Genomic DNA, 576,716 nt, shown 5'->3' with positions numbered 1-576,716 from the left:
CGCTTAAGGCAGATACCGGGATGGTTTCTTCGAGAAGAACACCGTCGATTTTCCTCCCAATCATAGCTTATGCTCCGTTTTTTATGACCTCGTTGCCGACGAGCCCTTAAATCCCAATCTTCCTTCTTCAAATAATAAAATTCTGTTCGCCGAGTAGTCGTCAGCTTCACACACGCCGATCTCAGTGCCAGTCTACCTCGCCAGTTCAAAAATCTAATGTACATGACCAAAAGTGGTGTCGTTTTCACCAGTATAACCAACATCATACATTGGTTATTGTATTGTGGCTTCTTGTGAGAAGCATGGTAACTTAAAGTCCTGTCGCCTCTTAGCGACTGCAGTAGTTCACAAGAATAGCTGGCGACCGACTAGAAAAGAGCTCTTTAGAAGTCACAGATCTAACAGTGCGCTGGTGGAGCTTAATGCCTGCCTTACGTTTTTAGTTTCCTCTTGCATGGCCGACAGCTAACTGTTGCCAAGTCTGCAACAGATTGCCCGAACCTGTAGGGCCCTATTTTAGTGCCTGCTTCTAGCTCATAGAACAGCCTATGTCGATTCATTCTGACATAAAATAGTGTATGATACTGATACAGCCGGCCGCTGTGGCCGAGCGGTTCTAGGCACTTCAGTCCGGAACCGCGCTGCTGCTACGGTCGCAGGTTCGAATCCTGCCTCGGGCATGGATGTGTGTGATGTCCTTAGGTTAGTTAGGTTTAAGTAGTTCTAAGTCTAGGGGACTGATGACGTCAGATGTTAAGTCCCAAGGTGCTTAGAGCCATTTGAACCATTTGATACTGACACATTTGTCTCTAGTTGTACTTGATGCGTTCGGTTTCATAGCCTCATGTCACACACAGAGATTTCAGTGAGTTACCTGAAGACGTTGGGCTATGCATTTAATAGTCATTTCTTAAATATAGTAGAAAGCATAGGGACAAACAGTACAGGAACAAAATCGCAACAGTATGTTGAAAATGTAAGTTTCACAAAATTTAGTCACATGAATCGATCACCAACTTCTCCTTCTGAAATTTAGAATATTATACAGTCTCTCAAAAATAAAAGCTCACCGGGTTTTGATCGTTTTTCCAATGGAGTACTATAAATTTGTTCCCATGTAATAAGCCCAGTCTTTTGTGTAATATGTAACGCGTCGTTAACTCAAGACTTTTTCCAGGGAAAATGAAATACGCCGTTGTTAAACTCCCCTTTAAGAAAGGTAACAAGAGAGATGTCAATAACTATCGACCAGTTTCACTGCTATCATTCTCAAAAATTTTCGAGAAGATGATGTAGTCTAGAATAGATTCTCATCTTAGCAGCTATAGTATCCTTAGCGAATCACCGTTTGGGTTTCACTAGGGTTGCTCCGGTGAGAATGCAATTTACACGGCCACTCTTCAGATTTTGCAAGCATTAAATAATAAAACAGCAGTGGCTGGTGTTTTCTGCGACCTCTCCAAGGTATTTGACTATGTGACTCTCAGTTTTAGCTGCACTTACTAATTCCAGAAATATAATCTGGGGACGAAGTTCTGACTGGGGAGAAATGGCGTTCCCAAGGTTCAATCTTAGGTCCACAACTGTTCCTCATATACATGGTGTTACAAAAAGGTACGGCCAAACTTTCAGGAAACATTCCTCACACACAAATAAAGAAAAGATGTTATGTGGACATGTGTCCGGAAACGCTTAATTTCCATGTTCGAGCTCATTTTAGTTTCGTCAGTATGTACTGTACTTTCTCGATTCACCGCCAGTTGGCCCAATTGACGAAGGTAATGTTGACTTCGGTGCTTGTGTTGACATGCGACTCATTGCTCTACAGTACTAGCATCAAGCACATCAGTACGTACCATCAACAGGTTAGTGTTCATCACGAACGTGGTTTTGCAGTCAGTGCAATGTTTACAAATGCGGAGTTGGCAGATGCCCATTTGATGTATGGATTAGCACGGGGCAATAGCCGTGGCGCGGTACGTTTGTATCGAGACAGATTTCCAGAACGAAGGTGTCCCGACAGAAAGACGTTCGAAGCAATTGATCGGCGTCATAGGGAGCACGGAACATTCCATCCTATGGCTCGCGACTGGGGAAGACCTAGAACGACGAGGACACCTGCAATGGACGAGGCAATTCTTCGTGCAGTTGACGATAACCCTAATGTCAGCTTCAGAGAAGTTGCTGCTGTACAAGGTAACGTTGACCACGTCACTGTATGGAGAGTGCTACGGGAGAACCAGTTGTTTCCGTACCATGTACAGCGTGTGCAGGCACTATCAGCAGATGATTGGCCTTCTGCGAATGGTTCATCCAACAATGTGTCAATCGTCACTTCAGTGCAAATGTTCTCTTTACGGATGAGGCTTCATTCCAACGTGATCAAATTGTAAATTTTCACAATCAGCATGTGTGGGATGACGAGAATCCGCACACAATTGTGCAATCACGTCATCAACACAGATTTTCTGTGAACGTTTGGGCAGGCATTGTTGGTGATGTCTTGATTGGGCCCCATGTTCTTCCACCTACGCTCAATGATTTCATACGGGATAGTCTACCTGTGCTGCTAGAACATGTGCCTTTACAAGTACGACACAACATGTGGTTCATGCACGATGGAGCTCCTGCACATTTCAGTCGAAGTGTTCGTACGCTTCTCAACAACAGATTCGTTGACCGATGGATTGGTAGAGGCGGACCAATTCCATGGCCTCCACGCTCTCCTGACCTCAACCCTCTTGCCTTTCATTTATGGGGGCATTTGAAAGCTCTTGTCTACGCAACCCCGGTACCAAATGTAGACTCTTCGTGCTCGTATTGTGGACGGCTGTGATACAATACGCCATTCTCCAGGGCTGCATCAGCGCATCAGGGATTCCATGCGACGGAGGGTGGATGCATGTATCCTCGCTAACGGAGGACATTTTGAACATTTCCTGTAACAAAGTGTTTGAAGTCACGCTGGTACGTTCTGTTGCTGTGTGTTTCCATTCCATGATTAATGTGATTTGAAGAGAAGTAATAAAATGAGCTCTAACATGGAAAGTAAGCGTTTCCGGACACATGTCCACATAAGATATTTTCTTTCTTTGTGTGTGAGGAATGTTTCCTGAAAGTTTGGCCGTACCTTTTTGTAACACCCTGTATGTAAACGATTCTCCGTCTAGTATACAACAAGCAGAATTAGTTCTTTTTGCAGATGACACCAGTATTGTAATCAGCCCAAGCATATGTACAGAAGCAGAAGAAATGGTAAACAAAGTTCTTAAAAGTATCATTGACTTGTTTCCTACAAATGGTCCCTCCCCCAATTTTAAAAAGGCATCACATATTCAGTTCTGCACATCTATATCTACTACACCAATGCTAAATGTAACACTTGGTGAGGAAATAACAAATAGGGCGGAAACTTTAAAATTCTTAGGGGATCATATACATGAGAATTTAAATTGGAAAAATATTTTGCAACTCCAAAAACAACTTAGTGCGACCACATTTGCGCTTGGAATCATTGAAAATCTTCGGGACAGACAAAGCAGTAAGTTGACATATTTTGCATATTTCCATTCAATAATGTCATATGGAATAATGGTCTGGGGTAACTCATCTTCAAGAAAGTCTTCATTGCGCAAAAAGGTGCTGTAAGAATAATATGTGGTGCTCACCCACGATCATCTTATAGGCATCTCTTAAAGGAGTTTGGCATTGTGACTAGTGCTTCACAATATATTTATTCCCTCATGGAGTTTGTTGTATATAATCCTCTACAGTTCAAAAGGAACAATGAAGTACATAATTACAATACCAGAAAAAAATGCCAATCATTACTCAACATTAAGGGTGTCTTTAGCACAAAAAGGACTGCATATCGCTGCAAAAAAATTTTTGGTCACTTACCCAGTGATGTAAAATGTCTGACAGACAGCAAAGTAAAATTTGATAACAAAATAAGTCTAACATTCTGCGTGGTGCCTATTGTTCTAAGTCGTGTCTCCCTACCACTTTCGCGCAACGACGCTCTGAGCGTGTTTTCTAGGGAATTGACTAGTTTGAACCTGGGACCTGTTGCTGGTAAGGAGACGCCAGACCACACATGACATGTAGAGTTCAGAAGAGTTCAGTGAGACTAGCGATGATATAACCAAATACTTAATGATTTCAAAGTCAGCTCCACTGCACTCCCTGTAAAAGAATCTTAATACTAACTAAATTTAGTGGAAGGAGTTCAAGGCTTTCCTATTTTTAGTTAGCTGGTAAAATAATGCCGAAAAAGCAGTTAAGTTTACCATTGGAAATTTTATTCTACTCACAAAACATTGTTTATAAATTGCACTATTGATAAAAGGAAATTTTTTAATACAGGATGGTAAAAACCAACTGCGTTCAACAAAAATGTGAACGAATATTCCCTGAATGGGAATAATCATCGCGTTTCAGATTTTTACTTGAAGTGGCAAATGTGAACACCATGAGCTTTAATTGATGATCGACACTAGTATTACGCAAAAAGGGGGTGTAACAGATGAGACTTCTGCAGTTCTGAGTGAAGCTTTATGCGCTGTTATACGGCACCGCGTGCGTTCATTACCCTGTCGGTGTTCGTCAGGGGGCGGCGAGAAGCACAGCTCCACTCACCTCGCCGTCTCGGAAGCAACTCTCTCCTAACTTCTCCTTACTACAATTTACCGAAGTTGGTTTAAAAAAAACTATCTGGCTGTGTTTTCATCTGACCAATCAGGGTCTCAATGTTAACCTTAAGCTCCGCCTACAAAAATTCTGTCTATCCAATGAGAAACGTTATACTTTTCGTGGTGGGGCAATGTTTTTAAAGTTTGCAACGTAACAGAGACACCAAAAAGTCTCACGCTAAAACTTGCAGCTGGTGTGGTCCTTTTAGTGTTATCGTAAGATCTATACTGTTCTTCTGGAGGGCTCTATCTTTTAACATGGACTGGGGGTGGTCCTAGCGGTTAGCTGGCGACGTGGGTGTCCGTCCCTTACCGTAGGGCCTTCCAGCTTAACACGGTTTTGCTCTTGGCTTCTGTTCTCGTTTCTCCCCTCGGAACTGCGTCTGTCTCACGGTGGGAAGGTATGACATGCATTTAGGCATTCTTGTGTTAGTCTGTGGTATTCCATTTGTTCACTCGTTACTCGTATTACTTTGGTTAATTTAATGTCACGATGTATTCGGAGCTATGTGACATACTACTGGATTTGCTTATCATGTCAGGGTTTTCATGGAAGGTGTTGGATTTGCCTGACACCTTACATATCACCACCCTTCGAACTTAATTTTTGCACTGAAGTTAGGCAATGTGTCTAAGCCAGTCAAAAATTATTCCATTATCTAAATTTTGTTGCCTAGTGTTCAACCACGCTATTCTGTTCTATGCTAGTTTGCATTACTAATTTATATTTTTATATTCTTCCACATTATTATCAAAAATATGTTTATATTGACAAGGGAAGAATATTTTTATTGTATTATAATTATAATTTTTTAATTATTTTCTTTCTTTATTTAACTGTGAAGTTTGTTTTTTAAGAAGTTTGTTATCGAAAGTGAGGAGTCTTTCACGTCGATTTTCTTAGAAATATTGTTTTTATAAATGTAGTAATTAAGTAAAATCTATTTCTGACACATTTTCTAAATATCATGCACAAGTAAAATGCTTTTGTTTCTAGACACTCATTTCAACATTGTTACACTAACAAATAAGAATTATTTCCAAGAATTGCTTTGACAAAGAAATATACATAGACAAGTATTGAGATATTATCCTAACAAATGGTACAAATGTTAAAAAAAAGGGAAAACATCCAACAAGATAATATTTTATTCTTTGTTTTTATAAGGAGAAAATAAGTAAAATATAGTTATTCTTTTATTTTTATGAGGAGAAAATAAGTGGCATATAGTTTTAGTGTTTATTATGCCTTACTTTTGTTCTTTATATACTGTCCATTTCAGAACTAATGACTTATTTTTATCGATAGTCTATTTTTTACTTAAGTCCATAGTCAGTGACTGTTATTTTGTAGTTTATTAGCTGTCTTGTGTGGTTAACTTATTTAGTTTTTCACACCTTTCTTTTGCACAATTCCTACATTACATAATTTGATTTCACACATTCACACAATCCTATGAATGTTTAAGCATGAGGTCGGTGAATATTTTTGCATGAAGGTGATGGACTTGAGCGAGATGTATGTGGGCAAGTATTTGATGTACAGCTTCGTTCGTTGTTCCTTGTTGGCTTTGCAAGTGTGTGTTACTGTTGTTAAGGTCCCATAATGGAATGGAGCTGTTAGTGCAGAATCTCGTCGTTTACTGGCTTTGTATGCGTGAAAGTCATCGTTATGTGTCGCTGAAAGCGGTCGTTTTTCGTTGTAATACTTCGCAGACGACTAGTTTACAGTAGGATAGGGATTTGGGAAGGTATGTCGTCTATTCTTCACCCATCTTCTTTCTTGGTCTCAATCTTGCGAATCTTCAACTTCTGTTCTTCCTGCTTTTTCTCTGCTTCTTACTTGCTTCTTGGTTCTTCTCTGGGTAGGATATGGAAATATTTACTGATAACTAGTCGCTTTGAAGTTCTTCTCTTAGTAACAGTTTGATAAATTGTTTGGGTGTGTCATTTTTACTTTGTGGAAATTTTCTTCAGTTTCGTGCGTCAGTGTGCTGTTTAATAGCAGTAGTGTGACTTTTACACTTTTTTTCTTTTTTTTATGCCAGTGGTGGCTTGCCCAAGCCGTCTTCTCGTCAGGCCGTTTTTTGCTCGCTCTACTGAGTCGGGGCGTTCCGGGGTTTATGAGCGGTGAAAGTCCGGTGTTTGCTTGTCAGTCCCTGCACTGGTCCCTTCTGGCGTTCGGTGTTCTGTCGTGTCTCTGCAGGATTCCGCCACTGTGTGGTTCTGTGTTCTGTCCCAGCAGGGTTCCGCTTAGCGGGCAGATTTACGGCCCACTTCCGATACAAGGACCTTCTGTTGGTCTCGCTGTCCTTTCCTTTCTCTCGACGCTTCTGCCTTGTAGGAATCGTGTCTTGCTAATTACGTCCTTTTCTTTCTTGATACTTCTCGCATTGCAACTTGTGGGTCGTTGCATTTTGTCCTTGCTGGAGTTTTTACAATGGTTCTTACAAAAAGTTTTACTTATAATCATCTAACATATGTCTAGTACCTACATTGTTTTACGCCTTTTTAAAAAGCTTTACAAATTTCGGTGTCCTTACCATGTTACACTTCTAAGATATTTTGAGTCTTAACTTCAAGAATCCTCAAATTCGTTTTTTATTTTTGTGTAGTGTTGTGGTGTATAGCATTTTAGTATTTCATGCTGTTAGACTATCTACGCTTTATCCATTCACCTTAATCTATGGTACTATTGGTGTTATTTTTGTTTTTGTTTTTATTGAAACTACTTTCTTTTTCCCACCTTCCTCTCTCTTCATTCTTCTTTTTCTTGACGATCTTATCTGCAACATAATCTTGAAATATTGTGCTGATTATTTACCAGTAATAAAATTAATCTTCAAACTTGTACTGAAAGTGTTTAATACTGCCAGTCTTAGGTAAAAATACCTCTGCTTTATCTCGTAAAATACCCTCTAATTCTCTTTTACTGTGTTCTGAAATACATTGAACTTCTTGCAATTTTTCGTCGATTTCTTTATGGACTTCTAACATGAGTTGAGGCGATTCCCCCTTTTGTGCATACCATTCTAATTCTTCATCCTCTTTATCTCGCATTATTCTAAATTGTTTGTTTATAACTGGTATTTCTTCTAATTTTAGCTTTTGCTCAAAGAGAAGTGTGACATTCCCAAATGTTAGGCTACCTTTCCCCATATCTATTATCGCTCGTCTCTCATTTAAAATGTCTGCACCTATAATCAATTCTACAATTAGTTTAGGTATAATCACGAAGTTGGCTTCGATCTTTTGACCTTGACACGAAAGAGTTAACCTTGTTTGTCTCGTAACTTCCGCAGCATTCTTTCTAATAGGACCTCTTACTTTAATCTTATGTGTTTTCAGAACTGGCAATTCCTCATTGGCATTATGTATGAATAAATTTTCTGAGATCGCAGTCAGTTCACTTCTGCTATCAATTACAATATTGACTGGGATATGCTTTACCATGGCCTTCACAATTGGTTGAATTTGAAAGGGTTGGTTCTGTTCTTCTTCTTCTTGCATCAACGAATCCTCCACTGAATCATACAAGTCTTTTTAGGAACTTCCCTTGTGAATTCGAACTTTCTGTAGGATAAGCTTCGACTGCTACTTCTCTCTCTTTTATTTCCTCTCCTCTATTTCTTCCTTCATTTACGCTTTCTTCAACATCCTCTACTTTTTTCTCATCCTCGTCTATCTTCTCCTTCTTCGTCGCTACTTCCACATAATCGCATCTAAATGCTCTAATTATTGCTTCATAGCTGCCTTCATTATATACGTTGGGTTGCGTGCCCACTCGTAACTTATTTTCAACTTCTGTCGACTGCGCATTATCCTCATTGAATTCGCTTTCCCTGGTTTCCATCTCAAATAGCTCTGCAATACTCATTACTTCGTCCTTTCCTCCTACATTCGTTGTGCATGCCTCTGGTAATTCATCTTCCTCGTCAGTATTCTCCCAATTAATTTCGTCCTAACACGATACTGTTATTTTCTTGTCTTCGTTTTCATCTGGTCCCTGCGGATTTGTTTCTTCCTTCTTCTCTTCCCGTGATAAGATTTTTACTTCTCTGTTCAAGGTGCTGCAATTGTCCTGGGTCAGTGCGTCATTCCCTTTGGCATGGGCGCTTAGCTGTAAATTCGAACGTTTATCGGGGTTTGGTGGTCTTACCTCCACCTCTTCTATCTGTATTCTCTTTTCTTGTTCAGCTTGTTGATAGTGGTTTCTTTGTTGATAATTTGTCGGTCTATTGGTTCTCCAGTACCCGTTCCGGTTGTCGTTATTCCCTCTGTAGTAGTTGTTGCCGTTCCTGGTTGAATTATAGTTATTGCCATATTCTCTTCTTAATCCATAACCGGTTCTTTGTTGAAATCTATTGTCGTTTCTTGGTGCGAAGTTATCACATGGTTCGTAATTATTGTTTCTTCGTACTGTGTCTTGTGGATTCCACTGCTTTTTGGTTTCGTTTTCACGTGCGCTTCGTCTTTTTCTTGCGTCATCTTCCGAAAATATGAACTCTAGTTCCCTTAGAATACCTTTAAATGCTTCGACGTCATTGCCTCCGCGACCTACTAATGATTGCTGGTATTTCAATGGTAGTTTCATCGCGCATAATTTAATTAACTCTCCGTCACTGTATGGTACATCTAAGCATTGATTTTTCTTTGCCATTAATTCGAAAAATTTCACGGGACTCTTCTCTCCTGAATTTTCAAAATATGGGTTCTGTAATAATTTGTACTTCACTCTGTTCTGTGCTTCGCTGAACCAATATCGTGAGAGAAACTTCTCTCTGAAATCTTCGTACGATCGGCATGTCGCTGCAACATTCTGCATGGTTTCTGCGACTGTTCCTGACATGTGTGCACATATAAAGTCTAATTTGTGTGCTAGCGTCCAGTGTTCTGGTAATCCTACTCGGAATTGATCAATAACAGTTCGTGGATGTAATGAGTTTCCTTCTCGAGAGTGTTGAAATTTTCTGACTCTGAGGAAATGATCGTTGTCGTACTTCGTCATAGTTCCATATGAAATTCGCGATTCTTCGCCACTTTTGTTTCTGATCATTTCTCCCGTCGTTCTTTCCGGTTGTGGTAGATCCATTGGATATTGTCCACTGTCACTTTCGCGTACCCTCGCGTAGTATCGTTGGAGTGGTACGCAATAATTTTCTTCCATCGGTTGTGAACGTGTAGCTGAATGCATTGCACTGTACTCTTCGCGACCTGGCTTTCCATTGTCACGTATTGGTTGGGTATCTTGTCTGGCTAACCTTGCTGCTTCATTGCACGATCCAAACTGTCTTGAAACATACATTTGTGGTTCCTCATGTGTTTGTGATGACGTTTGTTCATCAAGAATTTCGAAACGTGTTTGTTGCTGTGCAGACTGTCTGATTTCACGTATGTTACTTTCCGCCTGTGATTGGAATCGCAAATGCGTAATATCTTCGTTAATTGCTTCTTTTTCCGGTGCTGTTATAGATACGGATATGGTTGCAGACTCTGTGCTTGTTCGATCCTGTTCACTACGCTCTTCAATGGTTTGCAACAACTCTGTTCGCAATTTCTGAAATTGTCGCTTCGTTTGCGCTTCTATGTTGACTATGCGGTTATCATATCTTTTCAGCGCTGCTTTTGTGATACGTTTGTGTAACACACTGTTTTCAACAATTTCACGCGCTGTACCTGCTGCTTGTCTAGTAATTTCGTTTATCTGTTTCTCTAGTTTCTTGACTTCTCCCTGGGAGTTGTTACGTAATGTTTTGATCTCGTCCTGAATGTCATTATGCAATGTTTGTACGTCCGCTTGTACCTTGTCAGTGTCTGTTCTCAATTGATTGTGACCTGTTATTAAGTTTCCTATCACTTCTCGAGATTCTTTTGCCTCGTCTTCAATATGACTTAGGTGTAAATGAATTTTTTTGTTTTGTTCTTTAGTCTCACTCATTTGTCTCGTGGTTTCTGCATTCTGAATTTGAATTTGGTTCGCTATGTCTTTATTTTGCCTTGTCATGGTTTCCGTAATTTGTTGTAATAATTCTGCCAGATTGGTGGGTCCTATTGCGTTTTCTTCCGACGTCCTACGCTCTGTGTTTTCGCCCAAGTGTTGGTTCGCAACCGATTGCATTGAAATGTGCTGTGACACGTTTCTGCTCGCATTCCTTGTACTCTGTGGTGAGGGAGCTCTGATTACTTGTACTATGGGTTCTACGTATTCAAGACGCAAGTTAGAATCCTCATCGACTGTCTCTCTACTTTCCTGCTCCTCTGTCGTATGCTGACTTATGTTTTCTATGCCTTGGCGTACATTATCCTCGTTATGGTGCGTTATATGTCCTATTTCTCGCGATGCTGCATCGTCTGTTGTACTGTCCTCTATTCTCTGTCCATTTTCATGCTGGGTCTCTACCTCAATTCGGTCAAGGTCTCGATCTGCCATTGCTAATCTTTCCGAATCCCTTATTTTCTGTTTTAAAAGCAATTCACGCGCCCTACTTCGAATCAACATGCGCTCATACGATCTCACGCGTTTCATAAACTTTTTGCACACACGACTTCACAATCCATTCACTAACTTGTTGGGTCAGAACCAACTTGTCAACGATGTATCCGCCACCTGTGCGCTTGCATTGGAGAGAAAACTTAATTCTAACAATTTTTAAAATTCATAACTTAATTATGCTGTTGTCTCTGCTAGAATGTCTCACTATCTATCGCTGCAGCTACTGTTTTCAACTATTTATGCCTTTCAAAAAAAATTTTGATATTACGAAAAATTTTTAACAGGATATATTTCTGACCTAGTTAGGCATGTGATCACCCTTAAATCATGGTATTTTACCATCCTGTCAGGGTCGCCATCTGCGTGGTGTCTGTTTGTTCTATATCGTGTCTCCCTACCACTTTCGCGCAACGACGCTCTGAGCGTGTTTTTTAGGGAATTGACTAGTTTGAACCTGGGACCTGTTGCTGTTAAGGAGACGCCAGACCACACGTGACATGTAGAGTTCAGAAGAGTTCAGTGAGACTAGCGATGATATAACCAAATACTTAATGATTTCAAAGTCAGCTCCACTGCACTCCCTGTAAAGGAATCTTAATACTAACTAAATTTAGTGGAAGGGGTTCAAGGCTTTCCTATTTTTGGTTAGCTGGTAAAATAACGCCGAAAAAGCAGTTAAGTTTACCATTGGAAATTTTATTCTACTCACAAAACATTGTTTATAAATTGCACTATTGATAAAAGGAAATTTTTTAATACAGGATGGTAAAAACCAACTGCGTTCAACAAAAATGTGAACGAATATTCCCTGAATGGGTTTCCAAGTTCTACAATGGATCGAAGGATGACCTACGCCACATCACATCTATAATCCAGGTTTAAATTAAGTTTCACAAAAGAGAAAACTATCAAAATGGTCTACAGTGACCCTCAATTATCTTTAATTACTTATCTAACTTGTCGTAAATTACAGTGGCTGATGTGTCTTCTCAATAACTATATAACAGAATAATCATCGCGTTTCAGATTTTTACTTCAAGTGGCAAATGTGAACACCATGAGCTTTAATTGACGATCGACACTTGTATTACGCAAAAAGGGGGTGTAACAGATGTGACTTCTGCTGTTCTGAGTGAAGCTTTATGCGCTGTTATACGGCACCGCGTGCGTTCATTATCTTGTCGGTGTTCGTCAGGGGGCGGCGAGAAGCACAGCTCCACTCACCTCGCCGTCTCGGAAGCAACTCTCTCCTAACTTCTCCTTACTACAATTTACCGAAGTTGGTTTAAAAAAAACTATCTGGCTGTGTTTTCATCTGACCAATCAGGGTCTCAATGTTAACCTTAAGCTCCGCCTACAAAAATTCTGTCTATCCAATGAGAAACGTTATACTTTTCGTGGTGGGGCAATGTTTTTAAAGTTTGCAACGTAACAGAGACACCAAAAAGTCTCACGCTAAAACTTGCAGCTGGTGTGGTCCTTTTAGTGTTATCGTAAGATCTATACTGTTCTTCTGGAGGGCTCTATCTTTTAACATGGACTGGGGGTGGTCCTAGCGGTTAGCTGGCGACGTGGGTGTCCGTCCCTTACCGTAGGGCCTTCCAGCTTAACACGGTTTTGCTCTTGGCTTCTGTTCTCGTTTCTCCCCTCGGAACTGCGTCTGTCTCACGGTGGGAAGGTATGACATGCATTTAGGCATTCTTGTGTTAGTCTGTGGTATTCCATTTGTTCACTCGTTACTCGTATTACTTTGGTTAATTTAATGTCACGATGTATTCGGAGCTATGTGACATACTACTGGATTTGCTTATCATGTCAGGGTTTTCATGGAAGGTGTTGGATTTGCCTGACACCTTACATAAGAAAGGAGAAAGTTTTTTATTTGACAGCTCCTTCTATTCCGTAAAAGAATTTCTATTACTATAATGTGCAAAAGGCAGGCGGTGGATAGGGATTACTAACTCACATCTGTATATATTTTTCACTTTTTGAAAAAAAAAACCTTAAATATTGATTGTAACCATATTAACAAATTAATTTGCGACGTGGATGTAAAATGAGTAGTTCCACATCATCACGATCTATCGTACAAAATTATCCGTAGAAGATGTAACTAACTTCGATGTACAGGATAATGTACTGGAATACACAGTTACGGGTTTCCTGTAGGACTTGATTACATGAATAGCTACAGGACGAAATAACTCTTTCACTGAATGAAGTATCTCTGGAACAAGAGGGAAAAATATAATTACTGCCCATAATAGAATACATGCGCTACAAGAACGCCTAACATTGCTTCGTATTTCGGTGGCACATGTTCAGTTGCGTTATTAATCAATTACGGATTGACATTTCTCCACAACTCAAGAACCCCAACTTGTGGAAGAGTCGTAGGAGATGCTGGCTTGTCTGTAATTCTGCAATTCGCCTTTCAAGCGAATTCAAGAGAATTAATGTGCGAGGAGCGTTTGCTCGTTGCATTTTACAGAACGACGGAAAAAAACTGATATCGCACACCACAGAGGAGTTGTATGCATATACGGATGTGTGCGTGTGTGTGTGTGTGTGTGTGTGTGTGTGTGTGTGTGTGTATGTGTTTTGTCGATTTAAACATACATTCATACCGATCTAAATACAAATAATATCAGCGGTTTAAAGGGTCTGGATGTAGCCACATAAATACGAAATACATTTATTGACTGGGTAAGTTATTTGATGCTTTCCACATCGTTCTGAAATACAGTAAACAATGTGCATGTAATGCGCAAACGACAAAGTAACTAACTGTCGCCAACCAGGTCAGCTCTATGGAGTCGAGCGCTAATGTCCACAAGAAAATAGCATTTTCAGTGTAAGCATAACTGCAGCAAGGAGAAATGAAGGAAGATCTTGCTCCTATTCCTTCAGGCCATCAAAAAATTTGTTTTCGTTAACGTAGAGAGCCACGTCTCTGTTGGCTTCTGCCTATACTGGTAGTCTATTACATTAATACTAGCATATTTCGCTCATATATTCTGTCTAATTTCGAGGTCCACACTCTTCAGTTTTTAAAGTCATCAGTTATCAGACTCGAAATAAATCGTGACCGTAAGGTAGATGACTCCAGTCACTGTAATTCCCTCCCTTCATCTTTAACATCACCATCACCTCCGCCATACCCACTCCAAGAAATTGTTCTGCCTAATGGCTTCGGACAGTACGGTGTCGTGGCGTTGAAAGCGACAAAAGCAATACCCCTGCATTAGAGGCCACATACGTTAAGATGTTTGCGAGAAACTGGGCTGCTCCCTCCTGCGCAAGCTTCTTCATCTCCAAGTAACTACTGCAACCTACATCGTTCTGAATCTGCTTAGTATATTCATCTCTTGGTCCCCCTCTACGGTTTTTACCCTCCACGCTGCCCTCCAATACTAAATTTGTGATCCCTTGGTGCCTCAGAACATGTCCTACCAACCAATCCCATCTTCTAGTCAAGTTGTGCCACAAATTCATCTTCTCCCCAATTCTATTCAGTACCTCCTCATTAGTTATGTGATCTACCCATTTAATCTTCAGCATTCTTCTGTAGTACCACATTTCGAAAGCTTCTATTCTCTTCTTGTCCAAACTATTTATCGCCCATGTTCCACTTCCATAAATGGCTACACTCCGTACAAATACTTTCAGAAACGACTTCCAGACACTTTAATCTATACTCGATGTTAAAAAATTTAACGCTCTCCTTGCCACTGCCAGTCTATATTTTATATCCTCTCTACTTCCATCATTATCAATTATTCTGCTGCCCTAATAGCAAACTGATCTACTACTTTAAATGTCTCATTTCCTAGTCTAATACCCGCAGCATCACCTGATTTCATTCGACTACATTCCATTATCCTCGTTTTGCATTTGTTGATGTTCATCTTATATCCTCCTTTCAAGACACTGTCCATTCCGTTCAACTGCTCTTCCAAGTCCTTTGCTGTCTCTGACAGAATTACAATGTCATCGGCGAACCTCAAAGTTTTTATTTCTTCTCCATGTATTTTAATACCTACTCCGAACTTTTCTTTTGTTCCCTTTACTGCTTGCTCAATATACAGATTGAATAGCATCGGGGACAGGCTACAAGCCTGTCTCACTCCCTTCCCAACCACTGCTTCCCATTCATGTCCCTCGACTCTTATAACTGCCATCTGCTTTCTGTACAAATTGTAAATAGCCTTTCGCTTCCTGTATTTTACTCCTGCCACCTTCAGAATTTGAAAGAGAGTATTCCAATCAACATTGTCAAAAGCTTTCTCTAAGTCTACAAATGCTAGAAACGCAGGTTTGCCTTTCCTTAATCTTTCTTCTAAGGTAAGTCGTAGGGTCAGTATTGCCTCACATGTTCCAACATTTCTACGGAATCCAAACTGATCTTCCCCGAGGTCGGCCTCTACCAGTTTTTCCATACGTCTGTAAAGAATTCGCGTTAGTATTTTGCAGCTGTGACTTATTAAACTGATAGTTCGGTAATTTTGACATCTGTCAACACCTGCTTTCTTTGGGATTGGAATTATTATAATCTTCTTGAAGTTGAGCGCATTTCGCGTGTCTCATACATCTTGCTCACCAAATGGTAGAGTTTTGTCAGGACTGGCTCTCCCAAGGCTGTCAGTAGTTGTAATGGAATGTTGTCTACTCCCGGGGCCTTTTTTCGACTTAGGTTTTCAGTGCTCTGTCAAACTCTTCACGCAGTATCATAACTCCCATGTCATCTTCATCTACCTCCTCTTCCATTTCCATAATATTGTCCTCAAGAACATCGCCGCTGTATAGACCCTCTATATACTCCTTCCACCTTTCTGCTTTCCCTTCTTTGCTTAGAATTGGGTTTCCATCTGAGCTCTTGATATTCATGCAATTGGTTCTCTTTTCTCCAAAGGTCTCTTTAATTTTCCTGTAGGCAGTATCTATCTTACCCCTAGTGATATATGCCTCTACATCCTTACGTTTGTCCTCTAGCCACCCCTACTTAGCCATTTTGCACTTCCTGTCAATCTCATTTTTGAAACGTTTGCATGCCTTTTTGCCTACTTCATTTATTGAATTTATATATTTTCTCCTTTCATCACTTAAGTTCAATATTTCTTCTGTTACCCAAGGATTTCTACTAGCCCCCGTCTTTTTACCTACTTGATCCTCTGCTGCCTTTACCATTGCATTTCTCAAAGCTACCAATTTTTCTTCTACTGTATTTCTTCCCCCGTTCTTGTCAATCGTTCCCTAATGCTCTCTCTGAAACTCTCTACAACGTCTGATTCTTTCTATTTATCCACATCCCATCTCCTTAATTTCCCATGTTTTCGAAGTTTCTTCAGTTTTAATCTACAGTTCATAACCAATAGATTGTGGTCCGAATCCACATCTGCCCCTGAAAATGTATTATATAATCTGTAACACCCCACCTGTCACTTATCTGGTTTTGGTGTGTGTTCACCCCAGTGAATTGACTAACAGTTCAACAGAGAGTGCAAAACTGCCACAATGTCGGATAACGCAAAGAAAATAATAAGGCCCTGTGACTCCTGATTGAACTGCGGTGGCAGTGTTGACATTAATTGATTCAGAACTGATCCCTTTTAATTAAAAGGGGTCACATTGATGTTATATTCAGCTATTGAACACTACATGCAAATGTTGAACATAAAATTAATTAAGAAAGTGACTTGGGATTTCAACTACTTGATTGAAAACAGATTCAGTCGATTAGCACAGATTTATTTTAACTCACGACCTTCAATCATCACACTACATGACTCTCCTAACAGGCAGTGGTAATAAATTGCGTTTGCCTGGAGTAAAGCTCGATAAATAAAAAGTAATTCCTATCGACTGACCCAGGCATAATGCGAAGTGCAAGAAGAATTCTACAATACATGGCCCATGAAACCCTCGTGGAAACTTTACCGACGTGATCCAACAAACTAATCAGTGGCCGGAGCTGGCGCAATATCACCGAATTCAGCATGGCGGAGCGGTGTCGTTGTGCAGACGTCGACCGACCTTGTGCTGCTGCAAGGCTGCGCTCGTGTATTCACTCCTAGCTATCTTGCTCAGTATATAGCTGAACCAAAACTACCTATGTCCAAGCTCAATCATTCCATTTGCTAAGTCCTAAACTGCAGAGATGGTCAGTCTTTCTCAGGCAAGCTGAGTAAAGAACGCCACGTCCGCACTCTAGGCAAGCTTGGAACGGAAGACTTCTACAGAGACTTCTGCCAGTCCGCTCTTCACCTCGGTTTCCCCTCCAGCAAAATCACTTACGACAATTGCAGCGCAAGTCGCGTTAATTATGCGTTGCTTCCCAGCACCGACCAATGCCTGCTCTGGGAAGTGAACAAATTCCCACAAAATTTCCCTTCATCTCAACTTCTGCTATTTAGCTTCTCCCAGACCACCCATCAAGATTAGCATCTGCACAAAACACCAATTTTTCCGGAATTCTGACTCCCAGGAGAGTACTTCAAATTCCTTGGTCCTACATTCCCATCGGAGGCCGGCGTATTTCATTCTGTCGGTCTTCACCTGATTTACTTCAGACTCTGCGGACCGTGAATTCAGTGTGAAGTTGCTATAGTCACGAACACCTCTGTTTACCGCTCCACTGAAAACGTCACGACGGACATTTATCAACAGGTGTACAAGTTCTCCGTCTGGTTCCCGGTACACCAGCGTGTGATCAACCACCCACTCACTGTCACTCATCTTAAGGCAGCTGGAGGCAGCGCCCCGTTACCGCTTTCTCAGAGCTTGAGCCGCCCTAAGCTGCCTATTGTCGCTTCCCTTCGCCGCTCCCCTGCCGGCCACGGTGGTCAACTCAAATACTTCCCTCGGATAAACTAGCCTCCAGTAAATCGACGCGTTTCCACAAAGTTTTTTTGTCGTGTGAATTACTTTAAAACCATCACCTGACATTAATTATTCCAATGCGTCCATACTATACCCTCTACAAGATGCATTGTGATTTGTCAGACATTTTTGTTCAGCCCTACTGTTCGCTCAACGTGAGTTAGGTGATCTTTAATGGCTTCATGTAAGGGGCATAGTTCTTGCCATCTTACATAGCCCCTCTCTTCAAATCAATTTTGTAGTACAGGTGATGACTCCTATGGTGTTACCATCTGTGGTACAAAATTAATATCTCCATAACTGGTATTTTTAATCTGTTTGCGTGATTAGTTATGGGCGATTGATTACCACTGCCTCCTCTCTGATGCAAACTCCCACTCATTCCTAGGGTACCTGCCTTCAAAGACTGGATTTACTGGTAAAGACGTGGTCATTATTTAGTCTTAATTTTACTTTAATCTCTGCCGATTCCTGAGACAGTTATTGGTCAGAGTACTCAAAAGAAAACTACAATTATATTACAAGGATACACGTCGCAAAGGGCAAATACACGTGTTTAAGCACCTCTGTGCTTGTCATTTGAATGGCAAGACCCGCAGTTATAACTTAAGTTCCATTCACTCTCAGTTATCCATTCCTACTCGACTTAAATTACTAAAAACATACATGAACAATATTCGTGTAACATTTTGTGAAGTTGATAGTGGTTGCTCTCATTCAATTATATGTGAACGCCCGTTTGACATTTTATAAATAAAGGTTTTTTTTGTGTCTCACTGTCTCTGGACGTTTATATTGTGCATGGTGTGTCATCTTTACACAATTCAACAAGGTCTGGCCCAGTCCAGTGTCTGGGATTGTGTACACACATGTACCTTTTTTTATATATACATATCTATAAAACATAACCAAAATAACAAGAATCATTGCGTAGTGAGCAACCAATGTTGTGTATTTGTAACAAGGCATAAGTATGAAATCTTATTCTAACACAAAGAGACGTGGCATGACAAATATATGACGTTTTAACAAATGGCACATTTATAAAATCATAACCTTCTTATAACATAATTCATAAACAGAACAAATGAGTACTTTACGTTCGTTGAGGTGCATGTTATTCATTTGAATCCACACTGACACACTCACACACACGTCACAAGTTTCTTGGAGGAACGGAAGTGACATTAGTTCTGACTAGCAAGTTGAGGGATGACTAACGGCTGAGAAGAGAGCAATGTCGATTACCGAGATGGCGCCACAGGCACCCGCATCTTCTTGAGGCAGGATGGCTCTCACCTAAGAGCTCGTTGTTGACATCTTGTCCGACAGGCACAAGACCCCATCGGTGCATCTATGATCGGTGACCTCTCGCGCAAGTTGGTGTCATTAGGCACAAAAGGTCAGCTGGGCTGTCGCTCCACCTGACGTGGCGAGCAACAAATATAGAAACCTTCTTGGACCTCTTCATTGCTGCCCCGGTCCATGCCGTGTACAGAGACCAGGACAGACCTCTTTGTCGTACACAGAGGTGCTGGATGTCACCTCTCCTTGGCTGCTGAGTTGACCACCGTCCCCGTGGATTCATGGCGTGGTCTGCATGCCATCACCGTCGTCAGCTGTGTGCTCTCCTCATTGGTGTCGTCCTCGTTCCTTGTCAGCTCGTGTGTGGTGTGCCAGGTGTCGTAGCTTCAACTCCCTCTTGCTCAGTTACGCCACCTTAACACACTAACACAACTAATTTTGGTACATGGAAAGTGCTCATGTTTAACCATCAGTTCCATACATTATTTTTAGACAGTGAACTTGTTTCATTACAAAAGGAATAATTTTACTTGTTTGTACGAGGGCAGTTCAATAAGTAATGCAACACATTTTTTTTCTGAAACAGGGGTTGTTTTATTCAGCATTGAAATACACCAGGTTATTCCCCAATCTTTTAGCTACACAACACTATTTTCAACGTAGTCTCCATTCAATGCTACGGCCTTACGCCACCTTGAAATGAGGGCCTGTATGCCTGCACGGTACCATTCCACTGGTCGATGTCGGAGCCAACGTCGTACTGCATCAATAACTTCTTCATCATCCGCGTAGTGCGTCCCACGGATTGCGTCCTTCATTGGGCCAAACATATGGAAATCCGACGGTGCGAGATCGGGGCTGTAGGGTGCATGAGGAAGAACAGTCCACTGAAGTTTTGTGAGCTCCTCTCGGGTGCGAAGACTTGTGTGAGGTCTTGCGTTGTCATGAAGAAGGAGAAGTTCGTTCTGATTTTTGTGCCTACGAACACGCTGAAGTCGTTTCTTCAATTTCTGAAGAGTAGCACAATACACTTCAGAGTTGATCGTTTGACCATGGGGAAGGACATCGAACAGAATAACCCCTTCAGCGTCCCAGAAGACTGTAACCATGACTTTACCAGCTGAGGGTATGGCTTTAAACTTTTTCTTGGTAGGGGAGTGGGTGTGGCGCCACTCCATTGATTGCCGTTTTGTTTCAGGTTCGAAGTGATGAACCCATGTTTCATCGCCTGTAACAATCTTTGACAAGAAATTGTCACCTTCAGCCACATGACGAGCAAGCAATTCCGCACAGATGGTTCTCCTTTGCTCTTTATGGTGTTCGGTTAGACAACGAGGGACCCAGTGGGAACAAACCTTTGAATATCCCAACTGGTGAACAATTGTGACAGCACTACCAACAGAGATGTCAAGTTGAGCACTGAGTTGTTTGATGGTGATCCGTCGATCATCTAGAACGAGTGTGTTCGCACGCTCCGCCATTGCAGGAGTCACAGCTGTGCATGGCCGGCCCGCACGCGGGAGATCAGACAGTCTTGCTTGACCTTGCGGCGATGATGACACACGCTTTGCCCAACGACTCACCGTGCTTTTGTCCACTGCCAGATCACCGTAGACATTCTGCAAGCGCCTATGAATATCTGAGATGCCCTGGTTTTCCGCCAAAAGAAACTCGATCACTGCCCGTTGTTTGCAACGCACATCCGTTACAGACGTCATTTTAACAGCTCCGTACAGCGCTGCCACCTGTCGGAAGTCAATGAAACTATACGAGACGAAGCGGGAATGTTTGAAAATATTCCACAAGAAATTTCCGGTTTTTTCAACCAAAATTGGCCGAGAAAAAAAATGTGTTGCATTACTTATTGAAGTGCCGTCGTAAATCAACTTCAGGATCAATTAAAATAGAAATGTAACAGAACTTTTTTATACGTAAACATAAAAATGTACAAGACAACTTCCTTCACAGTCGTTCACACACACACACACACACAATCAAGGGATACGGAATCAAGATTATCTGGACAGGATCCCATCACCATTTCTAACTACCAATTCCTACGACTAACACGGTGTTGGCCAACCCGACTACATATCTACTATTTACTACATTTTTAGTCTCTATTCTTGATTTTTCTTCTGAATTCCCTATGTGGCAGACGTCCCTCTTATTGTGCCTGCGAACATGTATAAAACACAACAAACTTAGACATGTGTCAGTCTTACCAAGATTTTTGTTGGAAGTTTGGATAGCGTCCTTTATCGTGTTCTATTGCGACACTTCTTCTCTCCTCTATTTTCTTCCCGTTTTCTCCTTTTGTCACGAATGGTTTTATAAGGCCTGTGAACGTGTTTCGGATTAGCAATGTCACAATGGCACAATACAAATATAGCTCACTGCTCACACTCGCGTTTGTTACACTATCTTGGTATCAACAAGTATTTCTGGCGTATTAATGCTGCTGTTTGCTCTGTAGATGATTACATCCGGTTCTTTTTTTAACATGCACTGGGTGCGCTAATTCACACAACTGCGCATAGCTGTCCACCTCTTACGTATTCAGGGGCATACGAGATGCGTATGTGCGTCCTCGTAACGACCTACGGGACTGTCCAGCTTAAATATGTTCTCCAATGACGGAGATACAATTACGGTGAACCTTCCTGTAACTTACAGAGTCTCTAATCTATCTTTTTCTAGGGTACGCCTAGAAATACTTGTTTTCCATTCTTTAATCATGTGTTTTTACAAAATAATCTAGTGCACTTCATTTTCTCAACATCTAGAGGCGAGATATCATTATTAACAATAAAAACACAAAATATAGGCACATATAAACGAGACATTCTACCACTAAGATCAGTACATATACAAACAAACAAGACACTTTAGCAAAACTCCTTATTCTAAGCCTATATTTACTACGTCTGCGCTCTGGTCTAGTCATTCGTAATCCTGCCTGTTAAGGTGGGATGGACCAGGCTTCGGAGGGCGGACTTCGACCTCTTCCTCGTTGTTATTTTGGTAACCATTATTCCTGTTCCTTCCTGATTGCTGATTACCGCCCCAAGTCCTTTGTAGTTTATTATGTTGCACCGGAGAGTGTCGCCCTTCTTCCGTGTACCTTCTTTTCGAGTTTCCATTACTCTTATCTTGATTGTGGCCGTTGTAGTTCGGCACTGGCCTACTATCCCACTGAGGTCCACTATTGCGACGGTTGTTATTTTGTTCACGCTGTCGGCGTTTCTCCCGCGCCTGTTCCTCTTGAAATGCGAATTCCAGTTCGCGCAAAATGCCCTTAAATACCTCAGTATCGCTACCACAACGACCGGAAAGTGATTGTTGATACGAGATGGGAAGTTTGATGTAGCATAATCTGATGATTTCCGCACCGCTACATGGGTTGTCTAGGTACAGGTTCCATTTTGTCATATTTTCAAAAAATTTGACCGGACTCCGGTACCCTGCCCCTTCCATATCTCTAGACATCATAATTTCTTGTTTGATCCTTTCTTAGGTTTCTTTAGACCAATACTTGCCAAAGAAGGCATTTTTGAATTCTTCGAACGAGACGCTCGTCTTCGCTACATTTCTCATGTACTCAGCGGTCGCGCCCTCCATACGGGAGCACACAAAATCCAGCTGGTACATCAATGGCCAGTGTTGGAGCAAAGATAACTCGAATTGTCCCATAAAAGTTTTTAGATGCAAGCTATGACCTTCGTCCTTGTAGTGATGGAACTCTCGGACTGATACAAAATGCTTGTAGTCAAACCGGTCATCATTCCAGTTATCATTTCGCCCGTTCTTACGATTCGTATGAACTTCGGGGCGTGGACTAATTCGTTCCGACACGCTATCGTCATCTCTCCCCTTCTGTATGTTCGACAGTTGTTCGGTACATCTAATCAGCCGACAGCAATTGTGCTCACTGGACAGCTGTGCGCTGTCCGTATTTACCTCGGTCGTTGCCTCAGAGCTGTGAATCAAGGCGTGGCTCCCGTTGCTTATGGTGTCAACTTTGTCACACCGTGAAGCGGTTATCTGTGTTCCGGCAAGTGACGGTTCAGTCGACGCAGTAATTACACCCTTCTTCTTTCCTAATGTCTCTTTAATGAGACGTTTTACCTCGTCCTCTAAATTTCTTTTTAATATCGCCACCTCCTCTTTCAACATCTCGTTAGGCCCTATGTCCGGTTGCTCTTGTTGCTTTTCTTCGACACGTTTTATCCGGCTTTGTAGCCTTGATAACATGACCCTTACTTCTTTTGCCGTGCTTTGCGTGGAGTCCCGAGTTTCTCTCGGTATTTTCCTTGCACCTTTCGCAATTAATTTGGCTTCAATTGCCGTTCGTTTGAGGATGGCAATCTCTTTCTCTATTTTGACGCCAAGATTCTTTACCTCCTCTTTTACTTGCTCTTTCAACTCCGAATTCGCCTTTTTAATTTCGGCATTAAGGTTGGCGCTCTGCTCTTTCAGCTCCGAATTGGCCATTTTAATTTCGGCATTAAGGTTGGCGCTCTGCTCTAAGTTCACCGTTTGCATCTGTTTGCAACATGTCCGTAATATTTTTGAGAGTAGCCGCATTTTGATCCTCGTCTTTTTGTGGTTGAAAATGCGACTCTTCTCCTCTGTTCTGAGGAACCCTTCGATATCGTGACAAGTACCGTCTCCGCGCCCCCGTCGGATCACTTGTGAATGAATTGTTTGATAATGGTCGGACACCGTTTTGTCCCAACACACTCTGGCTTCTTAGGCTGGATCTTCCATACTTATGGATTAATCCTGTACTCCCTGCGTCCCCCGAGCCCTAAGTATCACTGCCTGAATCAACGTCCTTGCTATTCAGCGGACTAAACTAGTCATGAGACGTAGTTTCAGAAAGTTGCAATTCGCGTTCGTCATGCTCATCGGTAGAGCTTTCCCTACTATCACCCATGTTCTCCCGAGTAACAGTCTGATTATATTCTGCCGTTGTCTTGGCTTTTCCCCTCGTTATCATTTGCACTTTTATGTTACACGAAAACTCAAAACCCAAGTACCCCTTACACTCAATAATTAGATAATGCAAAACATATATCAGGACACAAATTGATACACTGGGTGTGAGCAGTGACCCGACAAATAGTTCATGAAGCATTCCCCCAAAAGGGCTAGTACCAATGATTCTGTTCTGTGTGCTCAGCATCGGTTGATTACAACACTGCACATCATAAGTACTACAACAAATCACAAATATAATGCACAGGCACCTATAAATGTCAATTTGAAAGGACAGCACATGAAGAAGACAATGTAACTTATTGTAACTAATGCTACCCGTTTTTCAATTAACAATGGCTAACCAATGGATCACGTGGAAAAATTTCCTTTTTCAAGACTACTTCCTAGCAAATCCCGAAGTAGCGTATCCTGGCAGGGTCGGCATATGTAACACCCCACCTGTCACTTCTCTGGTTTTGGTGTGTGTTCACCCCAGGTAATTGACTAACAGATCAACCGAAAGAGCAAAACTGCCGCAATGTCGGATAACGCAAAGAAAGTAATAAGGCCCTGTGACTCCCGATTGAACTGCGGTGGCAGTGTTGACACTAATTGATTCAGAATTGACCAATTTTAATTAAAAGGGGTGCACATTGGTGTTATATTCAGCTATTGAATACCAGAAGCAAATGTTGAACATAAAATTAATTAAGAAAGTGACTTGAAATTTCAACTACTTGATTGAAAGCAGATGCAGTCGATTAGCACAGATTTATTTTAACTCACGACCTTCAATCATCACATTATATGACTCTACTAACAGGCAGTGGTAACAAATTGCGTTTGCGTGGAGTAAAGCACGATAAATCAAAAGTAATTCCTATCGACTGACCCAGGTGTAATGCGAAGTGCGAGAAGAATTCTACAATACATGGCCCATGAAACCCTCGTGGAAACTTTACTGACGTAATCCAACAAATTAATCAGTGGCCGGAGCAGGCGCAATATCAACGAATACAGCGTGGCGGAGCGGTGTCGTTGTGCGGATGTTGGCCGACCTCGTGATGCTGCAAGGCTGCGCTTGTCTATTCACTCCTAGCTATCCTGCTCAGTACATAGCTGAACCAAAACTACCTATCTACACGCTCAATCGTTCCATTTGCTAAGTCCTAAACTGCGGAGATGCTCAGTCTTTCTCGGGCAAGCTGAGTAAAGAATGTCACATCCACACTCTAGGCAAGCTTGGAATGGAAGACTTCTACGGAGACTTCTGCCAGTCCGCTCTTCACCTCGGTTTCCCCTCCAGCAAAATCACTTACGCCAATTGCAGCACAAGTTGCGTTAATTATGCGATGCTTCCTAGCACTGACCAATGCCTGCTCTGGGAAGTGAACAAATTCCCACAAAATTTCCCTTCCTCTCAACTTCTGCTATTTAGCTCCTCCCAGGCCACCCATCAAGGTTAGCGTCTGCACAAAACACCAATTTTTCCGGAATTCTGACTCCCAGGAGAGTACTTCAAATTCCTTGGTCCTACGTTCCCATCGGAGGCCAGCGTATTTCATTCTGTCAGTCTTCACCTGATTTACTTCAGACTCTGCGGACCGTGAATTCAGTGTGAAGTTGCTATAGTCACGAACACCTCTGTTGACCGCCCCACTGAAAACGGGACGATGAACATTTATCAACAGGTGTACACGTTCTCCATCTGCTTCCCGGTACACCAGCCTGTGGTCAACCACCCACTCACTGTCACTCATCTTAAGGCAGCTGGAGGCTGCACCCCATTACCGCTTTCTCAGAGCTTGAGCCGCCATAAGCTGCCTATTGTCGCTTCCCTTCGCCACTCCCCCGCCGGCCACGGTGGTCAACTCAAATACTTCCCTGGGATAAACTAGCCTCCAGTAAATCGACACGTTTCCACAAAGTTTTCATTTTGTGTGAATTACTTTAAAAGCATCACCCGACATTAATTATTCCAATACGTCCATACTATACCCTCTACAAGATGCATTGTGCCTTGTCAGTCATTTTTGTTCAGCCCTACTGTTCGCTCAACGTGAGTTAGGTGATCTTTAATGACTTCATGTAAGGGGCATAGTTCTTGCCATGTTACAAATCTATCTGAAACATTCCTGTGTCTCGAGGCCTCTTCCACGTATACAGCCTTCTTTCATGATTTTTAAACCAAGTGTTAGCTATGGTTAAGTTATTCTCTGTGCAAAATTCTACCAGGTGGCTCCCTCTTTCATTCTTTACCCCCATTCCTTATTCACCTACAACTTTTCCTTCTCTTCCTTTTCCTACTGTCGAATTCCAGTTCCCCATGACTATAAAATCTTCGTCTCCCTTCACTATCTGAATAATTTCATTTATCTCATCATACATTTCTTCAATATCTTAGTCGTCTGCGGAGCTAGTTGGCACATAAACTTTTACTACTGTGGTAGGCGTGGGCTTCATGTCTGTCTTGGCTGCATTAATGCGTTCACAATGCCGTTCGTAGTAGCTTACCCACGCTCTTACTTCTTTATTCATTACTAAACCTACTTCTGCATTACCCCTACTTGATTTTGTATTTGTAATCCTGTATTCACATGACCAGAACATAGGTTCCTCCTGCCACCAAACTTTACTAATTCCCACTATATCTAACTTTAACTATCCATTTCCCTTTTTAAATTTTCTAACCTATCTACCCGATTAAGGGATCTGACATTCCACACTCTGATCCATAGAACGTCAGTTTTCTTTCTCCTGTAACGACGTCCTCCTGAGTAGTCCACGCCCGGAGATCCGAATGCAGGACTATTTTACCCAAAAAGATGCCATCAGAATTTAACCGTACAGTAAAGCTATGTGCCCTCAGGAAAAATTACGGCTGTAGTTTCCACTTGCTTTCAGCCATACGCAGTACGAGCACGGTAAGGCCGTTTTGGTTAATGTTGCAAGGCCAGATCAGTCAACCATCCTGACTGTTGCCCCTGTAACTACTGAAAAGTCTGCTGCCCCTCTTCAGGAATCACACATTTGTCTGGCCTCTCAACAGATACTGCTCCGTTGTTGTTGCACCTTGGGTGAGGCTATCTGTATCGCTGAGGCACGCAAGCCTCCCCAGCAGGGGCAAGGTCCATGCTTCATGGGGGAGACTGGTGCCTTTATACTCTTAGATACGTCAGATTCAAAACACCTATGCCCAAGGGAGGACTCGAACCTCTGGTGGGAGGGGCCGTGCAGTCCATGACATGACGCCTCAAACTGCACGGCCACTCCACGTAGCTTACCTCAGATTGTCTGACATCAAATCTACAGATGTGAAATTACACTTAGGACATTTCAAATCTCTATGACTAACCAACTTCTCTCCTGTTATTGTTGGCCATGCCACAGATATGGGGGAACCAAACTCCCGAGACACTGTAACATGTATTGCTATCAGCTTACAGTCAGTCACCAAACACACACGAATCCTGTTGTTTACATAATTGTAGAGTATCCTAATTTTTACTTCTACATACTTTAAGAAAAAAAAAAAGACTCACCACGAAGGAATTATCTGAATGGGATGGAAATCGGTAGATGTGATGTACACGTATGGGCAAATAAATAATTACAATTCAGAAAAATTGGTTGATTTATTTAAGAGAAAGGGTTTCAAGTTGGTCCACCTCTTGTACTTGTGCAAGCAGTTATTTGGCATGGCATTGATTGACAGAGCTTTTGGATATCCTCCTGAGAGATATCGTGCCAAATTCTATCAGATTGGCCCAATATCCCAAGATGTTTGGATGGCCTGGCCCTTAATACTCCAAACGTTATCTGTTTGGGAGAGATCCAGTGACCTTGCTGGCCAAGGTAGGGTTTGGCAAACGGAAACACAAACAATAAAAATTCTCGCCTTTTGCGGGCGGCCATTATCTTGCTATACTGTAAGCCCAGGATGGCTTCAATGAAAGGCAACAAAACGGCGCGTGGAATATCGTCGATGTAGCGCTGTACTATCACGGTGCCACGGATGACAACAAAAAGGGTTCTGCTGTGAAAATAAATGGCACCTCAAACAATCACTCCTGGTTGTCGGGCCGCATGGCGGGCGACAGACAGGCTGGTATCCCACCACTGCTGTCTGGGGCATCTCCAGACTCGTCTTAGGCCTGAAACCTCATTGTCTTCAGTGATGAGTCCCGTTCAGAACTGAGCCCCGATGACCAAAGAAGACATGGTCTTTTTGGCTCTGAGCACTATGGGACTCAACATCTTAGGTCATAAGTCCCCTAGAACTTAGAACTACTTAAACCTAACTAACCTAAGGACATCACACACACCCATGCCCGAGGCAGGATTCGAACCTGCGACCGCAGCAGTCCCGCGGTTCCGGACTGCAGCGCCAGAAAAGAAGACATGTCTGGAGATCTCCCAGACTGCGGTGGGATACCAACCTTACACCCACAATATGGCCCGACAACCAGGAGTGATGGTCTAGGTTGCCTGGGCTGCTATTTCGTTACATAACAGGACCCCTTCGGTTTTCATCCCCGGCACCTGTACAGCTGAGCGACACGTGACGATATTCTACTCTCCGTTTTGTTGTCCTTCATGGCATGCCATCGTAGACTTACATTTCTACATCTACATCTACATTTATACTCCGCAAGCCACCCAACGGTGTTTGGCGGAGGGCACTTTACGTGCCACTGTCATTTCCTCCCTTTCCTGTTCCAGTCGCGAATGGTTCGCGGGAAGAACGATTGCCGGAAACCTTCCGTGCGCGCTCGAGTCTCTCTAATTTTACATTCGTGATCTCCTCCGTAGGTATAAGTAGGGGGAAGCAATATATTCGATACCTCATCCAGAAACGCACCCTCTCGAAACCTGGCGAGCAAGCTACACCGCGATGCAGAGCGCCTCTCTTGCAGAGTCTGCCACTTGAGTTTGTTAAACATCTCCGTAACGCTATCACGGTTACCAAATAACCCTGTGACGAAACGCTCCGCTCTTCTTTGGATCTTCTCTATCTCCTCCGTCAACCCGACCTGGTACGGATCCCACACTGATGAGCAATACTCAAGTATAGGTCGAACGAGTGTTTTGTAAGCCACCTCCTTTATTGATGGACTACATTTTCTAAGGACTCTCCCAATGAATCTCAACCTGGCACCCGCCTTACGAATAATTAATTTTATATGATCATTCCACTTCAAATCGTTCCGCACGCATACTCCCAGATATTTTACAGAAGTAACTGCTACCAGTGTTTATTCCGCTATCATATAATCATACAATAAAGGATCCTTCTTTCTATGTATTCGCAATACATTACATTTGTCTATGTTAAGGATCAGTTGCCACTCCCTGCACCAAGTGCCTATCCGCTGCAGATCTTCCTGCATTTCGCTGCAATCCTTTAATGCTGCAACTTCTCTGTACACTACAGCATCATCCGCGAAAAGCCGCATGGAACTTCCGACACTATCTACTAGGTCATTTATATATATTGTGAAAAGCAATGGTCCCATAACACTCCACTGTGGCACGCCAGACGTTACAGCAAAATAATGCCCGCCCACATACGGCGAGGGTTTCTGCCACTTGTCTTCGTGTTGTCGAACCGTAACTTGGCCAGCAAGGTCACCAGATCTCTCGACATTTGAGAACGTTTGAAGCATACAGTCAGGACCCTCCAACCAGCTACGGATTTTGACGATCTAACGCGCCAGTTACACAGAATCCGGCACGATATCCCTCAAGAGGACATGCAACAACTCTATCACTCAACGTCAAGCCGAATAAGTGCATAAGGGCCAGAGGCGGACCAAAGCATTATTTACTCAATTTTTGAAGCTCTTCTCTTGAATTGATCATACTATTTTTCTGAAATTTTTATCATTTGTTTGACTGCACATGTGCATCCATATGCCTATTTCCGTCCCATTTGGATAATTCCTTCATAGTGCGTCTTTTTTTTGTCTTAGAGTGTATTTAGTAGACATGTCTACAAAAGCCGTAGATTGCTGTTGGCTGTCTTAGCTGTCACGCCGTTTAAGGCATGACTTTTTTTCTTCTAATACGGACCGACTTTAATGTCAGTGAGAGGAATTGTTTAGTCTGTATGGTTCCTATGAAAAGGACCCGTTTGGTTTCGTTCCTCATCATTCCTCAATTTCAACTTGCACTCCGTCTCTAATCACGGTTTCATTGCCTTGCCCTAGTGGTAAAATGGCGGACCACATTGCTTCTATACCTTCAAAACATCAGAGAATCAGTTCCTTTAAAGTGGAGAGCCTTCCTAGCTGCTTTCATAGAACATGTTTGCGGCTTAGCTGTTAACCATAATCAAGCCTACAACACTGTCTGTCTATTATATAAGTGCCTAGTGACTTGAGCAGAAAAAAAAAAAAAAAAAAAACACCTCCTCTTGTACACAAAGAGCCTCTGTACGCTCCCAGCTTTGTGTGTTATGTCGCACATTCTTTACCATTCATAGTCAATGAAACTGTTTTTGTGGTGGTGTGACTAGGGTCTCCCGTCGGATAGACCGTTCGCCGAGTGCAAGTCTTTCGATTTGACGCCACTTCGGCGGCTTGCGCGGCGATGGGGATGAAAGATGACGATTAGGACAACACAACACCCAGTCCCTGACCAGAGAAAATCTCCGACCCAGCCGGTAATCGAACCCGGGCCCTTAGAATTGTCACTGTCGCGCTGACCACTCAGCTATCGGGGCACTGATAACAACGCTTTAGTGACTGCTGTTATCTTATGCGTGGTTTCTAATTTGCCACACATTTTCCTTCAACCACTTTACAATATTTATTCATCTTGCTTTCATATCAATAGAAATTCCGCCACTTATATTGTTTTGTATGCTGCTGCGAGACTCAGCAACACACGGCGTTACGTCCGTAGTAATTTCACTGTCACTGTCATGAGTGTTAATCTATGTGCCCATATACTTGCTCCATTACCACTTCTGATAAGAAGGTACTTAAAAACACTGGCAGTTTAGACTTGCCCCATTACCACTTCTGATAAGAAGTACTTAAGTATACTGGCAGTTAGAACCTGTTTATCAGTATACGTGTTATCTTTTTCTTCGAACCGAAAATCAAATGTGTGTGAATTGCTAAGGGACCAAACTGCTAAGGTCATCGGTCCCCAGACTTACACACTACTTAAATTAACTTATTGTAAGAACAACACACACACCCATGCCCAAGAGAGGACTCGAACCCCCGGCGGGTGGGGCCGTGCAATCCGTGACGTGGCGCCTTAAACCGCTTGGTCACGCCGCGCGACCTTCGCTCCGAATACCTTCTTGCTGATGTGCTGTTTTCCGACACTGTTGTTTCTTTTCTCATCGGGAAGTATACCCAATGATCTTGCGATCTCGATCCACACCATCATGTCATTAACTATATGAATGCTGGGCTTTCTTATACAATTTAAAAACGTTTCGAGACAGCGAAAGTTAATTCTTTTGTCTTTATTGTTACTGGGCTGGCAACGGTATATTGTTGGTGTTTATCCGAGTGCATTAATGAAAAATACACACATACGTTATAAACAAATAAAAAATGTGAAATATGCACATGTTGAAGATTTTCAGTAAAATGTTGTGTTCTTAAAATACAGTTAATAGATGATAATCTTTATAAAAAACGGAACGTTTAGGTTAACTGGAGTTAAAGGAAACGAGATTCAGACGAGAGGGTAGTTGGAGAGTGAATATTTTCGAAAGAATGCGGGTTAGAAGATTTTATGAAGACCACGGAAGGAAGGATGGAAGATTAGGGTTTAATGTCCCGTCGACATCGAAGTCACTAGGGACAGAGCACACCCTCGGAGTGTTTCAAGGATGGGGAAGGAAATCGGCCATGTCCTTTCAAAGGAACCATCCCGGAATTTTCATGGAGCGATTTAGGGAAATCGCGGAAAATCTAAATCAAGATGGTCGGGCGCGGATACTAACCGCCGTCATCCCAAATGTGAATCCAGTGTGCTAATTACTGCGTGGAGAGGACTCCGAACCGAGCATTTGGGAGAGGGAAGGAAGGAACTGGTGAGGAGAAGGAATATCGAGGGTAAAAGGGGGGGGGGGGGGCGCAGAGGAACCCTGACCCCTGACATCGAAAGAAGATGAGCATAAATCTGAAAGAATGGGTACATCTCCGGGTGGATTTCGTAGTCATGTAAGTAGAGGAAAGCGGTTAAAATTTCGTTGGGATAGGACGTTAAGAGTATGTAGGTGTAAGGTTGTAGGGATGAGCTGGTGCAAGCGCGACAGAGTACGAAGGGCTAATAATTAGTGATGAAACGACAAGGAGGTTGGTGACAAGTTTGCATGAAGTGAAGGAAATCCGATGGTGTTTGGAGAGGAAGAGGAAAGAGGAGAAATCCGTAACTTCGCATAGGATCTTAGTCGAGGATCGTGGACGGATACGGGAGGTGGGGAAGAGAGTATGGCGTTTGAAGATTTGGAGGGACTGATAAAGTTTTGTGGAGCTGAAATTCAGACGATATTGGCATATTAGCTGTCTGGTCAGCTGAAAGCTGTGTAGGTTTGGAGCATCGTGGAGGGACGCATTTCATGTGTTTGGTCGGTTAGCAGCTTTGTAGCTTTGATCTACTGTGGACTTCTTGTTGAATAGTTAGTAGTGCGGTATTAGAATCTGCATGACAGACTAAAGGAAAACAGCGAATAAAGAATAAATACAACTGCGCGGTCTTCTGACAGCACGAGACGGGTTTTGTGGGATAATGTGTGGTAGTCAGTGGGTATAAATACGAACATTACCAGAAGCCTGTGATGATGGCAACGTCTGTGCATTGGAGGAATAGCGATGTATGTAGCTGGAGCCGCTGGCGATGGCGTTGGTATAATGATCGTTCGAGTAATGGGGTTTCATGACCGATAATGACCGTTTGGAAATGATCTCTACTGCACATGTGCAGTGTCCTGATTTTCATTATGTTGTGTCTAGACAAGACAGCCTAGACACAATGAGAGGAAGCCGAAAGGCACGCGCTTAAACTCACGCAGGCCGGCGTGAGGTCTGAAACAGGATACGTAATGAATGCTATAAAGAAAAGTACGTAGCTTCTCGAATACATTTGTAGAACATCGCTCTTGATGATACATTAATAGAATCTCAATATCAATTGAATACGGCGCCTTGCTAGGTCGTAGCAAATGTAGCTGAAGGCTATGCTAACTATCGTCTCGGCAAATGAGAGCGTATTTGTCAGTAATCCATCTCAGGCAAAGTCGGCTGTACAACTGGGGCGAGTGCCAGGACGTCTCTCTAGACCTGCCGTGAGGTGGCGCTCGGTCTGCAATTACTGACAGTGGCGATACGTGGGTCCGACGTATACTACTGGACAGCGGTCGATTTAAAGGCTACCACCTAGCAAGTGTGGTGTCTGGCGGTGACACCACACATTACACATACGATTTCTTTGCGTTACACTAACGCATATCTTGTGTGTTTCGTTGTTTGGTCACCTGTAGCGCTAGCTGACAACGCAATGCAAAACTTTCTCGAACGCCATGTCGGATTTCATCGTTTTCGTAGCAAAGGTATCGCATTTGATAGTTAACGTATTATAATTTGCATAATAAGAAAATACTACGCTTAGTTGGACTGACATATAAAAGGTATATCAAAATCACGTCGTTTCTGGTGCAGCATAATGTAATAAAATTCGGAAAATGCCGCATCGATGTACAGGGCCCGCCAAAAAGACGTCCTGTATTTGGAGAGGCTGCAGTGCGAGTCATGGTTGGGTTGCTAATGTCGAGGACGTATTGGTCGATAGCAATGTACCTGCCATTTTCAGTAGGCGCAATGGCTTGGCTAAGTGAGCATCGTGCGTTTGTTGTGAAGGAGTATGTTCGTAATGGTGGGTCTGTAATTATTGCTCGGCGAGCATTTTGCATCCGGTTCGAACTCGATTTTGTTGCTAATAGAATTATTCGAGCTTGGGTATCAAACCTTAGAGCATCAGATTCTGTACTGGAAAGAAAATCAACTGGCCGGCCTCGGACTGTAACATCACCGACGAAAGTCGCGAGTGTGAGAGCATCCGTCCAGCAATCTTCTAACAAGGGAACCTCCCCATCGCACCCCCCTCAGATTTAGTTATAAGTTGGCACAGGGATAGGCCTTGAAAAACTGAACACAGATCAATCGAGAAAACAGGAAGAACTTGTGTGGAACTATGAAAAAAATAAGCAAAATATACAAACTGAGTAGTCCATGCGCAAGGTAGGCAACATCGAGGAGGGTGTTAGCTTACGAGCGCCGTGGTCCCGCGGCTAGCGTGAGCAGCTGTGGGACGACAGGATCTTCTCTCGGGTGAAAATTTTAATTTTTTATTTTCAGATAATTATCAAAGTTCAGGCACTCACACATAATCAACTTCGCTCTCCAAAATTCCAGGACATGTTCAGATTTGCTTGGACATATACAGAATTTGACGGTCTACGCACGGAAACATTTGAAAACGTAAAAAACATATGTTTTGACAGAGCACAGGGAAAACTGTGCGACTCTGAAACTGTTGCATTCATTTGATGCAGTTTATGTGACAAACTCTTATGTTTTCATCACTTTTGTTGGAGTGATTATCACATCCACAAGAAAACCTAAATGGGGCAAGGTAGAAGAATCTTTTTACCCATTCGCCAAGTGTGCAAGTTAGGTGGGTCGACAACATATTCCTGTCATGTGACGCACATGCCGACACCAGTGTCGTAAAGAATATATCAGACGTGTTTTCCTGTGGAGGAATCGGTTGACCTATGACCTTGCGATCAAATGTTTTCTGTTCCTATTGGAGAGGCTACTAATCGCACAGTTTTGCGGTGCGGTCGGAAAACACAGACATTAAACTTATTACAGTGAACAGAGACGTCAATGAATGAACAGACAGATCGTAACTTTGCGAAAATAAAGAAAGTAAAATTCCCACTCGAGGGAGGACTCGAACCAAGGACCTTTCTTTCTGCAGTTGCTCACTCTAACCACGAGACCACGGCGCTCAGCAGCTATCATTGTCCTTTATGTTGCCTATCTTGCACATGGACTACTCAGTTTGTACATTTTGCTTATTTTTTCATAGTTCCACACAACTTCTTCCTGTTTTCTCGATTGATCTGTGTTCAGTTTTTCAAGGCCTATCCATTGTGTCAATTTATAACTAAATCTGAGGGGGGTGCGATGGGGAGGTTCCCTTGTAAGCGTCCAACACTTAAACGTGCAGCGGCTGTGGGCTTGTCTGATAGGAGTGTAAGAAGAATCCTGCACAGAGATCTTCACATGCACCACTACAAAATGATGGCTATCCAAGACTTAAGGGAGAAAGATTCTGAAAGTCGCAGAGCTGTATGTGTGAGGAGTTATTTGGAACATTCCCCCTGGCGCTGTTTTGATTTCCTCTGATAAGGATAACTTCCACTGTAAATAAACAAAATTTCCGCTGTTGGGCAGCAGGAAACCCTCAGGAGCATAGCCAACAGCTACTTGACAGTCATCGTGTCAAATTGCTTCTGTCACATGATAGAGACATACATTAAACCAATTTGTTGAGGACTATGAAGAAGGAGAAGTCCGATACCAACAATACGGTGCCACAGCTCACACTATTCGGCGTTTTCTAGAAATTTTGAGAGAATTGTTTCCTGAACGTTTTCTCTCTTCGTGAGGAGTCGCCGCCTAGCCCGTAAGGTCACCCGATTTATCACCTCGTTACTTTTTCTTTCTTTGGGGACACTTAAGGCTCAACTGTACAAACATCGCCCCACGCGAGGAGGCAATCATCCAGGAACTGGCTACTATTATACCGGAAATGACACAAGGAACTATCAAAACCGATACAGGGATTAGTGAACACAGGGTTGGCATAGCGAGACTGAATATTGTAATCCCCAAATCCTCCAAAAATAAGCGAAAAATATACCTATTCAAAAAAAGCAGATAAAAATTCACTTGACGCCTTCTTGAGAGACAATCTCCACTCATTCCAAATTAATAATACACTCCTGGAAATTGAAATAAGAACACCGTGAATTCATTGTCCCAGGAAGGGGAAACTTTATTGACACATTCCTGGGGTCAGATACATCACATGATCACACTGACAGAACCACAGGCACATAGACACAGGCAACAGAGCATGCACGATGTCGGCACTAGTACAGTGTATATCCACCTTTCGCAGCAATGCAGGCTGCTATTCTCCCATGGAGACGATCGTAGAGATGCTGGATGTAGTCCTGTGGAACGGCTTGCCATGCCATTTCCACCTGGCGCCTCAGTTGGACCAGCGTTCGTGCTGGACGTGCAGACCGCGTGAGACGACGCTTCATCCAGTCCCAAACATGCTCAATGGGGGACAGATCCGGAGATCTTGCTGGCCAGGGTAGTTGACTTACACCTTCTAGAGCACGTTGGGTGGCACGGGATACATGCGGACGTGCATTGTCCTGTTGGAACAGCAAGTTCCCTTGCCGGTCTAGGAATGGTAGAACGATGGGTTCGATGACGGTTTGGATGTACCGTGCACTATTCAGTGTCCCCTCGACGATCACCAGTGGTGTACGGCCAGTGTAGGAGATCGCTCCCCACACCATGATGCCGGGTGTTGGCCCTGTGTGCCTCGGTCGTATGCAGTCCTGATTGTGGCGCTCACCTGCACGGCGCCAAACACGCATACGACCATCATTGGCACCAAGGCAGAAGCGACTCTCATCGCTGAAGACGACACGTCTCCATTCGTCCCTCCATTCACGCCTGTCGCGACACCACTGGAGGCGGGCTGCACGATGTTGGGGCGTGAGCGGAAGACGGCCTAACGGTGTGCGGGACCGTAGCCCAGCTTCATGGAGGCGGTTGCGAATGGTCCTCGCCGATACCCCAGGAGCAACAGTGTCCCTAATTTGCTGGGAAGTGGCGGTGCGGTCCCTTCGGCACTGCGTAGGATCCTACGGTCTTGGCGTGCATCCGTGCGTCGCTGCGGTCCGGTCCCAGGTCGACGGGCACGTGCACCTTCCGCCGACCACTGGCGACAACATCGATGTACTGTGGAGACCTCACGCCCCACGTGTTGAGCAATTCGGCGGTACGTCCACCCGGCCTCCCGCATGCCCACTATACGCCCTCGCTCAAAGTCCGTCAGCTGCACATACGGTTCACGTCCACGCTGTCGCGGCATGCTACCAGTGTTAAAGACTGCGATGGAGCTCCGTATGCCACGGCAAACTGGCTGACACTGACGGCGGCGGTGCACAAATGCTGCGCAGCTAGCGCCATTCGACGGCCAACACCGCGGTTCCTGGTGTGTCCCCTGTGCCGTGCGTGTGATCATTGCTTGTACAGCCCTCTCGCAGTGTCCGGAGCAAGTATGGTGGGTATGACACACCGGTGTCAATGTGTTCTTTTTTCCATTTCCAGGAGTGTATAAGTGTAGACCAGGTGTGGCTTGAATTCAAAGAAATAGTATCGGCAGCAATTCAGAGGTTTATACCAAATAAATTTAAAAACGACTCATCTGATCCTCCTTGGTACACAAAATGGTTTATAATACTGTTGCAGAAACAACGAAAGAAACATGCCAAATTTAAACAGACGAAAAATCCCCAAGATTGGAGATCTTTTAAAGAAGACGGAAATTTAGAGTGGACTTCAATGCGAGATGCTTATAACAGTTTCCACAACGAAACTTAGTCTCGAAACCTGACAGAAAATCCAAAGAGATTCTGGTCGTATGTGAAGTATGTTAGCGGCAAGAAACAATCAATGCCTTCTCTCAGCGATAGCAATGGAGATGCTATCGAAGACAGTGCTGCCAAAGCAGAGTTACTAAACACAGCCTTCTGAAAAACCTTCACAAAAGAAGACGAAGTAAATATTCCAGAATTCGAATCGAGAACAGCTGCCGACATGAAAAAAATGTTCAAATGTGTGTGAAATCTTAGGGGACTTAACTGCGAAGGTCATCAGTCCCTAAGCTTACACACTACCTGACCTAAATTATCCTAAGGACAAACACACACACCCATGCCCGAGGGAGGACTCAAAACTCCGCCGGGACCAGCCGCACAGTCCATGACTGCAGCGCCTAAGACCGCTCGGCTAATCCCGCGCGGTTGCCAACATGAGTAGCGTAGAAGTAAATATCCTCGGAGTAGTGTATACCAATTAGATTCCTTTCGGAGTATGCTGATGCATTAGCACCATACTTAACAATCATATACAACCGTTCGCTCGACGAAAGATCCGTACCCAAAGTCTGGAAAGCTGCACAGGTCACACCAATATTCAAGAAAGGTAGTAGGAGTAATCCACTAAATTACAGGCCCATGTCTTTGACGTCGGTATGCAGCAGGATTTTGGACATATATCGTGTTCAAACATTATGAATTACCTCCAAGAAAACTGTCTATTGACACTTAGTCAACATGGGTTTAGAAAACATCGTTCCTGTGAAACACAACTAGCTCTTTATTCACATGAAGTGTTGAGTACTATTGACGAGAGATTTCAGATCAATACCGTATTCCTGGATTTCCGGAAGGCTTTTGACACTGTGCCACACAAGCGGCTTGTAGTGAAATTGCATGCTTATGGAATATCGTCTCAGTTTTGTGACTGGGTTTGTGGTTTCCTGTCAGAGAGATCACAGTTGGTAGTAATTGACGGAAATTCATCGAGTAAAACAGAAGTGATTCCTGGCGTTCTCCAAGATAGTGTTATAGATTCTTTGCTCTTCCTTATCTATATAAACGATTTGGGAGACAATCTGAGCAGCCGTCTTAGGTTGTTTGCAGATGACGCTGTCGTTTATCGACTAATAAAGCCATCAGAAGATCAAAACAAATTGCAAAACGATTTAGGAAAGATATCTGAATGGTGCGAAAATCGGCAGTTGATCCTAAATAACGAAAAGTGCGAGGTCATCCACATGAGTGCTAAAAGGAATTCGTTAAACTTCGGTTACACGATAAATCAGTCCATCTAAAAGCTATAAATTCAACTAAATACTTAGGTATTACAGTTACGAACAACTTAAACTGGAAGTAACACATAGAAAAAGTTGTAGAGAAAGCTAACCAAAGACTGCGTTATATTGGCAGAACACTTAGAAAATGTAACAGATCTACTAAGGAGACTGCCTACACTACACTTGTCCGTCCTCTTTTAGAACACTGCTGCACGGTGTGGGGTCCTTACTAGATAGGACTGACGGAGTACATCGAAAAAGTTCAAAGAAGGTCAGCACGTTTTGTATTATCTCGAAATATGGGAGAGAGTGTCATAGAAATGATACAGGATTTGGGCTGGACATCATAAAAAGAAAGGCGTTTTTCGTTGCGACGGAATCTTGTCACGAAATTGCAATCACTAACTTTCTCCTCCGAATGCAAAAATACATTGTTGAAACCGACCTACATAGGGAAAAACGATCACCACTATAAAATAAGGGAAATCAGAGCTCGTACGGAAAGATACAGGTGTTCGTTCTTTCCGCGCGCTATACGAGATTGTAATAATAGAGAATTGTGAAGGTGGTTCGATGAACCCTCTGCCAGGCACTTAAATGTGATTTGCAGAGGATCCATGTAGATGTAAATGTAGATGTAGACAACTTCCAGAAAAGGCTTCATCAGTGTGTTAACAATGGAGGATGCCATTTGTCTGACATTTTTAAAGCCAACTAAAGTAAAACGGTATAGTTTTTGTTGTTCACAAACAAAATTATTGTCTATCATTCTCTGTTTGTTTGTAACTACATTTTCAAATACGAGTGGTCTTTTTGCCGGACCTTGTACAAACGTGTTACCGTCAATCTGTCTCTGTTTACAGGTCCAAGTTAAGCTATTTTTTAGGTTGTAAGGCACAAATCCGATGTTTGACGTATGTAATACCCGTAAAATAGCTACAGAAAGTAAGAACAACTACATTTTTAACTGGGCGGAAGAATGTTCAGATCACATGTTCCATGTGTTGTTATTTCTCTTTTGGTTCTCCCAATCATTTTCCGAAAAGATGTGCAGAGTAATGACCTCGTTGTCGACGGGACATTAGATACTAACCCGACAAAGGTATGTAGTTCTTGATGTACACAACTTGTGCATTAATATATGGCACATTGCATGGTAGATGGCAATGACTTGATGCTGGATAATAAATTCACATATACAGGGTATAGATAATATTTGACATATTGCGCAGAAGAGTTATAGATTGCACACATAAAAAACATTCAGTCACAAAACTATCTTACTTCGTTTATTCTTGGATTTGCTAATGACATATATACTCCTGGAAATTGAAATAAGAACACCGTGAATTCATTGTCCCAGGAAGGGGAAACTTTATTGACACATTCTTGGGGTCAGATACATCACATGATCACACTGACAGAACCACAGGCACATAGACACAGGCAACAGAGCATGCACAATGTCGGCACTAGTACAGTGTATATCCACCTTTCGCAGCAATGCAGGCTGCTATTCTCACATGGAGACGATCGTAGAGATGCTGGATGTAGTCCTGTGGAACGGCTTGCCATGCCATTTCCACCTGGCGCCTCAGTTGGACCAGCGTTCGTGCTGGACGTGCAGACCGCGTGAGACGACGCTTCATCCAGTCCCAAACATGCTCAATGGGGGACAGATCCGGAGATCTTGCTGGCCAGGGTAGTTGACTTACACCTTCTAGAGCACGTTGGGTGGCACGGGATACATGCGGATGTGCATTGTCCTGTTGGAACAGCAAGTTCCCTTGCCGGTCTAGGAATGGTAGAACGATGGGTTCGATGACGGTTTGGATGTACCGTGCACTATTCAGTGTCCCCTCGACGATCACCAGTGGTGTACGGCCAGTGTAGGAGATCGCTCCCCACACCATGATGCCGGGTGTTGGCCCTGTGTGCCTCAGTCGTATGCAGTCCTGATTGTGGCGCTCACCTGCACGGCGCCAAACACGCATACGACCATCATTGGCACCAAGGCAGAAGCGACTCTCATCGCTGAAGACGACACGTCTCCATTCGTCCCTCCATTCACGCCTGTCGCGACACCACTGGAGGCGGGCTGCACGATGTTGGGGCGTGAGCGGAAGACGGCCTAACGGTGTGCGGGACCGTAGCCCAGCTTCATGGAGACGGTAGCGAATGGTCCTCGCCGATCCCCCAGGAGCAACAGTGTCCCTAATTTGCTGGGAAGTGTAGGTGCGGTCCCCTACGGCACTGCGTAGGATCCTACGGTCTTGGCGTGCATCCGTGCGTCGCTGCGGTCCGGTCCCAGGTCGACGGGCACGTGCACCTTCCGCCGACCACTGGCGACAACATCGATGTACTGTGGAGACCTCACGCCCCACGTGTTGAGCAATTCGGCGGTACGTCCACCCGGCCTCCCGCCTGCCCACTATACGCCCTCGCTCAAAGTCCGTCAACTGCACATACGGTTCACGTCCACGCTGTCGCGGCATGCTACCAGTGTTAAAGACTGCGATGGAGCTCCGTATGCCACGGCAAACTGGCTGACACTGACGGCGGCGGTGCACAAATGCTGCGCAGCTAGCGCCATTCGACGGCCAACACCGCGGGTCCTGGTGTGTCCCCTGTGCCGTGCGTGTGATCATTGCTTGTACAGCCCTCTCGCAGTGTCCGGAGCAAGTATGGTGGGTATGACACACCGGTGTCAATGTGTTCTTTTTTCCATTTCCAGGAGTGTAGCTTTCATTTTATATCCAAATGAAGATACGTTTTAAAAACAATTACCCAGCAAAAAGGTTTTAAGATTACCACCAAAAAAGGAAAAGACAATACATTTTATTTATGTTCACAGCTTGTATTTCTGAATTTGCTGTTAAAAATGTCTATTTTTAAGGTAAATGTTTCTGTTGTATAAACATAAAGATTTATTTAATTTTTTTTTTTTTACTGTACCATGGACATTCAGTCTATTGCTATTACGTCAACAGATTTAGACTTTCATAATGTGTAGACACTGCCAAGATGTGAAATACGTGAATATTGGAAGAGAGGCCTTCTATATACGTCTCTTGGCTTCTTACTGATCATTCCTCCCGTGGTGCTTTCCTCGGCGTGGTGCTGATTTTGATGACGAAACACTGTATGTTGCCAATCCATAATTTGCCAAAGAATGACATTTTGTAAATTTAAGACATAAACTCTGTAATTAAGCAGTAACGTGTTGTCTGGAGAAGGCAACACACAGATGTCGAAATATGGCTTTTGTTATCCGTGCCAAAAGTGGACGTATTGGTTATTATGTGGACGTCATAATGTTCTGGTTGATCAGTGCACGTGTAACACTATTGCAAACATGTTGCTGCCTACGCCACCTCCTCTCTAAAGTGAACCAATTTAATGTATGTATGTCATTTATAGCAATGGGTATTGCATGTGACCCACTATTGTCAACCCTTGAATAGAAAAGAAAAAAATTACTCATTTCGAAAGTGAAGTTAACAGAGGAGAGTGAGATACTTTTGCTTTCCATACATCACGATAAATATACACAACACATTTCTGCTACAAATCCCGTAAGGAAATAAAATTACACCAGTATGTATTAAATTCTCGTGAGGATAGGTTGTACCTTCCCTTTAAAAGGCTAGCAGGAACATAGTAGTTGTTTTCTTCGATGAGAAGGCTACAAGACAGAACACAGAAAGCTATGTGCAGACGTGGGCTTATCTGTTTGGAGGAATGTTATTAAACGCTTTGGAATCGCCAAAAGAAAATCGTGTGACCAGTCATGACCATACATTGACCAGTACTCGAACAGCTTTGGGCCTGTCGTGACCCACTGGAACTGGGAGGCTGTCTCGACCGAACGCATTCACGTGGTCGTGATTGCTTCTGATCGTTACTCGAATGAATATGGTACACATGCTCTCGGTGGTGTTGGAGAGAGCGTTACTATGGTGGTGATAATGTTGGATGTCCATATGATGGTGAAAAAGGTGAATATGCACAATAATGCGAGATTTTAATGAGTGAGACGATGCAGGGGAAAACCAAAAGAGAAACGAGGATCAGGATCATAAACTAGCTGTGGCAGCAGGAGATGATGGTGTTATAATGGTGGTTGTTTTGGGTTTTACTCCACCACGAAGTCTGAGCCCACAGTTGGTGCTACCTGCCTTGGGTTGTGCCGTCAGCAACACAGGTAGCGGAGTCAGTGACAGTAAGCAAAAAGTCGGTCTTCTCCGGTGATGACAGTGATAAGTTCTCGTACTCTCAGTCCGACAGTGGTGGTAGATGGCGGTGTCACTGATAGTGGTCTCAACGGTGACTAGAGCAGTGAAGCTGACATCTTCGATGAAGATGCAGAAAAGAGAACATCCCAGACGAATTTACGCATGCCTCAATACACTTTAACTATGGTGGCTAACGAATACACCATCAGTGAAGATCGAGCCATTGGCCTGTAGCTCACCATGATATGTTTCTTAATTTCTTCATCCACTACCTACGAAGTGACTGGCTCCGTCACTGCATTCAGTTATTAATTGCTAATGCTATGAGATTGTAAGGTCGAGCATCAGATGAGGATACTGTGTCTCGAAACTTCTGGAAAAAATAGATACAATTCTTAAGCAAATACGTGCTGATGCAATATCAAACACCCACCCACCAAGTGCAATGTGATTGTGTAGAACGACAACAGTACATTTCTGAACTGCATTAGGTAAAATATGTGCAGGATGAATCTGCTTCTTATTCCTCTGAATTCCCTTACTGGAAAGGTAATAATGTTGTATTATTTATTTTGTAGAAGTGTATGTGTTGTGTACCAAGCAAGAGGTACACAACAAATACCACAGGAGACAGCCATCACACAGGCACCAGCAGTTGCCTGGTAACCCCTCCATTATATGCAGTAGCTTCCAGATAGTGCTCACAATACCAGACTTCTTCCTGCTTTTGCACCACTTCCTCGAGTCTGTCATATGCGTCCGCCAATAGTGTGGACATCCGCCACAGGGAGCGCTGTCTACCTCGAACTTCATTTATTCTACCTCTAACTGGCAGACGTGGAAAGTCTTCTCCTGACAGGTACCAATACATGACACGTCACAGACTTTCACAGAGTTACGAACTATCAGCTGAGTTCAGTGCCTGCATCCCACCCAGTTCAGTATCCTGAGGACTATCTTCCAACTTAGCACTCACAAGGGAACCTCCCCATCGCACCCCCCTCAGATTTAGTTATAAGTTGGCACAGGGATAGGCCTTGAAAAACTGAACACAGATCAATCGAGAAAACAGGAAGAAGTTGTGTGGAACTATGAAAAAAATAAGCAAAATATACAAACTGAGTAGTCCATGCGCAAGGTAGGCACCATCAAGGAAAGTGTTGGCTTACGAGCGCCGTGGTCCCGTGGTTAGCGTGAGCAGCTGTGAAACGACAGGTCCTTGGTTCAAATCTTCTCTCGGGTGAAAATTTTAATTTTTTATTTTCAGATAATTATCAAAGTTCAGGCACTCACACATAATCAACTTCGCTCTCCAAAATTCCAGGACATGTTCAGATTTGCTTGGATATATACAGAATTTGACGGTCTACGCACGGAAACATTTGAAAACGTAAAAAACATATGTTTTGACAGAGCACAGTGAAAACTGTGCGACTCTGAAACTTTTGCATTCATTTGATGCAGTTTATGTGACAAACTCTTATGTTTTCATCACTTTTTTTGGAGTGATTATCACATCCACAAGAAAACCTAAATGGGGCAAGGTAGAAGAATCTTTTTACCCATTCGCCAAGTGTGCAAGTTAGGTGGGTCGACAACATATTCCTGTCATGTGACGCACATGCCGTCACCAGTGTCGTAAAGAATATATCAGACGTGTTTTCCTGTGGAGGAATCGGTTGACCTATGACCTTGCGATCAAATGTTTTCGGTTCCTGTGGTGTCACTGCCAGACACCACACTTGCTAGGTGGTAGCTTAAATCGGCCGCGGTCCATTAGTACATGTCGGACCCGCGTGTCGCCAGTGTGTGATCGCAGACCGAGCGCCACCACACGGCAAGTCTCGAGAGACGTACGAGAACTCGCCCCAGTTGTACGACGACGTTGCTAGCGGCTATACTGACGAAGCCTTTGCTCTCATTTGCCGAGAGACAGTTAGAATAGCCTTCAGCGAAGTTAATGGCTACGACTTAGCAAGGCGCCAATTGTATCAGTGCATGTATCTTACGAGTCTCATTTGTATAGTCAAGAGAGATGTACCAAAGGAAGCATTAAAAGTTAAGTATATTCCAAAGCTACGTATTTTCTTTATAGCAGTCATAACTTATCCTGTTCCAGACTTGACGCCAGTCGGCGTGTGTGTACGCGTGCCTTTCGGCTTCCTCCTCAGTGTGGCGTGACTATCTTGTTACGCCACAACAGTTCCTATTGGAGAGGCACGTCCTTTCGTCTACTAATAGCACGGTTTTGCGGTGCGGTCGCAAAACACAGACACTAAACTTATTACAGTGAACAGAGACGTCAATGAATGAACGGACAGATCGTAACTTTGCGAAAATAAAGAAAGTAAAATTTTCACTTGAGGGAAAACTCGAACCAAGGACCTTTCGTTCCGCTGTTGCTCACTCTAACCACGAGACCATGGCGCTCATCAGCTACCATTCTCCTTTATGTTGCCTATCTTGCACATGGACTACTCAGTTTGTATATTATGCTTATTTTTTCATAGTTCCACACAACTTCTTCCTGTTTTCTCGATTGATCTGTGTTCAGTTTTTCAAGGCCTATCCATTGAGTCAATTTATAACTAAATCTGAGAGGGGTGCGATGGGGAGGTTCCCTTGTCAGTATTTATGGAGAACTAGGACCAGTAACAGAGTGTCTGCGTAATTACTATCAGTTGTAGGATTGTTAAGCGACAGCAAAGCTATTTAAACATCATGGTATTAGGTTAGGACATCAAGTATCAAAGTTAAGTACCATACTCATAATAAATGTTATTTCTTACTACGTTGCCACATTTCTGTTATAGCGTGCCTTGTCATATAAGTGTAGTTATCAAGTGTCCAATTGATAACCATTGAGGAAATACGAGGTGCATTCAAGTTCTAAGGCCTCCGATTTTTTTTTTCTAATTAACTACTCACCCAAAATCGATGAAACTGGCGTTACTTCTTGAAGTAATAGCCCTGCAGACGAACACATTTTTCACAACGCTGACGCCATGATTCCATGGCAGCGGCGAAGGCTTCTTTAGGAGTCTGTTTTGACCACTGGAAAATCGCTGAGGCAATAGCAGCACGGCTGGTGAATGTGCGGCCACGGAGAGTGTCTTTCATTGTTGGAAAAAGCCAAAAGTCACTAGGAGCCAGGTCAGGTGAGTAGGGAGCATGAGGAATCACTTCAAAGTTGTTATCACGAAGAAACTGTTGCGTAACGTTAGCTCGATGTGCGGGTGCGTTGTCTCGGTGAAACAGCACACGCGCAGCCCTTCTCGGACGTTTTTGTTGCAGTGCAGGAAGGATTTTGTTCTTCAAAACATTTTCGTAGGATGCACCTGTTACCGTAGTGCCCTTTGGAACGCAATTGGTAAGGATTACGCCCTCGCTGTCCCAGAACATGGACACCATCATTTTTTCAGCACTGGCGGTTACCCGAAATTTTTTTGGTGGCGGTGAATCTGTGTGCTTCCATTGAGCTGACTGGCGCTTTGTTTCTGGATTGAAAAATGGCATCCACATCTCATCCATTGTCACAACCGACGAAAAGAAAGTCCCATTCATGCTGTCGTTGCGCGTCAACATTGCTTGGCAACATGCCACACGGACAGCCATATGGTCGTCTGTCAGCATTCGTGGCACCCACCTGGATGACACTTTTCGCATTTTCAGGTCGTCATGCAGGATTGTGTGCACAGAACCCACAAAAATGCCAACTCTGGAGGCGATCTGTTCGACAGTCATTCGGCGATCCCCCAAAACAATTCTCTCCACTTTCTCGATCATGTCGTCAGACCGGCTTGTGCGAGCCCAAGGTTGTTTCGGTTTGTTGTCATACGATGTTCTGCCTTCATTAAGCTGTCGCACCCACGAACGCACTTTCGACACATCCATAACTCCATCACCACATGTCTCCTTCAACTGTCGATGAATTTCAATTGGTTTCACACCACGCAAATTCAGAAAACGAATGATTGCACACTGTTCAAGTAAGGAAAACGTCGCCATTTTAAGTATTTAAAACAGTTCTCATTCTCGCCGCTGGCGGTAAAATTCCATCTGCCGTACGGTGCTGCCATCTCTGGGACGTATTGACAATGAACGCGGCCTCATTTTAATACAATGCGAATGTTTCTATCTCTTTTCAGACCGGAGAAAAAAAATCGGAGGCCTTAGAACTTGAATGCACCTCGAACATCCACTGTGGACGTTTCACACGATGGCAAGGTCGTCACACCTCCTCTTATCCATCGGTTAACAACAGGACGACATTCTTGACAATCTTCGACATTGCTGATACCCACCAGATGATGCAACCCTGCTCTAAGAACATCGTTAGCCAGCAACCCCACTGAAGGTGATCGCAGCCCTTTGGAGTGCAGTGTGACCTCGGGTGTATAGGGTGGAACTATTAGGGACCACTCAAAACCATTCCATAAAATTTGAACGCAATCTGAAGCACTAAAGGATGCTTTTGCTTTTTCAGCTCCTCTGTTTTGTGCCTTCATGTGGCTTGATCATAGGGGGTGCGGCACTGACACATACGTCAATAAAACAGCAAAGGGATCCCCATTCGGCAACATACTTTAAAAGTGTACCTGTACAGTGACAAATTGTGACAGGATGATAATTAAATCAAGACCTTAAGCTGTCGACAGGCGTTGATATACCGGGAGAGCAAAAAGTCAGTATAAATTTGAAAACTGAATAAATCACGGAATAATGTAGATAGAGAGCTGCAAATTGACACACATGCTTGGAATGACATGGGGTTTTATTAGAACCAAAAAATACAAAAATTCACGAATTGTCCGACGGATGACACTTCATCTGATCAGAATAGTAATAACTTAAAAGCAACAAAGTAAGACAAAGCAAAGATGATGTTCTTTACAGGAAATGCTCAATATGTCCACATCATTCCTCAACAATAGCTGTAGTCGAGGAATAATGTTGCGAACAGCACTGTAAAGCATGTCCAGAGTTATGGTGAGGCATTGGCGTCGGATGTTGTCTTTCAGCATCCCTAGAGATGTCGGTCGATCACGATACACTTGCGACTTCGGGTAACCCCAAAGCCAATAATCGCACGGACTGAGGTCTGTGGACCTGGGAGGCCAAACATGACGAAAGTGGCGGTTGAGCACGCCATCATCACCAAACGACGCGCGCATGAGATCTTTCACGCGTCTAGCAATACTTTTTTTTGGTTCTAATAAAACCCCATATCATTCCAAACATGTGTGTCAATTTTTACCTCTCTATCTACATTATTCCGTGGTTATTAAGTATTCAAATTTATACTGACTTTTTGATCACCCAGTACATCAACGAGGACAGTTGAAAATGTGTAGCCCTACCGCGACTCGAACCTGGGACCTCCTGCTTGCATGGCAGACGCTCTATCCATCTGAGCCACTGACGGCACAGAGGACAGAGCGACTGCAGGGATTTATCCTTTGCACGCTCCCAGTGAGACCCACATTCCCAGATTAATGTCCACACACTACATTCGTAGTGCCCCTGCCCATTACACTCATTATTCGCGGCAGACAATCTTACCGAGTCCTGTAAGAGTTCGGGCAATGCGTGTGCATCTGCACAGAAGAAGGAGGTCAATGGCCGGTTAGCCTTAACTACACTCCTGGAAATTGAAATAAGAACACCGTGAATTCATTGTCCCAGGAAGGGGAAACATTATTGACACATTCCTGGGGTCAGATACATCACATGATCACACTGACAGAACCACAGGCACATAGACACAGGCAACAGAGCATACACAATGTCGGCACTAGTACAGTGTATATCCACCTTTCGCAGCAATGCAGGCTGCTATTGTCCCATGGAGACGATCGTAGAGATGCTGGATGTAGTCCTGTGGAACGGCTTGCCATGCCATTGCCACCTGGCGCCTCAGTTGGACCAGCGTTCGTGCTGGACGTGCAGACCGCGTGAGACGACGCTTCATCCAGTCCCAAACATGCTCAATGGGGGACAGATCCGGAGATCTTGCTGGCCAGGGTAGTTGACTTACACCTTCTAGAGCACGTTGGGTGGCACGGGATACATGCGGACGTGCATTGTCCTGTTGGAACAGCAAGTTCCCTTGCCGGTCTAGGAATGGTAGAACGATGGGTTCGATGACGGTTTGGATGTACCGTGCACTATTCAGTGTCCCCTCGACGATCACCAGTGGTGTACGGCCAGTGTAGGAGATCGCTCCCCACACCATGATGCCGGGTGTTGGCCCTGTGTGCCTCGGTCGTATGCAGTCCTGATTGTAGCGCTCACCTGCACGGCGCCAAACACGCATACGACCATCATTGGCACCAAGGCAGAAGCGACTCTCATCGCTGAAGACGGCACGTCTCCATTCGTCCCTCCATTCACGCCTGTCGCGACACCACTGGAAGCGGGCTGCACGATGTTGGGGCGTGAGCGGAAGACGGCCTAACGGTGTGCGGGACCGTAGCCCAGCTTCATGGAGACGGTTGCGAATGGTCCTCGCCGATACCCCAGGAGCAACAGTGTCCCTAATTTGCTGGGAAGTGGCGGTGCGGTCCCCTACGGCACTGCGTAGGATCAAATGGCTCTGAGCACTATGGGACTCAACTGCTGAGGTCATTAGTCCCTTAGAACTTAGAACTAGTTAAACCTAACTAACCTAAGGACATCACAAACATCCATGCCCGAGGCAGGATTCGAACCTGCGACCGTAGCGGTCTTGCGGTTCCAGACTGCAGCGCCTTTAACCGCACGGCCACTTCGGCCGGCGCTGCGTAGGATCCTACGGTCTTGGCGTGCATCCGTGCGTCGCTGCGGTCCGGTCCCAGGGCGACGGGCACGTGCTCCTTCCGCCGACCACTGGCGACAACATCGATGTACTGTGGAGACCTCACGCCCCACGTGTTGAGCAATTCGGCGGTACGTCCACCCGGCCTCCCGCATGCCCACTATACGCCCTCGCTCAAAGTCCGTCAACTGCACATACGGTTCACGTCCACGCTGTCGCGGCATGCTACCAGTGTTAAAGACTGCGATGGAGCTCCGTATGCCACGGCAAACTGGCTGACACTGACGGCGGCGGTGCACAAATGCTGCGCAGCTAGCGCCATTCGACGGCCAACACCGCGGTTCCTGGTGTGTCCGCTGTGCCGTGCGTGTGATCATTGCTTGTACAGCCCTCTCGCAGTGTCCGGAGCAAGTATGGTGGGTCTGACACACCGGTGTCAATGTGTTCTATTTTCCATTTCCAGGAGTGTATATTCATATAATTGTGACAGGAGTCCTAGACGCCTGCCGGCAGACTACACTGCTGCTCTTGCACCTGCTAGCAGGCTTGCAGAACCGCAGAGGTTTCAAGGGATTGCCTGCCTACAGGTACCAAGGACTCTCATCGCTGTTGGTCTCTGTAGAGGTACATTTTTAAAGTGCTCAACAAAGGTGGGCAGGCGGCACCAAGGGCATTGCTGAAATGGTACGTCTTAGAGGGACCCTTTTCCATTTAATTCAGACATATGTCAGTGTCGTAACCTCCAAGATTACGTCACAGGAAGGAGCAAAACAGGAGGTCTGAAAAAGCATAAGCAACATTTTCTGCTTCATATCACATTCAAATTTCGTCGAATGGTTTTGAACGTTCCCTAGTGGTTCAATCCTGTACACCAGAGCAAAATCGATGATTGCACTCCACTCCAAAGGGATGCAATCACATGCAGTGGGATAGCTAGCCCACGATGTCCTTAGAGAGCAGATGCATCATCTGGGGTGTGTCAACTGTTGTCGAGAACTGTGAACAGTAAAAAAAAAAATTGCTCTGAGCACTATGGGACTAAACTCAGGTCATCAGTCCCATAGAAAATTAGACCTACTTAAACCTAACTAACCTGAGGACATCACACACATCCATGCCCCAGGCAGGATTCGAACCTGCGACCGTAGCGATCGCCCTGTTCCAGACTGTAGCGCCTAGAACCGCTCGGCTACTCCGGCTGGGTGAACAGTCATTTTCGACCGCGAAATATGTGGCAATCAACACCGCACGGGAAAAGGGTGGGTTTATTGACGTCATTTATGCTATTCCATAAAGGCCTTTTCGCATCTGTTGTCAGATGCAGTGTGTGAAAAATGTTTTCCTCGGCCAGCCATAAGAAATCCACGTGACTTCAACGCTGGGCGTTGCGGTTTTGACCACCATCGAGGCGAGAAAAGAAGGGGTGAAATTTGGGTAACAAGAGATGTTATGATCTTCCCACCGTGTGACAAGGCCACAGTAGCGTTGGCCAGAATTGTGGTGAAATCTGGTGCTGATGAGGCATCTTTAACCCACCTTACACCTTACCTAAACATCTGAGCTGTGGCCCTTTTTTCGGATGTGTCGACACCTTGCTGTTTGAAGCGTTCTCGAGGCGTAGGGTGGCGTCGCAGGGCACCAAGCTTTTGCACCAGTACAGAGGAAGTTTGTAGGCACCTTTGTGCAACATTTCAATGGAAGACAATTACGGACTTTCTAGCAAATGATCCTTTAATTTTGTTGCGCAGTGTAGAACAGCCTTTCCCATTAGAGGCTGGTAACTTCCAAAAGGAAAGTGTCGGTTAGACCGTCAGTGAGAGAGCACTTCGATTTCCTGCTGCTAATAAGGCGAGTACACCGTTCGCTTGTTACACATTTTTACGAGCTTCAAACAGGTACAACTTATTTTCAGTTATCTGGGTAGTTACTATTTTATTTTTGTAATTTCTTGCGTGTTTGAGTGCCTACTAGACACAACCTTTTATTTTAATAACAGTGTAGTGTACAGTATCGCCGTTGCTATCGACCCTCGTATCGTACAGGCTTTTGTTTGTTTGGTTAGAACAGCTCAGTGTCGGTTAGACCGTCGGTGAGAGAGCACTTCGATTTCCTGCTGCTAATAAGGCGAGTACACCGTTCGCTTGTAGGGTAAACATAGTCATGTGCAGGGACTGTGGTTGTTGTGAGCGGACGCAAGGAGAATTGGCCACTCTTCGGGGGCAGGTGGAGGCTTTGTCTGTTAGGCTCATCGAGCTCGAGGCGCAGGCGTCGGCTCGTAGTGGCGTTGGGGCAACTGTGGTGAGACCTATGCCTACTTCGGTGGCCTTGGAATCGCATGGAACCCCTGATGTCGCTGCGTCTTCCGGCAGTGAGCATCTTACCGGTCAGCCATCACTCCAGGGTGAATGGCGGACAGTGGTGGGCTCGCGCGTGCCTGGCCGAAAGGCGAAGGTGGGATCTGGCCGCGTGGCAGCTGCCTTACCCCTTTCCAACAGGTACGGGGTACTTCCTAGTGGTGATGACATCGTTTCCGAGCCACCACAGGATGCCTCGCCTGTTGGGCCAGTGGCCGATTCTCCGGCAAGGTCCCGACAGTCACAGAGGGCGGGCCTATTAGTTATAGGGAGCTCCAACGTTAGGCGGGTTATGGAGCCCCTTAGGAAAATAGCGGGTAGGTCGGGGAAGAATGCCAGTGTGCACTCGGTGTGCTTGCCGGGGGGTCTCGTCCGTAATGTGGAGGAGGCCCTTCCGGCAGCTATTGAACGCACTGGGTGTGACCGGCTGCAGATAGTAGCACATGTCGGAACGAATGACGCCTGCCGCTTGGGTTCTGAGGCCATCCTTGGTTCCTTCCGGCGACTGGCTGATTTGGTGAAGACAACCAGCATCGCACGCGGAGTGCAAGCTGAGCTTAATATCTGCAGCATAGTGCCCAGAGTCGATCGCGGTCCTCTGGTTTGGAGCCGTGTGGAGGGTCTAAACCAGAGGCTCAGACGACTCTGCGACTATAATGGTTGCAAATTCATCGACCTCCGTTATTGGGTGGAGAACTTTAGGGCCCCCCTAGACAGGTCAGGCGTGCACTACACACCGGAAGCAGCTACTAGGGTAGCAGAGTACGTGTGGCGTGCACACGGGGGTTTTTTAGGTTAGAGGGACCCCCCCTTGGGCGAAACGATAAAATACCTGACGGCTTACCAGAGAGGACATTATCATCGTTGATAAAGAACGTCCGTCCTCAGAGACCAAAAACAGGAAAAGTCAACGTAATATTGGTAAACTGCAGGAGTATCCAGGGCAAGGTTCCTGAATTAGTATCTCTTATTGAAGGAAATAGTGCGCATATAGTATTAGGAACGGAAAGTTGGTTAAAACCGGAAGTGAACAGTAACGAAATCCTAGACACAGAATGGAATATATACCGCAAGGATAGGATAAACGCCAATGGTGGAGGAGTATTTATAGCAGTAAAGAATTCAATAATATCCAGTGAAGTTATTAGCGAATGCGAATGTGAAATAATCTGGGTTAAGTTAAGTATCAAAGGTGGGTCAGATATGATAGTCGGATGCTTCTATAGACCACCTGCATCAGCAACCGTAGTAGTTGAGCGCCTCAGAGAGAACCTGCAGAACGTCGTGAAGAAGTTTCGTGATCATACTATTGTAATAGGGGGAGACTTCAATCTACCAGGTATAGAATGGGATAGTCACACAATCAGAACTGGAGCCAGGGACAGAGACTCTTGTGACATTATCCTGACTGCCTTGTCCGAGAATTACTTCGAGCAGATAGTTAGAGAACCAACTCGTGAAGCTAACGTTTTAGACCTCATAGCAACAAATAGACCGGAACTTTTCGACTCCGTGAATGTAGAAGAGGGTATCAGTGATCATAAGTCAGTGGTTGCATCAATGACTACAAGTGTAATAAGAAATGCCAAGAAAGGAAGGAAAATATATTTGCTTAACAAGAGTGATAGGGCACAAATCGCAGAATATCTGAGTGACCACCATCAAACGTTCATTTCTGAGGAAGAGGATGTGGAACAAAAATGGAAAAAATTCAGAAACATCGTCCAGTACGCCTTAGATAAGTTCGTACCGACTAAGGTCCAAAGCGAGGGGAAAGATCCACCGTGGTATAACAATCATGTACGAAAGGTACTACGGAAACAAAGAAAGCTTCATCATAGGTTTAAGAGTAGTCGAATCATAGCTGATAAGGAAAAGCTGAACGAAGCGAAAAAGAGCGTAAAGAGAGCAATGAGAGAAGCATTCAACGAATTCGAACATAAAACATTGGCAAACAATCTAAACAAGAACCCTAAAAAGTTTTGGTCATATGTAAAATCGGTAAGCGGATCTAAATCCCCTATTCAGTCACTCGTTGACCACGATGGCACCGAAACAGAGGACGACCGAAGAAAGGCAGAAATACTGAATTCAGTGTTCCGAAACTGTTTCACTGCGGAAAATCGTAACACGGTCCCTGACTTCAGCCGTCGCACGGACGCCAAAATGGAAAATATTGAAATAAACGATATCGGAATTGAAAAACAACTGCTATCACTTAGTAGCGGAAAAGCATCCGGACCAGACGAGATACCCTTAAGATTCTACAGTGATTATGCTAAAGAACTTGCCCCCTTTCTATCAGCAATTTATCGTAGATCGCTGGAAGAACGTAAAGTACCTAGCGACTGGAAGAAAGCGCAGGTCGTTCCCATTTTCAAGAGGGGTCATAAATCAGATGCGAATAATTATAGGCCTATTTCGCTTACGTCAATCTGTTGTAGAATAATGGAACATGTTTTGTGTTCTCGTATTATGACGTTCTTAGATAATACAAATCTCCTTCATCATAACCAACATGGATTCCGCAAACAGAGATCATGTGAAACTCAGCTCGCCCTATTTGCCCAAGAAATTCACAGTGCCGTAGACACTGGCGAGCAGATTGATGCCGTATTCCTGGACTTCAGGAAGGCATTTGATACGGTTCCGCACTTACGTTTAGTGAAAAAAATACGAGCTTACGGAATATCGGACCAGGTTTGTGATTGGATTCAGGATTTCCTAGAAGAAAGAACACAACATGTCATTCTTAACGGTTCAAAATCTGCAGATGTAGAGGTAATTTCGGGAGTACCGCAGGGAAGCGTGATAGGACCTTTATTGTTTACAATTTACATAAATGACTTAGTTGACAACATCGGTAGCTCCGTGAGGCTATTTGCAGATGACACGGTTGTCTACAAGAAAGTAGCAACATCAGAAGACTCGTACGTACTCCAGGAGGACCTGCAGAGGATTAATGCATGGTGCGACAGCTGGCAGCTTTCCCTAAACGTAGATAAATGTAATATAATGCGCATACATAGGGGCAGAAATCCATTCCAGTACGATTATGCCATAGGTGGTAAATCATTGGAAGCGGTAACGACCGTAAAATACTTAGGAGTTACTATCCGGAGCGATCTGAAGTGGAATGATCACATAAAACAAATAGTGGGAAAAGCAGGCGCCAGGTTGAGATTCATAGGAAGAATTCTAAGAAAATGTGACTCATCGACGAAAGAAGTAGCTTACAAAACACTTGTTCGTCCGATTCTTGAGTATTGCTCATCAGTATGGGACCCTTACCAGGTTGGATTAATAGAAGAGATAGACATGATCCAGCGAAAAGCAGCGCGATTCGTCATGGGGACATTTAGTCAGCGCGAGAGCGTTACGGAGATGCTGAACAAGCTCCAGTGGCGGACACTTCAAGAAAGGCGTTACGCAATACGGAGAGGTTTATTATCGAAATTACGAGAGAGCACATTCCGGGAAGAGATGGGCAACATATTACTACCGCCCACATATATCTCGCGTAATGATCACAACGAAAAGATCCGAGAAATTAGAGCAAATACGGAGACTTACAAGCAGTCGTTCTTCCCACGCACAATTCGTGAATGGAACAGGGAAGGGGGGATCAGATAGTGGTACAATAAGTACCCTCCGCCACACACCGTAAGGTGGCTCGCGGAGTATAGATGTAGATGTAGATGTAGAACCGGATTTCTTCCTCAAGTGTTTAGAAGAACAGCATGATTACATAGTAACGGTTACTACATAATCGTAGTGTCCTTCGTAGAGAGAAAATGGTTCTTATCTGAATCGAAATCTGACGTGTAAAGCCTATGCCATGTTTCTGTACACAACGTTGTTTCATCTCATAATACTGGAGACATCATCAATGGCTATTAAGACCAAACATATCGACATGATGAGTTTGAAACTACTATCTGACTCTTTATAGCTTCTGATAATTTCTGCAGCATAGGAGACGGAACAACGTTGGGCACAAAAACGCGTCATAGAGCTTCAAACACTGCCTAACACGTACACTGCTGGCCACCGTAAATGCAACACCAAGAAAGACAAGAGGTAGCACAACAAAATTTATTTTGTAGATAACATGTTGACCAAGTATCAAATAATTACGTTTACAGACGTCTGTGACATGTGGTTCCTGCCAGAATCAGTAGCCAGAGTAGCCGCCATTGTTGGAGATCACCGCTGCCACACGTCTCGGCATTGAGTCAAAGAGACGTTGGATGTGTTCCTGGGGTACAGCAGCCCAAGCAGCTTCCACACGTTGCCAAAGATCATCTGGTGTGGCAGCTGGGAATGTAATCTGGGTCACTCGTTGAGCAACCATGGACCACATGTTTTCTATCGGCGAAAGATCCGGAGAGCGAGCCGGCCAGGGAAGCAATTCAATCTGGTTATTGACGAAGAACCTTTGGACAATGCGTGCCACGTGTGGTCGCGCATTATCCTGTTGAAATATGGCTGTGGCCGAGCCCTGAAGGTAAGGAAGGACAACTGGCTCCAGCACCTCGGATATGTAGCGCCGGCTATTTTAAGTACCGGCAATGCGTACTAGAGGCGTGCGAGAGTAATATCCAATACCGCCCCATACCATAACACCCGGTGCAAGACCAGTGTGGCGGTGCATAATGCAGCTGTCCAGCATCCTCTCTCCACGGTGTCTCCACACTCGAATCCGACCATTGTGGTGCTGCAGACAGAAGCGTGCCTCGTCAGTAAAGACAACGTCATTCCATTCTGCCGTCCACATCCGTCTGTCATCACACCATTGGCGACGGAGACGTCTGTGGTTCTGCGTCAATGGTAGACGAAGCAATGGACGTCTTGCGGACAGACCACTCTGCTGTAAACGGCGTCGAATGGTACGCGCAGACACTGGATGATGCGTTACAGACGCAATGTGCTGTGCTATGGTTCGGGATGTCACTGAGCGATCCGTCACTGCCATGCGCACAATTTGCCTATCAGCACGTGCAGTGGTGCACCGAGGTGAATGCGATCGACCACGTCGGTCCGTCGTACCCTCCTGCATCCAACGGTCACATATCAGCATTACAGTTGTTTGGTTTCGTCCAACACGACTAGCGATTTTTCTGTATGATAATCCACAATCTCGGTAAGCCACTATCCTTCCTCTGTCGAACTCGGATACTTGATCAAACGATATTCGCTGTTGTCTACGAGGCATAACTGATCGTCTTGTGAAACAACCACAAGGTAAACAAACACACGTGCCGAACGTACACTCGTCGAAATCGCCAAGCCTTAAATGGCGCTATGAGGTGGCGCCACAGGCGCGCGTGAAGTGCGTTTGCGCTGAAATTCTAATCAGTTGCATATCTCATCGCTGCAAACCCATGGTGTAAATTTCACTTGATTCGGATACTTCCTTCAGGGTGTTGCATTTACGGTGGCCAGCAGTGTATATAACAATACCCATCAGGGATTGTATCACCAAATAAATTACAGTTAAATCAGCAGTTGGAGCGTTTGTATTTCGAAAAAGAACCTGGTACGTCCTTTTCAACGGGAAGACGTCGTCAGAAAAGAAAGTGTTAATTGAATGAGTCTCATAGGCGTGTGACTGGATCTTACTGTCCACTTCTTACAGCCATAAATGACTTAATACAGAAAAACAATACCGTCTGAGCAGGACTACAAACCTTGAAGGCCCAGCGGTATCGACTAGCCGCCGTGTCATCCTCAGCCCTAAGACGTCGCCGGCCGCTGTGGCCGAGCGGTTCTAGGCGCTTCAGTCCGGAACCACGCGGCTGCTACGGTCGCAGTTTCGCATCCTGCCTCGGGCACGGATGTATATAATGTCCTTAGGTTAGTTGGGTTTACGTAGTACTAAGTCTAGGGGACTGATGACCTCAGATAATTAAATCCCATAGTGCTTAGAGCCATTTGACCGTAAGACGTCACCGGATGCGGATATGCGGGAGCATGTGGTCAGCACACCGCTCTCCCGGCCGATGTCAGTTTTAGTGACCGCTGTCGCTACTTCTCAGTCAAGCAGCTCCTCAGATGGTCTCACAAGAGCTGAGTGCACTCGGCAGACCCAGACGGTGACCCATCCAATTGCTACCCAAGCCCGACAGCGCTTATCTCCGGTGATCTGAGAGGAACTGGTGTTACCACTAAGGCAAGGCCGTAGGCGGTATTGGAAAAAATAATATAAAAATCTTGCCAGAAATTAAAACTTTGGAATTTGTTTAAATATTTAAAGATTGGGATGAGAAGTATGGTGTAGATCTATTCAGTTCTGCAGATGACATTGCGACAATGACAGAAGATTTTGAAACAGTGACCAAACAAATTCATCTACATCTACATGGATAATCTGAAAATCATGTTTAAGTGCCTGGCAGAGGGTTCATCGAACCACCTTCACAATTCTCCATTATTCCAATCTCGTATAGCGCACGGAAAGAACGAACACCTATATCTTTCCGTACGAGCTCTGATTTCCCTTATTTTATCGAGGTGATCGTTCCTCCCTATGTAGGTCGGTGTCAACAAAATATTTTCGCATTCGGAAGAGAAAGTTGGTGACTGGAATTTCGTGAGAAGATACCGTCGCAACAAAAAACGCCATTCCTTTAATGATGTTCAGCCCAAATCCTGTGTAATTTCAGTGACAGACTCTCCCATATTTCGGGATAATACAAAACGTGCTGCCCTTCTTTGAATTTTTTTCGATGTACTCCGTCAGTCCTATTTGTTAAGGATCCCACACCGCGCAGCAGTATTCTAAAAGAGAACGGACAAGCGTAGTGTAGGCAGTCTCCTTAGCAGATCTGTTACATTTTCTAAGTGTCCTGCCAATAAAACGCAGTATTTGGTTAGCCTTCGCCACAACATTTTCTATGTGTTCCTTCCAATTTAAGTTGTTCGTAATTGTAATACCTAGGTATTTAGTTGAATTTACGACTTTTAGATTAGACTGATTTATCGTGTAATGAAGTTAAACGAATTCCTTTTAGCACTCATTTGGATGACCTCACACTTTTCGTTATTTAGGGTCAACTGCCAATTTTCGCACCATTCAGATATCTTTTCTAAATCGTTTTGCAATTTGCTTTGATCTTCTGATGAGGTTAGGAGGATAGGTTAGGATAGTGGTGTTTAACGTCCCGTTGACAACGAGGTCATTAGAGACGGAGCACAAGCTCGGGTTAGGGAAGGATCGGGAAGGAAATCGGCCGTGCCCTTTCAAAGGAACCATCCCGGCATTTGCCTGAAACGATTTAGGGAAATCACGGAAAACCTAAATCAGGATGGCTGGAGACGGGATTGAACCGTCGTCCTCCCGAATGCGAGTCCAGTGTGCTGACCACTGCGCCACCTCGCTCGGTCGATCTTCTGATGACTTGATTAGTTGATAAACGACAGCGTCATCTGTAAACAACCTAAGATGGCTGCTCAGATTGTTTTCCAAATCGTTTATATAATTAAGGAACAGCAAAGGGCCTATAACACTACCTTGGGGAACGCCAGAAATCACTTCTGTTTTACTCGATAACTTTCCGTCAATTGCTACGAACTGTGACCAGCAGAAATCAGCAGAACAAACTGGCTTACAAATATACTTTCGAAACAAAAAACGAGAGAAACAGACGTAATTTCAAATATCACAGACATTACAACTCAGTTAAACATCAGATGTGGAACAATAAAACCCGTGAATAACTTTAAATACCTTCGCGAATGGTTTAAAGCCAATGGACTAGATAAAGGAAGCTTGAAAGCAAGAGCCACAAAAATGGAAATAGCTTCTCAAACCTCACAAAACATTTACAAAGTAAGTGCTTTTCCATAAATGCCAAAATTCATCATAACAACACAGTCGTACACTAAAGTGACAAAAAAACTGGTATAGGCATGCGTGTTCAAATACAGAAATACTGTATGTAAACAGGAAGCGTACAGCGCTGCGGTCGGCAACGCCTACATAAGACAAGAAGTGTCTGGCGCAGTGGTTAGATCGATTACTGCTACTATAATGGCAGCTTATCACGATTTAAATGAGTTTAACTTGGTGTTATATTCGGCGCACGAGCGATCGGTCACAGCATCTACGAGTTAGTGATAAAGCGGGCATTTTCCCGTGCGACCGTTTGACGAGCGTACCGTCAATATCAGGAATCCAGTAAAACACCAAATCTGCGACATCGCTGCGGCCGGAGAAAGATCCTGCAAGAACGGAACCAACGACGACTGAAGAGAATCGTTCAACGTGACAGAAGTGCAACTCTTCCGCAAATTGCTGCAGATTTCAGTGCCGGGCCATCAACAAGTATCAGCGTGCGAACAATTCAATGAAACATCATCGATATGGGCTTTCGAAGCCGAAAGCCCACTCGTGTACCCTCGATGACTGCACGAAACAAAACTTTACGCCTCGCCTGGGCCCGTCAACACCGACATTGGACTGTTGATGACTGGAAACATGTTGTCTGGTCGGACGAGTCTCGATTCAAATTGTATCGAACGGATAGACGTGTACGGGTATGGAGACAACCTCATGAATTCATGGACCCTGCGTGTCAGCAGGGGAATGTTCAAGCTGGTGGAGGCTCTGTAATAGTGTGGGGCGTGTGCAGTTGGAGTGATACGTCTAGATACGACTCTGACAAGTGACACGTACGTAAGCATCCTGACTGATCGCCTCCATCCATTCATGTCCATTGTGCATTCCGCCGGACTTGCACAATTCCAGCAGGAAAATTCGATACCGCACACGTCCCGAATTGCTACAGAGTGGCTCCAGGAACACTCTTCTGAGTTAAACACTTCCGCTGGCCACCAAACTCTCCAGACGTGAACATTATTGAGCATATCTGGGATGCATTGCAACGTGCTGTTCAGAAGAGATCTCCACCCCCTCGCACTCTTACGGATTTATGGACAGCCTTGCAGGATTCATGGTGTCAGTTCCCTCCAGCACTACTTCAGACATTAGACGAGTCCATGCCACGTCGTACTGCGGCACTTCTGCGTGCTCGCGGGGGCCCTACACGATATTAGGCGGGTGTACCAGTTTCTTTGGCTCTTCAGTTTAAAACTATTGTTTCTATACGGAGTGTAACAGAACGACGATTTCCATAATTTGGGAGATTGTAGATGATGAAATTCGGAACATCTTGATATCAGGAACCTATAGCCTGAAGCGTGAAATAAAGTTTCTAAACCCAAAGTTTCTAAACCCACCTCTGGGCTGTTGAAAACCTGAGCACCACCTTTCGAGGAGTTACCAGGTGAGATTATCAGTGAATTTTTGGGCTAGAATTCTTGGATATCGCGTTATTGGACCATACATCTCACCATATCGTTTAAATGGTGTGTGGTATTTGAACTTTCTGGAGAATTCCATGCCTGAACTTCTGGAGGACGTTCCCTTGCAAGTCCACGCTAGTTTGTGGCTTCAGAACGACGGTGTCCCACCGGACTTTGATCGTAGAACCAGGGCATGTCTCACAGACAACTTCAGACAGAGTGTACCGGTAACTGGAGGGATGCCTTGCCCCTTAGCTTGCTCACTCCTCTGACATGACCCCTCTTCAATTTGTCCTCTTGGGTTACGTAAAGTCCCTTATGTACTCAACGTCAGGACGAACAGTACCTGAGCTTACTGACCACATTTTTAGCATTTGATGTCACCACCGGGGAGTGTGGACATTTACAGAGAATCAGACAAAAAATTTATGTCAACAAGTGTTCGAAATGCCCACCGTCTACAGCATAATATATGTCTGCAGTCACGGTTGCAAGGATTTCTGGACAGATCGGAGAGATTCCTCCGACATCACTGCATATGCTGCAACAATGCGATGTTTTAATTCCTCGTGGATCGTCGAAACTTGTGCTAAGACTTCATCTTTGAGTTTACCCCAGAGAAAAAGTCCAGTGCTGTCAAATCAGGCGAACGTTCAGGCCGACTGATAACATCTTCACTTCCTATCCACCAGCTGGAAAAGAGCAGCCGGCCGCGGTGGTCTAGCGGTTCAGGCGCTCAGTCCGGAACCGCGCGACTGCTACGGTCGCAGGTTCGAATCCTGCCTCGGGCATGGATGTGTGTGATGTCCTTAGGATAGTTAGGTTTAAGTAGTTCTAAGTTCTAGGGGACTGATGACCACAGATGTTAAGTCCCATAGTGCTCAGAGCCATTTGAACCATTTGGAAAAGAGCTGGGTGAGCGAGTAGTGAGCCGGGCACCCATCGTGCTGGTACCAGACACATCTACGTACAGTATTTCAGTTGGTACTTTCCGTAAGAGAGCCGGTAACACTTCGGTAAGAAACTGTATCTTTTGCCCGTTACGGTTTCTTTAGTGAAGTAAAGACCAATCACGTAGTCTCCAATCATCCCGCACAATATGTTTCCACACCACTGCCTCTGACCTTCAACCTGCCTCAAGCAGTCCGGATTCTCAGTGGTCCTATGACTCACTTTTTTTTTTACCCCTAGATTTCTGTGATTTGTAATGGTGGCATTATCGCTAAAGAGAATTCATGGAAGGAAGAACGTATTGTCCTGTAGCCGCATCAGAACGGTGCGAGAGAATTTCATGATTCTTCTTCATTCCCGTTGCTTAATCTGCCGTTGAAGTGACACCTGGTACTGATTTACACTGTTTGCCCGCGAAATGCGAAGAACACTGGGCTGACTTACTCCAGAGACACTTGCAGTTTCTCTGTAGCTAACACGTAGATTTTGAACAATAGATGCCAGAAATTCTATTTAGTTCGAGAAACTCGTTGCAGTTTTGCGCCTTACCCTCTGCATACTATTCCAGTGTCATTCTAATAACAATTTTGTGTACATTCTCTGAACTGTTATTCTTGTTGGACATTGTCTGCTGGGTTCGCTTTGTGTGTACAGCTCGGCTGTTCTTCACGCGTTCCTTCTGCATTCTTCGTAAAGAAGTAGCATATCTAGCTTGTCTTGGTTTTCGAAAGACATTTACTTTTTCAAACTAAATAACACTCGATCCACCTGAACGAGACGGACACAATGAAACTTCTTTACATCTGTGTCCCTTTTATACCGGCATCGCGAGAGTGCAAAACACTGTTTTCTCCTTATTCAGTGTGACTTATTTCCTTCTTCGGGTATTTAATCATGAAACTCCGCATAAGACAGCAATCGTTTTCATGTTCAGAATAGATAAATCCTTAGTTCTATGCACAGGTTTAGCCAAAAAAAAAAAAAAAAATGGTTCAAATGGCTCTGAGCACTATGGGACTTAACTTCTGAGGTCATCAGTACCCTAGAACTTAGAACTACTTAAACCTAACTAACCTAAGGACATCACATACATCCATGCCCGAGGCAGGATTCGAACCTGCGGCCGTAGTGGTTGCGCGGTTCCAGACTGAAGCGGCTAGAACCGCTCGGCCACTCCGGCCGGCAGGCGTAGCCAAGATTTGATTTCGGGAGTGTTCTCATCAAATGAACTTCATAATAAAGTGGTCTTGTAATAGAACACAAAACATACACAGGGTGTCCCACTTAACTTGCTAACCCAAAATAACTTTTTTCTGATGTGTTAAATGAAAACTTGTTATAACCAGTGTTTTTTAACATCATTGGGTCGTTCTTGCTTAGGTTATACGTTTTATGTATCCCCACAGATGTAGGAGATACGGGGTAGAGGTTAAATTTTTTAAATGGAACTATGCACATTTTATTCAAGAATACACTCAGCCTCCCCAAGAGCTGTTCAAAAATGATTCACACTGTACCATTTTGTCCACGAAAATAGTAGCTATGGAAATGATAAATAATATACACTATGTGATCAAAAGTATCCGGACACCTGGCTGAAAATGACTTAAAAGTTCGTGGCACCCTCCATCGGTAATGCTGGAATTCAATATGGTGTTGGCCCACCCTTAGCATTGATGACGGCTTCCTGTCTCGCAGGCATACGTTCAATCAGGTGCTGGAAGGTTTCTTGGAGAATGGCAGACCATTCTTAACGGAGTGCTACACTGAGGAGAGGTATCGATGTCGGTCGGTGAGGCCTGGCACGAAGTCGGCGTTCCAAAACATCCCAAAGGTGTTCTATAGGATTCAGGTCAGGACTCTGTGCAGGCCAGTCCATTACGGGGATGTTATTGTCGTGTAACCACCCCCACCAAAGGCGGTGCATTATGAACAGGTGCTCGATCGTGTTGAAAGATGCAATCGCCATCCCCGAATTGCTCTTTAACAGTGAGAAGCAAGAAGGTGCTTAAAAGAGCAATGTAGTCCTGTGCTATGATAGTGCCACGCAAAACAACAATTGGTGCAAGCCCTCTCCATGAAAAACACGACCACACCATAACACTACATACTCCGAAATTTACTGTTGGTATTCCAAACGCTGGCAGATGACGTTCACCGAGCATTTGCCATACCAAAACCCTACCATTGGATCACCACATTGTGTACCGTGATTCGTCACTGCACACAACGTTTTTCCACTGTTCAATCGTCCAATGTTTACGCTCCTTACACCAAGCGAGGCGTCGTTTGGCATTTACCAGCGTGCTGTGTGGCTTATGAGCAGCCGCTCGACCATTAAGTCCAAGTTTTCTCACCTCCCGTCCAACAGTTTTGAATTCCTGTGTGATGGTCTGGATAGATGTCTGCCTATTACACATTACGACCCTCTTCAACTGTCGGCGGTCTCTGTCAGTCAACTTTTGTGATGTACGTGTTCCTTCACATTTCCACTTCAGTATCATATCGGAAATAGGGGACCCAGGGATGTTTAGGAGTGTGGAAATCTCTCGTACACGCGTATGACACAAGTGACACCCAGTCACCTGACGACGTTCGAAGTCCGTGAGTTCAGCGGAGCGTCCAATTCTGCTCTCTCACGTAGTCTAATGACTAACTGAGGTCGCTGATATGGAGTACCTGGCGGTAGGTGGCAGCGCAATGCACCTAATATGAAAATCGTATGTTTTTGTGGGTGTCCGGATACTTTTGATCACAAAGTGTCTAACATCTCTCATTTAAATATCACTTCAGCGCATTTCATTAACTAAATCATTTAAACTGTTCAACGCGCGTTTGAACATTTTACAAATTACCAATAAACATTGAGTGCAACAGTACTGCACTGTAAAGTAATTGTATCTTGTTAGTGTACAGTACCGTATTACAGTACTTATGACAATGAGGAAGTAACATGTTTCTTTCTAGTAACTTTTAACGTGATACTACCCCTACATGAAAAACAGAGCGTTTACATCACATGCTCAAACTGGTGATTATTGGCATTCATACATAGGGTCACTCTGTGGATGAAGGACGCCCTACGTCGTGGTAGTATTTCCTCTGTGATGGCTGTGCAAGCATCAATAACGCGTTGCTGCATGTCCTCTAGTTTTATCGGAACATTTTGGTAGACAGCGTGCTTGGCTGCTCCCCACAGAAAAAAAGTCTAGTGGTGTAAGGTCCGGAGATCGGGCATGTCAACTAACTGGTCTACCACGTCCAATCCACCTACCAGGGTTTTTACGGTCCAAAATTCGTCGTGCTCGTAAGGTGTTATGTGCAGGTCATCCATCATGCTGAAACCACATGATCATCCTCTGATTCAGAGGTACAGCGTCCAAAATCGGGAGTATTGTCTGCCAGTTTGGTCGCCATTTACAAAGAAAGGTCCGATTATGGAATCGTCAATAATTCCGCACCAAACATTAACATTCCATGGACGCTGATGCTCTATCTGTCGGATTCATCGTGGATTGTCGATGGATCAAGGATGCATATTTCTCATATTGACGCCTCGTCGGTAAAAAGAACATCGGAGAAATAAGTCGTTGCTGAGCCCACTGACAAAATTGAACCAAATTGCTGAAGTCATATCCATGAAGTTCTTGGTGTAAATGAACATGGTAAGGATAGAATTTATGACATTGCAGAATGCGATGTGCACTTGTTTTCGAGACATCAACTTCATGTTGAATTCGTCGTTTACTGATCTGAAAATTCGCGACTACGGCAGCGAGCACAGCGCCCTCTGCAGCTTCGTGTGTTCGTGTTCTACAACGATTTCGAGATCTTGCATTTAAACTTCCCATTTCACGTAGACGAGAAATGAAACGAGCAAACATCCAGCGAAAAGGCGATGTGCAATAGTTGTGCCTGAACAGAATTTCGCGCGCCTACAGCAAATTACAATACAGCTATGTACAGTAGAATACAAGATAGACATAATAATACTTCTAATGTTCTTAAAGAGTACTGAACGTAAAATGTAAGTTACTAAATTATTTCCTGTCAGCGCACTTTCTCCGTAGATCAGCAGCATTCCTACGTCATCGTCATGCAGGTACATATGCACCTTTACACAACAAAAATTGTATTCACAATGTGTACTGCGCAATGCAGTTGCTAAGTTACTCTGATGTGCGACTACATTGGTATGCAGTGTATTGTACGCTAAAGCAACGACAAATGATGTGAGCCGGAAGGGGGAGGGGGGGGCGGGCGTGGCTGTGATTGCATGAATCGTCGAAAATCATAAACAAAACCCACACATCTACAGCAGCACTACATTGGGTACGTATAAGTTATGTGAGTAATTTAGATAGTAACATTCATCGTCAAGCATAAATTAGTTGGTGAAATTCTCCTATCCCTAATGTCCCCATGGAGATGCGTTTTTGTGTATCAGTAAATGTTGTAGAGATATGGCAGTGAACATTTGCCCATACATTGTGGTATAGTTTCAAACAACAATGAGTTACTGAGCGAGGGTAGCAGCGCAGTGATCGTCATGAACAGAGGAGGAGCACATAGAAAAGAATTTCAATCTTTCTCAAAGCTGACAACACATACACGTTTTCCCCTTCGTAGGTCAAGAGAGAAGTAACGAAGTAAGTTCAGTGTTTTATGTCCCGTCGACTGCTAAGGTCATTAGAGACTGAGTTTTGCTCGGATTTTTTGTGATTGGAGGGGAAGGAAGCAGCCTGGCCTTTTCAAGGAACCATCTCGACATTCGCCTTGAGTTAACTGGCAAACCACGGACCACGGTAAACCCAAATCTTGAAGTCTAACTCTGAGGTTGAAACCGGATCTCCCTAATGTGAGTCACTATACACTACGCCAGCCCTCTCAATGCTGTGGTAGAAATGACAGACGAAAATTACAAAGTTTCGTGAAACTGCAGAACAGTAACATTTAGGTTCAAATGTGGCAATTTTAGATCGCTAAGATTCACAATGGCCGACTACTGCACGAAATTAACCCATTTTTGCCGACACATAGGAATACTAATTTCAGCTATAGCTTGTAAAAGTTTTCTTGTCAGTCCTTCCACCCCCAGCCCCCTCCAACCCCTCGCTTTTCTGAGCGGTACTCGTCGAAAGAAGTCGCTGTGGCGTTTGTGTTCTGCTTGATGCCCTGCCAACGTTAGCAATTAGTTGAATAATTGTGTTAGAACAGAGCCGGCCGGTGTGGCCGTGCGGTTCTAGGCGCTTCAGTCTGGAGCCGCGTGACCGCTACGGTCGCAGGTTCGAATCCTACCTCGGGCATGGATGTGTGTGATGTCCTTAGGTTAGTTAGGTTTAAGTAGTTCTAAGTTCTAGGGGGCTGATGACCACAGATGTTAAGTCCCATAGTGCTCAGAGCCATTTGAACCATTTTTTGTTAGAACAGAATTAATTTAATTTCATCTCCGTTACTACAAATACGCACCACATTTGAATGGGTACGTATTTATAATGCGCTTACGCATAATACTGTTACTTCCTCGTCTTCCACTCTCCTTATTTCGTCGCCACAAAATGTGCAATATCTAGAATTGGTTAATTTGTCGAAAGCAATTGTGGGAGAAAATTTGTGGAGCATTAAAATGCGTTTTCAAAAAGTCAAAGAAAGTGTCAAAAAACCAAATTGGTTAGTGAATATCATCGTTTATCAGTTTTACGGAAATCGCGTGTTTAATGACCGTCAACTTTTTACTTTGCATTCACTGTTATTTTCCAACATTCGCGTTCTTGCTCCGCTGTCGAAAACGTGTGCTTTCTGCCGGGTCTGTTGTTGAGCACTGCCAAACCTGGAACTGAAGGAGGCATCAGTAGTCAACTAACTACTGTGCAGTTACGTTTGCCAGTGGAAGTCATTGTGACATCTGAATACTTTATTTGTGGTGAAAGTGTCATGGACGGGGTAGATCTCACACACTGAAGGAAGTAGACTTACAAATGTTTGTTGAGAGGATTAAGACGAGAATGGACGGTGAACGTGTTGTTTTGGTGAACTGTACCGCTGTTTTTGTACAGGAAAAGTGCAGGAAATCTTACTGGAAAAGTCATTATGCTAGAACGGCTACAGTGGAAAACGAGTTGCACATATATCGATCATTTGCTCAAAATTTACTTTAAAACATTGTTTATTTTGTGGGGAAGACATCAGAGCATTAATTGAAAAACTAAGTGAAGTAACCGATAAATAAAAATCTTTGTTCCTGACATTACAAAGACGTTTTCACAATCGATAATAGGTGTGGTGACAAAACGAAATAAGGACTGGCGCACGCAAGTAAAATTTCGAATAGCACACATCGAGGATCTTTTTGTTGCTGAAGGTAGATATCATAGTAATTGTGCAAAAAGATTTTTCAAATCTGATTTAGCAATTCATTGCAGCGTTGGGCGATCAAAAGATGATGAGGAATCTGCTTGGTTGAATTTCACTTGTTAGCATTTGGAAGCAAATGAAGATGAATGACAAGTCGCAGTCTAAGACATTCTGAAGAATTATAATTGATACCACCCAAAAATCGATACGATACTGAAACAGCTCTTCTAAGAGTTCTTTGAAGATATATTATTCATCGGAAAAATAAATCAGCACAAGAAAACCACTATATGCTTTCCAGTTTACTTTACATGGAGTATGAGGCCTGACGCAAAAACCACCTGAAGCAACTCTTGTGAATTGTTGAAACTGCTGCTGTAATCCTGGAGAACATTAAATCACGAGTTTATGAAGTGGAAACGTATCTTCCTTCGAAAACGTTCTTGAATAAGCGGAATCGCTGAAGTTACTGCTTAGAATATTCATTTGTCCAAAAATGAAAGAAATCGTTGAAAGCTAAAGACGATAATCAAGTGCCTTTCACGTTCTGTTATTTCACCTACAAGACCGGGATCGTTGGTATCTAATACACAACTAGGCTTTCAGAAAATAGAATATAAAAAACGTGGATCAAGAGGTTTTGCAGATGTGCTATTAGCTTTATTATTAACCTTATAATGATATGAGACAGTTTGAAGTATCTAGATGCCAAAAGCGGTAGAAATCTCAAAAGAAAATTCCTTTATCCAGTTTGTGTTCAACAAAATTATCCGTTTCCAAGGACTTTGAGGTCAGTCGTGCATTCAACATTATGCCTACACGCACCATTACAACTTATCATGAACCCTCTCTGATGCAAAGTTATTTCCAAAAAGACACCGTAACGGTGTGGCTAATTGATGTAAAGTAATTTGCAGAGATGATCATGATATCACTTATCTTGATGCTGCTAAATATGCATTGTATATGTGGCTTCGTTACCTAGGAGATGTTTTATCCTTTGTTGCTCTGGATTAAAAAGGTGCGGGTTTTGACTATTACCAGACTACCGAAATCATGAAGCAGGATTCCACGATTTTTTGTTTAGAAAAAACACATAATTATTGCCAGAACATTGAACTCGAAAGTAATTTAGTAAATTGCACAATCTCAAATCACAAAAGTAAAGTACCATGTGCATTGTGGATACCACACTTTTATCAAGAAACACACATAAAAACAAGTCTTGACCGCGGCCAAAACGCAAGTGGCCGAAATCACGTTGCTGACCAAAGTCACATCGACAAAGAACTTACGATTTCTGTGTCGCTTATTGATACTTCCTTTTTAAAGTTACATGAAATACCAAATAGCATAAAGGATAATTCAGTGACAATAATAATATGAGTGACAAAATTGTACATATAAATAGTGCAAGTCAAACTTTTAGAAATAATAAAAGTCGTAATTTAAATATAAATCCTTTCAAATTTGCATTGATCGCAACACCTACCCTGACATCATACTAAGCGAATGCTTTTTCGAAAATAATTTTCATTTGTGTGTAGTATAACAAAATGGACTGTATTGGCCAGTTCCATTACAAACTGGACCACCAAAACGATTATGTTAGATAATGTTCCTGGGTCTAGAATAAGATTTTCACTCTGCAGCGGAGTGTGCGCTGACTTCCTGGCAGACTAAAACTGTGTGCCGGACCGAGACTCGAACTCGCGACCTTTGCCGAAAGGCAAGTGCTCTACCATTTTAGCACGACTCAGACTGCCTCCTCACAGCTTTACTTCTGCCAGTACCTCGTCTCCTATCTTCCAAACTTCACAGACGCTCTCCTGCGAACCTTGTAGAACTAGCACTCCTGAAAGAAAGGATATTGCGGAGACATAGCTTAGCCACAGCCTGGGGGATGTTTCCAGGACGAGATTTCCACTCTGCAGCGGAGTGTGTCTCCACAATTTCCTTTCTTTCAAGAGTGCTAGTTCTGCAAGTTTCGCAGGAGAGCTTCTGTAAAGTTTGGAAGGTAGGAGACGAGGTACTGGCGGAAGTAAAGCTGTGAGGGCGGGCCGTGAGTCGTGCTTTGGTAGCTCAGATGGTAGAGCACTTGCCGGCGAAAGGCAAAAGTCCCGAGTTCGAGTCTCGGTCCGGCACACAGTTTTAATCTGCCAGGAAGTTTCAATGTTCCTGGGTGTATTACGTGTTCCCACCTCTCGCTGCATAAGGTTACCTCCAGCATTGCCGAACATGATCGTGTTGCTGGTCCCGATGTTCTGGTGTGGGGAGCCATAGAGTTGAATTGGCGTACTTAACCCCAAATCTTCGAAATCATCTGTCAATATTATTGTGACATTGTACTTCTTTCCCATGTGTGTCTTTTCAGGCGTGCATTGGGCCCTAATTTCATTTTTATGGATGACAATAGGACTGCATCGAACAGCACAGGTGGAGCTCTTTGAACTAGAGAATATTCAGTGAATGGGATGGCCTGGCCATTCCTCTGATTTAAATCCCGTCGAGCATGTACGGAATGCATTGGGGAGACGTATCACAGCACGTTCACATGCACCGACGACTAACCAGCAAACGTCAACCTCTCTGGTGGAGGAATGGAATACGCTACCACAAGAAATGATTTAGCGATCATGTGGCCAACACGAGAGCACGTTGCACAGACTGCATTGACGTCCGTGGTTATCACACACCGTATTAGGAACCATGTTCCGCCTTTTGCAATGTCCCGTGGACCATAATGAAAACAAAAGACGGCTAGAGATAACCATGAATGCCTGTGTGCGTTACACCTGCAACATTCGCCGATATGATCATGTTAGTGCTTCATACTCCGAGCTAGGGTGGCTGCGGCCGGACAAATTGCGTGACTACCACACTCTACGTCTACTTCACCGACTCCTCGTCGCGCAAGCACCCCAGTACCTTGCTTCAGAGATTAAAAACCTGTCATGTCATCATAATCGAAACACGAGGTCATTCTTATTTGGTATCCTAACTGTGCCCACTCACAAAACAAAAACTTTTGCAAACTCCTTCTCAGTTGCCGCTGTCCGCCTCTGGAACAAACTACCCCTTACCTTGCGCAAAATTCAATCTCCTGCTGCTTTTAAGAAGAAGTTGAAGCATTTCCTACTATCATCCTCATAAAGTTCTCCACAAAATTAATGTACAAGGGCAATCCCCTCATCTGTCAAATAGCAAAGCTAGCGTCTCCTATATTGCTCCTGAGATGCCTTCATCTATCTCTATTAGCCACGCAATCTTCTTTTCCTTTATATTTCCTTAATTATGTTTCATCATGTCTCTCTATTATTCTCCTCCCTTCACCATGAGTCTCCCTCATACTCCCTGCTGCCAGCACTCCTATCTAAAATCTGTCTCTTCAATAATGTCTAATTATAACAGTACTTATGATCTAAGAATATAAACTCTATATGTATGTATTTTTCCAGGTGTACCTTTCTAATTGTTTATTTCACTTTTTGTACTAGATGTAGTTTAACATGCCTATTAAAACATATGAATGTAAAATAAGTAGAATGCCTGGTTAGATGTAAGAGAGGGCCTGATGGCCCTAATCTTGCCAGGTTAAATAAATCAATAAATAAATAAAATAAATAAATAAATAATGAATCGCGGGTCACTTCGGTGTAATTATTGCGTTTGAATAAAATGGTTTAAATGGCTCTAAGCACTATGGGACTTAACAACTGAGGTCATCAGACCCCGAGACGAAGAACTACTTAAATCTAACTAATCTAAGGACACCACACACATCCATGCCCGAGGCAGGATTCGAACCTGCGACCGTAGCAGCGGCGTGGTTCCGGACTGACGTGCCTAGAACCGCTCGATCACACCTGCCGGCTGCGTTTAAATAAAACGTGTCATTTATGTTCGCCTTATTGTGTATTTCTTTCAGTTACCTTCTGTACTATACTGTAACAGTTCTTTTCATGTGTGATCCAAGTTTCATCTAGTTGTGTTACCTGGCAGTCACGCATCATGCTATAGCTACATTCGTCCTTAAGTTTTGCACATCGGTGTATTATCTTGATGCACGCGAATTCTATTAAACTGGTAATTGGCGATATTCAGTTACAAACTAGTTTCCAATCACTTCCTTACACATTTTGAAAACCCACACTGATTCTCTACAAGTTTCCTCGTATACAGTTTTGCGTGAAATTGGTCAGTTCTCAGATATTGCACATACACTATGTGATCAAAAGTATCCGGACACCCCCAAAAACATACTTTTTCATATTAGGTGCATTGTGCTGCCACCTACCGAACGATACTCCATATCAGCGACCTCAGTAATCATTAGACATCGTGAGTGAGCGGAATAGGACGCTCGGCGGAACTCACGGACGTCGAACGTGGTCAGGTGATTGGGTGTCACTTGAGTCACACGTCTGTACGCGAGATTTCCACACTCCTAAACATCCCTAGGTCCACTGTTTCCGATGTGATAGTGAAGTGGAAACGTGAAGGACACGTACAGCACAAAGCTTACAGGCTGACCTCGCCACTTGATTTACAGAGACCGCCGAGAGTTGAAGAGGACCGTAATGTGTAATAGGGAGACATCTATTCAGACCATCACACAGGAATTCCAAACTGCATCAGGTTCCACTATAAGTACTATGACAGCTAGGTAGGAAGTGGGAAAACTCGGATTTCATGGTCGAGCGGCTGCTCATAAGCCACACATCACACCAGTAAATGCCAAACGACGCCTCGCTTGATGTAAGGAGCGTAAACATTGGACGATTGAATAATGGAAAAACGTTGTGTGGAGTGACGAATCACAGTATACAATGTGGTGATCCGATGGCAGGTTGTAGGTATGACGAATGCCCGGAGAACGTCATCTGCCAACGTGTGCAGTGCCAACAGTAAAATTCGGAGGCGGTGGTGCTACGGTGTGGTTGAGTTTTTCGTGGAGGGGATTGCATCCCTTGTTGTTTTGCGTGGCACTATCACAACACAGGCCTACATTGATGTTTTAAGCACCTTTTTGCTCCCCACTATTGAAGAGCAATTCGGGGATGTCGATTGCATCTTTCAACACGATCGAGCACCTGCTCATAATGCACGTCCTGTGGCGGAGTGGTTACACGACAATAACATCCCTGTAATGGACTGGCCTGCACAGAGTCCTGACCTGAATCCTACAGAACACCTTTTGGATGTTTTGGAACGCGGACTTCGTGCCAGTCGTCACCGACTGACATCGATACCTCTCCTCAGTGCAGCACTCCGTGAAGAATGGATAGCCATTCCCCAAGAGGCTTTCCAGCACCTGATTGAACGTATGCCTGCGAGAGTGGAAGCTGTCGCCAAGGCCAAGGGTGGGCCAACACCATATTGAACTCCAGGATTACCGATGGAGGGCGCCACTAACTTGTAAGTCACTTTCGGCCAGGTGTCTGGGTACTTTTGATCACATAGTGTATCATATAAATGCAGGAAATTAGACCCAAAAAACAGAGATTATCACATAAATACTTACGCCTAAAGTATTTACATTCTATCAGGACTGTCTTGCTGTAATTATACCGCCTAGAGATACGCAGTGCACATTAACCGCTTCTCTCTCCTCCATGGCACTACTTAAAACAAACATTTAAAGAAATTACACGATATTAACAACAATTTTGTCAGTGCCCAGGAAGCACGACGACGGCGGTAGTTTTAAGCTGCTGCCATGTGAAAGAATGTCGTCTCCCTGCGTCCAGTTTCAGTAACTGCTGCAATTAGGGTAGCCCTTACGCAGGGATAGCGTTACCTGGACTTTCCAGGACTCCAGTCAAACCAGATTCCTTTGAAGCTCAGTCCACACATTGGTGTCAATGTTGTGGCCAACATTAGCTCGTCGCTGCTGTATTCCTCTCGCGCAATACACAATGTTGGTAATAGCCGCAGTTTGAAAATTCGGCACTTTTGAAATATACCGGGTGATCAAAGAGTCAGTATAAATTTGAAAACTTAATAAACCACGGAATAATGTAGATAGAGAGGTAAAAATTGACACACATGCTTGGAATGACATGAGGTTTTATTAGAACAAAAAAAAGTTCACAAAATGTCCGACAGATGCGCGTCGTTTGGTGATGATCGTGTGCTCAGCCTCCATTTTCGTCATGCTTGGCCTCCCAGGTCCCCAGACCTCAGTCCGTGCGATTATTGGCTTTGGGGTTACCTCAAGTCGCAAGTGTATCGTGATCGACCGACATCTCTAGGGATGCTGAAAGACAACATCCGACGCCAATGCCTCACCATAACTCTGGACATGGTTTACAGTGCTGTTCGCAACATTATTCCTCGACTACAGCTATTGTTGAGGAATGATGTGGACATATTGAGCATTTCCTGTAAAGAACATCATCTTTGCTTTGTCTTACTTTGTTATGCTAATTATTGCTATTCTGATCAGATGAAGCGCCATCTGTCGAACATTTTGTGAACTTTTGTATTTTTTGGTTCTAATAAAACCCCATGTCATTCCAAGCATGTGTGTAAATTTGTAACTCTCTATCTACATTATTACGTGATTTATTCAGTTTTCAAATTTATACTGACTTTTTGATCACCCGGTAGATTACATTACAATCAATGTCAACATTTCGGAGGGGGGCGGGGAGTTTCTACAGCCAAATCCCCCCTTTGTCTTCGTCTATAGTTCTACACATTGTAATTTCTCCGAAATTTTGTACGGTGGAACACCATTGCAATACTACCAGCAGAAATTACTCTAGTTCCATTTGAAAAAAAGGGAAGTTGTTTCTGATATCTCTGTAGTAAATCTACACACATCAAAAAAAAGTTTTGCACCACCCGGTTCCCACAACTCCTGAAGATACACGTTGACTATGGATATTGTATCACAGACACACTCCGTTTGATAGTTCAGAAATGTCACTAAACCCGCCAAAAGATGTAAACAACCATGCACGAGCAGCGCCTATTTGACGGAGGGGGTCCGACAGCCGAACAGTTCCACTCATTCCACCAGGAAGGAGGTACACGGTTCGTGTTGTCTGTAGTTCAGCTATGCCTAGACGGTCAATATTGCGCTTCGATCGCGTCCGCATTGTTACTTTGTACCAGGAAGGGCTCTCAACAAGGGAAGTGTCCAGGTGTCTCGGAGTGAACTAAAGCGATGTTTTTCGGACATGGGGGAGATACAGAGAGACAGAAACTGTCGATGACATGCCCAGCTCAGGCCGCCCAAGGGATACTACTGCAATGGATGACCGCTACCTACGGATTATGGCTCGGAGGAATCCTGACAGCAACGCCACCATGTTGAATAATGCTTCTCGTGCAGCCATAGGATATCGTGTTACGTTCAAACTGTGCGAAATAGGATGCATGACGCGCAACTTCACTCCAGACAGCCATGGCGAGGTCCATCTTTGCAACCACGACACCATGCAGCGCGGCACAGGTGGGCCCAACAACACGCCGAATGGACCGCTCAGGATTGGCATCACGTTCTCTTCAGCGATGAGTGTCGCATATGCTTCCAACCACACAATCGTCGGAAACGTGTTTGGAGGCAACGCAGCCAGGCTGAACGCCTTAAGCCGTCGGTACACGGACCGTGCTGTCGAACGTTAACGTTGAGTGCGCCAAGTTCAACGTGCTGCTGAACGTTCAGGAACGAAGCGACTTGTGCACACGGTACGTGGGCCCCAACGTGGTATACGCGATCGCAACGCATCCCAACGGCAGTTTGAGGGATGTTTCTAGTTCGTAAATCACACTGTTTACTCAAAAGGCGCGCGTAAAATTCCTACGTTAGCTCTATTAAAACACACATTTGCTCCATCGTCCACGAAAAGGAAAGTACCATGTCCAATCAATAAGGACACAGGCTTACAAAAGTTCCATTACAAACAGTGCGGTACAAATTTGGAATAATTGTCGGCATAAGATAAACATTATTTCATCATTCCCACATTTTAGCAAAACCCCAAGGTCAGTCTTACTTGATCACTGTTCCTACCCAGTAGCAGAATCTTTGCAACATGTGAATTACGAAGCGTAAAAGAAAAAGGAGCAAAATATCTTTATATAAGTAGCGCAAGCTGTCCTGTAATTAAGCCAATCGAACAGTCACCCCTCAAAAAAAGGTGAACTTATATTTACATAACATCAAATATTATAGCATATACTTATATTAAACTAATAATAAAGTATCAGAACTAAATAAGAACGCGAATGTTAGGAAAAAAACTTGGTTTTTTTTTTTTAAATCTCATTTTGCTCGATTTCGTTCGTTGTATCTGTTCGGGGCGGACGTCGGAAGACACCCGTTAAAGTTCGTCGTTGCTCCAAAACTCAGTTTTTTTTATTACAGAGGGCAGCTAACCCTCTGACCGAACACGCTGAGTTACCGTGCCGGCTGTGTTGGGACGCGAACCACCGCCCCATCAAGTACTCATCACCGGACAGATACGCTACTTATCACGCCAAACCAACAACAGGTCGATTTATAAAAATATTGTGTTACCCATTGCTAAAAACGGTAATCGTAGATAATTATGTTCTTAATTGAAATTTAATTATAAGCAATTGTACGAAGAACAAAGCGTTTTGGGTGGATCTTGAGTGTGTCGCTGCTTTCAAATAGCCTACTCTCATAATAGCTCGTTACAATAATTCTTTTGCCATGAATATGGTGTTTCTCGTTATTTTATTGGAACGAATCATACAACTAACAACGGGTTTTCCAGTGATTCTCAATTTTCTGGTGCTCAGAAACGGCATATATACATATAGGTTTGAAATGAATTCCAATATGGCGCCACACAACTCTGTACTGAAGGGAGACGGCGTGCGTGTGACGTAGGTGGCGTTGTGCCATCTCATTGGTCAACGCTCAGACGCACGCTCAGAATATCTGACATGCCAGATATTGCTCTGCACTTTCGGAAAGACTCCCGAACGTGCTATTCCATGCTATGACGTCAGAAACCCGGCACGCTCAACGCTCAACGTTCGGATGCACGGTCCGTGTGCCGACGGCTTTAGACACACTGTCCAGCGAGTGCAGCAAGGTGGAGGTTCCCTGATGTTATGGGATGGCATTATGTGGACTCGACAGTACCTCGTCTCCTACCTTCCAAGCTTCACAGAAGCTCTCCTGCGAACCTTGCAGAACTAGAGCGAAAATTTCATTCTAGAAACAACCCCCAGGCTGTGGCTAAGCCATGTCTCCGCAATATCCTTTCTTCCAGGAGTGCTAGTTCTGCAAGGTTCGCAGGAGAGCTTCTGTGAAGTTTGTAAGGTAGGAGACGAGGTACTGGCGGAATTAAAACTGTGAGGACGGGGCGTGAGTCGTGCTTGGATAGCTCAGATGGTAGAGCACTTGCCCGCGAAAGGCAAAGGTCCCGAGTTCGAGTCTCGGTCCGGCACACAGTTTTAATCTGACAGGAAGTTTCAAATCAGTAACAGTTTGCACTGTACGTGCTTGAGCATTGTCCTGCAAAATGATGGTCAGGTCCTGCAGAAAGTGTCATCACTTCTGTCTCTAAGCTGGTCGTAGGTTGTGTTCCAAAAAATGAAAAGTTTCAAAAACAAAAAAGTTGTATTTAAGATTTAGCAGCTTATGGGTAGAATACTATTACGGAATCTAAATATATAATGGCAATAACAAGGCTCGAGATCAGAGAAAGGGGCACGAGTAGATGGACAGAAAAGTGGGGAGGAAATGGGAAGAGAGAGAGGGAGAAGGATGATATCGACAGAGACAGGCAGAAGAGAAGATGGACAGAGAGAGAGGGAAGAATATGATGGACAGAGTGAGGGGGGAGGATGAGGAGATGGACAAAGAGAAGGGGAGGAGGAGACTGAAAGAAAGAGGGGGAGGGGGGAGAAGGAGATTGGGACATATATCCAGTTCCCGTTTATAGGGTGTTTCGCAATTCATGTTACACTCTTCTAGAGACTGTAGAGGGGACTTAGTAGATCAAGTTTTACATAGGAACCTATGTCCGTAAACGTCATCCAAAGACGTTTAAGTTATAGGCGCCGGTGCCTGTAAATTTATGTACGCACAGGGTGATTCCGTGATGATGTTACAAACTTTCTAGGACGCTGGAGAAGGAGCATAAGAGCTACGAGCACTTTTTCAATAGACAGGATGTGTTTCACAGTACCGAAGATGAACAAGTGCTCATAGCTTCTCAGGTGTGCATTTTAGAGCCCATGTTTACTGGTTTTTTTCCTTGTTTTCGTCCATTCCTCTCTAAAACTTGTCTAGTCTACATTCTTAGAAGTAACAGTACCAGGACCTGTACTCGACCATCAGAGGTATCAGAACGGTTTTGGTTTATAACTTTCGACTCGTTCGTTTCCGGTGCAGGACCGTTACCTCAAATTCATATGTTTATCCTTCTCCATAGTCCTAGAAAGCTTGTAACATCATCAAAGAATCAGCCGTTACATATGCGAAGATTTACAGGCGCCGGCTCTTATAGTTTTGACGCTCTGTAGTGTTGTTGGCTGACTTTTCCATACACGAGTGAGTACCTAAAACATGACCCAAATCCCGTCTGCAAACTGTATAAGTGTGCAGTGTGAATTGTGAAAGAACCTGTATAGTTAACAACTGTGGCGCATTGTCGCGTTCGCTATCATAGCTGTTAAAAGTGACTATACGTCGTTTAGTTTGACCTTCCTAATAATTCACCTGATTTAAAACAATATTACGACATTTCTAAAGATTCAGGACATATCTGAGGTGAAAATCTTAGTTAACCACCTTCAATACTCCGCAATTTCCTGTATAGTATGTAGCGGAAGGTACATCACACTAATATTATTGATTCCTTTCCCATACCATTCAGCACTGAGCGAGAGAAAAATAATTTTCCATGTGTTTCTGTCAGTGGCCTAATCTTTCTTATCTTATTATCATCCCTACGCGAGATATACTATGATGACAGCACAATGGTCACATACATACTCTATACGCCGCCGTACGGTGCGTGGCGAAGGGTACCCTGTACTACCACCACCACTACCACTGCTGCTACTACTACTACTACTACTACTACTACTACTACTAATTTCCTTTCCTGTTCCACTTGCATACAGAGCGAAAGAAAAACAACTGTCTAGATGCCTCCGTATGAACCGTAATATCACGTATCTTGTCTTCGTGGTCCTTACGCGAAATATACATTGGCGGCAGTAGAATCGTTCTGCAGTCAGCTTCTAATGCCGGTTCTCTTAATTTTTATTCCTCGAAACGAACGTCACTTGACCTCTGGGGATTCCCATTTGAGTTCCTGAAGCATCTCCGTAATACTTGCGTGTTGTTCGAAACCACCTGTAACAACTCTAACAGGATCGTCTCTGAATTGCTTCGATTTCTTCCCTTAATCCGACTTAGTGCAGATCGCAAACGCTCGAGCAGTACTCACACTAGTGTCCTATATGCGATCTCCTTTATACACTCCTGGAAATTGAAATAAGAACACCGTGAATTCATTGTCCCGGGAAGGGGAAACTTTATTGACACATTCCTGGGGTCAGATACATCACATGATCACACTGACAGAACCACAGGCACATAGACACAGGCAACAGAGCATGCACAATGTCGGCACTAGTACAGTGTATATCCACCTTTCGCAGCAATGCAGGCTGCTATTCTCCCATGGAGACGATCGTAGAGATGCTGGATGTAGTCCTGTGGAACGGCTTGCCATGCCATTTCCACCTGGCGCCTCAGTTGGACCAGCGTTCGTGCCGGACGTGCAGACCGCGTGAGACGACGCTTCATCCAGTCCCAAACATGCTCAATGGGTGACAGATCCGGAGATCTTGCTGGCCAGGGTAGTTGACTTACACCTTCTAGAGCACGTTGGGTGGCACGGGATACATGCGGACGTGCGTTGTCTGTTGGAACAGCAAGTTCCCTTGCCGGTCTAGGAATGGTAGAACGATGGGTTCGTGACGGTTTGGATGTACCGTGCACTATTCAGTGTCCCCTCGACGATCACCAGTGGTGTACGGCCAGTGTAGGAGATCGCTCCCCACACCATGATGCCGGGTGTTGGCCCTGTGTGCCTCGGTCGTATGCAGTCCTGATTGTGGCGCTCACCTGCACGGCGCCAAACACGCATACGACCATCATTGGCACCAAGGCAGAAGTGACTCTCATCGCTGAAGACGACACGTCCCCATTCGTCCCTCCATTCACGCCTGTCGCGACACCACTGGAGGCGGGCTGCACGATGTTGGGGCGTGAGCGGAAGACGGCCTAACGGTGTGCGGGACCGTAGCCCAGCTTCATGGAGACGGTTGCGAATGGTCCTCGCCGATACCCCAGGAGCAACAGTGTCCTAATTTGCTGGGAAGTGGCGGTGCGGTCCCCTACGGCACTGCGTAGGATCCTACGATCTTGGCGTGCACCCGTGCGTCGCTGCGGTCTGGTCCCTGGTCGACGGGCACGTGCACCTTCCGCCGACCACTGGCGACAACATCGATGTACTGTGGAGACCTCACGCCCCACGTGTTGAGCAATTCGGCGGTACGTCCACCCGGCCTCCCGCATGCCCACTATACGCCCTCGCTCAAAGTCCGTCAACTGCACATACGGTTCACGTCCACGCTGTCGCGGCATGCTACCAGTGTTAAAGACTGCGATGGAGCTCCGTATGCCACGGCAAACTGGCTGACACTGACGGCGGCGGTGCACAAATGCTGCGCAGCTAGCGCCATTCGACGGCCAACACCGCGGTTCATGGTGTGTCCGCTGTGCCGTGCGTGTGATCATTGCTTGTACAGCCCTCTCGCAGTGTCCGGAGCAAGTATGGTGGGTCTGACACACCGGTGTCAATGTGTTCTTTTTTCCATTTCCAGGAGTGTAGATGAACCACATTTTCCAAAAATTCTCCCAACAAATGGAAGTGGACCATTCGCCTTCCCGACTACAGTCCCTACATATTCGTTCCATTTCATGTCGCTTTGCAACGTTACGCCTAGATATTTAATCGGGCTGACTGTGTCAAGCAGCACACTGCCAATGCTATATTCGATCATTACGGGTTTGTTTTTCATAATTATCTACATTAACTTACATTTTTCTACATTTGGAGCTAGCTGCTATTCACTGCACTAACTAGAAATTTTGTCTAAGTCCTGTATCCTCCTACAGTCACTCAATGACGACACCTTCCCGTACACCACAGCACGATCAGCAAACAGCCGTAGATTGCTACTCACCCTGTCCAAAACTCTTAACTCCTTCCGAACAGGTCATGAAGGCCCAACGGTACCGACCGGCCGCCGTGTCATCCTCAGACCACAGGCGTCACTGGATGCGGATATGGTGGGGCATGTGGTCAGCACACCGCTCTCCCTGCCGTATGTCAATTTCCGAAACCGGAGCCGCTACTTCTCAATCAAGTAGCTCCTCAGTTTGCCTCACAAGGGCTGAGTGCACCCCGTTTTCAACAGCGCTCAGCAGACCGGATGGTCACCCATCCAAGTGCTAGCCCAGCTCGACAGCGCTTAACTTCGGTGATCTGACGGGAACCGGTGATACCATTGTGGCAATGCCGTTGGCAGACCTGTCCACCACACCATAAAAATAACGTTGGTCCTATCACACTTTCCTGGGACACTCCTGAAGATACCCTTGTCTCTGATGAACACTGGCTGTCGTGGACAATGTACTATTACTTAAGAAGTCTTCGAGCCACTCATACATCTGGGAACTTATTCCGTATGCTCGTACCTGCGGTAATAGTTTGCAGTGGGGCACCCTGTCATATGATTTTCGGCAGTCCAGGAATAAGGAATCTACCTGTTGCTCTCCACCCATAGTTCGCAGTATTTCATGTGAGACAAGGGCAAGATGAGTTTCGCACGAGCGACGGTTTATAAACCCGTGCTGTTTCGTGGACAGAAGCTTTTCCTTCTCATGAAAATTTATTACGTTCGAAGTGAGAATATTTTCAAGAATTCTGCAGCAAAGCGATATTAAGGATACTGTAGGTTTGTTTATTAATAAACAAAACTTCTGCTATCAGTCAGATGTTTCGATAATATACTTAAATAAAAATAGTAAAATAGTAAAACACAATAGTAAAGCACAATTGTAAAATAAATATAAGTAATTTATGAGCCAAATTGTTAAGATAAATAACCTCTGTACAAAAACATATAATCTGTGGAAGACCTATAATGTTATCTCTGTGGACTACCTGTAAGAAGATCTTTGTAATTGTTTTCTTTGCATAAGATATTTTCTATGTGTAAAGTGTACACCAAGTTGTGTGTGATGTTTAGTGTGTGTGAGACTCTGCACAAATAGACCATTAGAAAACTGTAAGTACAAATTCTTCTAAATTTCGCCACTAACTTCACACAAAAAGAATTGATACCCAACTAAAAATTCGCGTATTTCTTATTTATTGCAGTAAAAGTCGACGAAATGAAGCAGACTCACACACACTGACAACGCACTTGAAAATGGGAATTATTTCTCGAAACGTGTCGTGCGAAAAGTAAAATAAAGAAAAATCGTGACTGGTAGCAGAAGATTTATTTATTAAAAAACAAACCTATTGTTTCTACAGTTGCAGGCTTTCAAAAACCACTTATAATGGATCAAATCACATTAAGGATACTGGTCTGTAATTTTGGGTGTACGTTCTTTTACCATTCTTATATACAGGAGTCACCTACGCTTTTTTCGAGTCCCTGAGGATTTTGCACTGGGCGAGAGATTCGCGATAAATGCAAGCTACATAAAGCACCAGTGTTGTAGAGTACTGTCTGTAAAACCGAACTGAAATTCAATCCGACCCAGTCGACATATTTGTTTTTAAGTCTTTCAGTTGTTTCTCTATTACTATGCACTCCACACAGGAGTCTGTGCTACAGTGAATGGACGGTATTTTTCGAATGCATGTTATGTAAACTCACGCAACCGGTTTTCGCAATAACTACGTCGCCTTTCTTTCAAGGTTTCCCCATTTAAGTTGCCCAAGCATTTCTGTTACACTTTAATATCTGCTGTATGGACCTATTACGATCCTAGCCACTTGTCTCTGTACGTGCTCGCCGTCTGTTCAAAAGAAATGTGTGTGAATTGCTAAGGGACCAAACTGCTAAGGTCATCGGTCCCTAGACTTACACACTACTTAAACTAACTTATGCTAAGAACAACACACACACCCATGCTCGAGGGAGGACTCGAACTTCCGACGGGAGATCGCCGTCTGTTGTCATACCTACTTGATAAGGACTGCAAGCACTGAAACAATAATCTAGAATTGTCACACAAGCGACCTGTAAGTGATTTCTGTGGTGTCACCGCCAGACACCACACTTGCTAGGTGGTAGCCTTTAAATCGGCCGCGGTCCGTTAGTATACGTCGGACCCGCGTGTCGCCACTATCAGTGATTTCAGACCAAGCGCCACCACACGGCGGGTCTAGAGAGACTCCCTAGCACTCGCCCCAGTTGTACAGCCGACTTTGCTAGCGATGGTTCACTGACGACATACCCTCTCATTTGCACAGACGACAGTTTAGCATAGCCTTCAGCTACGCCATTTGCTTTTTTTTATTTTATTTATTTATTTATTTATTGTTCCGTGGGACCACATTTAGGAGAAGTCTCCATGGTCATGGATCGAGTCAATACATGAAATTATGACACGATTGTACAAGCAGATGATATGAAATATAAGAAACATATTCAGGCGACAAGCGGTTAGTTTAAATAAAGAAAATCAAGAATGTAACACTGGAATTTGCTTAATTTTTTAGCTCTTCCAGGAGCTCCTCGACAGAATAGAAGGAGTGAGCCATGAGGAAACTCTTCAGTTTAGACTTAAAAGTGTTTGGGCTACTGCTAAGGTTTTTGAGTTCTTGTGGTAGCTTATTGAAAATGGATGCAGCAGAATACTGCACTCCTTTCTGCACAAGAGTCAAGGAAGTGCATTCCGCATGCAGATTTGATTTCTGCCTAGTATTAACTGAGTGAAAGCTGCTAACTCTTGGGAATAAGCTAATATTGCTAACAACAAACGACATTAAAGAAAATACATACTGTGAGGGCAATGTCAAAATTCCCAGACTATTGAATAGGGGTCGACAAGAGGTTTTCGAACTTACACCATACATAGTTCGAACAGCCCGTTTTTGAGCCAAAAATACCCTTTTTGAATCAGAAGAATTACCCCAAAAAATAATACCATATGACATAAGCGTATGAAAATATGCGAAGTATACTACTTTTCGTGTTGAAATGTCACTTATTTCAGATACTGTTCTAATGGTAAATAAAGCGGCATTTAGTTTCTGAACAAGATCCTGAACATGGGCTTTCCACAACAGCTTACTATCTATCCATACGCCTAGGAACTTGAACTGTTCCGTCTCGCTTATAACATGCCCATTCTGTCTGATTAAAATGTCAGTTCTTGTTGAATTGTGAGTTAGAAACTGTAAAAACTGTCTTAATGTGATTTAGCATCAAATTATTTTCCACAAGCCACGAACTTATATCATGAACTACATTATTTGATAATGTTTCAATATTACACACAAGATCCTTCACTACCAAGTTGGTGTCATCAGCAAACAAATATTTTTGAATCACCTGTAATACTAGAAGGCATATCATTTATATAAATAAGAAACAGCAGTGGCCCCAGCACCGACCCTTGGAGAACGCCCCATTTAACAGTGCCCCATTGGGACTGAACATCATTACCACTCTCAATATTGCGGAGGATTACCTTCTGCTTTCTGTTCTTAAAGTAGGAGGCGAACCAATTGTAAGCTACTCCCCTTACTCCATAATGTTCCAACTTCTGCAGTAATATTTTGTGGTCAACACAGTCAAAAGCCTTCGTTAAATCAAAGAAAACACCTAACGTTCGCAACCTTTTATTTAATCCGTCCAAAACCTCACAGAGAAAAGAGACTATAGCATTTTCAGTTGTTAAGCCATTTCTAAAACCAAACTGTACATTTGACAGCAAATTATGTGAATTTAAATGCTGCAGTAACCTTGTATATACAACCCTCTCGATAACTTTAGCAAACACCGATGGCATAGAAATAGGTCTATAATTGTCAACATTATCCCTGTCTCCCTTTTTATAAAGTGGCTTCACTACCGAGTACTTTAATCGGTCAGGAAACCGACCACTCCTAAAGGAAAAGTTACAGATATGGCTAAGTACTGAGCTAACATACGTGGAACAATACTTCAGTATTCTGCTAGATACCCCGTCATATCCATGAGAGTTCTTGGTCTTTAGTGATTTAATTATTAACTCAATCTCCCTCTTGTCAGTATCATGGAGGAGCATTTCAGGTAACAGTCTCGGAACACTTTTTTCTAAGAGCGCTATATGATTCCCTGTTGGGACTAGGTTTCTATTTAGTTCACCTGCTATATTCAGAAAGTGATTATTAAGTACTGTACATATATGCCACTTATCAGTAACACGGACATCCCCACTACGCACTGATTCTATATTCTCGATCTGTCTCTGCAGACCAGCCACTTCCTTTACGACTGACCATATGGTTTTAATTTTATCCTGAGACTTAGCTATTCTATCTGCATACCACATACTTTTTGCCTTCCTAATAACTTTTTTAAGCACCTTACAATACTGTTTGTAATGGGCTGCTGCATTTAGATTGTGACTGTTTCTAACGTTTTGATATAATTGCCACTTTGTTCTACAAGATATTCTTATCCCTTTAGTCAGCCACCCAGGCTGCCTGTTTGTGCTAGTACCCTGTTTTGAACGTTCTAACGGAAAGCAACTTTCAAAGAGCACGAGAAAGTCTTGAGGAAAGCATTATATTTATCGTCTACTGTATCAGCACTATAAACATCTTGCCACTCTTGTTCCTTGATAAGGTTTACAAAAGTCTGTACAGCAACTGGATCAGCTTTCCTAAAAAGTTGGTAACTTGCTACGACCTAGCAAGGCGCCATATTCTTCAAGAATGTATTCTGAACAGATAATGTTGTGAATCATGTACCGTCAAGAGTGACCTTCATCATTAATGGATTAAAGTTAAGTATCAAACTAATTACGTCCGCTTTCTGAATTCTAATTCCTTGTCATGTTCCAGACCTCACGTCAGTATAGTTCTTCCCTCATTACACCAGCCTGCGTGAACTAAAACGCGTGCATTTCGACCTCCATTAGTAACACGGTGTTGGTTCTTCAGCCAACATAATTTCCTTTGCAGTTACCCCTGTCACCTACTTCCTGCGCTGAAGTGAAACGCACGCAGCTGAGGACGAGGATTTATTTTCGAAGCGCATTGTGCTGAGGCGTCAAAACAGATTTGCCACAGATTTGGTACATGCCGGAGGCGTTGGGAAGAGCAAAGCAGGCCACAGCACTCAGCCGCGGCGGCTGATGACCTCTGGGGCGTCGCACACGGGTTTCCCGGCGGATACGCGCACAGCCTCTACTTCCACACAAACCGGTTCTCGTACGCCATCTCAAATTGTCCGACCGTAGGATTCCACTGTCGTCGATACGAAGTAACATCCTCTGTAGCCTACACTACACACAAACGCCAGTATTTTCGACCTTATTAACTCTGCTCTATTTCAGTTTTGTCCGTCCAACGTTGTATTATGCCTAATACTACCAACACGGCAAACTATAGCTTCAGACAGAGTGACTGTCGATCCGTCCGTTAAAGCGAGTGGCAGAGATAGCGCTACGCAACAAAATAATTATTTTTTTTCCTGCTTCTAGGTTGAAAATACGTTCCTTATAGCAGTTCATGGAAACAAGTTTTCTTCTTTTGGGTTTATTGTCTTCATCTTCTCCTGAGCTGTCAGTGATCTGTTCATCGAAGGTTATCTCTTTGGAGAGTTGTGAGGACCCACTGACAAAAAAATGGTTCAAATGGCTCTGAGCACTATGGGACTCAACTGCTGTGGTCATAAGTCCCCTAGAACTTAGAACTACTTAAATCTAACTAACCTAAGGACAGCACACAACACCCAGCCATCACGAGGCAGAGAAAATCCCTGACCCCGCCGGGAATCGAACCCGGGAACCCGGGCGTGTGAAGCGAGAACGCTACCGCACGACCACGAGATGCGGGCGACCCACTGACATGAGAACCCTTTATCAGTATATTGGCCACATTCAGTCTGAAGTTTATTAGGGACAGTCTGTTACACTTTGGTACTTCTTCTTTTGCACAGGTTCTTTTGTACATAATCCAGCAATTAATGATAGCTAAATCAATAAAATGGTTAAATAGTCTGATTGTCCATTTTCTTGTTCTGGTATTTGACCTGTAGTAGGCCATGAATCTGTCACATAGGTCAATACCACCCATGTTACAATTGTAACTCTTCACAATAGCTGGTTGTGGTACATCAATACCTCTGTTCTGTGCCTTTGAGCATCGCTTGCAAGTAACATGCGGCTGACTCCCAACACAAGATGATACCAAAATGACAGCCTTGTTATCTTTCCATTTAAGTGCACACACCTAATTGTAATTCCTAGGTATTTAGTTGAGTTAACGGGCTTTAGATTCGACTGATTTATCGTGTAACGAAGTTTAACGAATTCCTTTTAGCACTCATGTGGATGACCTCATACTTTTCGTTATTTTGGGTCAACTGCCAATTTTCGCATCATTCAGATATCTTTTCTAAATCGTTTTGCAATTTGTTTTGATCTTCTCATGACTTTATTAGTCGATAAACGACAGCGTCATCTGCAAACAACCAAAGATGGCTGCTCAGATTGTCTCCCGAATCGTTTATGTAGATAAGGAACAGCAAAGAATCTATAACACTACCTTGGAGAACGCCAGAAATCACTTCTGTTTTACTCGGTGAATTTCCGTCAATTACTACCAACTGTGATCTCTCTGACAGGAAACCACAAACCCAGTCACATAACTGAGACGATATTCCACAAGCATGCAATTTCACTACAAGCCGCATGTGTGGCACAGTGTCAAAAGCCTTCCGGAAATCCAGGAATACGGTATTGATCTGAAATCCCTCGTCAATAGTACTCAACACTTCATGTGAATAAAGAGCTAGTTGTGTTTCACAGGAACGATGTTTTCTAAACCCATGTTGACTAAGTGTCAATAGACAGTTTTCTTGGAGGTAGTTCATAATGTTTGAACACAATATATGTCCAAAATCCTGCTGCATATCGACGTCAAAGACATGGGCCTGTAATTTAGTGGATTTAGGAAATCGCCGGCCGGAGTGGCCGTGCGGTTCTAGGCGCTACAGTCTGGAACCGAGCGACCGCTACGGTCGCAGGTTCGAATCCTGCCTCGGGCATGGATGTGTGTGATGTCCTTAGGTTAGTTAAGGCCCGCATCTCGTGGTCGTGCGGTAGCGTTCTCGCTTCCCACGCCCGGGTTCCCGGGTTCGATTCCCGACGGGGTCAGGGATTTTCTCTGCCTCGTGATGGCTGGGTGTTGTGTGCTGTCCTTAGGTTAGTTAGGTTTAAGTAGTTCTAAGTTCTAGGGGACTTATGACCACAGCAGTTGAGTCCCATAGTGCTCAGAGCCATTTGGTTAGTTAGGTTTAATTAGTTCTAAGTTCTAGGCGACTGATGACCTCAGAAGTTAAGTCGCATAGTGCTCAGAGCCATTTGAACCATTTGACAGGGAATCACAAATCCAGTCACAGAACTGAGACGATATTCCAGAAGCACGCAATTTCACTACAATCCGCTTGTGTGGTACAGTGTCAAAATCCTTCCGGAAATCCAGAAATACGGAATCGATCTGAAATCCCTTGTCAATAGCACTCAACACCTCATGCGAATAAAGAGCTAGTTGTGTTTCACAAGAACGATGTTTTCTAAACCTATGTTGACTGTGTGTCAATAGACCGTTTTCTTCGACGTAATCCATAATGTTTGAACACAATATATGTTCCAAAATCCTGCTGCATATCAACGTTAACGATACGGGCCTGTAATTATGTGGATTATTCTTACTGCCTTTCTTGAATAGGTGTGAGCTGTGGAACTTTCCAGTCTTTCGGTACGGATATTTCGTCGAGAGAAAGATTGTATATGGTTGTTGGAGCTAATGGATCAGCATAATCTGAAAGGAACCTAATTAGTATACAGTCTTGACCAGAGGACTTGCTTTTATTAAGTTATTTAAGTTGCTTCACTACTCCGAGGATATTAGCTTCTACGTTGCTCATGTCGGTAGCTGTTCTTGATTCTAATTCTGGAATATTTACTTCGTCTTCTTTTGTGAAGTCATTTCGGAAGGTTGTGTTTAGTAACTCTGCTTTGGCAGCACTGTCTTCGATAGTATCTCCATTGCTATCGCGCAGAGAAGGCATAGATTGTTTCTTGCTGCTAACATACTTCACATACGACCAGAATCTCTTTGGATTTTCTGCCAGGTTTCGAGACAAAGTTTCGTTGTGGAAATTGTTATAAGCATCGTTTCGTAGGTTTCCTTCATTCCCACGGCATGATCAATAGTAATTGATAGTTTGTGGTTTCCACTGTGTAGTAGTACAGCTTTTAGACTGCTTGAGATAGAGCCAATAAAATGTCTCCACTCTTCTGAAATGTATTTGTTAGCTAGTTCCTTTATGAGCCCTGTCATGACAGAAGCAAACTCCGAGTTAAACATTATAGTATGCTATGAATTTCATGTGGCGATCTCGAAAATGCGGAACTGTAGCACCTCTCTCGAGTAAGTTCCACTCCTTCAATTTGGAACCCAACAGTTCAGATCTTTCTTTCGACAGGGACAAATCGCGAACCAGGTCGTCCAGTTCGGTTTGGCTGATCAAACTTGGCTTTTTAATGTCATTGTCGGGATCACTCGTCTAATCCATAGCTCCAGCGTCACTGTCATTACGTTCAGTATTACATTCTTCTTTGTTTATTGCATCGGATGAAGGAGGAATTGGTGCTGGGTAATCTGTACCATGCACCACAGGCTTTAGAATAGACTGACAATCCGGATACACGATTTTTGACTTGCTCTTCTTGCTGTATTCGGATATGTTGGTCAAGGAGAAATAGCAATCCGAATCTTGATCCTTCCGCTCCCGCCCAATCATGGGAACAGTAAAAGGGATTCGATTTCTCTTACCGTTTAACCACTGGGTTAGGCCGGCGTAACAGACGGTGCAACAGAGATGAGAAGCCCAGAATTTTGTTTCAACTTCGATTTCACAGCCGAAGTAATGTTTGTAAGCTATACGTAACTTTATCGTCACGTTCTTGAGCTGGTCGGACGTTGTATACAAGCCAAAAATGTAGCAAAAGCAGTCCGGACATTTCACACAGCTGTGTCTATTCATCTTTCGTTTACTGAATCACCATATACCGAATTACCAAATCGTCTTATACGAAATCACTTAGCTGCACGTTACTGCGACTGTTCATTGATAAAACACAGAACCACACTAGCACGAGGTAGTCTCTAGTCACCTCCGAATGAGACTGATGAACGAACAGGAGAAATTGCACGGGAACTAATTTTATAAAACATGTTGAAACTTACCTGCATGCTGTAGCTCGCGGACAAGTTAGAACTTGTCACAGACTAATTAGAACTATCCAAGTTTTTACTACTGCACACTTATCTTTCCACAGACGCAAAAGCCGAGTAACCTTGAAGACAAACACTCATACACACATACTCACACAATCGTACATGAAACACGATTCGTTGGTGCAGCTATAGGCTTTTAATATAATATGACTATTATGACCATTAATATAGTATGACTTTTAACATATGATGACTTTCAGCTATAACTTTAAATCCAGACGTCCTACAACATTTCTGATTGCAAAATCGGAATCAGTGCACCTTATTACATAACACTCGCGTTATTTTCACCCAGTATAAAATTAATTGTTGCGTAGTGTAGTAGTTGAGTACACTCTGACGTTTTTACAAGTGCAAAGCTATCAAACCCTGTAACGTCTAACAAAATTAAGAGTTAGTTAGTGCGTTTGTTCTACTGGCACACTGTGATTTTAATAACAGTTATTAACAGTCTGAAACACATAAATCCATGGTTCAAAATGGTTCAAATGGCTCTGAGCACTATGGGACTTAACATCGGAGGTCATCAGTCCCCTAGATTTAGAACTACTTAAACCTAACTATCCTATGGACATCACACACATCCATGCTCGAGGCAGGATTCGAACCTGCGACCGTAGCAGCCACGTGGTTCCGGACTGAAGCGCCTAGAACCGCACGGCCACAGCTGCCGACCCATAAATCCATGTTTCGCACACACTACAAATGTACTGCCCCTTTCCCATTATCCTCATTAATCGCAGCGTTTTGCCGATTCCCGTAAGAGCTCGAGCCTGGTGTACATTTGCACTGAAGAGACCATTGGCCATGTACCCATAATTATACACTGTGTGATGAAAAGTATCCGGACACCTGGCTGAAAATCACAAGTTCGTGGCGCCCTCCATCGCCAGTGCTGGAATTCGATATGGTGATGGCGCACCCTAAGCCTTGATGGCAGCTTGCATTCTCGCAGTCATACGTTCAACCAGGTGCTCTAAGGTTTCTTCGGGAATGGCAGCCCATTCTTCACGGAGTGCTGCACTGAGGAGAGGTATCGATGTCGTTCGGTGAGGCCTGGCACTAAGTCGGCGTTCCAAAACATCCCTAAGGTGTTCTATAGGATTCAGGTCAGGACTCCGCGCAGGCCAGTCCATTACAGGGATGTTATTGTCGTGTAACCACTCGGTCACAGGCCGTGCATTATGAACAGGTGCTCGGTCGTGTTGAAAGATGCAATCGCCATCTCCGAATTGGCCTTCAATAGTGGGAAGCAAGAAGGTGCTTAAAACATCAATGTCGGCCTGTGTTGTGATAGTACCACGCAAAACAACAAGGGATGCAAGCCCCCTCCATGAAAAACACGACCACACCATAACACCACCGCATCCGAATTTTACTGTTGGCACTACACACGCTGGCAGATGACGATCACCGGACATTCGCCATACCCACACCCTGCCATTGGATCGCCATATTGTGTACCGTGATTCGTCACTCCGCAGAACATTTTTCCACTATTCAATCGTCCAATGTTTACGCTCCTTACATCAAGCGAGGCGTCGTTTGGCATTTACCGGCGTGATGTGTGGCTTTAGAGCTGCCGCTCGGCAATGAAATCCAAGTTTTCTCACCTCCCGCCTAACTTCCATAGTACTTGCAGTGGATCCTGATGCAGTTTTGAATTCCTGTGTGATGGTCTGGATAGATGTCTGCCTATTGCACATTACGATCCTCTTCAACTGTCAGCGGTCTTTGTCAGTCAACAGACGAGGTCGGCCTGTACGCTTTTGTGCTAATACGTGTCCCTTCACGTTTCCACTTGACTATCACATCGAAAACAGGGGACCTATGGATGTTTAGGAGTGTGTAAATCTCGCGTACAGACGTATGACTCAAGTGACACCCAATCACCTGACCACGTTCGAAGTCTGTGAGTTCTGTGGAGTGCCCCGTGCCCCATTCTGTTCTCTCACGATGTCTAAAGACTACTGAGGCCGCTGATATGGAGTACCTGTCAGTAGATGGCAGCACACTGCACCTAATATGAAAATCGTATGATTTTGGGGGTGTCCGGATACTTTTGATCACATAGTGTATATATATGGTATCTGTTCTTCCAGACATGACTGAAAAAGAACAGACACCACACACACACACACACACACACACACACACACACACACACACACACACATATATATATATATATATATATATATATATATATATATATATATATATATATATATGTATATATATATGGTGAGTCACCTAACATTACCGCTGGATATATTTCGCAAACCACATCAAATACTGACGAATCGATTCCACAGACCGAACATGAGGAGAGGGGCTAGCGTAACTGGTTGATACAAACCATAAAAAAATGCACGGAAGTATGTTTTTTAACACAAACCTACGTTTTTTTAAATGGAACCCCGTTAGTTTTCTTAGAATGTCTGAACATATAAACAAATACGTAATCAGTGCCGTTTGTTGCATTGTAAAATGTTAATTACATCCGGAGATATTGGAACCTAAAGATGACGCTTGAGTACCACTCCTCCGCTGTTCGATCGTATGTATCGGAGAGCACCGAATTACGTGGGGATCCAAAGGGCGTTTCATAGGACGTGGAGGACGCATAAATTGGCCAGCCCATTCTCCTGATCTTACACCTCTGGACTTCTTTCTGTGGGGTACGTTAAAGGAGAATGTGTACCGTGATGTGCCTACAACCCCAGAGGATATGAAACAACGTGTTGTGGCAGCCTGCGGCGATATTACACCAGATGTACTGTGGCGTGTACGACATTAATTACGCCAGAGATTGCAATGGTGTGCAGCAAATGATGGCCACCACATTGAACATCTATTGGCCTGACATGTCGGGACACACAATATTCCACTCCGTAATTGAAAACGGAAACCACGTGTGTACGTGTACCTCACCCCTCATGGTAATGTACATGTGCGTCAGTGAAAAAGACCAATAAAAAGGTATTAGCATGTGGACGTAATGTGCTGTTCCAGTCTCTTCTGTACCTAAGGTCCATCACCGTTCCCTTTGAATCCCTTCGTAATTCGGTGCTCTCCGATACACACGATTGAACAGCGGAGGATTGGTACTCAAGCGTCAACTTTAGGTTCCAATATCTCCGGATGTAATTAACATTTTACAATGCAACAAGCGGCACTGATTACGTATTTGTTTATATGTTCAGATGTGCTAACAAAACTAACGGGGTTCCATTTAAAAAAACGTAGGTTTGTGTTAAAAAACATACTTCCGTGCATTTTTTTATGGTTTGTATTAACCAGTTACACTAGCCCCTCTCCTCACGTTCGGTCTGTGGAATCGATTCGTCAGTATTTGATGTGGTTTGCGAAATACATCCAGCGGTAACGTTAGGTGACTCACCCTGTATATATATTTATATATATAATTAGGATGCAGGATGCTATAGCAAACAAGCAATGGGCCCAATATGGGTACTACAGCGTCGATACGTTGTCTCTATGGCAGTATCAAGTGGACAGATAAGATCTTTTCCCCCTCTGCAGTAGGATCCAGGATGCATAGGTCCTTTGAGTTAGTTTGGTGTCTCCCCTGTTGATCGAAATGTGGCTCACTTATATCATAATTACTTCCTTATGAGCCGCAGATAAATGTGATATTTTATTAGGTTAACAAGATTACCGCATCTACTTGTCTTCGCCGATTTCAACTGAATTTATAGTATATGCTGAGCTTGGCCAGAAGTGAGAGCGACGGGAGTGGGAGCATCAGATGATCAAGCATTTGACTCCCACCTGTTTGATATCTAAGTGGTTCCTACCCCACAGCGATTCTTTCCGGGCAGTTAAGTGATACGAGGGTGAGTCAAATGAAAACCTTATCCTGTAAGATGGTAAGCGAGCTGAAAACAGTGTGCAGAATGGCCTGTAGGTGACAGCATAGTGCAGATGCACACATACTGTCGCAGTATCAGTATAGAGATGGCCGCCCCACTTGCGACTTGCACCAGGGAAGAACAGTGTTCTGGTATTCGGTTTTTGCGAAGTGAAGGTGTGAAACCTATTGAAATTCATCGACGAATGAAGGTTCAGTACGGTGACGCATGTTTGTCACAGCAGCAAGTCTACGAATGGAGTAGGAAGTTCGCAAATGGTGTGACTTCAGTGGAAGATGCTCCTCATCCAGGTCAGCCACAACGAGTTGTGACTCCACAGAACATTGCAGCAGTTGAAGCCATAGTGAAGGTAAACCACCGAGTGACACTGAATGACACTGCAGCATGTTTACAGATTAGTCATGGGTCAGCACACCACATTGTGCATGATGTGCTCCAGTTTCACAAAGTGTCTGCAAGGTGGGTGCCACGGCAGCTGACTCCTGGAATGAGAGAACGACGCGTCGATGCTTGTGAAGAACTTCTTCGGGGCTTTTGAACGGGAAGGTGATGGCTTCCTTGCAATAATCGTTATTGGGGACGAAACCTGGGTTCACTTCCACCAACCGGAAACGAAGAGAGCGAGCAAGGAATGGCGCCGTTCCTCATCACCAAAACCAAAGAAGTTTCATACAGAACCATCAGCAGGGAAGGTTATGCTGACTCTCTTTTGGGACGAAAAAGGCGTCATTTTGGAGCATTACATGCCTAGAGGGACTACTGTTACCAGTGCATCATACACAGATCTCCTAAAAAATTATCTGCGACCTGCAATCAAATCAAAGTGACGTGGGTTGTTGTCAGCAGGTGTCCTTTTGCAACATAACAATGCAACGCCCCACACTGCCCGTACAACAGTTGCAACAATCACAGACCTTCATTTTGAGTGTCTTCCTCATCCACTATACTCACCAGACCTTGCCCCAAGTGATTTCCATATGTTTGGACCATTCAAGGACGTAATGGCAGGAAAGAAGTTTCGTTCTGATGAAGAGGTATGCCACGCAGCGCATGAGTGTTTGCGCGGAGTACCAAAAGAATTTTTTTCTAAAGGAATTAATGCACTTTTTAAGCGCTGGAGGACTTGCATTGAGCGTGGTGGATATTATGTTGAAAAGTGATACAGCTTTGTACCACTTCTGCATAGTAAATTATATTTAAAAAAATATTTAAGGTTTTCATTTTACTCACCCTTGTACTTGTACCAAGTTTGGTTCAACTCGGTCCAGTGGTTTAGGTGGTGTGGAACATACAGACTTAGGCACATCCATTTTCGTAATATGTATGTTTATCTTTTAATTGTATTAACTTAGAACCTTACATTTTCTACACCACCATGGAACGGTAGAACTCAGTATTTGACATAAATTTCAACGAGATATTTCTACCCATTCCTGAAAAAAGGGGGCTTAACAGACGGACAGACAGACAGGCGGACAACAAATGGCATAAAAATATATTTTGTATATGATATAATTGCAAATTAACCATTTTTCCTTTACGTACTTTTACTGTGAAATTTGGCTTCTTGTCAAATTTCGCGATTCTAAGCCAACGGGAAGTGTCCTGTATGTTTTGATGAGTGGGTTCGCGTGTATTGAAATACGTGACATAAATAGCCGTATCTTTTGATTTCATTGATTTAGAAGCTTAACTTTTTACACCGTCAAGGGACCGGTGACCTTAGTATGTGACATAAATATCAACTTGATAGTCTACCAATTCCTGAGAAAAACGGTTCTTATCAGTCTGACAGACAGGCTGAAAGACAACAAAGTGATCCCATAAGGGTTACGTTTTTACCGACTGAAGTACGGAATCCTAAAAATAGCATTTTTGGCGCAGATTGGGCGAGGCATGTGCCATTTATGTGAGCTGTTGGCGCAGCAGAAAAACTAAAAACCGTAATGGAATGGTTATGGGGTCGAGTCCCTATGTGGAAACATGTTTCTATTTCTCAGTTTTTACGTTATTTACACTGCATGTAAACTGAAATAATACACAATGTATTTTATTTGTTAATATAAAAGGCATGAAAAGAAAAACAAAGGAAAATTTTGGACTGCAAATAACTTTCCAAGAAGGAATTGCAATTCAAGAGTAAATGACTTCGCTATGCATGCTTTGCTTCCAAACTGCCCAATGAAAGAGAATCCTTTATAAATCTTTTAATACCCTTGGGAGTAGTTGTGTCACTGTTTTATTCAACAGGCAACCACGATTCTGGGATTCGTGTCATCCATCCTCTTGACAGATGAGGCCACTTTTACGTGGAGTGGTATCTTTAACTTTCGTAACAGTCATCTGTGGGGTAGTATGCAGAACCCCCATGGGATGGTGACAGCGAATCATTAACATCAGTGCGGCCGGGATTTGTGGGCCAGGATAATTGGCGACCATATTTTGGGACCAGGCTTCCTATCATGTCGCCAAACAGGTCAGAGCTTTCGGCGTTCCTTGCAGGTGTATTTTCTTCCTGTACTGGAAAAAGTGTCATTGATGATTCGAAGGGTTATGTGACTACTAATGATGGTGTTCCAGCCCACTTCGCCGGTAACGTCCGGACCTATCTCAATCGTGTCTTCCATGGTTGATGGATTGGACGAGGGGGTCCAGTTGCGTGGCCTGCTCATTCACCGGATCTCAACCAGTGCGATATCTGATTATGGGGGCATCTCAAAAGTACTGTGTAGGCAGACCCTATTCCTGATGTGGAGACACTGGAGCAGCATATTCATGCTACCTTTGACACTGTTCAGATGCAACATGGATGATGTGAATGTGTGAGACAGAACATGGTATGGCGTGTACACGTATACGTTGAGGCACATGGAAAACATTTTCAACACATACTATAACTGTGGCTGCATGGTACAGTATGTATACATTGTAGTCTCTGTAACAATGTATAACTGAATAAATTTTCTCTAGCATGCAAACCGTGCATTTCCCGACATAAATTCATTAGACCTTTTTTGTTCTTTTTCCTCTCATCGATCAGTCCCTAGAGTTTGTACATGGTGGAAAAAATCCCCCTGCATATGATTCACGAGTATTCCGGTGTCATGGAGATTTATGCAGATATTGTGCTTCCTAATCATACACATTGGGTATGTATGTATGTACGTATTAAACTGGGGACCTAGAAACGATGGAGAGGCTTTATCCTGCTGTAGCCCTCAATGGTTCACAGCCCCACAACAGGCCACAGCAGTCCACCCACCCCACAGCTGCCCCACACCAAACCCAGGGTTATTGTGCGGTTCGGCCCCAAGTGGGCCCCCCAGGAAAGTCTCATACCAGACAAGTGTAATCCCAAATGTTTGCGTGGTAGAATAATTATGGTATACGCGTACGTGGAAATGGTGTTTTCGCAGCATTCGCCGACACAGTGTAACTGAGGCGGAATAAGGGGAACCAGCCCGCATTCGCCGAGGTATATGGAAAACCGCCTGAAAAACCATCCACAGGCTGGCCGGCACGCCGGACCTCGACACTAATACGCCGGATAGATTCGTGTCGGGGACCGGCACGCCATCCCGCTCGGGAAGCAGCGCGTTAGACCGCGTGGCTAGCAGGTTGGGCTTACACATTGGGTAGTCCACAGTTTTGTGAAACAAGAAGGCTGCAGTATATGTAAATTGATGCTGGAGGGGAGAAAGGAAAGAGACTATTGATGTCAGCCCCATCGGGACTCTACGCGGAATCAGCGTCGACGACTGAAAACGTGAGTCGAACCCGTGATCTCATGCCTAATAGACAGTTGCGTTAACCACTGCACTACCCGAACACAGCGTTTAGCGCAACGGCTGGTACTATCTCGGGTCGCCTCTCGGTCGACTGTATTACCGCAACCCCTTGGGACCCTGTGTCCTATACCAATCTCATCTCCATTCTCTCACAGAGGACATATTATAATATTAGTAAATTACACTCATTTAAACTGTTGTTTTACCTTGTTTACATTTGGCCTCACCAGTTTATAGAATGAAGGAAACATTAGATTAAAAACTAATGTACCGTCATAATATCCACACAATACAAATTTCAGGAACATGGTAGGAATGATTTTGCTATTGTAATTATGAAGTAATTAATAATTGAAGTTCCGATATTTCCAAGTCATAGAGAGACAGCAATTTTTATGTTTTGAAACCAGAGATTGTTTGGAACCCTCATAAAACATGACACGATTACTATTCAACGATAATCAGGCATACTCATGTTTTAAATTGGTGTTAGTTAATAGAAATGTAATTACGACCATACAGAAATGTACAATTTCACTCGCACAAAAGTTAATTCGTTGCAACTAGGCCTTTCATTCAATAAAAATAACCACTCTGTTTACCAGAAAATGATAGCATGACTTTTCTTTAAGTCAGTTAAATTAACGAAATATAGTGTTGCTGTGAAAAAAAACAAGGAATTTATATAATTTATAGTCTTAATAGAAACAGATTCTTTCCTGTCTTTGTATGAAATTACTCACTTTTATTCCGTGTTAATTTCTATGTAATTTGGGTTGATGTATATAAAAACTCTAAATGTATAAATGCAAAATTCAATATGTGCTAATGACAGTAATTGTTTAAAAACCATATAAAAAGAGGCGATTGGTACGCAACCATTCTTCAGTCTTAGACCGAATTTTGTATCAGCAGTATGTAGCCAGACTTTATAAGTTCTACGATGTATGTTCGCCGCTGAACATCTAGGGTGCGAAATAAAATCTTTTGTAAACTAGAAGCACTAAAATTTATTTAAACTATTTCATGATTCCTACATGACGATGCAGTAACATCAAAATGAACCTACGGCAGCATCAAGAAGCAGCACCCCAGATTACACAAGATACATATAAAAGTGATGGAGGATTTTTTTATGCTGGTAATATGTTGTAAAACGTGGCATACAGAACATTGTTTTTCTTGTGTTAAACTAAGATACTCATTCTAAACTGCACCCACAAAAACATTGTCGCCACGTTTTATTACAACGTGATGGAGGAGCTGAGATGTGTATAATACTGCATCGTATGCTAATGGTTATTAAGTTTCAGCTGAAATAATTCTTTACAATATACTGTGTCATACACCACTACTGGGACGTGAATAGAAACAAGGACCTGTATGGAAAAAAGTGGATGTGTGAATCAATGGACCAACACCACCAGCCAGCAGCATGGATTGTCAGACGAGTACCAAAATGTTATTTACGTAAGTAACGGAGTAGTAAAACAGTCAACTGATAGGAAGTGAAATTGCGTGCTAAAGTCAATCAAATAATTGCGTGTGACATGCTTTAGAAATATTATAGGACAGATGGTTTTTGGAAGTGTTTTTTTTTTTTATCATCTCGCCAAGTTATACAAAATTAGTTACAATGAGTAGAAGCAATACAAATGCCAGAATCACAAGATCGGGTCGGCAGCTACATGCATCGACGCCGAATCTAAACATTCAAAGCCACGAGAATTCATTAAGTAGTATAATTTCACCTTTCCATAGATTTCAACAACCGGAAAACTTATTGGATCAATTATCCAAATTACTAGATAGTGAACTTTCGGAGCAAAATAAAAAAAATAGAGACAACGCTGAAAACAATTTGCGAAAAGCTGACAATATTCTCGAAAAAGTGGCCAGGAGCTAGAAGCAATTAGGGAAGATGTTAATAAGGCAAATAGACAAATTGACAGTGTAAATGAAAGAGTAGACATTGTAGAATCTGAAGTGGACTGTTCGAAAAACTTTGCTGTTACTGGATTACAGCTAATTAACAAACGTGTTGTCGTAGTCGACGAACGAGTAAAAAGAACATAAAAGATTGTCATTCACGAACTCGACAGAAGAAAATCAGAGTTACATAACATACAGACTTGTATTGAAACCGAAAATAATTTCATTGACGCGAAACTAAAATTAATTTCTGTACTTGGTTCAGAATAAATTTCTTCAGTAAACAGCAAAGTGAATAAAGTAACAAATAGACTTCACTCAACTCTCAAGTAGTAAAACTAGAGACTAATATGTTCCGTAGAATATATAGTAGTAATAACATGTTTCAAAACAATTGCAGTAACGTTATTATGAATTTTTTTCCAGATGATTTTAAACTACACCCTGTCGATTACTTGTACCAGTGCAAGGACAGATTTGCACCGAGCAAGCCAGAACGTATGAAAGTGAAATTTGCTAAACGATTTTTAGATGGAGAAGCTTTATCCTGGGCTAACCAGCATGTTAACCTAGAAATGACATTTGCGGAGTTTGAAAAATTATTTTTAAGCAAATTTTGGTCATAAAGTAAGCAGGCGCGAATAAAATCAGAATTTAGAATGGAAATAGATTTCGCGAAGGAGATATGAGAATGTGAGAATTTTGTGGGAAGCAGCTTAGGACTTTAGCACATTTAGTTAAACTACTTGATAAATTAATCCAAATTGACACGCTGAAGCGGTGTTTAGCTGGCCCTGTTCCGTGGAGTCTTGTTTACGGACTAGACGACACTACTGAGGAATTTCTGAAATATGTAGATAAATTAGATCATGCTTGGGAGAACAATTTTCTGAATAGGGGGGGGGTCATCTCAACACCACCTGAACAACAACAAGAGAAATGATGGGAATAGAAGTAATAATAATTTTGGTAACAACTATCAGAATCAGAGTAATAATAATAAGAAGAAGAATGAGCAAGACAGAGGAAATCAGAGGAAAAATAGTATCAGATCCTATGAAAATAACAATCAGGAAAACAGATAAGCACCTCATTGCGAGCCTGTCAGTTTGAGGTGAAGAACAGTTACAGAAATCAAGCCTGAGGCAGGACAGGAAGGCGGAATTCATGACAGAGACACCACAATAGACACAATAATTACCAGATAAACAGAGTTGATTATGGTAAAGCATTTAGGGATTTCATGCTGATGGAAATGAGTGAAGATACTACTAAAGTAGAAAATAAGTTTAATCTTAGTACAGATGATTTGACTAACTTATTGGATGAGAGTTGTGTGTTTAGTAATAGTAACATTTGTGATGATGCTGATGAGTACAGGTTAGTTAGCTTATTTTGTGATGATGAATTTTCAAATTGTCTGAAAAAGCTGTGAGGGAAAGTAAGTATCATATACCTAAGTTAAATATGTTTATGTGCCTGCTGGCACCAGTTCTAGTACTTTTGATAATGAATGTGATGTGGAGACATGTGTAACTGAAGTTGAGGTTCATGTAGGTGCAGATGACGTTGCTAATGAGTATTTTGATAGTATTGAAGCTAATTCTGTTCTTCTATTTTATGATGGTATGGTTTATGTGAAAGTACTAGACAATGATATGAGTAATAGAATGGTAGGATATGATGATTTGGAATTAGAGAAAGAGGCACATGAAAATCAGTTGATACCTATTGAGGTCAGTGAGATATTACATAGTTGTTACAGTAAGGAAGATCAAGATAAGGTAATTAGTGATAAGACACTGAATGTATTGGAAGAGAATGAGGAGTCTGTAGGAAAGGGTGATTACTGTGATAGTATTAAACACACACACTCTTGTAAGCTACCTTTAAGTACTTTACAACCTAAGTTAGGAAATGAGGTTCAAGTAAATACTGATTTAAATAGGGATATTGAAGATGATTTATTGGCTGAAGAGGATGCAATTAAGAAGTGTGAAATACTCAGTAGTCCATATATTGAAATACATATATAGGCAACTGGACAGGAGTTTGTCTATCGGACACTTGTAGCCCAGTAAGTGGTGTGTCTGGTAAATTAAGAGATAGATTAAAGAACACTGAATAGTATACTGAATTTCCAATTACCAGTGTTAAAATAAAAGGAGCCAATGGGTAACTCAGTAAATTAATCACTAGGCTAGCATTAATTTCATTTACTGTCAATAATGTTGTTTTGAGCAAGGATGCCTGGTAATAACTGACTTGAATGAGCACATGTTGTTAGGGATGAAATGGATACTGAACGTTAATGCTAGGTTTGATTGGTTAAATATGAAGCTAAACTTTATTCATCCAAAATCTGATGTTCATGGATAAACTAAATTATACATGATTGATGAGAATTGTACCAATAATTTAAAAGGAGCAGAAGTACTTGATGACAGAAATTATTTAGGTGAAGATAATGGGTATTCTAATAACCAGGTGGTTAGTGAAGATTTTTCTCAATTAGAATTGGATAAAGTAAACTCAGCACACAATTTAAGTAGCAATGAAAAGAGTGACTTGGAGAGATTCCTATGAGAATATAATAGCATTTTCAATGACAAGCCAGGTAGCGTAATGGATTACAGGTGTAAGTTAAAACAGAGGCCACATGAACCATTTTTCATTAAGGCTTATGGGGTACCTACTTGTAAGAGGAAAGTTGTTGAGAAGGAGCTGGAGAAATTGCAGAGTTGAGGGATAGCAGAAAGGGGTAGCAGTCAGTACAACACTCCTATAGTTGTAGTAGGTAAGAAAGATGTTGAGGTTAGAATAGTATTTGATTCTCAACATTTAAATAAATTTCTGGAAAAGGAAACTGACCATCCAGAATCAATGGGGGAATTATAAATTTCATCAAGCCAATTATTTTGCAAGTTTGGATTTGAAATCAGGATTTCATCAGTTTACTTTACAACCCAATTCTAGGCAATATAATCCTTTTTTGTATAATGGGAAAAGTTTCCAGTACTGTGTAGTTACTGTATTTATCAGGGCTTTGGATTTTGTTTTGGAAAATTAGTTACTTTCAAATTTGGTCATCTATGACATTCTGGTAGTCAATAAAACTTGGGATGAACATATGGAAATTCTGAAAGCAGTTGCAATAAAATTTGGGCAGGGGGGACATTAAAATTAGAAAAATGTAAATTTGGAGTAAGTGAAGTGAAGTTTCTTGGGCACACTATTAATAACCTAGCAATTCTCCATGATAAAGACAAATTGTTGTCCGTTGCAGATTTCCCCAAATCAAGATCAAAGAAGAAACTTAGATCATCCTATGGTTTATGCAGTTTCTATAGGGAATATATAAGAAAAGAAGCTTTAAATGCGCCATATCTTCTTATGCTTTTGGAAAAGAACAGTATTTGGGAATGGACTGACGAATGTCAAGCAGCTTTAGGTGAAATTAAAAGACAGCTTGTCAATAGTGAAATCTTACATAGACCAGACTAATCTTTACCATTTTGTGTGATGGCAGACAGGTGTGATTGTGGCTTAGGAGTTTGTTTATTTCATCAGAAGGAAGTTGAGGGGGAGACTATGCACTGTGCTATTAGTTTTGCCAGTAGAAGTTTACAAAAGCACGAAAAAGATTATACAGTCACCGAGAAGGAAGTCCGCAGCCCGTGGTCTAATGGGTTCAATAATTTGCTTTATACACTCTGTTTTGATGATATTTTCTTAGGTTCAATTTAATCAATCCTCAGGGGGGTGCACCCTCAGGGGGTACCATGTGTCTGGCAAGCACAAGGGCCCCAGCTAATGTAGTATCTTCATAAACGTCTTTGTACTTCTATACCACATTGCTTCTTTACACCAATTACTCTTAGTTTCTAGCCACATGTCTAAGTCACTTCTTGGTATATGAAATGCTTTGTTGATTTGATAATAGTATCTTATCTCATCTTTACTGACAGGAACTAACAACAATATGAATTCTGAAGACTGGATCACACACATCCGTTTGTTTACTTACACTCTAGTTGATCAGCAGGAATTATTGTATAATCTTGGTCACTTGTATAACATTTTGTATTATTTCACATCTTTATGATTTCTACGATTATTCAACATCACGTGAATCTGAAATACTACGTACATACATGGTTGAATATTCAGAATGATTATTATGGAGATTTTTAGCATCAATTGACATAATTTGTATTGCAAATTAGCCTGCTACATGAAGTTTATACATGACACATATTCTATGGATTTCAATGAATTACTTATTATTTACTTTATCTTGACTATATTGAATACCACTGCTCTGCGGTGAATCTGGTGTTGTCTTTGAAAGCTTATGATTAATATGATTTAGGAGTTTTTTACTTGCTGTTGTCATAGGATGACAATACCCTTGTTAATGGATTTTGGCTGAGTGGATACAAATGAGCACAGTCTTGATTAATGCATTGGCTGATTAGTCTGAGGAAGGCATCAGTCAGATAGGAGATATTTTGGTTGGATGTTCTGGCTGGATATCAACCATTTCTTTGACACACCAATCACACATGGTGTTTAAGCTACGTTTCAGAATGTCAAGTATATTACACTGCTTTGCACAATGCTTATGTCTTAGTCTATATTTGATTTTGTATATGCTTTGTGTCACGTTTTCTAAACATTGAACGAAGTGATAAGAAATCTCATAGAACATTCAATGGGAAGTATCAGAAGGGCACAAAAATGATAAAACTGCGAAATATTATATGCTTGTATTTTTTATTATTATAGTGACAAAAAATATTGTTTTCATCTTGTACATGAGAAAGTTGACTAACTAAACTTTACATTTAACATGTACACAATAACACATACCTTGTATTAAAATCATATAGGTTTGTAAAGGTTCGTTATGGTAGTAGATATATTTCACACACTAATTGTCAAACTGTTTGTCTGTTTCACTAGTCATGATTATGTTCCCTAAAATTTAGCTAGAGATTTAGAAGAGCTTTGGCTCTCTTCGATAGTCAAACCACTTTGGGAGGTATTGTAATATCACAACCCAAAATTCAAATGTCTCCAAGCACTATGGGACTTAACATCTGAGGTCATCAATCCCCTAGACTTAGAACTACTTAAACCTAACTAATCAACAGACATCACACACATCCATGCCCGAGGCAAGATTCGAACCTGCGACTGTAGCAGGAGCGCGGTTCCGAACTGAAGCGCCTAGAACCGCTCGGCCACAGCGGCCGGCTACCGCAACCCCTTTGGATCTTGTATCTTATCCCAATCTCATCTCCACTCTTCATAAGAGGGCATATATATAATATTAGCAAATAATACTAATTTAAACTGTTGTTTTGACATTGTTTAGATTGGGTCTTAACAGTTTATAAAATGAAGGAAACATGTTGGGTTAAAAACTAATGTATCATCATAATTTACACACAATACAAATTTCAGGAACATGGTGGGAATGATTTTGCTGTTGTCATTATGGAGTAATTAACAATTAAAGTTCCCATATTTCCAAGTCATAGAAAGACAGCTATTTTTATGTTGTGAAATCAGAAATTGTTGGGATCCCTAATAAAAATATGACACTATGATTTTTCAGTCAGAATCAAGCATACTCATGTCTTAAATTGGTGTTAGTTAATAGAACTGTAATGACAACCATAGAGAAATGTAAAATTTAACTCATACAAAAATTAATTAACTGCATCTAGGCCTTTCATTCAATAAAAGTAATCGTTCTGTTCACCTGAAAATGATAGCATGATTTTTCTTTAAGTAATTTAAATAGTACATGCAAATTAACGAAACATATGGTTGAAGTGAAAATACATGTAATTTATAGTCTTAATAGAAACAGATTCTTTCCTGTCAGTGTATGGTCAAATGGCTCTGAGCACTATGGGACTTAACATCTGTGGTCATCAGTCCCCTAGAATTTAGAACTACTTAAACCTAACTAACCTAAGGACATCACACACATCCATGCCCGAGGCAGGATTCGAACCTGCGACTGTAGCAGTCGCGCGGTTCTGGACTGAGCGCCTAGAACCGCGAGACCATCGTGGCCGGCTGTCAGTGTATGAAATTATTCACTTTTATTCCATGTTAATTTCTATGTAATTTGGGTTGATCTATGTAAAAGCTCTAATTGTATAAATGCAAAATTCATTATGTATTAATGACAGTAATTGTTTAAAACCATATAAATAGAAGCGATTTGTACGCCGCCATTCTTCAGTCTTAGACCGAATTTTGTATCAGCAGTATGTAGTCGGAAGTTTCATATCAGCGCACACTCTGCAGCAGAGTGAAAATTTCATTCTGGAAACATCCCCCAGGCTGTGGCTAAACCATGTCTCCGCAATATCCTTTCTTCCAGGAGTACTAGTTCTGCAAGGTTTGCAGTAGAGCTTCTGTAAAGTGTGGAAGGTAGGAGACGAGATACTGGTGAAATAAAAGCTGTGAGGACGGGTCGTGAGTCATGCTTGGGTACCTCATATGGTAGAGCACTTGCCCACGAAAGGCAAAAGTCCTGAGTTCGAGTCTCGGTCCGGCACACAGTTTCTAATCTGCCAGGAAGTTTCATTAAAAATGATATTCATATAACGAACTATTTTTAATATATCAATATCAATACAACCGATTGATTGTAGTAAATATGGATGAACAGCATTTAAGATCGTGGCCAATATATTTACCAGTGTCACGTAAACGGTTGAGACTCCTTTCATTTGCACCAGGAGCGTATCGCATACTGCTATGAGTATTGATATTTCACTTGATGAAGAACCATATAAGTATCTTTTGTATGTCTATTGCGAAAGTAGCAATAAGCTTATATACAGGGTGATTATAAATTAGTTATACAAAAGTAACCTTTAATTGTGAAAAAAGTAAATAACTTACAGGAATGTTCGATACAGCACTGAATGTAATACATCTTCACAAGTTTTATTCCCGCCTAACAGTGTTAGTGCCCGACGTTCCCGCTAGATGCTCGAATGAGTTCTTCGAACAGTCGTCACTAAGTCTTATAACGACGCAGAGGGTGTGCAGTGTTGTTTATAGTTTCATGAGGCCAAATCCGCTACTACAGCTCAGAGACAGTTCGGGACTAAATATCTCAAGCCACCACCTTAAAGACAAACTCTTATTAATTGAATCGTTTCATCAAAACTGGCAGTGTATTATACAAGAAGCCAGGTCATGGTCGACCAGCAATCTCTGACGCAACAATTGAACAAGTTCGGCAGTCTTACATTCGTACTCCGGCAAAATTAACGAGACGTGCCAGCTTATAATTGAATATGCCTGGTGTTACAGTGTGGAGGGTATTACAGAACAGTCTATCAGTCAACCCTACAAACTGGAAGTGTTGCATGCTTTAGGAGAAACTGACAAAGAAAAACGAGCTCGGTTTTGTGTAGAAATGTTTAAAAAAATGCGGACTGAAGATGGTTTTCTTAACAAAATTGTGTTCAGTGACGAAGCCACCTTCCATACCTGTGGTAAAGTGAATCGGCTTAATTTTTGGATATGGGGAGAGCATAAACCACATCTCATAATGAAAAATGTACGGAACTCGCCTTAGGTGCGGGAGGTCAGGTTGTGGGATGGAGTTCCATGGCTGTTGCACTTAAGTCTGTTAATACAGCTACAGTCCGGAACTGCGCTGCTGCTACGGTCGCAGGTTCGAATCCTGCCTCGGGCATGGATGTGTGTGACGTCCTTAGGTTAGTTAGGTTTAAGTAGTTCTAAGTCTAGGGGACTGATGTCCTCAGATGTTAAGTCCCATAGTGCTTAGAGCCGTTTGAACCATTTTGTCAATACAGGGACGATTAATGCAGGTTGTGAATGATATTGGGGTTGTCGTCCAATGATGTCCCATATGTGCTCGATTCGAGACGGATCCGGTGGTCGAGCAGGCAAAGGCAACGTGTCAAGGATCCATGGATTGCAACAGAGATATGTGGGCGAGCGTTATCGTGTTGGAAAACGCCCCCTGGAATGCTGTTCACGAATGGCAGCACAACAGGTCGACTCGCTAGACTGACCTACAAATTTGCTGTCACGTTGCGTCGGGTAACCACGGGAGTGCTTCTGCTGTCATACGAAATCGCGATCCAGACCATAACTCAAGGTGTAGGTTGAAGCATCCCGAACTCTCTTGTGGTTCCCTTTTTAGGTACTCCACGTCGACGTCTGCTCGTAGATACGTATCGTCGATAGGTTTTCCGGCTTTTACTTCCCGACGTGACAGCGACGACTCTCCGATGAGGTGCGGGCCTTGTGTTTTGCTATTACTCCGAGTCTTGTAAATATCGCTTTTATTTAGTAATTTACGCGGCTAAAACTCTCCCCTTTAATGATTAAGACAGCCTGCGACACCTTTCGGAGGGAGTGGGGACGTCAAAGAGTCACAAAAGTTCATATTAAGCAGTCCGTAAAACACGTAAACGTTCACTTCAGTTAGCGTGTTAGTTAATGCCTACGCTTTCCGCTAGATGGTGCTGACTTACTGCTGAATAGCTTTGGTTCCGTAAAACCTTCACTGATTAATACTAGGTAAATGAAATAAGTGCAACACTGTTGTATTTCACCTTATATTCAAGAATTAAGATGGTGATGGATGATGGTCTATTTAAAAGGTTCGTAGCCTGGAGAAATCTAAATAGTCCGCAAATGCCGATATGCACACGCTCTACGTCCCGATTCGCAACTAACGGCACACGACACTTTCAAAAGTCCACACGTTAATATCTGAATACCGGTACCTCTGATTTCACTCGTATCAGCAGATAATTTGAGTTTCTGTCGTCTATACGTCCGTAAAGTTCAAATCTAGCACTACAGTCCTAAAATCCCCTTAATACTCCGCTGCTACCAACAGTCAGAGATCGTACACTACATCACTTTTGATCTCCATAATATTCTAACAGTGTATCGTGAATCACGATAAAGTTCAATCTAATAATTGCCTCGCTGACTGACACGGGTTCCCCGCCCTTTAACCAAGGAAAAAAGGCGGAAATAATGACGATCAGGCCTTTTTATAGGTTTTTCATCACAAGAGTTTAACGTCACTGCCTTCTCCATGACAGAGCTTCCGTGGCTTTGCTGTACTTAGACGTTAAACTACTTGCTGATATACTACACTCCTGGAAATTGAAATAAGAACACCGTGAATTCATTGTCCCAAGAAGGGGAAACTTTATTGACACATTCCTGGGGTCAGATACATCACATGATCACACTGACAGAACCACAGGCACATAGACACAGGCAACAGAGCATGCACAATGTCGGCACTAGTACAGTGTATATCCACCTTTCGCAGCAATGCAGGCTGCTATTCTCCCATGGAGACGATCGTAGAGATGCTGGATGTAGTCCTGTGGAACGGCTTGCCATGCCATTTCCACCTGGCGCCTCAGTTGGACCAGCGTTCGTGCTGGACGTGCAGACCGCGTGAGACGACGCTTCATCCAGTCCCAAACATGCTCAATGGGGGACAGATCCGGAGATCTTGCTGGCCAGGGTAGTTGACTTACACCTTCTAGAGCACGTTGGGTGGCACGGGATACATGCGGACGTGCATTGTCCTGTTGGAACAGCAAGTTCCCTTGCCGGTCTAGGAATGGTAGAACGATGGGTTCGATGACGGTTTGGATGTACCGTGCACTATTCAGTGTCCCCTCGACGATCACCAGTGGTGTACAGCCAGTGTAGGAGATCGCTCCCCACACCATGATGCCGGGTGTTGGCCCTGTGTGCCTCGGTCGTATGCAGTCCTGATTGTGGCGCTCACCTGCACGGCGCCAAACACGCATACGACCATCATTGGCACCAAGGCAGAAGCGACTCTCATCGCTGAAGACGACACGTCTCCATTCGTCCCTCCATTCACGCCTGTCGCGACACCACTGGAGGCGGGCTGCACGATGTTGGGGCGTGAGCGGAAGACGGCCTAACGGTGTGCGGGACCGTAGCCCAGCTTCATGGAGGCGGTTGCGAATGGTCCTCGCCGATACCCCAGGAGCAACAGTGTCCCTAATTTGCTGGGAAGTGGCGGTGCGGTCCCCTACGGCACTGCGTAGGATCCTACGGTCTTGGCGTGCATCCGTGCGTCGCTGCGGTCCGGTCCCAGGTCGACGGGCACGTGCACCTTCCGCCGACCACTGGCGACAACATCGATGTACTGTGGAGACCTCACGCCCCACGTGTTGAGCAATTCGGCGGTACGTCCACCCGGCCTCCCGCATGCCCACTATACGCCCTCGCTCAAAGTCCGTCAACTGCACATAAGGTTCACGTCCACGCTGTCGCGGCATGCTACCAGTGTTAAAGACTGCGATGGAGCTCCGTATGCCACGGCAAACTGGCTGACACTGACGGCGGCGGTGCACAAATGCTGCGCAGCTAGCGCCATTCGACGGCCAACACCGCGGTTCCTGGTGTGTCCGCTGTGCCGTGCGTGTGATCATTGCTTGTAAAGCCCTCTCGCAGTGTCCGGAGCAAGTATGGTGGGTCTGACACACCGGTGTCAATGTGTTCTTTTTTCCATTTCCAGGAGTGTATAATTTTGATCTGCAATTACCGAACTCTGATTCTACAGTATTTTCCCCTCTAAAAATTCTATTCTTAATTTTAAATTATTCTTTGTATAGCTTTTATCACTGTAAACTGAACCGAGGTGTCACAAGGTCCAGAGTGTCTAGCACGCAGACAGGTTGGTAACAGGCCTTCAACTGCTTCGTATCCAACACGGCCATCACTAGCACCGTAGCAGAACCAGCTTTCATCAGAAAACACAACAGACCTCCCCCCTGTCCTCCAATGAGCTCTCGCTTGACGCCACTGAGATCACAAATGGTCGTGGTTTGGGGTCAGTGGAATGTACGCTGGCTCGGAGCTGTCCTTGAAGTAACCGATTTGTAACAGTTCCTTGTGTCACAGTGGTGGCAACTGCTGCTCAAATTGCTGCTGCAGATGCAGTACGATGTGCCACAGCCATACGTCGAACACGATGGTCTTCCCTCTAAGTAGTACCACGTGGCAGTCCGGAGCCCGGTCTTCTTGCGAGCGTACATTCACGTGACCACCGCTGTCAGCAAACAGCAGGTACATTCCCGCCAAGTCTTTCTGCAATATTGCACAAGGAACTTCCAGCTTCTCATAGCCCTATTACAAGACCTCGTTCGAATTCAGTGAGGTGTTGATAATGGCATCTTTGTCGCCTTATCGCATTCTTGAGTAACGTCAACTCACTACGTCCAATCTCAATGGTAAGTAACTCTCACGACCGTGACAGCGTGTATTTTAAGGAAACCTGATTTGCATCCTCATGGTGACGCTACCAGCGCCACTCTTACGCGACTGGAGTGAAATTTGAATAGACATCGTCTTTCTTATGTGGAAACACGCCTACCAACTCTCGTTCATCTCGTACAACTCCTTCTTTGTGTTGCAATTCTTTTTCCATCAGTTTATATAGACGAGGGTTATTTGGGAAAATCAGATGAAGCTTTGCACAGATATGTTCTACTATGTCTCCAGTATGCTTGGGCACATAGTGAGCACGTAAAGATGCCTAGAACCTTGTGTGAATGCTCTGAAAAGCTAATCATTTGCATATCACAGCATCTTCTTCCTGTCGGTTAAATTTCGCGTCTGTAGCACGTTATCTTCGTGGTGTAGCAATTTTAATGGCCAGTAGTGTATTTCCTTCATGAGAATTCTCGGCCGCAGACTGCAGGGGTAATGGGGGCGCCTCTGCAGCGTCTTTGATGGGAAGTGATTGATCACGCACCATACAGTCCGGACTTGGCCCCCTCTGACATTTATCCCTGCTCACAAGAAGACAACATTTTGGTGCAGACAACGAACTGCAGACCAGCGTAGAGAAGTGGCGGAAATCACAGGCGGTTGTCTTCTATTAAGAGGGTAATGGAAAGTTGGGACAACGCTACGACGTATGTGTAAGTCTGAGCGGTGACTATGTAGAGAAGTAGCTACAAAGTGTAGCAAACTGTTGCAAATAAAACATTTTTTATTTTCACTGTGGTTTTCATTTCCCGACCGATCTGACCTTACTTTCCCAATAGCTCTCAAATTTTTTTGAGCTGTAACACTGAATGCCAACCCTTTAGTTGTTATTTATTTGATGGTTAATGTTGCTGTGTTTGTAGCTCATTCTTCTCGCTATGGACCGTGAGAGAATGTGAATAGGCAAGACACTGGATTCGCATTCAGGAAGACAGCTGTTCAAATACCTGTCTAGGATACCAGATTCGGTTTTCCGTGGTTTCTCTAAATCGCTTACTGTAGATGCCGGTATGGCTCCTTCGAAAGCGGATACGGCCATGTTCCTTCCCCATTCTTCTCCGATTGAAGTTCGCTCTCTTCTCGTATGATCTCGTTGTCGATGAGGGGTTAAATACTAATTTTTTTTCTATCGTTACTCTCTCCCTAAGTAACAATCGTTGCATCAAGACCACGATCGATTTCGTTCTCCACCCCTGTGGAATAAGAGCCTGTCATCCGTCTCTAATAACACAGACGTCGACGGAACAACTACTAACTCACCTTCCTTCTTTCCACTGTTGCACGTAACCAATGTTCCCATGTAGAGCAGGGACAGAGAGAACTATGTCGTCTGATTGCCCGAATACAAAGTAATAAGTTCCCACCTTCACACGAACCGAATCTGTGTTTTAGATTGAATATGCACATAGTTTTCGCCATTTAAGGTCAGGAGAATAAGCGCAATGCTATAACACCCAATAGATCCAATTTGAAGGTCGATTCTCGAAGGTATGCAGCTTCTTCAGTGAACTGAAAACGTTTTAGAGCCAGAGATTTCTTTACATGTGAGGATAATTGGAAGTCAGAGGGTGAAAAATCTGGTGAATAGCATGATTGTTCCAGTATGACATACTTCAAATCCCTCAGTTTCCCTATTGCCAAAGCATATTTGAATTCAGGAGCAGTGTCCTGGAACAGGATGGCTCCTTTTATTTCGCAACGTAAGACTCTTCAAGAGTATTTTCTCATCAATATGTTCCAAAAAACTTACTTAGTACGAAATGAACGTTTCAGTTCCCAAACTTTTTGTTTCACTGCAATTGAAAAATGTGAGTTTCACCACATGCAAAGTTGGGAGTACATCTCATTATAGCAGAAACAATTTCAGTACGAATAACGACTCTTAAATATTACGTCGATGGTCCTCGTATTTTGTAACTGATAAACCAAACTCTTGTGTTTTCATACACCTGCTTTATTTGACGATATCCAGCCAATCATAACTCTGAAAAAGATCTTCATACGGAACCATAAAGAGATTGTGTTGCAAAACTGAGCTGAAACTGGGACATGTGGCTACTGCCGTGATACATTTTGTAATTTCCAGCAATTCATACATTTTACCTCTTTGTTGTACAGTCAGAATTAACTTTAGCTTTCAGATAAAATTTTACACAAGTCTTCGTGAGACAATTGATTTAATATTTTCGACTAAAATTGCGAACATTATAATTTTTTGGTGAAACTTTCTTGTTTCTTATGCAAAACACGATATTTTTTATTCTTCGCTGTTTTATGTATGACGTGACAATTTGTTAACTTTTAAAAGAGATCACATGTTTTCATCAGTTTTTCAGTACAGTCAGTCATGTTCAGTTTTTTCTACAAAAAGTCTAAATTTTATAGAGAAATTGATTATTTACGGTGTATAAGCAATGAAGTATCCCAGCTCTGCATGTAATTTTCATTAGGTTGTTAACTTTCACATTTACAATAAATAATTTAGGAACAAAGCAAAAACCTCTATAGAGTATCCAAAAATATAATCCCATTCCACAAAAGCTAATAAAAATACCAAAATCTTAAAAAAACAAGCTTTTGATCGAGGAATGTGCAGGGATCGTGTGCTTCACTAATCTATGGTATCGTATATTTTATTAATCTCTTGCCCAGTTTCTTACGATAAAAGTATTCATCAGTTTTTTTTTTTGTTATTTGATTTTAAAACGGGAGAACATGTTTAGAAATTTGATTTTGCATTTGTTGTCAGCCTCGCTTTCTTCCTTCTGGTATCAGTTATTCCGTAAACCTTTAATCATTAATCATCTAATGCCTTCCTGTACTCAGTCTCAATATTTTCATGCGTGTTTGCAGTGTTCGAAAGTCTTTCAAGTGGATCATCTAGAAAATTAGTATGTCCTAGTCTGAATTCAGGGAACCATTTTTAAGGGTTGCAAATAAATTAGTTTCCTTGCAAAGCTTCACTAGCTTAGGAATAATTTCCATTGGTGATAAATTAACGAAATAATTTTATAAACGAACGATATTTCAATTAATCAATTTCAAAGAAACATATGCAACACAATTACTTTGACAAAACAGTGTGAACAAAGGTGTTCCGCTGATGAATTTGATAATTACCTTACATTATTGTGCTACATATATCACTATAACAGAAATAAAGTTTCATTGGTGTCAACGAAATCTCGTGCCAGGCCAAGAATAGTTCAACCTACAGAGTAATGCGGCCTGTGTATTTTCCTCTTGTAGCTTCCATCTCTAGCATGTCGACCATTAACTGTGATATCTATCCATCTCTATAAATGAAATATTTGTTTACCAATTACAGATAATGAAAATTCGCATGTGAAGCTAATGTCCTATCGACATATAACGGCATATAATGGAACTATCAGCAGAGAAGTGAAACAGTGGCGTTCCTATGGCTTCCTCTCTGTGTACCGGGAATTAGCATTCATCAGCTGTAGTCCTCTTCTCTGAAGACGTTGTTGGCTCATAACAAGCACAATTTATTTTCAACTGAGGCATGAATTTGGAGATCCGAGATGTGAATCTGAAAATGGGACTCTAACGACAACAGGGATTTAGAAATATTGTTTGAATTATATGTAGGAATGCTTTGAGTGAGGAATGAAAGTCATTAGCCTGGCCGTGGCTGACATCCTACATAAATCTGTAGACTTCCTCCGTCTTTGATAAAAATTGAAGTCTTTTAATAGCCCAAAGAAAGGTGCAAATAAGATTCGCAAGAAATAACACGACATTGCGATTGTTGATCCATTGAAACCAGATACCTAAGTGCTCACTCGCACAGAAGAATGGGGATATCGTGGTCCTGTTTTGTTAGGAGCCAACACGTCGCACAGAAGCGGAGAAACTCGTTTCTTCCACCACGGCAGCTTTGCATTGTCATTGAGGCAGCTCATACTTGCTTATGTAACGTTACAGCCGGAACCGCGAATAATTAAGGGAAGTGAAATGCCCTCTGCTGACCAAGGCTGCGTCACATCCGTATATAAATTGCACTAAGACCGTGCATGCCACGGTAGAAAACACCGGCACATTCCTTGGTTTTGTGTTGTCTTACATATCACGTTGTCTAGTGGTAAAGCATGAGTCTGGAAACCGAGAAGTCGCGCGATCGAATGGTCGGCCTTTAATCTAATGGTTCAAATGGCTGTGAGCACTATGGGACTTAACTTCTTAGGTAATCAGTCCCCTAGGACTTAGAACTACTTAAACCTAACTAAGGACATCACAGACATCCATGCCCGAGGCAGGATTCGAACCTGTGACCGTAGCGGTCGCGCTGTTCCAGACTGTAGTGCCTAGAACCGCTCGGCCACCACGGCCGGCTCCTGCAGGTTGCGCTGTTGTATTTGACCATGGACTGAACCTGTGCAACGTCCTCAATACGTTGTATTTTCTACATTAGCTGTCGTCTGGTAGTGGCATTTTATTCTTCTTCAAAACTTGTTTGACAGCTTTAACTCAGAACAAGTTTTCTACCTGCATGTAATCAATAAACAGCATGTGCATTGTCAGACTGTCATCGATAACATCAGGGAATTCGCATATATCGTTGATGATTAATTTCTCTCTCATGTTTAGTATTTTTTAACAATACTAAAAGAAACATTACGTAAATTGTGCACTGCATTATAAGAAATGAAATAAAACTACCCACGATAACCTTACATAACCTTACAACGAAAGTCTCTTTGATAAAACTGAGTATCTGTACACAAGCGTGCATCTATCGGCACGAATTAGTAAGATACTACTCACTTAGATTTCGACTGGGTCTGTGTTTAATTGGTATGCTGTGTCATACTCAACAGGTATGCAAATGTGGCATTTCATTAATAAAGTCATGTATTCCTAGAGACCCAAAATTTGCTTGTCAGCAGCGGAACGACGCGCTACCTGTTGTGCAGCATTGTAAGTTTTTCATCATTCCACTATGAGCTGAAAGTATTTTCTTGCGATTTCCTTATCGATGTTTGATCTGACTGCTTGTAGCTCTTTCACAGAAGGGATAAAAACCTTGCATTCAGCGAGAATGGAACCGCGAACCATAACAGACGCTTTTTCAGAGGTCAGCACGTCACCACAGAGCTAGCGAAGAGGTATGCGGTGTGCAATCCTCTTACAAGGCCAATAGTGGCTAGAAGTCGTAAACTTCTATTTAAAGGACGAGTTTAGTTGCGGTTTCCACATGCAACGACTTTCCTGGGCTTGAAACCGTAAATTTACAATCTTTTGTAACACCTCAAGCGATAATAACTCAGATTTTTCAATGGAAATGACAGGAAAAATAAAGTGAAATTTGAGGCTTAATTCCGTGCACACCAGGAAGTAACTCGTCGATCACAGAGTTGCCAAATATACCTTGCCTTGTTGCCAAATCTCAGTTACAGTACTAGCAGGAAGAAGACGAACCGATGTGATCCAACAGCGGGCTGGGAAGTGACCATAGCTGGCCTCTCAAAGACGCGGCTGCTACGGCCTGGAACGCGTAATGCGTCTGATTCGCATTTCTGTAACCAGGTTTAGGGACTTGATCGTAGTTACTAATAATACTCAGAACTGACTGAAAACTAAGCATCATAAATCAGTAACTCTCATAGTTGTTTTTATATTTCTTTCGTGACTGTACTCAAAACTAAGAAACTCATTCACGGACTTTTCGTGCCTCACCGATAGTCGAGCACATCAAACAAATAAAAATAAAAAAGTGTGTGTGTGTGTGTGAGAGAGAGAGAGAGAGATAGAGAGAGAGGGAGAGAGACAGACAGACAGACAGAAATAAAGATTAAAAAGAATGAGAGAGACAGTAAAAAATTTTTGTAAAGAAATTGAATACCAGTATGTAAAGAAATCTTTCATTAAAATAACATATTCCACATCATTACGAAATGTCGTATTCATATCTATGGAACAATTATTAATCTCATCTAATCTAATCATATCATATTGCTGATTAGCCGTGAAGAGTCATGAATTATCGAAATTTTCGTCAATATCAGTAACCAAATCTAAACTTGAAAATAAAAGACGACAGTTTTTGTAATAACCCGGGACTCCTATCAAGGCCCTTTCATCCCTGTTAACTAACCACGAACGTTGTCTGATATACCTCCATTCAGAAGTACCAAAGTGTGTATGCATGTAAAGAGGAAGTGCATGATGTGAAGTTCTGTGACGGAGGTGCGAACACAACACATAATCGGATTGTTAACTAAAAAAATCAAATGTTAAGCATCGGTTTTTCTTACCAGCTGCTAGGTGTTTGAATCTAAAATGAGGATACTAATTTTTGTGCCTGAGCGACAATCGCACCGCATTCCTATCGTTCTTCTTTATCGTCCACGAATATAGCTTAAGTATCAACTGCTTACTCAGCAACAGTAAGACGTGTGCGTGTTTGACCAGAAATTGTTGGCAACACATGAACAGACAATAGAAATACACGTTAATTTTCACTAGCAGGCCGGTGTGCACGTGATAGGGCTAGAAACGAAATTATGAATATTTTTGTACTGGATTAGGAATCGGACCCACGTACTTACCTTTTGAGGAGACCTAGAGAAGGTTGCAGTCTTGGAAAAAGGAACGAAATGATTGAACTATACTGTTCCGGGAGATTCAGATCCTCGAAGGGGGAGATACGAATTCCAATTGCAGTCCAGCACCAAATTTTTCAACGTTTCTAGTTCAATCAAGTACAAGTAATATAAGAGCCCTGTTTCTTTAAATGGCTATCGGTTCATCAAATAAAATAAGATTTTGTAATGTAAGTAAGTTTACTGGCGACAGTATTTCTGTTTACAATGACCTCCGCCTATGTCATTTTCTAAAGCAAACCGGCTCTGTCCAGTTGGGAATGAAGGAACGTGACGTTTAATGCGGATTCTGGATTACAACGTCTTTCTCGAGGTTACCAGAGGTATAGTAAATATGTTTGTGCCTCTTAAAAGTAAATGCCTGAACCCACGCATTGCACTTGTGATAGTTCGTTCCACCAGACCATTGTGGCCACATTTCCCAGTCCCAGGAGTGTGCTGTAACGGATGATGTTCTTAGCATACAAAATTAGTCATGGCGGAAAAAAATGCGAGTATATTAAATGGTTAAGTAGAAGCAAGCTTCTGATGCGGAGATTATGCTATTCTCACGATACCAGGATGTAAAGACTCTTCTAGGCATCATAGCCTCGATGTGAAGCCATTTTGAAATTTTCACTGATTCAGGAAATTTCTTAGTTCGAAAAAATCCACTGTGAAGTGTGAAGTTACCGGATAAATCGATTATTACCGTCATTATTACTATCATTTTCTTCATACCGCTGCTGGAACACATGTGCTTGAAGATCATTTAAGGCCTTTTGGTCATTATAGAGGTAGCTGCCCAAGAACAGGTTCTTTTCCTGTCTACTGAATCCTTTTCGTATTAATATCAAACATCAGCAATTACTCGTAGATTACATTAAAACTAAAGTAATTGATGAAGACGTTACTTGATAACAAAAACGCGCTTCCTTTCTTCATTTACTTGCGCCTAGAAATGGCTGTCGAATACTACCAAACCAAAAGTCAAGGGATGTTCCTGCCTTCCGATATACGTCGCTGTCAGTTCTTCCATATGATTTGGTCGACGTGACCTATTTCAAGTTGTGTATGAGAATGTTTTAGAAAATCAATTGTTTTCCTTTGCAATAAACGGAAAGATTTTCATTCTAAGCTATCCAAGTTAAAAATTTTCGCATTATAGTTCAAATTTAATATTAGCTTCTATAATATAGGAAAGCATTTCACTGTTGCAAAAGCAGCATCCGACTCATTGTCCTTACACTTAGTCGCTGACCATAAATTCTAGCCCAGAGTGTCACCAGTTTAAGTAACCTAATGTAGCGAAGACTGTTTCCTAGTGCTATTTCTCACCAGAAAATATGCAATTCACTCATTGGGCTCCGCCGGCCGAAGTGGCCGTGCGGTTAAAGGCGCTGCAGTCTGGAACCGCAAGACCGCTACGGTCGCAGGTTCGAATCCTGCCTCGGGCATGGATGTTTGTGATGTCCTTAGGTTAGTTAGGTTTAACTAGTTCTAAGTTCTAGGGGACTAATGACCTCAGCAGTTGAGTCCCATAGTGCTCAGAGCCATTTGAACCATTTGAACCATTGGGCTCCATTAGTATACTGTAACAGTAATTTCTGTGTGTATGCAATTCATACGGATTGTAGAATTCAGTGGAGCTCTCTCTTCCACTTCGTATACTAAATTCTTAACCTAAACGGGCCCTTTATCATTACAGGCCCTGGGCGTTGCAACATCATACTGACAACAGTAATGTGCTTATACTGACAACTTCACTGTTCGTTTTACCTGATTTTGTAATCATTTAAATAAAACAACATGACCTTCCAGTGGGAGACATTTGTCCGTCCCCCTTTTCCACGTGTAAAATTTGTCAGTAAGCTTTTTGCCTTCCAACCAGCGAAATGCGGCAGAGTACGGCCGGTAAACGATTCACGAACCACGATTTAGCGCCGTAACACGATTTCTTTAAACATTGGCGTAGCTAAAGGAATTTAGTTTCTTCTTAAATCGCCCTATGCAGCAACATTCACAGATACCTCAAATAGGAAAAGCTTTTTATCCAGGTGCGAAGGTTGTAAAACAAACTTCCCACAGTTTGTGTCAGGTTGATCTTTTCGTCTGATAGCACTGCGTAAATATTATATCTAAGAGGAATTACAAGTAGTGTTCCTGTAGCTGTGGGAATCATTCGTTGAAAACGAGTTTAACACCAGTGGGTACAGCACTGCTAAATATTCAAACTGATTATCAACCTAAGTCTGAGTTCATCCACAAACTGAGGCGTATTTATAATATTGAAGCTAGACTGTGTATCCTTGTCTTCCTTGAGTGGGCATTGGAAGGTGTTGACTCACACGTATACAATACATTGAATACTTTGAGCGCTATCGTTAACATTGCTCTCATAAACTAATTTTGTTTTTTTAATTCTGCTGGTTCTTATGTGTGCAATATGTGTTGTAGATACAGTCTTATACAAAAAAAATTGACCACCTAGCCGTTCACGGAAGGTGGACAATACAGTCATGCTCCCCTCTGAAATCTATGTTCGGCAATATTCTCGACCTGGCAACATAGTAAACTGCTACACTTCCCGAAGGAACTCTTGACTGCAGTCAGAGTACATCACTCTTGTCTACGATCGCAGTCTTGAAGAAAAATGCCAGACTAGCTAATACGACGTCTGATAACCAAAAGCACATGTTGACAAAATTTTTATCGCCCATTTCTCTCGGTGCTGAAGCTATTAGTATAATTCAAGCGAATCTACAATATATCTCGCTTTCTGTGACATTGGTAATAACAGTTTGGTTCAACAATATTTTAGCGTGAGAATTATTGGCCGTCCATCTGCTTCTGAACACTGCATGTGCCTGAGTTCTTTGGGACCCGTTTGCTGCCTACCGGCGGGGGCTGAGGCACTGCGCTGGCTCGCCTTCTGCTGACAACGTCTGCTCCACTCCCCGCTCTTGATGGGGTAAAATGTTTTAATGTTGTTGAGTGGTGACCCATAAAATTTGTCTATGATTTGTGTTTCACACTCGATAGCACTGGAGGTACAAAACCCTTTTTTATTTTATGAGTATTTTATTACACTAGTATGCAATACATCAATGTGACATGGTATTAATTTCATTGTGTCTGATCCAGTGCTCTATAATTAAAGCGTCACATCCTGTTCTTTTACCTTCCACAGGAGATTCTTCAAATAATTTATTTTTGGCATTGATTCATATGTGTTAGTCAAGGCACAGAGAGTAAGTGTAATGTAATGTGTTTGGTTTCTTTCTTTGATTCCCTGTGGTAAATGGATGTGAAACATTGTGTCAATACCTTTCAGAACCTGCTCTATGGCTACTAAGGCAAATTGCTTGTTTTGAGGACCATACATTAAATAATGGAGAAGTGAACGCTGTTCAAAAGTGATATTTAAAATATTCAATTGGATTTAAGACGACAAAATTGCCCATATTTGATGCTACCCAGAGAAAAAGTAAGTTGCTAGAGCCGCCTGTTAGCAAATGTTTGCAGAGAGTTCCTAATTTCTACTGTGGAAATTTAGCATAGATGCCCTGTAGTAACCAAGAGGTTCCTTTCCATCGTACTTATCACCTTGGCATGTGAGTCTTAAGTGAAGAACAATATTGAATTTCTTATCGTTGACAGTCGATTCGAATTTCTTCAGAGACGCTTGTATTGTGAAGCTGCTTGGCAGTCAAAAAGGCGAGATCTATGACCATTAACACAACTTACTGTCATCTTCAACTTTTGTAGTCCTGTTTTCCTCAGTTGCGTGTAATATTACGGTATATTGATAGTTTTTAGCTATGGACCGTCTGATACAAAGAAAATATCAGTTGTTGGAAGTATGAAACAAACCATTCCACATTTGCAAAACATTTTAAACACCATAACCTTCATCCTACAAACATGGAACAAGAAATGAAAATAATGAGAATAAGCAACCATGACAAACATCTTATACAGATACAAGAAAACTTCCACATCCAGAAAGCCATAGCAGAAAACAAACACGTGATAAATGAACAAACACACATCAGCACAGGTTCCCTACTACACTTAATAAAGGAAATGATAAGATAAAACAAAAAAACTCTTCCCCCTTCACCTTCTGGACACACACACACACACACACACACACACACACACACATACACATACACATAAGCAGAGCCCACAAAAAAGATTATATATGTATATATATACCACACCAAAACACACACACACACACACACACACACACACAGCACAAAAATTTATATCACACCTAAACACACACACACACACACACAAATGCATGCACAACAGATCACAGATGATGCCTTGCAGAAAATAAAGGCGAAACCCGTATGGCACTAAAATTGTGTTTTATTCAGTTGCTGTCAGACGGTCCATAAGTAACAATTATCAATATGCTGTAGTACAACTTACTCTGTCGAGCTACCAAGTTTTCTCCTGATTTCGTTACAGAATATTTCTGCAAATTCGCAGCCCCATAAAATAAATCAGAAAAAAAACTCAAACACGCTGGCCCTGACCACGGTTTTTTTGTTCGTTTTCGTTCGTTGCATCTGCTCGGTGCGGACGTCGCAAGACACCCGTTTCAGTTCGTAGTTGATCCATTATCTCAGTTTTTTTATTACAGAGGGCAACTAACCCTCTGACCGAACACGCTGAGTTACCGTGCCGGCATGGTTAGAACTGACGACTCGTTGAGCCGTTGCGACTCGAGACATGGGCGGTTCCAAGTGGCTACGGACACACTGCTGCGAGCACGCCACTCTTATCATGGTGTTGGTCACTCAGCCTCGTAATGCATCATGTAAGATAATAAAAGTTGTCTCTTATGTGAAGAATAGCATTTCTTTAGCCAAAAAATTGAATTTTGTGTCTCAGTGTCTTAGATTACATGTGGATTATATAGCACGAGTCATTCAAATGGAAAGGGAATATCAAGTAAATTTAGCGAGTCAATTCAGTACTATACACGGAAGTGATTGCAATGTCACAGTGTTGCCAAATGTTTGTGACGATGTTGCCAATTCTCAGCTGTGCTAGGAACAGCTCTGTAGCGGTATGCGAGGAGAATCCCGTGCTCGTATCATAAGAGGATATGGAGAGGAGGCGCGGGGTTTGGTTAATATGCAGCGTTTTCTCCTACCAGATGTGTCAAACATTCAGATGTGCAATCTTCCATCACGATTACAGTTGCCCAAAAAATATATACGAATAAACACTTACCTTGTTACTTTGTGACAAAAGATTATTTCAGTACAATAAAAAGTCTTTGGAAATCAACTTTGCCCACCTGTCACGAAAAGTAAGATAACAAACACTTTGCACCACATCAAATACTGACGAACCGATTCCACAGACCGAACGTGAGGAGAGGGGCTAGTGTAATTGTTTAATACAAACCATACAAATATGCACGGAAGTATGTTTTTTATCACAAACCTACTTTTTTTTAAATGGAACCCCGTTAGTTTTGTTAGCACATCTGAACATATAAACAAATACGTAATCAGTGCCGTTTGTTGCATTGTAAAATGTTAATTACATCCGGAGATATTGTAACCTAAAGTTGACGCTTGAAACCTCCGACGTTCAGTTGCGTGTTGTAACAAACACGGGCCACGGTCGGCGAGCAGCATCTGCAGGGACATGTTTACGATGACGACCGTGTTTACGAGTGTGGCTGTAGTGCACTGTTGTGGTTTGGTCTAGCTGTCGCAGTGTCCGCATGTAGCGCTTGCTGCTATTGTTATTCTGCATTCGTCTCCGCACGCAGACCAACTGTAGTACACCGTGTTACCAGACGTCTGTGATAGTGTAGTGTTGTAGGAACTGTGACCATGGTGTATTCGAACTCTGAAAAGGCGGAGATGATACTCATCTATGGCGAGTGTCGACGAAATGCAGCTGAAGCCTGCAGGGTGTATGCAGAACGGTACCCGGACAGAGAGCATCCAACGTGCCGTACATTGCAAAAGATCTACCGCCAACTGTATGCAACAGGTATGGTCGTAGCACGCAAACGGGTCCGTAACAGGCCCGTCACAGGAGAAGCGGGTGCAGTTGGTGTGTTAGCTGCTGTTGCCATGAACCCACACATGAGTACACGGGACATTGCGAGAGCCGGTGGACTGAGTCAAAGTAGTGTCATGCGCAAACCGCATCGTCACCGCTTTCACCCGTTTCATGTGTCGCTACATCAGCAATTACATGGTGATGACTTTAATCATCGAGCGCAATTCTGTCAATGGGCATTAACAGAGAATGCGTTGCAGTTCTACCTGTTTGCCGATGAAGCGGGTTTCACAAACCACGGGGCAGTGAATCTACGGAACATGCATTACTGGTCAGTGGACAATCCTCGCTGGCTCAGAAAGGTAGAGCGACAGCGACTGTAAATGTATGGTGCGGAATCATTGGCGACCACCTCATTGGTCCTCACTTCATTGCAGGGGCCCAAACAGCTGCAACATACATCGCGTTTCTACAGAATGATCTGCCAACGTTGCTCGAAAACGTCCCACTGCAAACGCGTCGACGTACGTGGTATCAGCATGATGGTGCACCTGCACGTTCCGCAATTAACGCTAGGCTGACCTTTGACAGGATGTTCTACGGGCGTTTCATAGGACGTGGAGGACGCATAAATTGGCCAGCCCGTTCTCCTGATCTTACACCTCTGGACTTCTTTCTGTGGGGTACGTTAAAGGAGAGGAGGAGGAGGAGGAGATTAGTGTTTAACGTCCCGTCGACAACGAGGTCATTAGAGACGGAGCGCAAGCTCGGGGGAGGGAAGGATGGGGAAGGAAATCGGCCGTGCCCTTTCAAAGGAACCATCCCGGCATTTGCCTGAAGCGATTTAGGGAAATCACGGAAAACCTAAATCAGGATGGCCGGAGACGGGATTGAACCGTCGTCCTCCCGAATGCGAGTCCAGTGTGCTAACCACTGCGCCACCTCGCTCGGTGTCGTTAAAGGAGAATGTGCACCGTGATGTGCCTACAACCCCAGAGGATATGAAACAACGTATTGTGGCAGCCTGCGGCGACATTACACCAGATGTACTGCGGCGTGTACGACATTCATTACGCCAGAGACTGCAATTGTGTGCAGCAAATGATGGCCACCACATTGAACATCTATTGGCCTGACATGTCGGGACACACTCTATTCCACTCCGTAATTGAAAACGGAAACCACGTGTGTACGTGTACCTCACCCCTCATGGTAATGTACATGTGCGTCAGTGAAAAAGACCAATAAAAAGGTGTTAGCATGTGGACGTAATGTGCTGGTCCAGTCTCTTCTGTACCTAAGGTCCATCACCGTTCCCTTTGGATGCCTACGTAATTCGGTGCTCTCCGATACAGCGGAGAAGTGGTACTCAAGCGTCAACTTTAGGTTACAATATCTCCGGATGTAGTTAACATTTTACAATGCAACAAACAGCACTGATTACGTATTTGTTTATATGTTCAGATGTGCTAACAAAACTAACGGAGTTCCATTTAAAAAAACGTAGGTTTGTGTTAAAAAACATACTTCCGTGCATTTTTTATGGTTTGTATTAACCAATTACACTAGCCCCTCTCCTCACGTTCGGTCTGTGGAATCGATTCGTCAGTATTTGATGTGGTTTACGAAATATATCCAGCGGTAATGTTAGGTGACTCACCCTGTATAGGTGTTATTGCCTGCATCACCGGCATCCCGTTGTCGTTTTCTCTTATTGAGATTTCCATATTACCCTGAACACAAGACGCCGAGATAAATGTGTATATTCTCCGTGATGAAACATCCCATATTCCATTCATCCTGATTCATTCGTTACATGCATCGCCAGCAATGAGTGACAGGGAAGCTGTTGTGAGGTGACGAATAACAATAAAAATGGTAGTAATAACGAATCAGTAATCAAGGATGTTACTGCATTACAGACGATTAACAAAATAACCAAGAAAAGCTGAGTGTTCAATTGGCACACTGCATAGCTGTTATTACCACTTTGTTATTGAATTCTGTTCTTGTTGTTTGCAGAGAGAAAAGAAAGAACTCTTTAGCCATACATATCGCTAGTACAACGAGATACTACCTATCAACTATCCTTGCTTTACATCACGAGACGAACATGACGTCACCGAGCTGATATTTGAAATAAGTTTCTGTTTTCTCTCTCTCTGTCTCTCTCTCTTTATTTTTCTTTTTATTTTCTGAGGAAAGCATCGAGAGCGCGAGTAATAAGCAAGTAGGCATATGATCTACTGTATTTAAAGTTATTTTCATCGGGATACATAACGCAAAAATATTATTGCGTAATTCCAATTATTGACAGTATATTCGTGAGCTTGCTCGCATTCAGTGGGGTGAAACCTGTCACAGAAGCAAGTAAAACACAAATATTTCTTTCACCATCCGCAACACACAAACGAAAGAGAAGACGGAAATGGGATGCCGGTCATGCAGGCAATAATACCCAACTATTTCTACCGACTTAACACCATGACGACAGACAAATTGGCGTCTCAGTGTATTTTGATTATAATTCGTTAGCCTTCTTGAGACCTCGTTCTAATACATCGTGGGAGCAGGCTTTATATTTTGCTTTTTGAACACCGATCAATAACACACAAAGACAGTAAATGGAAGGATACAAAGAAACAATCAGACTCATGGGTGTGGATTGTAAATTTACGGTTTCCAGCCCAGGAAAGTCGTTCACAGGGAAATAAAAATAAATGAAAGTGAAGTACAAGAGGTGATTGAAGTAACGGCCCTCGACTTGTAATCACAGTTGAACCCAACGCTGCAAATTCTCGAATGTTGTTGTCAAGACCTTTGGTGTCACTGCCTGGATTTCACGGATGATATTTTCTCGTAAATCTTCCGAGTTGTGTGGTATGTTCCCGAAGACCTTTTAGGCCACCCCAGGGAAAAAAGTCAGGTGGTGTTAAATCATGTGACCTTGAAAGCCCAATTCCTTTTGAAATCACTCCGTCAAGGAAAAATGATTCGACCTCAGCCATCATCAGTTGAGACGTGTGGCATGTGGCGCCATCCTGTTGGTACCAGCCGAGGGTAAGTTCTTCATTGTCCAGCTGTTTCACAAATTCCAGAAACATTTCGATTTAAACTGCACTTGTAACAGTAGTCTCGAAAAAACAAAGTTGGTCTGATGATGCGACACTGTAATATTTCACAGACCACTCCAATCTTTTTGTGAATGCAAGGGTTGCTCGACCAGTACATGTGGATTTTCTTTACACCAGAAACGTGTATTCTGAGAGTTTACATAGCCAGAGAGGTGGAACCAAGCGTCATTACTGAACCATGTGTATTGCAATATATCTTGCCTCTAAAACCAACGGAAAAATTTAATGGGTTTGTCTTTGTCATTGACATTCAGTTCCTGAACAGCTGTAAATCTGTATGGATACATGCTGGCTTTCTTCGCAGCTCTGTGACATGTGCTCCATGACATTCTACATTCCTGAGATCAACGTTGAATAGACTTTGCAGAAGAGTCCAACAATCGTTGTTTCACGTCAGTCACTTTTTTTCCGATGATGGCGACTGTCACACGGCGTGAAGATCCAAAAAATGGTTCAAATGGCTCTGAGCACTATGGGACTTAACATCTGTGGTCATCAGTCCCCTAGAACTTAGAACTACTTAAACCTAACTAACCTAAGGACATCACACACATCCATGCCCGAGGCAGGATTCGAACCTGCGACCATAGCAGTCAAGCGGTTCCGGACTGAGCGCCTGAACCGCGAGACCGTGAAGATCCAACACCGTTCCACTGGTCTCCATCTTGTTCACTAACTTTTGTATGCAGCATTTAGACAGTATATGCTGGTCACCAAATCGTTCAACAAACATTCGCTGAAATGTCTTAATGGAACCAGTAATCCAATATTGTTTCACAAGAAACACGTGCTCTTCGATAGAATAGCGATTCATTGTCACTAAACACTGAACTCGCATTCGGGAGGGCGACGGTTCAATCCCGCGTCCGGCCATCCTGATTTAGGTTTTCCGTGTTTTCCCTAAATCGCTCCAGGCAAATGCCGGGATGGTTCCTTTCAAAGGGCATAGCCGACTTCCTACCCTGTCCTTCCCAAATCCGATGAGACCGATGACCTCGCTGTTTGGTCTCTTCCCCCAAACAACCCAAATAAACACTGAACACTGAGCTCCAGCCACAGCGATGCACGGGAACACACCGCTGCGTTAAACGATGTTGCAGAGTGCAGTGTTGCCACATCAAACGTCACAAATTACATGGTGCAAGTTTATCAGAATTGCTACACATGTCTGTGGGGCCTCTTTCGAGTGGGACACTCTGTACAACTTCTTTGAATGGAGGCCATGGACACCGTATTTCACAGGGTGCATTATGCGAATAACTGCTAGAGTGTGACTACTAGGCGCCCAGGCCTAACAGTGTTTCGGCTGTGGCTGTGTACCTGGCACAGTCTAACATAGCAGTAGCGACACTCACTGCTGTAAAAGTTGCCGTTTGACAGATGGAGCGACACTAGCGCTCCAAGCGGCGAGTAAGGTGAACGTCAGACGTGTCGTAAACATGTTTGTTTTACATCCATTTCTTACGTAATTAACGAAATATTTGAGTTATTTCCTTGCCTCCAAGGGTTTGTGTAGTATCAGACGGCATATATATTTCTAAAAATGATTCTAAAATAAGCGCAAGTATGGACAAAAACCATGAATCGAGTGGCAAGCTACAACACATTCGTGAAGAAACACTTGTGATGTTGGATAGAATGCAGCTTACCACGTTCATATCAAAAGAATATAAACACACAGATTCACAAGTAGGAAGCACAGATACGTACCTCTACATGGAAAAGCGATCGACAGTTCATTTATCGTTCTATAGGCCTACTACGTTTGTCATTGGTGCCTGTTGCCACAAGTACGACCTTCATCTTTATATTATTCTAAGTGGGTCAGGCAACTGCCAAATAGTGGGAGAAATATATTGAAAACATTATAATGAGCTGATAACATTACATTTCACGCGAAACCAAATATTTGAATAATTTTCAAACAATCTGTCAGTGAGCAAGGTGCCAACAAAATGTCATCACACATAGGAAGCAAGGAAAATTAAGTGACTAACAACAGAAGTGAATGAAATACATACCAAACATTACGCTCTCGTAAGACACGAATAACTGCACTTAATCTAACCACTTCATCGTCAAAGCAGGTCAGTGTTAACGATTCACACGAATCTGGCACTGATACATGGAGAGATGAACTAGCAGCTTCTGTGTCATAGGACTGTTTTACAGCTTTAGATGGATTGTCGAATCTTTGTGGCAGTTTCCTCATCATCGTCAGTTGGGGTGGCTTATTTGGGATGTCAAACATTGTGGGTACTGCATTCCACACGAGGTTATTATTGTCTGCGTTCATGAACTGTTTTTGTTCGAAATGTAGCGAACAAAACCTAATATTATTATACTGGTTAACTGGGTCTTTTTTCATTATATCTTCTCGTCTGCTATTGACTAGCCATTTTCTGCTCCTAAAACGAATCATTAATCATTAATACACATTAATACACAAGTAACGACACGGTTTTCTCGTGCAGCTATTTAAGGAACCAAGTGTGTTCATTTAGCAGTTAACGTAAGGCCCTGATGAAGGCTAGCTGCAACGCTGGCCGAAACGTTGGCGCATTTTAAATTATGACGATGCGGTCTGATACCCTGAAGAATTTTATTGAAGAATACACATGTAGTTTGCAAGTGAATCCTGACGATACAGTTTAGTAACATGATGGTATATACATCTCAGGATCCTTAGGAAACCCAAAATAGACATCTGTTGTCTCTTCTTCTTGTTTTTGCTGCAATTTATTGCGCTAAAACCACTCTCAGTTGTAAAAACCACTGTAGAAATCAAAATTTAAACCACTATTCGCTTTCACGATCGCGCCGAACTTAACAGTTTAAGTTACTGGTCGCTTGGGGCGCTGCTGGCGCGGTAGGCAACAAAATCGAGGCGAAGTGTCGCGACTGTTATGTTAGACTGTGGTACCTGCCGTGTAGACACTTTGCCTCATCCCCCTGCTTTCTCCTCTGAAGGGCGAGCCATAACTCCCAGGGGGATCGACCAGACAGCGAGTTATTGCCCTGTCCTTCTCTGCCTACTCTGGTTCATCGTGGACGTAACTAAACTGCAGAAAATACCACGTGCAAAACTGACACCATGCTGTCAATATCTCCAGTTATTCATTACACGCATTAAATATTTATTAACTGACATGGATAGAAATCAGATTGTGATGAATTTAAATCACTTGTGAATGAAACATGAGATGTGCCTAACCAGCAATGGACTGATGCGTATAACCATAACCAACAAGCCTAAAGTTTCGAAGTATGTGCAAGAAGAATTGGCACAAATAATGAAGGCTTCACTATTGTCTTTCCTTATATCGCTTTTGACGTCCAGTTATTGAAGGAAATCCTTCAAACTATAATTCCACCGACACTAGGACTGGAATTCACTATGAGTGATTTCAGTACGTATCACATGGTCTGAGGGGTCCTGGCAGATCAATTAGAATGGGAGAGACTATTATGTAACTAAGGGACGAAGAAAACATATGAGGGCATGCTGAAAAGTAATGCCTCCGAATTTTTTATGTGAAAACTCTTAAAAACTTTTAAATGATACGAACTTTATTGACATTCAATATTTTTATTCTTTATTTCTACATGCTTATTCCTCAGCCAAGTCACCCAAGCAATTAACACATTGCTCCCAATGAGTGATCAGTTTGTTCGTACCATCAGTGGGAATGTTTGACTTTGTTGACGGAGCCACAATGTCACCTCTGCTTGTACCACTTCAGCACTAGTCCTCCAACGCGTGCATTAAGCTATGGAAACAGATGAAAATCGGATGGCACTGTGTCGGGATTGTGTGGATGATGATCGATGACAGTGAACTCAAGGCGTTGTATTGTTCCAGATGTTCCAGAGCTCATGTGCAGTTTGACATTGGCATGTTGAAGGAGAGGGTGCTCCACGTGTGGACGAACACTTCGAATTCGTACTTTCAGAAACTCGATTAAAGCATGCTGTTTCTCGCTCACCGACATAGTTAAATTAGACCCTGCCATGTTACACACAATAATTCGAAGCCTTCTAGCGGCAGAGGGGTGCACTCAGCCTCGTGATGCCAATGGAGGAGCTACTCGACCGAATAGTAGCGGCTTCGGTCAAGAATACCATCATAACGACCGGGAGAGCGGTGTGCTGAACCCACGCCCCTCCTATCGGCATCCTCCACTGAGGATGACACGGCGGTCGGATGGTCCCGGTAGGCCACTCGTGGCCTGAAGACGGAGTGCTTTCTAGCGGCAGAGGGTTGTAACTCGCGCCAGCGAAGCGGGAGAGTCAACCGTGTAGTATGCCTGACATGTAAAACCTCAAACGATATTGAGAAGAGAATAAAAGATACGGAGGTATTACATTTCTCGTACTTCTGAATTACGAAAAAACCAGGATCGATCGTCCACGTTAATCGCGTTCAGCAATAGATACAGAAATTGCGTCGATCATCTTGGCCCTGAGGGTGTAGTGAAAATTGCTAAAACATACACTAGGGCCCGATCGCTTGCCTATGTTATTTACGCTATTGCCACAGAAATGGTTCCTACAGTAATCCATCCCGTATATCGATGGAACATAAGGAAGCAAGACCGGAAAGCTTGTAATCCAATATATGGATGAAAATACAGTGCCTGACCGAAATATGTGAAACACCCAGAACAGGAGGAGGAATAGAATGAAGCTTCATACTTTGCGAGGTTATATGAGCGCAAAATAGAATCAAATTTACAAAGAACTTGACTTTGTGAGTCCACCTACCATTATGACGCTGCATCCCCTCTGGCGTGGGTGCATGCACTGATTCTGTTGAGAAGGACGTAATAAGGCCATTTTATTCTCTCTTGAGTCAAGCTGTCTCACAGCTGCTGCAACTGGTTCATGATATCCTTGAATCTCACACTGGGATGGAGTAGACGTTCGAGGTTGTCTGACACATTGTCTGTTGGGGAGAAGTCTGGGGATGTTGGTGGCCACGAGAGTATCTCGTCGGCATGCAGAGAGTGCATAGACACATGTGTCATGTGTGAAAAGGCATTGTCCTGTTGAAAAATGGCAACACAATACTGTCATGTGGGAGGAAACACACGAGGTTCAGATGGTTCAAATGGCTCTGAGCACTATGGGACTCAACATCTGAGGTCATCAGACCCCTAGAACTTAGAACTACTTTAACATAACTAACCTAAGGACATCACACACATCCATGCCCGAGGCAGGATTCAAACCTGCGACTGTAGCGGTCGCGCGGTTCCAGACTCAAGCGCCTAGAACCGCTCAGCCACAGTGGACAGCAACAGATGAGGAAGTAGGATGTACGTGACATACTGGTGTGCCATCAGAGTCCCTCAACGACTACCAGTCGTGACCTGAGGCCATACCCAATGGCTCCCCACATGATGATGCCAGGAGTAACAACACCGTGACTCTCCAAAATTTTGGAACAATGGGATATCTCCCCTGGTCGGCACCACAGTCGCCGACGATAGTCACCCCAGGTAATCTAGAACCTCGATTCATCGCTGAACTCAATGCGACGCCAATCATCAGCACTCCACGCTTCCCGGTCATGGAACCACTCCAAATGCAGCATTTCGTGTTGTGGTGTTAACGGCAACCCACGCATGGGACGTTAATTTCCAAGTATGTCTGCTGCTAGTTTTTATTTTATTTTATTTACATGTCAAGTTCCGTAGGACCAAATTGAGGAGCAAATCTCCAAGGTCATGGAACGTGTCAGTACATGAACTTACAACATAAAAGTAATAACAGATAAAAATAAATGTTCATGAACCTGAAAGAAAATCAGTCCATAAGTTTAAGCAAACGCTATCAGCAATACAATGAGAATCAGCTTAATTTTACAAGGAACTCCTCGACAGAATAGAAGGAGTGACCCATGAGGAAACTCTTCAGTTTCGATTTGAAAGCACGTGGATTACTGCTAAGACTTTTGAATTCGAGTGGCAGCTTATTGAAAATGGATGCAGCAGTATACTGCACACCTTTTTGCACAAGAGTTAAGGAAGTCCGATCCAAATGGAGGTTTGATTTCTGCCGAATATTAACCGAGTGAAAGCTGCTTATTGTTGGAAATAAACTAATATTGGTAACAAGAAACGACAATAAGGAATATACATATTGAGAGGCCAATGTCAAAATACCCAGACTCGTGAACAGAGGTCGACAAGAGGTTCGTGAACTAACACCACTTATTGCCCGAACCACCCGTTTTTGATCCAAAAATATCCTTCTAGAATGGGAAGAGTTACCCAAAACATAGTACCATACGACATATGTGAATGAAAATAAGCAAAGTAGACTAATTTACTTGTCGAAGTATCACTCACTTTCGATACCGCTCGGATAGTGAAAATGGCAGTATTAAGTCTTTGAACAAGATCCTGAACATGGGCTTTCCACGACAGCTTACTATCTATCTGAACACCTAGGAATTTGAACTGTTCAGTTTCACCAACCATATGCCCGTTCTGTGAGATTAAAACGTCATGTTTTGTTGAATTGTGTGTTAGAAACTGTAAAAACTGAGTCTTACTGTGATTTAACGTTAGTTTATTTTCTACAAGCCATGAACTAAGGTCATGTACTGCCCTATTTGAAACCGAGTCAATGTTGCACACAACATCCTTTACTACCAAGCTAGAGTCATCAGCAAACAGAAATATTTTAGAGTTACCCATAATACTAGAGGGCATATCATTTATATAAATAAGGAACAGGAGCAGCCCCAACACTGATCCCTGGGGCACCCCCCACTTGACAGTACCCCACTCAGATCCCACATCACAGCCGTTATCAACATTGTGAATAATGACCTTTTGCTGCCTGTTGCTAAAGTAAGAGGTGAACCAATTGTGAGCTACTCCCCTTATTCCGTAATGGTCCAACTTCTGGAGCAATATTGTGAGATCAACACAGTCAAATGCCTTTGTTAAATCAGAAAATACGCCAAGCGTTCGAAACTTTTTGTTTAGCTCATCTAGTACCTCACAGAGAAAAGAGAATATAGCATTTTCAGTTGTCAAACGACTTCATACGCCGAACTGTACATTTGATAGAAAATCATGTGAAATAAAATGATCAATTAACCTTACATACACAGCCTTTTCGATAACTTTTGCAAACAATGATGGCATAGAAATAGGTCTAAAATTATCTACATTATCCCTTTCTCCCTTTTTATAAAGCGGCTTTACTACTGAGTACTTTAATCGCTCAGGAAACTGACCATTCCTAAAGGAAAAATGACAAATATGGCTAAATACAGGGCTAACATGTGCAGCACAGTACTTTAATATTCTACTAGACACTCCATTATAACCATGAGAGTCCTTAGTCTTCAGTGATTTAATTATTGACTCAATCTCCCTCTTGTCTGTATCACAGAGGAGTATTTCAGACGTCAATCTCGGAAAGGCATTTGCTAAGAAATTTATATGATTTCCTGTAGAAACTAAATTTTTATTTAATTCACCAGCAATGCTCAGAAAATGGTTGTTAAATACTGTACATATATCTGATTTATCAGTAACAGAAATATTATTACTGCGAACTGACTTTATATCATCAACCTTGTGATGCTGACCAGACACTTCCTTCACAACTGACCATATAGCTTTAATTTTATCCCGTGAATTAGCTATTCTATTTGCATACCACATACTTTTTGCCTTGCTAATAACATTTTTAAGCACCTTACAATACTGAAACTTCCTGGCAGATTAAAATTGTGTGCCCAACCGAGACTCGAACTCGGGAGCTTTGTCTTTCGCGGGCAAGTGCTATACCATCTGAGCTACCGAAGCACGACTCACGCCCGGTACTCACAGCTTTACTTCCGCCAGTACCTCGTCTCCTACCTTCCAAACTTTACAGAAGCTCTCCTGCGAACCTTGCAGAACTAGCACTCCTGAAAGAAAGGATATTGCGGAGACATGGCTTAGCCACAGCCTGGGGGAGGTTTCCAGAATGATATTTTCACTCTGCAGCGGAGTGTGCGCTGATATGAAACTTCCTGGCAGATTAAAACTGTGTGCCCAACCGAGACTCGAACTCGGGACCTTTGCCTTTCGCGGGCAAGTGCTCTACCATCTGAGCTACCGAAGCACGACTCACGCCCGGTACTCACAGCTTTACTTCCGCCAGTACCTCGTCTCCTACCTTCCAAACTTTACAGAAGCTCTCCTGCGAACCTTGCAGAACTAGCACTCCTGAAAGAAAGGATATTGCGGAGACATGGCTTAGCCACAGCCTGGGGGTGGTTTCCAGAATGATATTTTCACTCTGCAGCGGAGTGTGCGCTGATATGAAACTTCCTGGCAGATTAAAACTGTGTGCCCGACCGAGACTCGAACTCTACTGTTTGTAATGGGCTACTGTAGCTTGATTGTGACTACTTCTAACATTTTGATATAATTCCCGCTTTGTTCTACATGATATCCTTATCCTACTAGTCAGCCAACCGGGCTGACCATTACTGCTAGTACCCCATTTAGAATGTTCTAATGGAAAGCAACTCTCAAAGAGCATGAGAAATGTGTTATGGAAAGCATTGTATTTATCATCTATATTATCGGCACTATAAACATCTTGCCACTCTTGTTCCTTGACAAGTTTTGAAAACTCTCTATTGCTGTTGGATTAACTTTCCTACGTAGTTTGTAATTAAATACGACATTGGTTTGAGTACAAAAACCTTTTAGTGTTAAAATTTGTGCATCATGGTCTGAAAGGCCGTTCACTCTTTTACTAACAGAATTCCCATCTAGTAATGAAGAATGAATAAAAATATTGTCTATGACTGTGCTACTGTTCCCCTGTACCCTAGTTGGAAAAAACACAGTTTGCATCAGATCATATGAATTTAGAAGATCTACCAACATCCTTTTTCTTGCACAATCATGTACAAAATTAATATTGAAGTCACCACATATAACTACTTTCTGGTACTTCCTACAAAGTGAATCAAGAACCCTCTCTAGCTTAAGCAAAAATGCTCTGAAGTCGGAGTTAGGGGACCTATAAACAACAGCAATTAGAAGTTTAGTTTCACTAAATTCAACTAATGCTGCACAACTTTCAAATATCTGTTCAGTGCAGTGTCGTGATACGTCTATGGGCTCAAATGAATAACTGTTTTTTACGTACAGAGCCACTCCCCCACCCCGCAAGGAACTCCTTGAGAAACAGCCAGCTAATCTGTAGCCTGGTAAAGGAAGCCTCTGAATTATCAAATTATTTAAGTGGTGCTCTGATATACCAATAATTTCAGAGTTAACATCTATTAGCAGTTCACTAACTTTATCTCTAATACCTCTTATATTTTGATGAAATGTGCTAATTCCTTCTCTACTTGGAAACATTACATCCTCTGGAGGTGAGCGCTTAGTTAGAGGCACTTCCTTTAAGCAGGTATACCTATCAGCTGACTTCAGTCTAAAAAAGGTGCAGCTCTAACACCAACTACTGCAGGAATTTTTCCATGAGTGATATCACTACCACCACCACCATCCACTACCCTGTCACCTCTAAGCCTAGCCAGCCTCCCCTTCCCATACCTATTGAAGTGCAGGCCATGCCTGGTGAAACCCCATCTACTGATAGACCCAACTGGCACCACTGAAATGTGATCCATGCCCTCCGCCATCAGTGCCCTCCCCAGCCCCACATTAACGCGCCTAACAGCCGCATTAAGGTGAGGCCGATCATGACGCTGAAACAGTTGCACGAAATGCACATTAGTGCCACCAGTTTGAGTAGCTATCTTAACCAAGTCACCACTGACATCATATTCCCCGTCCCTATCGAGAGACTGCTCCCTGCTCCACCCACTATCACTACCTGATCCTCTTTCGTAAAATTCTTGCATGACTCCCCTATGCTTTCAGTCACCTGAGCCAACCCCGCACTAGGCTCCACAATGCTGGTGACCTGGTACTCACTCCCCAACACTTCCTGCAACTGCTGGCCCACACCTCTACCGTGGGAACTACCTAACAGCAGAACCTTCTTTCTGCTAGACTTTGCAGTCTCTGTTCAATTATGTGGGATGACACAAAATGTTTCAGAGTATCCATTACTATTCTTTGATGGAAGCCACAGATGTGAAAAGGTTACTATGTGCTTGGTGCACAATACAGCGATCCTCCCTTTTGATGGTCTGACTTCGTCGACTGGAACGTAAACATATGCCTGTTCTCACGTTCCTGTGCAGTCCTACATTGGGCCATTGTCACATCTGAATGGCCCAAAATTATGGATATTGCACTATTTGACCAGCCTGCCAAATAAAAATTCCGCCCGAATAGGCCATGAGGGCCCAACGGTACCAACCGGCCGCCGTGTCATCCTCACTACAGGCGTCACTGGATGCGGATATGGAGGGTCGTGTGGTCAGCACACCACTCTCCCAGCCGTCAGTTTATGAGACCGGAGCCGCTACTTCTCAGCCAAGTAGCTGCTGCGTTTGTGTCACAAGGGCTGAGTGCACCCAACCTGTCAACAGCACTCGAGAGACCAGACGGTCACCCATCCAAGTGCTAGCCCAGCCCGAAAGCGCTTAACTATGGTAATCGGACGGGAACTGGTGTCACGACTGCAGAAAGGCCATTGGTCCCAGCTTGCCAAATGGAGACTCACAATGAGGCGTCTTTCAAGCTCTGTCAGGTGCTGGTACCACTGTCACAAGCGAATATGTGGCATACCGTGTCCTGCACATTGACGACTGAACATCTGACGCTGTTCACACCCCTTATATGCCCTACCAGGCCTGGTAACAGCACTAAACACGAATAACACTAATGTACTCCGATGATCTTTCTATATGTCACAGAGAATTGCAACTCTAATCATTTGCATATCCGCCGATGGTGAGTATGTCTTCTGGATACTTCAAACTTTTTTATCACTGGCTGGAGATAGTGGTGACACAGAAGAAGACTATCACTTTCAGCTCAAAGCCATCGGAAAAAGTTGCTGAGAAAGCAGTGACACAACAGAGAGCGCATAGGTTCAAAGGCGATAACCCCCTATGTGGTGAGATATGAAACGTCAGCTGTTTGTTACGAGGCGCGAAAAAACTCATGGTAAATTTGCACATTTGTGGTAAGGTCTTATGGGACCAAACTACTGAGGGCATCGGTCCCTAAGCCTACACACTACTTAATCTAACTTAAACTAACTATGGACAACACACACACCGCATAGCCAAAAGAGTGACACCCAGAAATTATTGCGAACGCTCACTATGCCAGAGATGAAGAAGTCATTACTACTGGGAAACCAAATGGGGCGACGAGAACGTGTATTGCAACATCTGCAACCAAAAACTGTTTAACCTTTAATTTGCCAGTGGTTGCTTTGTGAAACCACCTTTTTCAGGTCGACTACCTAGTTAACCAGTAGTGTGGTAAAGAAACCATCACTCGCCGTTGAACAGCACACATTCCCGATTCTTCTGGGTTTTGCATTGTGTTTTAGCTCATGCTTCGAATCTGCTTCCATGTCTAAGTTTTTTCTTTTTTAAACACAGTAAAGAAGGGGCTCTGGATACCCCTATCTTTCCAATAATAAAATAGCGCTCATAAATTACGTGTTTTCTCAGAAAGTATTTGAGCTAAGAAGTTGATATTTTTACAGATTATTTATTGGAGTATTGGCTACAACTTAACACAGGGATTTTTAAAAATTTGAATTCAGTTGTTCGAGATTAAATTTTTCTATTGTAATGAAAATCCACTACTTTTTTGTGCCATTTTTTGTTTATAAATTCAACAATATAAAGATTTTTGGAAAAAGGCTGTGTTAAGTTACGCAGAGGAGACTGTGTAACATTTCTTGAATATTTGAAGCAAATTGGTTTGGTAGATCCTGAGAAAACACGTAATTTGTATGAAAAAATAAAACTTTTGGGAATCGAACGACAAAGTTTGGATTATCTTTTTAGTGCATTCCACGTCCATGGGATGGATTTTCTTCATCTTCTGCAAACTCCTTCTCCAGCTTCCTCTTCGTCCTCCTCTTTACTCTGACTTGTACTTCTAGTCTATTTGCAGCCCTATCAGCAGCCCAAAGACGTTCGTTATCTAAAGCAAGCATCGTTCGTACCATGTTGAAACCTATCTTCATTCCCATATTTCGAAATTCTTCGCGACTTACAACGTTGCCATCATTGAAAGTAGCAACAGCATCATACGTACCAAACTGAAGTGTTTCTATTCCAGCAAACACAGTCTTGGGGATTCTTTACACTTTCATTGAGGTTTTAAGTTTTTCCGTTAACACACTTTTTCAGCAGTTCAGGTGATGCCAAGTCTCTGAAAATAGGTTTTATCACCTCCTTTACCGCCGGCCGCGGTGGTCTCGCGGTTCTAGGCGCGCAGTCCGGAACCGTGCGACTGCTACGGTCGCAGGTTCGAATCCTGCCTCGGGCATGGATGTGTGTGATGTCCTTAGGTTAGTTAGGTTTAAGTAGTTCTAAGTTCTAGGGGACTGATGACCACAGCAGTTGAGTCCCATAGTGCTCAGAGCCATTTGAACCATTTGAACCTCCTTTACCGTATCAGGCAGACTATGTTTATGATGTACACTTCACTAGTTAGTAATCCCTTGTTATACTTACACCAGCTCTTTTCTCTTTTGGGACACATGTAATGATGGGGACTTACATCGGCTGAAAAAGTATGAAAAACAAGAGCCCAAACAGCCTTCTTCATTTCATCGATACTGTGTGCGTTTTGCCTTCTAGCCATTCCATAAAAGTTCTGTTTTTTTTTGTCAATTACACTGTCAGTTAACCTTCCCTTCCCATTTAACCCTTTGCCAATCACTGAGTTTTTGTTTTTTGTACGAAGCTTTCAGTCGCTGAAGTCTTGCTCCCATTCGTCCAATACACTCAAATTTCTGAACTACAACATCGTTCCTGAATATGTTTGAAACTTTTGGAATCACTGTCACCAATGTAATTCACATGTCCACTTTATCACACGCAACAGAACGTTGAAATATGCTAGCAACACCAGCCAATTCCATTCCTCCACTACTGTCACTATAGTTAGCTGTGCAATTATTTTCACATGTAGATTTACTTTTTTGTGGACACCTGCAATATTTAGGTATTACTGCTACATCTAAACTGTTAATTTGTGCCAGGAAGTACACAAGAACCAGCCCAAATCCTGTATCATTTCTGTGACACTCTCTCCCATATTTCTTGATAGTACAAAACATGCAGCCTTTCTTTGAACTTTTTCGATGTACTCCGTCAGTCCTATCTGGTAATGCTCCCGCACCGCGCAGCAGTATTCTAAAAGAGGACGGACAAGCGTAGTGTAGGCAGTCTCCTTAGTAGATCTGTTACATTTTCTAAGTGTCCTGCCAATAAAACGCAGTCTTTGGTTACCCTTCCCCACAACATTTTCTATGTGTTCCTTTCAATTTAAGTTGTTCATAACCATAATAACTAGGTATTTAGTTGAATTTACGTCTTTTAGATCAGACTGATTTATAGTTTAACCGAAGTTTAACGAATTAATTTTAGCACTCATGTGGATGACCTCACACTTGTCGTTATTTTGGGTCAACTGCAAATTTTCTCACCATTCAGATATCTTTTCTAAATCGTTTTGCAATTTGGTTTGATCTTCTGATGACTTTATTAGTCGATAAACGACAGCGTCATCTGCAAACAACCGAAGACGGCTGCTCAGATTGTCTCCCAAATCGTTTATATAAATAAGGAACAGCAAAGGGCCTATAACACTACCTTGGGGAACGTCAGAAATCACTTCTGTTTTACTCCATGAATTTCCGTCAATTACTACGAACTGTGACCTCTCTGACAGGAAATCACAAATCAAGTCACATAACTGAGGCGATATTCCATAAACACACAATTTCACTACAAGCCGCATGTGTGATACAGTGTCAAAAGCCTTCCGGAAATCCAGAAATACGGAATCGATCTGAAATTCCTTGTCAATAGCACTCAACACTTCATGTGAATAAAGAGCTAGTTGTGTTTCACAGGAACAGTGTTTTCTAAACCCACGTTGACTGTGTGTCAATAGAGAGTTTTCTTCGAGGTAATTCATAATTCATAATTCATATGTTCTAAAATCCTGCTGCATATCGACGTTAACGATATGGGCCTGTAATTTAGTGGATTACTCCTACCACATTTCTTGAATATTGGTGTGACCTGTACGACTTTCCAGTCTTTGGGTACGGATTTTTCGTCGAGCGAACGGTTGTATATGATTGTTAAGTATGGAGCTAATGCATCAGCATACTCCGAAAGGAACCTAACTGGTATACAGTCTGGACCAGAAGGCTTGCTTTTATTAAGTGATTTAAGTTAAGTTGCTTCACTACTCCGAGGATATTTACTTCTACGTTACTCATGTTGGCAGCTGTTCTCGATTCCAATTCTGGAATATTTACTTCGTCTTCTTTTGTGAAGGCATTTCGGAAGGCTGTGTTTAATAACTCTGCTTTGACAGCACTGTCTTCGATAGCATCTCCATTGCTATCGCGCAGAGAAGGCACTGATTGTTTATTGCCGCTAACATACTTCACATACGACCAGACTCTCTTTGGATTTTCTGCCAGGTGTCGAGACAAAGTATCGTTGTGGAAACTGTTATAAGCGTCTCGCATTGAAGTCCGCGCTAAATTTCGAGCTTATGTAAAAGATCACCAGTCTTGGGGATTTTGCGTCTGTTTAAATTTGGCATGTTTGTTTTGTTGTTTCTGCAACCGTGTTCTAACCCGTTTTGTGTACCACACACAGGAATGTAGATCAAAGAAACAGGGTAACTAACATGGGAAGAAAGTCGTCAAATGACAACAGGAATCTTCCTTCCATCGAGAAGTGTTCCCATGAAATAAAGTGCACTAAAAACGCATGCAGAGCTGGATAATCCACTGTTGGCTTGGTTAAAAGGGAAACACTATATGAATTTTTGGTGGATACATGGGCACATTTATCAGTTGTCAGTCTGGATATAGTGAGTTGTTTTTGACATAGGTGTGTAGCACGTACAAGGGAAATTAAGGGTCAAGTTATGGTGCCAGTGAGCCTGGATAACTTTAGGGAAGATGAAATTGGTCTTCCAGAGGGATTACTGATAGCCACATTGGAGGTTATCAAAGAGGAAGATTCTGAGAGTTCTAGGCTACGAGACAAGGCAGTGTGAACCGTCAACATATCTGCATAGCGAGAAAAAGTGAATCATTATAAGGGTGTAAGATTGTTAATGGAATCACTTTTGATACGTTAAAAGGATTTGTTCAGTCCGCAAGGAGTGTTAACTTTTATACCGATCACTTAGCACAGAATACCAATAGGCAACCATCTGCCAGTATTTAGAAGATAGTATTGGTTAACTAAGCATTTACAGCCTATAATAGTGCAATTTGTAGACCAGAAGTTATCAGATGCTATTACAAACATAGTGACAATCCATGGTCAGGCGAAACAGTCACCAAATGGAACAAAGAAATATCCGTTTTGTTGTGAAAAATTGGTAACAGATTTGTACCGGATCCCTAATGCTATTGACACATTAGATAACTTATGTCTGTGCAAGTTCTTTTCAACTCTAGATTTAAGAAGTGGATATCATCAAATTGAGGTTACACCCTCAGACTAGACCTATTACAGCATTTACCACACCTATGGGTACTACCAATATTGTACGATACCTTTTGGGTTGAAAAACTCGCCAGCTAGATTTCAGTGTTTATTAGATGGAGTCCTCAGAGGTTTAAAGCCAAACAAATCCATGGTCTATTTAGATGACATAATTGTATTCACAAAAAATCTAGAAGAGTATTTTCTGCATTTGGAGATGTTTGGAAAAGGCTCGACTTATATTTAATATTGATAAGTGTCATTTTGCACAATCACAAGGAAACTATCTGGGGCATATAATTAGCCAAGATGAAATAAGGACAGATTCACAACTTACATCAGCAGTACATGACTTTCTGGTCTCTCAGGCAATTAAACAATTACCGTCTTTCCTTGGATTATCAACTTATTACAGGAAACTCGTGAAGGAGTTTGCCGAAGTAGGACAATTACTAACAAAATTATTGCGAAAAGTTTTTATGTTTAGTTAGATACCTGAGTGTCAGAGAGCATTTCAGAATTTAAAACACATATATATTAACTTCGGATCCGGTTTTGATTTTTCCAGATTTCACAAAAAAAACTCATATTGTCATGTGACACCAGTGTTACAGCTCTCGGAGCAGTTTTCAGACAAATCATTGCTGGGAAAGAACACCCGATCGTATATGATTATCATCAACTTAATAAGGCCGAGCAAAATTATTCTGCCACTGAAGAGGAATGTTGGCATTGATATACGGTATTTCTAATTTCTGATGTTATCTACATGGGCACAATTTCACAATGATTGCTGATCTTGCAGCTTTAAAATAGCTACTAGGGCCAAAAGTTCCTTCAAGTTGTCTACCAAGATGGACTTCGAAACTAAATGAATTTCAATACGATTTAATCCACAAACGAGGTCTTAAACACGTACATGCTGACATACTTCGTAGGAAGATTGAGGCATTGTAAGTCTCTGGGTTTGACCTCAAAGACCTGAACAGAGAGCAAGTAGTAAGTGATGAAGATCGTCAGGTGTATTGCAAACAGCCACAGTTTGAAATTTCCTGTCATACAAGGTGGAATATTGTGTAGATCAATCAAGAGTCGACCACATGCTATAGTTCCGTCAGCTCTGCTTATAGAAGTAATATGGCAAGCATGTGACCATATGTTATTGGGTCACGGACGGTAAGAGAGCAACGGATAGAAGAGTAGCAGAAAAGTTCTGATGGATAACAAGATGTACCGATGATTAACAGAATGTCAAGAACTATATTCCCGGTGCACACTGTGATGATTTATGTCATCGAAAGATGCAATTACAAAGACTATTCTAATCAGCCTACCCGTTTTAAATGACATGAGCTGATATTTGGAAACGTTTCTCAGAAGTCAGCTGGGTAACATGTATGTATTAACGATTATCAATTACTTCTGAAGGTATTTAGTAATGGTAGCAGTAGCACAGCAGAAAGCAAGCACAGTAGCTCACACTGCAGTAAATCATTGGATACTTAAATCTGGGGTACTGCAAATGATTATTACGAACTAAGGGACAAATTTCATGTCTGATCTCATTAACCAATTGTGTTGCTTACTGAAAGTTAAGAAATTACATGCAATCCATTCCACCCACAGAAAAATGGTCATACAGATGGATTTCATGGGACTATATCGTAGAAATAAGCCAATACGGGTGTTTTAACACCTGGATTGAGATGTATGTCCAGATTTTGTGGTTAGTGCCTACAATTCAAAAACACATACGAGGGGCGTTTGAAAAGTTCGTGCAAAAATAAAAACTACTTAGGTGTTTGGGGTAAACCTTTTATATTTTTCGATATAGTCTCCTTTTAGACTTATAGACTTCGTTCAACGCTGTTCTAATTTGTTGATCCCTTCCGAATAATAGGAATTGTCCAAGTCTGCAAAATAGCTATTAGTTGCTGCAATCACCACCTCGTTTGAATAAAATCTTTGTACTACCAGCCATTTCTTCAAATTGGGGAACAAATAGTAGTCTGAGGGAGCCAAATCTGGAGAACAGGAGGGATATGAAACGAACTGGTATCCTATTTCCATTAATTCTGCGACCATAACAGCTGAGGTGTGTGCTGGTGCAATGTCGTCATGGAAAAGGACTTTTTTGCGGTACAATTGCCAGAGTTTTTCTTGCAGCTCAGTTTTCAAACAGTCCAATAACTATGAATAATATGCACCTGTAATAGTTTTAACCTTTTCCAGATAGTCGATGAGGATTATCCCTTGCAAATCCCAAAACACAGTCCCCATAACCTTTCCAGCCGAAGGACTGGTCTTCACACTTTTTGGTGCAGATTCTCCCTTGGTAACCCATTGTTTAGATTGTTGTTTGGTCTCAGGAGTATAGTAATGTATCCATGTTTCATCCACAGTGACGAAACGAAGCTTAAAGTCCTGCGGATTCTTCCTGAACAGCTGCAAACCATCCTTGCAACACTTCACACGTCCGCTTTTGGTCAAGCATGAGCAATCGCGGAACCCATCTTGCTGATAGCTTTCTCATGTCCAAATGTTTATGCAAAATATTATGTACCCATTCATTCGAGATGCCCACAGCACTAGCAATCTCACGCACCTTAACTCTTCTGCCATCCATCACCATATCATGGATTTTATCAATGATTTCTGCAGTCGTAACCTCCACAGGGCGTCCAGAACGTTCAACATCACTTGTGCCCATATGGCCGCTCTGAAAATTTTGAAACAACTTATAAACTGCTCTAATCGAATGTGCAGAGTCACTGTAATATTTATCAAGCTTCTCTTTAGTCTCCTGAGGCGTTTTGCCTTTCATAAAGTAATGTTTAATCACCACATGAAATTCTTCGTCGTCCATTTTTTGACAATCACTCGACTTCCTTGATTCAGACGGATGCCAAACACAAAGAAATAGACCAATATGGCTGAAACTTGGTGTACACTCTTTCCAAAGATGCTACTAAGTAAACATGACCTTGATATGCGTCGGTGGTGCCATCTCTCGGACTTTGGACAGACTTTTCAAACGCCCCTCGTATAGTAACAGGGCTATCACGTTATGAGGATGTATGTGGACACAAAACTCCATCTCCATTTGAGAAGATGCAACCAAAGTTGGGAAAAGAAGGTGAATACGTTGAGGTATTTGCAAAAACTCTACTGGAAGTCTGGCAAAAGATAAAACAGGCCAACACAAAGCCACTAGAGCATCAAGAGCATTTGGGGTTAAGTAAGAGGAATTGACCACAGTATCAGATAGGTCACCTGGTATTACTTCCAAACCCTTACACTCCAAAGGGTAAGACAAAAATGTTTTTGACGACTTTGCAAGGTTCTTATCAGGTAGCTGAAGTAATGTCGCCTGTAAATGTTAAGTTGCAGTTACCAGGACGAGCTTTAGTAGTTCATATCAGTAGAATTAAACATTTTAAAGGGGCCATAGGATCCTTTCCTCAAGTGCAAGTGGAAGTCCCATGTACTGGAATTAAGAAACGAAAGAGTAAAGAAATATGGATTGAGGCCAAGGAATATGTGCTCAGAGATGTAGAGATACGTGGTTAATAGTACGATTTTTTCTTCGTTTTATCGATTCATGTAGTGTACTTAGGAATATAGTTATTTTCCTGTTATATTCCCACTTTTTTCTAAGGAGGGAGGGAGTAGATGTAAATCATTTCCTCTAGGTGATGACGCTTAGATGGAGTTTATAGAGTAATATGATCTTGCTCATCTTTTCATCTTTGGAACAGAGAGAATTGTCAGGTAGCCTTTGCGAAGTGGGATCTTGTTTGTGCAGCAACCGGATGTGGTCCTCATGAATCACAGATGGTCATTGAGACTGACCTTCGACATCTGGGAGCTAAGGAACGAAGTGGGAAGGTTGCAAGATATGTTGTTAAAAGTTCTAAAGGAATCAAAACAGGGCAATACAATAGGCGATATACGTAGTGAATATTATGAACTTAAGTTTTCCTATAGCAAACTGAGAGAGCAGTTGCAGCAAGAAGGAGATACAATCCCATATTCTCTAGTACAGAGGAAGAGAGGATGGCTGAGTGCGGATGGTAAACTACTAAAAAACGTGTTTGGCACTGCAGATAATGATGCCATTTCAAGTCTGAACGGTACAATAGATCATGTGGAAGAAGCGGCAAGACGTACCGAGACAATAGTGGATTGACATATGAAGCAAATTATGCATATCGCGCAAGGATTCTTAAATATAACTAAAATGATGCATAAAATAACATTTCAATTACAGTAATATGCTAATGATACAATGATTAACATCAATAAGAATTGAGGTAAAATACAGAATCATCTGAAAACATTAGACAGTAATAGGGTAATGAGAGAGTCAGCAGTTTAAGCAACCGACAACCATAGCACTGCCCGCCAACCGACAAACGGCAACAGGGCAATCCCACGGCCAATCAGAGCGCGTGGTGCCAAGTTTCCGTAGTTCAAAAATGGTGCTTTGTCGACCTACACAACATTAGTAATTTCTGTTGGCCAAAAAATCCCTTCACCATTTTACCTTTTCAGAATATTTCCTTCCTAAATTATACACTAGATGCTACAGTACTACAGTGCATAGATAAATTAATTGATGCAAAAAATGGGCAAACTGCTGTCAATCAAATGTTAAGACATGTTAAATTATATTACTGTGAATGAAAGCAGAAGACGATTACCATTAGTGTAACAGCCATAGTATAATCGCAGTACTAGCAGTCATTTGTGCAGTTTATCTTTTCCGAAGACGTAAAATAATGCAAGTCAAGTTGAAACCCACACACAAGATCCCTCTGGAACGTGGTGTACCAGAAAGAAAAACAGAAACTGTAGCGCAGGCTAATCTGGTAAAGAATTTTGTTAAGTAGAGTAAGATTTTTATATTAAAGGTTAAGATTTTTTGTTTTTCCTAAAATTTGGGATGAATCTTTTTAGAGTAGAGGGCATCCGAACCTTGTACAGTGCAACAAGTGGTTAAAATTTTCAACGTTCCAGAACAAAGCTACCTTGCTTACATTACAGCAGTGTCAACATGAGGCGGGCATGAAGAATAACATTTCACCACCGAGACTGGGTTAGGGGAAAACACAAAATTGGTGCTTGTGGCGAGACATACAGCGGGCCTCAGCAGAAATGTAGTCAGCAGAGTAGATAGACAGGATCACATCACTTTTGTTACGTGATGAAAGAAACGCTATTGTTAATGCAATTACATGTTCCAAGAGCTTTTACAAACCAATGCTATACTACAGGGTGATTCAAAAAGAATACCACAACTTTAAAAATGTGTATTTAATGAAAGAAACATAATATAACCTTCTGTTATACATCATTACAAAGAGTATTTAAAAAGGTTTTTTTTCACTCAAAAACAAGTTGAGAGATGTTGAATATGGCCCCCTCCAGACACTCGAGCAATATCAACCAGATACTCCAACTCGTTCCACACTCTCTGTAGCATATCAGGCGTAACAGTTTGGATAGCTGCTGTTATTTCTCGTTTCAAATCATCAATGGTGGCTGGGAGAGGTGGCCGAAACACCATATCCTTAACATACCCCCATAAGAAAAAATCGCAGGGGGTAAGATCAGGGCTTCTTGGAGGCCAGTGATGAAGTGCTCTGTCAAGGGCTGCCTGGCGGCCGATCCATCGCCTCGGGTAGTTGACGTTCATAACTAACCTTTTTCGTAGGACTCTCCATACAGTTGATTGTGGAATTTGCAGCTCTCTGCTAGCTCTGCGAGTCGATTTTCCTGGGTTGCGAACAAATGCTTGCTGGATGCGTGCTACATTTTCATCACTCGTTCTCGGCCGTCCAGAACTTTTCCTTTTGCACAAACACCCATTCTCTGTAAACTGTTTATACCAACGTTTAATACACCACCTATCAGGAGGTTTAACACCATACTTCGTTCGAAATGCACGCTGAACAACTGTCGTCGATTCACTTCTGCCGTACTCAATAACACATAAAGCTTTCTGTTGAGCGGTCGCCATCTTAGCATCAACTAACGCTGACGCCTAGTCAACAGCGCCTCAAGCGAACAAATGTACAACTAAATGAAACTTTATAGCTCCCTTAATTTGCCGACAGATAGTGCTTAGCTCTGCCTTTTGTCGTTGCAGAGTTTTAAATTCCTAAAGTTTTTTTTTGAATCACCCTGTATAACGAACTCGTTAAGCAAGCACATCAGAATGAGAACCGTTGATACCTTCATAATGGCAAGATGTATGCGGTCATGATAAGTGATGTCAGATAAACATCAACCATTACTTTGCTCCATAAATACTCCAGAATCTTGGCTTGTAAGGTAGTCGGTAAGACAGATCGATGGTGTACATAACGTCCGCACTTGATTCCCTGATTAAAGTAAAGTGATGTCTCGCACAAGTTTGTTGTAGATTTCTTGCATGCTACTCAGCAATGACAACCGCTACAGGGAGAGATGGCTACTACACCGTAATCACCAGTCGCAGAGTTTACCATCAGAGCCTGCTGCTTTCACAGTTGGGTGTACCCGGGGGTCTTCCCAGTCGTCCCAGGTGAGGACACCATCGTTCCTCATACTTCGGCAGACAGACCACGGTCTGCCTGCATGGTAGTGTAGGATTGTCATACTACACTACTGGCCATTAAAATTGCTACACAACGAAGATGACGTGCTACAGACGCGACATTTAATCGACAGGAAGAAGATGCTGTGATATACAAATGATTAGCTTTTCAGAGCATTCACACAAGGTTGGCGCCGGTGGCGACACCTACAACGTGCTGATGGTGGCTCAAATGGCTCTGAGCACGTTACATTTCAGGTGTGTTACGACCCGTGGCTCTACCCTCCACCCAGGCCCCCACAACCGCACGAGTGGTCGACTGTGAAGAGCGGACAAATTGAATAGCTGGGCGGCGGCCATTAGAGTGGTAAACTGACGCGCGGAGTTCGAATGTTTATACGTCGCTTTTGGTTATAAAATGGCTTCCCTTGAGTTAGGTCACAAACATATGCCTCATTTAAATACGTTACTACAATATACTTTTTAATTTATGAACAAACAGAAACTAGTCACTGTTTATGAATTTATCTTACGTACTACATGGAATATGCCGTTGCTAAAAGTTATGTACTGGACCCCTAGCATTTTTCGTAGTTCATTTACGATATATGTACGAAAAAGGCATCAAAATACTCGAAGATTTGCCCACTATGTTAATAGATATTTTCTGACTCTACCTTGCTTTAGATTTTATGACGAGAAGTGCGTTACATATGGCATAGTGCTTTGGCAACTCACGACCAAATTATCAAGTTTCAACCTAACCTAGACCATGAAAACACTATCGATCAGCCAACTTTCTTCAAAATGATCAGAACATATAAGAAGTTATTCTGTCGGTCGGAAATCTTGCCTCCTGACAGCCAGCGTGTAACCATTTTTGTAACAGCTGTGGTTTTGAGAAAGGAAACCTGCAAATAGATGCACAGACATTATGCTAATACCGTGTTACAAAAACATTTATTAAGCAAGTGCACTGACATACAAAACAACTTAAAATATCCACATACCTGTGAAATGTAATATTCGTTCCTTTCTCGAATTTATCTGTACAATTAATCGCTGCACAACTCTTCACCATTGTACTTCTTTTGATTGGAACGTACAGACAGTAGAATTACGAGTAACAAATACTGTATGTACGCCCCAACAAATATACAACGTTGAATCAGGGTCTTCATAAACAACAATACTACACAACACATCAGACTACAACCACTATAATGGCGTCCAGCCGAAGGTTCAAATTATCCCGCGACTGCAGCGCCATAAGTGAGTCTAGTTATTTTTTACAAGGTCTTTGCCTCCACCCTACATTTCAGCAGGATAATGCACGACCGCATGTTGCAGATCCTGTACGGGCCTTTCTGGATAAAGAAAATGTTCGACTGCTGCCCTGGCCAGCACATTCTCCAGATATCTCACCAACTGAAAACGTCTGGTCAATGGTGGCCGAGCTACTGGCTTGTCACAATATGCCAGTCACTACTCTTGATGAACTGTGGCATCGTGTTGAAGCTGCATGGGCAGCTGTACCTGTACACGCCATCCAAGCTCTGTTTGACTCAAAGCCCAGGCGTATCAAGGCCGTTATTACGGCCAGAAGTGGTTGTTCTGGGTACTTATTTCTCAGGATCTATGCACCCAAATTGCGTGAAAATGTAATCACACGTCAGTTCTAGTATAATATATTTGTACAACGAATACCCGTTTATCATCTGCATTTCTTCTTGGTGTAGCAATTTTAATGGCCAGTAGTGTACATGGCTTCATGACATCCATCATCGCGGTTCGGCAGATGAAGAAGAACAGTAGTGACTGGGAGGGAACAGAGCACCTCTCAGATCAGAAAGTGTAAGTCCAACAATCACGCCATCTTCACTCAGTCCACGGCATCACCGTATGGCCAGCACCAGAGCCACCTCGGGTGGCAACCGCCATAGCAGCAGCTGTCCAAGAACGGCGCGTGTGATGTCAGCTACCTTGAGCAGATTGAAAGCTACTTGCGATACGATTTCTCGAGGGGCATTAACAGCCGATGTCAACAGTGAGTCAAGACACTGATTGTAACCTATCGAAATAAATAATTAATTCTGAATCTTCTTTCACTGCACCTACCTGCGACAAGATGTATGAGTGAGCAAGATGTATGAAATGAAATGTCGTGCGGCTAGGGCCTCCCGTCGGGTAGACCGTTCGCCTGGTGCAGATCTTTCGATTTGACGCCACTTCGGCGACCTGCGCGTCGATGGGGATGAAATGATGATGATTAGGACAACACAACACCCAGTCCCTGAGCGGAGGAAATCTCCGACCCAGCCGGGAATCGAACCCGGACCCTTAGGATTGACAGTCTGTTACGCCGACCACTCAGCTACCTGGGGCGGACAGCAAGATGTACGAGACAGGCGAAATACCCTCAGACTTCAAGAAGAATATAATAATTCCAGTCCAAAGAAAGGAGGTGTTGACAGATGTGAAAATTACCGAACTATCAGTTTAATAAGACACGGCTGCAAAATACTAACACGAATTCTTCACAGACGAATGGAAAAACTGGTAGAAGCTGACCTCGGGGAAGATCATTTTGAATTCCGGAGAAATGTTAGAACACGTGTGGCAATACTGACCCTACCACTTAGAAAATAGATTAAGGAAAGGCAAACCTACGTTTCTAGCATTTGTAGACTTAGAGAAAGCTTGTGACAATGTTGTCTGGAACACTCTCTTTCAAATTCTGAAGGTGGCAGGGGTAAAATACAGGGAGCGAAAGGCTATTTACAATTTTTACAGAAAGCAGATGGCAGTTATAAGAGTCAAGGGGCATGAAAGGGAAGCAGTGGTTGGGAAGGGAGTGAGACAGGGTTGCAGCCTATCCCCGATGTTATTCAATCTGTAGTTTGAGCAAGCGGTAAAGGAAACTAAAGAAAAATTCGGAGTAGGAATTAAAATCCATGGAGAAGAAATAAAACCTTTGAGGTTCGCCTATGATATTGTAATTCTGTCACAGACAGTAAAGGACCTCGAAGAGCAGCTGAACGGAATGGGCAGTGTCTTGAAAGGAGGATATAAAATGAACATCAACAAAAGCAAAACGAGGATAATGGAATGTAGTCGAATTAAATGCCGGCCGCGGTGGTCTCGCGGTTCTAGGCGCGCAGTCCGGAACCGTGTGACTGCTACGGTCGCAGGTTCGAATCCTGCCTCGGGCATGGATGTGTGTGATGTCCTTAGGTTAGTTAGGTTTAAGTAGTTCTAAGTTCTAGGGGACTGATGACCACAGCTGTTAAGTCCCATAGTGCTCAGAGCCATTTGAACCATCGAATTAAATCGGGTGATGCTGCGGGAATTAGATTAGGAAATAAGACGCTTAAAGTAGTGAATGAGTTTTGCTATTTGGGGAGCAAAATAACTGATAATGGTCGAAATAGAGAGGATATAAAATGTAGACTGGCAATGGCAAGGAATGCATTTCTGAAGAAGAGAAATTTGTTAACATCGAGTATAGATTTAAGTGTCAGGAAGTCTTTTCTGAAAGTATTTGTATGGAGTGTAGCCATGTATGGAAGTGAATCGTGGACGATAAATATTTTAGACAAGAAGAGAATAGAAGCTTTCGAAATGTGGTGCTACAGGAGAATGCTGAAGATTAGATTGGTAGATCACATAACTAATGAGGAGGTATTGAATGAGAGAAGAGAAATTTGTGTCACAACTTGACTAGAAGAAGGGGTCGGTTGGTAGGGTATATTCTGAGGCTTCTAGGGATCACCAATTTAGTATTGGAGGGCAGCGTGGAGGGTAAAAATCGTAGAGGGAGAACAAGAGATGAATACGCTAAACAGGTTCAGAAGGATGTAGGTTGCAGTAGGTACTGGGAGATGAAGAACCTTGCACAGGATAGAGTAGCATGGAAAGCTGCATCAAACCAGTCCCTGGACTGAAGACCACAACAACAGCAACCTGCGACAACAGGTCACCACGATCCTCCTGAGGAAAACGGGTAAGGAGCAGACTGGGAGAGCGCCTCCGGACACAGAACCACCTCTACTTCTGACCTCCCATCAGTTTCCTCTTGCAGGCTACTGGGCGCTCAATGTACTCTATTTCTTGAGACAGCACACAGCCAAATGCATGGTTGGACACATCACATGACAATGAATTTCTTACCGAAATCTGGGAACCCTAAGATTGGACTTGGCAGTGGAGGTTCTTCCAGTCTCTTAAAAGCAAGTTGACAAACCTCTGGCCAAATAAACTTTGAACCTTTCTTCAGTAATTGCGTCAGTGGTCTGGCAACATCCGCAGATCCCTTGATGAATCTTCGGTAATAGTTTGCGACTCCTACGAATGAATGTAGTGCCTTCTAGAGGTCTGCATCTGACCTTTACACTCCCTCGAATTGTTCACTGCATGCAGTTTCGCATAAGTCCGTCAGATGTCAATACAGGCGCTTTGGACTGAGGGGGCAACCGCACTTGACTCTCAGGATGCTCGTTCCACCGTCGCACGCTCGAATTGCCCGGCCGGCTTCTGTAGTCACCCACTGTAGGATCACGATGCGTGAACTTGAGATGAAGGAGAGTGTGAAAGCGAAACGTTATTCGAAATATATATCCCGAATGCGAAAGACGATGGTTGTAACAATGTTTGGGAGAGATTTTCATTAGTGACTGATGAGGATGTCGGCTACATGTACTGTAGTAAGTACTCTGCTCTCTTGTCTTACAGATCAGCCACCACACATCTGAAGATACATGTCTGTAGAACACGACAAAGTGTACGTCCCCTGAAGCCTTAGCAGTTTTAGTGAAAGCAACAGTAATTGACAAGGAGAGTAGAAATGTGTGCCAGAGACGTTCATCCATTTGCAGTAACGTTAGGTGTGATGTCAGGTGGCTGTAAATGTCGGTTCAGAACTAGGACATATAGACGTTTCCAGCATTGCCTCATCCTATGCTGGTAGCACTAAACACTGAAGTACAAGCCGGTGAAATACGAGTGAGTATGATGCTCAGAATTATCCAGGCCATAGGCGTGAATGCGTGAGGATGTACAGCAGATATATGGAAACATTAGAAAATGTGTTATCTGTCTAGTACTGCACACTTTGCTTAGGCAATGCAAAATATGGTAATGGTGACAACTCACTTTTATGAGAAGAAAAAAATATGGCGAATTTATTAAGAAATACATCAAGGAAACATTATTCAAATTGTTAGTAGTAAATCCCCAGAATTTTAATAAGTTTCATTTGCCACTGACCAAGGTGTCAATATATGGAAGGCACCGCAATCCTTTCAGCGTTATGCACGCATTACACATGTTTTGAAGACATTCCCGAAACACATGTTGGATAACAATTATTTGATAAATGGGCTTGGAGTGATTTATCCCACATCTTGTGTTGCTAAAGATAGTGTCCGTTTCATGAAGAAAACTGGTGACATGAATTCGATGTAGACAAGCTTGAAACAAGAAATGGAGAGTAAGTGGAACAGTTTGTTTCGAATGCTGCAGTATGTAACATTCGCGGAAACAAAGTTGACACTCGGCGCGATGGCTGATGAGAGCGACTGTAAATGGGAAATGCCTTTACGGTCGCTCCCATCAGCCACCGCACCCAGTGTCAACTTCAATTGCACTTTTAGCCGTAAGTTTGTTAGGGTTACGTACTAACAGCTGTATCTCTGTACACAATTAAAAGTGGACGCATTTATATGGAATTTTTTATGCAATTCGTCTGTACTACCACCTGCTAAAATATCTAATATTCCTCCTGAAACACTCTGTCTATGGATATATGTGTGGTGTCTGTTCTTTCGGACATGTCCGAAAGAACATGCTTCATGGCATTCTGTAACGACCTTCGGTCGCAGGGGCTGATAGAGATTTCAGAGCTGCTTGGCTGTCTGAATAAAAGTAGATGCTACGATTTTTGTAGGGTCTACTCTAATTCTCCTCCGTGCACATGCTGATAGAAGATATTATGTAATACTGTGGCCATCTTCCCTAAAGAGATTCTAGGCAGCACACCAGACCCGGTGGTTTCATCTGTTTTCGACCTGTCAGCATACCACTATATTATGTCTCCTGAACGGTGTAGTGGTTCGTTCTTCCACTGCTCCCTGCTTCCAACTGTTACATGGCAAGGTTTATTGAAACAGCTAGAAGTTATTGTATAGTTAGTCGACATTTCCCCAGCCATCGCCATACTGATTTGGGATTCCGTATATTCTAACTATATCCAGTTATTTACAATTTTTAGCCTTATGTCCCTGCTGCGGCCTCCATTTTAAGCCACAGATGTAAGGCGGGCATGTCTAGCCTAATATCCATCCCAAGAGTGGATGTCCTGCTAATTCCGTCTGTTTGTGAAAGAAGGCCAGTCTCTGCACTTTGCGAGACTCCCTAGCAGCCACCTCCTGTTCGACTTCGTTCATATTATAAGACAATAAATTATCATTGGTATTTTTGCAGAGGTGTATATCCAGTACGTGCTGGATTTAGACCCCCGTTTACCCTACAGCAGCTTCTAGTGCTTATAAGATTATCTTTCACAGTGGAATATATTCTTTATATGAGGTGTTCATAATAGTTTTCCATCCAGGGCTACCTCTAGATACACTACAACCCTCTCTAAAGTTTCATCGAGAAACATAATTTTTCAATATATGTGCTGGACATGCTTCGCCATAAATAATACTACACCAATTTTCGTGCGGCTTGTCTTTAAATATTTTTTCACAATGTTCAGTGCACATAGGTTTAACAATACTATCAAATTTTCTAAGTCTTACTGTGAATAAATCGTCTACTTATTCTTTTCAAGAGTAGTCTCTCGCATTCAGCTCATCTTTGAGTTCATTCACCACTAGGTTCTTCATCTCTAACCATTTACTCGAAGGTCGTATTACTAGAACCCCCTCGACATCCAGGAAGATACAGAGAGCATCCAGAAAGGATAGTGCTTTTTCCACCTTCCCGACAAGTTGGTGAAGTGTTACCTCACATGATTTGCTTCGTAAGTATTATGAAAATGTGGCAGTTCATAGATAAAATTACGTATTCACAACAACAAAAAAGTATGTCGGCAGAAAATAAAAGTGGCATTATGAATTGGGCAGTACCGTAAGGTTTTTCGCTTTGACACTAAGGGTTACTAAAAGTAGCAAAACGAATTCTGCTAGAGCGTTGTCTTACTATTCCCTCATTGACTTTGTATCTGCCTGCTTGTAGTTCTGCTACAAAAGAATTAAAAATCTTGCATTCAGCGAGTCAGGCGAACAAAGGCAGCGTGCACCTGACAGGCAAGCACGTTACCTTTTTTTTTTTTTTTTTTTTCTTCGATCGTTGTGGTTGGTCCCTGCGGACGTCACAGTGACATCCGTTCAAGTTCGTTTGTTGATCCGTCCACTCAGTTTTTTTATTACAGAGGCCAACTGGCTCTCTGACCGAACACGCTGAGCTGCTGTGCCAGCGATAATATCAAGTGAATTCAGCAGGATAGTTCTGTGCCATCAAGGAAGTAACTTGTCGGTCACAGAGTTGCCAAACATATTCTGCGCTGTTGCCAAGTTTCAGTTATAGTACCAGGAAGGATACCAGCTGATGTGTTCTGTGAGTGACCTCGGAAGTGACTATAGCTTCATCTCAAAGTTGCGGGTGGCAAGGGCTGCAAGATCCTCATTATATGCCCATGAGTCTTATTCGCCTTTCTGCAACTAGGTTTAGAGGCTAGAGTGCAATTACTTGTAATACATCGATGCACTGAATGCAAACTAAATGTCATATATTAATAACTGCGACAATTATTTGTGTTTTACTGTCTTAATCGGATCGAAACCTTGAAAGCGTATTCACCAGACGCGATTCACAATTTTGGAGCTTCTCCAGTGGTTGAGTTGGCAATTCCTCTTTGCTGTACAATATTGTTATTGAGATCACTGTCATTGGCACATCCACCAGAAGACAGGCATGGCCTGGCTTATTGTTAGCTTTCGTGACGGATATTCTGCCTTTGCTCGAAACGTGAAGACTTAAGGTGAATTCGAACATTCCATATGGCGAAAATTTGATGTTTCTATTCTTCCAGCTCTAACATACAAATAACAGTTACAATAAGCGGCAGAAAAGCGCCTGTGAACCAATGATGCAATCATAATTAGTGGAATCTGACAAATTCCATCTGTCATCTGATAATTGTGAAAACTACTTTTTCATCTTCACAGCACTGCAGTATGAACTCAAGGGTTTCATAGAATACCTATACTTAATTTCGTTGTGATCGTTTTCAATGACAGTAGGGGAGGAGCAAAACCATTTGACTTGAAACATACTTTTCCAGTGGGATTTGAATCTTTGGCTACAGTTGCAGTAGCACGTCCAGGGAGGTATCAAGAATGTTAGCAATCACTCATTGCTAAAGTATAGCCTAGGGAAGAAAGAAGCAGGTTTCCGACAAAGTAAACGATGAGAGATACTGTCGCTGTCACTTATTAAACAGGAATTGTTCAGAAAATTACAACTATATCTAGTGAAATGAGTAGGTTGATGCATCTCCAGTCTGGCACTATCACTGAGTTGCCAAACGTTTTCCGAAATGATATGAATGTGTGTGTGTGCGTGTTCTTAGGACATTTCCGAAAGAACATACACTACGAATCGAAATAGACAGACTTCTTAATCAATTAAAGATTGAAGGACAGATGTCCAGGCTGTCATGGGCATTTAAATAGAACAACAGCGTCAGATGAAAATTTGTGGCTGACCAGATTCGAACCCGGATTTACAAAATTTTAATACCAAAATACAGCATCTCGGTTCTTACAATAGTGCAATAGGTGCGCACTGGTTAGATGTAACCGAAGAGAGACTCCAACTCGGATTGTAGTTAAGGGCGAATCCCAAGCGCATGACCACGAACAATTGGGAGTGGAAACTTAATCTCATCAGGACCTTGTTGAAGGACCATGACATGCGATCGTTAGACCGACTGCACAAAGTTCAGATTATAAATACATACATACTTAGAAAAATATATTGCGTTGGAGCAGTCTTACCGATACTGCAGGTCACTGCGCATAAAAATATAAGCTGTAGCCTCTTGGTATGTGTGGAAACAAAATATCATCAAAGTATCCTTCGACACGGCGACTTTGCAGAGGCAAAACGGAGGACTTTGAATTAAAGACGTGCTTTTAAACTAATACACGCCACTAAGACAGGCATCACGAAACTTCTGTTCCTCTCGTTAGATCCTGGGGATAGGAACGCTCCTGTTAATGTGGCATGCCAGCCTAGATTACGTCCGAAAGTACTATGGCGTTTGGAGCTGTATAAGACTTCCACGAGCACAAACCAACACTAGAACCGTTTATGATTATATTACCAGACATCGTCTTCACAAACCAATTCCGGTAACTTAACCTACAAACAACTGGAGGAACGTCTGGAAAAATATCAACAATAAAATTATACCAACTAGAGTAAGTGCCGTATGGTGCGACTTTGTAAACGAAAACATACCCACAGCGGAACGATTATGTAAAATCAAATTGAGACCATCTCCATGCGGCGACAAATGACGGCTTGTAGAACTGTAGCGCACATCTTCTCATGTGAAAAAAGAATCAGAATATTTGGAACTGGACTACGAAGAAGTTAGCACTGTCAATAGAAACGCAGAAAGTCAAATACCGATAACTGAAGCTTTACAACCCGACTGGAAATGTTACCCGTCCGCAAAGAATAACAGTTATTCGTGGCTTCTGGGACAGTTTGTGTTTTACGTCATAACAAACAAAACTTAGTAGAGTACATGTTCTATATTGCAGTAGAACATTTTAAGCTGAAGAAGAATAACAAATATAAGGAATGGTTTTAAATTTTATCTCTATTGCTTTATGTGGGCTACAAAGAGGTGGGCAGTTTTATTCATTAGAAGAGGAATACAGTTCTTTCACTTTTTTTATTCCTGGAATATTCTTTTACGTTGGATCTAAAATCAGAACTGTTCTAATTTGGCAAAACCCCACCGGCTCCGAAATTTCTTTTACACTCCTGGAAATGGAAAAAAGAACACATTGACACCGGTGTGTCAGACCCACCATACTTGCTCCGGACACTGCGAGAGGGCTGTACAAGCAATGATCACACGCACGGCACAGCGGACACACCAGGAACCGCGGTGTTGGCCGTCGAATGGCGCTAGCTGCGCAGCATTTGTGCACCGCCGCCGTCAGTGTCAGCCAGTTTGCCGTGGCATACGGAGCTCCATCGCAGTCTTTAACACTGGTAGCCGGCCGAAGTGGCCGTGCGGTTAAAGGCGCTGCAGTCTGGAACCGCAAGACCGCTACGGTCGTAGGTTCGAATCCTGCCTCGGGCATGGATGTTTGTGATGTCCTTAGGTTAGTTAGGTTTAACTAGTTCTAAGTTCTAGGGGACTAATGACCTCAGCAGTTGAGTCCCATAGTGCTCAGAGCCATTTGAACCATTAACACTGGTAGCATGCCGCGACAGCGTGGACGTGAACCGTATGTGCAGTTGACGGACTTTGAGCGAGGGCGTATAGTGGGCATGCGGGAGGCCGGGTGGACGTACCGCCGAATTGCTCAACACGTGGGGCGTGAGGTCTCCACAGTACATCGATGTTGTCGCCAGTGGTCGGCGGAAGGTGCACGTGCCCGTCGACCTGGGACCGGACCGCAGCGACGCACGGATGCACGCCAAGACCGTAGGATCCTACGCAGTGCCGTAGGGGACCGCACCGCCACTTCCCAGCAAATTAGGGACACTGTTGCTCCTGGGGTATCGGCGAGGACCATTCGCAACCGTCTCCATGAAGCTGGGCTACGGTCCCGCACACCGTTAGGCCGTCTTCCGCTCACGCCCCAACATCGTGCAGCCCGCCTCCAGTGGTGTCGCGACAGGCGTGAATGGAGGGACGAATGGAGACGTGTCGTCTTCAGCGATGAGAGTCGCTTCTGCCTTGGTGCCAATGATGGTCGTATGCGTGTTTGGCGCCGTGCAGGTGAGCGCCACAATCAGGACTGCATACGACCGAGGCACACAGGGCCAACACCCGGCATCATGGTGTGGGGAGCGATCTCCTACACTGGCCGTACACCACTGGTGATCGTCGAGGGGACACTGAATAGTGCACGGTACATCCAAACCGTCATCGAACCCATCGTTCTACCATTCCTAGACCGGCAAGGGAACTTGCTGTTCCAACAGGACAATGCACGTCCGCATGTATCCCGTGCCACCCAACGTGCTCTAGAAGGTGTAAGTCAACTACCCTGGCCAGCAAGATCTCCGGATCTGTCCCCCATTGAGCATGTTTGGGACTGGATGAAGCGTCGTCTCACGCGGTCTGCACGTCCAGCACGAACGCTGGTCCAACTGAGGCGCCAGGTGGAAATGGCATGGCAAGCCGTTCCACAGGACTACATCCAGCATCTCTACGATCGTCTGCATGGGAGAATAGCAGCCTGCATTGCTGCGAAAGGTGGATATACACTGTACTAGTGCCGACATTGTGCATGCTCTGTTGCCTGTGTCTATGTGCCTGTGGTTCTGTCAGTGTGATCATGTGATGTATCTGACCCCAGGAATGTGTCAATAAAGTTTCCCCTTCCTGGGACAATGAATTCACGGTGTTCTTATTTCAATTTCCAGGAGTGTATTTGTTGAAAAATACATGGCTTCCTTACAGACCTCATATGCATCCAGTGCATAATAAATTAAAATGTGAATACATTTCTGCATGAATGTTTGTTATGTATTTTTCAGTCACCCTTTCCATTGTTATAAGTTATGTTCTACAAGGAACGCACGCCATTGGAGGCGGTAATCTGTAATTTATTTTACCTAAATTACTACTTCAGTTTTGTTCTACAATTTACAAGAATATACGTGTGCAAACATGGAATACGTGGGAATAATGCAGCTGAACAGTGCCAGGTATGGGAGAGGCATTGTGGCCAGGCCTCGGATCTTCGACCCCTGCCCTCTTTTCCTACGCCTACCTGCTGCTGAAAGTCTTCTCAAAGATAAAAAAAAAAATAGTCCAGTGATCAGAACGTCTGTCTAGTAAGCAGGAGGTCTGGGTTCGAAGCCCAGTCGGTCACAAATTGTCATCTGCCGTCGTCGCTGTATTTCAACGCGCTGTGACAGTGTGGTCGTCGGTCCTTCGATATTTAAGATGCAATTGTTTTTTGAGGCAATAGAGGTGATTTGCGAACATTTGTCTTGCCATCAATGTAACAGGACTTCAACGGCATCCAACCATTAGTCATACATTTGTGCCGGCGCTAACCCATGTCATATACATGCGAATTAGATTGTAGTTCATATTTAGTCAAATAACGAATGGTCAGTATACAAGTATGCAGGCCGGGTTGGCCGAGCGGTTCCAGGCGCTACAGTCGGGAACCGCGCGACCGCTACGGTCGCAGGTTCGAATCCTGTCTCGGACATGGATGTGTCTGAGGTCCTTAGGTTAGTTAGGTTTAAGTAGTTCTAAGTTCTAGCGGACTGATAACCTCAGAAGTTAAGTCCCATAGTGCTCAGAGCCATTTGAACCATTTATGAGGTATACGAGTATTTACGAACAATACAAGTAGGATAGCAGCGAACTGATCACTTAACCAAGTGCAAAATGGTTCAAATGGCTCTGAGCACTATGGGACTCAACTGCTGTGGTCATAAGTCCCCTAGAACTTAGAACTACTTAAACCTAACTAACCCAAGGACAGCACACAACACCCAGCCATCACGAGGCAGAGAAAATCCCTGACCCCGCCGGGAATCGAACCCGGGAACCCGGGCGTGGGAAGCGAGAACGCTACCGCACGACCACGAGATGCGGGCTGCAAAATGGAGTACCTGTGTAATGAGTCATTCCAGCTACATAGCTGAGGGTAAGATTTGTTAAGCATTTCATTGCAGAATTAATGTAATATCCGCACGATAATCTCTGCAGTAATACTGTATTAGCAGCCCGCGATTAGAGTACTATGTTCGTTAAATCGGATTACTCAAGCTGAGGCCAAATAAAGATAAGCGACGACGCCACAACACTATCTTTACTTAAGTAGATAGTCAGCGCTAAATTATGTGCGCCGCCATTAATGTTACTGTAAACAATTTGACAGCATAACACCACCACAACTACTGACAACCTGAACCATTATCATCACGCAGTTGTGACTCTCAGTGGTTACAGGTTGCTGATGTTTGTCACGAATAGCGGAAAGCGCCTCTGAAGTTCCATTTGCATTACGACTAGGACGGAGAGAATGCTAAATAGCAGTAATAGGTTCCCGATAGTTTCACACTAACGGGTTTGGCTATCGAAATACTCATATTGGAATCATAAAAGTGTAATTGCTAGAACGCTCAACTACCTTAATAACACTTCATTCTGGATTGAATACGACTCGGAAAGCGACGTTAATTTGACGTTTTCATCCATCTCCAGACGTCTCACTGAATGAAGTCTGTAGTGCACGCACAGTTGTGTTGCCTGCAGCAAGGATTCTGTGAAGTGTTGTGGCAGCTGGCAGTCATTGCTGAATACACACATGTGCAAATATCCTCACTGCTCTAGCGGAACTCTTCTTTGTTGCATTTTTTCCATACCGTAATTAGCACAACAACATAAGGCTTGTTCTGCTGAAGAACGTGATGCCCACAAGTCCTTAAATAAGAATCTCCTAGCGGGAGTAATACATGAAAGGAAACAGACTGTTGGACAAAAGAATGGACAGCTCCCTGCTTTTGGCGTTTCCGATAGCGCCTACGATTAGAATCTGGTGTCATATTATGCTTCAGAACTCTAAACTGTTTATTTTTTTACTTCATACTAAAACAAAAGTTGTGATATGAGAAGAGGAAATGACTTATATGCTTCTCAGGAACTTTAGTTTTTCGTGTTTATTTTCTCACTTCATATTAAAACAAGGGCGTTAATATGAGAAGAGAAAATTAAATATACGCTTCCAAGACATAATATTTCCTTGTGTGCTATTACTGCATAAATGAAAGCCCTGCAATTAATTTTTGTATGTTGGATAAATTTTGATATCACTTCACATTCCTTTGTGAGAAGGTTCCTATTTTCTTGGGATTCAAATAGAGTGGACATTTCATCACTGGTTAATATTCTGATGACTAATGACATGATACCCGTTGCAATTGCTCCATGGCACCTGTGAGTAGAGTCTCACGTTGGTTACTATAAGAACACGCAGGCAGTGATATCCGATCACTGCAGTCAGAGCCAAGGTGATTTCTTTCTGTTTATGGCGAAGCGTCTGCTGCAGTGTCCACGCTCAGCCAACATAAACAAATCGCGGCGGCATTGGGCACTGCTAATCGCTGCGCTTGTCGCGAGCCTCGACAACAAGAGCGCACTGTCTCTGCTAACGATTCTATGGAGTTAATACATCTTACTTAACGTAATACGCAGGACGTGGGATGGGTAAAAATTCAGTTTGTAACTTCCCATCGCATTAAAATACTTTAGTCATATTTGATGCAATATTTATTGTTGGTTGTCCCTCTAATGTTAATAGTATTGATTCAGATTGTGCGTTAACACGAAAACACACACACACACACACACACACGCGCAAACAGTCATTGATTCCAGTGAGGATGACAACTACTGTGTGTTGAACAACACATGCACCAGTCAGTTCCTCGTTCCTCAGTTGGCATCGAGTGGATGAGATTTTTCAATTACCTTGCATTGCAAGAATTGTAGGGAGGGGACTGAAAGTAAATGGACTTGTTGTATGCTAAAGAGCTGCGACAAAGCAAAGCTTGACCGATTATCAGATAATTGTCCACATGGGCTTTGTGGACGAGTATACTTTTAGTAACCAACCCACCCACGATCATTACGTAAGATTTCTTGAGGGCGTAGGGGAATTGATTTCATTAAGTCGTCGACAGTGTAGCGTGATGGTTTACTTCCCACCATACGTTTTCTATATTCGTCCAAAGGTCGCTTGCATTTGTAGGGACACATGGCAATGACCTTGTTACCTCTGCCCACATATTCTCTATCTGGCTGATGTTCGGTGATCGTGGAACAAACGGCAACAGCTTTATTCTCTCTTGGCCCTGAAACCAATCTCGCACTGCCCTGCTATGATGGATGGGTCTCTGCTCCTGTAAATAAACTGTTATCTCGTTAGTTCATATATTTGTATTTAAATAACGTATTTGTAATAAGCACATTGGATTATTATTTTCCACAGTGTTTAAGAATTCATTCCCTGTCATAGATAAGTGATCTGAATTCAACAGTCCGATTAAGAATGTGGTTCACCCAGTCTATCATATGATGAGAGTCGTAGTCGGATATCCACATTAAGACTGACTGGCTGAATCCCATTAGGACGATCTTGTATCGAAATGAAATTACAGAAATCGGATAATTTGAACGTCTGTATTGCAACAATGCTGCGCACATAAATTCCTATGATGGAGTAACAGCTAGCAACTGTCTAAGAAAACGTGAGAAATATGTCGACTAGCAGCAATGTAACGTAATTATAACCCATATTTATCTGATGGAAATACTGAATCGAACAATACACATGTATTTCAGTGGAGGGAAGATACTCCATATCAGATTTGCTGATGACATAATAATAATAAAAATCCCGTGTGGTCAATAGGGGAAACCCTCCCCCATGTGGGTGGTACCGAGGAAATCAAATACTTGGGGTGAACCAAATACTAACACAATCCTGAACGGCTACTCAATCCGTTGAACCCAAAATCCAGACACATCTGAGTGAAAATCACCGCTACTCTGGTCACCGTCTGTTGGCTCAATGAGCTTGGCTGAAAATATTTGCTTCCAAAGACTTCAACACCCTCTGGTCCTTTCCGGTCCTGGTATCACCCAGGCCAAACCAATGAAACACAAGAAAACATGAACTATGCAAGCAAAGGTAACTTTACCCCAGGTGGTACACAACTTGGCCACCGATAGGCGGCAGTTGGATTTTCGCACTCTGGGGAGTCCAGGTTAGCACGGCAGAGAATATCGAAGATCTCTGGTAAATTTCTCTACAAGCAGAAAACATTCATTTAAAAACTAAATATCGATACATTGATGCAAACAAGAAACCTCAATAATCTCACGAAAGAAATCGTCCGCCAAAAAATTCTCGTCCTTGCTCTTCAAGAACCACGATTAATTGACAATTAAAACTTGCATTACGGAAACCATGCCATCTTCAAGAGCAAAATACAACAAAAGGTAGCGAAAGGCGTACCAATCTTCGGCACTGCATTTCTCGAACACAGATCTATCATCAACTCTGTCAAAGAAATCGCATCCATCAATAATCGACTTATGACTATGCTCATTCAGAGCCCCTATAAAAGATATACACTCGAAAATACTATGAGCAAAATTCACCAAGATGACGTGAAAATACTAATGGGAGACTGCAACTCTCTATTTGGGACAGAAAGAACCTGTAGAAAAATCATTGGTACAAATTCAACACACCGAAACGCTTAGACCAACGACACACGTCTGACTGACATTTGCCAACAATTCAACCACAAAAGAATGTCTTCCCACTTTAGGAAGTAGCCTGTTCCCAAGAAACATGTTTGGCTACCTGATGCAAGCTGCTTTCGTTCGCCTTTCGAGACTCGCTGAAAGCCAGATTTTTAATTCTTTTGTAGCAGAGCTACAAGCAGGCAGATACAAACGCAATAAGGGAATCGTAAGACAACGCTCGAGCAAAATGCGCCTTGCTACTTTCAGTAACCCTTAGTGTCAGAGCGAAAACCTTACGGTACTGCCAAATTCATAATGACGACATATTTTTTGTTGTTGTGAATACATAATTTTATCTGTGAAATGCCACATTTTCATAATAATTGCGAATGATACAGGAAATGAAGTAAATACAGATCTTTTCGAAGTCAAAAGTCGGTAATGTCCTACTAATTCGTGTTAAAATAGGCTCAATCGTCTTACAGATACTTAATGCTTTATTAAGATAGTCTGCCGTCGTGATGTTTCTGTAGTAAGCCGAATTTAATTTGTATTAGTACAGTGAATATTTTAATTGGATTTTCCATTAGTTTATTAAACGCAACAGTAATCATCAAAGAGAAATTAATCAGCAAAAGAATTTTCTTTCACGATATCTAAAACGATCTGACAATGCTAAAGTTGTTTACAAATTCTACGCCAGTAGAAACCTACTGGTTCCCACGATATCATTATACCAGAGTAGTTTTAAGAGTATTTTCGTCTAGAAATGAATTGCGTTGACGGTTGATCGATCAAGAGCGGGAAAGGTAAAACTTTACGAATATATGACGAGAGGAGGAGGAGGAGATTAGTGTTTAACGTCCCGTCGACAACGAGGTCATTAGAGACGGAGCGCAAGCTCGGGTGAGGAAAGGATGGGGAAGGAAATCGGCCGTGCCCTTTCAAAGGAACCATCCCGGCATTTGCCTGAAGCGATTTAGGGAAATCACGGAAAACCTAAATCAGGATGGCCGGAGACGGGATTGAACCGCCGTCCTCCCGAATGCGAGTCCAGTGTGATAACCACTGCGCCACCTCGCTCGGTTTATGACGAGAGGGACAAGTGCTTGAGAGAGGACTTCTCTATCAATACAAGTGCCTAAGAGACGTCTTTAATTTCAATCTCCTGGATAGTTTTGTTTCTCAAATCAAGAAGTGCGTTATCATGCAGTAGCACATGTGATGTTGCTCGATTTTCTTACGCTGCGACCGAAAGGTGTCTCAGTTGTTGGCAACAAATTCCAGCTGTGTTGCACACAGCCCTTGGGGCAGAATTGGTAGCCCAAAACACACTTTTGGAGCTATCAGATGTAAAATATTATGTTCACACTACTCTTTCCTCGAGTTTATGTCTTTTGGAGGGGCTCAGCCTTTCATTTCTTCTTAGGAAGTTAACGATAAAGGCATCATAACACGTCACCAGTAACAGTACTGCATACGAATGCTCAGTGAGCGACCTGATGACGTTCAATAATAGTCACTCCGTTGATTTTTGTTGTTTCGAATTAGAGCATGCAGTACTCCTACACCAGACTTCTGAACTTTGCCTGTTGAATGCAAATGTCGCATGATGGTAAAATGGTAATCTATCACATATATCAGTAGTCGAGACTTCCTTAATGTGGAAAATCATTCATGCCAGAACGATCTTTGTTGAAACAAGATTATCTTTTTCTGGCGTATTTTTCCCAAAAGCACTCGCTCCACACACAATTCAAATCTTTCTAGCTGCCTCCTCTGCATTCACCCCTATGTTATACCAAAAGTAAACGTTGTGTTGCAGATGTTACACCTATTTCCACTTGCGACTCAATTTTACAATGCTTAACTGTAGTTCATGATTTTCAAGTTTGCAAAATCCATTCCTTAACTGCCAGATAATAACTAGAACTTCAAATTCGAAAATGACAGTTGAGACACACGCTGATAGCGTCGCGACGCGTTCACCTGGGCGGCGCCGGATTTCAGGCGGCGGGTGGCGTCTGGCCGGTGGCCGGTAGCCGCTGCAGCGCGAGGAAACTCTCGAGCGTAAGCTGTTATGATCGCGGCGCAGCCACGAGCTGTCCTGCGGAATTGTTTCTGGAATACTTGTTATTGCTGGTGGGTAGAATGTTAAGCGAATTATCTTCGATGTTCAGTCAGACTCATAACTTTAGACCGACTGTGGTAAAAAAAATATATATATATATATACAGTTGGACGCGAACAGGCGACTATAAGTTTAGAACGCACGACGCTTGCCACTAGACCACGGGCTCACATCGTCCAAGAACGTCTCGGAAGTAGATAATACTTCCTCCTGACACTTCCGCATCTTACAGTGTTGCCAGATTGTGCAGATTGCCGGACTTAGAGTTGTCAGGGGCGGTCAGTTTTATTGGCCACCTTAAGTGAATGACTCGGACTTAGTCTCTGTGGCGGCCGGCCGGCGGTCAGTTTTATTGTCTAAGACTGAACATATCAATCAGACCCCTCGTCTGTGCTTGTCTTCACATCTCTGAAGGTAATCTTCTCAAAAATGCATCAAGCACACTCGCGTCAGCTTCTCATAAAATTGCCTCATTTACCACAATATTCTGCCCCAACTTGTACGTACAGACATTGATCTTTCTTATTCTGTCTGCAAATTCTTCTACCGACTCTGCATGCTTCTCTGTTACTGTGCCCAACTGATCTCTAAAATATCTGGCATTAGTCTGCTTTGTATACCTCTGGACTAACCCCTTCTTAAAAACTCCACAAGCGTTCTGGCTGCCTTGAGAGCCTCTGTATACCCTGCATAAGTTTTTGCTTCTTCTGCTAATCTCAGTTTTGCTACCCTTGTAAGTTCTGCATTTGACCATTCTTCCATCTCTGCCAAATTATTAAGATCTTCCACATATGCTTGCGCATCCTCAGTTGATTTCCCAGAGAAAAAATGCAAGTAAACTTGTGCCTGACAGATTTATATGTAAACTGAAGGTGGACGGGAGGGGGGAGAAGGAAAAGAAGGGGAAGAGAAGGGACTACTGATGTCAGCTGCATCGAGACATTACACGGACTCTACAGCAACGAGTGTAGCCCATGAACATATAAATACCTAGCCACTTTTGTACTGGAATATTCTTGTGTTAGTGTTCCAGCACTACCACCATGGGGCTGTGAGCCTTGGGGTGCCATCCAGAAAGCTGTACGGGGTCTGCAGTTTGCCCGTCCTTCAGAGCAGCCAGCTCTGAGACACAGGATGTAAAAAGTTGGTAGGTTTGTTTCACGTCAGAGGTAATGGGAGTCACGATTGGCTAGTACCTGTTAGATGTTCGCAGTGTAGCTTGGAAGATCATTCAGCACATAATCAGTACCAGTGGTATGTTTCACATGTAAATGCTATGGGCATATGGCTAGGCAGTGCCAAGAGTAGAAATAGTTCAAGATTAGATGTAAGAACTAGGTTAATATATTTTATTTTTTAATCTTGTTGTTATTTGTGTTTCAAAATGAGTGTCGTGAATGACAAGGCTTCTGCAATTTCAGAGACACAAGTTGTGTCAGAACCAGAGGCAGTTCACATATTATAGGGAAAGGTAGGTAGTGCAATTGACAGCAGATAATACAGAATTACATGGTTGCAGTCACCACAGCAAAGTATAAATTTGACATATGATATAAATGTGTGGTGTCTGTTCTTTCAGACATGTCCAAAAGAACAGACACCACACAGAATCTGCAGCTGTGGTAAATTATATGCTAATGTAAGGTGGAGGGAGGGGAGAAAGGAAAGCAAAGGGAAGGGATTGCTGATATCAGCTGCATCAAGGCATTATATGGAATCAGCAGCGACAAGTGAAAATGTGTACCAGACTGGGATTCAAACCTCGGATCTCCTGCTTACTGGGCAGGTGCATTAACCATTGTGCCATCCTGGACACATTGTAATCACAACTGCACGTATTATCTAGGCATGCCTCACAGCTGACTCACATCCCCACTGAGTGCCACCTGTCTGCAGTCTCTGTCCATTTCCTCCATGCTTGCTGTTCTGAGTTTCCTGCGGGAGGTCGGACATACTTGTGCATCTGCACTGAAGAAGGTGAAACGACTGTCCATCTAGGTGAATCAGTTATATGAATGCATGGTCTCTGATCTTCAGGACATGTCTGCGTAATGCCCTGATGCAGCTGACGTCAGTAATCCCTTCCCTTTCCTTTCCTTTCCTTTCTCCCCCTCCTCCACCTTCAATTTACATATAATGCGTCACAGCTGTGGTTTCTGGGTGGTGTCTGTTCTTTTGGGCATGATTGAAAGAACAGACACCACACATTCATATAACTGTTTCGTCTAGATGGGCACTGGATCCACCTTCTTCAGTGCAGATGCACAAGTATGTCTGACCCCATGTGGGAAACTCAGAGTAACGAGCATGGAGGAAATGGAAAGGGATCACTCGGTGAGAATGTGGGTCAGCCGTGAGGGATGCTGAAATAGTCCTCACTATTGCGAAATGCTGTGTTCCAGGTAGTGCAGCTGTTAATGCACCTGTCCAGTTAGCTGGGGATCCTGAGTTCGAAGTTCAGTCCGGTCCACATTTTGACTCTTAGTTGCTGATTCCAAGTAATGTCTCAATGCAGCTGACACCAGTATTCCCTTCCCTTTCCTTTCCACTCTCCCCCACTCCACCTTCAGTTTACATATAATGTATCACAGCTGTGGATTCGTGTGGTGCCTGTACTTTCAGACATGTTCAAAAGAACAGGCACCACTCATTCATATAATTGATTTGCCTAGATGGACAATGGATTCACCTTCTTCATTGTGCATTCACAAATACATCTGACCTCCTGTGGGAATCTGAGTAGCGAACATGGAGGAAATGGACAGGACTGCAGGTAGGTGGGGCTCTGTGGGAATGTGAGGTGGCCGTGAGGCGTGCTGAGATAGTCCACACAGTTGTGATAACAGTGTGTCCCAGATGGCGTAGTCGTTAACACACCTACCCAGTAAACAGAAGACCACCTTACATTAGCATATAATTTACCACAGCTGCAGATTCTGTGTGGTGTCTGTTCTTTTGGACATGTCTGAAAGAACAGACACCACACATTTATATCATATGTCAAATTTATACTTTGCTGTGGTGACTGCAACCATGTAATTCTGTATTATCTGCTGTCAATTGCACTACCTACCTTTCCCTATAATATGTGAACTGCCTCTGGTTCTGACACAACTTGTGTCTCTGAAATTGCAGAAGCCTTGTCATTCACGACACTCATTTTGAAACACAAATAACAACAAGATTAAAAAATAAAATATATTAACCTAGTTCTTACATCTAATCTTGAACTATTTCTACTCTTGGCACTGCCTAGCCATATGCCCATAGCATTTACATGTGAAACATACCACTGGTACTGATTATGTGCTGAATGATCTTCCAAGCTACACTGCGAACATCTAACAGGTACTAGCCAATCGTGACTCCCATTACCTCTGACGTGAAACAAACCTACCAACTTTTTACATCCTGTGTCTCAGAGCTGGCTGCTCTGAAGGACGGGCAAACTGCAGACCCCGTACAGCTTTCTGGATGGCACCCCAAGGCTCACAGCCCCATGGTGGTAGTGCTGGAACACTAACACAAGAATATTCCAGTACAAAAGTGGCTAGGTATTTATATGTTCATGGGCTACACTTGCTTGGGCTTTGCTATGCCTTGCAGCACATTTGCTAAACATTTCTGCAGTTGCTGGTGTGGAAAGGCTTCTGCCTTGTTTCGCTTAGGTGCCCCTGTGTCAACTATTTACATACCTTGTTTGAATAGCTCACCTCACAACGTGTGATAGCAGTGTTATATTTTGTAAGCTATAACATTTGTGGTCACCTGCTGCTGGCTTGCCTGTAATCTACTTCCTACTTCGAGCATTTCTAACTGAATAAGGTTGGTGTGCTGCAGCTGTAATGATCTTCCAGTGGAATGAAAAGCAGTTAGCACCTAGTCACTTGTGTTTGCAGCTGTATTTGTGTGCTATGTGATGTTATAATCCTGAAGCTTCAGTGCCCATCTTGCCAATCATCCTGACAGATCCTTTAGGCTTGTCTGCCAGCATACAGAATGTTGGTCTGACAAAACAGTGAATAGTCTGCTATGTGTGTCGGAATTAATGGTAACCCACAGGACTGCAATGCACTCTTTCTCAGTTATAAAGTAATTCTTCCCTGACTTGCAGAAGCATAAGCTATCACTCTTTTGGTGTCTTCCTGGATTTGTAGTAGAACTGCACTTATCCTGTCACCAGTAGCACCAATTCCATCTCAGCATTATTGTCAAAATGTGCTACAGCTGGTAAAGATATCAGCACCTCCATAAGGATACAAAAAGATCAGTCTTACTCCTCACTCCTAGAAACTGTTGCAGTTCTTGTAGTGACAATGTCTTGCAATTGAAATCTGGTATGAAGTATTTGTAATAAGAGCATGTTCTGAGATAGCCTATCAATCACGAATGTGTTCAGGAGTTGAAAAATCTATTATGGCTCTTACATTTTCTGTTTATGTTAACTGGGTGCTAAAGATCTTTATTTCTTGCATGACAAAGAGGTACTTTTTTAGATTCAGCTGAAGCCTGCATCATGAAATATTTGAACACTGTTGTCAGACAATTTATTCTTCAAATGGCTTTGAGAAAACAACATGATCCCAGTAACAAAGACACAGTGTTCATTTAAAACATCATGCCTTCAGAAGTGGGTGGAACATTGCACAGACCAACTGGCATAACTCTGAATTCATGAACAGTTTTAGGTGTTATGAAAGCAGTCTCTTCCACGTTATCCTTATCACTCTTGATCTGTCAATAGCCCGTCTACACGTCCATAGGGCAGAAATATTTTGCCCCCTGCAAACAGCCCTAAGTGTCACCAGTTCATGGCAATGGGTATCAATCCTTTCCATTTGCAACTTTTTGCACAATTGCCTTTGAATGCAGGAATATAACCTCCTTCAGCTGCTGACTATGTGTAAAATGATGCCCCAGAATCAACTAATGCCTGGATAGGTTTGTTGTTGATGACATAGATGTGATTTCCCAACATTTTGGCTACTGTCTTCCATAGAGGATTTTCATCTGAAGCAGTCTCATTTCCAAGATGGCCACCTTGAGTAATTTTCAAGATTTTGGCAGCTGGGAAAGTGGCTGGAACCTCCATATGGTGATGGGGAATGACTGGTGAGTTGGCGAGTGACCTTTATCAGGGGACAACAATGGTCTTCATCCTGGTGGCCAACTGTAGTCATCTCTAGTTGTCTGGCATGCATAGTACAATCCTGTTATTTCTCATGAATGATAATCGTCAAACACTCTTGTTCTTTCTTTAGAGTTGAGTATGATGTGGCCAGGACATCCACAGCGGAAACAGACTGACATTTGTGCTTTTCTTTAAGTGAGCCAGTTGTATCTGGGTCCCTGAGAACCTTGGCTGTTGTCTGGTGGTTCCAGCATAGTACAATGGTTTCTGACTGCACTCCTCAATGGAGTTGGGTTGTCTTTCACAGATCTCTTACTATTAGCTGTGAAAGGTCTGATGGGCTTCAGTGACTGCCATTGGTATTACATTTGGAAATTTGTCAAATGATTCATGGTGCACTCTTTTTTGGTGATTGCACTGATATGCTGGCACCCCTTGAAGCCCATTATTGTGCAGACATCCTTCACAAGAAGCACCTGATTGACATTTTCTGCAATTCCATTCATTATGTGTGGAACATCATAAACTTCCATCATTAGGTTTACTGTGCAACAAAGAGCAAAAACACTCTGTGTGTATTGACAATGTCATCTCTCTATGGCATTAGACTGTTTCAGTTATTTGGCTACAATGACCTGCAACTTGTTGCCAAATGTTTCTGCTTGAAATTTGTCCCATTTCTTGTTTCTCTTTGGTGTTCTCAAACTACGGCTGAACTGTACCATCCAAGTGAAAGCAGATGTCGGCAAGACTCATGTCATCTACCCCACCGTATTTAGTGACATGGTCAAATACTTTTAGCCATTTTGTCAGGTTCTGTCCAACATACAAAAACCACTGCTGGATACTTTATGTATATCAGACTTAGGCCAGTATTACACTATCGTATTTCTTTGACAAAGAAATATGATCAAATATTCATAAAATTGCTTTGGCAAAGATCTTTGACGTGGCGCTAAAAAGCGGTATTACACAGTCGTCATATTTTTCCATCAAATTTCAAGATGGGCAGACAACAACGTATTATATGGTGCAGTTGCTACTACCACAATTGCACCTTGTGTGTATTTAGAAGAAAAGCAGCTAAAAAAAATATCTTGGATGAAGCCATAGATATTACGTCAAGATAGTAAAAGTATTCAGAAAAATTTGTGAAAAGAGCTGCTAGTGGAGGACGTCAAGGGTTTTTTTTTTTTTTTAATGAATTTGGCCAGCTATGGACTGCATTAAACTTAAGACTTATGGTGTTTCTTTTTCTTCCGTTCTTCCCAGTACTACCTTCATTTTCTCGCCAACTGCTCATCGGTCCACAAGCTCTTGGGTCGAGGTTTTGGCTCATCTTCTTCATAGTTTGCGTTTTCTATCAGTAGCCTGAAGTGATCCCTGTCATGTATTATTTCTTCTGTAACACGTCTTTTGTTGGCGTCTTTCTTTACTGCTTCTATCCATATTAGTTTTTTTCAGCTTACTAACATAATTAAAAATTTTCTTTGTAATCCATGTTTCTTCCATTCTTTTTAAATGTCCATAATATTTTAGCTGTCTCTTCCTCATTGTATCTGATCTTTTCTGTATTTTTGTACAAGTCTTTATTTCTCCTTTTAATCCACCTGTTTTCCTTGTTTTTCTCAGGACCTAGAATTTTTCTTAGTATTTTCTCTCTCATTTTTCTAGTTCTCTTAATTCGCCTTTGTTATTCAATGTTAGGCACTCTGATCCATAGGTTGCTTGTGTCCTAATAACTGAATTATAATGTTTAATCTTCGCTTGTATGGACACTGATTTCTTATTGTAGTAGTTTTGTGTTAATTTATATGCAAATTCTAACTTTTTTATTCTTTATTTGTTGTGTTGTCCAGTCCATTGGCTTGGATCCACTCCTCCAGGTATTTGAATCTATCAACTCTCTTAATTTTTCCATACTTTGTTTTTATAAACTTTTCTGTATTATGTTTGTGTTCTATATACACAATTTTTTCATAGGATATTTTTAGCCCAGTCTATTCAGCGATCTCATGTAACAGATCAAGCATAACTTTTCAGTTATCAATGCCATATCATCCACAAAGGCTAAACATTTCACTTCAAATTTCTTTCCTTGGCCCATGCTTATACCCTCTGTGCCTGTTTTTTTAATGTGCTTTCCCGTGTTTTTACTATTTTATCTAAAACCAAGTTAAAGAGAACTGGGGACAGCGTCTCCTTGTCGAACTCCTGTTTTGATTTTGAATGGTTCAGAAATTTCACCTTGAAACTTAATTCTTGATATTGTATCTGAGTGTGTGTTCAACAAGTCTTCTGGTGTTTTCATCTATCCCCGATTCATAAAGTATCAGGCATAGTGTTTGTCAACTGAGTCGTAGGCCTTCTTGAAGTCTACGAAAGTAACTACTGTATTTTTATTTTGTATAGCTCTGACTCTCAAAATTGTTTTTAAATTAAGAATCTGTTCTGCACATGATCTACCTTTTCTAAACCCTGCTTGGTAATATATATTAGGTCCTGCTTGTTCCTCTATTCTATTTAAAAGTGCTTTAAAAAGTATTTTGTATGTCACTGGTAACAAGGATATGCCCCTGTAGTAGTTGGTGTCTGTTTTATCTTTTTTATGGAGGATGGATCAATGCTTGTTTCCAGTCACTGGGTACGATTCCTTTTGTCCAAATGTCTAATTACTTTGGGAATTTTCTGCCATGTGGAGAAGTCCCCTAGTTTCCACATTTCTGCTACAATCCCATCCTCTCCTGGTGCTTTGTTATTCTTCAATGCTCAAGTCTTCAAGTCTATGAATTACTTACTAATGGATGAGAGTGTATTTCAGTATTTGCTCACTAAAGTGGCTTCTCATATAACAAAACAATACTCTTGAGAAATGCTATGTGTGCACAAGACAGCCAAACTGTGAAACTGGGATTTATTGATACAGGAGAGCTACTCTAGTTTACAACACAGCAATGGAATGTCTTATTAACCAAAATCGTTCCACAAACGTGTGAAGCAATTTATAATGCACTGATGGGGAATATGTGAAGCTAAGTAAATGTTTAGTACACTATATGGGCAATAACTATATTTTTGAATAATTTAATTAATGGACTTAGTGTACCAACAACTACAAAATTAATAAAAGCACGAAACAGATGAAGGGCTTTTTAAATTGTGGCATCCAGCGTTCAAAAATAAAGTAGAATGGAAAGCTAAGAAAGAATTTTTATTTTAGTGTGTGATCACATCCTCTATTCCAGCTAGCTGAAAAGCTACCTGGATGTTTCCAGATGTAAAGGTGGATGGCTGTAGCTATGATTGTGGACATGAAGTCACCTGCAGCATATTCCACCTGCCCATCAACACACAATTACTAGCATGCACTGTGCCCCTTGCTCACCCCCCCCCCCCCCCCCCCTCTAGCCGAAGCAAGTTAAAAAAGTCTAAGGAACACACCAACTTTGAAGCCATGTTTACAAACACTAGAGACGTTAAATAGCTGTAGTGACACCAGTTTTCCAAGCAGTCACATTTCATATTGCGGTGAATAGAAGAAGAATGACATAGTATCAAATCTATGGAGAGGCCTTAGATAGGATATTTATTTGGCAACAGGCAATATTTGACAAAGTTCCCTATTATACCATCAAATTTCTTTGATATATCAACTTTGACAAAGATGAGAGTGCAATACTAGTCTTACCAATACTTTTGTATATAATAGAGGGAAACATTCCACGTGGGAAAAATATATCTAAAAACAAAGATGATGAGACTTACCAAACAAAAGCGCTGGCAGGTCGATAGACACACAAACACATGCACAAAATTCAAGCTTTCGCAACAAACAGTTGCTTCATCAGGAAAGAGGGAAGGAGAGGGAAAGACGAAAGGATGTGGGTTTTTAAGGGAGAGAGTAAGGAGTCATTCCAATCCCGGGTGCGGGAAGACTTACCTTAGGGGGAAAAAAAGGACAGGTTGTGTTGATTGGAATTTTGAGGTTTTGGAGGGAGTGGAGCTGGAAGTGGGAGATTGAGTAGATGGGAGAGACTGGGTTTGTGTGCAATGAGAGAAGGTTGAGGTTTGCTGGAAAGGTTTTGAAGGGTGAGTGAGTTGCCTTTCCGGAGGTGGGAAACCAGGAGATTGGATAGTTTTTTAAGGTGGAGGGTGGCATGCTGTTCTAATTTGCGGTTGGCCTGTAGGAGGATGCTCTGAACAGCCGGTGTGGATGTGGGAGAGGAAAGATTGAGGACTTTTATTAAGGATAGGAGTTGACGGGTGTGTTCATTGGCTGAGTTGATGTGTAGGTGAAGGATTAGGTGGGTGAGGGCAATGGATTGTTCAGTTTGGAACTGGTATGGGACTGATGGAAAGAAGGGTTGCAGCCAGAGATGGGAACTGTAAGTGTTAGGCCTTTGGGGGTAATGCCAAATGTCAGACAAGCCTGAGAAAATAAAATATGGGAGTGTAATCTGGCTAGGGCGAAGGCATGTTTGCGGAGGGAATGTAAATAAAACTTAATGGGGTCGTTGTGGGGGTGTTGTCAGGGTGACATGGTATTAGAAGGTGGAAAGTGTAACATGAGGCTGAAATGAAAATAAAAATATATGGGGAGAGAGAAAGGTGAACTAGAAAGCAACTGGAGATCTGGTGTGAAAAAAGGCGAAAAAGTGTTGGTTAGAGCTGGGCTATGTTGATCCTGTGGTGAACTTGTGTAGGTAGACAACGATGTGTATAAAGGTTAGGTGGTTGTGTTGCCGCCAAAACACGTTAAAGGATGGAGAAATTCGGGAAAATTTCGAAAAAACTACATGTAAATGTATTAAAAGGAGTGGTTTTGTGGTGGCAGATTATGAAAATGAGGCTAACAATTGTCTGACAAAGAAATAATGACGTTAAAACCTGTGGGAAGCGGCTAAAAATGATCAGTGATGTGAGAAAAACGGAAATGGAAATAAAGCAAAAGTTATTAGAACTAGCCGAAATGGTTGTTCAATAGGTAAAAGGAACTGTTTGTGAACTAGAAACGGTGGATTTTATAGCAGCGGTAGTGTTGAAAGCGGAAAAAAAAAATTTTTTTGGTTATGGTTTGGAAGTGGGTTATGTATTATTACGTATTACGTATTATTGAGTATATATTGGCGGGATAAAATTGTATAGTAGATTACGGTAAAAAGGAGAAGGTGAATAGCCTTACTGGAGCCATGGTGGTGATAACAGTTACCCAATCTCTGCACCAAAATATGTCATGTAGAGTCTGGAATCAAGCAACATTTACAACACCAGGCTCGTCAACAAAAACTGATGCTTCGCACTGAAAGCATCTTATTACTTACACATGAAAGTAGAGGTGCAGCTGAACTGTCTGCATCAGCAGAGCGTGCTCCTATTTACACATACATAGTATGTTCTATAAAATTCCAATATTTCATAAATAAGCTGGACTCTGAATCTTCCAGAAATTACAAATCTTAAATGATAACTGCAGGATACAGATATCAAACAGGTGACATACACATCACCTGCTTTTGACTATAACCACACCACCATGACTAATAACACACAACATGCAGAAATAGAATGTAGCTGTTACACTTTTTTCTACAGAATTATCTCAAGGGTATTTGAAAAACACCATCTATTCTAACATTTCTCTGAGGACCAAAATGACTGCTACTACTATTAAGGTGGTAGGACACTATGGAGTGATATACCAGTGAAATCCTCTACTTCCTTCAGAGGATGATCTTTGTTACATGAAATAAAACTCACCCATTATTACCACAGTATCATACGAACTTTGCAGCTCTTGTTTGACATGGTGAATCACCTTTGAGATCGATGCGAACAGTAGTCTACTGTAATAACCCATCTCTTCACTACACCTACAGTGGCCATAAGTTGGGCCACTAGAAAGTCAATAAGGAAGATATTTGAATCAAGCATGAGCTTTAATAGTTTCCAACTTTCAAGGATATGTGCACATTCCTCGAAAACAAGTGTCAGACTATAGAAAGTATCAAATCGCCGAGATATTTGCTAACCAAAGTAAAACCCTCAATGAACACCATGACGATTTCAAACCTGAAAACTTGTGTAGATGTGGCAGAGTTACTTTGGGACAACTTCAGACTGTCTTATGTGCTCCCAAATATACACTAAGTATGGGAGTTCAAGCACACTCAAACATAGGAGCATTAAAGCTTTTTAATGATCAACAGCTTATTATTTAGGACTCTGGAGGTTGACCACAGAGACCCAAAGTGTTAAACACATGTTTACAGAAAAAGACATCACACATTTTTGTACACTGAGTCACAACGTATGTATGTGCCCTTTCTCGAAAATTGAAGTAGCGAATCACATGCTCCATTTGGTCATCTCATGTAGAGGCATGAACTCTGCTGGTGTGAAATGTTTTGGCACACTGGTTGTATTTTAGACGTGCTAAAAACAAGAAAATGGATTTTGTACCAAAATTGACAGATGAATGAGCTGTGTGTCATTCTTTACATTCACCTGGAGAAAATGTCTCCTCTTTCAAAATTCCTCTTCACTTAAAACAGCTTATACAAAATGCAACAGTATACAATTTGCGAAAATAATAGACGGCACATAATTTGAATTTAATCCTACAGTAATTGTGATATTTTGATAGATGCAAAGGATACCACAAATACTGGTGACAAAGTGATCAGATAAATACAAAAATGTGGCTTTATCAAGTCATAGATATTGCACGATTTGGGACATTTTTTACGTAGCCAAATCGTGTGGCGAAATTAATTTCATTGCAGCTGGTGAGAACGCTGATTTTCAACACTGGTAAAAATATATTAAAACAGGCTTTGAATGGCAAATTATATATGTATATATATTACAATCCTTTAATACATATAAAAATGTATATAATATTCTTCTGACATGTTAAAGTACTTTGATATGTAGAGAAAATTATTTTTGAAAGTAATATTATATGCAATAGTTTTGGTTCATTTCTTGAGCGTGGAAGAGTCATTCCAATATATGACCGAATATTGAGGTATTGATGTGTATCATGTTATATCAATGTTATTTTACCTGTAATTTGCACCCATTCCTACAAATTCTTGTATAATTCCATCCATGTCAACCATTGTTTGTATTTATTATCAAATACACTAGTAAACTGAACAGCACAGTCATGTCTTTCCCTTGTCCACTTATCACTAGCACATATAGAAAACATACCTTAATAGGACACAATGCAATGTGAATGTTCACATATCAACTGTTCATGGTTCAAGTCTATAGAAATAAATTAATAAAATATTTAACACAGTTGTTTAACAACAAAATAATTTATCTCACTCATTGTGTGTTTTTACACTTTAAAAAGTCACCAAACAATACGAGAATATGTCAAAATATATATCACAATTGTGGATTGAGGTAAAGCTCATTGTTCCTCGTGAAGCAATTGACAATAAATACAGTAAGACACTGCAACATTTTTTGAATCTGTTGGATGAGTCATGAGTTTCACACATCACACCGACAATGAAAACAAGAATGATAATTCTAACAATAATTAAAATTATTATCAGTTAACACCAACGTACATTTACATGCAACAATTTTACAGTACATCTCTCTTCAAATATTAGACAAATTATTGAAATCGGTAACATATTTCAGTTTTGAAACAATGTTTTCATAATGTCAGCTACTTCATCTTCATTTAATACAGCTGAAAGAAGTTTAATTACTGATCACAATTCATTTCCTGTTTGTGATGTGAGAATATTTGAGGAATACAAAGGCAGTCACACAGCTATTGTGAAATTGTTATACGACTGTCCATGTTGAGAGTTATCCCTGCTTGAACTGCCTTTATATGCCCATTTGTAATGTCTTATTGTGTCCATGTCACATTCTGCTTCACTCAGTTCATGGCCATCAGAGAAACTTGTCGGAGGATCCACACGTGACTCCCTTGATCCTTCACTTCTTCTATGGACAGACTTAGCTCTCGTTCTTCTAGACCTTAAACTAAAGAAAAATGGAAACAAATCACAAAAGACATCTAAATAAAGAATGATATATTGATCAGATTTCAACGAACTGACATACTAGTAGTGTACTATGTTGTTTGTGTTATGTAATGCACATGAACAGAATTTATGTTCTGCTGATGCATTATTGTCAGTTAAATCTTCCACTAAATATTTAGTGTTGTTGATGCTGATATGAGAAGAAATCTGATGCACATGATACATTACATGGCTTCTTGTGAGAAAACACATCTGAAGTTTGTCATGAATGTTCCTAACTGCCACATTATATGAACAAATTAGGTAACCATGTTCTGTAAGGCATAACAACAACCTAATGTACTGGGCTGGTTATCACTAGTTACATTTATCATATATGTAGTATGTTATTGAATGTGTGTGTGTTCTGAGTAAACATGTTTTTGTAAAGTTGTCCTGTCGCAATGTGAGGCGACATTGTATATCACAGATTTGTTGACACATTATTGCAGGGATGGCCAAGTTAGTTCTTCTGGTTACTTGTAAGAGCAAGCCAAGATACAGCTACAGATGTTACATTACTGTATGTGGCGTGGTAACTGCACGAGGCGTGCGTAATATTGTCATAGTCATGTCCTCTTATATGCTGTTTTCATGCCCACAGACTATTTCATTTTAGTGCATATGAAGGATGGTAGGAATAGGTACATGAGTCTCCTTTCTGTGTATTTTTCATACATTGTCTAATACAGGTATCACTCCTCATTAGTACCAGACAATGTTATATTCATTTTAAGTATTAGCTGGCTGCATTAGCTGTCTAATGCTGGATTAGTTTTATTATGTGTGGCCTAAAGGTGCTAAGAGGATATTACATTTCCCTCACCCACCAGAACTACCGTATTTACTCGAATCTAAGCCGCACTTTTTTTTCCGGTTTTTGTAATCCAAAAAACCGCCTGCGGTTTAGAATCGAGTGCAAAGCAAGCGGAAGTTATGAAAAATGTTGATAGGTGCCACCACAACAAACTTCTGCCATCGAATATATGTAGCGTTACACAAGCATGCTTTGTGGGCACAAAGATAAATACTGGCGCCAAAACCTCTGCATCAGTAAATAAATTTAAAAAAAGGTAGAAGACGAGCTTTTTTTTTCCTCCGCCCCGAGTTTCGACCACTGCATTTTCATACATTATCCAACGAAGTAAATACAAATTCGGTATTGTTCATCTTCGAATGTAGCAGAATTTCAATGTACTACGAAAATCCGACTGGCAAGACTGTTAGGGATGTTTGTCAATATGGCCAACTCTACGTTCCGAGTTTTTTCCTACCTGTGAGAAGAGATGGTTGCTAATAGGAACCTGATGAAATGTGAATCACATGCAGTATTCTCTTCACCATAAGAATAATACGAATATAAACATTTTGCCATGTATTCTTTCGTGTTTGTTGCTATCTCATTTAAATCATGTCTGCGTAATAAACAACGAAACTAGAGTGAGACAACAGCAAACGCGGAAGAATATACGTATCGTGTCATGTTTATATTCGTATTATTCTTATGCCTAATAGTGATACAGTCAGAAATGAAGCACGGCAACTGACTAGATTTTAAATGTAAGATGACTAATTTCTGTGCAGAATTTGATGTACTAAAGAAGTGGCCGCAAAGATTTTCAAACGGAGGAAAATTTTCGCAAAACTCTCGTTCAGAACATGTTCTACCATACGCATGTTCTATCATACGCATCTGGTTCTTGTTGATCATTATCAAAGAAAGCAGCAGTGTAAGTAACAACAAATAGCAGTCTCTTGCCATTGTTTCGCTAATGAGACTATTCCTTTTTTTTTTTTTTTTTTTTAAGTGGCGGTAGCGCGCACAAAAGCAAGTCATGCCGCGAGCGGCGACAGGCCGTAAACACGCACTATCAAAATGCGACAAACAATGCATTACACAGTACAGTAATGCATTTTCAGTTTAGAGTGACGTAAACACCTATAACAAAGAAAACGGCACTTATCAGATCAAAGCAAAATAAGCAATCGATTCAAACCAGACGAAGCACGTGAAAAAGGAAGGGTACCCGTATAAATACGGACGGAGCGCCTGACGCATAGCAATGGCTACCTGGTAAAGCTTAACTGCTAAGCTGACGACTCGAACCAAACTACTGTAGCTGTATCGTCTTTCATTCGACCTAAATTGTGTCGCATATTACAATGGACCAACTTTGTTTCGATTTGGAGGTGCGGCCTAAAACTTTTCTCTCCCCTTGAATTTCGAGTCTCAAATTTCAGGTGCGGCTTAGATTCGGGAATTTTTTTTTCCCTCCTTTATTTCGAGTCTCATTTTTCAGGTGCGGCTTAGATTCGAGTGCGGCTTAGATTCGAGTAAATACGGTAGTGTATTATTGTAATAGTGTCATCCAGTTATGGATATCAAGATGTGATTAGATTTACATGCTTTCTTACAATATTCGTCTATGTCTAGGCAGCTGGAGTGATTATTTATTTTTGTGTGTTACAATGCATTTGCCACAAATTATCATCATTAGGCTTGGCATTAAGTGCATGTTATATAGGTACCAGTGGTATCTTGTTTAGTGAGATAACAACGCTTCAGGTCATGACTCAAGTCTATCATTCTTATAGATAATGCATCACTGGTTACTTTGAGCAATTTTATTCTAATGGTTTTCATGGAGCGGTTTTGTCTAAGATCTGACTTTACAGTAACTGCAAGCTTCACTTTAATCTTATCAGAGAATAATTGTGTTTTTGTTATGCACAAGAGGAAAGCTTCTAAGAGTGTTTTACATACTCTGTTGTTGGGATCATATTTTTACATTTAGTGTTACTTAAGAGCCATTTTTCACATTTTATCTGTATGATCTACTTTGTACATGTTTGTGACAGTGACTAAAGAACTTAGAATATACGACTGGCTACTCCCACTAAGCTGCAGGGTTGTTTTGTAGCCATTTGGAATTTACTATATTATTTTTATTACATACTCAATGGTTAACTACACTCCTGGAAATGGAAAAAAGAACACATTGACACCGGTGTGTCAGACCCACCATACTTGCTCCGGACACTGCGAGAGGGCTGTACAAGCAATGATCACACGCACGGCACAGCGGACACACCAGGAACCGCGGTGTTGGCCGTCGAATGGCGCTAGCTGCGCAGCATTTGTGCACCGCCGCCGTCAGTGTCAGCCAGTTTGCCGTGGCATACGGAGCTCCATCGCAGTCTTTAACACTGGTAGCATGCCGCGACAGCGTGGACGTGAACCGTATGTGCAGTTGACGGACTTTGAGCGAGGGCGTATAGTGGGCATGCGGGAGGCCGGGTGGACGTACCGCCGAATTGCTCAACACGTGGGGCGTGAGGTCTCCACAGTACATTGATGTTGTCGCCAGTGGTCGGCGGAAGGTGCACGTGCCCGTCGACCTGGGACCGGACCGCAGCGACGCACGGATGCACGCCAAGACCGTAGGATCCTACGCAGTGCCATAGGGGACCGCACCGCCACTTCCCAGCAAATTAGGGACACTGTTGCTCCTGGGGTATCGGCGAGGACCATTCGCAACCGTCTCCATGAAGCTGGGCTACGGTCCCGCACACCGTTAGGCCGTCTTCCGCTCACGCCCCAACATCGTGCAGCCCGCCTCCAGTGGTGTCGCGACAGGCGTGAATGGAGGGACGAATGGAGACGTGTCGTCTTCAGCGATGAGAGTCGCTTCTGCCTTGGTGCCAATGATGGTCGTATGCGTGTTTGGCGTCGTGCAGGTGAGCGCCACAATCAGGACTGCATACGACCGAGGCACACAGGGCCAACACCCGGCATCATGGTGTGGGGAGCGATCTCCTACACTGGCCGTACACCACTGGTGATCGTCGAGGGGACACTGAATAGTGCACGGTACATCCAAACCGTCATCGAACCCATCGTTCTACCATTCCTAGACCGGCAAGGGAACTTGCTGTTCCAACAGGACAATGCACGTCCGCATGTATCCCGTGCCACCCAACGTGCTCTAGAAGGTGTAAGTCAACTACCCTGGCCAGCAAGATCTCCTGATCTGTCCCCCATTGAGCATGTTTGGGACTGGATGAAGCGTCGTCTCACGCGGTCTGCACGTCCAGCACGAACGCTGGTCCAACTGAGGCGCCAGGTGGAAATGGCATGGCAAGCCGTTCCACAGGACTACATCCAGCATCTCTACGATCGTCTCCATGGGAGAATAGCAGCCTGCATTGCTGCGAAAGGTGGATATACACTGTACTAGTGCCGACATTGTGCATGCTCTGTTGCCTGTGTCTATGTGCCTGTGGTTCTGTCAGTGTGATCCTGTGATGTATCTGACCCCAGGAATGTGTCAATAAAGTTTCCCCATCCTGGGACAATGAATTCACGGTGTTCTTATTTCAATTTCCAGCAGTGTAACTTACTAAATATGTACAACTGGCTACTCTAATTAAGCAACAGGCCTGTTTCGTAGCCATTTGGGATTTACAGTTAATTTTGTAACTGAACAGAATAAATTATGATTAATGGAGGGTTTCATTCATCTAACTAATAATTTTATTTGCTTAAGTGATTTGTCATACTGTTTTTTACCTTAAGAGTATTTGGTAGCATTTATTTTGACATTATGTTTTTATTTCTTTGATGACTAATGCTGCTGTTACATTTGATGTACGAAGGGGCCCTATGAGGGTCCAGCATGTCACTGAAATCAGTTCCACAATACAGCAATCTTCCCTTGTGGTGTTCAGACATGGTCAACCAGAACCTTGAAGACGAGTATGCCTGTCCTCATGGTCCCATGCATTTGGGTGCTCTCACATCTAAATGCCCCAAAAATCTGGATACTGGACAATTTTACCACCTGGTCAAATGGAGACCCACAATGAGGCCCTCTGCAAACTCTGCTAGGTGCTGATAACACTGTCTATCAGAAGTATGTAATGTCTCCATGTCCACAGTGATCACTCAACATCTGGATCGGTTCACGGTTGTTATATGCCCTACCCGGGCTGGTGACAACACTAAACACAAACAACAATACAGCACTCTGGTGGCCATTCCACATGTCACGTATCTTTTATATATCCACATTTTATGAAGGTACTTAGACATCTGACCCATGTATGTAATATGAGCAGTAATGTTCCTCTCATAGGGTGCCATGGGAGACACACACACACACACACACAAAAAAATCACTTCTGTAGAGATGGATGATTCTACTTCCTGTATTGTGTATCAACAAGTCCTGAATCCACATAAAAGCAAGCTAGTATGTCAGACTGTCAGTCTCATACATGACTTCTATTGGGTTGGGGTTCGGTTGTTCTGGGGGAGGAGACTAGACAGCAAGGTCATTGGTCTCATTGGATTAGGGAAGGATGGGGAAGGAAATCGGCCATGTCCTTTCAAAGGAAGCATCCCGGCATTTGCCTCGAGGGATTTAGGGAAATCACGGAAAACCTAAATCAGGATGGCCAGATGCGGGATTGAACCGTCATCCTCCTGAATGCGAGTCCAGTGTGCTAACCCCTGTGCCACCTCACTCGGTATGACTTCTGTCTGTGTTCTCAGATTCCTGTTACAGGAACAAACATGTTGACTGCTGTACCATATGAGTGGGTACTGTTAAATGATAGCCATAATTGGTGTTTAATTTGCTGTTAGATTGAACAGTAGCTTTTTTATATCAGATGCTTCATGTTCTTATTGAACAGTCTGCATTGAAATTTAAAAACAGGCTGCAAATTATCTGAAATGTTAATGACTGTATCATTAACCTCATTTGGCATGTACGTACATTTCAGATCGAGAGAGAGAGAGAGAGAGAGAGAGAGAGAGAGAGAGAGGGGGGGGGAGTATTTTAGTCAGTAATATCACATATCTATGTACATAGAACAGATTGTCTGCTGTGTATATTTCAATACATAACCCGGTTCTCGATTTTTAATATGACAATTTGAATTATAGAGCGAGTTAAGTTCATTGTCTCTTTTGGAACGCTAGCCTCCCAAATTTTTTTTGTGGCTTTCTATGATTCAGTTGCATAGCCGTGTTACACCTGGCATCAGTGTGGGGAGCCATGGTGTATGACTACAGGTCACAGCTGGTAGTGGCTGAGGGAACTGACAGCACAACAGTATGTCATGGATACCCTGCATCATTAGTTGTTACCTGTCATGTTACAGTACCGTGGTGCCATTTTCAACAGGACAATGCTTGTTAAAACAGGACATGTGCGCATGAACTCACTCTGAAGTTGAGGTACTACTGTGGCCAACAAGATCCTCAGATATGTCCCCTATAGAACATATGTGGGTCCAGCTCAGACCAACTCTGTGCCTGTACCCATATCCAGGATACAAAGGACAAGTTACAGCACTTGGGGGCTAGCTTGCCTCATGAGATGTTACAATGACTATGATAGCCTTCCCCAACCAAATTAGTGCATGCCTCCAAGCCAGAGGGAGTGCAATGCAAGTTTGCTAATAATGCCAAGTTCTTTCAATTTTGTAATAACTGGAACAACATAACATACCCTCTCACCCATTAAGTTTCAAATTGTTTTCTCTTCCTCTTCTGGGTGCTTCATTTTTTTGTCAGACAGTGCAGGAGATACTGTTAGAATGTCAAATTTTGTCGATGTAGTTACATATGAGGAAGAATTACCTAATAAAGATTACTGTAATATCAAGATACAATCTGACCAAATATCTGCACGGAGCAAAGTTTCACTGCTAAAGGAACGAAGGAAGATTGGAGATGAGTGTACCTTCAATAATGAGGCCATTAGTGTCTGAGGACAAGAACATACAGAACAAAGATAGGAAAAGAAATTACCCATGTCACTTTAAAACAATCCAGGGACTATTTCCTTCAAAAAATTTAGGAAACCTAAATGTGATGGCCAGATGGGGAATTTAAACCTGCTTCTTCAAGTTCTGTGCCTTAACCAGTGGTAACTCTGTCTACAGCTTAACTGAAAAGTTGTTTCATTTCATGAAATTTATAGACAATATTAGCATTGTACTGTGAAATTAATGACTGACACATATCAGTTATGTTACGTAAATACAAGGGAACAATAATGAATGGGAATATGTAGTGAAATGATTACACAAATTTTACTTTAAGAAAATATAGGGTTAACTTTACTGGCAGATTGCTGGGAAACTGCATTTTGCTTACAAAAGAGTGGGACCTTGGTACTAATGGCACTGTCAAAGTAATTCACATGATTACAAGTACATACTTGTCACTTTCTGGTTGTCAATTGTCAAAGCAAACAGGACAAACTGATCAGCGACATCTAATACTTTATTACATGGAACAATTAGAATCCGCAAATGATGTACATTGTGGATTCAGTATATTATTTCATTAGCAATGATGATTTATTTCCTGCTACTAAGAAGCATTCATAAAATATTCTCAATTAATCCAGTTTAACATGGCATTCTTCCTGATAATGATAATGAAAGTGATGATGTAATTTGGAGGCTAGATGAATGGCATATCAGATAAAACTTTTTTCTTTACTCTGAGCACATGCAAGTTTTTTTTCTTACACAAAGGAAAAACGAAATTTTACTCAAAATCAAACACTATCCAACACTTTTTTTATTAACACTACAAAGTTGTCATATGAAATATTTGTCATGTAATGACAAATTTTCATGGACCTGATGGATGGTCGAGATATGGGATGGGGCTTACATTTTACCTGACGTTGTGCCTTTGTCTTCGAGTGACATTCCTCCTGTCTGGCAGAGGAGATGGTTCTGGGGATGTGCTTGACTCTGGTCCTATTCCTCCTCCTTGATATAAAATGGCTGGCAAGAAAATAATAAATTATTAATGAAAGCAATGAAAACAGTCTTTATGAAAAATTGAAATTGTGTGACAAAGTGTTCATTACTAAAACTTAAGCATGCTTTCTAATCTGGTGTTATTACAATCAAATTAAATGCTCTGAACAACCACTATACTCTTGCCTGAAAACTACAAACATTCTAAATTTTTCACCCTTACAATACCAGTAATGTTGCAGCATTTTTCATCAATTTATGTCGCACTGTCTCCTTCCAGAAAAGGAAAGCTGACCAGAATTCAGAGGACAAACAGCTTAAACTCAGTTATTTTCCAGATAAAAATGTAATTTATTCAGTCTGGTTATTAATAAATTGAATTGATAATTGTTAAGAGTAGCATACAATTGCCACAGATATTTGTGTTTAGAACTTCAGAGACACAATCTGCTGCTTACTATGTTGCAACAAATGCAAGAACTTCGCTGGCATATTTATACCTTTATATCTGAAGAACATAATATTTTATTAGATCCTGCCCATTATGAACCTGAGACACGCATTTGCTTGTTACAATGTTACAAGAACATTTAGGTGGTCGGGCAGTGAGAAATTACAAATTATTTGTAGGTACTGGGTGGACGTATGTATTTCAGTAAGAACTACACAGGAACGCAACATTCTCGCATCAGGAATGACAAGTCATGGAAGAAAGGATGAAATACTCATTCATACAACCATGGCTATAGAAACTATGGCAGTCTCTAGATTTCTGGCAGCAGATATATTTCAAACTACTGGGTTTGTCAGCATAAAAAAAATTCATGCACATAAATGAACTTTTTGGGAAAACTAAATCCCAGTTTATAAAATGCACTGATGGAAAGATTCACTCCATCTGCCATTTGAGATATTCTAAAAAGGAAAAAGTAAGGTGAAACAAAAAAAATTATTGTTGTTTTTAATGATAAAATTGTTTTGTGTCTAAGAATTGTCAATCAAAATAATTACACTCTGAATGATGAGATAGCACACAAGTACATTATTTATGTGATTTATATTTAACTGTTGATTCACTTCTTGACAGTCCCAAAGATTTATTTCACAGCATTTGGAAACAATCTAAAATTGGTAGGGTTCCTGCATCATTGTAAAGAATAATACTTGAAGAGAGAAAGAACAGCTATACAAGAGCTTTGAGACAATGTACATGTAGTTACCCTTCCAGTAGGAAAAAAGAGATTGTCATGCTCCTGCAGTGGGAACAAGCTAAACATTTACAAGCAATGAAGCTACATTCAGGATAAAAGGGAGGGGACAGTGAACCACAGAAAAAGGAAAGCCACTGAATATATTCTCATCTGAACACAAAATCATGAAGAAACTGCAAAACTTCATTGCAAGAGTGCTTTGGTTATACAATCTCTCAAAAATTTAGAAAGAAAATCAATTAATATGACCTACTCCCAGCAGCACTGGAGTGATAAAACCAGGAAACTTTGCTTAGCCAAGCCATGAGGAAACTACTACAAAATGTGCAAAATCAGAGAAGTCAGGTTTGAACCAGTGCCTCATTTCATTAGAGTACTAGATGAAACTCATCCACATAGATTATAAGTGTGTATGAGCTAGTTTTAACATCACCATGAATTCTGTTTCTACGAGACTTATGAACAAATGAAACACGAAGTTGTGAATAATTTGTTTTGCAAATTTGTTTGAGACCCTGGAGCAGGCTGTTTATTTCTACAGATATGTAGATGGCAGTGAAGCAAAGAAAATACATAATGATTCCTACAAAGACTGTTCAGTTGAAATAAATACTTATTTCAGTACAAATGGTCAAGCTCTACCTTACATACTGGGCAATTGCACCTGTAACATAACACTGGCAAGTAATTTAGAGTACACTGTATAATATACTTACTTTGTAATGACAGACCGTCTATGTCATTTCTAGTGCTTGTGTGGATGGGAATGGCAACTGGCCCTGCATCAGACCTGTGTGCGGTTGAACTTGAGTAATCAGAACTTTCTGATCGTGCACATTTACTTTTTTGACTCCCTCTGAGTTTTGTGTAGTCATCTTGTGGATTTGACTGAAAGATAAAACTTAATCAGGTTGTTTATAAAGGAAAATATAAGACACTACTATGAAAAGAAAACCTTTAAAAATGATCTGTTACAAATTAACTTAATTCACATATAATTCAGACTATACATTTTATATGATCACAATCACTGGGCCATTCATCCATTGAGAGAGAATCTTGGACAAAAATTTAAGCATCTTTTATAACATTTTCTTATTTTGAGGAAACAGAAGGAATGATTTGTTTTACTTGTTACATAGTTTCTACAGCCCAGATCGCATAAATATTACTTTATTTAAAACAATCAGTTTTGACAGACTTTGCTGTCATCTTCAGGTCTCAAAAAGTCTTTGTTATGAAACGCATTCACTTTAAGTTGGACCTCATGTCAAGTTGTCATGTGGATAAAAAACCGCACATTATAAAAGGTTTGTCATAACTAAAATATTTGGAAACATACAGCACCTTATGCAAATAGTAAGGTCATATGTGAGCAGTATATATACGGACATGGCCATTTGCACAAGGTTCTTGATGTTTTTAAATATTTTAGTTATGTTGCAATCATAAATTATATTCGACAGTATAGTTATAGTTTAATGTTACTTCAGTTCATAGACTAAATCTTTACCAATTACTTCACTTTCATTATTTTAAGCTATATCTGGACTTGTTCCAAGTTTCTGAAGATACTCCTTAATGGACTGTACAGTAAGGTAAATTTTATGTTGGTGTTGGTGACAGGGATATTAACTGATATTTGGAGTACTATAGCTTCTTGTCACCATTGACATTACTAATGTACTGTGTGCGACATTCTCCATGATGGAATCCAGTAAACTTTTGTTTCTAAAGCAATTTGGAAGACGCATCTCATCAAAATGTTTTTCTTACAATTAAAATACTTTGTCAGTACACACAAGATGGATTTCAATGAGTCAAATACCTGATACATTTTATTAAAAGAAGCAAAAAATGTAAGCCTATGATTGTATGTTAACATTCTACCCAACAGACTTATTTGAGCATCTTTTGATACTATAAGAAATTCTGTCATTACTGCAGCAGAATCTGAACAACATCTCCAAGAAAAAGTCGAAAAATATAACATGCAAGCCATGTTCAAAGTTACTTTTTTGTGTCCCACATATGACGGAAACATTCCACGTGTGAAAAATATATCTAAAAACAAAGATGATGTGACTTACCAAACGAAAGTGCTAGCATGTCGATACACACACACACACACACACACACACACACACACACACACACACACACACAAACATACACACGAAATTCTAGCTTTCTCAACCAACGGTTGCTTCATCAGGAAAGAGGGAAGGAGAGGGAAAGATGAAAGGATGTGGGTTGGTTTAAGGGAGAGGGTAAGGAGTCATTCCGATCCCGGGAGTGGAAAGACTTACCTTGGGGGAAAAAAAGGACAGGTATACACTCGCGCGCGCGCACACACACATATCCATCCGCACATACACAGACACAAGCAGACATTTGTAAAGGCAAAGAGTTCGGGCAGAGATGTCAGTCGAGGCGGAAGTACAGAGGCAAAGATGTTGAAAGACAGGTGAGGTATGAGTGGTGGCAACTTGAAATTAGCGGAGGTTGAGGCATGGCGGATAACGAGAGGAGAGGATATACTGAAGGGCAAGTTCCCATCTCCGGAGTTCTGACAGGTTGGTGTTAGTGGGAAGTATCCAGATAACCCGGACGGTGTGACACTGTGCCAAGATGTGCTGGCCGTGCACCAAGGCATGTTTAGCCACAGGGTGATCCTCATTACCAACAAACACTGTCTGCCTGTGTCCATTCATGCGAATGGACAGTTTGTTGCTGGTCATTCCCACATAGAAAGCTTCACAGTATAGGCAGGTCAAAGTTTGGTACAGATTTATTGACGACGTCTTCATGATCTGGACTCTCAGTGAAGAACAACTCCAGAATTTCCTCTCCAACCTCAACTCCATTGGTTCCATCAGCTTCACCTGGTCCTACTCCAAATCCCATGCCACTTTCCTTGACGTTGACCTCCATCTGACCAATGGCCAGCTTCACACGTCCGTCCACATCAAACCCACCAACAAGCAACAGTACCTCCATTATGACAGCTGCCACCCATTCCACATCAAACGGTCCCTTCCCTACAGCCTAGGTCTTCGTGGCAAACAAATCCACTCCAGTCCGGAATCCCTGAACCATTACACCAACAACCTGACAACAGCTTTCGCATCCCGCAACTACCCTCCCGACCTGGTACAGAAGCAAATAACCAGAGCCACTTCCTCATCCCCTCAAACCCAGAACCTCCCACAGAAGAACCCCAAAAGTTCCCCACTTGTGACAGAATACTTTCCAGGGCTGGATCAGACTCTGAATGTGGCTCTCCAGCAGGGATATGACTTCCTCAAATCCTGCCCTGAAATGAGATCCATCCTTCATGAAATCCTCCCCCCTCCACCAAGAGTGTCTTTCCGCCGTCCACCTAACCTTTGTAACCTCTTAGTTCATCCCTATGAAATCCCCAAACCACCTTCCCTACCCTCTGGCTCCCACCCTTGTAACCGTCCTCAGTGTAAACCAGTACCTGTCCTTTTTTCCCCCAAGGTACGTCTTTCCGCTCCCGGGATTGGAATGACTCCTTACCCTCTCCCTTAAAATGCACATCCTTTCATGTTTCCCTCTCCTTCCCTGTTTCCTGACGAAGCAACCGTTGGTTGCGAAAGCTAGAATTTCGTGTGTATGTATCGACGTGCCAGCACTTTCGTTTGGTAAGTCCCATCATCTTTATAGAGAGAGAGAGAGAGAGAGAGAGAGAGAGAGAGAGAGAGAGAGAGAGAGAGAGGGGGGGGGGGGGGATAGGTAGGTAGATAGATAGATAGATAGATAGCGAGCACTACACATACTGTTACAAAGATGGCTGTAGTTTTATATTAATTAATAGGTATACCTTAATGATATTTCACAGCAAAATAGTCATTAACTTACGCTTTTAAGTTTCATTGTTTCCATTGCTGCTAAGTGATGATCATGGTATACAAATGTCTGTATATGTGCTGGAGAAGATGGCTGGTTTGGCACATGAAATGTGGCATATGGAGATATGTCCTCTGCAAATTCTATGAAGTAATTCACATTAGCATTTGAATAAGAAGGAAATAAGGAAACACAGATATCTGAATTCATTAAAGAATACACAAATAAGCACAAAACAGCAAAAACTGCACTTATAACGTGAGTAATTACTACCACGTACTTTGAAAAACACAGTTTGCAATTATAAAGTGGAAGCACTCACAAATATATCCTCACATTTATTTATTTACTTATTTTTTAATTTATTTATTATTCTAATGACCTATGTTATGAATTTATCACACGATACAGAACAAGTGAGTTTTACAAGTTGTTTGTTCTTTCATGCTATGGTATTATACAAAGTGTCCCAGCAGGAATGGTCAGTATTCAAGGATATGACAATCATTCAAAGCAAAAATGGCAAGAGAATGTGGGCTCTAAAATGCATACTTCAAGAGCAATAAACACTTCTTCAGCTTCGATACTGTGAGAGTCTTTACTGGAAAGCAATCAAATTTTGAGAGGTGGTACTATGAACAAAAACAAGAAAAATGTCCAGTAAACCTAGACTCTTGAGTGTGTATCTGAAAGTGTTTACAGCTCTTAAGGCATTCATTTTAGAGACTGTGTTTACTACACCTTTTTGCTTTACTTCAAATCATCATTCTCAGTCTTATCCCTGAATACTGACCACCCCTCCAGTACCACCCTGTATAAACAGTAATCAATTTCATGTTAAGATATAAGTAACGTAGGTATTTAAATATGCTTACAAAAATAAACACACGTGCACACAAACGAGGATCTGGGACTGTATCTGAGTGTTACAGATACATGGAAGCTATACATTATGGCTACAGAACTATTGTATAGTGTAAAATGACTCAACAGGAACTGCCTTGAGTATTTTTTAAACTCTAGTTCGCCATCCACTTATCACTTAATTTGCAAAGTGAATGACAAACATCTTACCACCACTGGAATGAATCCCCTTTGAGCAACATTCAGGTTTGCATACTCATCATGGATTCTTTTCTTTTAGTACATTATTGGGTTTAAAAAGGGGCCTGTTTTCCCCTTACGAAACACATCAAACTAGTTCCTTGTCTAGGCTGTGAAGGCCCAATGGATGTCAATCAGCTGGCATGTCATCCTCTGCCTCATGGTGTCATGCAGATACAATACAGATAGGCATGTGGTCAGCACACTGCATTCTCCGCCTTTTTACTGACTTTCCAAACCGTGGAGCTCTACTTTTCATTCAAGTATGAAATGCATCAGTGATAATATATATTGTGCGCTAGATATGAGGATTTCAAGTTCCTTTAAAAGACCTCTATGCATGGTTCAAGGGTGGACTACAATCAATTCTTAAGACTCATTTCTGTGCGCATAGCAAATTTCTAACCAGTGGCCAATTTCAAAAAAGGATAATTCCATGTGCTTTATGGTGTAAAAAATAATCATCATAAGCTGATTTAAGAGCCTACACATTTCAATAAGTGCAAACAATGAGTGACAAGTTGCAGAAAACAATCCCTTGCATTGATCCAACATGGGATCTGACCAGTATAGTTAGCTATCAGTGTGTCCACCCAGGTGTTTTGAAGTATTGGTACTAGTTTCCTGCAGATCACTCAGGTTTTTTTTTTTTTTTTTTTTTTTTTTTTTGCTGTTGTACAAAACGGACCACCACTTGTCTCGTAGATATTATGTAAACAACTAATGAACCTGGCAATGCAATTGCTAAATATGCATTGGAATTGAATATATGGCTCAATATCCTGCTAGCCCCCTCTCTCTGTCCATCTCATCTCCCCCCCCCTCTCCCCCCTCTGCCCATTTCCTCCATAACCCTCTGTTCATTTCCTCCCCCCCACTTCTCCGACCACGAGTCTTGTTTATTGTTATTATAAGCAAAACCTTGATTGGGAACCAAAGTCACTTAAAATGAGTGGGTGAATTGGTTGGTATACATGGTATGAGAGAGACCTCTCCAGCTGCTGGATCTATGACAATACTAGCTTCACACTTTGAGAGTAGTGAGGTTGGCCAATAGTTAACACTATTTTACAATCACATACTTAAGCCTTTCGGGAACTATTCCTTGTTTAAGTGATACATCAAAAATTTGTTAAAGCATTTTACTTACATGGTTTCAACTTGATACTACAGTATTTATTAATAAATAAAGAAATAAATAAATATAAAGGTCACTGAATTTTTTGGAGAATTAATGCATATTTCTGCCTTTTTTAACCCTTAGGTCACCTTTAAATTGTATGCCCAAGTGTCTTCTCTCAAATTTATGAAGACAGTTCTTGGAAAATTTGTAAAAATATTCTTTGGCTGCCTTCATGTGAAGATATTTTTCATTGCTTTGGAACAGAAAAATGATACAGTTAAATTTATGCTCTAAAGTGAATGCAAAAGTATATCCATGTCAGTTTTGGCTACCCTGTTGTGCTGTTTTGATGAAACAAAGACCTGAGCAGACCCACCTTTCCCACTTAAATTTTACTCGCATTCTTCCAAAAAAGTTAGGAATGCATATTCCAGCATACCTATCTGGCTACTGTCCTATAGTTCTGGAATGTGGCTGTAGCAAAGAAAGTTGTCATTTTATTCACTTTTATTGGGTGAGTCACCACTGAAGAGGATTTCATATGACTGTCTTCATCAGTTAAAACAGTGAATGTAAATTTTGTCCTGCTCCATTTGAACCAATCAAGCATCCATTACCACATGTCCAAACACTAGGCCCTCTTTTTACTGTCACTGGATGCACAGAAATATCATTCATACTTACAGTTACAGGTGAAAAGAGTGCATCTACAGGACTATACTGTCATAAGTTGCAAACATAAAACCTGGAATCAGAATCACTGTTAAATGCAACATAGCTGTGATGTAGCCCAAGTGCTAAATGGCACTGAACTGAAAGAGCTTGCCACGTGTGTGTCCACTTTGGAAGCCCTCCACCCTCACCCACAAAGCAAAAGTCATCTTGTGCTAAGCCAAACCGGTTCAAAATGTAACCTAAACAAAATCAGTACGAACATCAGAGTTGTCATCCACATACAAGTATGTATTATTGACAGCTTCATAAGGACAGCAAAATGAAGACTTATTCCTGTGCAGCTGTAATTCTGTCACCTACCACACCAGTGGGTCTGCCCATTTCAGTTACCAACAGTGAGCTCTGCAAGCCACTCAGCTAGAATGCCTGTGAGCCTGAACCTTAGTGTATTGTATAAAACACCCCTTGATATATTTTAGCTGGGACAGATAACTGCTTCCCCCCTTTAAACTGCACATAAGCCAGAAAATTTGCTGTCTTATGGTCTGATATTCACTATAGGAGGGTGACACTGGAAACCCCACCAAAAGGTCAAACAACACTTCTGTATCAGGATAAGCTGCCTTATAGCATAGCAGAAGTCTAAGTTAGTCGACTGAACTGATGATTACTGACTGATATTTGCTTAAATAGTTACGGGTGTTGGGTAAAATATTGGAGGTATGTGTTCCACCTCCATTGGCACCCCACTTGCATTGCGCAAGGACTGTCACAGTTATGAGCAGTGATCAGGTCACTGCTCATAACTGTGACATGGAAAGAGATGCAAGGGCAGGGGAGGGGACTGGAACCCATACCTGTTGATTGGACAGAAAGTGATTGAGTAATAGATTTGGTTGCCAGGGACCTGAGTCAGTATTGCCGAGGATGCATGCTGTCCTCAGTATGGTCTGAACTAGTTCCAGCTGCACACCAGTTAGTATTACACAGTCACAACTTTAAATAACTTAAAGCCTACATTGCCTCTGCTTTGGGTGGTGTTGGCTTGAAGTGTGGCAGTCCCTTGAAGGATTCTTCCTCCGACGTGGACCTCCAGCACTCGACTCGAAAGAGCTACCTGTTGGTAATACTATTGTCGCAACTGGATGATTAGCTCTTCCGGGCTGGGTGCTGGAGGTTTGTTGTTGGAGGAATTTTCTGGGGATTTGCTGTGCTTCGGGCTCATCTTGTGTCTGGAGGTACTTGTGGCATTATTTGTGTCCGTGGTGAAGTTTGCCTCATTCTGATGGTACGGACGGACCATGTGCCTATTCCAGTATGCATAGCTGCTGTTTAACGTTGTTAACCAGGTCGGTGGTCGTCGCATGGCGGCAGTCACTGCTTGCTCAGGAGGAGGAATAGCTGTTGATGATGCTGATGCTGTAGTATCACCTGCTGATTTTGTAGCCTCTGCTGCTGCTGCTGCTGCTCTTGCTGCTTGTGCTGTAGAACTTTCAGAATAACATTCCCTATGACATAGTTACTAATGTATTGCTATTTTAATTTATGGGTGAACTGTGTTATATCTCATCAATATTATTATATTCACAGCAAAAAGTCATACAAGTTAATAGTAAATCTGTTTTACTGACAAAACAACACTTTGACAACACATCTAAACAAGCAAAACAGGCCTATGTGACAAACTGAATTATCTACTTATGTAGGAGTCATGCGGAAGAAAGAGAGATTTTGTAATCATAGCATTTTCCATTATCTAGAACGTGGGGACATCCAATCAGCGAGGTCTTGATAGATGGAGGAAGTGGGAGGGGGAAGGGGCACAGGTATAGAGCGCATTAGCCTAGCAGAGTCAGCAAGTGATGAAGTCCTCCATTTCATTGTCACATAGGGTCGGAATGGAATCCCAACCAAAGATTCTGATCTTAGCAGGGTTCCAGCACTTTTAATGAACCTCCCAGTGAATCTTTGGGTTCTGCGGTGCAGCTTTGTTTTCTCTGCAGGGGAGGGTATGCTGACTGTGTTTGAGATGGAGACAACAGTTGACTATTTGCAATTGGAACACGAAAGGAAATACTAGTAGTGGTACAGGGTATCCTATGCTATGCACCATACAGTGGTTGACACAATGTATGTTGATGTAGATACCTCGGGTCTAGCCTGGGGAGTGGCCAAAAGCAAGCCCAGATGTGTGCGGATGCAGGATAGTATGGGCTCTTTCATGGACGCTTGAGCTCACTGAGCGGCAAGACGAGGTTGAGCTGCGTGTATATGGGCAGCAGCTCTGCCTGGCTGAACTTATAAGTGGGAGCAGATTTATAACCTGTGGGGAAGCTGCTCAAGGTATCTTCATATGTCATCAGTAAAAACTTGATACAACAAGGTGGTAATCAAGTGTCAGATCCCATTATGTTGGTAAAATTGTTCAAACTCATGGGATAGAAAATTTTGTTTCCTGATTAACTGATATGGTGTTAACCAACTGCAAAACTTCGTGAAAAGGCACTCACAAGAGTACAATGAATACGCTGGTATGTGCAGCACATAAAGAGGACAGTCATTCTCTGAACAGAAGAAATTTTTATCTTTCTGGCCTAAAATCATTATTCAAGGAAATTCATTTAAATTCCAAAGCCACAGAATCAATGAAGGATCACCCATCTCAGTTTCAATTTGACAGTACTTTTATCCTTTATTTCATACTTCTCAAAGTTGCAAAAAGCACTGCCCATGAAATGAAAAGGTCTAGGCTCAAGTTATAGCCAAATAGTTGTCGGGAAATTTCAATGCTTATGATAATCACAGATATTATAAAATTAAATATTATTATTTAAATACTGAAGTAAACATAATGAAACTACATGGATTTTAACCAAACTGATTACCAATTATACCACACCTCTTCAATTTGGAGTCCCTGGTATTGCATGGGAAGATCTGCATGACACTGTAATGTAGTATACATGAGTATGTGATTGCAGGCTTTTTCTGTGTATTCTAGTGATAAAATCTTCTTGGGTGATCAGACAAGTGGTAGCTTCATCTTTTCACAACGTTTCAATGAGTTTTGTACCCATCATCTGCAGGAAAAGTGCCCAGGTGCTGTGTTCTGTGTAGCCACTTGACCGCTGACCTCTTCTGTGGGCAGGCCAGTCATGCACCTCCACAACTGGGTACCACACCAATGGAGGGGGAGCGCAGTGCACCGTTATGTGGGCATTGAGCCCCAGTGTCTGTCCATTCTGTCTGTGGATGCCGCTGGCATCTGAACGGATCATCCCTGTCATTTTCATTATTGCAGAATCCCACACTGTGTTGCACATCCACACTCAGTGCTGTAAATGCCTGGTGTCTGCAGTCTTTTGTGGAACCAAGCATGTCCTTTATTTTTCTTCATTGTATGGAAAACTGTATTTCATGTTTCTCCATTATTCACATGATCTTGGCTCTCAGCAGCTCTGCAAATGGGTCTCCCTTTAAGGCGCATCTTATTCGCATCTCTCTGTAACCATTATCAGGGAAGGTTTCCGACAGATGCTTTAACTCATTCAGCAAGCTCTTCCTGTCACAAATGTACCTGGCTCTATGTACTATGGTGGTTAATACCAAGTTGCGTCACTCTGGATGGTGGCAACTGAGTATTCAGGGAAAGGTCCATGTGTATCATTCTGTAGAGCGAGTGTCCCAACATGTGATCCAGACTTCTTTTGATTAAAATGTCGAAGAAGGGTAGCCTTCCACTCTCTTGTATCTCCATGGTGAACTTGATACTATCATGAATGCCACTGGGACAACTTAAGAAATCTATGTTTTCTGTCATATGGCCACCCCACAAACACATCATCTTGTCTGTAAAATACCTTCGGGTTTAGGCGGGCAGTATTCAATGCTACATCTTTAAAGTGGTCCATTTATAGATTAGCCATACCCAGAGCTGAGGGGCACTATTGGCAACTTGTCTATTTACACATACAGCTTCCCACCACATCTGAAATAAGTGGTGGTTAGTAAATGTCTAAAGAGTTTTGTTTCCTCACTGAAGGGTCCCTTGAGTTAGAGCTAAGGAATCTTCCAGTGGCACCCCACTTACCTTATGCATGGAGCTGCCATGATTAAGCACAGCACCAATCGGAAATAACCACCCACAGTTCATGGATCCAGGTACATCCGTGACAGGAAGAGCTTGCCGAATTAGTTACAGTATCTGCGGGAAACTTCTGCATGAACGACACAACACCTTAAATGCAGGTAAGAGGAGGGAGAGCAAATGAAGTAGTAGTAGTAGTAGTAGTAGTAGTAGTAGTAGAAGAAGAAGAAGAAGAAGCAAAATTTACGACATTTCTGCCATACGCAAGGCCACCAACAGCCAAGATCGTAAAAATAATGGAGAAACTTCAAACAAAGACTGTTTTCCATGCAACATGGAGAATTAAGGACATGCTTGACTCAACAAAAGATCAGCTAAGACTGCACATGACAAGCATTCACATAATTGAGTGCGAATAAGATGCAGTACGTTGGACAAACACAGCGCCGCATCTCACAGTGCCATACGGGAAACATCAGAAACGTTCAACTAGGGCAGACAGACAAGCCTGGGATGACAGAGCAGAGCATCAATGAGGAACACACCTTGGATTTTGAACAAATGAACAAGCTATGCTGTGCCAGTGGGTTCTGGGACTATTGTCAAAGACGTGGTAGAAATACGTCTGCACAACAACCTAATAAACTGAGATAGCAAGTCAACTCGCCACAGCATGGAATTCCGTAATTACGAAAATATGACATGAAGAATGAACAGACACAGGGACTTGACACTTTCACTGAGGCCTTGCCACATCCCCCACCACCAAAATGGTACCACTTCCGAAGGCACGCGATTGACCAATCTACGAAAGAGATTAGCAGTCCAGCAGATATACATATATAAACAGAACAGCATCCTGTCACTTAACCTGAAAATGATGGGCATGAAAAACACTAAAACGTTGCAACAATTTAACTTAATTGTAAAGGCGACCTGTTAATTTATGTCTGTAGCTTTACAACTTTAAGAGAAGTCAAGTGATCTGCATAAAATAAAAATCATTAATGCTGTTGGATGTAAGGGTGGAGACTGATTTCTAAGAGACCTTCAATGTCTGGGATTTATGCATACCAGAATCAAATGAAATTGAAATCACCCACAATCTTACTAACTACCTATATGAGTACTACCACAAAGAGATCAGGAATCATGACTTCCATCTGCGTATTTAACACCAAAGGTTAGGACCAGAGTTTGATGGTCAAAACTACAAAGGCTCAACAATGAGACTTACATAAAAAGGGAATGTTGCTGGTGCTGGACACATCAGCAGAAACTATTCACAGAATATTTTCCTCAAACAGAATATTTATGCCTCACTGCAATTCACGTAAGTAGTGGATGGATACCTTCAGGTATAAAATGAGAAAACTCCTGCCTCCTAACACAAGCCCATCAATTGGTTTGAAGGTGACAATTTCATCTGTTGACAAAATATTGTGCACAGTACATTATGCTTGATGATCAATCAGTTTGCCCGGGTACTTTTTGTACATCATATACACCAGAAAAATTAAAAATTACGAAAAAAGGGAAAAATTACAGCAAGTAAATGATTATAAACTTCCTGTGAAGTATATGGTTAAAGAAGAAAAGCACAACAATAGAATCACCCTAAAAGCAGCACTGATAGCAGAAAATAGTATAAGCCAGACAAGAAGAGATGAAAACTCAAGAATAAAAGTAAACTGTCATTTAGAAAAAGTGTTGACAGTAATATGAGTGATTGTACAAAATGGTACAGATTAGAGATAAAGTAAAAGGTGAGAGTTTGATGGTGGGGAAAGAAATGCAAGGAGAAATACTCTGGGATGAAATAGAAGGGAAAGTGTGTGCAAAAAAAGAGGAGTAAAGGAGGCAAGAAAGAGGCAAGAAAGAAGGAAAGAAGGGAATAAGAGGTGTATGAGTAAACTGAGGAGGCCTGCACTGTGTAGGGTGGTGACTAAATACTGTGAAGTATGCACAAGTGGAGGGAAACAATAGCACTTGGAATTAACAATTCTTCAGCTATTATAGGTGGCAGAAGAATGTACATGTGGCAGAAGAATGTACATGTTTAAGAAGATTCCCAACCCTTCAATTTGGAACCACTGGTATTGCATGGGAAGATTTCTATGACACTAATTTAGGTTTTGTTAGCAGAGGTTGATGGTAATTCTTTCAATAAGCTAGGGACCTATTTAATCATTCTTTCCCTTTTCCTTACCTCTCTTTTCCTGCAGAACTTAATTCTAAATGCAACCTATTAATTTTTGTCTGCAAATTTATGATTTTTCAGATGTTTCCAGTGAATTGCATACAATAATAGCCAGTAATGCCGTGGGAAATAAAAGTGGAAGTTTATTTTTAAGAGACATCAACACAATGCACAAAAAGTAGTGACATTGTCAAGTGCATGGTGTTATTACCAGTTATGAATATATAAAGAAAGCTGCCAAACATTTTTCTAATAATGGACTTCTCTCCGAAATTCCATTAACAAAAGCTCCGTTTACTATTATGACATCGATCCTCAAGTTGTTTTATAGCTTGGGTTGAGTGTGTGGTTACTTGGGTAATCTTTTAAGTTTGAAATATTTCAGAACTTTTTTACATAACATATAAGAAAAATTTTACTTTGTTTGGCTATAGTGTCTGTGAAACTTTTCATCAAAGAACAGTTTTTGTTACACCCAGTTTCTATTGCCTCCTTAGAGCCTATTTGTAGAGTATTACACATATTTAATTAAATTCTAAGGATTGTTGTTGGAGGAAAGGCAAAAATAAAAGAAAAGTAAGAATTCTCAGCTAACTGCATCTTAAGTGTGATATGACAATGGTGTTTCACATTGTCTGCTATTTTATATATGGCAGTTTCTTTCATATGTAGTGCACTGACTACAATGATATTACAAACCAATCTGCAACTAATGAAGTAATTCAGGATGTACACACAGACAAAACTATAAAAAGTCATAGTATTCTTAATTACTGAACACATTTTGAACTGTGGTGTTAACATCCCTGTAACTGTGAAAACTGGGAAAATATTACAAATTGTGTTATGAATTTTTCCATTACTTGTCATATAGGTCCCATTTTCACTACCTGATCAAAGAATCCAGACACCCCTCAAAGTGGAATTGACCACTATATGTAATGAGAGGCAGACCACCAGTATTAAAAGAGTCTGGGAGTATGTACAGTGCCAACGGCAAAGAATGGAGATGGTTGTGTGGTTAGGATGTGGTCAACTTATTGCACTTAAGGCAACACTAAATGAGGAATGATATTAAAATTTTACAGTATTGTATGCTGCATATAGTAGAGAAACAGTTTGGAGACAACAATGTTTTTGTATCAGCATGACAAAACACCCTGTCAAAGTGGTATCTGTGAGGCAGTAGTTTGTGGACAGTAACATTCCTGAATAGACTGGCCATCCAGAGGCCCAACCTGAACCCAAAAAAATATTTACAATGAATTAGAAAGTTGACTTTGCTCCAGGCTCAGCATCCAACAATACTACCTTCTCTGCTTTTGGCTCTTGAGGAAGAATGGGTAGCCACTCCTCCACAAGTACACACTTCATTGAAAGTGTGCCTAGCAGAATTGAAGCCATCATAAGATGGACACACTCCATATTAATATCCACAAATAGGTGTCAGGATAATTTTGATCAAACAGTGTTTACATCAGAACAGAAATATTGAAATTTTTCAATTACTCGTGTAGATATTCCCATGCATTGAGATTAAACGGTAATATTGTTGTCCAAAGTAAAGCAGTGTTTGATGATTTTCAGGACTTAGGTGTCATTCCTACTTAATGAAATGATACCTAACGTCTTTATATATTGGTAAATTCTGACTCAACCAAGAAAAAGAACATTATAATATCCAATTACGTTATTACTGGTGCACCTCTGGAGACTGTCCCACTGTTTAAGTACATACGGGAGAATACTGTTAAGAGATACAAAATTGAATCAACAAGTGAAATTAGTAGCAGGGAAGTGAAATTAGTAGTAAGGGAGATAAATGGAAGAATCAGATTGGTTGGAAGGACATAAGGAAAGTGTAGTGCATCTTAAAAATGAAATTACCTGCCAGATACTAGTGTACCAAATTCTGGAATACTGCTCTAGGATTTGGATTCCATATCAGGTAGGCATAATAGCAAACATCAAATGAACTCAGAGATACTTTTCTACGATCATAGCAGTTTAGTAAGACCATATGAAAATGTAACGAACATGCACAGGGAATTTATATTACAATCTGTGGAGAAAATATAACAATACTTTTGTCCAGTGCAAACATTCTACTGCCTCCATCATATATCACATGTAACATTCAGTGAATTTCCTCAGGGAAATCACTTTGCTGCGTAGGATGTTTTATTTTGAAATAAACACTTTATTTCATAGTTTACTGATCAGCTTCTTGGGCAATTTGAAGCTACATCCAGCAAAAATACAATTGGGGAAAAATGCAGCCGTCAAGCAGGTTTTGTCATTGTGCCAACATACAAGACAATGACCACACCATGTGTGTCTTCATTTTACTAGTTACACTAATGTATTTCAATGAGGTTTTATTGCAATTTATCTTGATAATAGCCAAGCAGGATAAATTATCTAAACAATAAATTATGAAAAATTGTCTATTTCAAAGTAAAACAACAGCCTTCACAGGAAAATGACTTCCTTAAGAAAATGGAGATTACATTTAAGGAAGCATGCAGAAAGGCATTTTTCTCTTAATCCATACTTACGCTGAATAGGACTATTAGTGTCACCGGAACACAGCATCCCCAGCCATGTACTATAAAGTGACTTTTAGATGATCTCTATAAATACATATCTTGTTAAAATATAAAGGGTGTTTATAGAAACTAGTGCTGGTCAAAGCTAGAAAAACAAGTACAATAAACATACACCCAGAAAAAAAGATTTGAGATATTAGCCATTCTCTCCTACGATAACTCCCTGTCGAAGCTAACACCTCTCCTCCTCAAAGAATCACAAAGCTACACACCCTTCACCTCTCCTCCTCAAAGAATCACAAACTCCTGCAAACATATGTGGCTGCTCTAAGATTTGGTCACATACATGGAAAATATGTCCCTGTAACATATGGGTTTGGGATTTACAGACACCTTTAAATGTTCCTAGATTAGACCATTAAGGGATAATGGTCAGGTGAATGGGGAGGCCATGCTACTGGAACTCCTCAGCCAATCTAATACTCAAAAACATTTGTATGTAATATTAGAGTACAAAGCATAGGGTGTGGGGCAGAGCCCAACACATATAAGCCACTTCCAGTGTGTTTCTGCAAAGGGCAATGTTCTTCAATGGCACGCACAGTTTTTCACTTCTGTGCATACATGAGTATTGTGGTAATGTCTTATCCCACTTTGTTTGAATCCTGTCTCTCTCATAAATAAAAAGTAAGCTGTGAACTTTAGATTTTCAGCACTCCATTTCAAAACCCATTGGCTGAACTGTATTCTGGCATGTTGGCCTTATAGCCTAAGAGATTTCATATGCTGTAAATCAGATGGTTAAAATAACTGCTCATGCAGAATTTTACATCAACAGTATGGGTTATACCTACAGCTCTAATTTTTTTGCACACTTGTTTCAGGATCATCATCTACTTGCCACAGCATTTGCTCTTCCATATCTAGTGTGTGAACTGTACGATATCTACACTGATCCACCACCCTTAATGCAAATGATCTCATCTGCAATTCCCTGGCATGACCTGATAAACCCTTCTCAGATAGAATTGAAGTCGGGGATGTCATTCACCATACATGACATACACCAATCAATTAATGCTATTAGCTAAACTGTAGCAGAAGACCATACTTGCCATTTTCCCATAATGAGACTTATTTCACAGTTTATTCCTTGTTTGCCCTTCACCAATTCACTTATCTTGTTATGATGTCAGCAAAACCTCAAAATATGTTCACATGGCTGATGAGACAGTTTTAGTGGTATGTCTGACAACAGCATTAAAGTCAGAGGACTAAGTACAGAGACAAACAACAGTACGAGATGAGAAATGAATGTCAATATGAAAACAGGTTACTGTATTGAGAATCTATTGTTCTTGACAAGTTGAAGTTGCCTACATCTCAACAGGTATTCGTTTCAGGTAATATGTTTGAGAGACTTTTTTTTTTTTTGCTTTAGACAAGTACTATATCTTCTGAAAATATGGAACAGCCTTTTTAAACACCCTGTATAACTTTTCAGTAGGCGTATGGGTCTGTCACAATTGCGATATCATTTCAATAAAATTGTTTGGTTCTGAGAAAAAAATTTCTACAAATGACATATCAATTACAATGACAAATTTAATTAATTTGTGAAGGTAGTTGTGCTCTTCTATAATTAATGTAGAATACAACAAGACTTGATAACAAATGAAGCTACCTGGAATTCGTTCTGAGGAGTGTGAAGTTGCACCTTTCTGTACTGCTGCATAATACTGCTCCCTCTGTGCAATGTTGTGCTTGTTGTCCAAAGTCACCATAGGCTGTGACTGCCCTTCTGCTTGTGCACCTGGTTCTGTCAGAAAGTAAAATTTGGTTAATTCCTTTCCTTGATGCAAACTATACTAAAAATAATCCTACTATTATATAGAAGCATTTTCAAAAAACACACAAAATGCCTATAATGTAAGGAAATTGTGTGTCAGCAACTGAAATAATTTACAATATACCTGGGTCTTTCCCTGATGTGTGTGTATTATGTCTTACATCTGTTTGCTATAGCACCTTCACAGGCTGTCTTACACTTATAAGAATACACTGAACAAGAAAAGAGAATGAAACTGTATAAATAAATGAAGTACTAACAAGATTTACAGATAAACATGTTCAAACCTATTTTAGTTCCAGGTTTTACTGTTACACAGACTGACACTAGTAAATTATTTTCAAGAATTATGGTAAGCTGAGAGAGAAAAATCTGTATTTATGCTAACTCACTCCTATGAAAGAAGATGCAAACACCCACAAATACTGCTATGAGTGTTATTATGGAGATAAGGACTGGCAGAATAACAGCTACATCCATATAGAATGGAACAGCATCATTAACGTTTATGTTGCTTTGGTCTGGCACCAGGTTCCCTGAAAAAATGAGAACAGTGTCAGCGAAATTGCTGAGTACACTTATCAGGGAGAAAAATATTACAAGGGCAGGCTGAAAACTAATGCCTTCCAATTTTTTTATCTGAAAATTCTTAAAGCTTTTTAAACAAGACAAATGTTTTCAACATTCTATATCTTTAATCTCCATGTCTACATATTTCCCAACAGTCACTCTGGTGACAAACATTTCTCCTAATGAGAAACCAGTTTGTTGATGCTGTCACTGTGGAACATTTGACTTTGTTGACACAGCCACAACCTCACCTCTGCTTACACCGCTTCATCACAGAGAGACGCCCTCGAAGGTGTTCTTTTAGTTTTTTGAAACAGTTTAAAATCAGATAGAGCCACGTCACGACAGCATGGGCAATGATCGATGACAGTGAACCCAAGATGTCTGGTTGTTGGAGATGTCATGTGGTCTGGTATTATGCTGAAGGAGGGGAAGCCCCATGTGAGGACAAACTGACTTTAAACTCTATTATAGCACACTGTTTCTCATGAACTGCCATGTTACACACTACAATTCTGAGACCTCTAGCAGCAGAGGGCTGCAAATATGCAGACATGTAGAACAAAAATGCTCACACTTGAGCAAAACCTGAATCGTGTGAAGTGTTACAAGGATGGTTTGCAGCTGTTCAGGAAGAATCCGCAGGATTTTAAGCATTGTTTCGTCACTCGGGATGAAACATGGCTACATTACTATGCTCCAGAGATCAAACAACAGGTTACCAAGGGAGAATCTGCACGAAAAAAGGCGAAGACCAGTCCTTCGGCCAGAAAGGTTATGGGGACTGTGTTTTGGGATTTGCAAGGGATAATCCTCATCGACTATCTGGAAAACGGTTAAACTATTACAGTTGCATATTATTCATAGTTATTGGACTGCTTGAAAACTGAGCTGCAAGAAAAACTCTGGCAATTGGACCACAAAAAAGTCCTTTTCTATGATGACATTGCACCAGCACACACCTCAGCAGTTGTGGTCGCAAAATTAATGGAAACAGGATTCCAACTTGTTTCACATCCCCCCCCCTATTCTCCAGACTTGGCTCCTTTGGACTACTACTTCTTCCCCAATTTGAAGAAATGGCTGGAGGGACAAAAGATTTTATTCAAACGAGGAGGTGATTGCAGCAACTAATAGCTATTTTGCAGACTTGGGCAATTCCTATTAATTGGAAGGGATCAACAAATTAGAACAGCGTTGGATGAAGTGTGTAAGTCTAAAAGGAGACTATGTCGAAAAATAAAAAAGGTTTACCATAAACATGTAAGTAGTTTTTATTTTTTGCACAGACTTTTCAAACACCCCTCGTAAATGCAGTACTGGGAAGTCCTTAAAGAAGGCATGGTTTACCACAGGCATAAGAGTGCCATCACAGCAATAAAGGGTTATGTACACAATAGTCAGAACAAGTAATGCTCCAGAAATACTTTGTTACAAAAAGTGCTATGAAATATTTTTAAAATGTGGACAGGAGAAAGCTAGTACAAAATCTAGCATCTATAGAAAAATTATGACCACAAGAGTCACAGTGACAGGCTGTTCTCATCTACCATAGGGATACTCATGATTGCAATCCTCCAGCACATCAGATACCATTAAAATGAGCACCACTGCCTACTGTGCAGGGCTCAATGTGTGGATATTCATGAAAATAGCTGTTTAGTGTTTGCAGAGATTAATACTTAAGAGGCCGCTCAAATGAGAACGGAGGTTATACGTAGTAGCGTAAGGACATATGGACAAGCGAATGGGGTAAGAACTGTAGAAGGAATATGGGGCTTCTGAGCTTTTGTTCCTTAGTATAAGAGGAAAAATTGTAAATAATCTATGTTTTAATTATGTACGTGAAGTCTTCTGTTGCAAACCAGTCACTGGTTCACACAAGGGGTTCAGGCCTTCCCAAAGAACGGAGATACGTAACACCATCACTTATTTTGGTTATTACTCGCTAGAAAGTAGCTCCAGTGCATCTGTATGTGGGGCAAGTTGGCAGGTGTGGAGGCAGAGATACATAATTTCACAAGTGACCCTTTTTGGACACCCCAAGGTAGTTGAGCCAAGCTGCGCAACTGTGGTGACACTGCAGGAAGGGTGTGCAACTACGAACTGGCCTGCAGAGTATTTCCAAACCATTGAGATTCAAAGGTAAATATTGTAAGTGCCTGGAAGCAATGTATCAGCACAACAAGCATGCTATTAATCACTACAAATACCCTCTGATTCTAACACAGTTACGCACAGTCTGACGTCAGGTCCACGCATTATGTTATGGGCCAGCTAGCAACTGATGCCAGTCTGGACAGCCTTATCCAACTCACCAACTCAGAGTTCTATGTCCACACCTGTGTTCTATGTCCTCTTAGAATGACACGATGGATGAGCTGTCACCAAGCTCCACAATAGCAACCAAACTCTTTACTTGGGAGGACAGTGGTTCACAGCCAGGGCAGTATTACTGCCATCCATCTGAACCAGCACGAGCTAACCCCATAGCAGTGGATGCATACAACAATTCAGCAGTCATTCACATTGCTGGCACTGATCACTCACTGGCCACATAGTGCTAAATCAGGCACACACTACCAAATGGGGTAACAGCATCAGCAAAGCAGGACATTGACATCGAACAGCCACTCTGCCACCACAATTTCCAACATCAACGGCGCCACCAGCAGACCATTTGCCTGCAGAGAGCATATCTGGGGGTGTTGCAGCCCATCATCATAGCTCAAGACTGCGTAAGATTGGTTGGTTGGTTGTTTTGGGGAAGGAGACCAGACAGCGAGGTCATCGGTCTCATCGGATTAGGGAAGGACGGGGAAGGAAGTCGGCCGTGCCCTTTGAAAGGAACCATCCCGGCATTTGCCTGGAGCAATTTAGGGAAATCACGGAAAACCTAAATCAGGATGGTCGGACGCAGGATTGAACCGTCGTCCTCCTGAATGCGAGTCCAGTGTTTAACCACTGCGCCACCTCACTCGGTGACTACGTAAGAGAGTTTTCCTAGCCACCTCTGGCCAGCACCACTACCTCCACAACCCGCCACTCTACCACCTCTACACTATCACGGTGTATATGCCAATAAGAAAAAACTTCCAAATTTTCTGGATTTGCCAGTCAAAAATACTTTTTTCCCCAGATGGAAATACACTTCTTGGATGAAAATACAATTTTTCCTTGTTAAGTGACACTTTCCCTTGAAGCTGTAAAACTTACGAATTCTTCGAATGGTGAAGGGATATATACCAGTGCAGAACTTCCAAACACTTTAGGAAATGAAACCCAGCAATAAACACTGCATTTTGGAAAGATCTCTAATGTGCGACAACATGCACACTGCATATTTTTGTATTACAAAAGTATAAAGAGAAATTCCAATTACAGCACAGTAGCTTTTTTCAGTCAATCATGGCTCATGTTACGTGATTCACCAGCCAATGACAGCAGATATTCAAGAGTATATGACTTATGTAGTCAGCCAACAGCAACATCAATGTTAAGTAGCGTGAACACACAAATAAGAAACGTAAATGGTTTAAATTAATAGACATTCAATATAGCTTCACGACAAGCTTTCACCTATAATACTGGTCGTCAAGTTTCTTGCCATTTTTTTAAGAGGGCATCATTAGGCAGGATCCTAAGAACACAGCTTAGATTACAGCAGCTGAATATTTCTGACAAGCACAAATATAAATTTCACTGCTGTGCACTTCAACTTTTCCATAGAAAAGGCAGTTACATGTGAAATTCCTCAAGAATTTACCTTGCACTTTTTTCAGGATAATTTATTTTTCGCTATTGTTACTGCATAATTTGTAATCTATAAAAGGACTAAAATAAATATGAAAGACATTGAAGCTTAGTCTTTTTTTTTAGTGTGTTATGCTAAGCTATATCAAACACAAATATTCCGGTAAGTTTTAAATAACGGCCTGAATGGCTGGTCTTCTAGGGCTGAAACTTTTCTAAGCACCTGGTCTTCAAAGTACTAAGTTTCGAAAGAGCCAAATGCTCTGCGATTTAAGAAATTAATCACACATTCTTGCATGTAACATAATTCATCTTGCATAAAAAGAAATTTACCCTGAAAGTAACACTCCTCAAACCACCAATCACAGTATTTTCCCGCGACCTGATATAAATGTAAACAGTTGTGGCATCACACTCATCTAAAGCAATTTGTTATGAGGTACTGCACAGTATCCATCTTGAAGCCTTTGACATTTCACTATCAGCAGACACTTGTGCACGCAGTTTGTTTTGTTGGAAAGGGTGCATTTTCTTTGCAATTAAAATTTTATTTTGGTGTTATTCTCTCTTTTATGTTTTCTTGCTGCAGTATTATGCTGCAGTAGTGGACTAACGAAGAAGTCTTTCTTTGCGTATCAGTTCTTATCAGCCAAAATTACAAAAATTCAACTAGAAACTAAAACAACAAAAATTTCTGGAGTTCTAAAAATCCCTGGATTTTCCCCAGATTATTCGCAGATTTTCCAGTTGTCAGAGGGTGTATACACCCTTTGACTATAGGGGCCTCATTCACCCAGGGTTACCACAGAACCCTCAAAAACTGTGTCCATTTGGCTGCAGTTACAATGGAGGACTGGGGCACAATCAAAGTGGTGTGGCAAGCAGAGCAGCACTGGCGAAACAAACCAATACTACTCAATGCACGTGATTATAGTGGCACTGCAAGCAGAGCGGCACGGAGCAGAGCAGCACAGAGCGGTGCTGAGCGAATCAAACATGTTTGTTTCTGGAAGCAGTGACCAGAGCATTCGAGTGATTCCGGTTGCATTCAGGCAACACTGGCGGTATGGCTGTTGCTGCAGGTAGCAGGGTCACTAATGTTGCTGGCCTTGTGTGTTTCTTTTGTTGTACTGTTGAGACAATGGCATCAGCTGGAGCCTTGACAGCAGTTTTACTTGGCATCCTTTATGGAACCAGAAAAGCAAGTAACATCACAACTGATTAATTTTGTGACAAGCTGTGATTATGTGGCAGCAGTATTACCAACTGAAAGGACAGAATAAATTTTCTTAATCTCTTATTTCTTTCATTGTCTTAAAAAAACAGATAATGAAGCAGCACAGCTGACAAACACATGAAAATTGAGTTTTATTATGTGAAAAAAAGCTTTCAAAACCATCTCATCAGGACAGCTTCATTTGAAGCTCTGTTAAAGTTTCATCCTGTCTTAAATGCCTTGTATAGAACTCCAGATTTCTAATGCATGTCACTCAACATTCGGGGATCCTTCTGTCGGTGACAGTGTTGTGGAGAACATGTACATTTTACAATGCCACCAGCAAATTCTGGTGAAGTTTGTATTGCCTTCCAAAATATGCTCCACTTAGTGCTTATTATTCCTTAAGCACATTCAATTATCATCGTGGTCTGTACAAGTGTTTGTCGAAATATTATTTCCCTGGATCTAAAACCCATTGATTGAGAGTGTTCATAAAATGCCTCAACAATGAACATGCTCATTTACAATGAACAGAAAAAGCAACACCTGGTGTGTTTGATAGTGAAGTATATTAAGCTCCACTTCCTGTATCAAGTGCAATACACTAGAAGAATGAAATGTACCACCTTTTCTCTTTCCTTGCCATATCATCAAACATCAATTATAATTTAATTTTCTGTGAGGATCAAACTGTGTGCAGGATGATTGAATGAAAATGTTTTATAGTTATAAACATTGGACCAGAATTTTCTGAGCATTTTAATGAATGTCTTTCTGTCAGCATCACCGACTGCATACGGAAAGTTCTGTATCTTTCATAAACCATTTACAGCATTTAGAAAATCATCTTCAGGAGGCACCCATGTTGTGGCTCAAGGCAATCCCACAGCACTTTGGTAGTTGATTCCACAGTTCTTACAATGGTTATGAATTCCATTGTAAATGTCAGAGGCATGTCTCAAAAAAACTACTGGTTTCTAGGAACCTGTAACAATTCTCATTTCACCACCTACTGATCACACTTAAACTACATTATTTCATTGAATAAGTCTGTAGTTGCTTGCATACCGCTCTAGATAAGGTTGTTACACACAGTAATTATATGGAAACCTACTGTCTTCTTTGTACACTATTTACCAAGATCTTGTTTCGATATTTCAAACCATTTATGTTATACAAGGGTGTTACGAATATTTCAATATTTCATTCTTGCTTTATCGTCTCTGCATGTGAGTGGAACAGAGTGTACTATATACAATCCATTTTCTTGAGACTGGAGTGAGTTATAGATCCCATCCCAAGTTTAAGGAATAGTTCAATATTTTAACTACATTTGGTAAGCAGCAACATATAACTTAATGTGCACCTAAAGCAAATTCATAGCGACCTCAATTTTTCTTTGCAAACTATTTGATTTTTTTGTAGTAGCTGGTTTAATTTAGAAATATCTCAACAACTATGACAATTAACAAAATACGCAGTTCATAATGAAGCTGATGAAGCTATGAGATGTGTGAGAATTCTTTTTTACCAAGTAGTTTCTTTAAAAGCATTTGAGAAAAATAGACTAGTCAGCTTGAGGGTTTGTCGTCCACAGTCTTGTGAACCTGCTGGCTGCCACACCACTTCCTGGCCCCCTCCACTACATCTGAGCATGAAGCAGCACTGCAGCAGCTGCCAACACACAGCTCCACTTCGCTTTGTTGTGCTGCTCCACTATAATCAGACTGATTTTAATGAAAGCACAGGTCACACCAATCAACAAGAAGGGAAGCAGACATGATTCACTGAACTATCATCCAATACCCTTGACATTCATTTGTTGTAGAATTTTTGGACATATTCTGAGCTCAAACATGATGAAGTAAGTACCTCAAACAGAATGACCTCCTGCATGACAAGCAGCATAGATTCCAAAAACATTGATCACATGAATGCCAACTCACACCTTTATCACATGTCATCCTGCAAGCCATGGATAAAGGCAGTCAGGTAGAAGCAGTATTTCTCAATTTCCAAGAAGTGTTTGATTCAGTACAACTTTACACTTATTACTGAAAGCATGATCGCATGAGGTATAAGTAAAATTTGTGATTGGACTGAGGAGTTTTTGGTAGGGAGGACTGTTCTGTACCAAGGAAGAGGTAGACAACAAATAACGCAACAGGCTGGCACCCCACAGAGACAACCGCTCTCCTGAGCTCAATTTTCAGCATTTTACCCAGTCAGTTGGGGTCTTTTGGTTCAGAACCGAGTGGAGGGTCTCAACCAGAGGTTCTATCAGTTGTGTGAGGGTCATGACTGCTGATTTCTGGACCTGTGTTACAGGGTGCAGTTTTAGGACTCCTCTTTACAGGTCAGGGCTGCCCAGTAGTTTGCGGTCCTCTGACCAACACTCACCAGTCGATATGCAGAGCGTGAAACCACATCATGCACAATCTACACACACTTCAACTGTCAAAATTTTTACACTAAATTTTCAAGGTATTCACAACAAAGTTACCAAATTAACTGTCATTCAGGGAATTTCTCACACTCATTCTTGGGGCCAAGAGCGACCTGAAACCCGAAGTAGAAAGCTCAGAGGTATTTCCAGATTCATGGAAAATATATTGGAAAGACAGATTAGATGCCATAGGAGGGGGAGTGTTCATTGCAGTTGCAAAAAATACTGTGTCTACTGAATTTGGGTGTGGCAATCAAGGTACCTGGTTGCATGTAACATGTCTAGGTGAAACCAAGTTGGATGTTTTTACTGGCCACGTGGTTCTGCTGTGCAGTTTTAGTCATTCGATGAATGTCTACAGTCAGTATCTCAGAAATACCCAGATCATGCAATATTACTTGGCAATCAGTTTAACCTACTAAGTATCGACTGGAACTATTATGGATTCACTGTAGATGTTGTGGACAGACAGTCTTGCTAAGTACTTCTGAACACGTTTTCAGAGAACTGCCTGTAATAACTAGTTAGGCAACCCACACACACACACACACACACACACACACACACACACACTGAAGAGCCAAAGAAAGTGGTACACCTGCCTAATACCGTGTAGGGTCCCCACAAGCAAGCAGAAAAGCTGCAACATGATGTGGCATGGACTCTAAAGAAATGCCTGAAGTAGTGCTGGAGGGAACTGACACCATGAATCCTGCAGGGCTGTCTATAAAGCCATGAGTACAAGGGGGGTGGAGATCTCTTCTGAACAGCACATTGCAAGGCATCCCAGATATGCTCAATAATGTGCATGTCTGGGGAGTTTGGTGGCAAGCAGAAGTGTTTAAACTAAGTAGAGTTTTCCTGGAGCCACTCTAGCAATTTTGGATGTGTGGGGCATCACATTGTCCTGCTGGAATTGCCCAAGTCCGTCAGAATGCACAATGGACATTAATGGAAGCATGTGATCAGACATGATGCTTACGTACGTGTCATCTGTCACAGTCGTATTTAGATGTATCACAGGTCCCATATCAGTCCAACCTCACCCCATTACAGAGCCTCCACAAGCATTAACACTTCCCTGCTCACCTACAGGGTCCATGGATTCATGAGGTTGTCTCCATACCCATACATGTCTGTCTGCTCAATACAATTTGAAATGAGACTCATCTGACCAGACAACATATTTCCCGTCATCAACAGACCAATGTCAGTCTTGACGGGCCCAGGTGAGGTGCAAAGCTTTGGCTGTGCAGTCATCAAGAGTACACGAGTGGGCCTTCGGCTCCTAAAGTCCATATCAATGTTTTGTTGAATGGTTCACATGCTGACACTTGTTGATGGCCCAGCACCGAAATTTGCTACAATTTGCAGAAGAGTTGCACTTCTGTCATGTTCAACGATTCTCTTCAGTCATCATCAGTCCCATTCTTTCAGGATCTTTTTCCAGCCGCAGCGATATCAAAGATTTGCTGTTTTACTGGATTTCTGATATTCATGGTACACTCGTGAAATAGTTGTACCGGAAAATCCCCACATCATCACTACCTCAGAGATGCTGTCTCCCATCGCTCATGCGCTGACTATAATGCCACATTAAAACCCACTTAAATCTTATTAACCTGCCATTATAGCAGCAGTAACCGATCTAACAATTGTGCCAGACACTTTTTGTCTTATATAGGCATTGCCAACCACAGCGTCATATTCTGCCTGTTTATGTATCTCTGTATTTCAATAAGCATGCCTAAACCAGTTTCTTAGGCACTTCAGTGTATTAGACCTTGTAGGCCCAACTTTATCAATACTGTCAGTGTAAAAACAGCAATTAGTGACCGTGATATCATAGCAATGATGGTTACTATAGTTAACAAATCTGCCAAGGTAGCCAGGAGAGTGTTTATGCTAGAAAAAGCAGGTGAGCAGTTGTTAGCATCGAACTAAGACAGTGAATTGACATAATTCAGCTCCAAAATGATGGACATAGGAGGAATTATGGGCAAAGTTTAAACGAAGTAAGTGGATCAAGGATGGATGGACCCTCCATGGTTTAATAATCAAATTTGGAGTGCAAACATTGGCAGGCAATGTTAGTGGAAATTCATGCATCTGAAAGAAGTTCAATTCCTGAAGCATACAACTTCTTTTATGATACATTAGCAAAAAGATCTTGCTGAGAACCCAAGAAAATTCTAGTCATATGTAAAGTCACTAATTAGGGTGGCAATAGAAGACAGCAAAAGGAAAGCAGAAGTTTTCAACTTCACATTCAAGAAATCATTCACACAGGGCGCTCGCACACGCATACCATTGACTGTTGCATAGTCCCACATGGAGGACACAAACTGGCATCCACGGCATAGGGAAGCAACTGAAAGAGTTGAAAAAATTAAGTCACTAGGTCCAGATGTAATCCCAGTTTGGTTTTAGAGAGATTACTTTGTTGCCTCTTACTTAGCCTGCATTTATCATGAATATCTCACACAGCAAAACGTCCCTAGCGAATGGTAAAAAGTACAAGTGACTTCTGTATATAAGAAAGGTAGGGAACTGACCCACATAATTACAGATCAATACCCTTAACATTGGTTTGCTGCAGAATTCTTAAACATATTCTAAGTTTGACTACAATAAATTTGCACGAGACAAAAGCTTCTGCCCACAAGTCAGCATGGATTTAGAAAGCATCCCTCATGCTAAACCAGCTTGCCCTTTTCTCACACAATATCCTACAAACCCTGGATGGAGGGCAACAGGCCAATTCCTTATTCCTACATTTCAGGAAAGCATTTTACATGGTGTACCACTCAGACTGTTGAAGGTCCCAGCATATGGTTTAGGTTCCCAGGTACATGAGTGGCTCTAAGACTAAGTAATAGAACCCAGTAAGTAGTCCTCAACAGCAAGTGTTCAGCAGACACGAGAATGTTGTCAGGAGTGCCCCAGGGACATGTGCTAGAACTGGTTTTATTCTCTAAATATGGAAATGACACAATGGACAGGGTGAGCAGCAATTTATGGTTGTTTGCTGACGAGGCTGAGGTATACAAGACGGCGTTAGGAATGTATGTTAATGATTAGTAGGAAAAATAGACTTGTACTGTTCAAACACAAGATTAGTGCAGTGCAGCCTGACAGTCACTTTGATTAAATAGTGAGGTTTAACACTGCAAAAAGATATGACATGGAATGAGCATGTTAGGTTGGTAGTACGGAAGGCAAACACTTGACTTTATTCTACTGAGAGAATCTTGGAGAAGTGTAGCTCATCCATAAAGGAGATAATATACGGAATGCTAGTGCAGCCTATTCTTGGATAGTGTTGGAGTGTATGGAATCCCCGTCCGGTCGGCTTAATTAAAGACATCAAAGCAGTTCAGAGACCTGCTGCTAGACTTTATACAGGTAGGTTCAATCAGCCCTCAAGTATTACGGAGATGCTTTGTGAACTCAAATGGGAATTCCTGGTGGGAAGACCATGCTCCTTCCAAAAGGCACTACTGTGCAGATTTAGAGAACTGGTGCTCTAGGTCGATTGCAGAACCCATCTACTGCCATCAACATACATTTCGTTTAAGTACCATGAAGATATGATGCAAGGAATTAGGGCCCATATGGAGGCTTTTAGACATTTGTTTTTCCCTTACTCTATTTGAGAGTGGGACAGGAAATGAGTTGACTAGTAATGGTACAAGGTACATTCTACCATACATCGTATGGTGGTTTGTGGATTATCAATGTAGATGAAGAAAATTAGCAAGTGGTGTTTACTTTACCAAACAATCTTAAAGAAGCACATTTGCAAATCCCTTTGGACAATGACAGATTTATGGTAATAAATAATCCATTTGGTCTCTACTATTACCCTTCAGAATAGGCAGTGCACCAAGTTTGTTCCAGCAATGTTTAGATCAATTAATTCACAAAGCTCCAAATGCTGTGAACTACTTTGATCACACAATTGTCTCAGGCACAACTCCACAGAAACTCTTACAGAATTTCAAATCTGTTTTCAAAATCTTACAGGTGGCAAATTTGAAATGTAACCGAAGACAAGTGCACCTTCTTTCAACATCAAGTGCAGTACTTAGGACATCTGTCTGCTCATGGCACCAAGCCAATGACAACATTTTGATGCCTTAAAAAACCATCTGGCTCCCAAAGACCTTAAGCAATTATATTCAGTACTGGGACAAAAATTACTACTGGAAATTTCTTCCTTATGCTGCTTCCATCAGTGAAGCACTGCTCAAGTTATGTAAAGGCACCAAATGGAACTGGAACAGTGAATGCCAATGTGCATTAACAAACTGAAACAATATCTGATTGACACCAATGTCTCACAGCATTTGATCTGAGCAAAATGTTCGGATTTGTTGCAGATACTTCAGATTATAGCATAGGCACCATTCTGTCACACAGACATGGTTTTGAATGATCACTTGGATTTGCTTCAAAGACTGACAGTGGCTCAAAGAAATTACTGTCAGATCAAGGAGGCAGCTCTCTCAATTATATTTGCAGTCAAGAAATTTCATGATTACATTTATGGATGTAAATCTTCAGTAGCTATATTTGGAATGAACAATACAATTACTACACATACAGTGTTTGCAGCACTGGGTGCTATGTCTGTTGAATTACAACTATGTAATTATATTCAGGCCTACATTACAACATTCAAATAGAGATTTGCTTTCACATATGCCAATGACTCATCAGTTGATGTTTGTTTTGCAAAAACTGTCAGTAGTCAACACAATGGGGAAATTTCCAAACAAACTCATATTTAATTGACAGAGCTATGCCTAAAGATCCTATTTTGTCTAAAACCAAACAGTATATTCACACAGGGTAGCTTAATGATAAGTTACTTACTCATCCAGCAATTATATCTTATTGGAATCTGAGGCATGTACTTTACAGTGTACAAATGTGTCATACTGGTAATCCAGAATCGGGCAATACACTAGTGGTTACTCTTGCAGTACTTAAATCTAAAGTACTACAGGTGCTACATCAATGCCATTGGAGCATAGTTTGCACCAAGCCCATCACCAGAGAGGATTGCTACTGGAAAAATGTTGACAAAGACATACAGGCTCATCATCATCAACGCTTTCTCCAAATTTCCATTTATGGCACAGATGTGACAATATTTTCAACAAAGACTATTCAGGCTCCATCAAAAGTATTTGCTATTGGAGAACTGCCGAAATATATTGCCACTGACAACAGCAAACAATTTTCTTCTCAGGAATCCAAACTATTTTTTAAAACTAATGGCATTTCACACTTCCAGACTGCACCCTTTCATCCTGAGACCAATAGACTCACTGAAAGATTTGTATGAACTGTCAAGTCTCACATCATGAAGCTGGTTCAGCAACACAATAAAGACAATGCTTTATTGATCTTCCTATCTTAGTGCATCATGTGGAGTGGCTTTGTACTATCTCTAATTGATAAACTCCACGCAAAACGGCATCCAACATTAACGAAAATTTTAAAGCCACTTGTGTATCCACATGCCAAGCCTCAACAACAGCAGAAACATTTTTTTAAACTGAATGTTCTGATGCTCATTTTGATGTAGGAGCATGGGAAAGAGATATAGGTGCCAGTCATAGTCACAGAGCAGCTTGGCAATGCTATGTTTAACACTGAATCTCATGTGGAATCACAATGTGTCAAAAATCAAACCAACCCACACCGCACTCACATGCACATAGGCAGAACTCCTAGTCTGTTTTCTTTACAAAGTCCTGTGTGCAGCAAGCCAGCCAAGGGACCTTCAAATGCTGCCAGCAGCCACCCACAACAGCATCTCCAGCCCATGACAAACCAATACAAGTCGATGTCACACCTCCCACCTACAGTCATCAAAATGGCAAACACTTGACTGGCCATCCCCTCACTGTTGTTTCATGTGGGTTTCCCGCAATATTGCAGGTGAATGCCAGGGGAGCAACACATGTGCATCCACAAAATACACACATGAAAGCAAGAAAGCAGGACACTAAAGAAGCCAGCTGGCATCATCAGCTTCCCTCCAGGTGATGGGTGATGGATGTTGTGCACTAAACAAGATGAACACAACAAATACCACGAGAGGCTGTTGCCACAAAGGCACCAATTCAGCTGGTGTGTGTCAGCTCCCTGCAGCAGCCTCCAGATGTCGCTCACAAACATCTACTTCTTACTGCTTTTGTGACACTTACTCCAGTGAATCTTACTAGTCTGCCGACAGGAAGGACAGACACCAATAGGGGATGCTTTGAACCATGGACTACTTTACTGCTGCCTTGCATTGGCAGACCTCTAAATCCTTCCACATACAAGCACCACAACATGACACACCAGCAATTGGACAGTTCTGTTCAGTGCCAGCAGTCAGCTCAGTAAAGTACTCTGAAGAAAACCTTCTGACACAGCAGTCAGTCATTTACAGAGTACTTTGACCACAAAGTGTGATCAGTTGTGTGTAGTGACAATTACACACTGCCAAGAGATGGCAAAGTTATTTACATTTAATTGCATTAGGTTTAGTACAAAAAGGGCAACACATCAAACTGTACGAAAGTACCATTTTGTAACATACACTTAATAAATGTTCAGTGTTTCTTATTGTGCTCTCCTATCTTTATATAGTGCTGCCCTATAAAACAAGCATCTCACTGCACGTGTGCAAATCAGCTACGGTTAAGGAATCATAGCAGGGAAACAGTTTTCTGCTACAGTGGACGTTTGGGTTAAATTGCTAGCAGCATTCAGTCACTACATTCACTACAACAATGTAGTATGGATGGAGAGTAACTGACATATGTAGAAGTAACTTCTGATGGGTCCAAGGGAGATGTGTTGGGATTCTTGCTGTTCGTGCTGTATATTAATGACCTTGCAGATAGTTGCATCATCAGACTTTTGTAAATGACACAGTTATCTATAATGAAGTACTGTCTGAAAAAAGCTGCACAGATATTCAGTCAGATCTTGATAAGATTTTGAAGTCAGACAAAAAATGATATCTTGTTTTAGGGGTTCAAAAATGTAGAGTTGTGCACTTCACAAAACAGAAAAAAATATGGTATCTTACAACTGCAGTATCAACGAGTCACTATTAGAATCAGTTAACTCATACAAATATTGTGTGTAACATTTTGTAAGGAGGGGTCACACTGGCAGTCATATGTGAAGCAGGTGACACTTTGGTTTATTGGTAGAATACTAGGGAAGTGCAATTTCTTACACCACTTGTGCAGCCTATCCACCCCCCCCCCCCCCCCACACACACACACACACACACACACACACAAAAGCCACTGCACAGTGCATGGCGGAGGGTACCCAGTACCACTACTAGTCACTTCCTTTTCTGTTCCACTCACAAAGAGAGCGCAGGAAAAACCAACTGTGTGTGTCTCCATACGAGCCGAAATTTCTCTTATCTTCCTGGTCATTATGGGAAATATATATTGGCAGCAATAGAATTGGTCTGCAGTCAACTTCAAATGCCGGTTCTCTAAATTTCCTCAATAGTCCAGAACGAGATTTTCATCCTGCAGCAGAGCGTGCTCTGATATGAAACTTCCTGGCAGATTAAAACTGTGTGTTGGACCTAGACTCGAACTCACGACCTTCGCCTGGTCCAGAGTTCGAGTCTCGGTCCGGCACACAGTTTTAATCTACCCAGAAGTTTCCTCAATAGTGTTCCTTGAAAAGAATGTCGCCTTACCTCCAGGGATCCTATTTGAGTTCCAGATGTGTGTGTGTGTGTAATATTTGCATGTTGTTCTAACTTACTGGTAAGAAATCCCATGTCCAATTGAACTGCTTCGATGTCTTCCTTTAATGTGACCTGGTGCAGATACCAAACACCCTAGTAGTACTCATGAATGGGTCACACTATTGTGGTCTCCTTTACAAAAACCACTTCCCTAAAATTCTCCAAATAAACAGAGTTACCACTCCCCTTCACTAGAATAATCCTTATCTGCTCATTCCATTTCAAGCAAATTGACAACATTATGCCTAGATATTTAATTAAAGTGACTATGTGAAGCAGCACACAACTAATGCCATACTCTAACATTACAGAGTTTGTTTTTCCTACTCATCTGCATTATCTTACATTTTCCTACATTTCGAGACAACTGCCATTCTTCACACCAACTAGAAATTTTGTCTATGTCATCTACTATCCTCCTAGTCACTCAATGATGACACCTTCCTGTACACCACAGGATCATCAGCAAACAGCCACAGATTGCCACTAAAACTGTCTGCTAGATCATTTTGTATATAGAAAATAACACTAGTCCTATCGCAGTTCCCTGGGGCACTCATCATGATATCCTTTTCTCTGATGAACACTTACCATCGAGGACAACATACTGGGTTCTGTTACTTAAGTAGTCTGAGCCACTCACATACCTGGGAATGTATTCCGTATGCTCATACCTTCTTTAACAGTCTGCAGTGGGGCAGTGTCATACACTTTTCAGAAATCTAGAGATATGAAATCTGCCAGTTGCCCTTCATCCATAGTTCGCATAATATCATGTGAGAAAGGGGGAAAATCAGTCTCTCATGAGCGATGCTTTCTAAAACCATGCTTATTTATGGACAGAAGTTTTTCCATCTTGAGGGAATTTATTATATTCAAACTGAGAATATGTTCAAGAGCTCTGCCGCAAATCAATGTTAGGGATACTGGTCCCTAAATTCTGTAAATCCATTTCTTTCTACCTTTCTTACATACAGGAGTCACCTGCACTTTTTTCCAGTTGCTTGGACTTAACACTGGGCAATAGATTCACGATAAATGCAAGCTACGTAAGAGGCCAATGCCATAAAATACTCTTTGTAAAGAGTAATTTTGATTCCATTTGGACCTGGCAACTTATTCGCTTTCAACTCTCAGCTGTTTCTCTACGTCAGGGTTGCTTATACTACGTCCTCAATACAGGAGTCTGTCCAACATACAAACAACAGTACGTTTATACGATTCTCCTGTGTGAATGCTTTCTTAAATGCAAAATTTAAAATTTCAGCATTCCTTTTGCTATCTGCTGCTACCACACCAGACTGGTCAATGTGTGACCGGATAGAATCCTTAGACCAACAAAGAAATTTTATACATGACCCAGAATTTTCTTAGGTTCTCAGAATCTTTCGTTATCTCATAATGGTGGTAGTGGTCATATGTTTCACGCACTAAACTTTCACAGATGCATGAATTTCTACTAACTTTTGCCTGCCATCACCTGTGTGTTCCCTTTTGAACATACAGTGCAACAGCACTTGCTTCCTTGGCATTTTCCAAATTTTACTGTTAAAGCATGGCAGGTCTGTTCAATTCTTAATCCACTTAATCTGCACATATTTCTCCAGAACACAATTTACATCTGTTTACACTTTTCCTATAAATACTCCACATCCATCATACCAGAACTAAATGATGTCAATTCATTTTCTAATTGAGGTCCTAACAACTGCTTATCTGATCTATATATCAGAAATACTCTCCCCTAGCTTCTTGATTAATTTATTAACTTTAGTAATCACAGTCACTTTGATGACATCATATTCACTAATCCCTGTCTCTACACTGGTGCTGTCGACAAGCTCAGGTCTATTTGTAGCTGCAAGGTCCAAATATTTCCATTGTGTGGAGGCTGTCGAACTAGATGCTCAAGAGTTTTCAGAAAACTGTGTACAAAATTATTTTGAAAGACTGACTGACTGTATCCCCTGCAGTGAATCTACAGACATTCCAGTCTATATTCAGTAGGTTAAAGTCACCTTGATTCAGATATTTCCATGCCACTGACTGTAGACTCACTCTGAATGACGAAGTGTCACAGCAGAATCAGGTGGCTGGTAAACACATCCAACAATTAACTTGGTTTCACCTAGATCTGTTATATCTGGGCTCATTACCATATCAGCTGTCATTCAAATTTGACCTCAGCACAGACAAAATTCTTGTCATTTGCAAGGAATACTTCCCCTCCCATGATGCCTAATCTGTCTTTTCAATACACAGTCCACAAATAGCTAAATACCTCAGAGTTTTTACATTGGGTTTCAGCCAGTTCTCGGTCCCAAGAACAACTTTTCTGGGAGGTAGTAAATTTGGGGACTTTCTTATAAACTCCGACAATTTACTGATAGAATTTTGACTGTCAAAGTGTCGTTACTCTGAATGTGGTCTGATCTCACTATTTGCATGTCTGGCAAGTGTCCAATGGAGTACCTCAAACTATCAGCTAGCCTAAAAGAAATCCATGTGCACTCCACAAGCATTCTGCTATCTGTGTAGCCGCTTCCTTTGTGTAGTGCACCCATGACCTATCAAGGTGAGTCTTATTCTTTACCCAATAACACAAGTCCAGATATCTGCAGCCAAGATCACCACAGAGAACCTCCCCTCAGGTCCAAACCAAAGGACCCTTAACTCTAAACAACACTGCAAATTGTGAGCTCTGGTTGCCCCGTGCGTGTGGATAGCAGCCTTCACCACCTCAGCCAGTCACTTGTACAAACTGGGGACTGCCCCAGAACGAAAGCAATAGGTGTGATTGGTGCCGATGTGAGCCATGCAAACAACTACACCCTAAATGCCCGACAGCTGCAGAGGCAATGCCTCCTTCATATCTTGGATGAGGCCCCTCCAGCAGACATACCAAGTGCACACTGGCTTTCTTTCCAGCCATAAAAGCTATTTCCCTAAGTGGCTCCATAACACACCTAACGTCAGAGCTCACTATAACTAGTAAACTCATGCCCCATGTGCCTGCTCAGACAGTGCTGAAGGAACACACACACACACACACACACACACACACACACACACACACACACACACACACACACACACACACACACACACACACACACCGCGGGGGGGGGGGGGGGGGGGGCTATGGCCTAGCGAAATTTGGCACTAACGAACTATAGCAGCAGATGACCAACACGAGTGTGTCTGCCAACAGCATGAAATTGCCTACAGGCCTTCTCCTGGGTTCATTACCATATCAGTTGGACCCTAGATGACAGTAAAACCATGGCCTGGCCAGATGCGTCCCGATTTCAGTTGGTAAGGGCTAATGGTAGGTTTCAAATGTGGTGCAGACCCCATGAAGCCTTGGACCTAAGCTGTCAAGGCACTGTGCAAGCTTGTGGCAGCTCCATAATGGTGAGGCCCGTATTTACAAGGAATGGACTGGGTCCTCTGGTTTAACGGAACCAATCTTTGACTGGAAATGGTTATATTCAGCTACTTTGATATCATTTGCTGCCATTCATTGACTTCATGTTCCCAAACAACGATGGAATTGTTACTGATAATACGCCATGTCACTGGACCGCAGAAGTTCACAACTGGTTTGAAGAACATTCTGGACAATTTGAGCGAACAATTTGGCCACTCAGGTCATCCGACATGCAAACAGTTATGAAACAATCTAGAGGTCAGTTCGTGCACAAAATCCTGCTCCAGAACATTTTCACAATTATGGATGGCTATAGAGGAGGCAGGGCCCAACATTTCTGCAGGGGACTTCCAATGACTTGTTTAGTCCATGCCATGTTGAGTTGCTGCACTATGCCTGGCAAATGGAGGCCTCACACGGTATTAGGAGGTGCCCATGACATGTCACCTAAGTGTAGTAACCATAATTAAGAGTAGCAGCTTCTAGAAACAAACTAAACATTTGTGAAATGTACATTACATCTGTCAATATGAATGAGTATAAATATTGAATCACAAAACACCTTCAAAAAAATGTAGCTGCAATAACCCCAACAGGTATGCATTTAATACTATTTAAAAGGAAAAGGATAGAAAAGGTTGCTCAGTCTTCTGTTCGGAGTTTATGAAAATTGGAAACATTTCCAAGTGTCAAGAAACAGAGCACTTACAATACTTACCAAGTACTGATAAACATACAGTGAGAGAACTCACCGATTCTGTTTATAATGTCTCAAAATTGACAGTATAATGAACAAAATTACAATAAAATAACTGAAGACAATAGGTTTGGAATTACAAAATGTAAAACGGTATGAGAAGCAACTCTAACCTGATGTGGAATAATAAAATAACGAAGCAGAAGTGAATCAAGACCCAGTTACTGAACTTTAAGAGTCACAGAAAACACTGGGTGTGTAAAATAAAGACTCTTCAGATAATATGTCAAAATAATACAATTTACATGAGCCACATTAGATCAAATGCTACAAAAATCATCTATGTTTCAAATCAGTTTATCCTGCAAACAAAAATGACAAAAGTGTAGGGAAACAAACAGGAAATGAAAATTACGTGGTCTGCTTTGCACTGAGAGTTATCACAATGTTTGCACTTTAGAAGGCATCAGAATGGCATACTTTGGAAAATTTCATTCTGTTGCCACTTATAGGTACTCAACTCTTCAATGCATTGCCTCATTACATTAAAGACTATAAGGATGATATGGATTTTAAATTAGAGCTTGGAAAATTTTGCACCCAGTGAATAAATATCTCTAAGATAAAGAAAATGATTTTATAAACTAATCGATAATATATGTAAATGCAGATGTGCGATACATCCCCTGAGAATTTTATCTTAGTATGTTTCAGCTTATACTATACTACTTTAGTGTCTAGATTACTATTCATTCTATACTGGGAAACAAATTATGCAACATTCACATGCAAAAAAAAAAAAAAAAAATGTAAATATACTGGTACATGTAGCAGACAATTTCATTTTGTACATTCCATATTTTTTATTTCTGTGTATGACAAGTCCAATAAAGTATGTACAGAGACATGTGCTAAATACATAAATTCTCATCATTAACCAATGGAAAGCAAAGTATTACATACCAGTAAGTCAAAGCTCAAATATAGTTTTTGACTGCAGCAACAGTAATTGAAATTCCAAAACTACGATCTTCTAATTGTGAAATGGCTATAGATATGCATTATGTTTTGTTCTGACACTATTAATTGATATGAAATGTTTGTTTTGAAAAGATAAATATATAGCCTACCCAAAATTTATTCCAATGGATTGAGGTGCGGTGGTACTGCAACATTCTATTGTAATTAATATTAAAAGACAGTCAAACATTGCAGAACGCTCTTTAATGGTTCAAACACGACGTGTTTCACCCGGTTAGGGCGCCATCAGGTTATCTGGAAGTACAGTACAAAATGGATATAATAACTGGGCGTGGTCATTACTTAGTTACTATACTCAAATGTGAAAAACCAAGAAACTTAAATATGTAGAGCGTAAATGATATAAATAAGTAAAAAATGTTATTACTGCCAAAAATCATTCGTCAAATATTGTATGCCTGAAATATCCGGCAAACGAATGTGGAAAACAACGTAAGAGACAGTATTCAAAACCACCAGGAATAAGAATAGTTAAAACGTGTTTACCGTCTGTTTACCTCGTGCATTGTTAGTCGCCAGCCACAGCAGCGCAGAGGAACACCGCCCGCATCTACTTCAAACATGGCCTCAGAACAGAGCACCGGTGGCAGCTCCGCGTTCACGCAGTGTATCCAGAGTATTGATTGAATCAGAAGCGACGGATGGCGCTAGTGAAGATAACCGTCACTAGGTGGCACCAAATGCAGGCACAAAACATCAAAAATCAATACAGCAGAGCCAGAGAGAAAGAAATCCTCATAAGCAAGATATAAACACGTAAAAAAGAAATGCAGCAGAAGTACTTAATCCAGTAAGCAGACTCGGAAAGTTACTAACGATGAGAAGATAGAGTGAAAAGAACTGTACTATACAACATCCAAACGGAAATCTTCGTAAATAAAAAATTTAGCAAAACTTTGCACCGGGGAACTAGTTAGAAGTTAAAAAAAATTAATATTTATTTTTTGCAGAATGAATAAAACTAAAAGGGTAATTGGCCAGTAATCATGAAGTCTCGGAGAAGGAACCTTCAGTATAAAACAAGGCAAAACTGAAACTTCAAATATTCCATAAAATATAACGCAATTCCGAAACTAGAATTTGTAAGGTAAAGCCATAACAGAAACCTACACGTCTATAAATTAAAAACAGTACCTTCATAGTAAAATATAACGCACAGGGGACGCGTTGGGAGGCACATATTATCACTAAAAATTAATGAAATTACTAAAGCATAAACATGACCTGTGATTTTGAAGAACATTTAGGACTGTGCGATTAGGCTATCAGCCAAAATTACGATAAGACTCTGTTGTGAACAGCAGAAATCTTCAAAATAAGACAAACTACAAAATCCCAAGTTTACTAAACGGAGAATTATGTAATTACGTAATCAGGAATTTTTAGGTAAAAACATGAAGGGGTTTAAACATAAAGCAAGCCTTATTGATTAAACATCACTATAGGAACCTAAAAATTCCTTAAAAATAGGGAACACAGAGTCATAAGGAAGTTAGTTTTTACTGGCCAATTGATCGTAGAGTAAGATATCCTTCCTAGTACAGTATATGAATGCTTGATGATTTCAATTTCTTCAAGAAGGTGTTGGGAGTGCGATATGAAATCAGAGTTCCTGAACATGAGTGGCCACTAGATTTGAGATGGTCAGCAAAGGGGGAATTATGTTTACCTGCGCCCCCTTGTGAGCAAATGTTCTTGGATCTAGTTTTCCCGTATACAGCACACTACAGAAGCGGCATAGGCCTACATATCTTCATGGGGTCGCTCATTATGGATATACTGATACTGAATTATATTACAGCTGGTGAACAACACCTTTTCTTTAAGATCAAGAGAGAGTCTGGCGATTCTATACGACCCGTTACCTAGAAACGAGAATTTAGCACACCTTTAATCCTGCAGTGAAGGTTGTGGACATCTCCATGGTAACTTGGCGTTGCCTTCAGCCTACACGTACAGCTTGTCTACATCAACGTGATTACTCAGCTATTCACAATAAAGTGCCTGGCAGAGGGTTCAATGAACCACCTTCAAACTGTCTCTCTACCGTTCCACTCTCGAGCGGCACGCGGGAAAAACGAGCACTTAAATTTTCCTGTTCGAGCCCTGATTTCCCTTATTTTATCGTGATGATCATTTCTCCCTATGTAGGTGGGTGCCAACAGAATGTTTTCGCAATCGGAGGAGAAAACTGCTGATTGAAGTTTCATGAGAAGATCCCGTCGCAATGAAAAACGCCTTTGTTTAAATGATTGCCACTCCATTTGACGTATCATGCCTGTGACACTATCTCACCTATTTCGCGATAATACAAAACGAGCTGCCCTTCTTTGTACTTTTACGATGTCATCCGTCAGTCCCACCTGATGCGGATCCCAAGTCGCACAGCAATACTCCGCAATACTCCAGAATGATGGAAGGACTGTAGGCATTTTTAAAGCCACAACTTTTAAATTTTCCAACTTCCTATAAATTGATTCAGCCGTAAGAGTAATTTCAGTAACACGATATATTGGGCTCAGAAGAAACCCATTTTATATTTATGGGGATGACATATTTACGGTAAATATTGAATTTAATGACGCTGTGAACAAGGCAAAGTTTCAAATCGAGGAAGTTTACGACTCCCTCGGTATTCATAACTTCATGCGTCACGATCATTTTACTATGGAGCCCATTAGACTCATCTACCAAATGTGCAGTGTCGCGCTATCACCGCCAAATGTCGCGCTATCACCGTCAAACAGCACGCAAATGTCATCCAACGGTTGCAGGGCTTCTCATTAACATAGTCATCAACTATCTGGAATGTAATTATTTTGCCTAAGTTTCCGCTACTTCAACCTCTGTTTTTACAGACGTTATTTGGATGAAATTTGCTTGGTGACTGATGGCGAAGAGCGCGACATAGCGCGTCTGGTAGCAGAGTTCAGTGGCCTCCACGGTAATGCTGTATGCAACTGCACTAAAGAAAAGTGTAGAGGAAGAAAGACCTCAAGCATCTGCCATAGCGTCAGTCAGATATTCAAGTACTACAGAAAGAAAAAATCAGATAATAGGCACTGGTGAAGAACAAGGAATGCTATATGGCGAGAAAAGAGCACGGTTTCATTTAACAAAGGGTGTGAACAGCAGCTTCAAGATTGGTGTGGACTTCCATCTAAAGGACAAGGTGATGGACACAACACTATGGCCAAAGAATATTGTTGTCAGGCGTTTTTTATTCCGTAGATCGACCAGTGCCCCAGTAAAATAGTGCCTGAAATAAAAATCCAAGGTCCCATAATATCTCACAGTAGAGATGATAGTTATATGCCCATGGTTATAGCAGTTGTTAATATACAGTGTTTAAGAACCAAGGTGGACCTTCTATCATTGTAGAAGAAGTCAAACCAGATGTTTTATGTATCTGTGAACACTGGTTAGATGAAGCAGAAGGTAACTATTACAGAGCCATTGAATATTTGGACATGGTACATTCATGGTATCAAACTACTACAATTCATGGTGGTGTATCTGTATGTGCAAGCAAGACTCTTAGTGTAAAGGAAATAGACTTAAAAAACTTTTCCACAGACCTAGATCTAGAACTAGCTTCACTAGTGTTAACAGATATTGACCTTATTATTGCCTCTGTGTACCACTCACCAGGTGGTAATTTTGAAAACTGTATTGCACAAATGGAAACCTGTTTGTCCTGTCTAACACGTCTTAAATCTAAAATTGCACTGTGTGGAGATTTCAACATACATATAGGTGATGGAAGCACTAAAGAGAGAGTCTTCATGACTTTGATAAATAGCTACTCGCTGTTTGTTGCAAACCGACTGCCAACAAGAGGTGATGCCTGCCTAGACACAGTTATCACTAACCTCAATATCTGGGACTATATAATATCAGTGTAGTTGAACCAATGATTGCTGACCATAGTGCATTAGTAATGGAAATAAGTATGAAATGCTTGAGTCAACTGCAACCAAGCTCATGGCACTCCAGTTACTGATTTATTTCCAGAAATCCACAAGAAGTATCCTACAGGCAAAGCTAAAGGAAGGGACAAACCTACTACAGGGAAGACATGGTAAACCCCTGTGCTAAACAAATTAAAATGCATTGTGCTAATTTTCAGGGACCGTATGAAAGCAGCTAGAGATCTCCCATCTAGAGACCTGCTTCATTGTAACTATGTAAGAGCCAAGCGAATTTACAGAAAGCAAGTGGAAGAGGCAAAAAAGAGATACAATGACAGGTTCATTAAAGAGGCTCACAATCCATGCAAAGCAGCTTGGAATCTGGTAAACGAGTGCAGAAAAAAGCCCACCTCAGCCTTAAATTCCGGTTTCCCTGACACCTTCAATCAGGACTTTGTTAGGATAGTGAAAGATACTATTAATGAAATACCTGACACAGTCTTAGTCCCCACAAGTCACATGAGAAACATAACCAGTAGCACTTTTGAAAACTTGAAGGATGTGCACCCTAAGGATATCGTAAAAATAGTTACGTCATACAAGAACTCAGAGAGCGAAGATATCTACGGTATGTCTTGCACAACGCTGAAGAAAATTATTCTAGAGCTTGCTCAACCATTATCTATAGCAATTAACAAATGCTTATCCTCTGGTGTCTTCCCAAAATTTCTTAAAATAGCACAGACAGTACCAATCTACAAAAAAGGTGACCCATGTGAAGTGTCCAGCTACAGACCAATTTCCTGTTCTAGCTAAAGTTATGGAGTCTGTTATGAAACTCCAGTTACAGAATTATTTTGAAGTAAATGAGCTCTTCCAGGATACACAGCACGGTTTTCGCAAGGGAAAGTCAACGTTTACAACAGCACTGGACTTAACCAGAAAAATAAGGTGAGGATTCAAAGACAGAGAAAGTGTGGCACTGACACTCTGTGATCTTAGCAAGGCATTTGACTGCATTTCCCACAAGATACTGCACAATAAATTGAAGTGTTACGGTGTTGGAGGTGTTGTTATGGCAACTTTTCAGTCTTATCTGGAAAACCGGAGACAAGTGGTATCAATTCATGGATCAACATCACAAGAACAAAAGCTGGAACATGGAGTACCCCAAGAGTCCATCATAGGGCCTCTCCTGTTCCTTATTTATGTCAATGATATGGGTTATAACAACAATATGTTACAGTTTGCTGATGACACCACCCTTTTTGCCAAAGGAAGAACTGCTGCAGAATCACTCCAAGTGACAGATGTACTCTTCCAAAACATTAAATAATGGTTCATCAAAAATAAAATGAAGATGAATGAAGAAAAAACACAACATCTGGTATGCACCCTTAACAACATCGGATGCCATGATAATATGGAGGCTGTCAAACTGTTGGGCTTCATGATAGACAGGAAACTAACAATGAACGAACACACAGTGTATGTGTGCTCCAAGCTCTCCCGTGTAATATACCTTCTGAGTAGGTTAAAAGGTGTATTGAGTCACCAGTATCTCATAACAGCATATTATGTCCTATTCCATAGCCACATCAATTATGGCCTACTGTTATGGGGGCATTCTGCAGATTGTACGGATGCACTAATTCTACAGAAAAAAGATCTCAGAAGAATCACATCAAGCAAAAGACAGGAACACTGCAGACCTATATTCAAGCAGTTATGAATTATTACAGTCTTCAGCCAGTATGTGTTTTTATTTCTCATCAGCCTGAAAGAAAACCGAGGAGTCTTCAGCATGAGGCAAGATATACACAATCAGAATACCCGTAACAAGAGGAGCATCGAAATACCCAGGTGTCGACTGATGGGAACGCGAGACAGCTTTCCAGTGGTTGCCCTAAAGATGTTCAACTCACTGCCTCAAGAAGTGCAATCCCTGCCGCTAGGAACATTCAGAAGGAGAGTAGCACAGGACCTGAAAGAACGCCCATTGTACTCCATTGGTGAATTCTTTAATAGTGACCAAAGTGAATGGACAAACAAATATTGCTTATATTAAGTATAAATGTCTTAATTTTGTGACTATTTTTTTAAATGTATATATGTCATTAATCTTGATGCAGTCTGTCCAGTCATGGCTGGTAAATGACACAGAACTAGTAATAAAGTAATAAAGATCTTTACGTATGAAGTTATGAATAGTGAGGGAGTCTTAATTACCTCGATTTGAATGTTTGGCCTATAGGCAATATTATCAAATTCGATATTTACCTTAAACCCTTGACAAGCAATTCTGTCACACATGACACGTCCTGTCATCCCCATGAACATAGGATTGGTTTCTTCAGAGCCATGATATATTGTATTACTGAAATTACATTTACGGCAGACTCTGTTAATAGGAAATTGGGACATTTAAAATTTGTGGCTTTTAATAGTGGCTACAGTCCTTCGATCATTGACAAGCTGTACGTATAGACTAAAGACAGCACCAAGTAACCATGGTGATGCCCACAACCCTTCACTGCAGCATCGAAGTTAGAATAGAATAGTTATGCTAAGTTCCCGTTTCTGTGATTTCATATCACACTCTCAAAGGGAGGAGACTTAACCTTCTGGAAGAAATTAAAATTGTCAAGCGTTCACATGATGCATTAGAAAGGATATCTTACTCTGTGATCAAGTGGCCAGTAAAAACAGAGTTTCTTATGACTCTATGCTCCCGATATTCAAAGAATTCTTGGGTTCCTACAAGGATTTTTAATCAATAAGGCTTGTTTTATTTTTATATCTCTTCACATTTTTAACATTAAAAATCCAGGTTATGTAATTACATAATTCTCTTTATAGATTTTTTTTTTAGCTTGTCTTGTTTTATCTTGAAGGTTCCTCCTATTCATAGCACAGTTTTATGGTAATTTTAGCTTATAAACTAGTCGTGCAACCCTATATGTGCTTCACAATCACAGGTTCTATTTTTGCTTTAGTCATTTTATTTAATTTTACTGATAATGTACTCTCCCCTGTATGTCTCCCAACCCATCCTCCGTGCATACTATTTTATTATGCAGGTACCGGTAAAGTAATTTATAAGGCTTGTTGTAGGTTTCTGTTATGGTTTCACCTTAAAAAAATTATAGTTTTGGCACTGAATTATATTTTGTGGGATATTTGAGGTTTGCAGTTTTGTTTTGTTTTACACTGAAGGTTCCTGTTCATGTGAACAGCAGTATACACCAGTTTTAGGATTATAATGTATGTGTTTTGAGCTACAGGCTCTTCACAATTGCTGGCTCAAATGGCTCTGAGCACTATGCGACTCAACTTCTGAGGTCATCAGTCGCCTAGAACTTAGAACTAATTAAACCTAACTAACCTAAGGACATCACACACATCCATGCCCGAGGCAGGATTCGAACCTGCGACCGGAGCGGTCACGCGGTTCCAGACTGAAGCGCCTAGACCGCACGGCCACACCAGCCGGCCAATTGCTGGCCCATTACTCTTTTAGTTTTATGCATTCTGCATAAAAAATTTTAAATTTTTTTACTGGTAAGTGTTTCCACTTATGAACATTCTAACTAGTGCCCTGGTGCACAGTTTTGCTAAGTTTTGAATTAGGAAGGTTTCTGTTTAGATGTTGTGTAGTATAATTCTTTGTACTTTATCTACTCATCGTTTGTCGGCTTGCCGATTCCGTTTATTGTATTACGGACCTCTGCCATATATCTTCTTAACGTGTTTGTAGGTTGCCTATGAGAATTTCTTTCTCCCTGCTATATTGATTTCTCGTTGATGGCTTTGCACCTGCATTTGATACCACCTAGTGGTGGTTATTTTTCTAACACCATCTGGCAATTTTGATTCAAAGACTACTTGGTATACAATGTGTGAGGACAGATCGGCCACTGGCACATTGTTCCAGCGCCACATTTACAGTCTATGAGCATGGCCTTACTCTGCACTGCTATGACTGATGACCCACATCACACAAAGTAATCTGACAGTTACACATTTTAAGTATTCTTCTGTAGGTTTATTGTTGGTGGTTTTTGTACCATCTCTTATGGTGTTTTCCACATTCATGTACCGGGTATTTTAGGCATATTTGACAAATGGTTTTTGGCAATAATTATAACATTTTTTTAAGTGCTTTCCTGTGCTTTACATCTTACATATTTACGTTTCTGGTTTTCAATTTTGAGTATAGTATCTCAGGATGGGACCACACCTGGTTATTTATTACATCCAATTTTCTTTGTACTTCCAGATAATCTGATGATGCCCTGACCAGGTGAAATGCATTGTTTTGAACCAAGACAGAGCATTTTGCAATGTAGCACTGTCTTTCAATATTAATAAATAAACCTGTTTTATTGATGTTTTTCATTGTAAATGTAACTCTTGATTATCTACTATTACTTATAAATGAAAATTGTTTGAAACACCAAAACAGTGCTTGTAATGGCACCACTACAGCCAAGACATGACACAAGCTACAAAATTCATGCAAAAGAAAAAAAATTTAACACAAAAGAATAAAATGCCATTCCCTGTCTATAAATTAACACTTAAGCAAGTAGGAAAACTTTCTAGAAATTATACTAAATTACTGTACAATTGATAGCTGTATGGATTAATATACTTCTCTTACCACTTACTGCACTTTGTGTTACTATTCTATACTCTCCGCTAGTAGTTCCAGCACTGTTTGTAGATGTAATACGAAAAATGTATGTTGTTCCTGGCCAAAGACCCATAACTGGGAAGTGTTCCCTCACTGCTAAATTATTACCTGCTGCATTAACAATACATAGGAATCAGTTGTATTATATATATATATTTAAAAAAAAATTGTCATTTTGTGTTACTGTCTCAGTCATACATATTCATAAAGTTTCACTAAACAGTAATTGAGCAATGGGCAGATATATTTTTGAGGGCACAAAATTATACAGTTCTGGAAAGGGATAGCTTATCATAACACAGACAGAATGTGAAATTAGTTGCTGAAGCTGTAGTATGTTTTCTCATGTTGTAGAGAGAGAGAGAGAGAGAGAGAGAGAGAGAGAGAGAGAGAGAGAGAGGAGTGTGGGTGGGGGTGGGAGTGTGAGACAGAGAAAGATATTTTTTTGGGTGTCGGGGGGGGGGGGGGGGGGGGAGGTGAAATGAAGTATAAATGGAGGACATGATCATTGAAAAGCTAAAATCCAATTTCAAGTTTAAATGGTTTTAAAGAAAGCACTGGCAGAGTAATGAAGTAAAGTTCAGTGCTTTAATGTATAGAATTGTTGAACCCATCAACAATATGAAAAGGGATACATTTTAAGAATACTCAGTACTATCTCTACAATCGAAGCTAAAGGGAACCAGAAGGGGCAGTAGAGACAAAGCCTCTAGATCACAATGGTTCATATGTATGCTGACATGTAAATTACACAGAAAGTGGATTGGAGGTAGGCAGAGACTGATACATTTTACTCTCATTCACAGGAGTCTTCCAATATCTACCAAGCAATTTGCAGAGAACACTTATGTACACCGTCATGTACAATGATGGTATGGAATGGGTAGGTGAGAAGGCTACAATAACTTAATGACTCATTGACAGTAAGGTTAAGTTGAGGGAAAAAATGAGACAGATCTAAATTAATTTAAATGTTGTCTACCAACTGCACTATTCTCATGCTGCTATGTGATAAGAAGCAATTCACAAGATTTTTTTGCTAACCACATAATTCTTTTTTCTTATTGTGGAAGCAAATGTCTTCTGCAGACTGAAGCGTGCAGGGGAAAGAAATAACCACAATGTAATGTAGGTTATTAGTATCAGATTGGCATAAAGTCAGAGGCAAACAACAGGACATTCAAATCTTTTGGAGATAGAGAAAAGAAAACTCAGGAGGAAGGGACATAGAAATTATCAAAAATTATAAACAATGAACTATAAATTGGCCTGAATTGAAACTGGTGATAAAGCAGCTTTTCAAATGCATTTCTATTTTTTCTTTTAATACAGTTTTGGATATTAGTTACATTCTAGTTACTAGAAATGAACTCCCACTCAGATTCATGTAGAACCACATAATACATGCCCATTTTTTGATTGAAAACGGTGTTGCCATTCACACAGAGTAATATTTCCACTATTCTGAATCAAAACCTACATTGCCAATCACAAGGACTAATTTAGTAAAATATTCAAATTTTAACTCTATAGTGCTGGATGAGACATCAGATATCCTTCAATGTAAACCTGAATCTAGCATGGTACCGATAACATTGTGTCACTGTACTTTGCGCCACGATTTCAAAATACTACTGCACATAAAATTTTTACTGCATTACAACACTATAACTATACCAGAAATTATTCATCTGGAAAGCCATACATAGAGACATCTGTTTATGAATGGCAGATTCAGGAGCTAACTTTTATAAAATAGATTTTTTGGTATGTTTTCCCTCCTCAGGAAAGATAGCTACTGAAATGAGTGCATGGGAGAAGCTTAATCAAAGGAAAAAAATATTTTAGAATTAGATGTTTGTTGTGAAAGTAATCAGTACACTTGTGTCATTTTCTACAAAAATATTGTTCAGGTGGGTGGGAAGAATAAATGATGAGTATTAGAAAACTTTGTAAGTTCCTGTGACTCACAGAAGTTATCAGTGATGTAAGTCTGATTAGAGTAATGTGTACACCAGAAGAAAATTTTTAAAAATTTCACATCATGAGACATAATGCTAAGATTAGAGTAGATTTCATTTTTATACCAATGTTTATAGGTAAAAAGCATCTAGCTTTCATAAATTCTGTGTTTAAGTTTTCATTATGCTCACACACCTATGAAAGAAGCAACTGGGCTTCTGTAATTCAGATTAATCACAATATTGCTATATGATAACCACTGTACTTTTTATGGTGGATTTGGTCAGCAGAAAACTACAACAATCTAGATGTGACTCCATGTGAAGCTGCATAATTGAGAAAAACCATCCATGTTGTGTAATATAAACATTTAGAATGTTAATTTTCTTCATGCTCTGATCCTCATAATATTGCTGAGTGGAGTGATTACATGCATGTGTAATATACAACAAATTAGTGGCTCAGTGGCAAAACAATGCTCAGAATGTCTTTCATCAATGTAATCATTATGTAAATAACTTAGGATTTAATCACTATGGTTTTCATGGTGGATATTGCACATCAGAAATACTATTCAGCAAAAGTATGTTTTTTATGGCTGGTAAAACTACCACATCTCATATGTGAATCATAAGGTACAATTTTACTTGTGCTGTGTGCACACAGTGTTGTGCTTGTAGTCTGATTTTAATATTACTGTTTTGATTTCTGGTCCAGCAAATGTGTGATTTGTGCTATGATTCATTTACTAAATGCAAATGTAACTAGTTAAAAACCATTGTAAAAACCCATTCTTTTTATACTTTTTATAAGGCACATGTTATCAGCACTTAAGATATGGCATACAGGTTGTAATGGACTTTGATTGATTCATTCATTTTGAGGAGGAGAAAATGACATTCATGGTGATAAGAGGTGTCAACAAGTTTCCAAATACACTGAAATAAGACATGTGCTAACTGGTATTAAGTATTGAATTTTATGAATGGTATGCAAAAGGATCAAAAGCTATCCCTCAAGAAATTGTTACAGAGATATTTAGCTATTGCAAGTGTGCATGATCAATATGAAAACTAAGTGACTGCAATGGAGGTATTTCCAATACATTACAAAGATTAAAAAATGATTTTATGGCCCCATTGTGATAAGTGCAAAAAATCCAAGAAAGTACATCAAATAGCCACAAATGACAACTGGACAGCGACACTGAATGCAATGGCAATACACACTCCCAGTTACAACAAGTTACAAGTCTTCATCATCAACCAAAAAGACATAAATAAATTCATATACCAGAAATATGAATTCTCCCAGTTTATAATGTTAATGAAAAGCAATCAGAAAGCATTTAAAAACCCAGTACTTCACTAGGGAATGATGAATATGACATTCACAAAAACATTGTGGTTTTTTTAAAACTGCCACTTAGCTTGAAACCTGAGAGCTTTTCACCAGAAATTATTAATGTTGGTACTTAAGAGTGAGATAGTCAGATAACTGTGCCACAAAGGAATGTTGGTGCTGTTGTGACAACTACATACAGTTTCTGGCACACATGCATTTTGCCATCCAGAGTGTAGTTTTGGTTTTTCCATTGCACAATATTTATCTTGGACTAAATGAATTTCACTATTGACAATACAATTACCCAGTAATGTTACTAACAGTTTATGATGTTAATTTCAAGAGAAGCCTTATATGACACATGACTACCCAGGTAACACAATTAAGTAAGAATTCAAGTGCACCTTAGACCATGTAAGAGTACAGATATAGATGTGTTGACTGGAACTTTGTCATGCTAAGCTATGGAGTTATTGAAATTCTGCCAATATTGACTGATTTTTGTTAAATGAAGGATGCCATAAACTAGGGAACTAATAAATACCTTACTGTACACCTGGCCATATGGAAGATATATTACTGTTGTTATTTTGCTAGGCTGTGTATGCTGTAGTCCATGTGATACAGGAAATGCCCAGTTTATGGAACAGTCATTTTGCATTCCCACAATTCATTAAAACAATTTGTATGTTATTTTAATTTCACACATTTTCACTACTGATGTTACAATATATCATTAAAATTTTCTGCGAGTCATCTCCCCAAAGAAATACCCTTTTTTTTTTTTCCTTTATGCCCCATCATAACCAAGTTTTCTCACACCTTAAGCTGTACCATGCTATGCAAAAATAATTTACTTTCTAGGAGACATAAGTACAAGCATATCAAGATACAAACATGAGACTATTTTGAATGGTCAATCATGAAGCTTTTCTACTAATTTTTTTATGAGGACACTCGAAGAAAGGCCTGTATTGTTCAGAGTATCACTCATTATCTGATAAGTTCACTAATGGGAGACTTATTATATAAACTCATGGTGAAACTGAATGCCACAGTTTACTCCAGTTAATCAGGCCACTGTAAAAAAGTGGAAGTCATGTGGGTCATTTCACAGTCTCAGATTGCAGTGACGCATGCACATACTTTCAAAAGGCCACACGTGTGGCAATGCTATGTCATCCGCAGATGGTGCCTCAGACTTGCGTGATATATCACTATCAAAGCCCACTGTGGGACCCAGTCTATTTAAGGCAGCTGTTCGGCCTTAGTTTTCTATGTGTACATAATTGGTTCCTGCTGAATGTTATTTAAATACTGTGTTCAAGTTGTTAATGCTTCCATGGAATAAAGTTGCATTCAGTCTGTTGGTCATGTTGTGCTTACACCCAATTAGAACACAGACAACTATTGATAGTTTGACTTAGGATGTACTTGGCCAACTTCCAACCTTTGTATGTAGAAAATGTGGAAAGCAAAAACTTACTTATGTTGCTGTAGTGGCCATCCTCTCCTCAGCAAATACTCTTTTCCAAGAGATATGTTTAATTTATAACAAGCTGATTATAATTCATTAACTTTACCTGTGCCTTTGTATCCCTCGATTATCCCATTAATATTGTCTGAAAACACATTTCCTGAGCTGTATTCATGTTCTGTAAAACTGAGAAAATGTTACTTCAAAGATGTAGGAACATTCACATACAGTCCCCTGTGCTATCTGTAGTTGCGAACTTTTAAACAACGATTCCTTCAAGGCAATAACTGCATGAAGCCCATGGTGGATATGAGGCCATCATTGTCCTAAATGATTTATGCAGTACATTTTTTCCAGACCACTGTACCTAACCTTGAGCAAGCAGTAGAGGAAACAAAAGAAAAATTCGGAGTAGGAATTAAAATCCATGGAGAAGAAATTAAAACCTTGAGGTTCGCCGATGACATTGTAATTCTGTCAGAGACAGAGGAAACAAAAGAAAAATTCGGAGTAGGAATTAAAATCCAAGGAGAAGAAATTAAAACCTTGAGGTTCGCCGATGACATTGTAATTCTGTCAGAGACAGCAAAGGACCTGGAAGAGCAGCTGAACGGAATGGACAGTGTCTTGAAAGGAGGATATAAGATGAACATCAACAAAAGCAAAATGTGGATAATGGAATGTAGTTGAATTAAATCAGGTGATGCTGCGGGAATTAGATTAGGAAATAAGATGCTTAAAGTAGTAAATGAGTTTTGCTATTTGGGGAGCAAAATAACTGATAATGGTTGAAGTAGAGAGGATATAAAATGTAGACTGGCAATGGCAAGGAAAGCGTTTCTGAAGAAGAGAAATTTGTTAACATTGAGTATAGATTTAAGTGTCAGGAAGTCTTTTCTGAAAGTATTTGTATGGAGTGTATCCATATATGGAAGTGAAACGTGGACAATAAATAGTTTAGACAAAAAGAGAATAGAAGCTTTCAAAATGTGGTGCTACAGAAGAATGCTGAAGATTAGATGGGTAGATCACATAACTAATGAGGAGGTATTGAATAGAATTGGGGAGAAGAGAAATTTGTAGCACAACTTGACTTGAAGAAGAGATCTGTTGGTAGGACATATTCTGAGGCATCAAGGGATCACCAATTTAGTATTGGAGGGCAGCACGGAGGGTACAAATTGAAGAGTGAGACCAAGAGATGACTACACTAAACAGATTCAGAAGGATGTAGGTTGCAGTAGGTACTGGGAGATGAAGAGGCTTGCACAGGATAGAGTAGCATTGAGAGCTGCATCAAACCAGTCTTTGGACTGAAGACCACAACAACAATGTCTATCACATCCTGAGGAATCTGCTGTGAAATTTTTTCCCTTTTTCATCTATGCTGCAGTCAAGTTCTCTTTAACTTTTCATTGTTCTGGAGTAATTAATTCAGTTTTAAGTTTAAATGAAGAAAAAGGTGATTACAGTTAAATGTCTAGTTCGTTACAATGTGCAGCTAGGTATCTCATTTACGTACTTTTTGACTGTAGACAGTGCATCTCATTATACTTCAAAACAACTCGTGAAACCATTGTACCAAGCTTCTTCTGACAATTGTGTACATTGTTAATTCCATAAAAACAGTGAAAACTGTCATCCTTTTAGCTGTCGTCAGTTATGTAAGCAAGGAAAAGTTATAGTATGTGAAACAAAATGAGGTGCAAAGGAAGATACTGAAGAGCTCTCCAGCTAAATATATCAGTAGCAATGTCTAATGAATATGAGTGAGAAATTCCATAATGAAATAACCTGTTTTTGGGTCTAAATCTTGTAAGATTGTTTAAAAGTGCCTCTACAAATTTAAGCAGCTGCTATTCTACCAACCATCCCTAGAGAGATTTTTAAGAGTTGAGGAACACTTCTAGTACACTTAAGAAAACATTGTCTTCACAGCAGAATGGAATTTTTGGACCATGCAATGTGCATCCAGATCTTAAAGCACTTATTTCTTGTTTTCTGGTTTGGTTGGCATGTAGGTACATAGGAAGATACTGAAGAGCTATGCAGCTAAGTTGCTAGTACTGATTTCTAACGAATGTGTTGAAGAACTCCACACATCAAAAACATTTCCTTCAGGAATGATTGACTGCAGTACTACTCATAAATTTTATTTTCCACTGTGCTTTATCTTGAAGCTAACGATTAACAACTATGGCAAACCTGACAGTATGATCTCAAGCTCTTGGCTACAATGCAAATATGAACATCTCTAAACATGCACAGAAGCAGACTGTGACTTTTATTTATAGAGTATTGTGTGGTTGAACTTTGTTTTAATTTAATGTAGGTGCATTATCTGATTGAAAGTATCCCGACTCTATTGGTGGACATTAATACAGGATGTGTCCACCCTTAGGCTGTATGATGGCTTCATATTTGCAGGGAACACTTTCATTGAGGTGTCTGGATGTCTCTGGAGGAATGGTGGCATATTCTTCCTCAAGAGCTGAAACCAGGAAGCTAGTGATATTGGACACTAAGGACTGGGGTGAGGTCAACATTCTAATTCATCCCAAAAGTATTCCACTGAGTTCAGGATGGAACTATGGGTAGGCCAGGCCATTTCAGAAATATTATCATCTACAAGCCATTATCTTACAGATGCCACATTATCAGATAATGCATTGTCATACTGATAGAAACAATCATTATCCGAAGCTGTATCGCTACAGTATGCAGTACACAAAGCCATAAAATACATTCATATCAATCCACATTTAGTGTTTTCTTAAATACAATAGGGGACCACATGTACGAGGAGCACCCCTATACTACCTCCTCCATACCTCATACTTCACTGTTGGCACTACATGTGATGGCAGGCAACGTTCCCTATGTTAAAGTAGGTGTGCCTCAGGGATCTGTATTGGGCCCCTTCCTGTTTCTGATAATGATCAATGACCTCCCCTCGTTTATTAGATCCACCACTGTATTGTATGCAGATGATATGACTTTTCTTCATAGCAGTAACAATCTTAATGATCTTAAAACCTGTGCTGAAAATACACTCACTCACGCAGCATATTGGTTCAGAGTAAATGGTTTCCTGCTAAATGAAAATAAAACTCAGCAGATAATCTTCACTCTAAGAGACAAGCCACTATCTGATGACCCTAGTTCTGTTAAATTCCTGGGAGTTTGTTTAGACGAAAAGTTATCCTGGGGCCAACATGTAAACTATATTAGTAGTAAGCTATCTACAGTAATTTATTTATTAAGACAACTCAGAAATTGTGTACCTGAAACATACATTAGATCATCTTATTTTGCATTTTTCCAAAGTATAATATCCTATGGCATTATCTTGTGGGATAACTGTAGTCATATACATGACGTCCTATTATTGCAGAAGAAAACCATTAGGATAATTACAAATTCTTCACATAAGGCTCACTGCAAACCCTTATTTACTAAACAAAAAATTATGAGAGTAATAAACCTCTATATATACAATGTCTTAATCTTTACGAAGAAGAACCTACAAGATGCGAAACGTAGAGAAAATGTACATTGTTACAACACAAGAAGCATCAAACACATCTACACGCCTTACCACAGATTATCAAAATCAATAAATAGCTATGAAGACACAGGGCACAAACTATTTAATAAGCTGCCACATGCTATACAGGATGTTCCTGAACATACATTCAAAGAAAGACTGCATGAATGGTTTATTGCCCACCCGTTCTATGATATCAATGAATTCTTCAACTGTAAAATGCAGTAATCCAACAGATGACCCACTGTACATTTATTGTAATATAAGCTAAAGTATTTCAGTAGTCAATACCTTATCACACTGTATTATAAATTGTAACTTCATTTGACGTTGTCAATTGCTGTAATGGCCTAAAGACAATAAAATTATTATTATTATCTTTACTTTCTCAGACGTTAAGTCTGGTTAAGAATGGAAAGTGACGCAGACCTTGATCAAGCGTCACTTCCTATTAACTGTACAGTATGTGTTATATTGCATTTAGGAACTTTCGGGTAATTGAACATGTATCAATAATTACGGATTTCTGTAGTTGTATATATATGTTTGGATGTAGCTGTATTGCATTGATGTACTGGTGGATATTGTGTGGTATGACTCCTGTAGTTGATAGTATAATTGGTATGATGTCAACTTTATCCTGATGCCACATGTCTTTGACTTCCTCAGCCAGTTGGATGTATTTTTCAATTTTTTCTCCTGTTTTCTTTTGTATATTTGTTGTATTGGGTACGGATATTTCGATTAGTTGTGTTAATTTCTTCTTTTTATTGGTGAGTATGATGTCAGGTTTGTTATGTGGCGTTGTTTTATCTGTTATAATGGTTCTGTTCCAGTAGAATTTGTATTCATCATTCTCCAGTACATTTTGTGGTGCATACTTGTATGTAGGAACTTGTTGTTTTAAAAGTTTTGTTGTAAGGCAAGCTGTTGATGTATTATTTTTGCGACATTGTCATGTCTTCTGGGGTATTCTGTATTTGCTAGTATTGTACATCCGCTTGTGATGTGATCTACTGTTTCTATTTGTTGTTTACAAAGTCTGCATTTATCTGTTGTGGTATTGGGATCTTTAATAATATGCTTGCTGTAATACCTGGTGTTTATTGTTTGATCCTGTATTGCAATCATGAATCCTTCTGTCTCACTGTATATATTGCCTTTTCTTAGCCATGTGTTGGATGCGTCTTGATCGATGTGTGGCTGTGTTAGATGATACGGGTGCTTGCCATGAAGTGTTCTCTTTTTCCAATTTACTTTCTTCGTATCTGTTGATGTTATGTGATCTAAAGGGTTGTAGAAGTGGTTATAAAATTGCAGTGGTGTAGCCGATGTATTTACATGAGTGATTGCCTTGTGTATTTTGCTAGTTTCTGCTCATTCTAGAAAGAATTTTCTTAAATTGTCTACCTGTCCATAATGTAGGTTTTTTGTGTCAATAAATCCCCTTCCTCCTTCCTTTCTGCTTAATGTGAATCTTTCTGTTGCTGAATGTATGTGATGTATTCTATATTTGTGGCATTGTGATCGTGTAAGTGTATTGAGTGCTTCTAGGTCTGTGTTACTCCATTTCACTACTCCAAATGAGTAGGTCAATATTGGTGTAGCATAAGTATTTATAGCTGTGGTCTTGTTTCTTGCTGTCAATTCTGTTTTCAGTATTTTTGTTAGTCTTTGTCTATATTTTTCTTTTAGTTCTTCTTTAACATTTGTATTATCTATTCCTATTTTTTGTCTGTATCCTAGATATTTATAGGCATCCGTTTTTTCCATCACTTCTATGCAGTCGCTGTGGTTATCCAATATGTAAGCTTCTTGTTTAGTGTGTTTTCCCTTGACTATGCTACTTTTCTTACATTTGTCTGTTCCAAAAGCCATACTTATATCATTGCTGAATACTTCTGTTATCTTTAGTAATTGGTTGAGTTGTTGATCTGTTGCTGCCAGTAGTTTTAGATAATCCATGTATAGCAAATGTGTGATTTTGTGTGGGTATGTTCCAGTAATATTGTATCCATAATTTGTATTATTTAACATGTTTGATAGTGGGTTCAGAGCAAGGCAGAACCAGAAAGGACTTAATGAGTCTCCTTGGTATATTCCACGCTTAATCTGTATTGGCTGTGATGTGATATTATTTGAAATTGTTTGGATATTAAGTGTGGTTTTCCAATTTTTCATTACTATGTTTAGGAACTGTATCAATTTAGGATCTACTTTGTATATTTCCAATATTTGTAGTAACCAATGAGTGGGGTACACTATCAAAAGCTTTTTGGTAATCAATGTATGCGTAGTGTAGCGACCTTTGTTTAGTTTTAGCTTGATATGTCACCTCTGCATCTATTATCAGTTGCTCTTTACACCCTCGTGCTTCTTTGCAACAGCATTTTTGTTCTTCATTTATAATTTTGTTCTGTGTTGTATGCATCATTAATTTCTGTTTAATGACTGAAGTTAATATTTTGTATATTGTTGGTAGGCATGTTATGGGGCGATATTTAGCTGGGTTCGCTGTGTCTGCTTGATCTTTAGGTTTCAGATAAGTTATTCGATGTGTAAGTGTATCAGGGAATGTGTATGGGTCTGCAATGTAACTGTTAAATAATTTAGTTAGATGTGAATGTGTTGAGGTGAACTTCTTTAACCAGAAATTTGCTATTTTATCATTTCCAGGGGCTTTCCAATTGTGAGTAGAATTAATTGCTTGGGTGACTTCATGTTGCAAAATTATCACTTCAGGCATTTGTGGTATCATCTTGTATGTGTCTGTTTCTGCTTGTATCCACCGTGCATGCCTGTTATGTTGTACCGGGTTTGACCATATGTTGCTCCAGAAGTGTTTCATGTCTGTTATGTTTGGTGGATTGTTTATTTTAATGTGTGTGTTATCTATTGTCTGGTAAAATTTCTTTTGGTTTGTGTTGAATGTTTGGTTTTGTTTCCTTCTATTTTCACTTTTTTTGTATCTTCTGAGTCGTTTGGCTAATGCTTGTAATTTCTGCTTCTTTTCGTCTAATTGCTCTGTCGCTTCTTGTTGTGAGATTTTACCTAACCTTTTTCGTTTTTTTTCCGAGATTTCATTTCTTATAAATTGTGTTAGCTGTCCGATGTCTTTTCTCAGTTTTTCTATTTTGATCTGTAGCCTGTGTTGCCATGCTGGTTTTGTGGGTTTCTTCTGTGTGTTGGTTGGTTCTGATCTCTGCCTAGTGTGTATATTTAGTGTAGTGAGTGCTCCTATATAAACCAGTAGTTGTAACTCTTCCATAGTTGTGTTTTCATTTATTTTGTTGTGTATGATTGTGTTGATAGTTTTTATTGTTGTTTCAACTTGTGGGTTATTTGGTGGTCTATGCAAGAATGGTCTAATGTCTGTATTTGTGTCTTTGTATTCTATATATGTTAGCTGAAATTTTTCTTCTATATCTAACATCTGTGTCACTTCGTGATCTATTTGTGCTTGTTCTGGTGGCTGTCTTAAGATTTCGTTTTCCTCTGATTGTTTAATTGGTGTGTGTTGTTCTTTGTTTGTTTGCTCTGGGATGTTTGAGTCCATTACTGTATTTTCTTCTTCTTCTGATTGCACATTATTTTGTTCCAGTATTTGTTGTACTTGTTGTTTGATGTTTTCTAATGCTGACGGGGTATCCTGTTATTTTTGATTATTACACGGATCTGATCAGCTAGTCGTTGTTCTGTTAAAAATTTTAATTCTGGGTATCTGGTAATAAATGTTGTGTATACTTGTGATCTGTATCCAGTTGTGTTGGTTCCTAGGTTTGTTGTTTGGTAATAACAGAACATGAGGTGTCGATTAACTTCATCTGACCATCTCATCCTCTGTCTTTGTTTTCCTTCTAGGGTGGTTGCAGGAAGGATATCCTGCAAAACACCTCTATTTGGATTTAAATCATTTTCCAGTTGGCTATCAGTGTCGTTACCATTGTGGGCGGGCATAGGGTTCAAGCGTCGTCCCCGACCATGACGGCGCTTGTCCGAGGCTTCTTTAGTTCTGTCCTGAACCAACTAATCACACTAAAAGGGGGGTTAGCCCTATTAGTGGTTTGTTCTTTTCGTCGCCTTTTACGACTGGCAGAACATACCGGAGGCCTATTCTTTTCCTAGGCCTCCACGGGAATTATTATTATTATTATTATTATTATTATCATTATTATTATCATTATCATAGTATGATGCTCTTTACATAACCTCAAGAATTGCTTAACATTATCTACAGAAATGTGTGGCTTATAATAGGCTGCTTCACCATTGTACGCCATTCTTTTTAACTCTCTATGCACAGTCATTATGCTACATGGGCTGGTGGTAGAACTTTGGGACTCACGAGAGTGATTCCTTCTACTGATTTTGTGTGATTTTTTACAATTACCTTCCACAATGCTTGACAGTCCCTGACCAGTACATGGCATCTACCAGGTCTTGGTTGAGCCGTGGTTGTTCCTTCGAATTTCTAATTCACAGTCATATCACCAAGAGTCAACTTGAGAAGTTTTAGAAGGGCTGAAATGTCCCTGATGGATTTTTTGCTCTGGTCACATCCAACAGCTAGTCCACGTTTAAAGTCACTGAGCTCTCCTGAGTGAACCATTCTGTTGTTACTGCTTCCCTACTGACAACACATTACACACTACCCTTCCCTACTGGCAACACATTACACACCACCTCCTCTTGTACTGGTGAGTCCACCTCCTATAACATCTAGAATTCAGTGCTTGTATATGTTCTCTATGGAAATGGCATATTTGATTCTACTTGCAACATCCTGAGTTACACGATTAGCTCCCTGGAACAGAATGCCAATGATGCGAAGACTGTTTGGAAAGAAACCTTACAGTTCATGTAACATGGAAAGCAGTGAGAGGATACAACAGTTGCTATACTGATCCATGCATAAGATCAGTGTGCCTACAAAATGCCTGAAAAACACATTAATTGTTGCATCAATTCAAACGAGACATTTTTGAACATATGCTCTATTGCCTACTTTTGGTTCCAAGTTTTGTCATGTCCACCTTTTCATGTGCATAAAAAAGTAGTTTTGCTCCTAATGTTTTGACTCCAATGAACAAATACAATATGCTATCATGGACTGATGACAATCTCAAGTTAATTATGCATAGGGAATTTGTCAACAAGAAGGTATATGATGAATGGTTAAATCTGAATGGTGATTAAGCAGAGGAGTAATAGAAAAGATGTAGTTTTAAAATTTTTCTAATAAATTAGCTTCAACTATTCCAGTATTTAATTCATAGCCTAACTGAAGTTACATTTATATTGGCACTTTATATAAGCACTTACAATTAGCTTTCAATGATATATAACACAATGTACCCTATTTCACAAATCTGTGAATAAAGTACTATGACTGACCTAAGCATTTCTTGCAGTGCCTGTGTCATTTAGGTTGTTTCCAAAGGTTTCAGTGTTCTGGAACCCCGTAGTTGCACACATTCATGAGCAATTCAGTATTTTGGATCCCCATAGCTACACACATTCCTGAGCAACTAACTTATAGACAGTTACCTCGTAATGTGCAGCACATCTTTCTACTCTTGATGGCATCCAAAATACGCTAAACAGGACTGATCTCAGTTGACCTGGTAGGATCATACACACACCCTCATGCACATGGACTGTTCCGCAAACCATTCTGACACAAAGTGTGATGGGAGAAACAGCTGGCCTGCAGGATGCTGTAGGCAGTTGCTCATGAGGAGACAGTTGGTTCCTCTATACTTCAATGATAAAAGACACTGACATCCATATTAAAGATACTATTTCATCCTGGGTGAACATTCACTACAACAGAATATTTCCTCCACATGCCTGAACATTGTCCTGTTGACAAGCAGGAGGCATCCCCTCAGCTGGTTTCATATGCTTCTGTTGGTGTATGCCGGCATATAGTGTGACTCCAGTCCAGGCACCTTTTCTTCAATCTTCGAGCATTCAGTGATGGTGTTCCTACATCTGTGATATTCTCTGTACCCAGTGATTTGTGGTGATCAGAGCTATACATGTGAGGCAGTGGCATCTGTATCCCATGGTGTGGTGGTAGTTCTGGACGGTATGATTGATTACTAGTTGTTGTACAGCACTGAAATGGTGAGTGATACACTGTAGTGTGATCCACATATTTACATTTGTAATCTAGGACAGTCTACAAGAACCCTTGTCATCAATATGTTGCCCATGACTGTTGAGTATGGTACTGCCAAATCGAAGTACTCATGGTACATCTTTGAAATAGTGGTAAGTGGAAAGCCCAGTGCCTACATGACCTTGGAGACAGACTGTGCTGTGCACAGGTTACCTGTTATTTGGCCATGATGAACTGTGCTGATCTTGCACATCTTGGTCATTTGTCACTGCAGCATCATCATTTTTCCTATCCTTCTCATTTACTCACTTTTTAACTTGTTTGCCTATATTGTTTCTCCTTGACATTATTTAAATTATTACTTATGATTTAGTTGATTTTTGAAACATTCTTCTTGGACAAGAATTTTTTTTATTTTTTTATTTTTTATTTTTTTATTTTTATTTTAAAGCTACCATTAAATTCTGTGAAACTTCCTGGCAGATTAAAACTGTGTGCCAGACCGAGACTCAAACTCGGGACCTTTGCCTTTCGCGGGCAAGTGCTCTACCAACTGGGCTACCCAAGCATGACTCACGCCCCGTCCTCACAGCTTCACTTCTGCCAGTACCTTGTCTCCTAACTTCCAAACTTAACAGAAGCTCTCCTGCGAACCTTGCAGAACTAGCACTCCTGAAAGAAAGGATATTGCGGAGACATGGCTTAGCCACAGCCTGGGGGGTGTTTCCAGAATGAGATTTTCACTCTGCAGTGGAGTGTGCACTGATATGAAACTTCCTGGCAGATTAAAACTGTGTGCCGGACTCGGTCTGGCACACAGTTTTAATCTGCCAGGAAGTTTCATATCAGCGCACACTCCACTGCAGAGTGAAAATCTCATTCAGTTAAATTCTGTGTTTAGTCCTTTACTGTGGTTCCATATAGTTTACCTCAAAAAGTTTTAACCTTATATTTTTATTCTTGAATATCACAATATTCACTTGTATATCTTTCAGTTACCACATTTCCTTCTTACCTTCTCAGTTTTCCTTGATCTCTTAATTTTTATTGCGTTCTTACTTTTTTCCTCTATCTAGTTTGTCTGAGATTAAGACTACTGTTAGTATTGGGTTGATTTTACTACCTTAAAATTATCATTTATACCAAGGTGTTATAATGCACATCATATCTCTGCCTCTATCCACTTCCTCACACTAATTTATTGTTTTATTGATATTTAACAGTCTTTAAAAATTAATACTTAAGGATTCAGCATACTTCAAATAGCCTCCTTTCTTTTTTATATCAATTCCTACCTCTCTGGCACAATGTAAACTTCCTTGACTGTGATTCTATGTAATGTGCCCCTTCCTTACACAATCCACAGGTTCTTGCATCTTCTTTTTCTCACAAACCTATGAAGAAACTCGATACTCATTTGAAGATTCATTGTTTATGAGGCTGAATCAAATATAAACAGGATTTTTTCCCAAGCATCAACAGTTGGTAGGACTGGTCCCACACTTCTAGCATTGTTGGATGAAGCTGTTAGAACTGGGAAGAGCTGGTCATTACATACTTCCAACAGCTTAATTTATAATGCTCATGATATCAAAGCAACAATTTCCATTTGTTTGGATAATTTAAAGAAGCTGTAGGAGGGCACCATTTGAAGATGACGAAGGTGTGGAGGAATTTGTGGGCAATTGACTCTTGATGCAACCAGCTTCATTTTACAAAGCTGCAATGAAAAACTTTCCTTCTTACTGGGAAAAATGTATTTCTAAAGCAGGAAACTATGTGGAACAATATATTATAATTGCCTTTTGTTTTTCAATAAATGATTTTTTAAAAATAAAACCCCATTTATGTTTGATTCACACTCGTAATATTAAGTTTCAGTAGCACATTTATCAACTTTCATCTCTTTGTAAGGAAAACAACTTTCATATACTGTTATACAGAGTTCTTCAGTATTTCTAATTTATGCATTAATTACATTAGCTGCAGCACTTTCATAATTATAGCTGCACTAGATGTAACAATACAACTGAAGCTATCTGTTCATTTTTGCCATTCTAAAATAATAAGGTACATCTAGATTTAGCATTCAATTAAGTATTTTCAGATAGCCTATGACTGACACATAAGGTGACCACTGGGTCATATCAAGTGCTACTTTACTGTTTTGCAATAATATTTTTAATCATACTGTTTCCAAGGTGTGATTTTATGTTAAATTTCAGGCCTTTGTTTAGTACGCTTATTTCTGAGGGAGTGAATCCAATGTTGGTCAGATTTTCAACCTTCTGGAAGAATTTGAAGTTACTCTGCATGTGATACTTATTTTTCTTGTATGAGCCTATGTATCTTATTTTTATGTCTTAGTCAAACGTTTGAACCCATGTAGCTTATAAATTTACCAGTTGCTGAGAAAATGTGACTTTTTTTTTGTAAGGGTGATAGGACACTAGCAACATCTAAATGAGCTACATACACTTTAACATTTAAATTAGTCTTACATTTATATTTATCGTGGATTTCACTGGTCACCCAATTGTGTTCCTACTGTTTTCTTATGCATTGTGCCACACTAGATTTGTTTCTACATTACAGACTATGAGATTGCAGTGTTAAAGCAGTATAAAATATTGTAGTCTGTATGACACAAGCTTGGCTGTAGTTACTGTACCATAAGTAAATTGGTTAAATTTTCTGTTGAAACTAGAAGGTCACTCACATCAACATTATATGACTGTGAAGCTTAGTACGTAATAAGTCAGCTTGCAAATGATAACAGTGTCATGAAGATTCAAAAGACACACTTTAAAACTGTGTCATCAAGTAAATGCTACAATTTCCCCTACAACATTATTCTTCCATATCACCTCAACATATAGATTAGCAAATGTTAGGCAATTTTAATTTACATTACATAATAATTTGTGGAAAAAGGCAATTCCGGTTTCAAAAATGCCCACCAGGTGTTGGCAGTGAATTGTTGCACATTATCACCAAGCCAACATCTCCCTGTAAAGATGTCAGTGCAGTCACCAAGTCTGACTTGGATATGCTTAAGGTTTGAATACTTGTGAAACAATCTTTTGTAATGGAAAACTATTGTTTGTACCTACCAGTTATCCAGTCCTGCTGTGAGCTCTCCCTGTATTCAACTCCAAATGAAATAATTGGACATCCATTATCCCTCCAGGATTTGAAGTTTAATATAACTGTTGTGATATTCACAGAGATAAATTCAGAGAAGTTTGGTTTCACTGGACGGGACCCATTTGTTCTAACAACTAAAAGTTCACTTGGAGCACCACTTCCAATGGAGTTGAATGCAAACAACTGCAGATGATACTCAGTTCCACAAGTGAGGCCTTGCAGTTGGTACAATGTTGCATCTCTTGGTAGGAGTCTTTCTTCCCATTCACCACCTCCTTCTTTTCGAAAATTAAGCAAGTATCCTCTCACAGCACTACCGCCATTTTTCACTGGATTCCACTTCAGTTGAATCCATGAGGTGCTAGTACCAGAGACTTGCAATAGTGGAGCAGAAGGAGCAACTGGAATGTTTAAAATTAGATATGAGATGAAAGTTTGAAATGAGAAGTGATTAATATTTGCCTATAACAATGAGCATCAATACAATAAATTTAAGAAAAAATACACTCAACCTGTGAAATAATGCATAAATTATATTTTCTGCTTTATTGACTATGAAATCTGTTGAATATTACTTGGACTAACCCATCTTCATTACAGATGTTAGGATGAAAAGCCTAATTGAAATAACAGCACATGTTTCTTAGTAATGAACTTCATAAATGGAAAATTAAAGTATGGTTTTAAATGATCATGTAAACAAGCTGGCATAAAAATGCATAACAGTAGTAATATGATACGAAATGTAGCATATTTGGAGGAGATTATAAAAATAGAACCTAAGACTGAAATATGTAAAAGATATACAGTACCTAACCCCTTGAATTGTGGTAAAGTAACAAACATAAAATTGCACCAAGTTAAACATAGTAAATATCTACTGTGGTTGGAAAAACAACCTCTATTATTGCAATGGAAAGCTCAATTAAGAACATGTAACTGAAAATTGGGTGCATAACTAGCAGTATCACACACACAATGCAGAACATAGCAAGAAAGTAAAAAAAAAAAACCTAACACAATCAGAACATTGGTGCTCAGTCAGATGTTAAAGGAATTAAGGTCTAAAGTAATAGTTTAACTGAAGATGAACAGATAGTTATAGTGGGCGTGGCAGGGAATAACTTGGAGTACTACAATGTTGCAGTACCTGTGTTATTCTGATGACAATGCACTGCAGCGACTGCAGTGATTACAAAACTCATCAGATGAATTGGCAATTGCGAATAATGACTACCATCAGCTGTAGAACAGAATGACGACAACAAAAATTTGGGCCGGACTGGGACACGAACCCGGATTTCCTGCTTGTCGCAAACAGTCCCCTTACTATTTGGCTATCCGTGCACAACTCACGGCCAGACCTAAACTTCCATATGTCGTCAACCAAACATCTACGATCTGTACTCACACATGCACTATGTGTATTCCCGTACAGATCAGACATTGTGCTTGAAAAGTTGCAGTCCTGGTATCGGCAGATAAATACGATATTGCAGTGCCTGCGTTATTCTGATGATGATGCACTGCGGTGACCACAGCCATTACGAAACTCATCAGATGAATTTGCAATTGGGAATAATGACTGCCATCAGCTGTAGAATGGAATGATAACAATGAAAATTTCTGCCAGACTGAGACAAATTTTCATTATTGTCATTCCATTCTGCAGGTGATGGTGGTCATTATTCGCAATTGCAAATTCATCTGATAACTTGGATTGACACAGGATGTATGACTGGTGACTTGAAAAAGATAACCTTTTCAACTGCCAGCACAAATGTGTGCAAGGATGGGCTGTTCCAGTTCCATGACTGGCTTTACCTTGGCACTGCTGTTTATGGAGACAGAAATGATGCTGATGATTGCTGATCTCATGCACATTGCACAGGTGCTGGTTGGAACAATTGGGAGATGGTGATCCACTAAACATCGTATGCCCTGCAGTAGGGTTTGGAAGATACAGTTGGTGGAGCTAATTAGTGAGAACATTGAGTGTGAAAATGGGGGCACATATTGTCATATCCCTGCTGTCATGGATACGTCACGCCTTAGAAGCGCTCGCCACCACCGATTGCGAAGTAGCCTGATCAACTTCCATAGGAGCTGCAGGTCAAGCAACATCTAGCTCCTGAGTGGACACATCATCTTCAGGTGCAGTGGTGAACTCCTTTTCTGTCTCTATGTCCTTCTCCTTTTGCTTTTTCTTCTTTTTGGTAGGGTCCCATTTGTCCTTTGGTTTATAAGGCTGGGTGGGCTTTTCCGACCCAGCCTCATGGACCGAGGAAGACCTGAAACCCCTATGGCCCTCAGGTGGTGGTTTTTTCAGCCACTGGCTAACATTTGGAGGGGCAGTAACCATGGAAGGGAGGGCACCAAGCGATCCCTTACGCCCGAGGGGAGCCGGAGGAGGCGGGCACTTCTCCAGCGCAGAGGTGGGGACTGAAGTCCCCATAGAAGGAGGGGTTGTTACTCCCGATGTTAAAAACAGGGGAGCAACGGAAGAGGGTGTTCCCAACTACCTGGGGGGCAGGCATAGACGGCCGGGCTGGAGGGCCCACAAAAAGCGGCTGAGCTTGGGGGCTTATCACCAGGGATGGTGACATCGAAGACATACGTCGATGAAATGCGCACAGGGTGAATTCGATCGTACTTGCGTTTAGCCTCTGTGTAAGTGAGCCTGTCCAAGGTCTTATACTCCATAATCTTCCATTCTTTTTGATAAACCATGCAGTCTGATGAGCAAGGTGAATGTTTCCGTCCGCAGTTGACACAAACAGGGGGCAGTGAACAAGGGACGTTGGGGTGGGAGGCATGTCCACAGTCCCGACAGGTAGAGTTGGTGTCACACCTCGATGACATATGCCCAAACCTCCAGCACTTAAAGCAGCACATGGGAGGAGTGACGTAAGGCTTCTTAACATCACATCGATATATCATCACCTTGACCTTCTCGGGCAGGTGTCACCCTCGAAAGCCAAGATGAAGGCTTTAGGTCCCCTGAAGACACGTCATACAAAGTGGACACCGCGGCATTCCAGATTTGCACAGAGCTCATTGTCAGACTGCAACAACAGGTCACGATGAAAAATAAGTCCCTGAACCATATTGAGGCTCTTATGAGGCGTAATGGAGACTGCAACTTCACCAAACTTGTCACAAGCAAGAAATGCCCGTGACTGTGCTGGAGATGCTGTTTGTATGAGGACTGCTCAAGACTTCATTTTAGACATGCCCTGTTCAGCCGCAAACCAGAAATCGAGGAGAATACATCTCACCAAGTAATTTAAACCGCCGTTCCTCCCCTGGTGTGGGCAGGGAAGGGAACGATTGGGGGTCATACTTTAAAGCATTGAACTTTCCATTCTTAGAGACTCGTGCTTGAGCACTATTCATATTTCTTTTCATGGTGGTCCCACGAGCAGCTAGGGAAAGGAATGTCCACCCAGACAAAGCCCTGCTTGCCTGGGTAAACCTAATACAACTGGAGGGCAGCAGGTTCCCCAAAGATCAGCCGCTAGCAACTGTTCTACCTCAACAGCCATGCGTCTCCTCGGCGCGCAGCACACCTTGAGATTGAGGGATGTTTTATAGAGGTTTATACCATCCTCGCGACCCAGGCAGTTAAGCAAGATCACTGGGTTCTGTACCGTACAACATTCCACCGTCACGCCTTACGGTGGTCGTTGAAGCACGCTCAGAGCTTACGGTATTGAAGACTGGTGGTGCTTCCCAGTCCCCAGCTCAGGGACCCCGGGGTCGCCAAGCCTGTACCCAGCAACTAAATGCTGAGCCCCCTGAGGGGAGACCTCAACAAGGCTTTTGTCTTGCACAGTGGGTGACATAATTTCTTTTCTTTCTTTCTTGCAGCCTTTGTCCCGTGTCACATGGGGCCGGCTGTGTTGCTATTGATTTTGCAGTGTTAGTTGCAGAGGGTGGCCAGATGCCCTTCCTGCCACCATCCCAAACCCCCCCCCCCCCCTCCCTCCAGGATGGAATGAGGGAATGAGTGTACCCCAGCTGTCTGCATCTAGTGTAAGCCACGGAATAGTGCAAATGTTTTCAAATGTCTGCGAGTCATGTAACTGAGGTGGAATGTGGGGACAAGCCCGGTATTCACCTAGTGGGATGTGGAAAGCTGCATAAAATGGATTCAATCCAAGGCTGGCGCGCCTACCCGAATCCAGGAAGCAGCATATTACCGCTCTCGGCTAACCTGGTGGGTCACAGTGGGTGTTATATCTGTGTGTGTGTGTGTGTGTGTGTGTGTGTGTGTGTGTGTGTGTGTGTGTGTGTGTGTGTCTATCCAGAGCAGTCTTCCAATTTTCATCAGTGTGTTAGCAATGTACATAATACATGTCATCACAAACAGGTTTCCCTTCTCAGCCGCATGTTGTAGCCTTGATTCCTTTGGTTTTATAGGATGCTGGGTCTGGTGCTGATTGTAATCATTCTTCTGGAAAACTATCTCTAGGTGCTGCAACTCAGCTGTCTTGGTCCGATATTTTGTGAGGCATGTGCACTAGTGTACTGAGACATGACAGCAAAAGAGAAACCTGGTGCAATGCCATTTTAACATAAAATGTTGTGCAGAAGTACCAGCAGAGATGGTATATGATATTACTGCTTTCAAGGTGGATTGCCTCTGATATGACAGAATATGAGATATTTAATGAGTCATGGAACATTTATTGCAAAGACAGATTAGAGGCCACAGGAGGGGGGAGAGTTCATTGCAGCTGACAAAAATATTGTCTCTATTGAGGTCGAAGTTGAGTGTGACAGTGAAGTCATCTGGCCATGTATAACAGGTGTAGGTTTTTACCGGCCACGTGAATCCGCTATGACAGTTCTAGAGTCACTCAAAGAAAGTCTGTGGTCAATAGCGCTTAAATACCCATATCATGCAACACTAATTGGAGGCGACTTTAGCCTGCTGAGTATAGACTGGGATGTCCAAAAATTCATTGCGGTGGGTGGGGGATACAGACAGACAGTCATGCGAAACACTTTTGAACATTTTATGAAAATTCTCTTGAGCAGCTACCTCAGCAGCCTACACGTAATGGAAATATCTTAGACCTTATAGCTAAAAAATAGGCTAGACCATGTCAACAATGCCAATGGAGAAATGGGGATTGACGATCATGAAGGCATTATAGCAACTATGATTACAAAAGTTCATAAATCAGTCAAAAAGGCTAGGAGAGTGTTCCTGTTAGATAGAGCAGATAACCAGTTATTAACATTTCACTTGGACAGTGAATTGGCATCACTTGGTTCCAGTAAAGTGGATGTAGAGGAATTATGGTCAAAGTTTAAGCAGACTGTAAATTGTGGTCTGGAGAGTTATGTGCCTAGTAAGTGGATAAAGGCTGGAAAAGACCCATCATGGTTTAAAAATGAAATTCGGTGGGTGCTGAGGAAGCAGAGGTTGTTGCAATCTAGGTTCGAAAGGAGATGTGCAAATGACAATAAGCAAAGGTTAGTAGAGATTCCTGCATCTGTGAAAAGATCTATGCACGAAGCATATAACAATTACCTCTGTTACACCTTAGCAAAAGATCTGGAAGAAGACCTGAGAAAATTCTGGTTGTATGTAAAATCACTAAGCAGGTCTAAGGCTCCTCCAGTCCCTGGTTGTCCAGTCTGGTGAGGCAGTTGAAGATAGCAAAATGAAAGTCAAAGTTTTAAATTACACATTCAAGCAATTGTTCACACAGGAGAACTGAGCAAACATACCATCATTTGACCTTCAGACAGACTCCTGCATGGATGACAAAGAAATAAGCATACCTAGCATAGAGAAACAGCTGAAAGATTTGAAAACAAATAAATCACCAGTCCTGGATGGAATCCCAGTTCGATTTTACGAGTACTCTGCGGCATTGGTCCCTTACCTTGCTTGCATTTATCATGAATCTCTCACTCAGCACAAAGTCCCAAGCAACTGGTAAAAAGTGCAGGTGACTCTAGTATATATGAAAGGTAAAAGAACGGACCCGCAAAATTACATACCTATATCCCTAACTTCTGTTTGCTGCAGAATCGTTGAACATATTCTCAGTTCAAATATAATAAACTATATTAAGGCTATGAAGCTTATGTCCAAGAATCAGCATGGTTTTAGAAACCTCTGCTTGTGTGAAACTCAGCTTGCCCTTTTCTCACATGACATACTGGAAACTATGGATGAAGGGCAACAGGCAGATACCATATTTCCAGATTTCTGGAAAACATTTGACATGGTGACCCATTGCAGGCTGTTAACGAAGTTATGAGCATATGGAAAAAGTCCATAGATATGCGAGTGGCTCAAAAACTTCATATACAGTAGAACTCAGTATGTTATCCTCAATGGCCAGTGTTCATCAGAGACAAGGGTATCATCAGAAGTGCCCCAGGGAAGTGTGATAGGACCGCTGTTGTTCTCTATATACATAAATGATTTGGCAGACAGGTTGGACAGAAATCTGTGGTTGTTTGCTGATGACACCATGGTGTATGGTAAGGTGTTTTAGTTGAGTGACTGTATTAAGATACAAGACAAGTTAGACAAAAGTTCCAATTGGTGTGATGAATGGCAGATAGCCCTAAATGCGGAAAAGTGTAAGTTAATGTGGATGATTAGGTCATTTAAATATCTGAGCATAACATTGCAAAGCGAAATAGGTGGAACGATCATGCGAAAACTGTGGTAAGGAGGCAAATGGTTGACTTCAGTTTATTGGGAGAATTTTAGGAAAGAGTGATTCATCTGTAAAGGAGATCGTAATTAGGATGCTGGTGTGACCTATTCTTGAGTACTGCTCAAGTGTTTGGGATCTGTACCAGGGCAGATTGAAGGAAGAGATTAAAACAATTCAGAGGTGGGCTGCTAGATTTGTGACCGGTAGGTCAGAACAACATGTAAGTATTACAGAGATGCTTCAGGAACTCAAATTGGAATCCCTGAATGAAGGCAACTTAATTTTTGAGAAACACTATTGAGAAAATTTAGCGAACCAGCATTTGAAGCTGACTACTGAATGATTCTACTGCCACCAACATACATCATGCATAAGGACCATGAAGATAAGATATGAGAAAATAGGGCTCATACAGAACCATAAAGACAGTTGTTTTTCCCTCACTCTATATGTGAATGGAACAGGAGCCAAAATGACAAGTTGTGCCACAGGATACCCTCCACCAAACACCATATGGTGGCTTGTGGAGTACCTATGTAGATGTAGATGTAGAATATGCTTATGACAGGACTGCAGTAGGATATGTTGGGTGAATGCACTGGACAGGTCTTGCACTCTGGCCTTTCACAGGTATATGCGCCATGTGGCAAGTGGTTGGCAGTGGGTGTGGTTCAAGGATGGACTACGATATTTTGTAAATTAAGTGGATAGTGAAATACCACTTTGAGGGTAATGGAAAGGATTGTGGGTAGGATGTTCCTCATTTATGGATGTGGTAAGTAGGCTAACCCTAGGCAAAGGATACAGCTAAGTTGGTCCACTCAAAGGCATTTTGAGTAGACATAGATCATCAAATAAGAGCCCTTTGCAACTGTGTTAGTACTTAGGCACTGCTAAGGATATTAATAACTGTGATATGTTTTACTACTAAAAAGAAACTAATTTAATAGCTTTATTTCAACAAAATTTACTCAGTATTTTCTGACAGCACACATAATGGAATGTGACAGTACCAGAATTAATAACAGTTTATTGTTCAATTTATTAAACTGCGTCCAATCCAGTCCAGGTTTAATGAACACATTATAGATTAACTTTTATTGTGAGCACCATTTAAATCAGCTTTTTAGACTTCCTCATCCTCATAGTTATGCATAAACTCCTGTTCTGTTAATTTACACCTGAAGGTTGGTCAGTTCTTTCTTGTATCATATAAACAAATTAGAAAGTTACAGACAAATAAGTACACAAGCAAAATTTTAAATATAAATGATCATGTCATAGATACTAGTTTCATTACAAATGTCTGAGGATACTACAACAATAAATTGTAGATATAATATGTCATAATTTGAAATATTTATTTAAGTTTTGATTGTTACATTTGTAACATTTAACAAGTTCTGTTCAGTGATTTCTTTCTTTCAGGATACCTACCTTCATTCAGGATACCTACCTTCACTTTGTACTTTAAGTAAGACCTCATTGAAAAACTGTATTGATATTCTGTGTTAGCAAAATAAGGTTAAAAATGTACCTAAAAACTGCTAAAGCTTTTGAATTTTTATTATTTACCTAAAACCTGAAGGAAATAGGAAATATGATCTTCTCCCTCAGAATTGGATACAGTACAAGTGTAATTCTCCTCATGATGCTTCTGCACATCACTTATATGCAAAGTGCCGTCATGCTGAACGGAGAATGCATTTCCCATGACAGGATTTTCATGAGCTGTCCAAGATCGGTCAGGTGATGGTATTCCAACTGCTACGCAAGGTAATTGAACGGATCCTCTCCTCCGAACTGATACAGTGTCACCAAATGACACAATTGCAGCAGGTACTGAAAATAACAACCTTAAAATTACTAACAGCTGCTGGAAAAAAAAACTTTAAAATTAAGAATTGGGGTACAGATGTTATTACTTAATATACACAGCAAACAGCAATAATTTCTTAGGCAATATTTTCTTAGTAGCTAAGGTGTTTAAATCAATTCAGAAAATTCTGAAATTACATTACATAATGGATGAAAAAGAATTTTTGACAATAACTTTGAAAAGAATTGACTCAAAAATTTGCAAAGGAACCAACCCGGTATTTGCCTTAAGCAATTTCGGGAAATCATGGAAAACCTAATCCAGGATGGCCGGAAGCGGATTTGTAGCATCCTCCTCCCAAATACAAGTCCAGTGCGCTAATGACTGTGCTCCTCTGCTTAGTGAAGAATCATAAATACATACATGAGATAGATTTCTACGTATCAAATAAAGAACTCTCTCTCTCTATCTCTCTATCTCTCTATCTCTATCTATCTCTCTCTCTCTCTCTATCTCTCTCTCTCTCTCTCTCTGTCTATCTATCTATCTATCTCTCTGTCTTCCTCTATGTCGTTTTCTATGTTTCACTTTCTTAGTGCTGTGGATCAACTGGGGGTCGCATCACTGTCTTGAATAGGGTGGATAGATATCTGGGCATTATAAGAAAACGAGGTGGAGTAGGGTGGTGAGGAGGGGAGGAGGGAGGGGGGAAGGAGTGGGCAAAGAAAGACTTCAAGGGTGTAGAATGAGTAGATGATTGCAAGGGAAGCATCTGGCACCCATGGGAAAAAAGGGGGGGGGGGGGGGGCACAGATGCTGCTCAGAACAATGCTAAGGAAGTATTATAGGAGAGAGTCGGAGAATCCTGACAGAGGGAGAAAGTCATAAAGAAAGATATGAGTGGTTTATAGTGGAATAGAAAACTACCAGGAAAGTGTGAAGATGTGGATGGCAAGAAGGTGGAATGGAGAGGGAACAACAGCAAGAATAAAGGCAGATGGATCACAGAGAATGGCGAAGATTGAGACCAGGGCTGCGACAGAAACAAGGAATGGTATATTGGAGGCACAATTTCGAGCTGCATAATTAAAGAAGTTTCGAAGAGATTGTGTTAGGCAAGAAGATCTAGATGATGGAGGAGCCATTAAAGTCAACCACATTAACTTGATTGATGTGATGTACAACTGGGCAGTCCAGATGGTCCACAGTTTGGCAATGTTTGTTTATCTGTGTGAATAACTACACTCCTGGAAATGGAAAAAAGAACACATTGACACCGGTGTGTCAGACCCACCATACTTGCTCCGGACACTGCGAGAGGGCTGTACAAGCAATGATCACACGCACGGCACAGCGGACACACCAGGAACTGCGGTGTTGGCCGTCGAATGGCGCTAGCTGCGCAGCATTTGTGCACCGCCGCCGTCAGTGTCAGCCAGTTTGCCGTGGCATACGGAGCTCCATCGCAGTCTTTAACACTGGTAGCATGCCGCGACAGCGTGGACGTGAACCGTATGTGCAGTTGACGGACTTTGAGCGAGGGCGTATAGTGGGCATGCGGGAGGCCGGGTGGACGTACCGCCGAATTGCTCAACACGTGGGGCGTGAGGTCTCCACAGTGCATCGATGTTGTCGCCATTGGTCGGCAGAAGGTGCACGTGCCCATCGACCTGGGACCGGACCGCAGCGATGCACGGATGCACGCCAAGACCGTAGGATCCTACGCAGTGCCGTAGGGGACCGCACCGCCACTTCCCAGCAAATTAGGGACACTGTTGCTCCTGGGGTATCGGCGAGGACCATTCGCAACCGTCTCCATGAAGCTGGGCTACGGTCCCGCACACCGTTAGGCCGTCTTCCGCTCACGCCCCAACATCGTGCAGCCCGCCTCCAGTGGTGTCGCGACAGGCGTGAATGGAGGGACGAATGGAGATGTGTCGTCTTCAGCGATGAGAGTCGCTTCTGCCTTGGTGCCAATGATGGTCGTATGCGTGTTTGGCGCCGTGCAGGTGAGCGCCACAATCAGGACTGCATACGACCGAGGCACACAGGGCCAACACCCGGCATCATGGTGTGGGGAGCGATCTCCTACACTGGCCGTACACCACTGGTGATCGTCGAGGGGACACTGAATAGTGCACGGTACATCCAAACCGTCATCGAACCCACCGTTCTACCATTCCTAGACCGGCAAGGGAACTTGCTGTTCCAACAGGACAATGCACGTCCGCATGTATCCCGTGCCACCCAACGTGCTCTAGAAGGTGTAAGTCAACTACCCTGGCCAGCAAGATCTCCGGATCTGTCCCCCATTGAGCATGTTTGGGACTGGATGAAGCGTCGTCTCACGTGGTCTGCACGTCCAGCACGAACGCTGGTCCAACTGAGGCGCCAGGTGGAAATGGCATGGCAAGCCGTTCCACAGGACTACATCCAGCATCTCTACGATCATCTCCATGGGAGAATAGCAGCCTGCATTGCTGCGAAAGGTGGATATACACTGTACTAGTGCCGACATTGTGCATGCTCTGTTGCCTGTGTCTATGTGCCTGTGGTTCTATCAGTGTGATCATGTGATGTATCTGACCCCAGGAATGTGTCAATAAAGTTTCCCCTTCCTGGGACAATGAATTCACGGTGTTCTTATTTCAATTTCCAGGAGTGTAGTTGATAACCATAACCACATAGAGTACTGTGCAGTTGTTGTTGCAAAGTTGGTGATGACGTGGCTGCTTCTACATGTTGTCTACTTTTTTTGGTGTAGGAAATGTCAGTAAGAGGAATGCATTGGTGGTAGTGGGCAGATGTATAAAACAAATCTTCCACCTGAGTCTTCTGTATAGGTGTAACATACGAAGCAGGTGAGGTGATGGGTAAAGGAGTAGCATATACTTGAGGCATTCTGAGGGTTATGTAAATTATGGTGGGAATGGAACTGTCAAGAATGTATTTTATTTTAGTGCACAATTAGGGATAATCATAGCCTTGCCATAGAAAGTTGGTCAATTGTTCTAAACTTGATGGAATTGTGTGGCAGAAATGGGTGTTCCTCCCCCATGGTTGCTACACAAATGTCTAAGAAGTATTGAGTGTATGTGGGGATAAGAGATGGGAGTTCTGTTAGGGGACAAGGTAAGGACTTGAGGATGTAAGTCAGTTTGTGAAAGCCTTAGGCACACCTTCAGCATACTGGTCATTACAGATGAAACATCCATGTATCACCAAGAGGGAATCTGGGATGTGTAGTGTGTAGCAGCTTTTGAACTTCTGATACTATTGAAAAACAGTTGGCTTAAAGTAAACCTAAGTTTTTATGGAGCCATGTGGTCAAGAAAATATTAAAGAAGGTGGCTTACTGAGGTGAGGAAGATAAAGTGAAAACATGAGACAGAAAGTTTTGTGATTCTAGAGGAGTAATTATATGTCGTCTTCATCTTGAATTGAGAGCATAAAGATGTCATTGTACAAAAATGCCATACAAGTCCTAATTGTAGTACTATGGATGTTTTTGTAGTTATGTCTTCATAGGAGAAGTAATGATGAATGAAAGTGTAGTTACTCATGGTTATCAGGAAGTAGGTGGAAGGTTTGGAATCAGGTAACCACTGAGAGCTTTAGGGTTCAATAGCAGCAAGAGCAAGGGGATTGAAGATATTAGCACAGAGAGAGGTGGCATCAACACTGACAAGCATTGTGCAGGTGATAAAGGGTAAGAAGTGCTGAGAGCTGTTGGCTAAACTGTCTTCTGTCTTCAGCTTAGGAGCGTGTCCTATAGCAACATGCTGAAGATGGCCCACAAATGCAAAGGCTCTTGCAGTGGTACTACAGTAACACTATAATGTGGCACCCCATGAGGTTGTGTTTATGGCCGCTGTGAAGCAGCAAATTCTAATAGTAACAAGAGAAACAGATTCAGAAGATAGACTTTTGGACTAATATAGGGATCTGAGAAGGCTTTGGATATCATGTTGGGCAGGAGTTACTGCTGCGGGGCTTGTAGATGGATATTAATATGGCAGAAATCAAACTTCCTGGCAGATTAAAACTGTGTGCCCGACCGAGACTCGAACTCGGGACCTTTGCCCGCGAAAGGCAAAGGTCCCGAGTTCGAGTCTCGGTCGGGCACACAGTTTTAATCTGCCAGGAAGTTTCATATCAGCGCACACTCCGCTGCAGAGTGAAAATCTCATTCTGGAAACATCCCCCAGGCTGTGGCTAAGCCATGTCTCCGCTATATCCTTTCTTTCAGGAGTGCTAGTTCTGCAAGGTTCGCAGGAGAGCTTCTGTAAAGTTTGGAAGGTAGGAGACGAGATACTGGCAGAAGTAAAGCTGTGAGTACCGGGCGTGAATCGTGCTTCGGTAGCTCAGATGGTAGAGCGCTTGCCCGCGAAAGGCAAAGGTCCCGAGTTCGAGTCTCGGTCGGGCACACAGTTTTAATCTGCCAGGAAGTTTCATATCAGCGCACACTCCGCTGCAGAGTGAAAATCTCATTATGGCAGAAATCCTTTGTCATACAATCACTATGGTTTATGAAAACAGTGCTGCTACCTACACGCATGAGGACTAGGTCAGAATCTGCTGAACAGCAACATGAAGTGCCCCAATATCAGTTAACATAGGAGAACAACTGAGCCAGTTTGACAGAATCTTTTCAACTGCCTCTAGTGTCATTGTGCTGCTCAATTGGCAACCTCATCCTCACTACCATTTCCATACCTTCTGAAGATTTTTTCTGCTTGTCAGCAAAACTGTATGACATTTTGTCTGTCTGCATCTCACTCCTATTCCCAACTACCTGCTCCATGTGCCATACTCAAGTTCGGCCGGCCAGTGTGGCCGAGCAATTCTAGGCGCTTCAGTCCGGAACCGCGTGACCACTATGGTTGCAGGTTCGAATCCTGCCTCGGGTATGGCTGTGTGTGATGTCCGTAGGTTAGTTAGGTTTAAGTAGTTCTAAGTTCTTGGGGACTGATGACCTCAGAAGTTAAGTCCCATAGTGCTCAGAGCCATGTTTGTTAAGTCCCATAGAGCTCAGAGCCATTTTTTTACTCAAGTTCAAGAGCTGACCCTCTATTATTTTCTTTGCATTTTTCTTAGTGGTCCCTATCTTGCCCTATGTTAGTGTTTAGATGCAAGACTCTATCATCTTTCCTGATCCCATCCTCTAGAATTTCTCCCTTCTCTGTCTCCTCACTGCTTTCTTTGCCCCACTAGTCACTCAAACCAGTTGGGCCACAGTGCTGAAACAGTGAGCAGCTCAATGTGTATGAGATTTGTTTGTTTCTTTGTTTATTTGCTCTATGATGGAAGATTTTGTTCGAAATCTCAGCTGCTAAATGGATTTTCAGTGTAACTATTTCCTGCTCAATGACCCCTCTGTTTTGTGAATACTGATCTATACTCACATTGATATTTACACTTGAAAGAAAGCTAGAACACACCTCATGTTATGGGAGTAATGCTATAAATTTGCTACATAAGTGGTGGAAAAATTCAAAACTTTTACTTTCAAGGGTTTTAATACAGTTTGCCAAGTATTATAGTTATTCTCAGGACAACACTATTGTATATTAACAGCTGTACACATATCCCTCCAGTAACTTCTTTGAACCTTAGTAGAAAACTAATCACATTCTCAAATGCAAAGATCTCATTCTGCACAGTGAGTATAGCTTGATTATTGCCTGTTCCACAGATCATTCTAGAATATGCCAATAACAAAATTTCAAGAATCTTCCAGAAACAATGCATACTAAATAAAAAATAACTGCTAGTAGTCAGGTTTGAACTGACAACCATAACACGCCAGCCAGTGATGCCAACTGATATGCACACTCCATGCAACACAACTCACACCAACATAAACATTCCAGTTTCACTACGATAGTGTAAGTAAGATGGTATATAACACAGGATTTTAAATCAGTTTTCTTCAAATGGAATGAGTAAATGTATCTTGACAAATGTTGATGTAGGCTAGCATGTGTACAACATCGGTGGTGAACATTTTGTGCATTATCAGTTCATTGTTACCTTTCTTACCAATCTAGTCACAATATTCTTTGACACCCAATACTCATTCAAGGCTGTTGTAAACAAATTGAACACTCTAAATTTAGGCACATAAAAGATAGTTCCTGAGTTAATGATTCAAGAGGAAGTGATAGACAGTAGAGCTACAGCAAACACATACATGTAATGTACAATACAGGCCTGATGCTGCAGAGTTTTCACTCTCACGTACCTTACCTGCCTTTCGACACTTCTCCACTGCACTCACAACATACAAACTTGCTTTTGGCAGCTCTTATTTGAAATCAACTTTTCTCACCACGTGAGAAAGCTAAGGTCACAGGATCTTCATCTGTCTTATTTGAGTAACTTAGCTAACAGAAATTTTTGCATTGATTTGTGGTTCTCGAAATCTAATCTTTCTTTTTCCACTGGCCAACAAAGATATGTAGATGTGTGCAGTTTTCTGCAAATACTCTACAAGTCACTTTATTATGCTGGGTTGGAGATACTTCATACCAGGAGCCTATTATTTGTTTCCTATTCTGCTCCATTTATGCATATGTTTGTTACCATAAGCTATGTACCCTAATCTATCTTACTTTATTCCTATGTTGTGTGCACGAAATAAATGATGAAATTGGAAGATATGTTCCAATATATCTCAAATAGTGGTTCCCTAAACTTAGTAAAAAAGGTTTTGTGAGAAGAAAATAACCTTTCTGCTGATGAATCTCATTTAAGTTCCCTGACAACCATTATTACATGTGTTTATGAGCTACAGGGCAACCTGTTATAACTCTAACAGCACACAGCCTTCACTGTTTGCTGTCAGGTTTACTGATACAGACCTAAAATGCTGTATCGCTACAAATAAGAGTTATACTAATGTATTGTATGACATCTCCTTAGCAGATACTCTCCACATTTTTAAACTCCTTGCAACTTATATTTTTACATTTGCTTTTGCCACTAATGATTTCTCATGTTTGTTCCATTAAACATTACTTCATACTATTATTTCTCAAGGAACATAATTACGTTTAAATTAAACAAGTGTTCTAGAATCTTGTGACAGACCGTCACTAGAGATATTGATTTTTAATACTGATTTGTAAGTCTGTGCATTTTCTCACCATTCATATTTAGCTTTCAATCGTCTGAATGATTATTTCTCTATGATGTGAGTGTTTGTCTCAAAATCAGCCATTTGTAAACGTGTGCAGTGTTTAAACATTAGTAGTATGCCCCTGTGACAATGTATTTTTAAATGAAGAATTCAAAATTTTAATTGCCAACAATTATCTTCTGCAAGTCGTGCACTGAGAACATTACTCACAAAAACTAACTCCTTGAACTTAAATAGCCCTTTTTATGTTCTTTACTGAGGTAATGAATTGTGTTTCATCTTGTTTTATAATCTTTTTGTGCTGATTTAGCAAAAAAAAATATATTTTTTCAAAATTTCTCACATAGGTTCTAACTACAAATTCATACATCACATTTACCTCATCATTGTACAGTATTTTTAAATGAGCTTGTGGATCAGTTACAATGACTCACTGTCTTACAAACACAGTTACCTGAAGTGATCATGTATTTGCAGTATACTTCACCACATGGTTGGGAACTTCTTGGGCACAGGGTTCCTTGACACATATGAGCTTCCCCCTGTCAATTTGGGTGAAGTGAAATACTTTTTCTCTAGAAAACTGTTTTCCGTTGTTGTAGGATGATACATTATTATTATTATTTTCATAAACTCCAGAACCTTATGCTTTGTGCTGTCACAGTGATGAGAACCAGCAGTTCATTTTACCATGTAATTCTGAAAGGACTAGCAATTGTCACATGTTATTATTTAGCTTGTGTGTGCCTATAACTCAAAAGATATTCTTGTAAATAATGTGTTGCATTGGTCTCATATCTGGTCAAATCCACTGCAAAATACATTGCTGGAAATTAAACTGCAACACCACAAGGTGGTACGCAACAGATATTAAACTGTGATGAAGTGTATTACATGCCTGGATATGCAAATTATTAGCATTTCAGTGCAATCCCAGATATTAGGTAGAGGCAATGGTATCTACATTCTGGATATAAAGAAAGGTTGAATGTTAGTAGTTTGCAAGAAGATGGTTTTGAACCACAATTGTAGATTGAATATGGAATTAGTGGATTCAGGAAGACCATACTCAACACCATGCAGGACCTCAACAGTTCCACACAAATAGCACCTGGAAGAACAGATATATTGTTCACTTGGCCATGTAGGATTGTACAACCATGTCACATACTTTAGAGTTGGGGAATGACCTTTTATGCAACAAGGAAAGTTACTGACAGATGGCATTATGAGTTCTGGAGCAGCACGTGCTGTCATAACAACAATCACCATTGCAGCTTCCTTTGACAAGGCAGCAGAGAACAGAATGCCAACAGTGGTGCATCCAACAGCAATACTGGATACAGGAGTGGCATCATATCAACTTTTCAGATGTGCCCTCATTCTGGGTATAGGGTTGCCATAAGTTTCCACAAGTGTAATTCTCTGATATTTCCCTGATTTCCACACAAGTTTTAGCATTTTTCCCTGACAAATTTTGAGATCTCAAGAGTAAGTAAAGACATAAGTTGACAAAAAATGTAAGGACTTCTGTATTTCTAAACATGTGAGCAAAAATCTTAAGTACCAACATCAACATCTTATTTAATGAACTATTTTTAGATAAAGAAAGCGAGCCAAATTGTATATATGTTTCATTAAGACCAATGATGTTATTTTATTTCAATACAATGAAACACATTTGGTGAGAAAAACACACATTTAATTGGATTTGCAAGACAGATTTAAAATACCTCCACTGATTTCAGAAATAACCTCAGAAAAAGTCAGCCTCTTGAAAGAGGTGTATAATGTGGTGAAGAGTTGTGTAAAACATCACTATAATTGACCACCAATAAAATGTTGGTTCTACTATGATTGTTACTGTCAGTTATTACCCACTGTGTTATGTCTATTATTTTACAGGCATTGTGTAATTTTTCTTTCAAGAAATAGATGAGTACATGGTGTACAAACTGCCAGTGACTACCACAATTTTCTTCTTCTTGTTGACCATGCTTTCTACTATATAAACTATTTTTGAAGTGCCAAAATGTACTACAATAAATAAAATGTGTATAAAATGCCACACTGTAGAATGTGGTGAGACAGTCTCTATTCCTGAAATCCATCACCTGTGGCCTCTAGCCCGCCGAGGAGCACAACAGTCCTGAGTCCACAGATAAACCACAAAAATTCACTGCATTACACCACACACAAACAGGCCCTGCCTGTGGGCAGATCAGTGAGACTAGATCCAATGGGCAGGGCCCGCACATTAGTGGGAAACTATGGGCTTCAGATTGGCAGGCCCGAACTATTAAAGATACCCACAGAATTGGACTGCAGTGATGATAGATAGCAACTCACCGTAGAAATGATCACTGAGACACAGACAGGCACACAGAAAAGACAATCACACTCTCACAACTAAATTTTTGGTCATAGCATTTGCCAGAAAATGAAAGCACACATACATTCACACAATCACTCAGACACAGCTCAAGCACACTGCCGTGTCAACAGTATCTGAGAATCAGATCAAACAGACCACTTCTCATGGCTGCCTGCCTCTCATTGGCAGCTGCCAGACTAGTGGCACGAAGTGGTGGCAGCACTGACTGCAAGCTGAGGCGAGTGGTAGAAAAGGGAGAAGCAGTAAGAATTAGACTGAGACAAAAAATGAGATTTTACCACTGGTTTCTTCTTTTTTTTTCAATTTCCCTGATATTTTCCTGATTTCCCTGATATGTTTGAAATTCCCTGATGTATAAAACTTGTGGCAATCCTGGTGTACAACATGATAGTGGTCACATCCATGTGTGGAGGCCCCAATCAGAAAAAAATGTTGCAGATTATCATACAGCAGCAGCAGCTGCCGTCATGGTATGGGGTGTCACTGGGTACACAACATGATTACCTCTGGTTTATGTAACTGGCAATTTTGGCAGGAGGTGTTACATTCCTAGTGTGTTAAGGGTAGTGAATATACTCTACCTTTGAGATCTCTGTGATGTTATCTTTCGACAAGATAACACAAAGCCACATGCTGACTGTTCTATCCTGATCTATTCTGGTACAGATGGCATTGGACTTTAACACTGTTGCCTTGGCCAACACATTTTCCAGATGTCTCACCAACTTAAAACAGCCGGTCATGTGTTATGTGTTTATGAGACAGTCTTTCATTAGCTTGTGACCTGGCAATGCATTCTCCTCTGTTGTTATAAAAGTAAGCTTTGGCATCTTTTTTCAGAACAGACCCATCTCATCACAATTACAAACCTGTTGCGGCAGATAATGCTCAGAATCTATGGGCATCTTGAAGTCACTGGTGAAGTTCTCTACTGCCTTTTGTTGGAGCTGGCTGCTTTGACATACCTCACAATGCTTCTCTCAAACTTCTCAAACCACCCACGGCTTCTCCTGATCACTTCTTTGGCAACTGATTATCCTGGCATCTTCTTAATGTGGTCGGCGAAAATCATTCTCGCCTTCTTACAAATGATGGTCTTGTTAATATTGTCACCTTTCAATTGCTTTTCATTCATTCACATAAGGAGCAACCTCTCTACATTGACCGGAATAGGAAACCATTGTTTACGTACTCTTGTCACTCCCTTTGAAGCATCTATGTACTTAATCTTGTCCTTGTTCTTGAGGATAGTGCAAATAGTTGATTAGAATAATTGTATGTGCACACTAAATCATCAGCGCTCACACCCTGTTCACATTTTTAAATGATTTTACATTTCATTTCGAAGGTCATTTTCTTTCTCTTACAGTCATCTTATTGTGGCTTTATCTTTGGGGACATTTCTATGAAGGTCATTAAAATTTGCACACACAAAACACTGTGTGAACACAGGTTTAGATAAATGTGTGATCACAAGCTGCACTAAGATGGTAGCAGAAAGAGCACTGAAACTAGACTGCAGTACACAGTAGAGACATTGTTCATATGCCACTGCCGACAATGAAAGGTGTTCAGAATGTTGTACATTTCTCCTGCCCTGCACAAACGGCTGGTGACATCACACTAAATCATCATCACTCATTATGCGAAACATTGCTCACTAAGCAAGTCATTTTTTACAATTTGTTTTGCTTGTTATGCGAATTGTGCATTATGGGAGGTGCTCGTTAAGCGAGGTTCCATTGTACTTTGTGAGGCATGAAAACAAGGCTTGCACAAACACCCTGAGTTTGCAGTACTTGCAACATAAGATTGTGTCTTACATGAGATGATGGCTGTTTTCAGAAGTTTAAAATTAAAACAAAACGCTTTTTAATACCTTACACAGTTTACTTTATCACCCTTGTGGTCAACTGTTACAATTACTGATCAGTGATTTGCAGGTCTTGGGTTAAGTTCTGCTGCACACTATGTAATTTTTCTGTGGGTGATGTGTCTACACTGGTGTCCACTCAGCCTTGCAGGGAAAATTGGAGGCTGCTTGAATAAATGTGTTACGAAATTGCCATGTGAGCTTCGAACGTGGCATTAAATCAAAATGTTGACTCAGGCAGATAGCTACCTGACTTTTTATTTAGTTTTGCAGTTTACTTTGAATGTATTTGCCTAATAAAGTATTTTCCTTAACCACCTAAAAAAGAAACTTACTTACACAGTGATACATGACTGCTAATCAATTCATATTGATAGTAGTAGGATTTATTTCTAGATTATTTTTATCTATAAAAAGAAAAGCAGATACTTTGAAATGTCCTCTGCTTCCCTTCTTACATTACTCAGCTACTTTTTATGTCATACTTCAAACAAAGTATTTATGTTATTTTATGAAGGGCACTATCAGTGATCGAAATATCTGAAATATTAGTTCTTACCAACTAAAAAGTACAAAACATTAAAAATATAAATAATTTGGTTTCTGGAACAGTCACAAATTCCACACTTGAAGGGAATGAAAGACAATACTTGATGCATGCAATACATAATTAATTATATCCACCACTTTGCTACTATTTATTTGAGCTCTAATGTTTAAGTTCCAGATACTGCAGCTGGGCTGGTTATCTCATTTAAATATGTCTGACTTCTATGTGCCACACAGAGCATGGGAAAAATGCAAAAATCACAAATCAAGGTAACAGAAATACAATTTCAACTGACAGCAACAATAGAGCTTAACAGATAACAGTTCAGTTCACAGAAAAATCTTATGGACAACTAGTAAAAGATGCTTTACACTACAAACACTGTTAAAGTACGAATAATTGTTATCAGATTTTTATGTGACGTATTTCTCTATAGCACATAATCTTGAAGATCATAATCATAAATAATTAGGCAATTACATATGACTATGACAGTCACAGAAACAAAAATTAATGAAAAATAGGCTGATCAAGCAATGTCTTCTACATAATTTCATGTTGCATTTGCTGATGTAATTAAAGGGAAAAAATGTTTTGGGCTTAAAAATAGCTGAGTCTTATGTATCTCCACCTGCTGAAGTCATTAATAACCATTAAAATGACCAATTAGCTCTCGTTTTGGCAATAAACTAACAAATAAATTTTAGTAGTTTACATTTTCTGTTTGGATAAAATTTTATTTTTGAAAGTGGAACATCAATCAACTGACAAAACACAATGTTCTTCAGCTGTTTGTAGATTATAAACATACATATTGTTGCTGTGAGTGTATGTTTAATATTGTTTATGTTGTAATTAGTGCAGAATTTTTGGTGTTTTGAGTCTTTTAAGGTGTAAACTTACTGCCAATTGGCATTATTTTGGTGTGAGGCTGGGGAACCAATGTAAGTTATGGACTCCACATATATGTTACAACTATTGTTCTGTTATATTACAAGAATAGGTGAAAAATAAAAAGCAATTTATGGCTTGCCTAAAAGATAAAAAATGATTTATGGCTTTTGCTGTGGGTGCTCTATAAATCAAATCAAATCAAACCAGCAGTTTGGTGAGAGCCTACAAGCCATATAGATGACTGCTATTTCTGCTTGACTCCTACAATCTGGAAAGATTTATAGGATGAATCAATAAATCAATAAAATATGAAGGCAGGATTGCCAATGCAAAAAGAAGAACAGTTGACTACCCGAATATTCCACTGCTATTTGACCTATTCCACATTCAGTTCCTACTCCACCAGCAGACTTTGATGTGGAAATAGAAATCAGAACTCTTGGAACTCAAGGAGCTTTATGCATTCCCCCGAGGAAAAGGATAATAAACCACACTGATTGTGTCAATCAGAATTGAGTAACCTCATTTGAGACCTTGCTTTGTCAAAGGAGAAAGCAGATCTTTTAGGGTCAAGATTACAGCAAGGTGTCTCAAATTACATACAACACCAAAGGAATGTGCTTCCTTATTTTGAGAAGGAAAACAATCTTGTTGTTTGCTGTGATATTAATGATCTGATGAAATCTTTGAATTTGAATCAAGATCACTTGGATCTGAAGCTATTCATAGACTCTGAAACTGTATTCCTTCTGCTCCTGTTGGCACTGCAGTTCACATGAAGGGGACATATGCAGACATGGAGGCCCTCCTTGACTCAGTCAAATATGCTGAACACAAATATGTTGTGATCCAAAAGTCATCGCTGTTCTCTTAGGAATGCAACTAGGTTACAGTAAGTACTGCTGCTTTTTATACATGTGGGATAGTGGGGATAGAAAATCACATTATATTCAATCTCACTGGCCTGCAAGAAATCTTAACCATAATGAGATAAATGCCATAGCTGTCCCTCTTGTGGACCCAACAGATGTTATTCTTCAATCCCTACATATAAAGCTGGGGTTGATGTGAAATTTTGTCAGTGCAATGAACCAAGAAGCACAGGTGTTTATGTATTTTAAGAGGCAAATCTCCTACATTACATAATGCGAAGGTTAACATACGTATTTTTGTTGGTCCACAATTTCATCAAATTGTAAAGGATCCAGCATTTGAGCGAGTTTTTGGGGGGAAGGAAAAAGGAAGCTTGGGAGACCTTCAAGGGAGTCTTTCATGGATTTTTAGGCAGCAGAAGATATAACATCTATTATCAGTTGGTGGCAGTATTCCTGCAAAAATGCCATCAACTTGTATACAACATGTCCCTTAAGGTGCATTTTCTCCACACCCACCTAGACATTTTCCCTACTTCTTGTGGAGCCGTCAGTAAGAACACTGGGAAAGGTTCCACCAGGAAATTCTTTAATAGAACAGGGATATCATTACCATTGGAATGAAGCCATGCTTGTAGCTTATTGCTGGTCTCTGATTAAAGATGTTCCAGAACTAACTAACAAGAGGAAAGCCGTAACACAACGAGCTCATGAAGCCACCACATGATTCTTGCACATCCAACCACCTGCCAGGGATTCTTCCACGTATGTAATGTTCATTAAAAAGAATTCAACTGAACTCTCAATGTTGTTGACACATTTAATTAAAATGTATTGTTTTCACTTAATCTGCTAAAATAAATTATTCCCACTTATTGTGAATCACAGAAACTAGAGCTAATAAAATTTCATTTACGTTTTTAATTAGTAAGATTTGACTTATGAACTGAAGGAAATATTCAAAAATATTTATTTTGTTGGCCAGTGCTATCATCAGATTCCAATCAAAAAATCATTTGTACACTTCTTTTAAATAAATTAACTGTATACACAAGAAATATTTTATCAGGTACCGTTTTATGATCAACAGTTCATTGAGGACAATAGCATGTAAACAGAAAATGGAGCCCTAGATAAGTGAAAATCAAATAATGCATTTCGAAGTCTGTGAAAGACTATATCCTAAATGATATTCACCATATAGCAGAGTTGCTGAGTTTCAGATAGGCGCAACAAAAATGCTCTCACAATTAAAGCTTTTGGCCATTAAGACCTTTGTCAACATTAGACACACACACACACACACACACACACACACACACACACACACACACACACACACACACACTTACGCAAATGCAACTCACACACACAACTGCAGACTCAGGCAGCTGAAACCACAATATTGTTACTTTTCATCCTGGATTTTCCATTGTTTGATATATCATAAATGAGAAATTTGACTGCTAGCAAAGAAACTGAGTTTCTGTATAATATTATTTTGTCACTTTAAAATTTCAACCTATTGATTAAAAATATTTTCAGAACACAGTCAAGGTATCACTTCTGTTTATTGTTATAGATGAAATTACTATTTTTTCATTTGGAAAAACAGTATATTAATGGAAAATGACTCCTACACAATGCATTTAAAAGAATCACCAACAGAAAAAATATTGCAATATGATCATTATGTACTGAAGAATGGAAACTTCAGGTCAGAATATCAACAATATAAGGAAAACACAGATTGCTGCTTACCATAAACATGGCACATTAAGTTGAAGGGAGGCACAAAGAAAGCCAAGCTAACTGCATTCTAGTCTGAGCTTCCAGAGATGATGGTCATTTTTGTCTGAGATGTGCTTGCTTGTGTGAATGAATATGTGTGTGTTTCCTTTTCTGATGAAGGTTGTGGCTGAAGTTGATGTGTAGTGCCTTTTTGTTGAGTCTGTCTGCAACTTAATATGTTATCTTCATGGTACGTAGCAATATATCTTTTCCATATATTGTTAATCATTACATATTGCTATTCCAAAAATTAATATTCCTCATTATAAAAAATTTTGATATCTTATTTTTGTCACACATGTTGCCTTGTTTAACTGACAGAGAAAATCTAATATGATTAGTACTCATAATGAACTAAAATTCATTAAATAATTATGTGTACATAATTTTTTACGCATCTTATGCATTACCTCTGGAAGAAATGGTTGCATATACTACTCGTGTGCTCTGGCCCTCTCCAACTTTTGTAAAAGCTGTAACCCAAAATTCATATTCTTCCTCTTTTCTCAAATCATGCAGTTCATAGTGTGTATGAGCTGGAGAAAGCCGTCGCTTTGATGAGTCCTTTTCACGTCCTCCTTCAAGAATTCTTGAGTATAATGTATAGCTAACAAGATGTCCATTTGGATGCACAGGCTTCATCCAGCTTACCACAAGAGATGTTGGGGAACTTGACAATACCTTAATATTCGCAGGTGATCCTGGAACTAAAGAATAAATCAATTAATTAATAAAAACTGGTGTTTAAGTATCCCGTTTGTTGCTAAATTTCAGCAGTCCTGTTATAGGGGTGAAATTACTATAAATGACAACATAAAAAGGCGTAGATTTTGTTAAACATTGAGGATGAAGTAGAAGTTTTATAAAAGTGTATGAAGACAAATGATGAACACCAATTAACAATGCATTATGGGAACTACAATTGTTAGGATACAGCTACCAGAGTCTCTGTTTTACTAAGGGAAAGAGAAAGCAGATGAGATAAGCAGTAGAAAATTGACAAAAACAGAAAAAGGTATTCAGAACTGCAGGCAAACACAGAAATAGTGAATGAAATATTTGGCCACAACATTTCAGCAGCTTAGCTTGTAAGGTTAACATTTCAAATTTTACATCATATGTACCATTTCACATCTACATGTATTCCATCTATTTTCCAGTGCAAAGGCCTTTATAAAATTGTTTAGATTTGTCACCTGTAAAACTTCACTGTGCTTTGGCACAATACAAAACTGATTAATAATTTACTGATGTGGGATCAAACAAAATGACATGCTTCCACAAAGCAGTGCATAACATTAAATTATATACAGCAATAAGAACACAAATGCATCACATGTATATGCACACAGACTAACAACAACAATTTTTTTCAAAGAATTTTCCTATAGTCAGGGATTACTCTTGACAAAGCCTGTCCAAAACATCCTCAGTGAGCTTCTCTGTGTGATTCAATGATTAATTCATCTAACTGAGCATGAAAATAAGATGAATACAGTTCACCATGATTTCTACACAACATTATTGGCTGATGGGCTAGATCACCTATCTCTAGTGTGTGAACTATTTTTACTGGTCATTTAAGACCAATTCTGATGCTATGACATGGCATGCATTCATTTGCAATTATGCCTGTTTATTAATGAAACATAGGATGTCCGTGTTCAACATATGATAATACAAAATGTCATAAATCGAGCCATAATTGAGATTTTTGTTGGTGGTTTGCTTCTCCATGTATGGTAACTCAAAATGTTTTCTGTATTTATTTGTCCCTTTTCCAGTTAGTGAATATGTGGTGTGGATTGCTAAAGGACATTCTTCTTTGTGGAACCTACACTTAATACAACAATGTATGTAGACATGCTGGAGATGTATGCTGTGTCAAAACTTTCTCAAGATGTGATCTTTCAGCAAGGTGGCACACTATGCCATTTTGTGAACATTTTGAGGGATTTCTTGAATCATAAATTCCCAGAGTGCATGATTGTGAGAGGCAGTCCATTGATTATATGGCTTACTAGAAGCCCAGACATAATGTCACTTGATTTTATTCTGTGGAAGCTTATCAAGAATCAAATGTACCAGACACCAGTTCGGGATGTACCTGAACTGCACCACTGCATTCATGCAGCTATCACAAATGTTACACCTGCTAAGCAGCAAAACACTTGTAGAGAAGTGGAATGCAGTTTAGATGTCTGTTGTGCAACTAATGGTGTAAACATTGAGGTATAGCAGGTGTTTAAAAAAAACATTTTGAGTTAGCACACTTGTAGACACATACTGTCAATAAATATCTCAATTACTTCTTAAGTTATTTCATTTTGTATTAATATGTTTTTAACCTTGGCACCCTACAAAATAAACCTAAGCAACAATTTCTCTTTTCAAATATTTCTGAAGGAGAATTAAGAAACTTTATTTTTATTTTTTAAAGTATATATTAAGCAGCACACACAATGGACTGGAATTTTCAGTAACCATAGTGCTCACAACAGGTCATTCTATTGCAACAGTAGTGGGCTGGTCTGTTGATTAGTTCAGTTGTATGGATCTGGCCAACCATGCTGTGGTGTGAGAGGTCAGTTCATCACAGACAGGTTAATAAGTTGAACCAACTGCAGTGTATGACTAATTTACATGTTAAATGCCACACAATTCATACACTGTATGGCTGAAATTAATTAACAAGGGTCTCTTACATTCTATACTATTACAATGCATTAAAACTAAAATAAAATAATTAAAAGAAAAATACAATATCTTAAAACAGTGATAACTTGGATGACATTGCAGAGTGCTACTAGTCTCTGTACTGAAGGCTTCCAGAGGCTCCCACATGGGGGACAAAAATTGTATAATACAGGCAGTGTCTGTGATGAGCCAGTGACAATGAGAAGGTTGCCCCAGCACTCCAGCATGCAATGCACTGTTGTGTATGAAGTCTTCAGTAAATGATGTTCTAGTAAGCATACATGATATGACTTTTCCTCTTTACATTTTGTACTTTACTCTTGGATTATCAATTTGACCTATGACTATTTGGCTTCTATATTTGGTAGCCGATTGGTTCTCAAGTCACTTTGTGAATATTTCAATAGAAACTATTGCTTGTGTTTGGAGTCTGTTCCCTGCAGCTCCCAAATGAACTTGTGCTTTTAAAATCTGGTTCTTAAGAAGAATAACAGAAACTTTGTAGTTTTTGTTATAGTAGTAGCAATTATTGAAAAGCAAAATCTGTGTAATTTTGAAATTCAACATTAAATTACTAGATTTATACAAATGGAATTTCTGAAAGATTAATTACCTACAAGTAAAATGGCCTTCACATTTGACTTGCACACTAGACTCAATGATCCACATGAACATACCAGCAGCTTTTACTTCACATGCAGTATTCATTTACATCTACATACATTCTCCGCAAGCCACCATATGGTGTAAGATGGAGGGTACCATGTGCTACTACCAGTAATTTCCTTTCCTATTCCACTTGCAAATGGAGCGAGGGAAAAAATGGCTATCTATATGTCTCCATATGAACTCTAATTTGTTTTCTCTTGTCTTTGTGGTCCTTACACAAAATATGCATTGCCACAGTGGAATCATTCTGCAGTTAGCTGCAAATGGTTGTTCTCCAAACAAGCTCAAGAGTGTTTCATGAAAAGAATATTGTTCTCTCCAGGGATTTCTAATTTGAGTTCACAAAGAATCTTCATAACACCCACTTGTTGATCAGACCTACTAGTAACAAATCTAGCAGCACATTTCTGAATTACTTTCAGTTATTTATTTAGTATATGGCAATATAAACTGAAGTGCATCTTACATACATGAATTGCATAATTTTACAAAATAAATAGAACTAAATGACTAAATCTACAAATTAATATCCAAATTTTCTTTCCAGGATAAGCTTGTCTGCTACATTCTGCACACATGCCTGTACAAATCTTGTTAATTGTTTTCCAAGCACATCATGGTAACTCCATGCCAACTGGTCTTGTGCCAGGTCTTATGAGGGTCTGATATCCATCATGGGCAATATTTATCAATGTTTCTAAGCACTTCCTGCTCATGCTGAAATCCACTGCTTGTAGTGGTCCTGCAATATGATATGTGACTGGCTGGATTTTAATCACCTCAGTTTAGGTGCAGGTATGTTAGAGTGGATTGGGAGCTGAAGAATTTTAGTTAATTTTTCATATTCCTTGAGAAGGGCATTATGTCTTTGAAGATCTGGTGGCACAGTGTGGCTTAGAGTTGGTAACCAGTGAAGAGGGGTAGATCTGGTGCAACCTGTTATTGTCCTCATTGCTGGATTAGCTGAGTATCGATTTTTCTCACGTGTGAACTATCAAGCCACACTGGAGCACAGTATTCAGCAGCAGAGTAGATGAGGCCTAAGGAAGAACACTGTTGTGTTGTAGCTCTTGCACGCAATGAGGAACCACGCACCATCTATATGGTGTTATTGTAAGATCTCAAGAGTTACTCCTAGGTATTTTGGGAAGTCTTGGTGGTGGAAGACTTGATTATTAAAGGTGACATGTAGCTTTGCATTGGCCTTTTTGTTGTTAAGATGAAATCAGCAGGCTTCAGTCTTCACTGGATTTGCTGCCTTTCTTTTTTTTTTTTTTTATTTATTTATTGTACCGTGGGACCAAATTAAGGAGAAGTCCCCACGGTCATGGAACAAGTCAATATATGAAATTATAACACGATAGTAGAAACAGATAAAATAAAATATAAGAAACATATTCAGGCGACAAGTTGTAAGTTTAAATAAAGAAAATCAACAATGTAACACTGAAATTTGCTTAATTTTTTAGCTCTTCCAGGAGCTTCTCGACAGAATAGAAGGAGTGAGCCATGAGGAAACTCTTCAGTTTAGACTTAAAAGAGTTCGGGCTACTGCTAAGATTTTTGAGTTCTTGTGGTAGCTTATTGAAAATGGATGCAGCAGAATACTGCACTCCTTTCTGCACAAGAGTCAAGGAAGTGCATTCCACATGCAGATTTGATTTCTGCCTAGTATTAACTGAGTGAAAGCTGCTAACTCTTGGGAATAAGCTAATATTGCTAAAAACAAATGACATTAAAGAAAATATATACTGTGAGGGCAATGTCAGAATTCCCAGACTATTGACTAGGGGTCAACAAGAGGTCCTCGAACTTACACTACATATAGCTCTAACAGCCCGTTTTTGAGCCAAAAATACCCTTTTTGGATCAGAAGAATTACCCCAAAAGATAATACCATATAACATAAGCATATGAAAATATGCAAAGTAGACTACTCTTCGTGTTGAACTGTGACTTATTTCAGATACTGTTCTAATGGTAAATAAAGCAGCATTTAGTTTCTGAACAAAATCCTGAACATGGGCTTTCCACGACAGCTTACTATCTATCTGAACGCCTAGGAACTTGAACTGTTCCGTCTTGCTTATAATATGCCCATTCTGTCTGATCAAAATATCGATTCTTGTTGAATTGTGAGTTAGAAACTGTAAAAACTGAGTCTTACTGTAATTTAGCATCAAATTCTATTCCACAAGCCACGAACTTATTTCATGAACTACATTATTTGATACTGTTTCAATATTACACACAAGATCCTTCGCTACCAAGCTGGTGTCATCAGCAAACAGAAATATTTTTGAATGACCTGTAATACTAGAAGGCATATCATTTATATAAATAAGAAACAGCAGTGGCCCCAGCACCGACCCTTGGGGAACGCCCCACTTAACAGTGCCACATTGGCACTGAACATCACTACCACTCTCAATATTGCAGAGAATTACCTTCTGCTTTCTGTTCTTAAAGTAAGAGGCGAACCAATTGTAAGCTACTCCCTTTACTCCATAATGGTCCAACATCTGCAGTAATATTTTGTGGTCAACACAGTCAAAAGTCTTCGTTAAATCAAAGAAAATGCCTAGCGTTCGCAACCTTTTATTTAATCCATCCAAAACCTCACAGAGAAAAGAGAATATAGCATTTTCAGTTGTTAAACCATTTCTAAAACCAGCAGTACCAGATGTACTGTGGCATGTATGACATTCATTACGCCAGAGATTGCAATTGTGTGCAGCAAATTATGGCCACTACATTGAACATCTATTGGCCTGACATGTCGGGACACACTCTATTCCACTCCGTAATTGAAAATGGAAACCACGTGTGTACGTGTACCTCACCCCTCATGCTAATGTACATGTGCGTCAGTGAAAAAGACCAACAAAAGGTGTTAGCATGTGGACGTAATGTGCTGTTCCAGTCTCTTCTGTACCTAAGGTCCATCACCGTTCCCTTTGGATCCCTACGTAATTCGGTGCTCTCTGATACACACGATCGAACAGCGGAGTAGTGGTACTCAAGCGTCAACTTTAGGTTACAATATCTCTGCATGTAATTAACATTTTACAATGCAACAAATGGTACTGATTACGTATTTGTTTATATGTTCAGATGTGCTAACAAAACTAATGGGGTTCAATTTTAAAAAAATGTAGGTTTGTGTTAAAAAACATACTTCTGTGCATTTTTTTATGGTTTGTATTAACCAATTACACTAGCCCCTCTCCTCACGCTTGGTCTGTGGAATAGATTCGTCAGTATTTGATGTGGTTTACGAAATATATCCAGCGGTAATGTTAGGTGACTCACCCTGTATATACTTGGATGTGAGGAAATGAGAAGAAACCAAGATGGCCAGTTATCTTCTGGAAGCTTGTAGACATTTATTGCAGTAACATCCTCTATTTTGATTGAGATAGTCTCAATATTTTGCATGACGCAGATATTGGATGCGTATTTTCAAATTATGGCATATATAAGCAGCACAGCCATAGATCTGCTGATGCATAACTCCTAGGACTTTATAACCAGCTACACAACCTCTTGAATAATGGCTCTCTTCAGTATATGTGTGTGTCTCTTGAATCACAGACAAATACACATTGTTTTCAAGCAGTACACAAGAGAGGTGTTGAGACTTAGATCGGCTAAGACCATCAACATTAAGCTTAAAAGTTTGAATATTATGACCCAGATGTCTCATCCTGAGAAGAACTATTGTGTTATATTCATATTGGGTCTCCAGGTGGAACATATCTTCATCTGGACACAATATTTCGCCATCTTGAGGTGAGTAGGCCATCACACTATCTCGCTGGAACTGAAATCAAACACGGTGCAGCAGCTCTTTTATACACCAACCATGGGTCCACAGTGCATGTGCAGACATAACTGCGCTCTAGCAAAAGAAACAACAGCACACCATTGGTGAAAGCTAGTGGAAACTATACATTGATATCAGTTTTTGAAGATCGAAACAATGACTGTTTTTTCTTAATGTCAAACAGATCAGGGTTCCAACTCTAAATTAAAGGATACCCTTATCTCTATTTATAATATTGCCAGATAGCTGGATTTCAATTACTTCATTTACTATGCAGTCCTAATACCGCGACGCAGGGGCAACCACTCTTGTCTCATCATACAATATTTTATGGCCTTCAGTAAGACAATGTTCCATCACTGCAGATTTTTCTGGCCGAAATAAATGCGTGTGGTGATGATGCTCCATGCAAGTATCCCAGGCCATACGATTCGTTTCTCCCTTGTAGACTTTCTTGCAATGACAGGGAATCTTGTAGACCCTGGGCTTTCTCAAATCCAAATCATCCTTCGCTGAGCCCAGCAGAGCTCTGGTCTTAGCTGGCGGACAGAATACACTTTTAATATCAAATTTCTTTAAAATTCTTCCTAGTTTTGAAGATGTGCTCCCTGTAAAAGAAAGGAATGCCACCGATTTGCTATGTGTACAAATTTTGCCCCTGGGGAACCTTGGTGCCGAAAGCTGCCACTTGCATTGCTTGGGCCTTAAAATTGCCCTGAATGCTGTATCAACTGAGCCTTTCAACCGTTTCACTCAATTTGATACAAAGTTCTGAATTGCCAGTACGTTTACCTGATCTTAAAACATCCTAGAATCTCTTCTGTGTATTCTTGAGAAGAAAATCTGTTAAAATTTTATGAGAGTGGATGGTACAGTTTTAGAATGTTGGAAGGTCATTATAGGAAATTAGCAGATGTACATGATCTAATTCAATTTCTACAAAACTTTTACCTAGTACATAAAATTTATGTGATTTATGGAACATATTTTAATGAGTTACCAATCAGTCAGCATTAATAAAAGTATTCAGCTGCCAGAAATGTTGGCTAAATCAGAAATGCTGCAGCAAGAAAGATATCAATATCATTAATTCCAATGATAATACAACTGAAACATGGCTTTCTGCCCACTGCAGGCACTTCTATACCAACTGTGATATCCAAATAAACACTATCAGTTGCCAAAAAGCTCTCTTCTTGCCAATGTAAGCTACTGCTAATCTAAATATTTCTTTATCACTGAGCAAGACTCAAGGAAACAAATGAGCTCAAAGAAGCTCAGTTGAAATATCAGAAGGCCAGCAGTAAATGATAAAAACAAAAGCTAAAATCATAGAGCAATGTACACAACAAGTAAAAATTCTATTATAAATTATTCTGTATACAGCTAAACTACTTTAAAAATATAAAATAGGTGATAAAATTAAAGGGAAAAATTAGAAAACATTTTTATATTTCAGCGTTATATTTATGCAAATTAAATAAGAACCAGTGGCACAGATTACAAAAAGAAAGAGAATGAGCCAATTTGTAGCCTTGCACAAACAGCTCGTAATTCTCATGGTAATGTGACCCAGAAAAGCTACAAGCAAAATTAATTGGGATGTTTGTATTCACATAAAGTTGTGTCACTAATGCTGTAACTGTATTGGTATCTATTGTTCAGTATATGAATGTGGTTAATTAACACTATTCTAATTTTTTAAAATTATCCTTTCCTACAATCCATACAAATGTATGAAAAACTTGAGATACTAATTACAGAAAACATCTTTTGTACGAAGAAGTTTCATACATTTAAGCATGAAGAAGACCCATGATTTATATTATGGAAAAAGTCTTAAATCAGAAATAAATGGGAGAATAAAAGTGGATAAATTTAATTTGTTCATATCATGAAAGTACTATTCATTCTGTGTTTGATAGTAATTTGAGTCAAAATTAGTTACTTAGCCAATTATCATGCTTCTATGTATGTTTCCTATAATTATGAAAGAGTCTTATCTTACCATCTTCTTCAGTACGGCAATAGATGGAACTGCTCTTCACACCATCACCAGCACGAGTGTAAGCCCATATTTGTAAGCTGTAATTGGCAAATTTTTGTAAGCCATGAAGTTCTGTTGCAAGTTCATTTGTTACCACAGTTTCTGCTTCAATCTGACCTGCATCAGAGTGGGAAAAAATGTAATTTACCCGAAATATAGGCAGAATAAAACATTATCATTAGAAGACACCCAGAAAAAAATTATTCCTGAAAACTGAGAAAAAGTATCTAATTACTTTATTTGTTAGTAAAATTATTACTACTGATGTGTTTCTGTAGCAAAGAGGTAAAGAGGTTTAACTCCAGTTTCAACAATTTCAACTTAAGACCACATTTTCAATATCCAAACACAGTGTCAAATGGTTCAAATGGCTCTGAGCACTATGGGACTTAACATCTATGGTCATCAGTCCCCTATAACTCAGAACTACTTAAACCTAACTAACCTAAGGACATCACACAACACCCAGTCATCACGAGGCAGAGAAAATGCCTGACCCCGCCGGGAATCGAACCCGGGAACCCGGGCGCGGGAAGCGAGAACGCTACCGCATGACCACGAGCAGCAGACGACACAGTTTCATTTATAGAAGAAGGATAGCAGTTCTCCCTCAGTTCATGACCAATTCAGGTGATGTGAAATGGATAAGCACCCTTCTCATGCTATCTAAAATAGCCAAAGGCTGGAACAGAACTACTGCCCTTCTTCCACAAATGAAGCAGTGTGTAGGTATTACAAATATGGTCTTATGTCAGAACTGTGGAAATGGGACTTACACCCCTTCACATCTCAGGTACAGATTTATATTTATTTATTTAGCACCCATTTTATCACATTCATGATACAATACTGAACAGTATAAAATACAAGGCAGCATAAAATTTTACATACAGGGTGGAGAAAAATTGTGTCACGAAATTTTAGCCCTGGACAGCTGATGCCAGTAGGAACCAAAATTACTAATGTTGTGTAGGCTGACAATGCACAATTTTTAAACTACAGAAACTTGCTGCCACTTGCTCCAATTGGCCATGGGATTGCCCTGTTACCATTCATCAGCTGATGGGCAGTGCTATGGTTGTCACTTCTTCAAACGAATACTATGCTGCCATGCTTACTGTATGACTAAATCACAGGTGATGTGAGTGTGTTCTGAAGCGAAGCCTATGTGTGAATGCCTCTGATGTGAGGTGGAGACAAACAGCAAGACCTATTCGACATGTGTGCGTATCACATTGGGGCAGTGACAGGGCGAGGAACGTTTATATGTGTGAACCGACAACCATAACGCTGCCCGTCAACTGATGAATGGCAATGGAGCAATTCCACAACCAATCAGAGCATGTAGTTTAAAAATGGTGTGTTGTAAACCTACACAACATTAGTAATTTTGGTTCCTACTGGCATCAGCTATCCAGGGTTAAAACTCCATGACACAATTTTCCTCCACCCTGTATAAGTATATATACAATATAGGCACATAAAAGTACTAATATTACATTTACACTGGTATCTTTGTTTTCACCACATCTTGATTGACTGTAATAAAATAAACAATATTTTACTTAATCAGGTATAAGAAACTAGAAATTAATGTATATACATGTAGACACAGAGCTGAAAAATTGTTGGTACATCTCGACTGACTGTACTAGAGTAAGCAGTATTTCAGTTACAATATTATGAAAAGGATAATTGCTACTCACATATAGCAGAGATGCTGAATCACAGATAGCTACAACAAAAAGACTGTTGGAAAGTGAGCTTTTGGCCAGAAAGGCCTTTGTCAAAACAGGCAAAAAAAAAAAAAAAAAACACACACACACAAATGCATGTGTGTGTGTGTGTGTGTGTGTGTGTGTGTGTGTGTGTGTGTGTGTGTGTGTGTGTGTTTTACTTAGTTTTGACAAAGGCGTTTTTGGCTGAAAGCACACTTTCCAACAGTCTTTTTGTTGTGCCTATCTGTGAGTCAGCATCTCTGCTACATAGTAAGTAGCAACTACACTTTTCATAATATTGTTACATTCCATCCTGGATTTTCGATTGTTTCAGTATTCTAGTTAAATATGTGTACGAAAACAATATTTCATCCATATATGGACACAAAATACAGATAACTATACACATTAATTAACACAGGGAAAAAGTTCTCTTCACCAATGACAGCAACATCATAATCACTGATAATACATCAGAACTCTTATTAGAGAAAGCAAATGAAACCCTCAATTGTGTTTACAATTGGGCAGTATGCAAAAAATTTATGTTGAACATAAAGAAAATGAACAGTATGCACTTTAGTGTAAGGAAAGGAAGCAGCTCTGTCACTTTAAACATGGATGATAAATTTATAGATAGTGTAGCAATCACAAAGCTGCCTACATATGCTGAATTCCCAGCTGTGACATTTGTTTCTGGAGACTGAATGCACAAAATATGGACACAGTTTTAGTGCCATAAAAATGATGACTGCAAGTAGTACTCAGGCTCATTGTAAAGAGCTATTTAAAAAACTGGCCATCCTTACTGCACCAAGTAAGTACATATACCAATTTATGGAGCATAACAGGGAAAATATTACTAAATACTTCACTAACAGTTCTATGCATAATTATGGAATAGAGCCAATTTGGAGTTACATTTACCCATGAAAAACAAACAAAAACTCCATACAGATTTTATATCAGGGGATAAAATTGTATAATAAATTGCCAAAGTAAGTGAAAAAGATTAATGAAACACATTTGTTTAGAAAAGCAGTTAAAACATTCTTTATAAGCTATGTATATTACACAATTAAACATTATATAGAGAATTTAGATTAGTGGACAGCAATAAAAGGGGATAACTACAGCAGCTTCACACATTTCAGTACATGATTACACTTTACTGCTATCACATGAATCATGCATCAAGATCTATAATGCATGATAGTAATGTCCATTAGCTTAGTTTTTCAAGTGGACAGTAGCCTATAGTTGAATATGGAACCCAGAATTGAGGCAAGGGGCACAGCTGCATCTTTCGTCAACAGATCACCAGTTTCGTTCTATAAAGGCCGTCTTTAGATCTGCAGCAAAATATGAAAAAACATAAATACACTAACAGATTGTCTATAGCTTAAAACAATAAAATAGACTGTAATGAAAAGTACTACTGACATACATGTACATTTGTGCACTTTAAGTATGAAGAGGCATACCTGTTTTATAAAAACGATGTCCTAACGTACTGCAGCCATAGCGCCATCATCGAACGTTTAATGCAAAATCAACATCAGCATCATCAAATGTACCAGTATATAAATAACAGCATATGCACAAGTCATGTTGTCAGCAGCACTACTGTTCAAAACAAACTGCCATACAGTAGCCACAAGATGTTTGTGTTGTAAGTGCTAACAAAGGGTACTGATTACATGCAGCAGTACGTTTTCTCTCATTGTGGCTTCTTTAGCTATTTGATTTATAGTTTTTATATTATTCCATGCACTATGAAAGCTCTTTATTACTTATGTCATTTTCTAGAATATTGGCACTCGAGCATATGTTAATTACTGTTCTCTGAACTCTTCCTGTTTTTAATAAACTAACTTCTGTCATGTTCTATTTCATTGCTTTTTATTACTGTAATGCCTCTTACACCTTATAAGCCCAGTACAGACTTTACTGATTGAATCCCCCCTTTATTTTACACTGTTCAATTAACCACTGAAGACTTGTGTATGCCTACAGTAGTGACATCTGGTGAACTTACAACACAAACATCTTGTGGCTACTGTATGGTAGTTTGTTTTGTTTTGAACAGTAGTGCTGTTGACAACATGACTTATCCATATTCTGTTATTTATATACCAGTACATTTGATGATGCTGGTGCTCATTTTTCATTTGATGCCACTATGGCTGCAGTACATTAGGACATTGTTTTTATAAAACGGGTATGCCTCTTCATACTTAAAGTGCACAAATGTACATGTATGTCAGTAGTACTTTTCATTATAGTCTATTTTATTGTTTTAAGCTGTTGACAATCTGCTAGTGTATTTATGTTTTTCCCTTATCTTGCAACAGATCTGAAGATGGTCATTATGGACTGAAACTGGTAATCTGTTAACGAAAAGTCTGTGATCATAGATGTAAAGTAAAGGAAACTTATTCTATATATGGGTCACTGTTTCATTCGTGACAGTGTCACAGCTTGTGAAGCTTGCATAAATGAACATGTGTGTTGTAATAATGATGACCAGATCAGTAGTATGTCAGAGGAGTGACATGCAGACTCATTTGTTTATGGAAGATGAAAGCCACCTTGTACTGGACAATGAATTGTGTAATGACTGGATGGGGAAGGTTGAATGCTAATAACGTGTGAAAGACTGGAATGGTAAAGAGTGGGAGAAGGTGGAGAAATTTAGGTCTCCCAGGGGTCTATTAAAGATAAACGTACCTAAAGAATATCATGATGCATTTATGGAAATTTTTGAGCATCACAGAGATGTAGAACCTTTATGTTACATGAATTTTAATACTATGCAGAGTAAATGTTTAAAGGATGTGGAGAATGATTTGCTGGATGAAAGAGAATGAAAAAGTATAGATAAAATGAAACCAGTTATTGATGTGAATGTATATGATGAATGTGAGGAAGCCTTCATTGATAGTGGGTTGAGTGACAGTAGCTACAACTATCTTAAGAGATTGCATGATAACAAACTGGAGGAGTTTCCTGTAACAAGTGTAAAATTTAACAATGATATAGGTCAGCTCAGTAAGCCAATCAAAAGAGAGGTTGTGCTTGAATTTCTTATAAATAGGAAATTATTTGTGGAGAATTTTATAGTGATCACAGGTTTGATGATAAATGTAGTGCTTGGTATGTAGTTCCTGACAAAGAAAGTGTGACTGTAAAATGACTGGAGAAATTAATAGAGTTCAACAATGGGTTGAACAGGAAGTATGTGCAGTTTAAGGGTATATTGTCTGGAAATAATGTAATGTCTAGTCTCTGAGCAATAAAGGAGGCATATTATGCATAACACATAGAACGAGCAAATTTAGAGATAAAATTAACATTAGAGTGTGAAGTTGAGTATATAGTGCTTTTTGTTTTGTTTCAGGTGAGATATTGTATTTATTATGTACATTTGTATTTTCTGTCATGTGTAGGGCTAATATATCAATGATGGTAATTGTTTTAGTTTTTAGGTACTTTATTATAGCTGCACCAAAGAGTGTACAGTGTGTGGTAAGTGATGTACAAATGGTGAAGGGTTGTTCACAATAACAGTCTCATTTGCATGTAAACGTATTTCTTAAAGGGCGTGGCATGAAAGGGGTGGTGATGCCACTGTCTGATTAAAAATTGGTAGCACTGCGACATTTATAATTAACAGAGCAAATCCAGAAATTATTTGTGTGTTAGTTTGGTCCATCACTTCAATATATTTATGTGACTGTTATTTCAGAGCAGTGAACACTGTAGTATACACAGTCCAGTATACTTGCTTTTTTTTCAACTCAAGGTCACAAGTACACTGTAGTTAAAAGAAAATTCTGTGTACTTATTCTTAACTGAAGTATTGCAACCTTATTGTCTTTTATTGATTTCTTTGAGTTGTTTTAATGATGTATGCTTGGTGAGTGAGGAAAAGGTAGCAATACCTTAACCATTAGTCATATAAATTCTCAGTCTGAATATTTGTTTTTGTCTGATGTAAGTGTCTTGGGAGCTTGTCTGGCAAGACAACAAACACAATATTGCAATACAGTGCAGCCTGGCTGAATGGGAGTGCATTTAGATGGTACATTGCACCCCAGTACTGAGCAACAGGATTCAGGACACAAGAGTGAACTGGATTACATCTGGTCCACCAAAAAAGAATCATTTTTATTGTGAAGTGTGATTTCTTTTTGCATTGTCATTTAGAAATGCAATTGTGAATTTATGAGTAATCTGGTAAACAAAACAAAACATTATTCAATAAGCCACTGTTACTAAACATATTTGCAAATTAAAAGATGTATTACTTTATGTTTGCTGATGAAAGAACTCACATTTAGTGTAATTTTAATGTTTGCTGTATGTAATACACTTTTGGTTCATTTCAAACTTGTACAGGGAGAAATGACAGAATTAATATTATTTTACTCATAGTTTGTCAACTGTTAAAAAATCAGGTTTTTTAAACTTATTATTGATGCACACAGTAGCTTTTGGAGGGTCATGATTTACGTACTTTAATTTTAAATGAAGACTAATTATAGCTACACAATTGTGACACAGTGATGGACAAATACTACACAGACAAAGAATAGTAGTTAAGTTTTTTAAGTGTATAAATTAGTTATAGCAAAATGCCACAGGACTGTTTAACATAAGGTGAGCAACTTAGTTTGAATAGTCTTCTCATCAACACTTCATGGCGTGTGTCAAGTGCTTAGCAACATACATCGTCAGGCATTGCTAAGGCCCTGTCAAAGGGACATTGTCTCCTCAAATGCTCCGGATGGTCGTACACTTTCTCAGCTGGAGAGTGGAAATCTGGCACTGTGTATTAGTTACCTAGGCAATTGTTTGCATATTTGTTAAACGCCACAGATGGGATGATCATCCGTGTGGGTTCTAAAGTTCGTTAGTGGTGTCTGGCATTGGGTCATAGTGCTGCCCCCGTCATTTCACCATGTCTCATACATTTTTGATTGGTGACAAGTCTGATCATCTGACAGGTCAGGGCAAAAGGCTGACATTCTGTGACACCAAGAAGGTATGTGTTCATGCAGCAACATGTGATCATGCATTGTCTTGCTGAAAAATGGTGTCTGGAATGTTGTGCAGATCGCAGGAATTCACTTAGATCACACTGGCACAGTGCCCTGGGCACAAACCAAATGTGATTTGTGGTTGTACATAATAGCACCCCGAACCCTAAGGCATTGAGTAGTGATGTATGTCTTGGGCAAATGCAGTCACTGTGATCTGTGATGCCGCTCCCCCTGTCTGCAGCAAACCAAAATGTGGCTATTATTTTAAAACAAGCAAAACCTGGATTGATCCAAAAACACTATTTGATGCCATTCCTGTCCCCAGTGGCATTATTCCATACACCATTTCCATCTAGCATATTTCTGCACATTCGTCAAAGGTAGGCAGAAATGTGGATGATGCACATGTAATCCATGCTGTAATAAAAGGTGATGGACTGTCACTCCTGATAGTGTACGATGTGTTCCACTGTTGCACCAGAGCCGAGGAGGACGCAGAGATGTCCGGCAATGCCATTCAGATGAGGTGTCGATCTCCTTGGGGGGTGGTCTGGGTGGTACAATCTGACACATCTTACCATGTTCTATGGCCTTCTGTGAACCATTCTGCACACACCCATTGCATTTCTGAAACATTTCATCCCACACAAGCAGAAATTTCCCAAATGGATGCATCACATTCTCTCATGCCAATAATGCGCCCTCTTTCAAATTCACATATTTGATGGTATGGTCTGAGCATACATCTGTGAGGCATGCTGCATGTCTGCTCAAGTAACACTGATCTATTACCTTCAGTTTATGGTAACAACGAGAGTCACAGGCACATTTTGCTGGCATATTGTGTTGTGCTGCAATACTGATGTCGACCTTGAACCTGCAGGCCAACATGGTTCAAATGCTAATCATTTCTGGAGAACATACTCATGTACAAGTCCTGTGAATGTGAACATCCTATCTCTAGTCATTCAAGGTGCCCTGTTTCTTCTGTACATGAGCATAGTTGTTAATGTTGGCCAATTGGTTCACAGTTGTACAGATTTGTATCATACTGAATGGCACTATGATGAAATTACATGATGGGAGATACAGAGAAGCTGTAAGCCAACAGCAGACGTTCTGAAAGGTATGGAAGGGATATCAAAAGTTGAGCAGGGAACTAATGTTGACAGGAACAGAGAATCCAGAGAGGCTAGACATTGCTGTTTCAGATTATTAATGGACTTTGTCCTGTGGCCTGAAAGAGTCCAGATGGTTTTTGATGTCTGTTTCCGTTCAAGTGAATCCGGGATTTTGGTTGGGGACTCGAGAGTCCAGGTATACCTGTTTGCAAAGAGCTGTGTTTCCTGAACTGTGGTGGTTCCAAACATTGCTTTTATTGAGAATATACCACCATTACAAACATTTCCATGTGGTTGAATTGTTAGATCCTTGAGAAATCACTGGGTTTATCTCAGCTTGGAATACTCATGCATGTGGCATTAAAACCAGGCCATAAAGTTGTGTTGGGAAGTGTGTTCAGACTTCAGAACAATTACAACAGTTTTTGCAACTCGTTAGCAAAAATTTAAGTTTGTCTTGTAAACCGACTGCTGCTGAAGTGATAGTGGTAATTAGTGGCACTGTCAAACTATTGTTATTAAGTAAACAAGAGCAATTTAAACAAGTTTTATGTGTCACCTAGTTTTATTGGTGACATCCAACTCCAGCTACTTTAATTTAATTAGAATACAGCTAACAGGTCTACTAGTACATTACAAACTTGAGATCATCATAAAGGGACCTATTTTTCTGTAGTGTGTGTTTGGTCTCTAGACAAGATCTGATGAGCCAATTTGAACTTAAAACACAACCACACATTTAAGTTCTCTCTCAACAGGGAGTCACAACTGTGACAAGGTGTATAATGGCTGCTGCTGCTTTAGGTCAATGTTGGCTTCTATGTCATGATTACATTGATCCAAAAGTGAAAAAATCTGGTTGGCGATCTGTAGTTTGTTCTCATGTGTTTCACCCTCATTTGAAATCAAAGAAACTTGGATTGGAGGAGGTAAATTGCTTTACCATATCACCTACAATGCATTGTCAGGCATAATTCCCACAGATGTCACAAAAACTAGGAAAGTGTTCTGCCATTTAGCTTTTCTGTACAAATCAGCTGATGAACTTCTTGCTCCAGCAATTTGGACAAGTGTTGCAGTAAAGCTGTGTTTGCCAATTCAGACTTGTGAATGATCAGAGATGATTGGATGACATTACTGATGATAAACATGTAGTCACCAATATTGCATGACAAAGCAGAAAATTGGGACACGTCAGTGACAATGTTGTGGGTAGTTAGAACAGTCTGCATGGTGTCAAACTGAGGTTGAACTAATAACTGCCGGCCGCGGTGGTCTAGCGGTTCTAGGCGCTCAGTCCGGAACCGCGCGACCGCTACGGTCGCAGGTTCGAATCCTGCCTCGGGCATGGATGTGTGTGATGTCCTTAGGTTAGTTAGGTTTAAGTAGTTCTAAGTTCTAGGGGACTTATGACCACAGATGTTGAGTCCCATAGTGCTCAGAGCCATTTGAACCATTTGAACTAATAACTGTTTAGATAATGAATTTTGTGGTGAAGGAACATCACTGAAATTATGTCTGTTTGGCACAAGGTTATGTTATCCAGGGGTGTCATTATTTGGAACCCCATTGATCATGCACAGTGCAGGAGATAAAACCATAATTTTTCTCATGTAGCCCAGCTCGACGGGTTCCATGTGGAGGAAGAAACAGATTAGATTAGATTAGATTAGATTAGATTAGATTAGATTAATACTAGTTCCATGGATCATGAATACGATATTTCGTAATGATGTGGAACGAGTCGAATTTTCCAATACATGACATAATTAGGTTAATTTAACAACATACTTAAGTTAATATAACAACTTTATTTTATTGTGTTTTTTGTTTTTCTTTATTTTTTTTTTATTTTATTTATTTTTTTTTCTTAATTTATATCTAAAAATTCCTCTATGGAGTAGAAGGAGTTGTCATTCAGAAATTCTTTTAATTTCTTCTTAAATACTTGTTGGTTATCGGTCAGACTTCTGATACTATTTGGTAAGTGACCAAAGACTTTAGTGCCAGTATAATTCACCCCTTTCTGTGCCAAATTTAGATTTAATCTTGAATAGTGAAGATCATCCTTTCTCCTAGTATTGTAGTTATGCACACTGCTATTACTTTTGAATTGGGTTTGGTTGTTAATAACAAATTTCATAAGAGAGTATATATACTGAGAAGCTACTGTGAATATCCCTAGATCCTTAAATAAATGTCTGCAGGGTGATCTTGGGTGGACTCCAGCTATTATTCTGATTACACGCTTTTGTGCAATAAATACTTTATTCCTCAGTGATGAATTACCCCAAAATATGATGCCATATGAAAGCAATGAGTGAAAATAGGCATAGTAAGCTAATTTACTAAGATGTTTATCACCAAAATTTGCAATGACCCTTATTGCATAAGTAGCTGAACTCAAACGTTTCAGCAGATCATCAATGTGTTTCTTCCAATTTAATCTCTCATCAATGGACACACCTAAAAATTTGCAATATTCTACCTTAGCTATATGCTTCTGATTAAGGTCTATATTTATTAATGGCGTCATACCATTCACTGTACGGAACTGTATGTACTGTGTCTTATCAAAATTCAGTGAGAGTCCGTTTACAAAGAACCACTTAGTAATTTTCTGAAAGACAGTATTGACAATTTCATCAGTTAATTCTTGTTTGTCAGGTGTGATTACTATACTTGTATCATCAGCAAAGAGATCTAACTTTGCCTCTTCATGAATATAGAATGGCAAGTCATTAATATATAATAAGAACAACAAAGGACCCAAGACTGACCCTTGTGGAACCCCATTCTTGATAGTTCCCCAGTTTGAGGAATGTGCTGATCTTTGCATGTTACGAGAACTACTTATTTCAACTTTCTGCACTCTTCCAGTTAGGTACGAATTAAACCATTTGTGCACTGTCCCACTCATGCCACAATACTTGAGCTTGTCTAGCAGAATTTCATGATTTACACAATCAAAAGCCTTTGAGAGATCACAAAAAATCCCAATGGGTGGTGTTCAGTTATTCAGATCATTCAAAATTTGACTGGTGAAAGCATATATGGCATTTTCTGTTGAAAAACCTTTCTGGAAACCAAACTGACATTTTGTTAGTACTTCATTTTTACAGATATGTGAAGCTACTCTTGAATACATTACTTTCTCAAAAATTTTGGATAAAGCTGTTAGAAGGCAGATTGGACGGTAATTGTTGACATCAGATCTATCCCCTTTTTATGCAAAGGTATAACAATAGCATATTTCAGTCTATCAGGGAAAATGCCCTGTTCCAGAGAGCTATTACACAGGTGGCTGAGAATCTTACTTATCTGTTGAGAACAAGCTTTTAGTATTTTGCTGGAAATGCCATCAATTCCATGTGAGTTTTTGCTTTTAAGCAAGTTTATTATTTTCCTAATTTCAGAGGGAGAAGTGGGTGAGATTTCAATTGTATCGAATTGCATAGGTATGGCCTCTTCCATTAACAGCCTAGCATCTTCTAATGAACACCTGGATCCTACTATATCCACAACATTTAGAAAATGATTATTAAAAATATTTTCAACTTCTGACTTTTTGTTCGTAAAGTTTTCATTCAATTTGATGGTAATACTGTCTTCCTCTGCTCTTGGTTGACCTGTTTCTCTTTTAATAATATTCCAAATTGTTTTAATTTTATTATCAGAGTTGCTGATTTCAGACATGATACACATACTCCTGGATTTTTTAATAACTTTTCTTAATATAACATGGTAGTTTTTATAATTTTTGATAGTTTCTGGGTCACTACTCTTTCTTGCTGTCAGATACATTTCCCTTTTCTGGTTACAAGATATTTTTATACCCTTAGTAAGCCATGGTTTGTTACAAGGTTTCTTATGAGTATATTTAACTATTTTCTTGGGGAAGCAGTTTTCAAATGCATTTACAAAAATGTCATGAAATAAATTATATTTTAAATTGGCATCAGGTTCACGGTACACCTCATCCCAGTCTAACTGCTGTAGGCTTTCCCTGAAATTTGCAATTGTTAAATCGTTGACTGGATGTACTACTTTGGAGGACTGTTTAGTATTGCTGAATGGAGCTATGTCATATTGTCTACATATTGTCTACATATACTTGTCTACTTAATTTCTGGCCTGGAAGTGCAATGGAGTGCATATGGGGTATACTATTAGTGGTGAAATTTTACATGAAAATCTGGTTCGGGTACATGAACGTGGATAGTTTGATCTATCTCAATGATGAAGACAATATGATCATAGGTTAGTGGCACACTAATTCATTGTACGTGTTCCATGTGGTTGTCCACTAGTGGGAGACAAGAAACATAATCACTTTCACTTTTCACCTCACAAATATTCTGCTCCATGTCATTTATCACATCTTTTAATCCACTAAAAACAGTATCTGATTGGGTGAAAGGTCCCAGTAACCTTTCTCTAGTTTCATGATCCATTGTTTGACAGGACCGTAATGGTGTATGTTACTGAAGTACTGACAATTCAATTTGCTTGTTACACATCACCAGTGTGGGAAATTCCATGTGGATAAGTAGCCGCGTACTGTTATAACACAATTAAATCACTTTATTAATATAAATATCAGACACCAAGTTTAAGGCATATCCCAAGAATGGACTGAACAAACAACTGAAAACATAGATATAAAATTCCACCCTTTGTTGCTCTGATTACAGATGCAACATCAACCATTGCAGGTCATTGTCCCCACACATTAGTGCTACAGAAGATGTGAATTATTAGTAGATCTTTTAGTTTGCTTTGAAATGTATTAAAGTTTGGTATTTTATTTCAGTCTTATCTGGCAATGCATTGATGAGAATCTTTGGTTTATATGATATACTGTCCTGATATATTGCTTCTGTGTCTACATTCCTTATGAAAGTCATCCCTACTCTCTGTTCCATAATGTTGATTCTCCTTGAAGAATCTCAATGAAACAGGTATTCTTTTAAGATTAAATGACTGTTTTGCAAAAGTGGTATTTCCCCAGAACAGTAAACCGTATGTTACCTTTGTAGACTATGCATGTAGGTATAATAATCACTTAACGTTGCTTCAGCATTGCAGCAATTTTTAAGGGTTCTTAATATGTAACAGTACATGCTTAACTTTTTATTAAGCACTTCTACATATTTTCCCATCTTAACTGTTCATCCACCCATAATTCTAAATATTTTTAATGATTCTTTGGCTAAATTTGGCTGCTCCCTACCATAACCTTTATGTTGGTTCATGTTTTATTTCTCATATGGTTGAAGTTCATCCACACAAGTCAATTTTTTGCCACAACTCATAATTATATTTTTGTTCAACAAAGAAGGTGGCATCATCTGCAATTAGAACAATGGACCCAATACTGAACCCTGGGGTACCCCATAATTAACTTTTTTTGTAATCAGGATGGTACACTTTATTTTCTTGACAAATTTCCACTCTTTGCTTCCTATCAGATAAATATGACTTGAGCCACTCACAGGAAACACCACAGGCACCATAGGTACATAGTTTTAAAAGTAGTAGACGACGAGTTGCAGGGCCAAAAGTTTTGGAAAGGCCCAAAAATAAACCACAGTTTAGTTCTTTAACATCTATGGCAATAAAACAACTTTTAGGAAATTGAAGAGAGCTCTCTGAAATTGATTTTCCTTTTCTGAAACAATTCTGTGCATTAACAAGAACTCTTCCCAAGTGGGAAGACGTGCCAGTCCCCGGCACGAATCCGCCCGGTGGATTTGTGTCAAGGTCTGGTGTGCCGGCCAGCCTGTGGATGGTTTTATGGTGGTTTTCCATCTGCCTCGGTGAATGTGAGCTACATCTACATCTACATCTACATCTACATCTACATCTACATCTACATCTACATTTATACTCTGCAAGCCACCCAATGGTGTGTGGCAGAGGGCACTTTAGCTGGAACGCCTCCATGTGCGCTCGAATCTCTCTAATTTTACATTCATGATCTCCTCGGGAGGTATAAGTAGGGGGAAGCAATATATTCGATACCTCATCCAGAAACGCACCCTCTCGAAACCTGGACAGCAAGCTACACCACGATGCAGAGCGCCTCTCTTGCAGAGTCTGCCACTTGAGTTTGCTAAACATCTCCGTAATGCTATCATGCATACCAAATAACCCTGTGACTAAACTTGCCACTCTTCTTTGGATCTTCTCTATCTCCTCTGTCAACCCAACCTGGTACGGATCCCACACTGATGAGCAATACTCAAGTATAGGTCGAATGAGTGTTTTGTAAGCCACCTCCTTTGTTGATGGACTACATTTTCTAAGGACTCTCCCAATGAATCTCAACTTGGCACCCACCTTACCAACAATTAGTTTTATATGATCATTCCACTTCAAATCATTCCACACACATACTCCCAGATATTTTAGAGAAATAACTGGTACCAGTGTTTGTTCCACTATTATATAATCATACAATAAAGGATCCTTCTTTCTATGTATTCGCAATACAATACATTTGTCTATGTTAAGGGTCAGTTGCCACTCCATGCACCAAGTGCCTATCCGCTGCAGATCTTCCTGCATTTTGCTGCAATTTTCTAATGCTGCAACTTCTCTGCATACTACAGCATCATCTGCGAAAAGCTGCATGGAACTTCTGACACTATCTACTAGGTCATTTACATATATTGTGAAAAGCAATGGTCCCATAACACTCCCCTGTGCCATGCCAGAGGTTACTTTAATGTCTGTAGACGTCTGTAGACGTCTCTCCATTGAGAACAACATGCTGTGATCTGTTTGCTAAAAACTCTTCAATCCAGCCACACAGCTGGTCTGATATTCCGTAGGCTCTTACTTTGTTTATCAGGCAACAGTGCGGAACTGTATTGAATGCCTTCTGGAAGTCAAGGAAAATGGCACCTACCTGGGAGTTTGTATCTAATATTTTCTGGGTCTCATGAACAAATAAAGTGAGTCGAGTCTCACAAGATCGCTGTTTCCAGAATCCATGTTGATTCCTACAGAGTAGATTCTGGTTTTCCAATAATGACATGATACACAAGCAAAAAACATGTTCTTAAATTCTACAACAGATCGATGTCAGAGATATAGGTCTATAGTTTTGCGCATCTGTTCGATGACCCTTCTTGAAGACTGAGACTACCTGTGCTCTTTTCCAATCATTTGGAACCTTCCGTTCCTGTAGAAACTGATTCCGCTTATTCCGCCTCAGTTACACTATGTCAGTGATTACTGTGCAACACATTCTATACATACATGTACACCATAATTACTCTACCACACAAACATCTGGGGTTACACTCGTCTGGTATGAGACGTTCCTGAGGAGGATCCACTGGGGGCCGAACCACACAATAACCCTTGGTTCGGTGTGGGGTGGCAGTGGGGTGGGTGGACTGCTATGGCCTGTTGTGCGGTTGTGAACCACTGAGGGCTATGGCAGGATGAAGCCTCTCTGCCGTTTCTGGGTCCCCAGTTTCAATACACACACAATACACACAATCTACCATATATTATTCTTCAAATTATTTTTGAAAATACAGACAACAGTGATAATACATACATGAAATACCATTTGGCTATCTGAGCATGACTCAAGGCCAGACCCAAACTTCCATATGTTGTCAAACCATGTGTCTACAACCTGTGTTCATACATTCATCTTTACATATTCCCATTCAGGGTAGAGATTGTACTTTTAAGTTGCTTGCCCGGTGTCAATGACTAAATACAATATTGCAGGGCCTGTGTTATTCCAAATTATGATTGAATTTTCCTTCAGACATGCATACATGTCCAAAACAACAGGCACTGTGGTGACTATAGCCATTATAAAATACATGAAATGTATTTGCAGTTGCAAATATGGACAGCCATCAGCTGTATAATGAAATGACAACAATGAAAATTTATGCTGGACTGGGACCCTAACCCGGATTTTCCGCTTATCGTGAGTGCTGCATGCATGTCCAAAAGAACACTATCATAATTCATGATAACACAGGCACTGCAATATCATATTGTATTGTATCATATGGTATCGTAACACCAATAATGGTCTGAAGTTTCTGATGTAAGACTTGTCTTTGCTTTTATAAACTATTAATACTGTTGATAGCTTAAATCTAATTGGAAACACTTCTGTTGCAAAGAAGTCATTGGTTATGTCAACAAGTTATGAGACATTACCAGCACTATATTTAATAGTTTTTTTTTCTGGGGTGCCATCAAATCCTTATGTTAGTTTATTCTTTAGTTTACTGATAGTGTATTTACTTCTTTGGGTTTTGCTGGACGTAAGTACATTGTCCTTTAACTTATTGGAATTTCTACATTTATTATTGGATTAGACAGGGTGATTTTTTCCGCTGTGTACAAACTCTAGGGATTGATTGATGAGAGGACATGAAACAAACAAGGGCTAATGAACTTATGTCTGGAAATGCATGGTTTCCATGCTAGAGACCATTTATTCAGTCATACATTGCTACAAAGACTGTGGTCTAATAAACGCTGTACTATGCAGCCATAGTTATGGCATGTGTTGAAAATAGTTTCCACGTGCCTCAACACGTGTGTACATGCCGTAGCATGGTTTGTCTCATGTTCACATCAGCCATACTTCATCTGAACAGTGCCAAAGGCAGTATGAATATGCTGCTCCAGTGTCTCCACATCTGGAATGGGCTCTCCATACAGGATACTTTTGAGATGGCCCCAGAACCAGAAAACACATGGGTTGAGATCCAGTGAATGAGCAGGCCATGCAACTGGACCCCCTTGACCCATCGAGCAGGGAAGACATGATTGAGACGTGTTCCGAACTGTTAGGTGATGTGGAAGGAAGACTGGTCCCGAAATACGGTCATCTATTATCCCGGCCCACACCTTCTATTATCCCAGCCCACACCTTCCGGCTATACCAAAGCTGATGGTTCACTGTCACCATACTACTAGGATTCTGCACTCTATCCCAGAGATGACTTATGAAAGATGAAGATACCACTCTGTGTAGAGGTGGCCTTCATCTTTGCATAGGATGGATGACAAATCCTGGAATCATGGTTGCCTAGTGGAGAAACTAGTGACAAAACTGCTCCTGATGTGGAAGGTCTGTTCCTAATAAGCCCTGCACATGCTGTAAGTGATAAACTTAGTAACAGTTGTCATGGAGAGTGTTTCACATGGTCATCTAGCTTACTCTGTACTAGCGGGCCAACTGCCTGGTACTGACATGGTGGATGATTTCCACAATTTTAATCACATTTTCCTCCAAGTCTCGTGTCAGAAATTTTGGGTACGTCTTTCATGCTTTCCTGCTTCCTGAAACTACCCTGTCTCAGACAAACAGTGATACACTGTTGCAAACGTTGAATGCTGTGGTGGTTGTTGGTGGGGTTACGTCTCCTGATACAACCTTGCTGCCAGTCGCCTATGGCCATTTGCCTTTCCATAAGTAAACACCATGTCACACCATGTCAGCAAGCTCTCGATTCAAATATGGAACCATTTTGTACAGCACTGTATCATATCGACTACAAGGTGAGTTAGCAAGAGAAGTGAATTGGACACAACATTACCAATTACTATGGAAGGAGAGGGCACTAGGGCATGACGTATGAGGAACAGAACCAACCTCTAGGAGGAAACCATGCATATTGGAACTGTAACTGCATGGTATAGCACATATTAGACCGAAGCCTCTGTAATGAAGTATGACTGAATAAATGGACTCTAGCATGGAAACCATGCATTTATGGACCTAAGTTCATTAGATCTTTTTTGTTCTGTATCCTATCATTGATTAGTACCTAGAGTTTGTACATGGTGGAAAAAAATTACCCTGTATTTACTTCTGATTAGGTTTTGAGCTACATTAATATAATGACCATTAAATATATCGGCTATTAGAAGCAGATCATTATTTCTCATTTCTGTGTTTTATTGTGAAATTATTACTTGCTTTGTTATGTTTGCCTGGATGATTATTATTTATAATTTTCCACATTGATTTCATTTTTCCCTCTTTCTGAATCATTGTATTGTGTCTTTGTTGCTACTATAACTTCCCTTTATTTTTGCCTACAGTTTCAAAGCAGTTTTCTGCTTTGCATATTTGTGTAGCATTCAGAGACTTTCTGATGACTTTTTCATTCCACTTGTTTCTCATACATTTGATTTTTTGTAAATTTTAGCTTTCAGAGGGAATGAGATACCATAATAGTATTTATAATTAGACGAGAATGTGTTTAATTTTACGTCTACAGAAATATTTGTTTCCCCCAATTTACATTTTTTAACGTGAATGTAAAGATCTTAATGCTGTCTTCATTAATCAGTCTTCCTCTATATATTTGTCATTTTTGTATTTCTTGCAAGATTTCTTTAAAATAACTTTAAATACGAACACCTGAAAAAGCAGTAGGAAAGCCTATCAGTCCAGCATAAATATTTTATCAAGTGCATCATTATTCATCACATAGCTGCCTGCATCTGTTTGTCTACAAGTTACAGAATAGAGATTATTAGAAGATACTGATAAATAATCTGTTTCTTCCTAGTAAGTGGGCACAGCAGGCTTTTCAGTACAGAATTACAACCAAATATAATTTATCTAGTGCCTTGATTAAGAACAATAGGTGGTTGCAAAACTGGTTAACCACTGTCAGTACACTAGTTACTACAAATAGCAGAGTCAAGTGAAAGAAAACTATAAATGTTACAGCTAGATGCAAAGCCACACAATCATCTCTAAGAACATCAGTAATTGCAAATAGTAAATAAAATACATGAGAATGTAATAATAAAGAACTATATGAGGAGTCAATAATAATACAGGGTGTACATAAAGTCTGGGAACACTTTCAATTATTTATTGCACAAGAACTAAACATTGTACCAGAAACACCAAGAAATTAAGAATTTCGCAGCATAACACAACTCGATATGAGAGAAGCAGTGGTTACATGGCAGTAAAGTTGTAAAACTCTTTACCACCACATACCACTAATGCCAAATCAAAGGATAAGTTTAAACAGTCAATCAAACAACTGCTATTAGAAGCCACTTCATATTCAATCAGAGAATTTCTTTCAAATGAAAATAACTGAAGCAAACAGACATAGTACACTTAAAGAAAAATGTACACAGGTATAGAGAAAAAGAAAAAGTAAAATGTGTTAACTTCTTAACAGCATTGTTTTATCTAAAGATTTTGCTTTTCTATGGTATTATTGCTGTTAATTTTTTTTATGAATGTAAACAAAATGGGATCTAGAATATGTATGTTATATGTGACTGTATTATACCATATATATATAAAATGATGGACCCATAGCATAGAATTATTGCAATTAAATGTTATGTAATTTAGGTACATAGATTATGTATGCCTCATAAAATCTGTACAGTTTACAGCATCTAAAATTTTGTAACTATGATGTTAATTTGCAGAAATGTTGTGGTTGAAATTTATTAGCTATCTTAGCAAAACTATAGTTAGAATCAGTAAAAGTAATGTATTTTATTGGAAAACGGACAAAGCAAATATGTACTTGGACTTACTCCACAGATGTACATCATAAGCTGCTAAATAAATAAATAAACAGATATACATATTGCAATTTGAAGAGAAACTCTGGAAGTTTTTTTTACAAATATTCGATATGCGAACCTTGGGTGACCCGGCAGATGTCAATACAGTAATTGAATTCTTGGCATACCCGTCCCAGCATGGCATCATCGACTGTGACAGTTGCTTCCCATATTCTCTGCCGCAGCTCTGCTACATCACATGGTAGAGGCGGTACATACACAAGATCTTTAATGTGTCCCCACAGAAAAAGTCAAATGGAGTGAGATCTGGTGATCAGGGAGGCCATTTCATGAAACAGCTGTCCCCTTCTGTAGCACGGCCAATCCATTGATGCGGCAGCTCCATGTTCAAGTACTCACAAACCACAGGATGAAAATGGGGTGAAGCCCCATCCTGTTGAAAGATGAACAGAGAATCCGATTGCATTTGAGGCATCAGCCATTGCTGCAACATGTCCAAGTAGGAATATCCCGTGACAGTGCGCTCATCGAAGAAGAATGGCTCGTACAATTTTTGACATGACAAGGCACAAAAAACATTCACCTTTGGGGAATCATGCTCAAATTCAATGCATTCGTGTGGATTCTTTGTACCCCAGATTTGACAGTTATGGCTGTTCATGTAGTAACACTGTTCACGTTTACGTCGCACTTCACTTAGCGTAGACCGGGACTGTGTCCTAGGCATGCCCGATGTTAACTGACTGGGCACGGCCCGTGCTGCCGGAGTTGTTGTTGTTGTTGTTGTTGTTGTCATGCTGGCAGAGGTCGCGTCCTAATTCTCGCGTGCCCTCTGGTGGACGGGACTTGCGGCAACTACCGTCCGTGACGCGCCGTGCCAATGTGCGCCTCCCGCGATCTTTCTGGTGGCTACTACACTCCTCCTCCTTCGGGGGGGTGAAGCCACTGTGATCCACTGCGTCGGAAGGTGGAGCGTCGGGCAGGAGCGATGACCTCCACATCCATTGGATGGCCGGAGTTGAGGGGATCTGCCAACCCTCGAGCCGGAACCTTCGAATACGGCTGGAAGTGACCCACACGAAGAGGCCCCCGTCATCCCACAACCGGAGCCCGGGACAGAACGGGTGACAAGCTGTCGAACTCCGGATCCTGTTCCACCCCGGGAGGGGCAAGACCCAGTAGCGGGGACGAAGGGGAGGGACGACCACAGGTGAACAACCTCCTGAGAAACCGGGCCTGCTAGGGGGGCCGGCTCTCGCTGGGGCATCTCGAACGATGGCGATGCCAGTGCTGGAGCTACTGGAGGCTGCCAAGGCTGAGAACCATTGCAGTGCGGCAGAGGCACAGAGGGGAGAGGAGGCAACGTCCCCTGTGAAACCAACACAGGTGCCGGCAATGGGGAAGCCGGTGTCGTAGAGGGTGGAGGGTGGGTGCCCGAACGTGGACGTAGCTGATTTTGGTGACGACGTACCACCCGGTCCCCCGCCTGCAAGGTATAGAGCCGGCGGCCATTTCGGCACAGGACCACCGCTGGTATCCAACGTGGATTGCGACCAAACCCACGGGCCCAGACCAACATACCCAGTGGAAAGCCAGGTACTCCGTTTTGTGAAGACTGGCGAGGACCAGGCCGGAGGAGGTGCAGCAGAGTCCTAGGTTGAAGGCCATGGAGGAGCTCTGCGGGGCTGCATTCTCCCATTGGTGTGGTCCGGTATGCCGTCAAGAAAAACGTCAAGGCTTCCTCCGCAGGAAATTCGTGCACATACTTTTTCATCTGCGTCTTAAATGTGTGCACCATGCGCTCGGCTTCCCCATTCGATTGTGGATGGAAGGGGGGAGAGCAAACGTGCCGAATACCGAAGTGCCTACAAAAATCCTGGAAGGTCTGCGAAATAAACTGCGGTCCTTTGTCCGAGACCAGGGTGATTGGCAGACCTTCCACAGAAAAGATTTTTGCTAGTGCCTGGATTGCAACTCCTCAAGTGGTTGAGGAGCAGCGAACCACATATGGGAATCGGGAATAAGCATCAATGACAATGAGCCAAAAACCGTTGAGAAACGGGCCCGCAAAATCGATGTGAACATGTTCCCATGCTTGGGTTGCCGGCGGCCATGAAGAGAACGCTGCCCTGGGAGATGCTTGTTGGCTCGCACACTGGGAACAGGCGGCCACCAAGTGCTCAATTTCTCTGTCAATACCGGGCCAGTACACATGTCTGCGAGCCAAGGTTTTAGTACGGGAAACACCCCAGTGCCCCGCATGTAATAACGTGAGGACCTCCCGTCGTAAACTTGCAGGAACAACCACGCAAGGAGCTGTATCATCGGTAGCCAGAAGGAGAATGCCTTCCAAGACCGAGAGGCAGTCCCGTAGAAGAAAATAATTACAAAGAGGGTCCGAGGCCCGGCCCGGAGGGCGGGATGACCACCCCTGCTGAATGAGGCTAACTACTTGCCGGAGAACCGGGTCAGCTGCCGTTTCCCTGGCGACTTGATAACTAGTGATCGGGAAGCCATCAACCGCTTGGCGGGACGCCTCATCCAAATGAAAACAATCTCCTCTCGATCGAACGTAGGATCCGGGCCCACCGGAAGACGGGAAAGAGCGTCGGCGTTGGCATGCTGTCCTGTATGGCGAAAATGAATGTCATAATGGTACTTAGAGAGGAACAAGGCCCAGCGCTGTAGTCTGTGGGCCGCCCTATCCGGAATCTGAGAGGCGGGGCCAAATAACGATATTAACGGCTTATGGTCAGTGATTAACTGAAACTTTGTGCCATACAAGAAAGGGTGAAACTTGGTAACAGCATAGACAATGGCCAAAGCCTCTTTTTCCACCTGGGAGTAATGGGCCTGCGCGGGACTATGCGTTTTAGACACAAACGCCAGTGGTTGCTCGGAACCATCTGCGTTGCGATGGGCCAGGACTGCCCCCACCCCATACTGCGAAGCATCTGTAGCCAGGACCAACGGCTTATGGGGATCAAAAGTAGCCAAACAAGGGGCTGACGTGAGGAGGCCCTGCAACGAGGTGAACGCTCGCTCGCATGCAGGCGACCAATCAAAAGGAACACCCTTTTGCAGAAGGCGGTACAGGGGGTGGGCTATAGTGGAAGCCCTGGGAATGAACCGGTGGTAATAGGCTATCTTGTCTAAAAAAGCTTGTAACTCTTTCAGCGAAGCGGGCCGAGGAAGGTTGACGATACCTTGGACCAAACTGCCTAGTGGCTGGATACCGTGCCGAGAGATGGTGTAGCCCACATACTCAATGGATGGTTGAAAGAAGGTTGACTTATGCAGGTTGCAACGCAAGCCCACAGACCTGAATTTGAGAAAAAGGGTGCGAAGTTTGTGCAAGTGTTCCTTCGTGCTGCAGCCTGTGACAATTATGTCAACCAGGTAATTAATACAATGAGGAATTGTCGACGTGACATGCTCAAGATAACGCTGGAATATCGCCGGGGCACTGGATATTCCAAAGGCCAACCACTGGTATTGGTAAAGGCCAGACAGGGTGTTGACGACCGCCAACCGTTTGGAGTCATCAAGTGGTATCTGATAAGCCTCCGACAGATCGATTTTCGAAAATATTGGCCTCCCGCCACGGAGGAGAACAATTCATCAGCACGAGGCAAAGGATAGGTGTCCACCACCAATTGGGAATGAATGGTGGCCTTGAAATCGCCACAAAGACGTAATTTTCCCGAGGGCTTCCTTACAATAACGAGGGGAGAAGCCCACTCACTGGAAGAAATGGGAAGAACGACCCCTAGGGCCGTCAGCCGGTCTAGCTCTTCCTTTACCTGAGGGCAGAGAGCCAAGGGGATCTGCCTCGCGCGTAGAAAACGCGGGCAAGCCGACGCCTTCAACGTTAAGTGACCTTCAAAATCTGAAACACGCCCCAGGCCCTCCTCGAAAATATCTGGAAAGTCGGAGATCAAAGATTCCAATGATTGATAGGGAACGTCTTCGGAGACCAACTGTATGGTGTCAGTGATAGAAAAACCGAAAGCTTGAAAGGCATCCAGGCCAAAAAGGTTAGCTGAGCTCGCATCACTGACAACAATAAAAGTAATAGGCCGAGTGACTGATTTGTAAGTCACGTCGGTAGTGAATTGACCCAGTAGGGGAATGAACTGTTTACCATAACCGCGTAGACGCCGGTAAACTGGCGCCAACAGGGGCGATCCAAGGTCGGAATAAGTTTGTGCATTCAACAACGAAACTGCCGCGCCCGTATCGACTTGCAGTTGTAACCGGCGCGACCGAACCGACACCTCGATAAAGAGTTTGCGTGCCGATGCGTCGGGAGCCTGGCCCGATGAAACTTCCTGAATGTCAACGTCCATGTCCTCTGTACCTGCTTCCTTCGATTCTTTTGAGGCTGAGCGGCAAACTTTAGCAATGTGACCTTTTCTATTGCATTTGCGACAAACGGCCCAACGCTGGGGGCACTCTGACCGATCATGATGTATATAGCACGACGCACAGGACGGCAACAGGGGCCGGCGGCCGGAATTCTGTTTACGCGCCGTGCGGGAGCGGCCGTAACGGCCGGATTGTACCGCTCGCACGTCGTCCACCCCTGACACAGTGGACGCGGCCGCGCCGCCCTGAACCTCCGCGACGTCGCACCACGCTTCCAGCTGTTGACCTGCTGCGTGAGAGACTTCATACGATTGAGCAATGGACAGGACTTCCTCGAGGGAAGGGTTTTCTAACTGCAGGGCCCGTTGCCGGACCTCCCTATCAGGGGCCGAACGAACAATGACGTCGCGTACCATAACGTGGGCGTACGACTCTCGCGACTGCTCCGTGACAAAATGACACTTGCGACTAAGACCGTGCAGGGTAGCGGCCCACGCCCGGTAAGACTGATGGGGCTGTTTCTTGCATTGATAGAACTCGACCCTAGCCGCCACAAAATGCGTGTGGCGGCGATAATATGAAGACAGCAATGAACACAATGCGTCAAAAGACAAGGACGAGGGTTCCTGCAACGGCGCTAGCTGCCGCAAAACTTTATACAGCGAGGGAGATATCCAAGACAAGAAGAGAGCACGACACACCTCCGCATCGGCAACATGAAACGCCTGGAAATGCTGCCGAAGGCGATGTTCATATGCGTCCCAATCCTCCGCCGTCTCGTCGTACGGGGGAAAGGGAGGAGGGAACGGCGCCGGAGCAGACGGCGTGGAGAGCAACGCCGGAAGCACTTGTTTCATGGTGGCCATGAGCTCCGTCTGCTGCGCAACCAAAACCCGCACCAAATCCTCCATGCCGTGGATAAGCTGCGAAACCGGAACAACGACGCAACACGCGAAAGAACGACCCTACTCGTCGCCAATTGTGTAGTAACACTGTTCATGTTTACGTCGCACTTCACTTAGCGTAGACCGGGACTGTGTCCTAGGCATGCCCGATGTTAACTGACTGGGCACGGCACGTGCTGCCTGAGTTGTTGTTGTTGTTGTCATGCCGGCAGAGGTCGTGTCCTAATTCTCGCGTGCCCTCTGGTGGACGGGACTTGCGGCAACTACCGTCCGTGACGCGCCGTGCCAATGTGCGCCTCCCGCGATCTTTCTGGTGGCTACTACAGTTCACTTTCGCATTAGTGCGACAAGTGACTTTGTCACTAAAATTTAAACAATCAACAATGACATCCCCAACCTCATTCAATTGTTGCAACTGCAAACAAAACTCAAAACATTTGTCTTTGTTGTTGTCATTGACAGCAGAAGAACTAGCTCCAATTTGAATGTTTTCATAGACAGCTCCTGTTGCAGGACTTTCCACACCATCATTGGAGCCATTTTGAGTTCATGGGATGCATGGTGCACCAATTTCTTTGGACTCCTTATGAATGTCTCTTGTATGCACTCCACATTTACTTCACTCACACTGGGACGTCTGCTTCTCTTTGCTAGGCACAAGCAACCCGTCATAACGAATTTGTTGTGCCAGTGGTAAATGGCCTTCCTTGTTGGTGGCTTCTTACTGTACTTTGTTCTAAACATCCGTTCAACAGCTGCAGCACACTTGTCTTTGTCAAACTCCAACACACAGAAAGCTTGCTCCATACCTGAAATTTCCAAATTTGTGACTAGCACTGACTATTGGCAAATCACCAAACTACATTGTGGCAGTATACATGAAAAAAAAAAAAAACTTTCAGGTCTTCTCTTCAAAAAGACATATGTATGATATCTGTACAATGTTTGGTTCTTGTGCAATAAATAACTGAAAGTGTTCCCAGACTTTATGTACACCCTGTATTTATCACTAAGTGCACTGAGAGAGAGCTATGCTTTGCATTGAAGATGAAAAGGAAGTGCAGAAATTTTATAACAGGCATCTTGCCCTGAATTTCTGTGAGGTGTAATTTGGCATTAAACATATGTTTGGTTGCTTAGCTTATAGCATAACTACAAAATCACATGAGAAGGAAATAGTATAGAGTTTAATAAATAACTTGGACTACCATTTTCAAAACAAAGGTATTTTTTCCTTGCTAAGCTTACCTGGGGGCCATTCATTCATATTTTCATAATATACTTTATATCCTTGTATTAGCCCATTTTGTGAGAAGAGGGGTGGTGGCTGCCAAGTAAGGAATATAGCTTGTGGTCCTTTAGCTGCACATTTAATGTCCAGAGGAGCAGCACTTGGTACTGAAAAAATGTCAGGCTCATGAACATATATACTAATAAGGAACCAAAGTACTGCAGAAATGTGACATTCTTTGCTTCCATAGCTGTCTTGAAATATTGTTAAAATACTATGTTTACTCACCATCTTCTAGAGTCTGTGCTATTATCTCTGGTGACATTGGACCTGGGCCTTTTTCATTAAATGCTTGGACAACGACACCATATTTTCTGTACTTCTTAAGGCCACTAAGTACCGTGCTATATGGCCCAGATCCCTTTTCACTGACAGTTGTGTAAGTGTAACTTGTCTGTCTGCTTGAACTGAAATACAAATGCACCAGATATAGATGTTGTAGTCTGTCATGAAAACATTACTGTGCATTTTAAAATATACCATGGAAAATTAATCTTCAGAATCTGCAAATTCAGTAACTGAAAGGTCCAGTACCTGGCTACTTGTGACAGTTACTGTAGACTGCAACTAAAAATATTAAATTTCTAGTGACTTCTTACAGACATCTGAAATAGTTTTGATATGCTAAGATATAATTCCAGTGTTACTGAGTAGAAGTAGATCAAATTATATTCAATACTTTTATCATGTTATTAAAATGGGTCTTCAGAGCATTCCAGTAATAAATGAAACACTATAAACTGTCTCTCTTTGTGCAGTGAAACAAACAAAGGAGGAAGATTAGAATTTAACATCCTGTTAATAAGGAAGTCGTTACAGATGTAGCACAAGCTTAGATTGGAGAGGTAAGAGGAATCACATCAATTGTGTATTTTTCGAAATAACAATCATGTAATTTGTCTTAAGAAATTTTAGGAAACCAGAAGAAATATAAATATGGATGTCCAAATGAGTATTTGAGCCTTGGTCCTCCTGAATGTGACTGCAGTCTCTTAACAACTGTGCCATCTCACTCAGTTTTGTGCCATGGAATCACTTTAAGCTATATATGGTTGTGAACATGATAAAGTTTCCTGCAGCAACAGTCCATATTATTTGGAATAACCACCATTCACTATAGCTGCTATACAGAACCATTTGGAGTTATTTTTACAATAGTCTATGTATGTATGAGAACTAATATCTTAGATGTGAGTATCTGCTTCTGGTTATTTCATTACAGTAATAAGCAATCCTGATGATCAGGAACTACAACATAATGTAAATGTAAAGTGATCATAACATCCTTCATATGCAGAAATGTTTTCTACACCAAGAGTAAATTGATAAAAAAAGTGAAGAGCTCATAAGTGTCTTTATTGCATGTAAATATCAGTACCAGTATTAAGTTATGTTTTTGAAACTGGAAGTATAGTGATGGAATGGACAGAAGAGTGAAAAAAATTGCTTAAGTTATTCTTTACCATCAAAACTCTGATTTGACACACACACACACACACACACACACACACACATACACACATATATCCTGTCTGGGGAAAGCCAGTTCAATGATCAGAGGAAGGCAATGGCATAGCACCTCTAACAGGACCATACCTAGTAAGGCACTATGGAGTTCAAACCAGTCTTCAGATTGACCACAACTTCACATTTTTTATGAATAAATGTTGCACATTTATAGATTCCTAAATACTTTAAATTTAATTTAAAAATGAATTTATTAGTCTTTGAAATTATCCATGTTTCTAATGACCATACTTCATATTTCATAACAAAAATAAAAATCCACAACTTTTGTATTAAAAGTGCTATCAGTTTTTCACTACAAATCATTTACCACACACTGAATCTTTTGTGACAAGAAATGAAGGTAATTTTTCTTTTAGCACCGATATTCCTATTCTTTTAAAATTGTTAAAGATTATTTATAAATAAAGTCCACTTGCAATAAACAATGGAAAATCAGGGATGGAATAACAACATGAATTAGAATAGGCTGCTACTCATTACATAGAGGAGTCATTGAGCAGAGGACAAGCACATATAAAAGTAAGCAGTTGGGTGTTTTTTAGCTATCGGACAAAGTCCTTCATCAGATGAAGCAATACACACACACACTTTCATACTTGATCTTGCACACACGACCGCTGTTGTCTCTGGTGCTGTGGCCCCACTAGGGTGAGTAGTGATCTCAGCTGGGATGGGTAGTGGGGGTACTGAAAATGGATGAGGTGGTGAAGGGAAGGGGAGGGACAGCACAGCAGGATTGACTGAAGATGCTGTAATGCTGCTGTGGAAGTGTGGCGGGATGCAATGGGGGCAAGACTCTGCTGGGCGTAATATCAGGAGGCTGTGCTAGGGAGCAGAGGGAGGGAGAGGGAGAGAAGCAGAGAGGAGGAAATAGGACTATGCAGGTGTGCTTTGGTGACGGGGGGGGGGGGGGTGGAGGTAGAAGACATGCGTGAGGTTGAAGTGTGAGCAGTAAAGAGGATAGAAGCAGGTAGAGAACAGGGACTAGCAAAGTTTGATGCCAGAAGAATTATGGCGGTAAAGGATATGTTGCACAGGGAGTTCCCACCTACACATTGCAGAGACACTATTGTCAGTAGCAAGAATACAGATGGCACAGCCTGTGAAGCAGTCTTGGAAGTCCAGCACATCATGTTGTGCATCATGCCTGGCAAGTGGATGTTCCAGCTCTCTTGGCCAGTGGTGGCCATTCATGTGGACAGTCAGCTTGTTTGTGATCATGTGCACATAGAATGGCATACAGTGGTTGCAACAAAGTTGTTAGACTTCATGGCTGTTTTCAAAGGTAGCCCTGCATTCAGCATCCACCCCAAGCACTTGACCTGGAAGGGCACCAAGTGGCCCACTTGGAATAACATTTCACTATTTATGGACCTTATGATGATGTAACAAAGTGTGCATTTTTCTTGTCCACCATTGGTTCTCCTGTGTCTGAACCTGTAAAGGAACTTTTTCCAGATAAGTAACCAAATGAATTGCATTATACAGCTGTAATGCATAAACTAGGTATACATTTTCAGGATAACCTTCTGTGGTGGTAGCATACCACTTATAAACATACTTTTAAACAATCTGGACAATCATACACTGAAAGAATTTCCTCCTTGCAAGACTTAGCCCACAACTGTCAGTTTATACATGGAAATGCAAACTGTGCCCTGCCTTATGTGGATTCAACAGTGAGAGACATGCTGCTTGTTCACGCTCTGGACTCAGGGCTCTAGAATGACCTCCTCAGCCTGAGCAACTACTCATTAAATGAATGGTTATCAATGGTGCATGCATTTGCACAAGCTCAAAACTCTGCACAGGCATTTTCATGTGATGATCTGACATGTTTCACATGAGTTTCCAGCATTCTTCCATAGCTGACAGTCATTGGTTGGGTCATCAAAGCCAGACACCGAGACTTTGGACCACACCTCAGGACTCCCCCCCCCCCCTCTCCCACCACCTTCTGCTGGTTGTCCACCATCTAGACATCATGCTACGCCTTGGGACCCAGGTTCCACTTCATCCGCTGGTCACTCACCACCATGACCTTAGGCGATGCCACAGAACCAGGACTTGCCTCCTACTGGTGATCTGTCACTGCCCATCAAATCTTGTATCCAGTGCATCATCCACAATGACAGGCTGTCTTATCATTTTTGATGCCTATTTTGCCACAAACAGGATAACAAAGCTGAAGCATGTTCACAAAAGCTGTGGCACACCAATCCTTCCAGTGTTACAGGCAACCTGGTGTTTCTATGTGACTCAGCCCCTCAGGCTTGGGAAACTGGTTCTTATACTGATGACCTTGAAAATAAGGTGTATCGTATTCAGTTATGGAGTTCTAATGGTGATACCACTCTCAGTATTTGTTCTGCTATATTCTCTTACACATACTGTGGCTGATGGTAAAACTATTTTTTCTCCTGTTCCACATAAGTGGTCTCAGTTCTCAAATATTTTGGCAATGCACTGTTCACAGATTTGAACATTGATGGACATATTGTTAAATTTCAAATAGATGTTGTGTCTTTCAAGTCTATTAATAACGTAGATGCTTAGGCTTTAATCGCTTCCCCACAACTGTTTTCTTGTGGCACTCTCAAGAACTATGATAACCATGAAGTGCCACTTTGTGGTAGTTGTCATATGCACACACATTACAGTTCAGTCAGCCTGATAGCACAGTTTCTTGTCATGCACTCACTTATGTCACTTAATATTTTGGGCCTTGATCTTTTCCAGTGTCTGAATTTCTGAGTCCACAATTCAACTGCCCACATCCAGATCTCAGAGGTGGCTGATGGTGGCGCCCCGCCATCTCCTTCCCCACCTGGACGTGAGCTGCTGGCACGAGGGTATCAGCTCCTCTTCCACTTCAGTGAGCCCCTTCAGGATACAAATTGGATGGTTATTATGGATGTTTCCATAAGGTATATGTACATCATGTGACAGGACAAATGACAGATGCTCCCTAGCATCCAGGCACTTTGATGACTCTCCTCAGTGGACAGCTCTCCTTGTCTTGTCACTTTGCACTGCAGCATCCTTCATCATCCAATGTAGCCAACTGCATAGACCTTCACCACGACACCTCAAATGGACGCAACTGCAGCTTTCTCTGTCCGCCTCCAGCTCCCGCAAAGGGTCCTCCTCCTGTTGCTCTTCGAGCAGACACCTCTCTCCAACTCCACTCTCCTTCCAGGCTCTCTTCTTCATTCATTATGCAGTCATGGACATGTTCAAATATGATGGCTCCTTCCTGCCATTCTGTCTTACATCCACACTGACCATCTTACTGCGATGATTTGTACAACTGATTGGCACATACACACCACTTCACTGCCATGATATATGTCAGTGGTGGTGCCTGGTAATAGTTTTACACCAACTACAGTGCTCCATAGAAACCAGTGTACTTTTTTAATGGAATGGCTAACATTTTGCCCATTGAACTTGTTATGTAAATTTTTGTTGAATGGATGTAACATAGTACCTACAATGAGTGTATACTCCCGTTCTTTTATTGTTGGAACACTGAAATTTGGAGAATGTACCCATTTATTTTGTTGTTTTAGAACTTCAGGGGGATGTGATCTTCCAGTAGGGTAATTCCCATTGGCACACTTCTTGCTGTATCCAATGGACTCATCAGATACATCTCTCAATTAGTGCTTGTTACATATGGCAGAATGGAATTTGGTCCCATCTGCATTACCAGCAACACCCCTCAACCAACTGCGACAAGAGGTGGAAATAATGAGAAAGATTATCTACAAAGATGAAATCCAACATCTCCACAGGTATCTCTATGCACAATTGCAGGTCTACATTGCATATATGTCCACACTGTAGCTACATATGTTTGTGTAAGATACTGAAACAATTTGGACAAGCTGTTCACTGATGTCTGAATCTGTGAGTATGAAGCTACATAACCTGCACAGCAACAGTTACATGGATAATACATGCTGCTATTGTTCACAGTATGAAATCAAAGAACAAAATTGGCAGTTATGAAATTCAGATACTTTTTAGTCAGAGGCTGGGTTAATAAGAGGTGTTGAAATTCAGTAACACTGTGTATTTTCAGAATTCAGAATCAATGTTCAGGGAATGTTCATCACTGTCATATGAAAATGCTTTCAGCATCTTGTGCACTACAGATGGCAGTAGAAAATGTGTTAGAAGGTGGTCAGTCAGCTGAAACTACACTCCTGGAAATGGAAAAAAGAACACATTGACACCGGTGTGTCAGACCCACCATACTTGCTCCGGACACTGCGAGAGGGCTGTACAAGCAATGATCACACGCACGGCACAGCGGACACACCAGGAACCGCGGTGTTGGCCGTCGAATGGCGCTAGCTGCGCAGCATTTGTGCACCGCCGCCGTCAGTGTCAGCCAGTTTGCCGTGGCATACGGAGCTCCATCGCAGTCTTTAACACTGGTAGCATGCCGCGACAGCATGGACGTGAACCGTATGTGCAGTTGACGGACTTTGAGCGAGGGCGTATAGTGGGCATGCGGGAGGCCGGGTGGACGTACCGCCGAATTGCTCAACACGTGGGGCGTGAGGTCTCCACAGTACATCGATGTTGTCGCCAGTGGTCGGCGGAAGGTGCACGTGCCCGTCGACCTGGGACCGGACCGCAGCGACGCACGGATGCACGCCAAGACCGTAGGATCCTACGCAGTGCCGTAGGGGACTGCACCGCCACTTCCCAGCAAATTAGGGACACTGTTGCTCCTGGGGTATTGGCGAGGACCATTCGCAACCGTCTCCATGAAGCTGGACTACGGTCCCGCACACCGTTAGGCCGTCTTCCACTCACGCCCCAACATCGTGCAGCCTGCCTCCAGTGGTGTCGCGACAGGCGTGAATGGAGGGACGAATGGAGACGTGTCGTCTTCAGCGATGAGAGTCGCTTCTGCCTTGGTGCCAATGATGGTCGTATGCGTGTTTGGCGCCGTGCAGGTGAGCGCCACAATCAGGACTGCATACGACCGAGGCACACAGGGCCAACACCCGGCATCATGGTGTGGGGAGCGATCTCCTACACTGGCCGTACACCACTGGTGATCGTCGAGGGGACACTGAATAGTGCACGGTACATCCAAACCGTCATCGAACCCATCGTTCTACCATTCCTAGACCGGCAAGGGAACTTGCTGTTCCAACAGGACAATGCACGTCCGCATGTATCCCGTGCCACCCAACGTGCTCTAGAAGGTGTAAGTCAACTACCCTGGCCAGCAAGATCTCCGGATCTGTCCCCCATTGAGCATGTTTGGGACTGGATGAAGTGTCGTCTCACGCTGTCTGCACGTCCAGCACGAACGCTGGTCCAACTGAGGCGCCAGGTGGAAATGGCATGGCAAGCCGTTCCACAGGACTACATCCAGCATCTCTATGATCATCTCCATGGGAGAATAGCAGCCTGCATTGCTGCGAAAGGTGGATATACACTGTACTAGTGCCGACATTGTGCATGCTCTGTTGCCTGTGTCTATGTGCCTGTGGTTCTGTCAGTGTGATCATGTGATGTATCTGACCCCAGGAATGTGTCAATAAAGTTTCCCCTTCCTGGGACAATGAATTCACGGTGTTCTTATTTCAATTTCCAGGAGTGTATTTTGTAAATCTAATTTTATCTTATAATAGCAGCCTGAGGTGGTTTTATGCCAAGGGTTCATTAATTCTATGATATTAGTGTAAGTTACATTTTATTGCATATAAATAAATTTACAATTCTAATAGCACACACTACACTTCACCTATGTTCTCTGTATCCAATGTAGTAGCCCAAAATGTTTCCATTCCACATGTGTTGCATAGGAGGTGACCAGGCAACTCTTAGCTGGTCAGAGGCTACAGCTGTCACTGAGAGCCCCTGAGGCTCTCCAGCAGGTGCTTCTCCATCTGTTTGTAGCAAGACAGGCTCACTGTGCTCTCCCAGTCCCAGGTCATTCTCTGCCACTACCCTGAATTGGTACAGTGTTGCTGGCAAAAGCCCACTGACCTCTGCTGTCAGTTCTGAACCTGCTGCTACACTGTGCCAGTTGTCACCTGGTGCTGTGAACAAAAATAAAATGCTAAATTGGATTATGTTATATTATAGTGGAAGTGACTTTAAAAGTAAGTTTAACTGATAAAAATGTGAGAAAGTACAATACACTAGACCATCTATCAAGCTGTGGAGCTAAATATGAAAATATGGCAAACCTTCTGTAACACACTAGAATCCTAACTTTCAAAAGCTGAATAAAATATTTCGTAATTTAACACATATTTGAAATGTACTCCAAATGTCATGAAATCAAATAGTTGATATTTTTATCTGTTTAACACATCATGTATCAATGACTGTCAACAAAGATCTGACAAAGAAGCTACAGTGTCTGCACCAAGAAGAGTATCTACTATCAAACACATGCTCTTAACCTAAGCAGAATACTATTATGCCCAATAGAAGGCAGTGAAAGGAAAATGCTAGTACTAAACAGCAGCTGCTTTCAACTGCATACACCTTTTGAAATCAACTAAGAACATAAATGCATTCATCTAACTCAATTATGTAGGAAGAGATTTTACAGCATGTCTTACAACACATGAATGAGTATGTGTCAAGAGCATGCTCATATTATTCATTTTGATGCTAATATATATAACTATATTCCAACTTTTTTGAGAAACAATGAAAGTAATATTATTCTTCCTTTTTGCTAGTCTAATTCTAGTAGAGAAAAGTTTACTCTGAACCTGTTTGCTCCTTTCTTGAAATAAAAAATGAAATGATTGTATGGCGTTATAGGCTGGGAGACCCCACCTGGGGTTGTTTGGCTGCCTCATACCTGTCCTTTTTATTTGACACCACATTGGCAACTTGTGTGTCAATGATGATGGACTGATAATGCAAGTTCAAGATGTTTTCTGCAATAATTTACCTAAGCATAATATTTACTATTCAAAACTGATTTCATACAATTTTCCATGCCAATTCTTGCCTATATGTTAACTACCCCAGATAAAAAAAGCACACGAAAAATTATTTTATGTAGACTAATATAATATTTCAGTGGCTTACATGTATTTGGTTTATACTGAGCTATGTACTTCAGAACAGGACTTCTATCATCACTAGGAGCCAACCACGCAATCTTGACTGAGCGACTAGTTGTGTCAACCACCCGCACATCCTGTGGTTTACCTGGAGCATCTAATACAAGATAAATCACGTTATGACAGAAGTTATAAATAAGTAAATTAAAATAAATCAAAGTAGCACAATGTTGTGTATACAATAAAATAAATCACTAAAAGCTCATTTTGCTCATATTAGCAGGAAAATGTGAGATAAAAATTATATATTGTCCAACTTTGCTAACATAATAAATATTGGTAAATGATTTCTTCCACCTTTCTTCTACCAAATTGTAATGGAGTATAGGACATGACAACATAAATGAGTCTGATAAGTATATAATAATCCAGCATTTTACCCATTTTGCAACAGAAATCCAAACCTGAGCAAGTTGCATTCCGGATATCAAAACATACTTTTACCCTCATCACCAGAGAACACATTTTCTTTGGTGTCACATTCTTCTGTATAATATATCATGATAATCTATTGCTTGCAGCCATGTAATATCTCAAATAACTAAATAAATAACCATTGTTGTCTACCAGTGCTGCAGCCAGAGAGACAACAGTGAGTCTGCATGGCACTCCCTCCCACCATCACACAGAGTCCAGAACCTAAACAGACCCAAAACACAGTCATGAACATTTCCTCCAATAGCATTAGCCCTGCATAAGTATCAGTCCTTTCCAAAGGCCTCACCATTTGCCTCACCCCTAAATTCAATCATGAAGGACAAAAATGGCTCTGAGCACTATGGGACTCAACTGCTGTGGTCATAAGTCCCCTAGAACTTAGAACTACTTAAACCTAGCTAACCTAAGGACATCACACACACCCTTGCCCGAGGCAGGATTCGAACCTGTGACCGTAGCAGTCGCACGGGTCCGGACTGCACGCCTAGAACCGCGAGACCACCGCGGCCGGCGAAGGACAAAGTTCGCTCTTCCATCAAACCATGATCCACCTTCACTGCCCTCAAATCATTCTATTAACTTTCCAGAATTTCTTAACCTCGAACCTTGCCTCACCATCATTCCTCAAATCCCTCAACATGCAAACCACCCTTACATCCACAGAAAGATCTGCAATCCACCACCTAAAAACTGATTCCAGCCTATCTGCTGACAAAGGTTCCACAACGGTTGTTCTGAATCACAAGGATTACCTGGCTGAAGGACTCCTCCAGCTGTCAGATTCAACCACCTACAAACCCTGACACAATGACCCCATTCCAGAAATCTAGCAGAATCTCCAGCCTCTACTTCAATCCTTAGTCCCATCCCAGAGCCTCTCCCCAGAGCCCATCTCTCTCCTCACCCCTACCATTTTCCACACTCCTACCTTCTACACACTTCCTAAAGTCCATTAACCCAATCACCCAGGATACCCCACTGTGGTCAGTTACTGTGCCCCCACTGAGAGAATCTCTGAGCTCGTAGACCAATACTTTCAGCCTATTACCCACAAAAAACCTTCCTACACAAAACATACCAACCATTTCCTCCACTGACTCTCCACAGTTCCTGTCCCTTTACCACACAGGGACCTGCTCATCACTAATGATGCCACCTCTCTTTACACTAACATCCCTAATTTCCATGGCCTTACTGCTACTGAACGCTACCTTTCCCAATGCCAGTGGATTCCAAATCAACCACCTCCTTCCTAGTCACAATTACCAATTATATCCTCACTCACAATTACTTCTCCTTTGAAGGCATTACCTACAAACAAATCTGGTTTACGGCTGTGGGTACCCGCATAGCACCATCCTATGCCAACCTATTCATGAGCCATCTACAGGAATTTTTCCTAAACACGTAGAATCCCAAAGCCCTCACCTGGTTTAGATTCATTAATGACATCTTCATGATCTGGATCAAGGGTGAGGATACCCTATCCATATTCCTTTAGAACATCAACATCTTCTCCCTCATTTGCTTCGCCTCGTCCTTCTCAGTCCATCAAGTCATCTTCCTCAATGTTGACCTCCACCTCACAGAAGGCTATACCAGTACCTCTGTCCATAACAAACCAACCACCAGCAATACCTCCACTTTGACAGCTGCCACCAATTCCATACCAAGAAGTCCCATCCATACAGCCTAGCCACCCATGGCCATCACATCTGTAGTGGAGCAATCTCTCTCAAAATAAACCAAGGGTCTCACTGAGGTCTTTACGGGTCATAACCCCCCCCCTCCCCCCAACTTTGTACAAAAACAGATCTCCTGTGTCTTATCTTTCCAGTCACCCAACACCTCCCAAAGCCCCCCCCCCCCCCACCAAATCCAGCCACAGAGGAGCACTCCCCTCGTGACTCACTACCACCCAGGACTGGAGCAACTGAATTATAATTTCCACCAGGGTTTTGACTATCTCTCATCATGGCCTGAAAAGAGAAATGTCCTGCCCACTGTCCTTCCTACTCCTCCCACAGTGGTATTCCACTGCCCACCGAATCTATCCAATATTCTTGTCCATTCTTACGTAACTCCTGCTCCCAACCCCTTGCCTCATGGCTCACATACCTGTAATAGAACTAGATGCAAGACCTGTCCCATACAGCCTCCCACCACAACCACCTACTCCAGTCCTGTCACAAACATCACCTATCCCATGAAAGGCAGGGCTATCTGTGAAACCAGTCATGTGATCTACAAGCTAAGCTGCAACCACTGTGGTGCAATCTATGTGGACATGACAGCTAACAAGCTGTCTGTCAGCATGAATGGCCACCAACAAATTGCGGCCAAGAAACAACTGCAATACCCTGTGCTGAGCACGCCACCCAACACAACATCCTTCATTTCAATGGCAGCTTCACAAGCTGTGCCATGTGGATCCTTCCTACTCCCACCAATGTTTACGAATTGTGCAGGTGGGAACACTCCCAGCAATAGATCTTATGTTCCCGTAACCATCCTGGTCTCAACCTTCATTAGTCATTGTCCTTACCATCTAGCCCCTTCCCTGTTCCAATTCCAGCACTACAGCACTACTCTACCAACACACCCAGTCTTTTTACTTCTTTCTTTTTCTGCTAACCCTGCTTCCTATCCCCCACTCTCCACCTAACCTCCCGACTGCACCTAGCTGCCCCACTCTCCACCTCATCCCCGCATGCTCCCGGCAGCACTTCACCGTCCCCCACCCCTTCCTTGCTACTCCTCCCCCTCCCTGCCTCAGCCTCCTCCTTACTTAAACCTGGTTGCGTCTCCCATAATGTCCTGCTACTTGCAGTCTGGCTCCAGATGCCAGAAACTGTGGCCATGTGTGTGTGCACTGCGTTTCCGTGTGTGCATGTGTGTATGTTGTCTAACTTTGACAAAGGGCTTGTTGGCCAAAAGCAATTGTGTGACAGTCTTTCTGTTATGCCTTTTTGTGACTCTACATTTTCACTATATGGTGCATAGCAACTATCCTTTTCATCATATTGTTACATTCCATCCTGGATTTTCATTTGTTTGAACTGATAGTTGCATCCATTACATATCTATTCCATTATTACCTCTCACCTTCACCTAAAAGTGTAGACTCAAGTGAGAGTCCCATAGATTTCTTATGTATATATACATTTAATGTGTACACCCCTGTAGCATGTAAACTCTGCACCCCTTTATATGTTTAGAAATGATTATTGTACCTCATTTTCTTTTTAGAGATGTAAATTGTATGTAAATGTGACCTCCACCTAATAATGCTGGGATCAAAATCTTTGACTTGATGTTCTCCGTGTATGGATATAAATTGTATGTATATGTCTCATGTAACATATGGATTGTATTTGCCTATCCTGAGAGAGTGAACTCTTTATGAATGCCCATTTCAGCTTTGTTAGTGGGGAGAGGTATCTGGCCCAGACACAATAGCTAGATGATCACGTACATATGTCCAACTCTGTATATTTGTGTTATCTCCCTTTGAAATGTTGCTTTCAGCATTCTAGTATGTTAATTTGTTGTTACACTCCCTGTAGTAGGTAAATATCATTCCAGTAAATGGACCATTTGTATGCCAATGAATTAAAATTGTTTTCTCTCCTTCCATACCCAAAGTGCCTACCTCTTAAGTCAGCTAATATGAAATTTGCTAGCAGTAGAGGTGAGGAGTGAGCTATTTCCCATTGTGGCATACATACTAACACATATATGTGTTACATATACCTATGAATGAACTACTACAACAATTTCTTATTAATACGTAAAATATATACCAATTACCATTAGGGAATATGTTCTGCAGCTGTTTGATTTAAAACTTTAATAATAAATCCACATTAATGTTAACACTAAAGATTAACAAAAAAAAATTAAATCTCACCCTGAACTTGAAGGTGAACTGTGCGCTCAGCCCTTCCATATTTATTCTGAGCAATACAGATAAATATTCCGCTGTCGCCTTTATCTGTACTTGAGATGTGAAGTTCAGATAGAAACCCTCCTTTCACCACACTTTCCTTCACTTCATACCTGCAGAAAGATTCTATATGAATGCTAGGTCCAGTAAAAGATAAGTAATGAATAAGAAAAACCAGTGCACTAACACTAACTAAAAATCTAAAACATAGACAATTGTCAACAGTAAAAGACATGTATTGTAAGATATTACAAAATAATCAATGTTTGTAGGTAGTAAGATTAAACAATTCAATTTCACTTTGAATAAAAACAATTTCAAGTACTAGTCATGAAGCAACGAATATTGGTAGCTTATATATTGACACTACAAAGGTCCTGAAATTTTGACTCTTATATGCAAGTAATGAATATGTAGTGACAATTTGAAGTTTGAGCCAGACTGGAACTCCAACATGGATTTAATGCTTACAACAAGCAACATGTATTTCCTGCTTATCATAAGTAGTCACTTCCAGGCCTGACTCATACTTTCACTGGTATTGATATTTCTGCCAATGATCTTTGAACACTGCTCAGGGTATGTAGGAATACACCACTGGGGGAATGGAGTTGGTGGAGGGCCATGGCTAATCCTGCCATGAGGAAAAAGTATGAAATGAAGTAAATATACTGAAATGAAATGATTCGAGTGATGGGAATGAAAATCAGTGGAATGTTTCCAGAATGAGATTTTCACTCTGCAGCGGAGTGTGCACTGATCAAAATCAGTGGAATCTTGTCATACAGCTATGCTGAACCTGCAATGTAAGGAATGTACCATAAAAGAACCTTTAGTGTTTGGAAATCAAAAGTGGAAATATCAGTTACAATGAAACTTTGAGTCAATATTGCTTGCAATATGCAGGAAAATCCAGATTAGATTCCCAGTCTGGCACAAAATTTCAAATTGTCACTACATATTCATTACATCATTAGTTCACCTCATTTCAACAGTGTGAACTGATATCATATCATATCATATCACTGTATCTTCCTTGATTTAACCCCACTGATATCTGCTCAGCAAAGAAAATTTTTAAAGCTATGATAAAAATTGAACCGAAGCACATTCATAACAATTTAAAAAGTTTTACTGTTCTATTTTTCTAACAAAGTGCAAGGCAAGATATAACAAGTCCTGCTCTTAGGAATGATGTGTACCAAATCTTATGTGCCAAAGTGTCTTGATTGGTAGGTCACTTCTTCAGTGTGCAAATAGATAACATTACCACTTGAAACTTATATAGGGTGTTCCTGTGATGATGATATAATCTTTTAGGAATACTAGAGAAGAGAAAGTCTATCAGTTTGTGATGGGGAAATGGGGAACAACTGAGTCAAAAGCTCTAACTGAAAATGAGAACATTTTAAATTTACCATTGACCTGGTGATGATCATAAAAATCCCAATAAAATTATTTTGTAATACTTTTATTTATCAACTTGCACTACATGCTACATTCACAACATTTTTTCCACATCATCAAAATTCTGTCACACTCAGCTGAACAACATCAGTGTTGTTCAAAGTATGTCACAGGCAGTGAGAATGCTTGCAGCTCCTCTACAGTTTAGGCAAGCATATTATATACAAGACTTTTCACATGACCCCACATGAAGAAATCAGGTACGGTCAGGTTAGGTGAAAGAGCCAGCCACAAAACAGCACCTCGCCCTCCAATTCACTTTTTCAAGGAACATCAATGGATATTCATGACAAACATGTGCAAAGTACACTTGGGCTCCATCATATTGGAACCATGAAGATCAAGTGGAATACTGTTACTGTACACACTAGTCTCACATTTGTTGACTAATACACAGAAAGCTTGCTAAGTTCCACAAATCATCTCTCTGATCTAAGGTGATAAACAATATAACTGAGCTGTGCTTACATACTGAAAATTCACAAATATAGCCACCAAGCCCATGCTAAACAATAAATACATTTCTAATAAACAGTTCTCGGTACAAATGTTAGTGTTTATTAATTTTTCTTTTACTATTCAGTTCACCCAAACTATACACTCCTTCTAACAGCCAGCATCCATATCAAACCAATGACCTACTGGCAGAAGTTTGAAAAAATCAGTCTGTTCACAGTTACAGCTGGTTACATGGTATTCAATGCTAAATCTTTTGATCATCAAAATATGACATAGTTCCTTACTTCACAATGAGCAATTCACCCCAAGCATAGGCTGTGCAATATGCCACTTGGTGTTACAACTAGTGGGAAGAACTGCAATTTTCAGTTTAGTAAATAAAATCCCCCAGTAAAAACATCTGAACTGGATATTCATGATTATGCCCACTTTGTACCATCTGCAGTCATACTGTTCTTCATTTAACTACATGACTGAGCACTTTCTATAATTTTCAGAGCAATGGGGGACACAGTCTCCCTGCATGAAAGCTAGATTTCTACTCCTGAAGAATTAGTCCAGGCAATAAACCTGCTGTATACAGAACATGGGACCACACTCTTTTCTCATTGGTTGAGACAAACTACAGCCAATAAGTGTTGTTGCTACCCTTGCATACCTATGTACTTCTCCTGCTTAACCTCTGATAAGCTTAAAATTAATTTTAACTTTCTGCCAAACTATGCCCTCTAAGAAAGATATAAAAACTTTAAACCGCAATATCTTTATGTTTCTGAAGAGCTAAAGTAAAGATATTACTTCCTAGATATAAATATCAACTGTATTACAAAAGGCCTTTCATAGGTATAGTGTAATCTACTATCTAATAACATAATGTAAGGCACACTCTCATACATATTCAATTATCTACAATTTAAAGATTCATTCTTCGTGTACACTATTCATTAACTTCAACATCCATTCTGACAAAATAACAAATGTTTATTATTAACAAAACTAACTTTAAATGTTCCAAAATATTTGCTATAGCATATGATGTAGTTTGTTGTTATAAGCCGTTTTATGAATAACTGACAATAAATTGTTTAGCTATCTCACTTTCACCATAAGTATACAATGTCATATTAGTTTACCAAGAAGCTATTCTTCATGCAAGAATGAAAATTTTGAATCTTAAGTAAAGATATATATCTCAGCACCCATTAAAATTATCAACTTGAGAACTGAATGGGGACCTATTATGATTTGAAAGCATTGGATAAAGTTTTGTCAGAATCCATTTTCTGGAATGGACAAAAGTAATTAACAGGTCAGTACATATCTGCATGGCAAGGGAATTAATTTTCTCCCAAGCCACACTTCCAATTCACCTACATAAAGGTGATTAATACTGCCTGTTAACAAATGATTAATATCACTATCCTACACCATGTAGTGGTCTGTGGCAAGACACGAGTATTTAATTAAAACAATCCACTTGAGCCCAAGTCCACAGTAAGTATTCTGTGAATAGTCTCTGATTTATTTTTAGGTTATCAAAGAAGATAACACTCTGAGGGGATGCTGAGAGCAGTAGTTTCACATTAAACACAAATAACTGCAGATGCTACTTTGTGGTGAGCGATTTTTGAGTTGCGGTGGAGGAGGGGCTTTGCCACATGATTGGCATCCGAGGTACCTCACTGCGCTGCCCCTGGGGTGAGAGTGACTCTTGCAGCATAAGCATCTCGAACACTGGATGTTGCTCATACCAGATCCCTCACCCTTGGGTTTGGAACACAGGGTATGTGACTGCTACGGTTCTGGCTGATGTGATGGAATAAGGTTGTCTGGCAGCAAGGCATCAGCTACTCCATTGGTAGAATTACCATCAGTGTCCTCCTGGGAAAGCATCTCTGTGTTATGGATATTAGGTGTGGCTGTAGACGGAGAGGCCCCCACTTTGGTCCTAGTGCTTGAAACAGTGTCCTCAAAGCACCCCAGAGAACGTACAATCCCCTTTTCCATTGAGGCTTTAGGCTAAATGGCAATTGCATCAGTCGAGTGTTTCTCCTTGCCTGAAGTGCTATCTGAGGTGCAAATGTCTGCTCTCCCCACTATCTAGACTAAGTGGTGGTTGGTGAGTTTAGTGATGCTGTACCAACTGGCACCTACACTATCAGTGGGGGCAGTTACCTCAGAAATGACCTATGGTCCTGTGATATAAATATGTTTGCCTGTTGGTATGGCAGGGGCAGTGGCATATTTGACAACTTCAGCCACAATTGATTTTGTTGCCATAGATGAATGCCATTATGGGTCGCAGCTATGTATATCTGGTGCTGCAGGAGGCTTCTGGAGTGCAAACATTGAAGGAATGGTCTTTCCAAAAACTCATATTCAAACCAGAGTGCCACAGTAAAACAGGTAGTGGAAACAGAGTGGAATTGCTTTAATTCCAGATGCAGAAGATGGAGCAGCATCTTGCATTAATGCCTGTGAAATGCTTCTTGTATTCACTGGACTGGTACACACACAGTTTCATGAAGTTAATAGACTGGGGAAGGGTGTAAAATATGGCAAGATGCTACTCTGTAGGCACAATGCTGAATGCATTCACCATATGCCCTACGTACTTTACTTCTTCTTCAAATAATTTGCAGCATTAAGGCTAACTCAATAGATGACTCATACATTGCCTTGATCATCTCCTGCTTGAATGTCTGGATCTTTCACTCTGTCCTGGCGATTTTTTTTTTTTTTTTGTCAGTAGAAAGGTGGAAACATGACGTGCTGAATGGCATTTCTTCTGTAAAGTCCTCAGTGATGGTAGAATGCACATTAATAAGATAGGTGTATAGGTAGAACTGGATGATTAATCAACCCTCACCAACCACATGGATCTCGGAAAAGTTAGTGAAATCTAAATCAAGTCATTCCCACAGTTCTGTAGGGCTGATCATAGTGAGAATATGGCTCATGGTACTGGTTGATGTTCTGCGCACATGGTGCAGCTGTGGACTAGCAGTTTGCTTTCTGCTGTTATGCCTTGTCAATCCACATGTTGTCAGGCAAGGTTTTTGATCCAGGTAATTCCCCTGTGACTTCTGTGCAGCAACATGAGAACCTGGGGTGTCAGGTCTTTGGGAATGACTACACTGAGTTGATCACAACTGATGCTGAGGAGAATGACTCCGCCCACTGCTGGGAGCTGGTTCTGTTGTCTTAAAAATGTCCATAACCGAGTATGTTTTGGTGCTCTTCCTGACCAATCCTTCTGGTCATGTTTGATGATGACCTGCAATAGCAGGCTGCTGGTACAGGTGTCACAGACTGTGTATTTATTGAAAAACTGTCTATAGTGTCTTGCAGGTACTTATCCACCTGACAAAATTGGTAAATGTGACAGCGCATCTGTGTTAGCAAGTTCCTAGTGAGCTTATAGTAGATGTCATATTGATATGAATTTACAAATAAGCTCAAATGTTGTAGTCTCTGAGCTATCTTTTTGAAGTAGCTTGAAAAGGGACAGAACACATTTATTAGCAATATATACCCTGTGATGAGTTGAAATATATGTACATATATATGAGTAGTTCTGCTAAGCCGGTATTAAGGTCGTTGATCCAGGGGCTATTGGCTCCTCAAAACTCTTGACATTTCTGTATGTAAGAACTGTACCCAGACCCTATTGCAAGGTGACATCCAAAATACCAGACCATACATGTGGTACATCATTGCAGCAAAATTTGTGGTGGGGAAATAACATTGGCAGCTTGCAGGATAAATTTTGCATAGTAACATACTTAGTGCTGTATCCTGCTACTAATGCACTTGAGTGTGAGTGTGCCAAGTGTAGTGTCACCATGCGCGTGGCCTTAAAGCAACCGCTAACTGTATCAGTGCGGGCTGGCCCTAGAGTCCGCCTGTAGGAAGTGTGCACGCAGCACGATTTCTTCCTTGCTATCTACTGGTGGCTTGTGCCTATATATGAGTGAAGCAGCGCTGACTCACTCTCACTATGTTCTTTAGTTTTTACTGCTCATATCAGTTGTTACTTATGTTGTACCTTCTATATGATTCTTTTGTCTTGTTATGTGTGGAGTTATGAGAGGCTTATTTCTATTATTGTTCAGAGGTTTAGGAACACCCTTCACCATTTGTTGTCATTGATGTTGATAAGGAGTCAGAAATAATCAAAGGATGGACAGCACATTTGGATATCTCAAAGTACATGAAGAAACTCCCTGTCCAATCCAGCCAATAAAGGAACTGGAAGTCACACCACATAATGCAGCATTGCTTCAGTTTAGAAGCAGCTACAATGGAGCATATGACCAAGCTTTGTTACTTCTTAGAGCAAATAAAAGGTGAGTTAACAACTTGAGAGAAGGTGAATTCAATCTCCTGTCTGCTTGATATGAAGGCACAGTAATTCCTTTACAACAGTATGTATTGAAGTTTTTTTATTCATTAAAGTAAGGTTTTTAGTATTAGGCATATAACTATTTGAATTTAAGTGTTCTGATTACTTTACAGGCAATCTTAAAATACCTACTGAGAAGTACAGGACTTGAAAAGATTTTGCCATAGTGAAGTGCAAGTGTATTTCGATCATTTGCGGCATTAGTCCCAACCATTGAAAAAGAACGGAATATTTCACAATGTATTGTTAGTAGATTACATTAGATAATTTGTTATAATGAGAATTTAAATAAGTGTAAAGTCCTTGTAATCTTGTAGCTACATGGAATATGTTATGGACTTCTCATATTTTTCCTCTGTATGAGCTGTATTCATGACAAAAATGCATTTTATAGTTAAACTTTAATCAGATATGTATAATTTCAGCAGTACTGTTCCTCTGGTACACATGTTATGACCTAAAACAAAAATAAAGAATATAACTTGCAAAACTAAAATTTTATGAGTCTTTAAACTTTAAATTATGTCCCCTGAAAAAAATGAGAATTGTGACTTACCAGGTTTTTCACCTGGACTCTTCATATTTTTGTCTAACCCCTGTATAGGCACATTTCATTACAATAAGAACTTATAGTTATGTCCTAAATCTAGTTCAGTGCTATATTATAACTACTAATTTTTCACCTTGGATTTAAATGAGCTGGCAGCCTAATTCCTTCCCGTAGCCACTCAATAGTCATAGGGGTGTCACCTCTGGCTTCACATTGCAGTATCTGGGAGGCACCTTTTCGTATACTTGCTTGAGCAGATCTTACTTCGAATTGAGGTGGAACTGCATAGAGTAAAAAGAAATTACCTTTCACGACAAAATCTAATTACGTCTAATGTCATTTATTCTCATCTTAAAACTCAGAAATAAACTGAAGCACATAAACAATGAGTACAAAAATATAGACAGTCTATGAACTGATGACTTCGTTTGTTACAATATTAAATTTATCACATGTATACTTTGAACTTCCTTGGACTAAAAATAGGAGTGATTTTCATAGAGAAGGTCAAAGCAAGAACCTGCAAGAGTGTGCTGAAATGTAATGCCTCTGAATTTCTTATGTGAAACCTCTTAAAGCTTTTTAAATGAGACAAACATTATTCACAATCTACATCTTTATTCTTCATGTCTACATGTTTATTTCTCATCATAGGCACCCTAGTGATGAACACATTTCTGAATGTTTGACTTTGTTAGTGGAGCCACAACCTCACCTCTGCTTGTACCACTTCATCACTGCGAAAGAAAAATCCACCAAGGTCTTCTTTGAGTTTTGAAAACAGATGAATATTTGGTTGGGCCAAGTAGGGACTGTATCGAGGATGATATATGACAGTGAACCCAAGGAGTCAGATTGTTGCAGATTTCACAGGGCTCGTGTTTGTTCTGGCATTAACAAGCAGAAGGTGACGGAGCTCCAAGAGTGGACTTGGAATCTGAAACTCAATTACGGCACACAGTTTCTCATGCACTGATGATATGTTACACACAGCCAAGTTACATGCTACAATTCAGAGCCCTCTAGCTGCAGAGGGCTGCAAATGTGTGGACATGAAGAATAAAGATACAGAATGTTAACAACGTGTGTTTTATGTAAAAAAATTTAAGAGTTTTCATATAAAATATTTGGAGGCATTACTTTTAGTATGTGCTTGTGCATCAAACAAGTGCACCAAACTAACATAATCACCAGTATAACAGTCAAATAAATATAGAAATCATTTACAACTGAACCAAAAGAAGAAATGCTAAAATTTTATATTTTCTACAGCACTGAGGGGCACAATCAATTGTAGACAATATCATCACTGAGTGACTGTAGTAGGACACGGGATGATTTGGACAAAACTTCTATTTGGGGTGATGAATGATAGCTTGCTATAAATATTGAAAAATATAAGTTAATGTAGGTGAGAAGAAAAAACAATACTGCAGTGTTCAAATACAATTTTCATGGTGTGATGCTTAACAGCCACATCAATTAAATGTCTAGGCGTAATGTTGCAAAGAATTATGAAATGGAAGGGCATGTAAAGATGATAGTTGGGAAGGTGAATTGTCAACATTGGTTTGTTGGGAGATTTTAGGAAAGTGTAGCTCATCTAAAGAGGTGTCTGAATACAGAACACTTGTGCAACCCATTCTTTAGCGCTGCTCATATGTTTGGGATCCTCACCAGCCCAGATTAAAGGAAGACACTGAAGAAATTTGGAAGTATGCTGTTAGATATGTTACCAGTAGATTCAAAGAACACATGAGTGTTACAGAGATGCTTTGTGAACTCAAATGGGAATCCCTTTCGGGAAGGAAACCTTCTTTTTCTGAAAAACTGTTGAGAAAGTTAACAGAACAGGCAACTGGAGATGACTTCAGAATGATTCTACTGCTGCCAATGTACATTTTGCATAGGGACCATGAAGGTGAGATAAGCAAAATCTGGGGTCATTTTTCCCTCACTCCATTTCTGAGTGGAACTGTAATGGATGATATAGTAATGATACACAGTACCCTCCACCATTCATCGTATGGTCGCATGCAGAGTATGTATGTAGGTGTAGAACACAGTTCCACAAATTTGTTAACCATAGGTGTGTTGTGTACAACATTTCTTAAATGAACAGTGTATCTTCTGTTGTTTTACTATTTTTATTATTTCATTGCAATTAGATTTCCAGAACCTCAACATCTTCCCCAAGCCCACTGTAGCTGGTTCTGTATACATGCATGAATGGTCACCACCAAACTCTGGCAACTGTCAAACTTGACCAGAACATGCTGTACACAACATCACTGACTACTTCAAACACTTGTTGCAATACTTAAGTGATTTGAATATTTCCCCCAAGAAATAGATTTGCTGAACTGACGATGTGGAATATACGGCACTAACACTGTCTGTGTTCCTGTTATTCCTCTAGCCCAGAACTCTACAATTCACATCCTCAGTTGCTCTCTTCCACTTCCCTTGCCCTCACCTTACTTACATTCTCTTTTTCTACCCTATTTCTTTCCTATACTGATACTGTACTTTCCTTACCCTTTCATTTTGTCTTTAATACTCTCTGACATCATAATTTTATGACTGTTAGCAACAATAACCTTCAGATTGTCACTGAGTGTGGTGGCACAATGGTTAAGAGAATGGACACGTATTCAACTCTCCCAGTTGTTGTTGGGTTTCTTGACCTTGAAATCACTACTAATCGATTGAGTGGCTCCTCAGTCAGCCTTATGAGGGTGAGTGTGCCCCATACCAGTCCTCTCACCAAGGAAAGAATTCCTGGCAGTACCAGGAATTGAACCTGGATCCCCCATAGGGCAGTCAGACACCCCCAAATCCTTTAGCAACAATGAACTACTTCAATTAGTTACTAAGCAGTGCGATACTACGGACTCATATTTAGGAGGAACTCAATGGTTTAATCTGCAGTTATGGTTTTGTGACAGCCTTAGAGTCAGTCATCTTCAAGAGCCATATTAACACTTTTGAGTTTGGCAGCCCATTGGAAAATGAAGAAGCAGACTCACTATAAACCTTTATCAATTTTGGATGAGATCCTTTAACAATAAGATGTCAAAAACAAAGTATTTTATGAAAAAAGTTATGTGAACAAAATTATTACACAGTTCAGTCTGACAATTGGCATGTTACTGCATGACAAGTGACAACATAACATAAACAATACTTCATTGAAAGCAATACCAAATTGCATCAAGGAAGTTTCATATTTATTGTTTAATGGTACAGAGATGAATGATGCTCCAGAAGCATCTGAATAATATGTGATAACTGTATTTAAAACGTGTATGGTAAGCTACAGCTGTACTGTCCTATATATATAAAAAATCTGTTTTCTTCAGATATTCTGGAACACTGTTCAGTTTGGTACACTTTTCTCCTTACTGATAACCACTTACGGATTTCCTGTTGCCTTTCCCTACTGGAAACTTATTCACATGATTTGTCAACAAGGAGATAGGAAATACCATAAGATGCTATGTGATTTGGAACAGGGAATATTTTGTGACTTAGTTAAGGCTTTTGATTATGTTAACTATGAAAGCTTCCTTAGCAGATAGCCTGCAGTTCCTAAGAAAAGCCTTCCAAAGAAGTTTGACAAAATTCAACTACATTTAACAAGTTTTCAATTCCCTAAACCCTTTTAAATATAAATGTTTGAAATCAATAGTCAAATAATGAAATGTTGTTCTGCTCAACTTAGTAAAAGTTTAAATATTACAGAATAATAGGCACAGCAGGTTCAGTCCCCTTATATTATCTGAATCACATAATGATAGGCACTCAGAATTTAAAGCAATCTGACATAGTGCAGCAAAAGGTTTAATTTTGGGTCTTATGTAATTTTTGATGTCCATAAATAACTTCCATTTGAAGTTTCAAAAGATGCAAGTTTTTTTTTTTACATTGATACAACAGAACTTTTACTGTGGTTGAAGTGATGTAAAACAAATGCTGTATTAACACTTTTAAAATAACTTTTTAAGAAGTCTAAATTTCAAAACACTCCCTGGAAGCCCATAGTACCAGAATCTCTATTTTTACAAATCAAGCACTGCACTGAGTGTAGGAATAAAAGACAATTCCAGTCCCCATACTCAAAAGGCAGCTAATGAAATATTCAAACACATCAATGGATGGTTTAAGGCAAATGGATTATCACTGAATTTTGACAAGACTGAGTACACACTGTTCAGAGCTTCTCACAGAACTTCACAACCTATAAAAATGTTTCTCAAACAATAAAATATAAGCAGTACAAAGTGTTAAGATCATAACATCAAATGGAAAACCAACTGCCTCAAATAAATGAAACATCTTGGTTTAGCTTTGTTTGCAGTATGAATGGTTACTGTTATAGGTAATTTAAAGACAAAGAGTTTGTTCTGCAAATGTCCATTCAGTAATAAATTATGGGACCATTTTCTGGGGAAATTCAAGTTACAGGGATAGTATTTTTAGAATACAAAAGCATTTTATAAGAATTATATCTGCTATTAATTCAGGACAATCTACAGAGATCTCTTCAAAAAACTGGGTATCTGACAACTACTTCACAGTACATACATTTTGAGAGAGAGAGAGAGAGAGAGAGAGAGAGAGAGAGAGAGAGAAGTATGAATATAACATAACACTAGAACCAAAAACAACCTCTACAAAGACATTAAGGGGGTTAACATTAGTAAACAAACGAGCTCGAAACATGTGTGAACATGTATTAAAGAATCTACCAGAAAACATTAAACATCATGTACCATAACGTAGTGGAGTTCAAAACTTAGTTAAAGAACCATAAACTGGTCAACTCTATCAATCCCATTGCCTTCACAGACACTCTTAAATTTACTGTTTTACATTAATGTATACTTATAATTAGCACTATAATACAATACTGTAATGTCATTTCACTCTACTGCACAAATGGAATGTGGCTCATGTAATGTAATGTAACAAAGTTGCAACAAAATACCTATGGCATTAATGTATGCCCACTACTGTCTGGTGAGTAGAATTGATTTTTCCAATATTCTGGTAAACAATGTATAAGTAGCTGTATATCATAGATTCTTTAAAACATAGATATAGTTAAAGTATTGTCATTCTGTAGATTTTTTTAAGTGCCTCAGGCATAAAATTCCTGTATGGTTCCATTGTGACATTGTAGAATGTGTACACGATGAGCTGGAAGGTGAACTCAATTGAAGGCAAAAGTGGGCCTCCACAAAAGTTTTGCCATTTCTGCTAATACTACATTTCTATTGTGAATGGGATTACATTCAAGTTATATTGTGTATGTGTGTGTGTGTGTGTGTGTGTGTGTGTGTGTGTGTGTGTGTGTGTGTGTGTGTGTGTGTGTGCGAAGCAGATGATGTGTGTGTGCGAAGCAGATGACGATGAGAGCTGGCTTGGTAGAATAGTGTGGATAACTGCCATGAGAGGATGCACATGGCATGTGGTATGGGCTGACCCACTGACAGAGGCATTTTTACCTGCTGGTGGCACTAAGCCAGGCGAGGCAGTTCTAATGCCGAGTTCAACCACCATGGACCTTGGTTTGCAGTTTGTGCTGTGCATTGTTATTGTGTGGCCAGTTGTCGACCATCTGTGTGTTATATTTATTCCTGTGATTGTCTCTATGCAGTTTCAGACTTTTTTGCTTCCTGTAACTTGACTTGCATGGTGAGTTTTTATTTTCTCTTATGGTCTTCAGCTCCCTGGCTGTTGTCAAGCCAACATCGCCCAGTTAGTACCTTGTGTCGACAGTGGCACTGTCTAGCCTGGGAGGACACTAAAGCGGCAATGAAAGATAGTCTTACATGTCTGATGACCCTATTTTTCTCCCTTTTCATAGCATTAACTTTGGGCCACCATGGAGTTGGCCTATCTGCAACATTGGCAGGAACAGTTGCACCTGCAGAAGGAGCAGCAGCAGGAGGAGGAGGAGGAGGAGGAGGAGGAGGAGGAGGAGGAGCAGATGCAGATACTGATAAACCAGAATGCAGAATTGCTTCACACCCATTCCACACATGCTGTGGGCTAGGTTTCTACCCCCCCCCCCTCCCCCCACCATCCAACTGCCTATGAGGCCATTTGTGAATTTTGATGAGCTAACAGAAAGATGGGAAAATTACCTGCACTGGTTCTTGCTGCATTGCCAGGTAAGGCATATTGTCAACACAGTAGTTGATAAAGCTGCCTTGTTGCAGTCCAGCAGTGTGGGCTGATACAAAGTTCTCCAAAATTTGAAGCCTCCAATGAGCATGAGAAACTTTCCTGTGATGAAGTTTGTTGGTTCCTTATGTAGCATTTCAGTCATCAAAATTATGTCATAGCAGCTCAGTTGCATTTTAACCAGCACCACAATTGCCCTGGGCAGCCATGTGCTGCCTGGATTGCCAATTTTCATGGTCACTTCTGCAAATGTCATTTTGAGTGTCCCAGAAGTGCTACCTTATATGGTGACTCACTAATTCAAAACACAATTGTCTGATTAGCACCTGATCCCAAGATCCAGGCAAGAGCATTGACCTTATCTGACCTTTCTTTAGCTGATGTTGTCCAGGCTGTTGAAGTGCATGAGCTGGTGGCAATGAAAAGGGATGTCCTTTCTGACAAATGGCAGGTGGCACAATGAGGTGTGCATGGTAAACAGTCCCCAGAGCCTTGAGGGGTTCCCCAGGTGACCTCACCTCCTGTCAAGTTTCCGTGTGTTGACAGCTGATGATTCTGGTGCAGTAGCATCACAGCACTCCCCATCTTCACCCACAATGAGCTTAGTGGGTTTACATCAATTGCATTGCTGTAATTTCTGTCCATAGTTTTTTTCAGGTGCTTGGCAACACTTGGCTTCTGCTCATTGGGCGAGCCAGCAGTCCAATCCTGACTGCCATTTGCTGGATGTTTGATGAGACTGTCCATCTGCGGTGCCCATGTGTGGGGTATGACATCAGGAGGGTCATTTAGCAACTGTTTTTGGCAGTTGACAAGCTTCAGATTAGTCATCTGACACCCCTGTGTTTTCACTGGACTCTGGAGCTGTCTGCAGTGCCCTGCATGTGTTGGCCTAGCCTATTTTGCTGACTTTCATGGTGAATGGATGACTGGTCAAATTTCAAACACACAAGAGAGCAACTGTCAGCCTCACTAATTTAGAGATGGTCAGTTCTTGGGCTGCCCCATGTTGCAATGGTTACCACATCAAGTTATGTCTTACAGTAAACAGTGTATTCCTTTTTGGGGCAATTCTCCATCTCCACACATTATAAGAATGTCAAATGTTAATTTTCATTGTTAGTAGTCAATTCAGAGCTGGAAAAAAATATTTTTGGTTTAGATGCTTTTTTTTTTTTTGGTTGCTAGATAGTTGATGAAGTGCATTCAGTGTCTCAATCAGTTTCTTTTCAAGGTTTGGACTCCTTACTGAAGTAATACAAACTATTGTTTGAGAATACCTTTGGCCGGGAAGAAAATTTCGCTGCACATGTTTCTCTTAAGCTGTTGACAGTACCATCCCACTCCCTTCTCCATATGTGACAAGATAAAGGTTGAGTTGCAGTACTGACAGTATCAGGGCATCATTTCTCCTGTTCTGTTGAGTCAGTGGGCCACCTCTCTGGTGGTGATTCAGAAGCTCCATAGCACTTTGCGCTTTTATGACAATTTTAAACAGATGATCAATGCACAGTCTGTCACAGATTCATGTCCCGTTCTGTGGTCAGAGGAGTTGTTGGCTAAGTTAGTGGCAGTGGGGGGAAGGGGCAAGTATTTTTCATGCACTGACTTGTGCGATGCCCATCTTATCAGGTTAATCACTTGCCTTTTGGACTGTAATTTGCAATGAGAATTTATCCAGGTATTTGGAGGAGCTGATTCAGGACATTTCCTGTTGCTTAAGCTATCTTGATGACTGATGACATCTGGCTCATGGGCACTACATGAGAGGATCACTTACAAAACCTACAGATGGTTTTCCAATGCTGTCTCGAGAATAGCCTTCATTGCATGCTGCAAAAGTGCAGTTTTTTCCCCTAAGGTGCATTTCTTGGCACATGTGCTCAGCAAAGATGTCTTCACCCCTATGAACAAACACATCAAAGCCATCGTTAAGTTGCTGGTGCCTAAGGAGCTGAAGAAGCACCAGTTTTTTTTTTTTTTTTTTTTGGGTAAGATTTTGTATTATGCCAAGTTTATTTCCCGAGCTGCAGACATCTGAAATCTTCTTATCCAAGTTCTTCCAAAGGGCATTAAGGCTGTCCAGTCTGTGTATTGTCAACAGGATTTTCAGTCCCTCAAGTAGTGTTTGTGTTCTGCTCCCTGTGTGGCTTCTTTTATGCCAGGTAATCCTTTAACCCTGACCTGTTACATGTTCCACTATGGCATTGGTGCAGTTCTGTCCAGTCAGTACTTGGATGGCATGGATCAAAGACATTTTCCACAGCAAAGCATAATTATTCACAAGTGGAACAGGAAATGCTGGCTATTGCTTTCGGGATTAAAAAGTTTCATGTTTTCTTCCATGGAGCAAGGTTCCTCCTCATCACCAACCACAAGCTGCTGACTTTCTTATTCAGTTCCCGCTACAAACTACTGAATAGGACAGACCACCAGTTGCAGAGGTCGGCTCTTTTTCTCAGTAATTGCTGCTATATTTGTTGCTGCTTCACTGCTCAGCACACAAATGCTATTGCGCTATCGCACCTGCCAATGGGGCTTGATCTGGAGTTTGATCAGCAGAATGTTCTGATGTTCATGCCAGATGATACCTTGCAGCAAAACTGGTTGGACTTTCCACTGATAACACAAGAGGTCATGACTGCCATTGCCACTGACCCACTTTCTTGGAAAATTGTTGCAGCTGTCCAGGAGGGTTGGATGAAGCATGTCTTTTTGGGTGTGCATCCAGTGTAGCATACGTTTTTTATCCTCCATGATCGACTCAACATTGTTCAAGAAGTCCTGTTGCTTGCCATGGAGGAGCCAAGCTGTCTGGTGGCACTGCATCCTCACATACTCCAGCTGCTGCATGGATCACACTGTGGTATGTAGGCATTGGTTCTATGTCACGTCTACTGGCTGAGGATCAGTTGCAACATCGGATACCTGGTGTGGGCTTGCAGGGCCTGTGCACAGACCCAGGCTGTGCTTTTGCTCCAGTTTTCTCCTTGGCCAGTCCCAGAACTTCCTTGAAGCAGGGTGCACGTCAGTTTCACAGGCCCAGTTTCAGGCAGCCTGTCATTGTTGGTAGTCAAACCCTTATCAAATATCCCATACATTGCTGTGCTCCATTTTGTTGACTGCCACTATTCACACATCGTCAGTCATTTTTGCCATCAAGGGATCCCCAAGAAGCCTCGTGTCTGATAACTGTCAGCAATTTGTGTCAAAGGAGTTTGAAGACTTTTACATTTGCAACGGTATCCAGCATCTGACTACTGCCCCATTGCACCTAACTTCCAAGCTCGGATGTGGAGAGCTTCACGAGCACATTCAATACCCAAATGAAGAAGTCTGTGTCTACCTCTTCCTATTGTTGAGCTTTCTGGCTATGTACTGGGCAACGCCAGTCAACAGGGGCAGTCTGGTGGAATGTTTGCCTGGACACCAGCCATGGAGTTTCCTGGATTTGTTGCACCCTGAGTTGTATGACCCAGACCACTGTAATGCACCACATTTTACCCCTAGGACTGTCTTTTGGACCTGATCTATGAACTGGCAGCAGGGGTGACTGCCAGGTGTTGCGGTGAATGTCAGTTGGGAGCAGCTGACCAGTTATACCTGTGCCCCATTGGTCCTCACCACCATGTTCTTCAGGTCAGCTGGGGGCAAGGTCGGTCGCAACACTATTCCAGGCTTCCACTTGCAGCAGTGTGCTTCCCCATTACCAGCTCCTTCATGCCCTCCTGTCACCTGTGGTCTCAAGCACAAGCAAGTCTTGCTCCCACACCTACTGATGTGGAGCCCATGGATTCTGATGGATTCTGACCCACCTTCCTCTGCCTCCTCCTGGACAGTACCTTTTGCTGACACTGTTGATAAGTGCTGTTGTCATGCTTGGGTGGATACTAACATTACTCATGGCCTGTCATTGATGCCTGAGAAGTTTTGGTTTTGAAAATGACTTGTTTAATTATAGTTTGTGTAATTTTACACATTCACATAAGGTGAACTTAAAGAGAGGGACACTAAAATCAATCTGTGAGAAAACAAATGTCTTTCCATATTGGATTGTAGTGGGCTATAGCTTCAGGAGATGCAGAATACAGTTATATATACTTTGATAAACAATTTTTGAGCTTCCCATATTTGTCATTATATAATTTTGTATCAATATTTGCTCATACTGCAGCAATGGTTCTTTCTATCTGGTTCCTCTGCTTTATTTTATTTTTCATTAGCTCCAATATATGAAAAAAGTATTTGGTTCTTCCTTTTTGTTAAGTTTTACATCCTTAACTTACGTTTCCTTAGGTCACATAATTGTAAAGCATGCAGTAGTTGACTTCAATTGAAAAAAGACTAGACTTGACAGCTAAGCAATTTATTATCATTTAAAAGCCCTTGTATGCTAGTCACGCCTATTTTGTGAGTGGTAAAACACATATAAAAATTTATGTTTTTGGTTTATGGTTTCCAGAATTACCAGTAATGATAAACAGAGACAAAGATATATGAGCTCTGATTGTTGAGCAGTCTCATACTCACTATGAACAGTAAGCACCACAACAGCACTAAGTCCAGCTCCAATGCCATTTGTTGCTTCACACATATACTGTCCTGCATGTTCTGGTAGTGCATGCTGTATCAAGAGGGATCCATTTGAAAAAATCTGAACTCCGTGATTTCGTGCAGAAAGATCTTGATACTCAGTTGGCTGTCTTCCTGGATCAAAGCACTATAGTTATTGAAGTTATTTAACTTTTAAGAAACTGGATTATATACTAATAACCACAAATGTTTTTTTAAAATTTTATACTACAATCTCTGAATGGATATTGACATAAGATGAGCTAATATGTTATAACTCATGCTTTTTATTCCACTGAATTCAGCTGTGATTTTAACAGAAACTAGTTTATTTTTGTTAATTCAAGTAAATTAACATTTAGTCTGGTTAAAACTATAGAGAATAAAAAGCTATTGGAACAAAGCATAAACATTCTGATAAACATTACTGCAATCCAGTTCACCCATAGTTATTGTACTATTTTCAGAATAATTAATTGAATTGTGCATAACACCCAACATTTAAATTGAATTGGCTCCTTATTTGCTATACATTACATCCAGAACAAATAGTCGCATTCGTACATAGATGAAATATTAAGTAACTGGTTAGTCATATAAATGCATGTTTAAAAAAAAACTCTGCCGACAAAACTTTCCTTTTACATACAACTGCCAAAAGAGAGAAGACAGTTGATGCCTTTCAGATCTCAGTCACAGAAAATATTAATTTATTTCAAAGGTGTAATAATTAAGGGCAAATTAACTATAATAGACAACTAATTTTTCAGGACCACACAGATGTGAATAAACTGTAGAAATATGTTTAGTGTCAATTAGTTTCATAACTCAGGTATATTTCATGACAACCTTCTCACAAAAGTTATTCACAATGCTAATGCAGAACAGTGTGAGTAATATGTGTGTAGAACACCAGAAATTGAAACTGGAATTAAGTGCCAAAATGAGATTAACTTACATTTGACTACATGTGTTCAACATTTTCCATATAATGAAGACAGTTGAATGAGCTACACACATACTTTCAAAACAAGACAAGTCTAGAGTGAAGTACAGGAAATGCAGATATTGGATGAATGAATGTTGTTCCAACAATATAGGCCCCCCTCCTCAACATTGGGGATTTTCAGTTCCTTTATAATCATAAGTTTTCATTTTCTAATCCAATGAGATAGTACAGGAATGTTGTGTTACTGAGCACTTTGCTATAAATTGAAACTGTTTTGGATTCTCATAAATTGTTTTTGTATAACCAAAGAAGCTTTACAAATTGATTTTTTAGTATTACAGTCAAACATAAAGACAAGAGACTCACAGCTAGATAAGGAACATTATCACATTCCAGATATACAACAGCTAATTCAATGAAAATTTTTGACTACAGTCTCTATCAACAGTAGTGACAAAATATTTAGGTGGTAGACATACCACATAAGAACTATTAACGCCTTATTAATATGTTACTGACACATTCAAATTAGTTTTGCCCCAAGACAATGAAAACAATCAGTGTAAACTGAAATTGGAGATGTGTTCATAATGTGTAGCACTGGAACTTTGTTTCAGAAAAAGAGGACTGTAATCAAATAATTGGTTAGCTGAAACTGTCAGATTAAGATGTAAAACAAAAAAATTATGAAATATAGAAAAAACAATTGTCCATGTACTGCAGATAAATACCCTGCCAAGTTAATTTAAACCTCAATAGTTTTGTTATAAGTAGACACAACTACTGATTCTAATATAGTTGACCTGTTCATTCTTCTTTCAAAAGTATAACCATGAAGAGACTAAGAGGATCTTTTGAGTGACAGCTCCTTCAATAAATGCAAAAAATAAAAAAAAAGTTATAACGCATGTACTAAAATAGTTTTTATGGGTACAATAATATGAACTGATTTTTAAAACAGGGTTCAAACAGAAATTATAATATGCTCACCAATTTTTCATATAAACGTTCTCATAGGAGGGCAATTCTGAAAATAATTTCTGTTTGTGAACTGCACAAACAGAAGGTTTGTGGCATTATAGTATCAACATGTATCTTGCATTAACACACATCTGGTAGCTTACTACACAAGATCATAGTGATGTTACATTTTGTGTTGAAATGTATTATATTAAGAAAGAAGTGGAAAAACACTTGTAGTTGCAGTTCAGCTTGTACAAGAAGTGAACCTAAAACTTAAAGACAATAGATCATGGAGTTATCCTCAAGTTTTGCAAACAGATTTGTGCAAAGTGGCAACTGAAATACTAAACTACTGCAAATATCATGCTTATGGAGTAACCAAACTTCCTTCAGACAATAATAAAGAGGACAGTGTCATCATTATCTCAGTCTCATTGTTACCAGTGAGGAGACATGGATTCCACATGTGACTGTTGAAATGAAACAGCATACAATGGACAGGATCTGCACCAGTTCATCATGGAAAATTATTTAATGCCACTAGACATTTTCATCACAGAAAATTTTGGTAACTGTCTTTTCACATAGGAAATGCATACTGCTGGTTCAGTTTATGGGTCAACAGACTACAATTCAATAGTAAATGCAGAAATGTTAATTAAAACTATGAAGAGCAGTTCAAAATAAATGATGTAACAAATTGACTTCTGGCATGGGTTTGCCTCATGAAATCTCTTGTCCACACACTGCACTGAAAATCTGAAAACTTGGCAGGTTTGAGAAATCTACATCTACATCCTTACTCAGCAAACTAATGTGAGGTGCACTGAAAAGGGGCCTTCCCACTCAACCACATATTAGGGTTTCTTTGTTTATCATTTGCTTATGAAGTACATGAAGAATGCCTGTTTAAATGCACTGTGCAAGCTGTATTTAGTCTAATCTTGTTTTAGCAGACCCTACAAGAGTAACACTGAGGAGACTCTACTATATTCCTAGATTCCTGATTCAGTACTGGTTGTTAAAACATTATAAGTAGGCTTAGATAGGGTAATAGGTATTATCTTCAAGTCTGTCAGTTGATGTTTTTCACTACTACCAGAACACTCTCTTGTGGGCCAAACAAACCAGTAACCATTTGTGCAACTCTTCTCTGCATATACTCAATATCCCCTGTCAGTCCTATTTGGCATGGGTCCCCACACATATGAGCAACAATCTATGATGAATCACATGTATGCTATGTAGACTACATTTTCCCAGTATTCTACCAATGAACCAAAGTCTGTTACATACCTTACCTATGGCTGACCATATGCCATAAATCCATTTCATATCCCCATAAAATGTTATACACAGCTATTGTATGAGTTTTCTAAGTCTACACATGACTCACTGGCATTGAAATCACAGTATACTAAGTTTCTGCATTTTGAGAAATGCATAATTTTACATTTTGCAACATTTAAAGTCAGTTCTTGACCTTTATTCCACTTTGAAATCTTATCAAGATCTGACTGGATATTTGTGCAGTTTTTTTTTTCAGATAGTGCTTCATTATAGATAACCATATCATCTGTAAACAATTTAAGGTTTGTCTACCAGGTTATTAATACACACCATTCTAATATCACAACATACTGACCTCGACAGTGAGTCAGTGACCAGCTTGCTCTCAGAAAGATGTATACTCTGTCAGCACTGAAACAGCACTGAAAGCAGGTGGTGTGGACACAGCAGATATTCACCAGCTATAAATCCTGTGACTGTTGGACAACAAGCCCTATTTCTGGTATCTTATGGAGCTTTTCCTCTCATGCCATATGATTACCATTATAATGACCCTGCTCATCTATGGATTTCTCTGGTAAAGTGGTTTGGTGCTGGGTGTTTATGGCTTTTGATGAACATTGTTATAAAGGCTTTTTGTGTCACAACAGCTGTATCGACCATTTTAACAGACTCTGGTATCATACTCTGACATCAGAGTACAAAATCTGGTAAGTAGGAACCTACTCATCAGTACAATGAGTGCCCATTACTCATGGATCAGATTTTATGGATCCTTGAAATCAGTAGCTGGTGTTGCAGCAACAACAACAAATGCAACAAAAGCAGCTGATGTGACTACTACAGCAGCAGCAGTAGCAGCAACAGTCCCTGATAGCCACATTGTTGCAGCCATTACTTTTTCCTAGTTTTGAGAAATCTGAGTAGTCAGAGCAAATAAACTAACATTTTCTGCTACACTGGGAGGCAAAGATTTATGAATTCAGTCTGTCGAAGTTATCTATTTCATTGCTTCAGTAGGAAGTTATATGAAGAACTTATGTCCTTTCATGGACCAAGTATCTTGCAATTTTCTGTAATCTCTGTTTTTAACCAATCATTACTGTCCATACAGGTTGCACATCTGCCACAGCACTGTCAACATGCCCTAATTTGTCACATCTCTGTAACTCAAGCCGAAGCTCTATGATAAACATGTACAATGTCACTGCTTCCACTGTGACATCAAGTGTTTTTTCTCAAGAAATCCAGCATCTAGCTTCTGACAGAACTCCAAAACAGCTGATAGTAGCATTAATTATCAACAATCAAGAAATCAACACTGGATCCATTGTGTCAATGATAAATCTGGAAACACAGGTCACCACCAATTCAGTGGCCACAAAAGGAAATAGCAGCTTATGGTGGCCATAAAATTACACCTAGGGGCCACCTAAGTGTGCATTTAAAGTATGTTACAGTACAGCATACACTAATGTTTAAGGTTGTGAACTCATCAGCAAGCATTAGCAGTTTTAGAGTATTTGCTTTCACTGTACTTGGTTTCAGAGTAGATGAATAAATTTATCAGATATTCTCTACTATTACATTTAAAGACCTGGATAAACTGCATAAACAGTACAAGCAATTTTTTGAACCATCACTTGGCTCTGCCACAAATTTTTAGGCACATTTCACTAAAACACTCTGTTTACACTTTGCTAACACTTGGAGTGCCAGGCCCATAATATTTACATGGGCATGGTAGTCCTCACTAAAACACTGTGTCCTTAATATTATGAGCATGGCATTCTTTTTAACATTTAAGACAATATAATATTACAGGAATGGAATTCTAAGTGTTAAATGCAGTTAAAGAAACAGATATATTGAATTAATTAGGTGCAATTACTCATGTGTAAGTGAGCTGGTGGGCAAATGTCATGGTTGTGGCCAAAAAAATTAATGGTAGCGTGTGAATATGTGATGATTTTTAGACAGGATTCATCTGTATGCGATCTCAGGCCTGAAAACAGTACTGGTAAAATTGGTTGGCAACCTGTATGTTATTAAAATTGATCTTGCAGACACATCCTTACAGTTGCTGTTAGTCAAGCAAACAACAGATCTTCGTGCTCAGAACACCTTTTGACACATATCACTATAATCATTTATTACTTACATCAGTTCATACAAGATATTGTTAGTTGAGAAAACTACCTGGATTACATTAGCATAATGGGGGCACATGGGAACGCAAACCATTCACATGCTGTTCACCCATTTACAGGAAAACGGGTTGTATTGCTGGCCAACAAACGAAGTCTTTTTTTTGGGGAGCAAGTGTTAAGTACACATTTTCCGCAACAGTAATCTGAAATACATCTAGGATTGCATAGAAACTATAATTAAACTATCTGTCCCCAAAAAACTAAGAAAGAGTATCAATCTATTTTGGGTAAAGTAAACTGTCATGGAAAATTTATAGCTAAAGCAGCTCAAGTTGCATATCCCTTGAACAGACTCTACGAAGAGCATAAAATCTGAATGGTACAAAGCCTGTCAACAGGCTTTCTTAAACTAAAGAGAAAGTCTTAAATCTGTTCTCTGTCTGGCAACTTTCAAGCCATGTATGTACCTAGCTGTACATATTAGTGAGTCTCAACATAGAACTGATGCTGTGAAGTCCCAGGAGCTTTCCAGTGGCACAGAATGTCTGATCTTAGATATAAAAGAAAAAGATTAGCAATAATCTACAGTATGCAAATTTCATGTATTCCTCTACAGCAGAAAATTACATCTGCTATTCGAAACGAAGCTGCTCATCTCTATTTCAAGCTCCCACATAAAACAGTGTAACAGCTGCAGTGATAGGCACTATTTAAAAGCAACTGTAATTACGAAACACATTATCATACCACTGCTGAACATAAGAACACCAATGCTCTATCTCGATTGCACATGAGGAAGGATGCCGACTTTGTTGCACAGAAAGCATTGTGTTTTGCCCTGGATGATACCACAGAGAGTGCATTGGATGAACTTCACACAACCATTCGTGAAGTAGCTGCAGACAAAGTGTAGGCACCACTACTTCACTGGGTATTAGTGTCCATACAGCACTGCAGCCTCAGTAATTGCCTAATTGCCTAAAGGGACTGAAATGGTATTTAAAACATTCCTCTCCTTGAATCGTCAATTGAATGCCACCAAGGGCATTCTGCTACTGGCTACAGAGGAGGAAGAATGGCAGATCATTATCCCATGCATGCTCCAGCCCACATCCTCCAGTTGCTACACAGATTACACTGAGGGATGTCTCATTACATTTACTGGCCCAGACTAGACAAAGATATTGAACATATGGTCTAAGTATATCACTGTTGTGGTCAGACAAATTTGAATGAACCACCATAGGAACCAATTTTGGTTTCAACATAATACACGACCCACACTCCCATTCAGGCTTTAGGGGGATTTCAGCGCCGTGACCTGGGAGCTGATGTGATCCCAGCCACAGGCAGGCACCACCCATGTCCATGTACCTGTTGCACCTCAAGTATGTCCTCAGGCCTTGAGACAGGCCCCAGGAGCCTACAGCATCATCTACACACTGCCATTTGAGGCTGAACTAAATCCACTTACTTACTTGGCCACTCCTGTCACTCACTTAAGGTTTTAGTTTTCATATGTATATAGGAAATGTCATAACATACTAAACCCAATTGAGGGGAAATGCTTGTCTGCACCCCCAAGTGGTAAAGGACAGAAAACTCATCAAGGTGGCCAACACAGAGCTGGACTGAATGAATTCTGGAATAAACATCCTTCCAAAACTCCTATTTGAGTAGGGCACTCTCTTGTCATTGGTTGGAGAAATTGGTTACAAAAATGGAAGAACTTACCATGCAATCAATTACAGGATTGAATAAAGTCAATTGGAAATTATCTTCACTACTTTTTGCAAGAGAACCATATGCATTGGTGGAGCACTTTGATACAAAAAATTCTTGAGTTTCTAGTTGCCTGACCAGATGTCTAGAGGAACTACCTTAAATGTAGCTGTGCCAAGAAGGAATATATGAAAGAAAATAAGAAAATGCACTAGGAATGTACAAAGGTTGTTTCAAGTAGGGAAATTACGAAATTAAATGCAAGAAATGAAAAGACTTAATGTGGGTGCAATGTGTGTGCAGAAGCATGGTGGACTGTCTCTAGAGAAAGTTATGTATTAGGTGGCACTGTATTCTATTTAGGAAATCATGTCTGAAACCACAAGAAAGTAGTAGGAAACATCATAACAGAGCATCTGTGTGATAGATTTGATACCATGGTCTGACAAAATAATGCTTATAAGACTAAATAAAAAAAAGTCAGTCGACAGCATGGTAGGACACATATTTCTATGAAGAATTACGAAGTTCCTGCAAGAAATGTGAAGCCCAAAGATTGCTCTAAATGTCCACGACAGTGCACCAGTTAAGTTTACTGAGCAAGACAGACAAAATATCCATAGAGCCTACTGGGATCTTGGGTTAATTGAGCTACAAAAGCAGTACCTAAATAAGTTAGTGGAAGAAGAAGAGAAACGAAGTGTGTAGACAAAATTGGATAACTCAGGAAGGAAGAGGACCAAGAAATTATATCTAATAAAGGGATCTGATTAGATTCAAGTGTGTTTGCAGTTTTTTCTCAAGACATTTTACATTTCTGAAACCTTTGTAGGAAATACTGTTAAGAAAAGAGATGAACATCATGTAATTGAGAAAGAGCGAAGAGGACATCATGAGCCAGGTGTAAAAAGATCCGAAGAAAGTAAAGAGGCTATAAGGAAACACATTAAGAGTTTTCCTACCCTTTCTTCTCATTACAAGAGGAAAGAGTGTACAGCAGATTATTTACCTGCTGATATGAGTATTAAGATAATGTATGAGTTGTATATGAGAAAGGAAAGATAGTCAAGAAATTATGGCTGTATAGGGAGATATTCACAAAGGAATTTAATTTGAAATTCCACAGGCCACTATAGGGAGATATTCACAAAGGAATTTAATCTGAAATTCCACAGACCACAAAGAGATATCTGTGATAAATGTTTAAAGTTTTCACACCTTTCGGCTGAGGTAAAGGAAGACAAAGATTTTAAAAGGGAACATGAAGAGCATCTGAAAAGGAAAGAAATGGCAAGGGAAGTTAAGAACATTAAGAAAGAATGTGTAAGAAGGGCGAATATTTGCTAGCTGAATTTGACTTACGACCTGTGCTTTACTGCCCTAATGTGAATGCAAAAGCAGTATTCTATAACAGAAGGCTCTCCGTGTACAATCTCACAGTTCTTAGTGTAGGAGAAAACAAAAATGATTGCTACTTGTAGGACGAGACAACAGCAAAATGGGGGTCCATAGAGATGGCTTCATGTCTGTGGGATTTTTTGAAAAATCATGCACAAAGAAAACCGATAACCTTGTTTTCTGATACATGTGGGGGCCAGAACAGGAATGCCAGCATGAGCACTATGTATTTGCATGCAGTGAATGCACTGGACATTCCAACCATCAACCAATGCTTTTTTGAGCCTGGACATTCACAAATGGAAGTAGACTCAGTGCACGCGAGCATCGAAAGAAAAAGTAAATATGTGGATGTTTTTGATCCCATTGGCTGGTATACAATTGTAAGAATGACTGCCTACAAGTACAGAGTGACATAAATGGATAACACTCAAATTTTAGATTTTAACCAGCTTCAGAAGAAAATAATTCAGAATAGGAAAACTGCTGAGAATGAAGAATCTGTGAAATGGCTTAAGATTGTTTGGATGCAATACAGGAAAGATCAGTCTGACATGATGTTTTTCAAGTATTTCTATGATGATTGTGACTTTCAAGTTTTGCACACCAAGGAAAGACCTGGCCTACGAAATTCTTCGAATTCAGGACCTGAAGACAATACTCTGTGGCCAGCATATGAGAATCCTCTCTGAAAAAATAAAGAAAAGAAAAAAGATCTTATAGATTAATGTAATAAGCATAGTATACCTCCTAGGTATCACATATCATATCAAGAACTCAATGCTGCTAACGATTTAGAAAATGAGAAAAACATGGAAGAATCACAGGAATAGACTTCATGTTTATTTTCTGGTTTTGTCTCCTTTATTATTGTTGCTAGTTCATCACCTTAGCTATTTCACGTAAGCCACTAATTTTGGATCATTTATGTCCCTGTGTTGTATCATTTTTGAAATAGTAATCCAGGAACAGAATAACAGGTGTGTGGAGGCACTGTGTTTCATTAAAATGATTTTTCTTATGTTTGTTATGTGAAGATTAGAAAACAAGAATATTATTTCCGTTACCTGTAAATTATTTATTGTATGTTCAATGATACTGCAGACAAATAATGCAAAGTGAAAATAATAATGGCTTTATGTATTCTCCATCATAGACTGATAATAAACTTCCTGGAAAATAATTCTCTTGCTTATAGTACTCATTCAAAGTACTGACACACATTTCCATAGCCTGTTCCATGTAATCTGTATTTATAAAGACATTATTAACACAACTGCAGTAATCTTTAATATGATAATATCACTTAAAGCTGCACATTATTTGTTTGATGTTCATATGTTATACAGCAGCACGCAATACGTTAAGGAACGGACAAACGTAACTGCGTGCATAATTTCATTAAATATTTCATTAGTGTCCATCGAGTAACTAAAATATGTAACACCTATTAGAAAACAACAGTCAATGAAGTAAACTTTTTATTCACCATAGAAAGGTTTGTGAAAAACTATTAGAAAGTACTCTTTTTTTGGACAAAACCTTTAAATCGAATTATGTCAAAACACTGTTGTTGTAGTTACGTTTCTTTGATCCTAAATGGGCGAATTATGGGTGGGCAGTGTGAAAATGAGTCATGTGGATGCAGACATACAGTAATGGATATGCATCCAAAGGAGGAGTTGGTTAGCATTATCTGAATATATTGAGGGGAAGTTACTTTCTGAATTTCTCTCATACAACATATTTTTCTTACCAAAATTAAATATTTTAGTATCAAATCCATTCTCTTTATCAGCAACAAAGCTGAGAACTGTTACTACTGTGTATACATCCTTGAGTAAACATTAGGTCTATTGTCTATAGTTGCAGATGTTAGCATTTCACTTGGAGAAAGCAGACTTGTCATTCACTGAAGACAGGACAGGAAAAAGTAGAAACACATTCCTCTGCCTCCCTCATCCCCCACCCATCCCACCAAGCCTGGATCATGCAGGGTGAGAGTGAGGATTACCATCCACATTACCAACTCCATTAAATCTGGATTTTTAAAACTTTTCCAACTTACTGTATCCAAAATCCAGTGCCCATTTGAAATGAATGATCAGCACCCATCACCATGTTTTCAAATGGGCACAGTATTACACTTAATTACTATTTCAAACAGTTTCCTGTGTACTGCTAGGAAAAATTATTAACTATATTGTTCACCATGCCATTATGATGATACATGAGACCAATGAAGATATCTTCTGTTTAACAAATCCTGTTTATGACTGACTGAAACATACATTATGCTGCATGCTGGAAATTATTCTTGATTACATGAAACATTTATGAATGCTTTTCATTTCAAAATACGATAAGACAAAATGCATGTCGACATTATGTGGGTCATAAGAAGATGTCTATCTCACAGTTGCTGTCATTGGTAAGCCAGTGCAAAGTGTTGAGTCTAAAATTTTTGGAATTTTAAGAACTGTTTCTTTGTTAAGTAGGTAAATTAGGCAGTTAAAAATGTGGTATAAACAAGTAATTGTGAAGCAGGAAATAATACATTATTCTTTACCTTTCCTTATTCCCTATTTTCCCATAATTCTCAATGTAAGAACTATTCTTATAGTTCTAAGAACTTTTTCACTGTCTGAAAACCTGTTGGCCTAGCTTTAGTAGGTCCTGTTCCCGCTATTAACAGGGGGATTTTTTTCTTCATGGATATCTTCTCTCATGAAATTTGGTATAAGTTAATTTTAAGAGATATGGGAAAAACATTTGTAATTAGGTACACAAAATACAAATCATTTACTGCAAAGCAAAGAGTTCTTCATGTATTCTCACCAATGGCCTTCCTCCATACTACAGTGGGTACTGGAAAGCCTTCAGCCTGACAGTCAAACATAACTGTGTCATCTCTGGTAACATTGCGATCCACAGGTTCTTGTATCCAGCGTGGAGGAACTGAAAAGTATAATTTTTATTACCCCTTGTGTCCTGAGAGATATTATTTACATGTAATTATTTGCACTACAGACACATGAATTATCAGTAAAAAACCAAAGGGAATTAAAGCCATAAGTCTGAATGAAAAGGGATAAGAATGCCATACTCGCTAGGAACAAAATAAAATAAAGTAAGTTTCATCGACACGAATAAAGTTTAAAAGAAAAAGTTTGTTCCCAAGGTCTAACACCTAAGTTCCCTTTCTCACAATCAAAAGGTGAAGAGAGGAATAAGGAACTAATAATGATATTAATAATGTGTACAAAGTAAAGAAATTATCTGAAAATGAGGGATTATTCTGGACTAGAGGGAAAGACTAAAATACATAGCAAGTGAAGTGCATTATCCTTTTCTTCTTGAATTTCATGGCCATCTTTACCATCTTTATCTGTGACACCATTTCATCACATGTCCACTTTTCTTCTTAAAAAAAAAAAAAAAAAAAAAAATTGAACAGTCTATCCACTCAGCCACAAAATGTACAACTTTTCCAGCGAGTACAGTGCCTTTATCAGTCTTCATTCAGGTGTGAAGCACTGCAATGTTGGCAGTGATTTCTCACATGAATATCTCAAAAATTAACAAAACAGTTCAGTAGCTGACAAGATGTCTCTGATACAGTAATAAGCATTTTAAATAACTTTTGCAACTAGGTTTCAATTACATTTATGCAAAACATAAATTAAATCATCAAAAAATGAAAATAAATTTATGTTAAAAGAGCACACAATAAATTTGCACAATTGCGACATCAACAACAATAAGAGCAATAACAACAACAAAACTGATCTAAGTTGTTTAGTCTACTTCTGTCACACTAGAAAATCCTCATAACATCTAATCTACAACAACAAATGCAATGAAGCAACACAGATAACAGGGTTCAGAAGATATGTCAACCTGTGCTTTAAACTCCTACTGTGCAGTAAATAAGTCACTGGTAGACGAATGCAGAACCATCAATTAACAGAAACAGACACAATGTTCACCTTCCCACCTAGGCAATGCAACCTATCACAATAAAGAATTGCAAACATCCATCACAACCATTTGAAGTGTTAGGCACTTGCATGTTGTTCTCATCTAATTCATGCAGCATTTAACAGAACTTTATGTGCTGAAGAGAGCCAAAATTTGTGCTTTAATGATAAAAATAAATAAATAAATAAAATAACTAATTTATTCAGTGCTGTAAAATGATAGTGTTCTCAATTCTTAAATTATGTACAGAGACTGATTCATGAAGGATGGTTCACACTTGATTAAAGAGCAATATTTTATTTAATTTTTGCACAGTGTGAATGTTTTGCTCTTCAGAGACAAGGGATAAAATGATATTGCTGTGATATACAAGATATTAGCACTATACTTGTAACTTTCCTTACAGTGACAGAGGGAAGTTACTACTATCCAGCAGTTTTGAAGCTATTCTTTTTTCAAACTAAATAAATATCCATTCAAAGAGAAGTCATTACTGAAGTTTTATCAGATTCTTGTCTCTTAGAAAATGACGTATTTAAAATTTTCTTATTCTGAATGGTGGACACTGTACTCAAATTCCCTTAAGATAGTCAGTATGCAATGTTTTTACAGCCATAACAAAATGTCCTGGTATTTGTTCAAAGGGCATAATACTGACAAGATATAATTAAAATTTTCTTGTATTTATATCTATTTCATCAAGTTACTATGCAGTGTAGAAATACAGAAACTCAGATGAGTTTGCGATGGCTGTATTATCTAAATTTCATTACAAAATGGATGTACTTTTATACTATAAAATGTATGTAAGCCAGTTACATAAGTGACTGAAAGTAGACTACATTCCACCATAATTCAAGAGTTCAACAAAAGTGTATGAGAATGTAGTAACTGAAGTCAAATCATTTTATATTTCAGGGACACTCTTTATTCTCAGAGGTGAATAATTGAAAGTGATCATTCATGCTAAATGCAACAAAAGCTTTAGAGAGAAATGAGTTGTGAAATATGTGCAGAAATTTTGTATTCAATATTAGTACAGTGAGTAGCAAAATTATAAGTTGCAATTTCATACAAAATGCTTTCTTTAATTCAGTCTTTTTATTCATGTTGTTTCTATTTAATGGTGATGTTAGGTTCATTAGTTAAAATCATTCTGTCAAGATTATTGAGAATAATTTGAGCTTTATCTTTATTAGAGAACCCTTTCAACATACTTGACATGATGTAATCAAATATTTAAATTAGAGTAACTGAACTCATTGAGGAATTCAAGTTACAATATTTCCCAAATAAAACTGTAAAATCTTAGTAATAGCACCATACTGCTTGGGCATATTCATAATATTTGTGTATGAGTCACTACAATGCTTCCATTTGTTATCGAGACCCCACCTCTGTAGATGAAGATTCCTACTGCACAACAGAGTGATGCAACTTAACTCAGAGGTAATCAATTTGAATCCTCTGGCAGATAAAGTGTTCATCACTAGTATTTGTCTCACAGAGTGGAGGGGTGAGGGAGGGTGCATAAAGCTTCTGATCACTGAATATAATGTCAATTTTCCATGTTAAATATCAAACTTCTACGCAGTTTCTCATAAAATGAGGGCACATGACAACCAATAGTGATCTCTCCACTTGATGGGGTTGCTAAGTCAGCACAGCTCTTTCTGCTGTTTGAGAATAGTAGGTAGGGTATGTGCTAGCATTGCATTTCAGCCTCTCTGTTCTCTCTCACCATTGCCAGTCTTGTATCCCAGCCTAACAATGACTCAGACTCCAACATTGATGTTGATGTGGAGACCACACAATTGCTGAAATACACCATGAGCAGAACTAGGAGGTGCTCTCAAGATACTACAGCCAGCAGCAAGAGGTACTGAAAAGACATTGCAGCCCATACTAGGAGGTGTTTGTAACATGCTCAAATGCACCCAAATAAGGTACTTGATGAGTATTTAGGGACCAGCATCGGCCATAGAGCTTCACTCTGAAGTATCTAGCAGCTTGTGACAATGTCTGATTGAATGAGAAAACATTCTGCTGGCCTGTGGCCAACCTTGGCAGGTCTTTGTAAGACATTGTGACTGTGTACAATGGTTTCATTTTGGATTTCTGGACTTTCTGGTTAAAATATTTAGTCCTGTTTTGGGTTCTAGCAGACTTGGTACAGACAAATTACAAACCATTTCACTTACTATACTGTGACTGTGTTTCAGTTTGTGACACGTATTTCAGTGACTATGAGGATTTTACTTTGTCTGTCAACTAGACTTGAACCTTGCACACCCTCTGCAGCACCCAGTGCCACCATGGATCCAGAATTGTTGAAATTATGTGAAAAACAACTGCAGCAACAGGCTCAACAGCTGCAGCAACAAACTGAGCAACTCACACGGCAACAAGCCATACAACAAGCTATCATGGTGCAGCTAACACAGAGTTGCATCTCCTGACTATATCTACATCTATATCCAACTCTGAAAATCAGCGTGAAGAGCATGGCAGAGGGCATTTCCCATTGTTCCAGTTACTAGGGCTTCTTCCCATTCCATTCAAAATAGAACATGAGAAGAGTGATTGGTTAAAGGCCTCAGTGCATGCTATAATTAATCTAATCTTGTCCTTACAATTCCTATGGAAGTGATACATAGAGGTTTGCAGTACAGTATATTCTTATTGAAACTTTGTAAGTAAATTTTCAAAGAATTTTTTTCATCTATCTTCAAGAATCTCACAGTTCAACTTCTTCAGCATCTCTGTGATGCTCTCCCACATGTCAAACACACATGTGACCATTTGTGCTGCCCTTCTCTGTATATGTGAAATATCATCAATCAGTCCTATTTGGTAAGGATGTCATACAATTGAACAATATTCTAGGACAGATTGTATGAGTGACTTGAAAGCAATCTCCGTTGTAACCTGATTGCATTTCCCTTGTATTTTACCAATAAACCAAAGTCTGCCACCTGCTTTACCTACAACTGAGCCTGTGTGACTGTTCCATTTCATATCCTTGCAAAATTTTACAGCCAGGCAGTTGTATGAGTTGACCCATGAAACTATGACTGGTTGATATTGTAGACATAGTGACTACATTTTGTATTGTTTTGTGAAAGGCACAATTTTACCTTTTTAAACATTCAAAGTAAGTGGCCAATATTTGTACCACTTTGAAATCTTATCAAGTTCTAACTGAATATTTGTGCAGCTTTTATCAGACAGTACTTCATTAAAGATAAATGTATCATTCACAAAAAGTCTGAGGTTATTATTAATTTTGTCTACAAGGCCATTAATGTACAAACTCAACAACAAGGGTCACAACACACTTTCCTGCGGCACACACGAAGTTACTTCTCCATCTATTGATGACTCTCCAGCCATGATAACATGCTGCATCTTCCCTATTAAGAAATCCTGAATCCAGTCACAAATTTTGCTTGACATTCCTTATGCCTGTGCTTTTGATAACAAGCATAGGTTGTTACCAAGTCAAATGCTTTTGACAAATCAGGAAATACTGCATCAACCAGACAGCCTCAATCCATGGCTTTCAGGATGTTATTAGAGAAAAGTGAGAGTTGGATTTTACATGATCAATGATTTCAGAATCCATACTGGTTGGTATGAAGAAGGTAATTCTTTTTGAGATACCTCACTAAGTTTGACGTCAGAATAAGTTCTAAGATTCTACAACAAAGAGGTGTCAAGGATATTGGATGGTAATTTTTTGGAACACTTCTGCTAGCCTCCCAGCAGCCAGGTGTAATCTGTGCATTCTTCCAATTACTGGGAACAGAGTTTGTGTGAGGGATCAACAACATACTCTAGTTAAAAGAGGGGATAACTAGGCCTCAAATCTGGTATAGAATCTGATAAAGACTCCATCAGGTCCTGGAGGTTTGCTGAGTTTTAGCAATTTCAGCTGTTTCTCAACTCCACTGACATTAATACTTAGATTTTCAGTGGTACAGGAATTAAATTAAGGCAATACACATGGGTTTTCCTTTGTAAATGAATGTTTGAAAATTGAGTTAAGCATTTCTCCTGTTGCTTTGCCGCCCCCCCCTCCCCCAAAGCATATGTTTTTCATATTAGATGCACTGTGCTGCCACCCACTACCAGGTACTCCATATCTGTGACCTCAGTAGTCATTAGACACAGTGAGAGAGCAGAATGGGGGGCTCCATGGAACTCACAGACTTTGAATGTGGTCTGGTGATTGGGTGTCACTTGTGTCATACGTTTGTACACAAGATTTCGTCACTCCTAAACAGTCCTAGGTCCACTGTTTCCAATGTGATAGTGAAGTGGAAACATGAAGGGACATGTGCAAAACAAAATCGTACAGGCTGACCTTGTCTGTTGACACAGACTGCCGACAGTTGAAGAGGGCTGCGCAGGATTAGCCGAGTGGTCTAAGGCGCTATAGTCATGGACTGTGCGGCTGGTCCTGGTGGAGGTTCGAGTCCTCCCTCGGGCATGGGTGTGTGTGTTTGTCTTTAGGTTAATTTAGGTTAAGTAGTGTGTAAGCTTAGGGACTGATGACCTTAGCAGTTAAGTCCCATAAGATTTCACACACATTTGAAGTTGAAGAGGGTCATAATGCGTAATAGGCAGACATCTATCCAGACCATCACAAAGGAATTCCAAACTGTATCAGGATCCTCTGCAAGTACTATGACAGTTAGGCGGGAGATGAGAAAACTTGGATTTCACAGTCATGCGGCTGCTCATAAGCGACACATCATGCCGGTAAATGTCAAACGATGCCACACTTGTTGTAAAGAGCGTAAACATAAGACAGTTGATCAGTGGAAAAACATTGTGTGGAGTGATGAATCATGGTACAAAATGTGGCGATCTGATGGAAGGGTGTGGGTATGGCGAATGCCTAGTGAATGTCATCTGCCAGCCTGTGTAGTGCCAACAGTAAGATTCGGAGGTGGTGGTGTTATGGTGTGGTCGTGTTTTTCATGGAGGGGGCTTGCACCCCTTGTTGTTTTGCATGACACTGTCACAGCACAGGCCTACATTTATGTTTTAAGCACCTTTTTGATTCCCACTATTGAAGAGTAATTCGAGGATGGCGACTGCATCTTTCAACATGATCGAGCCACTGTTCATAGTGCACAGCCTATGGCGGAGTCGTTACATGACAATAACATCACTGTAATGGACTGGCCTGCACAGAGTCCTGACCTGAATCCTATAGAACACCTTTGGGATGTTTTGGAACACCGACTTCATGCCAGGCTGAAATCAATACCTCTCCTCGGTGCAGCACTCCGTGAAGAATAGGCTGCCATTCCCCAAGAAATCTTCCAGCACCTGACTGAATGTATTCCTGTGAGAATGGAAACTGTCATCAAGGCTAAGGGTGGGCCAACACCATATTCCAGTATTACCAATGGAGGGCGCCATGAACTTGTAAGTCATTTTCAGCCAGGTGTCCGGATACTTTTGACCACATAGTGTAACAAATATGATATAAATAAATTCTTTACCTTACATCACACAACTGAAGAAAAATTTCAACTAAAAAAAGTAAGGGAATAAGTTTCCTTTGTAAAACACACTACCAACAATGATGGTGAATATTAAAACTACTCTGACCACTTCTCAATGGGCAGCAGCACCGATCAGGGCAAAAAATAAGCAATGATCACATTTCCCACACTGGCTGCTTCACCCCATCTTTCCCTGTATATGTATCATGTGCATGGTGAACTGTTCTTCTATACCTGAGCCACAGTTCTTCTATAAGGCTGGTCCATAAGTTTGTAGCATTTTTGCATAAGTTTAATAAACACAGTGTATACATATAACAGAGGCTTTAGTCATCAATAATATATTCTCCTTCACTATTTACAACAGTCTGCCAAAGCTGGGGTAACTTTTCAAACCCACAACCCTAGAAATCATTCAGTTTTGAGGTGAAGAACTCTTTGAGCCATGTTTGGAGTGCATTTTCAATTAAAAAGAAATTTCCTTGGAGGTTATGTGATAGAGAGCAGATAAGGAGGAAATCTGAGGGCACAACATTACCTGAATAAGGTGGGTGCAGAATGAATTCCCAATCCAACTCCTGTACAGCATTTTTTGTCAGTCTAGCAGAATGCAGATGAGTGTTATCATGGATTGCATGTTCTTGGATTATGTCAGCAAGACCTCTCAGTTGCTGACAATAAACTTCAGCAAAGATGGTTACACTTCAGGGAAGCAATTTTTAGTTCGTCGTTCCACCAGATGCATCTTTTGTGGGTGCACGCAGGTCTTTGTACAGGAAGTTGCTGGTTTTTTTGGGTTCAACCATCCCTTTCTTGTCCTTATTTTTGCATAAAGATGCCATTTCTTGTCACCAGTAATGACACAGGATAGGAATGGTTGGTATTGTTCACAAGCCAACTGACGAGGAGCAAGCAGAGATGCACATATGGCCATCCACTGATTTTTGTGATTTTGGCTTAGCATATGTAGTACCCATACTCCCAATTTTTGAACCTTCCCCATTGCATACAAACGTCACATGATGGTTGAATGATGACAGTTCATCACATTTGCCAGTTCTCAAATACAATGATGTTGAACATTATGGATTAATGCATTTAAACAATCTTCATCAAACCCTGAAAGTTTACCTGAATGTGGAGAGTCATTAATGTCAAAATGATCCTTCTTAAAACAAGAAAACAACTTTCTTGCTATGCTCTGTCCAATTAGTTTATCCCATACATGGTGCAAATGCTTCTCTGCTCACTATCTCTAGATGACAAAATGACACTATATAAACTCAAATAGCAAAAGTGAACTAAAAAGAAAAAAATTACATTTGATTAACAAACCCATAGGAACAGGAGTACCAACATGTAAAACAAAAATGCTACAAACATGTGCATCAAGGTAATACATCCTCCTCCCCAGAGCTAAATTATCCAAAAAAGGTAAAGAAATGTTAGAGTTCAACATACCATCAACAACAAGGTCATTAGAGATGGACCACAAGCTCGGATATATTCAAGGAAGGGGAAGGAAATTGGCCATGTCTTTTCAAAGGGATCATCCTGGCATTTGCCTGAAGAGACCTATGGAAAATCACCAGAATGGATGGACACAACTCTCAACCATTGTCTTCCTGAATGAGAGTCCAGCATGCTAACCACTGTGCCAACTTTCCTGGTTTAAATGTTCCGAGGTCCTTATTGGGACATGACACTACTGCCTCTTTATCTAGTTTGCTGAAAATATAAATCTCTACCCTTTGTACTACCATTTCAGCATTCAAACCTGAGGAAGAAGACTGGAACAGCTTCCATTGCAGATTTATCAAGCACTTTCAGGCATGTAATACCACAGATTTTATTATTCAATGTGGTTGTCTTCTAGCTAATAATCTCAAGTTGCTCTTTATCCTTTAAATTACATCCTCTTTTAGAACCTGAGATGCTAGCATATGCAACATTTGTGAACTATTGTCTTCCTACTATGAGCAAAAGCATCATATGGTCACTGCTAGGCTTGAATTTTGTTAGTGTCACTAGCAATCCTCACCATCTTATGCAGCTTTGGTGGAAGATTTGAAAGGTCACTTTTGAAAGTGTCACTTTACTTGAGAAAATCCTGCCTGTAAACACTGGTATGCAGAATCCTTATTATATGATAACAGAATTTGTTATGTTCCTGATCAGGAAGTAGTGTTGCAAGTCTTGAAATTATGCAAACCCATAATAGACGAAGTTCTTGCAGCTGCGAAAGGTTATGAAATCTCCAGGTCAGCACACTTTTTGATATGAGTGTAGGGTAAGGAATTTCACACTAGCGTTGTGACTGAACTGAAAATTTCCTATCAAAACATTTTGTTCTTTGAGTACTTAAGGAATTTACTAAGGAAGGAAACATGAATTGAAGTGTACAGATGTGAAAGCAGAGATGAGAAGTTCAACATATTTATGGATGTCTTGTAACATTATTTTAACACGTAATTTCCATTTAAAAACAGAAGATCAAATCATGTAAACTTAACAGAAAAACCTGCCAACTGACAACATGTGCTGAAAAGTAAAGATTGTACGAAATCTCCAAATCTTCCATAGTATCTAATGAATACCATGCATATTTCACAAAATATGAAATAATACTTAAAAAGTAATCTACGAAGCCAAAGTAATGACAAATGACTGCTGTATAAATATTTCCGGTAACAAAATGAAAACTGTATGGAATGTAGTGAAACAGCAAACTGATAATGATTCTCCATATAACTGCAGAGTTAAAATGAACCATAATGGTAAAGAAATTACTGATAGCAAAGGTTTTCAAGGCTTATTTTAGCAATGTAAGTGAGCAGTATCATCTGCAAATACCAACATAAATCTTGCTTCGCCCTCTCTCTTTCAAACAACCCAGAAAGAAGTCCTGTCTATTATCAGAACTTTAAAAATGAACAACTCCACCAGAATTCATGGCACCCCACATCTTCTTATTAAAAATGTGAAAATGTCATTGCTGAAACATTAGCTCAACTTTGCACCTTTGTAATGGTTCTTTTCAAACTGGCATTCTCCCATCATGCCGAAAAGTGTCAAGCTCAGACCACTATTCAAAAAAGGTAAAAATGATGAAGTGACTAAACTCAAGTCCATTGCTCTGCTATATGTATTCTCAAAAATTGAAGAAAAGGATTTCCAAAGAAGAGTAAGCTAGTGGATTTCTTTGAAAAGCACGAAATACTATCTACAGCACAACATGGTTTCAGGAAGGGCCAGTAAGCTGACACAGCAAATTTTGAAGTTTTAAGTGAAGAACTTAAAAAACTAGATAATGGTGAAAATGGCATTGGAATTTGTTTAGATCTGTCTAAAACTTTTGATATTATAGATAACACTGAACTATTGCTTAAGCTTGACAACATGGGGATTAGAGGAACATCTAACAACTGGACAAAATCACATTTAATCAGATGAATGTGAGTAGTTGAAATGCAACACCACAGTTTCAAAAAATTAGCTCTACAATAATCAAACTATGAAGCCACTAAATATGGAGTGCCACAAGGTTCAGTACAAAGATCTCTTCTATTTCTATTATATGTGAATGATATGAATGACATAAACAAATTCTGTGGGAATAGCATTTAGTTTGCAGATGATACTAGTGTACTAGTTAGTGGGAAAGAAATGAAAATGCTTCAGAAGTGTACAATATTGAAAACTGGTTCAGTCACAACAAGTTGGTAAAAAATGGATGTTAGACATTGGCACCAAATATCTATGATGTGAAAAAAAAGGTGAACAAACTGTTCATATTCAGATATAATGGCCTACAGAGTGTAGCCAACTTAAGGTTCTTGAGTTAATGGCTCCAAAATAATCTTAAATGGAGGATACATATCGAAAAAGCCTATAGGAAATTAAGCATTAATGTTACTTAATGAGAATACTATAAGGATGCTGCAACAAATCTTGTCTGAAAACTGTATAATTTGCCTATATATACACTCGCAACTGAAATACAGACAAATTTTCTGAAGTAATGCTTCTCTCAGCCAACAACCTCTTTAGGCTACAAAAAAGGATTGTAATAATTAATGCCCAGCCTGTTGATGGAAAGGCCTAAGCAGATGCTCCTCCAGCTTTGATTAAATTTCAGCTCAAAACAGGTGCCACTGGCTTAGAGGCTTTTCAAACCTTTGGTTTTCCATTCAATGAGAAAATCCTTAATAATTCACAAGAAAAACCCTCCAGCACTTCAGAGGGATTGTGTGGTGATTATTTATCTCTCTTTGATGCCAGCCTGCATTGTGAAAGAGGCTATACAGCACGTATCACTCCCAAATCCATGGCAACGCCGGCCGGTGTGGCCGTGCGGTTCTAGGAACTTCAGTCTGGAACCGCGTGACCACTACGGTCGCAGGTTCGAATCCTGCCTCGGGCATGGATGTGTGTGATGTCCTTAGGTTAGTTAGGTTTAATTAGTTCTAAGTTCTAGGCGACTGATGACCTCAGAAGTTAAGTCGCATAGTGCTCAGAGACATTTGAACCAATCCATGGCAACGATTATACCCCACCACTTTAGCCTTACTCCCGTCACAATGCATAACACCCTAAAAATAGATTTTTGTCATCTCAAGTGGCAGCAGTTTCTGCCATTAGTCTCATCCAGTCTATGAGCTACAGCATTTTTTTTAGTAAAGAAACCTAATAGCAGACTTCACCTTTGTGGTGATTTCAAATCTACTATCAGTGTTCAATCTATGGTAGATTCAGACACTACCATAGGTGAGAAGACCTTCTGACCAATGTCACAGGTGGGTCCTATCCAAAAATTGATATGGCCAATGCATAGCTGCAGTTTTCATTTGACAAACAGTCCCACTCGGTTACAGTCGCTAACATGCCATTCAGTTTGTTTTGCTGCAATTGCTTGCCTTTTGACATCACTAGTGATCTGATGATTATCCAGCACCACCCACAACTACTTAACTGAGACATTCCCAGTTGTTGCAGATACTTGAATGACATAACTGTCACAGGTCAGACAGAAGATGAAGAATTTCACAATGAATTTATATAAATATGAATTCTTCAATCATTGGGTGGAATACCTAGGCCATATCTTAGAAATAGAACCTAATAACTGACAAAAACATGTGTGAAAGTCATTACTCTAGAACTCGCACTAACAAATCTAAAGGAACTACAAGTTTTCTTCGATAAAGTAAACTATTACTCTAAATTCATATCACAACCCTCTCAGATTTCTAAACTTTAAACAATTAGCCCAAAAATAACACACAATTTGTTTGGAGAGCTGTCTGTCAGGCAGTATTAGAAGCCTTAAAAAGAACCCTAAGAGAGGCTTGCTGTCTATCTACTTTTGACCCCACCATACCCCTCAAGTAGTCACTGACAACTCCCAAAATGGCTTTACAGTGGTTCTGTACCACAAAAATCTGATGCAACCAAACAACTCATTGCTTCTGCCTCTAAAACTCTGTCCCCAGCCAAGGTTCATTGTAGCCCTATTGAGCAAGAAGAGCTCGCCATTACTTTTGGGGTTAAAAAATTACTCATCTTCTTATAGGGAACCAAATTCAGTTAATCACTGTCCACAAAACATTTTTTGCTCTTTTTGGACCTAAATCCAATCTGCCTGATAACACAGCCAAATGCCTTCAACACTGGGCCCTCTTTTTAAACAAGTACCACTAAGACATTCATTATTGTCCAACATCTCAACAAGCAAAAACAAACGCTCCCTCCTGTTTCCCCATGGGCCTTGGCACCACATTTGATTCTCTGGAGCACATGTGCTTTCAGATCAACTACATCATGAGCAAAACAATTAAGGATTTTCTGATCAATGCAGAGGTCATCACCATGCCAATTGCCAGTAACCTCCCATTTTGCCAAGTACAGGACTTTATTACCAACAGTTTTTTCACACATCTTCCTCCCAAATCAGCTCCAGAACTGTGCATATATGAGTCCCTTAAGCATCAGGTACAGGTCATGAATGGTATCAAAGTTCGCCTCCTAGAAAATGAAGACTCCACACAGCTCTATGCTGACTGGTCCACCACACAAGGTCCATGGGACCACATTCATGTGGACTTCGCTGGACCTTTCCTTGGAAACATGTGGCCAGTTGTCACTGACGCTTTCTCAGACTTCCCATACATGGTGCATATGTGTTCTATCAATGCTCATCCAACCAGTTCGGCTCTCAAAGTAATTTTTTCTACTGAAGGTGTACCTCAGACTCTCATATCAGATGATGACATACCTGGGACTCTCAAATCAGATGATGGCCCACAGTTTGCCTCTGCTGAATTCTCTTGTTTTTGTCAGTATACTGGCACTGAGCACACCGTTCCACCTGCTCTCAGACAGTGAAGAAGAATGTTTTGCACACACATTCAAATTACAACTTAAGAAAGCAATGTCTGCTACATATCACGACAAAGAGGACACCCTGATAGGATTCATTGCTTCATATTGAACCAATCCAGATCACAAACGGTCTGCAGGTGAGATACTCCATGGCTACTACCAACACATCTTGCAATGCCTTTCATCTCCCCACCCACTCCCCTCCCACCCCCTCCACAATACACCTGCCACCTTAGTAAGATCGTCCATGCTAATCTGCTATGGCCTTCCTAGTGCACACTGACACCTATTTCTGTGTGCTAGGTTGCATTCCAGACACAGTTACTACCATCCGCAGTAAATTGCTATTTGAAATATGTGCCAAAAGGGCAAATGTCTGACACCACGTCAATCAACTTCCTTCCTGTTATACACCCTATCTTCTGGATTGGGACCACCATCCATCTCCGCCACCACAGTATAACCTCCAGTCTTGGTCTGTGCCATCACTTACATACATCAGCCACTCTCGTTTTCAACAGGCATCAGAGAGCCAATGGAGGTGGGACCACCTTCTGCTGCCGCTAGTCGATGCTCATTTCCCAGTGTAACTGGTCACTCCCACAGCAAGTGAACAGGACAATGCTGATGCTGACATCACCGACACATTTCATGACACCAAAAGGGGTTCACCCTTGCATTCAGAGCCTTTGGCCAGGCTGCCCATCACCACCTCCCCCTTCTGTTGTGCTGCCACTACAACTGGCCACAACATTTTCAGTGGTACTAGCTGAAAATTGAGGGGATCTTGTATCCCCGCCTATTGATGACTCATACTCCAATGCAGATGTTGGCAGGGACACAGCACAATCACTTGAATACATTGCGGCCAGCATTAATGGGTGCTCACAAGATACTGCAGCTAGTACAAGGAAGTGCTGACAAGACACCACGGCCTACACCGAAGGTGCTGGCAACACATGTAGTGGTGTTCTCAAATACAGTGCACACCCAATATTAAGGGAGCAGCACTGACCATGCAGCTTCACATCAAATGATCTTATAGCTTGTGACATTGTTTGGCTGATTAAGAAAACCTGCTGCTGGACTGACTTGGATTATTATCAGATTGCTACTTTTAAAGACTTTTTTCTTGTGTATGATGATTTGGCTTTGGATTTCTGGAGTTTGCGGTTACACTATCTTGTTCTGTTTTGATCTTCAGTGCACTTCAGCTCAGACAGGTTACACACATTTCCACTCATTGTAGTATGACTGGGTTTCACTTCATGAAAAAAATTAAAATATTTGTCAAGTCAGTGTTGTATACTTTGTTTAGCAACATAAACATGATGTTAAACTCTATATGCACTCATCAGTCACCTACTTTTAACAGATGCACTTAAGGCACAGCAATCATAATGCATAGAGAAAAGCTGCCAATGGTCATGAAGAATTAGGCAGCTGCACATACCCTCAGGCTGTCCCTGCCAATAATGAATTATGAGTTTAAATTTTATTTTTTTTCAGTTGCCAAGAGGTGAAAGGGTTGTCAGTTTTCATAAGTCAGTTTTAAAGCAAAAATAATTACAATTAGTGAAAAGAGATATTTGTAGAATGATAGTGTTCAACATTGTAAGCCAAAATAGTCATATTTTTGAGGGTTTTATTCCAAAAAATTGCTGATAAATTCTAATGGTAACAAAAATGGAACATCTATAACATGAGATTTGACAGAAAAAGAAAATACTGAGTGTAGAGATGCTGTCAGTCAAGTAAAAATATTGCTGGTGACATTCATGAAAGTAACTAACACTATCTGACATGGGTACAAAAGCCACTAATGGAGACAATGATATTAAAAAAAGTCTGGTATGTCACTTTTTTTGTACTACCAGTAAAAGTGTTGCCAATTAATTAAAACAGCCCTTATTTACTATCTTTTATGTGGTAATTCATGAATAGTGCATGTTTTACGTTAAAAATGAAATATTTTGCTAACTATGATCAAAAAGACTTTTGACTCCTTGAGTTCCGCCAATATTTTGGAATATTATCAACTGGGAACTGTCATTTAGGTACCACTGCATGAGTTTACAGTTCAAAATAGTAATATTATCTTTAGGTATTGCAATTAGTCATCTCAACAGAATAATGGATGCATGGTGCCAACACTTCAAAGTGAACGTGAGAAGAGAGCAAGCAGTGCAATGGTGATCCCAGGTGCAATGTGGTCTCAGCAGCAGAAAATCCAAGAGTGCAGTGGCAGGCATTGTGTACACAACATAGAACAGTGCAGCAAAGCCAGTCATATGTGTTTATCCTTGGGCATCAACGTTTGGTAACAAAGTATTCGCATTCTATTTAAACAGGTAATAATGTTACAGTAATACTGGACTATAGTTGTCCAAAATATTGTGAATTTATATTAAACTGTTGTTTCAGACCTATAAAAATCAATCACTTATTGAATTTGTAGGGCATAAATAATTTGATTTGGGTATTTAATGAAATCTATTTACAGTTATGTAATTAAATTTATTTATAATGTTTATCTCCCACATTGTGCTGTTATTTCATTAAGCAATTGTGAAGAAGGCCCATAGCATTATCATATTCTATTTGTGTCCATTTCCAGTAGCTCAAGGAGGAAAAGTTTCTGTTAATCAATGCAGACTAAAAGCTATTCACTGACATTGTCATGGAAGTTTGATTCTATTTCTCTTATGTAAAGCAAACATAATGTGTAGCTAATGTTATTAACATAATATTAAATTTACCAGTAGCATTTATTTCAAAGCAATGTTTTAATAATGGAGCTGAAAAGACAGAACATTACGCTACATTGTGATCTTGTGATCACTGAGCTCATAACTCCTAATATAAACTTTAGTTTCAGAAAATGGCTGATGTTCCAAGGATTAACACATATGACATTTTGTGGCTGAACATGTGCAAAGGTGGCCAAAGTCCCCATCTGTTAAGCCACATTGACAGCAGCAACTGTGTCCTCTGTGGGAGTGTATAACTCTTGGATCAAAGATGGTGTTCAGTTTATTCACTGTGTATATATGTCTTTTGTATGAAGACAAATTGATGAAGAACAAATTGGTAAATTTCTGTGAAAATAAATAGATTTTGAATCTTAATTTGTTGGAGTATAATTATTAGTCACTTATTCTATGGCTAAACTCTCAAAATTTATGATAGTGTTTCACCAATAATTCAGTCATGGGATTGGGCAAAGTTTCCATAATGTTTTTTCAACAGAATTTTTAAGTCTTCGTCTCCTCCTTAGAAAAGCATAATTTGTGCCTTTGCTTGATAGCTATTTCTGTATTGATAATCTATGACAGAAAATTTGTTCATCGAAGATGTTGAATCGATGGTCAAAATTGTTGCGTGTTATCAGTAACAGTAGGGGAGTTATCTCCATTTTCTTGTATCTTGAGGATGGTGGTCGGTGTTCAAGTGATGCAGTGTTGCTCCTGAGTGTAGGTTTGGATGATATGTGGAATCTCTTTGTCACTTTGGCCACCAGCTGGTGCAGGTGCAGAAGTACTTTACCGCTGACTGTTAGTTGCGCTGAGGCCTGCGCAGACTTTGCTGCGTTGCTTGCAACACAGGTGTAGTTGCCGGCGTGAGATCTGTGGACAGCTGCGATGGCCAGCGTGCTTGAATGTGTATCCTGTGTCAAGTTGATGCCATCCTGAGAATGCAGAATGGCTCCATCTTTGAGCCAGCGCAGTGTTAATGGTGGATCCCCAGCTTGGATGACGCACTGTACTTGTGCACGTTCTCCCTCAATTAGATCCCCAAAACTGAATGGCCCTATTCGTGGAGGAACTGCAAGAGATATGGTAGTCATCACAGAAAACGTAGTGATGACAGAACAACAGTCCATAGCAGAACTAATGAAGTTAGGTGAAAACACAAAATGGACACACATGTGAATCAGCAGCTGAAACAAAGTAAAATCCAGCAAGCTCCTGAAAAAAAAAAAAAAAAAAAGAAATAATCATGTGACATGAACTACTCCATGGTAGTCTTTGGGATAAGCCTTACTTTCAAATGTGAGGAAGCCAGTGATACAAGAAAACTGAACAAACCTGACTCAATAGCAAATGGGAATTTTGCAACTGGAACATCAGGAAGAAGACTCTTCTATACTCCCTCTATAAAGAAGCCAATTTCTGCTACCACTCAGCACCACAGGGCCAGTTTAGGCGACAGAATGATGACAGTGCCAAATATCCTCAATGCATGTAATCAGAAAGAGCTTTCAAAGAACAGATTTCTGTAAGAGATAAATGTACACAAATGCCTGCAGAAAAGCAGCAAGCAATTTGAAGCAATCACTTCTGAAGATTTCAATTAGCTGAAAGCATAAAACATAAATAATTTATTAACTACTCTAAGTTCAGCATCTATTATATCATTTCGGTGAAGAATTTAATTTTCTTTACAGACACTGCTAAATTTGTATTAAAGAAAAATCTGTCAGATTGCTTCATCACTAGTTAGTAAGTTGAAATACCTGCTCTGTGACACTTCAAAGTCCATAGTGTAAAAACTGGCTCTTTCTGCAGAAAAAAATATAGCAGACAAATGCTGATCAGGTACAGTCTGAAGATTTAGGCATATTACAAAATTTTAATAAAATATCCCACAGCAAGATAAACTGTGTCAAATGAAAATCTAATTTGCAGATATGGAGATTGTGAAATGATACAGAATAAGATGCAGGCAACAGGAGGGTTACCATTGACAAGAAGCTGAGCGGAGTGTGAGGCTGTAGCAGCAGCATTACTGGCAACACAAGTGTATGTTCCAGCATGGTCAGGCTTCAGACTTTCAATGCTCAAAGCACTTATGTGGCCTCCAAGCTCACGAACTCCAACATCTGATGCCAAACCACCGCCATCTTTCATCCACTTGATTGTAAGTGGGGGATCACCCTTGTTGATAACACACTGAACTCCTGTGCGTTCTCCAATATGCAGGTCCATTTGGAAAGAGAAGGGTGCTATCTTGGGTGGCACTGCAACACATTTATCCTGCAACACTGGCTTTTCAGCAGGCTTAAAAAAATTCTTTGTTACGAATGATACAGTCTTAAAAACTATACATAAATATGTCTTTGGCTGCTTCTTCTTGCTTTTTTTTGTAAACTTTTTGTTTGATAATAATATTTAATATCCATCCACCACTGAGGAAACAGTAATTACATAACACAAATGCAACCTGTAATTGATGTTTCTAATGTAAATTTAAATTATGAAAGAAATCAGACAGCCACTCACCTGTGATCGAACAGGTACAATTATTCAATCAGGATTTTCTTTGTCCAGTGCTGCATACTTAAATCCTATGCAAGTGCAATTATAGGCATTTGACAATAGAAAATGGCAATATTAATTTAAATTTGCAAGAAATAGTGATACACGATCAGTCGTTTAAATAAGCAATAAATACAGTTACTTTTTATTGCTGTAACTATTTCTTTGGGGAATTGTGTACTACACAGCAAATTCTAAACTAATTTCACTTCTTAATAGGTAGATCATCTACAGTGAAGCTTTATTAATCAGCAGAAGTTTTTGTCTTGTTAGTCCAGCACCATGATCAGAAACTGCTTTAATAACCCTTTCTCTCTTTCTGGTCATTTACTTGAGCTTTAACGATTTCTTGTGAAAGATATTGAAACGATCACTATCATTACTCACATATACTATGTGAATCAACTAAGCATTTTACTTGTTATCCATTATTATTAATGTACTTGGTTTTTAAAGGAACAGAAAACAGTTTGAAAAAATATCTCCTCAGCATTTTCACTAAGATTTCTGAAAACAGAACACAACATTAACAGCAAGTTATTCTATGAAATCAATGAGGTGAAAAACTTGTTCTCATAATCAGTACTGTCTTGTGTTGGAAGAATGTCCATTGAATGTGAAGTTAAAAGTAATGAATACGGCAGAGTCAAAACAACTGAAGGGTAGGTAGTCTGTAGCCTTTGGAGGCTAGGTGAGAAGGCACTCACCTGCACAGACCCTGTCTTTTAAAATTAATTACTTTGTATTAAAGATCTTGGAGAATATTGCAGATAATTTCCATTTGGGAAATGAAATTAATTAAGCAATGAAGATTTAAACAATAACTAAAGGCTGCAAAACATCTTTTAGTGTTACCATTTACATTGCGAAAATACTCCAACCAGTTCATGTGTGATGTAAATGCATTCCACAATTTTCCAAGTGATTTGAGAATTTATGATCATGCTGCAGGCAATACTAAAAATGTTCTGAAATAATCAGTAATGTAGATATCCTAAGTTACACTGCACAGTGGATGTTTGTTGATAATAGGCAAATGAAAAAGCTAAACAGTATAAATCTAGCACTAAACATTGTACAGTGTGAGGAAAAAAATGCCAAACTTGGAGGCCGGCATGCGATTCCTCATCGAGATTGAAGACAAAAGTTTATCTAGCAAAATCAGACCAGGTGTATTTTGAAAACACGTGTATGAAAACGAGGAGATGGGAACACTGTTATATCATGCAGCACATCAGAATGTACAGAGGAACGTCTAGCACACTGCGCTACTGTACCGGCAATGGTAACTCACTGAGTAGACTGCCGGGACATCAGACCCACATGCACCCTGACAAGAATGTTTTTCATTGCTTGGAGCAATTCCTTTGGGAAACTGATAATCTTCATCCCCAAGTAATGGACAGATGTTACTCAAGCACTAGACATACTCCACAAACAGCAGATGGGATTCTTAAAACCATTCACTAGTCACCTTGGTGAAGTACTCATGATATTGCGAGACAGTTCCAGATATCTCAAAGACAGGTTGTTGAAGTGTTGCACAATGAAGAACTGCATTCATATCATAACATGTTAACTCCACACCAGTGACCTGAGGACAGCATTCGATGAGTACATTTTTTGTGAAAGCTATTTTCAACCTCAACAACAGACAGAACACAACCCATATGTCATCTGTGAATGTAGCTTTCAGCATGCTTGTCATAAACCTCTGGGCTGGAATGTGGAGGGAGTCCTTTTGGACCCTTACCTATTGCCAAACAAGTTGAATGAATCCCTGTACTGTATGTCCCTTTGCAATACTACATTAGAAAATGTTCCACTTGGTCTTCAACTACAGCTATGGCTTCAGCATGATGAGGCCCCGCCATAGTTTGGAATGAATCCATGTAACTATTTAAATGAAGTGTTTCCAGGGAATTGGATTGGTCATGGAGGTCCAACATTCTGGTATCCATATTCCCCCAACCTTAATCCACCAGATTTTTATTTATGGAGACACTTAAAGGAACAAGTTTGTAGCACTCCACCCACAGATGTACATGACCTAATAGGTTGTGTGCATGCCGCTTTGGCAATGGTGGGTGCAAATGCTTTGCGTAGAGTCCAGCAAAGTATGATACAGTGAGTGGTGAAGTGTTTGCAAATGCAAGGTGGCTGCTTTGAACATCTTCTCTAAAGTGAACATTAGCCATACATGTATGTACCAGCTCTGTGAAGATAAGCCCAGATGTCAAACACACAGAATGGAATTATTATGTGTAGCACAATCTGCAATCTAGTGTAGCCTACCTATTGTGGTTTTTGTACCTCATTGGTTACTGTATCAACTATTATTTTCTATTGGCTCCTCTTGTGTCATGGACAAAACAAACTGGTCGTTTACATCTGTAAAAATTCATGGCATGTCTTAATGTTTAAATAAATGTAACAGTAACATAAAGAAATACATAAGATACTGCATGGTGGAGGTGTAAATTGGATACAATTTGATGCTTTAACTGGTAAAAAAAGGTGTGAATGTGACTCAGACATTGGCAAATCTGCATATCCATTCCCCATAGCATTGCCTCATCTCACTGAGCTAACAGGACACAGTGCAGAGTTCATGATAGATGTTCCTGGCCATGCTGTATGCAGTTACAGCATTGCCAGGGTCTTGTTTTTTAAATCACATTTATTTTAAACCTTTTAGCAGGAATTGGTTTTGCTAGACATTCTTTTGTCTTGAATTGGGATGAGGAATTGCATGCTGATTGACAAGTATGGCATTTTTCTACACCCTGTATATTTAACACAGGTTAACATACAGTATACTTGAGCTTATTTCAATACAAGAGCAAGAATTATCCCTACATTATTCCTGGAGCCACTGGATCCCCAGCTGATAAATGGTAGAAGGCTTTGGCCTGGTAGGGTGTTTACTCCATCTGCTCTCATCCTCTGCGATCTAACAATACTGTAGTGCAGTGGCAGTCGCAGGTGGATGATGTGTTTTATCTTTTTGTGCTTTATTGTACATGTCAATGTCCTAGGCAATTTCAGTTTTGATTGTACAAAAGATTTGACTGTAAATTTTTATGCATTTCAATTTTAAATTAGTTAATTATTGGTATGAATTGTAAGTCCTATTTATCTTATGGATGCCCCACATAAGGCAGAGGTTCAGTGTGCAGAACTGAAAATTGTTTATTCTTCCTCTACTACTTACAATTAGCCTCATCTGCACCCCCCTGCTCCCCATGCTCCCCCCTCCTCCCCCACCCTTTCCTGCAATAGCTATATAGTGCTCAAGAAAAAGTGAATGCACAAGATTTAATTGTATATATGTAACTGAAACAGTCACTGCACACACTATTGATTGAATTAGTGAATTGTTTACATTTATTGTGTTGTATAACTGTTACCTGCAGACCTGAGAACTATACTGCCAGACAAAAAGAAGTGAAGCCTGTAGAAGACATGGCATGATTAGGTGTCAATGTAACTTTGTACACATACACACCATCAGTTGGTATGAAAATAATTATTAGTGCTGCAGTTCTCCATGACACTAAGAGTGCATTAGTGTTGTTTGTGTTTAGTGTTGTTACAAGATCTGCTAGAGTATAAAATGGACACGAATAGTATCAGATGATGAGTGGTCACTGTGAAGGACTTCGAGATGCCCCATATTTGTGTGAGGCAGCGTTATCAGCACTTGACACAGTTTCAAAGGGGCCTCACTGTAGGTCTCCATTTGACTGGCTGATCAAATCATGCGATATACAGATCTGAGAGACTCCCTGCAATATTCTGTGTCATCCCGTACCATTGGTGAGAGTGTATTAGCATCCAGACTAGTGAATTACCATCCAATCCACAGGATGTCACTAACACGCAACATAAGCATCTGCTTTTGGAGTGGTACTGTGATTGGGAAGCATGAACTGCTGATGAATGAATCACAGTTCTGAACTACCCAAGGTGACCAGAGTCACTGAGTATGGTGGTGACCTGGAGAAAGATTCCATTCTTACAGAGTTTTGGGGAGGCACCGCGGTATTACTCCTGGCAGCATGGTGCTGTGACCCATGGGGTGTGATGTCAGGCTGAAGAACATGTGTGGCACCAGCTCAGACATCAGCTCCACCCCACTACCAGTAAAGGAACAGTTACAACAGCTATGGACTGGCTTGCCTAAGAGAGGATACAATGGCTTTATGACACCCTTCCCAACCAAATCAGAGCACGCATCCAGGTCAGAGGGGTTGAAACATCATACTGATAAGAGGGCTCATACTGCCAAGTTCTTTGTAAATCTGACTCGATTTTGTAATCTCTGAATTAACATCACACACCCTCTGAACCCTTGAAGTTTCATTTCATTTCACTTCACCTTCTGGATGCTTCACTTTTTTTTGTCACACAGTGCTGGTGTATGTTTAAAAAAAAAGAACATTCATCTGAAACTGTAAATAAACACAATGAGAGCTAATTTAAATTACATTTGATGTATTGTGTTTTCCATTTACTCATGCAACAAAGAAACTCTCAGAATATAGTTGGACTACATATTTAGTGTAATAACCTTCATTTAATTACTAGGTTCAATTGGCAGCACAATAATGTGGAGTGAACGTCAAAAGATAACTAATTCCCGCAAAAGTAAATCCGAACAAAAAGAAACAAACATTGGTATGCGCATAGTTATATTATGATGCATGGAATATTGAGCTATTTGTACAACATTATATGTACTTCACAGTGAATAATTATTTTAGATGATTATGATGAGCACCCAAAAACCTCTCCACTAAAACACTGGAAATGTAAAAGTTGTGGATCTCAGTAACAGTACTATAACATACCAGTGACAGTAAGTGGCAGTGTCTGAGATGAGGAATGTCCTTGTTTATTCATAGCCGTACAGCGGTACAGTCCTCTGTCTGTATCCTTCTGTACATTTTGAAGTAACAAGGTACCATTTGAAAAGACTTTCTGCCGTCGGGTTACCGGTAACCGTCTTCTGTCTGAAACAATAATGTCAATAGCATGAATTTTAATGTACTTTATTTAAAGATTACATGGTGAAACCAGTTTACTTCTTTTTAACATCTTGTGGAATGGATAATAGGTTATAGTGAGGCAATGTTTCAGTAAAATCAAGGCCAGTAACAACAGATCAGACAGACTTAGAAGCACAATGTATTCACCAGTATACAAATAACTTATGTTAGTACCAGAAAGCACAAATAAAATCATACATTTTGATGCACAGTCCACCATCTGGCTTATAGGTGAAATCATTATACACACACAGTGCAAAAGATAAAAAAAAAGCACACTCAAAAAAGAAAAATAACACACATTCCAAACAATCTCTTTATTAGAAAATACAGATAACTAAAAGAGTTTGCTTAAGTGTGGAAATAGTAGAGAATGTGTAGTATGCACCTTGGCACATGTTTCCATCACAATTTTATTGGTGTAGAAACTTGTTGCTGATTGTTTTTCATCACAGTCAGATTCTTGTGAAGTCAGGTGAAAAAATTTTAGGTGTCAGTTTCAGGAGTGAATATTATTTACAGATTTCGAAACAGCTTAATTTATTTAATTAGTATTGCACAGTGTGTCTTACCTTTCTCCCACATTATGGATTCTATAGGATACCCAGACACAGGGCAGGCTATATAAAGGGGTTCCCCTGCCACTGCTGAGACGTTAGGCATTGGTCGCACAAATGGCAATCCTGCAAAATATTTTCCAAGAAATTTTATATAAGGATACAAATGCATAAATATCTTCATTTTATAATTTTGACATTCTTAGTAGTAGATTACATTCAGTGCAGGTATTATAACAGATTATCATTTGAACCCTTTATTGCATAGTCTCTAATTGATCTGGTCCTCTTGTTGCATATTTCTATATGGTATCTCTCACAAGACTGTCCTCATAGTGTACACTTGCATAGGTTTGACAGTTCATGGTATGTTGTATTTGCACAATCCATGTGGTGGAATCCGTGTACTGCGAGTCTTGTAATTAGAGGTCTCATCTCAAAATTTGCTGCTGCCCAAGTGCGGTCGATCATGGCCCCGGATCCATAGAATTCCGTTGGTACTTCCTCTCTTTTCCTGAGTAGTGATCTTAGTAGGTTCTCCAATGCTGATGTGTTGGGAAGTAAGAACCTTGTCCTTAGATACTCTATGAGGAAAGATTCTCGGGCGAGAAGGTAGACTGATCTTGATCTTGTGGTTTTTGCTACCCCTAATGCTCTTTTGATATAGGTTGCTTTTACTCTTTCCAATATTTCTAAGTTCTTTTCATTTAGATGTATCCATATGATTTCTATCCCATAAGCCAGTATCAGTATTATTTTTGATTTGAAGAGTGCCATAGCTGTGTCTAGATTTAGTGTTCTGATGGAACTTATTTCGTTTATCGTTCTGATGGCTTGTGTCACTTTCTCTGTTGTGTGTTTAGTGAAGCACTTTGCGGACGGCTGGAGTGTTATCCCTAGATATTTGTAATCTTTTGTGATAGATAATTGCTTTCCTTGTAGTGCAAATCTTGTCGTTTTTGGGATTTTCCCGCCTGGTCTGAATACCATCATTTCCGTCTTGTCGGTGTTGATTACGAACTTGTGTTTTGTGCACCATTTTTCCACGTCTTCTATAGCCTCCTGTAGTTTCTTTAAGGTTTTTGAACCTATCACAATGTTGTCCGCGTAGGCATATGCTTCAACATCTTTGTCTTGAGCGATTTCCATAATGTCCTTTGCTGCCAGAATGAACAGGAGTGGGCTTAATGGGTCTCCTTGGAGTTCTCCGTTTGTTTGCCTTATGGGTCCAGACAGGTCGAGGTTGTCTGAGATCCTTATCTCGTTCCATTCATTTATGGAGTTTATGATCCTCGTCCAGACGCTGTCTCTTCCCAGGGATTCGTCGAGCATCCTTTTTACTAATGATCGATCGAGGAGTCTATGAATACAGCATAATATTTTTGCTTCTTATCGATGGTTTCCCATATGTTTTTTAAAAGCACCTCCACTGCTGTGATAGTGGATCTTTTTTCCCTGAACCCGAACTGAGATTCTGGGAGGTGGTCTTCCCAAATGTGTCTTAGTCTTCCTGTGATTAGTTTTGTGAATACCTTAAAAGGGTTGTTTTCCAAGGCTATTCCTCTGTATTTGTTTGTGTCCTTTGGGTCGCCCTTCCCTTTGTACATTACCCTTACTATTGCATTTCTCCACTGGCCTGGGATTTTTGCTGTTTCAATGCATTTGTTATAAAGTTTTGTCCAGGTCGGTGCTAGCAGATGGGCTGTGTCTTTAAGGTATTCATTGTAAAGCATGTCCGGTCCCGCTGCTTTTTTCCTTTTTGTTGATTCAATGATGTTTTGGACCTCATTTGGAGTGAGTGGGGACCAGGCTGGCATCTCTTGCAGTGTGAGCTCTTGACTTGCTATCTCTGCTCCTTCTCTACCATCTTTGTTGAGAATGACTTTGAAATGTCTCGTCCATTCGTTCATGCTTATATAGTGTGACTGTGCCTGCTTTTGGGGGCGGATTGCAATGAATGGGTCTCTCCTGGCTTCTTCAGCTAGTCTTCTTCCCTGTGTGCCATTATCTTCTCCCTTGTTAGTGTTTTGTAGGATAAATGGTTCAAATGATAATCTGTTATAATACCTGCACTGAATGTAATCTACTACTAAGAATTATGCAGACACTCAATACATCCTTGTAATTCACTCTCAAATGATTGTAATCTAATGTATAACTATAATGGCTATTTTGCTGCAATAAATCGTTTACATAATTTTAAATTCTTGATGATAGCAATAATCAAAGTTAAATTAAGTTAATTTAAATGTAATTCCAATATATTATGGATGACAGCTGATAAGTTAAAAAATCTAAAGTTTTTAATAACTGAGTTTTTAGGGACTTTTTCTGGTTTGTGGCCAACATGTAAAGAAGGGGTGACTTTGATTCGAACAGTGCATCCATAATGTAAATTTGAACTGAACTATATTTACGGAACACTCAAAGACATTTTGATGTTGAGCCCCTTGTTGTTTATGGAAGTCAGAGTTACTTCTTTTACAGTATAGAGATCCAATCGTAGCGTAAAAAAGACGTTAGGTCCCAGGTGAATATTGTATTATTACAGTACTACCCTCGTGTGTATGTGTGTGTGTGTGTGTGTGTGTGTGTGTGTGTGTGCGTGTGTTTTATTAAGCAATCTACAGCGTTCCACGTAAACGTGCCGTGAAATAAATGTACCGGTACATCACAGGTCTCCGGCTAGTGGGAAACAGTCCTTCCCAAACGATCTAATGTCGTTAAATATGTAACAACAACATGATTCCTCAGAGCCAGAGAGGGTGCATACGATTTTAATACCGTATCGAAAATTTGCAAAGTCTAGAGATTTTCGACGTTCTGCAGTAAAGCGGAAGAGATTCATAGGCTACTACATTCCTCATAAATGGCTGGAGAAAAGATAAGAATGGATAAACAGAGAAGGGGAATACGTGTGACGGTCCTATATACTACAATTTTTTTATAAGCAATTCCTAACACTTCCAAAATCTTTCTACCGTATCCCATCATTTCTGTCCTTCCTGACGCGGCAAATAGCAAATCCTTTATTACGTTTTTGAGCTAAAATCTGCCGTTACACATACGCGGTAAAAGAAGTGATTTGTTGAACACGAAAGCAGCAATTCGGTTGGTGGGCTATGAACATCTGCCTTGCATCGCGCTTTCATTTAATTTAATAGAGTGCTCGGGACTTACGAGCATGGAAAAAAGTATTATACAAAAATCAAAAACAATCGTAGAACAGGATTTCTATGCTACACGAACCCCTTGAAGCGGCACTTGGACATATCCACAATTCCATACCGAGCGAGGTGGCGCAGTGGTTAGACACTGGACTCGCATTCGGGAGGACGACGGTTCGATCCCGCGTCGGGCCATCCTGATTTAGGTTTTCCGTGATTTACCTAAATCGCTCCAGGCAAATGCCGGGATGGTTCCTTTGAAAGTGCACGGCCGACTTCCTTCCCTAATCCGATGAGACCGATGACCTCGCTGTCTGGTCTCTTTTCCCAAACCAACCAACCAACCACAATTCCATAAAAAGTCTTCTTGAAACTGAATGGCAAGCTGTACCAGAAGTTGTTAAAATTTTAAAGCCTTTTAAAGCAGTTCATAGAAGAAATGTCCCCGCAAACGCAAGGGTCTATTTAAAAGGTACTAGCAGCCTCCGATAGTATAGAGGGGATATTTGCGAATTTATATATCAATTTAAGTACAGAAATACCAAAGAACTTACTGCTTTAAGTTAAATACGAAATTTAATTACCGATTTAAAAACCGGGCTAGACACTCAGTCCTCTCGAAAGCAGCCCTATTAGATCCAGGCTTTAAGAGGCTTGCTTTTAAAGACGAATCTGCTTTCAACTACGCCAAAATTTCATTAAAAACTGCATTAGAAAAAATATTCATTGAAGTTCACCACTTGAAATAGAGTTGACTTTGAGTTAGTATCGCCCCCTTTTGATGAAGAGGACTCAGACTGGGAAGAATTTCATGTGAAGGCAACGTCTGTCTCTGTGACATCACCTGTTACCAGCATAATATCGATGAGGCAGTATATGGAAGAAAAGTTATCAAATAAGTACGAGTGTCCTTTACACTCCTCTACACTGAACTGCAAGTTAAGAAGGAAAACAAATTCTGTCATGGCTACTTCAGTGACGACAGAAAGGGCATTGTCAAAATCATGTCAAACATTGTCAGAATGGGAAGAAATTACATGTGGTGTCCCACAAGGATCCATCTTATGGCCATTGCTTTTTCTTGTGTACATTAATGATCTCTCATCAGTTACACTGCAAGAAGCAGAGTTCGTTTTGTTTGCAGATGACACAAGTATCGCAATAAATAGTATGTCAAGTGTAGTTCTAGAAAGATCGGCTAATGATATTTTCATGGATATGAATAAATGGTTTAAAGCCAACTCACTGACATTAAACTTCGAAAAGACTCACTATATGCAATTTAGAACCTGTAAGAGGTTTCCACCCAGCATATGCATAAAATACGAAGAAGAGCAGATAGAAGAGGTTGACAGTCTTAAATTCCTGGGATTACAACTTGATAATAAATTCAGTTGGGAAGAGCACACCACAGGACTGCAGAAACGCCTTAACAAATCTGTATTTGCAATTCGAGTGTTAGCGGACATAGGCGACATAAAAATGAAAAAAGCTTGTATACTTTGCCTACTTTCATTCCATAATGTCATATGGTATAATATTTTGGGGTAACTCTTCAAGTCAAACAAAAGTTTTGAGTCCAAAAGCGTGTAATACGTATTATTTGTGGAGTAAATTCACGGACGTCCTGTAGAAACCTCTTCAAAGAACTGGGTATACTAACTACTGCCTCCCAGTATATTTACTCATTAATGAAATTTGTCCTACATAATATATCTCTTTTTCCAACAAACAGCTCAGTTCATACATACAATACCAGGAACAAAAATGATCTGCACAAGGACTGAAAAGCACTTACTTTAGTTCAAAAAGGGGTCCACTACTCAGGAAAACTCATCTTCAATAATTTGCCAGTAAACATAAAAAATTTAGTTACAAATAAAGATCAGTTTAAAAGGAGCCTGAAAGACTTACTAGTGGCCAACTCCTTCTACTCCATTGACGAATTTTTTAATAGAAACAAATGATGTATTGTATATATTCATACTATTAGTATTGTTACTTCAGCTTAAAAAAAAAAAAAAAATGACATGTTCCACATCCACGACGATCTCCTCAGCACGGATCTATGGAACGTAAACTAATCTGATCTAATCTAATCTAAAGGCGAAGTTTCCTGAATCCGAAATGCTTGGAAATTTTTTTATTTTTAAACCTCAACCGAAGGTTTCTGTAAGAAACAATTCTGACACTATGTACATTTTCTGGTTGACTGTTGTTATATAGACTACATATGTTGATTATTGAAAAATGACTTCCCACCGAAGTAACAGTCGTGGACACGCAATTCGCCATACCAAGATCGATGTGTATTGCTTTGACTGACTTCTTCTAAGGTGCCAAAGTCTGAGTTAAAGTATAATGAAAAATTTTTTATATAAGGTTACAATTTGGATCCTACTTTGAAATGAAGTACAGATTTTTTTTTAGTTTATTTAGTTGACTGAAGAATTGAGAACATTTTTTACATTTCCCTTTAACAGCTACTTAAAATATATATGTAGTAGCTTACCTTTGTAAAACTTTGTCTTTAACTTCCACATTAAGTAATTTAAAACTTACTGTTTTTCGTTATTACTATTATCAAACCCGGTCAAACGTATTCAAGTATAAAAAATACACCAAAATACCAAGATGTAAGCATATGAAAACGACTGGACTCCATAAGAGTTTTACGATACCGTCGATGACGAAAGCAACGAGTAAAACGATAAGTTTGTAACGAATACTGTTAGTTTTAGTGACAAATACATAGGGATACATTTTTTCGTTACTTTCACAGTTCTACGAAACCAAGTACGTAGGGCATCCATTCGTAAGTTTTCTATACCTGCTTCCGATAACAAATCTGACACGAACAAATTTTTGGTAGAAGATTTATGGTTTCTACATAGTCTACGAGGTGATAAAAAAAACAGATTTTTTAAAGAATTTTGATTTTTTCGTGTATATTAATGTCATTCCCTTCAAAATAGCCCTCATTATATATTACACACATGTGCCATCGTTTTCTCCAATCCCTGAAACGCTTTTGGATCTCGATCTCTATGATAGCTTTTAGGTCTTCCTGCCTTACGTTTTTAATATGTGAAACGACGGCCCTTAACGTTTTCTTTATTTTTGGGCAAGTACAGCATTGAAGTGGTGTTTCTTATTGTGCAGCAAGAGCTATGTCATTATCGAAGAACACAGTGAGCGTAATGTTCACGATTCACCGCAATTGTCGAGCTATTCCTCTGGGACGATTGATCCTTATTGTTTCGAAGTCATATCAGTCAATACAAGTTTCATCACCTGATATATCACACGTTTCAGAAGTTCTGCATCGTTGTTTACATGGCATGAGCGAATTTTATAGCAATATCATCAGAAACTTCTGTGATTGTGACTCGGCAATTCTTCGTAATCATTTCTTTCCCTTTTCTCCAGTTCCACGGTTGATGATATGCAGGGGCGGCCAGGTCGCTCCTTCTCGATATCTTCAAAATCTTCTCTGCCTTCTGCAAAGATTATGTAGCACTCGATAACCCTTGTTTTACTCATAGCTGACTCACCAGAAGCAATACTTAAAACTTCTAAATCTTTGCTGCATTTTATTCCGTTTCTACAGGGTGAAAAGTATTTAAACTGACAAACTCCGGGAGGTGAATCTTCAGGTTTTCGCAGCGCAAAGACTGCTCCATTAAGTTTCGGGAATGCAGCCGCATGAATTCTGCTTCTTCTTCTAATATTGCGGCTGTATATCTTTCAGACATCTTCAGAGAGAGCCGTACGACTGACGCTCCAGCGCTCGCTCCATCCTTTTGAACTCGCGGACCGCGCCACTGCGCATGCGGCCACAGATAAACAAGGCGCCAGTGATGTTGATCGGCGGCAAAGACGTAACATAAGCATGAGTTACGTCTGTGGCTGCGCATTCGATTCATGCTGGGAGGTCGATGTATTACTGGGAGCTGAACTGTAGCGACGTCTTTGTAAGTTCAATATTGAAAGTGACGGATTCCATGATTTATCTAATGTGAAACCGCTGTCTCTATTAATTAAATTCTTCGTCAAGCGGATTTCAATGGCCTCTTTTACTACGGAGTCCCAGAAAGGTGAAACAGAAGTCAGAATTTCGACATTTTCATATACCATAGAGTGACCAGAGTCAATACAATGCTCTGCCACAGCCGATTTACTGGGTTGTAAGAGCCGAGTGTACCTACGATGTTCCGTACACCCCTCTTGGACTGTACGATTCGTTTGTCCGACATGTGAAAGGCCACATTCACATGGTATCTTGTAAACTCCAGGCTTGCGGAGTAGTAAGTCATCTTTAACAGAACCCAGGAGTGCAGCCGTCTTCGCCGGTGGACGAAAAATCACTTTTACTTTATGTTTAGTGAGGATCCGTCCTATTTTGGATGAAAGGCTTCCCACATACGGCAGGACAGCCATGGATTTAAATGTTTCCTCGTCATCTTCTGCATTCCATACGGACACCTTAGGTTTTATTTGTAGTGCCTTACGTATCTGTTGTGGAGAATACCCGTTGTCCTCAAAAACTCTCTTCAGATGTAAAAGTTCGTCTTTTAAACTACTTTCATCAGATATGACGTGTGCTCGGTGTACCAAAGTTCTCAGAACACTACTCGTCTGCGAAGGATGGTGACAGCTATTTGCATGTAAATATAAGTCCGTATGGGTCGGTTTCCGATATACTGCATGACCCAGAGTGCCATCTTTTTTGCGCCGAACCAAGACATCCAAAAATGGAAGACATCCCTCCTTTTCCACTTCCATTGTAAACTGAATTTGTCCATGGATGGAATTCAGATGGTTTAAGAAGTCCTGCAATTTGTCCTCGCCATGGGGCCACACTACAAAGGTGTCGTCAACGTACCTCCAAAAAACTGTAGGCTTCAAACTAGCAGACTCCAGGGCCTTCTCCTCGAAGTCCTCCATAAATAAATTGGCCACCAAGGGTGACAAACGACTACCCATGGCAACACCGTCAGTCTGTTCAAAAAAGTCGTTATTAAATAAAAAGTATGTGGAGGTCATCACATGGTGAAACAAAGCTAAAATCTCCTTATCAAAACTTTTTCCAATGAGATCTAAAGATTCAGAGAGAGGTACCTTAGTAAATAGCGACACTACATCAAAGCTGACTAATAGATCAGAGGTGTTCAGTTTCAAAGATCTTAATTTGCCAATGAAATCTGCAGAGTTCCTTATATGATGATCACATTTTCCCACAAGCGGCCTCAATAGTGACGCCAGGTGCTTGACACAATCATAGTTGGGAGAACCAATATTGCTCACGATAGGACGTAGAGGAACGTCTTTCTTATGGATCTTTGGGAGTCCATAAAGCCTTGGAGGCACTGCACCACTTGGTTTCAGTCTTCGTATGACTTCCGGTGGAAATGGGGAGGCATTCAAAAGCGACGCCGTCTTCCTTACCACCTTGTTGGTGGGGTCCTTACTGATCTTTCGGTACATACTATCATTCAGTAAGCTGTATATCTTATCATGGTAGTCGTCACGTGACATTAAAACAGTGGCATTACCTTTATCAGCAGGGAGAACCACCGTTTCGGTATCTTGGCGGAGCATACGTAGTGCAGTCCTCTCTGCCACAGATATATTGCTTCTTTGTGGGCGAGCCTTCATAACAGCTCGACAAGTTTCGCGTCTTATTTCATCTCTCTCTGAGGATGGCTGAAAGGTATACAGCCGAAATATTAGAAGAAGAAGCAGAATTCATGCGGCTGCATTCCCGAAACTTAATGGAGCAGTCTTTGCGCCGCGAAAACCTGAAGATTCACATCAAGTACCTCTTCGGGGAGGAGATGGTTTTATGTGTTCGACGATTGGACAAGCTACGACATTTGAGAGCGAGATTATTGAGCTCTTTAAGTTTTTTACTGAGGTGCCGTGACCATGGCATAATTCCGAAGTTTGCCAGGTTACTACATTTTATAAAATCGACTTCCATGAATGAGATTTTATTTAAAGCTGGTTCTGCTATTGTTAAGGAGATGATCCGATTTACACGAAGGAAGCTGGATCTTGTTTCTCAAGAACTTTATCGTCTGCACCTGAAGATGTCTGTGGAGTTACCCAGCAACTCTTGGAACTGGATAGAGGGTACAACTTGGGCCAAATCAGACTGGGTTCGTGAGGTAGCGACATCAAGACAGACTGCAAAGTTTAGCCGACTTGAGCCATCTCCACAGCAAGAAAGTATCATTCGACGCTCCGTCATTAATATTACGGGTAGAGATTTGGACGATGCTACGATGATGGTCTTAAGCAAAGGACTGAATTTTGCACCCACGCCAAAGGTTTTGCCTATACCTGCATTCATCAGTGCTGTTGAAGAAGCTGCTCGACCACTCTCTACGGATTCTGCAGATGAAATAAGACGCGAAACTTGTCGAGCTGTTATGAAGGCTCGCCCACAAAGAAGCAATATATCTGTGGCAGAGAGGACTGCACTACGTATGCTCCGCCAAGATACCGAAACGGCGGTTCTCCCTGCTGATAAAGGTAATGCCACTGTTTTAATGTCACGTGACGACTACCATGATAAGATATACAGCTTACTGAATGATAGTATGTACCGGAAGATCAGTAAGGACCCCACCAACAAGGTGGTAAGGAAGACGGCGTCGCTTTTGAATGCCTCCCCATTTCCACCGGAAGTCATACGAAGACTGAAACCAAGTGGTGCAGTGCCTCCAAGGCTTTATGGACTCCCAAAGATCCATAAGAAAGACGTTCCTCTACGTCCTATCGTGAGCAATATTGGTTCTCCCAACTATGATTGTGTCAAGCACCTGGCGTCACTATTGAGGCCGCTTGTGGGAAAATGTGATCATCATATAAGGAACTCTGCAGATTTCATTGGCAAATTAAGATCTTTGAAACTGAACACCTCTGATCTATTAGTCAGCTTTGATGTAGTGTCGCTATTTACTAAGGTACCTCTCTCTGAATCTTTAGATCTCATTGGAAAAAGTTTTGATAAGGAGATTTTAGCTTTGTTTCACCATGTGATGACCTCCACATACTTTTTATTTAGTAACGACTTTTTTGAACAGACTTACGGTGTTGCCATGGGTAGTCGTTTGTCACCCTTGGTGGCCAATTTATTTATGGAGGACTTCGAGGAGAAGGCCCTGGAGTCTGCTAGTTTGAAGCCTACAGTTTTTTGGAGGTACGTTGACGACACCTTTGTAGTGTGGCCCCATGGCGAGGACAAATTGCAGGACTTCTTAAACCATCTGAATTCCATCCATGGACAAATTCAGTTTACAATGGAAGTGGAAAAGGAGGGATGTCTTCCATTTTTGGATGTCTTGGTTCGGCGCAAAGAAGATGGCACTCTGGGTCATGCAGTATATCGGAAACCGACCCATACGGACTTATATTTACATGCAAATAGCTGTCACCATCCTTCGCAGACGAGTAGTGTTCTGAGAACTTTGGTACACCGAGCACACGTCATATCTGATGAAAGTAGTTTAAAAGACGAACTTTTACATCTGAAGAGAGTTTTTGAGGACAACGGGTATTCTCCACAACAGATACGTAAGGCACTACAAATAAAACCTAAGGTGTCCGTATGGAATGCAGAAGATGACGAGGAAACATTTAAATCCATGGCTGTCCTGCCGTATGTGGGAAGCCTTTCATCCAAAATAGGACGGATCCTCACTAAACATAAAGTAAAAGTGATTTTTCGTCCACCGGCGAAGACGGCTGCACTCCTGGGTTCTGTTAAAGATGACTTACTACTCCGCAAGCCTGGAGTTTACAAGATACCATGTGAATGTGGCCTTTCACATGTCGGACAAACGAATCGTACAGTCCAAGAGAGGTGTACGGAACATTGCAGGTACACTCGGCTCTTACAACCCAGTAAATCGGCTGTGGCAGAGCATTGTATTGACTCTGGTCACTCTATGGTATATGAAAATGTCGAAATTCTGACTTCTGTTTCATCTTTCTGGGACTCCGTAGTAAAAGAGGCCATTGAAATCCGCTTGACGAAGAATTTAATTAGTAGAGACAGCGGTTTCACATTAGATAAATCATGGAATCCGTCACTTTCAATATTGAACTTACAAAGACGTCGCTACAGTTCAGCTCCCAGTAATACATCGACCTCCCAGCATGAATCGAATGCGCAGCCACAGACGTAACTCATGCTTATGTTACGTCTTTGCCGCCGATCAACATCACTGGCGCCTTGTTTATCTGTGGCCGCATGCGCAGTGGCGCGGTCCGCGAGTTTAAAAGAATGGAGCGAGCGCTGGAGCGTAATCTAGAGGGTTGGATCCCCTCCTTCGAAAGCGTCAGATTGCAAAGCCTGGGCTACTCTCAGGGTGGAATCTCCGTCTTCGAAGATTGTGTTTGTCTGTCTGTCTGTGTGCTCGCCGCTTGCTGCTGTCGCTGTTCGTCCGTCCGTCCGTCCGCCTGCCCGCCTGCCTGCTCGCTGTCCATCGCCGTCGTCGTACCCGCTGCCGCCGCCGCTACCGCCGCCTGCTGTTCGTCCGTCCGTTCGCCGCCGACCGACGCCGACGCCGCCGCTGCCTGCTGCACGTCCGTCTGTCCGTCGCCGTTTGTCTGCGATAAGTACTCCCACCTCCACCGTCATCTACACCTCCCCCTCCCCTTCTCCCACAGTCACTTCCTGGAGTGCCGCCCCTGGCCTCCCTCCTTCCGCCTCCCCTTCCCTTCCCCCGCTCACACATCCCCCTATCTCCTCTCCTGCTGTATACCCACACCTCTACACCCTTCCTCCAGCTTCCACACCCTCAACAGCTCCCACTCCTACCCCCGCCCTCACGTACGCCTCTGTTGCCGCCTCTGCTGCCGCCCGTCAGGTGGTTGGCTTCCCCTCTCTCACCGACCCCGTCGCTTCGTCTTCTGCATCTCCCGCACGCATCACGTCGCGCCGAGCCAGCATCGCCACCACTGAACCAGCTGCTTCTCCCGGTGCCTCCGCTACGCCACAGGGAACTGCCACCCGCCACCTCCCTCTCCTCCCCGTCCCTCTCCCCTCCTCCCAGCCTCCAGTCTCCAAAAAACCCCAAAAGCGCGTCCTTACCGACTCTGCTCCCGCCACTTCCCACAAAAAATCAACACCACCTCCCCCTCCCCCTGCCGTCACCATGGACACCACCCCTCCTCCTGCCACCCATACCTTGGCCCCCACCCTCCACACCTTTGTCCTGTCAACTCCCGATCCTAAGTTCCTCGACGCTCGTACCCTCACCAAGGAAATACGAAAGTACTTACCTGGTGCTCCCATTTCCCAACTCATTCCCCGCAGGGACTCAGTCCTTATCAAGTCCCCGTCCCCATCCTTTCACACAGACCTCCTGCGAAAACTCCCACGAGTTATGTTTGGCCCCCACGCCTCTCTGACACCCTTCCTTTCCGCTTCCACTCCTCGTCAGCCCCAGCCTCCCCGTCGCCCCCCCCCCCCCCACCTACACCGCTGTGATCACCAAGCTCAGCCCGGTGATCACAGAGGATGAAGTGTTGGTAGAACTGAACTCCCACCCGGACTTGGAAATCCACTCTGCCCACCGTATCCACAATGCCTCTGGTCCCACCTAGCTCATGCGGGTATTCTCTGAATCCGCCCCATCCATAGACCATCTCCTCACCCAGGGTGCCCTGATATACCACCGTCGCCACCCTGTTGAATCCTCCAAATCCCCTCCCCAATCCTACCGTTGCCAGCGGTGCCTGATGTACAATGACCACCTGACTCCCAACTGCAAAAACCCCCCCACCTGTCCCCATTGCAAGGCCTCCCACTTTCTTAAGAACTGCCCCAACCTCGCTGCTCCTCCTTCCTGTAATACCTGCAATGGCCCCCATCCCACATACTCCCACAAATGTAAAGCTAAACCCCCTCCAGCCACCCCTGAACTTACGGTCCCAGTTCGTCCCGTCGATCCCCCTGTCCATCCCAACAATTCCATCCGTCCACCCCCCACGGCCGAGGACATCATCCGGTTCATTACCATTGTCCTCCAAAACATTCACCCTTTTCAGCGCCCCCACACCTTCCAACAAATATCCCTTGCTGCTCGCTCTGTTTTCCACCTGAACGCCTTCGCCACTTACTCCCACAACCAAGCCCACTTCACCTTCACCCGCCTCGACACCCTAGTTTAAGTCTCTTCGCTTCCCTCTCTTCCCCCCCTCCTTCCCGTCATGGCGCGGCACGAGTCTCGCATCCTCTTCCAGAACATTCGCTCCTTCCGCTCCAACAAATACCTCCTCATGCACACCCTCTCCCACCACCAGGTCGACACCTTCCTCTTGAACGAAACCTTTCTCCAGCCCCACCATTCTATCCGCACCTCCCCCTATATCCTCCACCGCACTGACGCTCCTGGTCCTCGTGCGCAGGGTGGAGTCACGATTGGCCACCTTAAGCATATCCCTGTCCGGCCACAACCTCTCCTCAATGACCCCACTGAACACCTTATCCTTAGCGTCTTCTTCCCCTCCCTCACCATTACCTGTGCCACCATCTATGTCCGCTCCACTGCTCCTCTTCCTTATGACTTCATCTCACACATTGACCACACCTTCTCCACCTATGTGATTGCCGCCGACCTCAACGTCCATAGCCGCACTCCTTCTGCCCTTCGGCGGTGGCATCAGTTCCTCTCCACACTTCAAGGTGACCTTGTTCCTCTTCCCCAGCACACCCGGCCTGAAAGTAACACCACCCCCGATGTTGTCATTGCCTCTGCCAACCTCCTTGGGCGTATCACTGTCGCCGTCCTTGACCCCACAGGTAGCGATCACCTCCCTGTCCTTCTCACCATCACATCTGCAAACCGCCCCCCTCCGGCTCCGCACCCTGCACCCCCTCCCAAGGTCGTCCATGACTATCGCCGTGCCAACTGGGATGCCTACCGGGACTCCATCTCCGCCCAGGTCGAAAGCCACCCTCTTACCTATCGCCATCCTGACGACATCAACCACACCTCGTCCTTCCTTCAGCAGGTAATTACTGACGCCGTGGAGGCCCATGTTCCTACTAAAACCATCCACCCACACCGTCCCACTCTCCCTCCGCGGGCTGTCCTCCTCCTCCGTGAATCCCGCCGCCTCTATCGCTCCTTCCTGCGCACTCGTGACAGGGATACACTCCAACGCCACCGGCAAATACAGCGACACGTACGGAACCTTATTACAGCAACGAAACGCCGAGACTGGCGCCAGACCTGCACACGACTCAACGCCACCCTCCCTATCAACTCCTCCAAGTACTGGTCCGCCTTCCATCGTCTTACTGGTTCCCTTTCCGCTCCCCACTACCCCCTTCTCCATAACGATCGCCCCCTTCCTGACAACCTCAGTAAGGCCAACCACTTCGCTTCCCACCTTTCCGAGGTCTTCTCCATCCCCGATGATCCCCACTTTGATTATTCTCTTTTCCCCATGGTCATGGAACGTGCCGATACCTCGGTCGCTCCTCTTGCTCCTAGTCTCCAGTACTTGGGGCAGTTGCCCCCCTCTGACATAAACACTCCCATCACAGCACAAGACATTAAACTTATCTTCCGGTCCAAACGCAACACGGCCCCTGGTCACGACTGTGTCACCTATCATCACCTTCGCGAAAGCCCCTCTTCCTTCCTGACTGTCCTCGCCCATCTCTATAATGTTGTCCTCTCTACTGGCTTCTACCCTGACCTGTGGAAGACCTCCCGCGTCCTCTTATTCCTCAAACCCAACAAACCCCCTTCTGCCACCTCTTCCTATCGTCCCATCTGCCTCACCTCCGTCTTCAGTAAGGTCTTTGAATCCATCCTCTCCCGCCGTATCCATCAGCACCTTGCTCAACACCACCTCCTCCCCCTTACCCAGTGTGGCTTCCGACCCTCCTTCTCTGCTGACGACCAACTCCTCAACCTTGTTCACCTTCTGTCCCTCCAGCTCAACTCCCATCGCTCCGCCATTTTTGTTTCCCTTGACCTCCAAAATGCCTATGACCGTGTATGGCATCCCGGTCTCCTCTTTAAACTCCAAACCTACGCCCTGCCTATCAATTTTGTCCGTCTGGTCGCTTCCTTCCTCTCGCACCGTCCTTCCTATGTCACCCTCCACAACACCAACTCCCGTATCTTTTATCCCACGGCTGGCGTCCCCCAGGGTTCTGTCCTCTCCCCTCTCCTTTATCTCTTGTATACAGCTGATATGCCCAAGCCACCCCCACCAGTCCACCTTCTCCAGTATGCTGATGACACCGCCTTCCTGGCTCTCTATCCTACCCTTCAACGGTCTCAACGTACCCTCCAAACCCACCTTAACCAGTTCACCACTTGGTGTAACCAGTGGTTCCTCCGTCTCAACCCCTCCAAAACCCAGGCAATCATCATAGGCCGCACCACTCGCTCCTTCCGCCTCCATGATTTCTACCTCACCCTTTATGGTCGCCCTATCCAACTCACCCCCACCCTGAAATACCTTGGCCTCACCCTTGACCGCCACATCACCTGGACCCCTCATCTCCTGACCATCCAGCAGAAAGCCCATTCCCGCCTCCGCCTTCTGAAACTCCTGTCTGGCCGGACATGGGGCTTGCATCCTTCTACCATCCTCCACACCTACAAATCCCTCATCCGTCCTATCCTCTGTTATGCCAGCGTTGCCTGGATCTCCGCCCCCACCCGCTTTTACAAGGCCCTCCAAATCCTTGAACGCCATGCGCTCCGCCTTGCCTTCCGTATCCGCCTTCCTTCCCCCACACGGCTCCTGTATGAACTGATCCCCTTCCCCCACCTCCTCCTGTTCCTCCAACATCTCCGCATCCTTTACATTGTTCGCAGGTTTGATCCCCCCCACCCTCTGGTTTCCTCCTTCCTCTCCACCCCCCGCCCGTTGCCGCGCCTCTATCGCTGTATCCCTCCCTCTCTCCACCTCCACACCCTCCATCTCCTTCATCAGGGCAATTTCCAACGCCTCCCCCTCCCGGATGACGAACTTCGCCGTGACATCTACCCTTCCTTCCAACTATAGCCTGGCCTTGTTCCCCCCCCCCCTCCCCAGGGCCCCCTTTTCCTCTTTCCTCCTTCTCCCAGAGCGGATTTTCCTCCGTCCCCCCCTCCCCTGAGACCCTGCACCCCATACTTGCCTCTCTCCTTCCCACATCCCTCCCTACCTGGCCCTCTTCCGCGCGCCCCCCACTCACCTCCCCCATCTCTTCCCCTCCCTCCCTTCTCCAGGTCTCCCTCATCTCCTAGCGCCTGGCAGATCCTCTGTGTTGCTCTTCATCAGTGTGCCACATCTGTGTTGTTTAGTGCTGTTTCTCGTGTGCGTCAAGAGGTGTGTTTTAATTGTGTCCTGCCTTGAGGTTCGCCGCCAGTGTTACGTTATGTGCTATGCCGTCCGTCGCTACCTTTATGCTCCAGTCTTACTGTGCCTTGTGTTCTTTTAACCGTTGCAGTGTGTGGCTTTTTATGTGTGCTACTTTTAAACAGTTTTTTCTCTCCATTTTACAGTCACCCCGTTTTTTGTCTATTACCTTCCATGATGTTCCCCTTTTTTATATCTATGTTCACCTTATTCTCTCCTTTGCTGTTTTTAAATGTCTTCTATTGTTTTGTTCTATGTCTTTCGGCTGAAGAGCAGCGCCTATGCTGCTGCCAGCCCGCCCCGATGGGGAATTGAAATACAATAAAGAAAAAAAAAAAAAAAGCTGGAGCGTCAGTCGTACGGCTCTCTCTGAAGATGTCTGAAAGGTATACAGCCGAAATATTAGAAGAAGAAGCAGAATTCATGCGGCTGCATTCCCGAAACTTAATGGAGCAAACTCTGGGAGGTTGTAGGGGACATCAAAACAAATATTTTTCCCTAATGTCATTTTTTCCTATGAGGATTATTTAAACCGGTGGAGGCCGTATTACGCTCTTTAGTTGTTCGAGCCGCCGGCCGCGGTGGTCTCGCGGTTCTAGGCGCGCAGTCCGGAACCGTGCGACTGCTACGGCCGCAGGTTCGAATCCTGCCTCGGGCATGGATGTGTGTGATGTCCTTAGGTTAGTTAGGTTTAAGTAGTTCTAAGTTCTAGGGGACTAATGACCACAGCAGTTGAGTCCCATAGTGCTCAGAGCCATTTGAACCATTTTTTTTTTTTTTCGAGCCGTTAGAGGCCGTATTACGATCTTCAGTTGTTAGAGGCCGTATTACGCTCTTCAGTTGTAGGCAACTGCTTTCCACCAGCGTAGTAGTGCATTGTCTCTGTTTACTAATGGAGCGATACACCTGTAGTGAGTTCACTGATATGGTTGGTGCGTACTACGTAGCGCCCCACAACGGACGAGCTGCACAGCGGGTTTATCAACAAGCATGTCCTTATCGCCGTATCCCGCATCATACGACCTTTTTTGCTGAGTACCAACGTTTGCCTGAGACCGGGTAATTTAGCAGATTACCTGGACAGGGACGCCGTCGCACGGTAAGAACGCTGCAATTTGAGGAAGCTGTCTTGCAGCATGTGGAGCGGGATCCTTCAATCAGCACTCGTGCAATTGCACGTAACATGGGGACCAATCAGACGAATGTAAGAACAGTCCTTCGAGAGCAATTGTTACGTCCATTTCACTTACAGTGTGGTCCACGACCTGGAACCAGTTGATTATCCACCCAGAGCACAGTTTTCGCAGTGGTACCTGAAACAGTGTGAAATGCATCCTACATTTCCATCCTCTATGTTGTTTACCGATGAAGCAATGTTCGGGCGTGATGGAGTCTTCAACATGCACAATTCGCATGTTTGGGGTGAGGATAACCCACATGCCACAGTTACTAGCGCTCATCAAGTGCGGCTCTTCATTAATGTGTCGGTCGGTGTTGTTGGGGACTGTTTAATTGGGTCGTATCTGCTACCTAGGCCATTAAATGGCAGGCACTATTACAATTTTCTCGCCTGAGAATTGACAGAATTGCTGGAAGACGTCCCGCTCCCTACAAGCCAAACATGTGGTTCCAACATGACAGGGCGCTGGCATATTTCAGTCGTCGTATGGGTCGATTCCTGGACCGACGGTTCCCAGAAACGTGGATTGGCAGAGGTGGTCCTGTACCATGGCCTGCTCGATCCCCAGATATGTCCCCTCTGGACTTTTTTGTGTGGGGAGAGATGCGCAACATTGTTTACGCAACTCCTGTTGCATCAGAAGAGGATCTGGTCGCCGGGATAGTAGCAGCACCAGGAACAATTCAGGATACTCCTGGGGTTTTTGCCCGTGTCAAACAGAACACGATCCGACGGTGTAACCTTTGTTTACGTGTCAATGGAGGCATTTTTGAAACTCTACTCTAATTGAAACTGGGTTGTGTTAATGTGTTGTCTCTTGGTCATAAAAAAATGGAAGAGTGTTTTTTGGTTTAATTAATTTGCCGCCAGACAAATCTTCCTCTACCGGTTTAAATACTCCTCATAGGAAAAAATGACATTAGGGAAAAATATTTGTTTTGATGTCCCCTACAACCTCCCAGAGTTTGTCGGTTTAAATACTTTTCACCCTGTATAGCAAAATTTTCCCCCCATCCCCACGAACCATGAACCTTGCCGACCTGAAGTGGTACGCGTACTTCCGTTTTCTGACATCTTCTGCATCCAGGAGGACCTCCTCACTACGGATCCATTGGAATGAGAGTAAATCTAGTCTAATCTAATCTATCACTATGGTTACATGCGACACATATTCCGAAAGGAGAAAACCAAATTTCAGAAAGCGTTTTTCGCTGTCGCGTTTACATGTTAAGGTTTGAAGCGGATTTTGTGGCCCATTTAAATATGGCGTTTGGAAAACAGCTGTTCCAGTTTCTGTTTTGGTCAGTACAATCACCGTTTCTCTTCACTTAAATATTACAATCGAAAATCGATTGTTGAAGTGGAAAACCGGCAGCTAGTAACGGATTTCCAGAGTCGATTTTGGAGTGTTTACGTGACCAACCAGAAACAGTATTGCGAAATCGGTTTACGAAATCCGGTTTTGGGAGCCTCATGTAAACATAGTGGATGTTTACCTGCGCTCGCAGAACCAGATTTCACAAACCGATTTACCAATAGCGGTTCTTGTTAGTCATGTAAGCACTTCAAAATAGATTCTCCAAATCCGTTTCCAGCTGCCGGTTTTCCACTTCCAAATCGATCTTCGCTCCCACCTGAACGCACTACCGTTTTTGAAACATAGAAATTTTTGAAAATTTGTGGTAAGGTCTTATGGGACCACACTGCTGAGGTCACCGGTCCCTAAGCTTACACACTAGTTAATCTAATTCAAACTAACTTACGCTAACGACGACACATACATCCATGCCCGAGGGAGGACTCGAACCTCCGACAGGGGAGCCGCACGGATCGTGACAAAACGCCTCATACCGCATGGCTACCCCTCGCGCCTTTTGAAACATGCTTGGGCTGTCGGGTTTTCAAAACATTCGACTAATATAGACGGAGTGACTTATTGTGCAATGAAGGAACAGGAGAAATATTAGACTGTGGCATGCGGCTGTCTACGTCTAATATTTAAGTGAAGAGATATTGCGGCTGTGCTCTCTAAATCAGAAACTGGAACATCTGTTTTCCAGACGCCATATTTAACTGGGCTTGCAAATCCGCTTCAGATCTTATTATGTAAACACGACAACGAAACACGGTTTCCGAAATTTGATTTTCGTCTTTCGGAAGATGTGACGAATGTAACCGTAGTGACAAATTTATGTTGGACAGTTGTCGTTGGAGGTGTGGTGAGTAGAGATGGGTAAACTCGTTCATTCTTGGGAACTAGTTCACTGGTGATCGCTCTTTCTTGGGAACCGTTCATTTTTACTCGTTCACCGTTCATTTGTGCATCGTATATGGTTCTTATGAAAAACTGAAAATTAGTAACATAGGTGATTGAAGATCAAAGGCGCCAAGAGGGGGCACTTGCCTCCCCCCTGGAGTACAGAGTTTTTATTCATTACTTGTAGAAGTAATTTTCGTGATTCTACAAAACCTCTCGTTTAGCCAACTGAAGCGTTATGTGGCTAATCGGAGTGAAATACGAGTAATATAAGGTGCCGCCAGCCGGCCGCGGTGGTCTCGCGGTTAAGGCGCTCAGTTCAGAACCGCGCGACTGCTACGGTCGCAGGTTCGAATCCTGCCTCGGGCATGGATGTGTGTGATGTCCTTAGGTTAGTTAGGTTTAAGTAGTTCTAAGTTCTAGGGGACTGATGACCACAGATGTTAAGTCCCATAGTGCTCAGAGCCATTTGAACCATTTTAAGGTGCCGCCCGAAAAACCGGCCCCGAGTACAAACTGCTCACCAATTAAGCACGATTTGTTGACCGCTACGAGCAGAATAGAAAAACATGTAATAATTAGGCAGAAAAGAAATAACAAATAAGCTAATGAAAACAACTACTTCGAAACAACAGATGACGATTGGCAGTCGACAATGAGCAGTCTAGTACTTGGGGCCGATTTTTCGTGCTCCACCCTATACCACTGTAATAATATTGTAGAAGTTATCATATTCTCTTTACAAAATGTGACACCAGGTCGTAGATTATGGAGCGCGGGCTCCATTCGGTTGTAAGTCGGTCTGCCTTCCATAACAATGAACATGCTGTTTTACCTTGGATCAAAGAAAGATGGCCGGCTGCGGTGGAAGAGCGGTTCTAGGCGCTTCGGTCCGGAACCGCGCTGCTGCTACGGTCGCAGGTTCGAATCCTGTCTCGGGCATGGATGTGTGTGATGTCCTTAGATAGGTTTAAGTACTTCTAAGTCTAGGGGACTGATGACCTCACATGTTAACTCACATAGTGCTTAGAGCCAGTTGAACCATTTGAAAAAAAGACGGAAAATGGTAACATGTTTGAGGCGTGCCGACTTCCTTTGCATGTGTAATAACAAAATAACTTGCCTTTTTATAGATATGTCTTCTGCTGTTTATCGAAATAGTGAAGTAAGCTGATATTCTCTTTTGCTACCAGAAAATATGTATGTATTACATACCACTTAATTTTTGTGTAATTTACGTAATTATAAAATACGCTTTAATTACCGGTTGTGGACGCTGAATAGAATACGAAAAGAACCAGAAGTCCGGAGTTTAGAAAAGGTTTGAAACATATCTAGAATTGGCGTGCGCAGTTAACGAAACGAACAACAACTCGATACCGAACTAACTAGGAGCAGTCGGTAGTGGAACGGCGACGAGTGGCCACGCGAAGGCATGTGTATTCAAATACAGAGCTATGTAAACAGGCAGAATATGGAGCTGTGAGCCGGCCGCCGTGGACGAGCGGTTCTAGGCGCTTCAATCTGTAACCGCGCGACTGCTACGGTCGCAAGTTAGAATTCTGCCTCGGGCATGGATTTGTGTGATGTCCTTAGGTTTAAGTTTAAGTAGTTGTAAGTCTAGGGGACTGATGACCTCAGATGTTAAGTCCCATAGTGCTCAGAGCCATTTGAACCATTTGATTTTGGATATGGCGCTGCGGTCGGCAAGGCCTATACAAGACAACAAGTGTCTGACGCAGTTGTTAGATAGGTAGATGCTGCTACTATGGCAAGTTATCAAGAATTAAGTGAGTTTGAACATGGTGTTATAGTGGGCGCACGAGCGAGGTAGCGATGATCTGGGTATTTTCCCGTACGATCATTTTACGAGTGTACAGTGAATATCAGGAATCTGGAGAAACATAAAATCTCCGACATCGCTGCGGCCAGAAAAAAAAAAAAAATCCTGCAAGAACGGGACCAACGACGACTGAAGGGAATCGTTCAACGTGACAGAAGTGCAACACTTCCGCAAATTTCTGCAGATTTCAGTGCTGGGCCATCAACAAGTGTCAGCTTGTGAACCATTCAACGAGACATCATCGATATGGGTTTCGGAGCCGAAGGCCCGTTTCAAATTGTATCGAGCGGATGGACGTGTACGGGTATAGAGACAACTTCGTGAATGCATGGACCCTGCATGTCAGCAGGGGGCTCTTCAAGCTCGAGGAGGCTCTGCGGTGGTGTGGGGCGTAAGCAGTTGGAGTGTTATGGGACCCCTGAAACGTCTAGATACGACTCTGACAGTTAATACACTACTGGCCATTAAAATTGCTACACCACGAAGATGACGTGCTACAGACGCGAAATTTAACCGACAGGAAGAAGATGCTGTGATATGCAAATGATTACCTTTTCAGAGCATTCACACAAGGTTGGTGGCAGTGGCGACACCTACAACGTGCTGACACGAGGAAAGTTTCCAACCGATTTCTCATACACAAACAGCAGTTGACCGGCGTTGCCTGGTGAAACGTTGTTGTGATGCATCGTGCAAGGAGGAGAAATGCGTACCATCACCTTTCCGACTTTGATAAAGGTCGGATTGTAGCCTATCGCGATTGCGGTTTATCGTATCGTCACATTGCTGCTCGCGTTGGTCGAGATCCAATGAATGTTAGCAGAATATGGAATCGGTGGGTTCAGGAGGGTAATACGGAACGCCGTGCTGGATCCCAACGGCCTCGTATCACTAGCAGTCGAGATGACAGGCATCTTATCTGCATGGCTGTAACGGATCGTGCAGCCACGTCTCGATCCCTGAGTCAATAGATGGGGACGTTTGCAAGACAACAACCATCTGCACGAACAGTTCGACGATGTTTGCAGCAGCATGGACTATCAGCTCGGAGACCATGGCTGCGGTTACCCTCGACGCTGCATCACAGACAGGAGCGCCTGCGATGGTGTACTGAACGACGAACCTAGGTGCACGAATGGCAAAACGTCATTTTTTCGGATGAATCCAGGTTCTGTTTACAGCACCATGATGGTTGCATCCGTGTTTGGCGACATCGCGGTGAACGCACATTGGAAGCGTGTATTCGTCATCACCATACTGGCGTATCACCCGGCGTGTTAGTATGGGGTGCCTCTGGTTACACGTCTTGGTCACCTCTTGTTCGCATTGACGGCACTTTGAACAGTGGACGTTACATTTCAGATGTGTTACGACCCGTGGCTCTACCCTTCATTCGATCCCTGCGAAACTACATTTCAGCAGGATAATGCACGACCGCATGTTGCAGGTCCTGTACGGGCCTTTCTGGATACGGAAAATGTTCGACTGCTGCCCTGGCCAGCACATTCTCCAGATCTCTCACCAATTGAAAACGTCTGGTCAATGGTGGTCGAGCTACTGACTCGTCACAATACGCCAGTCACTACTCTTGATGAACTGTGGTATCGTGTTGAAGCTGCATGGGCAGCTGTACCTGTACACGCCATCCAAGCTCTGTTTGACTCAATGCCCAGGCGTATCAAGGCCGTTATTACGGCCAGAGGTGGTTGTTCTGGGTACTAATTTCTCAGGACCTATGCACCCAAGTTGCGTGAAATGTAATCACATGTCAGTTCAAAATGGTTCAAATGGCTCTGAGCACTATGGGACTCAACTGCTGTGGTCATAAGTCCCCTAGAACTTAGAACTACTTAAACCTAACTAACCTCAGGACAGCACACAACACCCAGCCATCACGAGGCAGAGAAAATCCCTGACCCCGCCGGGAATCGAACCCGGGAACCCGGGCGTGGGAAGCGAGAACGATACCGCACGACCACGAGATGCGGGCACATGTCAGTTCTGGTATAATATATTTGTCCAATGAATACCCGTTTATCATCTGCATTTCTTCTTGGTGTAGCAATTTTAATGGCCAGTAGTGTAAGCAACCTGTTTGTGTTCAAATGTGTGTGAAATCTTATGGGACTTAACTGCTAACATCATCAGTCCCTAAGCTTACACACTACTTAACCTAAATTATCCTAAGGACAAACACACACACCCATGCCCGAGGGAGGACTCAAACCTCCGCCAGGACCAGCCGCACAGTCCAATGACTGCAGCATCCTGTTTGATGATCTGCATCCATTCATGTCCATTGTGCATTCCAGAGGACATGGACAATTCCAGCAGGACAATGTGACACCCCACACGTCCAGAATTGCTACAGAGTGGCTCCAGCAACACTCTTCTGAGTTTAAACACTCTCGTTGGCCACCAAACTCCCCAGACATGAACATTATTGAGCAGGTCTGGGATACCTTGGAACGTGCTTTCCAGAAAAGATCTCCACCCCCTTGCACTGTACGGGTCTATGGACAGCTCTGCAGGATTCATGGTGTGAATTTCCTCCAGCACTACTTCAGACATTAGTCGAGTCCATGCCACGTCGTGTTGCGGCACTTCTGCGTGCAGGCACGTGTACCAGTTTCTTCGGCTGTTTAGTGTATGAAAACAGGAGTGCGTAACACAGCTGCTGCAACACGACAATCTGAAGTGAGATTATTCTCCTGACCCTAACTTCTGAAAGGAACGTCAACAATACACCGCAGTCTTGTTTCCAGAGAACCAATAAATAATTAATAGGCCTATCATTATTTTATGCAGGACTGTGCAGGAGCACACACCGCCAATGCGTCAATGACAGTATTATACTATGCTATGCTGTGACAAAAAAAAATGGCTCTGAGCACTATGGGACTTAACATCTGAGGTCATCAGTCCCCTAGAACTTAGAACTACTTAAACCTAACTAACCTACAGACATCACACACACCCATGCCCGCGGCAGGATTCGAACCTGCGACCGTAGCAGTCGCGCGGTTCCGGACTGAAGCTGTGGGGCGGCAAAGCGCCTAGAACCGCTCGGCCACCGCGGCCGGCTATGCTATGACAGGAACCAGCAATTTACGAGGGACCTTCAATAAGTAAAGCAATTCATATTTTCTGAAAGCAGGTTGGTTTTATTTAGGATTCCTGTACACCCTATTATTCCCCACTCTTGTGGCTACAAAACCCTGTTTTTCAACTTAACTTCCGTTCAATGCGACGGCCGTGCGCCACATTACTGAGACGGCCCGTATGCCCGCATGGTACGACTCAACTAGTCGACGTCAGAGCCAACGTCTTGCTGCATCAATAACGTCTCCGTCATCCACCTACTGCTTCTCACGGAGTGCATCGTGTATGGACCAAACGGACGGAAGTCGGAGGGTACGTGATCCGGGCACACACGTTTCAGTACCCCAACTGGTGTATGAGTGTGTCAGCACTATCAACAGTGACGTCCAGTTGAGAAGCGAAGTGTTTGTGATACGTCAATGACCTCGATTGAGTGTCCGCACGTTACAACTCGGGAGATCTGACAGGTTTGCGCGACCTTGATGCAATGATGACAGAAGGCTCGCTCAACGTCTCACCCTGCTTTTATTCACTGTCTGGTCTCCGTAGACATCCTACAAGCGCCTATGAATATCAGCGATGTTCTGGCTTTCCGCAAAGGAAACTCAGTGACAAATCTCTGCTTGGAACGCATCTTCGTTGGAGACGCCATTTTGAACCCTACGTATAGCGCCGTCACCAATCAAAAAATGGTTCAAATGGCTCTGAGCACTATGGGTCTTAACATCTGAGATCATCAATCCCCTAGAACTTAGAACTACTTAAACCTAACTAACCTGAGGACATCACACACATCAATGCCTGAGGCAGGATTCGAACATGCGACCGTAGCGATCGCGCGGTTCCAGAATGTAGCGCCTAGAACCGCTCGGCCACACCGGCCGGCCGTCACCAATTGGAACTTAGTGAAACTATAGGGGTTGAAGTGGGAATAACCAACGAGGTCCTACAACAATTTCCGCAGTTTGTTAATGGAAATTTTCAAAGAAAAAATGTGTTGCATTGCTTATTAACGACCCAACGTTTTAGTTCTCTACCAGAAAATAAAATCAGCACGTGGCAGCATCTCAACAAAGGGCAGAAAATGCCAAATAAATTTTAATTTCCGCTCAAGAAAGCAATTATAAAGAATAAAATAAAGGAACACTGTAGCGTTCTTCTAGCGTCAAATGTTATACATGTTAATTGGTAACGAAACACGTCTTTCAGTACAATGGTTTTTATTGACTTACCATAAACTCTCATGTCGGCAGAATGGGTCACTTCGCCCACTCTGTTGCTCGCTGTGCAACTGTATATGCCTCCGTCTTCCACAGCCACGTTGCTTATGTTCACGTGGCTGATAACGTCGCCATGTAACGTCACGTACTGTCCAATGACGAACCTTCAACAAACACAAAACAGAATTAGTATGTAACCAAATACTGCAAGAAAACTGCATCGTTTATACACTCCTGGAAATTGAAATAAGAACACTGTGAATTCATTGTCCCAGGAAGGGGAAACTTTATTGACACATTCCTGGGGTCAGATACATCACGTGATCACACTGACAGAACCACAGGCACATAGACACAGGCAACAGAGCATGCACAATGTCGGCACTAGTACAGTGTATATCCACCTTTCGCAGCAATGCAGGCTGCTATTCTCCCATGGAGACGATCGTAGAGATGCTGGATGTAGTCCTGTGGAACGGCTTGCCATGCCATTTCCACCTGGCGCCTCAGTCTCAGTTGGACCAGCGTTCGTGCTGGACGTGCAGACCGCGTGAGACGACGCTTCATCCAGTCCCAAACATGCTCAATGGGGGACAGATCCGGAGATCTTGCTGGCCAGGGTAGTTGACTTACACCTTCTAGAGCACGTTGGGTGGCACGGGATACATGCGGACGTGCATTGTCCTGTTGGAACAGCAAGTTCCCTTGCCGGTCTAGGAATGGTAGAACGATGGGTTCGATGACGGTTTGGATGTACCGTGCACTATTCAGTGTCCCCTCGACGATCACCAGTGGTGTACGGCCAGTGTAGGAGATCGCTCCCCACACCATGATGCCGGGTGTTGGCCCTGTGTGCCTCGGTCGTATGCAGTCCTGATTGTGGCGCTCACCTGCACGGCGCCAAACACGCATACGACCATCATTGGCACCAAGGCAGAAGCGACTCTCATCGCTGAAGACGACACGTCTCCATTCGTCCCTCCATTCACGCCTGTCGCGACACCACTGGAGGCGGGCTGCACGATGTTGGGGCGTGAGCGGAAGACGGCCTAACGGTGTGCGGGACCGTAGCCCAGCTTCATGGAGACGGTTGCGAATTGTCCTCGCCGATACCCCAGGAGCAACAGTGTCCCTAATTTGCTGGGAAGTGGCGGTGCGGTCCCCTACGGCACTGCGTAGGATCCTACGGTCTTGGCGTGCATCCGTGCGTCGCTGCGGTCCGGTCCCAGGTCGACGGGCACGTGCACCTTCCGCCGACCACTGGCGACAACATCGATGTACTGTGGAGACCTCACGCCCCACATGTTGAGCAATTCGGGGGTATGTCCACCCGGCCTCCCGCATGCCCACTATACGCCCTCGCTCAAAGTCCGTCAACTGCACATACGGTTCACGTCCACGCTGTCGCGGCATGCTACCAGTGTTAAAGACTGCGATGGAGCTCCGTATGCCACGGCAAACTGGCTGACACTGACGGCGGCGGTGCACAAATGCTGCGCAGCTAGCGCCATTCGACGGCCAACACCGCGGTTCCTGGTGTGTCCGCTGTGCCGTGCGTGTGATCATTGCTTGTACAGCCCTCTCGCAGTGTCCGGAGCAAGTATGGTGGGTCTGACACACCGGTGTCAATGTGTTCTTTTTTCCATTTCCAGGAGTGTATTATAAAGAGTGTACAGACCTCCGATTAGTCAGTCTGCATTTGTCTGCGTTAGTCTGTAGTCAAGTTTCAATCTGCGCCTAATAAGATTACCATATTCCTGTACATAGCCATGAAGATAAATGAATAGACACTTTGTCAAGTATCAGAGATATGTGAGAATAATATTAAAATACCAAGACCAAAGGAACTTCAGATTGTCAATTGTAAATGGCATCCAGAACCAAGTTAAGTTATTTTTATGCTTGTTATTATTTTAATAAGTGTGTGTGAAAATTAATCAAGTTCTGTTTAAAGTTGGTCACCGTCAATCTGCTACTCTAAGCGTGCAAGTGGCATTTCTATTGTCTGACCTAACGGCAGAAGATAAACACGCCACGATAAGACCACGAGACATATTGCTGACACTCGCTTACTTCGTTACAGCGACAAGTCAAATAATCTGATGGTGTGTGTGCCGAAGGTCTTGCAGTACGCACACCACAGAATGTAACCCAAACAAATACTCACAGAAGGTGTTGAGCAAAGGCAAACGTCACCATTTCTGCCGATCCATCTTCCAGGACGCTTATTACATGGAATGTATTCGAATTAGTCCATAGTACCACCCTCCTAAACTATTTCTATTCCTTCTGAGACGCTCTTTATATACAGGCTGGAACACCTGATATTTGTACCCCTTTTTTATTTATTTACTTTTATTTACACGTCAAGTTCCGTAGGACCAATTTGAGGAGCAAGTCGCCAAGGTCATGGAACGTCTCAGTACACAAAATTACAACATAAAAGTAATAACAGACAAAAATAAAATGTTTATGAACGCGAAAAAGTCAATCCGTAAGTTAAAGTAAATACAATCAACAATACAACAAGAATCAGCTTACTTTTGCAAGGAACTCCTCGACAGAATAGAAGGAGTGACCCATGAGGAAACTCTTCAGTTTGGATTTGAAGCTCGTGGATTACTGCTAAGATTTTTTAATTCGAGTGGTAGCTTATTGAAAATGGATGCGGCAGTAAACTGCGCACCTTTCTGCACAAGAGTTAAGGAAGTTCGATCCAAATGCAGCTTTGATTTCTGCCGAGTATTAACTGAGTGAAAGCTGCTTATTCTTGGGAATAAGCTAATATTGTTAACAAGAAATGACAGTAAGGAATATATGTATTGAGAGGCCAGTGTTAAAATATCCAGACACGTGAACAAGGGGCGACAAGAGGTTCGTAGACTTATACCACTTACTGCCCGAACCGCCCGTTTCTGAGCCAAAAATATATTTTTAGAATGGGAAGAGTTACCCCAGAATGTAATACCATACGACATAAGCGAATGAAAATAATCAAAGTAGACTAATTTTCGTGTCGAACGATCACTCACTTCAGATAGTAAAAATGGCAGCATTAAGTCTTTGAACAAGATCCAGAACGTGGGCTTTCCACGATAGTTTACTATCTATCTGAACACCTAGAAATTGAACTGTTCAGTTTCACTAATCATATGCCCATTCTGTGAAATTAAAACGTCAGGTTTTGTTGAATTGTGTGTTAGAAACTGTAAAAATTGTGTCTTACTGTGATTTAGCTTTAGTTTATTTTCTACAAACCATGAACTTGGGTAATGAACTGCACTATCTGAAATCGAGCCAGTGTTGCACACAACATCCTTTACTACCAAGCTAGTGTCATCAGCAAACATAATTATTTTAGAGTTACCAGTAATACTAGAGGACATATCATTTATATAAACAAGGAACAGGACTGACTTCCTGGACCACCCCCTCCACCCCCCCCCCCCCCCCCCACTTGACTGTACCCCACTCAGACCCCACATCACAGCCATTCTCAACATCGTGAATAATGACCTTTTGCCGTCTGTTGCTAAAGTAAGAGGTGAACCAATTGTGAGCTACTCCCCGTATTCCATAATGGTCCAACTTCTGGAGCAATATTTTGTGATTTTCATAGTCAAACAGTCAAACGCCTTAGTTAAACCAAAAAATATGCCTAGAGTTCGAAACCTTTTGTTCAACCCATCCAGTACCTCAGACAGAAAAGAGAATATAGCATTTTCAGTTGTTAAGTGACTTCTAAAGCCGAGCTGTACATTTGATAACAAATCGTGTGCCATAAAATGACCAATTATCCTTACATACACAGCCTTTTCAATAACTTTAGCAAACACTGATGGCATAGAAATACTCACAGTTGGCAATTGCGTTCAGGATTTTCGGTTGACTTAAGAAAGCACATCCACCTTTCTTCCACGGAGAGTTTAAACTTCTGTTCTTCCGAGTAACGCTTAATTTCTTAAAAGCTCTTTAGATACTATCCATTTTTGGTTAGTTATACAATAGTATATAACAATAATCATAACCCAATCTGGGTTTCAGATAGCGTCATCCAATCAAATACTTGATTATTATTAAAAGAAATACCCCTTTTCTCTAATATCTGGAACAGTGGCTGTCAAAGTGTGCGCCAGGGAGCCTCAGTGCGCTCTAGAACATTTACGGGTGCGCCCTGTAATATTTTAGGAAAAAAATGGCCAGATATAAAAGAACAAGTAGCTACTCAATTTTATCCATTTCACGACACGTATAATACGGAACGAGTCCACAAGTTTTGTCGAATAGTTCAGTTTGGTTACGGAAATAAAATGGCAAGGAGTTGAAGAAAATGGCGTTCGAGGCATTTATTAATTATGAGTGACCATGAAGCATTATGTTGTAAGAAACTTGCAGTCCATGGTGGCAGTCTTGGACTGCAAGTATTTTACAAAATATCAAATTAGTTAATCTGTATATTGAGCAACCAGTAAAGGAAACAAAAAGGAAAATTCGGAGTAGGAATTAAAATCCATGGAGAAGAAATTAAAACTTTGAGGTTCGCCGATGACATTATAATTCTGTCAGAGACAGCAAAGGACCTGGAAGAGCAGCCGAACCAAATGGACAGTGTCTTGAAAGGAGGATATAAGATGAACATCAACAAAAGCAAAACGAAGATAATGGAATGTAGTCTAATTAAATCGGGTGATGGTGTGGGTATTAGATTAGGAAATGAGACGCTTAAAGTTGTAAATGAGTTTTGCTATTTGGGGAGCAAAATAAGTAATGATGGTCGAAGTAGAGAGGATATAAAATGTAGACTGGCAATGGCAAGGAAGGCGTTTCTGAACAAGAGAAATTTGTTAACGTCGAGTATAGATATACGAGTCAGGAAGTCTTTTCTGAAAGTATTTGTATGGAGTGTAGCCATGTATGGAAGTGAAACGTGGACGATAAATAGTTTAGACAAAGAGATAATTGAAGCTTTCGAAATGTGGTGTTACAGAAGGATGCTGAAGATTAGATGGGTAAATCACATAAGTAATGAGGAGGTACTGAATAGAATTGGGGAGAAGAGAAATTTGTGGCTCAACTTGACTAGAAGAAGGGATCGATTGGCAGGACATATTCTGAGGCATCAAGGGATCACCAATTTAGTATTGGAGGGCAGCGCGGAGGGTAAAAATCGTAGAGGGAGACCAAGAGATGAATACACTAAACAGATTCAGAAGGATGTAGGTTTTAGTAGGTACTGGGAGATGAGGAAGCTTGCACAGGATAGAATAGCATGGAGAGCTGCATCAAACTAGTCTCTGGACTGAAGAACACAACAACAACAGAAAAATAAATTACTGTGTTGGCCACACCAAATTTTACCATGGGTGAAGTGTTACATTTATAAATACAGTTACATTCATTATTAAATGAATTAATCACTCCCAGAATTGCGTGATGTTATGATTGTAGCAATATGACAATTATTTGACGATTCTGTTTCTCCAGACCTCAGCATTCTGCCATCCGAATAATTATTTTTCTCGCCCCACTGCGAATTGCACATTCCGTAGAATTCCTTACACTTCTCGGATGTGTAAGGGATGACCTATGTGGGCCAGCAATGGCTTTATCATCAATCATTATTTGGAAATACCTTTGCCCAGTTCCCAAACAGCCGCTACTGTTAGCTTAGATTAGCAGCAATGGAAGAGAGAAGACAGTCGGCATGAAACGTTCCGAATATTTTCGACACTACAATAATTTTTTTTAAAAAAAGGATTTAATTGTGTTAATTGTGAAAAATGATCGCTGAAACTGATTTTTTATTATCATATAAAATTCAGCACAGTAAAGACTACACGAATAAGCTACTTTCATTAGAAAAGCTTTTCATTGATTTTCTGTAATATATTCAAGTTGTTCGGAAAGTCCCATTATAAAATTCTAGGACTTGTAGAGGGGAGTGAGTACATCATGTTTTGAACATGAAACCATGTCCGGAAACCTACGAAACAGCCGTTTGAAAAAATGTTTGCTTGGTAGGTATGCAACATGGCAGTCCGGGGGGGGGGGGGGGGGTTACGTCGAATCGGCTGATGCCATTTGACGTCTGCTCTTCCACTCTGACCTGTTTCAAGCCTCATTCAAGTGTCTGTGAGTATTAGAGCTGTTATGGCGTAAAGTCTTGCCCCGGCAATCCAGTCGCGAACGATACAGAAGAGATGGTCTGTGAGGAGACGTCAGCCAATCGCACGCTGACCGGTACCCCCTCCAGGACGACAATGCGACAGCTTCGGCCCATATGTGAAGAGGACATAAGCGTCGCGAACGACTGGCGACGGCTCAGTTGAATAGTAGCTCTAAGACTAGCGACTTGAATAGAAGCGTCAACGCTCGTTACTTCGCTTGTACACTCTATGTAGCTCAGACTTGGAATTATTATACTGAAGAAGATTCATCATTTCGTATGTCGCCCTTTGCTTGCGACACATCAGTGTAATTGTCAAAGTTAAGTATTGTCATTTACTTTTTATAATAAAACTTTTCAATACGACTTGTTTGATCTGATTGTCTAGCGAACCGAGTACGATGGATTCCTAGACACCCCATATTTGACAAGTTTGGAGACATAATAAGAGCAACATAGTTGACTACACGTTTGCGTAATACGCCGATATGATCCTTCTGAATGGAGTAGCTCACGGTAAAGGAAGAGCTCTATCAAGAGCGTTCTCCACACCGTCCACTCCGTCGCATACCCTTTTGGCCATAATTACGCAATGACTTCGAGAAAGGGTACCTTCACCGTCAGCAGGTGTGACTGTGGAGCTCCAAGGAGACGGCGCGCACCCGACGTGGTTCAAAATGGTTCAAATGGCTCTGAGCACTACGGGACTTAACATCTATGGTCATCAGTCCCCTAGAACTTAGAACTACTTAAACCTAACTAACCTAAGGACATCACACAACACCCAGCCATCACGAGGCAGAGAACATCCCTGACCCCGCCGGGAATCGAACCCGGGAACCCGGGCGTGGGAAGCGACAACGCTATCGCACGAACACGAGATGCGGGCACACCCGACGTGGAAGAGGTCGTACTGCATCACGTTGAAGAAAACCCGTCAACGAATACACAAGCAATTTCTTTGTCTGTTAACGAGTGAAACTGTAAAACGAGTAATGTACTGTGTCACGACTGATAAGTTAGTTGTAAAAGTGGTCACGTCAACGACATGTTTTCAAGTGACTGTAGAACGGAAACGGCACGTTTCCGGACGTGGTTTCCAATTCATATTATCTACTCACCACCTCTAGAAGTTTATAACGGTAATTTCCGAACACCCTGTATATTAAATATTTTGTAATGTTTATAAATTGATTGTTCAGATGCTCTGAAGTTGTAAGAACTTGCATTTTTTTGTGAAATTGAAAATTTTGAAGGATGTTTTATCGTTAAAAGAACTTGTAGCTCTGACCGAAACGTCGGACTACACTACTGGCCATTAAAATTAAATTGCTACACCAAGAGGAAACGCAGATGATACGAGAGTATTCATAGGACAAATATATTGTACTAGAACTGACATATGATTACATTTTCACGCAATTTGGGTGCATAGATCCTGAGAAATCAGTACCCAGGACAACCACCTCTGGCCGTAATAACGGCCTTGATACGCCTGGGCATTGAGTCAAACAGAGCTTGGATGGCGTGTACAGGTACAGCTGCCCATGGAGCTTCAACACGATACCACAGTTCATCAAGAGTAGTGACTGGCGTATTGTGACGAGCCAGTTGCTCGGCCACCATTGACCAGACGTTTTCAGTTGGTAGGAGATCTGGAGTTGTGCTGGCCAGGGCAACAGTCGAACATTTTCTGTATCCAGAAAGGCCCGTACAGGACCTGCAACATGCGGTCGAGCATTATCTTGCTGAAATGTAGGGTTTCGCAGGGATCGAATGAAGGATAGAGCCACAGGTCGTAACACATCTGAAATGTAACGTCCACTGTTCAAAGTGCCGTCAATGCGAACAAGAGGCGACCGAGACGTGTAACCAATGGCACCCCATACCATCACGCCGGGTGATACGCCAGTATGGCGATGACGAATACATGCTTCCATTGTGCGTTCACCGCGATGTCGCCAAACACGTATACGACCATCATGATGATGTAAACAGAACCTGGATTCATCCGAAAAAATGACGTTTTGCCATTCGTGCACTCAGGTTCGTCGTTGAGTACACCTCCTTTCTGTGATGCAGCGTCAAAGGTAACCGCAGCCATGGTCTCCGAGCTGATAGTCCATGCTGCTGCAAACGTCGTTGAACTGTTCGTGCCGATGGTTATTGTCTTGCAAACGTCCCCATCTGTTGACTCATGGATCGAAACGTGGCTGCACGATCCGTTACAGCCATGCGGATAAGATGCCTGTCATCTCGACTGCTAGTGATACGAGGCCGTTGGGATAAAGTACGGCGTTCCGTGTTACCCACCGATTCCATGTTCTGCTGACAGTCACTGGATCTCGACCAACGCGAGCAGCAATGTCGCGATACGATAAACCGCAATCGCGATAGGCTACAATCCGACCTTTATCAAAGTCGGAAACGTGATGGTACGCATTTCTCCTCCTTACACGAGGCATCACAACAACGTTTCACCAGGCAACGCCGGTCAACTGCTGTTTGTGTATGAGAAATCGGTTGGAAACTTTTCTCATGTCAGCACGTTGTAGGTGTCGCCACCGGCGCCAACCTTGTGTGAATGTTCTGAAAAGCTAATCATTTGCATATCACAGCATCTTCTTCCTGTCCGTTAAATTTCGCGTCTGTAGCACGTCATCTTCGTGGTGTAGCAATTTTAATGGCCAGTAGTGCATTTATTTTGTATCATATAAGGGTAGGTTCTTCGAGTCGGACATCGTTTTAATAACATTCTTTAGGGTACGTGATGGCGTCATGATGTATGTATAACATGCATCGAAGAAACGGAGTATCGGCTACTTTTGCTGGCAGGCAACATTAGGGTGCAGCTACGTTTGCCATTCTATTCCCTGTTTCATCAGTTTTCACATGGTAGGGGCATTTTGGTATCCCGTGACTTTGTTGGTTGGGAACATCAAGGTGGATGGAGGTAAGTACTCTAATACTGGAAATGTTAGTCTTTAATCCTCATTAGTTACATGAGATGTATGAAGTCGGTGAAAAGTGGCAGTAACAAAATTCCAGAGCTTCTGAGTTGCTCTAAAGATGCCGTGGACAAGCTTATTCGCCAGGATTTGACGAGCTGGGCTGCGATTATAGACTGAGCTACAAGACCAGTAAAATACGGGTGTTATACACAGCTCAGTCAATTTCACAAACGGCGGTGGCAGAAATGAAGATAAGAGCGGTTGCTCGATGCATCCCAGCCACGCAGCCACTTACCATTAAGATGAAGATCAGAGAGGTCATCAAGATAGCAGAACGGCCTGTCAGCACGAACTACTAATTTGGTTATTAACTATCGCCGTCCTGGCTGTCAACGATTTCGGTACGTCACGCTTTCTGAGGCAGAATGGTTCACGTGATTCGTTTATCATAGCCAATTAAACTGAAATCAAATACGTCAAACAAAAAAGTATATATAAAGTTCCAACATAATGTAGGAGCGAGGACCAGCAACTTAGATTACTAAATTGTATTTTTCCAGCTTTCATCACAGTTGCAATAAAAATTATTTATTTGTGATTATTAATTTCAGCCAACATTGTTGCTTCTAAAAGCATGGCATTCGTTGTAAACTTAACATACCGGGTGGTTATAATCAAACTTTCCCTATTTAACGCGTTGTTGTTGTTGTTGTGGTCTTCAGTCCAGAGACTGGTTTGATGCAGCTCTCCATGCTACTCTATCCTGTGCAAGCTTCTTCATCTCCCAGTACCTACTGCAACCTACATCCTTCTGAATCTGCTTAGTGTATTCATCTCTTGGTCTCTCTCTACGATTTTTACCCCCCACGCTGCCCTCCAATACTAAATTGGTGATCCCTTGATGCCTCACAACGTGTCCAACCAACCGATCCCTTCTTCTAGTCAAGGTGTGCCACAAATTTCTCTTCTCCCTAATTCTATTCAATACCTCCTCATTGGTTATATGATCTATCCATCTAATCTTCAGGATTCTTCTGTAGCACCACATTTCGAAAGCTTCTATTCTCTTCTTGTCCAAACTATTTATCGGCCACGTTTCACTTCCATACATGGCCACACTTCATGCAAAAACTTTCAGAAAAGACTTCCTGACACTTAAATCTATACTCGATGTTAGCAAATTTCTCTTCTTCAGAAATGCTTTCCTTGCCATTGTCAGTCTTTATTTGATATCCTCTCTACTTCGACTATCGTCAGTTATTTTGCTCCCCAAATTGCAAAACTCATTTACTACTTTATGCGTCTCATTTCCTAATCTAATACCCTCAGCATCACCCGATTTAATTCGAGTACATTCCATTATCCTCGTTTTGCTTTTGTTGATGTTCATCTTATATCCTCCTTTCAAGACACTGTCCATTCCGTTCAACTGCTCTTCCAGGTCCTTTACTGTCTGTGACAGAATTACAATGTCATCAGCGAACCTCAAAGTTTTTATTTCTTCTCCATGGATTTTGACTCCTACTCCGAATTTTTTTTTGTTTCCTTTACTGCTTGCTCAATATACAGATTGAATAACATCGGGGAGAGGCTACAACCCTGTCTCACTCCCTTCCCAACCACTGCTTCCCTTTAATGCCCCTCGACTCTTATAACTGCCATCTGGTTTCTGTACAAATTGTTAATAGCCTTTCGCTCCCTGTATTTTACCCCTGCCACCTTCAGAATTTGAAAGAGAGTATTCCAGTCAATATTGTCAAAAGCTTTCTTTAAGTCTACAAATGCTAGAAACATAGGTTTGCCTTAATATATTTTCTAAGATAATTTAACACGTTATAACATGAAAACTAATTGCCGTACGAATACCAAACTTGGTAGTATTAATGTCCAGAGTATGGGGTGTATGAATTCCATGCGTCACAGCGCCGCCGTCCATTTCAAACGATGGTCACCAGGTGCCGTGATCAGTCATCGTGATTCGTAGACTCACACAAATGACCAGTCGCAGTGCACTTGTTGACGTGTCAACATGAGCTTCGAAAAAAGGAGCAGGGCATTATTGGTGAAGCTCTATTATCAAAACAACAGTAATGTTGCAATTGCACTTCTAGAATATCGCCGGCTGAAATGATTACGGAAGGGTCCTCTTTCTCCACCTGCTGTGTTCGAATCAACTGGAGAACTGGGCGTCGATCCGGGAAGAGGCCGAGGACCGGTCGCACCACAGATGGTTGATGAAACCGCTTTTGCTATGGCAGACAACGCTGCGGGCAATTCCCGATCGTCAGGCAGTGCACGTGCTGTGTGACGGTAGTTGAACATCCAGTGGTCCACTGTATGGAAGGTACTTCGAACCATTCTCAAATGGTATCCGTACAAGATCCATATCGTCCAGCAGCTTGCACCACACGACGCGCAACGACGTGTTGACTTCGCTCTCCACTCTCTCGCAAGGACTGAAGTTGACGAGGGCTGTCCGTGGACCATCCTATGGATAGACAAAACCCATTTTTCTCTGGTGGGTGAGGTGAACACACAGAATTTCCGAGTGTGGGGATCTTCACTTCCGCTCACTGGACATGAACTTCCTCTGTCCGTATTGTGTGGTTTCACGGCTACATTCATCATTGGCCCACTATTTTTTGAACAGGTTGGCGCTCAAGGACCAAAGACGTTGTGCAGTGTGACTGACCAGCGTTACTGCGATATGCTTCACCAGAGTGTTTTACCCGTCCCACGTGAGAGAGACGCATTGAACACAACAGTTTTCATGCAAGATGGGGCCCCACCGCACATCGCTCGTGAGGTTCACTTGCTTCTCAAAAACACATTTGGAAAAGATCGAATTATCAGCCGATCGTTTCTAAATTCTTGAGGGACGATCACGTCATCTCACTCCCTATGATATCTGGTTGTGGGTCTACCTGAAGGACTGGGTTTACTAGGGGAACATTCACACATGTGCTGATCTGAAGCGCAGCATATCAAGAGAGGTAGCCACCATACCTATGGACATGTTTCTTTCTGCTGTGGAGAATGCAATCCTGCGCTTTCAGACTCTTCTGGACACTGATGGACGCCATATTGAGCCCCTTTTGTAGCAGTAATGGTACAGATATGTAATGGTATCATGTACCGTAGCTGCACATTAAAAGTGTTTCAAGTGAAATCATTCCGCGTTATTTCTCTTCCCCATGTCCTTGACAATAAAGCTATCAAGTTTGGTATTCGTTCGATCATTAGTTTCCGTGTTATAACGTGTCAAATAGGGAAAGTTTAATTACAACCACCCAGTACGTTTCCACCAGTGCACAAATATGCGATAGCCATAACTGGTACTTTTATATACACTCCTGGAAATGGAAAAAAGAACACATTGACACCGGTGTGTCAGACCCACCATACTTGCTCCGGACACTGCGAGAGGGCTGTACAAGCAATGATCACACGCACGGCACAGCGGACACACCAGGAACCGCGGTGTTGGCCGTCGAATGGCGCTAGCTGCGCAGCATTTGTGCACCGCCTCCGTCAGTGTCAGCCAGTTTGCCGTGGCATACGGAGCTCCATCGCAGTCTTTAACACTGGTAGCATGCCGCGACAGCGTGGACGTGAACCGTATGTGCAGTTGACGGACTTTGAGCGAGGGCGTATAGTGGGCATGCGGGAGGCCGGGTGGACGTACCGCCGAATTGCTCAACACGTGGGGCGTGAGGTCTCCACAGTACATCGATGTTGTCGCCAGTGGTCGGCGGAAGGTGCACGTGCCCGTCGACCTGGGACCGGACCGCAGCGACGCACGGATGCACGCCAAGACCGTAGGATCCTACGCAGTGCCGTAGGGGACCGCACCGCCACTTCCCAGCAAATTAGGGACACTGTTGCTCCTGGGGTATCGGCGAGGACCATTCGCAACCGTCTCCATGAAGCTGGGCTACGGTACCGCACACCGTTAGGCCGTCTTCCGCTCACGCCCCAACATCGTGCAGCCCGCCTCCAGTGGTGTCGCGACAGGCGTGAATGGAGGGACGAATGGAGACGTGTCGTCTTCAGCGATGAGAGTCGCTTCTGCCTTGGTGCCAACGATGGTCTTATGCGTGTTTGGCGCCGTGCAGGTGAGCGCCACAATCAGGACTGCATACGACCGAGGCACACAGGGCCAACACCCGGCATCATGGTGTGGGGAGCGATCTCCTACACTGGCCGTACACCACTGGTGATCGTCGAGGGGACACTGAATAGTGCACGGTACATCCAAACCGTCATCGAACCCATCGTTCTACCATTCCTAGACCGGCAAGGGAACTTGCTGTTCCAACAGGACAATGCACGTCCGCATGTATCCCGTGCCACCCAACGTGCTCTAGAAGGTGTAAGTCAACTACCCTGGCCAGCAAGATCTCCGGATCTGTCCCCCATTGAGCATGTTTGGGACTGGATGAAGCGTCGTCTCACGCGGTCTGCACGTCCAGCACGAACGCTGGTCCAACTGAGGCGCCAGGTGGAAATGGCATGGCAAGCCGTTCCACAGGACTACATCCAGCATCTCTACGATCGTCTCCATGGGAGAATAGCAGCCTGCATTGCTGCGAAAGGTGGATATACACTGTACTAGTGCCGACATTGTGCATGCTCTGTTGCCTGTGTCTATGTGCCTGTGGTTCTGTCAGTGTGATCATGTGATGTATCTGACCCCAGGAATGTGTCAGTAAAGTTTCCCCATCCTGGGACAATGAATTCACGGTGTTCTTATTTCAATTTCCAGGAGTGTATTTTATACATATATAAAAGTACCAGTTATGGCTATACATATGCGTGCACGGGTGGAAATGTATGTCAACGTTTATGATGAAGACTTTGATTAGAGAATGGACAACATAGTCCGAAACTAGCCACCATAAATAAAAATTTTTGAGTGGAGTTGTGACGGCAACTGGAAAAGAGGTATATGATTTACATCTTCCTCTGTCCTCTCATCCAGTCAGCCCACAGCATATCTAACCACCACTGACACGAGACAAACAGCACATGTGAGGGTATTTTCGAAAAGAAATACCATTTGATTATTATAAAGACGACACCACATGTAACGGCAGTGCAATCAAGGGATGCAGGAGGTTCGCACTTGTCAGCATGTCTTCGATTACTACCACAGGCTCCATGCAAGCGCAGGAGAATATCTCCCATAGCATAACACTGCGCCCACCTGCGTGCGACCGTGGCACGCTGTAAGTTTGGAGCCGCTGTTCACCACGATGACGGCGTTTGTGGAGACTACCATCGACCTTGCGTAGCAAAATGTGTTTCACCTGAAGATCCCACATGTCTCCATTGATCGGCGGTCGAATCCCGATAGCTCCGTGGTCACTGCAGTCATTGGGTCAATATGTAGGGGTGGTCTCCTGCAGAGCTCAGCGTTCAAAAACGTAAGATGAACGGTGTGTTCCGAAACACTTGTGCGTGCACCAGCATTTTGCTCTTTCGGCAGAGATGCCACAGACCACCATCTATCGTACTGCACAGAGCAGACAAGCCTCCGAACCCCACGTTCTGTGAAGAGTCGGCCGGCCGCGGTGGCCGTGTGGTTCTAGGCGCTGCAGTCCGGAACCGCGGGACTGCTACGGTCGCAGGTTCGAATCCTGCCTCGGGCATGGATGTGTGTGATGTCCTTAGGTTAGTTAGATTTAAGTAGTTCTAAGTTCTAGGGGACTGATGACCTAAGATGTTAAGTCCCATAGTGCTCAGAGCCATTTGAATTTTGTGAAGAGTCGTGGACTTCCTACCATTTAGCGGCTAGTCGTAGTTTCACTGTTCTTCTACCTCTTTCCGCAGATGCTCACGACGGTGGCACATGAACATTCGACCAGCTTCGCCGTTTTCGAAATACTCGTTCACAGGCTCTGCGAAATAATAATCTGCCCTTTGTGAAAGTCGCTTATCTCATTGGATTTCCCCATTTGCAGCCCATATGTTCGCTAGGGTGATTCACTGTCCGTGTCTGCTCCGCTTGCATACTTTCACTAGTTCGTCACGTGCCCGCAACGCCACCAGGCGGTATCCGACGTTGCGGTGGGCAGTGGTCATAATGCTTTGGCTTGTCAGTGTACGCGGCGCTATGACCAATGGCCTTTTGCGAGGTACTCGACTCCAAATATCCGTTGAATGAGGTTCCCTTCACAATATTCGCTCGAAACTGATTGAACTGGACCTGCATTCACTAACAGCAGCAGTTCCTATCGAGTTTGGATCCGACTGTCATTGGCAAGGCGTGACACGCGTCTGTCATCTCTGTCGGTTAGGTTTTTTTTTTACGAGAGTCGTACTTACATCGTGTTACACGGTTGCGAGTGATACACCATTCCCTTTAGACACATTAGACAAGACACAAGAACAAATCGGCCACCTTCATTCACCTTGTGGGCATGAGATCGTCCAAACACGATAGTTCCTTTCTGCCACTGTGGTACTTCTCCACGTAGACAGCTTTGTGCGCTAATTCCATATAATCGACAGGCAGATACAGGGGCTGGACAAACAGAGTCATGGAAGAAAGTATTCATACACCGTTGTTTATGCAGAATATCTTCACTTATTAGAACTAAAGAGCACAACCAGAGATGTTATTTGGCAAACTAACAATATGGGGTTTCCTTCCTAATCTGTGCATATAAAAGGATTAACTGAATTAGCCTTCTGCAAGAAGTAAATAAAAATTTTGTACCGGCTGCTTTCACACAAGGGGAAGAAAGTATTCATACACTACTAGACATGTAAACATAGAAACGACTTACGAGCTGGTCGCAGCAATGACCACCTTCAGTGGCATGCTGTATCTCATGCATATCGTTTATGTGCAACGGCCAAATGGGCCCCAAAGGCAAGGATACAATTGTAGAGGGAAGGCAAACAGTTGTCTCCCAACATGAAAAGGGAAAATCATTTTCAGAAATAGCTGACAATATTGGAAGTAGCCGGGGAACTGTGCAGTCCATAATATCGTGGTTTAGAGAAAGAAATACTCTCATTAGTAGCGAAAGATGTGGTCGACCACAGAAGCTAACGCGAAGAGAACGAAGTATGTTAATAAGGATGGCGAAAAAATGTCCTAAATTGACAGCGTCTGCATTGTCCGCGTACGTTAATGATCAGTTCGGGAAGGAAATCGTACCAAGTAATATGCGCTAAATTTTACGTAGAGCAGGTTATGGAGCTAGGGTGCCTAGAAGAAAACTATAAATCAGCAAGAAGAACAAAAGTTAAGAACTGAATTTGCTTGAGAATATTTAAGCAAGAGCACTAGATTCTGCGACAAGGTGCTGCTCACAGATGAAAGTAAATGTACCATATTTGTAAATGATGGCAGAATTATTGTGTGGAGACGACTAAATCCTGAGCTGGATCACAAGCACATTCAACTCACAGTAAATCACGGTGGTGAAGGAATTATGGTATGGGGATGTGTGGCTACATCTGGCGTTTCGCAGCTTGTTTTTGTTGAAGGTAACATGGATACATTTCATTATTTAAAAAACGTTAAGGAAAATCTGCAAAAATATTGGGTTTAGCCACAGATTACTACTTTCTAGGCTCCGCTGGGTAGCCTTGCGGTCTGAGGCGCCTTGCCACGGTTCGCGCTGCTTCCCCCCCGTCGGAGGTTCGAGTCCTCCCTTGGGCGTGTGTGTGTGTGTGTGTGTGTGTGTGTGTTGCCTTTAGCGTAAGTTAGTTTAAGTTAGATTAAGTAGTGTGTAAGCCTAAGGACCGATGACCTCAGCAGTTTGGTCCCACAGAACTTACCACTACTTTCTACAAGACAGTGACCCTAAGCATACAGCTGAAACTGTTCCTCTGTCGTTGTTGTTCCATACTTCCCATGTTCTTAAATTTCCAGCACAGACAGCAGACCGTAATCCAATTGAACATCTTCGGAGTACGCTTGAAAGAATGGTAAGAAAACATGAAATACGAAGTAAGACTGGTCTGAAACAATTTCTACAACAAAAAATGGCAAAATGTTAACTCAGATGCTACCAAAAAACTGATTCATTTCATGCCCAAGAGGTCAAAGGAAGTGATACATAGAAGAGGAATGCCTACAAAGTATTAACGTTGTCATTATATTTATGTACATTGTAATTTTCTTCGTTTGTATGAATACCTTTTTCCCCTTTGTGTGAAGCCAGGTGTACAGAATTTTTATTTACTTTTTGCAGAAGGCCAATTTAGTTAATCCTTTCATATGTACAGATTAGGAAGGAAATCCCCATATGTTAGTTTGCCAAATAAAATCTCTGCTTGTGGTCGTTAGATCTAATACTAAAGTTATTTTACATGAACAACGGTGTATGAACACTTTTTTCCATAATTGTATATGGAAACACCGATAGAAATGAATACTTGAACATCAACGCAGATACTAGCCAAGCCTGCAGGTTGCGCTGTTGTATCTGACCACGAACGGCACCTGTGCGATGTCCTGGATACGTTATAAGTGTCAGCCGTGGTCAGAACAGTGTTCTGTGTAGTTGTGAGTGTATTATGTCGGAACTAAGCGACTTAGAAGGCGGGCAAATTGTTGGTGCTGGTATGGTGTGCGCTTCCGTCAACAAGGCAGACGAAGTGTTTGATGTGACACCATACCGAAGATTTATATCGCATATAGGGAAAACGGAAAAACATCAACGTTTAAGTCACAACGCGGACGAAAGTGTGTATTGAATGATAGTGATAGACAATCACTGAAGAGCCTTGTGTGTGGCGAAAAATACGATAACGACAGCTGTAAAAGTCACTGCAGACCTGAATGTGGCACTCGCGAATCCTGTCAGCACCAAAACAATGCGGAGAGACCTCCATAAGCAGGGAATGTCAGGGCGAGATGCAGTTCCAAAACCACTCATCGGTGATGCTAATGCCCGTAACAGGAAAACGTGGTGCCGAAGCCATAAAACCTTAACTATGGAGCAGTGGAAGAAAGCCATTTGGTCGGATAAGTTTTGTTTCATATTGTTTCCAACACCGGCTGAGTATACGACCCAAGAGTGAAACACAGCGGTAGTACGGTGACGACTTGAGTAGCCATATCATGATATTCCATGGGCTTAATGGTTACTCTGCAAGGTCATATTATTCCAAAGGAGTACGTGCCATTCTGTCTGATCAGGTTCACCGCATGGTACAATGTTTTTTTCCCCAGTGGCGGTGCTGTGTTCCAAAGCGACAGGGCACCTGTTCATACACCATGCATCGTCCACGACTGGTTTTGTGAGCACGAGGATGATTTGTCGCATCTCCGCTGGCCAGCACGGTCACCAGCTCTCATTGTTATGGAGCCTTTGTGATGAACGAGGGCAGTTCAATAAGTAATGCAACACATTTTTTTTCTCGGCCAATTTTGGTTGAAAAAACCGGAAATTTCTTGTGGAATATTTTCAAGCATTCCCGCTTCGTCTCGTATAGTTTCATTGACTTCCGACAGGTGGCAGCGCTGTACGGAGCTGTTAAAATGGCGTCAGTAACGGATGTGCGTTGCAAACAACGGGCAGCGATCGAGTTTCTTTGGCGGAAAACCAGGGCATCACAGATATTCATAGGCGCTTGCAGAATGTCTACGGTGATCTTGCAATGGACAAAAGCACGGTAAGCGTGTGTCATCATCGCCGCAAGGTCAAGCAAGACTGTCTGATCTCCCGCGTGCGGGCCGGCCGTGCACAGCTGTGACTCCTGCCATGGCGGAGCGTGCGAACACACTCGTTCAAGATGATCGACGGATCACCATCAAACAACTCAGTGCTCAACTTCACATCTCTGTTGGTAGTGCTGTCACAATCGTTCACCAGTTGGGATATTCAAAGGTTTGTTCCCGCTGGGTCCCTCGTTGTCTAACCGAACACCATAAAGAGCAAAGGAGAACCATCTGTGCGGAATTGCTTGCCCGTCATGTGGCTGAGGGTGACAATTTCTTGTCAAAGATTGTTACAGGCGATGAAACATGGGTTCATCACTTCGAACCTGAAACAAAACGGCAATCAATGGAGTGGCGCCACACCCACTCCCCTACCAAGAAAAAGTTTAAAGCCATTCCCTCAGCCGGTAAAGTCATGGTTACAGTCTTCTGGGACGCTGAAGGGGTTATTCTGTTCGATGTCCTTCCCCATGGTCAAACGATCAACTCTGAAGTGTATTGTGCTACTCTTCAGAAATTGAGGAAACGACTTCAGCGTGTTCGTAGGCACAAAAATCTGAACGAACTTCTCCTTCTTCATGACAACGCAAGACCTCACACAAGTCTTCGCACCCGAGAGGAGCTCACAAAACTTCAGTGGACTGTTCTTCCTCATGCACCCTACAGCCCCAATCTCGCACCGTCGGATTTCCACATGTTTGACCCAATGAAGGACACAATCCGTGGGACGCACTACGCGGATGATGAAGTTATTGATGCAGTACGACGTTGGTTCCGACATCGACCAGTGGAATGGTACCGTGCAGGCATACAGGTCCTCATTTCAAGGTGGCGTAAGGCCGTAGCATTGAATGGAGATTACGTTGAAAAATAGTGTTGTGTAGCTAAAAGATTGGGGAATAACCTGGTGTATTTCAATGCTGAATAAAACAACCCCTGTTTCAGAAAAAAAATGTGTTGCATTACTTATTGAACTGCCCTCGTATTTTGGAGAGAGCGGTAGGTGATCGCTATCCACCTCTATCATCTTTAGCTGAATTTTCCATTGTTTTGCAGGAATAATCGTATAAGATTCCCTTGAAAACCGTATAGGACGTGTAGCTATTCATTCCGAGACGAATGGAAGCTGTTTTGAAAGCTACCGGGTTTCCTACCTCGTATTGGGCATACTAATGTGTCTCCGGTGTTGTCATACTTTGTTCTCCCCTCCTCCTCGCCCCCCGCCACCCCTGCCTCCGTAACACCATTTCATTGTCGTGACGTGCGTCGGTGATGGATGATGACACGTCTGTCTAGTTTCAGTTCTACACCATCTAGCCGCGCGAAGTGGCCGCGCGGTTTGAGACGCCATGACACGGATTGCGCGACCCCTCCCGCCGTAGGTTCGAGTCTTCATTCAGGCATGGGTGTGTGTGTGTGTTTAGCATAAGTTAGTTTAAGTAGTGTGTAAGTCTAGGGGCCGATGACCTCAGCAGTTTGCTCCCTTTGGATTCAAATGGCTCCAAGCACTATGGGACTTAACATCTTAGGTCATCAGTCCCCTAGACTTCGAACTACTTAAACGTAACTAACCTAAGGACATCACACACATTCATGCCCGAGGCAGGATTCGAACCTGCGACTGTAGCAGCAGCGCGGTTCCCGACTGAAGCGTCTAGAACCGCTCGGCCACAGGGCCGGTCTCCCTTAGCAATTCACAGCCCACACCATCTAGAGCCTTCCAAAGCAGCCAGCCTGCTGTTTTGAGGAGATGGCTTATATTTTTTTCGATATTGTATTGTATGTGTTATTCCGAGTTCCGATGCAATGTTCCTTTGGGCATGCATGCACGTGCAAAAGAACAGCCCCGCGACTACTACAGCGTTATGGAATACATGAAATGTGGACAACCATCAGCTGTGTAATGGAATGTCGACTATGAAAATTTGTGAAGGACCGGACCTCGAACCCAGATAACATGCTTATCGCGTGCATGCATGCCTAGAGGAACATTGCCTCGTAATTTGGAATAACACTGTCAATGCAATATCGTATCCGCTGACACCGGGCGAGCTACTTTCAAGTACAATGTGTGGCCTGTATGGAAATACACGTAATGGATGTACGAGTACAGATTGTAGACACATAGTTGACGACGTATTTAAGTTTGGATCTAGCCGTGGGTCGTTTTCGGATAGCCTAATGGTAGCGCAGCCGCTTGTGACAAGCGGGGCCGGCCGCTGTGGCCGAGCAGTTCTAGGCGCTTCAGTCCGGAACCGCGCTGCTGCTACGGTCGCAGGTTCGAATCCTGCCTCGGGAATGGATGTGTGTGATGTCCTTAGGTTTGTTAGGTTCAAGTAGTTCTAAGTCTAGGGGACTGATGACCTCAGATGTTAAGTCCCATAGAGCTTGGAGCCATTTGAACCATTTGATAAGCGGGAAACTCGGATTAGAGTCCAGGTCCGGCACAATTTTTCATTGTCGTCATTCCATTATATAGCTGATGTTTGTCCGTAACCGCAATTGCGAAAAAAAAAAAAATCGTTAAAATGGCTCTCAACACTATGGGGCTTAACTTCTGAGGTCATCAGTCCCCTAGAACTTAGAACTACTTAAACCTAACTAACCTAAGGACATCACACACATCCATGCCCGAGGCAGGATTCGAACCTGCGACCGTAGCGGTCGCGCGGTTCCAGACTGTAGCGACTAGAACCGCTTGCGAAAAAAATTCATGAATATTTTTTCGGTGAGCTTGCTGAAAGCAGGCAACGGCCTTGCCGCAGTCGATACACCGGTTCCCGTGAGATCACCGAAGTTAAGCGCTGTCGGGCATGGTCAGTGCTTGGATGCGTGACCATCCGGGCCGCCATACGCTGTTGCCATTTTTCGGGGTGCACTCAGCCTCGTGATGCCAATTGAGGAGCTACTCGACCGATTAGTAGCGGCTTCGGTCAAGAATACCATCATAACGACCGGGAGAGCGGTGTGCTGACCCCACGCCCCTCCTATCCGCATCCTCCCCTGAGGATGACACGGCGGTAGGATGGTCCGGGTAGGCCACTCGTGGCCTGAAGACGGAGAGCTTTTTTACTGAAAGTACATGCTTAAGATTATAAAGACAGTTTACTCCACCGTTAAGGCTCTTATCGAATCGATCTGTGAACCAGCGTTCTGTACAGTACTAATGTTGGCACTAGTGACGGGGAGCTCGTGAATGAGTCGTTCAAATGAACGCTTCACTCCAGTGAAGTGTGAACTAACCACTCAATTTCAATGAACTGGTACTTCAAACTCTTCACAGATAGCACACTCCACACTTCTCTAGTTCACTGACTCCCTTCCCCTCTCCCTACCCCACTACATCGGCGCTACGTCACTCATTCTCCCTTCGCTTCATTCCTCCCTCTACTGCCTGTCGACGAATCGCGCGGTGTTTGTGGGAAACGATAGGTTTACGAGGGGTTGGGGAAGGGAGCGTCAGTTGCTTCCTACAGTGCTGACATCATTACTCGTGACTATTTGTGCAGTTATACAGGGTGATTCAAAAAGAATACCACAACTTTAAAAATGTGTATTTAATGAAAGAAACATAATATAACCTTCTGTTATACATCATTACAAAGAGTATTTAAAAAGGTTTTTTTTCTCTCAAAAACAAGTTCAGAGATGTTCAATATGGCCCCCTCCAGACACTCGAGCAATATCAATCCGATACTCCAACTCGTTCCACACTCTCTGTAGCATATCAGGCGTAACAGTTTGGATAGCTGCTGTTATTTCTCGTTTCAAATCATCAATGGTGGCTGGGAGAGGTGGCCGAAACACCATATCCTTAACATACCCCCATAAGAAAAAATCGCAGAGGGTAAGATCAGGGCTTCTTGGAGGCCAGTGATGAAGTTCTCTGTCACGGGCTGCCTGGCGGCCGATCCATCGCCTCGGGTAGTTGACGTTCAGGTAGTTACGGACAGATAAGTGCCAATGTAGTGGCGCTCCATCCTGCTGAAATATGAATTGTTGTGCTTCTTGTTCGAGCTGAGGGAACAGCCAATTCTCTAACATCTCCAGATACTGTAGTCCAGTTACAGTAGCACCTTCCAAGAAAAAGGGACCGAAAACTTTATTGGCTGAAATGGCACAGAAAACGTTCACCTTAGGCGAGTCACTTCATACTGAGTTGTTTCCCGCGGATTCTCAGTGCCCCATATACAGACATTGTGACGGTTGACTTTCCCGTTAGTGTGGAAAGTTGCTTCATCACTAAACACAATCTTTGAAACGAAAGATTCATCTGTTTCCATTTGAGCAAGGATAAAATCACAGAAATCGATTCTTTTAATCTTATCAGCTGCAGACAGTGCTTGAACCAATTTGAGACGATAAGGTTTCATAACTAACCTTTTTCGTAGGACTCTCCATACAGTTGATTGTGGAATTTGCAGCTCTCTGCTAGCTCTGCGAGTCGATTTTCCTGGGCTGCGAACAAATGCTTGCTGGATGCGTGCTACATTTTCATCACTCGTTCTTGGCCGTCCAGAACTTTTCCCTTTACACAAACACCCATTCTCTGTAAACTGTTTATACCAACGTTTAATACACCACCTATCAGGAGGTTTAACACCATACTTCGTTCGAAATGCACGCTGAACAACTGTCGTCGATTCACTTCTGCCGTACTCAATAACGCAAAAAGCTTTCTGTTGAGCGGTCGCCATCTTAGCATCAACTGACGCTGACGCCTAGTCAACAGCGCCTCAAGCGAACAAATGTACAACTAAATGAAACTTTATAGCTCCCTTAATTCGCCGACAGATAGTGCTTAGCTCTGCCTTTTGTCGTTGCAGAGTTTTAAATTCCTAAAGTTGTGGTATTCTTTTTGAATCACCCTGTACTTTGCGTCTACGGGTAGCCTACTGTTGGCAGCGCTTGCAGACAAATGAATATTAAAGATACAAACGAAGAGGCTGGTTGTGTGAGCAGGCATAGTCAACATGAAAATAAAATGCTTACATTGTGAGTCTGGAACTGAAGTATGCGTGGAATCCACGCTTAAAAGATAATCGTTCATGTAGGAATGTTTATCTCGTACACAATATTGAAATAGTTACACTAAATGTCAATTTGAGGATTGGCCTAATTAAATTTAAAAAATACATATATATTTATGAATAAATATCAACGGATTTGGCGAATGTTCTGAGATTTCCGTTTAAAAACATGATTCGTTCCACTTTTTTTTCTGTCAGGCGATTTCTTCTGTCAGTTATAAAGTGTCCTGCCTTCGAGAACACTCTTTCACACGGCGTGGAGGTTGCAACAATACACAGTCGTATTTTTGCAAGTTCAAAGAGCGAGGGGTATACTGACAGCTGTTCACACCACCACTGAAGTGGATTTCCTTGTCTCTGTAGCAGGGGCTCTTGTAAATATTTGTCGCCTTCCACTATTGCAGCAGCTCTCAGGTGTGGACTACTCTGCAGCCTGGAAAACACTTCATCAAATTCGAGCTAGAGACTAGAAGTAGATTCAGTGGTGGGAACTGAGATTGTTGCATTAGCAGTGGATGTTTTCGTCACAAATTTCTCACAGTGCCTGGTCAGGTTTAATCTCACCATCTCAAAAACTTTCACCATATCAAAAAAACCATGTAATTTGAACCGGGGATCCAATGAAGTTGCTTCTGCGAAAATGGAATTTTCCTCTATATTTAGAAATCGTCGTTTTAGGTCTTCTGCTAACTTTTCGGCCATCTGTTGCACGTGTACATGAATTTCAGTGTCATTAACAAACCTGCAACACCATTTTTTCAACGAGCGACTAAGGAGTATAACTTTAGAAGCAGTGACAACATTTTCACTTGACTGTCGGTGCAGTCTTTGAAAACTTTCAACAGGTCACAGGCCACAGGCTTGTGTTACACTTGCAATGTCCTCTGCAGTCAGATCTGGAAGATCCGGATAATTCAGAGTTATAACTGTCATTAGGGAATTCTTAACCTCGATTATTCTTCGCAGCATATATTAGGTTGAATTCCATCTTGTAACAGTGTCCTGTTTTAGTGTCAGAACTGGCTCTTTTAACTGTTCCTGCATCTTTTTCAGCTTCGTGCAGGCCTGCGAACTTCTTTTACTTTTTCTTGAATGCTCCATTCCCTTGTGACAGTTCTTCGAAGAGTTTTTCTGACGAGTGCTTTTCGTCGTATTTAAAGCACTATAGGAGGGAAGACGCCAGCTCCAGGTCTTTAACGTAGTGTGCTGTCACCGACAAATAACTCTCATTTGTGGTTGAGGTCCACCCATCCATTGTCAGCACAACCGCTTCCTCAGAATTAATTTTGACTCTCACAATTTCTTTATCATGGCATACTGTTGTTGTAGTAGTGTATTGGAAATGGTCTTACGAGCTAGCATTCTGTAAGCATCATTCAGTTTGCCTACGAAACTTCGGAAATGTTTGCTTTCCACTATGTTGAAGTGCAAATAATCATTTACAACAGTCTCCAGAAGTGTGAAATCTATCTCCTGATTTCTAATGTTCCGTGATATTGGTGTCTGCTGTCTGATAATGAAGTGATACTGTTATTTTCTGGCACCGACTGCTGTTCGCTTCTGGCAATTGCTGATGTTGGTTTCGGATTGTCCGGGTTATTTGTCCAAGAAATGTCGGAAGATGCAGGAGCAGGGGGCGCTAAACGCCTAACTGACGTTGACCCTGTTGGATGCAACACGAACATGACGCGCTAGATTAAATGTATTTCTTCCTTTATATGAAATACACTTAGACCAACGGTTGCACTTTGCTTTCCCATCACCTAAATCGGCGAAGAAACCCCAAATTTCACTACTTTTACGCGATCGTGAGTTGCTAGCCATTGTATAAGAGTGAGCAGACACAAAAACTGCTTTCCGAATAAAATAAAGAGGGATTTTACCTGAAATCGTACCAATGACTACAGGTGACAGTTTACGTTTTGAATTTGGAGGGTTATTATTCTCAACAAAAATAAAATCTACAGGAAAACTGAATAATTCCTTAACGTAAGTATATATACTTTGTGACAGTGGTAAACATACACTCCTCGAAATGGAAAAAAGAAAACATTGACACCGGTGTGTCAGACCCACCATACTTGCTCCGGACACTGCGAGAGGGCTGAACAAGCAATGATCACACGCACGGCACAGCGGACACACCAGGAACCGCGGTGTTGGCCGTCGAATGGCGCTAGCTGCGCAGCATTTGTGCACCGCCGCCGTCAGTGTCAGCCAGTTTGCCGTGGCATACGGGGCTCCATCGCAGTCTTTAACACTGGTAGCATGCCGCGACAGCGTGGACGTGAACCGTATGTGCAGTTGACGGACTTTGAGCGAGGGCGTATAGTGGGCATGCGGGAGGCTGGGTGGACGTACCGCCGAATTGCTCAACACGTGGGGCGTGAGGTCTCCACAGTACATCGATGTTGTCGCCAGTGGTCGGCGGAAGGTGCACGTGCCCGTCGACCTGGGACCGGACCGCAGCGACGCACGGATGCACGCCAAGACCGTAGGATCCTACGCAGTGCCGTAGGGGACCGCACCGCCACTTCCCAGCAAATTAGGGACACTGTTGCTCCTGGGGTATCGGCGAGGACCATTCGCAACCGTCTCCATGAAGCTGGGCTACGGTCCCGCACACCGTTAGGCCGTCTTCCGCTCACGCCCCAACATCGTGCAGCCCGCCTCCAGTGGTGTCGCGACAGGCGTGAATGGAGGGACGAATGGAGACGTGTCGTCTTCAGCGATGAGAGTCGCTTCTGCCTTGGTGCCAATGATGGTCGTATGCGTGTTTGGCGCCGTGCAGGTGAGCGCCACAATCAGGACTGCATACGACCGAGGCACACAGGGCCAACACCCGGCATCATGGTGTGGGGAGCGATCTCCTACACTGGCCGTACACCACTGGTGATCGTCGAGGGGACACTGAATAGTGCACGGTACATCCAAACCGTCATCGAACCCATCGTTCTACCATTCCTAGACCGGCAAGGGAACGTGCTGTTCCAACAGGACAATGCACGTCCGCATGTATCCCGTGCCACCCAACGTGCTTTAGAAGGTGTAAGTCAACTACCCTGGCCAGCAAGATCTCCGGATCTGACCCCCATTGAGCATGTTTGGGACTGGATGAAGCGTCGTCTCACGCGGTCTGCACGTCCAGCACGAACGCTGGTCCAATTGAGGCGCCAGGTGGAAATGGCATGGCAAGCCGTTCCACAGGACTACATCCAGCATCTCTACGATCGTCTCCATGGGAGAATAGCAGCCTGCATTGCTGCGAAAGGTGGATATACACTGTACTAGTGCCGACATTGTGCATGTTCTGTTGCCTGTGTCTATGTGCCTGTGGTTCTGTCAGTGTGATCATGTGATGTATCTGACCCCAGGAATGTGTCAATAAAGTTTCCCCTTCCTGGGACAATGAATTCACGGTGTTCTTATTTCAATTTCCAGGAGTGTATTCATTCTATTTTGGAGTACATTTTAAAAGGAACATAAAATTGGACTGCATTTCGTTGGTAGCCCTAGTTTTCAGTTCATGAATACAACAAATAAGGTTTCACTTGGCAGATAAAGACTTTTTTGGACGCTTCATGAGAAAATGTCGAGCAAGATTAAATGTAATACCTTTTTTATATGTAACAGGCTTCTCTGTTTATCTTTCCTTTGTCCCCTTCGACCATGCTCTATTAACTCAGACGCTGTAAGAGCGTAAAACATTGCGTGCACTTTACGTCATAGTTCGGCCATCTGTTGGTAAAATTATGAAGTATTACGAAGCTTTATTGTACGAGCGAGGCGAAGCGAGCGTAGCCGCGGCTTAGCGGCGAACTGGGCAACTTCGCCAGGCTTCCGTACTTCATGAATGAACTACTTCATTTGAACGCTTCAGGGCAAAGAGTGAAGTGAATGAAGTAGTTCACGGGAATGAACGCGTTCGACCCATCTCTAGTTGGCACCTCGTACAGAATTTGCTCTTGGTCGCTAAGGCACTGCACAGCTCCGACAAGAGCCGGGGGTACCCCCATACTAGTCAGGCAGTGCCACAGAAACTGTTGTGCAACAGAGTAGAAATTCCCTTGCGCTTTCAGATAAGGCACCAGTAGTTGCTGACGCATATACTGGTTTTATTAGTTTTCACCTGAGAACTTGAAGCGGCCTCAATTCTAGCATGCAGAATTCCACGGAAGCGTTCTAAATTCTTCTGCTTGTTTCTGATATGTGATGAAACACCGACAGAACATAAAAAAGCACTTATGACACAAACTGCAAGATTTTTAAGCTTTACAGACAGATGTATTCCTTGAGGACGGTATAAAATGTGATATTACTTTGTAATTTTGCTGCTACTGTTCCCGCCTGCACTTTTACATCTGTCCTTAACCACATGTTTTGTATCGTGTGGAGCACCTAATTAAGTAGGCATTTGCAAGACCTCACGAATCCTGCAAATACCAGAGTCTTTATCAAAAACAGTATTTCCATATGTCGTACATCGCTCACTTGCTCGTGTTCATCCACAATACATTTTCCACGATGGAATTCCTGCTTTTTTTAACTTCCCCACCTCGCACATCAGCACCGTATTTCTGAGCGCCAACGTGCTACAAAACTACCAGACTCAAATAACTGCCACCTACAGATGTATACAGAGACTGGAATACTAATTACAGAAATCGACGGTCTCTCATTTTTACAGTCTTAGCGCTGGAACTATGTAGCGTGCTATGACGTGAGCATATAGGGTAAGGTAGCTGAGACAACTCATCCGAAATATATCCAGAATTAATAAATTTATCGAGGTGCGGGTTTCACCAACTAATAGTGGACAATGAGGAGAACTTCCTGACGTTCGCAAGGAACTTTCATCGTTTATAGTAGCGGAACTGAGACACCGATTTTTTTTTTCTAATAGAACTACATACGTTTTCCGTTACATTTGAAAGAGGCTTCTAACAAGGGAACCTCCCCATCGCACCCCCCTCAGATTTAGTTATAAGTTGGCACAGTGGATAGGCCTTGAAAAACTGAACACAGATCAATCGAGAAAACAGGAAGAAGTTTTGTGGAACTATGAAAAAATAAGCAAATATACAAACTGAGTAGTCCATGTGCAACATAAGCAACATCAAGGAGACGCTGAGCTGAGGAGCGCCGTGGTCCCGCGGTTAGCGTGAGCAGCTGCGGAACGAGAGGTCTTTGGTTCAAGTCTCCCCTCGAGTGAAAAGTTTACTTTCTTTATTTTCGCAAAACTATTATCTGTCCGTTCGTTCATTGACGTCTCTGTTCACTGTAATAAGTTTAGTGTCTGTATTTTGCGACCGCACCGCAAAACCGTGCGATTAGTGGACGAAAGGACGTGCCTCTCCAATGGCAACCGAAAACATTTGATCGCAAGGTCATAGGTCAACCGATTCCTCCACAGGAAAACACGTCTGATATATTCGATACGACACTGGTGACGGCATGTGCGTCACAGGAATATGTTGTCGACCCACCTAACTTGTACACTTGGCGAATGGGTAAAAAGATTCTTGTACCTTGCCCGATTTAGGTTTTCTTTTGGATGTGATAATCACTCCCAAAAAAGTGATCGCATCGGACGGACGAACGGACAGATAATAATTGTTTGAAAATAAAAAATTAAAATTTTCTCCGGAGGGAAATCTTGAACCAAAGACTTCTCGTTCCGCAGCTGCTCACGCTAACCACGGGACCACGGCGCTCCTCATCTCACGTTCTCCTTGATGTTGCCTATGGTCATGGACTACTCAGTTTGTATATTTTGTTTATTCTTTTCATACTTCCACACAACTTCTTCCTGTTTTCTCGATTGATCTGTGTTCAGTTTTTCAAGGCCTATACACTGTGCCAACTTATAACTAAATCTGAGGGGGGTGCGACGGGGAGGTTCCCTTGTAAGAGAACCTCAGCGCCATAATTTGTTTGGGACTTGATAAAATAGTATCAAGATAACAGCGCAGCGAACCACTGTCCCACCTTCAGGAGAGGAGGTTCCACAAACGTCTGATCATTTAAACCAAATGTAAAGAAACACATAACTCAGGTATAGTTTTTGTGCTCACCTGTGCGCTTGATGCCCACCAGTCTGTATTCTGCTGTCGTAGCAATCGGATAACTTGTTCGTAAAGCAATTGAGACATTCATATTGCATACGACAGTCGAAGAAGTGAATATCGTTTGTGGCGAATGTCGTCAGAAATTTATAGCAGCGCTCCGTCTATCTTAGCAAACATTATTAAGAAATGTTCTATGAACAGTCAGTGTGGAGAATGAAATACGCCAAGGAATAAGAAGAGCTTCAACAAAAGAAATGAAAATAACATTTTAGCAGCAGTAATGTAAAATAACATATTAGCAGCAGCAATGAAAAAGTCATTAAGGGGAGTCTCGGAAGTACGCGAGGGATCAAGCAAACCAGTGTTCTGCGGGCGCTATATTCCATCGCGTTTCATCCTCTTCGCATTTCGCTGCATCTACAGCTTCATAGCAATGACTTCCAAAACTGGTCACAGTTCTGCGAATGTTATCTACGTATAGTGCAGCATATCAATGCAAATTTTGTTTAAGGAAGAAGCAAAGTTTACAAATCATGAGCAAGTCAGTCTTTGAAATATGCACTAGTCGTCAGTTAAAAATTCACGATGACTCAAAGAAGTGGATGAAAACAACGTTCTTGGTCTATCAATGTTTCGTGAATCCGCATCATTGGTCCCAGTTTTATTGATGGGACTCTAAATACTCTCAAGTATCTCCCGTTCCTAAGGTTCGTTGCATACACTTGACATCAGTATGGTATGAACGTGACGGATGTCTGTCCCTTTCCTCATTTGTAATGACAGACATTCTTAAGAGAATATTTGGAGAGCATTTGAACGATCGTTCAGGAAACACAAAATGGGTCTGCACATTCACCAAACGTAACACTTCTATACTTTTGTATGTGGCGAACATTTAAAGCAACAGGTCATTAGTAACGCCTACGACTCCTGAAAGGCATGAAATGGCTTATAACACGGACCTGTGCTGCCGTTAACTCCAGATGAAATACAACGTGCAGTATTGTTTCTCTAGAATCACTTCATAGCGTGCAGCAAAGCTCAAAGTCAACATTTTGAGCTGTTGGTATGACAGCCGTGATAGTAAACACACGAACCGTACCTGAGTTACGTGTTAGGTTTGGGCTAATACGGCAGACGTTTGTGGAAGCTCTTCTCCTGATAATGGGATAGTGGTTTGCGGTGCTGTTACCTTGATACTGTTCGAATAAGTCCCATACATGTTATATCGCTGAAAGTCTTTCAGAAGTTTCTTCAAAATCCGACAGAAAAGATTATATAGCTTCAGTAGAAAATAACAAAGTCGGTGTCATAATTCGGCGACTATAAACGATACGAATTACTGGCGAACGCAAGGAAATTCGCCATACTGTCCGCTATAACTTGGCGAAAACCGCACCTCGATATATTTGTTGATTCAGGATACTTTACCGGCGGGAGTGGCCGAGCGGTTGTAGGCGCTACAGTCTGGAACCGCGCGACCGGTACGGTCGCAGGTTCGAATCCTGCCTCGGGCATGAGTGTGTGCGATGTCCTTAGGTTAGTTAGGTTTAAGTGGTTCAAAGTTCTAGGGGACTGATGACCATAGATGTTAAGTCCCATAGTGCTCAGAGCCATTTGAACCATTTGACTGACGACCTCAGAAGTTAAGTCCCATAGCGCTCAGAGCCATTTGAGCCAGGATACTTTTGGGGTGGCCTGTCTAAGCTGCCTCATTCTGCAGAACGATCGAACCTCGAGAATACTGCAGTGCGACATCCGTTCCTCAGGCACCAACCAGCTCTTCGCTATACAAAGGGTAGTCATAAAGTTTTAATTATCAACTCAGTGAAATAAAAGCACTTAATTTCTTGTTTGTTTGCATGTAGACGTTTGAAGTGCAGGTACGTACTGAATCACGGCTGCACAGTGCCGAAGCTCGCCGCTAGGGGACTCCAATCAAAATGGGGCAGCTCATTAATAAATTGGAGATGCCCGGAACCATTCTGTTTGGTTCCTCTCGCAGGCATTAGAATGTGTTCCAGGAACATAGAAATGTACATGCAGACAAACAAACAATTATTTACGTAAGTTTGGTTCGCTGGTTGATTTGGTGGAGGGGGTCTTCAGCGGGGTCATCGGTTCTACCGGGTTAGGGAAGAATGGGGAAGGAATTCGGCCGTGCCCTTTCATTGGAACCATCCCGGCATTTTCCAGAAGCGATTTAGGGAAATCACAGAAAACCTAAATTAGTATGGCCGGAAGCGGGTTTGAACAGTCGTCCTCCAGAATGCGAGTCTAGTGTGCTAACCACTGCGCCACCTCGCTCGGTACATAAATTTGTTTTTTCCCATGTGATAACTAAACCTTCAGGACTAACTGTAGTACAGGCCACTGCTGTATACCCTCCTGTGAATTTAAAACCCGGAGACTTTTTGGAGATGAATAATGTCTCAGCAGCTGTCCAGTCCAGACCCCAGTACATATTAAATTAAAATCATACTTCCAATCACAGATTCGTGCTGCTTAGGTGGCCACAAGTTCAGTGATGATGATTACGGGTATATGACTTAAAACTTCGATGAAATTAATCAGTCAATTTATGCATTAAGATCAGTTTTCTCCAGCGGCTGAAACCACCGGTGGTTTGCCTGAGTTGAGAACAAGCAAATGGTGGGATGGAGCAGTTTTCATGATCGTCTATTAATTGAATCAGAAAATGCACATGATATCGAAAATTTGTAGAATTTCGGGGCCACTACTTTGAAATTGAAGCTGCAGACACGCCGATGTAGAGAACCGGCGACACCACAGGGTTACCAACCTGGACGCGAAGAGCCCGAGCGGCCCTGTCGGTCGAAAGCAATAGGAAATGTTTGTTTTGCCACCCCCAGTCAAGTTGGCTACAAGGACCTATTTCTGTCAGGGAAGGCCCACTGCTGTGCTGTACAACTCCAGACAGACGCTCTCCTGGCCCCATTTTCTCGCAGTTCTTACAGGGGAAGGTCACAGTAGTTGTCGCGGAGAATAGAACAAAAATATTATTGTTTTGTTACTCTTTGTAAAGTTTTAGCTGCTATGCTGGAACGGTATTGACAGGACAAGGAGGAATATGTGGGGCTGTAGCAGGTTTCCCATCTCTACTAAAGGCCTCCATTTACGTATCGCTCTGCAAGGAGCGCAGTTGTCACAATGCATCAGATGGGTTTGTATTTGCTGTTAGGGTAAATCAGATTATCTTTCTGGTGTGGATGTGTGTTTACAGGGTTAGCAAGTGTTTCATCCTGCAATATGGGACAGACAGTAAGTACATCGAAGAAAACGATTTATTGACACATAGTCAGAACAGATTCAGAAAATATCGTTCTTGCGAAACACAACTAGCTCTTTATACCCATGAAGTAATGAGTGCTATCGACAGGGGATGTCAAATTGATTCCATATTTTTAGATTTCCAGAAGGCTTTCTACACTGTTCCTCACAAGCGTCTTCTAACCAAACTGCGAGCCTGTGGAATATCGCCTCAGTTGTGCGACTGGGATTGTGATTTTCTGTCATAAAGATCACAGTTCGTAGCAATAGACCGGAAGTCATCGAGTAAAACAGAAGTAATACCCGGCGTTCCCCAGGGAAGTGTTATAGGCCCTCTATTGTTCCTGATCTATATTAACGACATAGGAGACAATCTGAGTAGCTGTCTTAGATTGTTTGCAGATGATGTTGTCATTTACCGTCTTGTAGTCATCAGATGACCAAAACGAATTGAAACATGATTTAGATAAGATATCTGTATGGTGCGAAAAGTGGCAATTGACCCTGAATAAAGAAAAGTGTGAAGTTATACACATGAGTACTAAAATAAATCCAGTAAATTTCGATTATGCGATAAGTCACACAAATATGAAGGCTGTAAATTTAGGGATTACAATTACAAATAACCTAAACTGAAACGATCACATACATAATGTTGTGGGTAGAGCAAACCAAAGACTGCGCTTCATTGGCAGAACACTTAGAAGGTGCAACACGTCTACTGGAGAGACTGCTGTGCGGTGTGGGATCCACATCAGGTGACACTGACGGATGGCATCGAAAAAGTACAAAAACGGGCGGCTTGTATTGTATTGTCGTGGAATAGGGGAGATAGTGTCACAGACATGATACGTGAATTGGAGTGGCAATCATTAAAAGAAAAGGCGTTTTTCATTGCGACGGGATCTTCTCATGAAATTTCAATCACCAGTTTCCTCCTCCAATTGCGAAAACATTTTGTTGGCACCCACCTACATAGGGAGAAATGATCATCACGATAAAATAGGAGGAATCAGGGCTCGCACAGAAAAATTTTAGCGCTTGTTTTGCCCGCGCGCCGTTCGAGAGTGGAACGGTACAGAGACAGCTTGAAGGTGGTTCATTGAACCCTCTGCCAGACACTTTATTGTGAATAGCAGAGTAATCATGTAGATGTAGATTTGTGAAACCGCTGGTGGAGTCCTTTGGTATTACAGAAGATGTACATACAGAAGAAGAGCGTGTTATGCATGAACAAATCAAGCAACAGTTGATAGAAGAGGATGCTGTAATAGCAGAGGTTACTGCACTCAACAGATGAAGAGTCGTCGTATTATGAGGCACCCGATGAAGAAAATCATAGTTTCGTAGTAGTGAAGGATAAAGCTATGTTATCAGTGGCGGATTTCCAAGGAAGTAGTGGTCTATATTATCAGCCATCACCTCCAACAAAACGAACGAAGTTTCCAGAAGGACATCTGGCTGATGCGTACAAGAGATGGACAAAACAACCAGGGAAAAAAAAGTTGAACCTCCCTGTCTGTGTCGTCCTGGATTAGCAATTGATATGACACCATGCCTGAAAATTACAACAGTGTTGGCACAGAAAAGGCAAATAAAGAGCAAGACTGTGTCACAAAACTTTGAAAACAATGTAAAACAACGTCATTTGTCAAACTCAACCATTTTTCAGGATATGATGAATCATAAATTACGTGATCACTTTATAGCAGAGAGACAGGAAAACGCAATAAAACATAACCGCGCATTGAGACTTAGGCACTGTAAATAATGAAGAGAATTGACCCTCATAATTCACTGTAGTTCAAAGCTTCCAACTTGTGAGTAAAGAAATTAAAATGCAAGAATAAGACTGTCGCAAAATAACCCATAAAGTTAGCAAGCGAATTGGTTGGGGGCATACTGATATTCAACAAAAAGCTTATTAGTTCGTGAGAAAAATCAGATTTCTCATTGAGGAAAACGTCTGTGACCAGATCAATTAATTAATGCTGAACAATCAAGATTTGATATAGAGTCTCTCGCACTGAAGGGAAACAAGCATGTCTTTGGTGCGGTTGGATCCATAGCGGCAACCACGCACTGTTATACGAGGTGTGGCTAGAAAAAAAACCGGACTAGTACTGGTGAAACAATAAAACGAACGCAATAAGGCTGAAAGTCGCGTGGCCTGTCACGTGACTCTCGCTCCGCCTACTGCTCGAGTTTCATCTGCCTCCTGCACTCAGTCTGCCCGTGGCGTCTGTTTTAAGTAGTTGACGTTTTGTCTGTGCGTCGAAAAATGTTGAGTGTACAGAAAGAACAGCGTGTTAACATCAAATTTTGTTTCAAACTAGGAAAATCTGCAAGTGAAACGTTTGTAATGTTACAAGTGTACGGCGATGATTGTTTATCGCGAACACAAGTGTTTGAGTGGTTTAAACGATTTAAAGATGGGCGCGAAGACACCAGTGATGACACTCGCACTGGCAGACCATTGTCAGCAAAAACTGATGCAAACATTGAAAAAATCGGTAAACTTCTTCGACAGTTTCCTTGTCAACTCCTGTTAACTTAGACACTGCTCTGATTGTTAAACGGCGATCTTGTCGAACAAGTTTCCGAAAAAAGTATTAAATATCTCTGTTTTTAATCTAGAATATGACAGAGTACTTCCCAAAAGAAAAAGAAAATTCTTGCCAGCCGCTACGGAAAAAAAAGTGAAAACTAACGTAACAAGAAATTAACAAGGAAAACATTTTTTCTTCAGTCTATGGAAAAAATAGAACCACTGACAAATTCGGACTGAAAATAATATATGAACTTCCTCAAAGTTTGAAGATGCATGTGATTCAGATTTTGTGAATATAAACAAGTATTCCAAGATTAAAATAAAATACCATAAGCGGTTGGAAACTGTTGTGCCTGTGTAACAAAAATGTCGTCGCTGATGAATTTGTGTTCTATTGGACCTTGTAGAAACAACCAGCGAGAAAGTTGTTAAGAAAACTATGAAATTAAATTTAGTAATATCTGAGACATCATTACTGTGTTGCGTCACATATGAAGTCGAGCAAAATATATCTTTGCATATGGTTTTGCGTAACCCCAGTTTTATCGAAGTATGCTATAAGACTTTTGTCCTCAGCACTCAGTAAGTGCATTTTATACAAAACTTCGTTCCTGCGGCTGTAGTGTCTCTGCATTCCATTAAAAACTTTTGCCAGTCATTATACTTTCTGACTCAAAGGCCAAGTGAGCGGAGGAGACAAAGAACGAAGGTCTCTAAGCCTGAATAATTAATTTTTTCAGGAAGATTACTCTGTATTTCTCAAGCCGTTCGATACTCTTCTCTGTCGTACTGTCGAATCACAGTTTTGCACACTAACTTTTTATAAAAATCGTAAAATTCCGTGATTTCCGGTTTCATTTATAACCATTTCTCGAGGAATTAAAACACGTGCTCACGGCTACACATTCTGCCGGTGTTACGGCACTGTTAATACGGAATACATTCGATTTGGAAACACAAGATTTTTTTTCATTATATGAACTTGCGCAAAATTTATATTATTACTGGCTTCTTCACTGTTGGCCAGATCAGTAAAAAATCTTTATAGCGTTCGATAGAACACTGAGATTGTTCTCGAATATCTTTTCGCCCTGACGCAAACCTTCCAGAGTAGCACTACACATAGGCCCTTGCAGGGAAAACACAGTATAGCACGGAAACACAGAATATTCAGCTGGCACTGACTTACATCACTGTTAACAGTATGGCTGTAATAAAATATCGATATTTGCATTTAAGATATCGATAGGTCTAGTCGAAATCTTTTTCACAGAGATATAGATATCGAAATGGCAATACCGAGTGGCGATATTTATAATTTATATTACTTTTATTTGCAATTTTCGGTAAATAATAGAAATTGTTCCTTTGACATTGTAGTAGAACGTAATTTGCTTTCACTGTGTGAAGGACTCTCACTACTTTTAGAGCTTTCATCACATCCAGTCTTTCTCTTTGTCTGTGTGAAGCAAGTACAGGTGGCACAAAGAAAAAGTACGATTGTACTGGGGTGGAATAACAAGATTTCCGATGTAAACAAATAGCACACCAGTTGCGTTAAAAAACAATTTCTTAACGCAACTAGTGTGCTACTTCTTCACATCAGGGTTCTTCAAAAATAGTTGCTCAAAATGATGAACAGAAATCTAAATGACACGATTGGTCTTTGCAGTTGGCGAAGATGTGTGACGGGAAATGCAGAGACGTAATCGGAAGTCTAGCGTTACCAAAAAATGTTCAAATGTGTGTGAAATCTTATGGGACTTAACTGCTAAGGTAATCAGTCCTTCAGCTTACACACTACTTAACCTAAATTATCCCAAGGACAAACACAAACACCTATGCCCGAGGGAGGACTCGAACCTCCGCCGGGACCAGCCGCACAGTCCACGACTGCAGCGCCTGAGACCGCTCGGCTAATCCCGCGCGGCTCTATCGTTACCAACAGAAACTGCAACGTTTAACTTCACCACGCAATTTTGACACAACTGCTAGTTCTCTGGCGTTTGCAGAAATGAAAAAAAAAAAAAAAAAAACAGGCAAGTCGACATGAAGCGTTCCGGCCAAATACGATATGTGACGAAATCGAAAGATGGACCCATCGGATACCCTTTACTGTGCTCAAAAAAAAGTTCAAACGGCTCTAAGCACTATAGGACTTAACATCTGAGGTCATCAGTCCACTAGACTTAGAACTAAGTGAAACTAACTAACCTAAGGACATAATACACATCCATGCCAGTGGCACGATTCGAACCTGAGACCGTAGCAGCCGCATGGTTCCGGACTGAAGCGCCTAGAACCGCTCGGTCACTGCGGCCGGCCTTTATTGTGCCCCTTATATGCAGTTACCATTGTTAGCATAATGGTTATCGTGCACCGTTTTCCTTACAATTTTTGCTCTAAGGTGAATAAGCAGGCTGTTCGCAGTAGAATGCTTGTGGCAACTTCGCCTGTGATTATGGTGAAAACACCTGATTTGTACAGCAAGCAACAATCATTACTGTAACACGATGTCACACCGGTAGGCTTTGTCGCGCTGCCCCTGCCTGTGCCCTCGTATTACGTGATTCCTTATAGTTAACTTCCGTCCGTGGTTCTCAATCCCAAAGATTCGTCTCTGTTTTCCCGATAATCACTCTCTCTCGGCCAGTGGTTCCCAAACTTTCTTAGACCATCATCCCTGAGTGCAATCAGACGTTCGCTAGCATCCCGCTCTCTCCCCGGCCTCCACCTCCACCCACATTATCACCAACTTTAGCACTAACGTGAACTGTTGAATGAAAGGCTTTTCTTGGAACACTTTCATTTTTTTTAAATGATGGAAGATAAATGATATTAAGTTTCTGTGCGTGTTTGTGTGCGGGGGGGGGGGGGGAGGGGGGAGGGGGGGCGGTTGTTAGAGTGAATGACGAAGGAATTCCTGGACCATCGCAAGTGCTACCCACAATTCTTTTCTCAACTCATAAAGCTACCTATCCTCAGTGAGTGTAAACAGTTGTTACAAAACATGCTTCCCCCGCATTACTCCTCTCCATTCTAACAGTCCGCAGCTAGTGGACTAGTGGCTAGCGCTGCTACCTTGGATCAAGGGGTTCCGGGTTCGATTCCCGGCCGGATTGGGGATTTTTCTCTGCCCGGGGCAAGGGTGTTTGTGTTGTCCTCATCATTTCATCGCCGGCCGCTGGTGGCCGAGCGGTTCTGGCGCTACAGTCTGGAACCGCGCGACCGCTACGTTCGCAGGTTCGAATCCTGCCTCAGGCATGGATGTGTGTGTTGTCCTTAGGTTAGTTAGGTTTAAGTAGTTCTAAGTTATAGGGGACTTATGACCTCAGCAGTTGAGTCCCGTAGTGCTCAGAGCCAGCCATCATTTCATCAACATCCTCATCATTCTGACAGTGACTAGAATGGCCTGTGAGAAAACTGAACTGTGAAAAAATTGGGACTTTGTACGGGCGCTGATGACCGCGTAGTTGAGCGCCCTACAAATCAAACATCATCATCATCATCCATTGCAATACTTGCTTGATCTGTACATTGCAATCTCATTTAAAATCAACTAATTTAAAACGTGTGCACTATACGTACTGTTCGTAAATCACTTGATTGCTGCACTCCTTACTTCTGAACTGACAGAAATTGGAAGACTACAATCTGTTAGTGCTTTGTGTTTGACCACAGCCAATAATAGTTGAAGCAGTAATAGTAATAATATTAATACTGTGTACAGCACTATAGTAGCCTTTATGTAGTCACCGCTGTGTCGTGTTGCCAATTAATCCATCAGTCTGTTTGAAGCGAGTAATGAAGCAATGTCTGGACGACTGCAGGTACTATCTGCAAGTTGGAGAAGACATTTTCTTGAGATATTTAGCATTTGTTACATATATGTCTCACTTTTGTCATCAGCGACGTACGGGACAAAGCACAAAATATGTGTGTAGTCGGTGAACTACGTGAGGAACCTGTAACCTCCACCGCATTAATGCTACGAATTGAGAAGAAGTAATTATTGATAACTTGTACAATTAATATTAGTCTGACAAAACTGTGGTGGTAGTAATGGTATTTTGAAAATAATGTAGTTTCGTGTCTGATACAGAATCGAATAGTTCAGCTTTTACCCCTCAAACAGTTTCATTTTACCCCTCTGGGGGTAAATACACCCAGCTTGGGAACCATTGCTCCAGGCGCTGGACGAGTAATCGTTGTTTCTCGTTTGATTCTTGATGTTTTTTGTTGTGTTGGCAGAAGAACCAACACCGTGTTACTAGTGGAGGCCGAAATGCACGCGTTTTAGCTCACGCAGGCTGGCGTGAGGAGGGAAGAACTATACTGACGTGAGGTCTGGAACATGACAAGGAATTAGAATTCAGAAAGCGGACGTAATTAGTTTGATACTTAACTTTAATCCATTAATGATGAACGTCGCTCTTGACGGTACATGATTCACATTTTCTCTGTTCAGAATATATTCATAGTGACATCTTGGGTTGTCGGGTGTTCTGCCGGATATCAGCGTCGTACTTGCACGATATTTCGGTCACGTAGCTCGTAACCTTCATCAGGTGCGACCTGAGACTGCTCCTCGAGTGGACCTGGTCCAGTATTTATGCCTATGGCCTTCCCCCTCCACCAACGGCTGCAGGCGCTTCCTCTGTGGTCCGCGCCCATTCCCTGCGACCTGCTGGAGCGCTCATAGTAACTGAATAAGGCGCCTTGTTAGGTCGTTGCAAATGACGTAGCTGAAGGCTATGCTAAACTATCGTCTCTGCAAATGAGAGCGTATGTAGACAGTGAACCATCGTTAGGAAAGTCGGCTAGCCGGCCGCGGTGGTCTCGCGGTTCTAGGCGCGCAGTCCGGAACCGTGCGACCGCTACGGCCGCAGGTTCGAATCCTGCCTCGGGCATGGATGTGTGTGATGTCCTTAGGTTAGTTAGGTTTAAGTAGTTCTAAGTTCTAGGGGACTGATGACCACAGAAGTTGAGTCCCATAGTGCTCAGAGCCATTTGAATTTTGAAAGTCGGCTATACAACTGGGGCGAGTGCTAGGGAGTCTCTCTAGACTAGAGCTGCCGTGTGGCGGCGCTCGGTCTGCAATCACTGATAGTGGCGACATGCGGGTTCGACGTATACTAACGGACCGCGGCCGATTTAAAGGTTACCACCTAGCAAGTGTGGTGTCTGGCGGTGGCACCACATTTTTCATGCACATTTAACTTATATTGCAGCAAGCTGGCGGCTCGATCTATAGCCCAGAATTGTGGGTTGGCTAAATCGCCTTCTTTGTCACAAGACTGCATCTCATTTGTGTGTTTTTATCAAGAACAGATGTGCTTTAATTTCAGTTCACAACTTGTCTATAGTTTCTCCCCTTTCCCTTCATTATTTAAGTTGTTTATCTATCCAATATAATCACCTGCAGTAGGTGATGAAGACTGAGGTTTCCGCTGTCCAGGGAACAGAAGATTAAGAGATGAGAGTGTTTTTTCTGCTTAAGGGGAATCAGCGACAGGCAGTTCCTCTTATTTACATCCCATAAAGCAATCACACCGTCGTCAGCGAATTTTATGGCGATGTCTTGACGCTCGTTATCATTTTCGAAACACTGTGAAGAGACCATTTTTAACGTGGCTTTTCAAGTGGAAGCTAAATCAAGGCTGTATCGAGCAGAGAACCAACTCTCATTTGGCAGCTGTCAAGAGCTATCGAATTTTCGTAGTAATGTGTGGAGGAGTGTTGCCGCGCCTTAAAATCATGTTAGAACGTAACATACCACTTCGTTTGAACCGAATAATTCTTCACAGCCTTTTCAGAGTTACCTTTTACACTCTTGAATTGATTGTTATGCTTCGTTCGACAAACTGATCGATCAGAGATCACAAGACACAATGAACATTGCGTTCTTGAAAGAAATCGTCTGACGCTATTCCAATAACTGGTGTCTCAGTCTATTGATTCCAGATTTGGTTTAAGGTTCACGTTCGGAACACATGTCTCGTCGACTGTAGCAGCGTGATTCGTCTGGGTACCGTAGCAGTAATTTTTTAAATATAATGTTTGTTTATATGATTTTTTTTTATAAAGAGTATGTGTTATCTTGTCTGTAAGACATGTCATGAGGCTGGCTAATGTTGTTCAAATACGTTTTGCCAGATTAGTCACGCAGATTTGTGAATGAAATAAGCGTGTGACTTGAATATGTGATGCTGTGGTTGTGTGAGTAAGCAAGAGCATTTTTCATGTATCGGAGATGGCTGTATGATTGTAAAAACCAATGCCAATAATATAAGAAAATAGCCTTGAAGACAACCTGCAACAACAGCCGAAACGTTGACTGTTTTTTTGTTGCATCATGACGTGAGAAACACAGAGAACAACTCTCTGTCTACTTCAGAGCTTGATGTAGCGCAAGCAACAGCAATAGCTTTAGAGAATTGGTTGCAATAAAGGCACAACATTAATGATGACATAGCCGTATAGAGCAAAGGCTGATGGGAACGCGGTGTGCTTCTGGAAGCGGTGCATCAAAACAATTGCGCAGCGGAGCGCTTCGCTGCTTCGCTACGGCGCGGTAAATTTTCGTTAGCCGTGCAGCAATTTCCGGCGGTACTCGGAAAGGAGCTTAATGGCTTTCTGTCAGGGCTGTGAGGCCTCTGAGAGTCCCAAGGCTTTAAGAATGTCATTTTATTCAGTCGTTCCATTCGGAGTCCTGACGTCTTGCAAGGCCTAAGGGACGGTGTCACTCAGAAACGTTCCAAACCAGTTCTGTCGAAGATGGTTCAATATTTTGCTCTGAAATACTTCATGATTAGCTGGAAGACAGCAATAACAGAAAAAAACATACCTAAATGCTCTCGTCTTGGTTAGCAGTCCGCGCTGTACAGTTCTGGTGGAAACTAAGTTGTCTCGGCTGCTAATACTGTAAGTAGGCTGTTTAGGTTTTTATGTTGGTAACGCCAAGTAGCGCTCTGTATGAAAATCACTGACTGTGCTGTGTGCAGTCTGTGGGTGGTTGCCATTGTTGGAATATTCACTATTTTAGTGTTGGACAGGTGGATGTGAACAGCGCGTAGCGTCGCGCAGTTGGAGGTGAGCCGCCAGCAGTGGTGGATGTGGGGAGAGAGATGGCAGAGTTTTGAGAGCGGACGATCTGGACGTGTGTCTGTCAGAAAAAGGAAATTTGTAAGACTGGATGTCATGAACTGATATATATATATAAGACTTTTGAACACTATTAAGGTAAATACATTGCTTGTTTTCTATCAAAATCTTTTATTTGCTAACTATGCCTATCAGTAGTTAGTGCCTTCAGTAGTTATAATCTTTTATTTAGCTGACAGTATTGGCGCTCGTTGTATTGCAGTAGTTTGAGTAACGAAGATTTTTGTGAGATAAGTGATTCATGATTATTGTTAGTCAAGGCCATTCTTTTGTAGGGATTATTGAAATTCAGATTGTGTTGCGCTAAACAAAAATATGGTGTGTCAGTTTAGTGTTGATCAGAATAAATAAAGAGAGAAATGCCTGAGTACGTTCAGTTTTGCTCAGCTGTTTGAAAATCAAGTAACGCAGAGGTTTTCCAGCACTGTCATTTATAAATTTTTCTAAGGGTATGTTTCGCTACTGCAATACAGCGAGCGCCAATACTGCGAGCTAAATAAAAAGATTCTAACTACTGAAGGTACTAACTACTGATAGGCATAGTTAGCAAATGAAAGATTTTGATAGAGAACAAACAATGTATTTACCTTAATAGTGTTCAAGAGTTCAAATGATTCAAATGGCTCTGAGCACTATGGGACTTAACATCTATGGTCATCAGTCCCCTAGAACTTAGAACTACTTAAACCTAACTAACCTAAGGACATCACACAACACCCAGTCATCACGAGGCAGAGAAAATCCCTGACCCCGCCGGGAATCGAACCCGGGAACCCGGGCGTGGGAAGCGAGAACGCTACCGTACGACCACGAGATGCGGGCTGTTCAAGAGTCATTATATATAAAAAAATCAGTTCGTGACATCCCGTGTTACAAACTTCCTTTTTCTGACGGACACACGTCCAGATCGTCCGCTCTCAAGACTCTGCCATCTCTCTCCTTCCCACATCCACCACTGCTGGCGGCTCACCTCCAACTGTACAACGCTACACAAGCGAATATTCCAATAATGCCAACCAGCCACAGACCGCACACAGCACAGTCAGTGATTTTCATACAGACCGCTACGCAGCGTTACTACCTAAAAACCTAAACAGCCTACTTACAAACTACAGTACAGATATTTCAGTTGTCAAGATCGCAAAAATTCGTCTTTATTTTTGACAAACGGTTTCGACTGATATGACTATCATCTTCGGGTCTTCAAACATTTTTCGTTATTAAACGTGTTCATTTTGAGTTGGAACGTCATTCCATGTTGTTGTTACGGAGATAAAATATAGCATATTATACAAATTTTTGTCAGAAATGGTTAATTCTTAAAAATCACAATACAGTACAGAAGCGTTACGTATACAGACATGACCATGTGCACAAAGTGCTTTTTTACTGCAAATGTTTTATTTACTAAGAACGTATGTACAATATGCTATGTTTTATCTACCATAATGACAACATGGCATGAGATTCCAACTCACAATGAACACGTTCTGCAACAAAAAATTTTTGAAGACTAGAAGATGTCAGTTATATCTGTCGAAACCGGTTATTGAAAATAAAGACAAATTTATGCGATTTTGGCTACTGGAAGCTTCGTACCAAGTAAAACATAGAAATGGTTCAAATGGCTCTGAGCACTATGGGACTCAACTGCTGAGGTCATTAGTCCCCTAGAACTTAGAACTAGTTAAACCTAACTAACCTAAGGACATCACAAACATCCATGCCCGAGGCAGGATTCGAACCTGCGACCGTAGCGGTCGTGCGGTTCCAGACTGCAGCGCCTTTAACCGCACGGCCACTTCGGCCGGCAGTAAAACATAGACCGCTCCTTCTAATTTATCAACGGGAGAGAATTCAGTCTAATTCTACTGTCTTATTGCGAAAGGGAGAATCTTTGCCTGTTCTACCTCATCGAGAGCTTTCAGATCCTTCCACTAAAAAACAGTGGAGAGGGAAGAAAACACTGTCGATCCCACCGCACCACCTATTTGCGAGCGAAAAATATTTTTATTATTTTATTTTCATTATCTAATTTGGAATTTGGCTTATAGGAAATACAGCAAAGTCGATCAATTTGAGGAAAACTTTTTTCGTGTTTACGTACGAGACATTTCATTTAAAATCAGCAAATATACACGGACAGAAATGGAAATTGTTAAATCAAGAACATCTTAACCCAGCGCTACTAAATCGGTACGCTAGTATTTCCACGCCAGTGGAACACATTTATTGAAATGTCATCCTTATGCGAGCTTATTTTGAGTACAGAAAAAAGCCATTACAACAGATAGGCAAACGGGGCTAAGGAATGAAATGAAATGTAATTACTCTGAAACGACCCACAGGAGACCGTGGACTCTTTATGCCAGGTATTTATAATTAAAGTGCAGCTACTCACGCAGGTCCACTGTTGACTGTAATTATCGTATGGCAGCGAAACTTAGTAGATATGCTAATGCGTTAATGCGGAATCGATTTACGCTGGAAAAAAATTAGTTCCAATTTTTGGCCACCAAGTACAAATCTGGCGCTGTACAGCGTCTCGTCGGAGTCGACGGTGCTCATATTGAACAAACTGTTTAAGTGGCGGTTTTTTTATTAAATTAACATTATTCTTTTCACCTTTGTTTGACCATTGACATTTTCTGTCCACGTCCCGTTCCTAATCCATTAATATGGAAACATTTCTGTAAGTCACTCTTGCATCCACAAGGCCAGATTTGCACCTCATGGCCAAAAACGGAACTAATTTTTTCCGGCGCAGATCGGTTCCGCATTAGAATATCTAGCAAGTGTCACTGTCATACGATAATTGCAGTCCACGGTGGACCTCAATGAGTAGCTACGCTTTAGTTGTAACCACCTGCTGCGAGGATATCCCTGAAGAACCTCAAAAATTTTGTCGGTGCAGTTTGGATTCACTTTGTGTAACTGTTCCGTGTATGTTTTATTTTCACAGATGGCTGTATGGGCGTTCTCAAACGCCAATAAAATATTTCAAAAATAGAGCTTCTTCTTACAAGGGAACTTCCCCATCGCACCCCCCTCAGATTTAGTTATAAGTTGGCACAGTGGATAGGCCTTGAAAAACTGAACACATATCAATCGAGAAAACAGGAAGAACTTGTGTGGAACTATGAAAAAATAAGCAAAATATACAAACTGAGTAGTCTATGTGCAAGATAGGCAACATCAAGGACAGTGTGAGCTGAGGATCGCCGTGGCCCCGTGGTTAGCGTGAGCAGCTGCGTAACGAGAGGTCCTTGGTTCAAGTCTTCCCTCGAGTGAAAAGTTTACTTTCTTTATTTTTGCAAAGTTATGATCTGTCCGTTCGTTCATTGACGTCTCTGTTCACTGTAATAAGTTTAATGTCTGTGTTTTACGACCGCACCGCAAAACCGTGCGATTAGTAGACGAAAGGACGTGCCTCTCCAATGGGAACCGAAAACATTTAATCGCAAGGTCATAGGTCAACCGATTCCTTCACAGGAAAATATTCATTGACCTTGTTATTGAAGTCGCGAGCTATATTCGCTGGATTCATATTGCCCACGGAATACATCTCACGTATTTAATGCACTCTCGTCCAAAGTAGCGAACAGTCAACTGCCAGCCAGGGAGCCTCGTTAGCAGGAATACTCTCCATTCCGTGCGCTGTAGTCGACTGACGTCGTGTTTCGATGTTTGTTTAGGTGTAGCGTCCCCATACTACGGCGCAGTTACCTCGCATCCGACAGACAGATAATAATTGTCTGAAAAGAAAAAAATAAGCTTTTCACTCGAGGGAAGACTTGAACCAAGGACCTCTCGTTCCGGTGCTGCTCAGGCTAACCACGGGACCACGGCATGCATGGACTACTCAGTTTGTATATTTTGCTTATTTTTTTTATAGTTCCACATAACTTCTTCCTGTTTTCTCGATTGATCTGCATTCAGTTTTTAAAGGCCTATCCACTGTGCCAACTTATAACTAAATCTGAGGGGAGTGCGATGGGGAGGTTCCCTTGTTAGTATCAAATGAGCTCAGTAGGATAATAAAATTTTGGGTCAGCCTTATAAAATTCGAGATAACATCACCAGCCACACTCTGCATTTCGAGAACGTGTTATTATCTTAATATAAGATATGCATAAATTCTGAAAAGAGTTAGCAGTTCGACAATGTAACAAACAGTAAATGGCCAGATTAAGCAATTTCCATCTTACTGTACATGCAGTCTTCTTCATATTCTGCTGGCACCATTGAGCCCACTCACGTGTTTCCATCTGCACTTCGTCTTCTTTCCAGCACCTTGTGTGGTGTCACCGCTAGACACCACACTTACTAGGTGGTAACTTAAATCGGCCGCGGTCCTGTAGTACATGTCGGACCCGCGTGTCGCCACTGTGTGATCGCAAACCTAGCGCCACCACAAGGCAGGTCTCGAGAGACTGAGGAGACCTCGCCCCCAGTTGTACGGACAACATAGCTAGCGATTGGACGTGCTAAGCCTTGCTCTCATTTGCCGAGAGATAGACAGTAGAATAGCCCTCTGCTAAGTTAACTGGCGACCACCTAGCAAGGCGCCATTTGTATCAGTGCTTATAGCTTACTAATATTCAAGAGAGATGTATTCCAAGGACTAATTAAAAGTTAAGTAACAAGCATCTACGTACTTTTCTTCTTATTCATTTATAAGTTCTCATGTTCCAGACTTCACGCCCGTCTGCGTTAGCCTTGCGTGCCCTATCGGCTACAGCATTGTGTCTAGGCTGTATGGTCTAGACACAACACCTTGTATCGCGTGTTCTGCTGACAAGGGAACCTCCCCATCGCACCCCCCTCAGATTTAGTTATAACTTGGCACAGTGGATAGGCCGTGAAAAACTGAACACAGATCAATCGCGAAAACAGGAAGAAGTTGTGTGGAACTATGAAAAAAAATAAGCAAAATATACAAACTGAGTAGTCCATCCACAAGATAGGCAACATCAAGAAGAATATGTGCTCAGGAGCGCCGTGGTCCCGTGGTTAGCGTGAGCAGCTGCGGAACAACAGGTCCTTGGTTCAAGTCTTCACTTGAGCGAAAATTTTACTGTCTTTATTTTCACAAAGTTATGATCTGTTCGTTTGTTCATTGACATCTCTGTTCACTGTAATAAGTTTAGTGTCTGCGTTTTGCGACCGCACCGCAGAACCGTGCGATTATTATTGAAGTCGCGAGCTATATTTGCTGGATTCATATTGCCCACGGAATACATCTCACGTATTTAATGCACTCTCGTCCAAAGTAGCGAACAGTCAACTGCGAGCCAGGGAGCCTCGTTAGCAGGAATACTGTCTCTTCCGTGCCGGCCGCGGTGGTCTCGCGGTTCTAGGCGCGCAGTCCGGAACCGTGCGACTGCTACGATCGCAGGTTCGAATCCTGCCTCGGGCATGGATGTGTGTGATGTCCTTAGGTTAGTTAGGTTTAAGTAGTTCTAAGTTCTAGGGGACTGATGACCACAGCAGTTGAGTCCCATAGTGCTCAGAGCCATTTGAACCATTTGTCTCTTCCGTGCGCTGTACTCGAGTGACGTCGTGTGTTTCGATGTTTGTTAAGGTGTAGCGCCCCATACAACGGCGCAGTTATCTCGCATCGCACGGACGGATAATAATTGTCTGAAAACAAAAATTTAAACTTTTCACACTCGAGGAGACTTGAACCCAGGACCTCTCGTTCCGTAGTTCCGCACGCTAACCACGGGACCACGGTGCGCCTGGGCTCACGTTTTCCTCGATGTTGCCTATCTTGCGCGTGGACTACACAATTTGTATATTTTGCTTATTTTCTTCAGTTCCACACTACTTCTTCCTGTTTTCTCGATTGATATGTGTTCAGTTTTTCAAGGCCTATCCACTGTGCCAACTTATAACTAAATCTGAGGGGGGTGCGATGGGGAGGTTCCCTTGTGAGTGTTAGCTGGAATACGTCGATCGTCGTCCGTGCCACGAGTCAGCAGCGCACTGGGCTGTTTGCTGTTATGGCGGCAGCGAAGCAAAACTGTGCCACCGATATTCATGTGCATTTCCCAGGATCGTTGGATATACCGATTCTGTCTGCAGATGGCGATTGTACAATCAGTTTAAATAACAGCCTACTTTACCTGGTCCTGGACTGCTCTTAATCTAATAATGTTTTACGAGGTGTGAGGAAGTTTATTGCAGTGTCTTCACAAAGCTTCCACGGAAAATGCTTGAGCCACACTCACGGCTTGATCGTTTAAAATTTTCTCGCCGTTACAGTTATGAAGGAATATTTCCAGTTCTTCAAGTAAGACCAGTTTCTTCCCTTTCTGAAGCGTGTGTAATACTATAGTCCGCCCCGTTAGCTCAAAAAAAAAAAAAAAAAAAAAAAAAAAAAGTGGTCAGCGTGGCGGTCTGTCACGCCAAGGGGCCCGGGTTCGATTCCCGGCTTGGTGGGAGGTTTTCTCGGCTCAGGGACTGGGTGTTGTGTTGTCCTCATTATCATTTCATCATCACCAGTGAAACGCAACGGGAAACCACAACTGGAATCACTACCCTAGACGCTCATGCGCTGGACTCTCTGACGATGCTTCCCCCCCATGACAAGACCTGCCGTGAGGCACAAAACAAAGTTTTTTGATCTATTCGGTTATTGGATGTCCAGTATCGCGAACACGGGTGGCTACTGCTGATTTATCATGAATTTTATCTGGCTGAAACAAAATTTTAATATTTTACTATTATTTTGCAATCAGGACCTCACCTTCAACTAAAATGGAAAATTCTGAAACTAATGACCTCGTTGTGAACGGGACGTCAAAGTCGAATCTTCCTTCTTCCTTTTTAAGGCAGACATGTGCAACGAACATTAGGGGCACATCTCCAGACAGTTCATGATTCCCATACCTGTTGATAAGTTCTACGCGTGCGCGGATCCAATTGGCTATGATATTAACAGTAACCATAGTAAAAGGTAAAAGTAAAGTCTGCGGCGCGAGAATGCGACTGGCCTATTGGTCTGACTGGAGGCAGAGACACGTCTTTCATTGCCACCCCCTAGGATGGGGAGGGTGGTGGGCCCATCGGCAAGACTGACTTTTCCCCGGAAAATATCTCTGGCACTCATTCCATAGCAGGTTGAGGGACTTATGGCCGTCCTGGAGATACTGGAATGAGGAAAAATCCCTGCTCCTATCCTAGGCTCGGAGTCTAGTGCTCTATATGTTACATCTACAAAAATAGCTCTGAGCACTATGGGACTTAACATCTGTGGTCATCAGTCCCCTAGAACTTAGAACTAATTAAACCTAACTAACCTAAAGACACTACACACATCCATGCCAGATGCAGGATTCGAACCTGCGACCGTAGCGGTCGCGCGGTTCCAGACTGAAGTGCCTAGAACCGCTCGGCCACATCGGCCGGCTGTTACATCTGCGTCTACATCTACATGGATACTCTGTGAATCATACTTAAGTGCCTGGTAGAGGGTTCATCGAATCACTTTCACAATGATTCTCTATTATTCCACTCTAGAACAGCGCGCGGAAAAAACGAACCTTTATGTCTTTCAAAAAATGGTTCAAATGGCTCTGAGCACTATGGGACTTAACATCTGTGGTCATCAGTCCCCTAGAACTTAGAACTACTTAAACCTAACTAACCTAAGGACATCACACACATCCATGCCCGAGGCAGGATTCGAACCTGCGACCGTAGCAGTCGCGCGGTTCCGGACTGAGCGCCTTAACCGCGAGACCACCGCGGCCGGCATATGTCTTTCCGTGCGAGCTCTGACTGCCCTTATTTTGTTATTATGATCGTTTCTCCCTGTGTTCGTAGGCGTTGTGGCGTCGCAACTAGTGCGCGATCACCCATTTGTCTATTAAAGCTTTACTTCAGAATGTATGTGGGCTGCAATGTAAGCCGGTAGAGTATTATACGGTCAGTTATGGACGAGTTGTGTCTTGCAGACTGAAGTCACGACCATCTGTTGCAGCTGCGCGTGTGAAAGGAGTGGAGTAACGCTGGCAGGCCACTTGCATTATACGAAACTAAAAATATTAATAACTAGTAAAGGAATAACCTGAGAAACGTCATATTTGATGTACATCCTTCTGTTGTGAAAACAAACAATATGTCAAATTCTGAGATCAAAAATAGTTGTATTTTGAAAGTTAGTAAAATTCCATAAAAAAACGTAATTTTCCGATAGTCAAGAATTTAAATAAATACAGTGAAGTAATAGTTCACCTTCAGTGACTATGTACGATGATCTGATAACACTTTCAGTGTTCATATATAAATTTGGAAAGTTTTTAGTTTCAGAAAACCTCTGTGACTTTTCTATAAGAATAATTTCAAGAATTCTAAGCAAATATGTGTATTGTGTGTTAGGGTGCGTGTGAATGAGAATGCGTGCGTGAGAGTATGTGGGACGTTCGGCATTATTAAAAATCATTCATGTAATTCTCTACAGGAACTGGCAAGTGTTCCAAATCTGTAACGTGGGAACGAATCCACTAGTGGTTCCCCTACTAGTGAATGTCGGATGTCCAAGTATGTATGCTTATGTATAAGACAGCCAGAACATTCGCGACTACATAATAAATTTCCAGATGTAGAGTAAAGCTTATAGTTCATTTTGTTTTGTTTATTTAATTAGAGAGTTTTGTGTTACTTAATTTGATGACGTCAATGAGCCTAGAGAAGTGGTTGGTGCTTGCTAGATTTTGGCGCGAGCCGCGCCCTAGAAGTGAGTCGTAAGTGCTGACAGCCAATGAGAAGCGAGACGGTTGGCCGCCTAGCGAGGAGATATAGTTTTGAGTGTGGGAGAGTGAGAAGTAGAAATGGGTCGAACTCGTTCATTCCCGTGAAGTACTTCATTCATTTCACTCTTTGCCATGAAGCGTTCAAATGAAGTAGTTCATTCATGAAGTACGGAAGCCTGGCGAAGTTGCCCAGTTCGCCGTTCAGCCGCGGCTACGCTCGCTTCGCCTCGCTCGTACAATAAAGCTTCGTAATACTTCATATTTTTACCAACAGATGGCCGAACTATGCAGTAACGTGCACGCAACGTCTGAGTTAACTTACATACAGGATGGTCGAAGGGGACAAAGGAAAGATAAACAGAGAAGCCTGTCACATATAAAGAAGATATTACGTTTAATCTTGCTCGACATTTTCTCATGAAGCGCCAAAAAGAGTCTTCATCTGCCAAGTGAAACCTTATTTGTTGTATTTATGGACTGAAAACTAGGGCTACCAACGAAATGCAGTCCAAGTTTATGTTACTTTTAAAATTTAATCCAAAATAGAATGAGTATGTTTACCACTGTCACAAAGTCTATATACCTACGCTAAGTAATTATTCAGAAGTTTTCCTGGAGATTTTATTTTTATTGAGAATAATAACCCTCTAAATTCAAAACGTAAACTGTCACCTGTAGTCATTGGTACGATTTCATGTAAAATCCCTCTTTATTTTATTCGAAAGCAGTTTTTGTGTCTGTTCACGCTTATACAATGGCTAGCAACACGCGATCGCGTAAAAGTAATGAAATTTGGGGTTTCTTCGCCGATTTAGGTTTTGTGAAAGCAAAGTGCAACTGTTGTTCTAAGTGTATTTCACCGCGCGATTCGTCGACAGGCAGTACAGGGAGGATTGAAGTGAAGGGAGAATGAGAGACGTAGTGCCGATGTAGAGGGAGAGGGGAAGAGAGTGAGTGAACGAACTAGAAAAAAAGTGTGGAGTGTACTATCTGTGGAGAGTTTGAAGTACCAGTTCACTGAAATTGAGTGGTTAGTTCACACTTCACTGGAGTGAAGCGTTCATTTAAACGACTCATTCACGAGTTCCCCATCACTAGTGAGAAGGGAGTCGCGAGCTAGCTTTGATTGGAGGCGGTTATGCTGGGTGTGACTTTTCGCATTATGTGTAAGATGAAGTCTTGGGATGACTTCCGCGTTATGGTCCAGTGTTAATGGTATATGGTAGTGACCAGAAACTGTTTACGAAAACTTTAGAGTGTTGTGATAATTCGTTCCGACGAAAATCGCGAGTGAACTTTGAATTACATAGCGTGCCGGTACTGAGTATATTCTTACTGAGTATTTTATGGCGAGCATAAACTTTTACTAAAGACAACCACTGAATATCGTGTGCAGAAGTAATTGGCCGATCATTGACTGTGTTACAAGTAATTGGTTTCTGAATTTGGGAAGGTGAAAGTTCTGGCTGTTTTAGGTATGGTGATAACTGTGAGCAGAAACTTTAGTAATTTTCGTAAATGTGGGCTGATGATCTTGCTTAACGGCAATAAAGATCTATTGAAGGTTTAAATTTGAACGAGTGAAATCCCCTTTCCGAATCATTTCTTTAAAGTACATAGAAAATTTTCAGCAAATTTTACTTATAGCGGCCTCCGGCGTGTAGCTATGAGGTTACAGTTTCCTCAGCACTGCTTTTCTGTGATCTCGTAAGTAGCTGCAGTCAGGAGTTTACGTGCGAAGATCTACCGCTGTAAAGACGTAGGTGAACAAAAATTATAAAATAAATTGCGTTGCAGAAGCAACGTATAATCCGTCGCAATTGGTGCAACGCACGCACGTAAAAATCCGTCGCAGCGTCTACGAAATATTTTCGCATTCGGAGAAGAAAGTTGGAGACTGAAATCTCGTGAGAAGATTACAACGCAACGAAAAACGCCTTTGTTTTAATGATGACCACCCCAAATTCTGTATCATGTCCGTGACACTCTCTCCCCTATTTCGGTGTAATACAAAACGTGCTGCTTTTCTTTGAACTTTCTCGATGTACTCCGTTAAATCTATCTGGTAAGGATCCCACACCGCGCAGCAGTACTCCAAAAGAAGACGGACAAGCATAGTGTAGGCAATCTCTTTAGTAGATCTGTTACATTTTCTAAGTGTTCTGCCAATAATACGCTGTCTTTGCTTTGCCTTCCCCACAACATTTTCTGTGTGTTCTTTCCAGTTTAAGTTGTTCGTAATTGTAATTCCTACGTATTTAGTTGAATTTACGGCCATTAGATTAGACTGATTTATCGTGTAATAGAAGTTTAACGGATTCCTTTTAGCACTCATGTGGATGACCTCACACTTTTCGTTATTTAGGGTCAACTGCCAATTTTCGCACCATTCAGATATATTTTCTAAATCGTTTTGCAATTTGTTTTGATCTTCTGATGACTTTATTAGTCGATAAACGACAGCATCATCTGCAAACACCCTAAGACGGCTGCTCAGATTGTCTCCCAAATCGTTTATATAGATAAGGAACACTACCTTGGGGAACGCCAGAAATCACTTCTGTTTTACTCAATGACTTTCCGTCAATTACAGCGAACTGTGACCTCTCTTACAGAAATCACGAAATCCACTCACATAACTGAGACAATATTCCATAAGCACGCAATTTCACTGCAAGCAGCTTGTGTGGTACAGTGTCAAAAGCCTTATGGAAATCTAGAAATACGAAATCAACACAGGTGTAAGAATATCATAACATGCATAAAAAGATTTACTGTAATCGTAGTAATTTATTTACATCAGTACTTCGTACACCAACGACCTTTCCGCTGTGGTAACAGCGGTTCCCGTCAGGGATAAGAGCTGTCGGGCTTGGCTAACTTGGATGAGTGACCGTTCAGCTCTGCCTAGCGCTGTTGTTATGAGGAGTGCACTCAGTCATTGTGAGGCCGATTGAGCAGCTACTTGTCTGAGAAGTAGTGGCTCGGGTCACGCAAGCTAACAACGGCCGGGAGAGTGGTGCGCTGACCGCATGCTCCTCCATATCCGCATCCAATACGCCTTCGACTGGGGATGACACGGCAATCGGTCTGTACCTTTAGGTCTTCCGAGGCTTATCCGGAGAGACAGTACTTAGTACATTGCTTTAGCATAAAAACCTAGAAGCTGCAATTCAGAAAATTGTAGCATCTGAAAACAATTTGGTCGAAGCTTTAACGACAATACACTATTTGATCAAAAGTATCCGGACACCTCTGGTGAATATTAAGGGGGAACGACGAGATGACGGACGAAAATATTGCTCAAAAAATGGTTCAAATGGCTCTGAGCACTATGGGACTTAACATCTGAGGTCATCAGTCCCCTAGAACTTAGAACTACTTAATCTAACTAACCTAAGGACATGACACACATCATTGCCCAAGGCAGGATTCGAACGTGCGACCGTAGCGGTCGCGCGGTTCCAGACTGTAGCGCCAGAACCGCTCGGCCACCAGCGGCCGGCTATTGCTTAAATTCAGGATTATTTTCCTCCGTACTGGAATGTAGTAGACAAATGGGGTTTGATGCAATGAATAAAGCATACATTGAAGTTTTCACTGGTATTTTTAATTGAAAATTATTAGTATATTCACTGTGTAATAGGTATTTTCCCGAGGCAGCCCTGAAAGGAGGTATATCGACGGTTGTCGTTGTAACTGGTTGTTGTTATATGAAACATGAAATTAACACATCGCACTGATCCTTACAGATGTAATTTTAGTTCATCGTAGGGATTTGAAAAAAATAAAATAAAATAAATAAAATAAAATAAATAAATAAAAAATTGTGAAAATATAGATAATTGAAAAAATGGCCGTTGTTTGGACTCCTCACTTTTGGCCGAAAAATATATTAAATATCAAAACTAAAAAAATCGGGTACGATGAACCGAAGTGAATTCAGTTTGCTTCAAGGGAGATCAGAAACATTAAAATTGGATAAAATTGTAGCGTGGGCGACGACAACCATGCAGAAAAACATGGTTTTGAGAAAAACGCGTTCAAAGTTTGACAAGCATTTATCTTATAAAAAAGGGACGAAGATTGAAACTTACGGGATATCCATAACAACTATCGCCACGGCTAGTGGACGGCCGCTTTCTGCTACGTTGACCTGATAAACCTTCATTTTCGTTCTCAAAGCCCTTTTCGTCGCCGAACGCATCGCCGCTGGCGCCTGTATCTTCACAAGGATGGCGCATTTCATCGCCGATTTTGGTTTGAAGGACATTTGCCACGTGCATTATTGTAGTATAGCCTACACTGAATAGACATACGACCAAATCTGAATCAATGTTGACAATTTCGCTTCGGTTGGATGTTATTTTTGGAGCGTATCTCCAAATGACAAAATTGAATGTCTTTTATGTGTTTGAGACATTAGTAAACATTTGTACTGCTAGAATCAGCCCTAAACATATCAAGGACGCAAAGAAGCTTCAAACGCTCAAAGAATCGTTACTTTCTGGAGTTCGCGCATAATATTTTGGGGGATAATCCTTTAATATACATACATTCGAATTCCTTAATTTAAAAAAAATCGAGTTTTTTCGACAGTCACCCTGTCGTACCCCCTTAATATGGGGTGTCTCCACCCATCGCCCTTAATGAGGCTTGAACTCTGCTCGGGACACCTTCAGTGATGTGCTGAATGTCTGTGGAGGGATGGCAGACCATTATTCCTCAAGAGTCGAAACCGTAGTAGGTAGCGATGTTGGGCGCTGGGATCTGTAGCGAAGTCGACTATCTAACCCATCCCAAAGGTGCTTCATTTGGTGCAGGTCGGTACTGGAGACAGACCGGGCCATTTCAGAAATTCCTGAACGCCGTACACAATTTGAATTCAACACAGCCGGCCGAAGTGGTCGAGCGGTTCTAGGCGCTTCAGTCTGGAACCACGCGACAGCTACGGTTGCAGGTTCGAATCCTGCCTCGAGCATTGGTGTGTGTGATGTGCTTAGGTTAGTTAGGTTTAAGTAGTTCTGAGTTCTAGGGGACTGATGACGTCAGATGTTAAGTCCCATAGTGCTCAGAGCCATTTGAACCATTTGAATTCAATACACCGCGCGAGATCCAAGGATTTCTATTACACCTTTAACTTTTACCTATTTGATCTTCTACTGCCTTCACTATTTCATCTCTCAAAGCTGTCCATTCGTCTTCTAATGTATTCATTTCCCCTGTTTCAGTCAACCGTTGCTTAAATCTTCCTCTGACTCTCTCAACAGTCTCTGGATCTTTCAACTCATTCTGTTCGCATTTCCTTAATTTCCACCTTTTTGCTACTTTTGCAGATTCATTACAGAGTTCTTAACCAATAAATTATGCTCAGAGGCCACAGCTGCCTCTGGAAATATCTTTCAGGTTAAAATATGGTTCCGAAATGTCTGTCTTATTCTTATATAGGGCGATTTTTGCCACTGTGTACAAACTCTAGAGACTGATCGATGAGACGCTACGGAACAAAAAAGGTCTAATGGACTTATGTCGGGAAATGCATAGTTTCCATGCTAAAGACAATTTATTCAATTATCAATTGTTACAGAGACTGCGGTCTAACACGCGCTGTGCCATGCAGCCAATTACAGTGTGCATGGTTTCCTCCTAGAGGGTGCTTCTGTCCCCATACGTAACGCCCTAGCGTCCTCTCCTGCCATAGTAATTGGTAATGTTGTGTCCGATTCACTTCGCTTGCTGACTCTCCTCCTTTATTTATCATAGGGCCATATTTTTTCGAAGAGACGGGTGCTTGCGGTCCTGTTACCTGTACCATCACTGGTAAGAGCTATCAGTGTCTTTTCCGCAGCTACGTCATTCCAACTCTCCAACAGTGTACATGTGTGAATGGGATAATTTTTATGCAAGATGGCGCACCTCCGCACGTTGCGAATCCAGTTAAGCAGCTGATAAAGCGCCATTTCGGAAATGTTTAAATTATCAGCCGCCATTTCCCTACAGCCTGGCCGTCCCGATCACCTGTTCTTAATACGTGTGACTTCTGGCAGTAGGACTATATGAAAGATGTTGTGTTCAGTGTTCTGACTACAAACTTAGCTGTACTGAAGGCACATATTGTGCAACACGTTCTGAACGTGACCCCGGAAACATTTCAATCAGTTGTGGAACATGCTGTTTCTCGATTTCAACTTGTTCACAAAACGGTGGACAGCATAGCCTGTTGAACATGTTTTGCGCCAGTCACACGGAAATTAATAATCCTATTTGATTATGGTTGATGCTTTTATGCGGTTTTTGGCCTCAGTACAACTAAAAACTGATTTTTCCCATCAGATGTGATATGACCTTGCCGTGGATGGCCTTATGTAACTAACAGTATCACACCTGCACACCCACGCACACTGAGTAGGACAGTTTGGTTCAAATGGTTCAAATGGCTCTGAGCACTATGGGACTCAACTGCTGAGGTCATTAGTCCCCTAGAACTTAGAACTAATTAAACCTAACTAACCTAAGGACATCACAAACATCCATGCCCGAGGCAGGATTCGAACCTGCGACCGTAGCGGTCTTGTGGTTCCAGGCTGCAGCGCCTTTAACCGCACGGCCACTTCGGCTGGCTAGGACAGTTTGTTTAACGTCAAACGTACACCTTAGTCATTGTTGTATGATTCATTTGTCACCACTATTAAATTATGATGCTTACAGCACCATCTATTGCCACACTTTGTAACTATTTATTTTTGTTCTGGCATACGTTTCCTCCCTTTCCGATAATATTCCGTTGCCATTTGACGTCATTCTGACCAGTGGTGTTATCTCTACAGCGGTTTGAAAGCTTAATTATGATCACTCTGTATATACAGGGTGAGTCATATAAGATGTAACATCCAATTTATTTCCTGACTTGTCCCAGATATCGAAACGATGTTTACCTCAATTCATAGTATGATGGGCACATAATACGGGGGTTGCCCGGAAAGTAATGTACCGCATTTTTTTTTTCTCTCAGGCGGAAACAGTGCTGCGAATGCGAAACGTTACGTATGTAATATTTGAAGTCTCGTGAGTGAGCGCACCAAGTTTCCGTCACTTCCAACAGATAGCGTAGCTGTAGGACAGTTTCAAAATGGCGTCTGTAGGTGATGCATATTACAAGCTACGTGCCATCATTGAATTTCTCACTGCACACAAAGAAACTGTGGAGAATATCCAGAAACGCTTGTGCAAAGTCTATGGAGTATCTGCTGTCGATAGAAGTACAGTTAGTCGCTGGGCACAGATGATGAGGGCATCAGAAGGCCGTTCGGCGGAGCTATTCGATTTGCAGCGGTCGGGGAGATCTTTCACGGCTGTCACACCTGACACACCTGACCTAGCCCCCTCGGATTTCCCACTTGTTTGGGCCGTTAAAGGATGCCATTCGTGGAAGAAATTTTGAGGACGACGAGGATGTGATTCACACGGTGAAGCACTGGCTACGCCACCAGGACAAGGATTCGTACCGAGCCGTACACGCCCTTGTTTCGAGCTGGAGGAAAACCATAGAGTGGGATGGAGATTACCTGGAAAAACAGGGTGTGTAGATAAAACACCATTCTTGTGTTTGTGTAATTCTGATTATTTTCAATAAAGAATTGTTGAAGAAAAAATGCAGTCCATTACTTTCTGGGCAGCTCTCGTATTTTAAATGGGTGATGTTGTGAACTCTGGTATGAACCGAGATATTGAAAGAAGTATGTTTTTTTTTCAATGAAACCGTATACTTTTCGTAACTGCATTCAGTATCTCTTGGAAAGACAATTACAGTGATACAGCGCTTACTAATATTAGAAGATTTCGCGAAGGAGTCCGCAAAATGCACTAAATTTCGGTCAGAGTCGGCTATTGCGGTGTAAACACAGCCACGCAGAGTGCTCATGCCAGGCTTCGACGTTATATGCAACTAGTCAGGCCTATGCTACGAAGATAAAACCTCATTTCCCATAAAACATAGATAGATGGTCAGCTACGATTTCTGTATACGTAGCGACGGCACATGCTATCTTCTGGCGCATCAGATGGGGCTTAGGAAAACTATTTTAAATGTGTGTAGGTTTCCAGGTTTGTGCGGAAACAGCTACAGTTTCGTCAGACAGTTTTGAATTACCATTTCGACAGCATTTGTTTGACACTTGCAGTATAAAAGCAGCGTGTATAAGTTCTCCTCATTTGTGTACATGGCTGCATGCAAGAAATGCTGAATCAGAAATGACCTGCCGATAGGCAACACAGTTTCTGCTAGTTCTACGGTGCCGACAAGTAAACTGTCTACAAGTACAACGAAGTAGCCTGGCATGAGCGTGATTACAACGCAATAGCCGATTTCGGCCGATTTGTGTTTCGACTTTACAATACTTCTCGGATTCTTTTGCGAAGAGTTTCAACATCAAAATTAACAAGCATTATATCATTGTTCTCACTTTCGGATACCATTAAAGAACGTTTATAACTCTATTTAAGAAAATCATACTCTCTTCAATATTTCGATCGATACAATAGTCAAGATTCTACACTGGAAAATTAAAGCAACAAACGGAAGTTCTGCAAGGTTGCGTTTATTTTGCTCAAAACAGGATAAACAGATTTTTTATTTATTCGTATGGCTAGGGCCTCCCGTCGTGCAGAGCGTTCGCCAGGTGCCGGTCTATCAATTTAACGCCACTTCGGCGACCTGCAGTCAATGAGGATGATGATGACAGCACAACACCCAGTCACTGGGATGAGAAAATTCCCCGACCCAACCAGGAATCGAACCCGGGCCCAGATGATTGACAATCCGTAACGCTGACCATTCAGCTACTGGGGGCGGACAGGATAAACAGGTGATATTATAGTAGAAACAATGTAAAGAATACAGAACGTAAACAACTGAAACATACATAACAGCAGACAAAAATATTCTTCGTTTTTTCCACTTTAACCAGTTTGCACACACATTCCGACAACTGGTTAATGTGCTCAGTATGGGGGTGTGACCAACTCTGCTAGCAATACAGGCCTGACAACGTCAGGGCATGCTGTGAATGATGTCGTCAGCCTCACATTGAGGCAATAACGCTCATTCTTGTTGCAGAGCTGCTCGCAAGTCTTGGAGAGTGGTTGGTGAATGCTAACGTGATCCAACCCGTCTCCCTAGTGCATCCCAGATATGCTCTGTGGGATTCAAATCTGGAGAGCGAGCAACCTCGCCGTGCGTGCAATATCTTCCATTTCCAAGAAAACATCAAGAACCCGTGCTTTAAGAGGTCGAGCATTATTAACCATCAGTACGAAGTCTGTGCTCATAGCGTATCGCAACAACGCACATTAGATTCCACGATCTTGAGCCAGGCCTTGCCGATTCACCGTACTTTTTCCTGAAGTGTTATTCGAGCGTTCAACGTAATCCCTGCCCACTCCATTAGGAATCCTCCTAGATATCAGTCTTTTCCACAATGTCTGGGTCTCGAAATCGTGTTCCACATTCCCTCCTACTGCGAAGCCGTCGAGAGTCACTCTCCAGACCAAATCAGGATAAATCTGTGAAAAGAGCATTGGCTCTGTTCGACCGTGCAGGTGGCACGTTGACGACCGCACTCTAGACGTTCCCTTCTGTGAAAATGCGTCAGAGGTACACAACGATAACAGCCACTCTGCCGAAGCCATCTGTACAATGTTTGTCTCTATACAACATGTCCAGTGAATGGCGTGAGGTCAGGTGCCAGTTGCTGTGCGGTACTAAGGCGGTAGCGACCTTTCAGCCAAAGAACGGTCCTCTCTCTCTGATGTCACACATGGTCGGGACTGCCTTGGTCTTCGGGTTACAGTTTCGGTCTCTGTATACGGTCGCTACATCCGAGAAACAACAGAACGATTCACATTAAGCCATCGGACCACATCAGCTTGCGACTGTCCTGCTTCCATTCTTCCTATGGTCCTCCACCGCAGAGAGTCTGGTAGGCGTCTTCTCTGTGCAGTAGTGACTGTACAAAGCTATTGTGGATGTGGGACTATCCGGCAAATACTACCCCGTTTGGTAGGTGTCCTGACGTCATCGTTGGCGTGGTTGTCCGTTGACCGGAATGCCATCGTCCATGCAGAACACGATCATATGGACATCTGTTGACATTTTGTATGATTATATCGTGAATTAGACACGGACCGGAGAAATATCGGTTTGTTGCTTTAATTTTGGATACCAATGTATATTACATACCAAAGTACGTGCCCTTTAGCGTACTATCATTTTCTGAAAACCTCGTTTCGATGTATGGAACCGTCCTCGAAATAAAAGAGGTGTCACGTTTTACGTGACTCACCCTGTATAGTGCCGTTTTGTGTTCTAGATGGACAGAAAAAAATTGCAACACCAAAAATAATCACTGTAGGGTAATGAAATTTTGGGGATACATTTGTCTAGGTAACGTATGTAAGTGATTAACATTGCGAGGTCACAGGTTAATGTCAGCGCGAGATGTGCCATTGCAAATGTGGTGTCACCGCCAGACACCACACTTGCTAGGTGGTAGCCTTTAAATCGGCCGCGGTCCATTAGTATACGTCGGACCCGCGTGTCGCCACCGTCAGTGATAGCAAAAAATGGTTCAAATGGCTCTGAGCACTATGGGACTTAACAACTATGGTCATGAGTCCCCTAGAACTTAGAACTACTTAAACCTAACTAACCTAAGGACAACACACAACACCCAGTCATCACGAGGCAGAGAAAATCCCTTCAGTGATAGCAGACCGAGCGCCACCACACGGCAGGTCTAGAGAGACGTACTAGCACTCGCCCCTGTTGTACAGCCGACGTTCATAGGAATGGTTCACTGACAATCACGCTCTCATTTGCCGAGACGATAGTTAGCATAGCCTTCAGCTACGTCAGTTGCTACGACCTAGCAAGGCGCCATCATCCTTTGTTATATTGCTATTATACTTCTGTATCATCAAGAGCGATGTTCTACAATTATGAATTAAAGTTAAGTATTCCAGAAGCTACGTACTTTTCTTTATAGCATTCATTACGTATCCTGTTTCAGACCTCACGCCAGCCTGCGTGAGTTTAAGCGCGTGCCTTTCGGCTTGCTCTCATTGTGTCTAGGCTGTCTTGTCTAGACACAACAGCAAATACGAAATGCTGGTACTTAATAATCGGTGTAGCCGCCAGCATGTTCAACGCAAGCATGCAAACGTGCATGCATTGTGCTGTACAGGTGCCAGATGTCAGTTTGTTGCACTTTGTCGGACAGTTAATGCTGTTTGTGGACGACGCAAGAGTTTTCGTCCGATGATATTCCATATGTGCTGTATTGGAGACAGATCTGGTGATCGAGCAGGCCAAGGCAACCTGTCGACACACCGTAGAGCACGGTCGGTTGCAACAGCGGTATGTGGGTGAGCGTTATCCGGTTGAAAAACACCCCCTGGAATGCTGTTCACGAATGGTCGAATAACCAGATTGACGTACTAATCTGGTGTCAAGGTGTGTGGGAAAACCTCGAGAGTGCCCTGCTGTCATACGAAATCACACCTCAGATGATAACTGCAGATGTAGATCCAGTGTGTCTAGCATGCAAACAGGCTGGTTGCAGGCCCTCAACTGACCTCCTTCTGACCAACACACGGCCGTCACTGGCAACGAGCCAGAACCAGCTTTCATCAAAAAACACAGAAGACCTCCTCCCTGCCATCCAATGAGCTCTCGCTTGACACCACTGAAGTCGAAAATGGCGGTGGTTTGGGGACAGTGGAATGCACTCTACAGGGCGTCTGCCTCGGATTTGTCCCTGAAGCAACCGATTTGTAACAGTTCATTGTGTCACTGTGGTGTCAACTGCTGCGGCAGATGCAGTATGATGCGCCAAAGCCATGCAGCGAAAAAAATGGTTCAAATGGCTCTGAGCACTATGGGACTTAACATCTATGGTCATGAGTCCCCTAGAACTTAGAACTACTTAAACCTAACTAACCTAAGGACATCACACAACACCCAGCCATCACGAGGCAGAGAAAATCCCTGACCCCGCCGGGAATCTTTTTTTTTTTTGTAACCATATATATTTATTTAAATATTTTAACAACGATACATTTAAAAAACGACATTTTATTCTATTAATCTATTATCCTAGTGATGGTTAATATTATTGTCATTTTATATGTTTTCGTTTTTATATTTTCCTTTTTCGTTTTTCTCTTATTGTTTGTTCCTTAAACCCTTTTACATGGCCATTTGACGTCTTTTTTTTTTTTTTTTGAGGGGGGTAGACATTGCAGGACAGGCATAACAGTTTATCTTTGGCATCGTTGCATTGATTTGAGTTTATGTTTCCGTATGTGATGCACTTGTGATGCCACAGGCACATTGTGTATTCTGGTTTGATCTCTTCCTCTAGTTACACTGTTTAGTGGGACAGTATGAAGGAAACGTCATCATGATAGGTGGAGCAGAAGTGGAAGAAACTTTTTTTTTTTTTTTTACATATACTACAGAATATACCTAATTGAAGAAGAGAGAAAATTTTGTCATATTACATAAGAGAAGCAGAAAGGATAGTGTGAGTAATCAATAGAATTTTATAGGCACAAAGTAAAGGAAATCAAAATATCTAATAATAATGAGTAGTTGGCACTTTCCACTAAGGAGCACTTTGTGTCGAACCCGGGAACTCGGGCGTGGGAAGCGAGAACGCTACCGCACGACCACGAGATGCGGGCCCATGCAGCGAACCCAATGGTCTTCCCTCTCGGTAGTGAAAAGTGGCCGTCCGGAGCGTACATTCTTGTGACCGCAGGTGCCAGCAGTCATGTTCAGGGCTACATTTCTGCCACGTCTTTCTGCAGTATCGCAGAAGGAACATCCAGCTTCTCGTAGCCCTATTGCACGATCTCGTCAAACTCAAATGGTTAAAATGGCTGTGATCATTGTAATGAATTAAGTAACCATTACGGCACCTCACCTCAGCCTCTCGATACCAGCAATATTCTACTGTTTTTCTATAAAATAGTTAACATATTTCTGTGACAACATTCAGATTTGATTTCATTAATGTAGAGGTACTTTGATACGTCGATACGTTTATATTGCAATGATATTATTCTTATGCGTATTCTTTCTTTTGTCACTATGATCTTTGACGTACTTGTAACTCTGATTTTTGGGCGCGTAAGCGGTTATTAGAGAGTCAAGTCTTGGTCGTCATGTTGAAAAGACGAAAATTGTAGTCAGTTTATGAAATGTGAACTTTAACAGTGACGAAGATATTTTCAAGTATGTTTTATATTGTGAAGTGATGTTGCAACAAAAGTAATAAAAAAGAAGTATAACTTAAATTCGGAGTGCTGATTACTTTTTTACATCACCATTGTTCTAACTTGCAAAAGTTTAATCTTCAAGAATGGTTTATGAAACACATCTATAAAACTTTTGAATATCGCAGAATAACACCTAGGCCTCTTTGCATCCGAGCTTGGAATCATCGCTACTTAGATTTTCGACGATTGAGCCATGAGTTCACAACGAGACCAGCGTGGGACACACGAAAAGATGAGTGCCTAGTTGAAATGACTTTATTACCTGTGCTCTAATGACACCTGCCACATAATATAACTTCGTTGTTGCCCGAAAATGCAATATTTAGCAGCGTGGGCAACACAACAATCATAATTAATTTTTGACCTTTGTTGTGGTAGTGTTGTTAGAGCACTATGGGACTTAACATCTGAGGTCATCAGTCCCCCTAGAACTTAGAACTACTTAAACCTAACTAACCTAAGGACATCACACACATCCATACCCGAGGCAGGATTCGAACCTGCGACCGTAGCGGTGGCGCGGTTCCAGACTGAAGCGCCTAGAACCGCTCGGCCACACCGGCCGGCTCGTCAAACTCAATGAGGCGTTGATAATGACGTCTTTGTCGCCTTAAAGGCTTTTTAGAGTAAAGCCGGGTTCTCACAGGCAACAAAAGTATCGCCACTGCTAATGGCGAACTGCAGTTGCTTTGTAGTTGCATGTGTGAACTCCTAGTTTTCGGTGGCGCCATTTAAGAAGCGCAACTTTTGTCGCGCCACAAAAAGTTGAACTTGGTTCTACTTTGTTGCTCCATTTTGCCTTCTCCACAATCGAATAACGCCATTCGATTGCTACCTCGCGGCTGGATTCAAACCTTTCTAGTGCGTATTCGTTCGCAGATAGTGCTTTTGTTTGTGCGTTTGCTATTACAATGTCGAGAAAGTGGTCAACAGCGACAATTATGAGATTCTTGGAGGTGTATCAAGAACTAGAATGCCTTTGGAACCACAAAAGCGAATCATACAAAGACAGAAATTTGAGAGATGCTGCATTAATTGAAGTAGTAAACAGTATGCGTGAATATGTACCTGGAATTGATGTAGCTACAACAAAATTAAAAATTCGAAGCATTCGAAATGCTTACATGAATGATGAATTTTCATCTTCGAATGTTAATTCTTTTATGAGCGTATTTGTTGCTCCCATATAATTTGTGGCGTCCTGTGTGAACGGTACCTCACAGCGCCACTCCAGAATGACTTGACTTGTGGCGATACTTTCGTTGCGTGTGTGAACCCGGCTTAACAGCAATTCACCACGTCCAATCTTAAAAGTAACTAACGCTCGCGATCGTTACAGCTTGTATTTAAAGCAAAACAGATTTGCATTGCCGGCCGAGGTGGCCGAGCGGTTCTAGGCGCTACAGTCTGGAACCGCGCGACCGCTACGGTCGCAGGTTCGAATCCTGCCTCGGGCATGGTTGTGTGTGATGTCCTTAGGTTAGTTAGGTTTAAGTAGTTCTAAGTTCTAGGGGACTGATGACCACAGCAGTTAAGTCCCATAGTGCTCAGAGCCATTTGAACCAGATTTGCATTCTCATAGTGGCGGTTCTAGCGCCTCGCTTATGCAACCGACAGGAAAGTTTAATAGACGTCATCTTTCAGATCTAGAAACACTCATACCAACTTTCGTTCATGTCGCACAACTCCTTGGCGATGAGATTTTTTTTTCCCGTCAGTGTATTACAAGTCCAATTTACCCCGCCACTCCTCCCGAAATGAAATCCTAGCTACGCCTTGGGCTGGTGACGATAAACTGAGTAGGGCACGGGAGAGAGCATTGCAAGGAGAAAGACGGGAGGGAGTTCGTGTAGGTTTGTGCTGCAGTCGCGCTTGGAGAGCTGTAGCACAATGGGCCGGCGCTCAAGCGACAGCGGCGAGAAGCCAGCGGTTCTCCCAGGGGAACAGTCAACAGCGGCCGCACCTCACTCTCCTGCTCTCACTTGGCATCGCATGGCGCACAGCCACCCACAGCCACAGCCACCCGTGGCTCGCCTGGGAGTATACAGCCAGCTCTTCAAATAAGCTCTCTCTGCTCCCAGAAAGAATGCCTCCATGTCGTGTTTGAATGTTCAAGAGTGTTGTGGCTACAGTTTCAGACAAGCGGATACCAGGCAGATTTTTTATACTTTACTCTGTTTATCATATGAATAAAGCTGATGTGAACAAGCACAAACGCGATGATTGGTCAGAAGCCGTAGCACACGAACACAGGTGTTGTTACGCTCTTGGAAGTAGGTCCTACTTCTATATTAGATATCTTATTACTATGTTACGTTAAATGAAATTTTAAGCTATTCCAATGTATTAACAGCCATCACCGTTTTTATTAAACACGCTGTAGCTATGTAGTTTTTGTTGTTGTCAAAACTCGTGTACAGTCACAGTCTCTGCATTGTTGTGCTCTGATTGTCCCGCTGTTAATACGAAGTATGAAACTGGCTGCGGCTGCTTCTTGCTCCGTAGTGAAACATGATTAGATTAGATTAGTACTTGTTCCATAGATCATGAATACGACACTTTGTAATGATGTGGAACGTGTCAGGTTAATAAAAGGTGTCTATACAAGATATTACATTACACAAAATATTACATGACACTTAATATTTTTAATTTTTTTGTGGGGGTTGGGGAAATTACCCACTTACTATATCCAAAAATTCATCTAATGAGTAGAAGGAGTTGCCATTACGAAATTCTTTTAATTTCCTTTTAAATGCTAAATGGTTATCTGTCAGACTTTTCATGCTATTAGGTAAGTGACCAAAGACTTTTGTGGCAGCATAATTTACCGCCTTCTGAGCCAAAGTTAAATTTAACCTTGAGTAGTGAAGATCATCCTTTCTCCTAGTGTTGTAGCCATGTACACTGCTATTACTTTTGAATTCGTTCGGATTGTTAATAACAAATTTCATAACCGAATATTGTATATATATTGTGAGGCTACAGTTAAGTTCTCTAGCTCTTTAAATAAGTGTCTGCAGGATGATCTTGGATGAGCTCCAGCAGTTATTCTGATTACATGCTTTTGTGCAATGAACACTCTTTTACTCAATGATGAGTTACCCCAGAATATGATGCCATACGAAAGCAGAGAATGAAAATAGGCGTGGTAAGCTAATTTACTGAGATGTATATCGCCAAAATTTGCAATGACCCTAATAGCATAAGTAGCTTAACTCAAACGTTTCAGCAGATCCTCAGTGTGGAATACGCTTAGAAAGTGCCGAGGGATAGGTTGTTCTTAATTTGTTCCACAAATTTACAAAAAAAATCGTCTTGGAAGTTTTCCGAGGGACTGTATTTATTACAGTCGAGCTCAAAACGCCAATCGGATGTATAGCAGAATCGATAGCGTAGTAGATCGATAATCTGCTGTACTTCGTGGATCGCTGTTACAAACCTCACCTTAGCTATCCTTTTTCCGTTCAATCTGAAATACCTACATCTCTTAATTGTGAAATTCATCTTCATTTTATGAATAATGCACGTCTTCTTGTTTCCAATTACATATTGCTCTCGAAATTTAGGTTTTCGTTTCAAATATAAATTCTTAATTATCGATATTTGATTAAACATTCGTAATAAAGTTTGCTTAAATTGAGAAAACATAACAGTTTAATTTTCAGGACAAAAATGAAAAATCAAATACTCTTTATTTGAACTATGTCCATTGTTTTATACCACAGATGTAGTCACACACGAATCAAAAATTCAAATTGCTCTGAGCACTATGGGACTTAACTTCTGAGGTCATCAGTCCCCTAGAACTTAGAACTACTTAAACCTAACTAACCTAAGGACATCACACACATCCATGCCCGAGGCAGGATTCGAACCTGCGACCGTAGCGGTCGCGCGGTTCCAGACTGTAGCGCCTAGAACCGCTCGTCCACCAAGGCCGGCACACGAATCAGAGTGATAATTTTCACAGCATCGAGCACACCATACAAATGGTGCAGTTTTATATTTGCCATTGTACCATTACAATGTGAACCCAACACAACTGATCTGGAGCAAAGTTAAGGGATCTGTGGCGAGGAATAACAAGACTGTTAAAGCTGCAAGACGTACTGGAGCTAACGCACGCAGCTTTTTCACGTGTCACTGCCGAACGCTGGCAGGATATAGAACGGTATGTCATAAAAGAAGAGGAGAAAATGCGACGCCTCCATGGCCTGGTGGATTATGTTGTTGATCGACTCGTTATCAACGTAGCAGATGACAGTTCCATAACTGAAATGTATTTGTGATCTGAGGTTTTCCCGGCGTACAGAAATCTTGAAAGTTTCTCGGGTATTCAGCCAGGTAGCGTCGTCCAAAAGGCGCCTTTTGGACGACGCTACCTGGCTAAATACCCGAGAAGTTTTCAAGGTTCATGAAATGTATTTCTCGGATTCGGATAAGGAGGGAGGCAAGAGATTACCAGACGACTGACTAATAAATACCTTCGTTGGCTTCAGTATTCAACAATGCGGTGAATTCCCTGCAGTATGCTTTTGCGTCACACATAGCTCGCTCAGAAAAATTACCGTGTGTTTAAGTTAAGAATTTTCATCACTCTTGTTTGTAATTAGAATACTATGTTAGGTGAAAACGAGAGCATTTTACGCTTCCTGTCTACTCACCTAAAAAGCGTGCGGTAGTGCCTGAGTTTTGCCGAATATTGTTTCATTCCCTTTAAAAATTAAATGACAATCGAAGCTATATTGTGTCTCTGCTCGTCTTTTTACGTCTGAACTGTAACTGCTCACATCATTGCAGGTTAGTTGGACTATCCGGCTGGCCAGTGCTGTCCAAGTGCGCCAGCAAAGCTGTTGTTCCACATTATAGTTCAGCATAAACACAGCATAAAACGTATCCTTATGATCGTGCTTGACTGTACTAGATATAGCTTGGCATTCGCTCCACGTGAAACGAAATCCAGTGAGAGTCAAGCAACTCGGAAGAATACATGGTGTAATGTTTACATCAGGTTTATTCTTATGATGAACAGAGTGTATACAAACACTAAACTGTCAATAATATTTTACAGTATTTTATATTGTGCAAAATTATGACCGTCTGTAGGTAAGATAGAAGGTTGTGCAATGTATTGTACAATATACTGACGGTTCTGCGTAAGTCGGATATTCATTGTGCATCTTTGTCTGCTCAACCTTGTCTTCTAAACTCTTTATTTTCCGCAGTTTGTTGTGTCATGAAGTTGAAATAGGGTCGAAATCAGTGGAACGGAGGGTTATTGAAAGTATTTAGTGGTTGACCAGTCTCATGGCCTGTTATATGAAAGAAATGTTGTTATCGCTAAAAGAGAACCATGCAATAGGATCAGTTGCCGAATACGCTGAAGCAGATAAACTTCAGTTAATAAAGAAATTAAATGCATTGTGGACAAATTATATGAAAGACCTGAAAAGAATTACGAGTGCATCGAAAAGCGGAGGTAGTGCTCGCGAGCTACTGCACCCAAAACTTTGGTACATTAATGACGTGAACTTTTAGCAAGTGTGTATACTTTTTGTTTTCAGAGCTGGGTATAAATAAATAAATATTACGAAGATTCTATTAGTTCTTGGTGTACCAATTTGCAAACGTACATCAAATGAGAGGAAGTCCATCGTCAGAAAGTTCCGCTCATCCTCAAGTCACTTAGTAAATTTTTATGCTTCAATCTTCCTCTCTACTTGACCATTCCTTAACACATCTATGATTCCTCTTTTCCTTACATGAGCACAAAGCTACCCAAGAGACAAGTAACAGTTGGTGGCTCTATCCACCTGCTTGCAGGTCGGAGAGCTGACACCAATACTACACAATATACAATACTGGCGATTAAAATTGCTAAACCACGAAGATGACGTGCTACAGACACGAAATTTAACCGACAGGAAGAAGATGCTGTGATATGCAAATGATTACTTTTCAGAGCATTCACACAAGGTTGGCGCCGGTGGCGATACCTACAACGTGCTGACATGAGGAAAGTTTCCAACCGATTTCTCATACACAAACAGCAGTTGACCGGCGTTGCCTGGTGAAACGTTGTTGTGATGCCTCGTGTAAGGAGGATAAATGCGTAACATCACGTTTCCTTTGATAAAGGTCGGATTGTAGCCTATCGCGATTGCGGTTTATCGTATTACGACATTGCTGCTCGCGTTGGTCGAGATCCAATGACTGTTAGCAGAATATGGAATCGGTGGGTTCAGGAGGGTAATACGGAACGCCGTGCGGGATCCCAACGGCCTAGTATCACTAGCAGTCGAGATGACAGGCATCTTATATGCATGGCTGTAACGGATCGTGCAGCCACGTCTCGATCCCTGAGTCAACAGATGGGGACGTTTGCAAGACAACAACCATCTGCACGAACAGTTCGACGATGTTTGCAGCAGCATGGACTATCAGCTCGGAGACCATGGCTGCGGTTACCCATGACGCTGCATCACAGACAGGAGCGCCTGCGATGGTGTACTGAACGACGAACCTGGGTGCACGAATGGCAAAACGTCATTTTTTCGCATGAATCCAGGTTCTGTTTACAGCATCATGATGGTCGCATCCGTGTTTGGCGACATCGCTGTGAACGCACTTTGTAAGCGTATATTCGTCATCGCCATACTGGCCTATCATCCGGCGTGATGGTATGGGGTGCCATTGGTTACACGTCTCGGTCACCTCTTGTTCGCACTGACGGCACTTTGAACGGTGGACGTTACATTTCAGATGTGTTACGACCCGTGGTTCTACCCTTCATTCGATCACTGCAAAACCCTATATTTCAGCAGGATAATGCACGACCGCATGTTGCAGGTCCTGCACGGGCCTTTCTGGATACAGAGAATGTTCGACTGCTGCCCTGGCCAGCACATTCTCCAAATCTCTCACCAATTGAAAACGTCTGGTGAATGGTGGCCGAGCAACTGGCTCGTCACAATACGCCAGTCACTACTCTTGATGAACTGTGGTATAGTCTTGAAGCTGCATGGGCAGTTGTACCTGTACACGCCATCGAAGCTCTGTTTGACTCAATGCCTAGGTGTATGAAGGCCGTTATTACGGCCAGAGGTGGTTGTTCTGGGTACTGATTTCTCAGGATCTGTGTACCCAAATTGCGTGGAAATGTAATCACATGTCAGTTCTAGTATATTATATTTGTCCAATGAATACCCGTTTATCATCTGCATTTCTTCTTGGTGTAGCAATTTTAATAGCCAGTAGTGTATTTTAACGCCAACAGGCATACTGGAGCTTCCATGCATATTTCCATTTCATTGGACCTGGCTTCATTGACTCAGCGTATCGTAACACTGTCCTTTCTAGAGCGGACGCTGCCGTACCTGCGTGGAAACTATTCCTCTACAACATTGAATTCACTGAGGTCATTATTTCTGCTTGTCGCAACTTTTCTCAAAAGTTATTGTAAAAACAGAGACAGATCCGATAAAATTCAGTGAGAAATCTTATTTAAATAGTGTAATAAACCATTTTAATCAAAGCAGTCCATTTTGCGACTTTTTCCTCTGGAGCGTGCATGTGCGTTCAGCACGAGAATTGCAAAGCCAATCTTGGCTGCTCTCCCAGCAGTTAAGGCTGCAGCCTTTCTTATTTCGTGTATTGTGCGGAAGCTGTTGAGCTGAGTCGGCGTCTTTCTTGCCTGCAAGTTCCTGGTGATCCGTCACCGAGTTTCAGCAATTCGGTGCCTTCTTCGCTGATCCGCCTTCTTGCTCAGCGAGGATGTATCTTACAAGCTGGTGTTTCAAGACAGTTAAGTCACACGCAACCACAGAAAACAAGTACGGAGGAGTCTCAGTTAATTATTAAATAAGTGAATTTTAAAGACTCTTACATGTACAGTGAAATCCGCCTCCATGGCCGAGATCGCTGGCGCACGCCTGTAAGGTGGTGCTCGGCCGGAGTGAAGGGGGAACGACACGATAATGGTCGAAAAAATTCGAATTTTTTTTATTACGGAATTCTAATGTATACACATTGAAGAATTATCCCCCAAAATATTATGAGCGAACTTCAAAAAGTAACGATTCTGTGACCGTTTGAAACCGAGCGTGCGCGGAACGCCTTGGCGTTAGATAACTGATTGCCACAAGTCGTTATTGATGCCATTTATGCCGATATGAATAAACCTGATTTGCTGGAGCGTTGTTTGAGTGGTTTTACTCAAAATGTGATAGAAAGTTTCAATAGTCTCATTTGGATATACGCTCGAAAAATAACATCCAGTCGAAGTGGAATTGTCAACATTGCTTCAAATGAGGCCGTACGTCTATTTAATGTAGGCCTTACTGAATTAATGCCCGTGGAAAATGCCCTTCAAATCAAAATCGGCGATAAAATGCGCCGATTCTTTCAAGATAGACACGCCAGCTCAGCGACGAAAAGGACTTTGAGGAAGAAAATGAGGGCTTATCAGGTCAAAGTAGCATTCACTAGCCAGGCCGATAGATATTGTGGACCAGGTATCGATGATATCCCGCAGGTATCAAGCTTTCCCCTTTTTATGTGATAAATATTTGTCAAACTTTAAACACGTTTTCTCGAAACCAAGTTTTTCGGCATGGCTGTCGTCGTCAACGCTACAATTTTATCCGATTTTAATAGTTTTTGGTCTCCCTTCAAGCAAACTGAATTCTCTTCAGTTCATCGTAGCCGATTTTTTTATGTTGATGTTTAGTATTTTTTCGGTCAAAAAATGATCATTTTTAAAATATCTACAAATTCGCTATTTTTATTTTATTTTATTTATTTATTTATTTTTTTTTTTTTTTGCAAATCCCTAAGATGAATTCAGATTACACCCGTAAGGATCAGGGTGATATGTTAATTACATGTTCCAGATAAACACAACCGGAGTTACAGCGACAACCGTCGATCTATCAGCTTTCAGAGTTGCCTCGAGAAAATCCCAATTACACAATGAAGATATTAATATTTTTCAATTAAAAATACCAATAAAAACCTCGAAGTATGCTTTATTCATTGCAACAAACCCCATCTTCTAAAAATGTTCAAATGTGTGTGAATTCCTAAGGGACCAAACTGCTGAAGTCATCGGTGCCTAGGCTTACAAACTACTTAAGCTAACTTAAACTAACTTATGCTAAGAACAACACACACACACACACACACGAGGGAGGAATCGAACCTCCGGCGGGTGGGGCCGCGCAGTCCGTGACAGGGCGTCTCAAACCACGCAGCCACTCCACGCGGCTACCCATCTTCTACTACATTCCAGCATGGAGAAGAAAATCCTGAATTTGAGCAGTCTTTTCGTCCGTCACCTTGTAGTTCCCCCTTAAACTCGGCGGCCCTTTGGTGTTTCTCGATAGGAATAGACAGTACACCGGCACTGGGTTTCACCCTTAACATTCTATAATCATCACCACATATCGCCATAACATACTTACATCCATTACAGTAGAGTGGATTAAGGATGGAAAAGACCCACGGTGGTTTAACAACGAAATTCGAAATATGTCGAGTAAGCAAAGGCTATTGCACTCCCGATTCAAAAGAGAACGGGCAAATCAAATGGTTCAAATGGCTCTGAGCACTATGGGACTAACATCTGTGGTCATCAGTCCCCTAGAACTTAGAACTACTTAAACCTAACTAACCTAAGGACATCACACACATCCATGCCCGAGGCAGGATTCGAACCTGCGACCGTAGCAGTCGCGTGGTTCCGGACTGAGCGCCTTAACCGCAAGACCACCGCGGCCGGCGTTGTGCAAATGTGAGGTGAGGTACCACAGAGCTAATGAAATAAAAATTAACATCTAGTGAATGCAAAGATAGACAGCGTGAAGAAGAGAGAATAAACAAATGACGGCTGAAAAACCTCTTATGTTTGAATGCCAATGACGGTAGTATATTTTTCGAAAAATCTCAAGATTATTCGTCTCTGATTACAGAGTTCATTGCCATCAGTGAAAGCAATAGAAAATTACAAAGAAGCGAGGTCAGTGAGATTCCTTGCGAATCGTGCTTTGTCACAGCATAATCCAAATATGGAGGGTATCAGGTAACCTGCAGGGAACAGGAAAATCCATTCCTATACCATTCACATACCTGAAAAATTCATGAGAGTGCTCGCTACTGCGAGTAAAATCCAGCGAAGAATGAAACAAAGAACGTCTTTTTGGAAATTCTATCTTTTACCGAGTTCGGTAAATAAAAGAGAGAAACAGGAAAGCTGACTGCACAGATCTGTTACGTGAAATAACTGAATTGGCAGAAGAGCAGTTTTTCCATATTTCAGGACTTGCGTCATTTGTAACTGGCAGAACCCTTAAGATCAATGTCAAATTTTCTGAAATGGATGTATTTCAAATTTCAATTATGTGGTAATTTTTATTTGAAAGCAACATGCTTCGTTGTGTAATAAGTTATGGATGTACTTGGCACTATAACATGTCATACAACCTAATCTGATTAGTCTCTACTACTAACAGAAAAAGGAACATTTACCATTTAGCGCGAAGGAGGAAAATATCTTCGTATTATGAAATGTACGGATAAGAGGGAAGTATGAACTAGTTCTGTATTGATATTCTGGTTATACGTGTACAAATTTTCGGTGGAAAGAAGTATTTAAGAACAATGTGTAATACTTTCTTATTGGTTTCACGTAGTATAGTGATAAATGGATGTTGTCAATGACGTCACTAACGCAGATGAAGCTCTGGTCCAAAGGTGAATGGCACACTGAAGCAGCAACAAGTACGAGAGGTGATTAGAAATTAAGGTTACAAAGCCTGCAGTGAAACCCGTAAACTTTATTTCATACAACCACTACTGCCAAATGAAAGTACAGAAGAGGGCGCAATGAAAAGTAATGCCTTTTTATTTCGTTCTTAATGTAGATATACTATCGCGAAATAGGGGAGATAGTGCCACAGACATGATACATGAATTTGAGTGGCAATCATTAAAACAAAGGCGTTTTTCGTTGCGACGGGATCTTATCATGAAATTTCAATCACCAGTTTTCTCCTCCGATTGCGAAAACATACTGTTGGCACCCGCCTAAATAGGGAGAAATGATCATTACGATAAAATAAGAGAAATCAGGGCTCGCACAGAAAAATTTAAGTGCTAGTTTTTCTCGCGCGTCGTTAGAGAGTGGAACGGTAGAGAGACAGCTTGAAGGTGGTTCATTGAACCCTCTGCCAGACACTTTATTGTGAATAGCAGAGTAATGATTTAGATGTAGATGTAAATGAATATTACATGTAATGCATATCACTGTGAACACTTTCCCGCTTCGCTGACTTACACTACTGGCCATTAAAATTGCTACACCAAGAAGAAAGGCAGATGATAAACGGGAATTCATTGGACAAATATATTATACTAGAACTGACATGTGATTACATTTTCACGCAATTTGGGTGTATAGATCCTGAGAAATCAGTACCCAGAAAAACCGCCTCTGGCCGTATTAACGGCCTTGATACGCCTGGGCATTGAGTCAAACAGAGCTTGGATGGCGTGTACAGGTACAACTGCCCATGCAGCTTCAACACGATACCACAGTTCATCAAGAGTAGTCACTTGCGTATTTTGACGAGCCAGTTGTTCGGCCACCATTTCACCAGACGTTTTCAATTGGTGAGAGATCTGGAGAATGTGCTGGCCAGGGCAGTAGTCTAACAGTTTCTGTATCCAGAAAGGCCCGTACAGGACCTGCAACATGCGGTAGCGAATTATCCTGCTGAAATGTAGGGTTTCGCAGGGATCGAATGAAGGGTAGAGCCACGGGTCGTAACACATCTGAAATGTAACGTCTCCTGTTCAAAGTGCCGTCAATGCGAACAAGAGGTTACCGAGACGTGTAACCAATGGCACCCCATACCATCATGCCAGGTGATACGCCAGTATGGCTATGACGAATACACGCTTCCGATGCCGCTAAACACGGATGCGACCATCATGATGCTGTAAACAGAACCTGTATTCATCCAAAAAATGACGTTTTGCCATTCTTGCACCCAGGTTCGTCGTTGAGTACACCATCGCAGGCGCTCCTGTCTGTGATGCAGCGTCAAGGTTAACCGCAGCCATGGTCTCCGAGCTGATAGTCCACGTCGTCGAACTGTTCGTGCAGATGGTTGTTGTCTTGCAAACGTCCCCATCTGTTGACTCAGGGATAAAAAAAATGGCTAAAATGGCTCTGAGCGCTATGGGACTTAACTTCTAAGGTCATCAGTCCCCTAGAACTTAGAACTACTTAAACCTAATTAACCTAAGGACATCACACACACATCCATGGCCGAGGCAGGATTCGAACCTGCGACCATAGCGGTCGCGTGGTTCAAGACTGTAGCGCCTAGAACCGCTCGGCCACCCCGGCCGTCTGTTGAGTCAGGTACTGAGACGTGGCTGCACGATCCGGTACAGCCATGGGAATAATATGCCTGTCATCTCGACTGCTAGTGATACGAGACCGTTGGGATTTAGCACGGCGTTCCGTTTTACCCTCCTGAACCCACCGATTCCATATTCTGCTAACAGTCATTGGATCTCGACCAACGCGAGCAGCAATGTCGCGATACGATAGACCGCAATCGCGATAGGCTACGATCCGACCTTTATCAAAGTCGGAAACATAATGGTACGCATTTCTCCTCCTTCCACGAGGCATCACAACAACGTTTCACCAGGCAACGCCGATCAACTGCTGTTTGTGTATGAGAAATCGGTTGGAAACTTTCCTCATGTCAGCACGTTGTAGGTGTCGCCACCGGCGCCAACTTCGTGTGAATGCTCTGAAAAGCTAATCATTTACATATCATAGCAGCTTCTTCCTGTCGGCTAAATTTCGGGTCTGTAGCACGTCATCTTCGTTGTGTAGCAATTTTAATGGCCAGTAGTGTAAGTTGCAACCCTCTGCCGCTTGAGGGCTCCGAAGTGTATCGTGTAACAGGGCGGTGTGTTACCTACACCGATCAGCCCAAACCTTATGACCACTGCGCACCGCGACATTGCATGCCTTCTGATGGCGTTGCGGGCACGTGACGCGGTAACAAAAGTATGTAAGCGGAGTAGACACGGACGAGGGACCACAATAATGAAGATGTGGGCTGAAAAGGGGTAAAGCCATTGAAATAAGCGACTTTGACAAAGGGCAGATTATTATTACGCTGAGCCTATGAAAAAGTATCTCAAAAACGGCGAAGCTGGTCGAATATTCACGTGCTACTGTCGTGAGCTCTACGGAAAGAGGTGGAAGGACAGTGAAACGACCACTAGCCTGCTAAATGGTTGGATATCCACGACTCTTCACAGAACGTGCGGTTCAGAGGCTTGTCTGCTCCGTAAAGGAGGACAGATAACCACTCCAATTTCATCCTTGTATCAGCCAACAAATACATATTTGACGTCTTAAAATAGGCATGAATATGTGTTTTCTCACCTGACGCAAAGTCCTCCTCACAAACGCAATACTTGAGAACGTCAACGTCTGTTAATAAAGACTGGCCGAAGACTACCTTACTGCTAACAGACTCAGAATCAACTGTCTCTGCCGAAACAGCACAATACTGGTGTGTGCACAAGTGTTTCGGAGCACACTGTTAATTGTACATTGTTGAACATGGAGTTCCGCAGCACATCATCCCCACGTGTTCGCATGTTTACGGTTGCAGTGGACAAGGGACCATCGGGAGTCGACCGTCGATCAATGGACACATGTTGGCTCTTCTGGTTAATCACATTTTTGCTGCACTCGATGGTGTTCTCCGCATACCCTGTCATCGAGGTGAACGGTGGCTCGAAACGTGCAGTGCGACACGGGCGTGGCTAACGGGAGCAGTATTATGCTATGAGAGACATTCTTCTCCGCTTGCGTGGGACCTGTGGTAGTAATCGAAGACACGCTGACAGCTGCGAACCACCTGTATCCCCTCATTGATGTCATCTTTTAGCAGTATAATTGTCCATGTCTCGGAGCCAGAACCGTGCTACAGTGGTTTAAGGGGCATTATAGTGAACTCACGTTGATGTCTCGGTTACCAATTAACCTGATGTAAATCCTATGGAACCCAATTGGGTCGGTATCGGGCGTCATCACCGCGTATGCATATCAATGGCTCGTTAGTTACGCGAATTACATGTCCTGTGTGTAGACAGCTAATGCCACATACCTCCACAAACCTACCAACAAACTGACGGATCTCTGATACGCAGAATCAGTGATGTGTTTCAATTCAAAGACGGACAAACAAGCTATTAAGCAGGTGCTCATAATGTTTTGGCTCACCAGTGTACGTCGGTGCGGGAGAAATAGCGTGCTCGAGTCGAGTTCTTAACCACAGAAAACGTACCTCCAAGTAAAATCCATAGAAGAATGAAAGCTGTGTACGGTGATGACGGTATCGCCATTGGGTTGTGTGTTCTCGTAATGGAAGAATTGGCAGTGATAACCTTAACTTGTGTGACGGAGTTTAGTGTGTTTCCAAAACTTAAAGGTTACTTTCGAGGAATTGACTTTGATAGTCATGAAGTAGCGCAAGCAGAGGTGAGGTTGTCAACAAAGCCAAACATCCTGAAAGTGACAGTATCTACAAACTGATCTCTCGCTAGGAGAAATGTGTTCGTCGCCAAGGTGTCTGTGTTGAGAAATAAATATGTAGATATGAAGAGTAAAGATGTAGAATTTTATTAAAGTTCTTTTAATTTAAAATGCATTAAGAGTTTTCACATAAAAAATTCAGTGGCATTACTTTTCAGCACGTCCTCGTACATTATCCTTTTCTTCGACATAATCTCCCTATCGGTCTAGGCACTTGTCGCGTCATCTAGTGAGTCAGAATATATCCTCGGGATAAAAATCCTGTCCTTGGGTTATAAGTCACATTGCCGGGAAGTGTTTCACCTCCTCTACATCTACATCTACATTTATACTCCTCAAGCCACCCAACGGTGTGTGGCGGAGGGCACTTTACGTGCCACTGTCATTACCTCCCTTTCCTGTTCCAGTCGCGTATGGTTCGCGGGAAGAACGACTGTCTGAAAGCCTCCGTGCGCGCTCTAATCTCTCTAATTTTACATTCGTGATCTCCTCGGGAGGTATAAGTAGGGGGAAGCAATATATTCGATACCTCATCCAGAAACGCACCCTCTCGAAACCTGGCGAGCAAGCTACACCGCGATGCAGAGCGCCTCTCTTGCAGAGTCTGCCACTTGAGTTTATTAAACATCTCCGTAACGCTATCACGGTTACCAAATAACCCTGTGACGAAACGCGCCGCTCTTCTTTGGATCTTCTCTATCTCCTCGGTCAACCCGATCTGGTACGGATCCCACACTGATGAGCAATACTCAAGTATAGGTCGAACGAGTGTTTTGTAAGCCACCTCCTTTGTTGATGGACTACATTTTCTAAGCACTCTCCCAATGAATCTCAACCTGGTACCCGCCTTACCAACAATTAATTTTATATGATCATTCCACTTCAAATCGTTCCGCACGCAGATATTTTACAGAAGTAACTGCTACCAATGTTTGTTCCGCTATCATATAATCATACAATAAAGGATCCTTCTTTCTATGTATTCGCAATACATTACATTTGTCTATGTTAAGGGTCAGTTGCCACTCCCTGCACCAAGTGCCTATCCGCTGCAGATCTTCCTGCATTTCGCTACAATTTTCTAATGCTGCAACTTCTCTGTATACTACAGCATCATCCGCGAAAAGCCGCATGGAACTTCCGACACTATCTACTAGGTCATTTATATATATTGTGAAAAGCAATGGTCCCATAACACTCCCCTGTGGCACGCCAGAGGTTACTTTAACGTCTGTAGACGTCTCTCCATTGATAACAACATGCTGTGTTCTGTTTGCTAAAAACTCTTCAATCCAGCCACACAGCTGGTCTGATATTCCGTAGGCTCTTACTTTGTTTATCAGGCGACAGTGCGGAACTGTATCGAACGCCTTCCGGAAGTCAAGAAAAATAGCATCTACCTGGGAGCCTGTATCTAATATTTTCTGGGTCTCATGAACAAATAACGCGAGTTGGGTCTCACACGATCGCTGTTTCCGGAATCCATGTGGATTCCTACTGAGTAGATTCTGGGTTTCCAAAAACGACATGATACTCGAGCAAAAAACATGTTCTAAAATTCTACAACAGATCGACGTCAGAGATATAGGTCTATAGTTCTGCGCATCTGCTCGACGACCCTTCTTGAAGACTGGGACTACCTGTGCTCTTTTCCAATCATTTGGAACCCTCCGTTCCTCTAGAGACTTGCGGTACACGGCTGTTAGAGGGGGGGGGGGGCAAGTTCTTTTGCGTACTCTGTGTAGAATCGAATTGGTATCCCGTCAGGTCCAGTGGACTTTCCTCTGTTGAGTGATTCCAGTTGCTTTTCTATTCCTTGGACACTTATTTCGATGTCAGCCATTTTTTCGTTTGTGCGAGGATTTAGAGAAGGAACTGCAGTGCGGTCTTCCTCTGTGAAACAGCTTTGGAAAACGGTGTTTAGTATTTCAGCTTTACGCGTGTCATCCTCTGTTTCAATGCCATCATCATCCCGGAGTGTCTGGATATGCTGTTTCGAGCCACTTACTGATTTAACGTAAGACCAGAACTTCCTAGGATTTTCTGTCAAGTCGGTACATAGAATTTTACTTTCGAATTCACTGAACGCTTCTCGCATAGCCCTCCTTACGCTAACTTTGACATCGCTTACCTTCTGTTTGTCTGAGAGGGTTTGGCTGCGTTTAAACTTGGAGTGAAGCTCTCTTTGCTTTCGCAGTAGTTTCCTAACTTCGTTGTTGTACCACGGTGGGTTTTTCTGGGTCGTCTGAAGCGAGCCTCCTACGTGCTCCTTCAACTGAGAAAAAAGGTGAAAGTCGCTTGGAGCGAGGTCCGAGCTGTAGGGCGGATGGTAGATGATGTCCCAAAGAAACTGCGTCAACAGCGTGGTGATCATCTTTGCTGTTTGAGGTCGTGCGTTGTCATGAAGGAAGATGATGTCCTCTTGAAGGAACACCTAGGAGGCCGACGACTCGATTCAGACGAGGAGCTGAAACACTTCGCGACAACTTGGCTTAGCTCGCAAGGATAGGATTTTTACCAGGAGGCTATATTCAAACTCATCCCACGAAGTGACAAGAGCCTAAGCCGATATGGAGACTACGTTGCCAAATAACTTAATTTACGTACTACCAGTTGCCTGTATCGGCTGTATGAAATAAAATAAACATTTTTCACTGCAGGCTTTAAAACTTAGTTTCTCATCACCTCTCATACGTGTTTATAGGAAGAGGAGCGATATCAGAACCTCCAGACCATGCAAACACGTTTAACTTACTAGTCGATATTTTCCTTCTCTCCTGAATACGACTTCATTGTCTTAACCACTATAATACCGCTCACTTTATGGATACGAATAATCTCCAAGTACCAAAAATTTTGGAAAAATCTTGGAGACACGGAAAAATTCTAGTTGGTTTACATCATGGTGAGATAGAGATTCCAAAATCAGATATCGGACTGCAAACTGCAGTTTAAGAAAAGCAACCGCAAGAATTAAGTGAAAAGAAGTCATATTAACAGAGGAATGATGAAGTACGTTTGAAGTACTCTAAGGATGTAGGTGCTACGATAAAGAATACTACAATAGGCAGTTCAGTTGAAGAGCAATTGATATCTCTAAAAAGGGAAATCGCGGACGTTGGGCGGAGAAATATAACTACAAAGAAAGTAACTGTGAATTTGGGCAATATAAGAAATACCTCAACTGATCGACAAAAGAAGGAAGTAGAAAAATGTTCAGGAAATGACAGGAATAAGGCGATATAAGTAACTTAGAAATGAAGTAGGAAGACAGTGCAGGGAAGCCAACGCGAAATGGCAGCATGAAAAGTGCGAGGAAATCTAAACAGGAATGAATGTCAGAAGGACTGATTCAATACGTAGAAAATCAAAACAACCTTCGGTAAAATTGCAAACAAAGGTGTCAACATTAAGAGTACATGAGGAAATCGACTGTTAAATGCGGAAGGCAGAGTGAATAGGCGGAGCGAGTACATAAAACGATTATTCGAGGTGAAAGAACTGTCTGGTGACGAGATAGAAGAAAAAATGTGAGTCCAAATGGAAGAAATAGGGGCTCCAGTATTGGAATCAAAGTTTAACATAGATTTGAAGACTTGCAGTCGAATATGGCGGAAAGCCTAGATAAAATACCTTTGGGATTTATAAAAGCAATGCGGAGTATTCAGGTTGGTGTGTAGAATCTATGAGTTCGGAGAATACCACCACAATTTCGGAAAAATATCATCCACACAATTTCGAAGATAGAAAGGACAGATAAGTGTGAAAACTATAGCACAATCAGCTTAACTGCTCAGTCATCCAGGTCACTGACAAGGAAAATGTGGTGTCACCGCCAGACACCACACTTGCTAGGTGGTAGCTTAAATCGGCCGCGGTCCATTAGTACATGTCGGACCCGCGTGTCGCCACTGGCAGTGATCGCAGACCGAGCGCCACCACACGGCAGGTCTCGAGAGACTGACTAGCACTCGCCCCAGTTGTACGACGACGTTGCTAGCGACTACACTGACGAAGCCTTTCTCTCATTTGCCGAGAGACAGTTAGAATAGCCTTCAGCTAAGTTAATGGCTACGACCTAGCAAGGCGCCATTTGTACCATTGCATGTACCTCAAGATAGAGTCTCACTTGTATCATCCAGAATGCTGTATACCAAAGGACAATATAAAAGTTAAGTGTTCTAGTAGCTACGTTCTTTTCTTTATCACATTCATTACGAATCCTGTTCCAGACTTAACGCCAGACGGCGTGAGTTGACGCGTGCCCTTTCGGCTACTTCACTGTGGACTGGCTGCCTAATCAGTCCACTACAGAAAATATACAGAGGAATGGAAAAGAAAAAGCATCTAATTTGATGCCGACCATTTTGCGTTTCGGAAAGGTAAAGGTACCAGAGAGGAAGTTCTGACGTTGCGCTTTATAGTGTACGGATGACATAAGAAAAATCAAGACATGTTCGACCTACAAAAAGGCTTCGACAGTGAAAAATGGTGCAAAATGTTGTAAGATCTCATGAAAATAAGTTTAATATGTGGGGAAAAACGGAAAGAGGGAAAAATAACAAAGGAAGACCAAGAAGGAAGTGACAGATTAGAAAGAGTGTAAGGCGTGGATGTAGTGTTTCGCCCCTAGTGTTCAATCAATATATCGAAGAAGCAATGACGGATATAAAAAAAAATAGATGCAGAGGGATTAAACTTCAAGCTTAAAGCATATCAATAATAATAGTCGCTGATGACATTGCTACCTGCTGCGAAAGTGAATTCACAGGATTGCAGGGCCTGTTAAGTGAAATGATCAGTAATGAGTACATATTGTGGATAAAGAATAAACCTAAGAAAGACGAAAGTGACGAGGAGTAGCGGAAATGAGACAAGCACTAATCTTATCATCAAAACTAGAACCACAAAGTAGACGAAGCGAAGGAAATCTGCTACTTTGAAAGCAAAAGAACAGATGACGGACGAATCATGGAGGACATAAAAAACAGACAAGCACAGGAAAAGAGGGCATTCATAAGCAAAACTATTTTACCAGAATCAACCATCGACCTTAATGAGAGGATGAAATTTCTAAGAATGTACTTTTGGAGCACACCGTTGTATTGAAGTGAATCACGGACGGTAGATAAAGCGGAAAAGAAGAGAATCGAAGCGTTTGAGATATGGAGATGTTGTCAAATACACTCCTGGAAATTGAAATAAGAACACCGTGAATTCATTGTCCCAGGAAGGGGAAACTTTATTGACACATTCCTGGGGTCAGATACATCACATGATCACACTGACAGAACCACAGGCACATAGACACAGGCAACAGAGCATGCACAATGTCGGCACTAGTACAGTGTATATCCACCTTTCGCAGCAATGCAGGCTGCTATTCTCCCATGGAGACGATCGTAGAGATGCTGGATGTAGTCCTGTGGAACGGCTTGCCATGCCATTTCCACCTGGCGCCTCAGTTGGACCAGCGTTCGTGCTGGACGTGCAGACCGCGTGAGACGACGCTTCATCCAGTCCCAAACATGCTCAATGAGGGACAGATCCGGAGATCTTGCTGGCCAGGGTAGTTGACGTACACCTTCTAGAGCACGTTGGGTGGCACGGGATACATGCGGACGTGCATTGTCCTGTTGGAACAGCAAGTTCCCTTGCCGGTCTAGGAATGGTAGAACGATGGGTTCGATGACGGTTTGGATGTACCGTGCACTATTCAGTGTCCCCTCGACGATCACCAGTGGTGTACGGCCAGTGTAGGAGATCGCTCCCCACACCATGATGCCGGGTGTTGGCCCTGTGTGCCTCGGTCGTATGCAGTCCTGATTGTGGCGCTCACCTGCACGGCGCCAAACACGCATACGACCATCATTGGCACCAAGGCAGAAGCGACTCTCATCGCTGAAGACGACTCGTCTCCATTCGTCCCTCCATTCACGCCTGTCGCGACACCACTGGAGGCGGGCTGCACGATGTTGGGGCGTGAGCGGAAGACGGCCTAACGGTGTGCGGGACCGTAGCCCAGCTTCATGGAGACGGTTGCGAATGGTCCTCGCCGATACCCCAGGAGCAACAGTGTCCCTAATTTGCTGGGAAGTGGCGGTGCGGTCCCCTACGGCACTGCGTAGGATCCTACGGTCTTGCCGTGCATCCGTGCGTCGCTGCGGTCCGGTCCCAGGTCGACGGGCACGTGCACCTTCCGCCGACCACTGGCGACAACATCGATGTACTGTGGAGACCTCACGTCCCACGTGTTGAGCAATTCGGCGGTACGTCCACCCGGCCTCCCGCATGCCCACTATACGCCCTCGCTCAAAGTCCGTCAACTGCACATACGGTTCACGTCCACGCTGTCGCGGCATGCTACCAGTGTTAAAGACTGCGATGGAGCTCCGTATGCCACGGCAAACTGGCTGACACTGACGGCGGCGGTGCACAAATGCTGCGCAGCTAGCGCCATTCGACGGCCAAGACCGCGGTTCCTGGTGTGTCCGCTGTGCCGTGCGTGTGATCATTGCTTGTACAGCCCTCTCGCAGTGTCCGGAGCAAGTATGGTGGGTCTGACACACCGGTGTCAATGTGTTCTTTTTTCCTTTTCCAGGAGTGTAGATGGACTCATAAGATACGAAATGAGGAGGTCCTCTGCAGAATAGGCAATGAGAGGAGCGCGTGGGAAACAGATTGTATGTCAATTAGGTTCCTTTCAGAGAATGCTGTTGCAATAACTCCATACTTAACAATCATTTACAACCCCTCGCTCGACGAAAGATCGGTACCAAAAGAGTGGAAAGTTGAACAGCTCACACCAATATTCAAGAAAGGCAATAGGAGTATCCACTAAATTACAGGCCCATATAATTAATAGCGATATGGAGCATGATTTTGGAACATATATAGTGTTCGAACATGATGAATTACCTCTAAGAGAACGCTCTATTGACACACAGTCAAAATTGCATTTAGAAAGCATCGTTCTCGTGAAACACAACTACCTCTTAACTCAGACGAAGTGTTGAGTGCAGTCGACACCATACAGTGCGTGGCAGAGGGTACCTCGTTCCATAACAAGCATCTTCTCTCCCTGTTCCACTCCCAAACAGAACGAGGGAAAAATGGCTGCCTATATGCCTCTGTACGAGCCCTAATCTCTCTTATTTTATCTTTGTGGTCTTTCCGCGAAATGTAAGTTGGCGGCAGTAAAATTGTACTGCAGTCACCCTCAAATGCTGGTTCTCTAAATTTCCTCAGTAGCGATGCACGAAAAGAACGCCTCCTTCCTCTAGAGACTCCCACCCGAGTTCCTGAAGCATTTCCGTAACACTCGCGTGATGATCAAACCTACCAGTAACAAATCTAGCAGCCCGCCTCTGAATTGCTTCTATGTCCTCCCTCAATCCGACCTGATAGGGATCCCAAACGCTCGAGCAGTACTCAAGAATAGGTCGTATTAGAGTTATATAAGCAGTCTCCTTTACAGATGAACCACATCTTCCCAAAATTCTACCAATGAACCGAAGACGACTATCCGCCTTCCCCACAACTGCCATTACATGCTTGTCCCACTTCATATCGCTCTGCAATGTTACGCCCAAATATTTAATCGACGTGACTGTATCAAGCACTACACTACTAATGGAGTATCCAAACATTACAGGATTCTTTTTCCTATTCATCTGCATTAATTTACATTTATCTATATTTAGAGTTAGCTGCCATTCTTTACACCAATCACAAATCCTGTCCAAGTCATCTTGTATCCTCCTACAGTCACTCAACGACGATACCTTCCCGTACACCACAGCATCATCAGCAAACAGCCGCACATTGCTATCCACCCTATCCAAAAGATCATTTATGTAGATAGAAAACAACAGCGGACCTACCACACTTCCCTGGAGCACTCCAGATGATACCCTCACCTCCGATGAGCACTCACCATCGAGGACAACGTACTGGGTTCTGTTACTTAAGAAGTCTTAGAGCCACTCACATACTTGGGAACCAATCCCATATGCTCGTACCTTAGTTAGGATTCTGCAGTGGGGCACCGAGTCAAACGCTTTCCGGAAGTCAAGGATTATGGCATCCGTCTGATACCCTTCATACATAGTTCGCAAGATATGTGGAAAAAGGGCGAGTTGCGTTCCGCAGGAGCGATGCTTTCTAAAGCCGTGCTGATTTATGGACAGCAACTTCTCTGTCTCAAGGAAATTCATTATATTTGAATTGAGAATATGTTCGAGAATCCTGCAACAAACCGATGTTAGGTATATTGGTCTGTAATTTCGAGGATCCGTCCTTCTACCCTTCTTATATATAGGCGTCACCTGCGCTTTTTTCCAGTCTCTCGGGACTTTACGTTGGGCAAGAGATTCGCGATAAATGCAAGCTAAGTAAGGAGACAATGCAGTAGAGTACTCTCTGTAAAACCGAATTGGAATCCCATCAGGACCTGGCGATTTATTTATTTTCAACCCGTTCAGCTGCTTCACAACCCCAGGGATGTCTATCACTATGTCCTCAATACGGGAATCTGTACGAGACTCAAACGGCGATATGTTTGTACGATCCTCCTGCGTGAAACATTTCTCAAATGCTAAATTTAAAATTTCAGCTTTCGTTTTGCTGTCTTCCGTTGCCAGGCCAGACTGATGAGTGAGTGACTGGATGGAAGCCATCGACCCGCTTACCGATTTTATATAAGACCAGGATTTCCTTGGGGTTTCAGCAAGATCTTTTGCTATGGTATGACGGTGGTAGTGGTTGAATGCTTCGCGCATCGCTCTTTCTACAGCAGCACGAATCTCTACTAACTTTTGCTTGTCCTCATTCTCCCGATCTTTCTTGTGCCGCGAGTGCAACTGCCTTTGCTTCCTGAGCATTCTCCGAATTGCGCTGTTAAACCACGGTGGGTCTTTTCCGTCCGTAGCCCACTTTTTTGGCACATACTCGTCCAATGCGTGATTTACAATGTGTTTAAAATTTGCCCATAATTCTTCCACGTCCATCGTACCGGAAGTAAATGAAGTCGATTCATTTACTAAGTGGGACTTGACATCTGAGGTCGTCAGTTCCCTAGACTTAGAACTTCTTAAACCTAACTAACCTAAGGACATCACACACATCCATGCCCGAGGCAGGATTCGAACCTGCGACTGTAGGAGCAGCACGGTTCAGGACTGAAGCACCTAGAACCGCTTGGCCACAGCGGCCGGCATTTCGGGATTTCCAGAAGGCTTTTGACACAGTACCTCACAAGCGGCTTGTAATCAAATTGTGTTGTTACGGAGTGTCACTTCAGCTACGCGACTGGATTCTTGATTTCCTGTCAGGGAGGTCACGGTTCGTAGAAACAGACGGAAAGTAATCGAGTAAAACAGAAGTAACTTCTCTCGTTCCCCAAGGTAATATTATAGGTCCTCTGCTGTTCCTTATCTATATAAGCGATTTAAGAGACAATCTGTGTAGCCGTCTTAGGTTGTTTGCGTATGGTGCTGTCGTTTATCGTCTAGTAAAGTCATCAGAAGATAAAAACCAATTTCAAAACGATTTAGGTAAGATATATGTATGGCGCAAAAATTGACAGTTGACCCTGAGTAATGAAAAGTGTGAGGTCGTCTACACAAGTGCTAAAAGGAATCCACTAAACTTCGGGTTACACGATAAATCAATCAAATATAAAGGCCCTAAATTCAACTAAATACCTGGGGATGATACTTGCGAACAACTTATACTGTGAAGAACACATAGAAAATATTGTGGAGACAGCCAACGAAATACTGTGTTTTATTGGTAGAACTCTTAGAAAGTGCAACAGGTCTACTAAATAGACTGCCTACACTAAACTTGTCCGACCTTATTTGGAGTACCGTACTGCTCTGCGATCCTTGCCAGATAGGATTTATACTACCGTGAAATAGGGGAAAGTGTGTCACGGACGTTATACAGGAATTGGGACCGAAATCATTAAAACAAAGGCGTTTTTCGTTGGGGCGGGATCTTCTCACGAAATTTAAATCATCAAGTTTCTCCTCCGAATGCGAAAATGTTTTGTTGGCGCCGACCTATATAGGGAGAAACGATCATCCTAATAAAACAAGCGAAATCACAGCTCGCACGGAAATATATAGATGTTCTCTTTCTCTGCGCGCTGTTCGAGAGTAGAATAATAGAGAATTAGTGTGAAGGTGGTTCGATGAATCCTCTGCCAGGCGCTTAACGGTGATTTGCAGAGTAGCCATGCAGATGTATATAAGAAGAAGGGGCATGATGATAGAGCATTTGTTAAGACATCAAGGAATAACTTCGATTGTACTTGACGGAGTTTTAGAGGTTAAAAACTGTACGGGAAAACAGAGATGGGAATATATCCAACAAGTAGTGGAGGACGCTGCGTGCAAGTGCTACTCTGAGATTAAGAGACTGAAACTTGAGAGCAATTCGGAGCGACCGCGTCAAATCAGATAGGGTTGATAGAAGAGATAGAGAAGATCCAACGGAGAGCAGTGCGCTTCGTTACAGGGTCATTTAGTAATCGCGAAAGCGTTAAAGACATGATAGATAACTCCAGTGGAAGACTCTGCAGGAGAGACGCTCAGTAGCTCGGTACGGGCTTTTGTTGACGTTTCGAGAACATACCTCCACCGAGCAGTCAAGCAGTATATTGCTCCCTCCTAGGTATATCTCGCGAAGAGACCATGAGGATAAAATGAGAGAGATTAGAGCCCACACAGAGGCATACCGACACTCTTTCTTTCCACGGACAATATGAGACTGGAATAGAAGGGAGAACGGATAGAGGTACTCAAAGTAACCTCCGCCACACACCGTCAGGTGGCTTGTGGAGTATAGATGTACACTCCAGGAAATTGAAATAAGAACACCGTGAATTCATTGTCCCGGGAAGGGGAAACTTTATTGACACATTCCTGGGGTCAGATACATCACATGATCACACTGACAGAACCACAGGCACATAGACACAGGCAACAGAGCATGCACAATGTCGGCACTAGTACAGTGTATATCCACCTTTCGCAGCAATGCGGGCTGCTATTCTCCCATGGAGACGATTGTAGAGATGCTGGATGTAGTCCTGTGGAACGGCTTGCCATGCCATTTCCACCTGGCGCCTCAGTTGGACCAGCGTTCGTGCTGGACGTGCAGACCGCGTGAGACGACGCTTCATCCAGTCCCAAACATGCTCAATGGGGGACAGATCCGGAGATCTTGCTGGCCAGGGTAGTTGACTTACACCTTCTAGAGCACGTTGGGTGGCACGGGATACATGCGGACGTGCATTGTCCTGTTGGAACAGCAAGTTCCCTTGCCGGTCTAGGAATGGTAGAACGATGGGTTCGATGACGGTTTGGATGTACCGTGCACTATTCACTGTCCCCTCGACGATCACCAGTGGTGTACGGCCAGTGTAGGAGATCGCTCCCCACACCATGATGCCGGTTGTTGGCCCTGTGTGCCTCGGTCGTATGCAGTCCTGATTGTGGCGCTCACCTGCACGGCGCCAAACACGCATACGACCATCATTGGCACCAAGGCAGAAGCGACTCTCATCGCTGAAGACGACACGTCTCCATTCGTCCCTCCATTCACGCCTGTCGCGACACCACTGGAGGCGGGCTGCACGATGTTGGGGCGTGAGCGGAAGACGGCCTAACGGTGTGCGGGACCGTAGCCCAGCTTCATGGAGACGGTTGCGAATGGTCCTCGCCGATACCCCAGGAGCAACAGTGTCCCTAATTTGCTGGGAAGTGTCGGTGCGGTCCCCTACGGCACTGCGTAGGATCCTACGGTCTTGGCGTGCATCCGTGCGTCGCTGCGGTCCGGTCCCAGGTCGACGGGCACGTGCACCTTCCGCCGACCACTGGCGACAACATCGATGTACTGTGGAGACCTCACGCCCCACGTGTTGAGCAATTCGGCGGTACGTCCACCCGGCCTCCCGCATGCCCACTATACGCCCTCGCTCAAAGTCCGTCAACTGCACATACGGTTCACGTCCACGCTGTCGCGGCATGCTACCAGAGTTAAAGACTGCGATGGAGCTCCGTATGCCACGGCAAACTGGCTGACACTGACGGCGGCGGTGCACAAATGCTGCGCAGCTAGCGCCATTCGACGGCGTGTGATCATTGCTTGTACAGCCCTCTCGCAGTGTCAGGAGCAAGTATGGTGGGTCTGACACACCGGTGTCAATGTGTTCTTTTTTCCATTTCCAGGAGTGTAATTTCCAAGTAGTGAAGTGCACTACTCTGGCAATTCCGAGAAGTTTTACGCGTATTGTGTCAATTATGTACCTGTGCATAGGTACTGATGGCAAGAAGCGGTTAGCAATAATGCTTAGGAAGCGCAATCCCGTTTCCAATTCCTTTTTACTCTATATATTTTTCATCATATCTACATATATTTTCATTATTTAATTTAGATTACATTTGAGAGGTAATATAATGTAAAGAAACCACGTGCATTTTCATGAAGTTGTAGTGAATTTTATATGTTATTTGGATATCTACTATTTGTAATTAAATTTTCAAGGACGAGGGACAGGCTTGGAAAGCCCAAGGCAAACCTCGACAAGTAACGACGCGAATGATTCACAATCAGTAATATAGTAAGTCACAATGTGCTAGACCGGAAGAGTAATATACAATTATTGGTCGGATATGCTCTCGACATCACACGTTGGAGGATTGTGTTCGTATTTAAAACATTAATTGTAGCTTCATGAAAATACACGTGTTCTTTTTCATTATATTACTTCACAAGTGTCATATAAAGTAAATAATATGACCACCGATGAAAAAAAAGTAGATTAATGATTAAGTCTGAGCGGGAGTCGAATCATCGTCTCATGTACGTTCGTCGTACAAAGCTCTGACGCAAATCACTAAACCCCCATGAACTCTAACGACCACGGCCGGTACCTACGCACAGATACATAAGACACGTAACAGACGCGTAAACTTCTCTTGCAATATTCTCGGAACTGCCAGAGAAGTGCATCTTACTAGTTGCACGCTATGTTGTTTTAATGGCCTGATAAAGGCGTACAAAGTTTGAAGTAAATCTGTGGTCCCAACGTCGTGGCCTCCACCTGTCAGTTACTTCGTTAACACGGAGCTGGCAGCCATTAGAAGAAGTTCGGGGGCTAAATTGTGTGTCCCATGAGTGTAACGGTAGATTTTCATTACTTGTTTAGCGAAGGCAATTGTAAGAGTCGGTGGTATGACCCTCCTTCCCCCTTCATCTGACCGCAGCAGCCATTGTGCGCAAAGAGAGGGTGATGAATGCATGCAAGTTAACGCTTAGCGTTCCACGCGGAATTTCTCCTGGGATATTAGGCTGAGGCTGCAGTATGGCGAGGCAGAGTGAAAACCTGCCTCCAACATACATCAACGGCTTTCGTGAAATACCCGCCAAACTGGCGTTTTCTCTTACACTGTTGAGAAACTGGGTGCCGATTACTATTTGTTAGAATTTGTGTGATTAAGAAAAATGACAAGAGCGTGAACTATACGTATATTTAGGATCAGCGATAAATTGACTTTTCTCATTGACGAAAGCGTCCCTAATTCCCTTGGTGTTTCATTTTAAATGTCTGCCGGCCGCGGTGGTCTAGCGGTTCTAGGCGCGCAGTCCGGAACCGCGCGACTGCTACGGTCGCAGGTTCGAATCCTGCCTCGGGCATGGATGTGTGTGATGTCCTTAGGTTAGTTAGGTTTAAGTAGTTCTAAGTTCTAGGGGACTGATGACCACAGATGTTAAGTCCCATAGTGCTCAGAGCCATTTGAACAATTTTTTTTAAAATGTCTGCAGACTTCATCAAAACAATCATTAAGTGCTGTGAATAAGCTATTAAATAATGTGCGTAGTTGGAGTAATGTAGTGCCTGTTCTTTCGGACACGAAAAGACTCTTACGAGAATCAGGAACTGGAGATAAGAGGTTCATAGGTTGGTGACGCTTCGTCAATAGTGTGTAACAGGCTGGTAATTTGGGTCGGATTAGAAGCGCGTTCGGATGGCCGAAGCCGTAATGACGACCACCTCTTACCTGCCGCCCGCTTCGATAAGGTGATCCCAGCGGGCAAGTTGGTCCTTTTTAGTTCACATTATCGTAATAACTTTTGGCGTATGGCTGCCTTGTTTTTGCTGGTTATTATATTAAAATAAAAAAATATATATATGTGATAGTGCGCTTCGGTGGTAGGGCGGGGGAGATATCGTGGCCAGGCCTCGGAATTCGACCCCTGGCTGCTTTGACTCTTCCCGCCTGCCGCTGCCTCACACACACAAAAAAAACTTGGTAGGCGGCCCGGGTTCGATTCCCAAGCGATCCATTTGTTTTTAATTTACTGTTCCGTTTCCGTATCCAAGGGGTAGAAGAAATGAAGTAATTATTTTTGCAATCAGGCAAACTAAACTTCTCTCCCTTTTTTTTCCAACGAAATGAAGTTGGTAAAAAAAAGCGGTTAAGGCAACCACTCGCGTTAATCGGGATATCCGTGTTCGAGTACCGGTCCAGCACAAATCTTCACCTGTTACTCTCGATTCATTTCAATGCCTAAATGCGGCTAACGTCATCAAAACCTTTGACGAGATCTCCTTTAAGGAGCAAATTACGCTCAGACTGTTGCAGGGAGCACGGGCCTTTCAAGCAGGCTATCATCTCTTGCCTTTTCCACTCGCACCTCAAGCATAAATAAATATTTCTCTCCCCTAGATGAAAACTTCAACAATGAAAAGAAGTTATAAGCTATGATAAAGAATCCATCGATAACAGAATGTATAGCATGTGATCATTTGTAAACCATACTGGTGTGCAAAACTTAGGACAAAAGTAATTTTCGCGTGATATGTCACAGCCAAGTAACATGGTTCGAAGGCACATTCACCATACATAAAAAAGAGCTACTCCAATATAGTACAGAAGGTAACTGAATGAAGCACGCAATAAAAAAAATGTAAATGTCGTGTGACTAGGGCCTCCCGTCGCGTAGACCGTTCGCCGGGTGCAAGTCTTTCGATTTGACGCCACTTCGGCGTCTTGCGCGTCGATGGGGATGAAATAATGATGATTAGGACAACACAACACCCAATCCCTGAGCGGGAAAAAATCTCCGACCCAGCTGGGAATCGAACCCGGGCCCTTAGAATTGACATTCTGTCGCGCTGACCACTTTTTTTTTTAAATCTCATTTTGTTCGATATTTACCGTTGTATTTGTTCGGGGCGGACGTCCTATGACACTTGTTCATCGTTGATACATTAACTCAGTTTTTTATTACAGAGGGCAGTTAACCCTCTGATCGAACACGCTGAGCTACCGTGCCGGCACCACTCAACTACTGGGGGCGGACAAATACGCAATGAGACGAACAGAAATGACAGACTTCAACCCCATAGAGATAGGGTCGGATGTGTTGGGGAGACGTATTGTAGCACGTTCACATGAACCAACGACCATCCAGCACTTGTCAACCTTACTGCTGGAGGAATGGAACGCTCACCACAATAACTCCTCACCAGCATTGTAGACAGCATGGGACCACGTTGCAGAGATAAGTTGCCGTCCGTGATGATCAAATGGTTCAAATGGCTCTAAGCAGTTAACATCTGAGGTCATCAGTTCCCTAGACTCAGAACTACTCAAACCTAACTAACCTAAGGACATCACACACATCCATGCCTGACGCAGGATTCGAACCTGCGACCGTAGCAGCCCCGCGGTTCCGGACTGAAGCGCCTACAACCGTGATGATCAGACTCGCTATTAAGAACCATTTTGTAATGTCCAGGGTGTAAGGTGCCTCTTACGTGAGGAAGACATTTTTACCAGTTTTAATAAATTATTGTCTCTTATTTATGTATTCACGATAGTTAGGAAGTGCTGTAGTCCGTAGCCGACCATGAGTCGGAGAGCATTTCCCACGCTGGCTGGCTAGGTGACGGAGCGACGCTGGACCGTAGCAACAAGCGTCAGCCTGGGAAATATACATGACTGGAAGTACCGCCATATTGGCGCCAAAGTCACCGATTTTGTTTATTTATATTTAATAATTAAAGTCATTTATGACAACATGAATACTAGGAAGAACCTCTGGATGTTTAAAACTATTTATCATAATTTCTCCTCGTTAAAATTCACACCCGTTCATTAACAAATGCATATCTTAGTAAGTACGAAATTGATCGGAAATCCACGAACTGTGACGAAACTAGTAAGAGATACGGACTGCGCGCCAAAGTCGGCAGTCGGCGTTAAGAGCTCTTCCTGCCTTGTTCGATGGTTGCCATGCTCTCGGTTACGAGTAGTTTGTGACATGAGTGTTTCATTATTGATCTAATAGAAATAAAAGTGATATTACGGCATTATGAATGTTAATTTCGAGTAAATAGATACCCCAAAGTTGATCGACAGCAATTTCAGATAATTAGCTTCCACCGACAGAGACATCCATGCGCCAATGAAGAATGTGCACGGGACGACATTTACGAGAGCTGCACCGCGCACAGGTAGGAGGAAATCCGACACGACCCATCATGGCGGATCAAGGAAGATCCGACTTACACTCGCAAATTCCGGGTGGAAATGCTGACCAGTTATACTGTACGTCACATATACCACCCTCTACGGACTCGCGGCTAAGCTGAGTAATAGCAGTATCAGTTTAGAAGCGAGGGGAACTTGCAAGGAGTCGCCGTGAGTCGCGGTGACTTCAGTGTAATTATTATCTTTCCATAAACGTGTCATTTCTTTTAGTCTCATTGAGTATTTCTTTCAGTTATTTTCTGTGTTACATTGTATCACCTCTTTCTATGTATGGTCCAAGTTTCGTCGAGCTGTCTTGCTTGGCCTCATGCCTCATGCTAAAATTAGTTTCGTCCTTAAGCTGGAATATTTTACTTAGAAAGCATGTGACAGTGTAGCTCATCGTGAGAAAAAATCTTCTAGCTTATTTTGAGTCTCGTCTCGTAAAAAATAATATGAAATTAAAAAGGCGGCCGGTCGCTGTGGCCGAGCGGTTCTAGGCGCTTCAGTGCAAATGGTGCAAATGGCTCTGAGCACTATGGGACTTAACATTTGAGGTCATCAGTCCCCTAGAATTTAGAACTAGTTAAACCTAACTAACCTAAGGACTTCACACACATCCATGCCCGAGGCAGGATTCGAACCTACACCATGAACGACCATCCACCATGCATTGCCACTGGCGTCAAACACCTACTCTTCATACGTTCTCCACAAACTCGACGAAATAACATTCGATGATGCCTTCCAAATATTTATACTTAGAACAGTCCGCGAATAACACCTTGGAGCATTGCTGCACGTTTCAGTTTTTATGTTGCTGAGCCCACTGCAATCGTTTCCCCTTTTGCGTTACAAAGTTTTTTTTGTTGTTTTTTCCTTTCTTTCTATGTGTGTGTGTGTGTGTGTGTGCGCGCACGCTTGAGTGTGTGTGTGTGTGTGTGTATGTGTGTGTGCCGCTATGCACGCCTTTAAACCTTGTTCACGCAGTGTTGCCCTGTAGAGACAGAGATTGGAGCTGCTCGCACACTGTTTACATCTTTGCGAATTTCAGGTGCAGTACGAATCCTCTGACGTGTACACTGTACACATATGGACTGATATTCCAGATCGCGAAACACTTGCATTGTTACCAGTTTGCCTAAACCACTGCAATGTATCCACCACTGTAGATTGGGGTGCACTAACTCCTGGTGCTATCGGTCTACCTGATGCAGAGTTTTAATTACTGCACGTTTTTTCATTTCCAGTCTCCTAGGGCATGGATGTGTGTGATGTCGTTACGTTAGTGAGGTTTAAGTAGTTGTAAGTCTAGGGGACTGGTAACCTCAGATGTTAAGTACCATAGTGCTTAGAGCCAGTTGAACCATTTTTTTTTTAAAGGCTTCCCTATAATAATAACGGTGAAATCAAAATAATGGACAGGGTATCGGACCAATAGCAGACGTTTATGGTTATACACGGTCTAGTCACTTAATGTGACCACCACCTACCTTTAACGTCAACGTGCAATAACCACTCACAGGCGTCAGGTGGCAGCACTAGAAGTGAAGGGTATATAAGGCGTGTCGGGGAGATGCGGAAAACAGTGTGGTCGTAGTCGTAATACAGAAACAGAGCAATGCATCTGGCGTCCAAAAGGGCATGATAATTGGCTTTCATCTACATCTACATACATACTCCGCAATCCACGATACGGTGCGTGGAGGATGGTACCTCGTTCCACAACTAGCATCTTCTCTCCCTGTTCCACTCCCAAACAGAACGAGGGAAAAATGGCTGCCTATATGCCTCTGTACGAGCCCTAATCTCTCTTATCTTATCTTTGTGGTCTTTCCGCGAAATGTAAGTTGGCGGCAGTAAAATTGTACTGCAGTCACTCTCAAATGCTGGTTCTCTAAATTTCCTCAGTAGCGATTCACGAAAAGAACGCCTCCTTTCCTCTAGAGACTCCCACCCATGTTCCTGAAGCATTTCCGTAACACTCGCGTGATGATCAAACCTACCAGTAACAAATCTAGCAGCCCGCCTCTGAATTGCTTCTATGTCCTCCCTCAATCCGACCTGATAGGGATCCCAAACGCTCGAGCAGTACTCAAGAATAGGTCGTATTAGTGTTATATAAGCGGTCTCCTTTACAGATGAACCACATCTTCCCACAATTCTACCAATGAACCGAAGACGACTATCCGCCTTCCCCACAACTGCCATTACATGCTTGTCCCACTTCATATCGTTCTGCAATGTTACGCCCAAATATTTAATCGACGTGACTGTGTCAAGCGCTACACTACTAATGGAGTATTCAAACACTACAGGATTCTTTTTCCTATTACATCTGCATTAATTTATATTTATCTATATTTAGAGTTAGCTGCCATTCTTTACACCAATCACAAATCCTGTCCAAGTCATCTTGTATCCTCCTACAATCACTCAACGACGACACGTTCCCGTACACCACAGCATCATCAGCAAACAGCCGCACATTGCTATCCACCCTATCCAAAAGATCATTTATGTAGATAGAAAACAACAGCGGACCTACGACACTTCCCTGGGGCACTCCAGATGACACCCTCACCTCCGATGAACACTCACCATCGAGGACAACGTACTGGGTTCGGGCCAACAGTGGACGCATTTTCGAACTGCTAAGTTTGCAAACTGTTCACTTGGCGCCATGGTTAAAGTATACCGTACATGGCGAAATGGCGCTATCCAAAACCGACGTCGAGGCAGCCGTGGTGCACCAAGGGCCATAATTGACAGGAGTGAACGACAGACGTGGGGATGTGTACGGGAGAATAGCTGTACAACTGTTGAGCAACTGAAAGCCCAGAGGAACCAAGGGCTACCAACAGTGTTTCCTCAACGGCCGATCAGAGAACGTTTCTGCGTATGGACCTCCTCAGCGGGTCCCTGGTACACGTACCGATGCTAACATGCTGTTCATCAGGAAATTTGCACGCCAGTACTGCAACTGGACTTCCTCTGAGCTGCAAGAGGTGGTGTTTTCAGATGAATGTTCCACCATACAGAAAGCAAACACACTGCAACAATCGTTGGAAGGTCCCAGGCCGGAGGAAGGAGCATTATGGTCTGAGGAATGTTTTTTTGGCATTCCCTGGATGATATCGTCATTCTGGAAGGCACAATGGCTCAATTCAAGTATGTATCTATCCTTGGGGACCAAATCCACCCCGCCGGCCGAAGTGGCCGAGTGGTTCTAGGCGCTTCAGTCTGGAACCGCGAGACCGCTACGGTCGCAGGTTCGAATCCTGCCTCGGGCTTGGATGTGTGTGATGTCCTTAGGTTAGTTAGGTTTAAGTAGTTCTAAGTTCTAGGGGACTGATGACCTCAAATGTTAAGTCCCATAGTGCTCAAAATCATTTGAGCCAAATCCACCCCGACGTTCCTTCTTATCCAAACGAGTATCAGACCACATTCAGTTACGAATATTAACCATGCTGACTAACAATTCTGCCGGCCGTAGAGGCCAATCGGTTAAAGGCGCTAGAGTCTGGAACCGCGCGATCGCTACTGTCGCAGGTTCGAATCCTGCCTCGGGCATGGATGTGTGTGATGTCCTTAGGTTAGTTAGGTTTAAGTAGTTCTAAGTTCTAGGGGACTGATGACCTTAGAAGTTAAGTCCCATAGTGCTCAGAGCCACTAACAATTCTGACATTCAGCAGAACAATAGATGGAACGAGAGGAAGCGGGAGACCCAGAATCTGATGGCAGGATAACATTTGGGAGGACACAACAAGGATGAACAGCAACAACTGGACAAACAGTGCATTGGACCGGCTGAAGTTGAAGAGGCTCATAGAGCAGGCGTATGGTCGATAAGGCCCTTGCCACATATAAAGTGAAGTAAAGTAAGACTAATAAGTTAATCTAATTTCTCCAGAATTGCTTTCTCCCCTTCCTGTTCCATTCGCAGAGTCCGCCAGCTTAACTGAGTGGTAACGTGTTTGTCTGCCATGTAGCGGCCCAGGGTTCGATTCCCGGCCAGGCTGGAGATTTTCTCCTCTAGAGGACTGTGTGTTGTGTTGTCCTCATCATCATCTCATCATCACCGACGCGCAAGTCGCCCAATGTGGCGTGACCCGAAATAAGACTTGCATCTGGCGGCCGAACTTCCCCGTATGGAGCCTCCCAGCCAACAATACAACTAAACTAAAACTAAACTCCTCCCGAACAGGCCATGAAGGCCCAACGGTACTACCGGCCGCCGTGTCATCCTCAGCCCACAAGCGTCACTGGATGCGGATATGGAGGGGCACGTGGCCACCACACCGCTCTCCCGGCCATATGTCAGTTTCCGAGACCGCAGCCGCTACTTCTCAAGTAGCTCCTCAGTTTGCCTCACAGGGGCTGAGTGTACCCCGCCTGCCAACAGCGCTCGGCAGACAGGATGGTCACCCATCCAAGTGCTAGCCCAGCCCAACAGTGCTTAACTTCGGGGATCTAACGGGAACCGGTGTTACCACTGGGGCAAGGCCGTTGGCCAACAATACTACACGATTATTTAATTTCATTTTCATTCGCAGATAGGAAGTGTGAAGAGAAATTGCTCAGTTCGTTAGAAATGAGTGAGGTCTGTGCACTTCTTACTCAGCCATTGCTAGTGGAGTGGAAACAACGATCGTTTGCGTTTTGGTGATAAATACACTCCTGGAAATTGAAATAAGAACACCGTGAATTCATTGTCCCAGGAAGGGGAAACTTTATTGACACATTCCTGGGGTCAGATACATCACATGATCACACTGACAGAACCACAGGCACATAGACACAGGCAACAGAGCATGCACAATGTCGGCACTAGTACAGTGTATATCCACCTTTCGCAGCAATGCAGGCTGCTATTCTCCCATGGAGACGATCGTAGAGATGCTGGATGTAGTCCTCTGGAACGGCTTGCCATGCCATTTCCACCTGGCGCCTCAGTTGGACGACCGTTCGTGCTGGACGTGCAGACCGCGTGAGACGACGCTTCATCCAGTCCCAAACATGCTCAATGGGGGACAGATCCGGAGATCTTGCTGGCCAGGGTAGTTGACTTACACCTTCTAGAGCACGTTGGGTGGCACGGGATACATGCGGACGTGCATTGTCCTGTTGGAACAGCAAGTTCCCTTGCCGGTCTAGGAATGGTAGAACGATGGGTTCGATGACGGTTTGGATGTACCGTGCACTATTCAGTGTCCCCTCGACGATCACCAGTGGTGTACGGCCAGTGTAGGAGATCGCTCCCCACACCATGATGCCGGGTGTTGGCCCTGTGTGCCTCGGTCGTATGCAGTCCTGATTGTGGCGCTCACCTGCACGGCGCCAAACACGCATACGACCATCATTGGCACCAAGGCAGAAGCGACTCTCATCGCTGAAGACGACACGTCTCCATTCGTCCCTCCATTCACGCCTGTCGCGACACCACTGGAGGCGGGCTGCACGATGTTGGGGCGTGAGCGGAAGACGGCCTAACGGTGTGCGGGACCGTAGCCCAGCTTCATGGAGACGGTTGCGAATGGTCCTCGCCGATACCCCAGGAGCAACAGTGTCCCTAATTTGCTGGGAAGTGGCGGTGCGGTCCCCTACGGCACTGCGTAGGATCCTACGGTCTTGGCGTGCATCCGTGCGTCGCTGCGGTCCGGTCCCAGGTCGACGGGCACGTGCACCTTCCGCCGACCACTGGCGACAACATCGATGTACTGTGGAGACCTCACGCCCCACGTGTTGAGCAATTCGGCGGTACGTCCACCCGGCCTCCCGCATGCCCACTATACGCCCTCGCTCAAAGTCCGTCAACTGCACATACGGTTCACGTCCACGCTGTCGCGGCATGCTACCAGTGTTAAAGACTGCGATGGAGCTCCGTATGCCACGGCAAACTGGCTGACACTGACGGCGGCGGTGCACAAATGCTGCGCAGCTAGCGCCATTCGACGGCCAACACCGCGGTTCCTGGTGTGTCCGCTGTGCCGTGCGTGTGATCATTGCTTGTACAGCCCTCTCGCAGTGTCCGGAGCAAGTATGGTGGGTCTGACACACCGGTGTCAATGTGTTCTTTTTTCCATTTCCAGGAGTGTACATAACAGTCCATACAGTTTCATTAAAAATTCTATGGCGCAATCACTACCGTGTACTGTGGCCATTGATGCACAAACTTTACACAACAAGTCATACAGTTTAACAATGGATAACGAAATTTCACCTGAATCTCTCAGTGAAGTGATTATTTACGCATACATTATTCCACATAATGGAGAGATGCTACAGCGTATGAATTTGATATCAACAGACCTCCATAGCAGAAGCGAAAACGAGACAACATGCTAGAAGAAGAATAGACAATAAGCGAGATAAAACAGAGACAAGTTTAACATCAATGACACCCGAGAACTTACCGCAACATATCAACGACATGTAAATGTTTGCACTGACAGTTTGCAGCTACCGACGAGGTCCTTCTGTTCTTTTTGTTGAAATCAGCGCCTGATGTTCATATTGTGTAGTACTACTAAACACGACTTTACAAGTAAATTAGAAAGCTCAGTAACAGAGGACAAATTTTTGCGAATCGCAGTCTCATTTAGGGAATTTATTTCCATTATTAGTAAGAAGAAGAAGAATAGGTAACCGACATGTTGCTGCAAAGATATTGCAGTTAATTTTATACTGATCGAATTTGCTGTCCTGTGGAAACTACGTACTATCCGTTTCATAATTCTTTAACCGTTTGATGTATGCGCACGGCAGCAAACGGTGACAAAGCAGCACATGATGTTCATATTGTGTAGTACGTGAAAGGAGTGATATTTGTGGGTAAATGAAACAGGCTGTATGCATTGCACCTCTAATTATATGGAGCGCTCAAAAAATTTCCTTTCGAAGACCGTACCATCTAGAATCGGTATGCTAATCAGGCAAAATCGCCGTGAGCATTGAGGCAATAATCACACCGAGACACACACCGTGTCCCGCTGAGTGAAGTCCGTAGCTGCCTGCTGCACATCGTCGTCCTAAAGGAATTGTCGACCCGTCAAGGCCATTTTCTAAGCGACCGAAGGAGTGATAATCACATGGGGAGAGACCAGGACTATAGGATGGGTGCTCGAGTGCCTCACAGTTGAGTTGGCGTAGCTTCCGTGTTCCGATTCACGATATGGGGACGCGTGTTATCATGAAGCAGGAGCTCCCCTTGTCGCAGTTTTCCTGGTCGTTTCGCCGTAATTGCACGCTGTAATTTCTCCAGAATTGTGCAGAAATGTTCCCCAGTGATGGAGACATCAGATTCCTTAAAATGTGGATGGCATCCCACATCGACAGGGCTCTTGTGTCGAATTTCGACCAGCACGAAAATTGGCTCACCGTTCTTCAAGGGTGGTTTTCGAGAGATATGGTGCGCCATATACAGTATTCATTCTCCAGTGGATTTCTACCGGTTTTTGTCCTTTGGAAGCTGAAAAAAGAACAACAGCGCCAGTACTGTTTGGACGCATTTGCCAATAACGTAGCCGTAGTTCACGTTTCCGCATCTACCGCAACCACGCGGTAAAGGCACGAATGCCACTTTGCTCCCTTGCCTACATGTCGATGCATATATACCTGCACTGAAGTCGCGCTACGTTGCATATACGCTGCAGAAACAACCTCAAACGGAAACCTATTATTCTCCCCCTCATACTTTGACACTATCCGAATATGTGCAATATATTTCAAACACAAGCACCCTAACAGACTTTTCCCTCATAATACACTCCTGGAAATTGAAATAAGAACACCGTGAATTCATTGTCCCAGGAAGGGGAAACTTTATTGACACATTTCTGGGGTCAGATACATCACATGATCACACTGACAGAACCACAGGCACATAGACACAGGCAACAGAGCATGCACAATGTCGGCACTAGTACAGTGTATATCCACCTTTCGCAGCAATGCAGGCTGCTATTCTCCCATGGAGACGATCGTAGAGATGCTGGATGTAGTCCTGTGGAACGGCTTGCCATGCCATTTCCACCTGGCGCCTCAGTTGGACCAGCGTTCGTGCTGGACGTGCAGACCACGTGAGACGACGCTTCATCCAGTCCCAAACATGCTCAATGGGGGACAGATCCGGAGATCTTGCTGGCCAGGGTAGTTGACTTACACCTTCTAGAGCACGTTGGGTGGCACGGGATACATGCGGACGTGCATTGTCCTGTTGGAACAGCAAGTTCCCTTGCCGGTCTAGGTATGGTAGAACGATGGGTTCGATGACGGTTTGGATGTACCGTGCACTATTCAGTGTCCCCTCGACGATCACCAGTGGTGTACGGCCAGTGTAGGAGATCGCTCCCCACACCATGATGCCGGGTGTTGGCCCTGTGTGCCTCGGTCGTATGCAGTCCTGATTGTGGCGCTCACCTGCACGGAGCCAAACACGCATACGACCATCATTGGCACCAAGGCAGAAGCGACTCTCATCGCTGGAGACGACACGTCTCCATTCGTCCCTCCATTCACGCCTGTCGCGACACCACTGGAGGCGGGCTGCACGATGTTGGGGCGTGAGCGGAAGACGGCCCAACGGTGTGCGGGACCGTAGCCCAGCTTCATGGAGACGGTTGCGAATGGTCCTCGCCGATACCCCAGGAGCAACAGTGTCCCTAATTTGCTGGGAAGTGGCGGTGCGGTCCCCTACGGCACTGCGTAGGATCCTACGGTCTTGGCGTGCATCCGTGCGTCGCTGCGGTCCGGTCCCAGGTCGACGGGCACGTGCACCTTCCGCCGACCACTGGCGACAACATCGATGTACTGTGGAGACCTCACGCCCCACGTGTTGAGCAATTCGGCGGTACGTCCACCCGGCCTCCCGCATGCCCACTATACGCCCTCGCTCAAAGTCCGTCAACTGCACATACGGTTCACGTCCACGCTGTCGCGGCATGCTACCAGTGTTAAAGACTGCGATGGAGCTCCGTATGCCACGGCAAACTGGCTGACACTGACGGCGGCGGTGCACAAATGCTGCGCAGCTAGCGCCATTCGACGGCCAACACCGCGGTTCCTGGTGTGTCCGCTGTGCCGTGCGTGTGATCATTGCTTGTACAGCCCTCTCGCAGTGTCCGGAGCAAGTATGGTGGGTCTGACACACCGGTGTCAATGTGTTCTTTTTTCCATTTCCAGGAGTGTAATATCATCTTTTGATATGCAGTTACTGTGACTGGAAATAGAACTTAGCTGAATGTTGTTACTTCTCTACCAACGTACCGAGCCAGGATAAAGAATTTACGATCCACTCATCTAAATCACCTCAGTGTGAACTCCAGTATTTTAACCTATAGTTCATAGTTAGTTCATGCCATGACGCCTATGGCACAGATGCTAGGCATGGAATCTCTGGTAGCCAAACTGTTGGAACGACCTTCCTCTCTCCTACCGTTGGTCATTGGGCAGGATATGGTGCTGTGCTCTGAAGCTGCACGGCTAGCCACAGTTACATTCCGATTTCACTTGGGAATCGGGCTTCTGTAAGTTAACGTTTGGCTCGAACGCTTCGTGTTAGAGCATTTCTTTACTTGGTAGAAGTTTTCGATGAATTCTAGCTTGCCATGCTTAGAGTTATAATCGTTTTTGCTGGGAAGAACTACCGACTCTATCCGGCATCACCGAGGGCTTTCGGAGACGGACAGCATTAACGAACGATTTCCGTATGTTGCCCCCTGATCAGCCACGGGCTCAGTTCGCAACTGACGCACGCCATCTGCTGCCGCAGCCGCAGATACAGCTATGGTAAGAACGCTGTGCTGTGCGAAGCTTCCGAGTAGGTTTGGGAGAGAGAGGTGAATTTCAGAATAGTTAACGTGGTATTCAGTAAGCAGAAAGATGTCTTTAGTGGGAAGCATAACTCGAGCCTGTATTGGTAAACTCTCTCTCTTGAGTTTTCTTAAGCTGTTTTGCGTCAAATACTCACTCATTGCTCAGTTATAACTAATATAATTTTCGTTATCACATTATGAGAAGAAGTTATGACTCTCGATTTTGTTTAAAATCTACAACAGTCTTGTCTACTCATTTGAAATTAGATGTATATTGGAGTGTTCCTCAGGTTCAACTACATATTCACGTAATCTTATTCCGTCTTGCACTATAGCTTGTCCAAGACAGAATACTTTTCAAGTGCGTAAGCTGCTTGTGGCGACCCGAATTCTGTGTTTGTTTCTTAATCAATAAAATGTTACTCACTGGATCACATATCTCATTTAATACTCCGCCAAGTTGTTATGGTTATTGACTTGAATCCTGTAAGTACAACGTAACGTTAGGGCCACTAATAATTGCAAATTAAATTCCGATTCACCTCTTGGAAGCGTTTTCCTAATGCGTACTTCTTACCGAGCGGTTAAATTCGTGGGAGCCCCTGCATTACGGGATCAAGCGTCTCAGGGATTAGTACGAACCTTACTAGTGCAGCTTGAGCAGGCAAACTGACAACAGATACCTCCCGAACGCGTGCAAGACTGTCAAAGAAGTAAGATGTCTACCAAGACTTCATCCACATCCAAAACGGAAGCTACTCGATCATTCTTCCAAACTCTGCTGACATGCCTCTCACTGAAACATTTCTTCAGGAGACCATCCTCGTAGTGACATACACCCACACCATAACGAGAGAATCTAGTCGGCTTAGCCGAGCCTTCTTGGACAACAGAAAACGAGACATATCAGAAACACCGCTAGTTACCAGAGCGACACATCTGCAACCCGTTACGCGGAAGGAAATAGTGGTACAAGCGACAGATAGGCACCAAACTCAGCAATACACTGATGAGCCAAAACATTATGAGCACCTATTTAATAGCTTGTTTGTCCGTCTTTGGAACGAAATGTATCACTGATTCTCCATATCAGGGATCCGATAGTTTGTTGCTCGGTTTGTGGAGGTATGTGGCATTAGATGTCTACCACAGATCATGTAATACGCGTAAATAACGGGCCGCTGATTTGCGTACACGGTGATGACACCCAATAGACCCAGATGGGTTCCATAGGATTTACATCAGGTTAATTGGTAGCCGAGACATCAACGTGAGTTCACTATAATGCCCCTCAAACCACTGTAGCACGGTTCTGGCTCCGGGACACAGACAATTATACTGCTGAAAGAAGACATCGCCGTCGCGGAAAACATCAAGCATGAGGGGATACAGGCGCTTCGCAGCTGCCAGCGTGTCTTCGATTACTTCAACAGGTCTCATAAAAGGGCAGGGAAATGTCTCCCAAAGTACATGGTGATTCAAAAAGAATACCACAACTTTAGGAATTTAAAACTGCAACGACAAAAGGCAGAGCTAAGCACTATCTGTCGGCGAATTAAGGGAACTATAAAGTTTCATTTAGTTGTACATTTGTTCGCTTGAGGCGCTGTTGACTAGGCGTCAGCGTCAGTTGATGCTAAGATGGCGACCGCTCAACAGAAAGCTTTTTGTGTTATTGAGTACGGCAGAAGTGAATCGACGACAGTTGTTTAGCGTGCATTTCGAACGAAGTGTGGTGTTAAACCTCCTGATAGGTGGTGTATTAAATGTTGGTATAAACAGTTTACAGAGGATGGGTGTTTGTGCAAAGGGAAAAGGTCTGGATGGCCGAGAACGAGTGATGAAAATGTAGCACGCATCCAGCAAGCATTTGTTCACAGCCCAAGAAAATCGACTCGCAGAGCTAGCAGAGAGCTGCAAATTCCACAATCAACTGTATGGAGAGGACTTATGACCACAGCAGTTGAGTCCCATAGTGCTCAGAGCCATTTGAACTGTATGGAGAGTCCTACGAAAAAGGTTGGTTATGAGACCTTATCGTCTGAAATTGGTTCAAGCACTGTCTGCAGCTGATAAGATTAAAAGAATCGATTTCTGTGATTTTATCCTTGCTCAAATGGAAACAGATGAATCTTTCGTTTCAAAGATTGTGTTTAGTGATGAAGCAACTTTCCACACTAACGGGAAAGTCAACCGTCACAGTGTCTGTATATGGGGCACTGAGAATCCGCGGGAAACAACTCAGTATGAACGTGACTCGCCCAAGGTGAACGTTTTCTGTGCCATTTCAGCCAATAAAGTTTTTGGTCCCTTTTTCTTCAAAGGTGCTACTGTAACTGGACTACAGTATCTGGAGATGTTAGAGAATTGGCTGTTCCCTCAGCTCGAACAAGAAGCACAACAATTCATATTTCAGCAGGATGGAGCGCCACCACATTGGCACTTATCTGTCCGTAACTACCTGAACGTCAACTACCCGAGGCGATGGATCGGCCGCCAGGCAGCCCGTGACAGAGCACTTCATCACTGGCCTCCAAGAAGCCCTGATCTTACCCCCTGCGATTTTTTCTTATGGGGGTACGTTAAGGATATGGTGTTTCGGCCACCTCTCCCAGCCACCATTGATGATTTGAAACGAGAAATAACAGCAGCTATCCAAACTGTTACACCTGATATGCTACAGAGAGTGTGGAACGAGTTGGAGTATCGGGCTGATATTGCTCGAGTGTCTGGAGGGGGCCATATTGAACATCTCTGAACTTGTTTTTGAGTGAAAAAAAAACCTTTTTAAATACTCTTTGTAATGATGTATAACAGAAGGCTATATTATGTTTCTTTCATTAAATACACATTTTTAAAGTTTTGGTATTCTTTTTGAATCACCCTGTATAATGCTCCTCCCACCAGACTGAGTCCGTGGCGCGCTGCGCGTTTCGAGCCACCGTTCACGCCGTTGACGGCGTTTGTGGAGAAGACCATCGACATAGTGGAGCAAAAATGTGATTCACCGGAATAGCCGACACGTTTCCATTGATAGACGTCGAATCTAGATGATCCTGTGCCCACTGCAATCGTAACTGACAGTGCTGTTGGGTTAACATGTGAACACGTAGGGGTGGTCTGCTGCGGACCTCCATGTTCAACAACGTACGATGAACGGTTTGCTCCGAAACACTTTTGCGGGCTCCAGCATTGTGCAGTTTAGGCAGAGATGCCACAGATCACCATCTATCCTCCTTTACAGAGCAGACAAGCCTACGAAACCCACGTTCTGTGAAGTGTCGCAGCCGGACATGGTGGCCGAGCGGTTTTAGGCGCTTCAGTCTGGAACCGCGTGACCGCTACGGTCGCAGGTTCGAATCCTGCCTCGGGCATGGATGTGTGTGATGTCCTTAGGTTAGTTAGGTTTAAGTAGTTCTAAGTTCTAGGGGACTGATGACCTCAGATGTTACGCCCCATAGTGCTCAGAGCCATTTGTGAAGTGTCGCAGACGTCCATTCATTTAGCTGCTAGTGGTCGTTTCACTGTCCTTCTACCTCTTTCTGTAGATGCTCCCGACAGCAGCACGTGAACATTATACCAGCTTCGCCGTTTTTGAGATTCTCGTTCAAAGGCTCTGCATAATAATAATCTGCCCTGTGTCAAAGTCGCTTGTAGATTTCCCCATTTGCGGCGCATATCTTCGCTAGGGTGATTCCCTGTTCCTGTCTACTCCGTTTACATACTTCTGTTAGCATGTCACGTGCCTGCAACGTCACAAGGCGGCATCCAGCGTCCCTGTGGGCCATGGTCATAATGTTTTGGCTGATCAGTGGATATCTTCCATAAACTCAGCAATGCGTTCGTAAACATTTCATCGTCTAACTAGTGTCACGCCATCTCCACTTTATTCACTCCATCATGAAACAAATTACTATTAGACAAATTCTGTAAGGATATCCTCTTTGTCTCCTACCTAAGTATTCTTACTGTACCCAGTGATCCACATTTTGACTAATACATTGCCCCCTGCACCCACCTACATACCAATATAACCATTCTATCTCTCGCTGACAGCTTTAAATACTTACATACCACACCACAAATGGAATTAAACTCACCCATTAAGGTATCTGTCATATACACATATAAAAATGTGTGTGTGTGTGTGTGTGTATGTTTTCCACATATCGTCCTAAAGCTGTGGGTCGATTCATACCAAATTTGTCACACAGAGTATCTGTTGTCAGGAATGACGGACGTTTGGTATAAGAAACTATTAGCTCCCATAGGGGCGGGGATGCAGATGGGGACAGCTGAGCGGAAAGAGTGGAGGGGGAGACTGATTGTGAGAGGGTGGGATAAGGTTGACAGAGAGAGGAGGGAGGAAGCGAGACGCCGAGAGAGGGGAAGGGGGCGATGGACAGAGACAGGGGAGGAGGAGATGTTCAAAGAGAGACGGGAGGAAGAGATAGAGAGGTGTAGGAGGTAGGTGGAAGATGGGAAGGGCTGTTAGGTACAAGGAAATGGAAGTGATGGGAGGAGATAGACAGAGAAGGTTAGAGGAGGAGATGGATGGAGAGAGAGGAAAGGAGAAGATGGACTAACAGAAGACTGGAATACGTAAATACCACTGGATAGATTTCACTCAAAATTTGGTACACATTCTATTTATTGTCTGTAAAGAAGTACTGTGGGAGCAGGAACCACCTAGTTCGCATAGGGGTGGGGGTTGGAGTGAAAAGGATTCAATCCCACGGCATTTAGGCTGCCCTGCACAACATGCACATAGTTCACATTGTATCTGAATGCATTCCAGTGACTATACGTGTGGATGTGCACAGATGGACAGAGACAGGGGGTATGAGGAGATGGCTATTGAGAGGAGGAAGGATGATACGGAGAGAAAAAGGGGGGACGTGATGAACTGGGTAGCTGGAGATGGACAGAGAGATGAGGAGGTGTAGTTGTACAAGGAGAGAGGAGACGAGGACATGGACAAACAGAGAGGAGGAGGAGATAGATAGAGAGAGGGGGATAAAGGAGAGGTTTAGGAGGTAGGTAGAAGAGAGAGAGGGGTAGTAGGGAGACGGAAAATGAAGAGGGAGAGGAGATGAATAGGGAGAGGTTGTAGGGGGAAATGGAAAGGGAGAGGTGAGGAGGATATGGACAGAGAGAGGGGGCCGAGAAGATGGATAGAGAGAGGGAGGGGCAGGACGAGACGAAAAGCGAGAGAGAGGGAGAAGGGAGCTGGACAGAGAGATGGGTAGGAGATGGGCAGAAAGAGGGGTAGGAGGAGATAGACAGCGAGATGAGGAGGAGGAATGTATGACATACATGTGCATGGGTAATGCTGGAGGGAAAAAGGCTAGTAAGATATAGAATCTCTCCACAAAAAATAAAACATAAAACTGCAGTGTGTGTTGGGACTTCATTGTGTATAAAAAAAAAACCACTTCACTGTACCCTCCCTTATCCCGAATTCTACTCTAAGCCGTGATAGTCCTTCACGAGACACATTAAGACCCTCTAGTGCTCCCTCAACAACTTAATCTCCTGGTGTAAATTCTGATACCTTAAAATCAGCCCTGCCAAAATCCAGGGAATATTCACAGGGCACGGCACATGTCTTTTATGTCTTCCTAATGGTTATCTCACCACCCATACCCATCCCATCTATCTTGCTAATACATTAAAATGTCTTGGAATAATTATTGTCTTTGCAACTCCCTCTAAAAACCTTCCAACGAACGGGCTATAATTACTTAAATCTGCTAACAGGCCACCTGCAAAGTTGCTTCCCTCCAAGTGACAATACCCTTACTCGACCTATTCCTGTCGTCATCAATGTTGTTTTGATTATCGGCACCTTCAAAATTTTACTGTAACACCCTCCTTTCTGACACTGACATCTGCGCACTACCATCTATTTAGTGCCCTGTGCTTCCCCGCCCCGCCTCCCCTCTTCCGTCAGTATTGTTTTCTATCTTAAAGGGGCTAATAACTGCGTGGAAAATGACCAGAGTGGCAACTGCGGACCTTCGCTCACAACTGATGTCCGAAGTGAACATCGGCTACGACTGTGTGGGCAGGATAATCGACTAGTGACAGTGGACCAGCTCACTGTCATATGGTCGTAATAATGTTACGCAACAGTGCTGTCCCTCCCCGTCAGTATATACTGAAACAATGACAGGTTTCTCTTGAACTTCTGTCAGACAAAGCGAGATAGTTAAGACTACACAGGCAATTTCACGCTTTAAGGCAGTGGTTTTCAACCTTTCTTGGACCATTACCCCTGAATGCAATCAGTCGTTAGGTAGTACACCCTCCATCCCCCTCCCCCCTGCCATTTGTTGCGCCCTCCCCCTTTCCCACATTATGACCAACTTTAGCACCTAACTAAACTGTAGAAGAAAGACGTTCGCACGGAACACTTTTATTTTTAAAATGATGAAAGATGTGAAGGAGAACGATATTTAGTGTGTGTGTGTGTGTGTGTGTGTGTGTGTGTGTGTGTGTGTCTTAGAGTGAATGATGAAGCAATTTGCAGTGCATCGTTAGTGCTACCCACAACTCCTTCTCACAGTAAGAAAAGACAAGCTACAAAACATACTTCCCCTGCATTACTCCTCTCCATTGCGACACTTACTCGACCTGCACACGACAACCCCATTTAAAATGAAACAAGTTCAGATGGGTGCACTATACTTACTGTTTGTGAATCACTTGATTGCTGGGCCCCTTACTTCTGAAATGGCACAAATTGGACGACTTCAGGCTGTTAATGCTTTGTGTCTGACCTGTCTAATAATAATAATAATAATAATATTGCGTACAGCCTTGTGTAATAACTGCTGTGTCGTGCTGTCAATTAATTTATTTTTCTGTTTCGAAGCGAGTAATGAAGAAAAATCTGGACGACTGTAGGTATTATGTACAACTTGGAGAAGATATTTTCTTGAGATACTTAGCATTTGTTATGAATATGCTCTACTTTTATCGTCAACAATGTACAGGACAAAATGTGTAGTGGATGGACTATGTGAGGAACCTGTAACCTAAACCGGATTAATACTACTACTTGAGAAAAAAAAGTAATTATTGATAACTTATATAAAGAATATTAGAGTCGTACAAAATTGTGATAATAGTAATGATCTTTTGAAAATAATTTAGTTTCGTGGCTGAAACAGAATAGTTCAGCTTTACCCTTCAGGAAATTCCATTTTACCCCTAAGCTAGGAACCACTGCTTTAGGGGATCATAAATACCGAATTGTCGTTTACAGCTCAACGATTGCTTTCAGCGCCGTATCCTTAGGGACCCGATATTATTGTTAGAGCAGAACAAGAAAAAGCTCTCAGTTTTCGACAGGTTCTGCGTTACTGCAGATCGCCATTAGCTGAGTGTGGCTCCTGGGATGCGACGCCGCACAGTTACTTAAGACAACAAGGTATTGTACTCCGCAGTTGCTGCAAGCACTGAAACTTCTCCATTTCAAAAGACGTAAGAACAGTTCCACGATGATAAAAGACTTCGTAAAACTCTGCACCTATTCTTTTCACACCTGGTTATTGCCTAGTGATGTTAATTCTGTTGCTTCTTCTAAAACCCAGCCGGACACCAGCGCAATTAGTTACTTTAAATTTCACAGCATTTCAAGATAATATTTATACACTACTGGCCATTAAAATTGCTACACCACGAAGATGACGTGCTACAGACGCGAAATTTAACCGACAGGAAGAAGATGCTGTGATATGCAAATGATTAGCTTTTCAGAGCATTCTCACAAGGTTGGCGCCGGTGGTGACACATACAACGTGCTGACATGAGGAAAGTTTCCAACCGATTTCTCATACACAAACAGCAGTTGACCGGCGTTGCCTGCTGAAATGTAATTGTGATGCCTCTTGTAAGGACGAGAAAGAGAAATGCGTACCATGACGTTTCCGAGTTTTACAAAGGTCGGATTGTAGCCTATGGCTATTGCTGTTTATCGTATCGCGACATTGCTGCTCGCGTTGGTCGAGATCCAATGACTGTTAACAGAATATGGAATCGATGGGTTCAGGAGGGTAATACGGAACGCCGTGCTGAATCCCAACGGCCTCGTATCACTAGCAGTCGAGATGACAGGCATCTTATCCGCATGGCTGTAACTGATGTTGCAGCCACGTCTCGATCCCTGAGTCAACAGATGGGGACGATTGCAAGACAACAACCATCTGCACGAACAGTTCGACGACGTTTGCAGCAGCATGGACTATCAGCTCGGAGACCATGGTTGCGGTTACCCTTGACGCTGCATCACAGACAGGAGCGCCTGCAATGGTATACTCAACGACGAACCTGAGTGCACGAATGGCAAAACGTCATTTTTTCGGATGAATCCAGGTTCTGTTTACAGCATCATGATGTTCGCGGTGAACGCACAGTGGAAGCGTGTATTCGTCATCGTCATACTGGCGTATCACCCGGCGTGATGGTATGGCGTGCCATTGGTTACACGTCTCGGTCACCTCTTGTTCGCATTGACGGCACTTTGAACAGTGGACGTTACATTTCAGATGTGTTACGACCCGTGGCTCTACCCTTCATTCTATCCCTGCGATACCCTACATTTCAGCAGGATAATGCACGACCGCATGTTGCAGGTCTTGTACGGGCCTTTCTAGATACAGAAAATGTTCGACTGCTGCCCTGGCCAGCACATTCTCCAGATCTCTCACCAATTGAAAACGTCTGGTGAATGGTGGCCGAGCAACTGGCTCGTCACAATACGCCAGTCACTACTCTTGATGAACTGTGGTATCGTGTTGAAGCTGCATGGGCAGCTGTACCCGTACACGCCATCCAAGCTCTGTTTGACTCAATGTCCAGGCGTACCAAGGCCGTTATTACGGTCAGTGGTGGTTCTTCTGGGTACTGATTTCTCAGGAGCTATGCATCCAAATTGCGTGAAAATGTAATGACATGTCAGTTCTAGTATAATATATTTTTCCAATGAATACCCATTAATCATCTGCATTTCTTCTTGGTGTAGCAATTTTAATGGCCAGTAGTGTAGCTACTCTGGGAAGCCAGCCAGCTCTGTCAATACGACATATATATTAACAATAAAACTGTAAAACCGTCGTGCCTGTCTGTCTGAACACGCTAATTTCCAAAACTAGTATACGAGTTTTCATGGAGCTTTCACAGGTAACTTGAGCGTAGCTTAGGACAATCTATGGGCTTTTTTTCGTCAGAATTGGATCACGGAAAAAATATATCGTAATTTAAAGGTTTATAATTGCAAAAGTGTGTTTGCCTGTTACGTCTTTACGACTAAACAGTTGAACCAATATCGATGAAATTTGGCATGGAGATAGCCTGAACCATGAAGAAGAACAAAGGCTACTTTAGAAAGTATAAATAAGAGATGTCTACAGGGTGAAAAGTATTTAAACCGACAAACTCTGGGAGGTTGTAGGGGACATCAAAACAAATATTTTTCCCTAATGTCATTTTTTCCCTTGAGGACTATTTAAACCGGTAGAGGAAGATTTCTCTAGCGGCAAATTAATTAAATCAAGAAACACTTTTCCATTTTTTTATGACCAAGAGACAACACATTAACACAACCCAATTTCAATTACAGTAGATTTACAAAAATGCCTCCATTGACACGTAAACAAAGGTTACACCGTCGGATCATGTTCTGTCTGACACGGGCAAAAACCCCGGGAGTATCCTGAATTGTTCCTGTTGCTGCTACTATCCGGGCAACCAAATCCTCTTCTGATGCAACAGGGGTTGCGTAAAGAAGGTTGCGCATCTCTCCTCACACAAAAAAGTCCAGAGGGGACATATCTGGGGATCGAGCAGGCCATGGTACAGGACCACCTCTGCCAATCCACGTTTCTGGGAACCGTCGGTCCAGGAATCAACGCACATGACGACTGAAATTTGCCGGCGCCCCGTCATGCTGGAACCACATGCGTTGTCTTGTAGGGAGCGGGACGTCTTCCAGCAATTCTGGTAATGCTCTGGCGAGAAAATTGTAATAGTGCCTGCCATTTAATGGCCTAGGTAGCAGATACGGCCCAATGAAACCGTCCCCAACAACACCGACCCACACATTAACGAAGAAAACGAAGAACCGCACTAGATGAGCGCTAGTAACTGTGGCATGTGGGTTATCGTCACTCCAAACATGCGAATTGTGCATATTGAAGACTCCATCACGCCCGAACGTTGCTTCATCGGTAAACAACACAGAGGATGGAAATGAAGGATGCATTTCACACTCTTCCAGGTACCTCTGCGAAAACAGTGCTCTGGGTGGATAATCAACTGGTTCCAGGTTGTGGACACGCAGTAAGTGAAATTGACATAACAACTGCTCTCGAAGGACTGTTCTTACATTCGTCTGATTCGTCCCCATGTGCAATTGTACGAGTGCTGATTGAAGGATCCCGCTCCACATGCTGCAAGACAGCTTCCTCAAATTGCAGCGTTCTTACTGTGCGACGGCACCCCTGTCCAGGTAATCTGCTAAATGACCCGGTCTCACGCAGACATTGGTACACAGCAGCAAAGATCGTATGATGTGGGATACGGCGATTAGGATATTGTTATTGATAAACCCGCTGTGCAGCTCGTCCGTTGTGGTGCACTACGTAGTACGCACCAACCATATCAGTGTACTCACTCCAGGTGTATCGAGGTGTATCGCTCCATTAGTAAACAGAGACAATGCACTACTACACTGGTGGACAGCAGTTGCCTGCAACTGAAGAGCGTAATACGGCCTCCACTGGTTTAAATAATCCTCATAGGAAAAATTGACATTAGGGAAAAGTATTTGTTTTGATGTCCCCTACAACCTCCCAGAGTTTGTCGGTTTAAATACTTTTCACCCTGTAGAACTAAAAGTGTGAAGCGGAGGATGGAACACTTTTTTTTCACCAGTGAACATTAACTATGTAAAATAATTATTAAATTTGTTGCATAATGTACACTTTTTATAATGTACAGCTACTCCAATGGCTCGATTCATAGATGTACGCTCCTGCCCACGGCCGTCCGCATGCACTACTCAGCAAAGCTGTGTGTGTGCTGAGCTGCGGTAGCTGAAAGGGTCGGGGGGAGGGGGGGGGGAGGGTGCACGTCACGAACTATGCTTACTCAAACAACAGCTTATTACTCACCACCACTCATCATGAAAAAACTACCAGTACGCATGTGCATCTGTAGGTAACAGCTAGTTTAAAAATGAGCAGCTTGTGATTGTAATGATCTTGGGTATAAGTTATATTCTGTTTAATATCTGAGTGAACTAATACTTATCTTAAAGTTAGATGACGGGACTCCTTGCTGAAAACTGCCCAAGATCTTTACAACTGAATTTGAATATTCGGCTGATGCATCAGATGGTTTCTTTCAAATATTGTTTTTTGCATGATATTACGTTTCCTTGTGGAGTGGTACTGGCCGCATGAGATGAATTTTTAAACGTTTAATGCATTATAAAATAAATTCTTCGGTGGTGCTTAACGCCATATTGAATTATAAGTAATTGAAATGAGTGTATGGTTTTGATTCTGGATACTCCATTGTCTGGAACGAAGTCACGTTTGTATTAACTTATGATCGTAAGACGGAATACGAAAGGGAGTAAAGCCAGATGCAGATCCAAGGGAGCAGAGAGGGTGACATGGGTTCAAAATGGTTCAAATGGCTCTGAGCACTATGGGACTTAACATCTGAGGTCATCAGTCCCCTAGAACTTAGAGCTACTTAAACCTAACTAACCTAAGGACATCACACACATCCATGCCCGAGGCAGGATTCGAACCTGCGACCGTAGCGGTCGCGCGGTTCCAGACTGAAGCACCTAGAACCGCTCGGCCATCCCGGCCGGCGGTGTCATGGGGGCAAGAACATTTTACTAAAGGCGTTTACACTTTTCCATATATCAATATCTGAGTTTATGTCCTAATTTCCGAAAAATAAAAGCAATTTTGCAAAATTGCACGCTATGTTTAACACAGTACACTTTTTACTTGCTTAGTTGAGGGCTGCAGCCTGGCCGCCTGCAAAGAAGGTGCCAGACGGGTAATGGCCGCCATTCACAGCCTGACCGTACCTGGCACGAACAACAAATCTGGCATAGCTCATTAGTCCACAGGTAGAAACGGCAACCCACAGGAAGCTGAGTTAGGCAACACAGAAAGGGAGACGTCCCCCACCAAGGGAAAAAATTAAAAATTAGAAAAACCCAGAAAGGCTGTCTTTCGTGATTGTACGTGGAAACGACTAAAGCAGACAGCAGTCCTCTAATTTACATGCTCGCATAGTAGCTCTAGCCTGCAGACCTATGTTGACAACAGTACTGTTTAAGTGAAATACCGATAATAGAGAGTGCTCTCTTCGATTTTATATCATGTAAGCATAAATGTAAGCAAGTAAGTATATACGTGCTCAGCATGGCTGACTGTGTGGTGCGTTAACGTGAGAGGCAGCGAATTATATTTGAGGGAGGCGGATGGAAGGAGAAAGTAAGAAACTGTGACGCCCCACCGATCCGTGGATCTGTGCCTGAGTAAAGCGAAACTGCCGGGAGTAATAACGGCGTCTCATTTTTGAAGGTGTTACATCTCATTTTCCGCCAATAGATCTGTTAGAAAGTCTAAGACAGATGGCTTTGTTGGCTAGGATATTCATTGGCGATTCAGCATCTAATACTGATAGGTTTTCCATCATCACATCTTATTAGCCATCTGGGTACTTCTTCTTTGCGAAATGTTAGTGTTGTGTCTTGTCCGTTGCTACACTCCTGGAAATGGAAAAAAGAACACATTAACACCGGTGTCAGACCCACCATACTTGCTCCGGACACTGCGAGACGGCTGTACAAGCAATGATCACACGCACGGCACAGCGGACACACCAGGAACCGCGGTGTTGGCCGTCGAATGGCGCTAGCTGCGCAGCATTTGTGCACCGCCGCCGTCAGTGTCAGCCAGTTTGCCGTGGCATTCGGAGCTCCATCGCAGTCTTTAACACTGGCAGCATGCCGCGACAGCGTGGACGTGAACCGTATGTGCAGTTGACGGACTTTGAGCGAGGGCGTATAGTGGGCATGCGGGAGGCCGGGTGGACGTACCGCCGAATTGCTCAACACGTGGGGCGTGAGGTCTCCACAGTACATCGATGTTGTCGCCAGTGGTCGGCGGAAGGTGCACGTGCCCGTCGACCTGGGACCGGACCGCAGCGACGCACGGATGCACGCCAAGACCGTAGGATCCTACGCAGTGCCGTAGGGGACCGCACCGCCACTTCCCAGCAAATTAGGGACACTGTTGCTCCCGGGGTATCGGCGAGGACCATTCGCAACCGTCTCCATGAAGCTGGGCTACGGTCCCGCACACCGTTAGGCCGTCTTCCGCTCACGCCCCAACATCGTGCAGCCCGCCTCCAGTGGTGTCGCGACAGGCGTAAATGGAGGGACGAATGGAGACGTGTCGTCTTCAGCGATGAGAGTCGCTTCTGCCTTGGTGCCAATGATGGTCGTATGCGTGTTTGGCGCCGTGCAGGTGAGCGCCACAATCAGGACTGCATACGACCGAGGCACACATGGCCAACACCTGGCATCATGGTGTGGGGAGCGATCTCCTACACTGGCTGTACACCACTGGTGATCGTCGAGGGGACACTGAATAGTGCACGGTACATCCAAACCGTCATCGAACCCATCGTTCTACCATTCCTAGACCGGCAAGGGAACTTGCTGTTCCAACAGGACAATGCACGTCCGCATGTATCCCGTGCCACCCAACGTGCTCTAGAAGGTGTAAGTCAACTACCCTGGCCAGCAAGATCTCCGGATCTGTCCCCCATTGAGCATGTTTGGGACTGGATGAAGCGTCGTCTCACGCGGTCTGCACGTCCAGCACGAACGCTGGTCCAACTGAGGCGCCAGGTGGAAATGGCATGGCAAGCCGTTCCACAGGACTACATCCAGCATCTCTACGATCGTCTCCATGGGAGAATAGCAGCCTGCATTGCTGCGAAAGGTGGATATACACTGTACTAGTGCCGAAATTGTGCATGCTCTGTTGCCTGTGTCTATGTGCCTGTGGTTCTGTCGGTGTGATCATGTGATGTATCTGACCCCAGGAATGTGTCAATAAAGTTTCCCCTTCCTGGGACAATGAATTCACGGTGTTCTTATTTCAATTTCCAGGAGTGTACTTCGTATCGATGCCTATTTTAAGTGAGTGGAGAATATGAAGTCATGTTTGCGCTGCGATAAGAGAGAGAGGGAACACATAGCACCGGCACAGCATCTACTGTTCTCGAACGGCATCAAGCTAGTCGCCGAGCTTAGAGTCCATCCCATCGACGGTGTTACATGCCCATGCTCACCGAAAAACTGAAAAGAGATTTGCGCTTAACTCAGTATGTTGGTGCACACTCTGTGAATGAGGAACCTTACGTCAGCATCTCTTGTCACATTCCCGGGAAAATACTGAGAATGAAAGTTTTTCGACAGCAAAATTCGAACCAGCAACCTCCAAACCAAGTTCCGCCACACTGGGATCCGCTATCTCGACCTCGGCCACAGTAATGACCTTGAGCTCTAGGTCCAGCGGAAGGTAATGCCGGTAATTATATTAAATGTTATCTATCAACACTCTCACTTTTATGTCTGCTACCATCAGGAATTCTCACCTAATAATAGTAAATGTCCTATTTAATTCGACCGATTGAAAGACATCCATGGTTTGTCTGACAAACAGGTTTCAGGCGTTGCCTGTGGCTGACAACGACCCTCAGCCATCTGCAGTCACTCGTTTTGTTTCAGAGGAAGCATTACAGCCTGCAAGGTCCGGGCATCGGCAGAAGCTGAGATTATTGGTGGTTGGGAGCTCCAGTGTTAGGCGCGTGATGGAGCGTGTTAGGGATATGGCTGCGGAGAACGGGAAGAACACCATTGTACACTTTGTGAGCATATCAGGGGGAGTCGTCTCAGATGGGCCAATGGTCCATCTGGCTACTATGAAGAGCACAGGGTGCAGCCAACCGCAGGTGGTGGTTCATTTCGGTACCAACGATGTGTGTCGCTTTGGATTAGAAGAGACTATCTTTGGTCTCCAGCTGCTATCTGAAGTGGTGTCAGTAGAGAAGCAGTAATAGCAGAACGAGTCGTTCAGGATAGCTCAGTGGCTTTTAACGTGGACCAGTCACTGGATGTCACTTGAGTAACGGGACATTTCAAGCCTTGTAAAGCTGCCAAAGTTGACTGTTGGTGGTTTGGTAGTGAAGTGGAAACGCAAAGGAACAGCCACAGCTAATCCAAAATCAGGCAGACCTCACGTACTGGCGAGCATTGCGGAGGGTGATAAAAAATTGCAAGAAATCAGCAGGAGGAATCACTCGTGAGTTTCTGTAAGACGCGACTGCTACGGTCGCAGGTTCGAATCCTGCCTCGGGCATGGATGTGTATGATTGTATTCCTAGCCCTCTATCCAACACTCCAGAAGTTCTAACGATCCCTCCAACTCCATTTTAACTAATTTTTCCTCCTGGTGTAACCCGTGACTCCTGAAGGTAAACCCCTCCAAAACACAGGCGATAATTATAGGACAAAACATCTCATCATTTAAAACCGTCCCATCCAATTAACTAATACACTAAAATATACTATCCGATTAAAACTAAATTAGTGGACATTGAGGCGTGTCAGTCCTCCGCTTTTATCACGTCTTGAACTCTGCTGCAGACGCTTTCAATGAGGTGTCTCAAAGTCTATAGAAGAACTCAAGAGCCAAAACCACAGGAGCTAGGGATGTGGAGCGAAATCGATGTTCTGAATCATCTCAAAGGCGTTCCATTGGGTTCTGGTCGGGACTATGGCGAGGCCAGTCCATTTCAGGAATGTTATTTCTCATAAGCCATTGACTCACAGACGCTGCTTTGAGATAGTGCACTGTCTTGTTGATACAATCAGTCATCGTCTCTGAACTTTTCCTTTAAACAAAGCTGTAAAGTGTATTCATATTCCTCTTCATTTCGCTTATTCTTAAGCGCAATAAGAGATCATATCCAAACCACGAAAAACATCGCTGTACAGTAACACCACGTTCTCTGTACTTCACTTTTGGCATCATACATGAGGGCAGGCAGTGTTCTTTAGGCGCTGTCCAAACCTAAAGTCTTCCATCGGATTGCCTCAGGGTATAGCGTGATTCATTACTCCAGATCACTCGTTATCAATAGTCCACTGTTCAGTAGCGCACTCTTAACCGTACCTCAAGTGTCGCTTAGCACTGACCACAGAAATGTACGGCGTATCAGGAGCTGCTTTACAACCGTAACCCATTATTTTCAACTCAGTTCTCTGCTAGCTGGAGTAACCTAAACCCCTCCAAAACACAGGCGATAATTATACGACAAACCATCTCATCACTTAAAACCGTCGCATCCAGTTAACTAATACACTAAAATATACTATCCGATTAAAACTAAATTAGTGGACATTTATATGAAGTGTGTCAGTCCTACAGAAAAAAATGGTTCAAATGGCTCTGAACACTATGGGGCCCGCATCTCGTGGTCGTGCGGTAGCGTTCTCGCTTCCCACGCCCGGGTTCCCGGGTTCGATTCCCGGCGGGGTCAGGGATTTTCTCTGCCTCGTGATGGCTGTGTGTTGTGTGATGTCCTTAGGTTAGTTAGGTTTAAGTAGTTCTAAGTTCTAGGGGACTGATGACCATAGATGTTAAGTCCCATAGTGCTCAGAGCCATTTGAACCATTTGAACACTATGGGACTTAACAAAAAAATGGTTCAAATGGCTCTGAGCACTATGGGACTCAACTGCTGTGGTCATCAGTCCCCTAGAACTTAGAACTACTTAAACCTAACTAACCTAAGGACATCACACACATCTATGCCCGAGGTAGGTTCAAAATGGCTCTGAGCACTATGGGACTAAACATCTGTGGTCATCAGTCCCCTAGAACTTAGAACTACGTAAACCTAACTAACCTAAGGACATCACACACATCCATGCCCGAGGCAGGATTCGAACCTGCGACCGTAGCAGAACCCTTCGTTAGGACCTCGCACCTTCCATCTGTTTGCTCCATCGAAGGATGCTCTCCACGGGAAGCCATACGTGGATGATGGGGAGGTTATTGAAGCAGCAACAACTTTTTCTCCGACGCCAACCAGTAGAGCGGTACCGTGATGGCATACAGGCCCTCCCAGTCAATTAAAACCAAACAGCGTTCAGGAAAAAAAAAGTGTTGCATTACTTATTGAATACCTCCTGTAAATGAATAGAGCTGCGGTTCACTGCGTCAGGTGGAACGGCGACCAAGTGCATTAGTGTTGCTGATGTTTAGCGTTGTCACAAGGCTGGTAGGATATATAAGGACGTAGGCAGTGTGAGATGTTAAGTAAACACTGAAGGGCACAGAGATGCACATACTCGTGTGAGGCAGCGTTATCAGCATTTATCGGCGTTTGAAATGGGTTTCATTGTGGGTCTCCATTTGGTTGGCTTGACGAATCGTGCAATATCCAGATTTATGGGGCATTCGAAGATGGTAGTAGCCCCATGTTGAACTGCATGGGAATTTGATGGTTGGCATACTCGTCATCAAGGTTCTAGGCGACCACAAGGGAGGATCGCCAAGCACATCGTAACCTCTTCACATCTGCTCCTGACATCCAAGAACCAGAAATGGACTCCCTGTAACATTCTGTATCGTCCCACATCATCAGTGCGTGCACACATCATGGTGATAACTTGGCTCATTACTGCGAAGATCTTTGTGAATTTGCCTCGATTTTCTATTCGCTGAAATAACGTAACACACCCTCTCAAACTGTGAAGTTTCATTTCGTTGCCTCCTTCACTTCAGGGTGCTTCACTGTATTTTAAGCAGTGTGTTTTGTATTTATGTAATTATCAAGTCACTAAAAAGAAGTGTTACCAGTCCTGTGGGTGTTTGTGCAGAACAAAGAGCAATTTCAGTGAGAGAGAAAGAGAAAGAGAGAGAGAGAGAGAGAGAGAGAGAGAGATGCCAGCAACAACGCCACAGGAACGACCAATAAAATCGTAATCGTTGTAGAACTGTAGACCAATGCGGAGTTTTATGGGAAGCGAAATATCAAACCAGACTGTGAATATGAGTTTGCTCTTGTTTCGTGCTTCCACGACTCCCACTCTCGAAAATATGGGTGGGGTGACAAGCAGCGAGATGTATTTGTTGGAGAACATCTACAATTAGCCTTTGTAAGAGGGAAGCAATTACACGGGACACAAGAGATGCACTTGCTGCAATACCACGGCCGCGGTGCAGTGTATGAAGTACACGCCACTGTGGTGTGAATATTCACTGCAAGTAGTGAGCACGTGAAAAAGATACGGCTTTTATTCAAATCCAAGTGCAGGTATACCACATTTTATTTCTTTTTGAAGAAATTAATGCCACAGAATATTCGATGTGTGATAATTTTTCGTAGAACTGATGATCCTCACTACAATTTTAACCCGAGTGCTTTGTTCTTTTCTCTTTCGTCGTTTATCTCTGTTATCGTGCTGGGTTACTTTATAGTTTGTGCTATTTTGGTTGGGTTTGAATTATTTACCTTCTGTGTCATATCAATACATTTGCTGATTACTGCATGTATAATGTGACATTAGCTCTTATGAGAAGAGAAAACACGGAAGTCAGATGGCAAAAGCGCCTCAGCTACTGTAATAACACTAAGATTATTATTAACGAAGAAACTGCAGATTTCTTCAACGTTTGACGACTGATATCCTTCCCTTTTTTCAGTATGTAATCTCTAATGGGCTGGATGTCTACGGAAAGTTGAACTTTGTCCTTCTTTCAGGGAGAGAAGAGCCGCAACGTTAAGATTAGACCCTGGACTCGAATTCGAGAGGACGTCGATTTAACTCTACGAATGACAACCGAAATATACGAGAGCTGTTCGGAAAGTAAGGTCCGATCGGTCTCAAAATGAAAACCACAGTGAAAATCCAAAAAATTTTTATTCGCAACAGTTGGCCACACCTTCCAGCTACCTCTCTAAATAGTCGCCGCTCCGACTTAGACATGAGCCCAAACGTTGTCTTCCTAGCCAGCGGTTCATGTGAGCAGAAATGAACAACGGAGGGAGCCAATTAAGGGCTGTATTGTGGGTGATCAGACACTTCCCATCGAAAACGCTGCAGGAGTGTCTTCATTGTCCCTGCAGAATGCGACTGAAAATTGTGTTGAGGACAGAAATGCATGACATTTACGTCATGTGGGCTGCATAGCTTCAGGCGACGTCTCTCAACAGATTCACATACTTGGTGGGAGCCACTGTTGTTTTAGGCATTTCTACGTGATCACTTTGCGCTCTGAGCAGAAAAGAGCGACGTGAAGCGATAGAAAGGCACACTAAAGACACTGCCCAACACATCTCTGCAAAGTTATGCTGGATTTTCACAGTTGTTTCCATTTCGCGCCTAATCGGACCTTACTTTCCGAATACGCTTCGTAGGGTTTCCATGATTTCACTTAACCACTTAAGGCAATTGTCGGTATGGTGCATTTTAAAGAGCACATCTGATACCCTTCCCTTTGTTTTTCCAGTCCGAGCTTGTACTTCATCTGTGATGATGCTATCAACGACCGTAAGTTGAATCCTAATTTATTTTGTTCGTTTACTCTTTTTTCCACTTGTGTAAAACACCAGTGGCAGTAAGAGTGGTTTGCCAATCAACCCTGAATTCGAATTAAAAACCATCAGTAAAAAAGTTGCAACAGAGTGATACTGTATGTAGGCAACACGAGAGGCGTTCACTGCAGTAATACAATTCATTTTTTCTGAAAGCAGGTTGGTTTTATTCAGGATGCCAATACACCATGTTATTCCCCAGACTTCCAGCTAAAGAACCATGTTTTTCAACATAATCTCCGTTCAATGCGACGGCTTTACGCCACCTTACTGGGAGTGCATGTATGCTCCCATGGTACCACTCCACTGCGATGCTCTGGTTTTCCGCCGAAAGAAACTCAACGACAGCTCTCTGCCTGATACGTACCTCTGTTACAGGTGGAATTTTGAAGGCTGCCTATAGCGCCGCCACCTATCGGAACACCATGAAACTACAAGGGATGACGCTGGAATTTTCAACGACGTCCTACAAAAGATCTGCATATTTCCAACCGAAATTGGACGAGAAAAGAAATGTGTTGCATTAATTATCGAACACCCCTCGTACATCCATCAATCAATATTTAATGTAATTCGAAAACACTAATCAACGCCACGAAATATGAACGGCTCACGTAAGGACATGTGATACTCACGCAGAAAGAAAGCAACTGAAGAAATATTTACGTCCGTGAATGTTTATAGAGCGACACGTTGCCTAACGGAGCTTTAAATTCGTAACTGGAAAGAGTTTGCCTGAAAATTTAACTAGGAAAAGTTTATAATTTACTGTTATGCGTTAGTACAGCTATTTTTGCTGCATGCTGGTTTCATAAAACGTACGCTGAGCGAGCAACGTTTCAGTAACACAATTCGGCGAATCCGCAACACACAAGTTGCCACTACTTGCTTTTTTTAATTACGCTGCCGTTGTTAATTCACACTTGGCAGATTATGTGGGTTTTCTGGCAAATCTGGCGTAGGGACTCTAGAGCATTAAAGAGATCTAATTTTATTTGCTTAATGATCGAATACCTGGAGTTTCGTCATTTAGTTTCACCCAAATTTTCACTGAACTGCCGATGCATGTCTACAGAACATCTATTTGTATTTTACTGGTACCAAATGGAAGAAGAACCCCTGTCACTCAGTTTGTAAGCAAAGATGATAGTTCCGACAGTGTCCGCACTGAAAAAAATTATCAACGGTGGTGATAATCGTCCTGTCAAGAAATGAAGACAAATGCATTTTTGACATCCTCTGTTTATCAGATGAAGCAAATGTATATATTTAGAGTATATGGACAAACAGTCTCTTCACACAAATACAAAGTGAACATATAGTGTACAGTTTGGTCAAAGGGGGATCATCCAACCTTATTTTTCCGACAGCGAAGAGCGAATAACCGTGACTGTTACTTAAAATCGGTAGATTGCATGTCACAATTTTCAAAAAATTAATAGAAGGCTGGTTTCAAGTGGGTGAGGAGGTGTCACATTCTGCCATGCAACAGATGGCAGGTGTTGCAGAATTGCCGGGTAAACGTGTCGTTTCAAGATTCTATATACCTAGCTCACCGATTTTGTCAGCAAAGAAACTAGAGAAGGAATTCAAGAAAAATAATATCAGAGTTCAGATTGTGTCTTTTAAACAGCATACTGTAGTTGTGCAGCTTACGTCAGTCAAATGTGTTGTTGGATTTATTGTACACTCCTGGAAATTGAAATAAGAACACCGTGAATTCATTGTCCCAGGAAGGGGAAACTTTATTGACACATTCCTGGGGTCAGATACATCACATGATCACACTGACAGAACCACAGGCACATAGACACAGGCAACAGAGCATGCACAATGTCGGCACTAGTACAGTGTATATCCACCTTTCGCAGCAATGCAGGCTGCTATTCTCCCATGGAGACGATCGTAGAGATGCTGGATGTAGTCCTGTGGAACGGCTTGCCATGCCATTTCCACCTGGCGCCTCAGTTGGACCAGCGTTCGTGCTGGACGTGCAGACCGCGTGAGACGACGCTTCATCCAGTCTCAAACATGCTCAATGGGGGACAGATCCGGAGATCTTGCTGGCCAGGGTAGTTGACTTACACCTTCTAGAGCACGTTGGGTGGCACGGGATACATGCGGACGTGCATTGTCTTGTTGGAACAGCAAGTTCCCTTGCCGGTCTAGGAATGGTAGAACGATGGGTTCGATGACGGTTTGGATGTACCGTGCACTATTCAGTGTCCCCTCGACGATCACCAGTGGTGTACGGCCAGTGTAGGAGATCGCTCCCCACACCATGATGCCGGGTGTTGGCCCTGTGTGCCTCGGTCGTATGCAGTCCTGATTGTGGCGCTCACCTGCACGGCGCCAAACACGCATACGACCATCATTGGCACCAAGGCAGAAGCGACTCTCATCGCTGAAGACGACACGTCTCCATTCGTCCCTCCATTCACGCCTGTCGCGACACCACTGGAGGCGGGCTGCACGATGTTGGGGCGTGAGCGGAAGACGGCCTAACGGTGTGCGGGACCGTAGCCCAGCTTCATGGAGACGGTTGCGAATGGTCCTCGCCGATACCCCAGGAGCAACAGTGTCCCTAATTTGCTGGGAAGTGGCGGTGCGGTCCCCTACGGCACTGCGTAGGATCCTACGGTCTTGGCGTGCATCCGTGCGTCGCTGCGGTCCGGTCCCAGGTCGACGGGCACGTGCACCTTCCGCCGACCACTGGCGACAACATCGATGTACTGTGGAGACCTCACGCCCCACGTGTTGAGCAATTCGGCGGTACGTCCACCCGGCCTCCCGCATGCCCACTATACGCCCTCGCTCAAAGTCCGTCAACTGCACATACGGTTCACGTCCACGCTGTCGCGGCATGCTACCAGTGTTAAAGACTGCGATGGAGCTCCGTATGCCACGGCAAACTGGCTGACACTGACGGCGGCGGTGCACAAATGCTGCGCAGCTAGCGCCATTCGACGGCCAACACCGCGGTTCCTGGTGTGTCCGCTGTGCCGTGCGTGTGATCATTGCTTGTACAGCCCTCTCGCAGTGTCCGGAGCAAGTATGGTGGGTCTGACACACCGGTGTCAATGTGTTCTTTTTTCCATTTCCAGGAGTGTAGTTTTTACGAGACTTTAAAGAGGTTCCCCCTATTTTCGTCTCCATGTAAATCGAGCTATTAGGAAAACAAATTATTTGTCAATATATGCGAATTAAACAAATTTTCAAGAAAAATTTGTGGTCCTTAAGCAATAGACTGACGAATCAAAGACAGCTGCTACAACGTTGAAGGTAGAACGATATTGTCACATGAGCAAATCAGGAGTTTCAGCATACTTTGTGAAAGTGAATTGGTGTTGGTGTCTCAGAAGCAGTCAGCCATCGGCGTGCGCATGTTTACACACAGCGCGTGAAGCACTCTTCATAACAGTGTGACCCACTGTCACACAAACAGAGTTCTGTACTCATAAAAAAATAGGAGACCTTACTTTTGTGATTACCCTCGTATGTATATACAGGGTGATTCCGTGGTGATGTTATAAACTTTTAAGGATGGCGGAGAAGGATAAATGTATTAATTAGAGGCGACGGTCACTTGTTCGAAAACGAACGAGTCGGAAGAACAAGCGAAAATCATTCTGATACCTCTGACTGTTGTTGCTAAGAATGTAAGGTATGCAACTTCCAGATATGGTAGCATGGACCAAAACAAGAATAAATGTCTAATAAACATGGGATCTAAAATGCGTCCTTGAAGAGCTAAGAGCACTTCATCTTCGCTATTGTGAAACCCATCTTCTCTATTGAACAAGTGCTCATAGCTTTTTAGGTATGCATTTTAGAGCCTATAATTGTTTTGGTCCATTCTATCATCTCTGGATGCTGCCTACCCTACAATATTAGCTACAATGTATTCCACTGTCGGAGATATCAGAACGGTTCTCGCTTATAACTTTCGACTGGTTCGTTTTCGGCACCGAGACCCTTATCTCAAATTGATTCCTTTAAACTTTTCCATCATCCTTGAAAGTTTTTATCATCATCACGGAATCACCCTGTATATACATACATTTATAGGCGCCGTTGCCTCTAACTTTGAAGCTCTGTAGGGTCGCTGGATGACGTTTCTGGAAATGGGTTCCTATTAAGAATATTAGGTACTCACTCCCTCTACAAGTCCTAGAAGTCCGTAACGGGAGTTTCCGAATACCCTATATGTACCATCAGTTGGAAGTCTTGGTTGTGGCCGGCCGGGGTGGCCGAGCGGTTCTAGGCGCTACAGTCTGGAACCGCGCGACCGCTACGGTCGCAGGTTCGAATCCTGCCTCAGGCATGGATGTGTGTGATGTCCTTAGGTTAGTTAGGTTTAAGTACTTCTAAGTTCTAGGTGACAGAAGTTAAGTTCAAAATGGTTCAAATGGCTCTGAGCACTATGCGACTTAACTTCTGCGGTCATGAGTCGCCTAGAACTTAGAACTAATTAAACCTGACTAACCTAAGGACATCACACACATCCATGCCCCCGGCAGGATTCGAACCTGCGACCGTAGCGGCCGCGCGGTTCCAGACTGTAGCGCCTTTAACCGCTTGGCCACCACGGCCGGCAGAAGTTAAGTTCCACAGTGCTCAGAGCCAGCCAATCAAGCCAGCCATCTTGGTTGTGTGAAATACACTGAAGCGCCAAAGAAAATGTAAACAGGCAGAATACGGCGCTGCTGTCGGCAACGCCTATATAAGATAACATGTGTCTGGCACAATTGTTAGATCGATTACTGCTGCTACAAGGGCAAGCTGTCAAGATTTAAGTGAGTTTGAACGTGGTGTTATAGTCAGCGCACGAGCGATGGGACACAGCATCTCCGAGGTAGCGAAGTGCGGATTTTTTCCGTACGACCATTTCACGAGTGTACAGTGAATATCAAGAATCCAGTAAAACATCAAATCTCCGACATCGCTGGGGCCAGAAAAAGACCCTGCAAGAACGGGCCCAACGACGACTGAAGAGAATCATTCAACGTGACAGAAGTGTAACCCTTCCGCAAACTGCTGCAGATTTCAATGTGCACCATCAACAAGCGTCAGCGAGCGAACCATTCAACGAAACATCATCGAAATGGGCTTTCGGAGCCGAAGGCCCACTCGTGTAGCCTTGATGACTGTACGACACAGAGCTTTAGGCCTCGCCTGGACCCATCAACACCGACATTGCACTGTTGATGATTGTAAACATGTTGCCTCGTCGGACGAGTCTCGTTTCAAATTGTATCGAGCGGATGGATGTGAACGGGTATGAAGACAACCTCATGAATCCACGTACCCTGCATGTCAGCAGGGGATTGTTCAAGCTGGTGGAGGCTCTGTAATGGTGTGGGGCGTGTGCAGTTGGAGTGATATGGGACCCCTGAGACGTCTAGATACGACTCTAGTAGGTGACGTGTACATAAGCATCCTGTCTGATCACCTGCATCCATTCATGTCCATTCTGCATTCCGAGGGACTTGGGCAATTTCAGCAGGACAATGCGAAACCCTACACGTCCAGAATTGCTACAGAGTGGCTCCAGGAACACTTATGAGTTTAGACAGTTCCGTTGGTCTCCAAACTCCCCAGACCTGAACATTATTGAGCATATCTGGGATGCTTTGAAACGTGCTTCTGAGAAGATATCTCCACTCCCTCGTACTCTTACGGATTTATGGACAGCCCTGCTGGATTCATGGTGTCACTTCCCTCCAGCACTAGGGTAGACATTAGTCGAGTCTGCCGTCCGTTGTGGCCGAGCGGTTCTAGGCGTTTCAGTCCGGAACCGCGCTGCTGCTACGGTCGCAGGTTCGAATCCTACCTCGGGCATGGATGTGTGTGATGTCCGTAGGTTAGTTAGGTTTAAGTAGTTCTAAGTCTAGGGGACTGATGACCTGAGATGTTAAGTCCCATACTGCTTACAGCCATTTGAACCATTTTTTGAGTCGAGTCCATGCCACGTCGTTTTGGGCACTTCAGCGCGCTTGCAGGGCCCTACACGATATTAGACAGGTGTACCAGTTTCTTTGGCTCTTCAGTGTAAAATATATATCTGTCATGCAGGTTTTGTAACCTTAGTTTCTGATCACCCTTCATATTACTATTTAAGATATTGTAAATCCGTTTTCACAACTAGTAAAATGCTTATTTATTTTGGAATACGTATTTCATTTTACTGCTTTAAAACATCGTCAGTGGTTGCATTTTTGTCTTAATATCCGCAACTCGTGGTCTAGTGTTTAACGTCGTCATCTCTAGATTGTACGATTCCGGGTGTGATTCCTGGCAGGGTCGGAGATTATCTTCGCTCGGGGATTCGGTGTTTGTGTTGCGTTACAGATTGATAAACTTGCACCAGGCTACAGGCCATCCAGCTACCTTCTACCAGTAAAACTACCAAATTCGAAAATTTCCACGTCGGTCTCTTGAAGGTACGTCCTAAAGGTCCGGAATTAGAAGAAGACCGCTTGTGTCTCATTATGGCAGTTCATCTTTTCAGGTGGTTTCGTTAGCAGTTCTGAAGTAAGAAATACGGTTGCAGTATCCGAAATGTAAACAATTAAAGAAAGTAAGAAAGATAGAAGCTGGTGCTTATGTTTTGAAGAAAAGTGCAAGTAAGAGAGTAAATTACAACTTCTGGAAATCGAAGGGCATTGTTTGCGATAGAGGCACTGTTTCATGCGTCGGCCGCATGAGGTGCTCTAAATACTTGAAGATACGAGTACATTCCTTCAGTGCTTCACACATTTGGTAAAGCACAGATGTGAAAGCATGGACAACAGTAGCGATAGTAGCACGAGCTAAAATTACATTTCATAGCGTTTTAAAGGAGTACGTCTATCATTAAACGCAAATAGCTTCCAATCGGTGCAACAACTATCCTTTATCTAGCCTACAGTGTTTCTACACTACTGGCCATTAAAATTGCAACACAACGAAGATGACGTGCAACAGACGCGAAATTTAACCGACAGGAAGAAGATGCTGTGATATGCAAATGATTAGCTTTTCAGAGCATTTTCACAAGTTTGTGAGTGACACATACAACGTGCTGACATGAGGAAAGTTTCCAACCGATTTCTCATCCACAAACAGCAGTTGACCGGCGTTGCCTGGTGAAACGTTGTTGTGATGCCTCGTGTGAGGAGGAGAAATGCGTAACATCACGTTTCCGACTTTCATCAAGGTCGGATAATAGCCTATCGCGATTGCGGTTTATGGTATCGCGACACTGCTGCTCGCGTTGGTCGAGATCCAATGACTGTTAGCAGAATATGGAATCGGTGGGTTCAGGAAGGTAATCCGGAACGCCGCGCTGGATCCCAACGGCCTCGTATCACTAGCAGTCGAGATGAGGGGCATCTTATCCGCATGGCTGTAAAGGATCGTGCAGCCACGTCTCGATCCCTGAGTCAACGTTTGCAGCAGCATGGACTATCAGCTCGGAGACCATGGCTGCGGTTACCATTGACGCTGCATCACAGACAGGAGCGCCTGAGATGGTGTACTCAACGACGAACCTGGGTGCACGAATGGCAAAAATCATTTTTCGGATTAATCCAGGCTCTGTTTACAGCATCATGATGGTCGCATCCGTGTTTGGCGACATCGCGGAGAACGCACATTGTAAGCGTGTATTCGTCATCACCATACTGGCGTATCACCCTTCGTGATGGTCTGGGGTGCCATTGATTACACGTCTCGGACACCTCTCGTTCGCATTGACGGCGCTTTGAACAGTGGAAGTTACATTTCAGATGTGTTACGACCCGGGGCTCTACCCTTCATTCGATCCCTGCGAAACCCTACATTTCAGCAGGATAATGCACGACCGCATGTTGCAGGTACCGTACGGGCCTTTCTTGATACAGAAAATGTTCGACTGCTGCCCTGGCCAGCACATCATCCAGATCTCTCACCAATTGAAAACGTCTGGTCAATGGGGGCCGAGCAACTGGCTCGTCACAATACGCCAGTCACTACTCTTGATGAATTGTGGTATCGTGTTGAAGCTTCATGGGCAGCTGTACCTGCACACGCCATCCAAGCTCTGTTTGACTCAATGCCCAGGCGTATCAAGGCCGTTATTACTGCCAGAGGTGGTTGTTCTGGGTACCGATTTCTCAGGATCTATGCACCCAAATTGGTTGAAAATGTAATCACATGTCAGTTCTAGTATAATATATTTGTCCAATGAATACCCGTTTATCATCTGCATTTCTTCTTGGTGTAGCATTTTTAATGGCCAGTAGTGGATAATCTCATCCTAAATGGAAACAAAGAATTAAGAAATCTTGTGTCGAATCACCACGAAGCACTCGAAGTAAGAGAAGTGATAAAGTTATAGCAAGCAGCAGTCGATACTGGTGTCTCTTCTGGCCAGTCAGTGGAAACGAATTGTTACCGCAACGCACGACAGCGTGTTAGTCACTGCCATAATCACTGCAAGTTTGGTGCGTCTTCTGGCCTTTCAGTGCAGAGGAATAGCTACACCAGCTTACAACAGCGACAAGGGCTCTGCCACAGGTGCTGAAGATTTGCCCGAAGTACGTTCACCACTGCAGGAATGGCATCATTATACAGGGCGCTCCAAGTTCATCTGATTTCACAAGCCTACGTCTTTTACATGAATGAATGTAGAAAATTGGAGTGAATTTTACTTACACGTAGGAAAGAAGCATCAGATTTCAGAAGAACGTATTTTTATGTACAGGTACGTAAAACCTTGGGGAACTTCTTACACTTGCTCTTAGGTTCAGTGTTTTTATCTGCCTTTCACAAATGTTCATTGTGGATCCATTAAGAGCACGACAAAAGTCTGGACGATAATTAGACTCATCTCACGCTTTTGCTAGCATGTCTGTAGTTACTGCATTCATTGCTGTTATACGGCGCTGAAGTTCACAAGTTGTTGTAGAAAGTGGAGGTACGTAGTCGGAGTTTTTTATAAACAAAAACAAAAAACAACACATCTCACCTAGAGCGTCTCAGGGAACCACAGAAAGGGCGTCCGTCTACAAGGGGGCAGGTAAAACACAGTAAGGTAGTTGCAGAAACGATCGGTACTGCAGCTGTAAATTGTCGGAGCTGTGTTGGGAAAGAACCAGAGATCAAGTCCTAATAGAAAGCACTGAAGCTCAAACAGTTATAGGTACAGAAAGCTGGCTAAAGCCGGAAATAAGTTCAGCCAAAATTTTTTCAAACGATCTAACAGTGTTCAGAAAGGATAGATTTAATACAGTTCGTGGTGGAGTATTTATTGCTGTGACAAGTAGTTTGTCTTGTAGTAAAATTGAAGTAGATAGTTCCTGCGAAATAGTATGGGTGGAGGTTATACCTGACAATCGGACTAAACTATTAATTAGATCGATTTACCGACCCCCGACTCATAAGAGTCTCATTTCAAATAGGTACCCCACTCATACAATTATGGCCTCTGGTGACTTCAGTCTACCCTCGATTTTCTGGAAAAATTATACGTTTAAAGCCAGCGGCAGGAATAAAACGTCATCCGAAATTGTACTGAATGCTTTCTCACAAAATTATTTTGAACAACTGTTTCATGAGCCTACTCGAAGCGTAAATTGTTGCGAAAGCATACTTGACTTCTTAGCAACAAATAATCCTGGACAAATAATGAGTATAATCAAGAATACAGGGATTAACGACCACAAGCCAGTTGCTGCTAGGCTGAATACCGGAACACCTACAACCATAAAAAAGAAACGCCAAGTATATCTATTTAAAAAAGCTGATAAAAATGATCTTAACGCCTTTTTAAGAGACAGTATTCACTCCTTCCGACCTGATCATGTAAGTGTAGAAAAGTTGTGGAATGATTTCCAAGAGATAGTATCGACAGAAATAGAGATATATATACCTCAGAAATTAATAAGTGATGGTACTGATGCCCCATGGTACACAAAACGGGTCAGATCGCTGTTGCAGAAGCAGCGAAAAAAGCATGCCAAACTTAAAAGAACGCAAAATCCCCAAGTACGGCAAAGTTTTGCAGAAGTTCGAAATATAGCGCGCACTTCAGTGCAAGATGTTTTTAATAATTTCCACAACGAAATTCTGTCTCGAAATGTGGCAGAAAACCCAAAGAGATTCTGGTCATACATAAAGCACACCTTTTCCGAAACTCCTTCACCAAAGAAGACGAAGTAAATATTCCTGAATTCCAATCAAGAACAACTGCCAAGAATAGAAACAGATAAGTAGATATCCTCGGTGTAACAAAGCAGCTTAAATAACTTAATAAAGTTAAGGCCTCCGGTCCAGATTGTATACCGGTCAGGTTCCTCTCAGAGTATGCTGATACAATAGCTCCATATTTAGCATTTATATACAACCGCTCACTCACAGAAAGATCCGTACCTAAAGACTGTCTGGAACCGAGCGACCGCTACGGTCGCAGGCTCGAATCCTGCCTCGGGCATGGATGTGTGTGTGATGTCCTTAGGTTAGTTAGGTTTAATTAGTTCTAAGCTCTAGGCGACTGATGACATCAGAAATTAATTCGCATAGTGCTCAGAGCCATTTGAACCTAAAGACGGGAAAACTGCTCAAGTCACACCAACACCTAAAAAGGGAAGTAGGAGTAACCTGCTGAATTACAGGCCCCTATCACTAACATCTATTTGCAGTAGGGTTTTGGAACATATACGTTATTCGAACATTATGAAGTACCTCGAAGAAAACGATTTGTTGACACATAGCCAGTACGGAGTCAGAAAATATCGTTCTTTCGAAACACAACCAGCTCTTTATATTCATGAAGTAACGAGTGCGATCGACAGGGGATGTCAAATTGATTCCATATTTTTAGATTTACAGAAGTCTTTCGACACCGTTGCTCACAAGCGTCTTCTAGCCAATCTGCGTGCCTATGGAATATCGCCTCAGTTGTGCGACTGGATTTGTGATTTCCTATCAGAAAGGTCACAGTTCGTAGTAATAGGAAGTGTTATAGGCCCTCTATTGTTCCTGATTTATATTAACGACATAGGAGACAATATGAGAAGCCCTCTTAGATTGTTTGCAAATGATGCTGCTATTTACCGTCTTGTAAAGTCATCAGATGTCCAAAACGAACTACAAAATGACTTAGATAAGATATCTGTATGGTGAGAAAAGTGGCAATTGACCCTGAATAAAGAAAAGTGTGTAGTTATTCACATGAGTACTAAAATAAATCCGCTAAATTTCGATTACGCGATAAGTCACACAAATCTGAAGGCTGTAAATTGAACTAAATACTTAGGGATTACAATTACAAATAACCTAAATTTGAACGATCACATAGAAAATGTTGTTGATACAGCAAACCAAAGACTGCGATTCATTGGCAGAACACTTAGAAGGTGCAACAGGTCTACCAAAGAGACTGCTTACACCACGCATGTCCGCCCTATTCTGGAGTATTACTGTGCGGTGTGCGATCCGCATCAGATGGGACTCACGGATGACATCGAAAAAGTACAAAGAAGGGCAGCTCATTTTGTATTATTGCAAAGAAGGGAAGATAGTGCCACAGACATGATACGTTTTTCGTTGCAACGGGATCTTCTCATAAAATTTCAATCACCAGTTTTCTCCCCCGATTGCGAAAACATTCTGTTGGCACCCACCTACATGGGGAGAAATGATCATCACAACAAAATAAGAGAAATCAAGGCTCGCACAGAATAATTTAAGTGTTCGTTTTTCCCGCGCGCCGTTCGAGAGTGGAACGGTAGAGACAGCTTGAAGGTGGTTCATTGAACCCTTTGCGGTGCACTTTATTGTGAATAACAGAGTAATCACGTAGGTGTAGGCGTAGATATAAACAACCAGTGTCTTGAAACTACTGCTTTCTGTTGTAGGAGGTCTTCCGCTGTCGTCGAAAAATGACGCTACTGATTTCTAACTGAATTGCACCTTTTGAAATGGAGAACGCAGAACGGCTTTTGTTGCTGTTATCGCGCTGTGCTATATTGCCTTTCGACTCGACGCACATTGCGTAATGAACGCTCGGGCGAGAAAGTGAGCTAGCTGCACGAGGGACTCCTATCGGCAGGCGCAGGAACCGGCAACTTATAACTGGTGCCAAAGTAAACGTTTGGTTTCGATCCGCAAGTTAAAACGTACCTCAAGTTTCTGTACTCAAATTCTCGGAAAATAGGATTAAGCGTTCTGGACTACACACTGTTACACTTACTACTCATTTATAAATGGGAACGGCAATGTTAGGTTTTTTTCATTAATAAATACCCAGGAGTTGAAGCTCATATAGCCAAGAATATTCGCGATGCCATCGTTAGTAGAGCTGCAGGTGCCGTCGTCGAAACCCATGTATTAAAACAGAGTCATTTCCTCACGGATGAGAAAGCAAATGAAATACATGGCTCTAGTAGATTTAAGTCATCATGTCTCACCAGTTGCCTTTTCACTATCCCTTGCTATTCATTTTACTGTAGTTACTGGGAGTAGGTTGCTAAAGAATCAATAGTGTGTCATCTTCTGAGTGCATACATGGCGAAGTAGTGTAACGCTGTCCTACTCCAGAAACAGTCAGGCAAGAATGTCAATCTCACTGGGACACTAATATACACAAATCAAAAAAAGTTTTGGATCACCCCAGTTCCCAGAACTCCTGCAGATAGACGTTGACTGTGGATATTGTATCACACTCACAATCCCTTTGACTGTTCAGAGATGTCACTAAACCCGCCCAAAGATGTAAACAACCATCCATGAGCAGCGCCTGTTAGACGGAGGGTGTCACCCAGCCAACCAGTTCCAGTCATTCCGCTAGGAATGTTGTTTGTAGTTCAACCAAGCCTAGGTGGTCAATACCGCGGCTCGATTGCGCCCGCATTGTTACTTTGTGCCACGAAGGGCTCTCAACACGGGCGTCTCGGAGAAACCAAAGCGTTGTTATTCGGACATGGAGGATATACAGAGAGACAGGAACTGTCGATGACATGGCTCGCTCAGGCCGCCCAAGGGCTACTACTGCAGTGGATGACCGCTACCTACGGATTATGGCTCGGAGGAATTCTGGCAGCAACGCCACCATGTTGAATAATGCTTTTCGTGCAGCCACAGGACGTCGTGCTACGACTCAAACTGCGCAATAGGCTGCATGATGCGCAACTTCACTCCCGACGTCCATGGCGAGGTCCATCTTTGCAACCACGACAACATGCAGCGCGGTACAGTTGGGCCCAAGAACATGCTAAATGGACCGCTTCGGATTGGCATCACGTTCTCTTCACCGATGAGTGTCGCATATGCCTTCAACCAGACAATCGTTGGAGACGTGTTTGGAGGCAACCCGGTCAGAATGAATGCCTTAGACACACTGTCCAGCGAGTGCAGCAAGGTGGAGGTTCTCCAGACATGAACCCTATCGAACATGCCTGGGAGAGATTGAAAACGGCTGTTTATAGACGACATGACCCACCAACCAAGCTGAGGGATCTACACCGAATCACCATTGAGGTGTGGGACAATCTGGACCAACAGTGCCTTGATTAATTTGTGGATAGTATGCCACGACGAATACAGGCATGCATCAGTGGAAGAGGACGTACTGCTGGGTATTAGAAGTACAGGTATGTACAGCAATCTGCTGTTTTCGGATGGAATTATGTGGGGGACGACGTACGCCTTTGGTGGTCATGGAAGGCGCCGTAACGGCTGTACGATACGTGAATACCATCCTCCGACCGATAGTGCAACCACATCGGCAGCGTATTGGCGAGGCATTCGTCTTCATGGACGACAATTCACGCCCCCATCGTGCACATCTTATGAATGACTTCCTTCACGATAATGACATCGCTCAACTAGAATGGCCAGCATGTTCTCCAGACATGAACCCTATCGAACATGCCTGGGAGAGATTGAAAACGGCTGTTTATAGACGACATGACCCACCAACCAAGCTGAGGGATCTACGCCGAATCACCATTGAGGTGTGGGACAATCTGGACCAACAGTGCCTTGATTAATTTGTGGATAGTATGCCACGACGAATACAGGCATGCATCAATGGAAGAGGACGTACTGCTGGGTATTAGAAGTACAGGTATGTACAGCAATCTGGATCACCACCTCTGAAGTTCTCGCTGTATCGTGGTACAACACGTAATATGTGGTTTTCATGAGCAATAAAAAGGGCGGATATGATGTTTACGTTGATCTCTATTTCTATTTTCTCTACAGGTTCGGGAACTCTCGGAAGCAACGTGATGCAAAACTTTTTTTCATGTGTGTAATTACGCTGATGAGCGACAACGTTGCTACCTCTGCCCACAGCTACACTCCTGGAAATTGAAATAAGAACACCGTGAATTCATTGTCCCAGGAAGGGGAAACTTTATTGACACATTCCTGGGGTCAGATACATCACATGATCACACTGACAGAACCACAGGCACATAGACACAGGCAACAGGGCATGCACAATGTCGGCACTAGTACAGTGTATATCCACCTTTCGCAGCAATGCAGGCTGCTATTCTCCCATGGAGACGATCGTAGAGATGCTGGATGTAGTCCTGTGGAACGGCTTGCCATGCCATTTCCACCTGGCGCCTCAGTTGGACCAGCGTTCGTGCTGGACGTGCAGACCGCGTGAGACGACGCTTCATCCAGTCCCAAACATGCTCAATGGGGGACAGATCCGGAGATCTTGCTGGCCAGGGTAGTTGACTTACACCTTCTAGAGCACGTTGGGTGGCACGGGATACATGCGGACGTGCATTGTCCTGTTGGAACAGCAAGTTCCCTTGCCGGTCTAGGAATGGTAGAACGATGGGTTCGATGACGGTTTGGATGTACCGTGCACTATTCAGTGTCCCCTCGACGATCACCAGTGGTGTACGGCCAGTGTAGGAGATCGCTCCCCACACCATGATGCCGGGTGTTGGCCCTGTGTGCCTCGGTCGTATGCAGTTCTGATTGTGGCGCTCACCTGCACGGCGCCAAACACGCATACGACCATCATTGGCACCAAGGCAGAAGCGACTCTCATCGCTGAAGACGACACGTCTCCATTCGTCCCTCCATTCACGCCTGTCGCAACACCACTGGAGGCGGGCTGCACGATGTTGGGGCGTGAGCGGACGACGGCCTAACGGTGTGCGGGACCGTAGCCCAGCTTCATGGAGACGGTTGCGAATGGTCCTCGCCGATACCCCAGAAGCAACAGTGTCCCTAATTTGCTGGGAAGTGGCGGTGCGGTCCCCTACGGCACTGCGTAGGATCCTACGGTCTTGGCGTGCATCCGTGCGTCGCTGCGGTCCGGTCCCAGGTCGACGGGCACGTGCACCTTCCGCCGACCACTGGCGACAACATCGATGTACTGTGGAGACCTCACACCCCACGTGTTGAGCAATTCGGCGGTACGTCCACCCGGCCTGCCGCATGCCCACTATACGCCCTCGCTCAAAGTCCGTCAACTGCACGTACGGTTCACGTCCACGCTGTCGCGGCATGCTACCAGTGTTAAAGACTGCGATGGAGCTCCGTATGCCACGGCAAACTGGCTGACACTGACGGCGGCGGTGCACAAATGCTGCGCAGCTAGCGCCATTCGACGGCCAACACCGCGGTTCCTGGTGTGTCCGCTGTGCCGTGCGTGTGATCATTGCTTGTACAGCCCTCTCGCAGTGTCCGGAGCAAGTATGGTGGGTCTGACACACCGGTGTCAATGTGTTCTTTTTTCCATTTCCAGGAGTGTACATTGTATGGTACCTGAAGTTGCATGCACATGACGTGGTCCGGGACGCAAAGAAGGAGATCAGAGACGAACGGGCGAATCATTCTAGCGACTATACGGACGGCTTGTGGGCAATCCACTGACATAAACGACTGTGGCCAAGGGCAGATTGTTATGGCCCGACGTCTGGGTATGAGTACCTCGGAAATGGCGAAGCTGGTAGGCTGTAGTCGTACTGCTCTCGTGAGCATGTATGGAAAATGGTTGAAGGACGGTGGAACCACTAGCAGGCGACAAGGTGTTGGAAGCGCACTCCTCATCATGAGACGTGGGGGACGGATTACTACCGGCTCTGTAAAGCAGGACAGGCGACGATATGCGGCAAATCTGGTGCAGAGTTCAACGATGATGCAGGTACAAGTGTTTCGGAACCCACAGTTCAGCGAACATTGTTGAACACTGGGATCAGCACCGGACGATCCCTACGTGTTCCCGAGTTGACCCAAAGGCATCGTCAATTTATTGAAGTGGGCACTGGATCATATAGTTAGAAACGAGTCGCCTAGTCGGATGAATCACGTTTCTTGTTACACAAGGTCAATGATCATGTCCGGATACGCCATTATCCAGGCGGAAGGCTGCTCGAGACATTCATCATACCACAGACGTGAAGAGGTGAAGGTGCAACAGGTCTACTAAAGAGACTGCTTACACCACGCTTGTCCGCCCTATTCTGGAGTATTGCTGTGGAATGTGGGATCCGCATCAGGTGGAACTGACGAATGACATCCAAAAAGTACAAAGAAGGGCAGCTCGTTTTGTATTATCGTGAAATAGGAGAGATAGTGCCACAGACATGATACGTGAATTGGAGTAGCAGTCATTAAAACAAAGGCGTTTTTCGTTGCGATGGGATCTTCTCATGAAATTTCAAGCAGCAGTTTTGTCCTCCGATTGCGGAAACATTCTGTTGGCACCCACCTAAATAGGGAGAAATGATCATCACGATAAAATAAGAGAAATCAGGGCTTGCACAGAAAAATTTTAGTGATCGTTTTTCCTGCATGCCGTTCGAGAGTGGAATGGTAAAGAGACAGCTAGAAGGTGGTTCATTGAACCTTCTGCCAGACACTTTATTGTGAATAGCAGAGTAATCACGTAGATGTAGATGTAGATGTAGACGCAGGAGAGTGGTGGCATTATTATGCTGTGAGGGTAATTCGCCTGGATTATCATGGGACCCGTGCTAGTAATCCAAGGCATCATGACAACTGTGCACTTCGTGAAGATTGTTGCAGACCACCAGCATCCCTTCAAGTTTAATGCATTTCCCGACGATGATGACATCTTCCAGCATTATAACTGCCCGTGTCACAAGGCCAGAATAGTGCTCCAGTGTACCTACAGTATTAGTGAACTCAAGTCGGTATCTTGGCCATCAAATTCGCCAGATCTGAAACTGGCGGAACACATAGGAGTAGAAATACTGTTCCTGTCCTGGCCCACTTTGCACTGAAATGCAGTATACAACCTTGTGATACGTTGACGTTAAGTGTAAAGGTAGTACGGTTTGCCTACATGCAGGGGAAATTATATTACAACACAAGATGGCGGCAAGCTCCATCCCCTGTTCAATATCATCATCATCAAGAGACACGTCACTGCCCCCTCCCCTTCTCCTGCCCTTACCCTGCACCTTCCCTCCCAAGCCAGTATCAACATGGTATTAAAACTATATAGCCAATGATAGCATAGTATTTTAGCGGACATTGAAATGGAATCTAGTAAACACGAAAGGTGATGACAGTTCATTCTATGAATCACCTACATTGAGTGGACAAAAATCATGTGATAGCGATATGCACATATACAGAAGGCGATAGTATCGCGTACGCAAGGCATAAAAGGGCAGTGCATTGGCATTGTACTCAGGTGATTCATGAAAAAAGTTTCTGACGTAATTATTGTGAGAATTAACAGATTTGAACGTGGAATGGTAGTTGGAGTTAGACCGATTTCCATTTCGAAAATCGTCAGGGAATTCAACATCCCGAGATCCACAATGTCAAGAGTGTGCCGAGAATACCACATTTAAGGTATTACCTCTCACCACGGACAACGCAGTGGCCGACAGCCTTCACTTAACGACCGAGAGCAGCGGCTTTTGCGAAGAGTTGTCAGTGCTAACAGGCAAGTAGCGATGCGTAAAGTAATTGCAGAAATCAATGTGGGACTACGACGTACATATTCTCTAGTACAGTGCAGCGAAACTGGGCCTTAATGTGCTATGGCAGCAGACAACAGACGCGAGCCTTCACTTAACGACCGAGAGCAGCGGCGTTTGCGGAGAGTTGTCAGTGCTAACAGGCAAGCAGCGATGCGTAAAGTAATTGCAGAGATCAATGTGGGACTAAGACGTACATATTCTCTAGTACAGTGCAGCGAAACTGGGCCTTAATGTGCTATGGCAGCAGACAACAGACGCGAGTGGCTTTGCTAACAACACGACATCGCCTGCAGCGCCTCTCCTGGGCTCGTCACCGTGTCGGGTGGACTCTAGACGACTGAAAAACCGTGGCCTGGTCAGACGAGTCCCTATTTCAGTTGGTAAGGGCTGATGGTAGGGTTAGAGTGTGGCGTGTACCCCACGAAGCCATGGGCCTAAGTTGTCAAGAAGGCACCGAGCAAGGTGGTGGCGGCTTCATAATGGTGCGGGCTGTGTTTACATGGAACGAACAGGGTACTCTGTTCCATCTGAACCGATCATTGACTGGAAATGGTCACGTGCGGCTACTTGGAGACCATATGCAGCCGTTCATAGACACATCTTCCCGAACAAAGATGGAATACTTATGGATGACAATGCGCCATGGTACCAGGTCACAAATGGTCGCGATTTGTTTGAAAAACGATCTGGACAATTTGGACGAGTGATTTGGCCATCCAGCTCGCCCGACATGAATCCCATTGAACATTTATAGGACATAATCGAGAGGTCAGTCCGTGCACAAAATCCTGCACCGGCAATACTTTCGCTATTATGGACAGCTATAGTGCCAGCATTGTTCAATATTTCTGCAGGGGACATCCAAAGACTTGTTGAATCCATGCCACGTCGAGTTTCTGCAATATGCCAGGCAAAAGGAGGTCCGACACGATATTAGGAGGTATCCCATGACTTTTGTCTCCCCAATGTATAAATAGCCTAGACTGAAATACCAAGAACCTTTACGTACTTTGGACGTGAAAATACCATTTTAATACTTGACAAGCATCTTAGAACAATGTAGTTGCGGAAATACTTAATTTCAGGCTTTAGTCTGCCTTACACAAACTGTAGATCTAACAAGGGAACCTCCCCATCGCACCCCCCTCAGATTTTGTTATAAATTGACACAGTGGATAGGCCTTGAAAAACTGAACACAGATCAATCGAGAAAACAGGAAGAAGTTGTGTGGAACTATGAAAAAAAAAAGCAAAATATACAAACTGAGTAGTCCATGTGCAAGATAGGCAACATAAAGGAGAACATTAGCCGATCAGCGCCGTGGTCTTGTGATTAGGGTGAGCAACTGCGGAACGGAAAGTTCTTGGTTCGAGTCCTTCCTCGAGCGAAAATTTTACTTTCTTTATTTTCGCAAAGTTACGATCTGTCCGTTCATTCATTGACGTCTCTGTTCACTGTATTAAGTTTAGTGTCTGTGTTTTGCGACCGCACCGCAAAACCGTGCGATTAGTAGACGAAAGGACGTGCCTCTCCAATAGGAACCGAAAACATTTGATCGCAAGGTCATAGGTCAACCGATTCCTCCACAGGAAAACACGTCTGATATATGCTTTACGACACTGGTGACGGCATGTGCGTCACATGACAGGAATATGTTGTCGACTCACCTAACTTGCACACTTGGCGAATAGGTAAAAAGATTCTTCTACCTTGCCCGATTTAGATTTTCTTGTGGATGTGATAATCACTCCAAAAAAAGTGATGAAAACATAAGAGTTTGTCACATAAACTGCATCAAATGAATGCAACAGTTTCAGAGTCGCACAGTTTTCCCTGTGCTCTGTCAAAACATATGTTTTTTACGTTTTCAAATGTTTCCGTGCGTAGACCGTCAAATTCTGTATATGTCCAAGCAAATCTGAACATGTCCTGGAATTTTGGAGAGCGAAGTTGATTATGTGTGAGTGCCTGAACTTTGATAATTATCTGAAAATAAAAAAATAAAATTTTCACCCGAGAGAAGATTTGAACCAAGGACCTGTCGTTCTACAGCTGCTCACGCTAACCACGGGACCACGGCGCTCAGAAGCTAACACTCTCGTTAATGTTGCTTACCTTGGACATGGACTACTCAGTTTGTATATTTTGCTTATTTTTTTCATAGTTCCACACAACTTCTTCCTGTTTTCTCGATTGATCTGTGTTCAGTTTTTCAAGGCCTATCCCTGTGCCAACTTATAACTAAATCTGAGGGGGGTGCGATGGGGAGGTTCCCTTGTAATAAATTGGATTATTTAATTCTTAGGCTAGTTGGCGGTTATTCAGCTATCGGTTTTTGTGCTTGCTTAGCGAAGTATTTCAGCCAGCGTGTGTTTTTTGCAGTTAGATGCTTGATCTGGCTAGTTTTGCTATGTCGAGCCCAATTTGAAGTGCTGTCTACCTGTTTAGCAAGTTATTTTTTAGGCACATGCATTTCGGCAGTTAAGTAGCGTAGGGGCATTTAATTTGTGAGTTAACAATCTTGTTTTAGGAGCCAATTTTCTTGACGTGTGTATATTTGAAAAATAACATTGCCACAAGTGACCCAGACATTTAATTTCCTATGCTGCAGACGTATTTCTACAGAAATTTAAGTGGTAGAAAGAACATTGTGATATTTGACAACCGTCATACAATAATTTATATATGGGAAATAGTTACTTTGACAGTCCAGTGTACCTTACACCATGTGTGGCACAGAGATCGAACTTGACACGTTCATTAATATAGCTTAACTTGTAACGTCATGGCATAAACATTGTGTGTGTGTGTGTGTGTGTGTGTGTGTGTGTATTTTGCTGACGTATTTTATATGGGCAAAAACTGCAAGTTACAAATTTTACATTTTTTTGATAAATACTTTTGAGCATGACATAAAAAAGTGATATAGTTTGGATACTTATGAGCACAGCCAAGATGATGGCCTTGAGACTACATTGTGATTTAATTTTAACACCTGCTAAATTACAACACTGTGACTGGCTGTTTCAGTTTAATACCGAGCAGGAGAGGGAAGTGGGGGGGGGGGGGGGGAGAGGGGAAAGTGGTGGGGGAAGGGAGGGCTCTGGTGTCTTGCATGAGGATGATGACTTCACTGATAAGGGCTCGAGACTTGCCACGATATTGGATTGTGACGTCATTGACCCTGCATGTAGGCAACCGCACAAGCACTTGCACAGTGCTACTTCAAGATTCAAAACCGTATTTAAAGAGCAAATTGGACTAAGATTGGCACAGTGTTCCTAATCATGTGGGACGCTACTGAACATTAACTCCGCGCTCACAAACAACCCGCCCGTTAGTTGCGGGAATTGCGTGACCTGTACGTAGATGTTCAAAAAATGTTCAAATGTGTGTGAAATCTTATGGGACTTAACTGCTAAGGTCATCTGTCTCTAAGCTTACACACTACTTAATCAAAATTATCCTAAGGACAAACACATGCACCCATGCCCGAGGGAGGACTCGAACCTCCGCCGGGACCGGCCGCACAGTCCATGACTGTAGCGCTAAAGACCGCTCGGCTAATCCAGCGCGGCTGACCTGGACGTAGACATCTGGTGCCAACAAAGACTTACGGAATCCATGCCACCCAAAATCACTGTTGTATTGTGTTCCAAGTGTGGATCAGCATACTATTAAGTAGCTGATCATAATGTTTTGTCTCATCAGTGTATCGTGAAGTCTATAGTAGTTCAGTGAAACTAAGTAGGGGAACTGTTAGAGAAGAAAGGACAAATTGACAAAAATTGAATGCTCCCCATATTGTCCTGACATGCCACGCAATAACTATTTCATTTTTTCCCGGATGAAGAAACCATTGCGTGACAGGCATTCCCAGAATGACGACGAAGTGATTTTCGATGTGGTATGTTTCCTGAGCAGACAAACTGCAGACTTCTACAATAAAGATCTCCACCAAGTAATCCATAGCTGGTGGTGGTGGTGTTGGTGGTAAGTTCCTATGGGACCAAACTCCTGAGGTCACTGCTTAATCTAACTTAAACTAACTTACGCTAATGACAACACGCACACCCATGCCCGAGGGACTCGAAGCTCCGACGGGGGGAGCCGCGCGAACTGTGGGAAGGCGCTTTAGACCGCGCGGCTACCCCGCACGGCCCATAGCTGGTAAAAATGTGTTGCACCGTAAGGTGAATCAGAGGCTCAGACGGTTCTGCGACCATGTAGACTGCAGATTCCTCGACTTGCGCCATAGGGTGGTTGGGTTTCAGGTTCCGCTGAATAGGTCAGGCGTCCACTACATGCAGCAGGCGGCTACACGGGTAGCAGGGGCTGTGTGTCGTGGACTGGGCGGTTTTTTAGGTTAGAGGGTCTCGAGGGAACACAAAAAGGGCTTCAGTCTCAAAGGGCCCAGGCAGAACACAGGCGGAACGTAAATCCAGGAACCATCGGTACAGCTGTTGTAAATTGTCGTAGATGTGTTGGGAAAACACCAGAGCTCCAACACTGTTGGCGGTGACGTGTTTGCTGCTTTAGAAGTAGTACATCTTGTAGTTTCTGTGAGTTAGTTTGGGGAGAGGTTATTCTTGGAAACCGGAATAAAATAAAAATTGGATCCTTTTGCTGACCTCCCAACTCAGATGGTTCAACTCCTGAAAGGTTGAAAGAAAACTTGAGCTTAATTTCGAATACATAACCGATTCATACAGTTATAGTTGGTGATGACCTTTACTCACCCTCGATATGGTGGCGAAAATATATGTTTAAATCCGGAGATAAAATATCATCCGAAATTGTACTAACCGCATTCTTTGAGAACTATTTCAAGCAGCTAGCTCATGAGCCCATGCGAATAGAAACAGTTGTGAATACACACTCGTACTTTTAGCAACAAATAATCCTGAGCTAACAACGAGCATCAAAACGGATACAGGAATTAGTGAACACAGGGTTGTAGAAACGAGATTGAAAATTGTAATTCCAAGTCCTCCAAAAATAAACGAAAAATGTACCTATTCAAAAATAGATAAAAATTCACTCGACGCCTTCTTGAAAGACAATCTGCACTCCTTCGAAATTACCAATGGACGTGTAGACCAGATATGGCTTGAATTCATAGAAATAGCATCGACAGCAATTTAAAGATTTATACCAAAGAAATTAACAAACGACGGAGCTGATTCCCCTTGGTGCACAAAACGCGTGAAAACAATGTTGCAGAAACAACGAATGTCAAGTTCAAACGAACGCAAAGTCTCCAAAGATCGAAGATCTTTTACAGAAACTCGAAATTTAGCGCAGAATTCAATGCTAGATGCTTATAATAGTTTCCACAACGAAACTTTGGCTCAAAACATGGCAGAAAATCCAAAGAGATTCTGGTCGTATGTGAAGTATGCTAGCGGCAAGACACAATCAATGATTTCTCTGCGCGATAGAAATGTAAATACTATCGACGACAGAGCTGCGAAAGTACAGTTAATAAACACAGCCTTCCGAAATTCCTTCACCAAAGAAGACGATGTAAATATTCCAGAATTCGAATCAACAACAGCTGCAAACATGAGTAACGTAGAAACAGATATCCTCGAAGTAGTGAATCAACTTCAGAAAATCAAATCTTCCGGTCCAGACTGTATACCAATTAGGTTCCTTTCAGAGTATGCTGATGCAATAGCTCCACACTTTATAATCGTACACAACCGTTCGCTCAACGAAAGATCTGTACGCAAAGACTCGAAAGTTTCACAGGTCACACCAATATTGAAGAATGATAGTAGGAGTAATCCACTAAATTACAGGCCCATATCATTAACGCCGGCATGAAGATTTCGGAAAATATATTATGTTCGAACATTATGAATTACCTCGAAGGGAACAGTCAGCACGGATTCAGAAAACATCGTTCTTGTGAAACACAACTAACTCCTTACACACACGAAGTGTTGAGTGCTATTGACAACGGATTTCAAACGGATTCCGTATTGCTAGATTTCCTCAAGGTTTTTGACACTGTACCACACAAGCGGCTTGTAGTGAAATTGAGTGCTTGTGGAATATCGTCTGAGTTATGTTACTGGATTCGTAATTTCCTATCAAAGAGGTCACAGTTCGTAGTAACTGACGGAAACTAATCGAGTAAAACGGCGTTCCCAAAGGTAGTGTCATAGGCCCTCCGCTGTTCCTTATCCATATCAACGAATTAGTAGACAATCTGAGCCCCCGTCTTAGGCTATTTGCAGATTATGCTGTCATTTATCGTCCAGCATAGTCGTCAGAAGATCCAAACAAACTGCAAAACGATTTAGAAAAATGTCTGCATGGTGCGAAAATTGGCAATTGCCCCTAAGTAATGAAAAGTGTGAAGTTATCCACATGAGTGCTAAAAGGAATCCGTTAAACCTCGGTTACACGATAAATCAATCAAATCTAAAGGACGTAAATTCAACGAAATATTTAGGAACTACAATTACGAGCAACTTAAACCGAAAAACACAAAGAAAATGTTGTGGAGGAGGCAAAGCAAGACTGGGTTTTATTGGCAGACAATTCAGAAAATGTAACAGATCTATTAAAGAGATTGCCAACACTAGGCTTACCGGTCATCCATTGGAGTGCTGCTGTATGGTCTGGGGTCTTTACTGGATGGATTAACGGAGTACATCGAGAAAGTTCAAAGAACAGCAGCACGTTTTGTGTTATAGCGTAATAGGGGAGACAGTGTCATTGACTTGGTATAGGATTTGGGGTAGCCGTCATTAAAATAAAGGCGTTTTTCGTTGCGGTGGACTCTTCTCACGAAATTTCAATCACCAACTTTCCCTTCCGAATGCGATAGTATTTTTTGGACGCCGACCTACGTAGGGAGATACGATGATCACAATAAAATAAGGGAAATCGGAGCTCGCACGGAAAAATATAGCTGTTTATTTTTTCTGTGCGCAGTTCGAGATTGGAGTAATAGAGAATTACTGTGAAGGTTGTTCGATGAACCTTCTAGCAGGCATTTAAGAGTGATTTGTAGAGTATCGACGTAGATGTAGATGTGGAGGAAGATACGCCATCACCAAGTTTGAGGGCAGTAGCTTCATTTATTCCAAAGAAAATTAAAACTTTCTGACTACCCCTCGTTAAGTTAAGAGGGCAGTTCAATAAGTAATGCAACACATTTTTTTTCTCGGTCAATTTTGGTTGAAAAAACCGGAAATTTCTTGTGGAATATTTTCAAACATTCCCGCTTCGTCTCGTATAGTTTCATTGACTTCCGACAGGTGGCAGCGCTGTACGGAGCTGTTAAAATGGCGTCTGTAACGAATGTGCGTTGCAAACAACGGGCAGTGATCGAGTTTCTTTTGGCGGAAAACCAGGGCATCTCAGATATTCATAGGCGCTTGCAGAATGTCTACGGTGATCTGGCAGTGGACAAAAGCACGGTGAGTCGTTGGGCAAAGCGTGTGTCATCATCGCCGCAAGGTCAAGCAAGACTGTCTGATCTCCCGCGTGCGGGCCGGCCGTGCACAGCTGTGACTCCTGCAATGGCGAGGCGTGCGAACACACTCGTTCGAGATGACCGACGGATCACCATCAAACAACTCAGTGCTCAACTTGACATCTCTGTTGGTAGTGCTGTCACAGTTGGTCACCAGTTGGGATATTCAAAGGTTTGTTCCCGCTGGGTCCCTCGTTGTCTAACCGAACACCATAAAGAGCAAAGGAGAACCATCTGTGCGGAATTGCTTGCTCGTCATGTGGCTGAGGGTGACAATTTCTTGTCAAAGATTGTTACAGGCGATGAAACATGGGTTCGTCACTTCGAACCTGAAACAAAATGGCAATCAATGGAGTGGCGCCACACCCACTCCCCTACCAAAAAAAGTTTAAAGCCATACCTCAGCCGGTAAAGTCATGGTTACAGTCTTCTGGGACGCTGAAGGGGTTATTCTGTTCGATGTCCTTCCCCGTGGTCAAACGATCAACTCTGAAGTGTATTGTGCTACTCTTCAGAAATTGAAGAAACGACTCAGCGTGTTCGTAGGCACAAAAATCTGAACGAACTTCTCCTTCTTCGTGACAACGCAAGACCTCACACAAGTCTTCGCACCCGAGAGGAGCTCACAAAACTTCAGTGGACTGTTCTTCCTCATGCACCCTACAGCCCCGATCTCGCACCGTCGGATTTCCATATGTTTGGCCCAATGAAGGACGCAATCCGTGGGAGGCACTACGTGGATGATGAAGAAGTTATTGATGCAGTACGACGTTGGCTCCGACATCGACCAGTGGAATGGTACCGTGCAGGCATACAGGCCCTCATTTCAATGTGGCGTAAGGCCGTAGCATTGAATGGAGATTACGTTGAAAAATAGTGTTGTGTAGCTAAAAGATTGGGGAATAACCTGGTGTATTTCAATGCTGAATAAAACAACCCCTGTTTCAGAAAAAAAAATGTGTTGCATTACTTATTGAACTCCCCTCGTACAACACAGCTTAAGCTTCACGATGCAAGCGACAGAGGATTACACAGGCACAAGAATGCTGCTACTGGAGACACTATGCGTTGGGAAATTTATCGTTGGATAGTGAACCGCGGTACATATTCATGCATTTCTATCGTCCAGCAAATTACAGGTCTAATAGCACTTGCTGTCAGAATACAGCTATGACTGGTACTGATAATCTCGTACGGGGAATTTTTACGTTGGGTTAGTTGGGGCCCCTGCCACATCCGCAATCTCCCCTCAGATGCAGGCAGTACGTGGATTTCCTGCGAGTGATTTCACACATTTATTTATTAGCTTATGCTAGCTCACTGGTGAACAGTGCATTCAGTGAGAGAATGCACCACTCCGTCGCTTCCGAGCTGTATCTGATTGGTTCTATGAACGGACATGAGAGCTGTTTGATTTTGAGCAAATGGCACTTAACCCCTGCACACCCAACGTATCAGTGATGAGCTTTTAATGAATAGGTGCCGAGGACACAGTTCGGCACATAGCTTTGGTGTTAGAACGTCTGTTGGTCTACGTTCTCCATTACAGTGTAAAAGCTTCATTTGCATTGTGTAACGAGACTGAAGGAGCAATATCTAAACAAGGAACTGTTCATGGTACCATTCACATACAACTGAAAATGGGCTATTTGAGCCGGCCGTTGTGGCCGAGCGGTTCTAGGCGCTTCAGTCTGGAACCGCGCGACCGCTACGGTCGCAGGTTCGAAGTCTGCCTTGGGCATGGATGTGTATGACGTCCTTAGGTTAGTTAGGTTTAAGTAGTTCAGTTCTAGGGGACTGATGACCTCAGATGTTAAGTCCCATACTGCTCAGAGCCATTTGAACCCTTTTTTTTTTCATTGAATTCATGTTGGGCGATCTGGATTGCCAAATCATTCACTCGAAGTGTCCAGAATGGTCTTCAAACCAATCGCAAACAATTACGTCCCGGTGGCATGGCTCATTCTCGTCGGTAAAACTTCCATCGTTGCTTTTTTTGGGGGCTATTTGAAATTGCAACAAAATTAAATTCTAAATCGTATGTTATTTCTGGGTGTTGTGTTGTCCTCATCATCATTTCATCCTCATCACCGGCCCGCAAGTCGCCCAATGTGGCTTGACTGAAGTAAGACTTGCACTTGGCGGCCAAACTTCCCCGAATAGGGGCCTCCAGGCCAACTATGCCATACGCTCATTTCATTTCAATAGTAAAATAATTCATTTTGTTTTTTTCTGTATTTCAACTTATTAATGTACGAACTTACAACACATTTCAGCTCCAGAGTAGTTTTTATCTAATTGTAGTTTTTTTACATAATTATAGTTGTACATACACGTCTGTCAAATATGTGTACGGTAGCGACACCTGACGAGTGTGCATCACAAACTTTTATTCTGCGTTTCAGCTTTGCTGTGGAAGATAGTTCCGTTCACGTAAAGTTTCTACCGGCACTGTGGTCTGGTGAGAACTACATTATTATATCATTCCATTCGACGATGATAACTAAGTTTGCTTCTATCCATTGATGATGCCAAATGGCTCAAATGGTTCAAATGGATCTGAGCGCTATGGGACTTAACATCTGAGGTCATCAGTACACGGGTGAGTCAGGAAGAAAGGTACATGCTTTGAGGGGTGATTCTGAACAAAAAACTCCTTACAAACATATGCCCTTTTCTTAACCCTCTAACGGTATGGTTGGTGTTGGATCCGACCCCAGCGAGTCTGTTTTGTTTATAACTCCCCACTCCCTTTTCTGAGAGCGTTGTGGTTCCAGCTACCCTAGCAGCCAGCCGTCCCGAGAACGCCGAGGACGCCACGTCAGTCCGGTGAGTGGCCTACAGCTACCCTCTCTATCCGAAACCTACATTACCCGCGCTCGGGTTGGATCCGACCCCACCTTACTGTTTACGTCACACTTAATAGTTTCTTTTTTGGGGAGGATTCAACCCCATATTGATGTTTATATTACATCTAAGTTTTGTTTTCTCTTCTAGTATCTTACTAAAATGGCGCATCAACTCCTTAGAACTCCTGAGGAGATATACAACGAGTTTCTCCGACAGGAGGCTGAGTCAGAGGATGGTGACAATATCGATGCAGAAAACTGTTCAGAAACCACCTATTACATTATGTGTACAAAGACATTTATTATTGAGAACTTTATATTTCGAAACTGCTGACACTAGAATTATTTTTTACAAGTAGTAAGAGATGTTTCTCATTTAGTTCCCAGTTGTAGAATTTCTAAAGCACTCAAGTTTCTAGTTGATGACTGAATCTATTGATTTTTACTATGTTTTCAACAATTTTATAGAGAATATTTCAACCCGCATCTCGTGGTCGTGCGGTAGCGTTCTCGCTTCCCACGCCCGGGTTCCCGGGTTCGATTCCCGGCGGGGTCTGGGATTTTCTCTGCCTCGTGATGGCTGGGTGTTGTGTGCTGTCCTTACGTTAGTTAGGTTTAAGTAGTTCTAAGTTCTAGGGGACTGATGACCATCGATGTTAAGTCCCATAGTGCTCAGAGCCATTTGAACCATTTGAAAATATTTCTATTAAGGTATTTTTTTTTGTAATCAAATTCCTATTTTTTTCCAAAGTACTTTATATTCTTACTTATTGACTATAAAAATAAAAAACTTGTTAAACAAATATTATATGTGTTTAATTGATAATAAAACTTTTTCCCCTTATTAATTTTTTGTTTTACCCCGAAAAATCGATATTTGGAGGGTGGGGTCTGACCCAACCCCACCTTACCGTTTATGTCAGGAAACTTCACCTTACCGTTAGAGGGTTAACCGTTTGCGGGTAAACCAACGAAAACAACTAGGCACGGGAAACGTGTAGCGTCGTCCTTACTAACCGTATCAGTACGCAGTTCACTTCCGCATGGAGCAGTTGTTTACCTCAGGTCTCACTCCGACAGTGCTTGTCGTAGTGCACGGTACTACAGTGTTGTTACGTAAACAACGAATACAGTTTTGTGTAGTGAAAATGCCACGGAACTTTACACATGCAGAATATGCTGACACGGTATTTGTCTATGGTTTGTCCAATGGGAATTCCAGAGCTGCTGTGCGACAATACCAACAACGATTTCCGAATCGCAGAGTGCCAGATATCAGGGTGTATAGCAGGATTTTCACGGATGCCGTGAGCGTGGTACGCTTCCCAGCTTTAATGTTGTCTCTGAATGTTCCGTACAACAAAGTTTTAATGAAGTTGAGAACATTCTTCAAGTAGTGGAACGCAGCACTGCTACTATCTCTAGAAGAATTGCTGCCCAACTTGGTATTCCACAAACACGAGTGATACACACAGTACACGAGCTCGGTCTGTATCCCTTTCATCGGAAGAGTGTATATCTGCGTGAAGGAGATGCTGCCGCCTGGCAAGAATTCTGTCAATGGATCATTGCCAATGAGCGATTAATTCCACGTATTCTGTTCACTGATGAGTCAACTTTTACCCACAATGGAATCAACAACACACGCAACTTTCATGTATGGGCAAATGAAAATGTACACATTACTGTGGAAACGAATTTTCAGCGACGTTTCTCAGCCAACGTGTGGTGCGGTATTATTGATGACCAACTCTTGAGTCCAGTTGTTTTAGATAACCGTCTTACTGGGACACGGTATCCTGAGTTTCTTCTAAATGTGTTACCAGAATACGTGGAGGATATCCCTTCGGCAACACGAGTTCGTGTGTACTTTCAGCATGACGGAGCTCCTACACATTCCGTACGGCCAGTGACACAGTATCTCAACACAACGTATCCTGGCCGTTGGATCGGTCGCTGTGGAGTCATTGCTTGGCCACCGAGGTCACCCGATCTTACCCCATTGGATTACTGTTTATGGGAGTGGCTGAAGAGCGACGTCTACAAGCGCAGAGTGGACTCAAGAGAGGAGCTTCTCGCTCGTATTTTACATGCTTGTGCCCAGGTAAAGGAATGCAAAACTCCGATCGGCGACACAGCACCTGTCTACAAGAGCAGCAACACGCATTGAAGTTGACAATGGACTGTTTGAACGTCTTCTGTGTGGAAAGGTACACAATTAAACAAACCATAACATAACAGTATCTTAATTTACCGACACCTGCACCTTTCCCATTCCTAGCTGTTTTTATTCTTTTACCCAGAGACGGTTAAGAAAAGGGCATATGTTTATTAGAAGTTTATTAGACGTTTTTTGTTCAGAATCACCAGTAGTAATACCCGTCAAAGCATGTACCTTTCCTCCTGACTCATCATATATATACACTCCTGGAAATGGAAAAAAGAACACATTGACACCGGTGTGTCAGACCCACCATACTTGCTCCGGACACTGCGAGAGGGCTGTACAAGCAATGATCACACGCACGGCACAGCGGACACACCAGGAACCGCGGTGTTGGCCGTCGAATGGCGCTAGCTGCGCAGCATTTGTGCACCGCCGCCGTCAGTGTCAGCCAGTTTGCCGTGGCATACGGAGCTCCATCGCAGTCTTTAACACTGGTAGCATGCCGCGACAGCGTGGACGTGAACCGCATGTGCAGTTGACGGACTTTGAGCGAGGGCGTATAGTGGGCATGCGAGAGGCCGGGTGGACGTACCGCCGAATTGCTCAACACGTGGGGCGTGAGGTCTCCACAGTACATCGATGTTGTCGCCAGTGGTCGGCGGAAGGTGCACGTGCCCGTCGACCTGGGACCGGACCGCAGTGACGCACGGATGCACGCCAAGACCGTAGGATCCTACGCAGTGCCGTAGGGGACCGCACCGCCACTTCCCAGCAAATTAGGGACACTGTTGCTCCTGGGGTATCGGCGAGGACCATTCGCAACCGTCTCCATGAAGCTGGGCTACGGTCCCGCACACCGTTAGGCCGTCTTCCGCTCACGCCCCAACATCGTGCAGCCCGCCTCCAGTGGTGTCGCGACAGGCGTGAATGGAGGGACGAATGGAGACGTGTCGTTTTCAGCGATGAGAGTCGCTTCTGCCTTGGTGCCAATGATGGTCGTATGCGTGTTTGGCGCCGTGCAGGTGAGCGCCACAATCAGGACTGCATACGACCGAGGCACACAGGGCCAACACCCGGCATCATGGTGTGGGGAGCGATCTCCTACACTGGCCGTACACCACTGGTGATCGTCGAGGGGACACTGAATAGTGCACGGTACATCCAAACCGTCATCGAACCCATCGTTCTACCATTCCTAGACCGGCAAGGGAACTTGCTGTTCCAACAGGACAATGCACGTCCGCATGTATCCCGTGCCACCCAACGTGCTCTAGAAGGTGTAAGTCAACTACCCTGGCCAGCAAGATCTCCGGATCTGTCCCCCATTGAGCATGTTTGGGACTGGATGAAGCGTCGTCTCACGCGGTCTGCACGTACAGCACGAACGCTGGTCCAACTGAGGCGCCAGGTGGAAATGGCATGGCAAGCCGTTCCACAGGACTACATCCAGCATCTCTACGATCGTCTCCATGGGAGAATAGCAGCCTGCATTGCTGCGAAAGGTGGATATACACTGTACTAGTGCCGACATTGTGCATGCCCTGTTGCCTGTGTCTATGTGCCTGTGGTTCTGTCAGTGTGATCATGTGATGTATCTGACCCCAGGAATGTGTCAATAAAGTTTCCCCTTCCTGGGACAATGAATTCACGGTGTTCTTATTTCAATTTCCAGGAATATATATATATATATATATATATATATATATATATATATATATATATATATATATTATCTGGTATATTTTTGTATGTGGGGTCTTCCCACAAACACGTCACAAACTTTACGACCACATGGCCATACCTGGACTGCGAAGTGGAATACGCCTGTCAGTACAGACTAACCGTTTTGCGCCCACGAGTCCACATTTCAACACCCGACCTGCTGCCCTGGGGAAAATAAACACTGATGACATGCTTTTGTGACGTATACTTGGAGGTACTGCTAAACCTAAAAACGTACGACTCGTAAAAGCTATAGTCATTTGTGTATATAGAGGGTGGTCCATTGATAGTGACCGGTCCAAATATCTCACGAAATAAGCATCAAACGAAAAAACTACAAAGAGCAAAACTCTTCTAACTGGAAGGGGGAAACCAGATGGCGATATGGTTGGCCCGCTAAATGGCGCTGCCATGGATCAAACAGATATCAACTGCTTTTTTAAAAATAGGAACCCCCATTTTTATTACATATTCGTGTAGTACGTAAAGAAATATGAATCTTTTAGTTGGACCACTTTTTTCGCTTTGTGACAGATGGCGCAGTAATAGTCACAAACGTATAAGTAAGTGGTATCACGTAACATTCCGCCAGAACGGACGGTGTTTGCTTCGTGATACATTACCCGTGTTAAAATGGACCGTTTACCAATTGTGGAAAAGGTCGATATCGTGTTGATGTATGACTATTGTGATCAAAATGCCAAACGTGCGTGTGCTGTGTATGCTGCTCGGTATCCTGGACGACTTTATCCAAGTGTCCGGACCGTTCGCCTGATAGTCACGTTATTTAAGGAAACAGGAAGTGTTCAGCCACGTGTGAAATGTCAACTACGCTGCGTGAGATTCGGGAATCTCAAAAACTTCGGTGTTGAGAATGCTACATCAACATCGATTACACCCGTACCATATTTCTATGCACCAGGAATTGCATGGCGACGACTTTGAACGTAGTGTACAGTTCTGCCACTCAGCACAAGGGAAATTACGGGACGATGACAGATTTTTTGCACGCGTTCTATTTAGTGACGAAACGTCATTCACCAACAGCGGTAATGTAAAAAAATGGTTCAAATGGCTCTGAGCACTATGGGACTCAACTGCTGTGGTCATAAGTCCCCTAGAACTTAGAACTACTTAAACCTAACTAACCTAAGGACAGCACACAACACCCAGCCATCACGAGGCAGAGAAAATCCCTGACCCCGCCGGGAATCGAACCCGGGAACCCGGGCGTGGGAAGCGAGAACGCTACCGCACGACCACGAGATGCGGGCAGCGGTAATGTAAACCGGCATAATATGCACTATTAGGCAACAGAAAATCCACGATGGCTGCGACAAGTAGAACATCAGCGACCTTGGCGGGTTAATGTATGGTGCGGCATTATGGGAGGAAGGATAATTGGCCCCCATTTTATCGATGGCAATCTAGATGGTGCAATGTATGCTGATTTCCTACGTAATGTTCTACCGATGTTACTACAAGATGTTTCACTGCATGACAGAATGGCGATGTACTTCCAACATGATGGATGTCCGGCACATAGCTCGCGTGCGGTTGAAGCGGTATTGACTAGCATATTTCATGACAGGTGGATTGGTCGTGGAAGAACCATACCACGGCCCGCATGTTCACCTGATCTGACGTCCCCGGATTTCTTTCCGTGGAGAAATATGACGGATATTTGCTATCGTGATCCACCGACAACGCCTGACAACATGCGTCAGTGCATTGCCAATGTATGTGCGAACATTACGGAATGCGAACTACTTGCTGTTGAGAGGAATGTCGTTACACGTATTGCCAAATGCATTGAGGGTGACGGACATCATTTTGAGCATTTATTGCATTAATGTGGTATTTACAGGTAATCACGCTGTAACAGCATGAGTTCTCAGAAATGATAAGTTCACAAAGGTAAATGTATCACATTGGAACAACCGAAATAAAATGTTCAAACGTACCTACGTTCTGTATTTTAATTTAAAAAACCTACCTGTTATCAATTGTTCGTCTAAAATTGTGAGCCAAATGTTTGTGACTATTGCAGCGCCATCTATCACAAAGCGAAGAAAGTGGTCCAATTAAAACATTCATATTTCCTTACATACTACACGAATATGTAATAAAAAATGGGGGTTCAGATTTTTAAAAAAGCAGTTGATATCCGTTTGACTTATGGCAGCGCCATCTAGCGGGCCAATAATAGCGCCATCTGGTTTCCCCTTCAAGCTAGACAAATTTCGTTCTTTGTAGTTTTTCGTTTGACGCTTATTTCGTGAGACATTTGACCCGGTCACGATCAATGGACCACTCTCTTTATTATTTTGTAATTTTCTATTTACAAGATGACGGTTGCTTAGCAGTTATATTTGGTTTCACCTTCCTCCTGGAATTTCTGAAGATGGTCATTGTGGACCAAAATCAATAGGCTGTCGACATGTTTTTTTTTTTTTTTTTTTTTTTTTTTTTTGAGATCAGAAACTGGAATTAAAGGAACAAATTCTGTTCTTCCTGGACCACTGTTTTTATTCGTGATTATATCGCAGCTTGTAATATAAGGAATAATGGCGTCAGAGACTCTACTGAATGCTTGTATCATCAGCTGAGATTCAGAGGTAGTTTCGGTTAAAAACTATAATACGGGTTCGGGGGCTAACTGTATCAATTTCTTTGCCGCACGCTCTTCCACTCTCGGTTAGGGCGTGTCCATTATTCATCCTTTCAGCGCAGGAAAGCTTGTTTTCCCTAGCAGCTTGCCAGGAGTTATAAGTCAGAGAATCTCCGCCTCATTCTGTACTGCTCCGCGGAACTTGTCTGCATTAGTTATCTCCTGCATGAATATTCCCGAGCTAGAAGCTCGCAAGTGGTGTATTTAGACTTAAGTGCTTCATTCTGCTGGTCCCAGCGTCGTCGCACGTTTAACATCGTGCTTAATGCGATGTTTGTTTCCCGCCTCTTCCTGTTATTTGTGCGTTGCTTCATGAGACGAAGAAACTTGCTCATTTCATGTTTGTCTCTTAAATTTGCTTCTTCTCAGAGCGAAGGAAAGATGTCATCAGCATCGTGTCAAAAGCTAATGATGGCTGAATGCTTTTCATATATTTTTGTATTTCTTAACTTGACGCCTATAAAAAATTGACAGGAAACCTATCAAAAATGATTAATATTTTACATAAATATTTCGATGTCGGGCCTGTTGGTGTAGCAGTAAAGCGCCGTACACAATCCGAGTAGTCGCCTGTCGATCCTTGGACGGACCACAGAAATTTTCAGTCTGCAGGAAAGAAACGTGATTCAGGGTTCCATGTTAAACTGTAAGTTTCCTTTTCTCGGTTGGATAACTGTAATAGATTAGGAACAGGCGAAGTCTGCGAGATGATGGGCAATAGAAAGACTAACACCAGGCCACTGCACCACACGCAATTACTGCTATCCTTTGCCACTCGTTTGTGAACAATCTTGTTCTTGCAGACCAGTTTAGTGATTTGAATGTCTCGCTATTAACCCAGTTACCTTTAACCACAGTGAAAACAGTAGTGGTTTTTATTTGAAAACCAATAAAATAGCGACTGAATTGAATGGGAAACAACACGAAAATATCTGAGTGTAACCTGGAGCCGTTACAGCAACATGAAGGCAGAACTGTCATCTTGCAACTCCGTGTTTCCAAAACTGATGGTACTGGGTTCGTGTGCACACACCCAGACAGACAGGAAATCCTGTTCTCTGTTGGAGGAAACGACAGTGCCGTGAATACCCAAATCATCTCACGCCGTGATGATCCATATTGCCGACATTAAACCTTCAGACTAACAACAGGGTAATTTGGAACTAATCGAGAAACACACTCTATGTTTCCTCGCATGCATAGATCAATCCGACATCAGACTTGAGACTAATGAAAGTGAGAAAGGGGTGAGGTCTCCATCTCACCTAACCATTCCTCTCACGGACACTGTACCCCACCACTTCGACTGAGACAGAACCATTTCCAATACACCACAATAACATCTGAAATAGACGTAAACAAATAATTCTAGGAGATACAGGGTGAGTCAGGAGGAAACGGACACGCTTTGGGGTTTGATAGTGTTGGTGATCCTGAAAAAAGCCTCAAATGAATATACGAGGTGTGGCTAGAAAAAAACCGGACTAGTACTGGTGAAACAATAAAACGAATGCAATAAGGCTGAAAGTCGCGTGGCCTGTCACGTGACTCTCGCTCCGCCTACTGCTCGAGTTTCATCTGCCTCCTGCACTCAGTCTGCCCGTGGCGTCTGTTTTAAGTAGTTGACGTTTTGTCTGTGCGTCGGAAAATGTTGAGTGTACAGGAAGAACAGCGTGTTAACATCAAATTTTGTTTCAAACTAGGAAAATCTTCAAGTGAAACGTTTGTAATGTTACAACAAGTGTACGGCGATGATTGTTCATCGCGAACACAAGTGTTTGAGTGGTTTAAACGATTTAAAGATGGCCGCGAAGACACCAGTGATGACACTCGCACTGGCAGACCATTGTCAGCAAAAACTGATGCAAACATTGAAAAAATCGGTAAACTTGTTCGACAAGATCGCCGTTTAACAATCAGAGCAGTGTCTGAGTTAACAGGAGTTGACAAGGAAAGTGTCGAACAAGTTTACCGATTTTTTCAATGTTTGCATCAGTTTTTGCTGACAATGGTCTGCCAGTGCGAGTGTCATCACAGGTGTCTTCGCGGCCACCTTCAAATCGTTTAAACCACTCAAACACTTGTGTTCGCGATAAACAATCATCGCCGTACACTTGTTGTAACATTACAAACGTTTCACTTGCAGATTTTTCTAGTTTGAAACAAAATTTGATGTTAACACGCTGTTCTTTCTGTACACTCAACATCTTCCGACGCACAGACAAAACGTCAACTACTTAAAACAGACGCCACGGGCAGACTGAGTGCAGGAGGCAGATGAAACTCGAGCAGTAGGCGGAGCGAGAGTCACGTGACAGGCCACGCGACTTTCAGCCTTATTGCATTCGTTTTATTGTTTCACCAGTACTAGTCCGGTTTTTTTCTAGGCACACCTCGTATGCCGTTTTCTTAACCGTATCCGAAATAGAGCTGTTTGAAAATCACGGACGTCAGTCGCACGTCCTTCATCACCGGCACTCACACGCGAATACAACCAAAGCGACATCAGGCTACGTTGTGTTGTCTTTACTGAGCTCATTCGTACTGTCCTTTACTTGAAAACGCGCATGTAAATTTCGAGGCAGAAGTTTCTCTTCTATGTCCATTGTCTTGGAGACTTCGCTCTTAAACTCAAATCAGCAACACAGCAGCTACCTACCAAAGCTGCAAAATGCATGGCAGTTGACCGTGAACTTTGTGAACATCTTTTATGAGGAAAGGTACACAATTAACGAAAAATTAGATCCCAGTGTTTCATTTACTATCACCTGCGCTTATCCTGTTCCCCATTGTTTTCATTAATTTCCTCGGAAACTGTTAAGAACAGGACATATGAGCATATGAGTTCTTTGTTCAGAAGTACTAATGCTGTCACCCCTCAAAGCATGTATCATTCTTCTTGATTCACCCTGTACAGATTTCCCAACCGTCCGGAACGTGTAATACTTTAAGAGTGACTCTTCCAGGTTATGAAGAATGGTGCACTGTATGTCAATTGCTTAAGAGGTTGCTAACAGCAATCGTAAAGGTCGTACAGTCGTACCAGTTTATTGCCAACTAGGTTTGCATATGATATACATCTACATCTATGCAACTCACATTCAAGTACCTGACAGAGGGTTCATCGAACCACCTTCACAATTCTCTATTATTCCAGTCTCATATAGCGCGCGGAAAGAATGAACACCTATATCTTTCCGTACGAGCCCTGATTTCCCTTATTTTATCGTGGTGCTCGTTCCTCCCTATGTAGGTCGGTGTGAACAAAATATTTTCGCATTCGGAGAAGAAGGCTGGTAATTGGAATTTCGTGAGAAGATTCCGTCGCAACGAAAAACTTCTTTCTTTTAATGATTTCCAGCCCAAATCCTGTATCATTTCTGTGACACTCTCTCCCATATTTTGCGATAATACAAAACGCGCTGCCATTCTTTGAACTTTTTCGATGTACTCCGTCAGTCCTATCTGGTAAGGATCCCACACCGCGCAGCAGTATTCTAAAAGAGGACGGTCAAGCGTGGTGTAGTCGGTCTCCTTAGTAGGTCTGTTACATTTTCTAAGTGTCCTGCGAATAAAACGCAGTCTTCGGCTAGCCTTCCCCACAACATTTTCTATGTGTTCCTTCCAATTTAAGTTGTTCGTAATTGTAATACCTAGGTATTTACTTTAGACTGATTTATCGTGTAACCGAAGTTTAACGAATTTCTTTTAGCACTCATATGAATGACCTCACACTTTTCGTTATTTAGGGTCAATTGACACTTTTCGTACCATTCAGATATCTTTTTGTAGTTTGTTTTGATCTTCTGAATACTTTATTAGTCGATAAACGACAGCGTCATCTGCAAACAACCGAAGACGGCTGCTCAGACTGTCTCCCAAACCGTTTATATAGATAAGGAACAGCAAAGGGCCTATAACACTACCTTGGGGAACGCCAGATGGTTGGTTGGTTTTTGGGGAAGGAGACCAGACAGTGAGGTCATCGGTCTCATCGGATTAGGGAAGGACGGGGAAGGAAGTCGGCCGTGCCCTTTTGAAAGGAACCATCCCGTCATTTGCCTGGAGCGATTTAGGGAAATCACGGAAAACCTAAATCAGGATGGCCGGACGCGGGATTGAACCCTCGTCCTCCCGAATGCGAGTCCAGTGTCTAACCACTGCGCCACCTCGCTCAGTGGAACGCCAGAAATCACTTCTACATTAATTGATGACTTTCCGTCAATTACTACGAACTGTGACCTCTCTGACAGGAAATCACAAATCCAGTCACATAACTCAGACGATATTCCATAAGCACGCAATTTCACTACGAGCCGCTTGTGTGGAACAGTGTCAAAAGCCTTCCGGAAATCCAGAAATACGGAATCGATCTGAAATCCGTTGTCAATAGCACTCAACACTTCATGTGAATAAAGAGCTACTTGTGTCTCACAGGAACGATGTTTTCTAAACCCATGTTGAATGTATGTCAATAGACCGTTTCCTAAGAGGTAATTCATAATGTTAGAACACAATATATGTTCTAAAATCCTGCTGCATATCGACGTTAACGAAATAGACCTGTAATTTAGTGGTTACTCCTACTACCTTTCTTGAATATTGGTGTGACCTGTGCAACTTTCCAATCTTTGAGTACAGACTGAAGACATGTATGATAAGATAAAAGAAATTATTCAGATAGTTAAGGGAGACGAAAATGTAATGGTGATGGGGGACTGGAATTCGATAGCAGGGAAAGGAAGAGAAGGATAAATACACTCCTGGAAATGGAAAAAAGAACACATTGACACCGGTATGTCAGACCCACCATACTTGCTCCGGACACTGCGAGAGGGCTGTACAAGCAATGATCACACGCACGGCACAGCGGACACACCAGGAACCGCGGTGTTGACCGTCGAATGGCGCTAGCTGCGCAGCATTTGTGCACCGCCGCCGTCAGTGTCAGCCAGTTTGCCGTGGCATACGGAGCTCCATCGCAGTCTTTAACACTGGTAGCATGCCGCGACAGCGTGGACGTGAACCGTATGTGCAGTTGACGGACTTTGAGCGAGGGCGTATAGTGGGCATGCGGGAGGCCGGGTGGACGTACCGCCGAATTGCTCAACACGTGGGGCGTGAGGTCTCCACAGTACATCGATGTTGTCGCCAGTGGTCGGCGGAAGGTGCACGTGCCCGTCGACCTGGGACCGGACCGCAGCGACGCACGGATGCACGCCAAGACCGTAGGATCCTACGCAGTGCCGTAGGGGACCGCACCGCCACTTCCCAGCAAATTAGGGACACTGTTGCTCCTGGGGTATCGGCGAGGACCATTCGCAACCGTCTCCATGAAGCTGGGCTACGGTCCCGCACACCGTTAGGCCGTCTTCCGCTCACGCCCCAACATCGTGCAGCCCGCCTCCAGTGGCGTCGCGACAGGCGTGAATGGAGGGACGAATGGAGACGTGTCGTCTTCAGCGATGAGAGTCGCTTCTGCCTTGGTGCCAATGATGGTCGTATGCGTGTTTGGCGCCGTGCAGGTGAGCGCCACAATCAGGACTGCATACGACCGAGGCACACAGGGCCAACACCCGGCATCATGGTGTGGGGAGCGATCTCCTACACTGGCCGTACACCACTGGTGATCGTCGATGGGACACTGAATAGTGCACGGTACATCCAAACCGTCATCGAACCCATCGTTCTACCATTCCTAGACCGACAAGGGAACTTGCTGTTCCAACAGGACAATGCACGTCCGCATGTATCCCGTGCCACCCAACGTGCTCTAGAAGGTGTAAGTCAACTACCCTGGCCAGCAAGATCTCCGGATCTGTCCCCTATTGAGCATGTTTGGGACTGGATGAAGCGTCGTCTCACGCGGTCTGCACGTCCGGCACGAACGCTGGTCCAACTGAGGCGCCAGGTGGAAATGGCATGGCAAGCCGTTCCACAGGACTACATCCAGCATCTCTACGATCGTCTCCATGGGAGAATAGCAGCCTGCATTGCTGCGAAAGGCGGATATACACTGTACTAGTGCCGACATTGTGCATGCTCTGTTGCTTGTGTCTATGTGCCTGTGGTTCTGTCAGTGTGATCATGTGATGTATCTGACCCCAGGAATGTGTCAATAAAGTTTCCCCTTCCTGGGACAATGAATTCACGGTGTTCTTATTTCAATTTCCAGGAGTGTAGTAGGTGAATATGGACGGGGGGAAAGGAATGAAATAGGAAGCCGCCTGGTAGAATTTTGCACAGAGCGTAATTTCATCATCGTTAACACTTGAACGGTGAAAGAAGTTTGTATACGTGGAAGAGACCTGGAGACGCCGGAAAGTTTCACATAGATTATATAATGGTTATGACAGAGATTTCGGAACCAGATTTGAAGTGTAAGATATTTCCAGGGGAAGATGTGGATTCTGATCACAATTTATTGGTTATTAACTATAGATTAAAACTGAAGAAACTGCAGAAAGTTAAGATATTAAGGAGATGGGACCTGGGTAAGTTGAAAGAACCAGAGGTTGTTGAGAGTTTCAGAGGGAGAATTAGGCAACGATTGTCAAGAACAGGAGAAAGGAATACAGTAGAAGACCAATAGCTAGCTTTTAGAGATGAAATAGTGAAGGCAGCAGAGGAGCCCTTAGGTAAAAAGATAAGGCCTAGTAGAAATCCTTGGACAGCACAAGAAATATTGATTTTAATTGATGAAAGGAGAATATTCAAAAATGCAGTAAATGAAGAAGGAGAAAGGGAATATAAACGTCTAAAAAATGAGATTGGCAAGAAGTGCAAAATGGCTAAGCAAGAAAGGCCAGAGGACAAATATAAGGATTTAGAAGAACCTGTCAGTAAGGGGATGACAAATACCGCGTACGGGAAAAGTAAAGAGGCCTTTGCAGAAAAGAAAAGCAGCTGTATGAATATCAAGAGCTCTGATGGAAAACCAGTCCCAAGCACAGAAGGAAGAGCTGAAAGGTGGAAGGAATATACAGAGGATCTCTACAAGGGAAATGTGCTTGAAGGCAATATTATAGAAATGGAAGAGGACATAGATGAAGATGAGATGTGAGATATGATATTACGAGACGAATCTGACAGAGCACTGGAAGACCTAAGCCGAAAGAAAGTCTTGGGAGTAGACGACATTTTTTCAAAAGTGCTGATAGCCTTTGACGAGCCAGCCATGACAAAACTCTTCCATCTGGTATGTAAGGTGTACCAGACAGGTGATGTACCCTTAGACTTCAAGAAGAATATAGTAATTGCAATTACAAAGAAAGCAGGTGCTGACAGGCGTGAATATTGTCGAAATATCAGTTTAATAAGTTGGGGTTGAAAAATACTTACACGAATTCCTTACAGAAGAATGGAAAACTGGTAGAAGCCGATCTTGAGGAAGATCAGCTTGGATTCAAGAGAAATGTGGGAACACGCGGGGCAATATTGATCCTACGATTTTTCTTAGTAGTTGGGTTAAGAAAAGGCAAACCTAAGTTTATAGCATGTGTAGACTTAGAGAAAGCTTTTGACAATGTTGTCTAGAATAATCTCTTTAAAATTCTGAAGGTAGCAGGTGTAAAATAAAGAGAGCGAAAGGCTATTTACAACTATTACAGAAACCAGACGGCAGTTTTAACAGTCGAGGGGTTTGGAAGGGTAGCAGTGGTTGAGAAGGGAGTGAGACAGGGTTGTGGCCTATAGATTAGGAAGCGAAACACTTAAAGTAGTAGATAAGGTTTGCTATTTTGGTAGCACAATAACTGATGGTGGTCAAAGTAGAGAGGATATAAAATGTTGAGCAGCAATGGCAAGAAAAGCATTTCTGAAGGAGAGGAATTTGTTAATTTCGGATGTAGATTTATGAGTTAGAAAGTCCTTTCTGAAAGTATTTGTATGGAGTGTAGCCATGTATGGAAGTGAAACTTGGACTATAAACAGTTTAGACATGAAAAGAATAGAAGCTTCTGAAATGTGGTGCTGCAGAAGAATGCTGAAGATTAGATGAGTAGATTACGTAACTAATGACGATGTACTGAACAGAATAGGAGAGGAAAGAAGTTTGTGGCTGACCTTACTAGAAGATGGGATCGGTTAATAGAACACAGTATGAGACATCAAGGGGTCACCAGTTTAGTACTGGAGGGAAATGTGGGGGGGTAAAAAGTCGTAGAGGGAGGCCAAGAAATGAATACAGTAAGCATGTTCAAAGGGACATAGGTTGCAGTAGTTATTCAGAGTTGAAGAGAACTGGACTGAACAGAGTAGCATGGAGGGTTATATCAAACCAGTCATCGGACTGAAGATCACAATAAGAACAAGAGCAATCAGCAGATCAAAGGATAGCCTGAAAAGTAGCTGATCCTGAAAGAGAGT

At 42.3% G+C, this 576,716-nt stretch overlaps 1 protein-coding gene and 1 pseudogene across 1 annotated transcript; both read right to left on the bottom strand.

The window, feature by feature from the left end:
- Nucleotides 1-181,636: 181,636 nt before the first annotated feature.
- Nucleotides 181,637-423,733, bottom strand: LOC126249143 (Down syndrome cell adhesion molecule-like protein Dscam2). The gene is made up of 24 exons (XM_049950796.1): nt 423,699-423,733; nt 407,803-407,954; nt 381,654-381,764; nt 380,884-381,045; nt 375,454-375,732; nt 357,670-357,789; nt 346,318-346,494; nt 335,729-335,876; nt 328,679-328,827; nt 324,296-324,427; nt 322,986-323,283; nt 315,911-316,089; nt 315,640-315,789; nt 289,631-289,786; nt 280,841-281,137; nt 264,671-264,937; nt 256,373-256,807; nt 238,773-238,916; nt 209,649-209,792; nt 209,092-209,226; nt 195,682-195,812; nt 192,513-192,684; nt 190,501-190,609; nt 181,637-182,756 (listed from the first exon to the last, which is right to left on the bottom strand). The coding sequence occupies exons 1-24, from the start codon at nt 423,731-423,733 to the stop codon at nt 182,531-182,533; spliced, it is 4,308 nt and encodes a 1,435-aa protein (XP_049806753.1). The 3' UTR covers nt 181,637-182,530.
- Nucleotides 423,734-508,365: 84,632 nt separating this feature from the next.
- On the bottom strand, nt 508,366-508,483 carry LOC126250182 (5S ribosomal RNA; annotated as a pseudogene).
- Between the last annotated feature and the right edge of the window lie 68,233 nt (nt 508,484-576,716).

Source organism: Schistocerca nitens, chromosome 3 (genome assembly GCF_023898315.1).
Source record: "Schistocerca nitens isolate TAMUIC-IGC-003100 chromosome 3, iqSchNite1.1, whole genome shotgun sequence".
Taxonomy (NCBI): Eukaryota; Metazoa; Arthropoda; class Insecta; order Orthoptera; family Acrididae; genus Schistocerca; species Schistocerca nitens.
This window is presented reverse-complemented; position numbering and strand designations above follow the sequence as displayed.

Excerpts from the sequence above, each read along its gene's own strand:
- LOC126249143 (XM_049950796.1), bottom strand. The coding sequence starts at position 423,733 with ATGCCACTGAAGGTGGTCATTGCTGCGACCAGCTC. Across the intron at positions 328,828-335,728 it reads CCAGCTCATTTAAATCCAAG|GTATGAAGTGAAGGAAAGTG; the intron begins GTGAAAAATTAG and ends ATCTTTCTGCAG. Across the intron at positions 315,790-315,910 it reads AGCACAGACTCTAGAAGATG|TACCAAGTGCTGCTCCTCTG; the intron begins GTGAGTAAACAT and ends ACATTTTTTCAG.